This window comes from Vipera ursinii, assembly GCF_947247035.1.
Source record: "Vipera ursinii genome assembly, chromosome: 2".
NCBI classification, from domain to species: Eukaryota; Metazoa; Chordata; class Lepidosauria; order Squamata; family Viperidae; genus Vipera; species Vipera ursinii.
In genome coordinates, this window is record NC_139513.1 from 27,092,839 (window position 1) to 27,528,395 (window position 435,557).

The 435,557-nt window shown below is 42.2% G+C and overlaps 7 protein-coding genes and 1 long non-coding RNA gene across 10 annotated transcripts in view; 5 read left to right on the forward strand and 3 right to left on the reverse strand.

The window, feature by feature from the left end:
- PRRT3 (proline rich transmembrane protein 3) overlaps positions 1 to 15,831 on the reverse strand; it is a gene marked incomplete at both ends in the record, with an annotated part of 22,830 nt that extends 6,999 nt beyond the window's left edge. The window contains 2 exons of the mRNA XM_083355960.1: positions 10,421 to 10,564; positions 14,619 to 15,831. Coding sequence (XP_083212086.1) covers positions 10,421 to 10,564; positions 14,619 to 15,831 — 1,357 coding nt within the window. The remainder of the gene's footprint in view (positions 1 to 10,420; positions 10,565 to 14,618) is intronic.
- Positions 15,832 to 65,500: 49,669 nt separating this feature from the next.
- On the forward strand, positions 65,501 to 311,817 carry LOC310636368. The gene is made up of 2 exons (XR_014491700.1): positions 65,501 to 65,739; positions 311,445 to 311,817. It is a non-coding gene; the product is annotated as an uncharacterized lncRNA (long non-coding RNA).
- On the forward strand, positions 120,925 to 145,580 carry CIMIP7 (ciliary microtubule inner protein 7; the record flags this gene model as incomplete). Its single annotated transcript, XM_083351079.1, has 4 exons — positions 120,925 to 120,951; positions 130,667 to 130,780; positions 143,391 to 143,468; positions 145,080 to 145,580. 4 exons carry the CDS (start codon positions 120,925 to 120,927, stop codon positions 145,578 to 145,580), a joined length of 720 nt encoding a protein of 239 aa, XP_083207205.1.
- Positions 149,092 to 186,971, reverse strand: KLHDC8B (kelch domain containing 8B; the record flags this gene model as incomplete). The annotated part of the gene is made up of 5 exons (XM_083356072.1): positions 149,092 to 149,804; positions 156,086 to 156,187; positions 158,652 to 158,876; positions 160,873 to 161,037; positions 186,596 to 186,971. 5 exons carry the CDS (start codon positions 186,969 to 186,971, stop codon positions 149,608 to 149,610), a joined length of 1,065 nt encoding a protein of 354 aa, XP_083212198.1. The 3' UTR covers positions 149,092 to 149,607.
- LOC310636357 (uncharacterized protein) lies at positions 215,175 to 225,614 on the reverse strand. The gene is made up of 3 exons (XM_083356113.1): positions 225,545 to 225,614; positions 222,109 to 222,241; positions 215,175 to 219,149 (listed from the first exon to the last, which is right to left on the reverse strand). The coding sequence occupies exons 1-3, from the start codon at positions 225,601 to 225,603 to the stop codon at positions 218,967 to 218,969; spliced, it is 375 nt and encodes a 124-aa protein (XP_083212239.1). The 5' UTR covers positions 225,604 to 225,614; the 3' UTR covers positions 215,175 to 218,966.
- CCDC71 (coiled-coil domain containing 71) lies at positions 273,445 to 291,320 on the forward strand. 2 transcript variants are annotated; one of them, XM_083356059.1, is made up of 2 exons: positions 273,445 to 273,485; positions 289,548 to 291,320. In XM_083356059.1, exon 2 carries the CDS (start codon positions 289,611 to 289,613, stop codon positions 290,802 to 290,804), a length of 1,194 nt encoding a protein of 397 aa, XP_083212185.1. In that variant the 5' UTR covers positions 273,445 to 273,485; positions 289,548 to 289,610; the 3' UTR covers positions 290,805 to 291,320. The 2 variants fall into 2 exon arrangements, with proteins under 2 accessions (XP_083212185.1, XP_083212184.1); XM_083356058.1 differs by lacking the exon at positions 273,445 to 273,485 and adding an exon at positions 287,118 to 287,213.
- A 4,226-nt stretch (positions 311,818 to 316,043) lies between the features above and the next one.
- Positions 316,044 to 327,853, forward strand: LOC310636356 (uncharacterized protein). The gene is made up of 4 exons (XM_083356112.1): positions 316,044 to 316,141; positions 318,651 to 318,748; positions 321,153 to 321,250; positions 325,691 to 327,853. Exons 3-4 carry the CDS (start codon positions 321,155 to 321,157, stop codon positions 325,979 to 325,981), a joined length of 387 nt encoding a protein of 128 aa, XP_083212238.1. The 5' UTR covers positions 316,044 to 316,141; positions 318,651 to 318,748; positions 321,153 to 321,154; the 3' UTR covers positions 325,982 to 327,853.
- Positions 327,854 to 331,104: 3,251 nt separating this feature from the next.
- LOC310636267 (laminin subunit beta-1-like) lies at positions 331,105 to 425,644 on the forward strand. Of its 2 annotated transcripts, XM_083355933.1 has the most exons (35): positions 331,105 to 331,232; positions 341,147 to 341,207; positions 354,513 to 354,688; positions 356,613 to 356,736; positions 359,125 to 359,198; positions 361,022 to 361,210; positions 365,891 to 365,954; positions 368,063 to 368,265; positions 368,484 to 368,604; positions 369,532 to 369,720; positions 371,081 to 371,260; positions 374,294 to 374,406; positions 374,495 to 374,574; positions 377,549 to 377,705; positions 380,975 to 381,127; positions 382,279 to 382,437; positions 384,890 to 385,011; positions 387,314 to 387,434; positions 388,791 to 388,983; positions 389,873 to 390,016; positions 391,651 to 391,882; positions 392,854 to 393,017; positions 394,540 to 394,764; positions 396,173 to 396,387; positions 396,671 to 396,767; positions 398,818 to 399,196; positions 402,449 to 402,633; positions 402,737 to 402,978; positions 404,945 to 405,148; positions 408,690 to 408,834; positions 409,625 to 409,832; positions 411,927 to 412,068; positions 417,686 to 417,862; positions 421,129 to 421,276; positions 423,061 to 425,644. In XM_083355933.1, the coding sequence occupies exons 1-35, from the start codon at positions 331,197 to 331,199 to the stop codon at positions 423,192 to 423,194; spliced, it is 5,556 nt and encodes a 1,851-aa protein (XP_083212059.1). In that variant the 5' UTR covers positions 331,105 to 331,196; the 3' UTR covers positions 423,195 to 425,644. The 2 variants fall into 2 exon arrangements, with proteins under 2 accessions (XP_083212059.1, XP_083212060.1); XM_083355934.1 differs by lacking the exons at positions 331,105 to 331,232; positions 341,147 to 341,207; positions 354,513 to 354,688; positions 356,613 to 356,736 and having other exon boundaries at positions 359,126 to 359,198; positions 361,022 to 361,205.
- Positions 425,645 to 435,557: the final 9,913 nt, after the last annotated feature.

Sequence of the window (435,557 nt, forward strand, 5' to 3'; positions counted from 1 at the left end):
GTTTATCCCCTCAGCTTCTCGCAATCTGTACTTGTTTTCCAATCTTCTCTGGAGCTCAGATTTCCTACCAGCCTTAACAATTCTATCTTATTCAATCTCCTTGAGCCTAATTTTTCTTTTTCTCCTGTTCAGTCGTGTCCAGTTCTTGGAGACTGCCTGGACAAGTCCCTGCAGTTTTCTTGGCAACATTTTCCAGAAGGTGGTTTGCCACTGCTACCTTCCTTAGCTTCAGAAAAAGTGATTAATCAAGATCACCCACCTGGCCCAAGACAGGACTGGGACTCATGGTCTCCTGGTTTCTGGTTTGATACCTTAACCACTAAACCAAACTGGCTCTGGCCCTAAATTAGGAGGCAATAAGTATCTTGGGTTTTCCCTGAACATGGGGGAATATACGATATCTTCAAGAATACCAGTTGCGCCAGTTGCAACCCTATCTGGACCGCACAGTCACCCATGCACTCGTGACCTCCCAGTTGGACTACTGCAACGCTCTCTATATGGGGCTGCCCTCGAGGACCACTCGGAGGCTTCAGCTGGTGCAGAATGCGGCCGCATGAGTTGTGATGGGGGTTTCCCGATACTCCCATGTAACATCTCTAACTCCGCGAGCTACATTGGCTTCCGGTTGCCCTCCGGGTGAGATTCAAGGTGCTAGTGATGACCTATAAAGCCCTAAATGGCTTGGGTCCGGTATATTTGAGGGAACACCTACTGCCGACATCACGTTCCCTTCGTCCTGTGCGCTCCCACTTGGAGGGCCTTCTCAGGGTGCCGCCTGTAAAAGACTGCCGGCGGATAACACCCAGGGGTAGGGCCTTCTCAGTGGGTGTGCCTGCCCTTTGGAACCAGCTGCCCGCGGAGCTTAGGACTGCCCCCGACCTTCGGTCATTCCACCGGGACCTGAAGACCTGGCTCTTTGAGCTTTCTGGCCCAGGCTGAGAGGTTTTTTTTCCCCTCAGGGATCAAATTTAATTATTTTAACTGTTTTTAACTCTTGTATTGTATTGATGTTTTTAAATACTTTGTAAACCGCCCTGAGTCCTACGGGAAAAGGGCGGTATATAAATTCAATAAACTTAAACTTAAACTTAAACCTTCTCCAGTTTGAATCTGCCGACCTAGATTAGGAGAGAAAGCCTGTTAAAATTTCCTTTACTAAGAGGATTCCAATGATGAGGACCCCATATCAACCCTTCTTAGTAATCACTTCCTCTCTGTTACAGATTGCCCCCTTTTTTTTTATTAAAAAGTTTTAAAATACAATTTTCCTTTAAAAAGCCCCCCTTCCCCCTCCCCCCTCCCCCCTACCTCTCCTCCTCCCCCCTCCCTCCTCCCCCCCCTACCTCCCCCCCTCCCCCCTCCCCCCCTCCCCCCCGACTTCCCAGAGCTAAATACAAGGTATATATATAAAAAGCAATCATAAACAATCATATACTAACAACTATAAATTCTAAAATCCATCACTCTCTCACTTATATAGGATAAGACAAACCTTAGCAATATAAAATATATATAAAAAAACTAAAATAGAAAAAGAAAAAAAAAGAAAACGAAAGAAGACTTATTCGAATGCTACATAAAACTTTTTAACCCTATACTTGTTCTGGATATACTCTATCCATTTTCTCCATTCCATAATATAGCGTTCTTGCGAGTGATCTTTCAAATAGGCCGAAATCTTCGCCATCTCTGCCAGGTCGGAAACCTTCAAAATCCACTCTTCTATGGTCGGCAGTTCCTCTTTCTTCCAATATTGGCCTATCAAAAGTCTTGCCGCTGTAATTAAGTTCAACATCAACTTAGTGTCCACAACTGTAGCGTCTGCAATTATTCCCAGCAAGAAAAGTTGCGGACAAAACTTTATCCTCTGTTTAAAAATCTTCTGCATATTCCACCACACTTTTATCCAAAAGGCTTTAACCTTCTTACATGTCCACCATATGTGAAAATAAGTTGCATCTTCATCACCACACCTCCAACATTTAGGCTGATACTTCGGATACATACTTGCAAGCTTTTTAGGATCTAAATGCCATCTATAAAACATTTTATAAAAGTTCTCTCTTAAATTTTGAGCTTGAGTAAATTTTACGTTCCTGACCCAAATCTTTTCCCAAGTATCCATTGTAATAACTTCCTGAATATTTTGGGCCCATTTTATCATACAATCCTTAACAAGCTCTGTTTCTGAATCGATCTCTATCAATGCAAGATATATCCGTTTGATATGTGCTGATCCCTGATTTCTAATTTGCTTTATCAAATTTTCATCAGTCATTGCAAATCCATTTTTCTGGTCCTCTTTCCACCTGGCCCGTAACTGAGTATATTGAAACCAGTTTTGAACAACCTTCTCTTCTCGCAAGAGGCTATATGATTTCAAACACCAAGCATTTCTTTCCAAACTAAGAATCTCCTTGTAGGTAGTCACATCATGTTTGAAGCCAGCATGTATATTTTCTATTGCGTGTTTTGGAATTGCCCACAATGGTATCTTACAACTTAACTTATGTCTATACTTCTTCCAAACTCTCAACAATGCCTGTCTTAAAATATGCACCCTAAACACGTTGTCTACCTTCTTATCATACAACAAATAAGCATGCCAGCCAAACAACAAATCATGGCCCTCAAGATTTAATAACCTCGGTTGCGTCAAATTAATCCAATCACTTATTCCTACTAATGCAGCAGCTTCATAATATAATTTAAAATTAGGCAATTTAAGGCCACCTCTCTCACGAGTATCCTGCATAATCTTAAGTTTAACTCGTGGCTTTTTCCCTGCCCACACAAATTTATTGATACCACGCTGCCATTCCTCCAAGTTAGAATCTTTCTTAAAGATCGGTATCATTTGAAATAAAAATAAAAATTTGGGCAGGACATTCATTTTCACTGCTGCAATCCGTCCCAACAAGGACAATTGCAATTTTTCCCAACTCTCCAATTCTTTTCGAATTTTCCCCCATAATTTTTCATAATTATTTTTATATAACTTTGTATTAGAGGGTGATAAAATCACCCCCAAATATTTAACCCTTTTAACAATCTCAAATCCAGTTAATCCTTCTAAAAGAACCTTCTGTGAAACCGTCATATTTCTAGCCAAAATTTTGGTTTTCTGTATATTTACTTTAAATCCAGAAACCTTCCCATATTGTGTTATTATCTCCATCAGGTCCACAACAGAGTTCTCTGGCTGGGTCACTGTAACAACCAGATCATCTGCAAATGCTCTCAATCTATAGTCCTGATCTCCAACTTTTATCCCCTTAATTTTTTCCGAATTCCGAATTTTAACCAATAATATCTCTAAAGTTAACACAAATAGCAAGGGCGATAACGGACACCCTTGCCTCGTGCCCTTCTCAATATTACATGCTGCTGTCAGGCTATTATTAACTATAATTCGGGCAGTTTGTTTTTGATATAATGCCCAAATCGGTTGCAAAATTTTTTCCCCAAAATCCATTTTATCTAAAACTTTCAACAAAAATTGCCAATTCAATTGATCAAAAGCCTTTTCAGCATCTAAAAAGATTAGAGCTGCAGAGATCTGGTTGTTCCTTTCCAAAAACTCTAACACATCAACTATATGTCTCACATTATTTTTCATTTGCCTACCACTAATAAACCCCGTTTGATCCCCATGAATCACCTGTTGCAGAACCCTCATCAGTCTATTAGCCAAAACCTTAGCAAATATCTTATAATCTGTATTTAAAAGCGATATCGGTCTATAATTTTTAACTTGAGTAGCATCCTGATCTTCCTTCGGAATCAAAGAAATAAAAGCTGTTCTCCAAGACGGTGGCACCTTTCCCCCCTCTGGATTGTCTGGAACAACTCCTTTAACGGTTTTATCATCTCTAATTGTAAATTTTTATAATAGGCCGCAGTCAAGCCATCCGTGCCTGGTGCTTTATCCAGCTTCAATTCCTTAATTGCTGTAAAAATTTCTTCTTCTGTAATCAGTTGATTAATCCCCTCTTTTTGTGCTTGCGTAAGAGCCGGGATGCTAGTATTCTCCAAATATATATCAATATCTTTTGCGCTAATTTCCTCTTTAGTATATAATTTCGAATAAAAATCCACAAAAGCATCCTTAATAAGATTCTGTTGAAACACAACCCTTCCTTTATACTCAATCTTATCTATATTAGAGGCCCTTCGTTTTTTCCTCAGTCTATAAGCTAACCATCTGCCTGGTTTATTAGCGTTGCAAAAAGTATTATGCCTAGCAAACCGCAGATTGGTCGCCACTTGATCAGCCATTAGTTTATCAAATTGTCCTCTTAGCAGTCTAATAGCCTCCTTGATCTTCACATCCTCTGGGTTCAAAATCAAAACCTTTTCTTTTTCCTTTATTTCATTCTCCAATTCTTTCCTTCTAGTTTCCACTGCGCGTCTATGTCTATTATTCATATATATCAGCACCCCTCTCATATAGGCCTTGCTAGCATCCCAAACCATATCCATAGAGGTACCCTTGTTCATATTAATCTCAAAAAAATCCTTCATCCGCTGTTTGCATTCTTCCACATTTTTCTGATTTCTAAACAAGTTCTCATTTACACGCCACGAGCGCCTATCTCCTTTCTCCTTATCAATCTCCAACCAAACTGGACAGTGGTCAGAGATAATTCTTGCACAAATCTTCACCTTTTTAGTTCTCAAAAAAAATCATTAGTCAACAAAATAAAATCAATCCTTGAAAAAGATTGGTGTCTGTCAGAAAAAAAAGTATAATCCTTCTCCTGCAAGTGTCTCTCACGCCAAATATCTCGCAATTCCAGGTCATCCTTCATTTCAAAAAAAGATTTAGGCAATCTAGCATGACTTGGAATGCGCTTGAAAGCTCCAGCTTTATCCAACTGTACATCCAAAACACCATTCCAGTCCCCCATAAAAATAAAAGATTTATAATCCAACTGGGTAAGCTTTGTGTGAAGTAAACTAAAAAAATCAGCTTGTTGTTGGTTAGGTGCATATAATCCAACTAAAAGCGTCTTTTTACCTTCTAACAACAGTTCAATCATAACATATCTTCCATGCTTATCTGCTTCAATTAAGTCTGCTGTTAAGGCACTTTTAACATAAACAACCACACCATTTTTCTTGTTCTCTGCAGAAGCAACAAATTGCGTACCCAGCCTCGAGTTCAATAAGTACTTTTGATCCAAAACTCTAATATGCGTTTCTTGCATACATATAACATCTATCTTAAATTGTTTTAAATATTGAAAAACTTTCTTCCTCTTCTGTGGTGAGTTTAATCCATTAACATTCCAGGTTAAAAATTTAGTTGCCATGCATGTCCTCCACAAGCTCTTGGATCACAGCTTTGATAGGACTAACTTCTTTAGGCCGTGCTCCTCCCACAGCTTGGCTATAAGTACGTTGTGAAGATTCTGAAGACTTTTGCTGATCTTGTTGTTTTATTTTCTTTGCTCGTTTTAAAGCAGCACGCGTTACTCTTTGCTCTCTAGGATCATCCAAAGAAGATATAGCGTGATCTCCTCCAGCATCACTTTCCTCTGCTTCATCCTCTTGATGTTCTCCTTCTTCAGGTCCCTTTGCAGCTTCCAGAAGTGTTAATGGGGTTGCTTTTAAGACATCATTGTAGAAATCACGCACTTGCTTCACAGTAATCAGCCGATACCTTTTACCTTCATACATCACCATCAGCCCATCTGGAATCTCCCATCTGAACCTTATATCTCTTTGCTTGAGCTCATGCACAAGAAATGTATAGTCCTTCCTTCCCCTTAAAATCCTTGGAGGAATTTCTTTTAAAACCAAGACTTCTTGTTCAGCAATCACAACTTTAGCATCATAGGCAGCTTGTATAACTTGATCTCTAATTTCTCTTTTTGCAAAGTAAACCACCACATCTCTAGGCAGCTTTCTCTGTCTGGCAATCCATGAATTCACCCGGAACACTTTATCCATAGCTGCCCTTATTTCAGATGCTGGCTGGTTCAGTACCACTTCAAGAGCCTCAGAGATCAGCTGCTTTAAATCTTCTTTAATATTCTCTTTTAAACCTCTGATTCTGATAGCAAACTGCATCTGGTAATATTGGGCAAGACTTAACTCCTTTTCCATTTTGTCTCTTGCAGTCTCATTCTCCCGTGCTTTTACTTCTAATACTGCATTCCTTTGAGCCAGATCATCCATTTTTTCATCTAAATCTTCCACACATTCCGCCACTTTATGCACTGAAGACAAAATGTCTACCTTCATCACGCTGAACTTCTGTTCCATCCTCTCTTCCATTCTCTCCTCCAGTTTCTCCAATTTCTCCTCCATCTGTGCAAATTTATCACCCATTGATTGATTGATTGAGTCCAAAAGTTTATCCAAAGCATCTCGTAAATCCTTCGGTGTCAGCACTTCAGGAGGGTGCAATGCCTGTAGTGATGATTGTTGCACCGGGGAGGATCCACCACTCCGAAGAGTTTTAGGGGGAGGTTTAGCCGCCATCTTTTACTCCTCAATTATGATGCACTTTTAAAAAGTCCAACAAACTCGAGAGTATAATAAAATAATCCTCTTCACCTTTTCCCTCTTGTATCGCTCTGCCTGCTCCTTTAAATCATAGTCCTTTCTTCAGGCAGGGATGGTTCGCAGACGCCTGGCTCTGCTCCAAGAAGTTCGGAGCAGAGACGCTGGCCAGCTGGGAGCAACCCAGGCTTCGGGGGAGTTCAATCCTTCAGCCGCCCAAGCTCCAAGCTCAGGCGGCCCCGGAGAACTCTACCCCTACCTGGGGCCTCACCCCCTCCTCTTCTCCCGAGGAGGGGGCTTCAAATTCGCCCGAACAGCTGATCGGCGCTGTTTCGGGCGAAAAAACAACAGCTGAGCCGCGGGCAGCCCGGGAAGGCTGTCTTCGGCGCCGCGCCGCCACCGGAAGTCCCACAGATTGCCCCCTTGTGTCAACAGAGTGCTTGAACAGATGGAATTTCAGGAAAGGAAGTGAAGCCATGGTGTACGGTAGTTAATGGATCTCTCTTTTAATCTTTTGTATTGCTGGATGTTAAGTTGCTCAAAGCTTTTGATACGCTGAGCAACACAGAAGCCATACTGAATGAATGAATGAATGAATAAATGAATGAATGAACACTTTTGAATTTCATGGCGTTATATAGGTAGAATACACGTTAATATGACCAGACTTGCAAGCTTGTGTCTACCAAGCATATCTGACTTCAGTTCTCAGACTGGCTGGCAACTGAAACCAAAGCACATTTGGACGGCACTAGGAAGCTTAAGACTGTTCTAGATTTTGCTGGTGGTGTAAAAATGGGAAGGTTCAAACGACACATACGATATGGTCGGTTCATCAAAGGGTGACTTTTTGGAATAGTAGTTCCAAATAGTTTTAATGCATATAAGTAGATTTGTGAGGAAATCTTTAAATGTTAAAGATGTTAATGTGATGTTGAATAATATACTAAATCTTTGGAACCTGTTTATCAGAAATTATGGCTGTATCAAGCATGGAGTACAGGTAAAAGAATTATACTGATGATGTATATATATATGTTTGGAGTTTATCTATATGAGTTAAAGTTCGATAGTCTATATAGTTCAGGATTGTTTGCATAAGCTAGATTATGATTGTTTGTATTTTTATACCCTGTATTCTGCTCTGGGAAGTGGGGGGGAGGGGAAAGGGAGGGTGGGGTTGGGGAGGGTTGGGGAGGGTGGGAGGGAAGGGGGCTGGGGGGGTTTCTTTTTCTTTTTTTTGTTGTTTGTTAAAGATAAAATGTATTCTAAAACTTTTTAATAAAAAAAAGAATTATACTGAGAAACTGGAAAAATCATATTATTCCAGATGTTAAGGAAATGTGTGACTTACAGTATCTGTTAGGGAAAAGACAGTATTTTCTACTAATCAAAAATGGAACACATACTACTATAGCAGAGATTTTTGTAATATTTTATAACAATATTTTAATTGTTTGTATTATAGCATTGCACGGTATTAATAGTAAACCAGTAACTATTGATATGTTGAACATATAAAGTCATTTTTTTTCTTATCTTTAGCCTGTTTGGATTTTTTTAAAAAAAATCTTTTGTTTCCTTTGGGTTCCCCCCCCCATTTTCACACAGTTTCATTTAATAGTATGGATTGTTTTTAGTGCTTTTAGGGTTATTTTCTTGTGATTTCTATTTTGAAATCTAAAAACATATTTAAAAAGCTTGTTCTAAACCTACCTTACCCCCTTTCATTATTACTTCTGCTCTATAGTTACTGCCCTCTTTTGAAATATGGTTGTTCTGTCTCATCTGTTCTGCAACTGTTCTGTTCTGTACTGAGGCTTTCTCAGCTCAAACCATGAGAAAAGGTATCCTCCAACCCTGCTGAGCTTGTCGATCAGGTCAGCAGTTTGGTGGGTCGAATCCCGAGTGCCGCGTAACAGAGTGAGCTCCTGTTACTCGTCCCAGCTTCTGCCAACCTAGCAGTTCGAAAGCACGTAAAAATGCAAGTAGAAAAATATGGACCACTACGGTGGGAAGGTAACAGCGTTCCGTGCGCCTTTGGCATCTAGTCATGCCGGCCACATGACCACGGAGACGTCCTCGGACAAGCGCTGGCTCTTCGGCTTTGAAATGGAGATAAGCACCGGCCCCTAGAGTCAGAAACGACTAGCACGCATGTGCGGGGGAACCTTTACCTTTACCTTTAAGAAAATAAGATGGTAATCGTACTCCCAGTTGTATACTAACTTGGTTGTGAATAATCGGATTCACAACTTAGTTGTGAATAATTGGACCTGAATCAGCAATGGAGAAACTGGTCCATTGCAAGGATCCTCCCATACAAGGCATGAAAACAGTGTCTCATGATATGCCAGAGGACTTGCTGAATCAGCTTTCTGGTGTCTACAAGGCAGAATTTGAATACATAATGGATTATGGAGAGGAGCTGTAGCTCTGGATGCAGAATAGTATTTCCTAACTCTCACAGCTCTTTATAGTAAAAGTATTTATTTATTTATTTACATTATTTATTAAATGAATTTATAAAAACCACATCTAGGCAGCTTACAACATTAAAATCCACAACACAAAAACCCTAGGCCTCTACTATCCCCACCCCCACAGCATGGCGGCAGCAGCAGTGACACATATATTTATTAAACAATAAGTTATCTCCTATTGGATACCCTTTCAAACAGAGATATCAGGGATCAACGTTGATTTCATATACCACCCAAATCATATGAATTTGATTTATCGCAGAACAAATGTGGTACTTAAGTCAAATTCTAAACTCCACTCTGATTCCTCCCCAGTTTTAGCTCCCTGGGGTGACCAGAAACAGCCAAGAAGTGAGGGTTGCTTTGGGGCTCCTGTCTGGAATTAAGGCCCGCCAGGAACAATGTACCAGATGCCCTGCATACAAAGTCATTACAGATCAAATGCTGGATTACTGAATTCCATCAGCAGCGGGGTATGAATTCAACCATCCACTTAGAAATCAGAGCATCTCTGAGAGGAAATGGAAGCGTTCATCTGAGGCCGAAAGCCATTCTGAGACACAACGCAGTATCTCTCCAACTCAAAACCTCTCCTCCTGTTTTGCAGAGGCAGAATAACTCATGCAGCATTCATCAGCGTCAACATCAAAATATCAGCCAATTCAGCTTTTTCCCACCACAGCAAGCTTAACAATTGCTTTGGAACCCTGCTCCAGCAATAATGGGATTCAGCTCCTTCAATAGCATTCCCACTCTATTATTAAAATAGATTATTTATAGGCCATTGACAGGGTAAATGGCCCCTTTCAGCATACTGAAAGCCATGAAATTGCTCTTAGTTTCTAATCCAAAATTTAGGAGTGGCAGAAGACCATGGGTGCAATGTCTGAAGAGCAAGAAGAAAAAAGGAAGAAATAATTCAGAGTAAATCTAGAATTTGGTATGGGTTTTGTCTCTTATACTTCTAAGAAAAAATAGACTCAGTTTCCTAATCTGGAGTTTGTACTTAATGTTGATTAAATAAGACTAGTTCTTACTATCTTTTCTAGATATTTTCAAATCAGCTGATATAACCTCTCATCCAGCAGGCTTCTTAAGTATATTAGGTTAAGAAATACTGACTGACCCCAGAGAGTTACAACTGAATGCAGATTTCTCAAGTCCTACTCTGGTATTCAACCATGGCACTCCCGCATCTTAAAATAAACTATAGTTGTCAACAGAAGTTCCATCTGTGTGTTCACCTGATTTCTAATTCCATGGAATTGAGTGTGAACAAGAGGATCCTTCACACACACATGCACACATACTCTTACACACACTGTGTGTGCACTTGGTCATTGTGGGGAACAAGATGCTGACCTAGACAATTATGGTCTGATCTGTCAAGGTTCTCTCTATGTTAAAAAAAAAATCTCACTTACCTGAATGCTTGGTTCCAGCATTATCCTGCAATTTTGAGGTGCTCTGTCCCGGAGTAGGGGACTCAAAATATGTGAGAGAGACTTTGGGGTTCACGGCTCCCCTGACTCGTTGGGGCTCTGCAATATCTCGCATTTCTTCAGTTCCTGAAAAGAAAGAAAAAGGCCTGAGTGAAACCAAATATTTGATGGTCTCTAAGGTTGGCCTACAATGTTGTCCTGGTTGGGGTAGAACAGCAAAAGTTACCAAGGGGCAAAAAGTTCCTCCAAGTTAGCCTGACATTCATGATAGACAGCTTGCTGGTAGCTTTCCCATCATTCCTGATTTTAAATAATTAAATAGTTGGATGCCTTTGAACTATGGTGCTGGAGAAGACTCCTGCGAGTCCCTTGGACTGCAAGGCGTTCAAACCGGTCAGTCCTAGAGATCAACCCTAACTGCTCTTTAGAAGGCCAGATCCTGAAGTTGAAACTCAAATACTTTGGCCACCTAATGAGAAGGAAGGACTCACTGGAGAAGAGCCTATTGCTGGGAAAGGTTGAGGGCAAGAGAAGAAGGGGACGACAGAGAAGGAGGTGGCTGGATGGAGTCACTGAAGCAGTAGGCGTGAGCCTAAATGGACTCCAGAAGATGGTAGAGGACAGGAAGGCCTGGAGGAACATTGTCCATGGGGTCACGAGTGGTCGGACACGACTTCGGAACTAACAAGAACAAATGATAAGGCTGGTCCTTTGGCCTCTCCATCTGCTTCTGCCCCAAGGGAGACCTCTCCACTGTGACCTCCTTCTTCTGCCCTAGTTACTCTCAGAAATTCTGTTCTCAAGGAAGCTTATTCCAAACAGAGGAAGGAGATGAAGGCGACTCTGCTAGCAGCTCTTTGAAACATCTCATCAAAGGCAGGAGTTGTAGTTTTTTAAAACTTTCCAGCCTAATGCAAACCATCTTTATCCTAGTTGGGTTTTTTCAAGATCAACTAGCTGCTTTGTAATAATAAATACAATGCATGATCAGCTTAATGATCACAATTAAACTACCTTATACAGGTTTAGAGATCGCCTCCCACGCCTGCAAATCCATCATCGGCTCCAAAAGAACCCCACCCTGAAATATTCCTACCAGCTCTTCCTATTATTCCCAACTGACCGCCCATCCCATGTTTCTTTCATCGCAACCAAATATGTCGGCATTCTAATGAAAGGAGTCACTTAATCGTATGCCAACCTGCCAGCTGAATACATATTGTATCTAGGGTCAAGTTGAACACAGTTTCATTGTACACCCTCCTCCCTTCCAGGCACATTCAATATTCACAACACACCAGTTGCTCTCCTTCTTCTCATATTAAACCAAGTAACAAAGAGCGACACTTGAAATCGATGCGATCTTCAACAAGAAGAAAAGGGGTCTATGACAATTCGCCACGGCCAACTCGCTATGGGACAAGAGTTACACTAATGTCAAAGAATTGGTGAAACAGAATCATTAAAGAAAGCATGCCAAAGAAGGGACCGAATGAAAAGTGAATAGCAAAAATTAAAATATTTTTTAAAAAATGTATTTTAAATAATTAAATAGAATGGTTCAATTGTCCCGCAGCAAGTTGTCGTGTGGTGAGTTGTCCCATTCCGAAAAAAAGTGGGTCTTGTTTGGATAGTAACCAACCAGTTGAGCCTTCCTCCAAGCTCCATTTTCTTTTCCAAATTTCATCTCTAGCTAACATATTCAGCCTTTCTTCTGGCCTACCGGAGGGGTTCCTTGGCTAACCGTCCTTCTTATGAAAAACTGGTGGGTGAGTCTGGAAATCTGGCTGGCACTGCCCTCTTGCTTTCAGGGTCTCCATTCGGCTATGTTGTTATTGGAGGCTGTTGCTTATGATCACAAGAAGGATGATCATCTTTTAAGACAGTGATGGCGAACCTTTTAGAGACCGAGGGTCCAAAAACCGCCCATGCCCACCCGCAGGGCCACCCACTGCCTCCACGGCCCACCGCAGATCGCCATGGTGGACCAGCAGCACCATGGTGGCCATACCCTCTGCCCGCGCCCCACATCATCTGTGCGTGATGGGGCACGAGGGTGGAGTCTCGTTAAAGTCTGCCCATCTGCCATGTCCTTGGCTGCGCTGCTCCACGTGGGACGCGCCCGGGGGCAACTCTCTTTCAGGGGGCTGCTGGTGAGCAGGGGGCCATGGGGAGAGGTGGGGCTGGGGCAACAACATGTGTGCCCACAGAGAGGGCTCTGAGTGCCACCTCTGGCACTTGTGCCATAGGTTCACCACCACTGTCTTAGGAAGTAGACAAATACCACCTAGGAGTAAAAAGAGGAGGAGGAGAATGATCCAAACAAATAGTGAAGTGGATGATATTCAGTACTCTGGGCTAACAAGGTCCAGAATGTTTATTTTATAAAAATAACAGATCCTTTATATCTCTAGCTTTCTGCAACCAATAGAGAAGGTTACAGATTAAATATTGTTGGAATATAGTAAAAAAAATAGATAAAGCTTGTAAAGGGGCCCTATAGTAAGAGGAATAAGATATAATAAGTAGTATAATACTTTTAGAATATATGAAATGTTAAAACACTGAGAGGGTCTACTTAAATGAAAAGTTTGGATATTTAAAGGTAATGAATTTTGAGAAAACTATGACTGATAAGAGTGGTTTGAATACTGAGGGGAAACTAAGCGTCAATAGGAATCTTGAAAACAGGACATATAATGATTTATTAAGATGACTTTTATAAATACAATGGGAATAAGCTGATTAAAAAACATGTTTTATGTTATTATATGCATAAATACTAAAAAATGTTTATATTCAACTTGGTTTGTACTGAAAACATTAAGAATTATATTTGTTTAATGTAGACAAAATGAGAATATTACAGGAAGAAGAGAGGATCAAGAAATATATTACTCATATTAAATAAATTATCATTGTTTTAAATATATGAACTCAGACAACACACTGTTCACGAAGCACTAGAGTTTGTTATTGTAAAAAAATTAATAAAATATATATATTTTAAAAAAAGAAGCAGCTTATACAGAGGCATTTACCTTGTAGGTTAGGATGACTCTGGTAGCATCTTTTCTGACAGAAACAAATTTAATTAAAAGACATAAGCTTTGGTGAGCTCAGCTCAGCTCAGGCTTTTTAATACAATTCCTTAGTCAGAACAGGTGCATCCAGGCTCCTGGCAGCATCTTCTAAGTTAGTTAATCCTTTCCCTGCCAGTTTTGATTGCTATAATCTGGTTGCTGGAATGCTACTCTTGGAAGTGAAAGATCCATTTATATTACAGATAGTCCTTGATTTACAAACAATTGGGACCAGAATTTCCATTGCTAAGCAAAGCAGTTGTTAAATGAATTGTGCCCAATGTTATCTCCCCCCCCCCACCAACCCCGGGGTTAAGCAAACCACTGCAGTTGTTGCATGAATCACAGAGCAGTTAAGCCAGAGGTCTTCAAACTTGGCCCTTTTAGGACTTGTAGATTTCAACTCCCAGAATTCCTCAGCCCAGAATTCCTCAGCCAGGCACGCTAGCTGAGGAATTCTGGGAGTTGAAGTCCACAAGTCATAAAAGGGCCAAATCTGAAGACCCCTGAGTTAAGCGAATCCAGCTTCCCCCATTGACTTTACTTGTCAGAGGTTAGTTGCGGGTTAGTTGCAAATGGCAATCATATGACGCCCCCCCCAGGATGCTGCAACCATGGTAACCTACATGACTGCTGCAAAGCGCCTGAATTCTGGTCACGCAACTGTGAGGATGCTGCGATGCTTGTGTGAGGATCGGTCATAAGTCACTTTTTTCATTGCCACTGTAACTTTGAAGAGTTGCCAAAAGAATGGCTGTAAGCTGGGGACTGTCTGCATCACGATTCTCCCCTTTAATTTAATGTGTACCTTCCAAGAGCCCGCTCCTCGATCCTTAACCAGGTTTTCTCCTGAACTCCCAACCTTTTCTTGCTTCCCTGTCATGGGGCCAGATCCCAGATCCCCAAGGCACTTGGCATCTCTCTTCTCCTAGCGTTCTTGCCACCTCTTGCCCTCTCCTGCCCAGTTCTCCTCCTGGGAATAGGACAGGAGAATAGGACATTCCCAGGACAGGAGACAGGTGTGAGGGTCTGGGTGGGAATTTTCAACAGCAGAAGATCCCTTTAAGTACGGAAACCAATGGCAAATCTAAACCTACCTGGGGTAGCAGAGCTGCCGTGAAAGGTGGTGGTTTCCATTCCAGCCGTGTCCCAAAGCCCTGGCTGCTGGGTGGTGTCAATGATCAGATTCCAATGGGTGCTCCTTTGATGAAGATTGGGTTCTTGGGGTGTCACCTCTGACAATGAAGGGGTGAAAGGGACAGGGGAGTGGTCATCCGAAACAGGTGAATGGAAGTCTGCTGGGCTTTCCTTCCCAATCAGTGGGGTGACTATTCCTTCCTGAGAGGTGGAAGTCACTGGTGGTATATCCCTGTCTTGCCCAGGGAGGTTCTGAGTATCTCCAGCTGCCTGAAGCACAGGCCTAAGAGGAGACGTAGAACGTTCCTCCTGGCCAAGGAGGCCACTATGCACCTGTCTACTCTGGTATGAAGCCCAATATTTTACCGTGGTTAGATTCCGGCCCAACAGTTCCTGCTCTGGCACTCTGTTTTCCAGCCATCCTCTTGAAGCACCAGCCTTAGGATCAGCCTCTTCAACCACCTCCCATCTGACATGAGATCTGCTAACAGGGAAGGTTGCCAAGGGAATGGTGGACACGGTGGGCCCGGGGCTTAAGGTAGTTGCTGGGAGGCCGTGTTTCAACCCTGTTTGGTGGAGGCTAGGCAAGGATCCCTCCCGGGAGACAAGTAATTCTGAGGCTTGTAGCCTGGGCGAAGTGGAAAGAGAGGGCACCGCAGAGGTGGACATGTTTCTTTTTGACATGCCAGAAGAAGGAAGAGGGTGCTTTTTCTTCCTCTGCTTTGGACTTGGTTCCCAAATTATACCACCAGTATCTTCAACCTTTCCCTGAACCTCAAAAAAGCCTTCAGTTGGCAGAACAAGACTCTCCTCAGTCACGTGGGGAGCTAAACTTCCACCAGAAGAACCAGCTGGTGTCCCCTTTGCAAGGAGTTTGAACCTCCTCTTGGATTTTGCAGCTCTAGGGTGGCCCACTGGCCTGGCACTTTGCCTGTTCTCATTCTTCGATTCCCCGTCTCCACTAGAGAACTCATGGGCAGAGGAATCTGAGTGGGGAATGACTGGCAGTGCCCTTGGAGGAGGCTCTTTGGAGGAGACTTCTAAAAGAGGTGACTCTGGGACAGAATTCAGAGACAAGTGCCAGGTAGAGTTCTCTGGAGTTGGGAGGTACAAAGCCAGGAGTAAGGCAGGTAAGAGCAGGCTCCAGACCAGGAACAATCCCACGGCAGCCATCCTTGGTGAGAGACAGCAGGTCACTCAATATCCAGCCTGGTCACGGCTGCTCATGCTTCATCCTGTGGATAGGGACATTTGTGATTGTGGGACTGAAGGAATAAGACGATCTGAAGCCAAGAAATGGAGCAACATGAGGCAAGGGAAATAATTCAATGACAAATATTACAACAGCCAGTTTGCTGAGAAGGGTAGAGAAAAGGGGGAAGCCGAATGCAATGGGAGGGAGGGAGGGAGGGAGGAAGGAAAGGTGCAAGCAAGGATGATGTATGATAGTCCATGGCTGCACTCATACGGAGGCACATGGATGTAAATATGAATAGGCAGTCATGTGCACATACCATTCCTCCTCACATAAATGGCTGAGAATGTTTCACTCGATCCCCTTCTTAGTGCCAAGCACTGGTGGGGGCTCATACATGGAAGTGGCCGATCTCAGCAACTCCTAACCTGAGGCTTTTGACAGAGCAACTGCAGCAAGACCTTGAGCCCCTAAGAAACAATGTGAAAATTCTTGGCGGCATCATCCTGAGCAGGAAGAAGAATCAAGGCTCACAGACTTGAGAATCTCCCTTTGCTGTGTCCTGGCCTCAAAAAAATGCCTTCTTTTCACTGCCCTTTGCCTGCAGCAGTGAAACCACAGTTACATAAGGAACTGCCCGATCCGTGTCAGCCAGTAACTTTTCACTCCAGCTGATGAGAGCTCACATCTGAGGCCTCTGAGCTCTTTTCCTTCCCTGCTATTCTATTTAACTTTAACTGCTAAACTGCCAAGAACTGAATCTGCAAGGAAGACTGCAAATCTCAGATGTATTTCAGAGCAGTCAGACTATTCTACAGAGCAACCAAACATCTCATTTCCCAACAATCTCCCGCTGCGTATCTGGCCCCTAAGCCAGCTCTCCATCACACTCACAAGTTCACCTTGAATGTCAGTATCCCATCCCAACCCAGCCTGAGGATGGGGATGCTCAGACCAAGCTAGCCGAGCCCTGCAGCCCTGATTGGTACCTGAAATCCTGCAAGGCTTAACCCCTTGCAACTAAGAGCTGCACGATTTGGGATTCTTGCCAAGCCCATCTGCATAGCTTGGGAAAAGTTATTTTTCTTTCTCAGAGGCAAGTCACTGTTTCTGAATGGATTTAAATTGGCACAACCCCATCCTCACGTAAGGAGGTCAGCAGGATCCAAATCAGGATTAAAACCTCACTTTTAACTTGAGCCCAACTTCCCATCCCTGGAATCAGGAACCTGCATAATGGACTCTTTCTTAACCTGCGTTCCACAAATGTATACTTAATATAATGTAGAAGCAGTCCGTGGATTCCAGGTGGTTTGCAATTGAAATCTGTAAAATGGGCAGAATAAAGGCTAATCTCGGAGACTTGTTGAGAATGCTGCCCTGATAAAAAAATAAGATTCATCATTTTTTGAGGGGGTGTCAATTCACCCTCCTCCTAATCATACCTTGTCCTCACCGAGTCACGTGTGCAAGGGGCAAACCAGCCAGTCTTTTTTTCCCCTTTTCTTCCCCCCCCAAAAAACAGCCCTTTCACCCTCCCCAAGCTTCACACAACCTAACCCTGCAAGGGTCAAGCTTAGGTAGGTAGCCGATTCAAGGGGAACCTCTTTCTTTCCTCCCTGCCCCAAAGGCATCTTTTCTATTTTATACATTTGCCCTGTTCACCGCCCTGAGTCCTTCGGGAGAAGGGTGGTATATAAATAAAATTATTATTATTATTATTATTATTATTATTATTATTATTATTATTATTATTATTATTATTATTATTATTATTATATTAATTATTATTATTATTATATTAATTATTATTATTATTATTATTATTATTGTTATTATTATTATTATTATTATTATTATTATTATTCCCGTGCTTGAACACACCTGCAATCTGCTCGCAGACTTCGGTCTCCTACCTGGGCCAGCCCGAGACTGATCTTCCCGGGGAAGAAACGAAAAACGCAGCCGGCTAAGCGGCGCAGGAGTCGAACCCGCTGCTTAAGCTTCTGCCCGGCTTCAGTGGCGGCGGCGGCGGCGGCCGACGATGAGCGATCAGTGGCTCAGGTACCGCCGGGGTGGGAAGGGAGCGAAGCGGGCAGCGCTGGACCTCCTCGGCGCACCCACGCTTAGCCAGAGCCGGGGCGTCTCCGCCTCCGAGGCGGGCAACGGGGCAGGGCGGGCCAGGCGTCCCAGCCGGGGACCGGGCTCGTTCATTAAGCAAGGCACGTCGCGTCCGTCAAGAGCCCGGGGCCCGCGGGGGAAGGGTGGAAGGGCTCCCGACGTCGCCTGGGGAGGCTTCCAGGCGTCGCGCCTGCCCCGCCACAGGCCCCGGTCGCTCTGCGCAACGGCGCGTCTTCGAGCGCCAGTCCTTCGGCGGCGGGGCCTCCTGCCCGAGAAGCTGCGTGGAGGCGATCGCCGAGCCCAGCTAAGAGGTGGTGGTGGTGGTGGCGGCAGCCGGTCAAGCCCGGCAACGCGTCCGATCCCGGCACCGGCACCACTCCGTCCGCCGACGCCCCGTTGGGATCAGGCCAAGGCGCGTTGGGACGGGGCCAGGAGAAGAGCAGCGCCGCTGCCGCCCTTTCCGTGCCGGATTCGCACACGGGTCCAAAAAAAAAAAAGGCGCCAAGGAGGGCCCCGCTCAGCGGCGCTTCGGAAGGCCCGAGTGGGCTCTGCCGCTTCGTCTCCGCGATCGCGCGCGAAGCCAAGCTGGGGATGGAGGCAGCCGGCAAAGGCTCGGCTTACGAGGCTCGCGGAAGATCAGCCACCCACTCGCGGGAGGGGCGGAGCGGGACACCGCAGTGTCCACGTGGCTCCGCGCCGTGCTTAATCCCCGCTGCACCTGCGGCTGCCGTCGCGGGGGAAAAGGAACGGCGGGTTAAGTTTTCGAGGGACGAGTTACTCGCCTTTTTTTTATTATTATTTCCCTCCACCCACCCCCACCTCCCCGCTCGCTTCTTTTCCCCCAGGGCAGGGGTAGGCAACCTCGGCTCTTTTATGACTCATGGACTTCAACTCCCAGAATTCCTGAGTCAGCTATGCTGACTCAGGAATTCTGGGAGTTGAAGTCCATGAGTCATAAAAGAGCCGAGGTTGCTTACCCCTGTCCCAGGGAATCTGAAGCTACTTTCCGCACATCAAAAGCCTTGAGTTTTTTGCGGCTGAACTCTGAAAATCGCGGACCCGAAGGCAGCCCTCTCAAAGCACCAATCCAAACGGAAGCGGGGGGGGGGCAGAGATTCATTCGCCCCGACCCACCTTTATTCAGGGAGGCGTGCATCACACGCCAATTTTTTTTCTTATTTAGGGTTTTGATGAACACACGACAAGGGGAGCAATAGTCGTTCCTGGCATTCCTTTAAGCTGCCCGTGCTTCCAGGGCGATGCTTAAATGGGTGACAGCGATGGGAGGCAGCCTCGCCGCCATGACAAACAAAAATGCCTGAGATGGAACAGGGATTCCTATAAACAGTGCTTTTTTTGTAAAAGAAAAAGGTGCCGGAACTCACACATGTCATACAATCCGCCTTGCCTATCCTATAAGGTTCCATCCAAAAAAGGTGCCGGAACTCCGTTCTGAGCGTTCTATGACAAAAAAAGCCCTGCCTATAAAGGTGCTTCACCCACCACTCCATGCCTTCTGGATGTGCTACTCCATCTGACAAGAACTATACTAGTACTATACTACAAGTAGGATACTAGACAAGGATTAAACGTAGGAGGAGTGACAGTGTCGTTCATCTCCCGATAGAATCAATGCAAAGTGATGGTGTGCAGCCAGGTTATCCGAGGGACTGCTTCTTCCCTCTTGCACCTACCTCTCCCATCAGGGTGGTGGGACAGGCATGCATGCTAAGGGTTGCATCTGCAAGGGTTCTGCCCAAGAGGACCTAGGAAGCCAGATTTTTCTGCCTTGGCACATCATCCCTGCCCGCGTGATGTTAGCCCCAACCATTATGGCCTTCCAAAAAGCTATCAAAACGTTTTTGGGGTTATTCCAGCAAGCCTGGGGATCCCTTGGTAATAAGGAGCCTTTACACTGATTATAGGGACGCAGTGGCTCAGTGGGTTAGGAGGCTGAGCTTGTCGATCAGATGGTCGGCAGTTTGGTGGGTCGAATCCCGAGTGCCGTGTAACAGAGTGAGCGCCTGTTACTCGTCCCAGCTTCTGCCAACCTAGCAGTTTGAAAGCACGTAAAAATGCAAGTAGAAAAATAGGGACCACTACGGTGGGAAGGTAACAGCGTTCCGTGCGCCTTTGGTGTCTAGTCATGCCGGCCACATGACTACGGAGACGTCCTCGGACAAGCGCTGGCTCTTCAGCTTTGAAACAGAGATGAGCACCGGCCCCTAGAGTCGGAAACGACTAGCACGCATGTGCGGGGGAACCTTTGCCTTTACCTTTACACTGGTTATATTGTATGTAATGTCTTCCCTCTCATGTTTTATCTGTGATTATTTTTTAAGGGGTTTGTAAAATGTTTTCATTCCTAGTTTTACTTTGAGCCATCCAGAGGAACTTCAGGTGAGATGGAAGGCCATATAAAGTTGACAAATAAATACATGAATAAATAAAGCAGGCGTAGGGAAGGGAATTGTGGAAGGTGCTTGCTAAATGAAAAGAATTGTATTACAGGAGTTGGTGTAGAGTTGCACTAATAGAAAGTAGGAAAAAAAGATGCTTGATGGGATGATAAAGTATAAGCTGTGGAGAGGAAAAATGCAAATAAGAAAATTATTACTGGAAAAATGAAGGTGATCATGTGCACACTGATGCTTATATGCATAAAAATATAGTAGTTGGGAATATACTCCAAAACAGCAAAGACCCATTAAAAGAGTCAGAGAAAAATGCCCAACAATTTTGATGGATATATTGAAGATTGGAAGTGAAAGCAATGTTACAAAAATTAGTGTAAAAGAGAGGAAAAAACAACCACAAGGAAAACAAATGGTCTGGCAATGTTGAAAAATGGTACAGATGCAGATAGTTTAACTGGAAAAATGTAAAAATATGGATATCATTTGGTTGTGGAGGACTGGGCGAATTGTTTAGTTTAGTTAGTAGGTATGAAGACTGAATTAGTGCCTGATGTTTGGAAGGTGTTCTCACTGTTTCATTATGCAAAGAAGGAAGAAAGAAGACTGATGTAAAAACTATAAAAAAGATGGCGAGACTGGAGGTTAAAACATATATGCTGGGTATAATGAAAAGAAGGACTAGGGGTGACATGGTGGCGTGTTCAAATAACTGAGGGGCTGCCACAAATAAGATGGGGGTCAACCTATTCTCCAAAACACCCTGAAGGCAGGACAAGAAGCAATGGATGGAAACTAATCGAGGAGAAAACTGAGGAGAAATTTCCTGACAGAACAATTAATCGGTGAAACCACTTGCCTTCAGAAGTTGAGGGTGCACCATCACTGGAAGCTTTTAAAAGAAGAGATTGGACAGCCATTTGTTTGAAACGGTATACAATTTCCTGCTTGAATAGGGGGCTAGACTAGAAGACCTCCAAGGTCCCTTCCAACTCTGATATTCTGTTACAGGGTGGGGGATAGCTTGTAAAACATGCCTGAGAGTGTGTTTGCCAGATATTCTACTACTACTGGGCCTTAACTTAAATGTGCATGTCACACCAGCCCTTTTGATTTTTCCATGCTTGCCATAAATTGCTCTGTTCATTTAATGGCTGTTACTTTTCACTTTCTAAAATCCCAGTGTTGTTTGGACAAGCTGATGCAAAGAGATGCTGGCGTTCACTGCAGGGACTAGATGCCCCAGGGAAATCCTCCATAAGAAAATGGGACTGCCAGGCAATTGTGGTTTGTCAGAGCAACTAACAATCATATCTCTTTTTAACCGACTAGAACTTTATCACTCCTTAATGTTTTCAGCAGCCACCATCTTGTTTTGCATTTCTATTCTATCTGTTTCTGCACTCCTTTTATACTGGTTCGTTGCTATGAAAAGAGATTTATTTTGGATTATAAGAAAACCCTGGAATCTATCACACAGGAATGGTATAAGCTGAGCTGCCTATTAAATGAGATGGAAATAATGCATGTTTCTGATGAGAAAAGTGGATAGAATGACATGCAATTTAAGCTTCCCTTTAAAGTTGTCTAGGCTGCTTTATACAAAATGTGGTAATGACAGCTACAAAGAATCGTCCAGTTGCCCCATTTGTTACCCTGGAATGTATTTGGAAAGGGAGGGGAAAAGAAAGTAGAACGGTGTCTTGATTGCTCATATTCCTCAAAGCACAAAGTTTGAGCCTTTGGTCCTAAGAATGCTGGTTTGAATCACTCACACCTCAAATTGAAATCCTAAAGCTTTTCTTAAAGGGAGGAAAGGCTACTAGATTGAATAAGAACCCCAGAAGCCCCCTAGTGGTCAGTTTCTAGAGAACATCGATCCCCTCTGTGTTTCTCCATCTTGGAAGTTTTGAGATGTGTGGACTTCAACTCCCAGAATTCCTTTTCTTTCTCATGCATTCACAATTATTAGTTTTTTTGTTTCTTTTGTAATATTTGTATTGCTTTGATTTTACTAAAAAAAACTTCAATGAAATTATATTTATTATATATTTTGTATACATATATCTGCAAGAAATCAGTATGTTGCAAAATACCAACTTGCTTTCAACTCCAAGAATGGCTGGATGGGAATTCTGGGAATTGAAGCCTACAAGTCTCTGGTCTAGGACTAGAAGAAGATGGAGGTGGGGGTGGGATACAAGCTTCTTATTCATTCATTCATTCATTCTAGACTCTAGAGACTCTGGAAAGAGTACAGAGAAGAGCAACAAAGATGATTAGGGGACTGGAAGCTAAAACATATAAGGAAGGGTTGCTGGAATTGGGTATGTCTAGTTTAATGAAGAGAAGGACGAGGGGTGACGTGATAGCAGTGTTCCAATATCTCAGGGGCTGCCACAAAGAAGAGGGAGTCAAGCTATTCTCCAAAGCACCTGAAAGCAGGACAAGAAGCAATGGATGGAAACTAGTCAAGGAGAGAAGCAACCTAGAACTAAGGAGAAACTTCCTGACAGTTAGAACAATTAACCAGGGGAACAACCTGCCTCCAGAGGTGGTGAATGCTCCAACACTGGAGGTTTTTAAGAAGAGACTGGACAACCATTTGTCCGAATGGTATAGGGTTTCCTGCCTGAGCAGGGGGTTGGACTAGATGACCTCCAAGTTCCCTTCCAATTTCATCATCATTGTCGTCGTCGTCATTATTATTGTTGTTGTTGTTATTATTATTATTATTATTATTATTATTATTATTATTATTATTATTATTATTATTTATATTTGTATAGCTATCCATCTCAGCCAAGTGACTCTGTGTGGCTTACAATACTTAAGCATCACAAACGTAGATCTCACATTCTGGCAGGAGGATTTGCCCTCTTAATCCTTGATCCAAACTTTGTTGTGGTCCAAACGTTATTTTCCAAATTTTCAAGCTTTCAAAATTAAGTCCTTAAATCTTTTAAAGTGCCTTTTCTAAGTGGGTGGGTGGCCATGTCTCCATTCCTCAGCTAGAGGTTGCACGCCAAAGTGTCGATTGGTTTGGGATCTCAGACTTTGGAGGAGAAGGTGGATAGTTGATTCCCTAAAGACCCAGAGAATTTCAGAACTCATCCCCCCCCCCAAAAAAAATCCCTCCATTTGTTTGCTTATGCATGTGTTTGCTGCAGGTATATTCATTTCCCCTCTTTCTTGCAGTCTGCCTCTCCTGTCCCACCTTTTATCCCTGTGTCACTGATTAAAACGGCAGCCGCTAAATATAGCTCATTCGAAGGCACCGAATACTTGATCTGCAGAGAGTGGAGGGGGGAAGGGAAGCCACTGCCAACAGTAATCCTGGTCTGGCCTCGCAGTGAATGGGTCAAATAGAATCAACATACTGTCACGGCAATAGGTTGATTGCAAGGTGTGGTCAGAAAGTGAAGGTGACAGCTGCTATGGTGCAATCAAAATTCCATCTTTTTTTTAATGTGCAACACTTTGCTTTTTAGCACATCCTGCAGACACATCCATGTGGTCGCCAAGAGAGTTCTAGATCCTGGTTCTGATCCAGGCTCAGGGCTAAGCTTCATAAGGCACCCTCGTTCGGGGTAAATGTCTGACCACACAATTTCAGCAGAAGCTTACTAGTGGCTTTAATTACTCATGCCAGACCCTCTTGAATTATTATTATTATCATCTTTAGCATTAATTTGCATACCGTGTGGTTCCCAACAACTCTGCTGGTGGTGATCTTGTGTTGGGGTGATCTCACCTAAAGGTGAAGAGGTCATCTCTATTGACAAGAAAGAGGAAAAGAATAAGGTGGCAAGGTTTATTCGAGGGAGGGCATGAAAAAAAATAGAAGCTGCTGGTCCAGTTCACTCTTATTTCATTGCTATTATGCATGGCCGTGGGGGCGTTGGAAGTCGGGGATATTTAAAAAAGGCAGAATATTGTATTTCCCCAAAGGAATAATAGAAAAATCTTAGGCAGAAACCAGCCCCCAGTCTCCTTCCCCAGACACAGGCCAACTTTTAGAAATGCAGATTTGGGGTCACCTATTCATAAGGAAAATGCCTTCAGCCCCAGCCCCAGAGAAGGTTTGAGCTGATGGGATTTGAAATACAAAGACTCCCAAGGACAGGAACATGACCTTTAGGACACAGTAGGATTAACCCACCACCTTTAGAATACCAAAAAGGCACACTCAAGCTCAGGTCAAAGTACATTGCACAGGAACAGGAAGAACCTCAAATACAAAGCCACAGGAACAGGAAGAACCTCAAATACAAAGCCACAGGAACAGGAAGAACCTCAAATATAAAGCCCAAAGAAGGTATAAAAGCCCACCTATCCCAACTCCATTTTGTTAGCCACCCCAGAAACATGCTGTGTCACTGAAGTTTCTGTCAACTAAATAAACAAGAACCTTGTTTCCGAACAGCCTCTATTTTATTTACTCCCGGCTTGGACTGGACCTGATGATTTTTCTTTCAACAGGGATGTTCTCCCTAGATTAGAGTCTCCTCCTTTCAGTCTGATGATTACATTCCGAATTTAGGAAATTGTTGAGGAATTCCTAAATTGGATTTTGAGGGACATAAAATGACTGCCTTGGGGGTTGCAGCATTTGTAAAAAAAATACATTTACCCGACAGGATGCTTTGTCCTCCCAAACAAAGTACTGAACCACTGTCAGTTCTTATATGTATTAAGTTTTAATCACATTCACTGAAGGTGTCTCTCCTTAGCAAAAGAAGTTATAAGTACAAATTTAAGAACTTAGAAAAAATATTTTGTGGAGTAAACAGCAAAAGGAGTATTGATTTTGGAACATTAAAATGGACTAAGGCTCCACATGGATTTGAAATAAAACTTTGAAATTAATTAAAATAATCTTTCTCATGGGAAATTGCTGTTGTTTGAATTCCTTGGGGGGGGAGAAAGATGATACGATGGGACCCTGAAGTTTGGACACTAGAGGGAACTAGGAGAAACTGAAGATTACAATTAAAGGAGGAGAAAAGTAAAGTTGACTCATTAACATAGAATGGAGTGAATTACTTTAGCACTGGACATTTTGAAGAATTTTTGTGAACAATGGACTCAGAAGTTAATTTTAAGCGTGTCTGTTGTCATAGATGATCTGCAAATGATGTTACAAAAAAGGAACGAGATCTACTGGTTAAGACTGAAATTGATTTGAATGCAGATTTAAAAATAACAAGCTACAAAAATAAGGTGATATACTGAATATTCAAATTAAACCAGTTGACATTTTAATAGTTAAAAAGGACATAAAAATAACTAACCAGAAGTGTAATTTGGATAATTTTTATACTGGATATGCCAAATAGATTTGTTAAAGGTTTTGAATGATTTTCTGAGAAGGGACTAGGAAAACATGAGAAGAAACTAAGTTTTAGGACATTATTTGAAGGGGTGAAAAATTAAGATGGTTAAAAGCTCAGACAAGGAATATAAGCTTGATTTATTTGATCATGGTTAAAATAAATATGTAGCTAATTCTTCTAGCCTTTAATTGACTTTTGCTGACCAGGAATGAATGACAAGATTTTAAGATTTTATTTATAATTAAAAGATGAGAAATGGGAAGAAGAGATTATTTGCTATATTCTAAGATATGATAAGTTACTAAACTTGTTTACATTTTTGATGTAGGGAGAAGCCATTTCTTTATATCTGTCTTTTTTTTTCTTTTTTCCCCTTTTTTCTTTTCTGTGCTTTTAATTGTTTTTTCTATTATGGAGGCTTCATGGTATCCGTAGCAGAACATCCAGATTCAGCCATAGTTTCATTCCATACGGCATTAACCTTAAGAAGAGACTGGACAGCCATTTGTCTGAAATGGTATAGGGTTTCCTGCCTTAGCAGGGGGTTGGACTAGATGACCTCCAAGGTCCCTTCCAAATTATTATTATTATTATTATTATTATTATTATTATTATTATTATTATTATTATTATTATTATTATCTCTCAAGCTTCCGCTTTCCATTGTATATTCAAGATGGAAAGTATTTAATATTTATTTGTTATGTAATGTAGGGGTGTGGGTCTATACATATGTTGTATATAGTATGTTTAGGTGTGCATCATGTATGTGTTTCAATTTAAGAGCGGGCAACTAAATTTCATTTTTGATGTGTGCCGTTGTGCCCACAGTAAAAAAAATGACAATGAAGGTTATCTTATCTTATCTTATCTTATGTTATCATCTTATCTTATCTTATCTTATCTTATCTTATCTTATCTTATCTTATCTTATCTTATCTTATCATCTTATCTTTTGAAGTTCCACTCTTATAACCCCCAAGCCGACATAACCAAGATGAACATCCAGTACATGTGGAGGACACCAAGTTGAAATTAATTTAAAACAATGTTTTTCAACTTCAGCAACTTTAAGATGTGTGGTCTTCAATTCCCAGAATTTCCACAGGCAAGAATTCTGGGAGTTGAGGTCCACACATCTTAAAGATGCTGAGATTAAGAAGCCCTGCTTTAGATAGAAGACTTGGAAGAAAAAACAAGCTGGATGAAAGAGATGTAAAAACCGCTTGTGGAATATTGCATCCAGTATTGGTCACTATATTATAAAAAGATGTTGAGACTCTGGAAAAAGTACAGAGAAGAACAACAGGGGACTGGAGGCTAAAACATATAAAGAACAATTGCTGGAACTGGGTGTGTGTAGTTTAACGAAGAGAAGGGTGAGGGGTGACAGGATAGTCGTGTTCCAATATCTCAGGGGTTGCCGCAAAGAAGAGGGAGTCAAGCTATTCTCCAAAATACCTGAATGCAGGACAAGGAGAAATTTCCTGAGATAGAACAATTAATCAGTGGAACAACCTGCCTCCAGAAGTTGTGAATGCTCCAACACTGGAAGTTTTTAAGAAAAGATTGGACAGCCACTTGTCTGAAATGGCATAGTGTTTCCTGCCTGAGCAGGGGGTTGGACTAGATCATGGGTTAGCAACCCGCGGCTCCGGAGCCGCATGCGGCTTTTTGAGCCGTCTCCTGCGGCTCCCAGCCGCCCGGTGCGCGCGCACCTCTTCGAACGGGCAGTGGTGCGCGTGCACCTCTCCGAATGGGCAGTGGTGCACGCGCACCTCTCCAAATGGAGAGTGGCACCGCCCATTTGGAGAGGTGCGCGCGCACCTCCGCACGAACGGGCAGCGGCGCCGCTCTTTGGGAAAGCTGCTGCGGCCCGTTTGCAGAGCTGCCGCCTTCCTCCGAAGGCGGTAGCTCTGCAAACGGGCCGTCGCCGTGGCGCAACCGGTTCCATCATACATTAAAAAAGTGGCAACCGCGCGCGTCCGCACATGCGCAAGAAAAAACGGTTTGCGCATGTGCAAAATGTTTTTTGAGCATGTGCATGCATGGACACACGCACGCGGCTCCCACTTTTTTGTGTGTGTGATGGAACCGGTTCCCAGTGGCTCTTCCTTTTTCAGGTTGCCGACCCCTGGTATAGGGTTTCCTGCCTCAGCAGAGGGTTGGACTAGAAGTCCTCCAAGGTCCCTCTGTAGTTCTGTCTTATCTGTGATAATGTATCAGCTAACAGCCTTTGGCAGCTAAGAATGTGTAGGATTCCAGGTAAGAAGATTATTTTACAAACAACATTTGAACATCATTGGGATGATGAACTATTGGATATGATGCCAAAATTAATTACCAATTTCCAATGCACAAAAAATTGAAGCAGGAGATATTATACTTGATTGGATCCTGCGGTCTAACAGTGGATTGTAATGGACATGGTTGAATGCCATTGTGCAGAGGAATTCTTGTGGAAAAGTGGTTGCGTCTTTTGAGTGGCTTAAAGCGTATAATGGGTGCATCCATCCAGTTCATTTTTAAGTCATCATTTGGCATCATTACACATTCATGAGTGTTGTGGAAAAAATCTTTTATATTATAGGGGATTATAGAAATAATGTAGACAAATGTTAAGCTTAGAGAAGGAGTTTGGTAATTTGTTTTATGCATATCTGTACTAAAGAAAGTAAAAAAATCATTCTTTTTCTATTGTTTCTTTTACTTTTCTTTTTGCCCCTTTTTCTTTCTTGATATTTTTTTCAAAATCTTTTTTTTTCTTGTCTATTTTTTAAACTTGTGGATTTGAAAATCAATAAAGTTACACCAAAAAAACCCTGCTATGACAGTTTTGATAAGGAAAAAATCAGATATGGAAATATTTTTCTCTAATCTTTTATTGCTTTTAAAACAGTAATGGAAAAAAGGAACAAAAGACAAGATAACGTACTGTACATTATAAAATTACATAAAAGTGCTTTAAAAAGTGGGTGGGGGGAAACCAACAGGAAAAAAATAAGATAAAGTATGTTGTTACAACAATAAAGTTGCAATCATATATAATTATCCAATACAAACATTATTTAAGTATGTGTGGGTATACTTGAATAATGTATATACAGCAGTAGATAATTATATATAGAATTTCCAATATAGGACTTTCAGGATTTTTAACCTAGTATACTTTGTATAAAGAAGTCCCATTTTTCCTTACATTTATCCATATATAGACTATATCTACAGGTAGTCCTCAACTTACAACCATTCATTTAGTGACTGCTCAAAGTTACAACAACACTGGAAAAAGTGTGTTATGACCATTTTTCATACAATCCTTCTGTCATGGTTCCAACGGATGAAACTCTTCAAAGAACTTCGAGACATTGTTTACCTTAAAGAATCTTTATTTGAGAAGCATAGCATTGGCGCTTACATAGCCAAAGCCAAAATCTGGGTTCCCCTCCCCTGAGCACATAGTATCAAAAGCACAGTTCCCTCCTCTAATTTACAGTCATAAATCACATTCTCCAATTAGTTTGAAATGCAGGCTCTCCCTCCAGTTCTCCAGCCCTGCCAATTCTTATCATCTCTTACTTCAAAAACCTTGGTTCTCTCACTAGTTACAGCACTGTTATGTCTAACTAAACTCCATGCACATTCCTATTCCTCCCCCCAGCATCAACTAATTCTAACTCTAATTCTAAGAGTAAAACATAAGAAGGAAAATGGTTGCATCTCCATCTGTGGTCAAAGCAAAAACATCCGATGTTAGCAGCGTTGACACCTTCCAGCATCCAGTGTCCCCCATGGTCACATGATCAACATTCAGATGCTTGCCGGCTGACCCACATTTATGACGGTTGGTGCATTCCCGGGGTTATGTGATCACCTCTTGGGACCTTCTGACAAGCAAAGCCAATGGGGAAGCCAGATTCCCTTGACGACCGTGTTACTAACTTAACAACTGCAGTGATTCATTGAACAACCGCTGCAAGAAGGAGTCTTGCTTAACAACAGAAATCTTGAGCTCATTTGTGGCCATAAATTGAGGACTATCCGTATCGGCAATCTGCTCATAGGTAGCAAATGGTAAGCAGGTCTTCAATCCAGCCAGTAATGGACGAAATGCACTTATTTTTCAAATGCTGCAGTATGAAGTCAGAGATGAAAGTATAACTGAGATTTAGCAGATGGTAAAATATTTAGGCAACTTGCAGTTCTAGGTCAGAGTAAGAAAAATACCCAGGCTGTTGGTTCATTTATCCTTCAAAGGCCATCACAGCTAGAACAAATCCTCTTCATCAGCAAAGTTGGCAGTACTGACAAAACAACCATCATTCGTGTTTGCTTGCTAATCATAGAGTATCATCTGTTGGACTCAGCATCCTTCTCTACCGAATTGTTTTATTCGTGATGCAAAATAAAGGCAGGATCTCCTAGTCTCCTTCTCTCCATCTCTATTCCGCTGGGGTGAATGTACCAGTAGTCCTCACTTAACAACACCAGTTGGGACCTGAATTTCTATCACTAAGTGAATGGTTGTCAAAGGCATGTGAATGCACCAGTGCACGGCAGAAATTCTGGCATTTTTGGTTACCGTTAAGTGAATCCCACACCTTGGTTAAGAGAGGACGTCCAGCGGTGGGATTCGTACCATTTCGGCAGAACCAGTAGCTAATTTTTTGTTGCCCAGGCCCAGAATGGACTTCTGGAAGCGGCATCCACACAGAGAACTGTTTGTTCACATATTTGAATCCCACCACTGAGGATGTCCCATGGTCAACCATTGCCAGCTTCCCCCTTGCTTGTAGGAAGCCAGCAAAGGAGGTCACAAATGGCGATCACAAGACCCCACAATGCTACAATGGAGAGCCACGTGCCAAGTGTCCAGAGAACAACCACGGGACCACGGGGAACACTGCAACGGGCCTCAGGACCAGTCCTAAGTACCACCTGTCAGTTTGGACAGGGCTGAACAAGTGGTTGTTAAGCCAGGACCACCTGCGCATTAAAAGAGTGAAAACTAAAATAACCTCACCTCAGGCACTGTCCATGCTAATTAACCACAATATTGAATAACAGGGGATATATGGCTTCTGCAAAGCCTCGTCTCCCTCCCAGCCCAGGGACCGGCTGCCAACGCTGGGAAACCTGGCAGGAGAAAGCACAGCAAAAGCTCTTTATTTGCCAGATTTCTGCACTTGCTTTATAGAACTGGAGACATGGAGGATCCAAAGGAACCGGCTGAATCCCCCTCCCGGCCTCCTCTCCGTATGCCAGCTGTGGTGGGAGGGAGGGAGGCGGGATGAGCTGACTCACAGGGAAGGAGAGCAAAGGAGGAAGGTTACCACTGCATCCACCAACCTCTCAGTCTGCCTGTCAGCTGTTCAGTCGGGCTATTTTATTTCAGGAGATTACAAAGCCTGAGATTTAGCCTAATTAGCAGGAGACTTGTGGGAGGACGTGTTGTGTGATGCGGTGGGAGCCTCTCCCTCCCCTCTTGTCATCTGTCAGGCTGATCTCTCTGTTGAAGGGAGGGACTGGATCAGAGGCCTGCTGGGTAAGGTGGCAGAGGCTGGCTGGAAGGATGACGACGGTTAGAAGTACAAATTAGGCGAACCTGACTCAAAAACAGTAACTGGGAGAGGGGCCTTGGAGTCCTAGTGGATGACAGTGGCAGTAGCCAAAAAAGCTAATACAATCCTGGGTTGTATAAACAGAGGCATGGAATCAAAAATCACGTGAGGTATTAGTACCGCTTTATAAAACCCTAGTAAGCCCACACCAGGAATACTGCAGCCAATTTTGGTCACCACGTTAGAAAAAAGTTGTTGAGACTTTGGAAAAAGTGCAAAGAAAAGCAACTAAGATGATTAAAGGCCTGGAGACTAAAACATATGAAGAACGGCTGCAGGACTTGGGTTTGGGCAGTCTAGAGATAAGAAAGACTAGGTGGGACAGGATAGCAATTTTCCACTATTTGTAGGGCTGCCACAAACAAGAAGGGGTCAACTTATATTTCAAAGCACCATAAAGCAAGACAAGAAACAATGGATGGAAACTAATTAAAGAGAGAAGCAATCTGGAATTAAGGAGAAACTTTCTAACAGTGAGGACAATTAAGAATAACAACAACAACAACAACAACATTATTATTATTATTATTATTATTATTATTATTATTATTATTATTATTATTATTATTATTATTATTATTATTACAGAAGAGTTGGAAGGGACCTTGGAGGCAGTGGTGGGATTTAAATATATGAACAACTGGTTCTCTGTGTGGATGCCGCTTCCAGAAGTCCATTCTGGGCCTGGGCAACAAAAAATTAGCTACTGGTTCTGCTGAAGTGGTGCGAACTGGCTGAATCCCAACATTACTTGGAGGTCATCTAGTCCAACTCCCTGCTCAGGGAGGAAACCCTCTACCATTTCAGACAAATGGCTGTCAAGTCTCCTCTTAAAAACTTCCAGTGTTGGAGCATTCACCGCTTCTGGAGGCAGGTTGTTCCACTGGTTAATTGTTCTAGCTGTCAGGAAATTTCTCCTTACTTCTAGGTTGCTTCTCTCCTTGACTAGTTTCCATCCGTTGCTTCTTGTCCTGCCTTCAGGTGCTCAGTGGAACAACTTGACTTCAGACATTGTGGGTGCTTTATCACTGGAAGATTTTAAGAAAAGAATGGACAGCCACATGTCTGAAACGGTATAGGATCTCCTACTTGAGCAGGCAGTTGTAATAGAACAGGGTTCCTCAACCCCCGGTCTGTGGACTGGCACCCGGCTGTGGCATGCCAGAAATCAGGCCACATAAACAAGCAAAGCCCCATCCATGGGATGCAGGCAGCACACAAAACCACGCTCCCTCCAGTCCACGGAAAAACCTCTCTCCATGGAACCAGTCCCTGGTGCCCAAAAAGTTGGGGGCTGCTGTGCTAGAAGACCTCCGTGGTTCCTTTCTAGCTCTGTTCTGATTGATTGATCTGCCCAAGCCACGGTGCCCATGGATTGAAGTGGAGGGTTATATATGTAGCCCTTGACTTATGACCACAACTGAGCCCCAAATTTCTGTTGTTAACCAAGACAGAATTTTATGAATTTTGCACCACCATTTGATGACCTTCTTGCCACAATTGTCAAATAAATCACTGAAGTTGGTAACACGGTTGTTAAGTGAATCTGGCTTCCTTGTTGACTTTGCTTGTCAGAAGGCCACAAAAAGTGATCACATGACCCTGGGACACCGCAACCGTCATAAATATGAATCAGTTGCCAAGCATCTGAATTTTGATCACAAGGCCATGGGGATGCTGCAGCGGTCATAATTGTGAAAAACAATCATGTCACTTTTTTCAGTGCTGTTGTAACTTTGAATGGTCACTAAATGAACTGTGGTAAGGTGAGGACCATCTGTATACTCTTGCTGGTCTAAAGAAGCCATTAGGAACTGAGTCAATTCATTCCTTCGGGCAGGGGTCGGCAACCTCGGCTCTTTTATGACTCGTGGACTTCAACTCCCAGAATTCCTGAGCCAGCATAGCTGGCTCAGGAATTCTCGGAGTTGAAGTCCACGAGTCATAAAAGAGCCGAGGTTGCCGACCCCTGCCTTAGGGTCACTCAACCCTCCTACTGGCAGAATGGCCGGTGACGTATGTCAGACCATATTTATGATTCCCCCAAAGGGGTTGGGATAAAATGGAAAACATTCCTAATGCCAGAACAGCTGACTTTGGTCTGCCTCAGGCAGGGCTGTGGATGAGATGGAAGGCAATGCTATGAACCCAGAGCAGAAATCAGAGGTTGCCGGAGGACCTTGATGCTGTGATTAGATGCCAGGGAAGAAACCTAGGTATGCCTTTGTGGGTGACTGTCATCGTATCCATGTGTGTGGACATACTGTGTTGTATGTCATGCCAAGTGGTGCTTCTAAGATGCACAATAGGATAGAGCTGCCTTGGTTGCCAATTTGTTTCACAGCACAATGCAGAGGGACCCAAAGTTTGCACATTGAAAGAGACTTCCTTCTAAATCTGAACACAGAGAGAGAGAGAGAGAGAGAGAGAGAGAGAGGAAGAAGAGAGAGAGAGAGAGGAAGAAGAGAGAGAGAGAGAGAGAGAGGAAGAAGAGAGAGAGAGAGAGAGAGAGAGGAAGAAGAGAGAGAGAGAGAGAGAGAGAGGAAGAAGACAGAGAGAGAGAGAGAGAGGAAGAAGAGAGAGAGAGAGAGAGAGTAAAAAGGTGTTGTGACTCTAGAAAGAGTACAGAGAAGAGCAGCAAAGATGATCAGGGGACTGGAGGCTAAAGCATACAAGGAGCGGTTGCTGGAATTGGTTATGTGTAGTTTAATGAAGAGAAGGATGAGAGGGGACATGATAGCAGCATTCCAATATTTCAGGGGCTGCCACAAAGAAGAGGGAGTCAAGCTATTCTCCAAAGCACCTGATGGCAGGACAAGAAGCAACGGATGGAAACTAGTCAAGGAGAGAAGCAACCTAGAAGTAAGGAGAAACTTCCTGACAGTTAGAACAATTAATCAGTGGAACAACCTGCCTCCAGAGGTGGTGAATGCTCCAACACTGGAAGTTTTTAAGAAGAGACTGGACAGCCATTTGTCTGAAATGGTATAGTGTTTCCTGCCTGAACAGGGGGTTAGTCTAGATGACCTCCAAGGTCCCTTCCAACTTTACTATTGTTGTTGTTGTTATAGGGCACTATTAATCAAGATGTGAACCCTTGGGGCAGGGGGGGGTGTTTCTCCCATTCAGAATGCCTTTCTGTACTGCCCAAAGCACCAGCTCTCCTAGGAAAACTTCCAGATTGCTCCCATTTTTATTCCCCATTCCCTCCAAAGTGGTCTGAAGATGAATTGAGATTGTCTCCCATCCTCCTGATTATGAAACACAAAAGGACTAAAAATCTCTGCCTTGTTCTGAGCTACTGCAGATCCCACAATAACAAAAATCATCCCTACTTCCTACAAAAAAAGAAAATCCAGTAGTCCTTGATGTACGACCGCAACCAGGAGTGGAATTTTGGTCAGTAAGTGATGCAATCATTACTTGAGTCCTCCTGTGACCAGACCTGATTATATGAATATTTGCCCTACGGTCGTTAAGCAAATCACATGCTCGTTAAGCAAATCTGGCTTCCCCAATTGGCTTTTTTTGATGGAAGCTAGTTGGCAAGGTCGCAAATAATGAACAGGGGACGGCAAAACTGTCATAAATATGAGCTGGGGGCAAGTAGCCGAATTTCAATCGCGTGACATGTGGGTGGTGCAATGGTTAACTTTGAGGACTGGTTATAAGTCCCTTTTTTAGAGGCTGGTATAATTTCAAACCCGTAACTACCTGTGTTGTGTACTGGGTTCGTTGCGCAGGAATGAAGACGAGGCGAGTGAGTTCAGCAAAGAGCAAGGTTTATTGCTTGCAGGATCTGAACTAGAGAACAGGGCTGCAGCATAGCTGACTCAGGAATTCTGAGAGTTGAAGTCCATGAGTCATAAAGGAGCCGAGGTTGCCTAGCCCTGCCCTGCCCCTAGGTGGCGGCCAACAGGTTTGAAGCAACCTATTGCCGCCTAGGGGCAACCAATGGCAGCGCTGAAGACGGGTTGTCTGAGATGCTGGGAGCCGTTAGCCAGCTTCCCTGCTCCAGCAGCCTACCAGCCGTTACCACGTGGTGTTAACAAGCAAGCCCAATACATTACAACCTGTACCACAAACATTTGAATGTACCTTCCCATCCATAGGTTAAGCATAATAAAATCCTAGTGAGGAAGCCACAAGTGAGTCAAAAAGATACCAAGCTGCTTTCCCCTTTGAAAAGCTTGAAAACCAGGCACTTGGCGACATGGGAATTCCTCCATATGTAAATGGATCATCCACAAGAGCTGGAACTTTAAAAAGAAAAGAAAAAAAAAATCAGAATTTCAAGCATGCAGTCACTGAACCAGAGATAAATGGACTCTAGCCAACAGGAAGGGATCAAGAGGTCCAGAGGATTCGTATGGAATTGCCATCAAAATCCAGGACTGGTTGATGTATTTTTTTTCCGTTGCTTTTGCCAGTTTTATTTAACTGTTTTTCCTGTTGATTGTCACCCCTCCAGATTGGTGGCGAATCTTGGTTTTAAAGTGAATTATATTTTAATCCTAATTTGATTTGTTTTACTTCAGTGCTCTGAATGCTTTTTACTTGGACAGTGGGCTAAAAATATTTTTAATTAAAGGTAAAGGTTCCCCCGCACATGCGTTCTAGTCGTTTCCAACTCTAGGGGCCGGTGCTCATCTCTGTTTCAAAGCCGAAGAGCCAGCGCTTGTCCGAGGATGTCTCCGTGGTCATGTGGCCGGCATGACTAGATGCCAAAGGTGCACGGAATGCTGTTACCCTCCCACCGCAGTGGTCCCTATTTTTCTACTTGCATTTTTATGTGCATTCGAACTGCTAGGTTGGCAGAAGCTGGGATGAGTAACAGGCGCTCACTCTGTTACGTGGCACTCGGGATTCGACCTGCCAAACTGCCGACCTTCTGATCGACAAGCTCAGCGTCCTAACCCACTGAGCCACCGCGTCCCATATTTTTAATTACTGCATGCAAGTAAGATGAAGCAGCGAGTCAAAGCTGAAGGAACAGAACAAGGAGTTCTTTGCCTGGAGTTTAGGACCAGTTTAGGACCAGTTACAGTCTTCTGAGGATAAAAACAAGGATGGTCCCTTGAATCAGCTGAAGCTCTCAGGACAGAATGAAGAGATGCTCATAGTCCCCTTTCACTGCCTTTAGGATTTAGAATTCAGCCAGGTTACAAATCCTGTCACCTTGTTGCTATGCTACAATCTCTGAAATGGGTCCATGGGGCCTCAGAAAAACAGAATAACAGAGTTGGAAGGGACCTTGGAGGTCTTCTAGTCCAGCCCCCTGCTCAAGCAGGAGACCATATACCATTCCAGACAAGTCTCTTCTTAAAAGCCTCCAAGTGATGAAGTGCCCACAATGCATGTTAGTGTGAGTCTGGGCCAAGAACCAAGAACCTGGGAATTCTGGCAGAAGAATTAGGTGCCTCCAGAAGTTGTTGATGCTCCAACACTTGGAGGTTTTTAAGAAGAGATTGGACAGCCATTTGTCTGCAATGGTATAGGGCAGGGGTCTTCAAACTTGGCCTTTTTATGACTTGTGGACTTCAACTCCCAGAATTCCTCAGCCAGCGTGTCTGGCTGAGGAATTCTGGGAGTTGAAGTCCACAAGTCATAAAAGGGCCAAGTTTGAAGACCCCTGGACTAGAGAGAGAGAGAGAGAGAGATTGACAGAGTAGCAAGACCCAGAAACCAAAGAAACCTTCCCCCCACACATACTCTTTCTGCCTCTCAAATTAGGAATATCATTTTTTTTTAAAAAAAGGAACCCCTGACTGGCCATCAAGTGCCCCTGGCTGGAAAATCTTCTCAAAGGAAAAGGAGGATCATAAAAAGGCAATCAGGCAAGCAGAAACACAAGGCTAATTTATGGTGAGGGCTGCACTGACTCACACCTTCTGATCCTTGTGATGGAGGCTGGAGGGCTACCTTCCCAGCCCACGCTGCAAGCTTTGTGTGAACAGTCCGAAAGTTGAAAGCAGAGGAACGCTCACCGTCCAGAGATGCACCTGGCTCAGGTAAAGTGCTGGCAGCCAAATGATGCCAACTGTGCAGAGAGGCAGAGAGCTTTTGGCCACTTGGTCCTGCCTGAATGCAGGTTGTCATTCAAATTGCTCTCCGTGACAGCCCCCGCCTGGTGTGCCAAATCCTCTACTCTCCCATGCTCTACCTCATCCTGACTCATGCAACAAACACTGACTTGCCCGTGAACTTTGTGTTGTATCTGGAGGAACTCCCTTCCCTTTGAAATTAGCCTGCCTTTACAATTACACCTTTGCCTCCTGGATATACAACCTTGCAACCATTAATTAACTGACTCCAGTCTGGGGAAGGGCGGGGGAGGGGGGCAGGATACCAACAAATGACAACAGCAAGGCTGTGTGTTTGTGAGTTAGCCGAGACGTAGCCCGCAGAAACGAACAAGGGGAGCATTTCAGATCTACAGATAAAAATATTGGCCTGGCTTAAGAACACAGTCAAATTCAAACTAAACCACCATGTGGCCGCAGACTGGCCCTAGAGCAATATACAGTAATGTAAAAAATAAGGAGATATAATGAAGAAAGGCAAGCTTGCATGTATAGAACTCAGATAGCATAATCAGGATTGCCACTTTAATAGGAGAATCACGATTACGAAAAAAAATCTTAGACCAACCAAACATAAGTAAGAATAAAAATAAATAATGTACGGATACATTACTCTGCATAAAGCATTCTAAACCATTCACAAGACCAAAAGTCATAAACACCCCAAACAATTTGAACAGAAAAACAGTGATTGTGAGAACCAGTGTCTCTTCCTGATATTATACAGGCAGTCCTTGACTTACAATAATTTGTTTAGCAACCATCTAAAGTTGTAATGGAACTGAAAAAAGTGAATAATGACCAGTCCTCATCGTGGGCATGCGCAGTATTGATACAGGCCCGGGTACAGCACGGAGACGGCATTGGTCGCGCTGGTGAATGATCTCTGGCGGGCTCGGGACAGGGGTTGTTCCTCTGTCCTAGTCCTTTTAGACCTCTCAGGGGCTTTTGATACCATCGCCCATGGTATCCTGCTGCGACGTCTCAGGGGGTTAGGAGTGGGAGGCACAGTTCTCCAGTGGTTCTCCTCTTACCTTCTGGGACGTTCGCAGTCGGTGTTGGCAGGGGGGCAGAGATCGACCCTGAGACCTCTCATTTGTGGAGTTCCTCAGGGATCGGTTCTCTCGCCTCTCCTGTTCAACATCTATATGAAGCCGCTGGGTGAGATCATTCGTGGTTTTGGAGTTGGGTATCACCAATATGCTGATGATACCCAGCTTTTTATTTTGACCCCAAACCACCCCAGTGATGCCCCCGACGTGATGTCCCGTTGCCTGGAGGCGGTCCGGGTCTGGATGGGGAGGAACAGGCTTCGACTCAACCCTGACAAGACTGAGTGGCTGTTCGTGCCGGCATCCCGGGAAATTCCGATTATTCCATCATTGGCCATGGGGGGTGAGCTATTACCCCCCGTAGATAGGGCCCGCAACTTGGGGGTCCTTCTAGACTCACAGCTCTCTTTGGAGGAGCATATTGGAGCTGTGACTAGGGGGGCCTTTGCCCAGGTTCGCCTGGTGCGCCAGTTGCGGCCCTATCTAGACCGGGATGCCTTGCGCACAGTCACTCATGCGCTCGTGACCTCTCGTTTAGACTACTGTAATGCTCTCTACATGGGGCTGCCCTTGAGGTCCACCCGGAGACTCCAACTGGTGCAGAATGCAGCCGCGCAAGTTGTCTTGGGAGTTTCCCGATACTCCCATGTTACACCTTTGCTCCGCAAGCTGCATTGGCTACCGGTTGCTCTCCGGGTGAGGTTCAAGGTGTTAGTTATGACTTACAAAGCCCTTCATGGCATGGTGCCACCTGCGGCCGGCATCAACTTCCCTCCGTCCAGTGCGCTCCCACAGAGAGGGCCTCCTCAGGGTGCCGCCGATCAAAGAATGCCGATTGGTGACGCCCAGGGGGAGAGCGTTCTCTGTGGGTGCGCCAGACCTTTGGAACCGCTTACCGGTTGAGCTCCAGATGGCCCCCGACCTTCGCTCCTTCCGGCGCGATCTCAAAACATTCTTTTTTGAACAAGCTGCCTGGTCTGATGGGATGGGGTTGGGTTTTTATAACTAGTTTTATCTTTAATATGTATTGATTTTATGGGCATAATGTTTAATGGCTTTTTAATTTTTGTATTCGATTTTTATTGTGTATTGCCCTGTTCACCGCCCTGAGTCCTTCGGGAGAAGGGCATTATACAAATCAAATTATTAAATTAAATTAAATTATGACTAGTGCAGCAACCTCATGGTCATATGATCCAGATTTAGGCTCTTGGCAACCAGCATGTATTTACAACAGCTGCAGCGTCCTGGGGTCATGGGATCACCCTTTGCAACCTTCCCAGCCAGGCTTCCGAGAAGCAAAATCAATGAGAGAAACTGGATCCACTTAATGACTGCATGACTCACTTAACAACTGCAGTGATCCACGTAATAACTGTGGCAAAGCAGGTTGTAAAACCTGACGCGACTCACTTAACAATCGCTTAGCAGTGCAAATTCTGATCCTGAAGATGATCGTAAGTCAAGGATTACCTGTATGCTACTACACAGATTCTCCCCCCCCCCCAAATTACGCCTTAGAGTGAAGCTCTTGTCCGAATATGGAAAAGTTGTATAAAAAGTCCTGGGGTGACCTGGGAAGCCTATTGCAACGGTGTGATGGAGGTACTTCATACATGAGTGTAATATTGACAAGTACCGGTAAGTAGCATGTGCTCATTTCTCTCTAACACACCCATCCACACAGGAGCACAGTAATCTGGGTAGAGGCTTTTGATCTCTCCCCTCTGAGAGATTCTGAATGAAGGACATTTGTCCCTTGAAAACAAAAAAGGTCCTCTGCATCACGAATTGGGCGAGTTATGAGGTGGCTGCAGGAAGAGCTTTATGCACTGGGTTTGGCTAGTCTAAAGAAAAGAAGAAATAGAGGAGACATGATAGCAGTGTTCCAATATCTGAGGGGCTGCCACAAGGCAGAGTGGGCCAGGTTGTTCACCAAAGCACTAGAAGGAAGGATGAGAAACTATGGTTGGAAACTTATCAAAGAGAGAAGCAACCTGGAATTAAGGAGAAACATCCTGACAGTGAGGACAATCAACCGGTGGAACAGCTTGCCTTCAGAAATTGTGGGTGCCCCATCACTGGAGATTTTTAAGAAGAGGATAGACATTGACCTATCTGAGACAGTATAGGTTCTCCTGCTTGAGCAGGGGGCTGGACTAGAAGACCTCCAAGGTCCCTTCCAGCATTCTATTCAATTCTATTCTATTCTATTCTATTCTATTCTATTCTATTCTATTCTATTCTATTCTATTCTATTCTATTCTATTCTATTCTATTCTATTCTATTCTATTCTATTCTATTCTATTCTATTCTATTCTATTCTAAGCACTGAGCATCATCAAATGTATTGTGGTGCTCCATACTCACTATATGGGGGTAATAAGAAACGCATTGAAGACCAGGCTGTTTCCTTCCTATACTGATCTGAAAAACTTTGTTCTTGCTGGCAATTCTTACATTGTGATGGGCATAATGCTAGCAAATGGTGCTGCCCTTATTTATGGTGTACAGGTGTGGTGTTCAAAGACAAGGATTGGTGGATTCCTCCAGCTTTGATTTCGTCCCTGAATGTCAGCATTCAACAAACTTACCTATACAAGTTTCCTTAATACAGGGTGGAGACAAGTTTTGACAAATGGGCAGGTCAGTGGGTTTAGCCAGCTGCCCAAACTCATGGGGCAAGTGTGTTCTTCTTGCAGTCAAAGAAGGAGCCCAGTTTGAGAAGAATGGGATCCCAAATGCTTGAAGAGAATTGGAGGAGGTGATGAGGATCAGTGGAAAAGGAAAACATCTGCGCTGGATTAAAGTCTCCCACAGGAGCTATGGCAATCCCATCCTCTGAGGTCATGTAAGTGTGGAGTCTTTGGTGCTCCCTGAATTGATTGCTTGCAGAAGTTTCATAATCCGACTGGGCAAAACCATCAGTACTAGAAGAGAGTGTTTGCTCCCTGTTTATATACATAGCTTGCCCTTCCAGAGCTGCTGGGAATATAGTTTTCTCTTTGGTACAGGTAATCCTCGACATACGACCACAGTTGAGCCCAAAATTTCAGTTGCTAGGCAAGACAGTTGTAAAGGGAATTTTGCCCCAATTTACGACCTTTATTGCCACAGTTGTTAAGTGAATCACTGCAGTTGGTAAATGAACAACACAGTTGATAAGTGAATCTGGTTTCCCCATTGACTTTGCTTGCCAGAAGTTTGCAAAAGGTGATCACCTAAACCTGGGACACTGCAACCGTTATAAATATGAGTCAGTTGCCAAGCATCTGACATTTGATCAGATAACCATAGGGATGTTGCAATGGTCATAAGTGTGAAAAATGGTTGTAAGTCCCTTTTTTCATTGCCACTGTAACATCTAACAGTCACTAAATGTACTGTTGTAAGTTGAGAACTACCTGTAGGGTATTGTTTCCTGCATCATTTGTCTGGTGTTAATCCCTGCTTATCTGGTTGCTGGAGAGAATGTGTTCTGGTCTTTTTGCTTCCTTTTTAGGTTTGTTGTTGTCTCTTTTAAATTCAGTGTAAATGTGGTTTTTATAGCTTGCCCTGCTAGCATGAGTAGGGGATCTAGTTTTCTCCTTGGTGTTTCCTTGATTAGGGTATTTTTTTCAGCACACCCTCACCAACACTGGCAGGGAAAGCTACTGTCAAGTTTTGAAGCACAGTTTTGCTGGTGCAACAAATATTGCTTCTCAGCTTGCCAACGAACTAGGGGGAGGGAAGAGAGGTTTGGAATGCAGACTTCAAAGATTAAGAAGCAAAACTGTGAGACTCAAGGACGTTACACCAGATGTCTGGCCAGATCTAGAGATGCTTTCTCATAACAATATTTTTCTACTTGATTTGGCAACATGACCTGACCCAGAGAGAAGAGGAGAAATCAACGTTTTTACTATGTGGGCTTGGGAGGGGTCTTTCCAGAGCTGGTTTTGCTTTCATTAGTGCCAAAGTGATGTGCTCAATAAAGTTTTACATTAAGAGATCGGAATGCCTCAAAGGTATTTGCTTGGTTGGGTTTGTCAATCGGAATCTTGACAGTTACTGTACATAAACAGGGAGCAAACCCACACTCACCAACACTGATCTTACTTACTCTGGTAATAAAACACCTGCAAGCAAACAACCAAGACCAGAGAGCACCAAGGACTCCACATTTCAACCCTGAGCTACAGACATTTTCTTCTGTTGGTATCACCTAAGTGTGAAGCACATCAGATTGCTCCACCATTTGTTAAATGCTTGGGGTGGGCATCTTGTTTTAAAACAATGCCATAAAGCTTCCCTAGAGGAAAAAAGTACTGATGTGATGAACACAAGGTCGTCTAGAAACAAAGAAATTACTGGCATGTTTGGTTGTGGTTTGATGGAACTGTATAATGGTTCTGCTGTAGGCCAGTAAGTACAAGTCACTTACTCACGCCCTGCTAATTTTCCACATTTTCATCTCTACCACGTCTGTAACCTTCATGGTATATTTAAGTCATTTCTGTAGGGCGTGTTTCAAACACTTTAATATTAAGTGCTACTGCCAGGCATTAGGTTGGGCTGAAAACTCCCTTTAGGCCTTGTTATGTACTAGGCTTGTGGTGATACACCACGTGCGTTGCTGGAGCAGCCAACGGCTCTCCAGCAACCCAGACTGGCTGTCTCCGGTCCTGCAATTGGCTAGCCCCAGGCGGCAAGAGTGGGTTCAAACCCATTGGCTGCCACCTAGGGGCTAGACTATTTATTGCGGCTGGTTGCAGCCCAAGTTTCAGTACAGTTCCAGCAAGAATAAAGTATGAGTTATCCTGTACTCAGCCTCGTGTCGTCATTCCTGCACCCAAGAGCCCACGACCTAACAGGCCTCTTCTCTCTTTTGAGGGATGGCCGCTGTTTTTGTACATTTGGTGTCTTGGTTCCCCAGAGACTTAAACCCCTGAAACCTTTTCTCGCATTGAGACAAAGAGCAATTAAAGTTTTGCCTTGTGCGTTTAACTGTTGTACACTAGTTAAAATTCGTGGGTGTGCAAATTCTGCATATCAATTGTACAAGAAAGGCCTAAGGAGGCCTGGTGAAAAAGAAAAAGAGGGACAAAGTAATACCAGTTGGTTGCCTGGTATTTCAGCTGAGAACTGCACTGAAGCTGTGCCTGTTGAATTGGGCATTGCTAGAAAAAAAAACATTTATATGAAGCTACTGTGATCATATCATACTGATTGTTCTGTACCAGCCTGCTACCGGCCTTGCAGAAAAGGCAACCCCTTTATAAACGGCAAGAGGCTGGAATACGTCTGCCAAATTTATTACAAATACAAACAAAACACATACCAAGATACAGGAGCTTTGAAACACTATCGGAGCGGTTGCTTTCAGCAAACCAGCCCTCCCCAAACATTCCCTTTATAAAGAGTTCAGGGCATGGCCTCTCTTTGCCTCCTTCCGAGAAGCCCCACAGCCTTCCTCTGCTTGCTCCTACTTGACTGCCTCCTGCGTCGGGTGTCCTTGAACAGGGCCAGCTGTGGGTCATCTTCATCCACACTGTCAGGCTCACACAGCTGGGTCTCCACCAGGTAGGAGGGGCCTGGCTGGGGGCTCTGCGGAGCCTCAAAGCCATCATCAGCAAGTTCTTCAACACCCCCCTCCTCCCCCTCATCTGAGTCATCCGACCCAACTGCCGAACCCACAGGCTGACCCTGAATCACAACACTGATTTGGGCTTCTGTCAATGGAGAACGAGTGCCTCCAAGAGGTGTTACAGATCACTTCCACCCTTCCTGATCATTGGCTATCAGAGTTGAGGCTGATGGGAACTGAAGTGGAGCAAAAGTAGATGGACAGAGATCCCTCATGCTTGTGCTTGAAAAAGGAAAGGGAAATAAGACAACTTCTCAGTAAAGGTTGCATTATTGTTTTTTTAAAACTCATTTTTATCTGAAGCCTCCAAAGACCTCTGTGCCTTCATCTCTGCTTCCCAGGATGATGGAATGTGCAGGGTGCAGAGGCCTCCTGTAAATGGATGGTGCAAACCGACTGCACCAAGGCATAAGCAGGAGTGGTGGATGCACTAGCCAGCATCCATTTAAACACGCATTGCAGTCTGTTGCACACAATGCACGATCTAAAAATATCTGCTCCTTGGAAGCCATGGTGGGCTATCGGCTTTCTTCCTTGACAGTCCCATACAAGGCAATGTTTCCTTCTGTTGGCCTCAGACAAGTCAGCAACGACAGCCTGAGGTTTACCAGTCTCAACTTCTTCCTACAGGTTGCCGTCAACTAGTGTGGGTTCACTTTCATATAGAAAGTCATATGTTTTGCTTTCTCCTTTCAATTGACAAACTTAACTGAACTGACAATTCTTAAGTCCTTCAGCTTGTATTTAAAATTTCTTTCGAAAAGATGGATTGAAGGAGGCTCACCCCTGAAACTTGTCAATCAATCCAAAGGTCCCTAACTGCTGAAAAGCAGTTAATAAGTAATTTTCAAAAGTGATTTAAAAGTATGTGGATGCTGTGTCCATAAAGCTTCCAAAGCTAGTTTGGGCAAAGATGGTGCTCCCTTGTCTTCAAGGTGTCTAAAACCCACCAGAGACCACTGTCTTGCAGTGTCCTCATGAGGAGCAACTGTCTGGAGCATATGTGGGCGATCCCACATCATCTCCTTGTCTGGAGAGGAATCCCGAAGAGTCAATCCATCTGCCAGTTCTTCCTTCCACCTCTGTTGTCATCTCCACTGTCTTCAGTGTACCATTTCCTTCTTTTTTTCAAATTAGACATTCCATTGTATAGCTTTCTACTGTTATTTTCAGAGACCGAGTGAATGACTGATTGATTGATTGTTTTTTCCCTATTTCTTCACTACCCATCTCTCTCAGAGGGGCTCTGGGCAGTGTACAGTATAATCAATAAAATTAACATTGAAATCAGAAGTAATTTAAGATTAACAATTTTGAAATGATAAAAAATAACATTTTAAAATTTCAAAAGGTGAAAAGTTCCAAGATGGTCAGTTAGTAGTTGTTAATATAGCCGGGGTGGTTGGGTGGGTTTCCCATGGGGCCAGGAGCCCCATGGTTGTGTGGGCCTCTATGTCCCCCACACATGGCCACACAGCCAGGGTTTGACCCCTTTGCGGAAGGCCAAGAGATTGGGGGCTTTCCTCACCTCTGAGGACAAGGTGTTCCAGATATTAAAGTTCTAGTATATTTTGATCCTAATACTGTCCATCCAACCAAAGGTGCTATACATATGTGTATTCTACAATTGCCCAACCTGGAAGAGTAACACAAATTGTTGGTTCTGATGTTTAATGTTTAACAATAGGTATGCTTGATCATATACCTCCGGATTCAGAAAACTGAATCCTCCACCATTAAATAATAATTACATTTTCTGTAATGATCTCAAGAATCAAAGAACTCCCTCGAAAATTTATAAACCAATAATTTATTTCTGAAAATATTTTCCAGATGTATGAATTGTAATTCAACTTGAGACATTAAACTCAGACCCAGGGGTGACATGACAGCAGTATCTAAAGGGCTGTCACAGAGAACACGGTTCATTCTATTCTCCAAAGCACCTGAAGGCAGAACAAGAAGCAATGGATTTCCTGACAGCTAGAACAATTAATTAGTGCAGGGGTGTCAAACTCAATTTCATTGAGGGCCGCACCAGCATTGCGGTTGCCTTCAGGGGGCCAGGTGGGTGTGGCCTGGGTGGGCGTGGCCTACTGGGTGGGCGTGGCTAAAGTGCAAATGGCCTACTGGGTGGGCATGGCCAGCTCTACATCGTTCGCATCAAGGGTGCCTATAGGGGCCTGGGCAGGAGTGGGACAAATCTGAGGGTCTCTGGCAGGAGGAGGGTCTCTGGGCCAGGGCCAAGGCAATGGGGGCCGTTCCCTCACTGTTTCCAGGATGGCTTCCCGGGCTGCATGAAACTACTTCGCGGGCCGGATCCGGCCCCCGGGCCTTGTGTTTGACATGTCTGAATTAGTGGAACAACCTGCCTCTAGAAGTTGTGCGTGCTCCAACACTGGAAATTTTCAAGAAGAGATTGGACAGCCATTTGTCCGGAATGATACAGAGTTTCTTGCTTGAGCAGGGGGTTGGACTAGATGACCTCCAAGGTCCCTTCCAGCTCTGTTATTCTGTCTGCCATTGCAGACAGACTAGGTTTAAAAGATGTTGTGCAAAAGGAACAAGTTTTATTAGACAGGACTGAGAGTGATGTGAGACTAGATTTAAAAATAACAAACTACAACAATCATATGAAAAAAGATACTACACTGGATATATAAATAAAACTGGCTGATGTCTTAATAATTAAAAGAGTTGCCTTAGTGCAAGATGTGCAGCAAACAAATTTAATAAATGAATAAGTAAGTAAGTAAATATACAAATAACAAATCAAAAGAGCAAACTTTGTAACTTTCCTGTATTGGATTGTGAAGAGACTTGTTAAAGTTTTGAAGAATTTCATAAGAGAAAGAAAAAATGGGGGGGGGGAATCAAATTCTAGGATATTATTTGAAGGAATTAAAAATGATTGTTAAAAGTAATAGGAAGGAATATGAAGTATGGTTTATTTGAAAACTATTATTTATGGATTTATTTAACGTTTAAAATTTCCTAATAGCTGCAGCTCTTTAGGCAGTTTCAATAATATATACTTACTCTCTCTCTCTCTCTCTCTCTCTCTCTCTCTCTCTCTCTCTCTCTCTCTCTCTCTCACACACACACACACACACACACACACACCACATACACACAGAGTCATCATCATCATCATCATCATCATCATCATCATCTTGAATTAAAGCATAAAGAGTAAAATCAAATAAAAATCCAAATAAAGACTCTCTACAAACTAGACAGCCATGAAGCAAGCATCAGAATCTCAAACAATACATGTTGTATTACAATAGAACCGAAGCATGCTTAAAAACAATTTAAATATGGCTAGGATTAGGGAATCCAGCTCTTCACTGCATTCTACCATATATTTTAAAATTGGCTATATGCAGTGCTTTTTTTGTAAAAGAAAAAGGTGCCGGATCTCACACGTCATACAACCCGCCTTGCCTACCCTACAAGGTTCCATCCAAAAAAGGTGCCGGAATTCCATTCTGAGCGTTCTATGAGGAAAAAAAGCCCTGGCTATATGTAGGGCCAGCCGCACCATTAAGCAAGAGGGAGCAAAAGGCTATAGCAAAACCAAAGCATATTCTGTCAGAAAGCAGAAGGTTAGTATCGGGGTACAGAGCGAGCCGCCTGCAGTGCGGTTACCTTTTACTGGCTTGGAACCAGGCCTGCTTTTTCTTCCAACAAATAGATGGAGGGATGTCAATACTAATGGAACCATCTCACTAGTTCCCAGGGGTCCCCAGTCTTACTGGCCTAACCAGATCCTGAGGTACTCTTGGAAGCTTAGAATCAATGAGGCCACGTTCACCCAGGGGTGGGGGAGGAGATTCCACAGGGGTGGGGCCATAGTAGAAAAGGCCCACCACCTACGACCCACCAAATGTACCTCGGTATACAACAGTTGGAGTCAGAATAATGCCATGTAGGGCTTTAAAGGTAAACACCAGCACCTTGAATTGGATCCAGAAACAAGCTGTTAACCAATGCAGCTCACACAGCAGAGCTATAACATGTGCTCTATATGCACGGACCCACACGTGCCTTTAAAAATCCCACAACAGCTCAGTTAGGATGGAATTACAGAATGCCATCGTCCAAGAAATCTATTATTATTATTATTATTACTGTGGTTGATTGCGCCTAATCAGCCAGATGTTTAGACTGAATGTGACATTTTTATCCACCTACAACTCTGTGTGGTGGGTTGGGCTGAGTGAGCGTGACTGGTCCAAAGTCACCCAGCTGCTTTTTGCTTCTGGAAACAAAAAAGAAACCACGACTTCTTGCTAGACACAAAGAGAAATGAAAATTTAATTTTGGGATTTGACGATTAGAACTGTTTATGTGTACTGTGGTTGATTATAGATTAAATGGTTAGTGCATTTTAGATCTGTACTAAAGAAAATTCTTTTGTCCCCCTTTCCTTCTTTTTTTCTTTCTTTTTGCACTCCTGGTTCTGCTTTTAAAAAAAACCTCTCTTTTCCCTCTCTCCCTTATGTTTTTTTGCTTTTTTGTATTTTATTTTTGCTGAAATTTAATATATATATATATTTAAAATAAACAAAGCTACTCAGCCACTTTCATGTCCAGAGGAGTCCTAGAACTCACCATCTCCTGGTTTTTTAGGCCAAGGCTTTTCAACCAGTGGTACGGGTACCAGCTGTGGTACATTGGCACCTGGCAGGTGGTACGCGACCATCCTAGAAAAGTGGTAGCTGAACCAGTGGCATCACCGCACAAGCCTGAGCGAGAGATGGCTGGAGCTGCAGGGCTGTCAGGGCTCAGCGGAAGCGCCAGGATCAGCGCTTCTTCGGGGCTGTCAGGGCTCAGTGGAAGCGCCAGGATCAGCGCCAGGCTCCAGCTGGAACTCGGCACTGATCCTGGCACTTCTGAGCCCAGAAGAAGCGCTGGAATGTTGCAGCATCTCCAAGGTCTTGTGATTTACATTCAGATGCTTGGCAACTGATTCATATTTATGATGGTCACAGTGTCCCAGGGTCATGTGAAGTGAACAAAACCTGCTGCAACCACCCAGCAGACGGGGGGGGGGGGAATAAAAAACAAACACCCCCCACCCCACCCCACCCCCGCTGCCAATCCTCAACAGAAATGTCACAACAATAAAAACCTCGGACAGGAGGAAGAGTGCTGCCGGGTGGGCAGGCAGGTGTCTTGCTTGGCTGTGGCTCGGGGGGGCACTTTTTTCAGTGCCATTGTAACTTCGAACAGTCACTAAGCGAACTGTTGTAAGTCGAGGACTACCTGTACTTCATAACTTTTTTCCTTTTTTGGGGGGTCATCAAGTTTTTGACACCTTGCTAGGCGACTGGTGGTACTCGGATGTTGCCATATCCTAAAAGTGGTACCATGGGTGAAAAGGTTGAAAAGCCCTGTTTTAGGTCAGCACCTTCACTACTACATTAAACTGTTATTAGTCCACCTTTGTTGCAAACATTGGTTTATTCCTTTTTATTTACTTGTTTGCGTCATTTATAACCCCCCAAACAAGCAAGCCAATCCATATTAAAATATTAACATTGCATGAAAAACACCATGTAAATGTGTGGAGTTAGCAGTAAAAATCGACACCGGCTAATTAAATTAGAATGTATAATTTAATTGGGTAGAGATTCAAGGTGCTGGTAATGACCTACAAAGCCCTACATGGCATAGGTCCGGATTACCTATGGCAGCACCTGTGGCCGGCGTCAACTTCCCTCCGTCCAGTGCGCTCCCACAGAGAGGGCCTCCTCAGGGTGCCTCCGATCAGAGAATGTCGATTGGTGGCCCCCAGAGGGAGGGCGTTCTCTGTGGGCGCGCCAGACCTGTGGAACCACTTGCCGGTTGAGCTCCGGATGGCCCCCGACCTTCGCTCCTTCCGGCGGGATCTAAAAACCTATTTATTTGAGCAATCCGGCCTGGTTTGATGGGTTTGGGGGTTGGGTTTTTAATATGGTTTTAACTATTGTATATATCGGGCATAAATTATTGAATTGTTTTTTAACTTTTGTACTTTGTTTTTTAATATTTATTGCCCTGTACACCGCCCTGAGTCCTTTGGGAAAAGGGCGGTATAAAATTTTTATAAATATAAATATAAATATAAATATAAATATAAATATAAATATAAATATAAATATAAATATAAATATAAATATAAATATAAATATAAATATAAATATAAATATAAATATAAATATAAATATAAATATAAATATAGAGAGCTGCTTGTTCCACAAGGTGGCAGTATGGGTACAGCAAGAAGGCACGGATGTCTGAACGTGGTGCGGCTTTTCTTCTCTTTTAAAAGCTGAAAGCTGCTTTTAAAGCAATTTCTCTGGCCTGGGCAAAGGCAATCATAGCTTTGCTGGCACTGAAACGCCTCATCCTACACTTGTGTTACTAATAGTTGAGTAGAAGGTGTTGATTGTTTGGGGGTGGTCTGAAAAAAAAACACTTGAAGGAGGCCATTTGGGAAGAAATGGTAAGATTCAACAGCCTTTTCCTTCCCCCTTCCCTTTTCCAATTGCACCATCCTTAAAATAGCTTTGTTCTTTTCAAAAGGAGGTAGAACGATTTGATTATATTGTACTGCTTTACGAGTTGTAGTCCAGCTTTTTACAGCCTAGTTAGTACCTGTAGATTACTGTTCAGTTAACTCTATCATTCCCTCCTAGCACATTTATTTATTAGATTTTTATCTTGCCTATATTACTTTATTTATTTATTTGTTTGTTTGTTTCGATTTATATACCGCCCTTTTCCCGAGGGACTCAGGGCGGTTTACAGGGCAAATTAAAACAGTGCAATGTACAAATTAAAATAAAATTAAATTAATAGCCCCCAAAGAGTTTAAAATTTAAAATTTAAAACCATAAAACCCCTCAGTCCAGGCCAGATAGCTCAAAGAGCCAGGTTTTTAGGTCCCGGCGAAACGAACAAAGGTCGGGGCAGTCCAGAGTTCTGTTGGCAGTTGATTCCATAGGGCAGGCGCGCCCACCGAGAACGCTCTCCCCCTGGGGATCGCCCGCCAGCAGTCCCTGACCAGCGGGACCCTGAGGAGGCCCTCCCTGTGGGAAGTTGATGCTGGCAACAGGTGCTCCCTAAGATAATCCGGACCCAAGCCATTTAGGGCTTTATAGGTCATCACCAGCACCTTGAATCTCACCCGGAGGGCAACCGGAAGCCAATGCAGCTCGCGGAGAAGAGGCGTAACTTATAAGTAACTTAAGGCAGCAAATGTACATTACACTCCTTCCTCCTCCAATTTTCCCCACAATAACAACCCTATGAGGTGAGTTAGGTTGAGAGAGAGTGACGGGCTGAAAGTCTGCCAGCCTACTTTTGTGCTCAAGGTGAGACTAGAACTCAGGATCTCCTGGTGATTAGCCCAAGGTCAGCCAGGCAGCTTTTGTGCCTAAGGCAGAACTAGAACTCAGAGCCTCCTGATGATTGGCCAAAATCAACCAATTGGCTTTTTTTAAAAATCCCATTTATATCCCGCCCTTCTCCGAAGACTCAGGGCGGCTTACAATCTAAGCACAAATTAAATGTGCTTAGCAATAGCCTTCATTCTATGTATATGCCTGCTTATTAGGGCTTTCCCCCCCACCCCAGCGGCATTATTACAAAGTCAGCTTATTGCCCCCAACAATCTGGGTCCTCATTTTACCTACCTCGGAAGGATGGAAGGCTGAGTCAACCTTGAGCCTGGTGGGATGCGAACCTGCACTAATTGCAGGCAGCTGGTGTTACTTAAGGAGGCATTAGCCCACTGCTCCACCAAGGCTCTTTTGTGTTTATGGACTAGAACTCACAGTTTCCTGGTGTGGAAGGACAGCAAACCCCACCACCACCACCAGAGAAAGAAATATTTGGGGGGATATTAAAAAGCAGAATATTATATTTCCCAAAGGAATACAGTAACGGAGAAAGAAAATCTTAAAAGTCAGAAACTAGCCCCAGCCCCCTCCCCCAGGCAGAGGCCAGGTCTGTACAAATGCAGATTTGATAATCCTATTCAGAAAGGTTGTGGGTAGGAAGACTGGAGCTGATGGGATTAGAAAGACAAAGATCCTTACAATCAACAACTCCTCACCCAAGAAATACAACACAGGAAGTAAGCCATGAGCCCCAGCCCCAGAGAAGCGGTACATGACCTTTAAGACATAATAGGATTAACCCACCACCATCAGAATACCAGAAGGGCACATTCAACCTCAGGTCAAAGTTCATGCCACAGGAACAATTCCAAACACAAAAGCCCAAGAAGGTATAAAAACCCACTGCTCCCTGTTCCATGTGGTCAGCTTTTCCAGAGTGGCATTTCTGTCTGGCTCTGCTCTTCAATAAACTACAACCTTCTTTCTAAAGCAGTCTCCATTTCGTCTATTCCCGGCTTGGACTGGACCCTGATGAAGATTTTTCCTTCAACACTGGTTTGCAAGCCAGCACCTTTGCCACTATAAACTCCTTCCACTACCCTTCTACTTCACCCAGCCATGAATGCAATGAGAGTTGCAGTCAGCCCATTAAAAAGGCACCGGGTTGGGAAAGGCTGCGTAAAAGCAGTGAAAAATGGGAATCAAGACTCCAGTGAGTTTTCTTATCTCTGTGCCACCACTGATTCACAACACTGCACAAGAGAGGAAAAGTTTGCAGTCCTTCTTTTCTACATTTTCATTCATTTCTCCGAATTTTGTTCATTTGTTTGAAGGTGAAAAATGTGAAGGTGTAAACATTTTTACTTCCTAGGAGCCCCTAACGCCGAACGAGTTCCATATGTCAACCCTTCTGGACCTCTCTCTCTGATGAGATCGATCATATCTACAGGGGGAAAAATATTGGAAGGAGATATTGGCAAAGATTCTTTTTAATTTGGCAACATATTTAAAGCCAGAATCTTCTTGCTTGCTTTTTTTTCTTCATTGCTTCTTGCTTTTTTCATTATTTTACAGATCCAACAAGAAAGTGAATGACACAAGAATAACAGAAATATATGCTGCATATACGAAAAAAGATTAGACTTCTGCTTCTGGTGCCAAATGTTAGTTATGAAATCAAGCGCGGTGCCCGGCAGCCTCAAACTCTGCTCAGATCCCCTTGAGAAAATGAGTCAAGTAAGGTCACTCTTCCAAAAAAAAACCACCTGATTAAAATGTCTCAAGAAAGGCTTCTGACTGGAAATGGCAGGTAACATGAGAAAATAGCATTGCTTCCATTGTATTGTCAGGTTAGTGTTGCATTGCCATGTGAGCAGAGATCAGCCCAAGCTGTATTATCACATTTCGTATTTGGTTTTTTAAAGTCAGCCTCCGGAAAAGTGACATATAGTCCTCGACTTCCATCCGTTCATTTAGTGACACTTCAAGTTATGACCCCTTTTCACACCACTGTTTCAGTTTCCCCATGGTCATGTGATCAAAACTCAGCCGGTTGGCAACTGACTCATACTTATGACGGTTGCAGTGTGTCCCGGGGTCATGTGATCAAAACTCAGCCGGTTGGCAACTGACTCATACTTATGATGGTTGCAGTGTGTCCCGGGGTCATGTGATCAAAACTCAGCCGGTTGGCAACTGACTCATACTTATGACGGTTGCAGTGTGTCCCGGGGTCATGTGATCAAAACTCAGCCGGTTGGCAACTGACTCATACTTATGACGGTTGCAGTGTGTCCCGGGGTCATGTGATCAAAACTCAGCCGGTTGGCAACTGACTCATACTTATGATGGTTGCAGTGTGTCCCGGGGTCATGTGATCAAAACTCAGCCGGTTGGCAACTGACTCATACTTATGACGGTTGCAGTGTGTCCCGGGGTCATGTGATCAAAACTCAGCCGGTTGGCAACTGACTCATACTTATGATGGTTGCAGTGTGTCCCGGGGTCATGTGATCAAAACTCAGCCGGTTGGCAACTGACTCATACTTATGATGGTTGCAGTGTGTCCCGGGGTCATGTGATCAAAACTCAGCCGGTTGGCAACTGACTCATACTTATGATGGTTGCAGTGTGTCCCGGGGTCATGTGATCAAAACTCAGCCGGTTGGCAACTGACTCATACTTATGACGGTTGCAGTGTGTCCCGGGGTCATGTGATCAAAACTCAGCCGGTTGGCAACTGACTCATACTTATGATGGTTGCAGTGTGTCCCGGGGTCATGTGATCAAAACTCAGCCGGTTGGCAACTGACTCATACTTATGATGGTTGCAGTGTGTCCCGGGGTCATGTGATCAAAACTCAGCCGGTTGGCAACTGACTCATACTTATGACGGTTGCAGTGTGTCCCGGGGTCATGTGATCAAAACTCAGCCGGTTGGCAACTGACTCATACTTATGATGGTTGCAGTGTGTCCCGGGGTCATGTGATCAAAACTCAGCCGGTTGGCAACTGACTCATACTTATGACGGTTGCAGTGTGTCCCGGGGTCATGTGATCAAAACTCAGCCGGTTGGCAACTGACTCATACTTATGATGGTTGCAGTGTGTCCCGGGGTCATGTGATCAAAACTCAGCCGGTTGGCAACTGACTCATACTTATGACGGTTGCAGTGTGTCCCGGGGTCATGTGATCAAAACTCAGCCGGTTGGCAACTGACTCATACTTATGATGGTTGCAGTGTGTCCCGGGGTCATGTGATCAAAACTCAGCCGGTTGGCAACTGACTCATACTTATGATGGTTGCAGTGTGTCCCGGGGTCATGTGATCAAAACTCAGCCGGTTGGCAACTGACTCATACTTATGATGGTTGCAGTGTGTCCCGGGGTCATGTGATCAAAACTCAGCCGGTTGGCAACTGACTCATACTTATGATGGTTGCAGTGTGTCCCGGGGTCATGTGATCAAAACTCAGCCGGTTGGCAACTGACTCATACTTATGACGGTTGCAGTGTGTCCCGGGGTCATGTGATCAAAACTCAGCCGGTTGGCAACTGACTCATACTTATGACGGTTGCAGTGTGTCCCGGGGTCATGTGATCAAAACTCAGCCGGTTGGCAACTGACTCATACTTATGATGGTTGCAGTGTGTCCCGGGGTCATGTGATCAAAACTCAGCCGGTTGGCAACTGACTCATACTTATGACGGTTGCAGTGTGTCCCGGGGTCATGTGATCAAAACTCAGCCGGTTGGCAACTGACTCATACTTATGACGGTTGCAGTGTGTCCCGGGGTCATGTGATCAAAACTCAGCCGGTTGGCAACTGACTCATACTTATGACGGTTGCAGTGTGTCCCGGGGTCATGTGATCAAAACTCAGCCGGTTGGCAACTGACTCATACTTATGACGGTTGCAGTGTGTCCCGGGGTCATGTGATCAAAACTCAGCCGGTTGGCAACTGACTCATACTTATGACGGTTGCAGTGTGTCCCGGGGTCATGTGATCAAAACTCAGCCGGTTGGCAACTGACTCATACTTATGATGGTTGCAGTGTGTCCCGGGGTCATGTGATCAAAACTCAGCCGGTTGGCAACTGACTCATACTTATGACGGTTGCAGTGTGTCCCGGGGTCATGTGATCAAAACTCAGCCGGTTGGCAACTGACTCATACTTATGACGGTTGCAGTGTGTCCCGGGGTCATGTGATCAAAACTCAGCCGGTTGGCAACTGACTCATACTTATGATGGTTGCAGTGTGTCCCGGGGTCATGTGATCAAAACTCAGCCAGTTGGCAACTGACTCATACTTATGATGGTTGCAGTGTGTCCTGGGGTCACTTGATCACCCTTTGCAACCTTCTGACAAGCAAAGTCAATGGGGAAGCCAGATTCACTTAACAACCGTGTTACTAACTTAACAACTGGAGTGATCCACTTAACAACTGTGGCAAGAATGGTCACAAAACTCTTAACAACCGTCTTGCTTAGCAACATAAATTTTGGGCTCAATTGTGGTCTTAACTCGAGGGTCATCTGTAGTTGTAAAACAAGTCTCCAAAATGATATTCCAGTTATGTAACATAAATGTAACATAACATGCGTGCTACTCGTTTCCAACTCTAGGGGCCGGTGCTCATCTCTGTTTCAAAGCCGAAGAGCCAGCGCTTGTCCAAGGAAGTCTCTCTGGTCGGCATGACTAGATGCCAAAGGCGTATGGAACGCTGTTACCTTTCCACCGTAGCGGTCCCTATTTTTCTACTTGCATTTTACGTGCTTTCGAACTGCTAGGTTGGCAGAAGCTGGGACAAGTAAAAGGCACTCACTCTGCTACGCGGCACTCGGGATTTGACCTGCCAAACTGCCAACCTTCTGATTGACAAGCTCAGCGTCCTAACCCACTGAGCCACCGTGTCCCTTATGTAACATACTTAGCTCTATCACAGGAGTTTATATTAAGTTATTGATAAAATGATATAATCTCATTTGGGAGAGAAGGAAGTTCTCAGATTATCTGCTCATACCTGTCAAGACATGAGCCAAGTAAACATTTAAATTATGAAAAAAAAAGATATTAAAAAGGAGGTGATTGAAAAGCTATTGTAGGAGGAAAGCTGAATTTTGTTCTTATTTGAGCCTGTGTCTCAAACAGGCCTCATAAGCAATTACTTTAAAAGCCTTGATGTAGAAATGTGTTAATAACTTAATTAGGTAAATATTACGCCATACTAAACCAAGATTAGAATCCTTTGATGTTACAATAGCTTGTTTTAACTTGTAATTGATTTATGCTTTAGTAAAAAGAGAAAAAGTCCTCAATTTGCCTCAGAGAGTGATTTAAAGATAAATACTGATGCATCTAAAACCGCAGGGGAAGGTTATAAAAGTGGTAACGGCTAAACTAATAATTTAACTCAAATAATTTAACTCAAATAATCACAGAGGTTAATATAGCAGTTGTTCAATGCTTCCAACAGTTTAGGGCAGAAGCCAGAGCACTTAGACCAGGAGTGTCCAACCCTCAGCTCACAGGACAGCTAGTAATGCAGACGCACAAAAATAAAGGAAGCTTGTTCATTCCTCTTCACTCAGTGGGGCCCAGGCAAGCCAAAAGGTTGGACACCCCTGCCTAGACCATGGTAGGGAACCTGTGACCCACAGATCTATGCAGCTTTCCCAAAGTTCATTTTGTGGTTTTCAGAACAGTCCCAGGTTGTTGTTGTTAGTGGCAAAGTCGTGTCTGACCCATCGCAACCCCATGGACAACGTTCCTCCAGGCCTTCCTGTCCTCTACCATTTTCTGGAGTTCATTTAGGCTCACGCCTACTGCTTCAGTGACTCCATCCAGCCACCTCATTCTCTGTCGTCCCCTTCTTCTCTTGCCTTCAACCTTTCCCAGCATTAGCCTCTTCTCCAGTGAGTCCTTCCTTCTCATTAGGTGGCCAAAGTATTTGAGTTTCAGCTTCAGGATCTGGCCTAAAGAGCAGTCAGGGTTGATCTCCTCTAGGACTGACCGGTTTGATTGCCTTGCAGTCCAAGGGAGTCGCAGGAGTCTTCTCCAGCACCATAGTTCAAAGGCCTCAATTCTTTGGCGCTCAGCCTTTCTTATGGTCCAACTTTCACAGCCATACATTGCAACTGGGAAGACCATAGTCTTGACTATACACACTTTTGTTGACAGGGTGATGTCTCTGCTTTTTAATGTGCTGTCTAGATTTGCTACGGCTTTCTTTCCCAGGAGCAAGCGTCTTTTAATTTCTTGGCTGCAGTCCCCATCTGTGGTGTTCTTGGAGCCCAGGAAAATAAAATCTGTCACTACCTCCATTTCTTCCCCATCTATTTGCCAGGAATTGAGAGGTTGCATGGTCAAATTTTGAGGGGGGGGAAGAGCAAATTCTAGGAGGAGGTGGGGGAGGGGAGGGGGAGGAGGAGGAGGAGGAGGAGAAGAAGAAGAAGAATAAGAAGAATTTAATTTAATTTAATTTAATTTAATAATATTTCTATACCGCCCTTCTCCCTGAGGACTCAGGGCGGTTCACAGGGCAAAAGTGAAATACAAAATACAAACATTAAAAAGAAATTAAATGATTGCCCAAGTTAAAACAATTGATATACAATTATAAAACCCCAAAGATAAAATTAAGAATGCAAAAAATAAAAAACCCCACCAATCCCCATCAGGCTAGGCCGGCTTGTACAAACAAAAACGTCTTGAGATCGCGACGAAAGGAGCGAAGATCGGGCGCCATCCGGAGCTCTACCGGTAACTGATTCCACAGCTCCGGAGCACCCACAGAGAAGGATCTCCCCCTGGGGGCCACCAATCGACATTCTCTGATCGGTGGCACCCTGAGGAGGCCCTCTCTGTGGGAACGCACAGGGCGCAGGGAGCTTGATGCCGGCAGCAGATGTTCCCTGAGGTACTCCGGCCCCATGCCATGGAGGGCTTTGAACACCATTACCAGTACCTTGAATCTCACCCGGAAGGCAACTGGTAACCAATGCAGCTCACGGAGCAAAGGTGTAACGTGGGAGTATCGGGAGACTCCCAACACAACTCTCGCGGCTGCATTCTGTACCAGTTGGAGCTTCCGGGTGGTCCTCAAGGGCAGCCCCATGTAGAGAGCGTTGCAGTAGTCCAGACGAGAGGCCACGAGCGCATGAGTGACCGTGCATAAATCATCCCGGCTAAGATAGGGCCGCAACTGGCGCACCAGGCGAACCTGGGCGAAAGCCCCCCTAGTCACAGCTCCTATATGGTCTTCCAAGGTGAGCCGTGAATCTAGGAGGACTCCCAAGTTGCGAGCCCTATCTACGGGGGGTAATAGTTCACCCCCCATAGCAAGAGGTGGAATGTCCGAATAAACCCAGGATGAAGATATGCAAAGCCACTCAGTCTTGTCGGGGTTGAGTTGAAGTCTGTTCCTCCCCATCCAGACCCGAACCGCCTCCAGGCAACGGGACATCACGTTGAGGGCATCACTGGGGTGGTTTGGGGTCGAAAGGAAAAGTTGGGTATCATCAGCATACTGATGACACCCAACTCCAAAACCACGAATGATGTCACCCAGCGGCTTCATATAGATGTTGAACAGGAGGGGAGAGAGAACTGACCCCTGAGGAACTCCACAAACGAGAGACCTCGCGGTCGACCTCTGCCCTCCTGCAAACACCGACTGCGAACGTCCCAGGAGATAGGAGGAGAACCACTGTAAGACCGTGCCTCCCACTCCCAGTCCCCTGAGACGCCGCAGCAAGATACCATGGTCGATGGTATCGAAAGCCGCCGAGAGGTCTAATAGGACTAGAACAGAGGAATATCCCCTGTCCCGAGCCCTCCAGAGATCATTCACCAGCGCGACCAATGCCGTCTCCGTGCTGTGCCCGGGCCTGAAACCCGATTGGTACGGGTCTAGATAATCCGCTTCATCCAGGACCAGAGGGAGCTGATGCGCCACCACACTCTCAACAACCTTCGCAAGAAAGCGAAGGTTGGAGACAGGACGAAAGTTGTTCAATACAGCTGGGTCCAAGAAGAAGAAGAAGAAGAAGAAGAAGAAGAAGAAGAAGAAGAAGAAGAAGAAGAAGAAGAAGAAGAAGAAGAAGAAGAAGAAGAAGAAGAAGAAGAAGAAGAAGAAGAAGAAGAAGAAGAAGAAGAAGAAGAAGAAGAAGAAGAGAGAGGAGGAGAGGAGGAGGAGGAGGAGGAGGAGGAGGAGGAGGAGGAGGAGGAGGAGGAGGAGGAGGAGGAGGAGGAGGTGGAGGTGGAGGAGGAGGAGGAGGAGGAGGAGGAGGAGATGATTAAATCTTCATAAGACCAAGGACAACCATGTTTATTCCTATCATTAAAACAAAGAACCTAGAGCCAGTTTTCAATCCTGTAATAGCTTTTTATCACCAGATATGCTCCAATTCAGAAAGCCAAATAAGTAAATCACTTGCCTGCCACAACATGCTACCTGTCCTGATCTCTAGAGTTAAACAAGGGAAAGATAAATATGTAACAGGTGTTCAGGTGGTTGGGAAAAATCCCAAAATAATTTTCTAAGTCAGGATGGTGCAGAATTTCGTGGAGCAGATGTGTGAGAGGCCTGTGATTAAAATATGAAAAAAAAATACATTACTCCAGAGCATGGTGCACAGCGCCAAGTAAAGGATGCTAATAACATCACACTGCCCTTTTGAATAGATGCAATACTTATATACGGACACAGTTCAAGATGCATACTGAATTTCTTTTCAGTGCTGAAGCTTATCTACAAATTACCATTTTGTCTTTGGGCTTCCCAGAGATTCTGGCTTGCTTTCATGCGGGACCTGCATGCTAACAGAAGTCCTGTCTATTATAACAGGACGTTTATATGGTTTAGCATCCAGACATTGCTAGGCCGGTGTGCAGATCTTTGCCCATTCTTATTTACGTTCTCAATTCTTTTATACCTATAACTTTTAGAATCATGTACAAACACAAGAGGTTGGAAGGGGCCTTGGCAATAAGCAAGACCAGCACCTGCCCTGTGCAGGAATCTTAAAGAGATGTCCTCAAGACAGAAAGCTGATTGCTGGCTACTGCAATGTGACAAGTCCTTGGGCAAGTCCCGAAGCCTGTTTTCAAATTGAATTTCTAAACTAATTTCTGAATTAACTGTAAATTAATTTCTAAAATAGTAGGCTGTGCAAGGGGGCTGCCTGTCTTCTCAGATGCATTGCTGTAGAGGTGGTGGCGTTCCTTTCAGCTTCCCAGTGATCACCGGCACTTCCTGTGATCAGCAGAGGCTTCTGTCCGTGCCTAAGTTTGCACCTGGACAGAGCAGAGAAGAACAGCATCCGAGGAGTTCTCTCTGAACCCAACGTGGCATCCTGAGCTGTGGTGGCAGAGTGGTTCAGTGGCGTAGCGTGGGTTGTCAGCACCCGGGGCAAGGCAAGTAATTTGCAACCCCCCCCTCCACAGTGGGCGGCGACCCGGCGGCTCGGATCGGATTCGCACAGCCAGCACTGCAGTGAGAGAGAGTGAGTGAGCCAGGCAGGGGCAGAGAGCTGCGAGTGCAAGCGCACCCGCCCAGATGTTGCGCCCGGTGCGGCCAGCCGCCCCTGCACCCCCCATGCTACGCCACTGGAGTGGTTAGAGTGAAGTACTGCAGGCTACTTCTGCTGACTGCCAGCTGCCAGCAGTTCAGCCGAAGGTTGACTCAGCCTTCCATTCTACAATGAGGACCCAGATTCAACCCCTTGGAGAGTCCTGTGAAGAAGCACTGTGAAGTGGTGTACGAGTCTAAGTGCTATTGCTATCCTGCAGCCTCTTTTTGCTCAAAGCACGATCAAGGCAAAGCACTATAAGATATCTCCAGCATTGCTAGGGAGCACTGCTTTTTCAATACAGGTAGTCCTCGACTTAACAACGCTTCACTTAGTGACCTTTCAAAGTTACAACAGCACTGAAAAAAAAGTGATTTATGACCATTTTTCACATTTATGTCCGTGACTGCAGAGGTCCCCAACTTTTTGGGCACCAAGGACCGGTAATAATAATAATAATAATAATAATAATAATAATAATAATAATAATAATAATAATAATAATGTGGAAAGAGTTTTTTCCGCGGACTGAAAGGGTGTGTGGTTTTGTGTGTTGCCTGCATCCTGTGGATGGGGCTTTGCTTGTTTGTGTGGACCAGTTGCTGGCATGCCGTGGCCCGGTAACCAGTCCATGGACCAGGGGTTGGGGACCCCTGCATTACAGCAACTCCCGAATCACGTGATTTACATTCAGGTGCTTGACAACTGGCGTATATTTATGTCATGTCCCTGGGCCATCTGATCACCTTTTGCAACCTTCTGATAAGCAGAATCAATGGGGAAGCCAGATTCACTTAACAGCCGTGTTACTACTCTTCACAACTGCAGTGATCCACTTAACAAACATGGCGAGAAACGTCGTAAAACGGGGCAAAACTCACTGAACAGATTTCTCACTTAGCAACATAAATTTTGGACTCAGTTGTGATTGTACGTCGAGGACTACCTGTAGGCCAATATCTTAATGGAGGAATAGAGAAAGCCTTCATCTGTTGGCATCATTTCCCAAGAGAGGACAGGCAAGGATGGTTTGGGGGGAGGGCACTTCTAAAAAAAAGGGAAAAGAAGATATTCAGACAGGCATCCACATCTCAGTTTTCTGCACTAGAGGGAGCAGGCTGCCATCAAATAATAGGTGTCCGAAACCAGCTTCCTACTGCAGGTGAAAACAGGAGCAATAGAAAATGAGATACAGCATAGCCATTTTCAGTGCTGTATGGAGATCGGGGCTCTGAGTGAAATGTCAAGGTCTCAGCCACATCAAATCTTTTTCTTCAACTGCTACTTACGGAAGTCAGATGAAACCGGCTGGCTTGACAGCTCAGCTCAGCAAGGAGACTCCTGGCTGTCCTCAAATTCATCCCCATGGATCTGATCTCCACAGCTTAGAAACACCAACTGGAAACCTCTTTCTCTGAGAGTTTGAAGGAGCAAATAACCATGTGACTCAATAAAAGGCAGGTCCTTATATTTCTATGGTAACTAGTAGAGGATGAGTCAGTGGTTTAAAATTTCATGGACATATTATAATGGTAGGTTGCTTTATCCTGAAATGATATTATGAAATGGAGACGAGTGGGAATAATTGGGGTTTATGCCCAACATTAATTTTTATCTATCTATCTATCTATCTATCTATCTATCTATCTATCTATCTATCTATCATCTATCTATCTATCTATCTATCTATCTATCTATCTATCTATCTATCTATCTATCTAACTATCTATCTATCTATCTCTGTCTATCATCTCTCTCTATATATATATCATCTTTCTTTCTTTCTTTCTTTCTTTCTTTCTTTCTTTCTTTCTTTCTTTCTCTCTTCTTTCTTATCTCTTTATATATATCCTCTTATCTATCTATCTGTCTGTCTGTCTGTCTGTCTGTCTCATCTCTATATATATCATCTTTCTCTTTCATCTCTCTCTCTCTATATATATATATATATAATCTCTCATCCATCTATCTATCTATCTATCTATCTATCTATCTATCTATCTATCTATCTATCTATCTATCTATTTTATCGACACCCCACCTTTTTATTCAAGAGGTCTCACAAAACTCCCAAAAGGTAAAATATTAAAATTAACACTGAACATTTTCCCCACTGGCAGAAGGGAAACTATAAAAGCCAAGAATGATCACTATTTATTCTTCTATCTGTGGAGTAAAAAAGACATGTGAAAGAGAACATACAGGTAGTCCTCGACTTGTGACCACAATTGAGCCCCAAATTTCTATTGTTAACTGAGTTTTGCCCCATTCTATGACCTTTCTTGCCACAGTTGTTAAGTGAATCACCACAGTTGTTGAATTAGTAACATGGTTGTAAAGTGAATCTGGCTTCCTCATTGACTTTGCTTGTCAGAAGGTCGCAAAAGGGGAATCACATTGCCCCAGGACATGGCAGCAGTCATAAATATGAGCCAGTTGCCAAGCATCTGAATTTTGACCACGGGACCATGGGGATGCTGCAATGGTTCCATGAAAAATGGACATATGTCACTTTGTTTAGTGCTGTTGTAACTTTAAATAGTCGCTAAATGAAAGGTAAGTTGCGGACTCCCTGTCCTTCTAGAAGCCAGAGAAAGCAGTGAGAATGAGATGATTGTCTGAAAGCTGTTATCCCTTTGGAAGGGACTTTTTTGCCCTAATAATTTCTTAATTATTGTCTTTTAACCATTATTGGCAGATGAAACTTCCTTGTTGTGAATTCCATCTGAAGAAGGAACACAATGCTAGAATCAACCTTTAGTGCAACAATCATTGACCCCTGTTTTGCAAGAAAGAAGGACTCTGAACAAAGAGAAAGCAAAGATTGTTATAGATTTGAGAGCTACAAAATGGAAAGTCCTAGATCAGAGTTTCCCAACGTTGGTAATTTTTAGGTATATGGACTTCCGCCCCCCCAAATTCCACAGCTAGCATAGCTGTTGCTGAGAATTTTGGGAGTTGAAGTCTACTTACCTTCAATTTGTCAAGGGTGAGAAACATTGTCCTAGGATGATCTCCAAGGTCCCTTTCAACATTATTGCTGTTGTTGTTGTTGTTGTTATGTCACCCTTAATCCTTCTTTTCATTAAATTAGACATACCCAATTCCTGCAATCATTCTTCATTACGCAATGAAGGGTAGGCAAAGAGGAAAGAGGGTTTTTATGGTATGGGAAAAATAGACTTCATAAGTATTTCCAAAATCACTATATAAGAAATGCTTTGTTAATAGTATGGGAAAAAATTAAAAGTAAAATATACCTGAAAATTCCAGGGTGGTTGTCAACTATGGAAGCATTTGTACATCCAAACTTGGTAGACTTTGAAAAAATTTGGACATATAGAGATATTCTAAATATTGAAGGGAATTTAAAATCTAAACAAGAACTGGTAAATCAAGGTATCAACTTGTTGTGGTGGGCACATTTACAGATGCAAAATAGTTATGAAAAAGACGTGAAACTATGGATTTTATAAAGAACAAACTGTATTTGATAAGATTTTGTTAACTTCAGATGAGAAATTAAGAAAATGTATAATTTTTTGTTAATTCTGGAAATGGAAAGTGAACATGTTAAAGAAACAATGATAAGATGGGCAAAAAACTTCGGATATAATATAGAACTAGAAAAGTTGCAAAAGTTATGGGAGAGAAATTATAAATTGACAATGTCAACTTCGTACAAAGAAAATTTATATAAAATGTTTTATAGATGGCACTTGCCACCAGCAAGATTAGCAAAAATGTTTAAAAATATGTCAGATAGATGTTGGAAATGTAAACATAACTCAGGCACGTATTATCATGTTTCGTGGACATGTGACAAAGCAAAGGGTTATTGGAAAAAGATCCATACTTGGTTAGAAAAGATAGTGGGAGAACATGTTGACTTTAAACCTGAATTTTTCTTACTAGGTATAATGCCAGAAAAGAATAACAAACGAAGCCTATATTTGATTTCACACGTCACAACAGCGGCAAGAATAATATTTGCACAATACTGGAAAAATGAAGGAGTACCACCAGAGGAAGAAATAATTTTAAAAATACTGGAATGTATTTTTAGAGATGGACAGATAGACTATGAGACTGAAAGATAAAGAAGAAACAGAATATTACCAAACTTGGGACTTATTTTAATCAATGGTTAGAGGAAAGAATGAAGGATTAGGAATTAAATATGTATTAGCGTTTTTAAACCCAGACAGCACATTGGTTGAAAAATTATTATATGTATGTAAGAAAAATAATAATAATAAAATCTTATTTTAAAAAAAGGAAAGAGGGTTTTTTAAAGACAGGGAGAAAAAGGTGCAGCAGCCTCCCTGTTATTTGCAACATTTATTTTCTCCCTCACATTTTTTTATTTATTTTATTTTTATTGCATTTATATCCCGCCCTTCTCCGAAGACTCAGGGCGGCTTACAAGCTTAGCAGTAGCCTTCATTCTATGTATATGCCTGCTTATTAGGGCTTTCACACACACCCCAAGCGGCATTATTACAAAGTCAGCTTAATTGCCCCCAACAATCTGGGTCCTCATTTTACCTACCTCGGAAGGATGGAAGGCTGAGTCAACCTTGAGCCTGGTGGGATGCGAACCTGCACTAATTGCAGGCAGCTGGTGTTACTTAAGGAGGCATTAGCCCACTGCTCCACCAAGGCTCTATCCCTATCAAGCGCTGTATTTATATTCCACTAAGAATCAAGAGCAGGAGGATTTTTGCTATGTGGGTGGTCTATCTGGCAACTTCCTGGAGGCATCTAGCTGACCATTGAGGAAAACCCATTAACTGATCAAGATGCAAGCTTTGGCATGACCCAGTGAGCACTCCTTAAGCTTCAGTAATAATTTCATAAGACCTCAGAAGTCAATGGAGATGTGCCCAGGATGGCTGTCACATAAGGCTTATTATCCACTCCAGATTTCTTTAATCATTTGTACTGCTGTCATTTTCCAAGGAGCGTTGACTCGCCAGGAGATGTTGACGCATTGATTGAAAATGTCAGTCTGTCATGTTTGCCAAATGAAACATGAACATCGCAGAATTACAAAAGGAAAGAAAATGAAGGGGTCTGCTCCTATAAATACCAAGGTAAGACGAGTAACTATTATTATTATTTTTTGGCTTTATCTTCTGAGGGGCCAAAATAAATTAAACTCAGCTAAAGCAGCAGCAGTCTCTGCACCATATGCCAATCTACCTCATCCCGATACTTCCATTTGTTGAAATTAAATTCAAGCAGCTGTTTTCCCACTGACTGCCCAGACAGAAAATAGGTATAACAGCAATCTATACTGGTGTGTGTGTGTGTGTGTGTGTGTGTACATGTATAGGTGCTGAATGTTGATATCCTTAATGCGACACACACAAATAAGCAATAAGATCCATTTTATTAATATACTGATGAAATATAGAAACAGGATAATATATTGTGCTTTGTTTATTTATATATCAAATTTATATAACTGACCACGTCACAAGAAGTGGGCAGCATACAATTAAGTAAAACAATAAATCAACACTTAATGACCATTGCAAAAAAATGTTGTAAAGTCAAGTCGCTCACGTTACCAACCCATTTGAAAATGTCATGAATTATGTTGGGTGATAAGCAGGGTCCATTATAGTCATAACCTATTTTTATTAACCACCATGATGGAGACTTCTTAGGTACTGCTCTCCTGGCATAGCCAGGTCTCGAGGGACTTCTGGCATATCAAAAGGGGTGGGACTAATTAACCTCTTTCTGGAGGTGGGATATTCTACAAGGTGTGTGCCACTGCAGGGAAGGCCCGTCCCCTGGGACCCACCAAAGATAAGTCTTGGCAGCAGGCCTTCTCTGCCAGGTCTAATGCACAGGCCGATGTAATCGGGGAGAGGCAATCCCTCGGATAATCCAGTTCTATGCCATAAAAGGCTTTAAAGGTTAAAACCATCACCTTGAATTGGACCAGAAACAAACCGGCACCCAATGTAGCTCACAGAGCAGACGTGTGACACACAAATAACTGCTCACACCACTGCATTCTGAACCAGTTGACCTTTCCAGACTCTATGCAAAATGATGCAGGCATCCCTGCATTACGAAGTGTGGAAATCCTCCTCCTCCTCCTCCATTTCCCCAATAAAGATGTTTTTTCAGGATTTGCTCCCATGGTGCTTCCTTCTCCTCCTCCATGGTTTTCTTTTCTTTTCTTTTCTTATTATTTTTTATTATTTATTTTTACTCTATTTTTTATTATTGTTGTTGTTGTTGTTGTTTTATTAACTATGCCACCCATCTCCCTTGTAAGGTGACACTGGGTGGCAGAGTCCAACATTAATCCAATCCAATCCAGAGGCCACGTATTGATTAGGGCACATCTGAATTACAATTAATTAATTAATTAATTAAGTAAGTAAGTAAGTAATAATTACTTATTATCCCTCTGTTAACACCTGATCAAGGTGTGGCAATATCTGTCATAAGATCAAGGTTTTAATTTATTTATTTATTATTTATTTATTTAATTAAATTTTTATACCGCCCTATTCCCGAAGGACTCAGGGCGGTTTACAGGGCAGCATAAAATACAATATAAAAATAGTATAAAATTAAAATAGATTAAATTAAGTAAGCCCTACAATTAAAACAATATTAAAAGCTAAAACCCCTTCAGTCCAGGCCTGATAGATCAAAAAACCAGGTTTTCAGGTCCCAGTGAAATGAACGCAGATTAGGGGCAGTCTGAAGTTCCACCGGTAAATCATTCCAAAGGGCAGGCACGCCCACAGAGAATGCCCTCCCCCTGGGAATCACCCGCCGGCACTCCTTAACCGCCGGCACCCTAAGAAGGCCCTCCCTGTGGGAGCACACAGGATGAAGGGAACTTGATGCCGGCAGCAGGTGTTCCCTTAGATAATCCGGACCCAAGCCATTTAGAGCTTTATAGGTCATTACCAGCACCTTGAATCTCACCCGGAGGGCAACTGGAAGCCAATGCAGCTCACGGAGAAGAGGTGTTACACGGGAGTATCGGGAAACTCCCATAACAACTCGCGCGGCTGCATTCTGCACCAGTTGAAGCCTCCGCGTGGTCCTCAAGGGCAGCCCCATGTAGAGAGCGTTGCAGTAGTCTAGCCGGGAGGTCACGAGCGCATGGGTGACTGTGCGTAGGGCATCTCGGTCCAGATAGGGCCGCAACTGGCGCACCAGACGAAGCTGGGCAAAAGCCCCCCTGGTCACGGCTCCTATATGGTCTTCAAAATTGAGCCATGAATCCAAGAGGACACCCAAGTTGCGAGCCCTATCGACGGGGGGTAACACCTCACCCCCCATCATTAGTGATGGAACAACCTGGTTAACCCGAGATGCCGGTATGCACAGCCACTCAGTCTTGGCAGGATTGAGACGAACCCTGTTTCTCCCCATCCAAACCCGGACCGCCTCCAGGCAACGGGACATCACGTCGAGTGCTTCACTGGGTTGGTTCGGGGTGGAAAGAAAAAGTTGGGTATCATCAGCGTACTGATGATACCCCACCCCGAAACCACGAATGAGCTCACCCAGCGATTTCATGTAGATGTTGAACAGGAGGGGAGAGAGGACCAACCCCAGAGGGACTCCACAAACGAGAGATCTCGGGGCGGACCTCTGCCCTCCCGTCAACACCGACTGCGAGCGGCCCAGGAGGTAGGAGGAGAACCACCGCAAAACAGTGCCTCCCACTCCCAACCCCCTGAGACGCCGCAGTAGGATACCATGGTCGATGGTATCGAAAGCTGCTGAGAGATCTAAAAGGACTAGGACAGAGGAACATCCCCTGTCCCGAGCCCGCCAAAGATCATTCACCAGTGCGACCAATGCCGTCTCCGTGCTGTACCCGGGCCTGAAACCTGATTGGTACGGGTCAAGATAATCAGTTTCCTCCAGGAACAGAGGAAGCTGATGCGCCACCACACTCTCAACAACCAATAGTGGTCATAGTTTATTGGTCCAAACATAAGAAAAATCCGTTCTTCTTTCCAGGTTAACATAAAATGGTGGCCCAAGGAAGACACCCGTCCTTGCACTGTGGACTTTACTCACTCACCCCTATTACGTAACATTGGGAGAAATCTGTTGGCATGCGTCATCAGCAGCAAAATGCTACAAGTGACTGGAGTCTGAGAAGGTCTGGTTGACGAAGAACATATTCAGGTTTACTAGAAAATCTATGGATTTGTAAACCAACTGAAACTAGTTATATTCCTTCTTTATTTTAGATGGGCATGTTCCTCTAGGCTAGTGATGGCGAATCTTTTGGAGACCGAGTGCCCAAACTGCAACCCAAAACCCACTTATGTATTGGGTAGGCATGGCCCATTGGGTGGACGTGGCCCATTGGGTGGGCGTGGCCCATTGGGTGGGCGTGGCCCATTGGGTGGGCATGGTAATGGCAGACTAGGTGGAACTAAAAAGTTCAATCAATTCCAACTTTGCGAGATCTTTTTTTTTCCTGCGAGAAGTTGAAATTGATTGATTGAACCTTTTTTTTTTTGCACATGGCAGCGGAGGTCTAAAGCGAAAAGGTTTTATAAAACCCAGCTGAAGACCTAGGACTGGGGTGACAGCGCGCGTGCCCAGAGAGAGGGCTCTGTGTGCCACCTGTGGCACCTGTGCCATAGGTTTGCCCCAGTCCTAGGCCTTCAGCTGGGTTTTATAAAACCTTTTCACTGTAGGCCTCCGCCATCATGGGCAAAAAACAAAAAAGGTTCAATCAATCAATCAATTTCAACTTCTTGTAGGGAAAAAAAAGATCTCGCAAAGTTGGAATCGATTGATTGAACTTTTTAGTCCCACCCAGTCTGCCGTTACCACCGCAGCCATGCCCACCCAATGGGCCATGCACACCCAATGGGCCACGCCCACCCGGCACCCGACGATACCTGTGGGTTTTGGGTTGCAGTTTTGGCACTCAGTCTCTAAAAGGTTCGCCATCAGAGCTTGAGGAACAGGTGTTAGCTGTGGTTTAAAAGACCTTTTATCAATTATGAGCATTCCTGGATCAAGAGGCCTGTACACAGGTATTTATGATTTGGTCTCTTCTTGACTGAACCTTTTCATCCTTCCTATATATGTTTACAGTTATTATAATTTTAGTCCACATGGGACTTCTCTTGAAGTCTGCTCAGAAGCTTCTGTTGGTCCAGAACAGAGCGGCTTGATTAGTTAAGGGCATTTTAACAATTCACTTAGTTAAAGTGACAGTTGACTTCCAGAGACAATTCAAAATGCTGGTTGCTGCCTTTAAAAAAAACAAACTTTAAAAGCCTTCAAGCTGTTCTTTCAGAAGTGTTTGAACTTTGATAAAATAATGAGCTTCCATCCTGTGGCAGGTCACTGTTGGGTTTACTGGGAAATATATTCCTCAGTATGATGAATGTGAAGGTTATGAATGTTATTTGCTCTGTATTATGAAATATTTATTACTTTAATCTTTCTTGTTTGCCTTTTTGAAGTATAAGTGCCTTGCAGTGGTTAAAATAAATATTGATACTATCTAATGAACCAATGAAAGTAAATTTTGCCTCTTGTATCTTCCTCATAGCCATGACTTAAGTTCAGCTACTTTTTTGGCCAGTGACAATTTTATTTCCATGGATTCATATCGAGCTAAAAGCTACCCTGTTGTGATGCAATTATTGATTTAAAGTTGATACACCTGCCATTTGTAAATCCAAATTGATCCCCAGGCTGCTATGAATGCCTGCTGAGCAGAATCACATTAATAAGATTCTTAGATCCATGGAAATGTAAATTTCAATTAAGGAGCAATTTTCCTTCTGTCTGGGTTATCTACTACTGGCTTGGGGGACTCAGAATTGTTTGGCAAATGTAAATTAGCTTCTGCTAAATAATTATCTTCGACTCGTGACTCTCTTCATTTTCTCTCAAGTATTGCCCATCTTGAAAAGTTTGATTTGTAACCTTATGGGAATTCTGTCAACACAGGCCAGGGACACTTGGCCAAGAGACTAGCGATTCTGCCCTCAGATTTCAGAATTGAAATGAAATATAGTGTAAGCTGTTGTCAGCGCTTTAGGTACACTTGAGTGTTATAATTTTAATGCTTAGTAGAGGCAATAGCCAATCAAAACTGGGGAATAAAGGAATGAAGATATGAAAAGAGCTCCCAAGTATTGGTCAATAGCTGAGGATTTCATGCTCCCTCTCTAGTTTTGCATGAAAACAGAAAATCTCTCCACCCTTTCCTTCAAGCAAACAAAAAGGGATGGATCATTTCACCCAGCATGGTAGATGTAGATCAGGGGTGTCAAAATTGCTGGCCTGCGGGCTGGATGCGTCATGCCGAAACTGCGCCCACCCCAGCTCTGGAAATGGGGAAAAAGTAGCTGTACATCACGACACGTTGCAAGTTTGACGCCCTGATGCAGGTGCTAAACAGAAGTGGCAAAGCATTGTGTTCTGAAGCACTACAGAAGTGAGGAACCTAAGGTCTGGTCTCTTCCCTGCTACCAGTGCCAGCTGGAACCACCCATAGAGTAAGAGACTCCTGGCACCAAGGATTCACAGATGGTCTGGGACAGGGGTAGGTAACCTCGGCTTTTTTATGACTCATGGACTTCAACTCCCAGAATTCCTGAGCCAGCTTGGCTGGCTCAGGAATTCTGGGAGTTTATTTATTTATTTATTTATTTATTTATTTATTTATTTATTTATTTAATTTATATACCGCCCTTCTCTCAAGAGACTCAGGGCGGTTAACAGGGCAATACGTAAAAGACAGATACAAAAGTTAAAATTATTAAAACATGATTAAACAATGCCCATAGTACAAATTTAAAATTAAAGTCATAATAACAAACCCACCCCATCCCATCAGGCCAGGCCCGCTTCCTTAAAGAGATGGGTTTTAAGGTCGCGCCGGAAGGAGCGGAGGTCGGGCGCCATCCGGAGCTCTACCGGAAGATAGTTCCATAAGTCCGGTGCACCCACAGAGAACGCTCTCCCCCTGGGGGCCACCAGTCGACATTCTTTGACCGGCGGCACCCTGAGGAGGCCCTCTCTGTGGGAGCGTACTGGGCGGAGGGAAGTTGACGCCGGCTGCAGGTGCTCCCCAAGGTATTCTGGACCCATGCCATGGAGGGCTTTGTAGGTCATTACCAACACCTTGAACCTCACCCGGAAGACAACTGGCAACCAATGCAGCTCGCGGAGCAAAGGTGTAACACGGGAGTATCGGGAGACCCCCGACACAACTCTCGCGGCTGCATTCTGTGCCAGCTGGAGCCTCCGAGTGGTCTTCAAGGGTAGCCCCATGTAGAGAGCGTTGCAGTAATCAAGACGAGAGGTCACGAGCGCATGAGTGACCGTGCGCAAGGCATCCCGGTCTAGATAGGGCCGCAACTGGCGCACCAGGCGAACCTGGGCGAACGCCCCCCTAGTTACAGCTACAATATGGTCTTCTAAAGAGAGCTGTGAATCTAGGAGGACTTGAAGTCCATGAGTCATAAAAGAGCCGAGGTTGCCTACCCCTGGTCTGAGAGGATACAATGATTAATAGTAACAAAAAAACAAAAATCAAAGAGGACTGGGACAGTAACACCTCACCCATCCTGCCACCACCACAGGTCATTGACAAGCATGATTAATACTATCTTAATAAGAATCGTGACCAGCTGTAAGCTGAAGGCATATACCAGTCCAGTATCTGATTATTTGTAATATAAGCGATGCTGCACTTCAGTGGTTAGATGGCCTAGACCAGACATGTCAAACTTGCGACATCACGTGATGTCACGCAATGTATCAGGACAGTTTTGCCATTGCCGGCAATGGGGTGGGTATGGCTTCTGGATGATGCGTCCAGCCCGCAGGCCTAGACATTGATACTTGAATATAGATCTTTTTAACATTTATATTTTATTGGGTTCTACTAATCTAGTTGAATGTTAATTAATATTGCTAGTCCACGTATGATATTCCACCATTATTATCATCAACATCATCATTTTTAGTCATTGTTCCATCCACTGCAGGATGAAGGCCTCTTCTGCCTGTTTCCAACCAATTTATTTTATTTATTTTAATCCCATTTATATCCCGCCCTTCTCCGAAGACTCAGTGCGGCTTACAATTTAAAGACTGAGTGGCTGTGCATTCCGGCATCCCGGGACATTCAAAATATTCCATCTCTTTCTATGGGGGGTGAGCTTTTACCCCCCATAGATAGGGCTCACAACTTGGGAGTCCTCCTAGATTCACGGCTTACTCTGGAAGACCATATAGTGGCCGTGACTAGGGGGGCTTTCGCCCAGGTTCGCCTGGTGCGCCAGTTGCGGCCCTATCTATACCGGGATGCCCTGTGTACGGTCACTCATGCGCTCGTGACCTCTCGTCTGGACTACTGCAATGCTCTTTACACGGGGCTTCCCTTGAAGACCACTCGGAGGCTCCAACTGGTACAGAATGCGGCCGCGAGAGTTGTCTTGGGAGTTTCCCGGTACTCCCATTTTACACCTTTGCTCCGTGAGCTACATTGGTTACCAGTTGTCTTCCGGGTGAGGTTCAAGGTTCTAGTTATGGTCTTTAAGTCCCTACATGGCATGGGTCCGGAGTACCTTGGGGACCACCTGCTGCCGGCGTCAACTTCCCTCCGCCCTGTGCGTTCCCACAGAGAGGGCCTCCTCAGGGTGCCTCCGGTCAGAGAATGTCGGCTGGCGGCCCCCAGGGGGAGGGCCTTCTCTGTGGGCGCTCCGGCTTTATGGAACCAGCTGCCGGTCGAGCTCCCGACAGCACCTGACCTTCGCTCCTTCCAACACGGTCTGAAGACCCACTTATTCGAACAAGCTGGCCTGGCCTGATGGGGGGATTTTTAGGGTTTTTAATGGGTTTTTATACTGTATTGTTTTATTGGGCGATTATTTAATTCTCTTTTTAATTTTTGTATTTGTTATTTATATGTGCCCTGTTCACCGCCCTGAGTTCCTTGGGAGAAGGGCGGTATATAAATTTAATAAATAATAATAATATTATTATTATATTGTGCTTAGCAATAGCCTTCATTCTATGTATATGCCTGCTTATTAGGGCTTTCAGCCCCCCCCCCCAGCGGCATTATTACAAAGTCAGCTTAATTGCCCCCAACAATCTGGGTCCTCATTTTACCTACCTCAGAAGGATGGAAGGCTGAGTCAACCTTGAGCCTGTTGGGATATGGTCCTGAGCTTTCTTTTGCCAACTGGGCCCGCAATACTTGCTGATGTCGTTGATCTATCTTGTTTTAGGTCTCTTTTCTGGACACTTTTTATCAAATGGGATCCATTCCATGACTGCCTTGGTCCACCTGCCACCAGTTCCTCTTGCTATGTGACCAGCCTATTTCGCTTTCATTTCTTTTACTCTCTTGATGATATCATATACTTTTATTTGTTCTCTAATTCATGTGCAGGTCTTTCTATCTTGTCCTGTAATGCCAAGCAGGATATGCCATACACTAAAAAAATAAATACCTTAGTATTTTTTTGGTAATATATTTTATTGATTTTTTAAAAAACATAAATCACTTAATACTTGGTGAACAGTATGTTGTCTGGGTTATATTTGTAAAACAATCATTAACAATTGATTTCTATAATCCATAATCCACATAATGCTTTTAGTTGATTTCCTCTTTCCCCAAAATATCCTCTTTTGGAAACATTAAGTTAATACAATTCTTATTGTTTTGATAGATAAGAATTAAATATATAATTTCCCCCAATATTCCTAAAAATAATAATCACATCAATATACTGTAATATTTCTTTTCTATCCAATCATTCTGGTTGTCTTATCATAGATCCCGTTACAGTCCTTATTTTAGTTCATTTCTCCCACCAAATTCTAGGTATTCTTACTGGTTAAGCTTTTCTCAAAAATTAATTACCTTTAAAAATTTAACTCTATTTTTCTATATGAACCATCTCACACTTTTACATTTCTTAAGGAATAGACAAAACAATGAAAAAAAGAAAGAAAAGAGAGCAAGAGTAAAGAAACATAAAAAATAACATACTACTTAAAATATATATCCCTCCTAAGCTAATATATATTTATTTCCTAAATTTCCTCTTTTTAACCATAATTTAAAATATGTTTAATATTTAAACATTCCATTTAATACATCCAGTCATTTAACTCTTATTCAAAACATTTTTATCCCTTATAATTTTCTTAAATTCAATTACATTTAAGTATCTAAAACATTTCCTTTATCTAAGTCATTTCAACTTTTTTATATTACTCATATCAAGAAAGAGAACAAAAAAGAGGTAAAAGCATGCTATCTTATTTAGGGAATTCATCCCTCTTAGAATGACATATATATTCCGAAACGTTTCTATTTCTTTAACCATATTCAAATAAATGTTTCTTTTTTAAGTATTCTCTCTGGTAAGTCCCCATCATCTATTTTCTTGGTTTCCACTTTAGTCTTTTTCCTTTGCCCAGTATCTTTCTTAATCAATTATTTTGCTGAATCAAAAAGGTTTTCCGTAAGTTCGTAAATGTTGCTGTAGATATAAAAAAGTAAATCAGGTTAAGTGTCTTTGTATGGGGCTTTTGCCTTTCCATGTTTGTTGAAAATCTTTCTTTTTTTTTCCTCTCCACTTCTCTTATCATTTCCTTTCTCTCCGATGTTCCTGACATCTCTACAGTCCATTTTATCCAAACTGTTTTCTTGACCTCAGATTTATTTTGTAGTCTTAAGGGATAAGTTGTTTTTTCCAATTCTTGTGAATTTTTTTTCCATTAGAATTAAATCATGTTTCCTTGTTTTGTTAACTTCCATCTTTAAGTCTCTATTCTATATACATTTATGTGTTTTATCTGCTCTGTTGTTGTTTTCTGGGATTTTTTTGTTGTTGTAGAGCTAACTTAGAAATAGATTGATTTATATTTTCAAAGTTATTTTGGATTTCTTTGTGGTTTAAAGTCATTGTTGTTTTAATTAGTTGCAGTATACTACATATCTCCTCCTGTGAAGTATTTATGTTTTCTTGATATGTTGTTTCTACATGTCTCTGATCCATGATGGGCAAGAGTTTGAGTTTTTCTCTTCCTTTCTTTTCTCTGCAAACAGCTTTAGAGTCCCAAATTAAATAGACATTTGTAATCCAAATAGTTCAAAAAAGGTGTTTTTCCCCCCCTGAAATTTATAATTCTCTCTTTGTCTACAGCCCAGATTATTATCCTTTTCTTTTTGTCACAGCTGTTCTTTGTTGTTAAAACTTTGCCCCAGATAGAAGGCCCATACAGAGTGTGGTAAGGACAGCCGAGAAGATCATAGGAAGCTCGCTTCCTGGTATTCAGGACGCTGCTTATAAGCGCTATGTGCTTAGAGCTCAAAGCATTGTTAGAGACCCCACACACCCACTTTACAGTCTGTTTCTGTTGCTCCCCTCTGGGAGGAGGTTTTGAAATATTTCTAGCAGAACTACTCGATTCTATAATAGCTTTATTCCCTATGCCATCTGTCTGGGTAAACTTGCAAGATTCGTTTTTCTCACCATGCACATGTATACATAATTCAAACTAGGCTGTATTGTTTCTCTGTGTCATATAATATATGTTGGTATATGCATAATTCTGTGCTTATTTATTTTTGTCATATTTATGTAGTGTATATTGGAGGTGGTAACGCTTTGAGAGCTGTATGCAATGAATTTTCACTTTAATGTATGCAGATTAATGTAGATTCAAAGTGACAATAAAGTTATTATTCTATTCTATTCTATTCCATTCCATTCCATTCTTATTCTATTCATTATGAATACTATGTCATTTCCCAAGTGGCCTGTACAAGCCAAAAGGGATATAGCTTTAATAAGCAGGAGAGACTTGACTCTAATTAATGGATTCACAGTCCAGAGGTCCCTTTGCAGGTTCTTTGAGAGTTATATGCTCAAATTCATTCCAGCCAAACCCACAGGACTGGGTTTCAGGCACCTCAACAGGACTTGCCGAGTCAAATTGCATTTTTAAAATTTCCATGAAAATCCATGCATCTTTTAATTCTGATTAATCCTAATATGATTTAATAAGTGTTGTTCTTAATATTGGAGTTTTAATAATCAGTGTTTGTGAGGATAATTGATACTGCATGCATTCTTCATTTTATCCATTTAATTCCAAGCTACAGTGCAAAATTAGGAAAACTGTATATATTTTGGTAGTGGATTCCAGTTTGCACATATATATTCTGAAAGTTTATCAAAATGTGAGCCAAAGAAGCTTCTCTGATTTCATTATCTCTGACATAGGGAGAAGGAGAAACTGTGGGATGCTTGTAAATACAGAAACACAATCTCAAATTTATTATCTGGGGATTGTGTGGTGAAATATAGAGTTGTGGCTTTGACCCAACAAATCACAATATTGATATGCATGACTTATAGAGTTATCTTTCCTGCCTGCTGTAAAAAATGGTACAGGTTTTGAAAAAATCAGAAATCATCTTTAGAATGGCCATACAAAATCAGTTGCATTTTTTTTAACCCAGGAGAAATTTAATAGTTGAGCTAAACTCGTAACAATATTAACTTGCAGCAAAGAATGGCTCTAATCAGACTGTTGAAAGCAATCAGGTTTCTAGGTGTGAGAAAGATGGTATCTTCATTTGCAAACCTCCCTAATTAAACCAAGTTTCTTTCAACTGCTACAAATTTTTTTAAAAAAAATTATCTGAAACCCTCCACTGACATTTAAGGAGAGAATCACTCTCTCTTCTTCCACCTCAATCCCAATTACGGCAAACCAAACAAGAAAACAAGATGAGAAATGCAACATTCCTGACACTTTTACGCATGTTCTACTGCATGGCACCACTAAAGAGTGACAGCTGCCATTAAAATAGTCAAGACACCTCAAAGAGCTACAGCGCTGATTGCACTTTGGAACCCCCATTCTGGCTTCCCCAGGAGCAGAATAGGCTTGCTTACTTCACGGAGAACCTGGGAAGGGGAAAGAGATGGGGCGAGGAACATCTCCTTGACAGCAGCTGTCGGCATCAGAGGTCGGCATCCAATCATAGAGGCGAGATCAAAGAACTGCCATCAAAGAAACCATTATCTTTTATTTCTCCCCTCCCCAATTCTCTCCCTCCTCCTTGTGGGGGGTGGGAAGAGAGGAGAGCAGGGAAAGTGGAGCAGGGAAAAGGATTCCCACCCTTTCCTGAAGGGGTGAGGCCTGCAGAACAGCCTGGGAAGCAACTCTGCAACTTGTGTCTCCCCCTTCCCCCCGCCCTCCCCCCCCCGGAGTACAAGATGCAAAGTCACTTCTCTTAGTTGCAATGCTCTTCTGCCTTAAAATGCTTTGGGTAGCCTTGTACTGTGTAGGAAGCTTTAGGGCATGGGACACCTATCCGGTGTGCTCTATAGCAGGGGCGGGGAACGATGGCCCTTTAATGACTTATATCAGACATGTCAAACACAAGGCCCGGGGGCCGGATCCGGCCCGCGAAGTGGTTTCAAGCGGCCCGCGAAGCCATCCTGGAAACAGTGAGGGAACGGCCCCCACTGCCTTGGCCCTGGCCCAGAGACCCTCCTCCTGCCAGAGACCCTCAGATCTGTCCCACTCCTGCCCAGGCCCCCATAGACACCCTTGATGCGAACAATGTAGAGCTGGCCGCCCAGTAGGCCATACGCACTCTAGCCCCGCCCACCCAGTAGGCCACACCCACCCTGGCCACACCCACCCGGCCCCCTGAGGGCAACCACACTGCCGATGCGGCCCTCAATGAAATTGAGTTTGACACCCCTGACTTATATGGACTTCCAGAATTCCTGAACCAAATTTCCCACCCAAAAGCATAGAGACTTCCCCACACACATTTGGCCCTTCCCGCTTGACCAGTCCATTTCCAACCAATGGGTGGATGTCTAGGTATTTTGAGAACATGTGATGCATCGACACCCTATTCCCACGCGTCTCTGTCTTCTCAGTCTCCCTGAAGATTGGCACAAACTGGTTCAAAGCATCCCTGGTCTTCCTCAAATGTCATTCCCCCCCCCTCCTGGTTTCCCAGTGGTAAATTAATACATGTTTATTGCCCGTTTGGTCCCTTGCTTCCTCCTCTGCCTCCCGCCCCCACCCTCAGCTATTGATGGCAGGATGCTGATGAGGCTTGGAGCCAAAGGTGACAGAACTGACACTCAGGAATTCTGGGAGTTGAAGTCCACAAGTAATAAAGGGGCCGTGGTTCCCCACCTCTGCTCTAGAGGAAGTCTGTTGAAACCATATTTTAAACACATTCCCTTCTGCTGAAGAGCTGCAGCACATAAGCTATTTAAGGGGAAGCAACCGAGATGCTATGGGAAGTTTTGAGTAGGTGAACCAGGTGGTGTCTGGAGAGCTAACATCAAACAGGCCCATTTCCTCTTCTTCTCTCCCTGCCATTGGTTGGAAAGGGAGATGTCTTTGTGACATGCAGGAGACTGTTCCCTTAAGCCATGGGTGTCAAACTCACCGCGTCATGTGACATGGCACGATGCATTGTGACTTTTTTTGCATTGCCGAAGCTCGGTTGGGCGCAGCCTCCATATGTTGCAACCAGCCTGCGGGCCGGCACTTTGACATCCCTGCCTTAAGATCTTGACAACTGAAATGGCTCTGGAGAGGGAGAATGGCAGGGTATGTCTGTAGTAAAGCCTCAGGGGGTCACCAAAAGGTATTCAGTGTATCAGCAAAGCCAGTTGCAAGAATCTTCCCAGTCCTAGAACTGGCCAGAAACCATAGAACATTTATTGTACAGGTTCAATAAACACACATTATCAAATAGATACTATATGCTGTATTATAAATCAAACATTCATTCCTATGGTCACAACCATACTATTAATAAGCTCAGAATGTACTTATTTGCGGCATTATGTATATAACAACAGTGGGGGAAATTAAATTTTTGGAGACAAAAACAAGCAGAGTCAGTATAATATTAAAGAAAACAACCTCAACTTTAGTCATGTACTTCCTTTCCCATCTCCAGAGCTACAGAGAAATTAAATGATATATGCTCCCCTTTTCTACCGTACTATAGTATTTCTCAGAATGTCACAAGACAAAACAGCTTTTCAGTGATGGTGGCAGGGGCAGGTCCAGAAGGATGCTGGGATTACTAGTTACGATACACAAAAGGGGTTCTTTCTTTTTTTGCTAACGTTTTACAAGGAGAGTTCCACAGCAGATGATAAAATACAAGCCCCTTTTAATCAGAATACTCACTGTCAAAAAACAACTGGCAACAGGCCGTGGCATTCTTGGGGACAGGAGTATTGCAATTACTCAGGGAGTAGTTATCAAAAAGCTCTAGCCAGTTGATCTGGGTTTGGGGAAACAAACTTTCTGGAGAAGAGCAGGGCCAGAAACAATGTTTGCCCTTCATGCCAGTCCTCTCGTTGAGATTCGGCGTGGGCTGCTGGTTTTCATGGGAAAGGAACAGGAGCTTAGCTTTCTTTGCCTTTCTGTCCTGGAGACTGCCTGTCTTTTTCTCACTCAAAGGCAGAGGCCTCAAGCTAATACTACCCGATTCCCTCACATCCCTACAGGAATATTCTGCAATGGAATGTCCTTTTCCTGTCGCTTCTTGTTTTACATTAGTTCTGGAATATTTCAAACCATTTCCTTTCCTGGAAGGGTACATTCTTTTCCTCTGGCTAGACAATCGTGGCTTCTTGCCCTGTCTAACTCTGCTTCCTTTGCTTTTATTATTCATCTTGCCTGCGATTAGTTCCTCGCTTTGCCCATCACCTGCGCGATCTCGCACGAATCCATTATCCATTTCAGGATGGCTTAGCAGTGAATGTTTTGTAGCACTGTAGCCTTTTGATTGGTTGCTTCTCGGGATCACTTTCCTCACCGGAGTAGCTTCATTGGGCTCTTGACTAAGGAACCAGTTTCTCTCTTGGCTTTTTGCAAGAAGACTTGCACTGGAACAGCAAAGTGTTTTATCAGCATTGGGGCCTCTGACTGGAATACGCCTCTGCTGCTGCTGCTGCGTGTCAAAATTTCCTCTACTTTCTGAGGCAGCTTTATTAGAGATGTCTTTGTCTGCAGGAGAGATGTTTAAAACGTTCAAGTGGCAACTGTAAGATAATTGGTTCAACAGCATATCTGGAGAAGTCTGGGAGCTGCTGTCCTTGAGGTGATGAGATTCTCTGGGTGCACAAATGAATGCTTGTAAGTCATTCAGAATTTTGGAAAGCCTCATGTGGTCCAATTGTTCACAGATCTTCAAGTGCTGCTGGTTCTGCTGAACTGTAAATTGCTCCAGACTATCTTTTAGTAACTGAAGGCTAGACGTCAGATCTGAGATTTCTGTGTCTTTCTGTGGAAAGTGGTTGCGACAGCAGAGATAATGGTTAAGATGGGTTTAAAAATGCTTTCATTCCTATACAATACTGCAATATAATTTATTGAACTTTCCTCTCCATTGAAGGGCATTTCACGCATTGTATTTATAAAGTGTGGAGGAAGTAGGCATGGGTGCGTGTGTGTGTGTATATGTAAATTTTTTGGATTGCTAACAAAGAATTAATATAGAGTGATATAGCTATTTCAAACTTATTTGTTCACATCAGTCAGCCACACCCTTCTGAGATTCAAACCTGGGCTGATTGCACATTAGGCAGTTGTTTTAACCTCTAGGCCACAGGCTCTTTCTCACTTTGTCAGCTGCATCGGGGAGGGAAGAGACAAGGGAGATATGTCTTGAATTTTTTGAACACCTTGTCCACGGACAAGGTGTTCAAAGGTTGTTAGCAAGCCAAAAAATTTATACAAATATGAGCTGCCACTGCTGTGGCTACTGCCTGTAGATGGCCTTGGGCTAGGCTGAAACAGGAAATAAGATTTGTCCCGTGTCTGGGACAAAGCAAATGTATTCTGAATGCTTAACAAACATTTAACACATAACTTCCTTGCTTCTTAGCTAAGAGAGAGAGAGAGAGAGAGAGAGAGAGAGAGAGAGAGAGAGAGAGAGAGAGAGAGAGAGAGAGCGCCTGTGGCCTAGGGGTTAAAACAACTGCATAAGACGCAGTTCGAATCTCAGAAGGGTATGGCTGACTGATGAGAAGAAATAAGTTTGTAATGATCATATCGGTCTCCCTTTATTCTTTGTTAGCAAGCCAACTATGTTGCACACCCTGTCAGTTAAAGAACTCACATATGTATTTGTATTCTCTCCCCCAGATGTGAGGCAGGCCCTCACTCTTCTGGCCTCCTGTAAAGCAGTTAAAAACATGGCTCTGCGACCTCACATGGGGAACCCAAAAGAACACGCAGTTGTGGGGCTGGTTGCTGCCACGAAAGCCTCTCCTTCACCTTTCTTAATTCATTTTTAACAGAATTTTCTGATTCTTGTCTCCTTTAAAAATTTTAATTATAAATTTTTAATTTTAGATACTGTTTTTATACTTTGAGGTTTATTGTATGCGCCCTGGAATCCCTCTTTGAAGGAGATGGGTGGTTCAGAAATGGGGGGGGGGGGGAATCAATAAAATAAAATGATCTTACTTTCTTTCCTCTTTACATCCCACATGTCCCCAATGGGCTCTGCAATTCTTTAAAGCAAAGGCTGAGGATGGACACTTAGACAAACCCTGTGATTTTGTCTGTAACATGAAATAATGTAGTTTCATCCCTTAATACGCTGTAAGCTGCCTCTGGAGAGTTAAAGGATCATAATATTTGTTACAGATGACAGTTTTCAAAAACTTTAACACTGAGGAACCTAGGGTATTAAAAATGTAATTCCACAGTGGTAGTTTTGAAAGCTGACATCCATAAAAAAAGACTCTGATTTGGGGTCTCTTTGTAACCCTAATAGATTTTCTACACTCTGAGACCCTTATTAACCCATATCAGCTTCTTGGCTGTCTTCAAAGTACTATACTGCAACCCCAGGGCAAAATATTTTGTTCTGCTAATAAAAGGGAAAAATGTTAGCACAAAGAATTTCTTTAGAGACAGCAGTCTTTTTGTCTTAAAAAAGTCTCTAACCTAGTTATCTAGAAGGTAAGAATTAAATGGTTCAACCAGACAAACAATGTTAATTTATTAAGACATCAGCATGACACAGATATTAACGAACCAAACCTTAGTAAGCTCATAACTTTCCCGATTTATTTGCAAAGCTCTCCTTCGTTTCATTGTCCTATTTTCCCAGCAAAGCTATGTGGTATAGCTTCTGAGAGCAGGACATTTTTATAGGCAGATCTGGCATTTAAGCAATCAGTTGCATATCTTTAACATCAGGCAGATAATTACATCAAAGCAAAATTGACCTATTTTCATCCAATCAAATAAATTCCAAATAACACATTAGTTTTTCTTTCTTTCTTTCTTTCTTTCTCACTAGCTGAACAAAGAATCTACATGCAGGATTAAATAAAGGTAAGAATTTTCCATTACTATTCTAAGTTACATTCTGTAAAATGATTCACAATGCATGCAGTGTATGGCTCATGTAACTTTTAAAAATGTATTTCATTGACAGGCTATCAATGATGGCAAACATGCAGTTTCTGGAACTTTAGTCTTTGATTTGCAGGGTATCTAACGTCTAAAAAAGACTGCACGATTATTTCATAAAATATGATAACATAACATTAGGCTACGTCTCTTAAGATAAGTAGACTATCTCTTCTGAAGAAACAGTGAAACTAGGGCAAATTTCAGCTTAGTAAAGAACAATTTCACACTTACTTCTTGCAGCCTTTTCTCCATTCCCAGTAATACCTGTCCCATTTCATTTTTCTCACCAAGAGCATTCAGCAACAGTCCATAATGGGACTGAGAGGTTTCTTGCACTAGACAGAGAAATCAATACAAACCACATTTATTTGTCACCTGAATACATGAATAAAATGCCATTCCAGGTTTTTCAGTGGAATTGGATTGAAATACTATACTTTAGTGACAAGTGCATTCTAGAAGAGCAAGAGACAACCCAGTTTAGATAGGTTGCCAAAGATGTAAAGTAGATGTAACATTTCACACAGACAGAGGGCTGAACAATTTACACAATGCTATTTGATTTAACATTAAATTAACTAAAATACTTTAAGAACTAAATGTTGCCATTTTAGTGTGGTCTGTGAAGTTACTTTTGCTACAATTATCTCATAAGGATAATCCTCTCAAAGTATTACTTTTGGTTATTTGTTACTCATAATCAACAGATTTTATTTTCATGGGCTCCAAGATCACCGCAGATGGGGACTGCAGCCAAGAAATTAAAAGACGCTTGCTCCTGGGGAGAAAAGCCATGGCAAATTTAGACAGCACACTAAAAAGCAGAGACATCACCCTGCCAACAAAATTGCATAAAGTCAAGGCTATGGTCTTCCCAGTTGCAGTGTATGGCTGTGAAAGTTGGACCATAAGAAAGGCTGAGTGCCAAAGAATTGGGGCCTTTGAATTATGGTGCTGGAGAAGACTCCTGCGAGTCCCTTGGACTGCAAGGCAATCAAACCGGTCAGTCCTACAGGAGATCAACCCTGACTGCTCTTTAGAAGGCCAGATCTTGAAGTTGAAACTCAAATACTTTGGCCACCTAATGAGAAGGAAGGACTCACTGGAGAAGAGGCTAATGCTGAGAAAGGTTGAGGGCAAGAGAAGAAGGGGACGACAGAGAATGAGGTGGCTGGATGGAGTCACTGACGCAGTAGGCGTGAGCTTAAATGGACTCCAGAAGATGGTAGAGGACAGGAAGGCCTGGAGGAACGTTGTCCATAGGGTCGCGATGGGTCGGACACGACTTCGCAACTAACAACAACACTCATAATCAACATCCAAAATAATTTTATGCCTCAACCAATTCTGCCTCTTTCCTCTCTACCCTTATTTCTCCATTTCTGTTCTGATCACACAACTGTGAGTAGTTAAAAACCTCAGACACATTTGATGAAGTAGACCGAGATCCACAAAAGCTAATGTGATAATAATTATGTTAATATTTAAAGAGCTATGAGACTCTTGTGATGGCTTTGCACAATGAAAGCATTCTAACCACTTGGTACCTTTTGTCTTAAATTCCATTTATGGATTACATACACAGAAAAAGAGGCTGCTGTAATTTCTACAATTCTGTCTTCAAATGCCTAATTTACTGCACCACTCCTGTAGAATATTCAGCCTGGGAAATTCTGACATCCTCACAGAATTAAAGGAGAATATTTTCTTGCAGTAACATTTTGAATTTACTCAAGCTAAGGTTCTGGAAAGCCTTCCATAATGTACTTACAGTCTTTATTTAATAACTTATATGGCTGCCCAGATTATGTTCAATAACCCTGAGCAGCTCAGAAAAACAGCAATCAAAACAAACGGAAACAATAATCCAACAGCCAAAAAACCACTCCTGGCAGCCGGTAAAACACCCTTCCATATGTCTACATTACAGTTACTGAACTCATCTTGTAATCTAAAACTTGGAGGAGGAGACAGCTCTTCAAGGGGTTAATGAACAAGGGGGAAGTGGTAGAAAATAGTTTGGATTTCCAGCAGGGAGAGAGGTGCATTCCAGAGGAGCAAGGGAGAACCAAGTTGGAAGACGCATAACACAGTTCCTCCGTAGGAGTTCTCACTGTATATCTTTAATGATGCCAGTAGTAAGCTTTAATTTGACAAGGTTTCTGTCTATAGGTGAAGAACAATAAAGGAAACTGCTGAGAAGAAATTCAGTGTCTTCCTTGGTTCTTTGAGGCCTGACATCAATCTTGCCAAACAAAAGCAAATGCTCCGACAACTCCTAGGGACTTGGCTTTCTTCCTCCCAATCAAATTATCTAAACTTCGCTGTTTTTGGTTTCTCTGAAATGCAGCCCCTCCCTGTCGAGGAGCCAGACCTTGCATAACTTGAGTTGACTCTAAATGTTTGATCTATCTCTCCTTCCATTTCCTGTTTCCCAATTTCCAACGCATCTGCTAGGAGTTCTAACATCAGATGTGAGAAGTGGTCTTCTTTGTCTTCCATTATATTCTGAAATCTTAAGAAATAAGATGCCTTCTCCATTTACAGAACTGCCACTGAATCCTTCAAGTCTTTATTGGTCTGCATCAGCCTTTGTTTTCCTTCTTTTATTTCTTCCATCTTTTGATCAGTTTCCTCTGATTTGTCTTCCATATTCAGAATTCTTTGTTCATTTTTTGTGATCATTTGTTGGAAAATTTCTAGTTGTCAGTTTAAATTGTGATTTTTTTCATTTATTTTATCAAAATTTTCTTTTGTCTCATCGTGATTTTTCTTGTCTTCTTTATGCAAAGTTATAATCTCTTGTATGAATAGCAATGTGGCCTGCATTTCCTTCTGAAAGTTGTTGGTTTTTTTCTTGCTGAAGCATTGAGTCAACTGATCTCTGATAAACAGGACTGGGGGCACCAGAAGATGGTGCTGAGGTGGGTTTCTTGCCTGTTTTAGTCAAGCTTGGAACATTCATTTTTACTCCCCCCCCTTAACCTTTACTATCAAATCTAGTATGTCCCCTAATTGTCAGCTTTATACAAAACAAACAATCTTATAATCAATATCACAATACAATATTTTACTTCCAATTTATTTTTTGAATCGTGCCAAATAGTTTTTGTAGTTCTGTAGCCTTATAATCCAATTGTCCAGTTTATAGGTCTACCACCAAAGGAAGAAAGAAGAATAAAGAAAAAAAAAGATTTGTAATCCACCAATGTCTTACAGCACCAAGTCCAAAAGGAAAAATACAAGGCCAATCAGGTCTCTTCAATTAAAAAAACCCAATAGTTTTTGATCAACCAGCCTTTATAATCCAAAGTATCCAGCTACCTCAGTTGCTAATCCATAGAACCTTCTCAAAAGAAACTAGCCAAAACTCAATTTTCTTCCTGTCTCTAGGTAGTTCTTAAAACCGTGAGTCAATCAATGTTTGTGATCCAAGCAGGCCTACTTCAAAGTAGTTTATAGTTTCCATCATGCAGAAAAATAACCCAAAGAGTTTTTTTTCCCCTTTTCCAGCTGCAGTCTGCAAAAGTGAAAGTTTCCAGGAACATCTAAGAGTCTGTGTCTGGGCTTCACACCAAGCTCACTCCAGACATAACAACATTCAGTCCTCTATTCCTTTATTCCACCTCTGACTACTAGATATCATTAGATGTCCATTTTTCCAAGGTTAAGCCCAAAGTTATTTCATAAAGTTCGCTGTTATTTCCCAAAAAGAAAGAAAAGCTCAAAAGTTCTCTCAAATCCCAAATTTATTAATGTTATGTCTCTGTTATGTTTCTTCAAATTAAGATTGTAGCCTTCTTTGGGTTTTTTCCCCCCAATAAAAATTAGATCGCCGTTTCCTTTCTCGTAAAGAAAAGGTTGGAGGCCCCTCTTCCCTCTCATCTGGGAGCTTTTCTTGCTTTTAGGAGATCCTTTTCCAGGGACAAAGTTTTAAAATTGTAGAGAAAGGGTAGTATTCTAACCCAGTTCCAGCCACGATGTTCACATTTTGCTAATTAGTGCTTTCCTCCGTTGCCCGTAGCTTCTGACTGGCCGCATAAGTGCAGCCAGTCTTTCCCCTGCCAGTTGCGGGGGCTTCCTTGGATCAAACGGATTGACCTCCATCTTTCTATGATCAACATAAGTCCCGTCCTTCTTCGTCGCCTCCCCAGGGCAACTTTACTCCCTTTTCGGGGGCCCAGCAGGGTGAAATCGGCCACGGTAAGCAGAGCCCTGTTTTCCAGTGCCCGTCTCACTATGATGCCAAACTGGAAGTCCTTAAGCTAACACTATTTCTTACTTGCCTAACACAATACTTATTTGAGAATAAAAGGAGAACCAATTAATATTACCTTGAGCTTTGGATTAAGAGTGGCTTGAAGTCACTTGAAAAAAGCACACACGAAAAATATGCATATCTAGTGCTAACAGAAAGCTCTGCCATGAAACTGATAATTTGGGGATCCCTTCTTTTCCATTTTATTATTCATTTTGCATTTTAATACAGTCTATATCTTTCCTAGTCATTTGAATCATTTGTATTCATGGGGCTGATGAATTTTTCCAGTATTTTGTAAAATGTCTAGGCTGCTTTTCCCAATCCTGTATTACATCACACCACATATAGGAAACGGTTGCTGGAATTGGGTATGTGTAGTTTAATGAAGACAAGGGTGAGGGGTGACATGACAGCAGTGTTCCAATATCTCAGGGGCTGCCACAAAGCAGAGGGAGCCAAGCTATTCTCCAAAGCACCTGAAAGCAGTACAAGATGCAACGGATGGAAACTAGTCAAGGAGAGAAGCAACCTAGAACTAAGGAGAAACTTCCTGACAGTTAGAACAACTAACCAGTGGAACAACCTGCTTCCAGAAGTGGTGAACGCTCCAACACTGGAAGTTTTTAAGAAGAGACTGGACAGCCATTTGTCTGAAATGGTATAGGTTTCCTGCCTTAGCAGGGGGTTGGACTAGATGACCTCCAAGGTCCCTTCCAACTTCTTCTTCTTTCTTCTTCTTCTTCTTCTTCTTCTTCTTCTTCTTCTTCTTCTTCTTCTTCTTCTTCTTCTTCTTCTTCTTCTTCTTCTTCTTATTATTCTTCTTATTATTATTATTATTATTATTATTATTATTATTATTATTATTATTATTATTATTTCTTCAAGACAGCCAAGCATCTCTTAAGAGTATTGCACAATTCATTCAATGAAATTGAGCTGAATTTATTACTATTTCTCAAAAGGTTATTGCTCTTGAGGAATATGAACAGGTAAATAAAACTGTCTTTTAAATTAATATAAAACTAGCATTTTTCATTATTAGTTTTGTAGATCTTACGTTGAAGCAGTTAGATCTACCACTGATTTTGCAATTGCTACTGAGCATATGTTGATCTTATTTAACCTTGTTCAAAAGCTAAAGAAAAAGCAAAGTTGCATTAAATAAATGGCTAGCTATTATATCAAACTCCTATTTCCTTGAATAATTTTTTTTCATCCACTACAATTATTATTAATGGATATTACATTATTGCACAAGACTACAACTGAAAAGAGGTTTTTTTTCTTTCTACCCTAAAATGACTACTGCTGAGTGACTGATCCTTCACTAATAGCTCATACGATTTTTTGAGCTTATTAATTTAAGCAGCAGGGGAAGCACTGATGCTTTTAGTCTGACTTCTAATATTTATACAAGATCCATCCATTTTCGGAGATTACTGTATCTGAATATGAGGACTCATTTTTTATTTTTTCCTTTAATGGAATTCTTAATTTTTTTTAACTGAAATTCTAAGAATCCAGCAGAAAAATAGTTTTTCAGGAAATACTGGAAAAAATGCACACGCTTTGGCATTGTGTAGTTTGAGAATACTGTATAACTCTCAAAAAAAGTTTCAATAGTCCTTGTAGGCCTGTTTAGCTGCCCATTGTTCATTCTTAGCAAAACCTTCATGAATAACACAAAAATTAGCTGTGTTTAACTTAAAAGCATATTCTTTCTATCTGAAATATCATATTCCCACACCATGATGCCAAGAAAGATATTCCAGTAGAGTAATAAGAGGTCCAGGTAAATAATACAGCTGTTGCTCTGGTGTAATCTCAGTCTCAAAAATCTCCATTAAAGATGCTGATAAATTGAAATACTGAAGAAGTGCCAATCAGCATAAAGTAGACCAATGATTTTGAGGCACTAGTGCAGGGGTGTCAAACTCGCAATGTCACGTGACGTGTCGCGATGTATTGCGACTTTTTCTCCATTGCCGGCAATGGGGCTGGCATGGTTTTGGCGTGATGAAGCCGGCGCGTGGCCGGCAGTTTGACACCCCTGCACTAGTGAATTTAACAAGCAATTCTTTTGTTTCTCTATACTAAACGTAGCTACATAAGCTAAAATTTCTGAATACAACATGTTTTACTGTTAGGTTTCTTTTTTTTAAGGTAGGAAACAAAGCTGTGCCATGAGAGGAGTAGAGGAGAAAGAAGGCACAAATGAGTTTTTTTTCCTAAGTATTAAGGGCTGGTCCGAGACAGCTACAAGGTCAAGTACAGCTCTGTTTTTTTTAATCTCCTTTGCCAATGAATATTTTTTGATGTGTATACTTAAAAGTTAAAAAGGGAGTTTTATATACTTTAAAAAATATTTTTATTGGTTTTTTACAATTACAGATCTTTAGTGCTTAATAAACAATGTGTTGTCTGGGTCCACATATTTCACATTAATAATAATACAACTTCCATTCCTACTCTCTACTCCATTTTTCTAGTCATCTGTAAAAATTACCCCATGTTTGAAAGTATTGTGTATCTTCTTTCCCTTTCATTTTCAATATAACCCTATCCATTTCTGCACAGTCCAGAATTTTCTTAATTATGTCTTCTTCAGTTAGTGTTTTTCATTTTTCCAATACTGTGCAAATGTAATTCTTGCTGCTGTTAGTACAAGTAATATTAAACGTACACATTCTTTATCATAGTTTTCTGAGATTGTATCTAAAAGAAATAGTTCCGGCTTAAAATCTACATATTTTCTTATCATTTTCTCTAACCTCATACAGTATGTATTTTTGACCAGATTTTTTTTCCTTTAGGGCATATCCGCCAAAGGTGATAATACCTGCCTGGCTTTTGCCTACATTTCCAACAATTGCTAGACATGTTTTCAAACATTTTTGCTAATCTTGCAGGTGATAAATGCTATCTATAAAACATTTTATATAAGTTTTCTTTATAGATAGCTGCCCTTGTTATTTTATAGTTTCTTTCCCACAGGTTTTGCCATTTTTTAAACTCTACATTGTGCCCAAAGTTTTTTGTCCATGATATCATTGATTCTTTGACTTATTCATCTTCCATCTTTAAGTTCAACAAAATGTTATAGTTTCTTAATCAACTTTTCATCTGATGACAGTAGTATTTGGTCAAACATTGTCTGGTCTTTATAAAAAACGTATGTTTTGGCATCTTTCTCGTATTTCATTTGCATTTGCAAGTGTGGCCACCATGAGAGCTCAATGCCCTGTTCTTCTTGTTTAGTTTGTAATTTCCCTTCAGTATTCAAAATATCTCTATAAGTCACAGGTTTTTCATAGTTAAATAAATTTGGGTGCACAAGTGCTTCTATTGTTGAGATCCATCCTAGTATTTTCATATAAATTTTTGTTTTTATCTTTTCCCATGTTAGAAGCAAAGCATTTCTTACATAGTGATTTTGAAAGTATTTATGGATTTTGTTCTTCCCATACTATAGAAAGTGTGCCATCCGAGTTGTAGGTTGTGTCCTTCTAAGTATAGTAATCTTTTGTGTCTAAGGGTTATCCATTCTTTTAACCATGTTAATGCAGCTACTTGATAAATTTCAAAATCAATGTATTTAAATCATCAAAAAAAATTCAATTTTTATAGGTATTGTTTGAAATAAAAAAGTAGTTTCGGTAAAATGTTCATTTTCACCGTCACTATTCTTCCCAATATTGATAGTTGTAGTTTTTTCCATTTTTCCAGGTCTAGTTTTATTTGTTTTAATAGTTTTACATAATTATCTTCTTTTATTGTTGCACACCTTGCAGTTAAATATATCCCCAGGTATTTAACTTTCTTGACTACCTGGAGGTCTGTTTTATATACTTTTTAAAAATGTAGTTCGATTTTATTTATTTCTTGTGAGATTGATCTGTCTCCCAAAGAAGAGGGGAAAGAAGGGCTGATTTCCATAGCTATATGCCTCAGTGTCACAAGGCCAGGAGGTGGCATTATAGCATTTTTATTTATGTTTCCCTCATAATTTGCCAGAAAAAAACAACAACATGGGTTGTAGCAACCCCGTTCTCATAGGAAGATATGGGAGAAATTAGATTTATTTATTTATGTATTTATTTGAATTTGTAAGCCTCCCAACTGCAATGGAGTCTCCATGAGGTAACCCTTGGACAATAAGTGACAACAAGAACTACCCCAGGCAGGGTGAGCCAGGATCTGAAGATCCACAAGACTTCTGTGAGAAAATGTTATGAGACCTCAATTCTTTTACCCTGCTGGCTCAGCTATACTGCTACAATTAGTTTAAATAACTAAGTAGATCTATATATTAATGATGTTTTTATGGCCATGAAAAATCAGGGTTTTTTTCTTAAAAAGATTAAGCTATCTATAAAACTTTGCCATAAGCTATAAGCACAGACATCTTTGCACAGCAGCATGGAGTGCTTAAATGTCTTCTGAAGCCTTTATTATAACACTGTTCCTACTGTGCTGCATCAATGGGACATGTCTATGCAATTATTCAATCGCTGAAGAACTGCACAAACACAGAGCCAAAAATAGAGAGCAGAACTTGTTTAGCTATGAATGCATTTCTGTTTTCCACAAACAGCAACTTTAAATCAGAAGCTAAATCATTGCCTTCCTTATAGGAGGTCGTAATGTCAAAACAGAAAAGTTCTATACATAGCATCCAGAGATTTGGACATTGCCCATCTAATGACATCTGTGAAATCTAATACACCAGTTCATTCATTGCTGCTTTTCTACTGACCAAAACAAATGAATATCAAGAGTTTCTCCCAATTTTTTTTGAAGGGACAATTGCATTCTTAAATTCGTTGGAGGAAAACATGAACTACAACCAGAAGGTAAGACATTGGGCTTTAATAGAGAACACAGTATCTTTCCATGTCTCAATCGTTGTTATTTAGATGGTAGGAAGATATTTAATCATCACTGTGTACCAAGTCAAAAAGCATACTTATTAGCAGTCTTACAAAGATGCATCAATGTGGACAGAGAGGGCAATATATTGAAAGTGGTGGATTCATTTTCATTATGCATATACTGTAACACTCTGCTATGTATTTGTGGTACATTTGTGGTAAATGTCAAGTGTGCTTTTCCAGAACTTGAAGGACTAAAAAGAAGACTCGTATTTGTTCCAACTACTGAAAAAGAAGAAGAAGAAGGAATGAGGAGGCAGCGTAGGAAGAATTGCAGATGGCCAAGTAAAGGATGCAGGATTTTTACAGTGAATCACTTTTAATGTTTACTATCTAAACAGAATGTTTTATTTGCCAAGTGGTTTATAGTTGTGTGAGTGTTTTGGAGAAAACAAAGAACTGCAGTTTCAAGGTAGTACATGATGAGTAAATATAGCTATATAGAAAGTAAGCTAAGATATCTATCCAAATTCTCTTTCCTTAGTATTTTAGATATTTTCATGGTCCTTGCACATCCTACTTTGATTATCTTGGAAATATTATACTTGTTCTACTGCTTAGCATCTTGTATTTGTACTGAAATGTTGGTCTTCATCATAATAATTAAGATTTAAATGTGTTAAATTACAATATTAATATTGTTACCAATAAATGAGGTAGGAACCCAAACAGGACAGAATAAAACATTTAAATCTTCATATGGCCTAAATATAGGAAAACAACCTCTCACAGAAAATAAGATGTCAGTCACTCCTTTTTAATTTAGACATTTTTGATTGGAAAATCATGGTTCATAAAACTTTCTTTCTTATAACTGCATAGCATTCTTCTGGTAAGAGTACAAGCAGAGTCTGGCTAGATCAGGCAAAATGTCCAGCATTCTGTATCACACAATGACCAGCAAGATATGTTTGGAAAGCTGAGAAACATAAGCAAGTATCAAAAATTTTCAGTGCTTCTCCCATCAGCTATTATTTTAAGGTATGCTATCTGTTATATGGGATATCGTATAAAGGCATCAAGGCCAATGGGTATTGCTTGCCCAGTCTTTCAGGAATTTTTCAGCAACCTTCTTTGGTTTAGTGAAGGCACCAGGCTAGAAACTGGGAAACTGAGTTCTAGTTGCACCTTAGCCCTAAAAGCTGGCTAGGTGATATTGGGCCAGTCATTCTCTCTCATCCAACCCACCTCACAGCATTGTTGTTATGGGGAAAATAGGAATAGTAGTATTATGTATATTTGCTGCCTTGAGTTGTTTATAAAAATAATAAAGGCAATAGATAGGTAGGTAGGTAGGTAGGTAGGTAGGTAGATAGATAGATAGATAGATAGATAGATAGATAGATAGATAGATAGATAGATAGATAGATAGAGATAGATAGATAGATAGATAGATAGATAGATAGATAGATAGATAGATAGATAGATAGATAGATAGATAAGACAGACAGACAGACAGACAGACAGACAGTCAGATAGATAGATAGATAGATAGGGAATAGGTCAGTACAGAGACTCATCTGATTTTGTTTTCTGTTAGATACAGAAATAATTCACACACTTACTTGTCTTAGAAATATTTCCCAAATCATTCAAAACAGATTTTAGAGTTTCTTCTAACATGTTGAAGGAGGACTGCAACTGAAAAATAAATTAATAATGTTGTTGGCTGATGGGTATTCATTTCTTTTATTATATGTTCTGAGTATTAATGTTTTCAGCTGAATCAATAGAGAAGTTGCAATTATATTTTATCATATAGTGAGTAAGAAAGACAAAATATCAAAATGTAATGCAACTTTCCCACCCCTACTTTCACTCATGCGCTCGTGACCTCCCGGTTAGACTACTGCAATGCTCTCTACATGGGGCTGCCCTTGAGGACCACTCGGAGGCTTCAACTGGTGCAGAATGCAGCCATGCGAGTTGTGATGGGGGCTTCCCGATACTCCCATGTAACACCTCTGCTCCGCGAGCTGCATTGGCTTCCGGTTGCCCTCCGGGTGAGATTCAAGGTGCTGGTGATGACCTATAAAGCCCTGAATGGCTTGGGTCCAGGATATCTGAGGGAACACCTGCTGCCGGCATCAAGTTCCCTTCGTCCTGTGCGCTCCCACAGGGAGGGCCTTCTCAGGGATTGCCTGCCCTCTGGAACCAGTTACCCGTAGAGCTTAGGACTGCCCCTGATTTTCGTTCGTTCTGCCGGGACCTGAAGACCTGGCTCTTTGAGCTTTCCGGCCAGGACTGAGGATTTTTTTAATTTTTTAACTTATTGTAATTGGGTTTTTAATCAGAGTCATAGGGGTTTTAGATTTTAATTAAGGAAAATTTAATCTATTTTAATTGTTATTAATTTTTGTATTGTAATGTTGTTTTAATTGCCTTGTGAACCGCCCTGGGTCCTACGGGAGAAGGGCGGTATATAAGTTTAATAAATAATAATAATAAATAACTTCTGACAATCAAACTTTCACTTACTTTTTGAAGACTCTCTTTGGTGTTCAAAATAAAAGCATTTAAAAGGTCACTGAAAGAGACATGTTGGGGAATTACTAACTTCGTATGTACATTAATTAGAAGAAAATGGATAGGAAAAACTAGGAGAATCTCATGAGATTGTTTGTGCAATAAACAATAATATGTGGGTTGGAAATGCCTTATTTCCATATTAAAATATTAATGAAACATTTATTTTTACAGCCAAATAAATTCCATTAGTAAGAATCCCAAGCTGATGGGTCTTTCTGAAATGCTGTCAGATGGCTAGCACTAAAGGAGAGATGCCAGCAGTTGTATAAAATATTTTATCCAGCCAAATTAATTAAATGCAGAATTTAACAAGAAGAGATAAATGGAACCAGTAAGCTCTTATACATCTTTATATTATGCATATACTGGTATTTACATGCATTTTCACATATAGCATTTCCATCTCCAATTCCTCAAAAAGCAGTTTAAATTTGACTTAGTCTTTCTAATGTCTACAGATCTAAAAACACTGAAAACATGCAGGGAATACAATAAAACAAGCAATGACCAATAAGAAAGTACACAGACATCATTCAATATGTGCCCCCCTTCCAACTTACTACTGATCCTAGACCATATTTTCAATCCATGTATATGTATTTGATGGTTTATGTAAATACATATACATACACACACACACACACACACACCAGCCAACAAAATGGAAACTTCCTGATTGCAGACATCATTCCTCTTCCATTTTTTTTGCAGACAGTAAAGATAAATAGGGCGGTATATAAATTTAAATAATAAATAAATAAACAAACAAGCAAACAAACAAACAAACAAACAAACAAACAAATAAATAAATAAATCACAAGATGTGAGTCCTTCTTCAAATAATTTCAGCCATTGTTGCAAAATGCTGTCGTTCTCTGTAACTATAAAGGCTATTTCAGTGTGGACTTTCCTAACGGTATTAGACAATTTCTCATCCAAATTCAGATGACATAAAATACCCTAACCCTAACTATTTCCTATAGAGCCTATATAGTTGTACAGTATTGTTTTTATTAGGAGGAAAAAAAATTGCAGAAATGTCTGCATACTTATCATATTTTTCCTTGATCTTTTTCTTGTTTTCTTCAAATTGCTCCATGACTCCTTTGAATCTTCCAGCAAAATTATTTCCCTTTTCCTCTTTTCCAAAGAGCTGTGGTTTAGACTGGTATTTGGCAAAAATACTGACATCATTCTGTTTTTAATCAGGAAAAATGAAAAATGTGTTTAACATAAATTAAGAAAAGGACAAATCTGTGGCATTCAGTCACTGCTAAATATAGTTTTATGAGTGGGGGTGCACTAGATAGAATTGTATTTTTTCCCCAAAAATATTTACAATCCCATTCAGTCAGAAGGTTCTTATGGTAACTAATATCCCAGGTTAAATTAAATGTATCCTAGAACACTGAAGGAGCCAGCTGGTAGCCTATTTGAATCCTATGTATTTTCTTCAAGAAATTCTGGAGAACTGGTAATGTTTCAGGAAATAGCACAACGGCAAATCCCCTCACTGCCTATTTAAAGGTATTGATTTGTAATGAAAAACAGAGGAATCATGTCACTTCCATTACAATCTGCATGAAATTTGCCAGAAATTTTGGGTAACATGGAAGTTATACTATAGCATCCTATTTGATTAAACCAAAAGTTGCTCTAATACATCATCTTAGTTTTTATATGATTCAATATAGTATCTCTAGGAAACCCATCAGGAACCATGAAAGTGTTTTCTAGCTTTGCATTCCATCAGCTTGGATTCATTGTAATCATGTTTAGCTATCAATAAACCGTACTTTAGCATGATACAAGGTACTAGAATAGTGCTGGTGAACCTGTAGCATGGGTCTGAATGAAGCTATGTGAGAATGGGGCGTGCTCTTGTACAGCCTCCAAAACTTCCAGAAGTCGCGCAAAAGGGCCGGGCTCTTGTGTAGCCTCTGCAGTATTTAAAAATTACATGAAAAAACGGTGTGCTTTCACACCGTTTTTGGAGGCTGCTGAGGCCTAGGAAAGCCACTTCAAGAACTGCTAAGTTTGTAAGCCGCCCTGAGTCTTCCAAGAAGGGCGGGATATAAATGGAATAAAAATAAAAATAAAATAAAATAAAATAAGAACGAAAACCTCATGCAACTCAGAGCTGCCTCAATGCAACTGTATTTTTTAAAAATAAAATAAATATATATAAAAAATGTCTTTTGTTCAGATGTCTGTGTGTGTGAGAGAGAGAGAGACACATTGGCAGTCAACTTAGGCATTTTTCCAAATTTTTGACACACCGAGCCCAAAAGGTTCACTATCGTTGTATCAGAAGTTACTGCAAGCTCCTGGATCAGATGTGTACTCTCCTTATCCCTACATGCCATTTCTTTTTTGGTATGGCTAAAAGGAAAAATATGGAAGCCTCTACTTTACTGACTAGTTTAGCAGTTGACAAACTGTTTACTACAACAGAAGACAAGTTGTAACTAACAATAACTATGGTTAGGCTCAAGGAAGCAACATGGAACCATCAGTACTGAAGCTGACGTGCTTAAGCTAACCACAGTTAAGATTATTCATAATAAATAAATCACACATTAATCAATAACAAGTTCCACACATATCGGAGAGATAAACAGAAGCTCCTATTTTTCTCCCAACCACATCAAGGAAAGAAAATAGCATGGGACTTTCTGTAACTCCTTCCTACTCAACTCTTGTGCTAAACTGTGATGAAAATGCAGGGCCTCTCAAAAGTTCTGATTAGCTACTATGGATTACAACGGCCACGAGAGATATTTCTAAGAAAATTAGATATAAATTTAATTAGATATAAATATCTCTTATGTGAAAAAATAAACAAAAACATTATTGTTTTTACCTATGGTCAGAAATGTTTTCATTTTAAAAAATCTATATAATATTTGCACTACACAATTTAAAAAAAAGACTTGATACCCCATTGATCAGTAGGAACATTTGGGCCAAGATCTTGGGTAAATTTTAAGTCTTACCCTAACGCTGCTTTATTGGAATTTTTGTGAGTCTAATATTTAACATCCAGCTTTTGCAGAAAGAATATCATATCATGTTCTAATTTTGACTACTGAGGCTGTGTAATACAGTACAGAGTACGCTACACATTGGACTCACTTCCTGAGAATTCTGTTGTGAGCCTTTGTCCTGCCTTAGTGGGATACTAAATTCAGCTGAGGCTGAAGCACACTGTGAATTCTCTGGGCAAAACTGGGAGCCAAAAAGGAACTGAGAATCACTCATACTGTTATGTTCGTTGGGAGCGCTGGTCCAGCCAGATGATTTATGGGACCTGAAAAAAACGAAAGAGGAATGCCTCAAGCAAGAGGCATGAACAAATCATAACAGGTGTTTTTAAGTTACTGTGGTAATCCATTCTATTAAACAGAGAAGTAAGAAAAAAATTCCTTAGTAGTAAACAAATAATACGCATTAATTTCTTTTTTGTTTACGGGTTGTCCTCGACTTACAACAGTTCATTTAGTGACTGTTCAAAGTTACTTCTGATCGTTTTTCACACTTACAACCACATGATCACATGATCAAAATTCAGACATTTGGCAACTGACTCATATTTATGACGGTTACAGTGTCCTGGGGTCATGTGATCACCTTTTGCAAACTTCTGACCAGCAAAGTCAATGGGGAATCCAGATTTGCTTAACAACTGTGTTATTAACTTAATAACTGCAGTGATTCACTAAGCCAGGGGTAGGCAACTTCGGCTCTTTTATGACTCATGGACTTCAATTCCCAGAATTCCTCAGTCAGCTATGCTGACTGAGGAATTTTGGAAGTTGAAGTCCATAAAAGAGCCGAGGTTGCCTACCCCTGCACTAAACAATTGTAGCAAGCAAGGTCATAAAATGGGCTAAAGTTCACTTAACAAATATTTCACTTAGTAAAGAAATATTTGGCTCAATGGTGGTCGTACATTGAGCACTACCTGTGCTGTGATTCCTAAGTTAGTCCAAACTCCTTAATAAAAATACATTCAATGTCTAGCTATCCTGACTTATTTTCACTAAGGAACTGAAATTGTGAGGTAATCTTCATGCCTTATCATTTAAAATATAGAACTAATAAGAAATAATTGGCCTATAGTCAATATTTTCACTCCATACATGCTTTGGGTTTTCCACTTACCTGTAACCTAAAAACCTCATTTTGGACTGGTATTCTTTCTCATTGGAAATCCCACAGAGCTGTGCTCCCCAACTTTTCTGGTTTGTCGGACCGGTAGAGAGGAGAGGATGGTTCTGTGCAACTCCATTTATGCAAGTGGTGGGCGCACTCACACAAATGGAGCTATACCCATGCATACGCATGCTTGCCTGCCACCTGCGCGGTCCGATTCCAAGCAGGCGATGGCCAAGTAGACGGCCACAGTCCAGGGGTTGGGGACCCCCGCCATGAAGTTTGCATGGATGAAATTCTGATTTGACCTCACAATTCATGTAATGTTTAAGAAGTTGCTTTTTTATGTCAGCATCTGCTGTCTGCCGTGTGTTTTTATTTTTCAAAATCTTTCAGATAATGCTTTGGTATGTTTATTTGATGTCAGCAGCTCTATTTCAACAAAGTATACCTTTCCCTTTTTTCATCGCTAGTTATAGGAAACTTGAGCATGTTGGATTAGAAATACTGACATATCAGGAAAACGATTGGGAAGCAAACGATTGTGGAAAATTCAATAAATATGCAAATGTTCCTAGAAATAAAATAAAACCAAAGTATGAATTTAGCTGTACACCAGATGCAGACAAAGCCCTATGCTATGCAAAAATTATATCTCTAAACAGCAAGTGAATACCACCTACCACAATGTACTTTTCCTCTGTCCTACACTAACGATGGAACTTGGTATTTTAAAATAGCAAACCATGCAGAGAAACATTTGCAATAATTTCACATCAAAATGTTTCCTAGTACTGCTTTGATTTATAGCATGGGTTATATATATACTCAAAGCAGTAAGACACATACATATATTTGATCTGTGTGTCAATACTGATAAAAGGATTAAAATAACATGCACTGTGTAGTGCATCATGTAATTTAAATAAACGTAAAAGCAAACTTTGCATGTGGAAAAAATAAGTACACCCCTACCATTACCTCAGACACCTAAAATTAGAATCAGGTGCACCAGATCAGGTGCAAATGATTAGGATAACATTAGAGAGGATCTAGTTGGAACCTGCCTTATTGAAAGCTCTGAGATTTACTGTGATTTGCCTTTTTGTTGTTGAAGTGTGTGCTATCATCATGCCCGGACGGAAAAAGCTCTCTAAGGCTTTCAGAAAAAAAAGATGCCTAAAAGGGACTTAAAAAGATTGCCAAATAAATGAATATCAATCATTCTACTGTGCGGAAGATTATCTACAAGTGGGGAAGATTTCAAATAGTTTTCTCATGAACATTTAGGCCAGGGATGTCAAACTGCTGGCCCATCCGGAAGCCGTGCCCATCCCATTGCAATGGCAAAACTGTCCCAATACGTTGTGCGACATCACGTGACGTCGCGAGTTTGACATGTCTGATCTAGGCAAAGAACAGTATCCTAGAACAATGCGTTCTGGACAGATGAGACAAAGATAGGGTTATTTGGCCACAGGACCAGAAGACATGTTTGGTGAAAACCAAAGAGAGTATTTCACCATAAGAACCTGATGGTGGAAATGTTATGGTTTGGGGTTACTTTGCTGCAGGGCTTTTTTTCTCATAGAACGCTCAGAACGGCGTTCCGGCACCTTTTATTTTGCAACAACAAAAAAAAGCTCCCTCTATTGGCAAGGAGTAGGCAAACTTGGCTCTTTTTTATGACTTGTGGACTTCAACTCCCAGAAATCCTGAGCCAGCCATGCTGAGGGGAAAGAGAGAGGTTTCCAAGCTGAGCCAGGCTGGCTCAGGAATTCTGGGAGTTGAAGTCCTTGAGTCATAAAAGAGCCAAGGTTGCCTACCCTGCACTAGAGCAAGACATTAAAATTATTTACAAGGTTACTTCTTTAGGAACTAAACTTTTAGAATCTAAAAAGAGCTAATTCTAAAAAGCCAACAGGAAAGAACCTCACATTTTTCATCTGCTTCTGTCTTTTGGAAGGTAAAATTAGATAACAAAATAATCTATTTCCTATGTTAACATCTCTGCAATGAAATCAATAAAGGTAACAGGAAAGAAATGAGAAACATTTTTCTCAATGTAATATGTCTAATTTAGCTGATGCTAGAAAAAATAGTATCTTTTGTACACTCTTGAAAACTATTTTGAATCTATAACCATCTATTACAAACCACTTTAAATTAAACAATTCTTAAGAATAAAATATTGTTAATTTGGACTTTACTATTACTGTTTGGACGGTTGTGTGTTTTGAAAAATAGATTATTTAGAATCTAGTTATGCTGCAGTTCAGTCTTTAAATAATTAACCTAGTATATACATATTGTATTACATCCAGAAATGCCAACTTTGCAACCAATATTTCTCATCCATAACTATGGCACCCTAAGGATACCTGCATACATGCAAATGCTTCTCTGGGATCAGTAACACAGCAGGGATTGCTTTTTCCTTCCAGTAACAGATTGCTGGGAAATGCCAAACATGGCCTTGAGAATTCCAATGTTTGTTACAAATGTTTCTGATGTGGTTGGAAAGAGGCTGTTTGGCACCAGAGACCACTGCCACGAGGAACACAGCTTTGGGTTGGGGTTTGGAGCAGCTCCGGGTGGGGGCTCAGCACGGACCGCAACATGGCAACTGCGGGGAGGGGAATCCCCACGGCGGCTGTGGGGAGGGGAATCCCCGCAGCATGTGGCTCCAAGCCGCAGGGCCAGGGGTGCAAAGGATGGGCAGCGACGCTGTAGCAAGACACCGGCATCGCTCTCAGTGACAGCATCTTTGAGTTCCGGCACCATTTTTTAAAGAAAAAAAGCACTGCTTTGCTGTATCAAGACCTGACGTTTAGTTAATGTCTCATCCTAATAGGATTGGCTCACCCCATCCATCCTGGCAGAGGGGGGCAGGCTGCGAACCCCGTCAGTTAAGGATTCTCAGCTGACGAGGTTCAGAAGAGTCTTTTCTGTCAAGGCTCCCTTTGTAACACTGTACCCACCAAGGTGAGATCCATACCCACCCTTTTGACCTTCTGTAAGGGCCTGAAGACCTGGCTCTGCCAAATGGCCAGGGGTACCAATGGAGATGCACCATTCTGGAGGTGACTATTGGATTAGGAAAGATTCCACCTTTCCCTGTGCGCTCTGTGTTCCCCTACTTTTAACTATATATATGTATATGTATATGCATATGTATATATCTATATATCTATATATGTGTGTATATGTATATATATGTGTGTATGTATGTGTGTGTATGTATATGTGTGTGTGTGTGTGTGTATATATATATATATATATATATATATATATATATATATATATATATATATCTTTTTATGTATTGTTTTGTTATTTTAAATGTGTACTCATTTTAATGTTTGTCAGTCACCTCTAATGAGATGGGCAGCGCATAAATTTAATAATTAAATAAAGTATTGAGCATTCAAAATATGTACAGAGGCAACCTGATGCCTCAGATTATGCATTTAGCTCCTAATTAGGGCCAAATTCTCTCTTTGTAAACAACTATCCAAATATTAAAATGTATTATTTACCTAGTTTCAATATTGTGTTAATAAAAAATGTTTTTCCTTGGGTGGGAGGACAGGTGAAATGTGCTTGTAGAGAAGGCATATGCTTGGCCTGGCTACACCAACAGCTCAAACATTATACGGTAATCTCTGCCAATTTTTAATTTTTTTCTCTCCTTTGCATCCTCTGGGTCGACTGTTTCCTAGCCCTGAAATGGACTGTGTCAGCATGTCTGTGAGAGGTTAATTTTTGCCGTCAGATAGATTTATCCATAGCACACACTGCGACAAAATCTGAACTGTATATCCAAACTGAATATACACTGTGTCAAAACTGCTCCCTGGTTCAACAAGCACAAACAATTCAGATATTTTAAGTCGGCTGCCACAGTTCAGTGTAACTTCCTTGAAAATATGAAAGCTACATAAATACTTCAAAATTAAGCTGGCACAAGATGATCAACACCAAAAAGAGGAGCCATCCAGCATTCTAGAGCTTTTATTTCTCCAGGGTTTATAAATCTCTGTATCATTAGTTGGAAAATCAAATGTATCTCATAGTCCTAAAGAAAGAACTTCAGTGCTATCTTCAAAAAGGATAATTCCTTCCTCCCTTTGAGATTTTCTTTATGAATTTTGTTGGGTTAGTGTGCACCTTATGTGCACACTGAAAAAAACTGTAATACTGGATGCAAATTGGATAAGAATCTAATAAGCTTACTGTAACTCCAGAGCTTTATAAAAAAATGCAAATCCCTAATCCTAAATCATAATACAATCAAGCAGCATGTGATTATTTAAATGGGAACTCATGTCAGAAATATTAATTGCACTATTTCCATGTTAATACCATCTGCTTTACAAATTCTATTAATTTGCCTTTTTTGCATTGTTTATAATTATTTTCTTGCATTAATTTTCTTCTTTTACCCTCATAGCAAAGCAAGAAGGCAGGGAATTTGGTACCTACATTGGTAAATTTTCACAACAGTTTTACTAGTATGATATATCGGCTGGCGCCATTCCTCACTTAACTGCACTGCAATTAGCATACTGATTAACTTGATTATAGAATGTTCTATTTTCTTTCTCTCCTTGTCTGTCATATTTTTTTTAAAAAAAACCTTTGCCATTTTTTGTTCTGGTTAATCTACAGGGAAAAATACGTTTGTTCTGGGAAGATCTATTGCAATTTGATTTGATAAAGAAATGAAGTCTAATCAGAAACTCATACCCAAGCTCATAAGCATGTAAAATATCCTATACTGTTGTATAATGAATAAATTATATTTTGAGCATTATGATTCATTTCAGTGCGGTCTTCATCAACACTGAAGAGGCTTTTTCACATAATAAATTCTGTACTATAAAAAAGCACAAGAGAAATCACAGCAATAAAATGCTTATAAAGCCTCCAGAAATTTAATCTGACAGTTAAACAATAACTTATGCATATTTTAATATTTCTCCTCCAGTAAACATCAGGCCGATGTTCCAATCTGAAAAAGGCTGATACTTGCAGGGGGAAAAATAGCAAACTATACTTTCTCTCAAATTTAGTAGGTATATTTGTACTTCACAAGAAATATTAGTAGCATCAACTCTGTAAGTTCATATTATAGATTTCATTAATTTATAAGTATTGGCTTCAAAATGCATCCTCATCAGTAGCATCCTTTGTTTTTAAATTTGTAAATAAACTAAACAAATGCTTTTGATGTAAATTCACTGAGGCAACTATGATTTCCTATTCTAAAAGGCAGGATAGTATGTTGTTTTGATCATTGGGAATTATTCAGATCTCATGAAAACAGTTGTGACATGAACAAACCACTATTCTCATGAGTGCAATATCAGAGAAAAGCTTATGCATCTATTTAATTCTACGCTGTGCCTTTCCAGCCAAAAGTAATGCCCAAGGCAGTTAACGGAATAAAACAAAAATAACAAAGCAATTAAATATGCATTTAAGAACATTTAATATATACAACATATTTATAAAATAAATAGCACTTAAGCAACTTTGCTGATGTACAATAGTGGCCAAAATTGTGGAAACCTTTTGGGAAAAGTATACAGTAGAAATGCCACCTTTGGTTAAGTTTCCACCAATTTTTCTTCAAATTTCTTTATAACTATAGCCTTGTTCACTTAATAATACTATTTTACATCGCTTTCTGGGCAACCAGTCAACTCTTTGTACCATTACTTTAATTTTATTACATTTTACAAGCTCATTAAATGAAAGAACACAACAAAACCCCAACCAAAAGGTTTCTACAATTTTGGCCACTACTGTATTTTCATGGATGACCAAGTAGTAACTTATTTTCCTGGGCTCCAAGATCACTGCAGATGGGGACTGTAGCCAAGAAATTAAAAGACGCTTGCTCCTTGGGAGGAAAGCCATGACAAATCTAGACAGCACACTAAAAAGCAGAGACATCACCCTGTCAACAAAAGTGCGTACAGTCAAGGCTATGGTCTTCCCAGTTGCAATGTATGGCAGTGAAAGTTGGACCATAAGAAAGGCTGAGCGCCAAAGAATTGAGGCCTTTGAGCTATGGTGCTGGCGAAGACTCCTGCGAGTCCCTTGGACTGCAAGGCGATGAAACCAGTCAGTCCTAGAGGAGATCAACCCTGACTGCTCTTTAGAAGGCCAGATCCTGAAGTTGAAACTCAAATACTTTGGCCACCTAATGAGAAGGACTCACTGGAGAAGAGCCTAATGCTGGGAAAGATTGAAAGCAATAGAAGAAGGGGACGACAGAGAATGAGGTGGCTGGATGGAGTCACTGAAGCAGTAGGCGTGAGCTTAAATGGACTCCAGAAGATGGTAGAGGACAGGAAGGCCTGGAGAAACATTGTCGCGATGGGTCGGACACGACTTTGCAGCTAACAACAAGCAGTAACTTTCCTGATTTGAAATTCCTTTAGAAATATAAGTCATTGCAAGCACCTAAACAGAACTTCCAAATAAAGAGTACTGTACCAGATTACTATCAATATGAGCTATGGGGGACAAAAATAGCTATTACTTCAGTTCTCTGCTTATGAGTAGGCATCCAACTATCTTTTATCAGAAACATGAAGCTAGATTAGATGGACTTTAGGCCGATCCGTCAAACCAATTCTGTTTGTTCCAGTGAACCTTTGCTCCTGTATTGGTCAAGTGAGTGAACTACTTAAGACAACAACAATTTGTCCAAATCTTAAACTACAATGTATTGCATGTGTTGTCTCAAAGATTCAATCAGGACATCACAGTCAAATCACAGTTTAATTTGTAGAAATGAGCTATACCTACAGTAGTGGCCAAAACTGTGGAAACCTTTTGGGAAAAGTGTATTTTTGAGGTTTGATGGCTAATAACACCACTTTTTTTGGAGTAGTACCATAAAATTATATATCAATGAAAAGATAATTTAATCAAGAATGTAATGCAACATAGTTTGTTTAATTATCTCTACTGTATTCCATGAAAAGGTATAGCCAAATAACCAGAAAAAGGAAGCACAACTTGCTTAGGTTGATATCAGGTAGTTTTCCTTCATCTGATTGTAGCCAATGAGCATGAGCATTTAGAGAGCCAATCAGGTGTCATCTTGTTTTGGCAATGAGCCAATCAGATCACAGGAGGATTAATTTATTGATGTCATGTATTGAAGCTGAGAGGAGGACATTTATCAGTGTGTTATGTGATCGCTATCAAGTTGGTTGGGTTTTTTTTTCCTTTCATTTAGTGAGCTTGTAAAATGTAATAAAATTAAAGTAATGGTGCAAAGAGTTGACTGGTTGCCCAGAAAGCGATATAAAATAGTATTATTAAGTGAACAAGGCTACAGTTATAAAGAAATTAGAAGAAAAATTGGTGGAAACGTAACCAAAGGTGGCATTTCTACTGTACACTATTCTAATCCAGTCCTGATCTCCTCCATTTATGATTACTTTTAACACGAATTTGACATAAGGTCCACACTGAACAAATTGTGAGTATTACTGGCCACATCTTGCTTTCAACTTAAAAAAACATGGCTTGAAAATCACAATGTTTGTTGATTGTTACAAAGTAATACAAATCAATAGCAATGGCAGCAATAAACTTCTTACCCCATTTTTGTTGGAGTCATAAATATATCTTTGGTATTCCAAAGATTCAGATTCATCTTTTAGGCTTTTCTGTTACAAGAAATATAGAGAAATATGTGAGGCCTGTTATAAATGCTATATTCATTTTTTTATGTACATCACAAAAGCATATATTTAAAAGGAGGATCTTAGCCTAATGAGTCCAGTTGAAAACTGATTATTATTCCAGGATTTTTACAAGTATTATTACCAACCTAAGTATCATCCTATAGCTCTCCATTAATTTCTATTTCTTTAGATATTTACTGCTTTAATTTTCACTTCACTTATACATTAAGAAAATTGATTGATTGAATGAATGAATGAATGAATGTTTATTTTTGTTGACTTGTATATTTTGTAAGGTTTGGCTTAATATTCTTCAATATTTCTAGATCAAATGTTGGTTTATTATAAAATCTGGAAGAATAATAAGTAAATTGCTTCATCATCTCTTTGATTGTAGAGACATATTTGGCGGTAGTTATCAGGGAGACCTTATGTCCGCGGGAGACCACCGTCCCTCAGATAGTCGGGTGTGAGTCTCTCTTTTTGAGGTTTGGTTCGGGGGCGCAGTTGGGCTTGCTGCTGGTGTACGTTTCGCCTAGTCACACAGCGGCAGCCCTGCCTGAGCTACTCGATGTCCTCTCCGGTTTGGTGATTGAGTTCCCCAAACTTTTAGTTTTGGGTGACTTCAATCTACCATCCCTGGGAGGGTCATCTGAGTTGGCTCGGGAGTTCATGGCTTCCATGACGGCCATGGACCTGACGCAGGTAATTTCTGAACCAACTCATGAGGGAGGCCACACCCTGGACCTAGTTTTTTTATCTGGACGATGGCTGGATGATCTTGGTGGGGGCTCTCCATTTATCATGCCCCTGTCATGGACGGATCATCACCTCCTGCGGCTGGTCTTCCGTTTTACCACCCCCCGCCGTGGGGATACGGAACCAATTAGATGGTACCGCCCCAGGCGCTTAATGGACCCTGATGGGTTCCAGGCAGCGCTGGGATCCCCACCTGCTTCCGTCGCTCACAACTCGGCGGATGCCTTAGTGGAAGCCTGGGAAAGGGCAGCCACTGAGGCACTGGACCGAGTTGTACCCTTGCGGCCCCTGACCCGGCGCAGATCCCAACGAGCTCCATGGTTCTCCGCGGAGCTCCGGGAGATGAAGCGTCGGAAACGGGGCCTAGAGAGCTGCTGGAGGTCCAGCCGATCCGAATCCGACCGATTGCGGTTAAGAACCTATATTAGGTCTTATCTCGCTGCGATGAGGGTGGCGAGGTGTAATTACTTCTCCACCCTCATCGCGTCCGCAGATAATCGCCCGGCCGCCCTGTTTAGGGTGACTCGCTCACTTCTTAATCAGGAGGTGAGGGGGGATCCCTTACAGGGTCGTGCCGAGGAGTTTGGTCAGCATCTGTCGGACAAAATCGCTCGGATTCGGACCGGTTTGGACTCCAGCTGGGCAGAGTCTGACGATCAGGACACGGGCGGTCTTGTCAATGTTATCTGGGAGGAGTTTGATTCTGTGACCCCTGATGAAGTGGACAGGATTATGGGGAGGCTGAGCTCCACCACATGTTTATTGGACCCGTGCCCTTCCTGGCTGGTTTATGCAGCTAGGGAGAGGACACGAGGCTGGTTCCAGGCGGTGATATCTGCTTCTTTGAGTGAGGGTAATTTCCCCACCGTCTTGAAGGAGGCGGTGGTGAGACCCCTCCTCAAGAAGCCTGCCTTGGACCCAGCTGTGTTGAACAACTTTCGTCCAGTCTCCAACCTTCGCTTTCTTGCGAAGGTTGTTGAGAGTGTGGTGGCGCATCAGCTCCCTCTGGTCCTGGATGAAGCGGATTATCTGGACCCGTACCAATCGGGTTTCAGGCCCGGGTACAGCACGGAGACGGCATTGGTCGCTCTGGTGAATGATCTCTGGAGGGCTCGGGATAGGGGATGTTCCTCTGTCCTAGTCCTATTAGACCTCTCAGCGGCTTTCGATACCATCGACCATGGTATCCTGCTGCGGCGTCTCAGGGGATTGGGAGGCACAGATCTTCGGTGGTTCTCCTCCTATCTCCTGGGACGTTCGCAGTCGGTGTTGGCAGGGGGGCAGAGATCGGCCCCTAGGTCTCTCGTTTGTGGAGTTCCTCAGGGGTCGGTTCTCTCGCCTCTCCTGTTCAACATCTACATGAAGCCGCTGGGTGAGATCATTCGTGGTTTTGGAGTTGGGTATCATCAATATGCTGATGATACCCAACTTTTTATTTCTACCCCAAACCACCCCAGTGATGCCCTCGCTGTGATGTCCCGTTGCCTGGAGGCGGTTCGGGTCTGGATGGGGAGGAACAGACTTCAACTCAACCCGGACAAGACTGAGTGGCTGTACATTCCGGCATCCCGGGACATTCAAATTGTTCCATCCCTTTCTATGGGGGGTGAGCTGTTACCCCCCGTGGATAGGGCTCGCAACTTGGGAGTCCTCCTAGATTCACGACTTACCTTGGAAGATCATGTAGCAGCTGTGACTAGGGGGGCTTTCGCCCAGGTTCGCCTGGTGCGCCAGTTGCGGCCCTATCTGGACCGGGATGCCCTGTGTACGGTCACTCATGCGCTCGTGACCTCTCGCCTTGACTACTGTAATGCTCTCTACATGGGGCTTCCCTTGAAGACCACTCGGAAGCTCCAACTGGTACAGAATGCGGCCGCGAGAGTTGTCTTGGGAGTTTCCCGGTACTCCCATGTTACACCTTTACTCCGCGAGCTACATTGGTTACCAGTTGTCTTCCGGGTGAGGTTCAAGGTCTTAGTGATGGTTTTTAAGTCCCTACATGGCATGGGTCCGGAATACCTCGGGGACCACCTGCTGCCGGCGTCAACCCCCCTCCGCCCTGTGCGTTCCCACAGAGAGGGCCTCCTCAGGGTGCCTCCAGTCAGAGAATGCCGGCTGGTGGCCCCCAGGGGGAGGGCCTTCTCTGTGGGCGCCCCGGCCTTATGGAATCAACTGCCGGTGGAGCTCCGGATGGCACCGGATCTCCGCTCCTTCCGGCGCGGGTTAAAGACCCACCTGTTTGAACAAGCTGGCCTGGCCTGATGGGGAGTTAATTTGGGTTTTTAAATATTTGTATATTTTACTGTTTTATCTTGGGCATTAATTTAATTCTATTTTAACTTTTGTAGTTTTGTACTTTTATCATTTGCCCTGTTCACCGCCCTGAGTCCCTAGGGAGAAGGGCGGTATAAAAATTTAATAAAATTGAAACTGAAACTACTGTCCCAAATAGAAATAATAGTTAATTTGTTTTTTCCTTATGCATTTACTAGCCCAACAATTTATTTGAGGTTGCATTTCTCAAAACATTTCAGTTTAATAAATTCAGCTTCTTGTAAGTCTTGTATACTTGCATTAACAAGCAATCAATTTTGTTGGTTGCTTTTATCCTTTGTACTTAATCCAAAATTGGTTCTAATTATTTGTTCGTTCAGCAATGTATATTCTATATTGTTTCTTATTTGTTCTCATTCCATCCAGCTGGTAAATAAACATTAAAGATTTAAACTGATTTGGAGGAAGCTCTTAGTTCCTGATGATACTTCAATCTGATATCCTCTTGTGATAATAAAAGTTCATTAATCTCCTTTTTTCAGTTTGGAAGTTTCTGTATTTAGTCTTACAGTTATTGGATCATAACTGTAATCCAATAAGAGCTTCTAATTTTACATCTATAAAGTTAGTTAACAATGAATTAAAAATCCTACTCATATCTATTATTGGATACGTTTTATGAACTGAAGAATAATAAACTCTCTTCCTGGGATATTTATATTTCTAAAATATAAATAAGGGAGAGAATGTTGACATATTCAATGGAGTTCACAAACATTTTATCAGCATCCATAGAGAAAGACTCTATAAAAAGTAGTCTAACTGTATCAACTAGTAGCAGAAAAGTATTTATATCCTCCCTTTATTATTTTTATAAATAACTCAAGGTGGTGAACATAATTAACTCTTTCTTCCTCTTATTTTCCCCACAACAACCCTATCAGGTGAGTTAGGCTGAGAGTCACCTTGATGGCTTTTATGCCTCAGAAAAGTCAGAGATTGATTAGTCTGCGAATCCCCAGATTGTCCCTTCGTCCCTTTTTTAAATAGAGAGAGAATATGTGACTTCCTCCACTTCTTAAAGATTTCTTGAAAGGAAAAAAAATAAAAGTTTTAGCGAGACTATTATTAAATTTCTACTGTATCGCAGAATGTAGTTAATCTGGCCCTGGAGATTGAAACTCATTAAATTCTCCTTAACAGTGATAGCTGCTAGCTACTTTACATAAGATGTTGCCTGGCATTGTCATACAAGTTATTATTTACATTTGTATCTGAGCATCAGTAGAAAGTGAATTATATTTAACATCAAAATGATCCAAGGGAAATGATCCTGAGGGATGATCACTTGCCCAAAGGAGATTACATGCAGGATCAGATTTCTGATCCACAGAAGTTCAGAAAAAAAAAAAACCCTGATAGAAATTGCAATAGCATGCACTCGGTAACAGCATTCCTAAATGCTGGTTTCTTTGATCTTGAATTCTTAGAACAATATCCACACTTTCTTGTTAAATCCAGCTCTTTTAGAGTATCTGTTACAGTGAGAGTCTTCCATATTGCCCTTTAGAAGTAAAAATAATGCAAAAAAGGATTGTCGTAATGGCACTCAGCACTGAAAATCAGCACAAGAACCGATGCACTTAGCTTCCTGTCATTCCATTAACAAGTTCAGCTGGAAGTGTGAAAAGTAGCCAAAAAAATGCACTAAAGAAAAAAAAAGGATGCTACATGGAAAGCTACGGTATCAAGATTTCTCATACTGGATGTCTAACAAATTATAGTTATGACATTAAGAAGCTCTATCATTCTTGGAGAGGAAATCCTTCCATGCAATGACTGCATCTTCCATGTATAATAGTGTAAATATACATCCAAAAAATTCTTAGGCTAGACCAGGAGTCGGCAACCTCGGCTCTTTTATGACTCGTGGACTTCAACTCCCAGAATTCCTGAGCCAGCTATGCTGGCTCAGGAATTCTGGGAGTTGAAGTCCACGAGTCATAAAAGAGCCGAGGTTGCCGACCCCTGGGCTAGACTCATAATTCTTCAATTCCTACTCTTATTTTTAATTCATATTCTTAATTCATACACTAATTCATATTTTCACTTGCATTTGGTTTTAATTACTGGATCTTAGCAGCGTAGCAAAAAATAAAAGAGAGGAAGAGAAATCCTTTAAACTTAAGCACTGAACTCTGCTTGTTCCTAGAACAAATAACAAAATAAGACTGCAGAAAGAGACTAGGACAGCTTTCCAGATGCTCTCAATTCCAAGATGAACTATATGGTGTCACAGACACTTTTTCATTATTTTAAGATTGATAATAAAAGGATGGATTAAGAAAACTTTTTGAAGCTTTATAGAACATATTAAATGTGTAGAAATGTCAATCAGAAATCCAGTAACTGGGTTATTTCTGAAACTTAAAAAAAAAATTCATAAAGCAGAAAAATTTCAGGCTATGCTTCTGTCACGCCCAGATATTAATTCGGAATGGTTAGAATAAATAAATAAATAAATGGTTAGAATAAATCCCAAACCTTGAATACCTTTTTGGACTTTTAAATCAAAATCTGTATAATGCCCACGACTTTACTCTCTAATAGTGGCCTGCCAACTTGTATCTTACCAACGCCATCTGTCAAAAGCACAGAAGTCTTAACAGAAAATGTGGGAATCGTATCTTAACTCTGAATGAAACGAAGCACAGAAGCAATAACTAAAACAAGTTTTCAAAACGATACCCCTATTATTATTATTATTATTAATAATAATAATAATAATAATAATGATGATGATGATGATGATGATAATGATGATGATAATAATAATAATAATAATAATAATAATAATAATAATAATAATAATAATAATAATAATAATACCGTTGCAAGCAAACAGCTTACGGCACACTCTTGTTTCATAAACGTGGGCAGTCTCGTACGTATTTTTCTCTTTTACAGGACCTGGAAGAAATGGGAGACAAGCGAGGAACACATGAGAAATTAAGTCTTTCGACCACTGAGGCAATGGCTTCTCATCTTCCTTACCACAATACATCCACTACTCTTACGGTTCTAGGAGCGGGGTAACTCAGCTCTGTTTCTCGGGCAAATGAGAAGTTGACGCGACATCGCACAGGCAATAACGGGTACGAAGGCCGTCTGAAGGCAATCACGTGTTTCCCCCCCCTTCCCCCGCCGCCGTGTTCCCTTCGCAAGATCAGCCACGGAAGCCGCGCGCGCCGCGAACTTTAGTATGACGCTTTTGCAGGAATCCCACGCGCCAAATCTATCTTTTTCGGGAGTCTCTTTTTTAAAAAAAAATAAAAAATAAAAATAAAACAAAACTCCCCTTTTTCACCGGGAGACTTTCTCGGGAGAAATCAATTCTCGTGGGTGAAATAGAAATCAACACTTTCTTCCACCCGGGAAATGGCAGCCTTTTTATTTATTGCTATCTTACTCACAGGTGTTCAGGGACGAGCAGGCATCTCCTCCTCCCATTTCTCCTGTCTCTTTCCTTTCCTCGTGTTTTATTGATTTGTTATTTACTGTTGATTTTTTTCAACTGTTTTTATCAGTTGATCAAAATGTAAAATAACAGTCGGGCGAAGAAAAAGGAAAACAGTAGGAAAGTTAAGGAGGGAGAAAGGGAAGAGGAAAAAAGCGTGAGGGAAAAGGGAAAAGTTGATTTGTTATTTACTAAACAAATCGTTACAGTGGCGGAACTCACACAGAGGGAACTGGAGGGGGAGGGTTACAATTTTTTTTTAAATCCACTATTTTATTTATTTAGAAAATTTAAGAAAATCTACTAGCTCAGACCAACTCTTACAAACAATAAAAACACAGTGTAGGGGGAAAAAAACACTCTGTCTGAACGTAGGCAGAATAATGGCCTCCTAAGTGACAACACTACACCAAGAAGGCACTTTGTGCAAATGTCCATCAGCATGGGACAAATAAAATATAAATGAATGCTCCAACACTGGAAGTTTTTAAGAAGAGACTGGACAGTCATTTGTCTGAAATGGTATAAAGTTTCCTGCCTGAGCAGGAGGTTGGACTAGATGACCTCCAAAGTCCCTTCCAGCTTATTATTGTTATTGTTGTTGTTGTTGTTGTTGTTGTTGTTGTTATTATTATTATTATTATTATTATTATTATTATTATTATTATTATTTAGCATGTGTATATATGTGTGTTATGTATATGTATGGTTAGATATATACTTTCTGTTGAGAGCAAGTAACAGAATTTCATTTTTAATGTGGGCCAGTGTGTTCGTAGTAAAAAAAAATGGCAATAAAGGTTATCTTATCTCATCTCATCTCATCTTATGCAAGGGTCCTGAGCCTCTGGGCTGCAGCCCACTAGTGGGCCGTAGGTATTTGCAACCGGGCCGTGGAAACAGTGGGCGAGTATGTGCATATATGCTCCATTTGTGTGAGCGGTGGGTGCATGTGCAAATGGAGCTGCACACATGTGCACTTGCCAGCTGCTTGCGTGGAATCATCCCCTCTCTCACCCCTCACCCCGCCAGTCTGGAAAGCCAAAAAGGTTGGGGAACTCTGGTCTAATGGACTGAGCGACCATAACATTGAATTGAATTGAATTGAATTGAAATTGATTGGATTGGATTCAGTTGAATTGTATCGGGTAGGACTCATCCAAAGGACAAAGTCTATTAGGAGACAAGAAGAGACTCTTGCCTTTGTTGCACTCAAAATGTGTCAAATACAAGTGAAAACTCAGCTACTTATATAACTAAATCATTGTATTTTCCTTAATTAGAGCATCCTGCAAGATTCATCTCTTATCTTGGGAGAGTTATGCTGGGTGTAGTCCCTGTCTTAGGTTTTATCTACGCTGGCATTGTGATACTTAAGACTATTTGGTATAAGACTCAAGAGAGTGGGCACTACCAGTGAATTAAACAGTTCTATCAACAATTTTACCCAGTGGAACAGCTTGCCTCTAGGTAGTACACCAAGCTCAATGGAGAACAGAAGTATAGAGCCTTGGTGGAGCAGTGGGCTAATGCCTCCTTAAGTAACACCAGCTGCATCCCACCAGGCTCAAGGTTGACTCAGCCTTCCATCCTTCCGAGGTAGGTAAAATGAGGACCCAGATTGTTGGGGGCAAAAAGCTGACTTTGTAATAATGCCGCTTGGGCCCCCCCCGAAAGCCCTAATAAGCAGGCATATACATAGAATGAAGGCTATTGCTAAGCACATTGGTTTGTGCTTAAATTGTAAGCCGCCCTGAGTCTTCGGAGAAGGGCGGGATATAAATGGGATTAAAATAAAATAAATAAAATAAAAAATAAATGTCTGCTCTAGGAGTTGTGGGTGCTCCATCGCTGGAGGTTTTCAGGATGAGATTGGATAGCTATTTGCCCAGAATGGTATAGGGTCTCCTGCTTGAGCTGGGGGTTGGTCTAGAAGACCTCCAAGATCCCTTCCAGCTCTGTTATTCTAAATTCTAAGCCAGTGTTTTTGAACCGTCATACATTTTGGGGATTGGTTGAAAACAAGATCTGTGTGTTAACAAACCCATTGCTAAATCTTCATTAAAGAGTAGGGATTTTCTGTTTGGGGAAATAAATTTGGGATAGGATTGCTTTACTGTTTTCCTAATGAGTCATGACATGAATCCTAGCCCTCATACTTTTTACATAACGCTGTATAAAGTGCTTTGCAGCAGATCTTTTAACAATGGCAGAACAAAGACGTTTAATTTAGGCAGCAGACAGCCCCTGATACTTCAAAAGTAGCAGAAGCATTGAGCCGGATTTTGATCCTGAAGACTTTCTATTGAAGATCTTTATACTTGCTATTTAATAACCTCAATTCATTCCATAGAGAACAAAATCAAGAGAAAAAAAATCTCATTTCATTCAAGAGTTTAAAGGATTAAAAAAAGGAAAATAGTTCCTGTATTGATGCACAATGTTGTAACATTCATTAAAGGAGATATTACAAACCCGTTTTCTATATAAAGTCATAAAACAAAGGAAACAATCTTTTCCCGTAATGTATCAGAGAAGGTTAAAGTCATTCATTCTCACTGAAATTCCCCTGTGGACTTCTCCCAAACAATATCCAGCCATTCAGATACATACTATAGGTAGGGAGTCCTTAGTTCTCCTTGTATAATTTCTTTTCACTTAGCAAAGAAAAGATAATTTTCTAAGTCAATTTAAAGTTATGATATGTATTGCCTACATTTTATAAATGTGTGCTGCTTTACAGCTTCATTCAAACATATGTAATAGTTTCCATAATTATGTTAGAAATGGCTTGATATATTTAGAATTGCAATCTTAGCATGTTTGATTACAATCACTTACCATGGGTAGTTTATAACTTATTGGCTATTTTCTTTATCTTATGATGCTATGATATTTTGTATTTATCTCCTATCAGAAATGCTAGCATTTATAAATACTACGGGGCTTTTACTTATGGAGTAATTATGGATTATGAATTTTTCCCATCATAACAGATAGGTAAATAATCCATGAGCAGACTATTCACAAGAGAAGATTTCAGCCTTGGTTATACAGATGTAATGACTTATTAACTATTGTTTCAATATCTTGCTAAAGAACCGAAAAAGCAGGTAGAAAGAGTAATAGTTCTTTTTTATCTTCATAATTATAAATTTTATATATCATCTTTTTTGTAACTAACATTGCTCAACACTACACTTTTTGCGTATAATTTCATGAATGCTATATATAGCATAACCTGAACAGCATGCATTCCCTTTGTTCTTTAGTACTTTAACAATATTTACGTATTACACAAAAAAACATTGCTTATACTAATTAGGCACAAAAGAAAACTGACTGTACCATTTCAATGTACTACCTTCTCCATACAAAAAGCTTTACACAGTGTTCCATTTTAAGTAATCTAAATAGAAGTTAATATATTACTCACATGTGAAAAATATGATATGAGGGCTGTTCCGTATGGATCCCCCATATATGGTAGAGTTAAAAAGAAACTGGAAGTATAGTTCAGAAGGGGAGATATTAATTAATGTGGGACCTAATGTTACCTTTCCTGATTTTGCTTCAGATTTACGATTAGTCAGTCTGCTCCTAGTTCATTTCCATGTCTTAATTGTAAAAACCTATGTATTGAAATATTTAAGACAAAATCAGAACGTTCATTCTATATAAATCTAGTTCACAAACAATGACTTGCAGAATTTAGTTTTCTAGCAATTGATATTAGAAAAAACTGTAATAATGATTCCAACCTCTCCTGTGAAATATTAGAAAATATATTCCTAAAAATGAAAAAAAAATCAGTTCAAACAAAGAAATTGTATTTTCCCCCCTTCTATTTAATCGTATCTCATTGCTACAGACTGCCTGGACAAGTCCTTACAATTTTCTTTGCAAGATGTTTCAGAAGTGGTTTGCCATTACCTCCTTCCTAGGGCTCAAAGAAAGTGACTGGCCCAAGGTCACTCAGCTGGCTTTTTGCCTTTGTACCTAAGATGGGACTAGAACTCATGGACTCCCAGTCTCCTGGTGCCTTAAGCACTACACCAAACTAGCTCTCAAGAAATGGTTTACATAGTAAAAAAAAATTACAGATTAGATTCACATACTGTATTTCATATAGACCAAAATCAAATGAGTCATATTATGGCTTATTCCAATAAAGAAGTTAGCCATTATAGTTTGTATATTAAAATATATGAACCCTAAAATATCCCCAAATACATTCAGATACAAGCTATGTAACAAAAACACTTGGGATAGTAGTATTTTCTTGCCTCCGGCCAATAATAACAATGCTACAAAAACCTGTTTTGAGCGGTTTGGGCTTGCACATAGTTAATTATTTATTTGCAACCAAGAAAGCCAGAAATGTGTATATTTTATAGGATTTAGATTCTCAGTGTTTGAACCTGCACAAGAGGTTTTAATTATATTTTGTAGTCTATAAGTACATTGTTTATGACTAAATTTATGCAGTGCACAAAGCTATAATGTAGCGGTGGCTTTATATACAAAATTGTACATGTAAACTCAGGCACTGTGGTATAACATTATGTGTAAATTAGGCACTAACTTATTTAATGAATCATAATCTGCTATGTGTCCAACCAACCTCCACTGCATATATGCTTTGTTTTCCTAACTTTTATTTCTATGCATTTTTTTCTTTTTATTTTCACAATCTCAGCAAGAAGCCTACAAACTGGTTTGTGCTTTACAGTTTCAATTAAATTTGGCATTGGTCTGTCTTGTCATTTTCTGCTATTATACGGAAAATATCCAACTTGGGATGATGTTGTGGAGATTGAACTTTCTTAAGATTGTAAATTGTTTCTGTGAGATGCTGTAAAACTTTGGTTTAAAGGGATTATATACCAACGTTAAAAAATATTGAAGAAGAAAAAAGGCCGAATTGACATTTATGATTGTTAATGCCATCATCACAGTCTCCTTTCTTTCGCCTCCAAAATTCAGAGCTTAGGGCTACTGTCAGACACTGGCTGTGAAGTTCTTGAAGGTATAAAAATTTCATTAAAGACTATTTCCCTCTGAATTGATTCCCCTCAGGGATCACCATAATGAGCATAGCTGTGGGATACAAGATACATTTCTAAAACTAAAGTTATAAAGATGTAAAATCAATTTATTTTAGTTAAGTTAATGCATATAAACAGGGCTTTTTTCTCATAGAATGCTCAGAACGGAGTTCCGGCACCTTTTTTGGATGGAACCTTGTAGGGTAGGCAAGGCGGGTTGTATGACATGTGTGAGTTCTGGCACCTTTTTCTTTTACAAAAAAAGCACTGCATATAAAACTATGAGAAAAATCACAGAGCCAGTCCAACTCAAAGGGCTTGCATGGCTCACTCATCATGATTCTTCTAAAAAGAAATCTTGTCCTGAATATGGTTTCCTGAACATGTTCAACATTCTTCATTTTTGTCCTTCAGCAAGATTGTGACTTTTTCCACCCTTGAGATTTCAGAACAACATTTTACTATACATAACAATGTTACTGAACTTCACATCTTAGTGACAGACCAAAGCACATATTTAAATTTATGAACATGTAATATGTAAGATGTAGCCAAATCTATATATGCCTGTGAATGTGTTCATCTTTCAAAATGAGATTACAATTTTAAGCAAGAAGAAACATCAATATCAAGGCATAACTAAAATGACGAACACTTTGACAAACTCATTTAGATCCAATTTAGAATCCAACTTGCTATCATTAATAGCTGTAACAATTCAAGGATAGATGCATCCTGCTCCATTTTAATACTACAAAAAGACAGTAAATATCATCTGTTAAGATTTAGCTCTCCACATTGTTAGTCAACAGCAAATTTTATTGTAGAGATAGTCCTGGTTGCTCTTTTTTTAAAACAGTAATTTGATCTATAGAAAGTGGATGTAGTCATTGATAAAGACTTCAGGTCACCATAATAAATAAAACTTATGGAATAAAACTTTTATTAAATAAAACCTCTTTTAAATCTGTAGGATTAGATTAGACCAGTGTTTCTCAAACTTTTTGCTCTTAGGACCAAACCACTTCATACTTTTAATTTAAAAAAAAACTCCCCAAAGAGTTTTTGTTCTATGAGTTATATTTATTGAAATTTACTGAATTAAAAACTGAAACATGCATCTGCTGCTGCTTATTTATTTATTGAAACATATAAATAATAATGCACTAGATATTCACAAAATATTTTTCATTAAGAATCCTTTTAAAAAAATAATAATTAAGAAGAGTGACATTGTTTTATATTTTTGCAAATATCTTCTCTATGGTAAATTCTGGCAACCCAGAGATGGTGTTTCAGATCACACTTTAAGAAACACTGGGTTAGACTACTTTATTCTAGTTAACTGGGATTGGGAACTTGTTTGTAAACATTTCTGATTTTCCTACCCTATTTTGCTATTCTTCCAACTCACAGCCAAGGTTTTTTTATTTCTTTTGCATTACAGATATAGTGACCCTATGTCCTTTATTAAAAAAAGACAGTCCATTATGGTAAGAAAACTATCTTTTGGATTCATTATTTTTTCAAAACCTGTTTTAACTTTTATTCTGATCCTCCATGCTTCCTATATAAATGGTACTATTTCGTGCACAATGTATCACATTCATGAGAAAAATATGAAAATGGATTTTTTAAAAAATACCTTTACACATACTGTTTGATTGTACATATACAGTATTTATTAGAATATGCATTTCTGTAAAGTTTTTCCTGGTTTTGCTCTTGAATTTTCCATTGCAAAGCAAACTATAAATATAAACAATTGGAACAATTATCCTTATGAACCCTTTTCAGATTTGTCCCCTTTTCAGATTTGTCTATTATTTCTGAGAAAATATCTCACTATAACTATAGACCCCACATGTGTGTCTATCATCACACTCACACAACTGTGTGTGGATACACACACCTGCGGCAAAGAACTAATAGCAGGTAAGTGTTTACATTCCAAGATAAGTTCTTCCAAGATGAAAAGACTCCCAGGCGCCACTGAATGTCTTGGCCTTGTTAGAACAATCTAACTGCTTTCCTCATAGAATGGTTGCTTAGCAACTATATAAACATGGAGGATTCTAGACCCCATCACAGTCAGCTTCAGGTGACTGCTGTAAAAGCAGAAGGGACTGGCTGCTTTTAGGAGGCTCCCCTCAAACTGTGAGGGGATGCCAAGTCCTGTTGTAGGGACATGGGTAAGCTCAACTGTTGTGATGAGTGTGGCTTGTGGTTATAAGTAGGGCCCCATCAGCAACGCTTTCTACTTTTGAAAGAGTAAAGAAGTGTCTGCAAATATTCCCCCCTTGATCTGGAAACTCTTTGCCTTAAAACCTGAGGCAAAGAAATGCTATTACTGGATCTGACCAGCCTCAGTTTCACCCTTAAGAGACCCCAGAATTGCAAGGTCCAAAATTCAACAGCCAAAGGAGGTTTTCTTTTTCTGTCCATAGAGAAGGTAGCTGGGTAGGTGTGTTAAGCTTCAGAGGGACCTGATGCACAGATTTGCTATATTAACATTATATACCCTCTTAAAATTACAAAGGGACAGCAACGTTTTCCCTGCCTGCCATGGTGAGCTATGCTCCCCCCTCAAAGAAACCTTAGGGTGAAAACAGTTACTAAAGAGAATATTTCATCCATGTTATTGCTTCTTCAGTTGAGAATTGAATCTTTGCCTGTTGTATCACGAATAAAGCTTTGTACATTAGTGTCACTGAACCAGGGCACAAAAGTGCCTAAGGGATGACATGACTTGCCTGTTGAGGTTAATTTGGTCTTGCAGCAGATCAACCCAGATCTGAATGACAGAGATGAGGTCAGCTAGGTGACCTACTTCCACTTCTTCCCCCAATAATTAAATTGTAGCCTTGTTTATATTGTGGGATGGTAAGGGATGATTTTAGGCTGATGTTTCTCTGCAGAAGAGGACAGAAACGACGAGAGTTAGTTTGATCCAAATCCTTACAATGATCTCTGTACTGGATCATTCCTGAGCTAGGATCCTATGAATTTGCACTTTTTTCCCCTATTCCTGCTGCTGCCTCCCTCCTCACAGTCTCACCGCTGACCCTTCTCTTTTCCTCAAAAGAAAATGATTAGGGAATAAGCCCTGTTGTTGCCTGGCAACCACAGCATGTTCATCTCAGGCAGAAAACAGGAGCCGACTTAGGCCAATGATAAAAATGACAATTGCCCTCCCCCATAACTGTACATGGTCTACCTGTTTTCACTAATGTATATAACTGTATTGCAAATTTCCACCAAACCTCACTCCTCCATTCTTTAAATTATAACAATTCTCCAGGCTGTTACGGTGGATGTTTCGGCTGATCAGACAGCTAGGAATTCTCATCTGACCATTTAGAAGGCTACCAGATATTTCTTTTTCTTGATTCCTGATTTCTTAACCTTCGTTTTCCATTAGACCTGAATTTCTTTTCCCTCTTTAAGATTTTGAGCAACTGAATACGCCACCAAGTAAGTGCTGTATAGGAAGATTGCTGCTGTAATGTATCCCAAGGAAGAAGTGAAAGATGAATGACAGAACAGGCAAATATGGATCTTACACAATCATTTTACCATACTAGCCACTGAGCCCTTAACTTTTAATTTTGGGGCTACTACTTAAGGATAATATGTTTCATTTTAATAGTAATTTTATTAAAAATTACAAAGATAAAAAGCTAATGCAAACTAAAAAAAGAATAAAAAGAAGAAAGAAAATGAAAAAATAGAAAAACAGAAAATGCTGAAAAAAGACTATACAAAAGAAATATCTAAAGAAATTACTTCCCCATTCTTTATAATTACAAATAATTTTAGTAACTTAGCACCTTCTTTTAACATATAACAAGTGATTTCTTCTTCCTTTATCTCAACTCTTATCTACAGTATAAACAGATCCTTAGTGCCTCATTATTCAGTCCTGATCAGCAAAAGTCCATTAAGGGTTACCAAATTTAATAGCAGACTGTATCTATTTTAAGCTTGATCAGATAAACTAACTTTATATTCCTTATTTTTAACAATCTTGGTCATAAGTTCCTTCAAATAATGTCCTAGAACTTAATTTCTTTTATTTTTTTCTTTATTCCTTCTCACAAAAATCTTCAATGTTTCAACAAGACTATTTTGAAAATCTAGCATATGAAAATTATCTACCTCACTCTCTTGGTTTGTTATTTGTACAATATATCCATTTTAATTATTTTTTTGCATGTTCAGTGTGGCATCTTTTTTCAAGTCATTATTGTAGCGTGTTATTTTCAAATCTACTTTCAGATCAGCCTCAATCTTGTCATAGAAAACCTGTTCCTCTTTCATAACATCTTTTAAACACAGTCTTCAAGCACAGTCTTTAGAGTAGAGTAGACTGTACACACTCTATAGAGACAGACACCTTTAAAATTAATTTCTAGGTCCATTGTTCAAAAATATACTTTAGTGTGTCCAATGTTCATTCTCTGTTAGTACAGAATCCTTGACTTAAGATCATTGGAGCTTGGAATTTCCAATATAAGTCACGATGGTTGAAAGTTAAAGCAACCATGTGACTGATCTGATTTACAACTTTTTTGTGGTGGTTCTTAAGTGAATGCAGCAATAGTTAAAGAAACACAGCAGTAGTTAAGTGAATAAAGTGGTGATTAAGCATTAAAGGTAAGGTAAAGGTTCCCCCTTCATTTCCAACTCTAGGGGCCGGTGCTCATCTCTGTTTCAAAGCCGAAGAGCCAGCGCTTGTCTGAGGACGGCATGACTAGACACCAAAGGTGCACGGAACGCTGTTACCTTCCCACCGTAGTGGTCCCTATTTTTCTACTTGCATTTTTTACGTGCTTTCGAACTGCTAGGTTGGCAGAAGGATCAAGCATTATAGGTCATTAATTCCTATGGGTGCTTTTTGCCAGAAACTTGACTAAAAGACTAGAAACTGCCCAAAATATAATAAATTGTGGTCACATTACTGTGGATCATGCAACCGGCCATAACAGTGAGCCAGTTGCCAAGTGTCCAAAATGCTGTCGTGTGATGGGGGTAGGGGTGTAGTTGCTGCATTTAGAACTCAGGAACTGAATTGTAAGCAGCATTTGAGGGGGGGGGTTTCCATTATAACTTCAATAGTTGCTAAGCAACCAGTTGTTAAGCAAGAAGTACCTGTAAGTCAAATTTCTCCTTTAATTGTAATCTTTAGTTCCTCTGGCTCACTCTAGTGCCCAACTGTCAAAAGTCTCATCCTATCATGTTCTTTTTAGAGAATTCAAAACAACTTTTTCCCATGGAAAGGATTCTTATAACTAATTCCAAAATTTTATTTCAAATCCATCTGGACTCTTAATCTGTTTGCAACTTTCCAAAATCAAAGTTCTAATCAACCTTTTGCTGTTTATTTCAAAATAATGTTTTGTCATCCTTAAATTTGTATTGTTTTGCTAAGGTATAAAGGAAACTCACACCTTTATTGTTTAATTCAAAGATTTCTAAAGCTGAACAGTAATTGACAAGCAATTTTCAAGTGATTATAAAGGTATGTGAACCCAGTGACCTTTCAAAGATGCCAACCATGGTTTGAGCAAGAAAGATGGTATGTTTCAGACTATGTGACAAGAGGCTTTCATTAGAAACAACTGGACAACCAGTGTGTCATGTTTCTGAATAATGAGACAGTTCAAAGAACATTCCAGCATTGTTTATTCTAAAAAGTCTATAATAATGAGAACAAAGCATCGGCACTCATGGATGAATGCCAAAATTTGAATTCTCCTCCCCTGAACACATTGTATCAAACACAATTCCCCCCCTTAATTTAACATCATAAAGCACATTCTCTAATTAGTTTAACGTGCAAAGCTTCTCTTCCGTTTTATTTTGAGCCATTCCTTAACTTATTAAAAAAACAACCGGGATAGCATTCTCCTCACCCCCCACAGCTTCATTTTTCAAAAGCAGAACAGTTTAAAGAGAAAGGCTGCCTCTTATATTGTCAAGGCAAAAACGTCCAATGTTTGCAGCATTGACACAGTGATTTCAGAGATATTTTTTATTCATCTATTGAGTTCTTTCTAGGGACCTGGGACAGACAGATACTGTTGTTTGATTATTATTTCTGAATTCCAGAAAAATATTCTTAAATCTTAGCTATCCTCCATTGGGTCCAGATTTTGCAGTGAAGCAGCATGCTTAAATAAGACCCATACAATTATACTTTCACCTTTTCTAGCAAATCTTCAATGAAAGCAACCCATTTCCAAATTTTGTTCATCTGTAGAGAATTTTCCTAATGTTTTCTGAAAATTTCTTTCACAACACTTGATAAATATTATAAACAGTCTTTTCTTTTGCCCGATTCAGAAATATTTTAAGGAAGCATTCAAATTATCCTCTTTCAACCCTTCCCTCAGTAAATTAATAAATCAAAATAACAGAATGACAGGGTTGGAAGGGACCTTGGAGGTCTTCTAGTTCAACCTCTTGCTCAGTCAGGAAACTCTATACCATTTCAGACAAATGGTTGTCCAATCTCTTCTTAAAAACTTCCAGTATTGGAGCATTCATAACCTCTGGAAGCAAGTTTTTCTAACTGTCAGGAAAATTCTCCTTAGTTCTAGATTGCTTCCTTCCTTGATAAGTTTCCATGCATTGCTTCTTGTCCTGCCTTCTGGTGCTTTGGAGAATAGCTTGACTCCCTCTTCTTTGTGGGAACCCCTGAGATATTGGACCACTGTTATCATGTCACCCCGAGTCCTTTTCATTAAACTAGACATAACCAATTCCAGCAATCGTTCTTTATATGTTTTAGCCTCCAGTCATCTTTGTTGCTCTTCTCTGCACTCTTTCTAGAGCCTCAACATCTTTTTTACATCAAGAAAAGCTGAAGGATGTGTTCTAACACAATATACCCTGGGTGGGAGTTTGTATGATATACACTGCATTAGATGAAATATGGAACTCTGTTATTAGCAGTAGCCCTGAGAGCTGTCTACAAATGTCAAAAATGAGACTCAGAAAAAATGGCGCAGGGAAACTCTTTGTCCAGCTGCCATTCCATTCTTTCCTAGCAGCACAAATCCAGAACCTCCAGATTCTGCTGTGTGACTATTCTAAAGTTTCACCCACAAAAGACATGCAGAAATCTCCAAAGCACCTGAAAGCAGGACAAGAAGCAACGGATGGAAACTAGTCAAGGAGAGAAGCAACCTAGAACTAAGGAGAAACTTCCTGACAGTTGGAAAAATCAACCAGTTGAACAACCTGCCTCCAGAAGTGGTGAATGCTCCAACACTGGAAGTTTTTAAGAAGTGACTGGACAGCCATTTGCCTGAAATGGTATAGGGTTTCCTGCCTGAGCAGGGGGTTGGACTAGATGACCTCCAAGGTCCCTTCCAACTTCTTCTTCTTCTTCTTCTTCTTCTTCTTCTTCTTCTTCTTCTTCTTCTTCTTCTTCTTCTTCTTCTTCTTCTTCTTCTTCTTCTTCTTCTTCTTATTATTATTATTATTATTATTATTATTATTATTATTATTATTATTATTATTATTATTATTATTATTCAGCATATCCTGGCATTCAATTTTAAAAAATATTTTTTATCCAGTAAGGTCTATAAAAAATAAGTTGGAAAATCTAAAGGCAAAAATTTAAACATTGTTTTGGAATTTAATGTCATGTCTGATAATCCAAGATCCTTTTTGGCCTATCATCCATAATTACAAGCTTCTCGGTTTTCCTCTTTATCAGAAATAGCTTCTATTTTCTGACTCTGATTGATAGTAATTTGCTATCCTGACTTCTGTTGAGGGCATGGTGTTGCTAAGAATTTGAGTCATTAGAGTTATTATTACTTGAATAGAGGCAAGTTAAACTTCTATCTGGATGAATATCACTTGTCATTTGAAGGAACACTTAAAGATCATAAAGTGCATCCCAAAGAAGCTTTTTCCCCTGAGGCAACTGGACTTTCTTGTTTTTCTTTGAAGATGTTTCACTTCTCATCCAAGAAGCTTCTACAGCTCTGACTGGACGGTGGGGAAAGGAAAGATATGTACTCTTACAGACAGCTGTTCATTTCCATTCTTTTGGCAAGGCATTAAAGCTACCTGGGGGCTTCTCTGTGTCTTCAGGATCACCTGAGTAGTGCAAATGAGTGTGGAGCCTTCTTGGAACTGTTGAAAGGCCTGCGTTGTAGACTGGAGACAGATGATGTCATATCCCCCCCCGTTGAGAGAGGGCTGTTCAGTTTTGACATAGATGGCCTCTTTGACCCCTCTTTCAAAGCAGCGGTCCTCTCTGTCCAAAATGTGGACTTTGCTGTCTTCGAAAGAGCGGCCTTTGTCTTTTAGATGCAGATGGACCGCTGACTCTGGTCCTGATGGGTTTGTTCTCCTGTGTTGAGCCATACATTTATGAAGTGGTTGTTTCCTTCCCCTAATGTACAGAACTGCACATGACTCACAGCATTGTACTGCATATACCACGTTGCTCAGTTTGTGTCTGGCTGTTTTATCCTTGGGGCGGACAAGCTTCTGCCTTAGTGTGTTCTTGGGTTTAAAGTGTGCACGTATGTTGTGTTGGCTGAAGATCCTCCTGAGCTTTTCCGAAATTCCTGCGACGTATGGAATGACCATGTTGCTTCGTTTACTGTTCCCTTCTTCGTCCGTTATGGAGGAGCTCCTGCTAGGTCTTTTTTGAGGTTTGATGAAGGCCCATTCGGGATAGCTACACATTCTGACGGCTTCCTTGATGTGTTTTAAATGCAGTCCATCCGCATCTAAAAGACAAAGGCCACTCTTTCGAAGACAGCAAAGTCCACATTTTGGACAGAAAGGACCGCTGGTTTGAAAGAGGGGTCAAAGGGGCCATCTATGTCAAAACTGAACAGCCCTCTCTCAACAGAGGGGGAGGGATCCAACATCATCTATCTCCAGTCTACAACACAGTCCTTTCAACAGCTCCAAGAAGGCTCCACACCCATTTGCACTACTCAGGTGACCCTGAAGGCTCAGATAAGCCCCCAAGTAACTTTTAACGACTCGCTAAAAAATTGCAAATGAACAGCTGCCTGCAGGAGTATAAATCTACCATCCAGTCAGAGCTGAAGAAGCTTCTTAGATGAGAAGCAAAACGTCTTCAAAGAAAAACAAGAAAGTCCAACTGCCTCGGGAAAAAGCATCTTTGGGATAACTGTGACCTGAATGACTGAGAATCTCCATAGACATCATATACAAATAAAATTATTATTTTATTATTATTATTATAAAATGCACAATCTGCCAGTTTACTTCGCCCCCCCTCCAGATTATGCAGGTATACATTCTGAATAATTGATAGTACAAAGTAGTTCTTGCAAGCACTTCTTTAAGCAAAATAGTTTCCCTCTTGGCTTTTAAATTAGTGTAGAATAGACCATCACAGGATAAATTAATATAAAATAGGGTCAGGACTTTTTTTTTTAAATAAAAGAGCACACTTAGCCGTACTTATGCATTATGTCGTACTGTCTTCTACTTGTCCATTTGCAGCTTCTGTGTCCTGCACTAGTCTTTGGAAACTCTTGGCAGTGTTTCAACTAAAAAAAATGTCTTTAGTGTCTCTTGCAATGCTTTAAAAGTTAACACATTTAATATGCACTTTAATCCATTTGGTGAGACGTCTCTGGATATTATCAGTCATCCAGGTCCTAGTTCTCTCAAAGGTGCTTTTTCAAAAGGCAACTGGACTGTTTTTCTTTCCTCAAGGAAAAACAGTCCAGTTGTCTTTTGAAAAAGCACCCTTGAGACACTTGATCAGATGTACAGAATATTGTCCTGAGACAGAGAAGTACAGACATGTTTAAAGGTAAAAGTTAAAGTTTCCCCCGCACATGCGTGCTAGTTGTTTCCAACTCTAGGGGCCGGTGCTCATCTCCGTTTCAAAGCCGAAGAGCCAGCGCTTGTCCGAGGACGTCTCCGTGGTCATGTGGCCGGCATGACTAGATGCCAAAGGCGCACAGAACGCTGTTACCTTCCCACCGTAGTGGTCCCTATTTTTCTACTTGCATTTTTACGTCCTTTTGAACTGCTAGGTTGGCAGAAGCTGGGATGAGTAACAGGCGCTCACTCTGTTACGCGGCACTTGGGATTCGACCCGCCAAACTGCCGACCTTCTGATCGACAAGCTCAGCGTCCTAACCCACTGAGCCACCGCGTCCCTGATACAGACATGTTTAGAGTGGAACAAAAGTAGGAGAAATAAATGGAAGAAGTACACTCCCTGAATGTTATGTTTAGACAATGGCTGTTCACAAAAGAATTGTTAGGCATAATATCTTGCCCTGATCAATTAATATTTAAATCGATTTAAATACGGTTTTAAAAAATTAAAAGTTCTGGCTCAAATGGCCTCATTATGAAATTGTTTTTTTGTAAATTCTTTGCACAATCATTTTCAGCGAGGTCTGTGATAGACTCTCCTTGTTGTTGTTGTTAGCTGCAAAGTCGTGTCCGGCCCATCGCGACCCCATGGACAACGTTCCTCCAGGCCTTCCTGTCCTCTACCATCTTCTGGAGTCCATTTAAGCTCACGCCTACTGCTTCAGTGACTCCATCCAGCCACCTCATTCTCTGTCGTCCCCATCTTCTATTGCCCTCAATCTTTCCCAGCATTAGGCTCTTCTCCAGTGAGTCCTTCCTTCTCATTAGGTGGCCAAAGTATTTGAAGACTCTCCTAGGAACTGATTTTTGGATATATTGTGTTTTGTGTCTGTGCTTTTATGTAAGAATTAGCCAGTTTGTCCAATGTAAAGTGTAATGCTAACAGAAGATTGCACATGCCACATTCAAAAGCATGTAGTTGCGTGATTCCACAGTGTTGTGGGACATGGCACTAGGTTTTTAGAACAGAACAAGAATAGATATAGAGGAATTCAGGTCTGCTGCCAAGCTTGGTTCATGTATTGTAATTCAGGGAAATGGCCTGTTATTATAAGTATATAAGTATATATTATAAGTAATAAATCTTTCAAATTTGGTATCCCAGACTAAAGCGTTGACCCTTGAGCAAAGAAATTTCAAAGATTAACTTCACTATGAAATATCTGTGTTAAAATGTGTTAAGAGATTCAGCACCATGTCTCTTTGTGGCCTAAGCTGTAACTAACTGTTGTGAAAATCTTTCAGCCAAGACATTATTGTGAACCAAGCAGCCATCAGTGGAGAATAGCTAGTATTCATGAGAGACTCCTGAACAGGGAGATTAAATTCAAGTTTCAAGTTTGAATTCAGGTTGAATGTAATGGTTTAATGGTTGCCTTTGGAAACTGTCTTGATTTCCCCAAATGCAGGTAATCCTCGAGTTACAATCACAATGAACTCTGCCCATCGTGTCACAACTGCCCATTACCACATGATGGTGGTAAAAATGTATCAAGTCATGCGACTGACCCTATTTTACGACCATTTTTGCAGTGGTCATTAAGTGAACATTAAGTGTCAATTAAGCAAACCACGATTCATGTGATCGTGGGATGCTGCAAATAGCCATAAATAGGCCTGGTGGCCAAAGCACCTGATGTGCAGTCACGTGACCATAACGGGCAGGGGGGGAGAGAGACGATTGGAACTTTGAACCTGAGTCATAAGTGTCCCACAGACAGGCCCGCTGGAACTTCAAACAGTCACTAACCAACCAGTCGTAAGTCGAGGACCACCTGTAACATTTTTTTTGCCCGCTTCTTTGCCCCTGTCTTGAAGAGCAACTTTTCTGATCAAACCTAAAAGTAATAACAAATCCTTTAAAATTCTTTCTCTCATTGTCAAAGACAAAATTGCAACCTCCCCGGGTTTTATAGTATCAAGCTAACCAGAAATCTTGGAGCATCCGTGCGATCCATATTGCCCAGTTATTAATGAGGGAACTCTCTCTTGCTTATCTTCCTTTAGCACGCCAATGGTTTCTATGGCAACCACAGAAGCAGATGCAGGAGTGACTTCAACCAGGAGTATCGTAAAGCAGCCCGTCCACAACCTCCCGATATCTTCCTGAAGAGGATGAAGGTGAGTGGCTGGGTCTGTCTGCTCGCTCTCTCACAGAGCTGACGGAGAAGGTGAGGGAAGGTTGCACAAAGACTTCATCACACCTTTCTGACATTTAGTAGGTACAGGTAGTCCTCGACGTACAGCAGTTCGTTTACTGACCGTTCAAAGTTATGATGGCACTGAAAAAAGTGACTTATGACCATTTTTCAAACTTATGACTGTGGCAGCAGCATCCCCATGGTCACATGATTTACATTTGGATGCTTGACAACTGGTTTATATTTATGACAGTTGCGGTGTCCCGGGCTCACGGGATCTCCTTTTGCAACCTTCTGATAAGCAAAGACAATGGGGAAGTCAAATTCTGTGTTATTAATTTAACAACATCAGTGATTCACTTAAGAAATGTGGCAAGAAAAGTCGTAAAACGGGACAAAATTCACAACAAATTTCTCCCTTAACAACAAAAATTTTGGACTCAATTGTGGTCATACATTGAGGACAATCTGTACTAATAAAATAAAGCTGGGGTCTTCAAACTTGGCCCTTTTATGACTTGTGGACTTCAACTCCCAGAATACCTCAGCCAGTGTGAGGAATCTTCTGATCTCTAGTAACAGCTTGGTTTTGCTCAGAAACAAAAAATGCATACACTGGTAGTCTGCCCCAGCGTAAGCTCTGAGCAGATAGAAAAATCCTACAGTTCTGGACTTTGGAACTTTTCTCTACTTGATTGTTGTTGTTGTTGTTGTTAGTTGCGAAGTCGTGTCCGACCCATTGCGACCCCATGGGCAACATTTAAGCTCACGCCTACTGCTTCAGTGACTCCATACAGCCACCTCATTCTCTGTCTTCTCTTGCCCTCCATCTTTCCCAGCATTAGGCTCTTCTCCAGTGAGTCCTTCCTTCACATTAGGTGGCCAAAGTATTTGAGTTTCACCTTCAACATCTGGCCTTCTAAAGAGCAGTCAGGGTTGATCTCCTCTAGGACTGACCGGTTTGATCGCCTTGCAGTCCAAGGGACTCGCAGGAGTCTTCTCCAGCACCATAGTTCAAAGGCCTCAATTCTTTGGCGCTCAGCCTTTCTTATGGTCGAACTTTCACAGCCGTACGTTGCAACTGGGAAGACCATAGCCTTGACTATATGCACTTTTGTTGACAGGGTGATGTCTCTGCTTTTTAGTGTGCTGTCTAGATTTGCCATGGCTTTTCTCCCCAGGAGCAAGCGTCTTTTAATTTCTTGGCTACAGTCCCCATCTGCAGTGATCTTGGAGCCCAGGAAAATAAAATCTGTCACTACCTCCATTTCTTCACCATCTATTTGCCAGGAATAGAGAGGGACGGATGCCATGATCTTAGAGCACAGTTATTCAAATCCGACATCCATCTTCAACGCCTGCTATAAAAAACCCTACTTTTTAAATGTGGCACTGTTTGTTTTTCTCTTGTGATTATTTTTTCTTTCTCTTTCCAGCCCTTGTTTTGCTCTTAGCTAAAGTTCAAAGCCTAAAAAAATGGTAAATCTCCTGATATAATATGCTGGAGATGTTTATTCAAATATGAGTGCGATCATGAATAGCAGTAAACTCTATATCTAAAAATAGCCTAGCTGCCAGGTTGCTACACAGCACAGGTCTGTGTCTTATCCCACACCCCTGGGCTAGCCGTTAGACATAGTTTAGTGGTCTTCAGGAAGAGAGCTAAACATAGGTTGACTGACAGCCCAATTGACAGGTCACAGGTATGGCAGATGAGCTCAAAGAGCTTTGTCTTGCTTTAGTCTTTGTCTCCACTATGTGTGTACTCGTCAGTCAGTGTGGGATGAACTGGAAGGAGTTATTGATAAATGCTGCAAGCTGAAGTATTGAAAGCAAGTGGCTGTGGCTGGTAGCTTCTGGAAATAATCCAGAGGATACACCAGATAGTGTTGGCAGAAATTAAATGGCACTTCCTCAAATAATAAAACAAATAGAGAATACAGCCGTGGAAAACTCCAAAGCAACATCATCATCATCAACAACAATAAATCAAAAACTCTATGATGCAAAGAGAGTTGGAAGTTGGTACCTTTTTCCTTTCCCTCTTTACACTATTTTTTTTCCTTTTCCCTCCCCCTCCTAGTTTTCTTATTACTTATTTGAATTTCTCTTTGTATTTTATAGTTTGATAGATCAATAAAACTATTATTAAAAACGAGACTTTATGATGCAGGCCTTTGGGACAGAATCAGATGCAGAGAGCTGCAGAATTTGGCTCTTTTCCCAGCATTGGGGAATAGCATGAATGACTGCACTGGAATAATTGTATTTTTTATGTTTAGATTATCTATCTGTCTATCTATTAATTCCCCCTTCTGTATATTATCTATCTATCTATCTATCTATCTATCTATCATCTATCTATCTATCTATCTATCTATCTATCTATCTATCTATCTATCTATCTATCTAGCAATGAGTGTGTAGAAACTATGAGAAAACTACATCTCTGCAATTTGGCAATTTGACTTGCAATTTCAACAGTACAACTTTCCATGATGCCGAAGGCTGTAAAAAGACATTCAGAAACATAATGCAGGCCATAAATTATCCATCTTTGACTTTTGAAAACAGCAGATTCTATGCCCTTACCAATCTAGGCACTTTGCAATCAAGTCCGGAACTTGTAAGATAATTGGAATATATCTTTTATAAAGTTTTATTGTGATTCTAATTCTATTCTCCCTTCATAAATGACAGCATAACTGACTGAAAGAATTGAATCCCTGCCAGCATTATGATTGCCACAGCAGAGGCATCTGGTTGAAATCACAATGACATTACATACTGTACATCACAAGATCATCATGAAAAAAATATCAAAACAAATTATTTCCATCAGTTGTTTTATGATGCAAATGATGCAGTAGGTAAGCCGTTGTCAGGACCCACCCCAAACCACGTCTTAGGAAGACAAAATTCTTGGAGTCAAATCTATTCCAAAAAGAATCTTTACTATGACATGCTTGGTTGTAGGAACGAGACAGGGCTTAATATTATTCCATGAAGTAAACCCTTATACAGAGTTCCTGGTTTAACCCCCCTTAACCCCCATTTGGTCAGTCCCCCATCCTTTCTCTCGTATCATCCATCTCGTGGGAAAAAGGAACTTAGGACTCTTCCTGTTTATTGCTGTCTTCCATGACAAAAACCAGATGCTAGCCCCCCCCTTTTGTTTCCCCAGTTCAAAAGGCTTCTCCTTTCCTTTGAAATGCCTATTGCCGGTTCAATACACATCTCTTCTCTTCTCTTCGGGAGATGGCAGAATCCATGGAATAATGTTTGAAACATTCCATTTATGAATATGATATAAATGGATTCTGACAGCCGTATCATTTGCACAATGTTGTCATGACTTGCAAAGTGTTACTCCCCATCTTCACTCCTTAGAAATCCAGAAAGGATGCAAAGTTTGGCAAGAAGGCACTTAGTTTATTATTATTTATTTGTTTGTTTATATTATTTGTTTGTTTCCCATTTTGCTGCAAGGAAACTCTTGAATGCATTACCTGAGTGCAAAGGAGGAGAGAAAGGAATTATATTTGTACACTCCAGGATAAAAGTGTTAATTCATTACTTGTCAAAATCTAATCTATAAACCAGGGGTGAGCAGAAACTGCAACTATTGTGGAGGGCTGAACCAATAGGGCTATGAAGGTATGTAGGCAGGCACGCATGCACATATGTAAAGTGGGGGGAAAAAGTCATCACCTTCAAAATAAAAGCAATCCACCTGAGCTGGACAGGGACAGCCAAAGGGTCAGATGTGGCCCAGGGGCTGTAAAATGCCCAGGTCTGCTTTAAACTGAAAGAATTACATCACAGCAATATGTTAAAATTTAAAGCAAGTTTCTAATGAGAAAATGCTTGTTAGAAAGTATAATTTTGCTAATTATTTTCCTCTTGCTGCTCTAAGGGCTTCTATGCTGAAAAGAAGAGTTTAAACCAGGGGTCTTCAAACTTGCCCTTTTATGACTTGCGAACTTCAACTCCCAGAATTCCTCAGCCAGCGTGCCTGGCTGAGGAATTCTGGGAGTTGAAGTTCACAAGTCATAAAAGGGCCAAGTTTGAAGACCCCTGGTTTAAATATATCCTTAAATATATTATGTAAATAAATTCTCTTGCAGACCTTTCCTTACCCAAACTAGGTAACATCATCAGTGCTATTCTCCTCTATCAAATACCAAATATTCCTCTGTCAAGTAATCTCTTCTGTCAAAATCAAATTCTAAAGGCATTAAGATAAGATTAGTGGGAATTCGCCTTCTTGCCGTTATCTGCTTATGAGAAAGATACTCAATCGATTGCAGGCAGCTCATTTCAGCTTCAGGAAAGACCGGATAAAAAAGTTCTGTTCTTGCTTATATGAATTCTGCCTGCTGGCATTTGAGATAGCAGTTCAGCTGTATTTAATTGCCTGGGCCACAGTCTTACCTTGAATATTGTGCGGTTAGATTCCTGCCACCTCATTTGAGCAACGATAGCATTTGTCCCCTGCACAGCTGGCCTTTGGCTTACGACCACAACTGAGCCCAAAGTTTCTGTTGCTAAGCGAGACAGTTGTTAAGTGAGTTTTGCCCCATTTTATGATCTTTCTTGTCCCATTTTAAGTGAATCACAGCACCGGTTAAATTAATAGCACCGTTATAAAGTGAATCCGGCTTCCCCATTGACACTGCTTGTCAAAAGGCTGAAAAAGGTGATCGCCAGACTCTGGGACACAGCAGCAGTCAGTTGCCAAGTATCTGAATTTTGATCATGTGATCATGGGGATTCTGCCAAGGTTGCAAGTATGAAAATGGTCAGAAGCCACTTTTTTCAGTGATGTTGTAACTTCAAACCGTCCCTAAGCGATCTGTTGTTCAGTCAAGGACTACCTGTACCAGATAATGGGAGCCGTCTCCTAATTCTCTTTTTAGACCCACAGCAATTTTGACAGTAGGTACAATCTTGTTGGGTGTATCTCTCTCCCCAGGCCTGGATTTCTGTCATCTTGTTACAGAAGTGGGAAACAGAGCATCAATGCACCACAACTAGGCAGCAAAAACTTAGGTAGCAGCAAAATGTTTTCTGTATCTCTTTGCCACCAGCCCAGTTGTCTGGATTTTTGCGGTTCAGACCTGGTAAGTCTAATTGAACATCATATTGTGATAGCAGATTTAGTTCACGCAACTCTGCGTCTGCCTTGGTTAGATAATCTCTGATCCTTTCAATTTGCTGGAGAGAGTTCACACTGCTGATTTTCTAATCGAAACGTTGGTTCTTATTTATTTCATGCAACGGAAAAATGGTAAAGCCTGATGTGTACCAGTGGGGTCCTAATGTAATTCTGGAGTTGAGGGGAGATGCAACAGATTCCAGACACTTCGTGTTTGTGTTTATTTAAAGTAGTAGATTATTCTTTTCTTGTTCCTACAGCAATTCCGCATGACAAATTGCACGTGCTAAAAATTCCTGCTTTTAACAGAGGAGAATATTTGTAGTTCACGGTTGAACTGTGCAGCCCTTGGTGCTGAGCTTGGATGTTTGCTTGCAGATGTTTTTCATTACCTGACTAGGTAACATCATTAGTACTAGTGAGTGTGGGCTTTGCTTTTTATTTATAAACAGTAGCTTGCCCTACCAGTGTTGATAAGGATGCGGTTTTCTCCTTGGTAATTCCTTGATAGTTGGTTATTGCTTTCTGCCTTATTGTTTGTCTGGTGCTAATCTCTTATTCTGGTGTTTTTTGTTTCCTTCCTAACTTTTGCATTGTCTCCTTTGTGTGTGTAAACGTGATTTATCCCTATATGTCTGTTGATAGCTGATCTGTCTGAATGCCAAGTTTCCAGGAACTCTCTAGTGCAGACATGTCAAACACAAGGCCCGGGGACCAGATCCGGCCCGCAAAGTGGTTTCATGCGGCCCGCGAAGCCATCCTGGAAACAGTGAGGGAACGGCCCCCACTGCCTTGGCCCTGGCCCAGAGACCCTCCTTCTGCCAGAGGCCCTCAGATCCGTCCCACTCCTGCCCAGGCACCCATAGGCACCCTTGATGCGACCGGTGTAGAGCTGGCCATGCCTACCCACCCTGGCCATACCCACCCGGCCCCCTGAGGGCAACCGCAATGCTGATGCTGCCCTCAATGAAATTGAGTTTGACACCCTTGGTGTAGAGTATTCGTTAAGAATTTAAGACTTTACACACTTTAACAACCAGAGCTGACCACCAAAACATTTACTCAGTTTGAAATCAACGCAGAAGCTGCTGCCTAGGTTCCATCTTGTTGACCCTACTGCCTCCTCAGCTCTGACTGATATGCTGAAGAAACTGAAGTTTGCAGATGGCAGCCTTTGCATAGTGTGGGAGTGCACCTTGTAACAGAAAAAGCAACTCCAGGAGAATATAAATTTGACTTTTGGTTGTGTTGGAAGAAAAGTCTTCATCGTGGTTCATCCAAGCGGGGAATAAACATGGCAACTGCTTTGGGAAGAAGGTTGTAGTTTATTGCAGGAAAAAAGCCAGATAGCAAGATGGATCCAACAGAAAAAGGACTGACCACGTGTGGGTAGTGGGTTTTTATATCCCCTAGACCAGGGGTCTTCAAACTCGGCCCTTTTATGATTCATGGACTTCGGTTCCCAGAATTCCTCAGCCAGTTCCCAGAATTCCTCAGCCAGGGAGCTGAAGTCCCTGCCCTAGACTCTATTGTTTGGAGTGATTTCCTGTTCCTGTGTGGCTACTTCCTGTAACGTATTTCTGTCCTGGGTCCAGGTGGGCCCCTCTAGGAATCTTGCTGGTTGTATGTCTCAGCACACCTCCCTGGGGCATGTAGATTTTAGATGTCTGAAGTCTTCTTAGCTTCAACCTTCCTGAATGGTTTACATATGCATTTCTATAGATGGAAACTAGTCAAGGAGAGAAGCAACTTAGAACTAAGGAGAAACTTCCTGACAGTTAGAACAATTAACCAGCGGAACAACCTGCCTCCAGAAGCGGTGAATGCTCCAACACTGGAGGTTTTTAAGAAGAGACTGGCCAGCCATTTGTCTGAAATGGTATAGGGTTTCCTGCCTGAGCAGGGGGTTGGACTAGATGACCTCCAAGGTCCCTTCCAACAACAACTTCTTCTTCTTCTTCTTCTTCTTCTTCTTCTTCTTCTTCTTCTTCTTCTTCTTCTTCTTCTTCTTCTTCTTCTTCTTCTTCTTCTTCCTCTTCTTCTTCTTCTTCTTCTTCTTCTTCTTCTTCTTCTTCTTCTTCTTCTTATTATTATTATTATTATTATTATTATTATTATTATTATTATTATTATTTCCCATCTCTTTCTATGGGGGGTGAGCTATTACCCCCCGTAGATAGGGCTCGCAACTTGGGAGTCCTTCTAGATTCACGGCTTACTTTGGAAGATCACATAGTGGCCGTGACTAGGGGGGCCTTCGCCCAGGTTCGCCTGGTGCGCCAGTTGTGGCCCTATCTAGACCGGGATGCCCTGTGTACGGTCACTCATGCGCTCATGACCTCTTGTTTAGATTACTGCAACGCTCTCTACATGGGGCTCCCCTTGAGGACCACTCGGAGGCTCCAACTGGTACAGAATGCAGCCGCGAGAGTTGTGTTGGGAGTCTCCCGATACTCCCATGTTACACGTCTGCTCCGTGAGCTGCATTGGCTCCCAGTTGTCTTCCGGGTGAGATTCAAGGTACTGGTAATGGTGTTCAAGGCCCTACATGGCATGGGTCCGGACTACCTTAGGGATCACCTGCTGCCGGCATCAACTTCCCTCCGCCCCGTGCGTTCCCACAGAGAGGGCCTCCTCAGGGTGCCACCAGTCAGAGAATGTTGTCTGGTGGCCCCCAGGGGGAGGTCCTTCTCTGTGGGCGCCCCGGATTTATGGAATTGGTTGCCGGTCGAGCTCCGGATGGCGCCCGACCTTCACTCCTTCCGACGCGATCTGAAGACGCACTTATTCGAACAAGCCGGCCTGGCCTGATGGGGGATGGGTTTGGGATTTTATTGTTGTTTTTTAATATATGTATTTACTGTTTTAATTTGGGCATTGTATTTAATTCTTTTTTAACTTTTGTATTTTTGTATTTTTATATATTTGCCCTGTTCACCGCCCTGAGTCCTTCGGGAGAAGGGCGGTATATAAATAAAATTATTATTATTATTATTATTATTATTATTATTATTATTATTATTATTATTATTATTATTATTATTATTATTATTATTATTATATTATATTATTATTATTATTATTATTATTATTATTATATTATTATTATTATTATTATTGGTTTCTGCTTGTGGGAGGGAGACCTGGGGCTATTAAGAAAAACTGGGCATGCTTTTCTGCCTCTTTAATTTCTTTTTAGGAAATGTATTTTCCTGCCCTTTTAATATTTCCTTCTCTGGGGAGCTGACTTCCCTCAGTTGTCAGTTGGCAAGTGCTTTCCAGCATCAATCACTGGCACAATAAATATTCCCATTGAATAATCATTCCTGCAGCAGGTTGATTAAATTCATCTGCTAACAGAGCATCCTATGAAACTGACAGCACGCAGTGTACCCCCGAGTTTATTATTCAGGGACAGATCAGTTACTGGAAGAGGAAAGATTCTCAGCTCAGTACTAGGCAGAATGCAGGTAGTTCTCAATTTATGACCCTAATGGAGCCTGGAATTTCCGTTAGGTCCTTAGAAGACCCAATTTTATGACCTTTTTTGTAGCAGTCATTAAACAAATGGTGGTCATTTAGTGGATTTATTATTCCTATGGGTGTTTTTTTTGCTGGAAACCAGGTGAAAAGCATGGAAACTGTCAAAAAATACTGTAAATGGCTACAATAGGCCTGAAATGTGGTCAAGTGACTATAGTCTCTTGTCTCTGTCTCTCCCTCTCCCTCTCTCTTCCCCTCTTTATATTGATTTTGTTTTAAAACTATATCGAACATTGCAAGTAGATTACTAATGTTAAAAAGGGGGAAATGGAAATCCATTAGAAAAGGCTTTTTGTACATCACGATGGGATTTATGTGGATAATTGCAATGAAATAACCATATGGGAAGTCCACTTGACACTTTTAAGAGAATTTGGCTTTGTAAGTTAATTTATAACATAACATGACATCCATATCATAATGAATTAAATCTTGTTCATTTCTTGATACATGCTTGGAAATCATGGAAACCAACCCCCTCCCCTTTGGTTTCTTTGCAGAATCATGACAATATATTCTACATTTTTAAAAAATGTATTAGAACAAAATTTGAAACGAAAAATATGCCACAAGTGACTCTACGGCTTTGTCAGAATATTAGCAATTTCAGGCCACTGGTCTGCCTTTTGAGTTTGCTTTTTGTTTTTAAATTTATTTATTATTTTTATATTTTATTGATTTTTATTTTATTTTTTAATTTTTGCTGGATGATGGACTGTGTGTTTATCCCAAGCATGTTTAAACTCAGTTAATGAGGACTGACCCACTATCTCTGCTGGAAGATGGTTCCAAGCTTCCACTACTCTTTTGGTGAAGTAATACTTCCTAACATTACTTTTGAAATTTCTTCCTGTCAATTTGAGATTATTTTAGATTCACAACAATTTTTGGCTAAGTTCACACATCAGTTTTGTTTCATTTTGAATTAGTGTGATGTGTGAAGTTAGGTAACAGTGAAATAGTCAGCAAACCATGGTTTAAATTACTGTATTATAATATTCTGTAGCATAATGTGCAAATCCAGTCTGGAAGATATTTAATAGTTGTTTGAATACTAGCAACCTTGTTAATGATTTTGGATCTGAATATAAATCTCCATAATCTGGTTTATATCGTTTATACTGGCCTGTCACTCAGTGTTATAATGATTGTTAGGGAAAGAATCCAAAATTTGTATCAATACAATATCTGTCTTCAAACCAGCACCTGGAAATGTTTGTGTAGAACTGGATTTAACTAATTTTAGATGGGCCAATCCTCTTTCAAAGATAACTGGGATATCAAAGTCTGACACTTCTACCTCTCATGTATATCTATATAAACTGCTGGATGAGGTCTCCACCGGTTCAGGGTTTGATAGCATCAGTACGCTAATGATACCCAGCTTTACTTTCTATCCCGGATACACAAATTAAGCTATCAAGTTGCTGATGCAGTATCTAGAGGCTATTTGGGCCAGGATGGGAAAGAAGAGATTGTGGCTCAATCCTGACACGACTGAGTTACGTGCAACCTGGGGTCCTCCTGGACTCACCCTCACTGCTTGGAGAGCAGGTGGCAGGTATGGCCAGGAGGGCCTTTGCATAGCTACATTTTGTGCACAGTATGTTTGTTTGTTTGTTTATAGATTTAATTTATATGGCCGATTGATTCATACTACTTTGAGTGGCCAACAATAATCAGGAAAGAGAGAGAATAGATAGATAGATAGATAGATAGATAGATAGATAGATAGATAGATAGAAGATAGAAAATATAGATATATAAGATATAGAGATAGAGATAGATAGATAGATAGATAGATAGATAGATAGATAGATAGATAGATAGATAGATAGATAGATGGATGGATGGATGGATGGATGGATGGATGGATGGACGGATGATAGGGGTAGATAGAAGATAGATAGAAGATAGAAAAGATAGAAAAAAGATATAGATAAATAGATAGACAGACAGACAGATAGCCAGATTCACTTAACAACTGTGTTATTAACTTAACAATTGCAGTGGTTCACTTAACAACTGTGCAAAGAAAAGTCATAAAATGGGACAAAATTCATTTAACAACTGTTTCGCTTAGCAACAAAACTACCTGTATTATTAATGGGGTCTAAAATACAACGGAGAGTGGTCAAATAATCTGTTTCCTTCAGAGCTTTTTCAAATTGTTGCCCAACAACCTTCTCAACAATCTTCCTAAAAAAGGGAAGGTTGCAGATAGGACAAAAAATAATTTGATTTGATCCTTGAAAGCATCTCCTTAAATAATTTAAATTCTCTGAAAGGAAACAATTTCATCATTTTTTTCACATTTTGAAGCATAAAAGTTAATTGTCTTGGGAAAAGAATGAGTAAGGCCACATCTGGAATACTGCATCCAGTTTTGGTCACCACGATGTAAAAAAGATGTTGAGACTCTAGAAAGGGTACAGAGAAGAGCAACAAAGGTGATTGGGGGACTGGAGGCTAAAACATGTAAGGAACGGTTGCTGGAATTGGGTATGTCTAGTTTAACGAAGAGAAGAGTGAGGGGTGACATGATAGCAGCGTTCCAATATCTCAGGGGCCGCCACAAAGAAGAGGGAACCAAGCTATTCTCCAAAGCACCTGAAAGCAGGACAAGAAGCAACGGATGGAAACTAGTCAAGGAGAGAAGCAACCTAGAACTAAGGAGAAACTTCCTGACAGTCAGAACAATTAACCGGTGGAACAACCTGCCTCCAGAGGTGGTGAATGCTCCAACACTGGAAGTTTTTAAGAAGAGACTGGACAGCCATTTGTCCGAAATGGTATAGGGTTTCCTGCCTGAGCAGGGGGTTGGACTAGATGACCTCCAAGGTCCCTTCCAACTTATTATTATATTAAGTTCACTAGGGGATGTACTAATCAGCTAATCAAAAGATTGCCCATCGGATCAATTACATTAGCTTTTAATGCCTGCAATTTTGTTGCAAATGTTAGGAATTGGTCAAGTATTAGTCACTGATGGTGTTTATGAGCTGTCTCGTTAAGCAGAATTTCATTTCAGGGTATTTGTGTGAGTGTGTTGCCGACAGATATGTATCATGTATTATGAGCAGGTGTTGATTTAAAAAATTCCAGTGTTGCAGTTGCTTAGGGAATAGCACACATGATACTTGTAACCTCATTCCTGTTGTCTGCTTCCCTTAAGTATTTTAATTGTTCACGATAAAACTACCATGAACTAGTTACTCGTATCTAGTAGCGTTTCCAATATCTAGTAGCTAGTAGCTTTTCCAAAAGGAAGAATACTCTGAGGAAAATTTTAGTCTTGTATTCACCATAACCCATTCCAATTCAGATAATCCTCAACTTCCTTTAGCAACTGTTTTGAAGTTACAATGGCACTGAAAAAGTCGCAACTGGTTCTCAGACTTATGACTGTTGCAGGATCCCCATTGTCATGTGGTCAAAATTCAGGCACTTGGCAACCATGTGTCCATCAAGGCTGTAGTGTCCTCAGGCAATGTGATTGCCATTTGTGACTTTCCCAGCCAGCTTCTGGCGAGCAACGTCAATGGGGGGGAGCCAAATTTGCTTAACAACTATGGGATTCACTTAACAACTGCAGTGATACACTTAACTGTCGCAAAAAGGTCCTAAAATTGTGTGCAACTCCCTTAGCAACCACCTTGCTTAGTAACAGAAATTCTAGTCCCAATTGTGCTTATAATTTGAGTGGAGAAGGGAGACATAAAATGGAGGAAGCTGCCTGTATCTCACACAGCCCAAATGAATACCTGCCTTCTTGGTGGCAAACCTGAATGTCTATTTTTTTGCAGGTTGCAGCAGAATGCCATCCCTGAGCAAATATTGTTGGCTGTGTATTTGGCAGGGGATTAATCGTGTCTTTTCTTTTTTTAAGGAAACCCCTTCAAAGCACATATTCTCCAAGCATGATAACCGACATGCCTTCCCAGGATCAGCTACCTATTTTGAGCATGTGAGTATATTACAGGGAGAAAGAAGGGGGAAAATTCCAGATATCATGTTTGTCTCCTCATAGAATAGAATAGAATGGAATGGAATGGAATGGAATGGAATAGAATAGAATAGAATAGAATAGAATAGAATAGAATAGAATAGAATAGAATAGAATAGAATAGAATAGAATAGAATAGAATAGAATAGAATAGAATAGAATAGAAGCTGGATCATCTAGTCCAGCCCCCTGCTCAAGCAGGAGAATTTACACCATCTCAGACAAGTGATTGTCTAGTTTTTTCTTAAACATCTCCAGTGATGGACCACCCACGATTTCTGGAGGCCAGCTGTTCCACTGGTTAATTGTCCTCACTGTCAGGAAGTTTCTCCTTAATTCCAGGTTGCTTCTCTCTCTGATCAGTTTCCAACCATTGTTCCTTGTCCTCCCCCTCTGGTGCTTTAATGAACAACCTGACCCCCTCTGCCTTGTGGCAGCCCCTCATACACTGGAACACTGCTATCATGTCTCGCCTATTTCTTCTTTTCTTTAGACTAGCCAAACCCAAGTCCCGCAGCTGTTCTTTGCATGCTTTAGCCTCCAGGCCTTTGATCATCTTAGTTAATCTTCTCTGAATTTTTGCCAAACTCTCAACATCTTTTTTGTGATATGGTGACCAAAATTGGCTGCAGTGTTCCAGGTGTGGTCTTACTAGGGCCTTGTAAAGCGGTACTAGTATTTCGCGTGATCTTGATTCTATGCCCCTGTTTATACAACCCAGGATTGTATTAGCTTTTTTGGTTGCTGCTGCACACTGCTGGCTCATAGTAACAAAAAGGAAGCAGTACATTTAGTGCTTGGTTATTTCTTAAAAAATTCCCCTGGTCACTAAATTCCCTTCAGCAACTTCTTGGGTTCTCTCAGGAACTGCCATCACCAGTGGGATGTCTTTGTAAAAGCAGCAGCTGAGCTATGTATCTGAGCCTCTTAATTGCTTACGGTTTCAAATTCTCCGCCCATTTGGGGCAGAAATCAGTAGCTTTGGGGCCAGGATGCTAACGGAACACACTCTATGTGTTTTCCTCTGGGTTGGCTAAGACTACAGGTAGTCCTTGACTTACGACCACAATTAAGCCCAAAAGTTCTGTTGCTAAGCAAGACATTTGTTAAGGGAGTTCTGCCCCATTTTACATCTTTTCTTGCCACAACTGTCAAGTGAATCGCTGCAGTTGTTCAGTTAGTAACACGGCTGTTAAGTGAATCTGGCTTGACCCTTGACTTTGCTGATCAGAAGGTCGCAAGAGGGGACCAGGGGACACTGAGTCAGCTGCCAAGCGGCCGAATTTTGACCACTTGACCACGAGGATGCTGCAACTGTGTGGAAAATGGTTCTAAGCCACTTTTTTTCGCTGCCTTTGTAACTTAGGCCACTCAATGAGCTGTTGTAAGTCGAGGACTACCCATAGTTGCCCACCCCTGGTGTAGTAGAGGCTCTTTTCCAACGGTCTCCACAACTTGCTTGATCTTCATCTTTGGTCACTTGTATCCTTTTTTTTAACTTTGGGGTTAAACTGATTGGTCGTCATGTTCCAGCGCTGCAAGTCTGAACGGATCCTCCTTGTTCCACGGCAGGGTTTAGGGAGAAGGAGAATAGAAGGGAGCCTTCCCAACACTCGGAATCTGATTGACTGGGTCCCCTTGAAGGAGGAATTGGAGCGCGATAGGCCCCTTTTCACAAGTTACCAGTGCGATTTCCACTCCGAAGGGAAGGTTCCCCAGCTCTTGATCCAGCACCAGTTGCAAGGGCAGCTCCTCCAACGCATACCCAGCACCACCTACCAACATACCTACCACAGCTACTGTTTGCCTCAGCCCGACCCGAGCATACTCCAGGAGCAGCCGTCGGCCAAGGAGCCCGAACCGAAAGATCCCAAATCTAACGTTCCTGCCTCCTGCGAGCCTAGCACCCTCGCCTTCAATGACCTTCTAGCTCCTGCCTCCAGCGAGGCCACGGCAACAGACAACACAACAGCTGCAGAAGCCGTTGTTCCAGCACCTGTTTCTAAGCGTTCTGTGTTTCTTCTTCCACCCCGACTGACAGTTTACGACTGTTTGCACTGGCATAATTGTTGATCGCACATCGGTTAGCTCCCTATTCGTTTGACTGAGGGAAATGAAATGTTCTTTTGTAAATGCTAAAAGTGAGAGAAAAATAAAATCAAATCTTGCTGGACTGCCGAGTATTTGCCACAGTGGAGAATATTACGTAGCTCGCAGTCAAGTTCTGCCAAGGTAGAATTATTTGCTATGAACGGCAACAGAAAGGATCCCATCAGTTTTATGTGTTGTGTTTTCTTTAAAATAAAATAAAATAAAGCACACTTCCTTGGATAATTTTTCTAACAAAGGAAGCGTGCTTTTTTTGTTGTTGTTGAAAACCTTTCTGTTCAGCTTGCTGAAGTTTATTTGTAGCATATAATGTCATCATCTTGTGTTTGAAAACAAGTAATTGAAATAAAGTTAGGGCAGGGGAACTGGGTAAGGAAAGCAGGCACGAAGAATGAGCATCAGTTTGTGAAAGAAAAAGCGTCTTTCTTCTAGATCTATCATTAGTGACTTCAAAAATGCCTTTTTTTAGATCTGTCAGTAAGAACTTTTAACTTTTCACATGACAACCGAAAGATGGATAATAATCAACACTTGTTAAGATTGGATTTTAACTCAGCAACGTCTTGGCTGTAAAATGTCATGTGTTCATAACTTTTGGTATGCATTAAACTTTCATAGGTCACCATTATTTTTGAAGAGCTGGATTATTCTCTCCTTAACAGTATAGTTTGAAACTGGAAATTAAGGAGATACTGTGCAGCAAAATCTTGTTAACTCATGCTTGCGCCATGACAGAAATATACCCAATGCCAAGATCCATATTTATAAGGTATTACTAACAGATGATATGATCTAATCTGGTATGATCTAAGGTTTAATGATTGCTGGCAACAAGTTCATACGCTGTTGGGTACGGATTGCGTATAGCCAAAATTGTGCTGTATTTTGAGTGTGGTATTTGGGTCCAAATCCAAATATCGTTAAAAGAAGTGAAACCCAAAATGTGTAGAGACATCAATTTCAAGGTTGGTTGCAAGGTTCAGATGGCCCTTGGTAGCCTGATTTCTAATTTATTTATTTAATTTATATGCCACCCAGCAACTCTAAAGCTTCCTGGTGGGCCACATTTGCATTCTCGATCACAGGTTTCCTAAAATGCAGTTCTAGGAAGCCGTTACATAATGCTGCACATCTTTGCACTTTCAGCATGAAGAACTGAAGGGGGATTTTAAGGGCCTTTGTCCTCTTGAACCTAGATACATTACAAACGTTATCTTGAGGACGTCTCTTTTCCTACTGTGTGCCGGTGATGCTGCCTTTGTTTCACTCCCAGCCTGCATATGGAAAAAAACAAACAGCTTTAGGTTGTCATTATTCTAACAATCTCTAAGGGCAGCCTCAAAATTACCTTGGCTTGAAGTCAAGGAATGGCAGTAACTTGACACTGTTATATAGCAGCCGGGAATAGAGACCAGACTAAGTATTGGCTATAGGGATAGCAAATTTCACAACAGTAGTTTTCTGCTTACTCAAGACCAGCTATCTCAGTTGAGGGGAGTACCATGACTTCGACATCTTTAGAAGCCTCTCTGTAATTTGGAATTGTGCAACTACAGAATTTTAGAATGGGGGATAGCTTCGTTTGATCATCCTCCTCCAGTAACTGTGGCCCACTTCTGACCTTGCTTGAACGCTCAAGAGTCAGAACTAGAAAACGAACACACTGAGATGGGATCTGTGTACTTCTTCCAACTCTACAATTACACAGAAGGTAAAGGTTTCCCTTGCCCAGTCGTGTCCAACTCTTAAGGGGCAGTGCTTTATCTCCATTTCTTAGCCGAGGGAGAGCCAGCGTTATCTGAAGACCCTTCAGTGGTCGTGTGGCCAGCATGACTTTTACATCGAGGTTCACAGAACACTATTACCTTCCCATCGAAGTGGTATCTATTTAAATCTTCACATTTTGCACGCTTCTGAACTGGGCAGGAGCTGGGGCGAGTAACGGGTGCTCACCTCATTGGCACCATGGCTCAGTGGTTAAAGACGCTGAGCTAGTCAGCTCTCCGGCTGCCAAACAATCTATTCTGCCAAACAGGCATGGATACAATATGGATGATCACGAAGCCGGGTTTGCAACCAGAGTGCTATAATCACATCTGAACACTTAAATCAAGGGTTTTTTTAACTAATTGCTTCATCTTTTGACAATAGGCTGGTTTTTGGATAAAAAATGAGCATGAACCTAAGTTTTGGGCCAGCCTGAACAGTTACCAAGTTTCATGGGAGCTACAATCCACCATCTAAAGGTCATACATCAGGGGTGTCAAACTCAATTTCATTGAGGGCCGCATCAGCATTGTGGTTTCCCTCAAGGGGCCGGGTGGGCATGGCCAGCTCGTTCGCATCAAGGGTGCCTATGGGGGCCTGGGCAGGAGTGGGACAGATCTGAGGGTCTCTGGCAGAAGGAGGGTCTCTGGGGCAGGGCCAAGGCAGTGGGGGCCGTTCCCTCACTGTTTGCAGGATGGGTTCGCGGGCCACATGAAACCACTTTGTGGGCTGGATCTGGCCCCCGGGCCTTGTGTTTGACATGTCTGTCATACATTGTCCCCTTCTGGTCTCTAAAGAATGCAGTTGAGCATTTAATATTGATAAAAATAGAGAGCTCATAACACTGTAAAGACATTGTAATGTCTAATCCAACATTGACTGAGGATATAACCCAACACTGAATGAGACAATGCCAGGGGGGAAAAATCCAGATTTTATTGGGGTGAGGGGCTACACCACCTCCTAGGCACTGAACTAGAGGGCACCTTATGTGCTACAGGAGACACAGAGGACGTTAGGACCAGATCACGTGGGGTGCAATGGCCACACCCAGAGTCCTAGAGACAACTCAGCTATGCAGCAAGAGAGGTATCAGCACAAGGACAGCAATCACAACTTGAAGCAAAAATACTGGAGTACCTGCTCCACAGAGACAGCACTTCCCGTTAGTCTTTCCCAGACCCAGCTGAAGAAACGCTGCTGTCTTTCATAAATAAGAAACAATCTATGCTGCCAAACAGGCATGGCTAGAATATGGGTGAAGCTGTCTCCCAAGCTTTGTGATTACTTAATTGCAAACTGATGTCCCAAACTCAACTGGTGGTTATCAGGTCATATCTTACCCCTTTTTCTTGGACGATTAATAGTGGATGCTATATATGAGTCTTACTAATGCAGCAATGACAATTTGCAGAGTAGCTGAGCCACAGAGAGCGGAGGGAAGATCTTCAAGCTAGAGAGCTTCAACAAAGCAAAATAAAATAAAATAAAATAAAATAAAATAAAATAAAATAAAATAAATAAAATAAAATAAATAAAATAAAATAATAAAATAAAATAATAAAATAATAAATAAATAAAATAATAAAATAAAATAAAAATAATAAAATAAAAATAATAAAATAAAATAAAATAATAAAATAAAATAATAAATAATAAAATAAAATAAAATAAAATAAAAAATAAAATAATATAATGTAATAAAATAATAAAATAAAATAAAATATAAAATAATAAAATAAAATATAGTATTGTTGTGGTGTATTGGCTTTATTGCAGTGGAATATAAGTAAATAACCAAAGGGAAGAGAGCAGAATTGAGACTTTGCTTATGAGGAGGCAGTCACACAGCTGCTTCAATCAGACTTCACCCAGACCAGCCCAAATTCCCAATCTGGTCCCTTTGGAAAGCTATGTGAAGAAGAAATCACAGCTGCACATCAAAAGAATCAGCTGCATCAGACCTACTTTGTCCCAGCCATCAGAGCTGCTAAACTGCTTGACCCTTGCCTCGCCTACAGAACAGACTGCTCTAGTCTCTGAGCTACTTGATGCTTTGCAGAGATGAAATGAGTTATTTGCAGAACTGGCAAAGGGGAAAGTCACTGCAGCAGGCCTCCACGTTGGCAATCAAGGGCTCCTCGTATGCTAATTTCTGTTGTCAACAGGCACTTGAGTCCTCTTGGTGCATACTGGCTGGGAATCCTTTCACAATAACATTCAATCAGACCTCTCCCTGTAAGCTCAGGGCCTCCACCGCACTGCTGGGGCCTTGAGCCACCCCTCCAATCACAAACAGCAGGTTGGGAGCCTCCAAACTAGCACAAGAACAGCGCCCAGTAGGCATGGAGGGCAAAGTCTCCCATTTCTTCTTAGCCAGATTAAATCCTTCCGCAGATCCCAGCGGACTCGACTGGTTCCCTAGAAGGAGGAGAGAGAAAGATGCGTGAATCGAGTGGTAGTTGCCTTACCCAACTGAGACTCTGCTGGCATTTGTCTCCGGCTGCAGAGCCACATATACTGAAGGTGTCAAAATTGCACTCTCTGTTAATTGAACGAGAGCTGTGCAATTGAATTCCACCAAGCCAAATATCTCCCAGGATCTACTGCCAGGCATGCCTTGCTGCTGAAACAAAGGATTTGACGGGATGCGTGGTGCTTCTGAACATGACAGACTTCTGGAAGCTGGAAGCCTGGAGCCAAAATTAAAGCCAGAAATGGTGCAGGGAGAGCTTGGCTCACTTTCTCACAGCAGATCGATCACACTGCCAACGCCAGCAGCACTGCCTGCTGTAATCCTCCAGGAGAGCCAGTGAGACAGTGCCAAGGGATTCATTCGGGCTGCGCATTTTCTAACTTCCATTTCAAATCAGATCTTCTTGGATTTATTTATTTCATATAAATGCTTACATTTTATATTTAGATGTTAAGTCATTATACACACACACACACACACACACAAATTATACTGAAAATTATACTGTTTAGTGTTATTTTCAGTGGGGCAGAGGTCACCCACCGCAGTTCTGCTATGATGGTAAGTTTCCACAGTTTATAAGGAGATATTTTCATTGTGGAAATGAAGGGCAAAACTTACCTATATGTCCTTCAATCCATGTAAGAAAAGAAGGGGGGATATTGCAACAGTGGATTGGGGCAGGAAATGAGCTACAGGTTCGGGGCCAAAGGAAGACCCAGGGCTATGCCTCACCCAACACCCAGATGGAGCATCATTGTCAAGCTCTACAAGAGAACTTAACTAGTCTAACGAAGGTGCAAATGGAACTCAGTTACACTCAGCTGCAGGTGTAAAGATGGGAGCAGAGGTGAAAAGTACAGGCACTGTCCATTTCAGAGGAAAGACAGACTACAACTAATTGCTGTTGGGGCTCATCACAGGATCTGTTCACACAAAATATATTAAATGCTCTTCTCCCTGCCTTCAACTTTAAACAGGATAGATGATACCACCACAGAAGATGGTAAAAAAAGACACAAAATAATATGTACCACCACTTTTCTGTTCAAAAGAAAGGAAAGTGGAGTAACAGAAAATCGTCACTTTGACTTAGTATAAATGGAAATGAAGTGACATCAGTTTGAGAGACTGTCCTGGTATCACCCACTGATTGAAATATGTCTTTCTTATTTATTTATTTGGTTTATATACCGCCCTATTCCCAAAGGACTCAGGGCGGTTTACAAGGCAAAATTTAAAAACAATCCAATATAAAATTAAATTTAAATTAAATTAAGTCTAGCCGCAAAAATTAAATCACAATTTAAAAACATTAAACCCCTCAGTCCAGACCAGATAGCTCAAAGAGCCAGGTTTTTAGGTCCCGGCGAAATGAACGAAGGTCGGGGGCAGTCCGGAGTTCCGTTGGCAGTTGATTCCATAGGGCAGGCGCACCCACAGAGAACGCCCTCCCCTTGTGGATCGCCCGTCGGCAATCCTTGACCGGCGGTACCCTGAGGAGGCCCTCCCTGTTATTGTTTGAACATGTGCCTTCCTGTGTCAAGTGTGGCCTTCAGCCTGAACAAACTATCCCAAATAAAGCAGATAAATCTTTAAGTCAAGAGAAATCATTTTCAATCCGATTAGTTTTACCCTTTTGCAAGAGGTATAAGTACACACGGCATACCCCTGATCTAATTCCCAATATTAGGTACCCCTCCCTATAAATCCACTAAAAACAACAACAAATACAACGCATACTCACAGTTTGTAGGAGGCAGAAGATGTTATTTACCTGACTAGTTCTAGTATATTACCTTTAAAAAGTGGCTAAAGTGCAGCAAAACACTTGGTCTTCATTTATTCTAGTTCTGAAATAGTACACAAACCCATATTTTATGTTCCTCATAAAATACGCTCTGGAGAACTCCAAGTTACTGTATACATACGAGTTGGCTCTATCACTCTATTCGCCTGGTATTCTGACAGCATCTTCGTGGCCAAGATGCTTGAGCTCAATTCATTGGATGTGCCAGGACCTAATCTGGAACATTTTGCCCGCGCAACATGTCTCTTACCAGGCAACATTCAGCACAGCATATATTCCAAATCTGCTTTTCCTCACTGCTTAAGTAATTCAGAAAAATGCTGCTGGCAGAATGCCAGGAGAGACAAGACCTTCCGACTTGTGTTTGAATGCAGCAAGGTTAATGGATGCTGAAGAATAGGACTAAAATGGAATGGCTAGGCCCGTGGTGGTGAACCTATGGCACGCGTGCCACAGGTGGCACACAGAGCCTTCTCTGTGGGCATGCACGCCGTCGCCCCAGTCCCAGGCCTTCAGCTGGGTTTTATAAAACCTTTTCGCTTTAGGCCTCCGCTGCTGTGTGCAAAAAAAAAATAAGGTTCAATCAATCAATTTCAACTTCTCGCAGGGGGAAAAAAACTCGCAAAGTTGGAATTGATCGAACGAACTTTTTAGTCCCATCCAGTCTGCTGTTACCACCGCAGCCACGCCCACCCAATGGGCCACATCCACCCAACTGGCCACACCCAGCCAATGGGCCACGTCCACCCAGCACCCAATGATACATAAGTGGGTTTTGGGTTGCAGTCTGGGCACTCGGTCTCTAAAAAGGTTTGTCATCACTGGGCCAGGCCTTTGCTGCATCATATCGTTGCGATGGTCAGCATTAGCAGAGGAAAAATAATGGCTTTGTTTTCCCCTGGAGCCGTTTACTGCCTCTGCCCTTTGCTAGCTTTTGCCCATCAAATTTCTTCATAGTTTTCCCCAAGGGAAAAAGTGGTTAGGAAGAATGGATTGCAAAAGTGACACACCGGAGAAGGATGAAGCATCTGCTCCTGGTACTCCAAGGCCTGGTCTTAGCGTCCACATTGAGTAACAACTTTCTTTCTTTCCAAGTGAGTTTGCATCCAGAGATTTTGTACCATATTTGCCGAGCCACCTAGTTTTCACCTAACTGATTCTGGCATGGTCTTTGCTGATCTAGCTGAAAACATGTCCTTTCCCCCCCTTGCTTTGAATCTACATAAAAACATAGCCAAGCCATTTCAGGAAAACTATTTATACAATTCTCCTGATTACTGGAGAAGAGCACTTGCGAAACCTCTGAACATCAAAGAAACTGGCTGAGCAAAACTGAATTAGCCTCTGGGTTCACACAGGTGTATCACTCCTCTGATTTTTAAACAACACAGCCAACACCAGAATCCATTCTTGGTTATCACCCTGTGTGACAAGCCCAGCCCCTTTCCTCTTTTGTAGGACATGTCTCCAAACAAAGAAATCCGGGCACATCAGAAACAAAATCTGCGCCCCTGCACATCCAAGAATGACTTGCCTCTCTTACTCAGCCTCAACTTCATGTTAATTATATACATTTAATCCTCAATTTACTACCACAACTGGGACCAGAATTTTCACAGCTAAGCAAGGCAGTTGTTAAATGAGTTGCACTCAATTTCATGACCTTTTTCCCCCCCACGGTTGTTAAATATTCAGGTGTTAACTGAATCACGTGGTAGCTGGCTTCTCCCACTGACTTTGCTGTTCAGACGTTGGCTTGGAAGGTCGCAAATGGTGATCACGTGACCCCAGGATGCTACAACTGTCATAAATACATGCTGGTTGCCAAGCTTTCAAATTCTGATCACGTGACCATGGGGATGCTGCAACAGTTGTTAAGCGTGAGGACCAGCTATAAGTCAGTTTCTTCAGTGCTAGTGTAACTTAAAACAGTCACTAAACCAATGGTTGTAAGTTGAGGACGATTTGTACAGGAATCAACCGGAAGATACACGGGTCACATCCAAACTTTCTCCTTGGTTGGTGTAAGAAAGACCCTCTTACCATTTGGATTAGAAGACCTCCAAGGTCCCTTCCAACTCTGTTACACTGTTACTATTAAGCATTTATTTACAGCACTGATGACGTTAGCTAGTTGGGTAATGAAATGTCTGCACGAAAACAGCCAAGCTGAAAGAGCACCAAAGACCCCTCCCCCATCACTTTTTCCAGAATATGAGTCATCATGCCATGTCCTGTATGTCAAGGATGTCCTAAGTTCAGGCAGCCAAATATGTCTTCCAGTTCTCATTCCTGGAAGAATTTTTTTCGCTTACTCAGGCTCAAGTTGTTCCAGTCAAGCAACATCAGACACATTGCCCTACATTATTCCAGTATTGATCAGTTAGTCTGAATTTTGCTCTTAGGGCATTATCTAACCATTCCTACTGAAATACATTTGCTTAAAAAAAATCTTCCATTTCTCCTTGGTGAAATGATGGGAAGAATTGGTGACAGGTGAGCAGAATTAGCCTGCAATACTTCCATGGTAGCACAGTGGTTAGAATGAGGTATTGCAAGCTAATTCTGCCCACAGCCAGGTGTTTGATCTTGACCAGATCAAGGTTGGTTCAGCCTTCCATCCTTCCGAGGTCAGTAAAATGAGAACCACCAGATAGCTGGGGGCAATATTGTAAACCACCTAGGGAGTGCTGTAAAGCACTATGGTGTGGTATAAAAATCTAAGTGCTATTGCTGTTTGTTCAAACAATTAACTAAGAGTCAAGATGATGGATTTGCTACATTGTGCAGTCCAAGGGTTTTCGCTCTGCAGGCTCCTTTGATAAGATAATGATCCTTTTAGTTGGATTTCTCTGATGTAAGTCTATAGAAGCTCAACTAAAAGGATGATATGTACAACAAACTTGGGCTACAGCTATCCCAAGATGTTGTGATTCAGGGTCAGCCTGTGGGTTCAGCAGTTGGGTCGGATGACTCAGATGAGGGGGAGGAGGGGGGTGTTGAAGAACTTGCTGATGATGGCTTTGAGGCTCCGCAGAGCCCCCAGCCAGGCCCCTCCCACCTGGTGGAGACCCAGCTGTGTGAGCCTGACAGCGTGGATGAAGATGAGCCACAGCTGGCCCTGTTCAAGGACGCCCGACGCAGGAGGCAGTCAAGTAGGAGTAAACAGAGGAAGGCAATGGGGCTTGTCGGAAGGAGGGAGAGAGAAGCCACGCCCTGAACTCTTTATAAAGGACTTGTGTGGGGAGGGCTGGTTTGCTGAAAGCAACCGCTCAGATAGTGGTTCAAAGCTCCGGTATCTTGGTATCTTGGTTCGTGTCTTGTTTGTTTTTGTAATAAATTTGGCAGACGTATTCCAGCCTCTTGCCGTCTGTAAAGGGGTTGCCTTTTCTGCAAAGGCCGGTAGCAGGCTGGTACAGAACACAAGACATCTCAACTCCTAAAAGGTTTGGCTCCTGTTCAATTTCAGCCAAGTCTTTATTTTTAGAAGCAACGTTCTCAAATGCTTTCTGCATGATTCCTTGATAAATATGCTCAGTTGGAAATTGTAGCTGATTTTATCTTTCTGCCTAGCTGGAGTCAGTGTTCTTCATGTGCACAATAATTGGGAATTTTCAGAGATTTTTAAAGGAGGCTTGGAAAGGGACATATCCTTTCCCGCATATATGAATCAAACTGGATTCTTATACAAGTAAGGTAACAATTATTATTATTATTGATATTATGAACATTGGTGGTGGAGGTAAACATATAAAACACATAACATAAAGAGTGTGCGGCAAGGTTTTAGAAGCAGATGCTCATTGTCGCAGTTTAGTTTCTTTCTTTGGAAAGATAAGACTGATGAAATCGTAAAAGCAGTTCTTCCACAATAAATCAAATGTGAAAAATACAGAATCAACAGCTGTGGATGTCACCAATTGTTCCATGAAATCTTCTGTTCTCTTTACCTAGCCTAGCTCCATTTCTTCAAAGCCTTTCCAGCAAATTCCCCAAGACCCTTGAAATAGAGGCGTCAAATGCTAAAACAGGGCTTCAAAAGTGTAAAGCCTCTATTATGCCACTAAAATGGCACTTTCATTTTTAAAAAAAACTTGCTGCAGAGTCATCATTTGCTGTGCCTAAGCTGTTATTAACACCTCCTGCACAATAGGATAGAAAAATTAAGAGACATTGTTGTGGCTAGAATAGAAAATTAGACAGAGAAAAACAGTCGACTACCAAACTGCGGTTTAAAAAATAATAATCAAGGTTTTCAAAATTAGTAAGAATCTCTTAGACAAGAAGTGAGTGAGATATTTGAATGAGATAGGTAGGGCTTATTTATTTTAAGGAACTAAAATATTCCCTAGCTCAGAAGAGTAATGGAAGCCACCTCATATGTTAAGCCAGGATTCAAAGATCAGCAACACTTACCAAGGCCACCAGCTACTACCACACGTCCACCAAGGTGGCCAGCTACAAAGTCAGCCCTTTTGTCTCTCATACGGATGGCACGGCTCAGCCGACTCCAGGATCCTAATTGGAAAATTGGAGACAGAAAGAATTTAGCTTCATCTAAAGGGAGAGGGATGCTGTGGCTCAGTGGGTTAGGACGCTGAGCTTGTTGATCAGAAGGCCGGCAGTTTGGCGGGTCAAATCCCGAGTGCCGCGTAACAGAGTGAGTGCCTGTTACTCGTCCCAGCTTCTGCCAACCTAGCAGTTCGAAAGCACGTAAAAATGCAAGTAGAAAAATAGGGACCACTACGGTGGGAAGGTAACAGCGTTCCGTGCGCCTTTGGCGTCTAGTTATGCCAGCCAAATGACCACAGAGATGTCCTCGGACAAGCGCTGGCTCTTCGGCTTTGAAACGGAAATGAGCACCGGCCCCTAGAGTTGGAAATGACTAGCATGCATGTGCGGGGGAATCTTTACCTTTACCTTTAAAGGGAGAGGAAGATAATAAGGCTATAGGTTAGAGGTCTTCAAACTTGGCCCTTTTATGATTTGAGGACTTCAACTAGCCAGCATGCCTGGCTGAGGAATTCTGGGAGTTGAAGTCCACAAGTCATAAAAGGGCCAAATTTGAAGACCCCTGCTATAGGTACTCCTTGACTTATAACCATTCATTTAATGATGGTTTGAAGTTACAATGGCCTCATAAAAAGTGATTAATGACCTGTCCTCAAAGTGACAACCATCACACACACACACATAATTATGGGGCTGCTATCTGGTGTTTGCTCATATTTATGATGGTTACAGCATCATGTAGTCAAGGGATTGAGATCTGTAACCTTCCCAGTCAGCTTCTGACAAACAAAGTCAATTAAGGAAGGTAGTTTTGCTTCACATGATTCAACCATGTGATTCAATTAAGCGCAGTAAGTCAGTTAACAACCATGGTAAAAATGGTTGCAAATTTGGGGCCGGTGGTGTGATGACTCTCTTAATGACTGCATTGCTTAGTGACCAAAATTCCAATCCCAATTGGGGTCGTAAATGGAAAACTATCTGTACTTAGCTTTGACAAATAGAAGCACCGAGAACTACTTTTTCTAAGTCTGGAAACTAAGAAGGAGTGGATCTTGTTAGCAACAGCACTAGCACTTAGACTTATATACCACTTCACAGGGCCTCTCTAAGCGGTTTACAGAGTCAGCAACTTGACCCAACAATCTGGGTCCTCATTTTACCAACCTCAGAAGGATTGAAGGCTGAGTCAACCTGGTGTTCTGTTCCAGCCTACGACCGGCCCTGTTTGAATGTCAGGGACAACCCCTTATTATAATCAACAGGCTGGAAAAAACCCAACCAAATTTATTTACAAAGAGTTCAAACAAAAGTTAAACGAAAAGTTCAAACAAGACTTACACCAAAAGGTTAAACAAGAGTTAAACAAGAATAACAGAGAGGACTCTAGCAGAAGCTCTTCAAATGGTTGCCTTCAGCAACCACCACCTCCCACACATTCCCCTTTTATCAGCAGTCCCAAGGCGTGGCTTCTCATTGCCTTCTCCCGAGTTGCCTCATTGCTTTCGTCTGTTCTGTTCTGCTAGATTGCCTCCTGCTCCTACTGTCCCTGAACAGAGCCAGCTGTGGATCTTCTTCCAATCCCTCATGGTCACACAGCTGAGTCTGAGGAGGAACAAGATGGGAGGGACCAGGCTGAGAGTTCTGCAGTGCATCAGAACCTTCCTCTGACACCAAAGGCTCTCCAAACCCCTCCTCCTCCTCCTCTTCAGAATCATCCGACTCAGCTGCCGGAACCGCAGGCTGACGCTGAATCACAACACCTGGTTACTTCTCAATGGATAACCATAATGGTAAGCTACTTGCATGTTTGCCAATAAAATCTTGTGATTGTATCACAAGAACTGAACTTGACTTGGAGACAATGTAAAAGGCATTTATAATTATTAAGATGCCTGAATTCAAAGATGGAATTTGACAGGATGGCGACTGTGTGTTCTAATCTGGGCATGTGAAACTATAGATTACAGATAGTCCTTGATTTACAAGCTTATTGGTTTAAGGATTGTTTGAAGTTACAGTGTCAGTAAAAAGGAGGGCTTATGACCATTTTTCATACTTACAACCTTTGCAGCATCCCCATGGTCATGTGATCAAAATTTGGATGCTTGGCAATTTGCCTGTATTTGTGACAGTTACAGTGTACCAGGTTCATGTGATCACCTTTTGTGACCTTCTGACAAACGGTCAATGGAGAAGCCGGGTTCACTTAACCATATTAGTAAATTAATAAATTAACAACTGGAGTGATTTAACAAATATGGCAAGGAAGGTCATAAAACGGGGCAAACTCATTTAACAACTGTCTTGCTTAGCAACAGAAAGTTTGGGCCCCACTGTGGTTGTAAGTTGAGGACTACCTGCACTCAGTCCTTATCCCTTTATTCTGCCTATTAATGAGACATAATAATAAACACCTTAGAATTCACAGTTCTTCCACTTGATTTGCACAATTACATCTCTAGTTTACCTTCCTCTAAGTCAAACATCTCCACGGTGTTGACAAAGTGGGGCCGGGAATAGAAGTTATGGGGGCCGGGCTGCTGCAGTCCTCCCAAGCTGAAGAAGCAACCCTCAGCCATGGCACAGCTGGCAAAGGCACGCCGACTGGGCACACTGGGGTAGTGTGTCCAGCTTCTCACTTCCAGATCAAACGCTTCAAAGGCTGTGACGGGCAGCTTGCCTTGTCTTCCTCCTATGGAAAACAGAGACACCATGACTGCAAGTCACTCGTGAAGCACAGCAAACTGAAGAAATATACAACAGATGGCACAGTTCTAGAGGCAAGCAAGTTAAGATCTTGTGAAAATTAGACAAGAGCCACCAAGCTCAGTTCAGCTTCAAAATGTTTACCATGATCAAAAACAGAATAACAGAGTTGGAAGGGACCTTGGAGGTCTTCTAGTCCAACCCCCTGCTCAAGCAGGAGACCCTATCCAGGGGTAGGCAACCTTGGCTCTTTTATGACTCGTGGGCTTCAACTCCCAGAATTCCTGAGCCAGCATGGGAGTTGAAGTCCATGAGTCATAAAAGAGCCAAGGTTGCCTACCTCTGCCCTATACCTATACCAGGGGTCGGCAACCTCGGCTCTTTTATGACTCGTGGACTTCAACTCCCAGAATTCCTGAGCCAGCTATGCTGGCTCAGGAATTCTGGGAGTTGAAGTCCACGAGTCATAAAAGAGCCGAGGTTGCCGACCCCTGACCTATACCATTCCAGACAGGTCTCTTTTTAAAAGCCTTCAGTGATGAAGTGGCCACCCAACTTCTGAAGTCAAGCGGTTGCACTGATTAATTGTTCTTTACTCTGAGGAAATTTCTCCTTAGTTCTAGGTTGCTTCTCTCTTTGATTAGTTTTAGATCAGATTTGATTAGTTTTAGATCAGATTTGCCTGGCTGCACACCCCACAATTAATGAATATGTGAACACTTCCCAAAACTGTCATCTGTAATGGAAATCTTTTCCATTCCATAAAGAACTATGAATGATCCGAGATTAAGCCACAAAGCAGGTATAAAACGCTATAGTGATTCCTTGCTGAAAGATAACCTATGAAAAACAATGATAGCCATGTTGGTTCATGAAGGAAAGAAGTGTTGCAACTAAAATAATACAAAAATGTCTACAAGCTTGTGAGTACTCCAGAAATCTTTCATCAGGCATGATGTTCCAAAAAACAGATGGGAAAGAAGCAAGAAAGTCTAGCTTCCCCACACCTCACCTCTCCTGTTTGTTCATAATATTTTGTGCTAGAAGGATTCTGAAGAATTTGAAAGCCTGCACTTTTCTTTGTGTCTCTTTCATTGGCCTCGATAAAGGCTTGACCTCATTATGGGTGCTGGATTTCTATCTCAGGATAACAAACTTTGGATAAGCATTTATAAAATGGTATTTGAGCATCTCTTGACATGTACAGGTCAACGTAAGCCTACAATTGGGGGGACCAGAATTTCTGTTGCTAAGTAAGTTGTTAAGTGATTTCATGACCGTTTTTTTGTCACGGTTGCTAAGTGGATCACTGCAGTTGTTAAGTGAATCATGTGGCCATTAAGCAAATCTGGCTTCTTTCACTGCCTCCAGAAGCTGTGAATGCTCCAACACTGGACGTTTTTAAGAAGAGACTGGACAGCTATTTGTCTGAAACGGTATGGGGATTCCTGCCTGAGCAGGGGGTTGGACTAGATGACCTCCAAGGTACCTTCCCACATTTTTATTATTGCTATTGTTATTATTATTATATTTTGTGGAAAAACAGCTGGGAAGGTCGCACAGGGCAATCACATGACCCTGGGACACAGCAACCGTCTTAAATACATGCCAGTTGCCAGGTGCCCAAATTTCGATCACATGACCGTGGGGAATGCTGCGACTGTCATAAGTGTGAGGACCAGTTGTAAGTCATTTTTTATCGATGCCAGTGTAACTTTGAACAGTCTCGCTAAACCAGGGGTAGGTAACCTTGGCTCTTTTATGACTCGTGGACTTCAACTCCCAGAATTCCTGAGTCATAAAAGAGCCAAGGTTGCCTACCCCTGCTGTAAACAAACTGTTGTAAGCCAAGGGCCCCCTCTAACTGGAATGTGAAGACTGACGTCTCCACCAGGCCTGTGGCTGGTAAGCTTCTGTGACCAGAGTTCGCAGTTAAGTAATCCAACTAATCCACAGCCAGGCCCTGTTGGCTGAATCCTTACCCATCACGTAGATCTTGTTCCCACGCAAGAAAGTAGAAGCCCCGTAGGAAGGTGTCGGCATGGAGGGTAAAGACTGCCAATGATCCTTAGCTGGTTCATACAGTCGCAGGAGGGCTTGTGGAGATGTGTCTGCACCCATCCCTCCTAAGGCATAAACCACTCCATCTAAGAAAAGGAGAAATGAATGCATGTAAAAGGGACGAGCGTTGGAATTTTTTTTAAAAAATGCATCTTGTAATTCTACCTTACGGTGCCAGGTTTTTGGGATCCGTCGTTCTGTTTTTATTCTTACTGAAGTTCTTATGGATGTTATCTGCTCTAAAGTAGGTCTTTGCAAAGGGCAGGATGCAAAATAAATAGATAGATAGATAGATAGATAGATAGATAGATAGATAGATAGATAGATAAGCAAGCAAGCAAGCAAATAAAGTAAGTAAGTAAGTAAATAAATAAATAAATAAATTGAACAAAATAATAATGATACACGAAGTAAAGATTCAAGAGACTTTTAGGCTTAATGCAAGTTATGGCCTCACAAAAATTACTGAAGGAACTCAAAGTAGAGAAAAGTGACAAGAGAAGCTATCCCTTTACAATTATCGGCAAATGCTACAGCAAGGCAATGCCGCAAGTTTACATAATCACTTTTTATCCTGATACTGATACTACAGCATGCCATCGTTCTTCTGATTCTTCCACTGTAGGCCTCAAAATTTAGCTTTCTCATCCTGGAGCCTTCCTGCTTGGCTGGACCAACCCTCATAGCCACCATGGCCGTGGAGTTGAAAATCTGCAAGTGATTGATTGAAATGGCTAAGTGAGGTGTCGAACTCAGATGGAAATGAAATTCTGGATCTTTTTGAGATCATGTGGGGGAGGGATTAAAATCTATATGTAGAATTACGGGTGCTAGCTAGGTTATAGATCATCAGAATAAGCCCCTTCAGATGTTTCTCTAGCATTCGAAGGACAGTTTCTATTAATAAATAACTAGCAGAAAAACTTGAGAACTCTCCTGTGCACGAATTAGAATACTAATTGCTAGAATTAAATATTACCTTCTTGTTCTCACTGGCTTGGATGTCTGCATAATTAAAAGCCCACATGGGCCTTTTAATGCACAAGGTGCATTGTTCATTGAAGCAATTTCATGGGGAAGTCAAGAAATATAATCCTTCAGTCATCAGCCCACATTTTATCTTCTATCAGAATAAAGCACGATTTGCCTTTCTTATAGGGATAGTCTAAACTGCTCAAGGGCAGCATAATAGCTCTTGCCCTCCCCAATCTATGTTGCTTTTATTAAGGCAATTCATATTTTAGAAACCTCAATAGGCAAAATATTTCAATTTCTTGACTTTGCTTTTTTTCTGATTCAGACCCCCATCATTAGACCCAAACTGCAGATGTACTGAAATATAATTTTTATTACTCAGAAAATACAGTGGCTGGTGGTACCTTAAGATGGTAAAACCTGTAGTCCAACAGATTTGGAAACAACAAGCTGGATATTCCAAAGGTTCTTTTCGAAAAGGCAACGGGACTTACTTGGTTTTATTTATTTCTTCAGTAAGAACGGAAGAAGCTTCCTGGATGAAAAGAGACACAATTTCAGGAAAATAAAACCAAGAAAGTCCAGTTGCTTTTTGGAAAAGGACCTTTAGGACAGCCAAGACCTGGATGCTTGAGAATCTTTATGGACAACAAAAGATATGCAGATGGTACCACACTAATGGCAGAAAGTGAAGAAGAACTAAAGAGCCTCTTGTTGCAGGTGAAGAAGGAGAGTGCAAAAGTTGGCTTGAAACTTAACATTAAGAAAACCAAGATCATGGCATCCGGCCCTCTCAATTCCTGGCAAATAGATGGGGAAGAAATGGAGGTAGTGACAGATTTTATTTTCCTGGGGCCAAGAAATTAAAAGACGCTTGCTCCTGGGGAGGAAAGCCATGGCAAATCTAGACAGCACACTAAAAAGCAGAGACATCACCCTGCCAACAAAAGTGCATATAGTCAAGGCTATGGTCTTCCCAGTTGCAATGAATGGCAGTGAAAGTTGGACCATAAGAAAGGCTGAGCGCCAAAGAATTGAGGCCTTTGAACTCTGGTGCTGGAGAAGACTCCTGCGAGTCCCTTGGACTGCAAGGTGATCAAATCCGTCAGTCCTAGAGATCAACCCTGATTGCTCTTTAGAAGGCCAGATCCTGAAGTTGAAACTCAAATACTTTAGCCACCTAATGAGAAGGAAGGACTCACTGGGAAAGACTGAGGGCAATAGAAGAAAGGGGCGACAGAGAATGAGGTGGCTGGATGGAGTCACTGAAGCAGCAGGCGTGAGCTTAAATGGACTCCAGAAGATGGTAGAGGACAGGAAGGCCTGGAGGAACGTTGTCCATGAGGTCGCGATGGGTCGGATACGACTTCGCAGCTAACAACAACATGGACAACAAGCTGGCAAAGACTGCTATGAGTGCATTTTTTTCTCTGGATAGTTGGATAGTTGGATAACTGCAGATATATTTGGATTCCAAGTGCATCAGACCCAACCAGCCTGTCAATAATTATAGGCAATGTTGACTAAAATCAAGAGAACTACAAATTATATGCAAAACATGTTCATCTTCCTCACTCCTATATAGCACGATTTGGCTACCCTAATTCCATAATCTAAATCAGGGGTAGGCAACCTTGGCTCTTTTATGACTCATGGACTCATGGACTTTATGACTCATGGCTGGCTCAGGAATTCTGGGAGTTGAAGTCCATGAGTCAAAAAAGAGCCAATGTTGCCTAACCCTGAATTCTTGACAATTGTGAAAGGAATCCTATCGTCTTCCTTTCCTTCTTGTACTGCACCTTCAAATGACGCCCATTAAAAGATAAACTTAATCTCTTCCTTAGGCAAACCATCATCATGTGATCTGAGGAAGATTCCCTGGACTTCCCATATCTCACATTAAAGTCTTTGACATAATTCACATTTCTTAAAATTGGGAACCTAGAAATAGGATATTCTCATCATTACATGGTCATTCTACACAAAGAATCTATACTCCAAATCAGCAACTGTTCATAAACACTGTTTCCAATGATCAACAATCATTCCTCCAAAATGATCTGATAGGTCAATGTCTGAAAACAACATCTTCCAGAACTTTGAGACTCCAATTCTTACCAGCCTTAGCTAAATGTCAGAACTGATAGCAGAAGTAGCCCAATACAACTGAAGATGGCCAGGTTAAGATAGAGAATCAGTATCTTAACCAATGATTTGAGGTGGATTTGGTTCCAACAGTAAATCTGGGAAAATCAATAGGCAACTAACTTTCTTTTTTCTCTTTCTTTCTCTCTCCTTCCTTCCTTCCTTCCTTCCTTCCTTCCTTCCTTCCTTCCTTCCTTCCTTCCTTCCTTCCTTCCTTCCTTTTCTTTTCACATTTGGAACTTCCCCCACCTCCCACACAGAGAGACTCTTATTTCTTAGCAATAGAAGAAACAATTTCGGAAAGAACTCAAGGGACATTTTCCTCATAACTATAATTGTGCCCCTTAATTGTTGTTCAGTTGGTAACTCTTCATGACCCCATGGATCACAGCATACCAGGCTCCCCTGAACTCAAGTCTTTCAGAGTTTGTCCAAATTCATGTTCATGACACTGAAGACACTATCTAACCAAACCTTGCCCATGCTCCGTAAAAAAAAATCTTCCTCAAGCTTCCTCCCTGATTGACATCATCTGTCAAGAATACTGGGCCCAACAGTCTGCCCTTCCAGAATACAACTTGTTGAAGAAGGCTTGCTTTGTTCCCTGTACAGCATGGCATCCTATCCTACTGACAATCGTTTTAAGACCCAAGCTAGCAAAAACCCCAAACTCATGGAAAGAAGCAATCATCTCACCAATTCCTAAAGAAAACTCTGATTTGACCTGCATTAAAAACTATAGGCCCATTTCTTTACTGAACACAGATTATAAGATTTTCATGACTATAATGGCAGAAAGATTAAAACAATATTTAGCTGAATTTATCCATACTGACCAAAATGGCTTCTTGCCTAAAAGACAAATTAAACATAATATCAGGATCATACTAAACATCTTAGAATATTATGAATTACACAGCGAAAAACAAATGGCATTGATTTTTGTTGATGCTCAGAAAGTGTTTGATAATGTCAAATGGAATTTTATGTTGACTCAACTTAAACAGATGGAATTCGGGGGGAAATTTATAAATATGTTTAAAGCAATCATAAAACATTCATTAAAAGTAATCATAAATGGAGAACTAACAAATAGCGTTCAAATACAAAAAGGCACGAGACAAGGTTGTCCACTATCTCCTCTATTATTTATTCTTTCTTTAGAAGCACTAACAAGAATAATTCAAAAAGATAAGCTGATTAAAGGACTAGAAATCAGAAAAGAGACATTTAAATTACAGGCTTATGCAGATGATTTGGTTTTCATTTTGGAAGACCCCTTAGAATCTGGAACAAGATTATTAGAGGTGCTGGAAAATTATGATGATGTCACGGGGTTGAAGATTAATAAAGAAAAAACTAAAATGTTAGTTAAAAACATGTCCAATTTACAAGAAACTGAGCTAGTAGAAAAAATTAATATCCAGACATCTAAAAGAGTAAGGTACTTGGGGATCCAACTGTCGGCAAGATGTATTACACTCAAAAGAGAAAATTATGACATATTAATAGATCAAATTACAGCAGACTTAAACAGATGGAAAAACTTGCAGCTCTCCTTTAGAATAGCGACAATCAAGATGAATATACTTCCCAAATTACTCTTTTTATTCCAACGTGTACCAATTAAATTAGGCAAGGATTTTTTTGAAAATTTACACAGAATTACATCCAAAGTTATCTGGCAAGGTAGAAAACCGAGAATTAAATTAAAATTATTACAGGATGCAAAGGAAAGAGGAGGGCTCAGCCGAATTGGGAAAAATATTATCAACCGGCAATATCGGTATGGATAAGGATTGGATACACTTAAGAAACAGAAGACTACTAGCATTAGAAGGCCACGACATGCAAATAGGGTGGCATGCTATAATGTGGGACGGGAAATATAAGGCTCATCAGTACTTCCAGAATCATATTAAAAAAGGTAAAGTTTCCCCCGCACATGCATGCTAGTCATTTCCGACTCTAGGGGCCAGTGCTCATCTCCGTTTCAAAGCCAAAGAGCCAGCACTTGTCCGAGGACGTCTCCATGGTCATGTGGCCGGCATGACTAGACGCCAAAGGCGCATGGAACGCTGTTACCTTCCCACCCGAGTGGTCCCTATTTTTCTACTTGCATTTTTACATGCTTTCGAATTGCTAGGTTGGCAGAAGCTGGGACAAGTAACAGACGCTCACTCTGTTAAGCGGCACTCGGGATTTGACCCGCCAAACTGCCGACCTTCTGATCGACAAGCTCAGCGTCCTAACCCACTGAGCCACCGCGTCCCTCTCAGAATCATATTAGACGGGCACTATTAGACGTGTGGATAAAAATTAAAAAAAACTTAATTATACAGAAATCCCCAATTGGCCATCCATATTAGAGATTTTCATGCACCCCAAATTCATAAATTTAGGAAGAGTAATCACATATAAAGATATCTTAGATGAGAATGGGGCCCTGAAAACAAGGAAAAGACTATTAGAAGACAGTATAGAGTTGGAATGGTGGGCATACTTACAAATACAGTCACGATACAAAAAAGACAAAAAAGAACCAGGGATAAAATTAGAGCATACACAATTAGATAAAATCCTTCTAGGAACAGAAGATCAAATGATAAAAAAGATATATCAATATTTATTAGAACAAGATTTGTTAGAACAGGTAAAAGAAACAATGTTAATCTGGAGCAAAAATTTTGGTTGCAGTATTGACCTAGATAATTGGCAATCATTATGGGATAGAAACAGGAGGTTAACGCTAGCCACTTCCTATAAAGAAAATTTGTATAAGATGTTTTATAGATGGCACCTTCCCCTACAAGGCTAGCAAAAATAGATAAAAAAATCTCACCGACATGCAGGAAATGCAGGGACTTACTATCACATGTGGTGGGAATGTTCAAAAGCGCAAAATTTGTGGCATCGGATAAAAAATTGGTTGGAAGAAATATTATTTTAAAAAAATTGATTTAAAACCAGAAACCTTCTTATTAGGGATTATTAATGATAAACTCAGCAAAGCATCTTTCTACTTACTATTGCATATTTTAACCGCAGCAAGATTGGCATATGCTCAGAAATGGAAAAGAAAGGAAATCCCCACTGAAGAAGAAATAATTAATAAAATTTTATCCTGCGCCGAAATGGACAGGTTAATTCTAGAGATTAAAAATAAAACTGAATCAGAGTATTTTGAAATTTGGCAAAATTTGTACGATTGGTTAGAGATAAGGAGGATCGCTGAGATGACTATTGATTGATTAGTTGACAACATAAGGACTTCTTATTAGCACCTATATCAGGACACAACTGAAAGATACGTAGATACAACATAGAATGTATTTTAAGTTTCTGTTTTTCTTTCTGTAACATAATACTAATAGCAGTGTTGTAGCCAGGGAAGTTGAATCATGTCCACTTTTGTTTTTAAATGTACATTTAATAAAATTTTCTATTAAAAAAAACAGACCCAAGCTAGCTGTGCTCTGATAAGACCCTAGCAACTGCCTCACGTGGGTACCTGCCTCTTCTAACAAATATAACACAGGAACAACACTGGGATACCAGGCTATCACAACTAATTATATTCGCCATGTAGTATCCCTGGAGACACCATGGCAACCCAACCATGCTGCCAAATTCTGCTTCCACCACAGCCTCCCCACCACTCTGCACATAGTAAGGGAGGGTGGGAATACAAGAGAAGGTTTCTACTTCCAATTTGAGAGGAGGGACACAAAATTATTAGTTAACCAGGTCCAGAATTTCTTGCAGATCTTAATTGATTTGCACCTGTTGTTAGCCTCCTCTTCATTAACTCAGATTGCCAAATATGACATCAAGAAGATACAACAGGCTTCCTTGTCTGAACAATCACCTCTAACTCCAGATCCGGATGAAAACCTACAATTGTGATCTCCAACAATGGCTGACAAGCTGCTCTTTGTTCCACCAAGACAGTAGAGGCACACCAAGAAAGGCAGAATCCTTCAGGTACCTGCTGGATGAAAATTCCCTATTTCTTGACAAGATTAAAAAAAATCAGATAATGAGGGGGAGGCATAGGCAGCCAATCTTATTTTAGAGAGTTATGACAGAGATGTTTAAAAAGATAAAACGCCCTGAGGGAAATCACTGCAGCCAATTTCTGGAACCGATATGCGGTAATTAAATCTTGCGTAATTAAATCAAACAGAAGAAATGAATCAGTTATATAACCGCTCATCTGAACAAGCCATTCAGGCAGCTTCATTCTTTTCCTGGCTGAAGGCATGACAACAGGATCTATTGATTCACACGATCTGGGTGTAATGTAAAAAATTACTGAATGGGGTGAAGAGAATGAATGATTCTGACCAACTAGGACTGACACAAATCAGTGGCAGAGGACCTGCTTAGGCAGGAAGATTTATTTATTTCAGCAATTTATACTGCTGCCCATCTCAACAGCAGTGACGCTCCCCCCCCACAGGATGATGCACAGAGGATTAAAACCTAATACAACCAAGTGAACTTTATATCAGTATTAATATTTATAACATATAATATGTGTTGGGCCTGAACAATCCAGTATTAATATGTAAAAACCAATCAAACAAATCCACCAACAAAGTGGATTTAACCTCCTGGTCCCAGTGCCAGGGTAAATATCCAGGTCTATAATGTCAACAGAAAGATTTAGGGGGGGGAGGGGGGGAGGAGGAAGATACTGTTTCATAGGGCAGATGCTTCAACACAGAAGTCACAGCTCCTTGGTCCCACAAGAAGACATTTTCTAATGGAAAGAGCACAGAGGATGCCAACTTTGGTGGGTGAGTAGAAACAGCTGAATAGTTTTGCAAATATATTGGCTCTATGTCAAGAGAGCAGAATGGGCAAGGTGCAGATCTCATCCTCCAAACAGTGTCAGCTGGCAGGGACCAGAATATGAACTTTGTTGTGTAGTGAGTTCGTTGTGCAGGAATGAAGACGAGGCGAGTGAGTTCAGCAATGAACATGTTTATTTGCTTACAGGACCTGAACTAGGGAATTGGGCTGCAGCTTGCAGCAATTTATAGCCTGGCCCCTAGGTGGCAGCCAATAGGTTTAAAGCAGCCTATTGCCGCCTAGGGGCAGCCAATAGCAGCCCTGGGTACGGTGTGTCTGAGATGCTGGGAGCCGTTAGCTAGCTCCAGCTTACTGCGTGGTGTTACAATTAAGCCCAATACATTACAAACTTTTTCCACAGTGGCCCCTGCTCAATGGAACATCTTCTCTTCAAAGATTAGAATGGCCCCAACCTTATTAGCAGGGTTCTTCAAACTTGGCCCTTTTATGACTTGTGGACTTCAACTCCCAGAATTCCTCAGCCAGCGTGCCTGGCTAAGGAATTCTGGGAGTTGAAGTCCAGAAGTCATAAAAGGGCCAAGTCTGAAGACCCCTGCTATTAGCCCTTCACAAGGCCCTAAAAACCTGGCTATGTTTCCATGCCTGGAGTGCTGAATGTATTAAGGGCTCCATTTCTGGCTGTATTGCTAATTGGCCAAGTATCTTGCTCCTATGTATACCAGTATTTAATCTGGGTGGTGTTTTTTTTTTACTGTTTTAATTGATTTAAAATGTTTTTAATATTTTTAATTGTAATATATTTTTTGAATTGTGAGCTGCCCAGAATCATTAACTGAGATGAGTGGCTATAGAAATCAAATACATGCAAGCATTCATGCATGCATTCAATCAATCAATCAAACAAACAAACAAACAATATAGGGTTTTTTTGTGACAACCAGCATCTTACATTGCAGCTGGAAGCCCATTGAAAGCAAAATCTGTGAATTAACTTATTCAAAGTTGCTTTGAGGGACAGGCTGAAGTCAACTAAGAGAAGCTTAGTTTCCCCTGTCAAAGAAACAAAAACTGATCTCATGATGAATATTGACCCTTTGTTGTGTGTGTTTTTCCCCCTCTCCACACTTTTTACAGACAACAAGCTTGGAACAATGCTAACAGCTGAAAATCACTCTGTAGAGGTATTTATAAACAGATTTAGCCACATGCTGGTTATTGATCTCATTTTGTGTCTCTTAACAATACCAAAAAGAGGACGAGAATGATCTAATATCTTGGGAAGGGAGTGAAATTAATAGGATGTCCCTTGGTACTTTCCATTTCCTGCATAAAGAATACAAAAACATGTGGCTCACCCTGACAGAAACAAAATGATGAGCTAAGATGGATCTTGGCCTGATCCAGAATGGCAGTCACAATGTCCTTATATCTTACCGCTCCCATCCATATCCATACCATTTGGTAAAACATAAAAAATAAGGAATGTGATTGTGCAGAAATGAATTGTCTCATTTAGTGTAAGCTAAATTTCAGATTTAGCAAAATTGTGCAGGAACAATGTAAGATTCTGTCTCTTTTCCAATGGTAAAACATATATGACAAAGCCATTTTGGTCTAGTGCAGGGGTAGGCAACCTTGGCTCTTTTATGACTCATGGACTTCAACTCCCAGAATTCCTGAGACAGCTGTGCTAGCTCAGGAATTCTGGGAGGTGAAGTCCACGAGTCATAAAAGAACCAAGGTTGCCTACCCCTGCCTTACACCATCCTCAGACAATATCACAGAGGGAATGGACGAAACTCCTGCGTTACAAGGCTTGTCCTGTTTTCAAATATTAAATCTGTGCTATGAGAGACCATCCAGCTTGACTAGCCTTTCCAAAGGTAGTGCTAAATAAAAAAAAAATGCACTATCATCCCCATCTGTCTATGGGGATTCTCAGAAATCCAGGTCTTAGTTATCCCGAAGGTGCTTTTTCATAAGGCAACTGGACTTCCTTGTTTTTCCTTGAAGATGTTTCGCTTCTCATCCAAGAAGCTTCTTCAGTTCCCCATCATTCTCTACTATAAAAGGAATTATGCTGTCTTAAGCTGATGGATGTTTAAAATAGAATACAATACAGCTGGAAAAGATCTTGGAGGTCTTCTAATCCAGCCCTCTGCTCAAGCAGGAGAACCCATACCATTTCAGACAAGTGACTGTCTAGTATCTTCTTAAAAACCTCCAGTGATGGAGCACCCACGATTTCTGGTTAATTGTTCTCACTGTTAGGAAGTTTCTCCTTAATTCCAGGTTGCTTCTCTCTTTGGTCAGTTTCCAACCATTGTTTCTTGTCCTGCCCTCTGGTGCTTTGGAGAATAATTTGACCCCCTCCTCTTTGTGGCAGCCCCTCAAATATTGGAATACTGCTATCATGTCACCCCTTTTCTTTAGACTAGCTAATTCCAAATCCTGCAGCAGTTCTTCATATGTTTTAGTCTCCAGGCCTTTGACGTTAAAGTCCTACAAACTGGGAGAACACCATGTCTGAGAAAGTTTGATAAAGATCAGTCTCTTCCCATCTTTCTTAAGTCTGGAGCTGGATGGAAGCTCTGCCTTCTAAACCTGGCACCATCTACAGTAGTGGCCAAAATTGTGGAAACCTTTTGGGAAAAGTGTACAGTAGAAATGCCACCTTTGGTTAAGTTTCCACCAATTTTTCTTCTAATTTCTTTATAACTGTAGACTTTCAGGGATACTTTAATCTTTTTAATTGTCTTTTAACTTTTATATTTTGTATTGGTATGATTTTAAAATGCCCTGTAAACCGCCCTGAGTCCTTCGGGAAAGGGCGGTATATAAATCTAATATAATAAATAAAATAAATACTATTTTATATCGCTTTCTGGGCAACCAGTCAACTCTTTGCACCGTTACTTTAATTTTATTACGTTTTACAAAGTCACTAAATGAAAGAAAAAAAACATCCCAACCAACTTGATAGCAATTACATAACATACTGACAAATGTCCTCCTCTCGGCTTCAATACATGACATCAATAACTGAATCCTACTGTGATCTGACTGGCTCATTGCCAAAACAAGATGACACCTGATTGGCTCTCTAAACACTCATGCTCATTGGCTACAATCAGATGAAGGAAAGCTACCCGATATCAACTTAAGCACGTTGTGCTTCCTTTTTCTGGTTCTTTGGCTATAACTTTTCATAGAACACAGTACAGATAATTGAACAAACTTTGTTGCATGACAATCTTGATTTAATTATCTTTCCATTGATATATAATTTTATGGTACTACTCCAAAACAAAAGTGGTGTTATTAGCCATCAAACCTCAAAAATAAACTTTTCCCAAAAGGTTTCCACAATTTTGGCCACTACTGTAGGCCTGTGGACTTTATTTATTTTTATTTATTTTATTTTAATTCCATTTATATCCCGCCCTTCTCCGAAGACTCAGGGCGGCTTTACAAACTTAGCAGTAGCCTTCATTCTATGTATATGACTGCTTATTAGGGCTTTCACATACACCCCAAGTGGCATTATTACAAAGTCAGCTTAATTGCCCCCAACAATCTGGGTCCTCATTTTACCTACCTCGGAAGGATGGAAGGCTGAGTCAACCTTGAGCCTGGTGGGACGCGAACCTGCACTAATTGCAGGCAGCTGGTGTTACTTAAGGAGGCCTTAGCCCACTGCTCCACCAAGGCTCTTTAATCAAGGCTGCCATATTTGGGCTCTGTATCTCTTTGCTGCCCTCTAGTGATAATTGTATTTCAGAGAGCCTCCAAAACACAGCGCAGCTCTTTTCATCTCCCCTCTTCAAATCTACGACAGAGGAAGAATGTCGAGAGGGGATGTAAAATCTGAGCCACCCTTTTGCAGCTGCTGCTTTTGGTCTCCCATTCTCCATCAACAAGCTTCAAAGAGGAAATTGCCTATGAACTTGTGCTGAGAAGAAAGAGGCACTGAAAGACTTTAGAAATAGAATAATCCCACTGATAACAACACTAAAGGTAAAGGTAAAGGTTCCCCCACACATGCGTGCTAGTCGTTTCCGACTCTAGAGGCCGGTGCTCATCTCCGTTTCAAAGCCGAAGAGCCAGCGCTTGTCCAAGGACATCTCCGTGGTCATGTGGCCGGCATGACTAGACGCCAAAGGCGCACGGAACACTGTTACCTTCCCACCGGAGTGGTCCCTATTTTTCTACTTGCATTTTTACGTGCTTTCGAACTGCTAGGTTGGCAGAAGCTGGGATGAGTAACAGGCGCTCACTCTGCTACGCGGCACTCGGGATTCGACCTGCCAAACTGCCGACCTTCTGATCAACAACACTAGTGACTACCAAAGTGTACAGTAGTTTCCTGGGTTGGTTTTTTTTGTTTTTTTTTATTAAAAAGTTTTAGAGTACATTTTATCTTTAACAATCCCCCCTCCCCCCACCCCAACCTAACCCTCCCTATCCCTCCCCCCATTCCCCCCTCCCCCCCACTTTCCAGAGCTAAGTACAGGGTATAAAAACAAAGAACAATCATAAACATCCCTATGCTAACAACAATAAACTATTAACTCTATCACTCTCTAGCTCATATAAGATAACTACTAGCAATATTAATATTACATATAAAAAGAAAAAGAAAAGAAAAAAGAAAGGAAGACTTATTCAAATGCTAAATGAAACTTTTTAGTCCCATATTTGTTCTGGATATAATCAATCCATTTTTTCCACTCCATAATATAACGTTCTTGCGAGTGATCTTTCAAGTAAGCCGAGATCTTTGCCATTTCCGCCAGGTCAGAAACCTTTAAAGTCCATTCTTCTATAGTCGGCAGTTCCTCCTTCTTCCAATATTGACCTATTAAGAGTCTTGCTGCTGTAATTAAGTTCAGCATCAACTTAGTGTCCACAACAGTAGCATCTGTAATTATGCCCAACAAAAACAATTGTGGGCAAAACTTTATCCTTTGCTTGAAGATCTTCTGCATATTCCACCAAATTTTTATCCAAAAAGCCTTAACCTTTTTACAGGTCCACCAAATATGAAAATATGTTGCATCTTCGCCACCACACCTCCAACATTTTGGCTGAAAGTTCGGATACATACTTGCAAGCTTTTTAGGATCTAAATGCCATCTATAAAACATTTTATAAAAGTTCTCTCTTAAGTTTTGAGCTTGTGTGAATTTCACGTTCCTCACCCAGATCTTTTCCCACGTGTCCATTGTAATAACTTCTTGAATATTCTGGGCCCATTTTATCATACAATCTTTAACAATCTTTTTTTTGTAATTACTCTTTATCTGCTTCATCCTGAGATCCCAAAGCAATACAGGTGGCTTTTAACCTCCTACAACGTTATTGACCTGCAGCTGCCAAAAAAACAAAAACAAAAAACCATGCAATCTTAGGCTGCATTAGAATCAAGGTCAAGTGAAGTGTTAGTACCACCTTGGGAAGACCACACTTAGAATATTGCATCCAGTTTTGGTTGCCACAATATAAAAAAGATGTTAAGACTATAGAAAGAGTACAGAGAAGAACAAAAAAGATAGTTGGGGCTAAAACATATGAAGAACGGTTGGAGGAATTGGGTATGTATAGTTTAACGCAGACATGTCAAACACAAGGCCCGGGGGCCAGACCCAGCCCACGAAGTGGTTTCATGCGGCCCACGAAGCCATCCTGGAAACAGGGAGGGAACAGCCCCCACTGCCTTGGCCCTGGCCCAGAGACCCTCCTTCTGCCAGAGACCCTCAGATCTGTCCAACTCCTGCCCAGGCCCCCATAGGCACCCTTGATGCGAACGATGTAGAGCTGGCCATGCCCACCCAGTAGGCCATATGCACTCTAGCCATGGCCACCCAGTAGGCCACGCCCACCCAGGCCATACCCACCCGGCCCCCTGAGGGCAACTGCAATGCTGATGTGGCCTTCAATGAAATTGAGTTTGACACCCCTGGTTTAATGAAAAGAACAGAGTAGAATAACAGAGTTGGAAGGGACCTTGTAGGTCATCTAATCCAACCCCCTGCCCAAGCAGGAGGCCCTACGCCATTTCTGACAGATGGCAGTCCAGTCTCTTCTTGAAAGCTTCCATTGATGAAGCTCCCACAACTTCTGAAGGCAAGCTTTTCCATTGGCTGATTGGAAATTTCTCCTTATTTCTAGGATGAATCTCTCCTTGATCAGTTTCCATCTGTTATTCTTTGTCTGGCCTTCAAGTGCTTTGGAAAATAGGTTGATCCCTTCCTCTCTGTGACAGCCCCCCAATATTGGAAGGACTAGGAGTGACATGATAGCAGTGTTCTAGTATCTAAGGGGCTGTCACAAAGAAGAGGGGGGTCAACGTATTTTCCAAAGCACCTGAAGGCAGAACAAGAAGCAATGGATGGGAACTAGTCAAGAAGAGAATCAACCTAAATATAAGGAGATTTTTTCTGACGGTTAGAACAATTCACCAGTGGAACTACTTGCCTTTAGAAGTTGTGGATGCTCTATCACTGGAGGTTTTTAAGAAGAGATGGAACAGCCATTTGTCTGGAATGGTATGGGGTTTCCTGCCTGAGCAGGACTAAACTGGACTAGAAGACCTCCAAGGTCCCTTCCAACTCTCTTATTCTGTTATAGTGACTGATCCAGAATCATCAAACAGGTTTCGTGCCTAGTAGAAATTTGAAAGCTGGTCTCTTCCAACATAGCCCAACATCCCAAATGCTACACACTGATTCTCCATTATTTATTCATTACTGATTTATCCCTAACTGTAAAGGTTAATTGGTTACTCTTTGCCCTATTCTTAAAGGACTCAAAACAGCCTTTTCAAGCTTAGTGCTGTCCATTAGAACTCGCAAAAGTTCTACTTCTGACGGTACCAGACTAGAGAAGGATGGTTTAAGCTTTTGAAAAGACTGCATGTTGTTATTGTTGTTTTAATGTCATACCTAGCATGTACCTAATTGGCACACGGCTCAGCTGCCGCTGCTGTAGAATGAAGAAGAAAGGCATTCAGTTAAGGCCCCTTCAGACTATTCTGATCTGCTTCGCACAACAGTGTGGGGGAAACAAAAATATGGAGATTGCATCTTCTGCCAGATAACATCCCCCAAACCAAGCAACAAAGAAATGTTATCACTCTCCATAAATCCCTATTTTGGTACATTTTCCCCACTTCTCTTCTATAAAAACATATCGTAGGGTGTTTGTGAAGATTAAAAGGAGATTCTAATTATAAATGTTACATTCCATTTAGAGTCATAGAAATATTTCCAGCTCCTTGGAATGCAGAGGGGAACCTGGAAAACCTCTGTTAAAATGTCCTTCCAGGACTGAAGGCTTTCTTCAAAATGCAGTGACCCACTGTCAACCACATTCCTGCTTTTAGTAGGCACACCTGCACGATATTCAAATAAAATGGGGAGAGCCATTGACTGCTTTCACCACAGATTTAGAGCATGGAATAATAAGAGTTGGAAAGTGCCTCAGAGGTCTTCTAGTCCAATCTCCTGATTAAGCAGGAGACCCTGTATCATTTCACACAAATGGTTGTCCAGTCTCTTTTTTGAAAGCCTTCAGTGATGGAGCACCCACAAATTCTGAAGGCAAGTTATTCCATTGGTTAATTGCTCTCACCGTTAGCAAATTTCTCCTTAGTTCCTTCTCTCCTTGGTTAGTTTCCATCTATTGTTTCTTGTCTTGCTTACTGGTGCTTTGGAAAATAGCCTGACCCGCTTGTCTCTGTAGGAGCCCCTCAAATATTGGAACACTGCTATCGAGTTCCCCCTACTTCGTCTTTTCATTAGACTAGATCAGGGGTAGGCAACCTCAGCTCTTTTATGACTCATGGACTTCAACTCCCAGAATTCCTGAGCCAGCATGGCTCCACTTGGAAACCTCTCCCTTTCCCCTCAGCATGGCTGGCTCAGGAATTCTGGGAGTTGAAGTCCATGAGTCATAAAAGAGCCGAGGTTGCCTACCCCTGGACTAGATGTAGCCAATTCCTGTAACCTGTAATTTTTTTATTCCCATAAATTTTAAAAAAATGTTTGTTTAACCAATTTATGTCACAACAAACGACTCAGGGTGGCATACAATAGAACTAAAAACGGTCAATACATCTATTAAAAAGCCCAAAAACCATGCTAAAATAAAAATAATAAACAAAAATATGCTTAAAAATAGAGCCACACACTAGTTCATCCATCCCCAGGCCTGCTGGCATAGCCAGGTCTTGAGGGGCCTCTGGAAATTTATTCCATGATGCTTCTGGGATCTGCCTTTCTTATTTCTTTACCCGTGAAGGTCTGGCTCTTTATTTGGGCCCTCAAGAAGGAAAGAAGAGGGTAGACCTTTCACTTCATCACATTTCCATCTTTTATTTTTATTATAATTTCTGTTGTGAGCCACTTAAGAGTTGTTGAGAGTCGGGAAGCATCCAAGTTTAATAAATTATTCTTATTAATCACAAATTATGAAAAACATTAGGCTAAGGCAGACTTGGATGTTTTATGGCCCCCGGGCCACATGTTGGCCTTTTGCCTATCCCCATCCGGCCTGTGTGGATTGTTTTCATTTTGAAGGCAAGTATTATTTTTTTTCAATTTACTTATGTCCGTGTGTGCATGCCTACACACCTTCACAGCCCTGTTTGTTCAGTCCTCCACAACAGTCCTAGTTTTCATGTGGCCCACTGGGAAATATAATTGCCCACCTCTAGTCTAAGGCCATGAGAAAATTGCTGCAGAGACTGCCTGAAGAATGAGCGGGAACCATAAAAATTCTTCCTTTAACACCGTTGGATCTTTAAAAGTCTATTTAGTTCTCAGCCATTGTCTTCCCTGTCCATTGTTCTCTTGCAGACTATGACCAAAATGACTTCAGTCCACAGGAAAGGATTGCAAACTACAATTTCAGATGAGGAGGAACATGATGATAAGCAATGCAATCCACAATTTGATTTTTTCCCCATTAGTATGTTGTATTAGATGCAGATTAAACTAGATGCAGCAATTGCTCACTTCCGTTTTGTTAATTTAGGATTAGGTTATGCTGTCACTTAGCTTTTGCTACAACAAATATGTTCTGATGAACAGAGCACAATTGTAAATAATTTTAAGAACTGTCATTCATTCATGAAGAAATTCTACATTTCGCTACAGTTCCAGCAGGTTATAATACAAAGAGTTCGAATCAACATTAAATCTAAGATTACGGTAAGCTAAATTTATCAGATAATAGGGAATGGGTGAGAATTTCAAAAATTTACAACATTCTGTTGGAAGACAAACTTTCTGAGTGGGTTGAAAATAATGTATTAGATGGCCCCGGTATGTTTGATCTGGTTGCTATCCAACTGACATTAAAAAAACACTGAAAACAATTTTGCCCCAAGTTAGGGAAAAAGTGAGTTTTATAGCTGGTATTTCATATCAAATGAACTCAACATGATAAATTCTATCGTAAGTGTAGAAGAAGGAATGGCAGAGCCTCTGGAGGGAGTTAAAAAAGGGATCAGCCTAGAATTCCTATGTAGCCACAGGCAGACTAAATCCAACTTCACTTGAATTCTCTGCAGCTGTTGTGTACTGGGTTTTTGTTGCAAGCAGGAGACGAGGCGAGAGAGTTCAGGCAGGAACATGCTTTATTGAATGCAGGAACTGAACTAGTAACCAAGGCTTCTACGCAGCTATTTATACTGCTGGCCACTAGGCGGCGGCCAATAGGTTTGAAGGAGCCTATTGCCGCCCTAGAGCCAAGCAATGGTGATCCTGGAGACTGCTTGTCTCAGAAGCCAGCTACCGTTACACAGACTCCCTGGTTAAGCAATCTTAAACAGCATTCAAAGACACATGGTACAGTTCAAGTGAAACAGGCCCAATACATTAAAAAGGTAAAGGTTCCCCCGCACATGTGTGCTAGTCGTTTCCGACTCTAGGGGCCGGTGCTCATCTCCGTTTCAAAGCCAAAGAGCCAGCGCTTGTCCAAGGACATCTCCATGGTCATGTGGCCAGCATGACTAGACGCCAAAGGCGCACAGAATGCTGTTACCTTCCCACCGTAGTGGTCCCTATTTTTCTACTTGCATTTTTGCGTGCTTTCGAACTGCTAGGTTGGCAGAAGCTGGGACGAGTAACAGGCGCTCACTCTGTTACGCGGCACTCAGGATTTGACCCGCCAAACTACCGACTTCACCCTTATTTGATTCCAAGCGGGTACATTGAGACAATTCCTGTGCATAGGTTGCTTAGCAATAAATCAGTTTAATTAGACCATACTACATGGACTTGGTCTGACATTCAATTCAGTATGTTAGAGAAAATAAAAAGAAATAGATTCCTATTATCATATGTAGTAGTCTTATAAAGCTGTCCAGTTTTGGGAATGCAATTTTTTTTATTAAAATAGGACAAATCACTATTTGAACCAAATCACAACTCAGAAAATTACAATGGATCCTTCCTTGGCCTTACTAAAGTTTTTGTTTTGTTTTGATTTGATAATCAAAAACACATTGAAGTCTAAAGAATTTTCTTATTGGCTGCATTCCAACAAGCAGTACCAAGATGTTAGAAAAGAAAGCAGAATTTGAAAATGTCTATATGGTAGCAAATGTGCTGGAAAATTGATCTAATGAAAAACAATAACAAAAAAGAGACAGCCATATTATGATAATACAGGCAATTTCTATTTTACCTGCCTTATTAAACACAAGAAAAGCACAACAATTGTTTACTACCCAGGTCCAAGTTCTCAGATAATGAAATTAAATAAGGTTATATGTATTTTGCTTTTACTATATACATACTCCAGAAATGTTAATAGCTAATACATTTAAATGTTTAGAACATTAGCTAGTTGGAAGAAATATATTTGCATTAATATTTACTGAAGCAAAACAAAATGTTTATTTTTTTAAACCCAAGCCTAAATTGACTAGTTTGATTGAATTGAGTTCTTCCTGATCAAATTATTATCCTTATAAACATCAAATTTAGCATTGTCTCCAAATGATCCGAAACCTAACAGGAAAAAGAGGAGGAAAGGAATGAAATGGAACAGAAAAAAATGTGGAACTAAAGGACCATACTTGCAGGGGTCTTCAAACTCGGCCCTTTTATGACTCATGGACTTCAACTCCCAGGATTCCTCAATTCTGGGAGTTGAAGTCCATGAGTCATAAAAGGGCCGAGTTTGAAGACCCCTGGACCATAGCATAGCCAATTTCTGAGATAGCACAGAGTAAAATATAAGGAAGAGTTCATAAATGGGAAACAGATAAGTCTTAAAAATCTCAAATGTGTCTGTCTTTCTCTCTCTCTCTCTCTCTCTCTCTCTCTCTCTTTTACAAATAATGTGCTCTTCTGCAGAAAGCAAGATCAGCTAAGTGCATAATACAGACGAGCACTTATAAGTCATTTGACACATTTCAGGGGTCGTCTACAATCACATCTTCTTTTTGTAGAATTTTTCACCTACTGCAGCTCCAGAGGGCTCCAGATCTTATCATGGTAACAGTGCTGAGATCAGAAGAATCAAATCTTCTCTCTGCTGCCATATGCATCACCTTTCCCCACCCCCACCCCTCTAAGTCTCCTTTCCCAAAGCTGTGCTTTTTTTCATGAAAGGGAGTCCGGATGCTCTTGTGGGGCGAACAAATATTTCTGAGGGAAAACAGCCTTCCTGCTTCCCACTTCTGCAACCAAACTGGCAGCCTCCTGTGGCTGCTTTAAATCAGAAACAAAGCTTTGGAGAGACAGGGGTACAATTTCTACTGAAAAGGCCTCTTTGTTGCCAATCAGTCCGGTGCGTGACAAACGCACCTTTTGCATTGTACTTATTTGTAATAACAAATACAAAAAGACAGAAACAGGGTTTTAAGCCTTTTTTTTGGCTGGAAGGCAAGGAATGTTACAACACGTAAAAGAGATGCTATGCTGGCATCTTGCACACACCGTGCCTGAAAATCTAGTTGCTATTATAGGTAGTCCTCAACTTACAAGAGTTCATTTAGTGACCATTCAAGGTTACAATGGGACTGAAAAAAGTGACTTATAACCACTTTTCACACTTACAGCCATTGCATTGTCCCCATGGTCGTGTGATCAACATTCAGATGCCTGGCAACTGACTCCTATTTATGACCATTGCAATGTTCTGGGGTTATGTGATCTCCTTTTGCGGCCTTCTGGCAAGCCAAGGCCAGGTTCACTTAACAACGGGGCTACTAACGTAACAACTGCAGTGATTCACTTAGCAACTGTGGGCAAGGAAAGTCATAAAATGGGGCAAACCTCACAATGAATGTTTCACTTCACAACACAGATACCGGGCTCAGTTGTGGCTGTAAGTTGAGGACTATCTATACAAGTTTATTTTATCCGTTTTCCCCACCCACCCCTTTTCCTTCTGAGGCAGCTGCTGGTACTTCAAACACACACGATAGAACATTGCACATTTCCCATTACAAAGTAAAAAAAAAAAAACACCACAAGATTTCTTTTGAGTGCAGCAGGACATTCCTTTGTGCCTGCCTAACTTTACCTACAAAGGCACCTTTACCATGTTAAGAGTACTTAATTAAGATACCTGCTCTACAGATAGTCCTCGACTTACGACCATTCATTCAAATGACAGGTCAAAATTTACAGCAGCATCAGAAAAAGAGGCATGCAACCTGTACTCACACTTACAACCATTGTACCACAGTCATGTGATCACAATTCAGGCACTTGGTGATTTCTGGCAAAAAGGGCCCATTGAAGAACCACCCCAAAAACTGTTGTAAAATTGGGTCAGTCAACTTACCACCTTACCACGGGAATTCCAGTCCCAAATGTGCCCGTAAGTCAAAGACTACTTGTATAGCATTTGCGTGCAGACCTAGAGCTCTGTCACACACACACACACACACACACACACACACACAGAGCATTTCATCCCCAGCAGACTCCCAAAGTTTCATTCAGTTGTAATTATTAAGTTGCATGAAGGAAAAACTATCCAATACATGGCAAAGGGTAATTTTAAGTTTAGATTAGATTAGATAACTTTCATTGTCATTTTTTTTATTGTGGGCATAATGGCACACATTTAAAATGAAATTTAGTTGCTTGCTCTCAAAGTGAACACATACAGATAGAAATGAGCGAAGCTGGCAAAACTAAAAAACAGATGAATGTGTGTTTACTAAAAGATCTGATAATGGGTATGAGATAATTCTTGTTTATGTTGATGATATTGTTTATATTGGTCCAAATAAGCAGATGAGTGAGAATTTTGCTAAAGCTTTACAACAGTTTTTCACATTGAAGTCTTTAGGATATATTAACACTTATTTAGGTGTTCAGGTTGTCAAAACTCAGAAGGGGTTTAGCCTCACACAAGAGGATAAGATTGAACAACTATTGCATCACTGCAACATGAAGGATGCTAAATCAGTGAGTACACCCATGAAAACCGATTTTCACAACTTGGCACATGAACCAAGTCCTGAGTTCGAAGATCAAACACTTTATCGCTCAGTCATTGGGTCGCTGCTATATATAAGTAGTTGGACTAGACCCGACATTGCACTTAGTGTTAATCTCCTATCACGACACGTAGGCAAGGCAAAACAGTTTCATTGGACATGTGTTAAGAAATTATTGAGATATCTAAAACACACCAAAGACATGAAGTTGTTGTTAGAACCAACACACACTATGCAGAGTTATGTTGTTATGCAGATTCAGATTGGGCAAGTGATAAGAAATCACGTAAAATTACTTCAGGTTATATGATGTTTTTAAATGGATGTCCTGTTTACTGGCATGTGCGTAAACAGAATTTTGTTTCTTGTTCATCTACTGAAGCTGAATATGCTTGTGTTTCAGATGCTTGTAATTCTCTAACGTGGTTTGATGCTTTAGTCACAGATATCTGGACACCTCCGGTTTGACCGATCACTGTGATGGAAGACAACGAATCTGTGGTTTACATATCTGAGAATCGATTTACACGTTCCAGGTTTAGACACATTGACATCCGTTATCAAAACATAAGACAAGCAGTTAAACAAGATTTTGTTAAATTGCAGTAAGCGCCTACACATGATCAAATTGCTGATATGCTGAACAAACCACTTCCTACAGCCCAACACGAGTATCTGCGCAAGAAGATGTGTCTTATCTGAGTTCTGCGTTGCTGACAAAAGAAGGGGATGTCACTGCTGTTTTTTAGTTTTGTCAGCTTCGCTCATTTCTATCTGTACATTTTCCCCTGCTCTCTGCACCTGTGTTACTATCTTATCATGTAACCGTAGTAAATCTCACATGTCCAGCTATGTTATGGTTTCAAACTGTTTTGTGCGCAAGCCTAGAAAAAGTTTCTCACAGTTACTTTCTAACTTTCTCTTCTGCCTGACGAGAGAATGTAGTCAGCTAGGTTTTGCTTTGTTAGCTCATGAAAAGTTTTACAGCAGAATATGCCTCGGATTTTCTTTCTTTGATATTCACCATGCATCAGATGAGCCACGGTCCGTCCTCCTCTGATAGGAAGGTTAATTCTTCCGTGACATCGCAACTAACAACAACAACATACAACATATGTATTGACCTACACCCTTACATATAAGCAACATATAAATATTATATGAGCTGATGTAGTTTCCATCTTCAAAAAAGGGAAAAAAATAGATCCAGGAAACTACAGACCTATCAGCCTGACCTCAATACCTAGGAAGATTCTGGAAAAGATAATCAAACAACAAATCAGTGAACACCTTCATGCAAACAAACCAAGTGACAAAATTAGTGGACCAGAGGAATGCTGTAGATATAATTTACTTGGACTTCAGTAAGGCATTTGATAAAGTTGATCACAACCTACTACTTGATAAGATAGAAAAATGTGGGTTAGATAGCATCACCACCAGATGGATTCGTAGCTGGCTGACAGGCCGTACTCAGCGTGTGGTCCTCAATGGAACTGCATCTACATGGAAGGAAGTGTGTAGTGGGGTGCCCCAGGGCTCTGTTCTGGGCCCAGTGCTCTTCAACATCTTCATCAACGATTTGGATGAGGGGATAGATGGGGAACTCATCAAATTTGCAGATGACACCAAGCTGGCAGGAATAGCCAATACTCCAGAAGACAGGCTTAAGATACAGGAGGATCTGGACAGACTTGAACACTGGGCACTATCTAACAAAATGAAATTCAATTGTGAAAAAAGTAAGGTTCTACATTTAGGCAGGAAAAATCAAATGCACAGGTATAGTATAGGTGCTCGATAGTAGTAACTGTGAGAGAGATCTCGTAGTCCTAGTGGACAATCACTTAAATATGAGCCAGCAGTGTGTTGCAGCTGCCAAAAAAGCCAACACAGTGCTAGGCTGCATTAACAGAGGGATAGAATCAAGATCACGTGAAGTACTAATACCACTTTACAATGCCTTGGTAAGGCCACACCTGGAATACTGCATCTAGTTTTGGTCACCACAATGTAAAAAAGATGTTCAAACTCTAGAAAGAGTACAGAGAAGAGCAACAAAGATGATTGGGGGACTGGAGGCTAAAACATATAGGGAACGGTTGCTGGAATTGGGTATGTGTAGTTTAACGAAGAGAAGGACGAGGGGGGAACATGATAGCAGTCTTCCAATATCTCAGGGGCTGCCACAAAGAAGAGGGAGTCAAGCTATTCTCCAAAGCACCTGAAAGCAGGAGAAGAAGCAACGGATGGAAACTAGTCAAGGAGAGAAGCAGCCTAGAACTAAGGAGAAACTTCCTGACAGTTAGAACAATTAATAAGTGGAACAACCTGCCTCCAGAAGGGGTGAATGCTCCAACACTGGAAGTTTTTAAGAAGAGACTGGACAGCCATTTGCCTGAAATGGTATAGGGTTTCCTTCCTGTGCAGTGGGTTGGACTAGATGACCTCCAAGGTCCAACTTATTATTATTGTTATTATTATTATTATTATTATTATTATTATTATTAATTATTATTATTATTATTATTATTATTGTCCATCTTGAATATATAACAGAAGGCGGAAGCTTTAGAGTTCACAAGGTTAATACTGGATGGAACAAAGCTGTGACTGAATCTGGATGTTCTGCTTCGGATACCACGGAGCCTCCTCCCAGAAGATTATTAATTTATTAATACATTAATTTATTAATTTTAAATAAATGTAAATAGAACTGAAAGGAAATGTCTTTGCCCTATCTGTTATTTTTTGGGGTGCTTCCCAATAAGCCTTCAAAAGCCAACTCTGTCCAACAGCCTGAGGAAAAAAATTCTGCTATATTCCACGGGTGTTAACCAGTGCTGAAGTTGTATGCATCCCTCTCCAACTTCTTTTTATGCTACCACCCTAGCTTACTTTTCAGCTACCACCAAATTTGAATTAAAAATTACATAGGTTCAGGTAAGGTGGGAAGCAATGAAAAAGGAGGGGAAAAAATTATTTTAAAATGATAGCTTGACTTTTAAAGAGTTTTTCTTTTACTGTGCCCACTTCTTCCTAGCCTCCTTTTCATGACACTTTCCAGAAAACCCATGGGCACCCGTCAAAGCTAGCATATATTCTCCTACAGTGGCTCTTTAGGAGACTAAATCAGCTCCAGCGCTGTCAGGTCCCCAAATCCTTATTGTCTTCCTTGTGTGTGTGTCTATCTATCATCTATCTATCTATCTATCTGTCTGTCTATCTATCTATCTATCTATCTATCTATCTATCTATCTATCTATCTATCTATCATCTACCTACCTATCTATCTCTGTGTGTGTGTATGTGCCAGTTACCCAAACATTGTGCCACCTGAAGATTGGCTGGATTTCAAATGGACATTATGATTCTGGTGGGAGGAGGAATATTGCTGGTTTAACTGTACCGTTTAAGCGGAATTTTCCTCAGATCTTGCTTTGACTTCCCTACTGTCACTAACCCCTAATAAAAGTTTCCTTTTGAGACAATGCTTGTTTCAAGAGTTCTGCTTTCTTGGGTGGTTAGCTGGAGGTGGGTCCTTACAAGCACTATATAAGAACAAGATTATCAACAGGGGTGGGGAGGATGGTACTTTGTTTGCAGAAATGATGAACAGCAAAATCAGCTCAGTAAAAGTGTGCATTCAGTGGGCAGGAAAATTGTCAATGTGGAACAGAATGGGATGTCCGTAAAAGGATATGCCTGGCTATAACTTCAACTTATAAAGGTAGAGCAACTGGTTTCCCCAATGTCTGGAGTTCCAGTCAAGGCAACTACTGTACAGGTGGTCCTCGACTTACAACAGTTCAGTGACCATTCAAAGTTATAATGGCATTGAAAAAAACGGACTTATGACCATCTTTCACACTTATGACCTTGTAGCATCCCCATGATCATGCAATCAAAATTCAGACCCTTGGCAACTGGTTCATAGTTATGACCGTTGCTGTGTCCCAAGGTCACAGGATCCCCTTTTGCGAGCTTTGGGCAAGCAAAATCAATGGGAAGCCAGATTCATTGAACAACTGTGTTACCAACGTATCAGCTGCAGTGGTTCACTTAACAACTGTAGCGAGGAATCTCATAAAATGGGGCAAAACTCACTTAGCAAATGTCTCACTTAGCCACACAAATTTTGGGTGCAGTTGTGATCGTTAGTCGAGGACTGCCTTGTACTGTCCCTCTTCTAGCTCCCTATCAACCCACCAAAATGAAGTAATTTGGCCACCTACCTTTCTCAAGGGCTGAGATGCCCATTGAAGCCTGATCTAGGTCTTCTTTCTTCTCCCACCTGCCTTCATCTATGTGGTAGACTTCGACGGAGGCCAGGGGTCTCTGTGTGGAGTTAACTCCACCAATCACCAACACTTCTTTGCCAAGCATCACGGCCGCTGCCCCTGCCCGTGGGGTGGGCATAGAAGGTAATGCTATCCACTTGTGGGAAACCACGTCCAACATTTCCAGGGTGTCCAATGGCTGACCCTGCTGGTTGCACCCCCCCACCACAAAGAGGTGTCCATCCTGATAGGTTGGGCTGCAATAGACCCGACAGGTAGGCATGGGTGGGAAGGTCTCCCAGCAGAATGACTTGGCGTTGGGTGCTTCCATTTTGCCCAAGGGCCTGACATCTCAGGAGACAGACATGGCAATTGTCCCTGCAGAGAGTTGGTGCCTCAGCATGGCAACTTTCTGCATTGGGTCCCCAAGACCGGGAAACATTCACCTGAAGCAAGTCAAAGGACTTATTTCTTCCACCTTTGGAACTCCACATCCACAAAGACTGAGGAGGTTGGGAGGAAGATCTGACTACCAGGAGAGGCCAGGGTGCCCCAAGGAAGCAGGCAAAGACTGCCGTGATGACCAAGAGATGGGGTCTCCACAGGAGAAGGAACCATTCCTCTCCAGAATGGCTAGAAATAACTTGAAGGAATGGATGGCCCAGACACTGAGGGTGGTCAATAATGCTGGAGGTCAGCCCCTAACCCTAAGTGGTCAGCCAGACTCAGAAACCAGGACACGTTCAGGAGGTTCTTCTGAATGAAGTCGGTACCTCAGTGTCTCTGCATTGACGTTGAGTTCTGCTGCAGAGAGAGAGAGAGAGAGAGAGAGAGAGAGAGAGAGAGAGAGAGAGAGAGAGAGAGAATGCACAAAATTACTGGCTGCTAAGGAAGCTAGCTCAAGAAATTTGATCATACTGAAAAACACTGACACTGGATTAAAAGCTAGCTCCCAAATTAAATCCCTCCAGCTTCCATCTGTCCTTCACACCTAGGCAATAATCCTAGATCAAGCAAGCAGAAAAGAGCTTCAACAGAGTAGCTTTCAGTTTGCATTTCATAATAGCACTTTCATATGTCCCATGGACTCCATTTGACATCCCAGGTGGTCTTCTCCTGGAAAAAAAAAGTATCTCTCCTGAGAATGAGTTTGTCATGGTTCCGACAGATGAAACTCTTCAAAGAACTTCGAGGCATTGTTTACCTTAAAGAATCTTTACTTGAGTAGCATACCATCTGCACTAACACAGTCGAAGCCAAAAACTGAGTTCCTCTCCCGTGCACATAGTATCAAAGCACAATTCTCTCCTCCAATTAACAGTCATAAATCACATTCTCCAATTAGTTTGAAATGCAGGCTTTCCTCCAGTTCTCCAGCCCGCCAATTCTTCTCATCTATTTCAGTAACCTTGGTCCTCATACTAGGTTCAGTATTGTTATGTCAAGCTAAACTCTCACGCACATTCCTCCCCCCAACATCATCTAACTCTAAGAGTAAAACATAAGAAGAAAATGGTTGCATCTCCATCTGTTGTCAACGCAAAAACATCCGATGTTAGCAGCGTTGACAGAGTTGTCCTGCAAGAGTCTTCTTTGAAAAGCCATGCCATTCAGGAATGGTTTAAGATGAGGACCAGGACTTGGACCAAGGAAATTGTAAGGTCCTGCCTGCCTCAATTAGGTTCCCAAGAAAGCAGAACTCTTGAAACAGGCATTGTCTCAAAAGGAACTTTTATTAGGAGCTAGTGATAGCAAGGAATCAAAGCGAGGTCTGAGGAAAAATACCGCGCACACAGTATATCAAAAGCCATACTCATTACTCCTCCCCCCAGGGTCCCAATGTCCATTTGATTCTCAGCCAATCCACAGGTGGTATATTGTTTTGGTAACTGGCTCCTCTGGCGTGCTCTACAAGGTCTCTCTCGATTTCATTGCCCTCTGGCTCCAAGCAAACCGTAGGATGATGTTATTCGTCTGCATTCCTTCCCCTGGGGCAAGCACAATGTGGCAAGGCAATGCAAAACATCCCCCAAAGCATTCCCCCCTCCTAATAAAATGGCAGGCCCCCAAAAATGGTTATAGAAGCATGTATAGGATAGAAAGAAGGGTAATACATTTCTTTGGGGATCTGACAGAAATCCAGGGTCATCGCCATTCTGTCAGGAACTCCCTGGGTAACTCTAGGACAGTGTCTCTCAATCTTAAGAACCTGAACTTGAAGTGATGGACTTCAGCTCCGAGAATTCCCCAGCCAGCATGTTTCTAAGCTCTTCACTCAGTCTATCTCACAGATTATGATAAAGCTGTCTGAAATGTGTTTGTGAATTTGTTTGTGAACACAGAATCAGTATCAGTATTTTTACAAATAATTTTAAGGCGACAAACACATTTCATCCTCCTTCCTCCTTCTATTTTACCGCAAAAACAACCCTGTGAGGTGAGCTGAACTGAGAGAGAGTGACTGGACCAAGATCACCCAGCTGGCTTTCATGGCTAAGGCAGGACTTGAACTCATGGTTTCTTGCTTTATAGCCTGGTGACTTAAAGACTAGACAAAACTGGCTCTCTTAGTTATAGAAGCAACAGCAGCAGCATTTCACTCATCTTCCTACCCCAGGGAAAAGCATCCATGATGTCCTCGTGTCAATATCAACCAACCTTAAGAAAATCCTTGTCAAATGTGTAACCAGATACTCCCAGAGGACAAATCATGGCTGTGGGGTATGTTGATATTTTGATGGAAGGACAACAAGTATTGGAAAATAAGACAAAAGTAAGTAAATGTGAAAGGTGACTACTGCCATTTATTTTCAAAGCAATTTACTGCAAAATTACAATGGTGAAGTGGGTCCCAGAAGATGAGAAAATTAGGAAGCAGTGGGGGAAAAAAGAGGAAGGCAGAGATCCTTGCTCACTTTCCTTTATTATCGGGGTGTCCAACCTTGGCAAATTTAAGATTTGTGGATTTCAGTTCCCAGAATTTGAACTCCTTAGCATGGCTGGCTAGGAAATTCTGGGAGTTGAAGACCACAAGCCTTAAAGTTGCCAAGGTTAGACACACCTGCTTGATTATATCTGCTGTAGCCCTAATTCAGGACTGTGACAGCAAATTGTTAATTGGGTTTCTATCGACCTTTCTCTTTTTGATAATAATCTCAATTGTGAAATAATTATGTTTGTGAAAGTGACACCTGGTCTTAAAAACCTAGAAATCAGACAGAAGACAACTGACCATGGGTAACAGTTGAGGGCCTTCTCTTTCATTGACATTCAAGTCGACCAGTCTTGTCACAAGAACACGTCTTTAGCCACAAAATTAAAGGGAAGAAGAAATCTCATCTCCTGACAACTCATAAATAACTATGTAGTGAGAATCAATGTCTTTCACTGTCTTATAGTAACCCCTAATATACTTTCCATCAAGCCACATTGATTGAGAATGGACATATCATACTTCTGAGAAGTCTGAAATTGCTTCTGAAAGAGTATGAAAAGCAACGAACTCTGTAGTAATACTGAAAAGATGTCTTAGATGCAATTTAAAAGCAGGATGGCTTGATACTCTCCTCTCTCTCTCTCTTTCACACACACACACACACATGTACACAGAGAGAGAGAGAGCAAGAGAGAGAAACACATCTATCTATCCGTTAAAATCTTCAGTTGATGGACTCTTGAAAAAACTCTTGCTGACACATGAAATGAGAATGTGACTGTCAAAGAGTGTCTTCTCAGAGGGGGGGAGTGTAAGAAAATTCTCTCTAAAGTAATTTGCAATCAGCTTTACAGTATTGCCCTTTTTTGTTGCAGACAGAAATATTTAACAAAAGATTTAAGGGACTGGAAGCTAAAACATATGAAGAATGGTTGCTGGAATTGGTTATGTCTACTTTAATGAAAAGAAGGACTGGGTGACATGATGGCATGTTCCAATATCTAAGAGGATGCCAGAAAGGAGTTCAACCTTTTCTCCAAAACATCAGAAGGCAGGACAAGAAGTAACTGATGGAAGATCATGGAAGAGGAAGCCAACTTACAACTAAGAAATTTCATGACAGTGAAAACAATCAGTCAAATGGCTTCCTTCAGAAGTTGTGGATGTTCCATCACTGGAGGTTTTTAAGAAGAGACTGGAGAGCCATTTGTCCAGAACGGTATAGGGCAGGGGTCAGCAACCTGAAACAGTGAAAGAGCCACTCGGAACTGGTTCCCTCCCAAAAGGAAAAACTGGGAGCCGCAAAAAATGTGTGCACATGCACGTACATGCGCGCATGTGCAGAGCAGGGTTTGACTGAAGAGTGGAGCCAAGGCGAGAAATGCACCTACCCTGCATATTTGAATTGATTGGTTGAACTTTTTTAGTCCCACCTTTTTTTTTTTTTTTGGACTGCACATGGCAGAGGACTGGGAGCCGCAGGAGACGGCTGAAAGAGCCGCATGCGGCTCCGGAGCCGCGGGTTGCAGACCTGTGGTATAGGGTCTCCTGCTTGAGCAGGGGGCTGGACTAGAAGACCTCCAAGATCCCTTCCAGCTCTGTTATTCTGTTACAACTGGAATGTTATGCACTGCTTTTATTTTGTTGTGGCCTTCGTATGTATTTACTTAACCACATTCTTTCCATTTAGGGTAAGCAGGCTTATGCAAAGCATAGACAAGGGAGTCAGAATTAATAAGGCAAATAAAATACAGGTAGTCCTAGACTTATGACAGTTGCTTGGCAACTGTTCAAAGTTACTACCAATCTGAAAAAAATGAGACTTATGACCCAGATTTGAAGTTCCGATGGCCCCCTCTGCAGTCCCGTGACAGAATTTCAGGGCTTGGCAACATAGAAATATTTACAACCATTTGCACCATCCCGCAGTCACGTGGCTGCATTTTACAACAGTTTTGCTGAAAGCCGCTACTTACTTCTGTTTTTTTGGCATAACTGTACCCATGCCAAACCATTGGTTCCCTTAATGACCAAGGATATGCTTAATAACCACACTGATTTGCTTAACAACTGCCATAAAAAGTCACAATATTGGGTCAATTGTTTGACTGAACTGTTTTACTATTATTGCAGACTTATGGCTTTAATATGCAGGCTCTAAGATGGTTATACGTCAAGAACTACCTAGAAAAGTAGGAGAGAAGAAGAAACCTACTACTTTACACCAATACTATTCCCTATATCAGTGTTTCTCAACCTCCGCAATTTTAAGGCCTGTGAACTGGGGAATTCTGGGAGTTGGAGTCCACACATCTTAAGGTTGCTAAGGTTGAGAAAGGCCGCCCTAAACCTCTCCATACCTCCAGTATCTTTCCATTTTTGCAAGCCATCCTTGCCACTACCTTGTCAATCCAGCTTTTCATACCTTGGTATTATTCTGTAAGCTTCTCACCTCATTCTTTTTGAGGATTTCATTAATTCCATCCAACCAAGATTTCCTTGGTTTTTCCCTTCCTCTCAACCCATCAAATTCTTCCTTCCTTCCTTCCATGCTGGCTCAAGAATTTTGGGAGTTGAAGTCTGCAGGTCATGAGGTCCATCATTCCTAACTCCTCCTCTATGTAATTGCTATGCAATCCCATCCTCATTTGTTCTTCCTGTCTGACTAGCCCTCCCCCCTCCCCCCATACTTCAATCTACTGCAGGGGTCTTCAAACTTGGCCCTTTTATGACTTGTGGACTTCAACTCCCATAATTCCTCAGCCAGCATGTCTGGCTGAGGAATTATGGGAGTTGAAGTCCACAAGTCATAAAAGGGCCAAGTTTGAAGACCCCTGATCTACTGCTTTCACACCGGTCACTTGTGTACTCAATTCACGTTCATTCATCACCTGTATTTCATCATCAATTCTTGTTTTTCTCCATATACTTTATCGCAACCCCATTACATTTTATGTTTCATACCCAACTCTCTATAATGGACAGAAGCAGACTCTTATACACAGCCGTTTTTAATTCTTTTGGCAAAACATTTGTTCTTCGTGAAAGGCTGCAGACCACCCACATCCCTTCTATCCACAATAGCCCACTAAAATTTCTCCCTAGTCCTATTATATCAAATTACACAGTTTCATCTACTTCCTCTAGTTAGTCACCATTTATGTAAAACTTGACATTTTAATTCCCTGCTCTTCCTATAAACTCCTAGAAAATATAATTAAAGGATATTACTAATATATGTACAAGTAAAGAAAAATCATTTAAAAAGAATAAACATAATAAATTATTGTGACTGGCTCTTTGGAAGAGAGAAGAAATCAATACAATGAAAAGCTGTGTTCCTAAAAGCTGCATGTTTGTGTATGGTTGTCATCTTTCACACCGCCAATCCTGGACTATTAGTATGCAGAAGTTAGCCAGTGATTGTCATTATATTATTTAAAAGTTTTTCTTTGCTGATTTCAAGAAATTAAAGGGCTTCTAATGCGCAGGATAAGCAAGGTCCTGGTAGAAGAGAATATTTGTAGCTGAGGGTTGAATTGTGGTGTCCTTGGTACTATTATCTGAGCTTGGATGTTTTCTTGCAGCTGTTTCATTACCAAACTAGGTAATATCATTAGCCACTGATGATGTTACTTCATTTGATAATGAATCATCTATAAGAAAACAACCAAGCTGAGAGAGCATCAAGAACCCCACACAAACAAGATCATTTGGCAACTTTATCTGTCCAGCCCAAGGAGCAAAAAATCCTCTTTGGTGCAATTATTAATGAACTTCAACTCCTTGAAGTCAGAATACCACGAAATAAGGGAAGAGAGAAGAGACATGGCAGCTATCTTTAGGATTCTGGATGTTCAGCCAACTTGCTACTTTATTCTCTGCGTAACTCCACGATCTCTACAATGGACACCCGAAGCTTTTAATATGTAGCTGGTCCCTAAGTGTGATAAATTCCCTCGTTCTAAATCTTGCGGTCTAGAAGTACTCCATGACTCATTTATTTTCAACTCACAAAATTAGGCACTTTAGTAGCTTAAGAACAGAAGGTGGCAGAATTTAGTAACTCGGACACAAATACTGATGATGTGTCCCTCCCCATCAGAAATAGTTGTTGCCTTTGGGGACTGCCACTGTGTTTGCCTCTCAGGAGAAGAAAAGATATTTTGCTTTTGTTATCTTCCGCACCTATGAGAACTAGGAAATACTGAGTATGAAGGCTTACAAAAAACCCTCAAAAATAAAAAAAGTAAAAGTTGAATCTATATGCAAGATTATATGCAATCCTCGGAGTTATGATCCCAACTGGGACCAGAATTTCCCTCAAAAGTCAGCACAGTCATATACTGAATCCCAATTTTATAGCCATTTTACCAGCTGCTGTTAAGCAAATTCAGTTTCCCCAACTGGCGTTTTTTTATTGGAAACTGGATGGCAAGGTCTCAAATAACAATCATATGACCCCAGGAGCCCAGGACATTGCAACTGGTCCTAAATGTGAGCCTATTGCCAAGCGCCTGAATGCAGGGGTGGTGTGATGGTCCCAAATGCAACCATCACTTCTTCTGAGGCTGTAGTAACTTTGAACTGCTGTTAAACAAATAGCTGTAAGATGAGGATTACCTGTAAGAACTATCCAATTCCTAATAGCATCAGTGACTGTCCAAGATTTCTCAAACATATATTTATGACAAGCTTTAAAGAAAAAAAATTAAGAATTGGAGCAGCAAATACCTCAGCTGATGAAAGATGAAGAAAGATCAAGTCCAAGAAAGGAGCTATCACAAAAAGTTATGCTAGAGGCCACTCTTCATCAAGAAGACACTAAACAAAAGAACAAACTTGGTGGACAAGTGTGACAATCAAAAGAAAGAGACATAGAATATTTCAGCATCACTGAGAACTCAGTTCTCAGGCCTTCGGGGAAAGAGGGAAAGACACTGCGGAAGAGGAGACAGAGAAATACCGTGTTTCCCTGAAAATAAGATCCACCCAGAAAATAAGCCTTAGCCTGATTTTTTGGCATGCACCTAATATAAGCCCTACCCCTAAAATAAGCCCCAGTTAAGACTTGCTCACTTTGTCTGGTTGCTTGTATCTGCAATGGGATAGGAGAGAGCACTGTGCGCTGGTGCTGCCACAAGGTGAGGCAAGTTAGTCGGATGGGAGGTGGAGCTGCCCCACGTGCCTCGCAGCCGCTTACCTCAGGGACCCTCCAGCCAGGCCACTCCCCACTCAGCGACCTTCCCCCGGCTGTTCCATGACCCAGCTGCCCACCCGCCTTTTCCCTTTCACTCCCCTCCTAAGCCGGACTGCCATGCTACAGAGGATGGGCGGGGGAGGCTTGGTCACCTTACCCGTTCCCCCCTGCCGTTTCGGAGCCAGGGGAGAGTGATGGTGAAAGGCCTCTGCAGCCACTGCACAACAGCTGCAACCGCCACTGAAGGGGCTTTCTTCAGTCCCCGCTGGCCCCACAGATCACCTGCCAGTGTCGGTGGCCACCTACTCCTTTGCCTGCCACTTGGGTCCTGCATCGCGCTGCCTGCTCCCCGTTTGCCGCCTGTATTGTTTGGTTTCAGTGGCGGCAGCTCTGGAGGCCGGTGGTAGGCTCTCCTGTGGCTGAGAGAGAGAGAGAGAGAGCGCCTACCACTGATGTGATACACGCTCTCCTGTCCCGTTGTGACTGCGAGCAACCAAATGGTGGGATGGAGAGGGTGGGCAACCGCTAAGTCAGACATCCTCCGAAAATAAGCCCTAATGGGTCTTTTGGTCTCCCAAAAGTATGTATAAGACCCGGCCTTATTTTTGCAGAAACACAGTATAAGAGATGAAACTACAAGAGAACATTTCTGGTAGTTGGTGACTCACTATCGAAGCAAGGATGTGTCCAGTAGCCCCAATACTTCATGAAATAGGTGTTTTTTTTTTATTAGGAGCAAGTTTCGGAGATGTGACGGAACTAGATTTCCTTTCCCCCCCCAAAAAAAAATTGTTTTAATTTTCTATTATTACATTTCATTAGTGCTTAATAAACATCGTGTTGTCTGGATTAATTTGTTTGCTTAATAATACAAGTTACAGTCTTAGTCTCTACCCCTTTTTTCCACCCATTGATAAAATAAATTCCACATTTAAAAATATTCTGTATCTTCTTTCTCTTTGATCTACAATGTCTGTCCATTTCAGCCCAGTCTTCTTGATTATCTCTTCATCTAGTGCAGGGGTAGGCAACCTTGGCTCTTTTATGACTTGTGGACTTCAACTCCCAGAATTCCTGAGACAGGCTGGCTCAGGAATTCTGGGAGTTGGAGTCCACGAGTCATAAAAGAGCCAAGGGTGCCTACCCCTGGTCTAGTGGTATTTCTTCATTCTTCCAGTGCTGAGCAAATACAATCCTCACTGCTGTTAATACATGCAATGTTAAATATACACTTTGCAACGTTAAATATACGCTTTGCTTGGAACTATATTTCCAAGACTGATCAAGACCATTGAACATTATCTGATAAATGGGCCTCTGAGCTAAGTTGGTTGCACCTCCCAAGGACAAGTAAAAAATGTGCTTCTTCAAAGAATTAGAAAACACTGAAGAACTTCAAGAACCTAAACACTGTAGAAAGAACCAACAACGTTATCCTGATGCATCTATTAAAAGTTAATGAAAATTAGGGAGAAAAGCTCATAAAATGAATGCTGTTCATTGCCTACAGGCTAATGCTCAGAGTGCTGGAAAAACTGTTAGATGAGCCTCATTAGGAAAGTAAATATAGTTTAACAGATGGAAGGAGAACCTGGCGATGGAAGTTGAAGGATACAGTATGTTCAAAATTAACAGGAGTGTCAGAAGAAGAGAAGGTGCAGTGTTATGTTAAAAGTGTTCACTACTGCTCTACTGGCGTAGAAGGCAATGATGTCAAAAGAATTCAGATAAAAAGAAGTACAAGAGGTAACAATAGTACTATGAAGGATCAGCTGGGTTTTCCAACAGAGTCCTGCTCCCCCAATTCATTGATATTTATATTAATAACACAGAAGGGCAGGTGGGAGGAATGCCTATGAAATCTCTACAAGTGACACAAAATTGGAGGGAATAGCCTAGAACAGAGAAATACAAAGACAATGATCTCGGCAGTCTAAAACAGTGCTTCGTAAGCTTTTCTCTCTGGACACCCTTTCCTATTTTAAAAATTAGGGAGGATCCCAAAATAGCTTTTCTTTGTATGCCTTGTACTTACTGAGGTTTACTGTATTAAAAATTAAAAATGATGCATTTACTGCAGCTACAGTTTCTCACAAATGTTGGATTGGATTTTAATAGTGTATTACTTTATAACCTAGGCTGGCAAATCTTTCTGATCTTGCAGACCTCTGAGAGAGTCTCGGGGGATTCCTAAAGCATCTTAGGACCACACTGTAAGAAACACTGGCCTAGAGAAATGAGCTGAAATGAACTATGTGAAATTTAATAGAAATTTTAAAGTTGTTCCCTTAGGAAACAAAAATCAAATGCAGAGCTATGATTGGAGGGGGGAGGGGGTTGGAAATCAGTCATCTGCTGAGGCAGTTAAAAAAATCAACATGGGGATCATAGCCAAACAATGAAGCCCATCCTTTTTTTCATATGACATGCGTTAAAAGGAATTTTGAACATGTGGTTACAACCACCATCTTGATTTTTTTTTATATCATAGAATCACGGGGCCAGAAGGGACCTTGGAGGTCTTGCAGGAGTCCCTTGCCTCCATTGATAATGGTCCTAATGAAAAAGAAAAAGACTGAAAAAAAGATTGTTGAGTACAAATTAAGTACGCCATCAATGTAAAGTGTCTGTAAGAAGGCAAATGTAACATTTAGGTTAGGGTTAGTATTCAAACAATGAGCAGTAATAATTCTACTTTATTCTATATAGTTCTTTGGTCAGGCCCTACAAATACTGCATCCAGTTCTGGGCAATAGAGTTTAAAAAAAACTGGAAAGAGTTCCTATAATGGCAGTGAGAATAGTGTAGAAACTAAAGTTTATGAAGAGGTGCAGATGGAACTGACCATGTTTAGCACCAAAAAGACTTCGGAGAGATATGATGTACTCTTGAAGTACCAAAAACGGTGATATATAAAATATTTATTTTTATTTTATTTATTAAATTTGTTAGCTGCCCATCTCACCACAAGGCAACTATATAAAGTTAAAACATGTTCCCTATTGTTCTAGGGCAGGGGTAGGCAACCTCGGCTCTTTTATGACTCATGGACTTCAACTCCCAGAATTCCTGAGCCAGCTGGCTCAGGAATTCTGGGAGTTGAAGTCCATGAGTCATAAAAGAGCCGAGGTTGCCTACCCCTGTTCTAGGGAATAGGACACAAAATAATGGAATAATACAGTCATGCAGATTCAGACTGAACATTAGAAATGTCTCACAGAAAGATAATTTTGACAGTGCAATCATTTCTCGAAGTGCGGATGAACTGTTCTTCCTTAGATGTATCCAAGCAGAAGCTAGACAATTACTTGCCTGAAATTCTTTAATTTGTATTTCTGAGTTACACAGAAATTTGGACTCAATGTAACCTAAATGACCCGATTCTATGGTTCAATAATATTTATCAGGAATCCTCTCATGTCTCCAAATCATTTCATTTTTTCCCCATGCATTTTACAAAAACATATCATTTTAAGAACGTTAATAGAAGTGAAAACTGTAGTTTAAAAGGGACCACAGTAAACAGTTCTCCGGGCGATCTGCATAAATCAGCAGATTCCTGACTTCCAATTATTCAGTAGCAGCTAAATAAGGAAATCTTGACAGTATTGGAAACAAATTGTGGTATTATTTCACTCACTTTAATATTCAAAATGAATTTTTATATGCAGAATTCTTTAATGATAACCATGCAGACCTGGCTTCAGCTGATAGATTTCAAGATTTTTATGAGAGAAAGATAAGTTTCCATAAACCTGAACTTAACTTTCTAGCTCTCTCTTCCCCCATTATAAATGCATTCCACAGGAAAGAGATTATAGGTCCCTGACAGATGTAAAAAATAATTATGAGAAGATGTATCTTGCCTCTAAATATTCATTTCTAAGGAACAACAATAGGAGAAATTTACCGTATTGTCATTTTTTCTAGCTTCTAGGGATTTAAGAACTGGCGGGCTATTGCAACAAAAAAAATGATTGGTGAAAATCGTGTTATTTGCACTTCCTTTCAAATAACAAACTGAATGTCACACACTAAAATAAACTAATGCAGATTTGCTTTTAAAAAATGGCAGTGTTTTCTTATGATTTAAAAATGAGCTGAACAGAACAACAAACATTGCTTCAGAATGCCTCAGAGAACATTTAATAAGAACTGGCTTCAATTGTCTTGCAATTGGAGATGCAATCTTGGAGCTGAAACAGGAACTGACATGTTTCGATCATGTCCTATTACTGACACAGCTGGCACCAATATCAACAGGACTGTTAATATAGCTTCGCCAAATGCTAAAAGCACCTTTGTTGTTCTTGATTACATATTGACTATATTCTACTTGGAACTATCAACACATCAAGAACTGTGGATTTTTCAGGCATAAGAAATACTATATCCTATTGAAAAAAGATATCTGAAAAAAGATTTGCAGCAATGGATTACTAAAAGAGGCTAAAGGTAGTTCTTGCTTAATGACTGCCTGAGGTTATGATGCCTGTGAAAAAGTAACTTTATGACCAATCCACAGGTTTAAGACCGTCACAGCATTCTGGGGGTCACATGATTGGTAGTTGGACCCTTCACAGCCAGGTTCTGACAAACAGAATCAATGGAGAAACTAGCATTAAATCACAGGTTGTGGTCATGTGATATCTCATTTAATAACTGTAGCTGATTTGCTTAATTACTGTGGCAGAAGTAATGACCATGTTTGTCATGGTCATGTGATGTCTTACTTAATGACTTCACTGCTTAGTGATGGAGTTGCCAGTTCCAACTGTGGTTGTTAAGTGAGCATCACTCATATTTGTCAAGATTTCAATTATATTTTTAATATAAGGGCAAGGAAAACTTTCAAGGAATAAATTCACAGCTGCTGAAATTATTTTCTTTACAACACAATTGTTCAGCATAGGGATAAATAATTACAAAATCAAATGTATGTTTTTATACAAACCTAGAAACAGGAAGCTTCTAAATTAGAGAAATCCATCTGGATACCTGGTTGGAGATAATGCGAAATAATGCGATCCTAGTAGCCATGGTATTTTTTTAAAGTGTCATTGAGTAATGGCCACTTCTGAGTCATATTTTGCTGTCTGGTTGGAAGACAGGTCAGGTGTTTTTAAATGAACCCCCTGAATAGACAACATTCCCGCTGAAACAACTGAGCTAGAGAAAGAATTTCAGATCAGGATGATATTCACAAATACTCCCCATCATTTCTCATCACTGCTACTTTTGCAAAAAAACAAAACAAAAAACCAACAACAACAAAAAACAAGGAGTGTCTTCGAGGAATTGGCAAAAATTTATATCCTGTTCCTTCAGTGGTGATTTTTCGTCAACCTTCTACCTTGAAACTGAGGTAGTGTTCTCTACGGTGCAGCTTTATCCAAAGAGTTCAGGGACAGGTATTCTTTGCTTACCGGCCACCTTGTTTAGCAGTTATTCAAAGTTACTGTAGGACAGGGGTTCTCAAACCTTTTAAACAGGGGGCCAGTTCATTTCCCTCAGACTGTTGGGGGGCCAGACTATAGTTTGAAAAAAAATAATGATTATAACCAAAGCATCCTTAGCGATAGGATGGGAAACCACCAGGATAGGCCAGGAGGAGGGGGCAAGGGGATGGCAAAAGGGCAGCAGGGCAGGACTAAAACAGTACTTCCCTTGGACCCTCCCTCTCTCTCATTCCAATATCCTTCCTTCCTTCCTTCCTCCCTCCTTCCTTCCCTGCCTCCCTCCCTCCCCTCCTTCCTTCCCTGCCTCCCTCTTTCTCATTCCCATCTCCTTCCTTCCTTCCTCCATCCATCCCATCCCTATTCTCCTTCCTTCCCTGCCTCCCTCCTTCTCATCTCTTTACTTCCTTCCTCCCTCTTTCTCATTCCCATCTCATTCCTTCCTCCCTCTGTGCCCAGGAAAGCACAAGGAGAGGGGGAGAGGTTGCCAGCATGGCCGGTGGCCATGGCTTGAAAGGCCATTGTAAATTCCTGCCTTAAGAGCAGAATGGCGGGAAGATATTTGCGTTGAGGGAGGGAGAAAAACAGGCAGGAAACACAGGTGGGGAAGTGTCACCCTCCATGAGGAATGAAGAATGACATTGTCTGGAGGTGACCAGCAATTGGCCCTTGCCCACTTCATACACCCAGCTCTGTGGGCTCCAGGGCAGGGGACGCCGCGAGCAGAGTGAGAATTGACATCTGCCACCGAGCCCCCAGCCTGCCCAGTTTTGGCAGGCAGCACCGTGCTCTCCTCACAGTGCAGAGGCTGGACCGGGCGAGCCGAAGCTAACAAGAAGCTGAACCTGCCTCGGTGTGCTCACAGGAGATGGCGGGCCGTAGTTTGAGGACCGTTGCTGTAAGAAATGAGCAGGCTGAGCCCAAGGAAGGAGTCAAGAGCATCATTAGTTTGGAGTCCTTTCGCACCCACAAGAGATTTAAGTCCAGCCCACCTTGAATTCTGTTGATTCTTACCTGGCACTAATTTGCCCTCATCATTAATAGTTCAGATTCTTGTCGATAAAGATTCTCAGTCATCCAGGTCATGGCTGTCCCAAAGGTGCTTTTTCAAAAGACAACTGGACTTTTTTTTATTTTTCCTTGGAGATGTTTTGCTTCTCATCCAAGAAGCTTCTTCAGAACTGAAGCAGCTTCTAAGATGAGAACCGAAATGTCTTCAAGCAAAAACAAAGAAAGTCCAGTTGCTTTTTCAAAAAGCACCTTTGGGAGTTCACACTCTTGTTGAGAGATAGAATGGAGTAAACTTGTATTTATCTGAACAGTCCTGGTTCCTGAATTTTGTGCCATTACAATGGCACTGAAAAGGTAACTTTATGATTGGTCCTCGCATTTACAACCCGTGCTGCATCTCGCAGTTGGATAATCACAGTGGTGGGATTAAAATATGTGAACAACCAGTTCTCTGTGTGGATGCCACTTCCGGAAGTCCATTCTGGGCCTGGGCAACAAAAAAAATAGCTACCGGTTCTGCCAAAGAAGTGCGAACCGGCTGAATCCCACCACTGGATAATCACCACACTGTGTACTTTGCAATTGTCTAGCAGAGCCAATGGAGAAGGCAGCAGTAGGCTTGCCGTGTTCATGTGATGTTTTGTTTAACACCCATGGTGATTCATTCAACAATCACAATAGGAGCAAGGCCATAACTCCATCACAGTCACATGATGTTTTGCTTAGCAACCGCGGCACTAAGCAATGGAGTTGCCAGCCCTAATGATGGTTGTTAAATAAAAACTACTTCGATGAAAACTATGGAAATGAACAGAAATCAACTGCCTGGTATCTTTGGCTACCCATGCAGTTCCATAAAGCAATTATTATTATTATTATTTTTAAAAATTGGTGCTTTCAAAAAGTGAGACTCACAGGGCAGCTAGCTTTAATTATTACACTGCCACTTTTACCATCTTCAGAATTCAGTTTTAAACCATCAGAAAATTCCCTTTTATTAACTTGGGTCCAATAAGCCTGAATTCGTTTGAAGGATCATGCTTACGGCAAGTAAAAGGACGTTAGAGATTTGCTTCTGTTCTATATTCTGAATGGAATATGCCTGTTTTGCTACCATAAGCTGCAATCCTGCAAATTAAAATATGTAATGAAAACAAAAGGCAAAATAGAAAACAGGGTAAGAAGCAAGGAAAAGGGCCTAAATTGAAGATTTTTAATTTATTTTTTTAAAAAGGAAAATTAGGCAGAAAAAATATATACCCCAAAGTTCTGCACAATGCCCAAGTTCACCATTTTGTCAAGCTCAATCCTAAAATTTCCTGCCTTGACTAAATGTATGCATGTGACATACTGGAATACATGTATGCACACATCTGTTGGTTTGGATTGTGGGGAAAATTAGTTCTCCGATAAGTGGAATCAATGAAATCAAGTTGACCTATAGAGATATAAGGCCAGTGTTATCTTATTAGAACAATCTCATAGATTTGTAATAGGAAACTCTTTTTTTTTTTGGCATCTGGCATTCCCAAACTGCCTCCTCTTCTTAATTTATGGGAAATGCTCCCCTCCCTGTTTTATTCATTTATTACTTTATTCCTGAGCTCCATTACCTGTAGTAATTTGAGATCCTTTATGCTTACATCGTGTGTTGCTTATGGATTAGTCTCTCCTGCCCTTCTGAGATGTATAAATATGAGTGCATCCCTCTGTTGGGTGGGGTCTCTCTAAATATTCTCCCTTGCACTGGAGTCCCACCAGTACACGCTGTCTAATAAGCCCTGCTGTAATGAGGATTTGCTTTGGTTCCTGCTCTGATTCCATAGTCCATACCTGTCATAGACTACATTCCCTCCCCCAAAGGATTGTATTATGGGGTGTGGATCTAGCCAGGGGTAGGCAACCTTGGCTCTTTTATGACTCATGACTGGCTCATGAATTCTGGGAGTTGAAGTCCATGAGTCATAAAAGAGCCAAGGTTGCCTACCCCTGAGTAGGCTGAAGACGACATACCTAAAGATGAAGCAGGCACATAAGCAGGCTGGACAAAAGCATCGAATTTTCTGTAGAAGACCTTTATGAGAAGTAGTTAAGAATGAACCAAGTGGTTCAGAAAACGAAGGAAAAAATGTCATGTGAACCAGATAAACCAGAAATTGGGCTGAGCACATGGAAAGCTGCTCCCCAAATCCCACCAGCAGCTACCAGACTTGGGAATAAACAAAGCAAGGCCCTTTTCATAAACAATAGGCTGGAACTAAACCAACCAAATTTATTTGCAAAAGCTAAATGAAAAAGTTCAAACAAAAGTTAAACAAATACAGACCAAGAGCTTATCAGAAGCTCTTCAAACGGTTGCCTTCAGCAACCAGCACCTCCCACACATTCCCCTTTTAAACAGCAGTCTCAAGGCATGGCTTCTCATTGCCTTCTCCTGAGTTGCCTCATTGCTTTCCTCTGTTCTGCTAGATTGCCTCCTGCTCCTAGCATCCCTGAACAAAGCCAGCTGTGGATCGTCTTCTTCCAATCTTTCAGGCTCACACAGCTGGGTCTGAGGAGGAACAAGACGTGAGGGGCCTGGCTGAGAGTTCTGTGGTGCATCAGAACCTTCCTCTGACACCAAAGGCTCTCCAAACCCCTCCTCCTCCTCTTCAGAATTGTCCGACTCAGCTGCCGAATCCACAGGCTGACGCTGAATCACAACAGATAGCGCCTCCCAGCCTAGTTGAGAAGTAGGTAAGTGTGGATGTGTATCGGTATGTGGATTTGTGTGTGTTATGTGTGTTTGTGTGTGCACGTGTGAAAGAGAGAGAGAGAGAGAGAGCAAATGAATACACATTGTAACCGGTAAAGTTTTTCTGTTATTTTAAATTTACTTTGTCCCCATGTATTCTAAAGAACTGGTTGTGTTTGTGTCTCAGTGTTGGGTTGAAAGTGATTTGAGTGTGGCTGTTTTCTAGGCCTGTTAAGTGTGTGAGTGAGTGACCATAAGCCGAAAGTGTGATTAGGGTCCTTGGTACTCTTTGCACCTGGCTGTTTTCTTGTAGACGTTTCATTACCCAACTAGGTAACATCATCAGTGCTAGAAGGGAGTGGTGTTTTCTCTTTGTTTATCTAATACTGTCTTGTCCTGCCAGTATTGGTGGGAGTGCTGTTGGTGCTTCCTTGATTAGGTTGTTGTTTACTGTTAGCTTGTTGAGTAATGAAATGTTTGCAAGAAGACAATCAAGCTCAGAGAGCACCAAGGACCCCACAGTTCAACCTTGAGCTACAAATATTCTATCAAGATTAAATTACTTTGACTAATAATGATCGCTTAATTAGCTGAATTAGATTATTAGACAACTAATTATAAAAACAATTGAATCTTGCATACACCTTCTATTCTAATATCCACACACACATCGTGCCTACAGATTCTCCTCCTTCCTTCCAACGAAATATGGTAAAACAGTTAAGTAAAAGAAAGCAAAATTCTATAAGACATTTTCTAGACAAATCATCTCAAATAATAGCTAACCTTTAAAGATATCCAGGCTTTGTAAGAAGAGTGACAGTCACTTCGTCCTCTTCCTTATTCTTTTCAACAACTTCTATTCTTACTAGGTGATGCAGGATGGAGCAACCCTTCATCTCCCCAGCTCTTCGCAAATTAAAAACATTCTCTTCCTATGCACACATACTATGGATTTTGGAGCCTGGCCTTCAGGGGTGAAAGGATGCTGAAGCCTGCAACAACTTTTGTCTATTCTTCACACCTCTGAATCAATTATGCCAGATGCCGAGCATCGGTTTCCCCATCATCTTTCATGGTCACAAAAAAGAAAAAAACACACCAAGATATTCAGAATATGCACAGATGATTCCAAGCATGTATAGTAAACACGTGGAACTGTGGAAGCCTAAAAAAAAGAGGAAATCTGAAGAAGATCTAATTCAAAACCCATAGCACTACAGATTCAACAAGAAAGCAGAAAAAAGCAAAAAAGCAGCTCTTTTGGGAAGTTGGATCTATTAGGTTTCCCCTCTTCCCCAACCATAATCCTTCAATCGGATCACAGAGGAAGTGACTGAGATTGTTATAATATTAAACAGACACATCTAAATGTTGTTCATTTCTTCTTTTCCATCTTTCTACAAGTACATGGTGTTTTTCTGCACCAGAGCATGAACAGGGATGGCTTCTTACCTGCACACCAACATATACTTTGCACTGTAAAAGCAGTAAAAAAAAATCATTTCACTGCCCTTGACAATTAGTCCATCCTGCGTCTCTCTCTCTCTCTCTTACAGCTAAATTCATTGTCTGGCCTGATATTCCCTTGAATTCCCAAAGGTGGGTCAGGAAGCAGATGTGCAGAAGGAAATCAGTGTACAAAGAGGCGGTTCTGCAACTGTCACCTGCCTGTCAGCCCTCTCTGAATATCTCTCCTCCCTCATTTATTCTTGCTCTCATCTATCCACAGGGAGCTTTCCTTAAATAGGAAAGAGGAACAAGCAGTTGGAAAAAGAAGCTTAGCTGCAGTTCTCTTCCAGACATAATTTGCTGAACTCACCATTCTTGAGCCTGAGTCTGGCCGAACCCCAGCCAAGTTTTAAGTCAACCAAAGCCTGCCAAGCAGGTGTGATTCTGCACCTGGGTGCAGAGTGTTTTAAAAACAAATAAGGTAACATCTGTTGTGATTCAGGGTCAGCCTGTGGGTTCGGCAGTTGGGTCGGATGACTCAGAGGAGGAGGAGGGGGGTGTTGAAGACCTTGCTGAGGGGGTTGAAGATCTTGCTGATGAGAGCCCTCAGCCAGGCCCCTCCCACTTGGTCACCACGGAGACCCAGCTGTGTGAGCCTGACAGCGTGGATGAAGATGACCCACAGCTGGCCCTGTTCAAGGATGCCCGATGCAGGAGGCAGTCAATCAGGAGTAGACAGAAGAAGGCAATGGGGCTTCTCGGAAGGAGGCAGAGAGAAGCCACGCCCTGAACTCTATATAAGGGGAATGTGTGGGGAGGGCTGGTTTGCTGAAGGCAACCGCTCGGATAGTTCGTGTTTCTTAAAGCTCCGGTTTCTTGGTTCATGTCTTGTTTGTTTTTGTAGTAATAAATTTGGCAGGCGTAATTCCAGCCTCTTGCCTTATTGTAAAAGGGGTTGTCCCTGCCTTTTCTGCAGGGCCGGTAGCAGGCTGGTACAGAACAACATCAAATTGACAGGCAAAACACAGAAGAATACATAAGGAGGGCCATCTTACTTTTAAGATAAAGCACACTGAGAAAGGATGCAGGAAAAAGGAAGAGGAAGATGGCTCTAATTTTGCCGGGGTGAAGGAGAGAAAAACAAAATAGTGTCCTGCTTCTTTAACTCTGGTTTGCTGGCTGTTCATAACTTGGAAATTCATCAGTGTGGAGAACACCACCTTATTTTAAATGTATTACTTGGATGTCTGTGGAGATTCTCGGTCATCCAGGCTGTGGTTGTCCCAAAGGTGTTTTTTCATGAGGCAACTGGACTTTCTTGTTTCTTTCTTCTCCTCCAAGAAGCTTCTTCAGCTCTGACTGGATTGGAGGGGGAGAATGGAAGGATTTATATTCCTAGGTATAATACAAAGGTGTATAAATCCTTCCATTCCTCATCACCCAGTCAGAGCTAAAGAAGCTTCTTGGATGACAAACGAAATGTCTTCAAAGAAAAAACAAGTAAGTCCAGTTGCCTTGTGAAAATGCACCTTTATTACTTGGATGGAAGCTCCATACAGGAAGTCCTCGACTTACGACCATTTGTTTAGGGACTGTTCAAAGTCACGATGGCAGTGAAAAAAGTGACCTGACCATTTTTCACATTTATGACTGTTGTAGAATCCCCACAGTCATATAATCAAAATTTGGACACTTGGCAACTGGCATGTATTTATGACGGTTGCAGTGTGTCCTGGGTCATGTGATCAGCTTTTGCAACCTTCTGACAAGCAAAGGCAATGGGGAAGTCAGATTCACTTAATAACTGCAGTGATTCACTTAACAGTGACAAGAAAGGTTGTAAAATGGAGCAAAACTAGCTTAATAACTGTGTTGCTTAGTAACAGAAATTTTGTGGTCAATTGTGGTCATACGTCGAGGACTAACTGTAGTTTTCAAGGAAGTGTGTCCACACAGACATAGCTAGAAGATGACATTCAGAATACCTGCTTAGAAACAGGGCATGTTTCAGAAGATATTATTATTATGTTTATTTTTAAGTTATATTTCAGGGGTCTTCAAACTTGGCCCTTGTATGACTTGTGGACTTCAGCTCCCAGAATTCCTCAGTCAGGCATTCTGGGAGTTGAAGTCCACAAGTCATAAAAGGGCCAAGTTTGAAGACCCCTGTTATATTTATTGCCTTGCTGTGGGCTGTTCCCTGACACCACTGGATGACATCGCCAGGGCTCGTTGCCTTGGAAGAGTGAGGAAGATTCTCAGGGATGACTCACACCCTGGACGGTATCTCTTTACTCTCCTACTATCCGGTAGGAGATATAGGAATATAGCCAGCCGTACCAACAGGCTGAAGAATAGCTTCTATCCATGGGCTGTCAGGCTTTTGAATGGGAGATAATCTAATGCAGAATTGACTTGGGAGGCCGGTGTGTGGTGTAGTTGGTTCACATGGTGTGGTGGGATGGAGGGTTTGTTGTCACTGTGTGTTGGGGGGAGAGAGCACAGGGGGAGGCTCAGCTAATCTCAATGTACACATATTGTACTTTGACAATAAAGGTTTATTATTTATTTATAATATTCATTTTAACTTATATAATGTTGTTTTATCAGATTGTAAGTTGTGTGACCATGAGATGGGTGGCATATAAATTTAATAAATAAAATAATTAAGACTTGGATGTTCAGGCTTCATTTCCTTCCTATCTGCTTTGCCATTCACCTCCAGCACCTGTTGTTGCTTTTGATACCATGCCAACTCTCTTCAGTTAAGTAGTCTTCTTACCAGAACAGAACTGACCTTTAGTATGAAGCCATCAAATCATTATCAAAGCCCTTAATCATTATCAAAAATCCTAAAGGCCCACCCCCTACTTAGAACACTACATATTTTCTCTAAAAAGTTAATAAATATGCCTTTATTTTGATTATATGTGCATGATTAAAAAAATCAGACATTCGTCACTCTCTCATTACTTTTAGGTGCAGATTCTGAACCCTGAGACATGTCAGGGTAGGAAAGGTTGGGCTAAGTCAGTCCATGGATCTAAAATAACCCACCAGGGTGAGGAATCATGTCTTAGGACAGGGGTAAGCAACCTTGGCTGTTTTATGACTCGTGGACTTCAACTCCCAGAATTCCTGAGCCAGCATAGCTGGGAGTTGAAGTCCACGAGTCATAAAAGAGCCAAGGTTGTCTACCCCTGTCTTAGGACATAGAACATAGAATCATAGAGCTGGAAGGGACCTTGGAGGTCTTCTACTCCAACTCTCTGCTCACGGCAGGAGTCTCACACCATCCCATTCAAATAGTTGTTGTCTATTTTTGAAAACCTTCAATAAGGGTGTACCCATAACTCCGGGAGGCAAGCTACTCCATTGACTAATTGTTCTTGCTGTCAGAACATTTCTCCTTACTTCTATGCTGGATCTCTCTTTAATAAGCTTCCACCCATTACTTCTTGTCCTACCCTCTGGTGCCCTAGAGAATACTAAGTCAATCCCAATCAACCAGTGGAATAGCTTACCCCCAGAAATCGTGGGCGCTCCATCACTGGAGATTTTTAAGAAGAGACTAGACATTCACCTGTCTGAGATGGAATAGGTTTTCCTGCTTGAACAGCAGGCTAGACTAGAAGACCTCCAAGTTCCTATTCTATTCTATTCTATTCTATTCTATTCTATTCTATTCTATTCTATTCTATTCTATTCTATTCTATTCTATTCTATGACAGCCCCTCAAGTACTGGAGAATAGTTATCATGTTCCCCCCCATCTTTCTCTTCAATAGGTGGATGTAGCTATTTCAGCCATCTCTATGGTGCTCCTACTGAGATTCTTTCTCCAACTCATACCTGTCACAAACACAAATAAATGTTTGGAAGAACTAAAACCAATCCGCTTCCAAAGAAACAGTCCTGATGACCCTTCTCCAAATCTTCACTCCATGCCTCCCAAGATGTCAAGAATCCATGAATCAAAGCTTAAGAATCTCTCCCAAGAACTTGGGATTCCCACAGAGCTAATAACTACCCATTTCTACCTTACTGAGAAGGCATGCTATCAACTCTCTACCTCACATTTTCTCTGAAAAACCAGTACTGCAATGTTCAAATCCTCTCTCATCACCTTGACAGTTTGGCATCTAGCAGAGGACAGATTCCTATTGTCAAGTATCACAAAGCTCTGATTTAATATTTTACAACCAGTGCTGAATGGCTGAATATTTCACAGGCATAAAGCTAATGAGAAACTACTAGTAAGTAAGTCGGTCTATCAGCCCGATGCCCTTACTAAGCTTCTGAGAAAGCTGACATACGGCTTTTCATTTATTACCTTGAGAGGTGGGGGTTAGAAAGATTTAGCCACTTAATAAAGTGCAATTACTCCCCCACCCAATTGCTTATTAGAAGATAAGCCCATTCATTGGCTCAGACAAAGAGAGCTAAAAAGAGATTTGGGGCAGGTTTAATTTAGGGGCATAAAAAGTTAAAGAAGATTGTAATATACAGACCATCTGGGTAGCAAAATGATTATTCTCCCTTTTTCTAAGTGAAAGACTCTGGGTGCAGTGTTTGCTTCATTGTTGTTGTTTTTTAGGACGGGACATTTAGGGGAAAAAATACTTTTCACCTAGGTAAGTAGAAAAAGACCATCAATGGCTAATTAATTCTGATGACTGAGTTACAAAGATAAATTTGTCTGGAATTTTTTTTGGGAATCTCACAGCTTCTTGGGTCTTATTGGATCCATCTTTTTTCCTCCTTAGATAGCGATGCGTGGTACTGCCAAAAATGCTCTACCTATTGTGACTGCATTGGCGAAGAGCTTTGTGGTCTCCTCAACTATTTTGGAACACAGACCCAGATCCAAAATGGGAGAGGAGTGGGGATGTGGAAGCAACAGTTATGTAACAACAATAATGAAAACGGAGAAGAAGAAAAAAAGAATCCCACCCTTGATGGTTGAGGTCCCACAAAGGAAATATCGGGCAGCAACTGTTTTGCTTAGAGAAAAGGGCAAAAAACATGGGGAAGAAAGAACATAGAATAATAGGGTTGGATTGGAAGAAGAAGAAGCCAGGAAGTTTTTCCCTGGCTTCCACAGAAAAGGCAGCCGCTTTTGCCTTGCAAAAATTATTAATCTTTTACTATCCAGCCTTTTTCTCTCCGTATTATGTTTTCTGAGTAATAAGGATTACTGTCCGTTAAAAAATACATTGTACTACCGGCACTGTTAGGGAGGTGGGAAACGGGACAGGAAGTAGAAAAACACTCAGCACAGGCTTAAGAGTTACTCTGCAGACACTGGAAGCAAGTTACGAGGATGAACCCCGGGCTCAAATCGTTCAAATCCGAAACACTTATTTGCGCATACATGCCGTAGAAAACGGAACAGCCCACGAAAGAGAGGGAATTAAAGCAAAACAGGAAGGGCCAGGACACCGAGGCACCGATTCCCGGATCCTCCCTGAGACCGATCGGATATTTACAATAATTTCCAGCAAAGGAAGAGTTTGCAAAGCCATCACCTTGCAAGGGCCCGGGAAGCATTTCTTTCTCTCTCTCTCTCTCTCTCTCTTTTTTGGCAGCCGCTGCAACCCAGAGCTCCCGCTCCAGATGGCCGCAGAGGCAGGCGCGGAGTCCGCGGCGTGTGCTGCGCAACGCCCCCCTGGCCGCCCGCCCAGAGCTTGCACCCCGACCCGGCTCGGATCGCCTCAGGACCCAAGGCGGGTGGAAGCCTCAACCTCTCCTCCGGTTCCCCGCCGCCTCGCCCGCTCCTCCCTCCTTCCCATCGGGAGAAACTTTGGCACCGTGCAGCGGCCCCACAGCCCCGAGGGCTCCCGCCACCCGAGTTCTCCAGCAGCCTTCGGAGCAGCGGCCGATCCCCACGACGGGACGCGCGACGCTCACCTTTCCGGACTGCGCGGTCCTTCCGAACCCGGGCAAAGTCTCGGGGCGGCGGGTGGCGCTCCGGCTCTGCTCGGGAGCTCTCCCGGCTTTGCCGTGGCGATCCGGTTTCTCCGCCGCTCTCGGCGAGTCTCTCGGCATGGCGGGGCGGCAGGGGAGGAATAAAAAACCGCACAAACCCACACGCGTTCGCTCTCGCTCTCTCTCTCTCACACACACACACACACACACACAAACACACACACGCGCGCGCAAATCGGCGCTTAACTCTTCCTCCTCCAATGGCAGCGCGCTCGGGACAGCGGCCCGGTTTGCAAAGTCGGAGGCCCGGAAAAGGGCGGGCGCCGGCCCCCGGTTTAACAAACAGAAAGGCGCACACACACACACACGTTGCGGATCTGCTCTAGCGGTCGCTCTCCGGAAAGTTTGGACTTCATCGAGGCTTGGAATATTTCGTTCGTGGTGCAACTTAAGCCATTGCTATGGTTTTTTTTTTTAACGGAGGCGGGGTGGCAGGAATACTGAGTCCCGATAAGCATCCTTAGCTCCCAATGCTAGAGGTGTCAGTCAGTACAGGTGGGTTAGATCAGGGGTCGGCAACCTCGGCTCTTTTATGACTCGTGGACTTCAACTCCCAGAATTCCTGAGCCAGCTATGCTGGCTCAGGAATTCTGGGAGTTGAAGTCCACGAGTCATAAAAGAGCCGAGGTTGCCGACCCCTGGGTTTGATCAACTGTGGCGTTGGTTAGATTTGATTTCACACAGGACGCTAAGGCACACCGTGGCACATCTCGTGGGCTTTTAGCTTGTTATCTGAACCTGGCAGTTATGATGTCTAAACCACGATTTATTACTTAGTAACGCCAAGCCAGCCATGCACGAATGGTTGATTCATTGGTTAATCATGGCCGAGCAGATATGTATTCAGGATAAATTAAAAATTTTATTTCAAGTATTTTAACACAAAGTCAATCTACTTTGTCAGTGTATTTGCCTGCCTAAGTTTGATAGGATGTTTGGCTTGGCTGTTTGGCTTGGCCTGGCCTCTGAGATTGTTCCTCAGTTTTATGCCAATTTCCCCAAAGAGAGCATTTCACAGAATTTTAAATCTTTAATATTTAGCATATAGCGTCAATGTTTTACTTGGGCTAGCTTTCTCAATCTCAAATTCTCTGGACATCTTAGTCTACAGTCCTGATCTCCTGCTGGAGCAGGGGTCCCCAACACCTGGTCCGTGGACCTGTACCAGGCTGCGGCATGCCAGCAACCAAGCTGCCCAAATAAGCTAAGTCCCATCCACGAGATGCAGGCAGTACACAAAACCACCCACCCTCCGGTCCGAGGAAAAACCTTTCTCCATGTAACCGGTCCCTGGTGCCCCAAACGTTGGGGACCTCTGTGGTAGAGGTTTTGGGATACAAATGCAGCAGCTGTTGCCTCGGAATTGTATCCACAATAGCCCTGTACATCTGGAGAAGGCCAGGAATGAAATTGATTGAAGCTATACCTGTATCACTGGAGAAGGTACCAGTAGTTATATTGGGAAGAATTAATCGGTGAAAGGAAACTAGCAAAGAACACGATGGCTGAACACCATCAAAGCGCACAACACCCAGTGCACAGAAAAACTCAGTACAGGATTGGAAGATGTGGAGAGAACTGCCCTAGAGAACTGCTACTCACTACTATTATCATCCTGGCTGTATAGTTTCCCACTCACAAAATGTGAATTATGTTGTGCACGCAGCACTACATAATTTTACATGTCACATCAAATGATTCTCTACCTGGGGCACTATCTAATATTTGTCTCCATATGTGGATGTGTGCATGTGTCCGTATATGTGTGTACTCACACAGAAGGAATCTGCATTCTGCAGAAAGCTCTAAGAGGCAAGTCTGATATACAGCAGCTTATTTTGTTTGCTTCCAGAATTGTTGAGGGTTAATCATTTGTCTTTTGCTCATAATGCTGGATATAATTTTATTGCCATAATACTCAGCTATGAGTAATTCATTCACTCTGCCAGATGCTTCTAACCTGATTTTAAGCTGCAAACCTCTTAGCTACAACATCTTGTTCAATTTTGAGGTGTTACAATTTATCTCCCTCCTCATCTTATACTAAGATAATAAAAAATAAACCAAATGCAAAAAATAGAATCAGACTGACTTATTAAAGTCAATCAGTAAACAACAAAAACAAACCTAAGCAGAGCTTCTGAAATCTTTTACACTCTTTGAATGACCTAAATAAAATGATTAGCTGACAGTAGAACTGGAAGATCCAATGTATTTTCCATATATCATTAGTACAATTATTGTGATTCAGGTGGTGGTTTTTTCCACAATCCTGGTGCATGACCAGAACTATAGAGCTCTGTAGTTTATATTAATTTAATATTTTAATTTTTTGTTAGTTGCAAAGTCATGTCCGACCCATCGCAACCCCACGGACGACGTTCCTCCAGGCTTTCCTGTCCTCTACCATCTTCTGGAGTCCATTTAGGCTCACGCCTACTGCTTCAGTGACTCCATCCAGCCACCTCATTCTCTGTCTTGTCCCCTTCTTCCTTTGCCCTCAACCTTTTCCAGTATTAGGTTCTTCTCCAGTGAGTCCTTCCTTCTCATTAGGTGGCCAAAGTATTTGAGTTTTAGCTTCAGGATCTGGCCTTCTAAAGAGCAGTCAGGGTTGATCTCCTCTAGGACTGACCGGTTTGATCGCCTTGCAGTCCAAGGGACTCGCAGGAGTCTTCTCCAGCACCATAGTTCAAAGGCCTCAATTCTTTGGCGCTCAGCCTTCCTTATGGTCCAACTTTCACAGCCATACATTGCAACTGGGAAGACCATAGTCTTGACTATGCACTTTTGTTGGCAGGGTGATGTCTCTGCTTTTTAGTGTGCTGTCTAGATTTGCCATGGCTTTCCTCCCCAGGAGCAAGCGTCTTTTAATTTCTTGGCTGCAGTGATCTTGGAGCCCAGGAAAATAAAATCTGTCACTACCTCCATTTCTTCCCCATCTATTTGCCAGGAATTGAGACGGCCGGATGCCATGATCTTGGTTTTCTTAATGCTAAATTTCAAGCCAACTTTTGCACTCTCCTTCTTCACCTGCAACAAGAGGCTCTCTAGTTAATTTTAGACATGGCCAAAGGTCTTCAGCAGCAAATGCAGGGTAGCGGTGGACCTGTTATTTAATTTTTTTTTCCGAGGACTAGTCTCATATGGAGTAGGCAGCTCCTTAGGAGTGGTAGAGTATTCTGGCATGCTATCAAAAATCAGCCAGCACTTCAGTCAGGTTCTATATTTGGAACAGGGGAGGGGCCCATCCTGTCTTTCAGCCAGCCAACTATCTTGGGACCAATTCTGATGGATAGGTAAGGATGACAGCTTAGCCCACTGACCTCTCCAATGACATCACAAAAATTCCTGTTCTTCCTCTTTATACATGTCAATCTGCCATATATAGTTGGTTAGGACAACCTGTCACTAAGCGCGTTTTTGTCTGTCCTGATCCTGCCTAGGTCATCATCTCCACATAGGAAGACAAATGATCAAATATTAAAAATCCCATTACTTTCTAACTTTGCAGCTCCCCAATGGTGGACTGGCTCCATCTGTCACAATTTGACCTGTTGACAGAGATGAGCAACAGCCCGGAAACTAAATCACATTGAAGATGCACGATGAATTCAAAGCTATCATTGACCGCTGTACCTTAGCTTTAGCTCATAAAGCCATTCTGAGCACCATTTGTCCAAACAGTTGGTATTCTATTAGTTGCATCAGGTGAAGAAAATCTGAAGCTTGCCTACAAAAGAACACATAAAACACAACACCCACATCTACAAAATACTTTATTTCTAGGCTCTTTTCTTGGCTTAATTTTTGAACACAAACATGAAGCACAACGGGAGTTTACAAACATAAGGCCAACAGTGAACAAAAATAATACTCTTTCAACAGTGTCTAAATAAAGTTAAGATGTAGTTTAGTCGGAGTGTGTGCAAAGTTCAAGGACCTGCTCAAATAATATGTAATAAAAAATGAGCCCCCTGCAGGTTTCTGGAAGAAAAAAAAACCTTCCAATTACAATCTTGAAAACATTCTATACTTAATCCTTAATTTATCCCTTCCACCGTGATCATAATCTCCTAATCCTTTTAATCTGTGCATTGCTTGTGACAGAAAAGTAATTAAAAAAATAGGCTATACAGCAGCCCATTTTGGTACCAATAAAATGTTGATGGCTGACTTTATCTGGAATAAACGCTTTTTTAAAAAATTCAACAGCATTACAAAGTTGAGCTCTGCTTCTGGCATTTACAATCCAGGCAGACCTCCTTGCCATTTTGGAAAAGTGATTGGCTCGCCACTGTCTTTCTTCTTCTTTCCTCCAAAATTTCTTCCTCTCCTTCACCCCCCCCCCCCAGCATTTAAAAACAAAACAGCCTTTAAAAGAAGAAATCAGGTTGGGGAAGCCAATTCTTACTATCCCTTCTGCAAATGTAAAATAGTGGCTGAAAGAGATTCAAGGCTGTTAAGAGTTCACGTTCCTGGAATCTGAGGATCCCACCACCCACGGGGGTGGGGGGGTGGATTCAGGAGCGGAGCGGGACATATTCCCGATTACTTGTCAGCAACATTGAATTTTAGCCTTCCTATCGGGCCCTGGAGGGGGAGAGACTGGATGTTTAGGAGCAGGAGCAGCACTGCAAAGCCTGCAATCTCATCAAGCTCAAGAGCTTGAGAAGGAGGCCTAGGCAGGCCTGATTTCTATAGCAGGTGCAAAATGGGAGGTGCCGGTTGCTTAAATCCTTCAGTCTCGATGGCAACTGAATCTATAATTGAAGAGGAGGGACTTCAGGGAGAGCTGCTGCCATTCACTTCTCAGGAAGCAAAGGGGGACAGAGGGAGAAGGGGTGGGAACAGTAATTTAAGGGTTCTCAGAGTGGGGTGGGGGGGCGAATCCTGTTTTGCAAAGGCCAAGAAAGCCCTTACCTCAGGCCTCCACTTCACAATCTGCAGAATGCTCTGCTTTTAAAACCACTTCCAGCTGAGAGCCTTTTGCTACACACACACCCACACACCCTGCTTGGGAGTGATCCCAAACTGGCTTGAAATCCTGAGGAATTGGGGGCAGCCTTTCCGACCAATCCATTTTATTAAAAAAAGTTGAAGTTTTCATCAGCTCCGGCTCACCTCCTCAGATGCCACCAAAGACTTAACGTAGCTGTGATGCCTTAGCAGGCTAGAGTGAGCTTTATTTTTGGTGAGATCTTAGGCGTTTCAAAATATATACTAAATCAGTTATGAATGAAAAGCCAACCAATGGATCCTGCCACACGGATGTTAAAAGTGGAGTGCTTGAGGCTGACTGTCAAGGAAATGAGAAGAAAGAGTGAAATAAAATGTTCCAGTTGATCGGTTACTAAGCATCACAAATTAATCTTCAACAAGCTCGGTCTCTTTCAGGATATTTCAAGGCAGATGGTCACAGTCCCCCAGCACACCTGAGGCCTGGGTCAAAGGGGCCTGGTTCAGAAGATTATATAAATCTAAGCCAACTCCAGCCTCCAGAAAGACAGGTTTTGGATGAAGCTGTTAAGAACATCCGCCTAATTCCACTTTATTCTGTAACTCTTTGATGGCAAAAATAGAAGTGCTCCTAATCTTCAACATTTGTCACTAGTCACAGGATACCATTGCCAACTAGCCTGGCACTTACCTGACATTCACCATATGGGCACTGAAGCAGCTTACAAACGACACAGCAGATATGTTGCAGCAAAGAAGTGAAAATGTGCTACGGCATCCAGTAATGAACTCTTCAAAAATCTACCCAAGCTGTATTTTCCAACTGGATGAGCAGGGAATTCGTAGCCAGTCCTCTGCACCAAAACCCCCGTGTTTCTCCATCTGCGTATCTGAAGATTGTCATGTACACTAGTTAAGTTCTCTAAATTTAAAAGCCAACTGCCTTTTCCTTGTTGTCAATTTCTTGCTCTCCACGGACTAGATATGAACAGGGGGAAAAAACTGTACAGAAATGTACTGAATGGCTCTCTGGAGACCTGCAACAGAGAGCCTCTTACATCCCCTCAGCCTCACAGATCAAACCAAGAATCCTTTTAATTCTGCATCCAGCTATGGCTAAACAAATGCTTTTGAGAAATACACAACTGAAACAGGAAAGCAAAAGCTCCTTATGCTGTACTTTCACTCCACTATCTGGTGTTCAGAAATATATGAGCACAAAGAAACTACTTTGCTAAAATGAATAACAGCTGGTGCTTAAAATTATCTTTCCTTACATTTAACCTTCCTGAAAGAGTCATACTACTTTCTGCTACATGAGACCAGGTCTCTGCAAAAACAAAAAAGCTACCTAAAAGCCCAGGAAACGACAAGAACAGACTTGTGAAAAACAGTTTGCTTTTTGCTGAGCTCCAAGCAAATGACTCCTAACTCCCACTGCTGGGGAGGTTAAAGCTATTCTTTCCAGCAATACCTAAAATTCTGGGCTCATATTCAAAACAACAAACCAAATATTGCTCTCCTGCTTTGGGAAGAAGGAAGCTGTGAGCAAAGCATTCTCTATATAACAACACAATGAATTGATAGAAAAGAATATTTATAGTTCAGGGTTGAACTGTGGGGTTCTTGGTGCTCTCCTTGCTTGGCTGTTTTCTTGCAGACATTTCGTTACCAAACTAGGTAACCTCATCAGTACACTGACGACGTTGCCTTAGTTTGGTAGTGAAATGTCTGCAAGAAAACAACCCAGATCAGAGAACAGCTCAACCATGAGCTATAAATATTCTCAAAGACCTCGTACACAGTGAATTGGCAAAAGAATCAAGAAAAGGGAGGGGGTGGCTTTAAAAAAAAAGCTTTCTTAAGTAGAGAGCAGGAAGGGGGCTGGTTGTCAAGGAAGGACTGGGTCACCCTTCTCCAGCCAGTAAAATTACTCCCTATTTCTTTCAAAAGAGCTGGGTTCTTTCTGTCTGCAGATCAATGCTGGCAGAGAACAAAACTCAGATCAAATACTGGGAATCCAGCAGAGACATAAAGAATTTTGCAAGTGAAGGGATAGAAAACTAGCACACCCACAACCATCTAGGGCTTGTTGAACTCCCTGTTTGGCTCCCCTTGAAGCATAACTCTCAAGAGCTTGCTTAGCACAGGCATTATGTTTCAGGGTCAGAGGTCATCGTAGCCAAACCATCAGCAGCAACAGTTAAGAGACGATTTTAATGTTTGCCGAGAAAGGCTGGGTTACGGAACAGTTCTGAGTGCAGTTTGTGAGTGTGGTTAGCTGCTTCACTCATCCGTAGGGCAAGAAAATCCCCCCCATCTTAAGCGCTGAATAAATATTATAAATAAAAGACAGCTGCCTCTATTTAGATGCTCTGATCCAGGCAGCAACAGAGAAAACAGGCAGCATGTTTCCTTGCGTGGAGGCCCAGCTCTCTTTTCAAGGAGCTTCCAGCACAGAGCCCTCACCAGGAAGTTAAAACAAGAATATTGACTTCACTGGGAGGTAGACAAGCAGCGGCCAACTGGGAGATTTGGGTTCTTTGCTCCCCTTGCAGTACCACAAAGGGCTTTGGGACCGCTCAGCCAGCCCCGTTAGATGCAGGCCCCAACTCTAGACAAGTAGCTCTCATAATTCTCTTCACAGCGTTGTATGCAGTGGCAGAAATAGTTCACATCAGCAATGGCCTCCAGAAGGTCTGTCTGTACTAGGCAGATGTCATAGTGCTCCGAAGTAGGAACTGTCTGGGGAGTGTCACTTCCTTGCCCTAAGAATACCTGTTGGGCCAAGATAAGAAAGAAAGTCAGCATCCTTTAACTCACAAAGCAGAGGGGCCCAAGCGGACAAAGCAAAAAAGGAAATCCGCCATCCCTTTTTCAGTACTGTTTGATTTCTCTAAAGAGATACTAAATCTTAAACCCTCTTAGGAGGCTTTCCTCTGGAGAACGTGTCGGCCCAAATCCTCCTAAGTCGGAGCATCTGCTTTTCACAGGGCTTCTAACCCCACAACCTCCTTCTCAGCCACTAGCCACCATGACTAACCACTCAAGCGACAGAAGCAGGCAACGTCATTGTTGTTCTTATTAAAAGTAGTCCTTGACTTGCGACCGCAATTTCTGTGGCCAAGTGAGGTGGTTGTTAACTAAGTCACACTCAATTTTATGGCTTTTCTTTAACCCATGGTTGTTAAGCAAATCACTGCCATTGTTCAGTGAATCATCTGGTTGTTAAACAAATCTGGCTTCCCCCATTGACTTTGCTTGCCAGAAGATGGCTGGGAAAATGGTGATGACGTGAACTTAAATACATGCCTTATTTTTTATTACATGACCATGACAATGCAGCAATAGTCGTAAGTGCGAGGACTGGTTGTGAGTTACCCTTCTGAGTGCTGCTGTAACTCTGATCTGTCATTAAGCAAACGGTTGTAAGTTGAAGACTACCTGTATTATGCTCAAAAGATCACGAGGAATGTGGTGGGGGCATCACAAAGAAGATAGGACTGACATTTTTCAGCTTGGTTTTCATGGTGGGGGTCACTCTTTCATGTCTATAAGGAGTATGAACAATTATACTCCCAATTCTCAATTCTTGAGGGTTGCAAAAAGGTGGACTTGCACGGATCAGTAGCTTGACTGTTCTCAAACAGCAAGGACTGGTGAGGGAATGGAGTTCCCAAACACCATTCCTTTAAGTGTGGATGGCATTAGAAAGGGATGGATTCCAGCAGACAGCCTGGATGGTTGAATTTTTATCAGCCCAGATGAATTCTAGACAGGGATTGTGTAGGACTGACACTGCAATGCCTAGCAATAGAAGATTTGGAAACCTTGAGATATCCTCTTCTCCATCACTTACTCTACTGAAAAAATTCCCACTGCAAAGCACCAAAACACATAACATCTCCCGCCCGGCCCTGAACCTACCATACAAACAATAGTTCTCTCAAGCCAGCTTTGAAACTCACACACAGGCTGAATTACAGGTAGAGAAGATCACTCTGGAGCATGCTCAGATCTACTCACTAAGAGGGAAGAGCTGAGCTTGGGACGCGAGGGGAAAAAGCAAGGCCTTTTCAAAGGGATCAAGGCTGGCTCAGAGCTAGCAAAATTTTCCTGCCCTCCGACAACTGCAAGATCTGACCTGAAACCCGCAGGAGGAAAAAGGAGGGCATGGAATCCCAGGAGTCCTCTCTGCCCCCTTGCTTTCTAAATATAATATGACCTGAAGCTGACTGGCCGGGAAAGAAAAGGAACAACATCCAGTGGTGGGATTCAGCCGGTTTGCACCACTTCGGCAGAACCGGGAGCTCATTTTTTGTTGTCCAGGCCCAGAATGGACTTCCGGAAGCAGCATCCACACACAGAACCGGTTGTTCACCTATTTGAATCCCACCACTGGACAACATCCCCTTCTCTCTCCATCTCCCCTTCTTCCAAGACCACTCTGTAGGCTGAAGGCAGGGTAAAATGTTCCAGACAGGGCCCTTTGCCTCCTCCACCAAGACCTGAGTACAAGCGAGCCCAGAATTTATATTGCTAAAATGAGAATTTGGTGAAATGAGTTGTGCCCCATTTTACGGCTTTTGTCGCCCCAGTGGTTAAGTGAATCACTGCAGTTGTTAAATTAGTAACACCGTTGTTAAGTGAATCTGGCTTCCCCCTTGACTTTGCTTGTCAGAAAGTTGGAAAAAGAGGATCAAGTCACACACACACACACACACACACACACACCCAAGGACACAGCAACCGTCATAAAAATGAACTGGCTGTCAAGCATCTAAATGTAAATCACATAACCACGGGGACGCTGCGATGGTGGTAACTGTGAAAATGGTTGTAAGTCGCTTTTTTCAGTCCCGTTGTAACTTTGAACGCTCACTAAATGAACTGTTGTAAGCTGAGGACTACCTGTATTTACTGACCACCTTGAGTGTCCATTGTCGGGAAATGAAAAAGTCCCAGCCTCCACAAAGTAATTTTCCCTGCGCTGTGAGTGGCACCAAGGCTCAAAGAACCAATGTGATGGCTTGAATCCAACAAGAACCAATTAACCTTGCCTGCCGAGCTTTTCCTCCATCCCCTAGTTCAGGCAGCACGCACTCCCTCCCAGCTGCCTCCCTTTCCTAAGCAAAAGCTTTTAGGCCAATATAAAGAGCTGCTACGACGGCCTTTCTCTTTGGCTCTCCCAACTTCTTGGCTCTGGCAGCAAACTGCCTTTTAAGCACTCAGTATTGCAAAGGAGCTTTGGGCTGCGAAGAAGCAGGTTGCTGGGCTCCGGGATGTGGGGTGGGGGGAAATGGAAATGATTCACACCGAGGACAGAAGGAGCACACCGCAAGAATAGGCACCAAGCATCTGCTGTTCCACGCCAGCCACCATTTCTCCGCTAATCACCTGCAATTATGACAGGCGGCTGGCTTACCCATCTCTGCCACCTTTGGGACAGTTTAGAGAAAGAGAAATAGGCAATCCTTGCCAGCGAGGCAGAGGTGCTCTTAAAAGTAGTCAAGGCGACGGGTTTTTCTGCTGAAGGGTAGAATAAAGTGGAGGAATCACAATAGCGAGTCTCCACTGAGTGCACAAAACCTCCTGGGTGTCATCTCCGAAAGCGTAGCTTATTTGCCAGGATTGACAAAAAGGGGACTGCGGAATTATAATTAAAAGCTGTGAATGACCCACAAAAAGAATCTTCTATTAAAAACAGGACTGGAGCAACGCTTGTCCCTAACAATACCTGGGGATGGACAATGGTGTCGGAATCAGTCAGTCGGATATTGTCATCTATAAAGATATGCTGGACTCTGGGGTCCCGAGGATCAACCCAAATGGGCTTTCCACCTTGGCTGGAATAATTATTCTTAGCCCACCTGCAACACAAAAAGAGACACAATCTGTAGTGATCAGCTGAGACATGCATTCATTTTGCTCATTGTAGGAATGGAATAAAGGAGGGAAAGAGAGGAAATAATCCATGCAGGGCCATACCGGGTGGTCCCTTTTTTAATTAAAGTACCTGGACCTTTCCTCAATTTATTCTGTTTCTAAGATTCAGGGTTTCAGAGGATTTTGAGTATCATTTACTTATTACTTACCAACCAACAAACAAGGAAAATAATGGCTGGCAAGCTGATGGGACAGGAAGTGAACAGCCAATAAATTCAGACAAAAAGAAATATTGTGCTGAGGACCTATAGGGTCTAAATTTTGGCCACTGGAACTGTCCCTGTGTTTCTCAATCCTTTTGCAATGAGGTGGATAAACTCCCACGTTTCTGTGTAAAATAAGGGTAAAGGAACTAGATTCTGGTTTTCAAAACAAACAAAAGTATCCGGATACTGTAAGACTGGAGAAAAAAAACAGCTCTGCATATGAAATTTGTGTAAGCTTGCTTCTCTGTGCATCTAATCAGAGTTGTTTGTGCCCTTATAAAGGGTACTCAAGAAAAGAGAATCCTTCCTGTAAACAAACAAACAAATAAATTAACTGCTGTGGCAGCATCTGCTGAAGCCTCAGGCTGGCTCCAAAGGAACCTAGGAAGTCTTGTTCAGGGCAGGAGTTATTCAAAGCAAGAGCTACAAAGGGATGTAAGATCCCTGATATCCAGCCTTTAAATATTCTTAGCAAATACAGTCCAACATCTCTGAAAACATGCTGTACATCCTATTAAATACATCTTAGAACATTCCCTTAAATGTTCGGTTAAAACCTGCTTCCCTATCAGTTCTATCTATTGCTTCTGCCCTTTGAAGTATCAGAAGATAAGTCTATTTTACATTTTATATGGATAGGCATTCAGACATCCACCAAACAGAGTAAGATTTTTTTTCCTTCTCCTGAAACAGAATAAGCAAATATTCCTCTTAAGATTCAGTTTCTAGAATTCTCTCAATCTTGCAATCATTGTTCCCTGAGCATCATGCACCTCAAACCTTTTGAAATACCTTCAAAATTTCAGAGTACGTTGAATACTCTTACAACATGGGTACCAAGATGGGCGTGGGCAGTCACTGAATTGGAAGGCAGACAATTAAAAATGTTTCCTACCACGTTTCCTAGGATGCTGGCACCCCCAGCTTTCAATTTTTTGTGGGGTCGGGGCATCCAACCTCATTATTTTTTAAGAATATATACAACATCTCTATTGGGCTGAGAAGTCCTATTCCAATTTAGATTATAACTAAGGCTCCGTTTCCTCATATATTTATTCATTCATTAATTTAGACAAATATTTTAAAACTCAGGCATGAGAAGGGGTTTGGTAGACACAAAGGAAACTGCAAGTAGACAGGTGATGCTCACAAACGCTATACTGAAGATTATAGAAATAGAAATATGTACTGTTACTAAGTAGGTATACTAGAAATAGAAATACATATTGTGACTAAGCTAGGCTGAGATGATACCAAAGCTAGTTTTTCCAAATGAGAAATCAAAGCTACAAATAAGTTGTCTATGGAAATTCTCAGTCATCCAGGTGATGGCTGTCCCAAAGATGCTTTTTCAGGAGGCAACTGGACTTTCTGGTTTTTCTTTGAAGAGGTTTTGTTTCTCATCCAAGACGTTTCTTCAACTCTGAAGAAGCTTCTTGGATGAGAAGTGAAACCTCTTCAAAGAAACACCAGAAAGTCCAGTGGCCTCCTGAAAAAGCACTTTGGGGCTACAAATAAGTTAGACAGCATGACAAGGAAGCATAAGTTAGGTGAGACCTGGCTTGGTTTCCGATTGAATAGAGGTTGCATACCTCCAGGGCAAGATTAACTCACAAAAAACTCTTTAAGCTAAACTACTCCAACTCAGTGAGTCCAGGGGTAGGCAACCTTGGCTCTTTTATGCTGGCTCAGGAATTCTGGGAGTTGAAGTCCACGAGTCATAAAAGAGCCAAGGTTGCCTACCCCTGGCATAAGGTAAAGGTAAAGGTTCCCCCGCACATGCGTGCTAGTTGTTTCCAACTCTAGGGGCTGGTACTCATCTCCGTTTCAAAGCCGAAGAGCCAGCGCTTGTCCGAGGACGTCTCCGTGGTCATGTGGCTGGCATGACTAGACACCAAAGGCGCACGGAACGCTGTTACCTTCCCACCGTAGTGGTCCCTATTTTTCTACTTGCATTTTACGTGCTTTCGAACTGCTAGGTTGGCAGAAGCTGGGACGAGTAACAGGCGCTCACTCTGCTACGCGGCACTCAGGATTCGACCCGCCAAACTGCCGACCTTCTGATCGACAAGCTCAGCATCCTAACCCACTGAGCCACCGCGTCCCTTAAACCCCTGGCATAGTCATTGGAAAAAAATGTAAAACTTATCTAAAGGCTACCAGGATGGGAAAGGCCACTTCCTGTACCAGACTCAGCAGGTTATAGAAGCAAGAAAACCTCCTGCTTATAACTCCATATATCTTGGCTGAGGTCAGTCCATTAAATGCAAAGGAAAAAGGACACAAATCAAACTGTCAGAAAAAAAACCATGGAACCGGCGTTAGCAAATAAAAGGATAATCATTTTAGTATTAATGGCTTCCATAAGGCTGAAAATACACAATATTGGATTCTTTTTTTTTTTTACTGTGATACAAGAAGACTATTTTAAAAAGTCACTGGATAGTAATCTGATCATACAGGCACCAGTAATCCTCATTTAGCATAATTGGGACTGGCAACTCCGTTGCTAAGCACTGCAGTCACTAATGATGTCACGTGACCGTGATGAGCTGATGATGTCATTTCCCATTTGGTTATTGAGCAAATCACTGCCACCTCAGATGAGCACAACTTAACATTTTACTTCTGTGTTCTCCATTAACTCTACTTGTCTCAAGTTGGTTGGCAAACACAGAAATGACAATCACATGACTGCGGCATACTCCAGTGGTAAAAAAATGTGAGGATTGGTTGCAAGCTGTTTTTTTGTTTTTTATACTGTCATACAGGGCTTTTTTTCTCATAGAACTCTCAGAACGGAGTTCCGGCACCTTTTTTGGATGGAACCTTGTAGGGTAGGCAAGGCGGGTTGTATGACATGAGTTCCGGCACCTTTTTCTTTTACAAAAAAAGCACTGCTGTCATAACTTCAAACAGGGGCTAAAAAAGGCAGTCAGCAAGCAAGGACTACCTGCATTTGTTATTAAAAAGCCAATCACTGTAAATAAATGTAGGCCAACAAGAAAGCACACATCTCACCATTCAAAGTGGTCCTGGAAACCACTGATGCCTTCCCTGGAGCTGAAGTAGGCATACATTTTCCTGCACCCGTTATCGCTGGAGAGCTGCTCAGCTCCATGGCTTAGTGCTACTTTTTTCTTGCTGCAACGTATCCTTCCAAGTCTGGGATCTACAGGCAACTGCGGTAAAAATAACAAGTGAGGTAGAAGAAACATTATTCAAAGCACCAATTCTAGACTGCCTCAAACAGGCTGAGGTGACCAAAGTAGAGGGGAATTTAAGAACAGGGTCCAGAAAGAACAGAAAAAAGATCACCTCTCTAAATGGATAAAAGCTACGTTTGTATATGAAGAGATATTTGATAAGGGAATTTTATCACCGGTATTTAATCAGGCTTATATTACAGTTATGCCAAAAGCAGGTAATGATCAGTGTCCTCTGGTCTAAATGGATAAAACTGGTCTAAATGGATAAAAGCTACGTTTGTATATGAAGAGATATTTGATAAGGGAATTTTATCACCGGTATTTAATCAGGCTTATATTATTACAGTTATGCCAAAAGCAGGTAATGATCACGTTCAGTGTGCTCATTATCGTACAATCTCATTAACTGACGTTGATACAAAGATTTTTGACAGCAGTGCTAGCAAACCGATTACAGGAAGTGATGTTGTTTCTTATTAACAATGACCAAGCAGGATTTATAAAAACTGGGCAAGCAGCAGACAACTTGAGAGCAGTCGTAGATCTGATAGATTTGAATTAAAAATAAAGGTCGACTTGTAATTTTATCACTAGATGCTGAAATGTCTTTAATAAAATACAGAAACATTACAGCTTGCTGTAAAAATAATTTGCTTTGGAGTTCATAAAATAGACTATTATATGAATCGCCAATATCTAAAGTGAAGATTAGTGACATGTTTTTCTCCCATTTTTTTCATTATTTAAAGGAACTAGGCAAGGAAGCTGACTTTAACCCTTGCTTTTTAATATCTGCGTGGAACTCTTAGCTTGTGCTATTAGACATCACAGAGAGATCTATAGAGAAGGATATATTTCCACTGAACAAAAATTGGTTTTATTTTCAGGTGACAGTGTTTTGTTTATTTCTGAACCTTATAATACTATCCCAGTGTTCATGCAAAAGATTGATGCCTTTAGCAAAATAGCAGGTTACTTTATTAACTGGCCCAAATTGGAACTGATGCCTGTAAGTGAAAATTTGGTTATCCATCCGTTTAAGGAATATTAATTCTATGTTTCTATCAAATCCATTAAATATCTAGGTATCTCTATGCCAAAGACATTACTCAGATAGCAGCATGCAATATAAATAAAATATATAGCGAGGTTACTTCAGATATTGATCGATGGGGAAAGGTGAACGCCCTCAAAATGAATTATTATTGCCAGACTAATTTATATTCCAAGAGAAATTCCAGATTACGTATCTGGCAAATATTTTCAGAAAATAAATTCTTTAAAGGAGAATATTTATAGCTCAAGTTTGAAATGAAAGTAAATTCTTTGTTTAGAAAATTTCTGTGGGGTTCCTTGATTTCAAGAATATCTTTGCAAAAAATTCAATTACCAATTAAAGAATTTTGTTTTCTGAATCTGGAGTTATGTCATCATGCTATATTTTGTAATTTCACATTAATAATTTTATTTTTACCTTATTTTATCAATATGATTTTTTAAAAAAAAGAATAGTCCTGTATTAGAATGACTATTTTATGCTGGTCTATGACCAAAATAAAATAAACTAAGATGTTGGTTTATGGATTTTGGTTTTTGTTATTTTATTTTCAAAATTTTGTGCATGTGGGAGTGTTATTTGATACGTTCCATCTGGAGTTCCTATTACAGGTCGTTCTCGACCTACAACCCTTCATTTAGTGACCGTCTGAAATTACAATGGCACTGAAAAAAGTATCTTATGAACGTTTTTCACAAGATCGTTGCAGCATCCCCATGGTCATATAATTAAAATTTGGATGCTTGACAACTGGCATGCTTTATAATGGTTGCCATGTCCCAGGGTCATGTGATCACATCTGCAACCATCTGACAAGCAAAGTCAATGGGGAACCCAGATTCACTTAACAACAGTGTTACTAACTTGACAATTGCAGTGATTTGCTTAACAACTGTGGCAAGAAAAGTAGTAAAATGAGGCAAAACTCACTTAACAACTGTCTTGCTTAGCAATGGAAATTGTGGGCTCAATTGTGGTCGTTAAGTCGAGGACTACCTGTTCACAAATTGAGCACCTATACACATTTTCTAAATAAACAAATGAAGATCCCTGTGAGGAGAGGAAGATGAGGGAAAATGGCTAGCACTCTAATCGCCTACATCAGGGGTGTCAAACTGCCAGCCCATGGGCCGGATGCATCATAGCAAAAACCCACCCACCCCATTGCCGGCAGTGAAAAAAAAAGTCGAGATATGTCGCGACACGTCACGTGACGTTGCGAGTTTGACACCCCTGGCCTACATAGTCCAAAGGGACTTGCACCTGGGTCTTCCCTGCTCAGAGCTCACTTCTTAACCACAGGATTATATTATCAAGGTGAAAACATATTTTAGTTTAAAGAATCAACTTGATAACAATTGCAATGATTACACTGTTGGAATACCAGAGGGGTCAGGCTGGGGACAGATCATCCTAGAAAAGGCCTATCTATCTGGCTACCAAAAGTCAGTACTGACTCAGTGGCACATAATCGATTAAAAACCCCAACAGTTAAAAAGAATTGATCATTCCATCCTTAACGCCCATATAACTTCTATGTGCCCTGCGGTCTCTGAAAAATATTACAGGTATTAACTGCTTTTTTTAAAAAATGGGCACTTTCTGCAAGTGAAAAGAAGAACTACATGGAAGGCAACCATGTTTCATTTCATTTTTATTTCTTTCTTTATATCCCATCTTTATTTTTACAAGTAACTCAAGGTGGCAAACATATTCCACACATCTTCCTCCTCATGTTTTCCTCAGAATAACAACCCTGTGAGGTAAGTTGGGCTGAAGGAGAGGTACTGGCCCAAAGCCACCCAGCTGGCTTTCAAGGCTAACACAGGACTTGAACTCAAGTCTTCTGCTTTCTAGCCTGGTGCCTTAATCACCAAACTGGCTATCACCAAACTATAAGAGCCTCAAAGAAAGCAACAAGAAACTCTACAAGCTCTACACAAATGATCCCCCAGCCAGGGAAGTTCCTGGCAGTTTTTCTTTGCATCTTGAATTTTTAACAAACCATGACCTTTATTTGGGAGGTATTCTCTGCAATCCATGGACCATAATCTTTTTGTAGAAAATCAAAAGCTGTCTTTCTAAACAAATCCAACGAGGTCAGCAGACATTTTTCTTTCAGGACAGGATCCCTCAGCAATAAATAATACATCAATAGTGACCTGAAGGCACATAGTCACCTTGGTTGTCTCCGGGGCTCAGGAGCGGGTCATGGGACTACTGATTCCCACGACGGGGAATGGCAGCAGGTGGATAGACAGAGGGCCGTATCGTTACCGGGAGGGCCGTCTCCGCTATTTGCAAGCGGTGAGGCGCTCCGACCCTCTGCTTCTTCCCCGAGGTTCCGGGAGCGAGGATGTGCAGCCTCCTGAGCTCCGGCTGGTGTACTTGAACGCCAGGTCCGTGGTTAACAAAGCTCCCCTCGTTAGGGATTTAGTTGAGGGTGAGCACGCGGACCTGGCTTGCATCACGGAGACTTGGTTGGGCCCAGAGGGTGGGGTCACTTTGGTTGACCTCTGCCCACCAGGTTTCCGGGTGCTACACCGGCCACGAGCTCAAGGTAGGGGTGGGGGTGTGGCGGTAGTTATCAGGGAGACCTTATGTCCACGGGAGACCACCGTTCCTCAGATAGTCGGGTGTGAGTCTCTCTTTTTGAGATTTGGTTCGGGGGCGCAATTGGGCTTGCTGCTGGTGTACTTTTCGCCTAGTCGCGCAGCGGCAGCCCTGCCCGAGCTGCTCGATATCCTCTCAGGGTTGGTGATTGAGTTCCCCAAACTTAATAGTTTTGGGGGACTTCAATCTACCATCCCTGGGAGGCTCATCTGAGCTAGCTCGGGAGTTCATGGCTTCCATGACGGCCATGGACCTGACGCAAGTAATTTCTGAACCAACTCATGAGGGAGGCCACACCCTTGACCTGATTTTCTTATCTGGACGGTGGTTTGATGATCTTGGTGGGGGCTCTCCATTTATTATGCCCCTGTCATGGACCGATCATCATCTCCTGCGGCTGGTCTTCCGTTTTGCCACCCCCCGCCGTGGGGGTACGGAGCCAATTAGATGGTACCACCCCAGACGCTTAATGGATCCTGATAGATTCCAAGCGGCGCTGGGGTCCCCACCTGCCTCCGTTGCTCACAACTCGGCGGATGCCTTAGTGGAAGCCTGGGAAAGGCACTTGACCGAGTTGTACCCTTGCGGCCCCTGACCCGGTGCAGATCCCAACGAGCTCCATGGTTCTCTGCGGAGCTCCGGGAGATGAAGCGTCGGAAACGGGGTCTAGAGAGCTGTTGGAGGTCCAGCCGATCGAAATCCGACCGGTTGCGACTAAGAACATATATTAGGTCTTATCTCGCAGCGATGAGGGCGGCGAGGTGTAATTACTTCTCTACCCTCATCGCTTCTGCAGATAATCACCCGGCCGCCCTGTTTAGGGTGACTCGCTCCCTCCTTAATCAGGAGGTGAGGGAGGATCCCTTGCAGGGTCATGCCGAGGAGTTTGGTCAACATCTGTCAGATAAAATCGCTCGAATTCGGACCGGTTTGGACTCCAACTGGGCAGAGTCCGACGATCAGGAAACGGGCGGTCTTGTCAATGTTATCTGGGAGGAGTTTGATTCTGTGACCACTGAGGAAGTGGACAGGATTATGGGGAGGTTGAGCTCCACCACATGTTTATTGGACCCGTGCCCTTCTTGGCTGGTTTATGCAGCTAGGGAGAGGACACGAGGCTGGTTCCAGGCAGTCATATCTGCTTCTTTGAGTGAGGGTAGTTTCCCCACCGTCTTGAAGGAGGCGGTGGTGAGACCTCTCCTCAAGAAGCCTGCCTTGGACCCAGCTGTGTTAAACAACTTTCGTCCAGTCTCCAACCTTCGCTTTCTTGCGAAGGTTGTTGAGAGTGTGGTGGCGCATCAGTTCCCTCTGGTTCTGGATGAAGCGGATTACCTAGACCCGTACCAATAGGGTTTCAGGCCCGGGTACAGCACGGAGATGGCATTGGTCGCTCTGGTGAATGATCTCTGGAGGGCTCGGGACAGAGGATATTCCTCTGTCCTTGTCCTATTAGACCTCTTGGCGGCTTTTGATACCATCGACCATGGTATCCTGCTGCGGCGTCTCAGGGGATTGGGAGTGGGAGGCACAGTTCTTCAGTGGTTCTCCTCCTATCTCCTGGGACGCTCGCAGTCGGTGTTGGCAGGGGGGCAGAGGTCGACCCCTAGGACCTTCGCTTGTGGAGTTCCTCAGGGGTCAGTCCTCTCGCCTCTCCTGTTCAACATCTACATGAAACCACTGGGTGAGATCATTCGTGGTTTTGGAGTTGGGTATCATCAATATGCCGATGATACCCAACTTTTTAATTCGACCCCAAACCACCCCAGTGATGCCCTCGATGTGATGTCTCGTTGCCTGGAGGCGGTTCGGGCCTGGATGGGGAGGAACAGACTTCAACTCAACCCTGACAAGACTGAGTGGCTGTGCATTCCGGCATCCCGGGACATTCAAAATATTCCATCTCTTCTTATGGGACATGAGTCTTTACCCCCCGTGGATAGGGCTCGCAACTTGGGAGTCCTCCTAGATTCACGACTTACTATGGAAGATCATATAGTGGCTGTGACTAGGGGGGCTTTCGCCCAGGTTCGCCTGGTGCGCCAGTTGCGGCCCTATCTGGACCGGGATGCCCTGTGTACAGTCACTCATGAGCTCGTGACCTCTCGCCTGGACTACTGCAATGCTCTCTACATGGGGCTTCCCTTGAAGACCACTCGGAGGCTCCAACTGGTACAGAATACGGCCGCGAGAGTTGTCTTGGGAGTTTCCCGGTACTCCCATGTTACACCTTTGCTCCGCGAGCTGCATTGGTTACCAGTTGTCTTCCGGGTGAGGTTCAAGGTTTTGGTTATGATCTTTAAGTCCTTACATGGCATGGGTCCGGGATACCTCGAGGACCACCTGCTGCCGGCGTCAACTCCCCTCCGCCCTGTGCGCGCCCACAGAGAGGGCCTCCTCAGGGTGCCTCCGGTCAGGGAATGTCGACTGGTGGCCCTCAGGGGGAGGGCCTTCTCTGTGGGTGCTCCGGCATTATGGAACCAACTGCCGGTTGAGCTCCGGATGGCATCGGACCTTCGCTCCTTCCGCCGCGGGCTGAAGACCCACTTATTTGAACTAGCTGGTCTGGCCTGATGGGGGAATATGGGTTTTTAAATGGGGGTTTTTTTTTACTATTTTATTGTTGTTGTATTTTAATTGGGCATTGGTTTAATTTCTTTTTAATTTTTGTACTGCTATTTATATATGCCCTGTGAACCGCCCTGAGTCCCTCGGGAGAAGGGCGGTATAGAAATCAAATAAACTTAAACTTAAACTTAAACTTAATAGAGGACCCTCATGGCTTCCCACTTCAGAGCATCCCATCTCTAGCATTGGACGCAGTGGGATTTAATTTCTCCTGTTCATCTCCCAGAAAAAAAAGGAAGGATCTATCTGCAAGAAAGGTAGGATTTCTCCTTGCATTGTTTCAGATCCACAATCTCACGCAAAGGAAACCCAACAAGAACTTCTCCCTTCTATCGGGAGCTTACTTTGCAGAAAGAACCCAATCATACATTTATTGAAATGGTTAAATTATTTTTATGCTACTCTCTGCTTAAAAAAAACGATCAAACTTGAAGAGAAGGAGATGCTACTCTCCTAGAACAAGTAATAGTTACATTCTCTTCTAGATCAGGGCTTTTCAACCAGTGGTACAGGTACCACCTGTGGTACATTGGCACCTAGCAGGTGGTACACGACCATCCTAGAAAAGTGGTAGCGGGGGAGGGGAATGAGCTGAACTGGTGGCAGCACCGCACAACCCTGAGTGAGGGACGGCTGGAGCTGCAGGGCTGTCAGGGCTCAGCGAAAGCGCCAGGATCAGCGCTTCTTCGGGGCTGTCAGGGCTCAGCCGAAGCACCAGGATCAGCACCAGGCTCCAGCTGGAGCTCAGCGCTGATCCTGGCAAGTCTGCTGAGCCCAGAAGAAGTGCCAATCAGCTGGAATGTTGCAGCATCCCCAAGGCCTTGTAATTTACATTCAGATGCTTGGCAACTGATTCATATTTATGACGGTCACAGTGTCCCAGGGTCATGTGAAGTGACCCAAACCTGCTGCAACCACTCAGCAGGCGGGGGGAATAAAAAACAAACACCCCCCCACCCCCATCCACGCTGCCAATCCTCAACAGAAATGTTCACAATAATGAAAACCTCGAACAGGAGGAAGAGCGCCGCCGGGTAGGCAGGTGTCTTGCTCGGCTGTGGCTTGGGGGGCGCTTTTTCAGTGCCATTATAATTTTGAACAGTCACTAAGTGAACTGTTGTAAGTCGAGGACTACCTGTACTTTATCACTTTCTTCCTTTCTTTTTTGGGGGGGGAGGGAGGGTCATCAAGTTTTTGACACCTTGCTAGGTGACTGGTGGTACTCGGATGTTGCCATATCCTAAAAGTGGTACAATGGGTGAAAAGGTTGAAAAGCCCTGGTCTAGAGCATCTCAACTAAAAGAGCTAAAACGTCTGCCAAGCTGGGCACAAAAGCGAGCGTTGCTCAAGCAAGGTCAAGCAAAGGGGAGATTCTGTGTGCCCACTCACCGAGATTCCTCCCAGGGCAGGGAAGCTGGGATGCTGCCCCTCCAGGGCGCAGCTCACCGCCTGCAGGACACGAGGCAGGTCTGTGCCGAAGGTACGAAAGATGACCGCAAATTCCCTCCCTTCTCGATGCAGGGTCTCCAGGAGGCAGAAGAAGGAAGGCAGCACCAAGTGGTAGTGCCTGGCCTCCTCATCTTTGATGGAGAGCTGAGGGTGAGGCTGACCCTGCCACTCTAGCAGCTTCAAGTGATGCCTGTGAAGGTCCCGGAACTTGCTCCCCCAGGGCGTCTCGGTGAATTTGGTGTGGCGGCCATAATAAGAATAGAAGCTCACAGCATCTTGGCAGGGAGGGTGGAAAGAGGGAGACTCACTGACGCACTGCCACTCCCCTAAAAAAGAAAGGAAGGGAACAGGTGAAGCTCTGCTTCAAAATACAGAGAGTCCTTGATTTACAACCCTAACTGGGACCAGACCTTCCATCGCTAAGCCATGCGGATGTCACAGGACTTGCATCGCTTAGCAACAGCAGTCCTGGCACGCTCTGTTGCCATCATGATCTGAATTCCATGGGTTGTTAACCTATCCCAATTCAAGCCATTCCAGGCTTGGTCCCTCCCAGTCCCGAGCCTTAGGTCTTCCCAGGGACTTCCCAGGGAAGGGGCTGCCTATTTTTCCCCATCTCTGCTCTTTTGGCTGCCCTGCACCCTGTCTTGCAGGGTGGCAAACAGCCCCAGAGCCACGCAGGGGCATCTTGGCCCACCATAGCCCTGCAGCTGGAAGAAACCTCTGAGCTACAGTGAAATGGAAAGCCAGCATCACCCCTTGAAGCCTCAGGTGCCCCAGCCTGGCCTAATATAGTCCTCGACTTATAAACAGAATTGAGCCCAAAATTTCCAGAATGGCTCACTGCTAAGCGAGGCAGTTGATAAGTGAGTGGAATCCCATTTTGTGACCTTTTTTGCCACAGTTGTTAAGTAAATCACTGCAGTTGCTAACAGAATCGCTTGGTCATTAACCAAATCTGGCTTCCCCCCATGACTTTGCTAGCCAGAAGCCGGCTGGGGAGGTTACAAATGGTGATCACATGACCCCGGCACAGTGCAATTGTCACAAATACATGCAAGTTGCCAAGCACCCAAATTCTGAGCATGTGACCATGGGGATGCTGCAACAGTTAAGTGTGAAGAACGGTCATAAGTCACTATTTTCAGTACAGGTAGTCCTCGACTTACAACCTCAAATGAGCCCAAAATTTCTCTTGCTAAGTGAGATATCTGTTAATTGAGTTTTGCCCCATTTTACAACCTTCCATGCCACAGCTGTTAAGTGAATCACTGCGGTTAAGTAAGCAACCCGGTTGTTAAGTGAATCTAGCTTCCCCCTTGACTTTGCTTGTCAGAAGGTTGCAAAAGGGGGATCCCATGACCCCGGGACACACTGCAACTCTCATGAGCCAGCTCCCATGTGTTCAAATTTTAATCATATGAGCATGGGGATGCTGCAACTGTCGTAAAACTGAAAAATGGTACTTTTTCAATGACGTCGTTACTTTGAACAGTCACTAAATTAGCTGTTGTAACTCGAGGACTACCTGTACTGTTGTAACTTTTTACGGTCATTAAACAAATGGTTGTTAAGTCGAGGACTACCTGTACTACAGCATGGCATGAAACTGCAGATATCCTGGGAAGCCCCAGCCTGGCCCAGCGGCACAGTGGAAAGCCCCAGCCCAGCCTCACTTTCAATTGCCCTCACCACTCTGGACTCTAAGGCCCGACAGCCTGCACCCCACCACCTCAGACGACTCTCATCATTTTCCTGCTTCCGTGGCTGAGGAGGCATGCCCGGCCTGCCCCTTTGTGAGGCAACTGCTGGCCACATGAGGCCATCTTCCCCAGGTCTCCTGAGAATACTGCTCTGTGTGTGTGTGTGCGCGCACACATGCGCACGTGGAACCTGGGGAAGGCCTCATGTAGGCAGCAGCAGCCTTATGAAGGTCCAGGCAGGTGTGCTTGGCCAGCAGTCAGATCAAGAAGCCAGCGAAGGTCATCTGGATGGCAGGAACCACGGAGTGTTAAGGGGCCTTAGAGGTGGGTGGGGTTAGCTCAGGGGTGTCAAACTGCTGGGCCACGGGCCGGATGCGTCACGTGGAAGCTGCGCCCACCCCAGCTCCGGCAAGGGGGAAAAATTCGCGAAACATCATGACACATCACATGACGCGGCGAGTTTGACACCCCTGGGTTAGTTGAAGTGCCCTTGTGGTCATATGTCTGGGCAGGCTGCCAAGTGTCCCAAGTTTTGATCATAAGATTGCAGAACTGCTGCAATGGCCATAAGTTTGAGGACTGGCCATTTCTTTCTTCAATGTCCCTGTAAATTCAGTCGCTGAATGAATGGTTTCTTAAGCGAGGCCTACCTTTTCGGATCAATTGTTTCTTGTCCACTTGATTTACATTATGACATTGGTGCAAATGTGACAAACAGTTTTGTTCTTCTGAATTACATCCTTATCACCAAGGAATAGAATCAGCTGGGGAACAGAAAAGGATTTTAATGATCCTTACCATCCCTCAAACTCCTGTACTTCACCCAGAGAAAGATAAATGGCTGCTGGCAATTATAAAATGGGCTGAGAACTTCAAAGCATTTTTCCCATATTTGAGCATACAGCTTACTATAGACAGCAATCCCACATGGATGACATAAACCAATTTAGTCACTCCTCAGTGGACAGATTCTAATTTTTCAATTGCAAACTGTTAACCCTTTGTTACCCCAATAGGTGTAATTCTTCATTCCCATCCCTAATAGTTTCTATATCAAAATATGTCCCAGAAGTATAAATTAAAAGTATACACTTTTATTTTTAACATGAATTGAGCAATGGTGAAAAATGCAGGTTGAGACTGGACACAATAAAATTAACACTTGTTTTGCCCCAAGTCCTGTCCACCTAGGAATTCAAAATCATGTAAATAAGAGTAGATATATAAGTACTATTATATATACAATAGTAGATATATAAGTACTAGTATATATATATAAGTATATATATAAGATATACTAGTAGATATATCAGTACGATTCTACTACTTCAGTAGGAAGGTGATTTCAAAAGGATGCCCCAATCAGACTGGGGCAACAGAATTTGGCCCTTTTATCTGTGTGGCTATGAGTGGTGGGGGGGGGGGAGGAGTTGCATGATTACAGAACAAAAGGTGTGCAAAGACTTAAGACACCCATTTTGCTTCTTAAAACTCCCCTCAACATCCACTCTTCCTACCTCCCCACACTCCTGTTCACATTTGAAACATAGCTACTCATTCGTTGTACATAGCCTAGTTTAAAGCTTTATGCAGATGACAGTTATAAGGTAAAGGTAAAGGTTCCCCCGCACATGCGTGCTAGTCGTTTCCAACTCTAGGGGCCGGTGCTCATCTCCGTTTCAAAGCCGAAGAGCCAGCGCTTGTCCGAAGACATCTCCGTGGTCATGTGGCCGGCATGACTAGACGCCAAAGGCGCATGGAACGCTGTTACCTTCCCACTGTAGTGGTCCCTATTTTTCTACTTGCATTTTTTTTTACATGCTTTCGAACTGCTAGGTTGGCAGAAGCTGGGACGAGTAACAGGCGCTCACTCTGTTACGCAGCACTCGGGATTCGACCCGCCAAACTGCCGTCCCTCTGATCGACAAGCTCAGCGTCCTAACCCACTGAGCCACCGCGTCCCTTAGATGACAGTTACCTGTGCCTAATTATACCGTCAGCCTAAAACCCAGAAGTCCTTAAATGAGCCCCATTCAGCATGGAAGGGCCTAAGGCTCTTGAACTATTTGTCATTGCCTACTGCAGTATTTTTCAACCATGGGAACTTTAGACTTCAATTCCCAGAATTTCTCAGCCATCATGTGGCTGAGGAATTCTGGGAGTTGAAGTCCACACATCTTAAAGTTGCCAAGGCTGAAAAAACACTTGAGCTAGCCCAGGGGTAGGCAACCTCGGCTCTTTTATGACTCGTGGACTTCAACTCCCAGAATTCCTGAGCCAGCCAAGCTGGCTCAGGAATTCTGGGAGTTGAAGTCCATGAGTCATAAAAGAGCCAAGGTTGCCTACCCCTGGGCTAGCCTATTTCCTTCTAGGAACTGTGAAAAATTAGAACTGGAGGAAATAAAACCTACAGGCCAACGACGGGTTAAAAGTGGAATAAGTATGGTGTATATCTGTTTTAGTCTCAAATGTCATCGGTCCTATGGAGGTGTTGCTTCTGTTACAAGCACAGCAGCTTCCTGACTCAGTTTTTAAAGAGACAAATAAGAAACTCAGCAGTCTAGCGCTTTAAGGCAGAATCTACCCCTTGTCAAGAAGCTGAATGCCCCTCAGCTGCTGGTGCAATCATTTAAAGCTCATTAAGTTCCGCTACTTCCTTTATAACACTAACATAAAACTGCTCCAAATGTACTACAATGCTTTTCAAAATCCTCTCTGTTGATACCCACCACCTCTCCCGGAACAGAACTTAGCAAGCAGGTGTGCCCCCCCCAACCCCCCCAGCCTCTCTTTTCTACCCTGCCTCTTTCTCATTTACTCTGCTGCAGTTCTTTATTTATAATGTGTTTAACATGCATTAGGCTCTGTTAATAATGCGTCTAATATTGTGCCAGACACTGTATTAATAAAATCAAACAAATGCCTAACAACTGCTAATAGTCGAGCAGAATTAAATTGTTTTCAACCAATCTGTCAGCCACAGGCAGGATGTTTCATATTAAATAGTGAGCCCACATAATGTTAAGATGAAAAAAGAAAGATGAACACTACAGCTGTGAGGAACACAACCTCTCTTGGTTGCAGCCGCTCCTGTTGCCCGGGAGCCTTTCCCAAGATAACGAATGATGGCTTATTTCCTTAGTAGCAGTTAAATGAAACCATAGTTCTCTCCGCAAGGTCCCTCTTGGTTTTGCTCTTGGACTGTCTATCTACTCCAAAACTCAGGAATTTGAATTGCATGTTGAAACCAAGTGCGAGCTGCCAAGTGCCCAAATTTAGAACGGGTGACTGGGAATGCTGCAAGAGATGTAAGTTTGAGGGCTAATTGTAAGTCACATTTTTCAGTGTCCTTGTACCTTCCAAGTTGCTGAACAAATGGTTGTAAGGACTACTTGAACCTAAGCCACAGAGGTTTTCTTTAACCTGATTCGGGTGAGGTAAGCATGGAAGAACAACTGATCTCTAGAAGATTTTCTGTAGCACTGTAGGGCTGAGATAATATGCCCCCAAAGTTGAAAACACTAAAAATAAAAAGCTATATAAATACTACCCATTATTTTATTCATGACCAAAGCAGGGCCCAAACACCAGCGTTCCCCCCAAAAAAAATCACACACCACCACAGGCAGGCTAGACTCGCAGGGGTAGGCAACCTTGGATCTTTTATGACTCATGGACTTCAACTCCCAGAATTCCTTTGTCAGCATAGCTGACTCAGGAATTCTGGGAGTTGAAGTCCATGAGTCATAAAAGAGCCGAGGTTGCCTACCCATGCTAGAGGGAAGAGATAACCTTCTTAAAACTGCAATTAACATAATGTTCATAGCTGGCTATCAGCTTTCTTGAGATAAGCCAAACAATCCTAAAAGAGAGAAAAAAGCGTTCATGTTTTCCAGAACTTTTCATAAGCAAAATAGCAGTTCAGGCAAGTTTTGGGACTGTAAACACCAGAGGCTTGAAATGCCAGGTTTCCAAATTACAATCAGACTCAAAATGGGTACTGCAGGCTCACTGTTGCAAGTACAGGTAGTCCCCCTTCTGACAACCATCCCTTTAGTGACCATTTGAAGTTCCAAAAAAAGTGACTTATGACCGTTTTTCACACTTACAACCATTGCAGCTTCCTCATGGTCACATGATCAAAACTTGGACACTTGTCAACTGGCATGTATTTATGACGGTTGCAGTGTTCCAGGGTGCTGTGATCACCTTTTGTGACCTTCTGACAAGCAAATCCTATGGGGATGTGAGACTCACTTAACAACTGTGTTACTAATGTAACAACTGCAGCGATTCGCTTAACAACTATGGCAAGAAAGGTCATAAAATGGGGCAAAACTCACTTAATAACTGTCTTGCTTAGCAACGGAAAAGTTGGGCTCAACTGTGATTATAAGTTGAGGTCTACCCAGTGGCGTAGCGTGGGTTGTCAGCACCCGGGGCAAGGCAAGTAATTTGCACCCCCCCCTCTCCACAGTGGGCGGCGACCCGGCGGCTCGGATCGGATTCGCACAGCCAGCACTGCAGTGAGAGAGAGTAAGTGAGCCAGGCAGGGGCAGAGAGCTGCGAGTGCGAGCGCGCCCCCCCAGATGTTGCGCCCGGTGCGGCCGGCCCCCCCTGCACCCCCCACGCTACGCCACTGGGTCTACCTGTGTCACATACATTACCGCTCTTGGGCAATGTAACAATGAAACTGGGAAGGAGACATATGCAATCCTTCACAGAGCAATTTTCTGCAGAGCTTGTTGTTGTTGTTGTTGTTAGTTGCGAAGTCGTTTCCGACCCATCGCGACCCTATGGACAATGTTCCTCCAGGCCTTCCTATCCTCTACCATCTTCTGGAGTCCATCTAAGCTCACGCCTACTGCTTCAGTGACTCCATCCAGCCACCTCATTCTCTGTCGTCCCCTTCTTCTATTGCCCTCAATCTTTCCCAGCATTAGGCTCTTCTCCAGTGAGTCCTTCCTTCTCATTAGGTGGCCAAAGTATTTGAGTTTTAGCTTCAGGATCTGGCCTTCTAAAGAGCAGTCAGGGTTGATCTCCTCTAGGACTGACCGGTTTGATCGCCTTGCAGTCCAAGGGACTCGCAGGAGTCTTCTCCAGCACCATAGTTCAAAGGCTTCAATTCTTTGGCGCTCAGCCTTTCTTATGGTCCAGCTTTCACTGCCATACAGAGCTACTCAGCCATAAAACTTCACTGAGTTCAGAAGCTTACTTCCAAGTAGGTGTGGGTAAAAGTCTAGGACTGTAATAACACCGCCACCAATATGCTGCCCGACTCTAGGTGGCTCACAACAATCAAATTATAATCGAATCAATTAAACATAAAACACAAAAATTAAAGATGTCAAGGATAAAAATGGCTTGAGCTTGAAGGAAAAAACTTTTCAATGCCAGGTTCAAAAAAAATCTCAGCATGCTGCAAAACATAGTATTGTTTCAACAGAAGAGAGTATTTGTAGCTCAGGGTTTAACTGTGGGGTCCTTGTTGCTCTCAGAGCTTGGTAGTTTTCTTGCAGAAGTTTCATTACCAAACTAGGTAACATCATCAAGATCAGAGAGCACCAAGGACCCCAGACTATTGTTTATGAAAATCATCTAGTTTTTTGTTATGCCTTACAGCTTTTAAGGTCTCTCCTAAAAAGCAATGAAACTCTTTCAGGAGAAAAGAAATGATCGCCCCTTTTGAAGCAGTTCAAAATGCATTTGGCATAAAACTGTACAAAACATGCTGAACTCAAAACAAGCTCGTAATAGGCGAAGTGGGTTATTCTGACTTCAACCTTTTTTCAACCTTTAAATGGCCTTTTTTCAAGCTCAGAATATTTCCAGTAAGGCTGACGTGGTGTATGTATTAATTTTATACAGTATGCAATTATAGGAAAAAGACTATAATCTGATGGGGCTATTACAAGCAGAGATTTTGGAGAAAGAATTCCAAATGTATTGCTTATAGTCCTCAAGATACCTATGAGCAGAATCTGAAAAACCTGAACAAAACAGCACGCAAGAAATTCTCACTGACAAGGAGCAAAATTCCAGCATACTTTTGGAGAATATTTAAAAAAAATGTCTTCTATATTTCCCCACAGACAATTTGACCCCATAATGTTTGGTGAAATGTATCCATTTTCACCTCCATACCTACAAGTTATTTTCCAGAGGAAAAAGAATAGTAGATATATACAGGTAGTCATCAACCTATTGTTTTAATGACTGTTTGAAGTTACAATGATTTCAATCACTGTAAAAAGTGATTTATGATTGGTCCTCATGTTTACAACTACTCCTCACATTTATGACCACCACAGCATCCCATGGTCATGTGATCAAAATGTAAAAATACATCAAAATGCACGCATTTATGACAGTCACAGCATCAGAGTCACCTTGAGGTAAGATGGGCAGCCTATCAAATAAATAAATAAATAAAATCACCATTTGCAACATTCCTAAGGGACTGCCAACAAGCAAAGTCAATGGGGAAAGCTAGATTCACTTAACAACTGCATGATTCGCTTAATGACCATGGGAATTTGCTTAACAACCCACAGCAAGGTCATAAAATTTGGTGCAACCCACTTAATGACTGTATTTCTTAGTAACAGAAATTCTGATCCCAATTGCGGTCATGAGGACTATTTGCACATGTTTTTTCTTGCCTAATGGCATTTTTGGGCACGAAACTGTTAGTTCATAATTGCCGCAACTGATTTTTTTTTTTAAATATATGCCAGGCCCAAAATTGAAGACTGTAAATTCCCCAACATACCAAATGACCTTACCTGTGTTGCTAAATTTTCCCCAGGTCACCGTACTCAGGTAATAGTTTAAAGCAGCACCGGGGTCCTGTTTAGTAATTGAATCAGACACCAGGATGGTGTTGTTCAAATCGATATGCAAAATCAGCTTTCGCTTCTTAGGACTCGAGATTGGCCCAGGAAGAAGTCTAGAGAGAGTGGTGGTTCCTAAAGGCTCGCAAGCTATTTGGTCTTCATCTTGCATCCTTTCAGGAGATTGGCTGTGTTGCCTTTCTGCGCAGCCGACCGTCTCAACTGGCTCCCCTGAAATTCTGAGGCTGTTCTCACAACTATTCGTCCCAGAAAGAGAACTCTTCCTCTTCCTCTTGCTGGTACTGTTGGAGGCGGGTTTTGCATCTACCAGTCCAACCGACACCTCATCATGTAACGGCATCTGCTCAGGTTTTAAAGTGCCTCTGTTGGATAAATTATCTTTTTTTGTCCAACGGTCAGAGGGATTTTTCTCCCTCAAATCCAGTGGGTCACGCTAGGCTGGGATAAATTAGAAAAAAATTATATTGCTTCCAACTCAGTGTGGATGATGATTATTATTAACATACAAATCACAGCATCTTTACCTTATATAGTGTAGTGATTTACCATAGGAGTATGCAATTTGGATTCAAAAATAAAAGATTATGGAGATGCTAGGACAGCCTCTGTTGGTATTTCCTTAAGGTAGCGGCATCTTTCTGAGGGAGCAGCATAGCTCCTTCACCAACAGTAGCACAAACTTGGAAGAACATTCATTTAATATAACGAGTTGCTGAAAGAGGATATAAAACATACCTATGTGCCAAAAAAACCAGTCTGCTTTCAAATCCAAAACCCTGCATAGCCCTAATTTATATTCATCGACTCCAGTCTCACTCAGTAATGATAGTCATCACGTAAGTGTTTTGGCAAACTGTAACTTCTTCACACAATTGAAATTTGGTCCATGAAAAAAGGTGGACTATTCTTTTTCTTTTATTTACACACTTGCTACTTTTCACTAGCCTAGTGAAAAAAAGAATAGGGGTGACATACTAGCAATGTTCCAATATTTGAGGAGCTGCCACAAAGAAGAGGGGGGCCAACCTATTTTCCAAAGCACCAGAAGGCAAGACAAGAAACAATGGATTGGAACTAATCCAGGAGAGAAGCAACCTGGAATTAAGGAGAAACTTCCTACCAGTGAGAACAATTAACCAGTGGAACTGCTGGCCTTCAAAAGTTGTGGGTGCCCCATCACTGGAGGCTTTTAAGAAGAGACTGGAGAACCATCTGTCTGAAATAGTATAGGGTCTCCTGCTTGAGGAGGGTGTTGGATTAGAAGAACTAGAACTAAGAACTAGAACTAGTTCTAGAAGAACTAGAACTAACTAGAAGAACCTAGAACTAAGGAGAAACTTCCTGACAGTCAGAACAATTAATCAGTGGAACAACCTGCCTCCAGAAGCTGTGAATGCTCCAACACTGGAAGTTTTTAAGAAGAGACTGGACAGCCATTTGCCTGAAATGGTATAGGGTTTCCTGCCTGAGCAGGCGGTTGGACTAGATCAGGGGTGTCAAACTCAATTTCATTGAGGGCCGCATCAGCATTGCGGTTGACCTCAGGGGGCCAGATGGGTGTGGCCTGGGTGGGCGTGGCCTACTGGGTGGGTGTGGCTAAAGTGTGTATGGCCTACTGGGTGGGCGTGGCCAGCTCTACATCGCTCGCATCGAGGGTGCCTATGGGGGCCTGGGCAGGAGTGGGACAGATCTGAGGGTCTCTGGCAGAAGGAGGGTCTCTGGGCCAGGGCCAAGGCAGTGGGGGCCGTTCCCTCACTGTTTCCAGGATGGCTTCGCGGGCCGCATGAAACCACTTCGCGGGCCGGATCTGGCCCCCGGGGCCTTGTGTTTGACATGTCTGGACTAGATGACCTCCAAGGTCCCTTCCAACTTTACTACTAAGACCTCCAATGTCCTAACTCTGTTATTCTATTAACATTATCATTCTCTTCAGATTAATCTAAAACACTAAATTTAATTTAGCCAAGGCAAGAAGTAGGGTCCCAGATCCTGACATACCTTGCTGACCAGATCTAGGAATCGAGCAGTTCAGATGTGTTAGACTTCAGATTTTGTTATCCCCATCTTATATAACTCACTGCTGTAAATATAACATAAATCATTAACAAGGTGTGTGTGAGTAGGGTGGCATTTTAAAGAGGATTAGTCATTGCCAAATCCATGCAAATTGGAATCAGCTCTGTAACTTGTGACGCTTTAATATGGAAGCTCAGCATACATAAGACAGCCTATGAATGTCATAGTCCCTTCTCACATGTATTTCTCATCACTGCCTCTATCATCCTGTTTCTCATCTTCCCAAAAGAAAACTAAGTTAAGTTGTAACTTGGAATCCTAGAATCAGAAAATGTCAAACGATGCCACCTGGGATATTTTTAACTTCCAACTTTAACACAATATATAGAGATTGATCCCTAGGAGCTTGAAGCCCCCCCACCCCAATTATGTGCTAAAAATAACAAAATTCTGAAGTCATTAAAATGGTAAATAGCCTTGACAATGGCACCAGCATAATATCTTATATCATCTTGGAGACATTTTATATAATCTCAAAGACTAGAAGCCGTGGTGCAGTTGTTAGAAGGCAGTATTCCAGGCTAACTCTGCTGACTGCCAAAGGTTTGATCCCGACCAGCTCAAGGTTGACTCAGCCTTCCAAGGTCAGTAAAATGAGGACCCAAATTTTTGGGGGCAATATGCTGACTCTATAAAACCACTTAGAGAGGGCTGTAAAGCACTATGAAGCAGTATATGTGTCTTATTGCTATTGCTAGAATGGCCCCAGCCCTGTTGGCTTTTCATAAGGCTTTAAAAACCTAGCTTTCCTCCAGAGCAGGGGTGTCAAACTTGCAACATCATACCTGTCGTATCGCAACTTTTTTGCCATTGCCAGAAATGGGGTGGGCGCAGTTTCGCTATGATGCATCCGGCCAGCGGGCCCTGCCGTTTGACACCCCTGTTCCATAGCCTCGGGTGATGAATGTGCTAAAGGCCCTGTTTCTTGGCCTTAATGTTAACTATGTGCTTAACTATCTCAGCTGCTGTGTATATTTATTTTGGATATTGTTGCTTTAAATGTTTATTGCTTCAGTTGTGTTTATAGTTTTGAAATTGTAAGCTGTTCGAGGGTCATTGGAATGGGCAGCTACAGAAATTGAATAACAAACTGGCCTTACTTACTAAAAAAAACAAAACAGCCTAACCATGTGTAGAAAGCCTGTCTTGTGTAGAGATTAAGATAACAGGCTAGAATAGGGGTCTCCAAGCTTGGCAACTTTAAGACCTGTTAACTTCCACTCCCAGAATTCACCAACCAATTCTGAGAGTTGGAATCCATAAGTCTGGAGTCATACGTTTGGAGACCGCCTGAGTTAGAACACAGGAGTCCGTGACTTCTAGTCCTGCCTTAGGCACGAAGCCAGCTTGAGTGACCTCGGGCCAGTCCTTTGGTCTCAACCTTAGGGAGAAGAAAGAGACAAGGACAACTCACTTCCAAAATTCTGACCAGGAAAACTACAGGGATTTTGTCCCAAGGTGCTCAGTACTGACTCAAAGACGAAAATAATAATAATAATAATAATAATAATAATAATAATAATAATAAGAAGAAGAAGAAGAAGAAGAAGAAGAAGAAGAAGAAGAAGAAGAAGAAGAAGAAGAAGAAGAAGAAGAAGAAGAAGAAGAAGAAGAAGAAGGAAGGTACCTTGGAGGTCATCTAGTCCAACCCCCTGCTCAGGCAGGAAACCCTATACCATTTCAGGCAAATGGCTGTCCAGTCTCTTCTTAAAAACTTCCAGTTTTGGAGCATTCACCACCTCTGGAGGCAGGTTGTTCCACTGGTTAATTGTTCTAACTGTCAGGAAGTTTCTCCTTAGTTCTAGGTTGCCTCTCTCCTTGGCTAGTTTCCATCCGTTGCTTCTTGTCCTGCCTTCGGGTGCTTTGGAGAATAGCTTGACTCCCTCTTCTTTGTGGCAGCCCCTGAGATATTGGAACGCTGCTATCATGTCCCCCCTCACCCTTCTCTTCATTAAACTACACATACCCAATTCCAAGAAAAGAGAAAAGGAAGCAGACGCTCACCCGGCCTAAGGCAACAACCACAGGCCCCACTTCCGTGGGAACGAGGCTCCCTGAACGCAGCGCGTGTCCAGGTTTTGCATAAGGAGCCTCGGGCTGGGGTACCCGCGAGCCTCGCAAGGCAAAATCGCCAATAATTCCCGCACGCGAGTCCCAGGCAATGCCCCAAATAGTCCCTTCCTCTCGTTTCCCCTCCGGTCAGTCTTAACAAGAGATGCCGTCGTCCTAACTTCTTCGAATTTCTCACCCAACTTGCTCCCTCTCTTTACACGGCACGGAAAAAAACCCTATTTATCTCGGGGCTCCCCTTGTACAAAGCGGCGCGGTCAATCTATGAGCTGCGTTTACACCCAAGGCGTGTAGCATACAACCACGCACAATCCTAGCTATTTAAAACTAAACTCGGAAAGTGGTGCAAACGCAACCTGGCTAAATAAAAAATAAAAAATAAAAATCCCACCAGGCGGGGGAGGAAAAGGAGATCCCCGGTTCTCACGACCTTTCGTGTTCCTTCCACTTACGCGGGGAGGATCCTTGGGGGTTCAGCTTCTGCTTTTTCCTCTCCTTCCTCTCCCCAAAAGAGTGGAGACCCAGCTCGCCCTCTGACCGGAGAAAACGATCCCTCTCGTCCCGCGTGTAATATTACCAAATTCCCGACACCCGGCTTCTCACTTCCTCTCTGGACAACTCTCCACGCACCAGAGTAATTTTTTTCCCCTCCGGTGCCTAGAAGGTCCCCTGGCTTTGGACTTCCTATTTCGAAGCCGAAGATCATAGCGCCCTCTAGTGACCGGAGTATGTTTGCTCGAGTCTCTTCCGTATGGGTTGGCAACCCCACGAGTGCAATAATCTTCGTTTTCTCGTCCTAGAAGGATTGAGGTTTATTTTATTTTATTTTATTTTATTTTTATTTTTATTCCATTTACTCCGAAGACTCAGGGCGGCTCACAAGCTTAGCAGTAGCCTTCATTCTATGTATATGCCTGCTTATTATTTATTTATTTTTATTTTATTTTATTTCCATTTATATCCCACCCTTCTCCGAAGACTCAGGGCGGCTTACAAGCTTAGCAGTAGCCTTCATTCTATGTATATGCCTGCTTATTAGGGCTTTCACACACACCCCAAGCGGCATTATTACAAAGTCAGCTTAATGGCCCCCAACAATCTGGGTCCTCATTTTACCTACCTCGGAAGGATGGAAGGCTGAGTCAACCTTGAGCCTGGTGGGATGCGAACCTGCACTAATTGCAGGCAGCTGGTGTTACTTAAGGAGGCATTAGCCCACTGCTCCACCAAGATACTTTTTGTTATGCTTTTTGTTATACTTTTTATTACTGATGACGGTGCCCTAAAAGCCAAAAATCCAAAGAACCCGCGAGTTCTAGTAATAAAAGTAAAGAATCCCAGGAAAAAAAATGGGACTAAAGTTAAATACGAGGAAGATATCATAGACTAGAGGTACAACAATTCAAGACTTAGCACTGACAGTGGAGATATCAAAATGATGGATGGATTGTGTCTTTTAGGAGTGATCATCAACAGTAAAAGATCAAGCAATCAAAAAATATACCACAGACTAGTACTTGGTAAACTTAGTGAAGGCCTCGGAAAGCTATTCAAATGCTGTGATGTGTCTATATACTTGCAAAGATCAGAATTGTAAAAGCCATGTTATTCTCTGTGACATGCTAAAGAGGCAAAAGTTAGCCTTCAGTGAAGTGTATTGATTCCTTTGAAGCTTGGTGTTGGAGAAGATTCCTGGGAATACTACGGACAGGCAAGAAAAGCAACCAAGGCATCATTGAACAAATCAACGCAGAGTTCTCACTCAGAGCACAAATTGTTGTTGTTAGCTGCGAAGTCGTGTCCGACCCATCGCGACCCTATGGACAATGTTCCTCCAGGCCTTCCTGTCCTCTACCATCTTCTGGAGTCCATTTAAGCACAAATAACTAGGCTCAAATTATCCCAGTTCAGACATACAGTATTATAAAAACAACAACAACACCCAGCTCTCTGGTAAAGGCTGCAATGCTGGGAAAGGTTGAATAATAATAATAATAATAATAATAATAATAATAATAATAATTAAACTTTTATTGTCAAAGTACAACATGTGTACATTGAGATTAGCTGAGCCTCTCCCCGTGCTCCCTCCCCCCAACACACAGTGACAACAAACCCTCCATCCTACCACACCATGTGAACCAACTACACCACACTCCGGCCTCCCAAGTCAATTCTGCATAAGTTCACAGAGATTATATCCCATTCAAAAGCCTAACGGCCCACGGATAAAAGCTGTTTTTCAGCCTGTTGGTACGGCTGGCTATACTCCTATATCTCCTACTGGATGGTAGGAGAGTAAAGAGATACCGTCCAGGGTGTGAGTCATCCCTGAGAATTTTCCTCACTCTTCCAAAGCAATGAGCCCTGGCGATGTCATCCAGTGGTGTCAGGGAACAGCCCACAATGTCTTGTGCTGTGCTCACCACCCTCTGTAATACTTTCCTATCCGCGGCTGTCAGACCAGCATACCAAACCACAATACCATACAAGAGGACGCTCTCTATAGTAGACCAGTAAAAGAGGGTCATTAGCCATTGTTCTACCCTGTTCTTCTGCAAGACCCTAAGAAAGTGAAGCCTCTGAAGGAAGGAAGGAAGAAGAAAATGACCAGCAATGAGGTGGATGGACTTGATTACAGTGGTGATGGGTGCACCCTCGGAAGACCTGATAGACCAGATTAGAGACAGATCACCCTGGAGAAAATCTATGTGGTTGCTAAAAATCAGTGCCAACTGGATGACACATAATCAGTAGTTTGTTTGTTCAGTGGGCTGTTTCTTTTTAGAAGGAAAACACTACGTTAAACCAGCCCTGGATCCAAAGGCTGTAAGCTGCCAGAAATTTTCGAAGCAAAATCTCTTTTAGCTGCTAGAACAGTGTTGGCTCTTCACTTCTTCCAGACATGATCTGCTCCAGCAGCTGCAGGAATGTTTGCAGTGTGTGAACCAAAAAGTCAAAATGGCAGCCATAACCTGCGATCAAAGCTCTGCCTATTTTAATAAATGTTGCATCGGCCATTAAAAACAGGTAGAGTTTCATTTTACCATCCCGTTTGCCATCCTGACATTTTGGACCATATCACCATACTTATCCAGAGAGCCAGTTTGGTCTAATCTCTAATGGTTAAAACAGGCTAGGAATCAGGAGACTCTTGAGTTGTAGTCCTGCCTTTGGCTGGGTGACTTTGGGCCTATCTCTTTCTCTCAACCCAGCTCATCTCACAAAGTAGGTATTGTGGGGAAAATAGGAGGAGGAACAAATATTCATACGTTTGCTTCCTGGAGTTATTTAGAAACAATAATAAAGACAGGATAAAAATAACATACTCTGCGATCATTGCTGGGTCCAGACACCAGATATGGATTGGGCAAGCTCTTCATTCCCTTTGGCTCCAGTCTTCCCTCCTGATGAGAACTGGGTTGACTGCCTTGGTAGGTGAAATTTGCCCACCCTGTAGACACCATCCCTTTTGGCTTCTGAAGCTGACTGCCCCACCAGAAATCAAACTGCTTTCTGTCTTATTCTCAAGTCATCTTTATGTTTCACTTTAAAATCCCTGGCTCCTTTTTTACTTCTCAGGTTTACTTGTCCAAGTTTTGTTTCTTCCCCTCTATTTTATGGGTAACTCCCCCAACACACACACACACACACACACACACACACACACACACACACACATCCCTCAGAAGACTCCAGTTCAGATTTCTTTGCAGGTTTCCTGCTGTTTGGAGCCTTTTCATCTCATCCTCTGATCTTTGTCCCTCTTTGCTCTGATCTGCCTTAGGTAATTACTCTCCCTGCGCTTTCTAACCCACCCGCCCACCCCCATTTATTTCCTTGTTCTTTGTGGCACCTGCCTGTTTGCAGAAACTGTGTTTACTTCCTCAACTTGGTTACAACCCTTGGCTTATACAAGTACACTTTGATTGGAATTACTCTTTGCAAGTTGAAAATCAATTTGTCACGGATAAAATTCTAGCATACGTTATATCTTTATGTACTAATTTTCTCTTTGGGGAGAAAGAATCTTAAGAACCTGAATTATAAAGCTGACTTACAAATCAATAAATGTAAGGGTCAATTCTAAAACAATTTCCCCCGTGTACAGCCTAATGAGATGTGGTTTAGCCTGTTCGTTTATAATTTCACTCTCTCAGGGGTGTCAAAGTGCCGGCCCGCAGGTCGGAGTGTCACGGAGAAACCGCGCCCATCCCATTGCCGGCAATGGGAAAAAGTTCCGATACATCGCGCAACGTCACGTGACGTCGCGAGTTTGACATGTCTGCACTATCTCATTTGGTTTACACCAGCCTTGAGATACTTCTAGAAACAAAGATTTGCCCTCCCCCATGGTGCTGTTGGAAAAAAAGTCTTCATCATGGTTCCATCCAAGCTGGGAATAAACATGGTGACTGCTTTATGAAGAAGGTTGTAGTTTATTGAAGAGGTGAGCCAGACAGGAAGATGGTCTGGCAGAAAAAAGAAAAGGCTGAACACATGTAGGGAGTGGGGTTTTATACCCTCTGGAGCCTTTTGTTTGGAGCTGCTTCCTGTTCCTGTTTGAGGTTATTTCCTGTGTCATGTATTCTGAGCTGAGTCTGGGTTTGATTTCTGGTATTCTGATGGTAATGGGTTAATCCTATTAAGTCCAAAGGTCATGTCCTGCTTCCCTGGGGCTGGGGTATGTAGTTTTTAGGTGTGTTTCTCTTAATCTCCCATGTTAAACAGCGGGTTCTTTGGTGCAGGAATGAAGACGCGGAACAGAGTACAGGATAGCTCATTGTTTATTTCATGCTGGAACTGTACTGGGGAAATGTCTGCAACAAGCCACAATATATAGTCTAGCCCCTAGGCGGTAGCCAATAGGTTTGAATCAACCATTGCCACCTGGAGATAGCCAATTGCAGCACAGAAGACTTAAAGTCTGGGTTTAAAGTCTGGGTTTAAAGTCACGTGATGTTTCACAAGAGCCTGCAACCATCCTGGATTTACATCTGCATTTATAAATAAATAAATAAAATAAATTTCTATAGAGTTGGTTTCTGCTTGGGGGAGGGAGACCTGGGGATAGCAAGAAAAACTGGACATGTTTTCCTGAATCTTTAAGATCCTCTGAGGAAATATATTTTCTGCCCTTTTACTATTTCCTTCTTGTTGTGTCCATAGTTAATGGGAGTGGTTTCCTTAGGCGGGAAAACCTGGTGCAGTTATTGGTTGTTACATTCCCGGCGGGAGATTCTGGGCCGGGGATTGGTTAGGTTTAAAGGCACCTTAGTATATAAGATTGGTCCCAACGGCTGCCAGTCAGTTGACCCATGTGCATTCAATAAACGTTCTCTCGTTCAACCTCGCTGTCTACGCTCGTCATTCCGGACTTAACACTTCTCTGGGAAGCTGACTTCCCACAGTGCTTCCAGTTTGCAAAATTTCAAAATGCTGATGGCAATATGTAACATATCCTGAAGGAACCAGTTAGAGAAAAGTAGCTTAGATCTATCCTCTGTCAAAAGTAGGAAGAATCCACTGTTTCTTACTATCAAAGTTAGAAGCCACACTACTGTAAGTTTATTAGGACAAATCAATGCATCAGTTGGCGCAGTATAATTTACATAATATACACATCAATATTTAACAGACAAATTAAGTGTGCTTTCTCAGCAACATGCTCTATTTGGATTATTTCCATCAAATGCTACATTTCTGCTCACACCAACCAATCATCTGAAACAAAGGAAAAAGAAGAAATTGCAAGCTTATACCTCTTTACAGAAAGAGGCTCCAGGGCTCATGTTTCCTGTAAGCCTTTATTTAAAACCTGCCCTTCATACAAGTTTTCAGTTGTCCAATAAAGAGATTCATACAAAAGCTTCATAAAAGTATAAGCAAACTAATAAAGTGAAGTAGATTAAAATAGCCCCCAGGGAGAGGCTGTCCCAAGTGATGGTTCCGCATACCAACGATACTAACAGGAAAAAAATATTTCATTTGGGCTATAAAACTATTAAATAGCAGCAAAAGGTTACTCTACTCCAGGGGTCTTCAAACTTGGCCCTTTTATGACTTGTGGACTTCAGCTCCCAGAATTCCTCAGCCAGGCACGCTGGCTGAGGAATTCTGGGAGTTGAAGTCCACAAGCCATAAAAGGGCCAAGTTTGAAGACCCCCTGCTCTACTCCATCTAATAATAGACATCCAGATGAATACAGCTCAGTGTATTTACCATATTACCTGGAGTTTGCCTACTTTTGTTGTTGTAGCCCCTTCCTTTTTTTTGAGGGCAGCCTCCAATATACTATGCAAATATCAGCTAGACTTCTCAGCCCCACCCTAAATATCTTAGTATGCTCTGGTTTAACGCATTTAGACTCAGTTCCATCTAGGTAACCTCAATGAGAGCTGTAGTCAAGTGAACGAGGAAGTCGTGATAAAATTCATACACTTTAGAGCTCTAGGCCAGGGAGCAGTGTCAAGGCAACAGGGTTTTTTTTTTAATGCACTAAAGCAAACAACACACCTCAAGGTATTTATCGTATACAGAGCAGTTTCACAGTACAATATATTTCACACGCTGGATCCTGAAAACACTTTCTAGGCTGATTGCTACCAGGTGAGTCAACCAGCTTCTTCTACAGGTGCAACTCCCCGACTTTGAAAGTCGTCACTGCCGCTATCCAGGGTGTTGAGACTGATTTCAGATTGTTTAAAGGGCTCCAAAGTGGAGGGACAGGTGGTATAAAAGGTGGAGTTTAAGAAAGTTAATTTGCTTCCTCTGTGGGACCTGAAAGGTACAGCAGAAATCCTATCCTAGGAAAAACCGATTCTCTCACACATTTTGCTTTGTTCTGCCCAGTTTTTTTGCTTTTCCCTTTTGGCTAGCCATAATGACTGCTTCATTTTGTTCCTGCCTTATTATCTTTAAGGAGATTTGTTTTTAAATACTCGCTGCTTTCCTATACTGAAAGTGGTGTATGTGCTCCAAGAGTTTTTATGCAGTCTTTATTCCCAGGTAACTGGCTGTGAAATTACAACAAACCCTAACTAAAAGTAGTTGTTGGCTATACGGATCCCATTTTTATATTCCTCCAAGAGGCTTCACTTATTTTTTTTCTACAGTAGCCCTCTAAAAGGGAGTATAACATCTTAAATTCTGGGATGCAAATATTGAATTTCTTGGAAACATACTGAAGCAAGGCTACCAAATCCTAAATCTGGTGCTTCCACATGCTCAGCTACTAATAATTCTGCTCTCCACGTGAGGTGGCAATTATTGATAAATTATTGATATTTATGGCAAAATTGTTTATGCCACAGGGGAGGACAATTACATTTTTCCAATAATTTTAAGCTGAAAATGTGAATTAAGCAAGGTAAAAAAGCAGAGGAACAGGAATGAATGCAAACCAAGCTCAGTTTCAAGGTGTTTATGATGACCTATATTTATTCATTGAACTTGTATGCTGCCCATCTCTGCTAGCTTTCAAACATATATATATAAGCTGCATATAGCTTAGGATCTAGAAATCCAGATCCTAAGAGACCATTCCCTTGTGTGTTTTTGTTCCTGTAAACTGCCCAGAGGCTGTGAAAGTTGGGTGGCATACAATTTTAATAAATTAGTATTCATTAAACGACAAAATACTCTTGCTGAGGTCATATTTCCAGTAATTCTCCATGTAGCAATTAAAAAGTTTTTGATCCAAGTATATCATTTTTAAAATTATTTATTTCCAGTTGGCGTCCAGTCTTAGAAGCTGTTTTCATAAAATACCTACCTTTAAGTTTCCAGAGTGTGCAAAAGGCCATGATCGGTGGGGCTGGGTCAAAAAAGTCAAGATGGCAGCCAAATTTCCCCATGGTTGTAAGAGAAGGATTTCGAGGTGCCACCATCTTGATTTCTTGTGAGGTCTCATAGATAAGCCCTTTAAACCAGATGGACTCATTCCATTTCGAATAATAATAATAATAATAATAATAATAATAATAATAATAATAATAATAAGTTGGAAGGGACCTTGGAGGTCATCTAGTCCAACCCCCTGCTCAGGCAGGAAACCCTATACCATTTCAGGCAAATGGCTGTCCAGTCTCTTCTTAAAAACTTCCAGTGTTGGAGCATTCACCACCTCTGGAGGCAGATTGTTCCACTGGTTAATTGTTCTAACTGTCAGGAAGTTTCTCAGTTCTAGGTTGCTTCTCTCCTTGACTAGTTTCCATCCGTTGCTTCTTGTCCTGCTTTCAGGTGCTTTGGAGAATAGCTTGACTCCCTCTTCTTTGTGGGCAGCCCCTAAGATATTGTTTTTAAGATTCTGAGCTTCAATATGGAAAGGAAAGACATGCTGTCTTTTGTGAGGGAACGTGTCAGCTTCCACTGTCAAGTTTATTTCTTGATTCAACACTATCCTCAACAGCATTGTTAGGAAATAAAGATGCTGGGGGCCTGTAGCTTGAACAAAAGATGGAGGTAGGCTGAGAGTTGATAGATAATACTTTAAGGGGAATTTGCCCATATATTTTGTGCCTGGCGAAATCCTTGCAAGAATAGTGTCTTTGGTCAATGGGGAAGCCCTCCTGTATGGCAACCATGTTCCTGAGTGCCTTCAATGTACTTCGGAACTATTAATGTGCCAACTGGCCTCAAACTGTTCAGGTTAGTTCTATTAAATTATCTCTGATTCGAGTCACACACTTAACCAGAAACTAAACACACAGGTTGACTTATGGTGAATCAGAATTAACTCACACATAGCCAATTGAACAATTACAAAAACAAGGGAGCAATGGAGCAGAACAAAGGATTGGACCCAAAAGTCTTTTCTGTAGGACGGAAAGTAAAAAAGCTAAATGCAGGAGGGGTTTGAACATGGTTACTCTATATTTGTTGATTAATAATTACAAGCTTTATAATTGCATGGTGGTTCTCAATTTGTTTTTCAATTACAAAAGGTGTTGAGCTTTGCTGATATGGCTTTTAGTTTTCTTCAAAAAATGATACTTATTTGAAGTTTTTTTGTTTCTGGTAATCCAGTTGAAGTGGTTCGTTCCTCCTGTGGGGTGAAGCCTGAGAGACCCAAGGCTACAATGGGGTTTATTATGTTGTGTGAAGGCAGCTATCCCATTTTGGCACCATCTTCTTTTCTCTCAGGCCTTAGATCAGTGTTATTCAACCTTGGAAGCTTGAAGAGTTGAATTCCCCAGGAATCAGGCTGGCTGGGGAATTCTGGGAGTTGAAGTCCACACATCTTTAAGCTGCCAAGGTTGAGGAACATTGTGGTAGATGTATTCCATCAGCAGCTGTTGTAGTTAGTGTTTTTCCTGCTGTTTTTTAAAAAATGATTTGAATGTGTAGCTTTACACAAAGCTATTGTTTATCATCTTTTTTAATCTCTTTCTTCTTTAGAAGTTACTTTCTAATGGGGTGTCAATGTATTATGTCCCAGCAGGAGCTACCACCCAGCTGAACTTGCCAAGGCATAGAACCCGGCCTCACTAGAACTTGGATGGGAGACCACCTGGTGATCCCATGGCATTAGACTAAACTAGAAGGTTAAAATAGCATATGAAAGAAGGCAGGGTCAAGTGGTTTAATACTGTTGCCACAAGGATACCATGGCTGAGTTCATTGAATTGCTAGCATTCAAACTCAGTTTGAGAGCATCTTACCCTAGATGTCAAAAAAGCAGTTGCCCAAGTTTTTTCTATGGTAGCCTTATTCCATTGTCATATTGTCAAAAGGACCAATATTGTTGCTTAGTCTGCTACCCTGAGCCATAAAGTGATGAGTTTTGTGCCCTACAAAGTACAGTGGTTTCTCCAATGATAGCTGTCTATGGGTTTGTCAAAAACAGATCATGCCAGACAAATCTTATTGCATTCTTTGACCAGGTGACAAAATTAGTGGACCAGAGGAATGCTGTGGATATAATTTACTTGGACTTCAGTAAGGCATTTGATAAAGTAGACCACAACCTACTACTTGATAAGATAGAAAAGTGTGGGTTAGACAGCATCACCACCAGATGGATTCGTAGCTGGCTGACAGATCGTACTCAGCACTGACTGGTCCTCAATGGAATTGCATCTACATGGAAGGAAGTGTGTAGTGGGGTGCCCCTAGGGCTCTGTTCTGGGCCCAGTGCTCTTCAACATCTTCATCAACGATTTGGATGAGGGGATAGATGGGGAACTCATCAAATTTGTAGACGACACCAAGCTGGCAGGAATATCCAACACTCCAGAAGAAAGGCTTAAGATACAGAAGGATCTTGACAGACTTGAACATTGGACGCTATCTAACAAAATGAAATTCTATGGTGAAAAAAGTAAGGTTCTAAATTTAGGCAAGAAAAACTAAATGTACAGGTATAATATAGCTGGTACCTTGCTCAATAGTAGCAACTGTGAGAGGGAGTCCTAGTGGACAGTCACTTAAATATGAGCCAGCAGTGTGTTGCAGCTGCCAAAAATGCCAACACAATGCTAGGCTGCATTAACCAGAGGGATAGACTCAAGATCATGTGAAGTGTTAATAGCACTTTACAATGCCTTGGTAAAGCTACACTTGGAATACTGCATCCAGTTTTGGTCACCACAATGTAAAAAAGATGTTGAGACCCTAGAAAGTGTACAGAGAAGAGCAACAAAGATGATTAGGGGACTGGAGGCTAAAACATATAGGGAACAGTTGCTGGAATTGGGTATGTCCAGTTTAATGAAGAGAAGGACGAGGGGTGACATGATAGCAGTGTTCCAATATCTCAGGGGCTGCCACAAAAAAGAGGAAGTAAAGCTATTCTCCAAAGCACCCGAAGGCAGGACAAGAAGCAATGGATGGAAACTATCCAAAGAGAGAAGCAACCTAGAACTAAGGAGAAACTTCCTGACAATTAGAACAATTAACCAGGAACAACCTGCCTCCAGAAACTGTGAATGCTCCAACACTGGAAGTTTTTAAGAAGAGACTGGACAGCCATTTGTCTGAAATGGTATAGGGTTTCTTGCCTGAGCAGGGGATTGGACTAGATGATCTCCAAGGTCCCTTCCAACTTTTTCTTTTTCTTCATCATCATCATCACCACCTATTATTATTGCTATTATTGCTATTATTGTTATTGTTATTATTATTTCCTTATATTAGACAGGGGCATTTGCAGCAAAAAAAATGTTGGCAGGCATTATGGGTGTTGTAGTCCAAGATATCCGGGGGGGGGAATGGTCCTGGTTTACAGAAGACTTCCTTGTCTTTGGGAGTATTGGATCTTCAGGCTGGCAAGAAGGCTTGAAGAGATGAAACCTTTGTTTGTGAAATAGCAGGAGCTGAATATCCGGAAGGACTTTTGTTTGTTGACATAATTCCTTGAATGCTACAAGGAAATGATCCCTATTTCCAAGTTGTTTATAATCCAAAGAAGGAATGCCCTGTCCCATAAATCACTCATTTCTTTTGAAGACAACACACAAAGCATGGGTCACGATCCCTTTCCTCCTTATCTCCATTCTCAAGAACAGAGAATCTAGGGCAGAGCCACGATAGCGCAGTGGTTAGAATGCAGTATTGCAGGCTAATTCTGCTGACTGCCCGGGGTTTGATCCTGGCTCAAGGTTTGAGTCACTTCTAAGGTCAGTAAAATGAGGATTCAGATTGTTTGGAGCAATATGCTGTCTCTGTAAACAGCTTAGTGGTATGTAAGTTTAAGTGCTATTGCTATTTCTCAACTTTGGCAACTTTTAAGGCCCGTGTACTTCATCTCCCAGAATTCCTCTCTTCACCTGGGTCAAATTATCATTTATGTGAACAGCTGCCAAATTTCTTGGTGGCTTACCTCTGTTCTCTTCCCAGCCTCTTTTTTTTTTTTTACCATTCTCGGCCATGTTCGATAGCTTTATTCATAGAATCAAGAGTTTTCTCTCTTTGAAAGAACCGAACTGGGATTTTGATCTTGCTCATCTTCTCTGACCTCCCTGGCCAGGTACCATTCAGATGTGTTGGGGTATTTATATCTTGGCTAATTTGCATGCTGCTCAGGAACAGATATTTCAAGCTGTTCAACCCCTGAGGGCAGATGCTTGCTTGTTCTCAGCCCTCAAGGGGGCCATTGCCTTGCCTGGCCTTCCTTTTTCCTTTCCTTTCCTCTCCTCTCCTCTCTCCTTTTTCCTTTCCTTTCCTCCTTTCTTCTCCCTTTCCTTTCCTCTTTTTCATTCCCTTTCCTTTCCCTTTCTTCCCTTTTTCCTTTCATTTCCACTCCTTTTTCCTTTTGCCCTCCATTTCCATTTCCTTTTATCTTTTCCTCCTTTCCTTTCCTTTCCTTTTCCTTTCTTCCCTTTTTCCTCTCCTCTACCCCCTCTCCTCCCCTCATTCTTCCCTTTCCCCCCCCTCCTTCCCCTCCCCCCCCCAATCAAGCAAATTCTTTCTTGAGGCAACTGGTGACTCTTCCTAGTCATGTTCATCTGGTTTTCCTGTCAAGAAATATGGAAGAGGGTTGCTGGATTTTTATTCACACAGAGTCCTGCTTTTGTACATTTCAACTTTTCAACTTTTATCACGTAACCTATAGATTTAATGAAGCTGTTCTTGTAAGGATCGGAAATGGAGTCTAGTGAGAAAGCAAGAAATAACCACTATAGAATGGAGCAAACAACGCCGAAAGAAGAAACATCGCAGGTACAGGCAAACTTAACTTCCCTTCTCCTTTGCAAAATACTGTTCCAGGAGGACTAGCCATTATTATTTGGATAGTAATAATATCCAATATTATTGGATATTTCTTTGGGGGTGTTGATGGAGACTGCTTTAGAAAGAGGGTTGGAGTGTATTGAAGAGCAAAGCCAGACAGAAGCATGGCTCTGGGAAAGCTGACCACATGTTGCTAGGAATGGGTTTTTTTTAATACCTTCTGGGGCTCTTGAGATTGTTTCCTGTTCTTGTTTGAGGCTTTGTATTTCCTGTGTCATGTACTTTGACCCGAGTCTGAGTGTGCCCTTTTGGTATTGGTGCATTAATCCTATTATGCCCCCAGAGCTTTTAGACTTTGGGTGGGGTATGCAGACTTTAGAGATCATCATCATCATCATAAGTTGGAAGGGACCTTGGAGGTCATCTAGTCCAACCCCCTGCTCAGGCAGGAAACCCTATACCATTTCAGACAAGTGGCTGGCCAGTCTCTTCTTAAAAACTTCCAGTGTTGGAGCATTCACCGCTTCTGGAGGCAGGGTGTTCCACTGGTGAATTGTTCTAACTGTCAGGAAGTTTCTCCTTAGTTCTAGGTTGCTTCTCTCCTTGATTAGTTTCCATCCTTTGCTTCTTGTCCTGCCTTCGGGCACTTTGGAGAATAGCTTGACTCCTTCTTCTTTGTGGCAACCCCTGAGATATTGGAACACTTTGTCTTCCTAATCTCATAGCTTCTAGCTTCTTGGCCCCAACCTTCCTGAATGGATTATTGAATTTGCATTTCTAAAAGCTGGCCTCTGCCTAGTTTCTGCTTGGGGCTATTAAGAAAACTGGGCTTGCTTTTCTGCCTTTTAAGATCTTCTACATTATTCCTTTGGATAAATATATTCTGCCTTTTTAATGTTTCCCAAAATATTTCTTCCTCTGGATTCTTCCCACGGGGGGGGGGGGGGGAGGGACAATCTGTGGGCATCCATGGGAGAGAGTCCATGTAAAAAAAAGTGTGACAGGGCCTTGATGACATGGTCACAGCTACCATGTTGATTTTTTTAACCACCTGCCATTACAGAGGCCTTAGATCAGACATGTCAAACTTGCGACATCACGTGATGTCGCCAGACGTATCGGGACTCTTTTGCCATTGCTGGCAATGGGGTGGGCGCAGCTTCTGGATGACGCATCCAGCCTGCAGGCTAACAGTTGGACACCACTGCCTTAGATGGTACATATCTCAACACCCTACTATCACAAGCCTGTTAACTAAGTCACTCCGACTTTGGGAAACTTAAGCAGCCTTTGGTGAGTTTTTGTCCTGAAACTTAGCCTAGAAATGTGTTACCGGTAGTCCTCGACTTACAGCCACAATGGGGGGGGGTTGCACAATTTTGTTGCTATTGCAAGACTATTGATAAGTAAATTGTGCCCAGTTTTATTACCTTTTTTACCATGGTTATTAAGCGAATCATTGCCTTTGTTTAGTGAATCGCATGGTCATTAAGCAAATCCAACGTCCCTCCTTAATTTTGCTCATGGCAAACCCTGCTGGAAAGGTTGCAAATGGGAATCACAGGAATCCGGGACCCTGTAACCATTGTAAAAATATGCCGGCTGCTAGGCGCACAAATTTTAATCACATGTCCATGGGGATGTTGTGATGGTTGTGAGGAGAGTATTTTTACACTGCCATTGTAACTTCAATCGGTCGCTAAACAGATGGTGGTAAGTTGAGGGCTACCTATAATTACGTCACTACAACAGATTTTAGGGACAAGAGGACAGAACCAGGAGTTCTGCCCTGCAATTCTCCACACAAAAGTGACACAGGAACTTTATAATAGGCTCAGAGCTCCCTCCCCAGATTTCCACTCTACTTCAGTGAGCTGAGATATTGTATCAAAGAGTGGGATAAGAGCCCACCGTATATCCATAGCCTTTCAGAAAGGACCAATACCTCTTTAGCACAGCATCTGCCTTTGTATGCAAAAAGCCTCACCTTTATTTCTTAGCATTGTCTGCTAAAAAGAATTGTCTGGATACTTCTGGAAAGATCCTTGCCAATCAGAGATCCAATGACATCTAGCCTGACTAATAGTCTAATCTTGAAGGAAAAGTCTTCATCGTGGTTCGGTCCAAGCTGGGAACAAACATGGCGACTGCTTTAGGAAGAAGGTTGTAGTTTATTGAAAAGGAGAACCAGACAGGAAGAGGGCTGGCAGAAAAGAGAGTGAACACGTGAAGGAAGTGGGTTTTTATACCCTCTGGAGCTTTTTGTTTGGAGCTGCTTCCTGTTCCTGTTTGAGGATATTTCCTGTGTCATGTATTCTGAGCTGAGTCTGGATTTGCCCTTTGGCATCTGTGGGTTAATCCTATTATGTCCTGTTTTAGAGTTTGGGTGGCATATGCAGATTTTAGGTGTCTTTGTCTTCTCAGTCTTCTGGCTGGAGCCTCGGACCTTGCTGGATGGTTTACATCTGCATTTCTATAGAGCTGGTCCCTGCTTGGGGGAGGGAGACCAGGGGCTATTAAGAAAACTGGGCATGCTTTCCTGCCTCTTCAAGATCCTTTGAGGAAATATATTTTCCTGCCCTTTTAATATTTCCTTCTCTGTGGGGCTGACTTCCCACGCTAACGTGGAATAAAACAGACTTGTGAGGCCTTTAATCCTATCAGATCAAGACTGAGGCTGCTGCAAAGTCGTTGGTCAATAATTACAGATGTGATTATCTGTAGTCAAACAAGCAATTCCGTGGGATAGTTGTGCTTAGCTATAACTAAATGGTCACCTTTTGTGTGTGTGTGTCTGCGCCTTTTGAATCAGCATTAATTCCTGGTGACTGCTTTGACAAGTCCCTGCAGTTTATTTACCAAGGTTTTTAGAAGTGGCTTGCCTTTAGTTCCCCCCCCCCCCCGAAGGCTGAGAGAGAAGACTAGCCCCAAGCCACCCAACTGGCTTTTGCCTAAAGTAGAACTTGAACTCATGGTCTCCTGGTTTCTAGCCTGGTGCCTTCACCACTATACCAAATTGGCAACTTCCAAATGTGTTGAGGCTACCAGGTAAAGAATTCTAGGAACTGCAATATTGAAGTATTTAGAAGGAAGCAGACAGAAAGCTGCCATAATATCCTGATTTTTGTTATTTTTACAAATAAGTGCAGGTATCTAATCTTTTTCATAGTCTATCTGTCCAATAATAACTGGCTTTTTTCCCCAATGAAAAATTGGTAATCAGAGATTAGATATGGATATATAATTTTATATGTGTGTGTGTGTGTGTATGTGTGTGTGTGTGTGTGTGTGTAATTTTGTATATATAAAATTAGATATGTATGTGGAATAGATGCAGAATACACCAAAGTGATGGCTATTTCTTTTTTTAAAAAAGCAGTTAATTAATCCATTGGGGAATGCTATGTTGACACAAAAGAGGTTTTCCAGAGTTCCCCTATGAGGGAAGAAATCACTAAGCAGTCATACTGATGTCTAGTTATATAAAAGCCAACTCTCCATTATTATAATTATTAGGATATAATTATTTTAATTATAATTATTATAGCACTGCTTGAAGTAGGGAGTGTTTTCTGGGATCCTATTTCATATTCTCTGGTGTGCAATCTAATAGCCGTGTAATTTTGCCATGTACATTCCTGACACAGTTCACTGTCCTTCCCTTGCACAATGAGTTGGAAGTTGTGTTCTGCTAGTCCACTGTACTTACGTTGTACATGTCCAGGCCCACACAGATAAGGCATAAAGCTCAAATAAGCAATGATAAGATCTCTGAAGGAAACAGCCAAGTGACTTCTTCTGGCTGGGGGACAGAGGCTGAGGTGAAGGCACAGGATAGTGTTCAAGTCCACAGTAAGTAGTAGTAGTCAAACCCTACTGAAGCATTCCACTGAATGCTTGGAGGCTCAACCGGCTCAACCTAGAGAATGGGATAAATGCGTTAGCCTCTCTCTTCCATTCCAGTCTCAGATAAGAAATCCATTTGCATTTTCTTTAATTAAGTGTATTATCAAGAAAAAAAATAAAAGATCTTCCTTTATTAGGCTACTGGGTTGTCAGAAGAGCCAAGCTTGTATTCAAATCAATGCAAAGAGACCTCCCCTTCAGACCACAACCTGTGTTCTTCAGAAGTACAGGACTGTGGCTTGCATCATTTTGTGCAATGCATCAATGAGATATTTAGTCCAACAAATATTACTAAGGTGCACTATGATGGGGATGGTTGTCCTAATGCTTAAATTCTGTTCCAATATTAGTACTTCCCAACAACTATATTTCCTTAAATACATCATCTTGCAACCAGCCAGGAAAGTGAGGTGACCTTTGAGAAGGCTTATTATATTAAATCTTCTAATTCTGCCATTAGTTGATCCCGGGACTTAATCCTGAAGAGTTTTCAAAAGAGGATGAAGATTTCCTTTCTGGACTGAATCCAGAGGAGAAAGAATGTCTGGAATTCTTGATTCAGACAATCAACAACTTGGATAAGGAAATCTTAGAAGATGAAGAGTGGAGTCATGAGAAAACGGAAGGATCTCTAGGTAAAATTATATAGTAGTTTGTTTACATGGATCCCTGGGCACTATCATTTTAATAAACTATAAACTATTTAACCAATTGGCTGATGGAGTAGGCCTTTGAATGTCAAACTTGGTCTTTCCCCAAATATGATTTGGCCAATTTTGTTTCAATCAACATACTGTAACTACATTCCTGCTTTTCTAACTTTTATCCAATATAGGCAAAGAGCTAGCACACCACCTTTCCATGCCAGTGTTATTCTTGTCATTCTGTGGCAGATTTTCCCAGCATTTAGATTGTAATTGTCACTTTTCATTCATACATTCTTGCAGGTTGTGTGCACGTGTACAAGTATTCCTTGACTTGCGAGTAGTCACTTAGCAATCATTCAACATTATGACAGATCTTGAAAAAAACCACTTGCAATCTGGATTCAAAGTTCCAACATCCAGGCCTTCCGCCGTGGTCACACAACCACATTTTGGGCAGTTGGCCATTGGTGCACACTTATGGCCATTTAGAGCATCCCACAGCCAAGTGACTGTGATTTATGACTTTTTTTTTTACCCAGAATCTGATGTTTTCCAGTTTCTGGAAAAAATGCTCCATAGCTAAGAACGGCTTGACTTAATGACCGTGAGGTTCATTTAACAACTGCTGCAAAAAAAAAAGGTTGTAAAATCAGGCATGGTCATATGGTCATGTTCACAAGTTACAACCAAAACAGAAGACTGTGTTGTAAGTCGAAGGCTATTTGTACTCCTCTCCGTGCATATATAAACAAAATCAGTAGCTACATATTTCCAATCAGTATCACCTGCTTTCTGCCCCTGTGCTGCGCCAAGAGCCTTGGTGGAGCAGTGGGCTAATGCCTCCTTAAGTAACACCAGCTGCCTGAAATTAGTGCAGGTTCGCATCCCACCAGGCTAAAGGTTGACTCAGCCTTCCATCCTTCCGAGGTAGGTAAAATGAGGACCCAGATTGTTGGGGGCAATAAGCTGACTTTGTAATAATATTTATATTTATATTTATTAAATTTTTATACCGCCCTTCTCCCGAAGGTCTCAGGGCGGTGTACAGGGCAATAAATGTTAAAATGCAATAATACAAAAGTTAAAAACATTAAATAATTATGCCCGATATAATACATTAGTTAAAATCCATGTTCAAACCCCAAACCCCAAACCCATCAGACCAGGCTGGCTTGGAGGTGGAATAGTCTGAATTTCCCGAGATGCCAGCACGCACAGCCACTCAGTCTTGTCAGGGTTGAGCCGAAGCCTGTTCCTCCCCATCCAGCTTGGGGGTGGGGGTGAAAGCCCTAATAAGCAGGCATATACAGTACATAGAATGAAGGCTATTGCTAAGCACATTGGTTTGTGCTTAAATTGTAAGCCGCCCTGAGTCTTCGGAGAAGGGCGGGATATAAATGGGATTAAAAAAATAAAAAAAAAATATGTTTACTGACGAATGTCACGTCAGAAGAGCTACATGGCAGCCACCCCAGTTGCCATGTAACAGGAGTGATCTTCCATGACTAGATAGAATAATTTAAATACATCCTTTTGTCTCTCTCTTTCCTATAGCCTCCTCTTTTTTCTTTTTTTTGTATTTCTAATAATCTGACCTTATGTCAATTGTATGTTCAGGTTCTCGGGACCAATGCCAGCATAATGTCATCTGCAGCACGCAGCAACGAAGTAAATTGGAGGAGGACGCCCCACTGAAACCTGGTCCCTGCCCAGCAGTTTCTAAAAGTAAAATGATCAAGTCCCACTCAGAGGAGTCTGCTGAAATCACTTTGAGAAGGTCCGATCTTTATCGTTCTCGAGCTAAATGTCCTCCTAGGTCAGCCAACTCTCACCCCACCCACTTAAAGAAGTTTGACACCATACTGAAGTCAGGAGTCAACGTTCAGGAACTCCGCTCGCGTTTCCTGCACCATCTCGACAGTTCTGCTCCTGCCAAACCACCAGCAAAGGATGCTGTGAGACTTTTGTCCAATGCTCAAAGATCTACACGGGATGAAGCACTGCAGAAGCTGGGCTTTCTTCAGAGAGACAAATCTTTTCTGAATGCACATCAACACACCCAGCTTCGGTGTGCCGAAAGGCCAGACGAAGAGGCAACTGCAGATTCCACCCACGTGCTTAAGAAGCGTCCATAACAGTTGTTATGGACGCTTAGTTGTGCTTTCTTAAGCCAGCTGAAAGCCAAGCGAGGTTAGAACATCTCTTCTGATAGGGTATTGAACGAAACCGTCCTTTTCGTTGGATTGTTTTCTGCAAAATACTACGGGATCAGAATACGGAACCTGCAATGTACAGTTTATGGGGACGTATTTAACAGCATTTCTTGATTGTTGGGGGGTTTTTTGCACACTGCATCTTATTGGTACAATAGCTAGTTGAGATGCATCATGTTGGCTTTTAATTTCATTTCTAAACTTCTTAATATTGCTTCCTTAATCCCCAGAGCAACGAAAGAGATATTATTTTTGAAGATGGAGGCCAGGTTCCTTCCTTCAGGATAAGCCCAATGCCTTTACTTACAAGATTAAAGCAAATGCACTCAAGGTCACAAAGCACATTCAGACCTAGCTTTTACTATGCAGTCTCCTTGTCTTATTCCTCGAAGTTTATAGACGATGCAAACATTACTGCTTTCTGCTCATCGCTTCATTTTGCTAATGCTACTTCCAGTATTTTAATGGGAGGGGAACCCAGAGCAATGCATTGCTAAGATCCCTTTAACTATCCAAGAGCAGGTCTCTTTGGAATGTTATATTTGACTGGCACAAATTAGAACATAAGTATGCCTGGCAGGAATATCTGCCAAGTTTCTAATGAAGACCGTCACATTTGCTTCACAAGGGATCCGTGTATTCTAACTGATGCTACAGCCAACTGCTGTTTTCATTAGGAAGCAATGTCTTTTTTTTTAATAAGATTTTATTTCCTTATTATGTTTCTGTATTTTTTAAAAATTCTTCAAAATACCAAAAAACATAAGACATATACGAAAGGTATCACCTACTGATTTTGTGTTAATATTAGCATCACTTTGGGAAATGTTCTACAAGGAAAACTCTTATTATATGATTAGTTTGCAGGTTTCTGAACAATACGTTTGCGTTAATATATCAAATTCCTTCGAGAGAAATCAATTAAACATTTAGTTTTCCATGAGTTTGTTGCTTTTTCATTCAGTTCAACATGTTACATTTCCAATGGTAGTAAATGCACATTTTTAGCTAAGTAAGTTCTACTAAAGCAGTCCGCCTTTGGTTTGTTGAGAAAAAAAAGTCTTCACCAGGGTCCAGTCCAAGCCGGGAGTAAACAAAATGGAAACTTCAGATTGTTGGGGGCAATAAGCTGACTTTGTAATAATGCCACTTGGGGGGGGGGGCGCGAAAGCCCTAATAAGCAGGCATATACATAGAATGAAGGCTACTGCTAAGCACATTGGTTTGTGCTTAAATTGTAAGCCGCCCTGAGTCTTCGGAGAAGGATATAAATAGGATTAAAAAAAAAAGAAGGTTGTAGTTTATTGAAAAACAGCCAGAGAGGAAGGTGGCTCTGGTAAAGCTGACCACATGTTGCTGGGAGTGGTGGATTTTTATACTTTCTTGGGCTTTTGAGGTTGTTTCCTGTTCCTGTGGCATGAACTTTGACCTGAGGTTCAGCGTGCCTTTCTGGTATCCGGATGGTGGTGGGTTAATCCTATTAGGTCCCAAAGGTCATATCCTGCTTCTCTGTGGCTGTGGCTGATGACTTACTTCCTGTGTTGGATTTCTTGAGTGAAGGGTTGTTGATTATAATTTCTAATCCCATCAACTCTAAGCTTCCTAGCTCCAGTCTTTCTGAAAGGATGATCACATCTGCATTTCTGCTTGGGGCAGAGAGGCTTGGTGGTGGGGGGTGTTTCTGCCTAAGATTTTCCATTATTCCTTTGGAGCAATATAACATTCTGCCTTTTTAATATTCACCAAAATATTTCTTTCTCTGGGGGTGGGTGGGGTGGGCTGACTTCCCACAGGTGATTTTGAAAAACTATGCAAACTGGATGCAAGACCAATAAAAAAAAATCCCTGTAATGCAGGGGTGTCAAACTTGCAACGTCACGCGATATGTCGCGACGTATCGCAATTTTTCCCCCATTGCCGGCAATGGGGTGGGCGTGGTTTCGCTATGATACAGCCCGGCAGTTTGACACCCCTGTTGTAATGTAAAACAAACTTGGAAATAAAAAGTAAAAAACAGAAGGTAATGGCATAACACTTCTATACTGTTGCCAAAGAAAGCTACATCTACCATGTTTGGGGAGTACAGGTACTCCTCAACTTACAACTACAATTGAGCCCAACATTTATGTTGCTAAGTGAGACATTTGTTAAGTGAGTTTTGACCCATTTTTTTTACCTTTCTTTCTACAGTGAATCACTGCAGTTGTTAAGTCAGTAAGACAGTTAAGTGAATCTATCTTCCCCATTGATTTTGCTGGTTATAAGGTTGCAAAAGGTGTTCATGTGATTCCAGGCAGGACACTCCGACCGTTATAAGTATGAGCCAGTTGCCAAGCGTCCGAATTTCAATCTCGTGACTGTAGGGATGCTGCAACGGTCATAAATGTGAAAAACAGTCATAAGTCCCTTTTTTTTCGGTGTCGTAACTTTGAACCTCACTAAATGAATTGTTGTAAGTTAGGGACTACCTGTAGTAGGAAAACATAGAAAAATTTCTGTGGAAGGATGGACCCTCTATAATATAACATTTAAGAAATGAGCCAGGGCATTGCAGAATAAAAGGCTTGTAAAGAGCCATCCCTTTTTGACCGCAACATTTTTTGTTGTGAGGTTTAGTCTGCTAGCTAGATCAGATTAGATTATCCTCACTGATGGTGTTCAGTCCATGAGAACCCCAAGCTGTACTTGATCCTTAATAACTTCAAAGGTATTCAGCTAAATCAGGTTACAGCTCCATCTAGTCCAGCATTTTGTGCCAGGAAATGGCCAACCAGATTGATTGACTTCTTCCATTGTCAGCATCTGGTATTCAAAGTACATTGCTTGAGATTCAGAAGACGATATGCAATCATCTACAATAGTGTTTCTCAACCTTGGCAACTTTAAGATGGGTGGACTTCAATTCCCAAAATTCCCCAGCCAGCAAATTCTGGGAGCTGAAGTCCACTATCTTAAAGCTGCCAAGGTTGAAAAACACTATACTACTAAAATTCTCATTCCTGCAACCTTTAACTGGGCAAGCAGAAGTTATCACAGAGCAACATTTTTTGAACCAAGGTACCTGAAATGGGCTAAAGTACAGAATATGTCCAAAATCTTGGGCCCATAACTCCTGTGGAACTGAAATCTGGCAAATTTTATAAAACGGTTTATGACAGAGCAATTATCATAAAACACTATGACATAATACAAAATGTCATGTTTCTTGTGCTGATGTTTGTACTATACAGTACAGTTCAACACGGGCTATTTTCAAGGCAGATACATCTTTGAGTGTATCCCAATTTTTCCACTGAAGGCAGCATATTAGAAGCTCTGTCATTGTTAAAGACATTAAGGAATCTGGTAAGGAAATATCTCCAAGCCATGCCTGACAACTGACTATGCTTATACATTAACTGTAGGTCAGACATGATGGGTTTTCCCATGACAAGTGAGCAAGACAGGATTTGATCCATACAGGATTAATAATAAAACATGTGACAAATACTCATTTGGAGGTGTCCATGAGCATTAGACTCAACCTCCATTGCCACACCACTTTCTTGAGGTTTAACTTTGAAGATTCGAATGATTATTCCAATTGGGTGAAATGGACAGTGAGAGAGAGAGGGGAAATGAGACCACCTTAAAGATGCACAGAACTTTTGTACAGGTTTTTTGTACAATTGTACAGGTGGTTCTCTCATGATGCATGGGGATAAAAAAACGTATTGTCAAAATGTGAAGGGATTTAGAATGATAAAATGTCAAAATTGGAAGGGATCTTAGAGATCTAGTCCAACTCCCTGTCCAGTGAGGGATCTTCAACTACAGCTATTATGTACACAATGCCAGTATTTATAATGGCCTGGGTGGCAGCAGCAAGTGGACTTTAGCTGAATTCCAAAACTAAGACTTGGTTGTTGTTGGTACTTAGCTGGAAGACTATTGACATATTTTTTCCCCAAAATGCCCATGTGACCCTGAGGAGTCAAAGGTAATTTTATGGTGATCTGTGCAATCATGTTACCAACACATGAAGTTTATCATACATATTGATTTATAGTTATCTTGTTCATATATACCTTTTGCCATATATTTTTTGTGATAGTAAGAATGTATAAAGGAATGAAGAGATGACTGCAAAAGAGAAGAAACGTTTTAGGGAGATAAAACAGCGACATAATTTTTGGGAAAGTGGAAAGCATGAGAAACCCAAAACAGAGTCCACTTGGTTCTGTTTGATATAAGATGAGGCACACAGAAAATCTGACAGGTTCTCAATATTCTGTTATGATACTCTATAATAATAAATTAGCTTTTTTGGAATCCTTGTGATGCCTGTCTTGAAGTATTGACCAAATACATGAAACCCAGTCAAAGTATGCCAGAGAGGTAAAACAGCGTGTTTTGGAGGATTTCAGTTTATACAGTATATGCTCCTTGGTGGAGCAGTGGGGCTAATGCCTCCTTAAGTAACACCAGCTGCCTGCAATTAGTGCAGGTTTGCATCCCACCAGGCTCAAGGTTGACTCAGCCTTCCATCCTTCTGAGGTAGGTAAAATGAGGACCCAGATTGTTGGGGGCAATTAAGCTGACTTTGTAATAATGCCACTGGGGAGGGCGAAAGCCCTAATAAGCAGGCATATACACAGAATGAAGGCTACTGCTAAGCACATTGGTTTGTGCTTAAATTGTAAGCCACCCTGAGTCTTCGGAGAAGGGCGGGATATAAATGGGATTAAAATAAAAAAAATAAAAAAATACCAGAAGACTTAACAAAGGATAGTTCTTACAAAACAGTACCCCAAACATGTCTCTCAAGATAAGAGATGGATCCGATCTGGATGAAGTGATGGCACTCAAGGTGAAAGTGCTGATAGGAATGAGAAGCACAAACTATGACCAAGCTTTCTCAGAAGATATAAAAGGGACACAATTCTAGTACTTTGAAGGCATCAAAACTTCTGAAACTCAAGTTTTGTCTGCTGTTTATATTGAGTTGTGTAAGGAGGTACATGTGTACATATACTGTATGTGACTGTATGAATCAGTGAACACATAAGCATCAACAAGGGGAGCAAGGAGGTGCTCCCTTATTTGATTTCCACAGCCACAAACTTCATTATGCAACTGCACATTAATGCAAATTATACAATTTACGATGTGTCATGACATCATGATGTGTGTGATGTTATGGCTTCTGCCAGATGCCTGCCACTGATCAATAGCACTGGAGGGTGCAACAACAAGACTTTGTTGATGCTGACTTTATGATGATGGAATGTACAGTACTTGACCTTTGAGCGTGCAAGTTGTAAAAGATAAGACTTAGCTCATGCGCCACTGCACCTATTTCGTCCGGTTTTCCAGTACTTTTCCAACACACATACTGATTCTAATTTTCAGCTTAGGTTTGGGAGGAAGGGGAGAACCTTCCAAAAAATTATTGCTCCAGCCGACTTCTCTTTTTCATTTCCAGTTGAGTGTTTGTTTTTATATTATAAGTTTGTGGGCTAATACCACTTTATTGTTTGATCTCTAGTTAAGTGTTTAAAATAGATTTAATTGATGTATAATTTTACTTACACTAAAAATATAATAATAGCATTTGTGCGAATATCCTGCCTTTTTTCTTGGAGCTCAAGGGAATGTACCTGGAGAATCTCCCCTCATTTGATACTTTCAATAACGACCACGTAAAGGAAAATAGGATGAAAAGACTGTGACCAGTCCATGCTCATCCAAAGATTTTAGTGGTCATCTGGGTCATTTCTGGATGAACCGTACACCAGGGGTCCCCAAGCTTTCTGGATTGGCGGCCTGGAGTGGAGGTGCATTTACATGTGCAAGCGCACACACATGTGAATGGGGTTGCGTGCGCGCAAATGGGGCCGTGATTGTGTGTGCGATGCAAACGGAGCCATGAGCACCCGTGCAATGCTCGGGCGACGCTAGGGCCTGTGTGATACTAGCGCGAGTGGGGATGTTGTGCTTGCAGCAATGATACTGGCATGATGCCGCAATGCTAGCGCGAGTGGGGGGGGTGCGCTCGTGGCGACACTAGCGCCCGCTCAACACTCAATGGCATTACAAGTGTCCATGCAACGCTGCAACGCTAGAGCAAATGGGCGTGAGCGTGCACACACAAATGCACTGGCCAGCCACTCACACAGCCCAGTGCCCAACAGCCCATGGCCTGGTAGTGGGCTGTGGACCACAAGTTGGTGACTCCTGCCATACATTACATTGGTCATTAAGTAATTTATGAGTAATTCAAAACAGTACTGCTTATAATATGCAGGACAAGTACATCTGTGATGACCCAGGGCACAGCACAGAAGCAATGCAGTCAGCTGGCAATTCAAGCCACCCTTTAATTGCTCCAAATTTTCCCCAAATGCTCCCACATTTCTGGTAAGCCTCCAAACAAAGGAAGACACATACACCTTTCACCGCCTCTGGCTGCAAGCAGTTTCACATACAGTCTGATTAGGAGAGGAATTTACTCAAGGCCACGTAGAAACAAGGAATGACACATCATAAACCTAAGGAGTCTGTGTGAATACAAGCTTGCCAGAGCAGTTTCAGAAGAGAAGCCAAAATACATTCCGAGATGTTGGAACATCCAAGCAACGTTGTCAGTCAGTCCAATGGTCAGAGTTTCCGGGTTTCCAAGCAGAAGTCACAGAACAAGAGATCAGCAACATACAAAACTCCAAGGAATCAGCGTTTGTTCCCGACAAATGCCTCTCCCCACAGCCTCTAAAATCTCAGTCTCCAGGTATGCCTTGTGGAGAGGGGCGGGATGCTCTCCTCCCAAGTAGTTGAGTTTGCCTGCGTTGTACCGTCCTTCTCTCCAGTCTCCGTGCTCCAGGATCAGGTGGGGGTGGGCCTTGGTCATCGCCTGAACTCTGTCTCTCCTGTTGATCCTGTCCCAATCCTGAAGGGCCCTGGCCTGCCTCGGACTGCTCTTCCCCACATTCTTCTGAAGCCACAGACACCTCTCCCTCGACCTCTATAGGGTCCTGTTCCAGCTCATTTTCCTCAGTCAAGGCACAAATGATCAGGCTCACAGTGTCCTACTTTAGACACATTATGCAAAGACCAAGCTCCCTTGAAAAGCTTTAATGCTGGGAAAGACGGAAGGAAAGACGAGAGGATGACCAGATCTTGCAGCGGTAAGGAAGACACCATTGGAAGACCAGATTAGGGACAGACTGTCATGTAGATTCTATATGGTTGCTAGGAGTCAATGGCTTAATGGCATATCATCATCATCATCCAGAAGAGACTGTTGTGGGAGGTTGCCCACCATATGAATCCATATCTAGGTCAATCTGGAAAACCCACAGACCTTATCTAGTCTTCGTGGGTTGGAAGCTGCCAAGAAGGTATCAGGCGACCTAAAAGATGCTCTGGCAAATGAGTCTTTGCTTGGGAAAAGGAAGAGGGAAATTGTTAGGCTGCAGAACTTTTTGAGATGAGCGGAAGGTAAGAGACAGGTGCAAGACAGACCTCCAAGGATTGGTGGGCAGGGAAGGTGGACAGAAGATGGGCAATGGGGTGGGTGGCTGGGTGGGACTTGAGGGCTGCCAATGAGGCAGGGGCTTGGGGGCGGGGCTCTGAAAGGTGGGCGGGCCAACACGTAGGAAGGAAAGGGGCGGGGTCAAGAATAGGAGGGACTGAAGCTGCTCCTGTGGAGGTGCTGCCCAGGTGCTGAAGGGAGGAGGGGGACGAGGGGGGCCCCCCGAGGGGGGCAGTTAGGGCACTTTTCGTGCGGCCGGAAGCGGAAGTGGCCTCGCATTTCCGGCGCTCCGCGGGCGGGCGGCCATGTTGCAGGGGTGGATCGGCGCAACGGCTTTTGCTGGGTCCCGCGGTGGCCGGTAGGTTGCGGGCTGGCGCCGCCCGGGCGCCGTCAATCCCCGACGGGGGCGCTGCAGCTGGGACTCGGCTCGAGGCGTGGCGGCCTCGTGGGGGGGGCGCTCCTCGGCCTCGCCTTCTTTCCCCCTCCGGCTATGGGGTGCTCCTCCCTTTGCGCTCCCGCCGCTCCTCCCCCGCCTCTCCTCCCCGCCCTCTCCCGGCCGGTCTGCGGCTCGTCCCTGGCCGCCGCTTCCGCGGGATCTCCCCCGCCGACACACCCCTTCCCCAGCCCGGCCGCCTTCCCCGCCGCCGCCGCCGCCGCCGCCGCTCTTTTGCCTTGGCATCGTCGTCCCCTCGTCCTGCTCCTTCTCCCGGCTACTTTGGCTTAGTTTTCGGGGAGGAGGGAAGCCCCCAGCCCCGCGCCTGATCGTGGCGAGCTGATCAGCTGTCAGGACGGAGCTGTCATCCTCAAAAGAGCTGGACCTAGTTTGGGGAGATCCATCCTCTTGGCCAAGGCTGCGCCAATTCTGCTTCTGCCTTGGCCCTGCCTGGGTTGCTCTGTCTAGGCAGCTTTCTCAGAAAGAGGGAGGAAAAAAAAGTGGTGGTCACTGGGTTTTGGAGAAGGATTTTGACCACGGTTTTTGCCCCACCTTTGGGTGCACCTCTTGGATGAATTGATGTGAGTCCTTCCTATCTTGCTCCACACAAGTTTCATTGCCGCAAAGAATAAACAATAATCATGTCTCACAGGGGATACGGCTATATACATATATTTGGAATTAGACATGATTAGGGCAGAAATGCTTTTATTCTCAAGATTTTGCAGAGGTCAGATGCTATTTTGAAGGCCAATGCAATAATACATTCAGAAACAGTGGTTGCAACATTTCTAGGACTTCTTTGTGGACAATACATAATAAGGTTGCAGTTATTTGCTTATATATATTTCAGTGTCACAACAGAGATCCACCTACTGCAAAACTCTAGGAATGAATTAAATATATCTTTGCTTGGAGGTATTTGTTTTTCATTCAACAGGTCTGAAGTTAATTTGTGGTATACGTCTTTGAGAAAATATCCAAAGTAACTCTTAAATTTATTTTATCAAGCAAGCTTTCATCAGAAGGCAGATTATCCTCTTGTTATTGTACCGTAACTCTTAATTCATTTGGTTAATATGTCATCTTCTCTTTCAAAACCAACTGACATCTTTCACTGATGTGAAGATCCAAAACCATTTTTTTTACATTAAAAAATTGGTGGCTTTTATTTCTCTTTGGGGTTGTGACTATTGGCCACCCGTTTGTTATAAAGGATCATTTACTTCACATATTCACTATGGTTAATAATTAGTCTTGTACCCACCACTAAAAGAAGTGAAGCTAAACCAAAATAAGCTGAGAGTTTGGTTTTCTTGTTACCCAAGTTCTGGCACAACTACTCAAAGCCTAAAATAAACTAGTAAGTGAGCCATTTTGGTTGTAAGGAGGAGCTGGCTAGAACTTAAGATCTATTCACAAGCATACTGAATGTGTTGTGTGAGAACACTAAAGTTGTCTTGCATTGCAGCTTTATGCATATTTATTTGAAAGTTACTCTGCCTGTGTAAAGAAGAGCTTATTAACTGATAAGTGTTCACAATTGTGACAACTGGATGCATTGCTTTTGATTAACCATTATTTCCAGCAGGACTTTTGAGTGGTACTGCAATATTCGAGTTTGAATTTGATCCTAAATGAGTGGTGTTGAGAGGTGATTTAGTGTATGATAGATATAATTATTTGGGGTATGAGAGCGTTGGTTTTGAAAACCTTTTTATATCATCTGCTTTGCGCATCTTTGAAACAGTTATTTGAAATATTTTCTATTTTACAAATGTGTCCAGAGACTTGTGAGAGACTTGCTTAATTCATCTTTTCGTTTCATAGAAAAATTACAATATGATGTGCAAAAATCAAATGCTTACTAATGGACCAGCTGGCTTTGATATAGACTAGTACTGCATTTGGAAGAGGCACATTTGCTTTGGGTGCACAACAGTGTTGTGTCATTATTTTTCTCCTCCCTTAGTGACTGATCATCCTAATTACATGATCGGATTGTGTCATGCTGCAATGCTGAAACTCTGATATGTTTTCTGTCTCCATAACATACTATATTACGTGAGGAATGGAGAAAATGAACTGGGCTGAGTTATTGTTAAATCCAAATCTGGTCTCAATTGCCATGAGATTTAATAAAAAGTAGAGCTTGTGGGAATTGAAACCTTGTTGAATATTTAATCATTGCAATCAGTCATGTTTTGGCTAATCATATTTTGGCTAGATATTATATTTTGTTAGGTTTGGATGACATGGTGTGCCCAAATTAAACAAATCACATAATAGTTTAAATAATAAATGAACCAGCTATCTCTTTTGATTGTTATTCACAAACCCCTTGGCTTTTATCAAAATAGACTGATAATTTATATTATTTTTAACATGGTTTGTTTTAATCTTTTTTAACATAGACTGGTGGCAAATTGGGGCCTTATCCAATTTTCCATTCACTCTTGTCCAACTGTAGATCTGAATCCTTGTGCCTCTGTTCCATAGTCTACTTCACCCTTAATGGCTTATTGAATTAAGTTGCTGGGCCAACATGTATTCTCTTGTTTTGTGTCCTAGTGTTTCAGTTTTAAAATAAAAATATGTATCTAGAATTCCTCCATGTCTGTGCTGACCAATGACCAATTATTTGTTTGTTAAATGTTTATGACATAATACAAAATGTCATAAAACATTTCCTGTGGTCAACTGCTGATGCTGGACTGTGTTATACAGTTCAACATGTTCTACTATTTGGAAGTTGCATAGTTTTTGGAAGGTGAAATTTTACATTTATTTAATAGAGCATCATCTTTATTATTGTTTCATGAACTATAACTGAAGCCTGGCACTAAAACCTAGATTTAGAAGTCATAAGGTGTTTTAGTTTAAATTAAGCATTTCTTGCATCTCACGATAAGTTAACTATGAAGTATGAACATATTTAACTGTGAAAGGGTGTGATATTTCATATGCTTCAGATTTCTAAATATATCCTGGAATAATGATCTAAAAAGTGACCAAAATGAAGAAGTGTAATTTCATTTCTGCATTTAATTTAACCATATATTTGTTGGGAAGCGATTGCTACGTGTGAATTTAAAAATATACTTGTTAGCCTGAATTATTTTGAAAGCACTCCTACTCCTTGTTAAATATAATCTTCTAACTAGCTGTTGGACTCATATAGCCAAAAAGAACATATTTGTTGGTTTCAAATCACTCTTTGAGGTTCTGCATTGTGAAGATCTAAGACACAAATTTATCTGAAAAAGTTAAGAATGTTATTCGACCTCTAAAATGGCAGTGACCAAGTAGTATTTTATTTTTATTTTTATTTTAATTCCATTTATATCCCGCCCTTCTCCGAAGACTCAGGGCGGCTTACAAGCTTAGCAGTAGCCTTCATTCTATGTATATGCCTGCTTATTAGGGCTTTCACACACACACCCAAGCAGCATTATTACAGAGTCAGCTTAATTGCCCCCAACAATCTCGGTCCTCATTTTACCAACCTCGGAAGGATGGAAGGCTGAGTCAACCTATTTTGAATGTATGTGGATCAGTGTCAAGACTTAAAAGGTCTAACAAAGAGAAGAGAAATCAATGTGTTCCCTAAAGCTGAATGCATTCCAGAATCCTCTGCCATACATAAAAGCATTATTTTTTGGAGGCAGGTTTCTTTAGTAAGGTTTCCCAGAAGTTGTTCTTCCTATTGTTTGGAACCCACATGCAAATCCTTAAACGCCTGTACTGCTCACCAGATCTTCTTGCTGATTTAGAAGAAGGGAACCATCCAACTGTTTTGGAACTAGAGTGGTCATAATAGGTGGCCATGTTGATTGGCTTATTACAGGGGTCTTCAAACTTGGCCCTTTTATGATTCATGGACTCGGCATGCCTGGCTGAGGAATTCTGGGAATTGAAGTCCAGGAGTCATAAAAGGGCGGAGTTTGAAGGTCCCTGGCTTATTATAAAGCTTTTCACCCCAAAACCTGTAAAGAATACCAGTTGATTAATCCAACAGGTAAAATGGGAAACTTAATTGATACAATTTGTGAAATCCCTTACAAGGTAAGGAACATTATTTCCATTTATGAACCCTTTGTTCAGTGAGATTTCATGTAGGGCTTTCAAACAACTGAGGGGTCCTTGGTGCTCTCTGAGCTTGTTAGTTTTCTTGAAGAGGTTTTATTACCCAAATTTAGGTAACATCATTAGTGCTAGTGATGTTATCTAGGGATCTAGCACTGATGATGTTATCTAGTTTGGGTAATGAAACATCTGCAAGAAAACAAGCAAGCTCAGAGAACACCAAGGGCCCTTCATTTCAACCCTGAGCTACAAATATTCTCCTTTATTTCAAACCTCTGCTTCCACTCCTCTTCCACACCTTTTCCTGAGTTTGAGTGTTGGTACAGACATATTGTTTCTGAAAGAATAATAAACTACAGATTACAAGAAGACATTTGCTATGGTAACAAACATCTCCCAGGTATTGCAGAAGATGCTTAGATTCAACATTTGGTATATGAAGAGAGTTCTGTAGCTGTGAAAGAACAACAAATAGTGTGATTCCCACTGAAGACCACCTGCTGGGAGACCATGGTATTTCACATGGACTAATGTACTGAAGGGACGCGGTGGCTCAGTGGGCTAGGACGCTGAGCTTGTCGATCAGAAGGTCGGCAGTTTGGCGGGTCAAATCCCGAGTGCCGCGTAACAGAGTGAGCGCCTGTTACTCGTCCCAGCTTCTGCCAACCTAGCAGTTCGAAAGCACGTGAAAATGCAAGTAGAAAAATAGGGACCACTACGGTGGGAAGGTAACAGTGTTCCGTGTGCCTTTGGCGTCTAGTCATGCCGGCCACATGACCACGGAGACGTCCTCGGACAAGCGCTGGCTCTTCGGCTTTGAAACGGAGAGGAGCACCGGCCCCTAGAGTCGGAAACGACTAGCACGCATGTGCGGGGGAACTTTTACCTTTACCTAACGTACTGAATGTGTCCAGAATCCAGAATTCATGACTACTGTGGAATTGAAATCTGGCAAATTTTATAAAATACACTGTGACATAAACATTGTCAAGCCTTTTTATGACATAACACAAAATGTCATAAAACATTTCCTGTGGTCAGCTGCTGACGCTGGACTGTGCTATACAGCTCAACATGCGCTATGTCCAAGGCAAATAATCTCTGAATATCTCCCTGAATTTTTTAAGAGCTTTTCAAGTATGTCGGAAGCTTTGCCATTCTTGAAGGTGAAGAATCTGGTAAGCAGATATCTCTGAAATGATGAGCCAAGAGGTCATGGGTTGGCTAATATAGTTCTAATAATGAAGAAATGAAGCAATTCACATGGAAACTCAGCAGTCTTCTGATCTATAGTTTCTTTAATTCTTCTGTTTCCTGTTTGAAGATAGGGCAAATTTTGCCTCTTCCAGTCATCTGGCACTTAATCCATTATTTAGGATATCTCAAAACATAATACGTAAAACTTTGGCCAAAACATCATCTGTTTTTTTCCCCTCAGTACTGAGGGATGATACCAGTCTCAAACTTTAATGCTGCTTTTTCACCCTGCACCTCAGTTTTGTGGTAGAATATATGCTACCTTTGCCCAGAAGTTGGATCCAAAACAGTAATTAAGAAATCCTCTCGTTTTGTTATTTATGAAAACGTCATTTTTGTTGAGCAACTGGTATGCTCATTGTTTGCTTATTATTTTGATTAAACAATTTGTATTGCTCCCAGCGTCTTTTGACCAACTGAGTTAATCTGTATTTCTAACATCTTCCTCTCTGGAGAATCTCCCCGCTTTTCTGTGCAGCCATGTTAGCTTCTTCCTCTACCACAATTATTTTCCACTCACTGAGGTTGTTTGTAATGGTTTTTGTAATAATTCCTTTTTAGATCCATATCATGGGTCCATCTTTTCTCTTTCTCTTTCCTTTCTTTTCCATTCCATCTCCCTAACTCTCTATTGAAGGGAGGGAGGGATACAAAATGGCTGAAAGGGTCTCTGTTCTATCAACTTTTCTCTTTTGCCTCATCTCTCCTTCTCAGGAAGGAAATACATTGAGCAGCTCCTTCCCGTTAATTCCGGCTTGTGCGACAGATGAGAGACTCTGACAGCTTGAGCAATTTACTCTAAAATATGCATGATGATGAGGATGATACTTGTTTTTTAAGAAAAGAAAAACCAGCTCTGTAGCATCACCTTGTGGCATGTGACTGAAGAGCAGCAATCCCATCTTTTGAGGAATTGAAACAAAAGTTTCAGTCTTTAGGAATGATTTTTTTAAAAAACAAAACAGAGGAAATGAAAGTTTTCTTTTACGTTGGCTAGCCAAATGGACAAAGTCAGAAGTAAACTGCACAAGGATTACCATATCTCCAGTGTTGCAACATTTAAACCAGAATTTTGAAACCCTGACCAGGTTGTTTTTTTTTCCCCTCCTTCCTTTTACTCCAAATGGATGAAGGAAGGCTGCGCTCCTCACTCTTCTTCCCTTTCAAAGCTCTGCTTGCGTTTGCCTAATGGCTTTTGAATAACTTCTTCACAGCTATTCTCCTTTGACACAGTGGGATGCGCTAAGGCATTTCACACTGAAAAATTACACTGTCTCAAATACCTATCCCCAAAAGTGCTATGGGGACATAATTTGGCAGCTGGTTTCACTTCTGACCCCCCAGGTCTTAGTTCATTTCTACCAGGCAGCCATCTCCATTCCTCTAGGTCAGGGGTCTTGAAAGTTGGCCCTTTTATGACTTGTGGACTTCAACTCCCAGAATTCCTCAGCCAGGCAGCACTTCTGGTGTGGTGTTGGTTCACAGTAATGCTCGCCGCTAGACGTACCCAAGAACTTATGAAGCAATTCCATTGTGATTTTTTTTTAAAAAAAATGATATTCTAATTCTACATTTAAATGTTTAAAAAGCAACATGGAGGCTGAGTTAATCGATAATTCAATAACATACAAATATCTTTAGCAGTGCTTTTTTTCTATAAAAAAAAAGGTGCCGGAACTCTCATCTTGGCGGCCGCAGGAGGCGGGGTGGTGGTGGGGGCAGTGCTGCTGCAGTCACAGGTGCGAAGGGTGTTGGCGGCAGGCTTCCCTCCCTGGGGCCGGAGCCGGCGCGGCTGGTGCTGTGGGAGCAGCAGAGCCCACTCTATATGGCGGGGCTGTGCAATGTGGGCAGCGGAGGCTGTGCGGGCCAGGCAATGTTTTAATCTTATGATTTTAAAAATATATTTTTTCTATTGTAAGTTTCCCCAAACCTCGCCATGTGGATTGCATACAAATATTATATAATTGGTAAAATGAGGACCCAGATTGTTGGGGGCAATAAACTGACGTTGTAATAATGCCGCTTGGGTGTGTGTGTGAAAGCCCTAATAAGCAGGCATATACATAGAATGAAGGCTACTGCTAAGCTTGTAAGCCGCCCTGAGTCTTCGGAGAAGGGCGGGATATAAATGGAATTAAAATAAAAAAAATAAAATAAAGGTAGAACATATGTTAAATATACATCAAATGATAATATGCTTCCCTACAAAGTCAATTCTTGCTCAATGATAGACCAAGGAGTTAATTCGGAAAGGCAAGAGGAAAATCTAGAAGAGGTCTGTGCAGCTCTTCAACATCTTCATCAACGATTTGGATGAGGGGATAGATGGGGAACTCATCAAATTTGCAGACGACACCAAGCTGGCAGGAATAGCCAATACTCCAGAAGATAGGCTTAAGATACAGGAGGATCTGGACAGACTCAAACACTGGGCACTATTCTAACAAAATGAAATTCAATTGTGAAAAAGTAAGGTTCTACATTTAGGCAGGAAAAATCAAATGCACAGGTATAGTATAGGTGGTACCTTGCTCAATAGTAGTAACTATGAGAGAGATCTTGGAGTCCTAGTGGACAATCATTTCAATATGAGCCAGCAGTGTGCTGCAGCTGCCAAAAAAGCCAACACAGTGCTAGGCTGCATTAACAGGGATAGAATCAAGATCACGTGAAGTACTAATACCACTTTACAATGCTTTGGTAAGGCCACACCTGGAATATTGCATCCAGTTTTGGTCACCACAATGTAAAAAAGATGTCGAGACTCTAGAAAGAGTACAGAGAAGAGCAACAAAGATGATCAGGGGACTGGAGGCTGGAATTGGGTATGTGTAGTTTAATGAAGAGAAGGACGAGGGGTGACATGACAGTAGTGTTCCAATATCTCGGGCTGCCACAAAGAAGAGAGAGCCAAGCTATTCTCCAAAGCACCTGAAAGCAGGACAAGAAGCAATGGATGGAAACTAGTCAAGGAGAGAAGCAACCTAGAACTAAGGGGAAATTTCCTGACAGAACAACTAACCAGTGGAACAACCTGCCTCCAGAAGTGGTGAATGCTCCAACACTGGAAGTTTTTAAGAAGAGACTGGCCAGCCATTTGTCTGAAATGGTATAGGGTTTCCTGCCTGAGCAAGGGGGTTGGACAAGATGACCTCCAAGGTCCCTTCTAACTTCTTGTTGTTGTTATTATTATTATTATTTTATTATTATTATTTTATTATTATTATCTTGTAGAAAGGAAAGGCCCACACTGATAAATTAAAAATCTTTGTGGTCTGCAAAGGAATGCTGGTGGGCTAATCAATGTTTTGGTGACTAGAGGAGCATCTACAGTGTTGGAGCTTGTGGTCATGGTAAGCCATGGAGGCACTAGGCAACATGACTTTCAGGGCAGTGGTGGTGATTTTATTACTTTAAAAAAAGTCTGTGCTCTGTCCAAGGGTGCTTGGTAGGCTGCATGTACAGGCCTGGTCTAGAATTTATTTTGGAGCATTCAACTATCTAGAGCAGGCATGTCAAACTCATTTTGTTTGAGGCAACTTTTTATAAAAGAATTGCCATTAATTTGTTTTAATAAAATAATTTAAATCAATTTTTCACTTGATTTCAAATTAAATGAATGAGGTTTTTTTAGTACAATTGCCAAATGCAATAAACTGGTTTTAGGTATATGTTACTGGAAGGAAAAAGCAATCCCTGTTGCATTACTGATCCCAGAGAAACATTTGCATGTATGCAGGTATCCTTAGGGTGCCATAGTTATGGATGAGAAATATTGGTTGCAAAATTGGCATTTCTGGATGTAATACAGATATTTTGGACTTATTTTTATTTCTTTGCATGTTTGATATTTTTAAAAAGGCATATGCTACTGACTACGCTTATGCACATATGTAACATGATCACTGCTTGTCCAAAATTTTACTATACAGATAATACCCCCAGAAATTATTTTAGCCTTTTTAATAAATGTTGTTATTGATGTTAAGCTCACCAGGGAAAACATCATATATTGTTATGTATATACTAGGTTAATTATTTAAATACTGAAGTGCAACATAACTAGATTCTAAATAATCTATTTTTCAAAACACACAACAGTCCAAACAGTAAAAGTAAAGTCCAAATTAAGAATATTTCATTCTTAAGAATTGTTTAGATTCAAAATAGTTTTCAAGAGTATACAAAAGATACTATTTTTTTCTAGAATCAGCTAAATTAGACATATTACATTGAGAAAAATGTTTCTCATTTCTTTCCTGTTACCTTTGATTTCATTGCAGAGATGTTAACATAAGAAATAGATTATTTTGTTATCTAATTTTACCTTCCAAAAGACAGAAGCAGATGAAAAATGTGAGGTTCTTTCCTGTTGGCTTTTCTGAATTAGCTGTTTTAGATTCTAAAAGTTTAGTTCCTAAAGAAGTAATCCTGTAAATAATTTTAATGTCCTCCTCTAGTGCAGGCTCTTTTATGACTCAAGGACTTCAACTCCCGGAATTCCTGAGCCAGCATGGCTCAGCTTGGAAACCTCTCCCTTTCCCCTCATCATGGCTGGCTCAGGATTTCTGGGAGTTGAAGTCATAAAAAAGAGCCAAGATTGTTAGCCCTGCAATAGGCTTAGGAAAACCAATAAGGGAGCTGGGTTGTTTTTGGTTTTGTTTTTTTTTGCAAAAAAAAAAAGGTTCTGGAATGCTGTTCTATGAGAAAAAAAGCCCTGATCTTTAGTACAAGTCTCAAACTACTACATTAAGTATTTCCTTTTTTTCCCCCTTAGTATTTATTGTCTCATGTTTAAACTAATGCAATTCTTATTATATCAAATAAAAATAACTTTCGTACATTTATCAATAATTTTTAGTTTATACATATCCTGGTTATTTTAACATTCAATCTCTATAAACAATCAATGTCCAAATTAGTTTTTCCCAATTTTTAGTTTCCCATTAATATTTAAGTTTAACATTTAATATTTATAATTTCCAATTTTTAAATGACCACAATTCTCTTTATCACAATTCTTCACAAAATCTAATATTCAGAATACATGTCATCTATTTAAATATATTCTATTTCTCACCATCTTACATAAACTAATTAATAATACAGTATAACATTCTTATTTTCTATTAATTCCCAAGTGTCTTAAATTTAGTAACCAAAATTTTCTCTTATTTCAACATTAAATACTTCTCTTTTTCTCTTGATGTCTACTATCTCATGTTTAAGCTAGTAATTTTTATTATAACAGCTAAGTAAAAACATATTAATTACATTTGTCAACAGACTTTTATCATATATATTAATTACTTTTACATTCAACCTTTATAAACAAATCAATATTCGAGTTTAACTTTTAATATTTATACTTCCAAGTTTTAAATGACCAAAGTTTTCTTTATCTCAGCTTATATAACAAAATCTAGTATTCAAAGTACTTGTCTATTTGAGTATGTTTTATTTTAATTCTCACTAATAAGTCAAAACCCCAATTTTCTTCAGCCTTATTCTAGCTTTCTTTCTTTGCCAGCTCACCTTTCATGTCCATGCTTTTAAGTTGTCCAATAGATCTCCCTGTGTTATTATATATTTTGTTTGAAGTAGAAAAGGCCATCTGGTCACCATTTTTTTTGGAAGGACTAACAAATCGTCTCTCTATTTTTCCATCTCGACGTAGGTGTCTTGAAATGTTTATCTTCCCTTCAGTCTGTTCTTCTTGATCTTCAGATTTCTTCTGGTTTATATAGAAAGTCTTTTCCTTTTTGCATGTTGTCAGTCTGTTTTCTGGGTTTTCCATTAACTGTGTTTGTTGATCAATTGAATCTTCTATTGTAGTATTTAATTGTTCCACTTTTTCTGTTCTGTGTAGTTGATTCTTTAGTTGTAATCAAAGTTTGGGTTCCTATATCTGGGCTGACATCTTGTTCTTTACTGTAGCTTCTTATTTCATTAGTAGCTGTAAGAATAGTTTCATAAATTGCTTCAACATAAAGAGAATCTGTTCCTGATCTTCATCCATGTTCTCTTATTAGAATGTTAAGTTAGAAGCTTTACAATCAGAGAATGAAAATAATTGTAATATAAGGTTTAGCCACAAGATGTCGCCCATACCATTTAGGGTTGGGTTTGGTTTTTTTTAAATCTGAAATTTTTATAATCCTTTTTCCGATTTTATTTCTTTTTTATAGGTAGAAATCCAAATCTTCAATAAGAATAAACAATCTTTTAGTCCACAAATTTTAGAAGGATAAAGATCCAGTTAGAATCAGGTTATTCTTGCAATGTTTTAAATTCCCCTGGATAGTCAGTCGCCGCTGTTTTGGAGGGTGGGATAGAATCTCCTTTCCCTCTCTCACAGGAGAGAAAATACTTTGGGCAGCTTATACAGGTGGAAAAAATAAGTAGGATTGAAGAGAGGTAGATCTCACCCAGTCTCATCCGCGCTGCTTTCTAGGTGCCTGGTGGTAAATTTGACTGGCTGTCAGCAGCCTTGTGATGGGCCATGTTTCTATGGCCGGTCTTCCATTCACTAGTTTGGAGGGCTACCCCAGATCATGCGGAAGGGCTACCGCCCTCCCGTGATCAAGTGGGGATCCTCTCCTTGTTGGTCGCCTCTACAGGGCAACTTTCGACCCTTTCCAGGGTCCCCCCAGCAATGTGAAATCGGACATGGAAGACGGAGCTCACCTTCCAAACGTCCGCGGCGGCCGCATCAGCAAACCAGAAGTCCCATTGTGATGTTTTTGATCAACCTCACCCCTATAGCCCGGATTTATTTATTTATTTATTTATTTAATTAAATTTTTATACCGCCCTTCTCCCGAAGGACTCAGGGCGGTGAACATGGCATATCTTAAAACTACAAAAATACAAAAGTTAAAAAAGAATTAAATTATTGCCCACAATAAAAAACAATAAAATATATATATAAGTATTAAAACCCTAAGTAATTCCCCATCAGGCCAGGCCAGCTTGTTCAAATAAATGGGCCGGAAGGAGCGGAGATCCGGTGCCATCCGGAGCTCAACCGGCAGCTGATTCCACAAAGCCGGAGCGCCCACAGAGAAGGCCCTCCTCCTAGGGGCCACCAGCCGACATTCTCTGACTGGAGGCACCCTGAGGAGGCCCTCTCTGTGGGAACGCACGGGGCGGAGGGGAGTCGACGCCGGTAGCAGGTGGTCCCCGAGGTATTCCGGACCCATGCCATGTAAGGACTTAAAAAACATCACTAAGACCTTGAACCTCACCCGGAAGTCAACTGGTAACCAATGCAGCTCGCGGAGCAAAGGTGTAACATGGGAGTACCGGGAAACTCCCAAGACAACTCTCGCGGCCGCATTCTGTACCAGTTGGAGCCTCCGAGTGGTCTTCAAGGGAAGCCCCATGTAGAGAGCATTGCAATAGTCAAGACGAGAGGTCACGAGCGCATGAGTGACTGTACACAGGGCATCCCGGTCTAGATAGGGCCGCAACTGCCGCACCAGGCGAACCTGTGCGAAAGCCCCCCTAGTCACGGCTACTACATGATCTTCTAAGGTAAGCCGTGCATCTAGGAGGACTCCCAAGTTGCGAGCCCTATCTACAGGGGGTAAAGACTCACCCCCCATAGAAAGTGATGGAACATTTTGAATGTCCCGGGATGCCGGAATGTACAGCCACTCAGTCTTGTCAGGGTTGAGTTGAAGTCTGTTCCTCCCCATCCACCAAGCGACTACTACGAAGGATTTTAAACCTTGTAAGATTTTATGATGTGCTTCAATTTGAATGACGATTTATGTCGAAATGTAATGTAATGTTGTAGTTTTCTAATGTGTATATTGAAAACCAAACGGAGGCTTATTTTCAAATTGCCCTTGTATCTTTTGACAATTCCAGTTTCCTTCTTCCACGTATTCTTTCTTTAATCTTCACTCAGGTGCTTTCCCCACAATTTCCTTTCTTTAGGCTTGGCCACAAAAGCTTTAATTGCTCAAGAGTGGGACAGGGAAAGATCTGCTAGGCATGCCTAGGAAAGTGTCTTTCTGTCCTTCACCTTCCTCGGACTTCATACTGAACACAAATCCAGTTCTATCCAATGCGTACCTCCATTCCGTTCATTGCAAGTACGAGTCAGTGAAGGTTCGTCTGTTCCTATCTATACCAGTTGCAACCATTGTGGATACTCCTGCCTGTGTACTCAGGCACTAAGGACTCTTCGACTCGTTTCAGTTAATGCAGGAGAAGGAAGTGCCTGATGGGATCTGGTCGTTCACTACAGAAAGTTGCTTGGGTGAGGAGCTGTAAGATGGTTCCAGCGCTGTAGAATTTATGGTGTGTATTCTGCTTCTCATTCATTGGGCTTTTTCCAAATAGCAAAGAATCCTCTCCTCTGTATAGAATATTGCTTCCTCACTTGGCTGCTTTGTTGGTCCTCTTATGTGAGCTGAAATATGGCTGCTCAGTGCTCTAATCTTATAATTTTCTTCAAGCACTGCTACACACTCTAAATCGCTGTAGCATAAGCTAAATTGTTTTGGAGCAGGACTACAAAAAAACAAAAACAAACTGCAAGCTTTTTGTTTTTCTTAAATCATGATCACAGCATGGTTCTGTTCTGCTCTCAGGGTCTCCAGTTAAGTACCAACTCTCATTTCCGAGGAAAATATTGTATGGACTCAGCCACAAAGCCATTGGTGGGTGAGTCCATAACAATATTCTCCATTTGGTGGGAATGATATAGGCCAGGGTCTCCTGCTTGAGCAGGGGGTTGAATTGGAGGCCTCCAAAATCCCTCCCAACTCTTGTTATTTTGTTAAGCTCCATTGGCAAATTCATCCATGTTTTCCCTGTTCACTCTCTTAGTGAGCCATGAGCTGGTAGGTGCAATGTGTCATCCAGCATCATGGAGTGAGGGAGATGTCTCCACTCCTGGAGGATAGTTTTTGTCACTTGAAAACATACCACAAAGAAAGGTATAGAAGATGCATAAAAAGGTAAAAGTTCCCCCGCACATGCATGCTAGTCGTTTCCAACACTAGGGGCCGGTGCTTATCTCCGTTTCAAAGCCGAAGAGCCAGCGCTTGTCCGAGGACGTCTCCGTGACTAGACACCAAAGGCGCACGGATCGCTGTTACCTTCCCACCGTAGTGGTCCCTATTTTTCTACTTGCATTTTTACGTGCTTTCGAACTGCTAGGTTGGCAGAAGCTGGGACGAGTAACAGGCGCTCACTCTGTTACGCGGCACCCGGGATTCAACCTGCCAAACTGCCGACCTTCTGATCGACAAGCTCAGTGTCCTAACCCACTCAGCTATTTAAGTTAGGGTAGCCTGTCTTCCAGTACTTTAACATAAGTTCCATGAAATATTGGAATGTTGCTGATTAAGGAATTTATTTTGCTATTGTCTGCAGCTAGCAGATCACAGCTCACTGACAGAGCACATATTTTGCATGCTGAAGGCATACAGTTCAGTCCTTGAAGTTTCAAGGACAAGATGAGGAGAAAGGTGTGGGAGTTCATCTGAAATTGATTGTCATATATCAACCTCCCTTATCTGGTGTTCTCTATATAAGTTCAGAGATCAGTTTCCAAAATTTCTATCCAAAAATGGCAATTATCTTGGCACATGGATATTATAATCTAAAAATGTCTAGTATCCAAGTTATTGTAATGTTCTTGTGAAACATTGTAAACCTGTACTGTAATAACATGTTTTGGCAATGCCTCTAGGCTTGGAAAGGAAATTGTTTGTGCTAATGGCCTGAGTTTGGAGTTACTGTACAGTATATGCAAATGACTTAAGTTTCTTGGAGCGATTATGTAATTTTTGTTTCTGTCTACCTTATTGAAAATGCAGAGTGTTTAGCTTTGTGGAGCAAGTGTCCTTCAAAATACAAGGACATCAGAAAAACAACAGTCCCGGAAGGTTATGTGAACGTAGAACAATTGAGCCAACACTGAGGGATGATATGAATTTATCAGAAAGTGTTTTAGTTAATTCCGAGAGCCATTATTTAAAGATTTCCAGAAAACTACACTACTGTTTGGGAGAAATACAAAATGAAGGCCCCTGTTAAAGAATTGAACTATCATTATTAGAACAAGAATTGACTTCATCTGATCACACTTAAATGTCCATGTTATTTAAGGGAGCCTTTGTGCAGTTGAGCATCTTTGTTTGAAATTGCAATAAATAAATGAAACGCCTATTTATATACAATCTGTATTGCTGTAGTAACGTATTCTAAAAGCCTGCAAATTTTGGCAGGCAAAAATGATAGGGAGAAAATTCCATAGCTGCCATGGGAGAGGAAGGAAAAGGGCCCTCCTTTACATGACAACCTTCTGAATATATTGGATAGACCCTGCTAGGGAATTCATAAATGAATCGGATGCTTAAAGACAGGCAGGCAGTTAAGTAGTTTTGTCTTGGGATGTGTAGGTAAACGCCGTAATTTATAACGGAAACCCAGAAATCAATTAAATTTTAAAAAAAACCTACGTAGAGGAGAAGAGGCCTAATAGTATATGTAAAGTTTGGTTCCAACGAAAAAAGTGTATTTAAAAAGTTTACAGTTCTCATCGCCTCCTAAAATCTTCAAAGTAAACGTTTCTTGGGTTGTAAGTTAATTACTTTTTTTTTTTTACTTTTTTTCCCCTTTAAGGTGACCTGTGCTGGTTTCCCAGTGGGGTTTGGATCTACTAGAAGCTCCTGCCAGCCTAATGCCATGAATGTTGAAGCGGACAATGTGGAAGAGAAAGCTGTCCATTCCTGGTCAAGGATCTCCTCTGCAGGACAGAAAGCCTTGGAAGAAGCCCTCCGGGTGTTTAACCCCATGTCCAAGGACCTGTCTGACACGGAGACCCAGTTAGTAGCTTTTCTCCAAGGCCTTAAAGAAGAAGGCTACCAACCCACCATCCTAAGGAGCAAAGACGTGTATGGTTATAGTTCCTGCACTGCCAATGCACCTGGCCAAACAAAAGGCAATATTCAAGAAACAGCTGTTCCTATTTCAGAGTCTGCCAAGGCTCCAGCAAGGAACATAGTAACCATAGAAAAAGTACCTGCCCCCTTGGCAAGTATTACCGTGAGCTCTTCTAATGAATCCGCCAAGCCGATGTCAAAGAGCAGTAACTCCACAAACCTCCTGTTGAACTCATTGAAACGGACACGTTCGGGCACATCAAAAGCCTCGGCAATGAGCTTCCCTGCTAATATGTACCCTGGCGTCTATCCGGCCATGAGGCTCTCTGTAGTGCTGGAAGCCTTAGTCCCTCTGAAAGCCACTGCCTCTTGTCTGGAATCAAAATGCAAACAAGGGCACCTGGGGATCTCTCCTTCGGACCTTAAGCATCTCAAAGCATCCACTGCATCTATGCAGTCGTCAGCAGGGAAGGCCGCTAAGATGTCGTCTAATCAGTTGGACCCCAAAGGATATAGGCATTTGCCGGTAATAACAAAAGTGCCGGACTCCACTGCTCTCACGATGAGCCTTATAAAAGGACCAAAGGGTGGGGTGCTTCAGGAAAGAAATGCTTGCAAAGCATCGGGAATCCTGAATGGCCGGATTTCTGGGAGCAACTCCCAGAGCTGTAGCACGGGGGCCTCCAGAATTAAGGAGCCGTCGGCGGCCAAAACTGAACGGGAAAGCGGGGACGGCCATCAGCAGGCAGCTGGGGAGAAAAGAAGGCGAGCAGACGAAGGAAAAGAATTGCCGTGTAGAAAGACGCCCAGTTCTGTTCCGTCACCGAATAAACCAGAACCGGCTTCGAAAACGTTAAACCTGCTGAAATTCCAGGCCATCAAAGTGGACAACTCTTCAGACGATGAATTGAGGAGGAGAGCACAACAGATCCTTAAGGTTAACCTGTCCCCTGTGATCAGAATTCGGCCATTGCCTCAGTCTCTCAGCATCCCTTGAGTCGTTCAGTTGCGTTGGAGCTCCAGGGCCACCACGTGAGGATGATCAAATCAGCATCAAGTCTCTCGGACTGGGTGAGGGCCTACACGTCTGTACTGCTCAGGCGGCTGATCCTCAGGTCCTGGCTGGCATTTGGGGGAAATTCTGCAGAGCTGAGCAACAAATGGATTACAAAATCATGTTTAGAAGGAGAGGAGGAGATCTTTTAAGGCCCCATTGAGAAGAATAGAGACCCATCACTGGCTTTCCTCTGGGACGCTTTTCTACACGTACTTTTGTAAACATGGCAGAGTGCACATCTGGGATGCGGTGGCACTTGGGCTGTTCCCGTACTGTGATATTTCTGGTTACTTTTATCTTTCGATCTGTAAATCTACTTGGCTTTATTTTGATCCTGTTTTATATACTTACGAAATATAAATATCTATTGACTCATACATATGCATTGCCCGAGGGCTGTCAGAATGTGATCCCTTAATTCTTTCTTTTTTTCCAAGAACTGGGTTCAGATGTTTCCCCCCCACACACAGCTTTTTCTCTCCCCCCCCCATTACTTGTTGAAAAACACAACAAAGGCCTTTGCTGGTCTCCAGCACTGCCTCTCTTTTTTTCTCTAAAACCCAGTGGCTTGCTGTCATCCAGTCTCCTCTGGTCCTGTTTATTCCCATTATTGTCACATCTTAGCTGAGCGTAGTGAAAAAGTACATGAAAGCTGGAGGAGTATTCCACATCCACCGGAAGGGAGAGCTGAGAGAGACATCCTTCCTCTAGTGCAGTTGTTCTCTTTCGGTAGAGAGCGAGAGCGAGGGAGAAAGATAGTTTCATATCCCAAGCACGGAGGCGTTGCTGCTTGGTTTAGAGAAGGCAGGTCTAATCCCCAAAGGCATCCCAGGTAATCGTAAGAATGTTGTCCAAGTGGCTATTGCCACATTGGTGCCACAGAGGCAGGAAATTCCTCTTCCGGATATACTTTTTTGAAGACCCGGGTGCCTCTTTATACGGGCGTTTACCTGGGTGGGCATTGTCTGCCAATCAATGTCCCGTATTCTTCTAGGTATTGGTCTCCCCCCGTGGGGGATCGTTAAGGAACCCAGCGAGATTGTTAACGTTGTGTCCCTCTTGTTATTTTCCTTTTGTTTAAATGAATCCCCGGCTGCTTTTGAGCCCTAAGAACTTGGTAAAATTGGCAAAGAAGATTTTCTAGCGCAATTGCTGCGAGCGTTTCTGGAGTCAGACATTTCAGCGAATCTGGCTTGCGGGGGGCGTTGGGCTCTTGAATGTATCAGCTGCATCTGAACAGGCTGTGTTATATCTCCTTTTTGCACAAGCGGGAGGTTTTAGGGCTAGATGTAGAGATGGTTGGGTGTGATTTTTTTTTTTGTGTGTCCAGTGTTGCAGATGTGGAGCTAAACTATAGTAGAAATTTTGAGCCTAAAATCATTGCAGGTTCAGAAAGCTATACTGCCAGTTCTTTCAGTATTTCAGAAGTGTAATTTTACATTTGCTTTGTGCCACATCTACTCTTATTTTACCACCATGATTCTTCCCCCCCTCCTTAAAACTCGGAACAATGGCAGTAAGAGTTCAGTGAAAGCATTGAGATCAGCGTGGGAGGTTCTGTTTTCCTTCAAAGTTGTGATATTCAGATTACTCAAAACCACAACAATAAAAACTGATTCGGTTTTTTTCATGTAGCCCCGCTGTTGGGAGGCACGGTGGGTACTTTCTCTGCCGCTTGCTTCTCAGTGCAGTTTCAGCTTGTTCTGTTGACTGATTTTAAATTCAGTTGTAAAATACTGATTGGGCTTTACCGTTTAGGCCAGCCAAAGGCCAATAACCACATTCCAACTTATGCAAAATAAGGCAATGGATTTGAGGAGTAGAAATCAGACTTGTGCCATTGCAAACGTCAGACGGCGATTGGCGATGTTTTTAAGCATTACCCCCCATAGACGGTATTGAAAATTTCTCCCTCACGTGCTAATTTTCTGTATGCATGAGGAAATTTTGTTGTAGAGATGTATTCGGAAATTCTACCATTACATAAATATGTAAGAAACCAGGACTCTAGTGATTTAATAAGTACATTTCTAACCCTCAAAGACACTACTTGTTCTGTGCCGCTTGGGATTAGACTACCATGCTGTCTTCATTATGTGGGAATTCATGAAAGGAAGATCTTTGCTTGGCAGACCTCCCATAAGTAGTTTGTTTTGGGCAAGGATAAGCAGCCTTGGCTCTTTTATGACTCGTGGACTTCAATTCCCAGAATTCCTGAGCCAGCATGGCTGGCTCAGGAATTCTGAGAGTTGAAGTCCACGAGTCATAAAAGAACCAGGGTTGCCTACCCCTGGTTTCGGGGAACAAACCTCAATTAGATCAACCCATCACTGGGTTTCTGGAGGCTCCCTTGAACAGTGATAGACAGGTTGTGCTTCATGGAGGATATCTGGTTAATTTGTTAAGTTTCAAGGCTTCATAAGATGGGTGGGGTGGGGGGAAGCCTCCTCTGAGACCTCCATAGATGTTTTGATGACATTTCTACCTGCAACACGACTTTGGAAAATCTGCTCTCAGCTGAGCCACTGTTGAGACAATCTTTGCTTACATTGCAGAGAACCTTAATTAGCTACCTGGCATCTTTCCTCGGATCCCGAACTTTTACTCTCCCTATTTGTGCTAAGGAAAAAAGGCAAGGAGAAACCTCAGTCTGTTCTGCTTGGGTCTCTGCAACCCTGACTGGATTTCCAAGTGTTATTCCCAGATGCTTCTGGAATTAATTCTTTTCTGAATTATAATAGCCCTAGTTTTCTGTGAACCTTTCTGTTTGGGATATTTATTATCCAAATATAGTAGCTACAGCTCCCCCCCCACACACAGACACACACACACCATTTTGTTTAGCTCTTTCCATACTACCCTTTAAACTTCCTTTGTGATACCACATGCACATACAAAATATCTGTAAAGCTAAAGGTACATTGGCATAACATCAGGGTGGAAAGAAAGAGACTGTTCTTTTATTCTAGGTAGCATAGTTGTCAAAAAAAGAAAAACCCTTGGAATCAGAGTAACAGTTTTAACCTTCCTCCCTCCCTCCCTTTCCAGTGCTGTAAAAGATTTGTGTCACTTTTTGCAGGGGGTTCCTGTAGAATTTTTACTTGTGTCACAAAACGGTATGCCTGTGATTTCTGCGATTGGTTTTCATGCCTGATAATGACCAATATAGGTGCTAATGTGTCTCCTGCCAATATTTCTGAACTGCCTTTTACAAGAAGTCAGACTGCTTTAAAAACTCAAGTATTGTCAATAGTGGCTTGCTGCTAAGCTGGCCAGCCTCATACTGTAAAATGTTTAATATTTCTTAAAAGATTACACTCAATGAAGATCCCAAGTACTATGGTTGCATTTGCAATGGAGATTGTAAGGTGTGTGTGTGTGTGTGTGTAAAAAAAAAACTTGTCTTAGTCTCTGCGTTTGCAAAAGGATGCCTTCCAAACCACTGGAAGAAATAAGGAATAGAGAGCATTGCGGGGGGGAAGCGTTTGGGCTTTTGAGGTGAGAGTAAGCGGCGAACGCATTTTTAGAGGAATGCTCCACCCTCAAGAAAAAAAGGTGATCTAGCAATGCAGGTAATACCTTTCATAGATCAATTAAGACCACTGCTGATTTTTTTTTCGCTTTTATGTTGCCAGCTGGAGAATGTGCACTGGGGGAATTGCTCTGTCTACAGCAGGGGTATCAAACCCGATTGCATCGCGGACCATATTGCGATGTATCGGGACTTTTTTTTTTTTGCCTTTGCGGGGCCAGGGTGGGTGTGGCCTGCGCGGGCCGCATCCAGCCCGCGGGCCCGCGTGTTTAACATGCCTGGTCTACACTATCTCTGAAAGTCGAGTTCTAATAGCCTGGCATTGGTGTGTCGATGTGAGACTTGAAGCGTTGATCAAACTGCACGAATGATGAGATATTTGGGGGGGGGGGGCTTTTGAAATTGCAGGAGATTAGAAGTTGTTCTGGTTTCCTTGTAGAGAAGATCTTTTTTTTTTTTTGCCAGATGGAGATTGCTAATTAACCCCTACGTGGAAGAGATTGGATCTACACAACAAATTGCTGCTAAGTCACTGATTCAAGGTTGAGGCCTCTAGTCTAGACCATATTCACTGGAGGCTTCGTTGTTTGGCTGTTAGCGTGCAGGGTTGTAGTAATTAGCAATCCCAGAAGACCATTGAGCTGGCTTTTGTCAGTCCAAGGCTGTTCTGCCTTGGAGGCAGGGTACTTCATGAGAGTGTTTTCTTTGTTTCCAGCAATTGGTTTAACAGGGAATGAAATTGTGCCATTACTCACTTGATTCCTAGACTTGTCTCTTTCTGGACGAAGTAATTTAAGCCTTGACTGATGGAGGGAAGGTAATTTTGATAACAGCGTTCTCCATTTTTATTTCTCAATGTTGATCTGCAAAGATAACAGCACCAGGCCAAAAAAAAAACCACCCCTCAACAACCTGGGTTTCGAGAAGGGTGACTCTGAAAAAGTATTCTTTGAACTCGTTGTGGTTAGGCATCCTGATCCCAGAAGACGCTGGCATCACAGTGGTTAAACCTGTAAAGAAACATCTAAAGCTAAAACCTAGACAGTTTTTGTGCCTTTACAGTTTTTCTTATCTTTTTATGCAGCCATTTCCCAGTTGATGGTTAAACGGTCCGTACAATTAGCAGAAATCGCCTTTCAAAGTGGGTTGTTGCACTGTCTTGAATCGGAAGAATGGCTTAGATCTTAGGGGTCCTTCAGCTGAAATGGAGGTGAAAGTTGTGACGCCTCAGTCGCTGGCAGCTTTAGTAGCAATTTAAGTACAAGGCAGAGGTTGTTGTGTCTTGCCTTGTCTTCGGATGCTTTAACATTGTTTTCCATTTGCTATATAAGAATTTTATAAGAGAGAAAGTGCTTTGTGTTAAATGCTGGTGCACAGTGCCAATTGTTTAAAGACCAGCTTTCGTGTAGTAAGGAAAGTGACTCTTCAGATGGGCACGCAGCCTCTGCCGATCACTTTCCAGAGATACTTGGAAGGATCACCCTAAAGCACTCAGCTTTTCTGCCCGATTATTGCTTCATTTATCCTTATTTCCTGTCATTTGTTCTTCAAACAGGTCTTTTTCTGCCTTGTGTCCTTTTAATTGCAGGTTCAGCAGCCATTCCTTCACAGCCCTCGTGGATTCGGTCTCCAGCATTCCAAAAAAGACCTTAGGATGGGGCGGGGGGGGGGAAAGGAAAGAAATGTTTTGTTTGAAACTACAGAGACCCACTCCCGCAACACACAGTACTGATGTAGAATAGATCAGCAGTGGAACTGGTGATCAAGCTACTTCATCTGTCTGTAAACATCTTAAGCAGGAAGGATACCTGTAGCTACAAATGGGTCATCTGACATGGCTACCTGAGTTCCATTTTTGGATCCTAATCAGTAGTTCATACAGACCATAGGACTTCCTTTTTGCTAATCAAACGAACAAAAAAGGAATTCCTTGGAAAAGCTTTTTGAGTCATAGTCCTCGATTTAACGGCCACAACTGAGCCCAAAATTTCCTTTGCTAAGGGAGACAATGGTTTAAGTGAGTTTTGCCCCATTTTACGACTTCTCTTGCCCCAGTTGTTAAACAGTCACTGCAGTTGTTAAGTTGTTAAGTGAATCTGGCTTCCCCCATTGATTTTGCTTGTCAGAAGGCCACAAAAGGTGAGCACATGACACCCCCCCCCGGGTCACGGCAACCGTCATAAATAAATGTCGGTTGCCAAGCATCCAAATTATGACCACAGGAATACTCCGATGGTTATATGTGTGAAAAACACTCATTCTTCTCTGTGCCATTTTAACTGAATGGTCACTATACGAGTGGTTGTAAATTGAGGACTACCTGTACATCGTAATTGAAATACTCGCCAATTTAGAGATAAGAATTTAGAGATTTAAAGTAAGTGCCTTGCGATAGGCAATTGTACCTGGAGACGAGACTTTAGGCTAGGCAACTTAAGTTTGTGCCACTTTGGCTCTTCTCTATTTAACGTGACTTATAAATCCATAACCAGGAAACATCTCAGCAGCTTCAAAGTTGCTATGTTCCTTTAATAAGGAATTACACATTTTGTTGCCTCCCGGTTGTCCATTAACAGATGCATTGACATCCTTCTTGGTTTGTGCTCTGTTTGCTGGTTGGTAATACTGTATGTAGCCTCTGGATATGATAAATGTGAAGAAGTGCTGCTTCTGTGAAAAAGGGGGTTGTAGGAAGATACAGAATAGGAGAAAAACAGTCACAAGATAGATGATTGCCCTGGGCAAACTGGTGATGTTTCGGACTATTAACGGTTGCTATCTCGAGCCAGCATGGGCAAGGGAAAATAACAAGAGTTGCAGCCCAACACATCTGAGGAGTAGCAGAGGCTGAACTATAGATAAATGCGATTGCCTAATCCTTCTCCCTTAATTAGCTTTTTGTGGCACTTTCTGGGAAGAGCGTAAACTTAAAAGAGTTTTCTCCTTTATTGAGAAGACCCGTGATTTTCAGTAAAAAGGCAGGAGCTGCAGACTTAACAAGACATGGGAATGACTGACAGGCTGAGCTTCTTTTGACTTGGTTTGAAATACATTTCCACTGTCTCTATGTTGATTCCAGAACTAAGGTCTGCTCAGGTGCTTCTCCTGGGGGGGCATGTCTAGTTGGAATATATGACAACGCCATTTGGTAAAGTGGGGAACGACCCAAAGACGCGGGTTATTCATCTAGCTTGAAAAGAATGGACAGAATTTTTGTACCCTGCAGATTAAAAACAACAACAACACAAGTACTAAAATCTGTGCTCTTAGTCAGAACGACGTGGTTGTATCCTCCACAGAGTCCCCCAGAATTGCCACTCTTGCGTTCGTCCCCCTCCCTCGATTTTTTTTTTGTTCCTATCATTGTGGACAGGGTATTGCTGCTATTGTCAGTGCCTGGAAGGGAAGAAAGAGGTCTGACCATATTGCTAGACAAGCAGTTGTTAACCACAAGGCACTTGAGCATCACGGTATCCTGGCTTGCTTTCTCTACGAAACTCCATACGCTAAGCACTTTGAATTGTTCCCTTTTTGCGCCTGAAGGACACAGAAACTACAACGGGGGTGTTGATTTTTGTAGCACGTACCCTCCGTCTTCCCTTTATTCCTTTGTGCTTTTGATGCATTGTTCCCTAATCTAAGTTGTCTGTCCAGCAGGAAGATGCCAGCCGGACTCCATAAGTTGCATGTAGTTCCTCTGAACTCTTCTTCTACGTTGCCAAGCACAAACCTGGTCTCCTTTCATGGAAGCTAGCTTTTGCCATGGATCTCCTCTTCCATTTTGAACGTTGCGTTGTACAAGGTGTTTGTACAATATATATACTGCATAAACGTTGGCACAACATTATCTCGTATTTTCTCTGGCCATCGATTACTTGGATTCTCAAAAACATTGTTTCTAAGGACCACCGTTTGGTAGTTGATGAAAAAAAGGAGGTGCAGAGTGTCCTAACTCCTATCTGGTATTACTGGTTTGAACCGGTGTCTCAGTGGCCTCACCAGAGTGGTGCATCTCTTCTCTTTTTTTCAGTTTATCTTGCAGGATGTTTCCCAGTTTCTCTGTTTCAGCATTACACACCCGCAGCCCACGTTTCCCAGTTTTAACGTTTGTATGTTTTGGGCAGCCTTGGGTGGTGCAATTATGTTTTCACGAGGACGAAGGGAGCAAACTCGGATCGTCTTTATTTTGAAGTGGATTTCCCCACCACCACCCCGCGCCCCCTTTGGTTTTGAAATTGTAGCAGATTATCCCACTCTGCCATTCTACAGTAAAAAAAATGGTGCTTCAAAGTACACTGTGCTGTCTCTTTTGTTTTTTGTGTTCTTTCTCTTCCGGGAGCATAGCAGGAACTGAGCCAGAAACAATTTGAGAATGATTGGTTCAGCTCAGAAATGCTAGTTTTATGCATGGGAAGCAAGGTAGCCATGTTTGGCTAATACTTTCAGACATTTCGTTCACATCTCTTGAGTCACTATCAAAATGCTTCACCAACAGTGGAAGTTAATTAATACTTGAGAGAGTATTTTACTTAATTGGATGTTGTTGTTTTTCTATTCTGAATCAAGCTGGTGGTCTTCAGATTAAGTTAGATTGTAATTCCCAACATTTAAAGCCAGGAAGACCAATGACAACACTAGGTGGGGACATTGGAGAGCTCCCTTCCATACATCTAGAACAGGGGTGCCAAACTAGCAACGTCATGTGACATGTCGTGACGTATCGTGACTTTTTCCCCATTTGCTGGCAATGGGGTGGGTGTGGTTTCGGCGTGACGCATCCTGCCCACGGGCCGGCAGTTTGACGCCCCTGATTCTAGAAGACCTCCAAGGTCCCTTCCAGCTTCTATTCTATTCTATTCTATTCTATTCTATTCTATTCTATTCTATTCTATTCTATTCTATGCTATGCTATGCTATGCTATGCTATGCTATGCTATGCTATTCTATTCTATTCTATGCTATTCTATTCTATGCTATGCTATTCTATTCTATGCTATGCTATGCTATTCTATGCTATTCTATGCTATTCTATGCTATTCTATTCTATTCTATTTTGTCAGGGAAATAATTACTTCCCTATCAGAGGCCGACGAACCGTGGTTCATTTGATGCATGGTGAACATCAAAGAAAGAAATCCGAGGCATATTCTACTGTATAAAACTTTAATGAGCAAACAAAACAAAACCTAGCTGACTGCATCTCTCATCAGACAGGATACAAAGTAAAAGAGAAAACTTTTGTCTAGACACGCGCACTTAGTAGGACAAAACAGAGTAAAACCATAACATGGCTGAACATGTGACATTCACTATGGTTACATGATAAGATAGTAACACAGGTGCAGAGAGCAGGGGAAAATGTACAGACAGAAATAAACAAAGCTGGCAAAACTAAAAAAAAGCGCAGTGACATCTCCTTTTTGTCAGCGACGCAGATCTCAGATAAGGCACATCTTCTTACGCAGATACTCATGCTGAGCTGTGGGAAGTGGTTTGTTCAGCATATCAGCAATCTGGTCATGTGTAGGCACGTACTGCAATTTAACAAAACCTTGTTTACTTGTCTTATATTTTGGTAACGGATGTCAATGTGTCTAGACCTGGAACCTGTAAAGCGATTCTCAGATATATAAACCACAGATTCGTTGTCTTCCATCACAGTGATCGTTTGAATCGGGTGTGTCCAGATATTTGTGACTAAAGCATCAAACCACGTTAGAGAATTACACGCATCTGAAACACAAGCATATTCAGCTTCAGTAGAAGAACAAGAAACAAAATTCTGTTTACACACATGCCAGTAAACAGGACAACCATTTAAAAACAGCATATAACCTGAAGTACTTTTACATGATTGCTTATCACTCACCCAATCAGAATCTGCATAACAACATAACTCTGCATAGTCAGTATGTGTGGGTTCTAACAATAACTTCATGTTTTTGGTGCGTTTTAGGTATCTTAATAGTTTCTTAACACATGTCCAATGAAACTGTTTCACCTTGCCTACGTGTCGTGATAGGAGATTAACACTAAGTGCAATGTCGGGTCTAGTCCAACTACTAATATACAGCAGCGACCCAATGACTGAGTGATAAAGTGTTTGATCCTCGAACTCAGGACTTGGTTCATGTGTCAAGTTGTAAAAATCGGTTTTCATGGGTATACTCACTGGTTTAGCATCCTTCATGTTGCAGTGATGCAATAGTTGGTCAATCTTATCTTCTTGTGTAAGACTAAACCCCTTCTGAGTTTTGACAACTTGAACACCTAAATAAGTGTTAATATATCCTAAAGACTTCAATGTGAAAAACTGTTGTAAAGCTTTAGCAAAATTCTCACTCATCTGCTTATTTGGACCAATATAAACAATATCATCAACATAAACAAGAATTATCTCATACCTATTATCAGATCTTTTTGTAAACACGCATTCATCTGTTTCGGACTTAATAAAGCCCATTGAATGTAGTTTGTCAGAAATACATAAGTACCACATTAAACCAGACTGTTTCAGACCATAAAGACTTTCGTGTAGAAACCAAGTATCCCCTTTTTGCTGTCGGAACCCTGGAGGACCTTTCACATAGATTTCTTCATCAAGATCAGCATGTAGATATGCTGTTTCAACATCAAACTGGAAAGCCTCTAAACCAAGGATAGTCGCAGTGGCTAAGGCGATTTTCACACTCTCAGTCCGCACTGTGGGTGAGTAAGTATTTGTATAGTCCTCAGGATAACGTTGAGCGAAACCCTGGGCTACAAGTCTGGCCTTATACAATCTTACCATTTATCTTGCTCTGATTCAGGAAGATGTTTGATTTGTGTGAACTTCTCAGGAGGAAGTGTAACATTACAAATCAAAGGTAAAGGTGCTTTCGTTACTTGCCACGAATATCGTTTTGGAGGGATCCCCTTTGTGGTCCTCTTGGAATGTCTCGGAACAACCATCCATTCTTCTGTGTCATCCTCGTCTTCATCATCGTCGCCAACGGCAGCATCGGCAGCTTGCGAAGACGGAACAGTAGGTTGAGAAGAACTCGTGGAAGGAACATTCGCCTGTGAATCTTGATCATCAGGCTGCGTGGCATCAGCAGCATCATTTCTAGGAAAATAAACTCCAGGATCATTAGAATGAATCCAGGACCAGTCCGCATCTTCCTCAAAAATAGCAGATTGTGAAATCACTATTACATTATGGGAGTCAATGTATTTGCTCCATTTTGAATTATCATCAATACCCATAAATGTCATTCTTTTTGCTGCAGGACCTCCTTTCTTTCTTTGGGCTAAAGGAATATTCACCATAGCATATGAGCCAAAAATATGGAGATGTGAAAGGTCAGGCTTGTGTCCATACAACATGAAATGGGTCTGATTTATCACACTACTCCAAGTACGGTTGATGATATGGTTAGCATATTTAATAGCCTCACCCCAGTATGGGAGACTGAGGTTAGCATCTTCAAGTAGGCAACGCATCATGGTTTGCAGAACTCCATTTCTGCGTTCTGCCGCTCCATTTTCAGCCGGAGTGTAAGGAGCTGAAGTCTGGTGTAGTATGCCATTCCTACACATCCAGTCCTGAAAACGCTGAGACATGAATTCAGCACCACGATCACTCTGAATTCTGGTGATGCTGACTTCAAATTGGGTATAGACAAGATTGGCAAAGTCTTTAAAGATCTGAAAGGTCTCAGATTTTTCTCTCATAGGAAATACATATCCATATCTAGAGTAATTATCAACAATTGTCAAGAAATATCTTTTACCACCAATTGTTGGTGTAAAAGGACCCACTATGTCAGTGTGTACCAAATCAAAAATGCATGTTGACAGGCGTGTAGCACGCTTTGGAATTGCTGCTGCTTGGGATTTGGATTTCTTGCAGACAGCACAATCCAAAAACACCTTATACCCCTTTAGTTCCAAACCTCTTGTGAACTCTGGCATCTTCAGAACACGGAAACTGGCATGACCCAATCTTCTGTGCCACTTATGAATATACCTGTAATGCAAAGGTTTACCAGTTGGTGAATTCTCAACATTAGCATATGTATCAGGAAACTCAGGCTTGCTGGGAGCAACCTGTGTCTTACTTGTCTTCTTGTTGGCTTTAGGAGCCTTTGGAATAGCAACAGAATCTCTCTCTGGGACGTTTCTCACTGGGCCTGTGCTTTCCCTTTTTGTAGCTTGTATACTTGCCTGCTCTTGCTGCTTAGACTTTGGCTTTAAGTAATAAACACCACCAATCAACATGGTTTCAGCAACAATATCTCCGTCTTTAACTACATAACTCGCTTTTTCAAGATGATGTACCTGGAAGTTTGATACCCTAGACAAGTGACTCTGACTAAGCAAATTACTATTAGCTGTTGGTACATAATAAACATCAGGAATGAATGCATCGAGCTCTTCAAGATAAACAGTTCCTTTTCCCATGACCTGAACAGGATGATTTGAAAAAGAGTAAAGCTCACGAAGTTCAGGTTCAGGCTCGTGCATCTCTGTATAAAGTTCTTTTCTATAGGTAACGTGTAATGCTGCTCCACTGTCCAAAGTCCAAAGAAGTCGTCTGTCGTACTCTGGTTGTGGTTGTGGATCATTGGTTAAAGCCAATGTGGCAAGTGGAGCTTGCGGATCACGCCTGGGACCACGACCACGACCTTGTCGTCCGCCTCTACCTCTGCCTCCTCTGGAATCTGTTCCTCTGGGCTGGTAAGTGACGGGCGCTGGAAATCGTTGGGGACAATCCCTGGTGGCATGTCCCACACAATTGCAGATGTAACATCTTGGCATCCTTGGAACATAGGCTCTTCCATGGAAGGGACGCCTCGCTGGAGCTCTTGATGCAGGTGGTCCTCTCAGATGTGGCGCGGCTTGCATAAGTGCCTCTTCTTCGGTTAAAATTCAGCATACATGATCCACTGTGCATTGAGCAATGGGCACTTGATTAATCTTGGTAATAGCATCTTTCCATTCATAATTCAGAGTTAATAATAATGCTGATCATTTGAAAGTCATCAATAGGATAGCTATTTTCACCCAGTTCTTTTCTGATACCTTTCATTTTAGTTAAGTGTTCTCCAATAAGTTCACCGGGTTTTAATCTAGAGCCATGGAACTCTGACAAAAGCAAACATGTAGACTCAATAGATGTAGGCCGATAACTTGCTTCTAATTGAGTCCAAATTTGTTGAGCAGTTGCATCTTGTGAAAATGTGAGCTGCAATTCAGTGTCCATTGACATCAATGACGTTGTGCATGCTCTATTGTTTAAGTCCCATATGTCAGGAGTCCATGGCTGGGCAGGAGGATTAAATACCATCACATGGGTACCTTCTATGGAGCAAAAGACCAACCTCACTGACCCATGCCCTGTAATTCTGCTTCAATTTTGAATCACCAGCCAGTGGTACAATAGAGGGTGCCTGTTGAGGAACATACATTTGAAGTACTGGCTGTGCAGGTTGTGCAATTCAGACTTGACCTGCAGGAGGCACCAGTGCCTGTGCCTGGACTTGCGGCAGTTGAATAGGAGCTGCTGTGGGTACTGGTGCTGGGTGTGGCTGTACTGGAGCTGCAATTCCACCCTGGCCAGCAGGGGGCGCTGGCACTTGAGCTGCTACATTGAATTGGCCTGCAGTTAGCACTGGCCTTTGTATTTGAGCAATCAGTGGAGGCTGCACTAGGGCTGAAGGCTGCTGTGCTCTATCTGGAACAGGAACCTGAATAGTAGCAGTATTAATAGGGATTCTAGATGGAGCACCCGATGAACATGGAGGTGTTACAGCTTGGAGCAATGCTTGATGAAGATACATCTGTGAAAATGCATTTTGCATTCTTTGAAATGCATTGCTATCTTGTAAAACAGATTCACCAGCAGATGGTGCTATAACATTAGATTCAGGCATCATTGTAGCCTTGATATCTTTGTGTGTCATTTGAGACGACACCTGGTCAGGAGACTGTGACGTGGGAGCCATTCGTCTGACACAACACTCCATTGTGGGTGTGGCAATGGCTTTGGAGAAGAAGGCAATATGGCCGAACCTTGTGGGAGTGGCTTTGGCTTTGGAGAAGAAGGCAATATGGCCGCCTCTGGAATGTGTATGCCAGCAGAGTCTCTCCCCTGCTGCTTAATCATGGATGCATATGCCTTCGCCTGCTGCAGCTCTTGTTCATAAACTTCAATTTGTTCATAATAACTTTGCAAAACCTTCTCCTGCACAGTTTGTTTAGGGCTAGGAGGATACTGGACCACTACCTTTTCTAATAAGCCTTTTGATTTAGCACCGAGCCCCTCAAAAATAGCCTGTACTCCACCAGAGTAAATCACCTCTGGGGTGTCAGCTTGAGTAAAATAAGAAAATGGTGAAACTGACTTTGACTCAGAGGCTGCTTCTCCAAGACGTGTAGCGGATGCCCGCAGAGTCTGTAAGCTTGAAGGGAGATGTCCCGGTGAAGTAACTGTCTCCTCTGCAGCAGGCTGATAACAGGCCTCTTTCTTCTTTTTCTTTGGCATATTGCAGCAATTAATCACAGCCTCCTCAGTGCCGGACTAACTAGCTAAATAATGCTTATCAGCATCCATAAATCTTGAAATAAAAACAAACCATCCTCTGCTACCAAATGTTAGGGAAATAATTACTTCCCTATCAGAGGGTGACGAACCGTGGTTCATTTGATGCATGGTGAACATCAAAGAAAGAAATCCGAGGCATATTCTACTGTATAAAACTTTAATGAGCAAACAAAACAAAACCTAGCTGACTACATCTCTCATCAGACAGGATACAAAGTAAAAGAGAAAACTTTTTTTATTGAAAAGTTTTACAGTACATTTTATCCTTAACAAAACAAAACCCCTCCCAACCCCCTCCCCTCTTCCCAACCCTCCCCAACCCTCCCCAACCCCTCCCTCCCTTCCCCCTCCCCCCTCCCCGACTTCCCAGAGCTAAGTACAGGGTATAAGAATACAAACAATCATAATCTACCTTATGCAAACAATCATAAACTATTAAAACTATCGTACTTTAACTCTTATAGATTAACTCCAAACAGTATAAATATATCAATAATTATTCAAATGCTGGATAATACTTTTTAGTCCCATATTTACTCCACAGTATTTCTCTGTTGCAAATAGTCTTTCAAGTAGACTAAAATCTTTGCCATATCCTCCAAGTTAGGAACTTTTACAGTCCATTCTTCTATAATCGGCAGTTCTTCCTTCTTCCAATATTGCCCTGCTAAAAGTCTTACTGCCGTAGTTGAATTCAGCATCCACTTGATATCCATAACAATAGTGACAATAAAAATACCCAATAAAAACAATTACAGACAAAATAAATTTACATCAATCATTAAAAAACCAATTTTCTAATCTTCTTTCCACCTGATCTGTAATTTCCCATACTAAAACCAAGTTTATACAATCTTTCCTTTTCTTAAGATATTATACAGCTTCAAGTACCATACATTCCTTTCCAAACTTAAAATTTTCTTATATGTAATCACATCATTTTTATATTTTCTATTACATATTTCATTATTGCCCATAAAAATAACTTACAAGTTAAGCTCCGGACGGCATCGGACCTCCGAACTTTCCATCGTGGCCTGAAGACCCATTTGTTTGAATTGGCTGGTCTGGCCTGATGGGGGAGCTGGGTTTTAAATTGTCATTTTAGATTGCATTATTGTTTTTTAATTTGGGCACTGATTTAATCTTTGTTTTAACTTTTGTATAGTACTGTATTTTTATTTATATGCCCTGTGAACCGCCCTGAGTCCCCAGGGAGAAGGGCGGTATATAAATTACGTAAAACGTAAACGTATACTATTTCCCAAACTCGCAACAGAGCATGTCTTAAAATATATACCTTAAACACATTATCCACCTTCTTATCACACAATAGATATACATACCAACCAAATAACAAGTCATGACCTTCAAAATTTCAGTAAGCACTACTGCAATTCTTCTCAATTAGGTTTTCATAATTATTTTAAAATTAAAACAACATAAAATATTACAAAACATAATTATTTTATATAACTCTACATTTGAGGGTGAAAAATATATCCCCAAATATTTAACCCTTTTAACAATTTCAATTCCCGTTTACTCTTCTAAAACCACCTTTTGTGATCCTTATTACATTATTATCTCCTTCAGTTCTGCAGCTAAATCTTCAGGCTCGTCTCATTCTTCTAGAAGCAGCACGCCTCCTCCAATTTCTGGCCTCCTCCAATGATACTGAAATTTGATCCACTCCTATAGCTTTCTAATCTGTCTGCATTGTTCCTTCAGCACCTTGTAAATTCTCTCTGTGTCGTTGAGACTCTCGCTCTCCTTTCTTCTTTGTAGATTCCAAAAGTGGTATGGGGGCTGCTTTTAAAACATTGCTATAAAAATCACGTGCCTGGATCACCGTAGTAAGACGATGCCTCATACCTTCATAGGTCACCACCATACCCACTGGTATCTCCCATCTAAACTTGATATCACGTCGTCTTAATTCTTGTGCCAAAAAAGCAAATTCCTTCCTTCTACTTAAAATTCTTGGAGGGATCTCTTTTAAAATCAAAACTTCTTGCTCAGCAATTACAAATTCAGTATTGTAGGAGGCTTGAATAACCTCATTTCTAATCACTCTCTTTGTAAAATAAACCACCACATCTCTGGGTAATTTCCTTTGTCTTGCAATCCACGAATTAACACGGAAAATTTTATCTATGTCTTCCATTATTTCATCTGCTGATCGCCCCAGCACTCCTTCCAGAGCCTCAGAAACTATTTTCTTCAAATTTTCTTTAGAATCTTCTTTTAAGCCTCTGATTCTCACGGCAAACTCCATCTGATGATACTGTACCAAGGTCAAATCACAATCAATTTTCCCCACCACATTTTCGGTTTCTGTCATTTTTTCTTCTAATCTAGTATTATTTTGACTGAGATCTTCCACTCTTTCGTCCAAATGCTCAATACATGTAGCCATGCCTTGAAATGCAGATAAAATGTCTGCCCTCATTTCTGTTAGTTTCTCTGTGATCTTTTCATCCATAACCTCAGCTAGTTTTTCTGTTAACTTCTCATCCAGCTTTTCATCCATTATCTCAGCTAATTGTTGCAATTGCTTTTCCATAATCTCTTGCATCACATTCTGCAAATCTTTAACTGTAAGGACTGGTGCAGGTACAGGTGCAGGGGGCAATAAAGCTTGCAACGAAGACTGCTGCACCGGAGAAGCCCTGGCACTTCTAGAAACTTTTAAAAATGTAGCCGCCATTTTCACCCACCGTTGTCTGCTACGCACTTTCACTTTCAAGCTCAGCAAAATCCATTGAGGTAAAGATCAAAAGTCCACTTTCACCTGAATCTCCTGTATCGCTCTGCCTGCATCCTAGTTCTCCAAAGTTCCTTCTTGCTGGCAGGGATGCTTGCAGACGCCCTGTTCTGCTCCAAAAAGCCCGGAGCAGAAGCACCTTGCAGTCCGGAGCATGCCCAGGCTTCGGGGGGGCTCAATCCTTCAGCCGCCAAAACTTTAAGTTCTGGCAGCCCCGGAGAGCTCTACCCCTACCTGGGCGCTCACCCCCTCCTCTTCTCCTGAGGAGGGGGCTTCTGAGCCACCGAAACAGCTGATCGGCACTGTTTTCGGCGGCTCTATGGAGCCGCGGGGCTGACAGCCTAAGAATGGCTGCCTCCAGCGACGCCTTGCCACCCGGAAGTTTCAAAAGAGAAAACTTTTGTCTAGACATGCGCACTTAGTAGGACAAAACAGTAAAACCATAACATGGCTGAACATGTGACATTCACTATGGTTACATGATAAGATAGTAACACAGGTGCAGAGAGCAGGGGAAAATGTACAGACAGAAATAAACAAAGCTGGCAAAACTAAAAAAAGCGCAGTGACATATATTCTATTCTATTCTACTCTATTCTATATCCTATTCTATTCTATTCTATTCTATTCTATTCTATTCTATTCTATTCTATTCTATATTCTATTCTATTCTATTCTCTATTCTATTCTCTATTCTATTCTATTCTATTCTATTCTATTCTATTCTATTCTATTCTATTCTATTCTATTCTATTCTATTCTATTCTATTCTTTTCTATTCTATATTCTATTCTGTTCTACTCTCCTCTCCTCTCCTCTACTGTATTCTATTCTATTCAAGCATCTGAGGAGGATCAGCCTGGGAAAACATGGCATGGAGTGCACCTGTTTATTGGGGACAAAAGCTGTGTCGTGATGCAAGTGTCTCCTGCTTTACACATGCCTGTGACATCACAACACCTGTAGAAAAAAGGAGATCTAGGTTCCTCTGCCTGCTGTTCTCAGAATTACTGAAGTGTTTTGAGTTCTCCCATCACATCAAGGTGGTAATCCTTGGGGAGGTGGGGTGGACAACACTGTAATGCTTCTAAATGCATTTAATTCAACTTGCTAAAAACATTTACATTTGAGGGGGGAAAAAGAATCCTCATTCTACATTCCAGTAGAGTCACTAATTAGAACAGTGGGCAGGATGCGTCATTCCGAAACCGTACCCACCCCACCTCCGGCAATGGGGAAAAAGTTGCGATACATCACGATGCATCACATGACACGGCGAGTTTGACACCCCTGAATTAGAATGTCTAGAGAAACAATCAAAGAAAAGGTTAAAAAAGGAATTTAACTTCTGCTTATTTCCTCCTTTTCTGCTTTCCCAGATACACCATAAGGAAACGAGAGCCTTGCTCTTCATGTAGAGGAGGGAAATTCAGTTACTTTGGTACTCCACCAGGTGGCCTCCTAGGTCAGGGATTGGCAACCTTGGCTCTTTTATGACTGTGGACTTCAACTCCCAGAATTCTTGAGCCAACTGTGCTGGCTCAGGAATTCTGGGAGTTGGAAGTCCACGAGTCATAAAAGAGCCAAGGTTGCCTACCCCTGTCTTAGGTCCTGTTCTACAAAAGTCTTGGAACAGCTTTCCCTTCTGTTTCACCATTATTTTGGATTACGGTGTGTTTGCAGTCTTGTTCTCAGCTATCGGAAGCCTTGTGGTATTTTAGACATCTGTAAATTCATAACACTCTTTTGTCCCCTCGTGACGCTTCTGACCAGACTGTTTTTGGGTCTGCTTGGAAGTGCTAAAGCTTTACACATCCTTAAAGTTATAAATTATAAGAAGATGGGAAGTTGCAATATATGCCAGAGCCCACTCTTTGTCCATCTAGTATTTCATCTCTGGTCTGGCAACAGTGAGAGTTTTTCTCATTGTCTCTTCTTTGTGAGCATTTTTGTTGGAGATGTCAGGGAGTGCACTTGGGGTCATTTGCCTTTTAAGAAAGCTGCATACCTTTTGAAGTTCCACTTTGCATTCATCAAGCACAATACATCCAAACGTTTCAACTGAAGTGAGCAATTGACCAGATGGGAGGAAAAACAGCTATGGATATTCTAAGGAGAATGTTAACAGGCAGATGGAATTTTCATGCAAATTCACTATTTGAATATCAACGGAAAAAATGCTTCGGAAGATTTTGTATGTTATGAACCTGACATACATGTATTCTTAGACACAATCTAGAAATGGGGGTGGAGGAGTTTTAAAACCACTTTTTGATGCTCAAAGCTTTCAGCAAATACTAGAAGTCATCCCATAGGTGGGAATGAACCATTTAGGACAGCTCACAAGAACTCCAGAGGCTACAGATAAATATGAGAAAAAGAGGAGGAAGAAGGAGGAGGAGGAGAAGAAGAAGGAGGAGGAGGAGAAGAAAGCTGCTGCTGCTGCAGTATTCCAAGTGTGGTCTTACTAGGGTTTTATAAAGCGGTACTAATACTTTGTGTGATCTTGATTCTATGCATCTGTTTATACAACCCAGGATTGTATTAGCTTTTTTGGTGGCTGCTGCATACTGTTGGCTCATAGTCAAGTGATCATCCACTAGGACTCCAAGGTCCCTCTCACAGTTAGTGTTTTTGAGCTTGGGGTGTTGAATACGCCTGCCAGTTTACTGTCATCTGCACATTTGATGAGTTCCCCTTCAATTCCCTCATCTAAGTCATTTATGAAGATATTGAAGAGTACTGGGCCTAAGACGGAACCTTGTGGTACCCCACTGTTTACTTCTCTCCAGGTGGATGTAGTACCATTGAGGACTACTCGCGGAGTACGATTTGCCAGCCAGCTACAGATCCATCTGGTGGTGATATGTTATCTATTCCACCTTTTTCTAGCTTACCAAGGAGTAGGTTTTGTGACCTTCTGACAAGTAAAATCAATGTGGAAGCCAGATTCACCTAACAACTGTAGTGATTCACTTAACAACTGTGGCAAGAAAGCTCGTAAAATGGAGCAGAACTCACTTAACAATTGTCTCACTTAGCAACAGAAATTTTGGGCTCAATTACGGTCGTAAATCAAGCACTACCTGCACTTTGTCTGAGCCAGGCTCAATTCTGCTTAAGAATTAATAATAGCTAGGCTCCAGGGTAGGGTCATGGTCAAGACAGATATATTGTCCATCCCCCCCCCCACACACACACACTCCAAAGAAGTGCAAAGAAGAAACTGGAAAATGAAAAAATACATTCTCTCCTTTATTTGGAACACAGTTTTATGAATGGATGGATGGATGGATGACTTTATTGCAGCCATGGACCTTAGCATAACAAAATGAAGCTCTAAAAAACCTGGATCGCTGACCATTACTAGCTATCCATCAGTGGATGGCGTTTACAGAATGGAACATTTTTATTTTATTTTAATTCCATTTATATCCCGCCCTTCTCCGAAGACTCAGGGCGGCTTACAAGCTTAGCAGTAGCCTTCATTCTATGTATATGCCTGCTTATTAGGGCTTTCACACACACACCCAAGTGGTATTATTACAAAGTCAGCTTAATTGCCCCCAACAATCTGGGTCCTCATTTTACCTACCTCGGAAGGATGGAAGGCTGAGTCAACCTTGAGCCTGGTGGGATGCGAACCTGCACTAATTGCAGGCAGCTGGTGTTACTTAAGCCCACTGCTCCACCGAGGCTCTTAAGAAAAGCCACCAAGGCTCTTTAAGAAAAGAAAATGATCCTTAAATAGATAAATAAATAAAGCATCTGAGAGTACCTTGGAAATGTAAATAAAAATGGGGTGATAATAAGGCAGATATCCTGCAAGAGCTGAGAATAAAGAGTATTTCTGCCATTTCCAGAGTTTGAGATACGCAGGAGACTAAAGCAATGTGTTGTAATACAACTCCCCTCTTCCCTTAGACAATGTGGCCCCTGGCTGGGAATTCTAGGTACTTAGTCCAACACATCTAAATGATATCCAGTTAAGTGATGCTATATTCTTGACTGTTTACAATTAATATGCAATCACCATTTCAAATAAAGTTTTATTTATGCATCTTTATAAGCTTATTGATTGATTGATTGATTGATTGATTGATTGATTGATATTCCACCTTTGTTATTTTTTATAAATAACTCAAGGCGGCAAATATATCTAATATTCCTTCTTCCTATTTTACACACAACGGCAACCCTGTGAGGTGGGTTGGGCAGACAGAAAGTGACTGGCCCAAAGTCACCCAGCCAGCTTTCATACTTAAGGCAGGACTAGAACTCACCGTCTCCTGACTTCTAATCTGGTCCTTCATCAATAAACCGAACTGGCTGTCTTCTTGCATGTTGTTGAATAAGTGCCTAAATCCCAAGAATGCCCACCTACGGTAACTTTTGCATGGTGGTGCTTAGGAATATTTGGCCAGTACACATCACCTCAGCTCCAACATCTAAATTTTTAGTTTTAATTATAAACAAATGCTGAGATTCTGAAAAAATCCGTATTTTTCTAATAGGAATTCCTTCTTTTATTGAAAACAGCTTGGTTGGAAATGCAACGGCCTTGTCTCCAAGAATCAGTCATTTGTTCTGAAACTTGGAATGAGAAAATATTTAGCTCTTGAAAAACCAGTATTTGAATAAACTGCACACTTGTGCCAAAGCAAGAATATGCATGAGAGGGAAGATAAGGAATCCACGCCTTTCCCATTTAGCTCTAAAACAAAAATCAACAGTTGATTCTGAAACCACATTGTCTATTTTATGTCATGCAATCTAATATCCTACTATTAGTCTAAGTATTTGTATTACATTCTAACCGTAGGAGTATTGATTCTGTATTTTTACATTTTTTTTTCTGTGTTGTTCTTTCAATGGCTGTATATAAATGATTTCCACTACCACCACCAAGCTTTTTTTAATAGGCTTTCATGGTTTGGCCAGGGTTGTCAAGGTTTAACTAGAGATTAGATGTGATTTATTATTTGTTATACAGTCACTAAGCACATATCCAGTGTTCATATTTTGAGATTTATATTTTAAATTGTCTAGCCAAATAACAGTGAACTATATTAACAAGCCTCAAAAGTATTAGAGCAAGACTGTCGATGGTTTCACCCACACAAATAATGCAATTTTTACAGTCTTGTAGCAAAAGTATGTCTCCCTAATTTGATTAGTTTTGCAGAAATCTGTCAAGAACCCTCCCCAGTAGCCTTAGCTCATTCCACCAAACTTGCACTGACAAAATAGCCCCTTTTCCACACCATGGTTTTTTTAAGACACCCCCCCCTTAAAACATTAAGATGAAAATGAGTGTGAGAAACTTCTGGAAATTTGCTTTATCTCCCTTAAGCCTCCTAAAACAGCCCCAAATTCCACTGCTGAAATTCAGCTGTTTTCCCAAAAATTTCAGCAGCACAATTTAGGGGTGCGTATGTATCTTTTTTAAAGGGGGGGGATTGAGAGTGGGCTGCCTTCTGGGAGGATTTTGCTACCATACCCACCCTTAATAAACCCAATGCCCCCCCCCGCCCCTCAAAGCACAATCTTACCCTTTCCTGGGATGATATAGCCTTTCAAGAGTCACCTGTTAATGCCCTCTAGTTTAGGGATCTCCAACACTGGCAACTTTAAGAACTGTGGACTTCAACTCCCAGAACTTCCAAAATCTCAGGAGCTGCCACAAAGAAGAAGGAGTCAAGCTATTTTCCAAAGCGCCTGAAGGCAGGACAAGAAGCAACGGATGGTAACTCATCAAGGAGAGAAGCAGCCTAGAACTAAGGAGAAACTTCCTGACAGTTAGAACAATTAACCAGTGGAACAACCTGCCTCCAGAAGCTGTGACTGCTCCAACACTGGAAGTTTTTAAGAAGAGACTGGACAGCCATTTGTCTGAAATGGTATAGGGTTTCCTGCCTGAGCAGGGGGTTGGACTAGATGACCTACAAGATCCCTCCCAACTTTACTATTATGATTATGATTATAAACTTCCCAGCCAGGCTGACTGGGTAGTTCTGGGAGTTGAAGTTCACAAGTCTTTTAAGTTGCCAACGTTGGAGAACTTCTGCCTAGTTGATTCTTTAATTCAATTTAATTTTTATTTAATTATCCTTTCATTCTGAGAAAATTGTTGTCAGTATTTTCTATACAGTGTGGTAAAAAGGAGTCAAGGTTGCCACTGCGACAATTAGACTGAAGCTTCACCCTTCCTATGTGGAGAAGTTACGAAGGGTGGAGTTTTGATCACACTCTCACAATCATCATCTTCATTAAAAAAGAAGAAGAAGAACCCATGGATACTCCTGGCTGTTGTATTGGATAATTGTTGTTGAATCAGTCCTGGGCATTAGAATTAAGTCTTCATTTAATCTTTAAAAACGTTCATTGCAGTACAGGCAAAGTATGCGCACGTTCACATAAAAGTGAATTCCCTGAAACTGAATTACTGCTAAGCTTGTAAGCCGCCCTGAGTCTTCGGAGAAGGGCGGGATATAAATGGAATTAAAATAAAATAAAAAATAAAAAAATAATAATTTCAGCATGGTCTGATCATGGCCAAATGGTCTGCAGATATATTTAGAAGGAAGTGCTGCTTAATTCTCGCAGTCGGTGTTGACGGGAGGGCAGAGATCTGCCCCGAGGCCTCTCATTTGTGGAGTCCCTCAGGGGTCGGTTCTCTCGCCTCTCCTGTTCAACATCTACATGAAGCCGCTGGGCGAGATCATTCGTGGTTTCGGGGTGAGGTATCATCAGTACGCTGATGATACCCAACTTTTTCTTTCCACCCCGAACCAACCCAGTGATGCCCTCGCCGTGATGTCCCGGTGCCTGGAGGCGGTTCAGGTCTGGATGGGAAGAAACAGGCTTCGTCTCAATCCCGCCAAGACTGAGTGGCTGTGCATATCGGCATCTCGGGCTAACCAGGTTATTCCACCTCTAACGATGGGGGGTGAGGTGTTACCCCCTGTTGATAGGGCTCGCAACTTGGGCGTCCTCCTGGATTCACGACTCAATTTTGAAGATCACATAGGAGCCGTGACCAGGGGGGCTTTTGCACAGGTTCGCCTGGTGCGCCAGTTGCGTCCCTATCTGGACCGAGACGCCCTACACACAGTTACTCATGCGCTTGTGACCTCCCGTTTGGACTACTGTAACGCTCTCTACATGGGGCTGCCCTTGAAGACCACTTGGAGGCTTCAACTGGTGCAGAATGCGGCCGCGCGAGTTGTAATGGGGGTCTCCTGATACTCCCATGTAACACCTCTACTCCGCGAGCTGCATTGGCTTCCAGTTGCCCTCCGGGTGAAATTCAAGGTGCTGGTTATCACCTATAAAGCCCTACATGGCCTGGGTCCGGGGTATTTGAGGGAACACCTGCTGCCGGCATCAAGTGCCCTTCGCCCATTGCGCTCCCACAGGGAGGGTCTGCTCAGGGTCCCGCCGGTAAGAGATTGCCGGCGGGTGACACCCAGGGATAGGGCCTTCTCAGTGGGGGTGCCTGCCCTCTGGAACCAGCTGCCAGTAGAGCTGAGGACTGTCCCCGACCTCCAGTCATTCCGCCGGGGCCTGAAGACCTGGCTCTTTGAGCTCTCGGGCCCAGGCTGAGGAGAAATTTATTTTAATTGGGGTTTTTAATTGTACAGGGTTGGTTTAATCTTTTTTTAAATTGGTTTTTTAACTTTTGTATGGTTGATTTTTAACTCCCTGTAAACCGCCCTGAGTCCTCAGGGAAAGGGCGGTATATAAATGCAATAAAATAAAATAAATAAATAAATAATTCAAAATGATTTACAGTCGGGTAAATGTACCTTTTACTGCAGCCAGATGTGACCCAAGTTAACTTTGTAAGTAATTCCCCCTGAATTTATTTAAATTCTCCAGCAAAGGAGCAAATGAACTCAGCTTTAGCTTCATTTGGCTACTGTCCAGCCTCAAGGGAATGGCTTGATGCCTGTCATAAGCCAGTGAAATTAATGGTGCCATGGTAATGTCCAAACAAGAAGCATAAAGAACCTGAATGACACGATATGACAGCAGGTCAGATACTTAACTCTGAATCCAGGAAGTTGGTTGTAGTGAAGACAGACAAACAAATAACGGGGAAGGAAGAGGGAAGGGTGAAGGGTGGATGGAAGAGAGGAAGCTGGAAATGGGGCCTTAGAAAGAAATGCATCAATGAGACTTCAGGTTCATCCTGGTCTCCTTCCTTGCTCCTTATTCATATCAAGGAAGATGGCATATTCAAATTGTAGGTGGGTGTTTCATTCAGGACCAACCAGAGAATCTCACAAGTGGCCTGACTTCAGAAGGTCTGGGAACTGGGGTCTGCAAAGGAACCAGAAGAAGGAAGTCTCAAGCAAACCCCTGCAGGACTATCAAGAGTACCTACACAGGTAAGTAGCTCCTTTTTCAAAACCCTAAATTAGAACAACTCTTTAAGAGTTCACACAACACACGAAACCTCAAGCCTGGGTTTACACTTGCTGGTTGCGTGTAATTTTAAGCTAAAACAAGTCAGGTGTATTATCACTTAAACTCATGGCTGGCTTCATACATCAGGGAAAGACACTGGGCTCCCACAAGGCACTCAGCCATATTTTATCCTAGTTTACCACAGTGTGTGTACTCGACCAGTGTGTGTCTGAAAAGAAGGAGTTGCAGTAGAGCAGACTGTAAGATTTCCCACCGTCTCACTGCCCAATATTTTACTTCAAGACAAATGAAAGTGCTGATTCATCTTTAATTTAATCCGATTGCCTCCAGAAGTTGTGAGTGCTCCATCACTGGAGCTTTTTAAGAAGAGACTGGACAGCCGTTTGTCTGAAATGGTACAGGGTCTTCTGCAACAGGGGGTTGGACTAGAAGACCTCCAAGGTCCCTTCCAACTCTGTTATTCTGAATGTCTGTAAGTCACCTAGAGTCACCTCTGGAGAAATGGGCAACATTCAAGTTTAATAGACATATTAATGAAATCCTTTAAATCCTATAAATCCCTGTATGACCTTTGACCCATATAAAAGGTAAAGGTAAAGGTTCCCCCGCACATGCGTGCTAGTTGTTTCCAACTCCAGAGGCCGGTGCTCATCTCCGTTTCAAAGCCAAAGAGCCAGCGCTTGTCCGAGGACGTCTCCGTGGTCATGTGGCCGGCATGACTAGATGCCAAAGGCGCACGGAACGCTGTTACCTTCCCACTGTAGTGGTCCCTATTTTTCTACTTGCATTTTTACGTGCTTTCGAACTGCTAGGTTGGCAGAAGCTGGGACGAGTAACAGGTGCTCACTCTGTTACACGGCACTCAGGATTCGACCCACCAAACTGCCGATCTTCTGATTGACAAGCTCAGTGTCCTAACCCACTGAGCCACCGCATCCCTTCACAATTGCTACTGTCCCCTAAGTCCGGGTCAACAGAAAAGGGTGTCATTCAGTAAAACAAACAGGAGCTGCATCATTCCAGGTTTGAGGGTAGCTAACGAAGCTAATTGGAAGTCAAAGGGACATGAGGGACAAGTGCACACAGGAACAAAAACAGTAAGCACATTGTCATGCTCTAGCAATCATAGCCTGTTTCAAAATCTCATTCTCTGATCATTTGTGTTGTGCCTTAAATATATGGCCGTGTCTTGTGATTTCTTCAACAGCGCACACACTTTACACATGTCAAATGTACATGCTCAAAAGCACTGCTTAAATCATGTTAAAGGAAAAGGCACTGGAACAATTCTTTTATCTCAAATTCCAGATTAGCAATGTCACCAGCCTTGTGCTTTTGGGCTGCCTGGATCTTGGCATCCCAAATCTGATCGCCCTAATAAAATGATAGTTCCATTTGATCACTGTTATCAAGAGGAGATGCTGAGATTGACAGGGATGCCATGTTGTGCTTGATCACAGAAGTGTCTTGCTAGTGGCACACAGATTATGTTCTAGAATGGCCTTTCCCTGAAAATTCCCAGAATCTCTAATATTTCCCTATTTTAGGCACTTTTTAACGATCTACCATTTCACCCAGGCCAACTTTGTATGAATACTGCATGAATTCTCTAGATTTATTTATTTATTTAATTAGTTGGATATTTCCATCCTTTCCCCTCAATGAAATTCGTTTTAATATTATTTTAATATATTGATCGTGCCGGGTACAGTGAATTAAGATCTGGGTGCGTGGGAGACAGTACAATATTCCATCTATTAACTGCACACACAAAAATGACTCAATTCAAGGAAACAGCAATTAATTGAAAAAAATATATTTTGCCTCTTCAACAAAAGCAAACACCTTCAGATCTCAACAGATAGGGGATTTTGGACTGTAGATCTGTTGTTCTTTCCCAGAGGTCCAACTCATTCTTCTCCTGACTGGGAGCTGGGAGCTCTAATTCTAACACATCTGGAGAATATAAGATTAGGAAAGGCTACTCTAATCTAATAAAACCGTAGCGGAATCAGCCAATTCCATTTTTTTTCCAATTCTTGATCAACCAACGCAGACAGGGATATAGGTCAAAGTATATGGGTCAAAGGGATGTGGTGGCTCAGTGGGTTAGGACGCTGAGCTTGTCGATCAGAAGGTCAGCAGTTTGGCGGGTCGAATCCCGAGTGCCGCATAACAGAGTGAGCACCTGTTACTCGTCCCACCTTCTGCCAACCTACCAGTTCAAAAGCACGTAAAAATGCAAGTAGAAAAATAGGGACCACTATGGTGGGAAGGTAACAGCGTTCCGTGCGCCTTTGGTGTCTAGTCATGATCAACCCCCTATGTCCAATCAGGAGACCCTATACCATTCCAGACAAATGGCTGTCCAATCTCTTCTTAAAAACCTCCAGTGATGGAGCACCTATCACCTTTAAGGAGCCATGTTTTTACTGTGGCTTCCTCTTTCCTTTTTTTCTTTCTGCCTAGGCTCTTGGGCTCTGAAAAAGCTTCCTATTTTTTGAACCCATCTACAACAGAGAAACCAATTAGCCCACGAGTGAGGCGCCTGCTGGCAGCTGGTATTGGTAAGACATTTCCCGTTTCAGAGAGAACCTTCTTTGCTATTCTCCTTCATTCCCTTTGGGGTATAATAAAATGGAAGCCCCCTTCATGGATTACTGCCTTGTCGTGGCGAAGGGGCTTGTGTAACTCAATGAAGTTATGAACTGTGCCGTGCAGGGCCACCCAAGACGGACAGGTCATAGCAGAGAGTTCTGACAAAACGTCATGCACTGGAGAAGGAAATGGCAACCCACTCCCGTATCTTTGCCATGAAAACCCCACAGACAGTACCAAAAGGCAAAAGAGGACAGGAAGGCCTGGAGGAACGTTGTCCATGGGGTCATGATGGGTCGGACACGACTTCGCAACTAACAACAACAAAATGGAAGCAAAAGATCACAGATTGCAGCTATTCCTCAACTTGCAAGCCATTCGTTTAACAATCGCACAAAGTTACGACAGACTTGAGGAAAGTGACTTATGGTCAGGACCTGCCCTTAAGGGCTGTCGCAGGATCCCTGAAGTCATGTGATCAGACTTTAGGCAACTGGCGGCAACCAACGTGCATTTATGGTGGTTGCTGTGTCACAGGGTCACACGATCGAGCAAAGTAAATAGGGGAAGCCAGATTAGCTTAACAACCACCTCTGTGTAAGGGCAGAAGTGTTTTGCTTAATAACCATGGAAGAAGGTTGTAAAATTGGGTACGACTCAATGACTCCATTGCTTGGCAATGGAAGTTCCACTCTCAATGGTAGTCATAAGTGGAGGACTAGATGTAATCCACTTGGAGTACAAGGACACGATCTTGTACATGTGGCACTTGGTGAACTCTGGGAAGTGTAGGATTAGAGGAAAACCTGCATTTCATGGCAATAAATCTTCTGCTTCATCCTTTTCTTGACAGACTATGCAAACTAATCTTAATACAGGAATGTAATACTAGGTTGGCTATTTTCCTAATATTATGCAATTAGAGAGATAAAAGGGAGCACACCACTGCCTGCAGTACTTTCACTTGTCTTGGCCCTGAGTCTTTGGCAGGCAGAAGAGTGTTTGCCCTGTGGGCAAAGGTCCCAGCTTCTGTCAGGTATGCTTTCCATTTTGGAGAATTTTCCAGCTCCCTCAGGGCTTTTCTTTACTTAAAATTGTCTGTAAGGTGGAGGCCGTGATGTCCTCTTTCTTCTGGAGCCCAATAAGAATGGAAATGAAACCAGGCGTCCAAGATTGATCTCTCCTGGTCTGTGTAGCACTGTTGTGATTCAGGGTCAGCCTGTGGGTTCGGCAGTTGGGTCAGACGACTCAGAGGAGGAGGAGGGGGGTGTTGAAGAGCTTGCTGAGGGGGTTGAAGATCTTGCTGATGAGAGCCCCCAGGAAGGCCCCTCTCATCTGGTCACGACGCAGACCCAGCTGTGTGAGCCTGACAGCGTGGATAAAGATGACCCACAGCTGGCCCTGTTCAAGGACGCCCGATGCAGGAGGCAGTCAGTCAGGAGTAAACAGAGGGAGGCAATGGGGCACCTCAGAAGGAGGCACAGAGAGGCCACGCCCTGAACTGTATTTAAGGGGAATGTGTGGGAGGGCTGGTTTGCTGATGGCAACCGCTTGGATTGTTCCTGCGTCTTAGCTCGTGTTTTATGGTTGGTGTCTTGTCTTGCTCTTGTTTTATGTGAATAAATTTGGCAGGCTTTATTCCAGCCTCTTGCCGTTTGTAAAGGGGTCGTCCCTGCTTTTGCTGCAGGGCCGGTAGCAGGCTGGTACAGAACAAGCACCACCTTCTTCACCTTGGGTGCTGCCCTGGCCTAGAATCCCAGTAGTTGTAGTCCATCAGATCTGGGAGTACTACAAGGAGTACTCAACTTACAACAGTTCGTTTAGTGACCACCCGAGGTTACAATGGCATTGGAAAAAGTGACTTATGACCGTTTTTCACACTTACGACCGTTGCAGCATCCCCATGATCACGTGATCAAAATTCAGACGCTTGGCAACTTGAGTTATAGTTATGACGGTTGCAATGTCCCGGGGTCACGTGATCCCCTTTCTCGACCTTCTGACAAGCAAAGTCAATGGGGAAGCCGGATTCACTTAACAACGGTGTTACTAAGTTAACAACTGCACTGATTCACTTAACAACTGTGGCAAGAAAGATTGCAAAATGGGGCAAACTTTAACCATTGTCTTGCTGAGCAACAGAAACTTTGGGCTCAGTTGTGGCCGTAAGTCGAAGAGTGCTTGCTGGAAATGGTAGGCATGCAGCAGGGGCATTTTACTCAAAGCTTTGTGTAGGATATTTTGTTCAGAAAAGGCGAGATGGTCCCTGCTTTTTTTCCTAAGGGATCTAACCACCTTTCAGCACTGTAACAAGTGTAACGCTGCCATGTCTCATCTGTTGGAATGCAAAATATCATTTTCTTTGCCCTACAGATATGGGGGCTGAGGAGGTGTGGAGGGCCCTTCACGAAGAACCCAAGTGCCGATACGAGATTACAGCAAGTTTGAAAGGCCGTTCGCTCTCTGAGCAGGTGAGAAGGGTGCTTGTGATGAGAAAACAAGGCCTAGCCGGAATAGGTAGTCCTCCACTTACGATCTAAGTGAATGAATCTTTATTGTCAAAGTACAACTATGTATACATTGAGATTAGCTGAGCCTCTATCTTACTACACCATGTGAACCAACTACACCACACACCGGCCTCCCAAGTCAATTCTGCATAAAATTCACACAAGTTATTTCTCATTCAAAAGCCTAACAGCCCACGGATAAAAGGTGTTTTTCAGCCTGTTGGTGCGGCTGGCTATACTCCTATATCTCCTACCCGATGGTAGGAGAGTAAAGAGGTACCATCCAGGGTGTGAGTCATCCCTGAGAATTTTCCTCTCTTCCAAGGCAACGAGCCCTGGCAATGTCATCCAGTGGTGTCAGAGAACAGCCCACAATGTCTTGTGCTGTACTCACCACCCTCTAAGTGAATCGTGCAGTCATTAAATGAAGCCAGCTTCCCTGCCCCCACTTGACTTTGCTTGTTGGAAATTGGCTGGGAAGGTCACAAATGATGATCACGTGATCCTGGGCTGCTGCAATTGTTTTAGATACTTGCTAATTGCCAAGCACCTGAATTTTGATGGCATGATCGTGAGGATGCTGCAACAGTTGTTAAATGCGAGGGCTGGTCATAAAGTCATTTTTTAAAGCCTTGTAACATGATTAAGCGGATGGTCAAGGACTATCTGTAATCTTTTCATTGCCAGGTATGTATGTATGATAAGTCAGGCTTCTCCTGAACAGAGACTTCCTGCTGCTTGAAATGTGTCATTCTGTCATGACCTGCATAATGAATTTGTATGTGATAGAAGTGGCCGCCTGGAGTCCAGTTGTTTTTAGTCCAGATGTACAGAAGCCCTAAGACAGAGGTCCCCAACCTTTTGGGCACCAGGCACCGGTTACGTGGAGACAGGTTTTTCCACAGACCAGAGGGTGCATGGTTTTGAAAATGGATTCTGCCTGGATTCTGAAAATGGGGCTTTGCTTGTTTGTGCAGACCGGTTGCTAGCATGCTGTGGCCCAGTACCGGTCCACGGACCAGGAGTTGGGGACCCGCTGCCGTAAGGGTACCTCAACCATAGTAAAGTGAAAGTCTTGCTCACAATTTCACATAAAAACAAGGCAGTGTGTGGATAAGTATGGGGAACTAATGGCATATTAGCCCAGAGTTTTATGTTTATTTATTTATTTTAATCCCATGTATATCCCGCCCTTCTCCGAAGACTCAGGGCGGCTTACAATTTAAGCACAAACCATGCTGTGTTAGTCAGATGGGCAGCATAGAAATTTAATAAATGATAAATAAATCATAAACTATTTTATACTTGAATTTAAATATGTTTTGCCTGTTGATGTTCTGGCTAACTACTTAAAAGCCAACATTATGGGACCCGTATATTTTTGCAGAATGCCCTATGGAAGCCATTCCCCAGTAGAAATTTGTCCACTCCAGAAGTCACATTCTTAAACAACGAAGTGATTTCAGTCAGAACAGCGGTCCCCAACCTTTCTGGCTCCATGCACTGGCAGCGGCAATGGCAGCAGATGGCAGTGGTGGGGATGGTTTCACACACGCAACCTTATCCCATGCAACCTTGTCCTATGTATAGGTGGAGCTTTGTGCACTTGCCCACCTCTTGCACAGAAAAAGATCCCAACAGGCCATGGACCAATATCAGTTTGTGGACCAGGGGTTGGGGACCCCTGTGTTAGAAAGGAGTATGATAACTCAATTTAAGCTTCATTTTTCATTCTGGTGAAAAACCACTCCGTTCCGTTTTATGGCTCTGCTTTTCCTTGCTGAGGTTTTTAATCTTCAGACTCAGATAAAAACAAAATTACAATTCTGGACTGTGGTCACTTAGTGGGCACTATAATTCACATTATCCCCAGCTAATATAGCCATTGTAACTAATGACTTCTAAAAGCTCCAAACTGGAGATATAGGATTAGTCTATGAGCAGCTTTTGGTACAACTACAGCTGGAATCTGTCACAGATATCCAGAAAAATAGCTGAATTAGCCCGTATCTATAACAAGAAACAAGTTTATCAATGGCACTTAGAATCATATATTTACTTGGCATAATAAATGCAGAAGGTCTGGAGTTTTCAGCTGGCAAGAGGAAAAAAAAGCAATGACAATATCAGCGCTAACAGAGTCCCTGTTTATACCTTCCTGACTTTGCTATGTCAATTAATACCTGTGGTTGAAGAGAAAGATACCATTGTTTAAATCCAAACTGAAGTGAATTGTATGTATTGACAGGAAGTCTGATTCTCTTCCTTTAAGCTGAAGTGTGGACAATACTTCCCTTGTCCACCATAAGCGATAACTGCCACAGCAAAGTGAGGAGGGCGGTATCTCCACCAACTGTAATATTGCAAATCTCCTTCTAATGAATCCAGGTTAAATGTCCTGCTTAATACAGGTAGTCCTCGACTTACAAACCACAACTGACCCAAACATTTCTGTTGCTAAGCAAAAGAGTTGGTAATTGAGTTTTGCCCCATTTTATGACTTTTCTTCCCACATTTGTTAAATTTGTAAGAAGGTTGTAAAGTGAATCTGGAGTCCCCATTGACTTTGCTTATCAGGAGGTCACAAAAGGTGATCACATGACGCTGGGACACTGCAACCGTCATAAATATGAGTTGGTTGCCAAGCATCTAAATTTTGGTTACATGATCACAGGGATGCTTAAGTAATACTCGTAGGCATGAATAAGGGTCATAAGTCACTTTTTTCAGTGCTGTTGTAACTCTGAACAGTCACTAAATGAACTGTTGTAAGTCAAGGACTAGCCCATGGAGTGGAACTATAGTTATGCCTCTAGTTAACCCCTGGCTATGCAAACCAGGTTTCTTTGTCCTCATGATATCACAAGATATTCACTCAGATCTGAACTGTTGATGCCTGGCTCTCTGCTTTGGTCCCAATTGCCAAAAAGTCGATTCAGTTTCTGCTATTTTCAGGTAGAGAACATATTAAAACTGAAGCCCTAAGAAAAACAGAGAAAAAGGAAACCCTGGCCTCTATCTATCTGTATAATATATCTTTTAAAATTTGTTTGTTTGTCCAATTTGTATAGACACCCATATATGACTCTGGATGGCTCACAACAGTTAAAACAGCAGCAGGAACAATAAAAAATAGAAATAGAAAAGAACCATACGACTATACTAAAATACTCAGTCGTTTTGAAATGAGATTGGTGGCAAATAAATTTAATAAATAAAATAAAACCTAATTAAGCATAAAAATATAATTCTAATCAGTTGCTAAGTACAATCAATGCATCAGATTTTACGGGTGAAGAGCAGGTAGAGCTGGGGGGAGGGGTAGAGTCACCAGCTTAGAGTTGTTATGTTTCCACAAAGGGTCTAAATCCAATCCCTCTTGAATTTCATTGATCCTTAGTTGGTACCAACTTAGTACTGAACTTTTGTTGACTAGATTCTTGTGCATAGGTTTGATCAATAAATCTTCTGAACTGCAACTTAACGGTATGGTCCTGATTCTTTGCACATGACAGATTTAGTGCAACCATCCCAAGTGTGGTAACACATTTGTTTGTTTGTTTGTTTGTTTATATCCCAGCTTCTTTATTTTTATGAATAACTCAAGGTGGCAAACCCCCTCCTATTTTCCCCACAGCAAAAATCCTGTGAGATAAGTTGTCATGCCTCCCGCATCTAGTTTGTGAATTTTTGATTGGTGTTGTTGTTTTTTTAATGTATATTGAGCTCCACCTGTTGGCCAAACACAAATCTTTCATTGTTTGGAAAGTTGGTTTTGATGGTGTATGACCCTACAGAGCACCCATCCTCCCTCATTATGCAAAAAAGGTGTATTCTGAGAAGCCAGACTCCATTTTGTACCATTCTGAGGTAACAGAAGCATCTAGATTAATCCAGCTTAGTCCGTGACACGTGTTCTTCTGAGGACAAAATCTATATCCCATACATAGCATCACTGTTTCACCTTATCGTGTTCTTTATTAAAGTATCAAGATCTACATTTACAGTCTGGCTTATTGAAGGATAAGAGGGCTTAGCTGCATGTCGAGCCGCACACAGAGTAATGTGTCGTGAGGACAGAACATTCATTCTGTAGTATTACACTGTCCCCCCGCGGTGTTCACCCTCCCATTAAAATTAAGAGCAAGCTTCTGGAAGGTTGCCCACCTGGAGGGTCAACAAAGTCAACCTGGCGATTGTGACCATACGTTCAAAGCCCACCCTTTTTAATGTGAATTTTTAAGCGACGCATATAAAGGGGGGGGAGGCTTTGAGTGCAAAATCTTGGCTGCTGTCTTGGCTTTTTTGACGACCTCACACCCTCCCCCACCCCCATCCAGGATTGCCCCTGTTTCGACTTGATGTACAGCCATTGTCTGAAGCACCACTGCCTTTTTCCAGGTACCCTGGCTGGGACGCCCTGCGACCACCCGCAGGCTACGGCAAGTGGCTAGCTGGCAGCAGCAGCTGTGTGCAATGCATCGTTTGGGGAAGCAGCACCAGTATGCAGCCCTCTATCTCCTGGCCACAAATCAGCCGCCTGACCTCAACGACTCCTATGGTACCGAAGGGCCAACCCGCTACTTCCACACTACTTTGAGCAAGAAACAGATATCATCACCTGGCATCAACCCTTCTAGGACGTGCTGCTACTCCAGTGGCAAGAGAAAAACACGGGAGCAATTTTCCTGACATTTGTGCACGGGATGCAGAGTGGATCTTGCCATCCCCCAGCAGACACCCTGAACGAGGAAGGGTGTTTCAAGCCTGTGTTGGAAGATGATCAGGAGCTCTTGATGGATCGTTCCTTCAGGACTGTCTAATGCTGCCTTCTGCCCACTACAACAAAGCTGCAGGTGGTCCTCAACTTACAACTGATCGCTTAGTGACTGAAGTTACGAAACAACCCCCCAAAAGGACCTTTTGATCCTGATTTGAAGTTCCACCTCCCCCCTGTGGTCCTGCGATCACATTTTGGGCACTCAGAAACTAGCTTGCATTTATGACTGATTGCAGCGTCCCACAGTCACATGACTCTGATTTACAATGTTTTTTTATTTGGAAATTGGCATTTATGTCCAGTTTCCAGCAAAAAAAAGAAAAAGAAATAAAAATCACCCATTGGCTAAAATGGGTTCACTTAACAACTGCTGCTGCTGCTGCTGCAAAAAAAGTTGTAAAATCAGACACAGTCACATGATGACCCAGCATGACTTAACAACTGTAATTCCAGGCTCCATTGTTTTAAGTTGGAGGCCACCTGTACTTGTTATGCTGAATGAGTCTCTACATTTGGACGTGTTTTAGTCAAAACAGCTGCATGGAACAGAGAGCCCTGGACCATTTCTCCTCCTGCACCACTTGAAAATCACCTTCCTCCTCTTTCAGTTGTTACTGATCTCAGTATGAAATCAGAGCTACCACTCTATCTCTGGGTGTGTTTGGTTGGTATCCATGGAAACAGGAATGTGACCTGTGTCACCTCTTAGAAGTGTATTTGCACAGCATGATGGAATCACCTCCCTGTACTAGCAGGGCTCAATCAGTGATAACCTAGCTTGGAAAAGGGACAAGTAATACCCTCTTCTTAGCTGCCACAAAAAAGGCTGGAGGGTTCTTGACAATGGACAATAATATCACAGTGGCACAATAAGAGTTGATATGAAGATGGGATGGTTTCATTGGATGGAAGCACCCATCAAGTAAGGTAGAGGTGGAGAACCATGGTCCCTTTATGACTTGTGGACTAATAATAATAATAAAGTAATAATAATAATAAAGTTGGAAGGGACCTTGGAGGTCATTTAGTCCAACCCCCTGCTCAGGCAGGAAACCCTTTCGGACAAATGGCTGTCCAGTATTTTTTTAAAAACTTCCAGTGTTGGAGCATTCACAGCATTCACAGCCCACAAGTCATAAAGGAGCCATAGTTCTCCACTCCTGAATTTGTTTCCTTTCCAGAAATGCTCTGCCTACTGATCCTCTCCATCTATACCATTACTCAGATGTCTGTAAATCACGGGTGTCAAACTCGCCACATCACGGGACGTGTCCCAATGTATCTCAACTCTTTTTGCATTGTCTTTTTGCAATGGGGTGGGCATGGCTTCAGTATGATGAAACCGGCCCGCGGGCCAGCAGCTTGACAGCCCTGCGTAAATGAAGAAAATATTATGGATGGATGAAATGGAAATTAATCAAGGAGAGATCCAACCTAGAAGTAAGGAGAAATTTCCTGACAGTGAGAACAATTAATCAACGGAACAGCCTGCCTCCAGAAGTTGTGGGTACTCCAACACTGCAGATTTTTAAGAAGAGACTGGATAGTCATTTGTCTGAAAAGGTATAGGGCCTCCTGCTTGAGCAGGGGGTTGGACTAGAAGACCTCCAAGGTCCCTTCCAACTCTGTTATTCTGTTTACAAATGCTACTTGTATAAGTCTTTAGCAATCTCTAAAAAAAAGACAAGTTCTGATAAACAATTGAAGCTTTTCTCCCATGAACCTATAGCCTAACAGTAATGATCCATTTCTGGACAAGATAAGGAGCATATAAATTAAATCAATAAATCTCTACAATTCTGTTTCAACTCTCAGATCCCTGCATTATCACCTTCTCCATATGTTTCTGTAGATAACTTATCCAGCTTTCACCTTTTCCCAAATGAGGTCTTGTGAAGTCATTTCAAAGAGGAACCCCATCACTGGCAGTGTGTAAACTCTTTGAAATACATTGTTTTTTTACTCCGAAATAAAGAAGGGGAGGGAAGAAATAACAGCCTTCAGAAAGAGCCATGGTGCTGGTTAGTAAGAACCTCTGATGTGGAGTATTTGCATATGAACAATGAAATCGAGAATTTTCCACGATGATCCCCAGAAGGATACTGAACTGTAGGCAGCTATAGCCTCATTCGTTCTCCCACCAGTAGGGGCTGAAGCCAGCGGAGAGATAAGGCCAACCCCCTTATCAGGCATTTCACGAAAAGAGCCTGATGTGCCAGCAACCTCACATAAAACATCGAAATGTGATGGATGTAACCCCCAAGAGAAAAATGGGCAATGGGTATCATAGCAGGAGTCCTTGAAATAGCCACATCCAGATGAAGTAGCAAATTCCCACACTCCAAAGATATTAAAGGCGGGGCAGAGGGTAATTTTCGTATTCCTGTTGAACATGTGGTTGCATTCACTGCTCTTCAAGGTCAGCAATTTTTGTCTCTGGTGACTCCTGAGTTGGCTTCTTGCCAGCGTGTGCATCTCTCCCAGCCTCTTCCAGCTGTTGGCTGAGAAGAACCAAGGTACGCAGAAGCAGCTGACTTTGCCCAGATGGCAGGCATCAGACCTTCTGAACCTCAGTTTCTAATGCTTAAAATGGGCATAATTGAGGGGCAGATCAAAAAGAGATCCTTGGTCAGGATCTTTTGAAACTTTTGAAAAAGTCCATCAGTTTTCAGGTCTGTTATTCAGGGAGAGAGGCACTCTGCCCACAGCCTGGAGTTGGATCCTGATTTACTCAAGGTTGACTCAGCCTTCCATCCTTCCGAGGTTGGTAAAATGAGGACCCAGATTGTTGAGAGCAATATGCTGACTCTGTAAACTATTCAAAGAGTGCTGTAAAGCCCTATGGAGCAGTATATATATCTAAATGTTATTGCTATTCAGGCAACCTGTATAATTTGCCCCTGGAGTTTGATTTGTCATTTGCAGGGTTGCAGGAACGGAGCTTGGAGCTTGGCCGGCTGCACCACAGTCTTGGCTCACGATATACTAGAACACCCAGATCCTTTTCACACATTCTCTGCCCAAGCCACCCTGTGCTAGTCACTTTCGTGTTTTTTTTTTCCTCCTGCGATGCACAACTTTACATTTCTTCCTGTTACATTTGGTCTTGTTTGTTTCAGCTCAACGTTCAAGCCAGTCTACATCTTTTAAAATCTTCTCTTCTAAAATGTAATCCACTCCTCCTGGCTTTATGTCATCTGAAAATTTAATAGTCCTCTTCTAAGTCCCACAATCCTTCTTTAGCCCTAAATCCCAGCCTGAAACCCAAGCATTGTGAGCAGGATATTAATTCAGGAGCTCTGGCATGGGTTAATGTGTTGGTTTTCGCTGAACCTTATGCATTTTTCGATGCTTTTTTAAGGAGGCGATGGCAAGCCACTTCTGAAAAACATTGCCAAGAAAACTGTAGGGACTTGTCCAGGCAGTCTCTGAGAACTGGTCATGACTGAACAGAAGAAAAGAAGAAGGGAAAAAAAAGAGAGAGAGAGCATCTGAGCATCGTGATTAAGGTAGCAGGATAAAAACTGGAAGATTTCGAGTTCTAGTCTTGCCTGAGACACAAAGAGAGGTGAGTAACCATGGGCCAGTCCCTCTCTTTCAGCCCTGGGGAGGAGACAGTGACAAACTACAGGCAGTCCTCAACTTACAACAGTTCATTTGGTGACTGTTCAAAGTCACAAGAGCAGTGGAAAAAAGTGAGTTGTGACCATTTTTCACACTTATGACCTTTGTAGCATCCCCATGCTCATGTGATCAAAATTCAGATGTTTGGCAACTGGTTCATACTTATGACCATTGCTGTGTCCCAAGGTCATGTGATCACCTTTTGCAACCTTTGGACAAGCAAAATCGTTGGGGACGCCAGATTCACTTAACAACCGTGACTAGAAAGATCGTAAAATGGGGCAAAACTCACTTAACGGATGTCTCACTTAGCAACAGAAATGTTGGGCTCAGTTGTGGTTGCAAGTCGAGAACTACCTGTATTTCTGAGCAATCTTGCCATGAAAACTGCAGGGACTAGTTCAGGCAGTCACCAGACATCAAAAATCAACTTGAAGGCACACAGGATAATATAACAATAGAAATAGACTTATAAACCGCTTCACAGTGCGTTACAACCTTCTCTAAGCAGCTTACAGAGTCAGCCTATTGCCCCAAACAATCTGGGTCCTCGTTTTACCCACCTCGGAAGAATTGGAAGGCTGAGTCAACCTTGAGCCGGTGAGGATCGAACTCCTGGCAGTGGATGAATAAATAAATAAATATCCTGCATCTCATTAAAGGCTTTCAGGAGCTTATAACAGTAAAGTTGGAAGGGACCTTGGAGGTCATCTAGTCCAACCCCCTGCTCAGGCAGGAAACCCTATACCATTTCAGACAAATGGCTGTCCAGTCTCTTCTTAAAAACTTCCAGTGTTGGAGCTTCTGCTGGTTTACAGCTCAACCTCTGGGTCGTCGCAAAAGTGTGGCTGCCACACACGTCTACGAAAAAGAGATGGCTCTCAAAATCTGAGAGTAGACTAGTTCTGAAGGCCACGAACCTTGCTGCGGTGGAGATCTGGTTGCGGATCGCTAATCAGACTCCTAAACCTGGTCTGTGAAAATCCAGCGGACGATAGCGTGACAAGGGAGCGTTTTCTGTATCTCTTTGCGGGGGTCATCTAGATGTTGTCAGCCCAGACTTGGTAGCTCCTAAGGCAGGTGCTAGTTACAACTTCTGTGTCAGGATCCAGAGATTTCTGCTGGACCGGAGCACGTATAACCCTGTCCGTCAGTGTGTAAGTCAGGCCAAACACCTGTATGCTGGATCAGACAAGCTAGTGCTCCTTGGAAGAACCGCAGGGAATCACCTTTCCCTCCTGTCAGGCACCAGGCCATTCCCGGAAACGGGGAGAGTCTCTTATCTACCTAGTTGCCTTACCTTGGCTCAGCTGCCAAGGAGGGCTGATCCCTCCCTTCCTCCCGTCCCCTGGCACTGCATGGAGGGAGGAGCTGCTGCTGAGAGCAGGAGCCTTTCTCCAGGAACAGGCAGCTCGGCAAAGCACTTTGCACTGCTTAAGGCAATAGCTCTTGCACGTGCAAACCGCAGAGGGGCCCCAACTGGGCCACGCTCCCCCAATTGGCATGAGGCCTGGAGCCACAGCAGGATCTTCTTCCCAGGTAAGAGTTGGGCCTTTCCTTCTCCCTGCCTCTCTCTCCTGCTCCTGGGGGCACCTGGCCATGGCATGAGGTCTCTCACCCCCCCCTTGGCTGGCCCAGATTTTTTGGGGGGGAGGGTTTTGTAGTGGAAAGTTGTGGAGTGGATGATTGAATACGAAAGAGCGTCTTTGCAAGCCATCTTGTGTCCTTTAGCTTGGAAGGGGAAAGGTGGACAGTGTAGCCAACTCCTAAGGCTTTTTTGCCAGATCGGTTTGGCTTCTAGGGGATTCTCAACAACAACAAAAAAAGATTCTACTTTGAATCCTTCTGGAGTGACTGAGATCCTCCTATCCTGCTTCCTTGTCTACTAATGGGAGCTACTGGGCTTCATCCCTTGCTTATGCCTCAACTCAAAGGCATAAAGGGAAGAGGACTGGTGTTCTGCACGCAGTCGGTGCAAAAAAGGATGTCCCCTGCTAAATGTATTTATTAATGTAAAACTTTAAATTTATAACACAGGATGGGGATTGGGAGATGACGGGCAGCACAGGTCAATGTCCAACTCCGGCGTCCTGGCCAAAGTGGGTCTCCCATCCATACTTTTGAGATTGGAGGGATAAATTAAATTTAATCAAGCAAAAGGAAGCAGAACAAAAGCTGCAGTTGTAAAGGAAGACTGGAGTCGTTCCCACTGAAGCTCAGAGCTTGGAAGTTAGCAGCCCAGGTGAGAATTAAATCTTTGGACAGGCTGCCAAGGGAGAAGACAGACCAAACCTAAAATTCTTGCTCATACCATTTTATGTTAAGAAACCATGGCAAAAGGGTTAATGCAATGTTAATTTTTAATGTGTAATCAGTGAAATGTTATTATGAATGGGAATGCAAAGAGATTACTATATACTGTAGTTGTTGCAGAAAGCTGCAGGAATTCCTTTTGCTATGGAAGAACAAAAATGGGTATTTGGCACCCCATTCAGAAAGGTGTTCAGCTTCCGTTATTAGTGTACATCAAGTCTCCAACCCTTTGATAATAAAAGGTACATGGAAGGAGGCTTGCTGAGATTTCTGAATCTGAAGAAAGAGCATCCTTTAGATAGCCAGTGCATAGGTCATTGCTCTCCTCTGGACCAAAATAAATTGTGCAAAATTGGTGCAGAATACTCTTCACATGGGTAAGGGTAGTCCACAACTTACAACCACAATTAAGACCAGAATTTCTGCTAGTAAGCATGGTGAGAAGAGAGTTGTGCCCAATTTTATGACATTTTTTTACCTTCGTTGTTAAGCAAATCACTGTAGTTTTTAAGTGAACCATGCAGTCATTAAGTGAATCTGGCTCCCCCCATTGACTTTGCTCGCAGGAGACCAGCTGGGAAGATCACAAAAGGTGATCAGGTGACCCCAGGACACTACAACTGTTGTACATACCGGCTGACTGCCAAGCACCCAAATTTTAATCACAATGAATGGGAGTGCTAGGTTGGTTGTAAGTGTGAGGTTTGATCGTAAGTCACTTTTTTCAGTAACTCTGAATGGTCACAAAACAAATGGTTGTAAGTTGAGGATTACCTGCAATTTATGGGAATATTTTTTCTCCTGATATGCTCTATAAGGTAAAGGTAAAGGTTCCCCCGCATATGCATGCTAGTCATTTCCGACTCTAGGGACCGGTGCTCATCTCCGTTTCAAAGCCGAAGAGCCATCGCTTGTCTGAGGACGTCTCCGTGGTCACGTGGCCGGCATGACTAGATGCCAAAGGCGCACGGAACGCTGTTACCTTCCCTATTTTTCTACTTGCATTTTTACATGCTTTTGAACTGCTAGGTTGGCAGAAGCTGGGATGAGTAACAGGTGCTCACTCTGCTACTTGGCACTCAGGATTCGACCCGCCAAACTGCCGATCATCTGATCGACAAGCTCAGCGTCCTAACCCACTGAGCCACCGCGTCCCTTGATATGCTGTATAGTTATATCTATAAACTATAAAGATATGCTCTATAGTTATATCTAATACTTTAACTCCTGGGCATGTGCCAGTCGTCCCATTTTGCTGAATGTTTTCTAGGCCAAGGATGCAAATACTTAGGCTGAAGAAAAGTGAGTGGTCCAAGGCCATCCAGTAAATTTCAGGTAGCCTCCTTCTCTTTGACTTTTAAGGGATGCTCTTAAAACAGGGCAGGTAGATAGCTTTGATAAAAGGAGACTACAGAGGTCAATGATGCATTGTGCAAATGCAGGCACATTTTCTTAACCACACAGATCATTTGCTCAGTTTAGGATTGACCCTGGATTCCTGTGCTTTCATCCAGACATTAGGCAGCTGAGCTGATTTGCATCCAGATCAGCTGAGTGCAAAAAGGAACCACTCCAAATATTGTTTCCTAAGAGAAACAAGTTTCAAGGTCAGTTGCTTGCAGGAAGGAAAAGCAAGATCAAGCAGAATGGACTGTGAAAATGTTAGTGTTATGGAATGGGCTATAATTGGAGCAGAGTACAAATGAAACTCTGAAAACCCAAGATTTTAGGCCAGGCGCAACTGAAGTTAGAAACATCGTCTCTTGATGGAAGATAAATTCCAGCCTTTCTCAGACACTAAGTGAATTTATGAAAGGGGGGACTGAAAAGTGAATCTGGCAGAACCCCACGTCTGCTTAATAAATTGTGAAAAAAGAGTATTGATGGAACAAAATAAATTCCTGAACCAAAACCTCCAAACCACCGAAGCCTCTGAACTCAAGTAAGCCTCCATAATAGCATACTTAGGCATTTGCAGATGCTGGCTCATGAGTTACCTATAATAATAATAATAATAATAATAATAATAATAATAATAATAATAATAATAATAATAATAATAATAATAATAATAATAATAATAATAATAAAGTTGGAAGGGACCTTGGAGGTCATCTAGTCCAACCCCCTGCTCAGGCAGGAAACCTTATACCATTTCAGGCAAATGGCTGTCCAGTCTCTTCTTAAAAACCTTGAATCAGCCCTTATACCTTTAAATGGCAATTAAGAAGTCACTAACCACAAAAAGTGGTTCATGCCAACCTCTGTTTTATTAACTGTTTTCTTCTCACTATAAGAAGAAAATCTAACCCATGTTATCAAAAATAAGATGACTGGCATTTGGTGTCATTACTAGTCAGCATTTATTGTACAACTATATAAAGGTTATTTGTGCCCTCCTTAGTTGGGCAGAACCTTGTATTCTGTCCACAGCACTGTTCAGAGAAACTTAGCTTAAGCAGATAGTGTGATCTGCACTCATAAATTGGACCACAATTGCAAACAGGGCTTCTCCAAAAAAGCAGGATGATGATCACATGAAAATAGGACTTTTTGATTGATTGATTGATTGATTATGTGCTATCAAGTCATTTTTGACCCTTAGCAATCACAAATAGGTAGTCCTTGACTTACAAGCTTTTGTTTAGTGACCCTTCAAAATTACAACGGCACTGAAAGCCGTGACTTATGACGTTTTCTTACACTTACAACCATTGCAGCATCCACATGGTCACATGATCAAAGTTCAGATGCTTGGCAGCTGTCTCATACGTATGACGGTTGCAGTGTCCCGGGGTCATGTGATCACTTTTTTAGACTTTCTGACAAGCAAAGTCAATGAAGAAGCCAGATTCACTTAACAATTATGTCACTACCTTAACAGCTGCCGTGATTCACTTAACAACTGTGACAAGAAAGGCTGCAAAATGGGGCAAAACTCACATCTTGCTTAGCAACAGATATTTTGGGCTCAGCTGTGGTCATAAGTCGAGGGCTACCTGATAGATTTTCTCCATAACAATATATTTTCAAATTTCCCAATTTAGAATAGAATAGAATAGAATAGAATAGAATAGAATAGAATAGAATAGAATAGAATAGGGCTGGAAGGGACATTGAAGGTCTTCTAGTCCAGCCCCCTGCTCACACAGGAGAACCTATACCATTTCAGATAATTGACTGTCCAGTCTCTTCTTAAAAACCTCCAGTGATGGAGCACCCACGATTTCTGGAGGCAAGCTGTTCCACTGGTTAATTGTCCTCACTGTCAGGAAGTTTCTCCTTAATTCCAGGTTGCTTCTCTCTCTGATCAGTTTCCAACCATTGTTCCTTGTCCTCCCCTCTGGTGCTTTAATGAACAACCTGCCCCCCTCTGCCTTGTGGCAGCCCCTCATATACTGGAACACTGCTATCATGTCTCCCCTATTTCTTCTTTTCTTTAGACTAGCCAAACCCAAGTCCTGCAGCCGTTCTTCGTATGTTTTAGTCTCCAGGCCTTTGATCAACGCCACACCTATTGTCACTATAACTCAGTCCATCCACCACATTGCTTCTTCTCTTTCCTTCCACCGTTCCCAGCTGGGTCTTCACACTGTGTGTCCAAAATACTGTAGGTAATTTGAGTCTGGTCATTTGTACCCTGAGTGCGAACTCTGGTATGATTTGTTTGGTGAGCCCTGCTTCTTCGTTTTCCTAGCTATGCACAGTATTGTCTATATGAATGTTTTCTTGTAATAGTTTGGGAATACGTTCTTTTTTCTCTTTCTCAAGAGTGAATTACTGATTACCTTCTTTTGGAGTTTCATAGCAAAGAGGTGTTACTCTGGGACCTGCCAGAATCCCCAACTTTTGGCTATGCTATCTGGGATTTGATGGGAGTCAAACTTCAAAATATATAAAAAGCACCAGGGCACTTAGTCTCTCCCCAGTTAATGCAGTGTCTTATGTTGGTTATATTTTAATAATAATAATAATAATAATAATAATAATAATAATAATAATAATAATAATAATAATAATAATAATAATAATAATACTTTTTTAATTTATTTTGCCCTTTAGTGTTCTGAGAAGTTAGTAATTTATATTTTTAGCTCTTCCCCTTTGAGGCAGAAATGACTACATTTCCCTCCAGGTTTCTCTTTTATTAACTTGCAATTGTTTAGCTTTTGTGGGAGTAAGTTAATCCTTTGGCTTATTTTTGAATCTTCTGTTTCCCGACTGTTAGTCAGAAAATCTGGGATGCCAATATACTAAATTTCAGAGCTCTAACTCTTCGGGAAGCACACTAATAATGCCGATACACCCACAAATGAGTCAGCGGATAGACTGATAAAATTGAGCCTCTTTAAAGGTGAAAGTGAGACTGTTATGCCCATCTTGGCAATCAAATGCTAGCCAGAGAAAAATCCAAGGTATTGAATATTCCTTATCCATTTTTTGCCATTTTTCCTTTGTCCTCACGTAGAATGGAAAAATATTCAGCATCGCATCTCATTGCTGAAGATTTATTTATTTTTAAATCACCAATTGAATTTCTAGTTACAGGTAGTCCTCAACTTACAACGCTTTGTTTAGTGACCATGCAAAGTTACAATGGCACTGAAAAAAATGACATGCTAATTTTTCACACTCGTAACCATTGCAGCATGCTCATTGGTCAGGTGATCAAAATGCAGACACTTGACAACTGGCATATATTTATGACGTTTATCACTTAACTGCCATGGTACCAACTTAACAACTGCAGTGATTCACTTAACAAATGTGGCAAGAAAAAGTCGTGAAATGGGACAAAAGCCACTGAACAAATTTCTCACTTAGCAACATAAACTTTGCACTCAGTTGTGGTCGTAAGTTGAGGACGACCTGTATTTGCTTAAAGGTAAAGGTAAAGGTTTCTCCGCACATGCGTGCTAGTCGTTTCCAACTCCAGGGGCCGGTGCTCATCTCCGTTTCAAAGCCGAAGAGCCAGTGCTTGTCCGAGGACGTCTCCATGGTCATGTAGCCGGCATGACTAGACGCCAAAGGCGCACGGAACGCTGTTACCATCCCACCGTAGTGGTCCCTATTTTTCTACTTGCATTTTTACGTGCTTTCGAACTGCTAGGTTGGCAGAAGCTGGGACGAGTAACAGGTGCTCACTCGGGATTTGACCCGCCAAACTGCCGACGTTCTGATTGACAAGCTCAGCATCCTAACCCACTGAGCCACCGTGTCTCTGCGTATTTGTATTTGTATTTGCTTACTGAAGCCCAACAGCCCGGCAAGAAAGAAACACAAAAAAGTTTGTAACCCCTAGGTGTGTATCTTTGCAAGCTATTAGGGCATGTTCTGTTCTGCCTGTTATCCCAGCGATTTCATTTTGCTGCCAAAACCTGTCCTGTGTCTTCAGGAGGTCTCTCAGTGGGTGCTCAGGGCTGGTTGCAAACTTCGTCTACTGCCCGTCCTTTCTGCAGAGCAAAAATGGAGAGTTTCACAGCTCCTTCGAAGAACGCCTTTCTGCCTGACTAAGCCCTTGATGGAGCCTCTGGGGAAAACACTGGCTTTTTCCCACCCTGCCTCCTGTGTGTAAAGAAAGCATCCCACCAAAACCGAAGAAGGAGAGCGGCTGGGGAGTGAACAAAGCTGACAAGGGGAGGAAGGATAAGCTATTCTTGGAACCTTTATGAGAAAGATTGGTGCAAGACACAACAAGCACATTCCTGCCTAACTCCGCCAGCCTCCCAGGGAACCGGTTGAGGCTGGGCACAAATGACGCCTTTGTCCTCACGGGTCCCAAAAAGCAGGCGGTGCTCTACTTTTCAGGGCCTCTGAGGGGGGAATCCCTTGGCTTTCAGACCATGACCTCTTGCCCAAAACACAGGACTGAGGCCTTGACCTTGTTTGGCGTGTAATTACCCAACAGAGAGCTGCTCTCTAAACAGCTTGGTGTTTAGACTCCCTACGGACAGGTGGTCCTTGATTGACAGCCACAATCTGAACCCAACATTTCTGTGGCTAAGCGAAACAGTTGTTGAGGAGCGAATTTTGTCCCATTTTACAACCTCTCTTGCCACAGTTGTTAAGTGAATCACTGCAGCTGTTCGGTTAGTCACCCCGTGGCTAAGTGAACCGGGCTTTCCCATGGTCTTTGCTTGTCAGAAAGTCGCAGATCACATGACCCCGGGGGACATGGCAACCGTCAGTTGCCAGGTGTCCGAAATTTGATCACATGACCATGCAGATTCTGCAATGGTCGTAAGCGTGGGAAACGGTCGTAAGTCACTTTTTTCCAGTGCCACTGTAACTTCGGTCACTAAATGAACCGTTGTAAGTTGAGGACTATCTGTATTCCAAAGTCTGAAGAGATTTCTGGTAAACTTGGCAAGATAGCGAGCCTGAATCCTTCCTTCAGGATATCATGGATCACTTAGGCTGCCCTCCCCGCCGCCCCCCTCAGGATTTCTCCTTGGCTTCCTGGCATCTGTCTCAAGCCTCCAAAGTCTGGTGAGGCCTGTTTAGGAATGAAGCCAGGGGCCTATTTTGCTCTCGTCTCCTCAATGGGAGATTCCTCCGTCTTTCACTCCTTTCAGACAGCCAACGCCGGGCCTGTGCCTGGAGTGGAGCAGACAGACTTTGTGTGCCGTGGAGCAGAAAGAATAGGCTGCGACATTCCCGTAGCTTAGAGACCGTTAGTCCCTTTCAAAGACCCAGCTCCATTTGAATGTAACTCAGCCTCCAGCTCTGCTTTGCCCTCATGGAGAGCAGCGGGTGGGAAGAGCCGGATTATTTTTACCCATCAGCAGTTGAGTTTGCACAGCAGAGTTCTCACGCTGTCCGGACAACGGGGAATTAGGACATTTCGGCTGGACAAGTGGAAAGTTCCTTACTGGCAAAGGAGAGGGAAGAATTGCTCCTGCTCTTCTCTAAATCCTGGTGGCCAGAGGGTCAGACGAAACACCAGGTGAGAGGGCCACCGTGGCCCTCATGAAGTGAGTATGAGAAGATCCTGGAGGGGAAGGCAGCCAGGATGGCAGAAGGACCACACGCTTCTCTGGCTGGCACCGTGGGGTCGGCTTATTCCGCCCCACAGTGATTTCCCTCCTGGTCAATTTATTCCCAGGCTAGAAAGAGTAAATTTTTAATGCTAATATGGTTGTTTGGGATGTTTATTTTGCAAAGTGTGTGTATCCGATGAGAATGGCATATTATCTAGAGCAGGGCTTTTCTAATGGCATTGTTACAGGGTGGTTCATATGGTGGTTCGTGTGAGAAATACAGGCTGAGATCTGTGGCTCAACCAGAAAGAAGGACGACTGATTCCTTTTCACCCATGCACAAACTCTACCATAAGTTTTCACACTGTGTCTCCTTCTCACACCCTTCCCTCTCTCCCTTTCTTTCTCCCTTTCTCCCTTCCTCCCTTCCTTCCTTCCTTCCTTCCTTCCTTCCTTCTTTCTTTCTTTTTCTTTCTTTCTTTCTTTCTTTCTTTCTTTCTTTCTTTCTTTCTTTCTTTCTTTCTTTCTTTCTTTCTTTCTTTCTTTCCTTACCTCCATCCATCTGGACCCTTCTCTTTTTACCTTCCATCTCCTCTCAGCTTTTTCCTTTGGCACATAAAATTTATGTTCATTTTTCTCCCTGAGCAGACCTACATACTAATTTATAGGCACGTCTCTCTAAAGAGTTGAGGTGATCGGCAACTGAAATAAAGTCGCTTCAGTTCGATCTAAATAGATGCACATTTTAATTTTTCTGAATGAGGAAAAAAAAACCAAACCACATATTCTTTGCTACTCTACTAGTGGTTGCCCTGAAAAAAATCTCTCTCTCTCTCTCTTTCTCTCTCTCTTTGGCTTCAGAGGATTTTTTTAAAGAATTGGCTAAGCACTGGCTGATGATACTGCAAACTGTAGACCAAAATTGAATTTTCCTTTGCAAAACTGGATTCTAATATTTGTATAATACATTTTACTTCCTATTTTCCTAAATGGCAAAAACTAAGAAGATACCAAAAAAACATTAACAAGAGGAGAAATTTGCATCTTTCCCTCCATTTGGATGTTATGAAACAAAAGCTTTATTTTGCTATCTTAGGTGTGTGTAACATGTGCATAAACTCCACTGAACAGATTGGATCTCTTGAGTAAACATGCTTAGAATTGCTGTTTTAATTTAATAAACACGTCATATGGTAAACCAGGGATGTCAAACTGCCGGCCCGCAGGCTGGATGTGTCATGCCGAAACTGCGCCCACCCCATTGCTGGCAATGGAAAAAAAGTCACGATACGTCGCAACACGTCACGTGATGTTGCGAGTTTGACACCCCTGCAGTAAACTCTTATATGCCTTCATAAAGTATAAATGTTGTGCTGTATTTCATGCAGTTAAGTTTTAAAGGTGATGACCTATAAAGCCCTGAATGGCTTGGGTCCGGGATATCTGAGAGAACACCTGCTGCCGGCATCAAGCTCCCTTCGTCCAGTGCGCTCCCACAGGGAGGGTCTTCTCAGGGTGCCGCCGATAAAAGACTGTCGGCGGATAACACCCAGGGGAAGGGCCTTCTCTGTGGGTGCGCCTGCCCTCTGGAACCAGCTGCCCGTGGAGCTTAGGACTGCCCCCGACCTTCGCACATTTCGCCGGGACCTGAAGACCTGGCTCTTTGAGCTCTCCGGCCCAGGCTGAGAATTTTTAACTGGTGTTTTTAATTTTAGGGATGATTTAATCTTTTTAAATTTGTTTTTAACTTTTGTACTGGTTGTTTTAAATACCCTGTAAACCGCCCTGAGTCCTTCGGGAAAGGGTGGTATATAAATTTAATAAAATAATAAAAATAAAATGATTTTTTATTTAACAACAAAATAAATACATATGTGCCATTCTCTATAATTTTTCCCAGGAGAGGAAAATTTGACCCGAATATTCTAAATTTATTTATTTATCTATTTATTAATTAAATGTATATGTTGCCCATCTCACTGTCAAGTGACTCTGTACGACTTAAAAATTTCCCTATTTAGTTTAATTAGTTATTAATTAATAAACTGAATTGCAGTTCTTCCACCATTATATAAGCCCCTGTCCCTACACCTTCCTTAGATATGGCAGACAGGAAAAGTCAGGATTTTAATTTTCTGCTTTTTTCTTTTTAACCTGCAGGTTGAAATGTTGAAATTCTCTGCCATGCCAATGGTACTGCTGTACTACTTGATTCTCTGGGGTAAGTGTTGACACAGGGCATGTCCTTGTTGGTCTGGACTAAATACTAAAAGGATATTTTTGTGAATGAGCAGTCTTGACATCAGCTTGCTAGTTATGCCATAGGTCAGGGCTCTCCAAATTTGGCGCCTTAAGACCTGTGGACTTCAACTCTCAGAATTCCTCACCCAGAATTCTGGGAATTGACGTTCACAAGCCCTAAAGTTGCCAAGTTTGGAAACCCCTGCCCTAGGTGAGTGCAATTAGTTGGTCACACACTAAGCTTGTGACTGGGTAAGCTTGCCAAATTTCTCCTAGCTTTGGGGCATGCCCGTTGCTTGCCGAAAAGAAGCCATTTGGGACAGGGGTTGTTTGTATTTCTGGAGTGGTAGCAGAGACAAGCTGGAAAGCTTGAATCTCCCATCTTTCCTGTTTTGCAGGATTACTGAATTACTGGTCTGTTTAGATTCTTGACAATTTTCCTTTTGCCTGAATTGTGCTGGTTGTCAGTCTGCTTCCAGGTACAACTCAAGGTGCTGGTTTATCACCTTTACAGCCCCACATGGTTGGGGCCAGGCTATCTGAAACACCGCCAGTCTCCTATTACATCCACTTGGCCCGCCAGGATGGGAAGGAAGGTCCTATCAATTAGGCATTCTTATCTAGTAGAACAGGGGTCTTCAAATTTGGCCCTTTTATGACGTGGACTTCAACTCCCAGAATTCCTCAGGCAGCATGCCTGGCTGAGGAATTCTGGGAGTTGAAGTCCACAAGTCATCAAAGGGTCAGGTTTGAAGACCCCTGTAGTAGAGCCATGAAAAGGGGCCTTCTCAGAAGTGGCCCCTTCTCTGTGGAACATCATCCCTCTCAGGGTATAGCTGGCCCCCACCCTATTCCTTTTCTGAAAGGCCCTAAAAACATGGTTTCCTGAGTGGGTCTGGCAACCACAAATGGAGATGGAGCTAATCAAGTGACTGATCTGATTATGTTGTTGCTGCCCTGGGGTGGGGTGGGGGGTGTTGGATTTTTATTATGCATTGTATTTTAAAATGTTGTGAGCCGGCCAGAATCATCTCTGTGTGGATTAATAATAAACAAGCAAACAAACAAATAAATGCATGGGCCTAGTTCTGTTTTCTGGAAAGTAAATCTGGGGTTGCAGTGAAGATGTCGTCAGTAAATATACTCAGAATCGTTGTTGTAAATTGGAAGAATACACTCTACAATTTTGAGTTCCACTCAGTTATGGATCCTTGGTTAGTTCTAATGATCAGTATAGATATAGATTAGTTCTATATTTGATATGTATGTAGAAAACTCTAAATCCAGACTGACTAATTCTAACTAATTCATCTAAATATTGGAAAGAGTCACTATCGGACAAAATAGATATGAAAAACTGATTTATCTGATTGCGGCTCAACTCCTGCTAGTGCAGCTCAACTCATGTCATGCTGAATTTCAGATTTTGCGTAGGATGGATAGTCCCGTGCATTGAGATCTAAGAGTAAAAATGTTGGACTGATACAAAGCCTTGGGCGAATCATCTTCAAATGCACGTATCTGATCAATACATTTCAATGATTATTCGTATGATTTAGCATCATGTGTACTGTATAATGAATTTGGTGGCATGGTTAAGACGCCAAGCTAGAAACCGGGACATGGTGAGTTCTAGTCCTGCCTTAGACACAAAGCTAGCTGGGGGACTTAGTCACTCTCTTCTCCTAGGAGGGAGGAGGCAAGGGCAAACTTCCAAAATCTGGCACAAAGGCAAAAAAACCAAAATGCCAACCCTCTTGTTGTCATAGTACAAATAAAAGTATATGTGTATGTTTGTGCGGTTGTAAAAACAGATGCACACACGTATACCTAAGCCAGAGAGATAAAGGTAGCTTACAAAGAGGATTTTACTTCGTATATCCTACTCTACAAATCACAGCGGAACAAAACGCCAGAGCTGGGAACCAGGAAGGGTTAAGAAAAAAAGTCCTGTATGAAAAGATACACTCTTGATTATGTTTCCCACGGATGGCAACATTTTGCTCCACAGAGTGGCTTGCCAAGGTTTCTATGTCGCCCATAGGACAAAGCGTTTTCTGTCTGATTGTAACTCCTATATCTCTGCCAGTTTTCCGACCCATTCAGTCAGGCCACGCATGTAATGACACGCCTTGATCATCCTGTGCACCATTCATGCCCTGCGGGCCCATTACTAGTCCAACTAGGTCACAACAAGCATTGGTAGCAGCATAGTCAGGTTCTGAGAGCAGCTGGCACTATACCACATCTATCTACAGCTGCACAGGAACTCTCAAATGCCAACAGTAGACTCCGGTGGGTTGATCCTAAAATTTAGCGGTAGCAATAGCACTTAGACTTATATACTGCACTATAGTGCTTTACACTCTCTAAGTGGTTTATAGAGTCAGCATATTGCCCCCAACAATCTGGGTCCTCATTTTACTAACCTTGAGCCAGTCAGGATCCAACTCCTGGCAGTGGGCAGAGTTAGCCTGCAATACTGCATTCTAACCACTGCACCATCACGGCTCAGAGGAGATTGGGCCAAGATCTGACTAAAAACTCTACCATCATTCTTGTGATGTGTCCAATATACTCTGCATATTGTTAGAACCATATTCTTTTTTAAATAATAATAATAATAATAATAATAATAATAATAATAATAATAATAATAATAATAATAATAATTGTTTCCTAAGTTTTAAGGATCTTGGTAATTCTAATACAATGTTCCTTGATCATTTCATGATTCCCATGTCTCATATTCCAATGCTTTTCTGAGAAAGTATGATGGGGCATTCTGTAACAGCATCCGTCTTTCCCAGAGAGACATATCACAAATTGCTTTCAACAATGAAGCTTTACCCTCAGATATATAAAGTAAATAAAATAAGGGAGCAATTGAATATGTTAAAAAGTCTCCCCTCTGAATAATTGCAAGCCACCCAATATATCTAGAACGACTGTGTTTTTTATTGCCCTTCTGAAATTGACACTGATAGCAATTATTGTTAGCTGGATTTTTATCCTCCAGAAGCTCAACACATTTTAATTTATGGTCCCATCCTCCATCCACATTCTGGACAGAGAGGACCTCTGGTTTGAAAAAAGAGGTAAAAGAGGCCATCTGTGTTAAAACTGAACAGTCCTCTCTCAACAGAGATGGAGGGAAACAACACCTTCAAAGGGCTAACAGCCAGATGATAGCAAGCAATAAGAATCCTTCCATTCCCAATCATTCAGTCAGAACTGAAGATGCTTCTTGGATGAGGAGTGAAACATCAAGAAAAAGCAAAGAAAGTCTAGGTGCCTTTTGAAAAAGCACTTTTGGGACGACCATGACCTGGATGGTTGACAACCTCAGTAATAATTCAGGGAAGTAGGTTGAACGCAGAAATAGTAACTCAGACAAAGGACCCTACAAAACTTCCATAGCTAAGTGAAGACGTAAATGGGATCTTCCCGGTCCCAGCAGAACCCCTTAACATCACCATATACTTTCCCTTTGTTGAATTTTCTCCCCATCTTTCTCAAGAATGCAAAGATGGATGGATGCAAAGAAACTTCGCCCCTATTTGAGATCCATGGAAAGACATTCCTCAACAGGTGTGGCTTCTGAATATTTTGACCTCCTACTTTCTTAGAAATTTACTCTCCTGAATGCCCAGGTGTGGCCCTTTGGAATGCGTGAGGTTTGTCTCCGGCTGGGCAGACACATTGTGCGAGTTAATGATTGGCAAAGATTTAGAGGTGGGAGGTTAGCTATTAATAATAATAAAAAAAGCAGAAGGCAAAGAACAGGTTGAGTTGTGCGGCTGAGTTGGAGATGGAGCGCTAAGCTCTAAGCAGCTGGTGGAAGGAGGCCCATGTGCATGGGCAACACTCCAACACCCCTGTGTACTAAATTCCCATGTGAAAATTCAAGCAGCCATCACAACGTGGCTCGGAATTGTTCATCCCACCTTTGTGATAGGAAATAATAGTGGAAACCTCCCTTGTCTCTGTGCCTGGATCAGAAATGGGTGGCATTATAAGTAATGTGTTATCAAACCCCCTCCTGTGCATAAGGGTACCGTACTGATCTGCTCAGGCTTCCTCCTCCCGATCGACAGGATTGACAGGATCCAAGGCAGGCTTGGGCCTCCTCTGCCAAGGCAGACGTCCTCTGGGCCTGAGAGTCGCAGTCTTGAATATCTGACAGTCCCTTTTTCAGGTCCTCTTGGTAAGCTGCAGAATCACAAGAGGAGAAGAATTTTTATTTTATTTTTGGCTCTAATGGAGTTCTTGAGCGAGTCATAAAAGAGACTACACCAGGGGTAGGCAAGCTTGGCTCTTTTATGACTCGTGGACTTCAACTCCCAGAATTCCTGAGCCAGCATGGCTCAGCTTGGAAACCTCTCCCTTTCCCCTCAGCATGGCTGGCTGAGGAATTCTGGGAGTTGAAGTCCACGAGACATAAAAGAGCCAAGCTTACCTACCCCTTGGACTACACCAAAGCTTGTTTTTATGTTGGGAGAACAACATTCATATTTTCATTGTTGCTGATAGGTAGCTGAGCGGTCTAGTGCTCTAGTGGTGGTCTAGTCAAGTGGTGAAGATGCTTGTCTCCCACTTGGAAGGTTGAGAGTTCAATTCTAGATAGAGGCAGATATTTCTCTCCTAGGGCGCAAAGAAAAAAAAAATCTGCTGTGAACTCTGCGTGGCGTCAGAGAGGGCACCTGGTCAGTAAATGCTCAGCTTCCTTCAGTCGCCCTGAACGAAGGGATTACAGGATCATAAAAAGGGGAGTTTAATGTGGCAGATAGATGAAAATACAAGAGGCTCCGTATTTCAAAGAGATCTTATTAGTTTTTGCATTGATCCTGACATGTGAGCATCTATCTTGGAGATAAACTGGGAGCTACACTAAAATTTTTCCTCCCTTCCTCATCTTTCACAAGCATAACTTCCCGTCATCCTCACTGAATCCATCTCAAAGTGTAGTGCCTAAAACTGGGTGTAGCACTTGATGTGGGATTTGATCAATTCAAAATAAAGCAGAGTGATTGCTTCCTACAGAAGTGATATTTCCACTGGAGAAGCCTAAAATTTCCTTTCTGCACAGCCCCATTACTCATATTCACGTTGCAATCAGCTATTCCAATTGTATTGTTTTCCCCAAGTTAAATATGCCCCATTCTATACCTGGGCCTTTGGCCTTCTGTCATGTAAATGAGGAACTTTGCATTTGTCTCTGTTGCAGTTCATTATAATTTCAGCAATTTTCTCTAACCTATAAAGATCATTTTGAATTTTATTCTGGCCTCCAGAGCGTTAGCTAGCCCATCCAATTTTGTGTTATGTAAAATTTAATCATCATTCTCTATCTGTCCTCATTCAATCCATTAATAAAAACATTAAAAAATATGGGAACCTTTGGGCACTCTATCAATAATTCACTGTTGATAAAGCGCTAATGAGCCCTCCTCAAATATGATATTCAAATAAGCTCTCTGTCTACCTGATTTGCAGGCCATTCAGTTCATTCTGTAATTAGCTTGCTAATCAGGCTGACAGTGCTTTACAAAACCCTTTGGTAAAATCAAGATAGCCTATCCATGCATCTTTCCCATAGTTTATAAATTGGAATTAGCTGGTTAAAAAAATAGTTAAGCAAGGCTTCTTTAAAATAGTTAAAAAAAATAGTTAAGCAAGGCTTCTTGAGACAACTAGGCTGATTTCTGGTAATTGCCACATTATTTTCAGAGTGCTTAAAAATCTGCTGTAGAATTTTCTGAGGTTGTCTGATCTACAATTCCATGGATTTGCCTTTTCTCCCTTATTTCTTTTTTTTTTCTTTCCTGATTTTTGAAGTAGGGACGAAATGACCCTTTCACCAGTTCTTGTTGTTTAATATCCTAAGCTTTAATCCATCGGATCCTGAGATTTAAATTCATCCAAAATAAGTAGATACTTCAAGATGATGTTTACATTGCTATCCTACCCCTTTCCCCTAGTGTTCACAATTGCTTGGTGGAACATAGATGCTCTTGTTGGAGAAAACTCAGACAAATACGGTAGCTATGCTTTTGCTCAATTAACCGTTAACATTTTACTATCTTCATACAGCAGTTGGTAAACTGAATCTTTTCATTTAATATACTTAAAGAATTTTTCATTAAATTCTTCAGCTTATTCTGACTTGTAATCCTTTTTAATACAATCTTTATAACTGCAGCCTACTGAAATGTATTCTTTCTTGTTTCTACTTCAACATTTTTATTTTTGCTTTGTTTTGTCTTCAGAACTTCACTAAGTTTTTATCTAGACACATTGGTATCCCCCGCAAGGTTCCATTTTTAATTCCTTCCATTTACTTGAGTAGGAGTTTGAATCAATGAGTTCCATCAGATTCTTCTGGCCTGGAGTCTTAGCTCTGACTTGATTAAAAGTCACTATTTTTGAAGCCCAGATTCTGTATTTCAATAAAAAAAGGCATATTTGCTTTTATTTATTAAGAATTCAGTTTCATCCTATTTCTCATACACTGAGCTTTAGAGTATAGACCACAGTTCTGCAACCCGTGGCTCCGGAGCCGCAGTCCTCTGCCATGTGCAGTCCAAAAAAAAAAAAAAAACTGGGACTAAAAAATTTCAACCAATCAATTCAAATATGCAGGGTAGGTGCATATCTCGCCTAGCCTCCACTCTTCAGTCAAACCCTGTTCTGCACATGTGCACATGTACGCGCATGTGCACACATTTTTTGCGGCTCCCAGTTTTTCCTTTTGTGAGGGAACCGGTTCCGAGTGGCTCTTTCATTGTTTCAGGTTGCTGAGCCCTGGTATAGACAGTGAAGGCCATGAACACAGTATTCTTTCTACTTTATTCATTGAGCGATTTAAGAGACACCATTTTGAACAATAATTCTAATTCCTTCCGTCTTTAGCCTGCTGTAGCTCACTATGTAAATATGTTTCTCTCAGTCCTTTAACGTGCAGCCCAACTTACGCCAGTAGTTTATCACACAGAAATTCAAACTCGGGTCAGAGTACCATGCAGAGTTATGATAGCCATCTCTGAGTATCTGCAAGGCTAGCATGTACAAGATGAGAAAGAATTGCTATAGAAGGCAGCATAAAAAATAGATCTAACTTGGAAGTAGATTTTGATCAGTAGTGAAACAGACTTCCCTAAGAGGAGGCTGATCAGGAATCAGAGGGGGTAGGATGTGCCCCAAATGACCAGTAACTACTGCTCTTATTTTACCCACTACCAGCCACTTTGATTTACCTGCAATGTTATATGTGGTCAGGTATAACAGATTTTTCGGGACACAGTGGCTCAGTGGGTTAGGATGATGAGCTTGTCGATCAGATGGTCGGCAGTTTGGCGCAGTGGCGTAGCGTGGGTTGTCAGCACCCGGGGCAAGGCAAGTGACGTCACGGCACCGCCGAAGAGACGCGCCCCGCAGCGGCGTACACTTTCCAAGAAGAGTCGCGCACATGCGGGATGCTTCGGGGTCCCTCTCGAGGGCGGCTGGGCGGGGCTCCAACCTACAAGAGCCGCTGCATTCAAGCTTGCACGTGAACCCTGCTAAATAAAGCCACGCATGCGCACAAAGCTAGGCCAGCCGGCCGGCGGGTCCGTCTTCGCTCGGCCAAGCCTGCCGGGGCGCCTGCGGGGCTTTTGCGGTTGGCCTGAGCCTGGGCGGAGAGTTGGGCGCTTCTATTTATTTTATTCAGTTTATGTGGCCGCCCATCTCACCTGCCGGACTCGTTTCGCTTTGCAAGAAAGAGCAGCTCGAGAGCGGAGCCAAGCCGACTCTGTGCAGCCCTTGGGGCTCTCTGAGCAGCTCAGTGCGAGCGCGCCCCCCCAGATGTTGCGCCCAGTGCGGCCGGCCCCCCCTGCACCCCCCACGCTACGGCACTGGTTTGGCAGGTCAAATCCTGAGTGCCGCGTAACAGAGTGAGCGCCTGTTACTCGTCCCAGCTTCTGCCAACCTAGCAGTTCAAAAGCACGTAAAAATGCAAGTAGAAAAATAGGGACCACTACGGGGGGAAGGTAACAGCGTTCCGTGCATCTTTGGCGTTTAGTCATGCCGGCCACATGACCACGGAGACGTCCTCGGACAAGTGCTGGCTCTTCGGCTTTGAAATGGAGATGAGCACCGGCCCCTAGAGTCGGAAGCGACTAGCACGCATGTGCGGGGGAACCTTTACCTTTACCTTTATAACAGATTTTATATGGCTTGTAGCTAAAAACAACAAAACACTTTCTCATATGGGCTGGGGATGAGACAAAAACAAAACCATTAGAACATGGCAGAAAAGAGACACTGCCAGGTTATATTGTTGATGAGATTAATCCAATCAAAATCTTTATTACGAACTTTAGGCCAGAAAACACTTCAATAAAAACATATAAACCTGTAATTAATAAAATTAAAAAGTAGGCATAAAATGCAACAAAAGTACATAAGGTAAACAAAAGAATAACACAGGTAACAATGGCAATTGCCAAGATTTGTACTATGGGGAGTCCCCAACATTATGACCACAATTGAATCCAGAGTTTCCATTGTGTTGTGTAGTGAGTTCGTTGCACAGGAATGAAGACAAGGTGAGTGAGTTCAGCAATGAACATGTTTATTTGCTTGCAGGATCTGAACTAGAGAACTGGGCTGCAGCTTGCAGCAATTTATAGTCTGGCCCCTAGGCGGCAGCCAATAGGTTTAAAGCAGCCTATTGCCACCTAGGGGCAACCAATAGCAGCCCTGGAGACGGGGTGTCTGAGGTGCTGGGAGCTAGATCCAGCTTACCACGTGGTGTTACAATAAAGCCCAATACATTACATGTTGCTAGGCAAGATGATCGTTAAGTGAGTCGGGCCCAGTTTTATGACCTTTCTTGCAATGGTTAATAAGCAAATCACTGCAGTTGTTAAGTGATTTATGCGGTTAAGTGAGTCCAACTTCCCCCATTGACTTTGTTTCTCCCAGAAGCTGGCTGGGAAGGTCACAGATGGTGATCACATCTTCCCAGGATGCTGCAACTATTGTGAAATGCCAGCTGCACAAATTTTGATCATGTGACCATGAGGATGCAGCTGTTGTCCTAAGTGCAAGTACCGGCCATAAGTTCCTTTTTCTTTCGGTGTTGCAACTTTGAGCAGTCGCTAAATGAAATGGTTGTAAGTTGAGGACTACCTGTCCTTTTTAATTTCAGGTAGGATGGATGGCACAATGGGTGTCACAAAACTGGGCAACTGGGACAGGTGATGAGTCAGAACTGAAGAAGCTTCTCGGATGAGAAGTGAAACGTCTTCAATGAAAAAAAAACCAAGAAAAAGTCTAGTTGCCTTTTGAAAAATACCTTTGTGATGGTCCCCAGTGAGGACTTCTGTCTCCTACTTAACTCCCAGTTGGTTCTTCTTAGGATTCTAATTATGCAATTCCATTAGGGACATTAGATTTCAAGAGAGATGATTAGAATTCACTGCAAAAACCCACCACGCGTGGAAAGGGTCCTCAGAGAATGAGTAAAGGTACTGTGTTCCCCATAGCTTGACCTCCTCTACTGCCAGAAATAGGCATTCGGGGACTGAGTTGCTGGGGGAGTTGGGATTCCCAGATATGGGTTTGTTTATTATTTTAATTTTCAGAATGTGCATAGTAGATCATTAGTATAGAGAGAAAAAATCAGTTATTAGCTTTTTCTTCGGCAAGGGAATACAAAATAAGAGTTTATTTTTCATTCTATTCCCTCTAGAATTAAAAAGCATTTTACTGTGAGTCAGTCCCAGAATCCGTAGGCTACTTAATTCATGATCTGTTTTCTTCCACTGGTGCCTAATGGTAACTTCTCTTTACTCTCCTACCATCAGGTAGGAGATATAGGAGTATAGCCAGCCGTACCAACAGGCTGAACAACAGCTTCTATCCATGGGCTGTTAGGCTCTTGAACGGGAAATAATTTTATAAACTTTATGTATGATTGACTAGTGAGGCCGGTGTGTTGTGCAATTAGCTCAATGGTATAATAATAATAATAATAATAATAATAATAATAATAATAAGAAGAAGAAGAAGAAGAAGAAGAAGAAGAAGAAGAAGAAGAAGAAGAAGAAGAAGAAGAAGAAGAAGAAGAAGAAGTAGTAGTTGGAAGGGACCTTGGAGGTCATCTAGTCCAACCCCCTGCTAAGGCAGGAAACCCTATACCATTTCAGACAAATGGCTGTCCAGTCTCTTCTTAAAAACCTCTTCACCACTTCTGGAGGCAGGTTGTTCCACTGATTAATTGTTCTAACTGTCAGGAAGTTTCTCCTTAGTTCTAGGTTGCTTCTCTCCTTCATTAGTTTTCATCCATCATTTCTTGTCCTGCCTTCAGGTGCTTTGGAGAATAGCTTGACTCCCTCTTCTTTGTGGCAGCCCTTGAGATATTGGAACGCTGCTATCATGTCACCCCTCATCCTTCATTAAACTACACATACCCAATTCCAGCAACCGTTCCCTATATGTTTCTCATTACAAATCATCATCATTACCATGTGGAGAATAAAATAAAGTCAGTATAGGAACCCTTCCAGGGGATTGTCACCTTGACCTGATGGAAAGACTTATTAATTTCAATAAACTTGTAAACTTCAATAAAATCATTACTAAAAATCAAGAGAATAACTTCAATGATCTGGATGTAGACACCACTAAGAGCTCCTAGAAGAGTCCATCATGGTGATGAGCTTGAAAGGGGAGGGATAAAGCAAAGTGTAATCCACATGGGAATGAGAACAGGTAGACTTCTGTCGATGTGAAGGAGGCCAGTCCACTTAGAAGGACAATTAAAGTTATGCCAGGAAGAAGCTTTATTGGTTGTAAGCCACCCAGAGTCACTGAGAGTGAGTGGGCGGCCATATAAATCCTATCAATCTATCAATCAATCAATCAATCAATTATGACAGGTGTAGAAATTCCACGGCGAATTTTAAGAGGTAGGAAAATATAGTAGGGCATGACTGAAATGTGGTATTGTACTGTAGAATCAGAAGAACCTGGAAAATGCAGGAGATAGGTCTAAAGTGTTTGAGGAAAATAATTAATAATAATAAGTTGGAAGGGACATTGGAAGTCATCTAGTCCAACCCACTGCTCAGGCAGGAAACCCTATACCATTTCAGACAAATGGCTGTCCAGTCTCTTCTTAAAAACCTCTTCACCACTTCTGGAGGCAGGTTGTTCCACTGATTAATTGTTCTAACTGTCAGGAAGTTTCTCCTTAGTTCTAGGTTGCTTCTCTCCTTCATTAGTTTTCATCCATCATTTCTTGTCCTGCCTTCAGGTGCTTTGGAGAATAGCTTGACTCCCTCTTCTCTGTGGCAGCCCTTGAGATATTGGAACGCTGCTATCATGTCACCCCTCACTCTTCTCTTCATTAAACTACACATACCCAATTCCAGCAACCGTTCCCTATATGTTTTAGCCTCCAGTCCCCCAATCATCTTTGTTGCTCTTCTCTGTACTCTTTCTAGAGTCTCGACATCTTTTTTACATCGTGGTGACCAAAACTGGATGCAGTATTCCAGGTGTGGCCTTACCAAGGCATTGTAAAGTGGTATTAATACTCCACGTGATCTTGATTCTATCCCTCTATTAATGCAGCCTAGCACTGTGTTGGCTTTTTTGGCAGCTGCAGCACACTGCTGGCTCATATTGAAGTGATTGTCTACTAGGACTCCGAGATCCCTCTCACAGTTACTACTATCGAGCAAGGTACCACCTATACTATACCTGTGCATTTGATTTTTCCTGCCTAAGATGGAGGGTTTGTTGTCACTGTGAGTTGGGGGTGGGGGGCATGAAGGGAAGCTCAGCCAATCTCAATGTATACATGGTTGTACTTTGACAATAAAGGTTCATTCATTCATTCAACTCATGAATCGAGCTAGCAGGCAGTTCTAGGATTTTACAACAATGCATTTGTATTTCATACCAAGACAGGATGAACAATTTTCTGGAGCAGTTGCTCCTAGCTGGCCAGTCTTATCAACAGCAAAAGCTAAACAAGCCCCGTAGCTCAAATTTTGGTTATAATTACTGAGATGGGCCAGTTGGGATATGGGAACCCTTAACACGCCAGGATCAGAAGCCATTGTTTATTCTTGGTTTCTATTTGTTGACTTTTTTGGGGGAGGGGGGGAAATAAGAAGAAAGGCCTCTGGCAGGAAGAGCCAAGCAGGAGCAATCAAATATGGCATATCTGCCATCTGTTCAAATTGTTGTGAGTATAGATAGTCCTTAACTTACAACCATTTGTTTAGTGACCGTTCAAAATTGCCAAGGGACTAAAATAAGTGACTTATGACCATTTTTCACACTTAACGACCATTGCAGCATCCCCATGGTCACATGATCAAAATCCAGATGCTTGGCAAGTGGTTCGTGTTTATGACAGGTTGCAGTGTCCCAGGGGTCAGGTGATCACCTTTTGTGACCTTCTGACAAGCAAAGTCAAGGGGGAAATCCAGATTCACTTAACGACCGTGTTACTGATTTAACAACGGCAGTGATTCACCTAACAACTGTGGCAAGGAAGTGGGGCATATGGGGCAAAGCTCACTTAACCACCGTCTCGCTTAGCAATAGAAATTTTGGGCTCAGTTGTGGACATACATTGAGGATTACCTGAGTTAGCAATGTATTAAAATTCTTGTGAGCAACTGGGTTTCTGTGACGTGCAAATCCAGCCTTTAGATGTTCCTTCTGGGACGATAGTTGTAATGTATTGGCCTCAACTGTTGAAATCACTTGTTTAATGTATGACCTTAATTGCTGTATTTAAGTGTAGGATTGCTTAACGGTTTCTCTTACTGCAACCCAGACTGTCTGTCTCCAAGCTGATAATTATGTTTGGGTTGGGAAACTGTTACTTTAAACCTATTGGTTGCCGCCTAGAGGCGAACTGTGTATATATAGCTGATAGTATATATAGCCCTGTAGGTCTGCTTCTGTTGTTAGTTAATAAACATGCTTGTTGTTTCAACACTCTGCCTCCTCAATGCCTAACCGAACTAAGAACATAACAATAGTTACCTTGTTTTCATCTCTGCTGTTGGAGTTTTTTTTTGGGGGGGGGCTTGGATGTACCAGGTTGGAGTCATTTACCTAGTTGACACTATTATTAATCATGAATAGATTTCTTTGTGGGGAGGGGACACAAGGCACATGTCTTTCTGGATGAGATCATATTTTTTTCCCCTCAATGCCAAGGTACTTCATATGTTCTTAAAACGGACTGAGTAGGTTGTTCTCTTGTTTCTTTGACAAGGCCGGATAGCTGACATTCAAGGCACAGAAGAGCCTGACTTATACCATGGCTGTTTGGAAGGCAGCTGTTACCCAGCCACAGGAAACCTGCTCATTGGGAGGACCCAAAACCTGAGCACTACATCAACATGTGGCCTGGAAGAGCCTCAAGAGTACTGCATTGTCAGCCATCTTCAGGTAACACTGGTCGAGAACTTGCGATGTCTAAATAGTATTAAAACAACCACAGAAAAATGTTATTGGGCCAGCTATAAAAAGCAGTATACTCCACTGTACTTACAGTCACCCATGTGCTAATCACCTCCTGGTTCGACTACTATGATGCACTCTACATGGGACTGCCCTTGAAGAATATCCAGAAGAAGCTTCAGTTAATAAAGAATGCAACAGGGTGAGCAGTTATGTGTGTTTGTGGAGCAACACACATTACACCTCCGCTCAACAAGCTGCATTGGTTACCAATCTGTTTCCAGCTCCAGTGCAAGGTGCTGTTTTTGAACTTTAAAGCCCTACATGGCATGGAACCAGGATGTTTGAGGGACAGTCTCTCCCTGATTACGTACATCTGCTTGTCCCACCAGGTCTAGCAGACAGGGCATGATGTGGGTCCCATTTGGCAGGTCTGAGGTGACGGCCTTTTTTCTGCTGTGGCCCCAAATTTATGGAATATTCTTTCCTTCGAAGTGAGGCGTGCCTCATCCCTTTTAACTTTCCAGAAATTCTTTAAGGCCTAGAGCCGTGGTGGCGAACCTATGGTACGGGTGCCACAGGTGGCACACTGAGCCCTCTCTGTGGGCACGTGCTCTGTTGCCCCAGTCCTAGGCCTTCAGCTGGGCTTTATAAAATCTTTTCGCTTTAGGTCTCCGCTGCTGTGTACAAAAAAAAAAAAGGTTCAATCAATCAATTTCAACTGATCGCAGGAAAAAAAAGATCTTGCAAAGTTGGAATTGATTGATTGAACTTTTTAGTCCCACCCAGTCTGCCGTTACCATGGCACCCAATTGGCCACACCCACCCAAAGGGCCATGCCCAACCAGCACCCGATGATACGTAAGTGGGTTTTGGGTTGCAGTTTGGGCACTTGGTCTCTAAAAGGTTTGCCATCACTGGCCTAGAGGACTCCAGGAGACTGGCAAAATAATGAGATTGCTCCAGTGTAATTAAGAGGCTTTTTTGCCTCTTTCTCAGTCTCTCTCTCTCTCTCCAAGGACACACACACACACACACACACACACACAAACAGAGTTTTATGCCTTTAGAATTTTAAAGATTTTAATAACAATAAACTTAATATTTTATTGTATACATAGTATTTAGCTTTGTAGCATGCCACCCAGAGTCACTTACCTGTGAGCATCAGATTGGAGGGGGAAAATTTGTGGGGCAGAAAGTTAGAGGAACACAATGGCACTAAAGTCCCCCTGGTCCATTCAAGCATCCTGTAGCTTTCTTGGTCAATAAGTTATATTAATCCACAAGTTATATGACAGAGATGTCCCCTGATACAGTTCTGATTCTCCTTCACATAAGATAGCTAAACACAAAGAAATTCCGCACTATGCTCTCTTGGGCAGCAGTGAGTGACTAGATAGAGCCATCGCAGAATGTTGCACTTAGATTTATATACCGCTTCACAGTGCTTTACAGCCTTCTACCATTGAGCTGGTGAGAATTGAACCACCAAACTGCAGGCAGCTGGCAGTCAGCAGAAGTAGCTTGCAGTACTGCATTCTAACCACTGTGCCACCACGGCTCATATGTACATAAGTGCATTTTGATTGGAATCTATGGGCTACATCCTGGCCGCTAGGCATCAGGTTGTCTCTGCAGGCCATAGATGTTGTCTCTGGTTAAATACAATGTATTTGTCTTTTGACTAGAACAGGGGTCTCCATACTTGGCAACTTAAAGACTTGTGGACTTCAACTGCCAGAATTCCTCATGCTGGCTGGAGAAGTCTGGGAATTGAAGTCCACAAGTCTTAAATTTACCAAGTTTGGAGACCCCTGGACTAGAGAATACTGGTAACATTCACCGTGAAAGTCCTTGAAGGTAGGTGCCGTGTTTTTGTATATTTAAACCAGAATGGTTCTTTTGACAGGACTCTGAGAAATGCTTCATCTGTGACTCACGCTCATCCTCCTTCCGTGAAAGCCACCACATTGAGAATGTCATCTACCTTACTGGCCAGAATGGTGAACAGACCTGGTGGCAGTCTGAGAATGGTAAGAATGAGAAATTTGGAAATTATGGAAGCTAATGTTTCATCTTCATTGGTTCCAGATGTCCAGCAACTCCCCAAAATTACACATCTCCACATCTTGTTGGTCTCCAACAAAACATTTTTCATCATTAGTGTTGCCAGATCTTGTCTGGCTCGAAAAGTCCAGCAGACCCTATATTGGCACCATTATATTTGCTGTCATAGTGGACTTTCCGACTTTTGAAGTCCAGACCTGATAGCCCTACTATGATTTTCATGAAGTGAAAAAGAGAGATTGTGCAAGAAAGAATGCCCGGCCCAAGATCACCAGCTGTCTTTGTGCCTCAGGTGAGACTAGAACTCACAGCTTCCAAGTTTCTAGTCTGAGGGTCTTCAAACCTGGCCCTTTTATGACTTCTGGACTTCAACTCCCAGAATTCCTTAGCCAGGCATGCTGGCTGAGGAATTCTGGGGGTTGAAGTCTACAACTCATAAAAGGACCAAGTTTGAAGACCCCTGTTGTAGTCTGATGCCTAAACCACTACACCAAACAGAGTCTGTTCCAAATACTGTGCAATTACAATTACCAATGTAATGTAGTGGGTCCGACGCAAGGAAGAGATGCCAGCCGGAGTACGTGTTCAGCTCTTTATTGGGGGGGGGGGAACGTACTGAAAAACAAGGGCTACCTGGCCTCCTTAAATACCTAGCCAGGTAGGCAACCAGCGAATGGGGTTGGCCCTAGGTTTCCTGCCGAAACTAGGTTTCCCGCCAAAACTGTCCAGGCCAACGCCCCCTGGTGGCTGTTGCTATGCGGCTGCCTGCATCAGGATACATAACAACCAGTATCAGTCACTACTGGCTAAACTGGAACTACAGGGAACTGTACTTGTAGGAGTCAATGTGATGCCATGTTTAAGAAGTTGAACTAGGACCAGGTCAAGTCCAATTTCAGCAGTGGGAACATTTTGAGCCAATTGCTCTCTTTCTCTTCATCCAACCTATGTTACAAGATTTAAGCTGTGAGAGTAAAATGAATGGAGATCTTCAAAGAAACTGCTTTGAAGAAAGGCAGAATATAAATTTAGCACAAAATTGATTATGTGCCAGTAAATGGTTTCAACTCTTAACAACCACATGGATAGACATTCTCCAGAATGCTGATACCTATGGTCTTTCATTCAACAATGTTTTTGCAAGTTTGAAGTCATATTAAGAAGATTGCATAAGCTATAGCAGAGCAGTAGAAAAAATAATGTTATCTGCAGCTTTATGAGACTATTTTTAAAGACTTTCAGGAGAAAAGCTGGTCATAGCCTGAGACATTAAATCAAAGTATTTCAGTAAGAATTGAGAATGATGCTTGCTGGCAACATTCTTTGTATCTCAGACACTTTGTCTCTCAGAATGTGCTGTATGATGAGAGCTATAAACAGAATCACGATCACACGAAGTATTAGTACCACTTTATAAAACCCTACTGAGATCACACCTGGAATACTGCAACTAATGTTGGTCACCATACTACAAAAAAGATGTTGAGACTTTGGAAAAAGTTCAGAGAAGAGCAAATGAAATGATCAAAGGCCTGAAGACTAAAACATACGAAGGTCGGCTGCAGGATTTGGGTTTGGCTAGTCTAAAGAAAAGAAGAAACAGGGGTGACATGATAGTAGTATTCCAGTATTTGAGGGACTGACACAAAGAAGAGGGGATCAAATTATTCTCCAAAGCACCAGAAGGCAAGACAAGAAACAATGGTTGGAAACTGACCAAAGAGAGAAGCAACCTGGAGTTAAGGAGAAACTTCCTAACAGTGAGGACAATTAACCAGTGGAACAGCTAGCCTGCAGAAATTGTGGGCGCTCCATCACTGGAGGTTTTTAAGAAGACACTGGACAATCACTTGTCTGAAATGGTATAGATTCTCCTTCTTGAGCAGGGGGCTGGACTAGAAGATCTCCAAGGTCTCTTCCAGCTCCATTTTGTTCTGTTCTGTTCTGTTCTGTTCTATTCTCAAAGCTTTATGGAAGATTTTGTCTCCATACATGACCAGAGGAAATGGAGACATGTTATCTAAATTCAGCTTTTTTGCTGCATTCTTATCATCCTGCTCTGCCATCCTCTTTGGGTTAGAAGATGCATCGTTTGTTGAAGAGAACCTGATTCTTGGAATCTCCACACATAATTTGGAATCCTGAATGACTGAAGTTCTCAGTCATATGGGAAGATGTCATGACACATTAAAATTCCTACTGCACCCATCACCCTTCAGTTCATGAAGACAGGAGGGGAGTTGGAAAGAGGATGGTGGTGCTAGATAGCAAGTCCTTGCTTTCTTGAGCAGTGCAAGATATCAAGAATACTTGAGCAGAGAAAGGTCTCATTTTTGGCTTTCGTCCCTCTCCAGGTGTAGAGCAGGTCAGCATTCAATTGGACCTGGAAGCTGAATTCCACTTTACTCACCTCATAATGAAATTTAAGGTAATGTGCTGAGGAACTAGGAATTGACAGATGCCGTAGAGACGATATTAGATGTTTTGCCATCAAAGGAGGTAGAAAAAGTATCTGACAAAAGTATTGAATAGTTCTATTTTTGATGTTATGAAAAAAACTCAGTGTGTAAATTAATGTGCTTTACTGCAAATACTTAGGTTTTTGGAATAAGTTAAGTTTGTGCCAATGGGGGATGATTTCCTCTCTCTTTTTAAAAGGTAAAGGTAAAGGTTCCCCCGCACACATGTGCTAGTCGTTTCCGACTCTAGGGGCCAGTGATCATCTCCGTTTCAAAGCCAAAGAGCCAGCGCTTGTCCGAGGACGTCTCCGTGGTCATGTGGCCGGCATAACTAGACGCCAAAGGCGCATGGAACGCTGTTACCTTCCCACCGTAGTGGTCCCTATTTTTCTACTTGCATTTTTATGTGCTTTCGAACTGCTAGGTTGGCAGAAGCTGGGACGAGTAACAGGCGCTCACTCTGTTACGTGACACTCGGGATTCGACCCGCCAAACTGCCGACCATCTGATCGACAAGCTCAGCGTCCTAACCCACTGAGCCACCGCGTCCCTTTTTAGAGAAGTGATTTTCATAAAAACCCCAACAGGCAGGGAAGAGTTTAGAGATCTCCCTGCCTGCTGTGCATTTGATTATTATTCCATGCATGCATCCCAGTGGCTATTTGCACTTATGAAACTCATACGTGTTAATACAATAATATCGTTAACTTTTAAGTTGGCACTTAAATGTTACCCAACCTGGCAGGAATTTCTGTTTTTAATCTAGAACCTCTTTTGAAGGGTATATAGGTGTTGCTTATGTCTAGAATCAACTTGATTCTTCTCAGATTTGTTGGACCAGAGCTGCCTAATTTCAAGGCAGTCGCCATGCTGTCTTGGGTTGCTGGGATTTGCAATCCAGAGATGCTCAGCCTCACCTTTAGTGCACAGCCTTAGAGCCAGCTTAATATGGGGGTCCTCTGGTCCATGAGTAGCACAAACAACGTTGACATAACTTGGCTCTTTTTGTGTGTGACTGATCTCAGTCAGCAATGCTTTGTAATGACGCCAGTGAGTGAAACTATCCTAACAATTCATTGCAGGGCATGTTAGGTGCAGCAGTTTGGTGGGTTTCCCTGGATGTGGCAGAAACATCCATAGGTTGCTCCCCCAAGCAGATCTGGGACTGTGGGAGGAGAGATCCTCCGTCAGAGAGCTAGATGGGTCCAGTCCATCAGTCAAAACCTGATTGAGGGAGGGGAAGCATTAAACATGTGAGACCCTTCCCTTCTATTTCATGGGACTCCCTGAATGACTGCAGCGTCTGATCCAACAAGGTGTTATGACCAATTGACACACAACCCTCTGGGACAAGTCCTGTAGGTGTTCCACGGGTGGAAATATGTAAGAAAAGTGCTAGTAAAATAAAAATGTATTATATTCTTAAGCAAGTCATCGGAACTCTTCCATAATATCCTGGAAATATGCTGCAGTTATATAGAAATTGAATAAATGAGTGAATGAGTGAATGTGTGAATGAATGAATGAATGAATGAATGAATGAATGAATGAATGAATGAATGAATGAATGAATGAAATATGCAGAAGGTCTGGGGGGCGGGGAAGTGATTGAAAATCCAACTTGCATCTAGAAAAGTCAGTCCCTTTTGTTCCCAAATACCTGACTTGTTTTGGTATTCATGTATGTTTGGGACATTTTAATGCAGAGACCCTCTCTTATTGGTTTACAGGGAAGTTAGCTAGAGCAGCGACAAATATTCTCCCGTTAACTCCTCTCTTCCTTCCTTTTCAGACTTTCCGTCCTGCAGCCATGCTCATTGAGCGCTCATCAGATTTTGGGCAAAGCTGGAAAGTTTATCGCTACTTTGCCTTCAATTGCTCCAAGCTCTTCCCAGCAGTTCCTACTCAGATCCCAACACATGTCAATCAAGCAATGTGCGACGAGCGATACTCTGAGATTGAGCCCTCCAGCTATGGTGAAGTCAGTGCTATTCTATGGAAGTAGAATGAAATGCAATTGGCAATATCCCTTGGAAGACCAGAGAATTATATCTCTGTAATTATATGATCAACCTGGGGAAGATAAGCAATAAGTCTTTATTTACTTGAGCAGATTAAAATCCCTCCCCCCCAAATTCACCACTGTTTTCTATGCAGCTCTAGCAACATAAGCTCATTCATAGCTCAGTTTGTCTCTCTGGATTAGGACTAATGGGACTAGAATACAAATAGATACTTAGCTCTGAGAAAGGGCTACAGTCTTGATAGCAAACATAATTTGCAGGCAGGATATTCTAGATTTAATTTAGGTAAGGACTGTGAAAGTTTTTAAGGTGGGCTGCCTGCCAGTGTGGAAAATATAGAGGGAAGAAAAAGTAATGGTCTGATTCACTGTAGTGCAGTTCACTGTGTTCACGAACTAGAAAGATCAATCAGACGTTCAAACTAATTTTTAAACAGCAGGTAAGAATGTAGAATCTCAAGCTCTGAATATCAATGCAGACAGCCACAATTGTTGAAATGAATTTGGAAAGCAGCAAACCGTACTTTGGTTTTGGAGGTGAATCTCTTGGGGCGAAATGGATGAGGTACAATTCTGTGGTTTATCAAACAGTAGCCATGGGAATATGAAAGTTAAACTGGGAGTATGACCCTGAAGGAAACTGGTCCATTTCGTCTGATTTGTGAGAACCTTTTGTTAAAAGTTTAAAAAGAGAGAAGCAACCTAGAACTAAGGAGAAATTTCCTGACAGTTAAACAATTAATCAGTGGAACAACCTGCCTCCAGAAGTGGTGAATGCTCCAACACTGGAAGTCTTTAAGAAGAGATTGGACAGCCATTTGTCTGAAATGATATAGGGTTTCCTGCCTGAGCAGGGGGTTGGACTAGGTGACCTCCAAGATCCCTTTCCAACTTTATTATTATTATTATTATTGATCATCACACAGTCAGCCAGATGTTCAGACTGGATTTGGCATTTTGTCTACCTATCGAGTCCTTACCAAGGACCTGGGATAGGCAGATGTGGATGTTTGATGGTATAGATATCGTCACAGGATGGAAGCAGTTCCTAGTAAGGCCGCCTTTTGCAATTGACTGATGGCTAATTTGTCAATGCCAATGGTGTTCAAGTGGTGCTCCAGTTGTTTTGGGATTGCACCCAAGGCGGCTATTACTATTGGTACTACCCTTGCTTGCCTTTGCCACATTTTTTCTATTTCTATTTGTAGGTCTTTGTATTTTGTTATCTTCTCCAGTTCTGTCTCGTCTACTCTGCTGTCTCCAGGCACTGCCACGTCCACTATCCAGACTTTTTTGTCTTTCTTATCAACAGTTGTTAAGTCTGGGGTGTTATGTTGCAGGTGCTTCTCTGTTTGAATTCTGAAGTCCCAGAGCAGTTTAACTTTATCATTTTCTATGACTTTCTCTATTTTATGATCCCACCACTGCTTGCTTACAGGCAAATGATATTTCTTGCAGTTCTTCCAATACACCATTGTTGCTACTTTGTCATGCCGCTGCTTGTAGTCAGTCTGTGCGATCTTCTCGCAGCAGCTTACCAGGTGGTCCATTGTTTCTTCAGCTTCTTTGCATAGGCGGCATTTACTGTCTGTTGATGTCTTGTCAATTTTGACTTTCTATGCATTTGTCCTTAAGGCCTGGTCTTCTGCAGCCAGAATTAGTCCCTCGGTCTCTTTCTTCAACTTTCCTGCTCTTAGCCATTGCCAGGTCTTGTTATTATCTGCTTTCCCAGCTATTTTTTTTTAATGTACTGGCCATGTAGTGCTTTGTCTTCCCATGCCTCTATTCTGTTCTTCATTTGGTCTTTCTTGTAGGCCAGTTTGGTCTCTCCAGTCAGTGGCGTAGCGTGGGGGGTGCAGGGGGGGCCGGCCGCATCAGGCGCAACATCTGGGGGAGCCGCATTAGATGCATTTTACTTTAATTACATCAGTATTTTCATAACAAACAATACATGTGCTTAGGGGGTAAGGGTTTCTTTAACTAATCTAGTGGAAGAGACTTGAGTGCTAAAATCCAAGTGTTAGGGGGCGCAAATTACTTGCCTTGCCCCGGGTGCTGACAACCCACGCTACGCCACTGTCTCCAGTAGTCAGTAAGCCTTCCTGATATACTAATTTCAGTGCATCTTCATCATTGTCCTTCAGATATTCTTCCAAAGCTATTTCTTTATTATTATTATTATTATTATTATTATTATTATTATTATTATTATTATTATTATTATAAAACTTTTATTTATAAAACATGAAACTCAGTCAACTGAACACTCAAATTGACTGGCACTAATGGCTGACATGGGTTGCTTCCAGCATCCTAGGTATCAACCAGGTATCTCCTTAAAATGTAAGAGGTTCCGAGTAGCGCAGTTTTTTGTAGCTTTGCTGGAGTTATCGCAGGAAGTTGCAATTTCTTGATGTGTTTTGTAAAGTTTTTGGATATAGTTCCCAGTGCCCCGATGACAATGGGTATCACTGTTATGCGTTTCATTCATAATCGTGCAGTTTCAATGGCCAGGTCGTGGTATTTTGTAATTTTTCCCAGTTCGTTTTCTTTGAATCTGGCATCTCCTGGTACAGCAATATCAATCAGCTGTACGCTTCGGTTCTCTACAACTGTGATATCTATTATTATTATTATTATTATTATTATTATTATTATTATTATTATTTTCTTACATAGATTACAGATAAGCTAGAATGTCACATTTTGCTTGCTCCTCATCTAGGAAGAGCAGGCTAGAAAGTCCAGAGCAGATTTGATAAGTACAAATGGTCCTCGGTTTATGACCATAATTGAGCCTGGAACATTGCATCATTAAATGGGTCACCAGAGCTGTGGGTGGTGCAGTGGTTAGAATGCAGTATGGCAGGCTAACTCTGCCAACTGCCAACAGTTTGATCCTGACCGGTTCATGGTTGATTCAGCCTTCCATCCGTCCGAGGCCGGTAAAATGAGGACCCAGATTGTTGGGGGCAATATGCTCACTCTGTAAACCGCTTAAAGCAGACATGTCAAACTTGTGATGTCACATGATGTCGCAAGACGTATCGGGACTGTTTTGCCATTGCCGGCAATGGGGTCGGCGCAGCTTCCGGATGATGCGTCCGGCCCGTGGGCTGTAAGTTTGATACCCCTGGCTTAGAGAGTGCCGTAAAACACAATGAAGCAGTGTATAAGTCTAAGTGCTAGTGCTATGTGACCAGACCTGATTTTATGACATATTTGTGGCAGTCGTTAATAGAACACAATGGTAATTTTAACTAATCTATTTTATCAAATGGGCGGGTTTTGACAGAAGCCAAAAATATATGCCGGAAACTGGCAAAACCCATCAAAAATCATCATGACAGGATGCTGCCAATGGTCATAAAGGTGAACTGGTTGCTAAGTATCTAATATGTGAAAATGCGATTGCAGGGTGTGCATGTGTTTAGCTGTCATAACTTTGAAATCAGGTTGTGAGTAGGTTGTGGGGAGTCCGTCAAAACTCAATGATTACTAGTACTAAGTTTTGGATACATGACTATAGCCCTGACAAAACTGGGCCCCAGGTTTTTCTGTTTAGCTACCCTATCAACAATGTTAAAAAAGGTACAAGTTAAGATAAGAAAAAAATATTCTAAGCATTCATAGTTTCCCTATCCACAGGCCAGAGAGATATCAAGGAATTTCTCCCTAATATTTCCAGCTCTAAGTAAACCAGCTGGGACCAAATCTCTTGGCCTTTTCATATCAAAATATGCTATTCAGCTCAAACTTAATTCTTTATATGGGAGGGTTTTCCCCCCATCTCAAATCCAGTGTACTTCTCAACAGCAGCTCATTCTAACTTTAGCTCACTTGTCTTATTTTAGGGCAGATGCCTGAATTTGTAGTATTAAGGTGATGGGAAAGGTCAGTCTTATTTGAAATTCAGTGCCCTGTGATGCCACTAAATATGAGAACCCTTTTCATAGTGGCAGTGTTATTATGACATGCCGGGTTTTGTATCTGTGTAACACAGCTTTTTAAAAGATATCTTTTATGTGTTTATGTAGTTTATTCACTACTTTGGATTTCTTATTTTGAAGGGCTGACATGATTAATTATTATTAGACCAAGTCATTGCCTAATTTACTTAACAGCCTTGCCCCAACTATTTTCCTTGGACATTGATCTTGATGAAAAGAACTCAGTGACTTTGCAGATTGTCCTTGACATACGACTGGTTGCATAAATTACCATTTGTGATTACAACAAACTTCAGAAAAGCTAATTGGGACCCATTCTCAAGGTTGCAACTGCTGCAACCCACCACCTCCTTATATTTACAACCGGTTGCAGCCTCCTAGGTTTATTTGACTACGATTTGCAACTTTTTTGCTGTTTTCCAGAAGAAAACAGGAAAAAACACCCATTGGCTATGCTGGATTTGCTTAAGGATTGCATGGTTGGCTTAACAACCATGGTGACTTGCATTACAACCATTGCAAAAGTGGTCATAAAATTGAGTCAGGTCAAACGGTGACTAGACTTACGACTGCAACGACCTATGGCCAAAATTCCAGCCTCAGTTGTGGTTGTAAGTTGAAAACTACCTCTATGCACTTAGGAAGTTAGGGAAAACTTAGATGTATCTTTTAACCTCTCTCTCTGCAGGTCATTTTCAAGGTACTAGACCCAGCTGTGAAAGTAGAAAACCCCTACAGCCAGGAAATCCAAGGTATGGCTTCAAGGGGAAGTAAGGAAAAATTGCTTCTGAGAATTGAAAAGAAATGTTGCTGAGGGTTAAATAAGGTTCCCAAGGCTTTAGATATTGACACAGAGTTATGCTTGCAATTGTAGCAAAAATCTTAGCTTGAGTATAGGGTTAGGGTGGAGATTTGTTCTCCAAGCTTGTGGGTTGGTTTTCCGAACTCTTCATTATCAGGCTAGGTACCCTGTTTTCCCGAAAGTAAGGCCTACCTTGAAAATAAGCCCTAGCTTGATTTTGGGGGGTGGGTCTAATATAAGCCCTATCCCAAAAATAAGCCCTAGGTTTGGGACTCCTAAAAATCAAGGGGGGAATGAATCTGCCCCATGCACCCCGCACCCACTTACCTTGCAGCCAGGCCTCTTCTCGTCGACCCACTTCTTCTGCGGCGTCTTCTGCAGCAAGGCCTGCATTTTGCAGTCAGAGGCCTTTCCAAGAAGGCCACTGCAGCCGAGAATCAAGCTATGGATTCATTCCATAGCTCGGTTCTGCAAGAGATCTGCAGCTGAGGACTGAGCTATGGATCGAATCTATAGCTCGGTACTCGTCTGCAGAGGCCTTCCGGAAAGGCTTGACTGCAAAATGCAGGCTGGAATGCAGCTGCAGCATGAAGCTGCTCTTTCGGCCCAAGAAGAAGGGGGCCAGCTGGGTGGGGCTGTCGGTGCCGGAGGGGAGTAAGACATCCCCCAAAAGTAAGCCCTGGTGCATCTTTTGGAGGCAAAAAATAATAATTTATAAGACCCGGTCTGATTTTTGGGGAAAATAAGGAAATTCAGAGGAATTTAAGGAAAGTCTTTTCCCTAAACTCCACTGAAGATGTTACCTAGCCTGGTAATGAAAGGTTCGGAAACCAACCCACAAGCTCGGAGAACAAACCTCCACCCTCACGAGAGTCATTCCCCAAACAAGGAAGGGAATAGAGGACTTTTTAATAAAGAAAGGGCATCAGTGCTCCAACACTGGAAGTTTTTAAGAAGAGACTGGACAGCCATTTGTCCGAAATGCTATAGGGTTTCCTGCCTGAGCAGGGGGTTGGACTAGATGACCTCCAAGGTACCTTCCAACTTTTTTATTATTATTGTTATAGAACTTTTATTCATAAAACATGAAACTCAGTCAACTGAACACTCAAATTGACTGGCACTAATGGTTGACATGGGTTGCTGCCAGCATCCTAGGTGTCAACCAGGTACCTCCTTAAAATGTAAGATGTTCCGAGTAGCACAGTGTTTTGTAGCTTTGCTGGAGTTATTGCAAGAAGCTGCAATTTCTTGATGTGTTTTGCAAAGTTTTTGGACATAGTTCCCAGTGCCCCAATGACAATGGGTATCACTGTTATGCGTTTCATCCATAATCGCGCAGTTTCAATGGCCAAGTCGTGGTATTTCATAATTTTTTTCCTATTATTATTATTATTATTATTATTATTATTATTATTATTATTATTATTATTATTATTAAGATCACTGAGTGGAATGTGAGAATGACCTTGGTAGATGGGAGGAAAGAGATGTTGATTAGGCAACAATCAGATAAAAGCGGGAGGAGCTCACAACGGAGTAATTAGACAGTAAAAAGAAACAGTGGGAGATTTGTACATTCAGACTTGCAAGATTCTATCAGTGTAGGCTCATAATAAAACTGAATTAGTTAAACTTGTCATGTTCCCACTCTAGTCGACCTGGGAGGCTGACCACTACCTTGAATTGGATTGGCACTTGGTTTAATCTAACAGGGCTTTTTGTAAGCTACAATAACACAGTACTGTACTGTGTTATATGCCAGCTTTTCAATTTAATTATTTACTTGTAATATTTATAGGCTGCCCATCTCACCTCAAGGCATCCTCTAGATGTGTTGAACAATCACACCCTGTCCAATCTGGACATGAAGGGAATTTTTATTCAACACTTTGGAAGAGATACATTTGGGAAAAGGTGGCCCTGTTTATATTATTGTGCTTCCTGCCTTGTGACCGTAAAAAGAAGGAAAGAGAATGGCAAGAAGATAGAAAAGGGGGAGGCTGAAGAGTCTGTAAAAGCTAAACTACTGCTTCAACAATTCCCTCTCTTGCTCAGATTTGTTACGTGTCACCAACTTGCGGGTGAACTTCACAAAGCTGCATACGCTGGGAGACAATTTGTTAGACTCACGATATCAAGTACTGCAGAAATACTACTATGCGGTATATGAGATGGTGCTTCGAGGAAGCTGCTTCTGTTATGGACATGCCTCCGAGTGTGCCCCCTTCACAGGATCAGCTAACCCGGTTGAAGGCATGGTAAGTTGCTCTGTGGGAGGCAAGGAGAAAATCAGGGTGATGAGAAAATCAACAACCACAATAACCTTATGTGAGCTTAGCTTGTATCTGGAGTTTTCTGCACCTACAATAGGAATTCATGCTCTTTTTAAAAAAATATCTCTATGCTGGGAGAGGCTCTCTCGCTAATTGGTGTGCAAAGCCTTGTAAACCTATTTTACCTGTCTCCTCTGCTCCAGATCCATGGACGGTGTGTCTGTAAGCATCACACGAAGGGTCTCAACTGTCAGCTCTGCAAGGATTTCTATCAGGACTTGCCTTGGAGTCCAGCCGAGGTCCACGATCCACATGCTTGCAAAGGTGTGGGGTGAAGGCTGGGCCATTGTGTATGCATGGAGCAGTGAGGGATTGCATAGTAAACCAGTAAACCAGCAGGGAGATCAGTCTCTAATCCACATGGTAACATCACTGGCTTTGTGCGGTTGCATAGCCAAGACCAGGAGCCTTAGAATGGTTTAATCGTGAGTGTACTTACTGATTTATTAAACTATATAGGAAGTTTTTGACTTGCAACTACAATTGGGAGCAGAATTTCCATTGCTAAGCAAGGTGGTTGCTAAGTCAATCGTGCCCGATTTTATGATCTTTTTCCCCCCCACGATTGTTAAGTGAGTCATGCAGTCGTTAAGTGAATTTGGCTTCTCCCACTGACTTTGCTTATCGGAGGCCACGTGGGGAAAATCGCAAAGGGTGATTCCCCTGACCCTTTGTAAATGAATATCAGTTGCCAAGTGCCTGAATTCTGATCCTGCAACTGAGATGGTCATAAGTGCAAGGACTAGCTGTAAGTCACATTTTGGGGTGCTGTTGTAAGTTTGAATGGTCAGTAACGAATGGTTGTAAATCAAGGACTACCTGTATAGTATGCTGGATCTCCCATCGAGTTAAGCCAGGCAGAGAGCCTCCTCTTTTGGACGGCCATCCAACCCTACTGCAGAAACTCCTGAAGCTTTCTCCACTCCGGTTGATGGCTCCTTCATCTTGGCTGCCTTGCTTCTTTGCGATACTCCTTGGGAGTATCCTATCGGAGCACCACAATTGTCATGACTTGAGACAATTCAGGACCTCAAGTTTCAGGTGAGGTGATAGTCTGTGTGTTACAGTTTATTTAGGCTCTATTGGAGTAAGCATTGTTAGATCAGGGAGTTGTCTTGGGTGGTATCCATGGAGGAGAATGGACAGGAGCAGGATGCAGGCAACTGAATCCCTTTCCTGTCTTTTCCCCAGAGTGCAACTGCAACGAACATTCCCACCGGTGCCACTTTGACATAGCCGTCTACCTGGCTACAGGTAACTCCAGTGGTGGGGTCTGCGATGAGTGCCAGCACAACACCATGGGCCGCCACTGCCAGAACTGCAAGCCGTTCTTCTACCGCAACCCACTGGCTGACATCAGGGCCAAAACAGCATGCATTCGTAAGTGTGTCGTTTTCTCCTTGTATACACCCCAGGCGTAAAGAGGAAGCGATTTGAATCTATACACGATTGAAAGTGGGTGGCTTCGCCATTTGCTTTGGGAAACACCCCGTAGAACTGAAAAGTTTCCGTTTTTTCATTGACCTTTTTCTTCTTCTTCCTCCCATTCAATTGTGTCTGATTCTTGGAGATTATCTGGGCAAGTCCCTGCAGGCAAAGTTTTTAGAAGTGGTTTGCCATTGTCTCCTTCCTAGGGCTTAGAGAAAGCGACTGGCCTTGGCTCACCCATCTGGCTTTGTGCCTGAAGCAGGGCAAAAAGTCACAGTCTCTCGGTTTCTAACATGAGACCTTAACCACTACACCACTACACTCTTGACCCTGACACTATTTTAAATTCCCATTAGTTAAATTGCTAGGAATTTTTAAACTTGTCGGTGATCGGGTGCTACCCTTTTTAGCACTTCCAGGATGCATGGATCCGTACAAAGAGCATTGTTGCTTGTAAGATCCTATGGGAGCTTTCCTCCAGGGGAAAAGACTTGAAGTAGATTATGTAATAAACGGCGAGAACTCAGTCGAAATGAAAACTGCACAGAAAGGTCTGTGCATTTGATTCCTGGGTGCTTCCATACAAAATGTTTTGTGCTGGAAGACTCTGTACTCTACGATCCCATCACGTTCTCTTGTTTAGCAATTAGTTCAGCTCAGTTCTGAAACCAGTGTTCAGTCGAGCTTTTTGATTGAAACAAAAGCCTGAAATTGCTCACAAGGTTTCCCTTTGGATTCTCTTTTCGTGGGTCTTTTCGTGGCTCGTGACGTATCAACACCAGGAGTTTTTTTGCAGGGTCAGAAGTTTAATAAGGTGGCCACCCCTTTTTAATACTGTACTTGGTTGGCCAGAAAGGGCCAGTCTAAGCTCCTGTGTGGCAAAATGCAAAGATCCAGTTCCTGGACATTTTTCAGAGAACCAAACTTTTGCTTTTCTTGTGCATCGAGCACAACCAAAAGGCACGTTCCAGTGTGCTTGTGTGTCATACTCCTTTCTCCAAGAATGTTTTCTTCTCCTTAGAAGGGAAAATGAGAGAAACATGAACAGGCCAAGTGTCAACAGGCACCCAGAAAATCTTTACAAAAATTTGTAAAACCCAAAGTTAGCCCTGGTCTTCCTGAGGCTGATCCCATCTGAAGGAAGTTACTAACAAATAACTATTTCTGGAAGTCGCCATCAATGAGGGTTGGTTTTAGGGAGCCTTTGGCAGGTTCTGCAGATGAAATGAAGAGTGGTAGGGCGTTGTTCTGCCTCTCCAGTTTACCAGTGTCTTCCGCCCCACACAGACACGTTTTCTCTTTCATCTCGTAGCCTGTGACTGTGACCCAGCAGGCTCTTTGGATGGAGGTGTGTGTGACAGTCACACAGACACAACGCTGGGCATGATTGCAGGGCAGTGTCGCTGCAAAGAGAACGTCAGAGGTGTGCGTTGTGACAGCTGCCAAGACGGCTTTTATGGCCTGAGCTTCAGTCATCCTCTCGGCTGCCAACGTAAGTTATACAAGGCTGTCTGGGGAAACCGTGTGGCTGCAGGAATAGAGACTGCAGGTAGTCCTTGACTTACGACCGCAAGGGAGCCCAACCTTTCTGTTGTTCAGCGAGACATTTGTTAAGACATTTTACGACCTTTCTTGGCACAGCTGCTAAGGGACTCACCACAGTGGTTAAATTAGTAACCAAGTTTTTAAGTGAATTCGTTTGTCAGAAGGTCACAAAAGGGGATCGCATGATATTGCAACCGTCGTAAATATGAACCAGTTGCCAAGCATCTGAATTTTGATCCCATGACCACGGGGAATGCTGCAACGGTCGTAAGTGGGGAAAACGGTCCTAAGCCACTTTTTCCAGCGCCGCTGTAACTTTGAAACAGTCACTAAATGAACTTTTGTAAGTCGAGGACTACCTGTACCCTACGGTATCACACTCCTTGAATCCTAGGAGAGCACAGTAATGCTAGAAAAGCTACCTTTTTTCCCTTGGTTTCATGGGTATGCAATACATCTATTTTTATTTGTTTCATTTCATGCATTCATTTATTCTCACTATCGTTTATTCCAAGCCTCACTCCTTCCCTTTGTTGTGGTCTTCACCGGATGGGTTCTCCAGTATAGATGTTGACTTCCACCATCTACCATCAAGATTTTCACATAAAGCTTTTAAGTACCAAAGGCAATGTATAAACTAGGTTATCAATGTTAGTCATGAGACTATAGTCACTGAGACTATATTATGCCAGTCAATTTTGGCAGATTTGGGCCAGTGTGCCACAAGGGGAACAGTGGTCTGGTTTTATCCCAAGGGTCTTGTGCTATTCTGCGCAAGCCAGGGTTTGCTAATCTGAAGACTTCCTTGTAAGCCAATGCACTTTAACACTGCTTACACCCCATGTAGTGTATATGTGCTAAGGATACATTGCTTTAATTAATTTTTTTTAAAAAAGAGGATATAAAAATAAGCACGCTGCAGAGTGAAACACCAGCATCGATCTAGATTTTTAGCAGTGCTTCTGGAGCCTGGGCCCTTGTAGTCCCCAGACAGGCTTCATAGAAGATTCAAAAAAAGTGAAACTTGGTGCTTTGTTTGCCTTCACATCAAATGAGAATAAAGCTGGAGTTAGGCTTTAGCACGATCGCACGTCTGGGAACATATGTGTCTGTCGTTCAGAGACAGTTGCATAGCTATTGCATTCATACTTCTGCTAATGTTAATGTTGTGGATAGGGGGCCCTCAAATTGCCTGACTCCCAACTGGAAGTCGGATCAACCAATCAGCCTGCAGGACACACATCTCCATGCAACACATCTTTGAGATTTAAGAGGTGTGCGCATTGGCCTGTCTGTAATCATGTACCCATCAACCCCCTTGTAGCATAGAAATGCGTCAATACCTACGTGCAGTTCTGGACAATTCTAAATCAAGCTTAGTTGGCCATACTCAACATGACAGCCATTCTTTGAGAGAACGTCTAACATGCTCTCAACATTCCCGATGTGTCCACTGGTTTAGAGAGATTAGGAAACCAGGCTTTATCAGTGCAGCTTCCAGTATCTTTTAGGCAGCCCAATTTTCCCCCCTCTGTCTATATTTACTTAAACCACACTCTGTAATCTTCAGTGTTTTCTCTTTAGGCAAAACAACTGTGGAATGAAAATTCTTTAGAAATTACTTCTTTGGAGCCAGGCTAAGAAACATCTTGTACTACGTGAATTCTCTTAGCAGAAATCTGAATGTTGTGGTTGTACCATGTTGGGTGGAGCAAAGCAGTTGGGTGTTCCCTCTAACTTTGCAGCCGTCGAGTCTGCTAGGCTGGGCTTTGGGGAGGGGAGATGTTTAAGTAGAGAAATGTGTGCCTCAAACCTCATTGCAACACAATCTTGGAAGTGCTTTGCAAGCTGTAAAGTGGGGGTTGAGGGTTGCATGTCATTCATGAGCTGTGAGGTCCTTGGTGCTCTCTGAGCTTGGTTATTTTCTTGCAGACGTTTCATTACCCAACTAGGTAACGTCATGAGTGCTAGAAGGAAGTCGGGTTGTTTTCTATTTATATACAAGTGGCTTGCCCTGTCACTGTTGGTGGGCATGTCCTTGGTAGGCTATTGTTTAATGTTTGTTTGTTTGTCTGAGCTGGTAGTTCCTTGATTGAAATATTGCGTACTGCTTGATTATGGGTCTAGTATTAATCGCAGTATTAATCTCTGCTTATATGGATGTAGATTGCTGGCAAGGAAATGTTATGCTCTTTTAGTTCTTTTTTTATTGTCTCGCTTGAATGGTATGTTGTTTATCTCTATGTGCCTGTTGAAGGGAGCAGAGAAAGCAAACCCATTCCTGTTCTGTACCAGCCTGCTACCGGCCTTGCAGAAAAGGCAACCCCTTTACAGACAGCAAAAGGCTGGAATACGTCTGCCAAATTTATTACAAAAACAAACAAAACATGAAACAAGATACCGGAGCTTTGAAACACTATCAGAGCGGTTGCTTTCAGCAAACCAGCCCTCCCCCAAACATTCCCTTTATAAAGAGTTCAGGGCGTGGCCTCTCTTTGCCTCCTTCCGAGAAGTCCCACAGCCTTCCTATGCTTGCTCCTACTTGACTGCCTCCTGCGTCGGGCGTCCTTGAACAGGGCCAGCTGTGGGTCATCTTCATCCACACTGTCAGGCTCACACAGCTGGGTCTCCACCAGGTAGGAGGGGCCTGGCTGGGGGCTCTGCGGAGCCTCAAAGCCATCATCAGCAAGTTCTTCAACACCCCCCTCCTCCCCCTCATCTGAGTCATCCGACCCAACTGCCGAACCCACAGGCTGACCCTGAATCACAACAATTCCCTTCTAGGACTGATGATGTTAGCTAGTTGGGTAATGAAACATCTGCAAGAAAGCAAGCAAACTCAGAGAGCGCCAGAGACCTCACAGTTCAACGCTGAGCTATAAATATTCTCTTCTGTCCGTCCTCATGAGGTTTAGGTTGCTACCCCACTTTTTAAAGACCAGACACAGATCCCGTGGAAACTATTGGTATGTGTTCTCAGCCTGCAGGTGTGACCCTCGTGGGATCACCACAGATAGCAGCCCCTGTGACCAGATCAGCGGTGATTGCTTTTGCAAGCGTTTTGTAACTGGGCAATACTGTGACCAGTGTTTGGTGAGTGAGGGTTGTTATCGCTTGGATTTGTGCTGTGCATCCTTTGAGCCTAGTTCCTAATGAGTGTGTTGGTCCTTCTCTTTCACAGCCTGAATACTGGGGTTTGAGCTATGATGTGGCAGGCTGCCGAAGCTGTGCTTGTGATTTTGGAGGTGCCTACAACAATAGGTAGGACTGCAGTGAACAGACACCCAAGGGCAGAAGGAGAAACATTTTAAGTGGCTCTCGAGACAGAGACCGTCTGCTGCTCCACAGCTGAGGATTCTGAATTGACAGAAAATAGTGTTTCACTTATCGACTCTGTGGCTAGTGGTCAGATTGCATAACAACACCAACACCCTGAAGCAGTTTCACAGCAACAGCACTAACGTTCTTCAGCCTTGCGCACAAATAGGGATTGTAAGCTTTTTTGGGTACCGAAAATACATTCGCACTTTTTAAAAAAAACTTTCATGCTAACTGGTTAACTTTCACGTTAACTTTTTAAAAACTGGTTTCATGTTTTCTAAATTTGACTGTAAACAATGCAGCTTATGATTTAATAAGATACTCCTTGCTATGCTTCTGCGTTGCTGTGAACTGTAACCCTGCTATGACCTAATATCTCTAGACAAATGCTTATCCACTCATTTGTTTATTCAAATTAACAAAGAGGTAATAATAATAATAATAATAATAATAATAATAATAATAATAATAATAATAATAATAATAATAATAATAATAATAATATATAAAGTTTCATGCAGCTTGGAGACTTTTTTCTTTCTTTCTGCACTGAGTGAAATTTCACAAAATGATGAAGCTGTGAATGCTCCAACACTGGAAGTTTTCAAGAAGAGACTGGACAGCCATTTTGTCCGAAATGGTATAGGGTTTCCTGCCTGAGCAGGGGGTTGGACTAGATGACCTCCAAGGTCCCTTCCAACTTTATTATTATTATTATGACTTATACCCTAATGCAGGGGTAGGCAAGCTTGGCTCTTTTATGACTCGTGGACTTCAACTCCCAGAATTCCTGAGCCAGCATGGCTCCGCTTGGAAACCTCTCCCTTTCCCCTCAGCATGGCTGGCTCAGGAATTCTGGGAGTTGAAGTCCACGAATCATAAAAGAGCCAAGGTTGCCTACCCCTGGCCTAATGAATTTGGGAGAACTATCAAGGAACCAGACCAAAGTGCTTTGGGAACAGAAGGTAGTCCTTGGGGTCCACTTTACTGTATTCTGAGTGTCTCTCACAAGGCCGTGCTTAGCTTAGCAATAGTTATGGTAAAAGTTCCCCTCTGGGTCCTAGCGCTCTCCACGTTATACTTCTTTCTGGTTGGGTGAACCAATCACCTGATGAGACGAAGTCATAGAGAAATACAGGGTAGTACCTCAACATATGACCATAATGGAGACCAAGACAGTTGTTAAGTGAGTTGTTTCCCATTTTACAACCTTTTGGCCACAGTTATTAACCGCTGCAGTTGTTAAGTTAGTAACGTGTTCATTAAGTGCATTTAGCTTCCCCATTGATTTCACTGGTTAGAAAGTTGCCAAAAGTGATCACATGACCCAGGGTCAGTGCAAGTGTCATAATTACATTGTAGTTGCCAAATGTCCCAAATATGGTCACGTGACCGTGGGACTGCTGCCACGGCCGTGAGTGTGAAAAACAATCACGTCACTTTTTTTCAGCGCCGTTGTAACATTGAACGGTCACTACACAAATGGTTATAAGCTGAGGACTGTCTGTACATTCAGCTGTATGTCTGGGTCATCGAGCACCTCTGTGGATGGGGAAGGGGTGGGGTTGAGGTTATATCTCTGGGTTCTCACGCTAACACCTCTACCGAGCCTCTCGGCCAATTTTCTTCCCACTAGGCTGCCAAGATCTCAACTCACAACACAGCTATTTCGAGATATAAGATGCAAACGCTCCTTGGGACTTGGCGGTGGGCCAGTTTCCCCTTGAACCTTCCAGGAACGTGGCATTCCCCTTTTTCTGCAGCTGGCAAGCTGCCTCTAGTGTCCTATGACCTTATACAAGGCTCAGGGCAGCCAAGCAGACAAAAAAAAATGTTTTTCTCATCACAAACCTAAACATGGCAAGGCAAGAAAAAGATTGCAAGAGAGGGTGTGGGTGGAATTTTGGCACTTCAGTAGCGGGAGCATCGGCTGTCTGCTGTGATAACATCCATTGTGTTTTGCAAGACGGAATCTGAGAATTTGGGGAGAGCCACACAGTGCTGTAAAAAAAATGTGATACTCCTTATTGCATCCTTATTGCATTCGGAACAGACTGACTTGGCCTTGAATTGTTGCTTGCAAAGGCAAAGCGTAATTGAACCAGGATACCTTGTTTGAAGATGCCTTTGATACTCGGGCTCTCTTCCTGACCCAAAATAAGCAGACTGGGTCAATGTTGTCACCACCTCCACGTTTCCATCCTTTCTTTGAAGTTCTTTGTCCATTTGTCCTGAATGTCACGATCTTGTATGGTTACTCCTATTAGTCTGGATTGTTAATTATGAATATTGGTGACAAGCCCCATAGTAGGCATACCACAAGACTGCAGTAAGAAATGTTAGGAGAGGACCTGTCCTTTAATACTATATACTATGCCTGTTTGTATTACAGGTAGTTCTCGACTTACAAACATTCATTTAGCAACCATTTCAATTGATATTGGCACTGGAAAAACGTGACTTAACAACCAGCCTTACAACCATCGTAGCATCCCGACGGTCACGCGATCAAAATTCAGCTCTATCCTTGGCAACTGGCATGTCTTTATGATAATTGCAGCATTCACATGATCACTGTTTGCAGCCTTCCTAGCCACCTTCTGACAAGCAGAGTCAATAGGGGAATCTGGAGTTGCTTAACGATCACAGGATTTCCTTCATTGCAGTGATTCATTAACAACCAAGGCAAGAAGGATTGTAAAATCGGGTGTGACCCATTTAACAATCACTTTGCTTAGCAATGGAAATTCTGGTCCCAGTCGAGATAATAAGTCGAGGACTACTTGTATGAAGTCAGTGACACCGCTGAACAACGTTGGATGTTGTCTGCTTCTTGCCAGTCCCACTCCACTTATGTTGTTCCAAGATTTAGCTAAAAGAGGTTTATTTTTGTTGTGGTGCCTTCTGTCTCCAGGTGCTCTATGAATGATGGCCAGTGTCCCTGTCGGCCCCACCTTATAGGCCGTCAGTGCAATGACGTGCAGCCAGGGTTTTTCTGTATGCCCTTGGACTACTACATGTATGAAGCCGAACGTGCCACTGGTCTTCCTCCTACCCATCAAGATCTCCCAGTAAGTGTGCCAGGCTAAGGAGAAGGGGACGAGCTTGTGGGACGAAAAACTGCTGTATCTCTGAGCAGCTTTGTCTGTGTCTAGAAAATCATTGTCATTTGTTTAAGGATTAAATAAGGAAGGAAAAGGAGGCAGGTGGTCTGAGGCTGGCTTAAGGCAAATTTGAAGAATGCTTGAGTGCTAGGGAATGCAGTCCATCTTCCTAGCTTACTAAAAGGTTGCAAGAGTCTATCCAGAAATGTTGTGCTACTCCCTGGAAAGTGTGTGGCTGACAATTTTCAGCCTGATCTTTTTGAACTTGTGGAAAGCGATGAATCCCACCTACACTGCCAAATCTTGTTGGTGTGGAATGGAATGGAATGGAATGGAATGGAATGGAATAGAATAGAATAGAATAGAATAGAATAGAATAGAATAGAATAGAATAGAATAGAATAGAATAGAATAGAATAGAATAGAATAGAATAGAATAGAATAGAATAGAATAGAATAGAATAGGGCTGGAAGGGATCTTGGAGGTCTTCTAGTCCAGCCCCCTGCTCAAGCAGGAGAACCTATACCGGCGATGGCAAACCTTTTAGAGACCGAGTGCCCAAACTGCTACCCAAAACCCATTTATGTATCATTGAGTGCCGGGTGGGTGTGGCCAATTGGGTGGGCATGGCCCATTGGGTGGATGTGGCTGCGATGGTAACGGCACACTGAGTGGGACTAAAAAGTTCAAACAATCAATTCCAACTTTGCAAGATCTTTTTTTCCCCCACAAGAAGTTGATATTGATTGATTGAACCTTTTTTTCCCCCCACGGCAGTGGAGACCTAAAGCGAAAAGGTTTTATAAAACCCAGCTAAAGGCCTAGGACTGGGGCGACGGTGCATGTGCCCACAGAGAGGTCTCTGAGTGCCACCTCTGGCACGCGTGCCATAGGTTCGCCACCACAGACCTATACCATTTCAGACAGAAGTAGGAGAGCCATGCATTGCCTCTGTCTGGTCCAAGAGATTGGTATATTTGCCCATGTATTTTTACAATACATGATAGAGCCCACCCCAATCCTGAGAAACTGGTTGTCCCCCCTCCCAAAACCATTACAAATTTATATATGTAATGGAAATCAACAGTTAAAACAATGAACCTATCAAAAGCATTATTCTTGTAACCGAAGGGTGAAATAACCACAGGAAGAGTGCTGCCCCAGCTTGTTTTCAAAGCACTTATAGAGTAGAGAATCTGTTCTCCAGACCGGCCCATAAAATGGGGGTGACTATAGAGATGGCCTGGCCTGGCCCAGACCCCATACATTTTTCAAAGAGAGGTCCTGCCAACAGGCCATCTCTAAACGACCAGGCGGGCAGATTTAAGTTTGGCACAGCATTACCTGATGCATGGATTTCTTATCTCCTTAGGCGCAAACTGAGTTCACATCTTGGTCTAAAAACACAACGCTGAGATCCTCGTTATCTGTGCCTCAACAATGAATGACAAATTCCTCTGCGTGCTGCCCTTCTTTCCCTCTGATATGTTAATACACACCGTTTCCCCAGTAAAAGGCTTGGCAGTCACAGGCTGCCGAGGTTCCCCCTGTAGGTTCAGTGTAGCATGAGGCAGACCTTCAGGCTCCCAACGACTGCACTCAATGGCTGATGCAAAGGGGATAGTGCTGGGATGTGTGTGCTTGTTTATTCATTTTTTAAATTTGGGTGTGTGTGTCTAAAATGTGGTTGTCATCCCTCCAAGTTAGTTGTTGTTCAGGCACTAAGTTGTGTCCAGAGGACCATAGCATGGCAGCCCCCCTCCGTCCTCCACTGTCTCCTAGAGCTTGCTCAAATTCACCTTCAATGCGTCGATGACACTGTCTAACCATCTCATCCTCTGCTGTCCCCTTCTCCTTTTACCTTCACTTTTCCAACATCAGAGTCTTTCCCAATGAGTCTTTTCTTCTCATTTGGTAGCCAAAATATTTGAGCTTCAGCTTCAATATCTGTCCATCCAAAGAAGAGTCAGGGCTGATTTCCTTTAGAATTGATCTCCAGGGTAGACCGAATGTGAAAACCAAAGACATGCAAGCTAATGCTTCTTTAATTGCAAGGTTATAGTTTTCACTGTCTGCATAATCTAAATGTGTCCCTCCCCCCCCCCCCCCGTTCCCGTTATCTTCATGAGAACTAGGGAGGTCGTTTCTGAGATGTTTTCTCAGGTAACAATTTTGATCTGGATATAGAATATATTTTTTTTAATCAAACCATTGTCTTGGCTGAGGTTCTTCCTCCCGTTCCTTATGATTATTCCTTCTGCCCATTGCATGGACAGGAAACCATGACTGGTTTTTGGCAGTCGTGGTCCAAGATGGCTTTAGGGCTCTAAAGAGGGACTTGGGGCCACATGTGGCCATGGGATCCCAGGCTGCTGTCTCCGGCTTACTGAAGGAATCCAGGCGGCTCAAGCTAGGGATTCAGATCACACACTCTATGGGGCAGTTTTCCCCAGCCTTTCCAGCTTTGCGGACTGGTGGGGAAGGAGGGGGAGGGAATGGTTACACGTAGGAAGTGGGCGAGCACACGTCCACGCAGCTCCATTTGCACAAATGGCGGACACACACATTGCTTGCACAAATGGACCTGTGCGCACGCACTCACCCACTGCTTGTGCAAGTGGAGCTGCGTGCTTGTGTGTGCTCACCCATTGCTTCCACAGCCCAGTTCCAAAGGGGCCAGAGCCCAGGGCCATCGCTCGGGGGGTTGGGGACCTCTGGTATAGGGGACTGTGGTTCCTTTCCATTTTGCCTTTGCAGATTTTAGTTCATTTGGGTTGTTGGGTGGCCATGGCAGAAAGACACAGTTTGTTGTTGTTGTTAGTTGCGAAGTCATGTCCGATCCATTGCAACCCCACGGACAATGTTCCTCCAGGCCTTCCTGTCCTCTACCACCTTCTGGAGTCCATTTAAGCTCACGCCTACTGCTTCAGTGACTCCATCCAGGCACCTCATTCTCTGTCGTCCCTTTCTTCTCTTGCCCTCCATCTTTCCCAGCATTAGGCTCTTCTCCAGTGAGTCCTTCCTTCTCATTAGGTGGCCAAAGTATTTGAGTTTCACCTTCAGGATCTGGCCTTCTAAAGAGCAGTCAGGGTTGATCTCCTCTAAGACTGACTGGTTTGATCGCCTTGCAGTCCAAGGGACTCACAGGAGTCTTCTCCAGCACCACAGTTCAAAGGCTTCAAGACACAGTTGCCCCTAACAATTACACTGAGATCTGTTTTCCTTCTGGTGACAGGGTGCCTTGCGGCCCGAATCGCCTGTGGATTGTGTGGAATACTACAACGGAGTCCAGAATGGGCGCAGAGTGAGGCTGAGGCGCCAGCACAGCACAATAAGACTCTTGCAGCAGCGTGGGGCACTCTCCCGAGCCCGGCAGCTTCAACAAAAGGTGACTGTGGGAGAATGTCTATGGAGAAGTGATGGTGCACGAGGCCGAGGAAGAGAAAGCTGTGGATGGGATGGCCCAGACCTCCCTGAGATATTAGTAGGGCTGCCCCAGAAGACTCAACTTCCAAAGGGGAAAAGAAAGAATAAGATGTGACCGTCTTTGCCAGTTCACATTCAGCAAAGCAGGACTGGCAGCTGAATTTCACTTTGATCTCAGTGAAGGGACATTGTCTTGCACAGCACATGAAGTCCTAACTTAGGGGAATTTGTAGAGGAAGGAAGGAAGGAAGGAAGGAAGGAAGGGAGGGAGGGAGGGAGGGAGGGAGGGAGGAAGGAAGGAAGGAAAAGAAAGAGAAAGAGGAAGGAAGGAAGAGAAAGAAAGAAAAGAAAGGAGGGAAGGAAGAAAGGAAGGAAAAGAGAGAGAAAGAAGAAAGAAAGAAAGAAAGAAAGAAAGAAAGAGAAAGAAAGAAAGAAAGAAAGAAAGAAAGAAAGAAAGAAAGAAAGAAAGAAGAGAAAGGAAGGAAGGAAGGGAAAAGAAAGAGAAAAAGGAAAGAAAAGAAAGAGAAAGAAAGAAAGAAAAGGAAGGAAGGAAGGAAGGAAGAGAAAGGAACGAAGGAAAAGAAAGAGGAAGGAAGGAAGGAAGAAAGAGAAAGAAAGAAAAGGAAGGAAGGAAGGAAGAAAGAAAGAAAGAAAGGAAGGAAGGAAGGAAGGAAGGAAGGAAGGAAGGAAGGAAGGAAGGAAGGAAGGAAGAAAAGGAAGGAAGGAAGGAAGGAAGGAAGGAAGGAAGGAAGGAAGGAAGGAAGGAAGGAAGGAAGGAAGGAAGCAAGGAAGAGCAAGGAAGCAAGGAAGAAAAGATTTGAGAGAGGGGATGCCTGGAAATTTTGAGCTTTGGGATTTAAGAATAAAACTTAAATCCACTGTGCTTCTCCGTAGTGATTTAAACACATCTTGAGCTTTGTAAGAAAGGCCTGTGTGGTTTTGCTGGAAGAATAGTTCAGTGGTGTAGCAGGGAAGGCTTCCTCAACAGGCTGCTTCCACTTGCCATTCAAGTTGCTGAAAACACACCCAAGGAAGTGCCAGAAGGGTGGGAGTGAGAATCACTGGAAAGACTACGGTACTCCGTCTTTGCTGACGTTGCATTTTTATCTACAGCCTGATGTGGAAGTTGTCGAGCGTGAGCACACCGGCCACATGATCACATGGACAGGCCCAGGCTTCGCCCGTGTGCGTGATGGGGCTGGACTGTCCTTCCACATTGACAACATTCCTTACCCGATGGAATATGACATCTTGTTCCGCTACGAGCCTGAGGTGGGTAGAAATTGTAAGAGGGAAGACAGGTGGGATTTTGACGGGCAAACTCCTGGCCTTATCTTCAGCACGTGCCCAGGAGCAAGAATGATTCATTGGACCACGTAGCAAATCATTTTAGAGGAAATTTTTAAAAATTCATTGTTCTAATACAATTGCTTTGATTATCTATACTTGTGCTTTCCGTAAATACATATTGGTGGGTCATTAATAAGTCAAAGTGCTAAGATTAAGAAGTGGATCTGCAGAAGCATCTTCTCAACTTAGGTCTTCTATCCTTAACCACAGATCTACATCGTGTTATTAATGGAAGATGGTAAAAGAAGAAGGAAAATAAGTTAATTTAGTGACAGGCACAAGCAACCAGAACCGCTTATGAATTCGCAGCAGCTTTATTGGTAGTCACCCAATGTTACAAGAATCCCACCAGATTGACTATATTGTCTTGGGAATGGTCAGATAAGGTTTTAGGGATTCTGGGGAAGGTCAGGCCTGTGCAGTGCTTTTTTTGTAAAAGAAAAAGGTGCCGGAACTCACACATGTCATACAACCCGCCTTGCCTTTGCTATAGGGTTCCATCCAAAAAAGGTGCCAGAACTCCTTTTTGAGTGTTTTATGAGAAAAAAAGCCCTGGGCCTGTGCAACTTTCTACAGGGCAATGACTCTAAGCTAAGCCCTCTCTTAATACCTCCCTCCAGTCAAGCTGGAGATTCCACCACCAGAAGGGATCTGCTATAATTTTTGAGCCTGGAATATTGCAATATGATATCTATATGAACTGTTCCAAGGAGGAGAGCAGCTCTCACTCCATACGTGTATACATTTGTAATTATACAAGTCTGTCCCTTGTTATTATTAAAGTCCACATCTGTAAGACCAACCAAGACCTTCAGCTTTGCCGATACTGTAGTTTTCTTGACAAGATCTCGTAAGTGTTTTGCCCTTGCCTCCTTTCTAGGGCTGAGAGAAAGTGACTGGGCCAAGATCACTCACAGTCTCCTGGTTTCTAGCCTGGCACCTTAAACACAACATCAAACTGGCTCTGATTACGGTTATGCTGGCAGTGACAATACTGAATTCATAGAAAACCAGAGTGCTGAACCTATTACATTATTATGCTGGGGCAAAGGAGACCCAGATTCAAGTCCATGTTAGCTTTTGCAACTCGCTGCATGTAACTGGTATGTGAGAAAGACTTGAGAAATGCTGTGAATGCCAAGGGAATGGTCAGATAAGAAAAGGCATAGCCCACAGCTGCATAATGGGCAAAGAAAGAAGCCCAGAAGGGACCCTACCTAGCTTTTCAGGCTGTATAGGTGGGGAATTTGCACTCGGAGACTTGCACATTTCTGTCATATAGCCTTACAATAAAGTAGAATTAGCCCATCTGGTTGTGTTTCCTATCTTGTCTACTTGGGAAGGCTGATATCGCATGACTTTGGGCTAGTCACTTTTTTTTCAGCAAAATCTGTTTCACGGGTTGATTGTGATGAGGACAGTGCGAGACCACCTGCTGCCATTATCAACCTCCCATCGCCCGGTTCGCTCCCACAGGGTCAGCCTACTCAGAGTTCCGTCGGTTAAGCAATGCCGGCTGGCAACCCCTAGGGGGAGAGCCTTCTCTGTGGGCGTGACGACCCTCTGGAATGAGTTGCCTCCGGAGCTGGGGATGGCCCCCAACCTTCGGTCCTTTTGCCGTGACCTGAAGACATGGATGCTTCAACAATCGGGCCTGGACTGACTATGGTTTTAAATTTGGTTTTATGGGGTTAAATTACTATGTATTGAACATATCTACTGTTTATTTCTTTTTTAAATTTTGTATTTTCATGTTCTTTTTTAGTTTTTATTGTTGTGAGCCGCCCTGAGTCCTTAGGGAGAAGGACGGCATATAAATATAATCAATCAATCAATCAATCAGTGTGGTGTATGATTCCACATGCACCACCAAGATCTCCTTTAGCGAAAGGCTATGGTAATAATAAAAGTTTGGTCAGGTTTGAGCGGTCTCTAAACCGAGGCTATCTTTTTCTCTGGATTTAATTGAGTGATTACTGAGTTGTTGTCTAATATATGAGCCTTATGAACCCTTTTAGAGTCAGAAAGAGTTATGACATTTGGTGCAATGGTTAAGGTGCTGGCCCGGAAACCAGGAGAATGTGAGTTCTCATCCTACCATTGGCATGAAAGCCTGCTGGGTGACTTTGGACCACTCACTCTTTCTCAGCCCAACCCACTTCCCAGGATTGTTATTGTGGGGGAAATAGGAGGAAGGAGTACTGTGTATGTTTTGCCACTTTGAATTACTTATAAAGTAACAAAGGTGGGACAAAAATCTATTATATACTGTAAATAGAGCTTTCAAGAATGGATCTCCCTTCTGTGTGAGAATTTAAGATGGCATTGTTTATTTTGGGTTTTTTTCTTTAAACCTGTGGTGTCTCCTCTTCAGTCCACAGAAGATTGGGAAGCTGTTGTCAGTGTCAGCTCGCAGGCCCTACCAGTGAGTCCACGTTGTGGCAATGTGCTGCCCTCTGAGCAAGTGTATCAAGGGAGCTTGCCCCACACCTCCAGGTGAGAAGAGATGGGAGCTGGTGGTCCATTTTTGTGGACACCGAGACCTCAAACAAGAATGTTGTTATTTAATTCCCTTCCAAATTGTTTCTTCCGGGGAGAGGTTTGGCCCAGAGGCTGCTACTGTTCATTTTCACTGGTAGGTCTCCCATCACTAATGACTGTTTAGGATGCACCTTACAAAATGAAAAAGAGCTGGGGGCTCTTCTGCATTTTTCAGAGTTCTTTGATTCTCGAGAGTAGAATATGCTGTTCAGCAGATGAACGTCTGGAGAGAGGCTCAAAGTGTTAGGATGGAGCTGTGATCTGCTAAGCTTGTAAGCCGCCCTGAGTCTTCGGAGAAGGGCGGGATATAAATGGAATTAAAATAAATAAATAAATAATAAATCATGCACCCAACACTTGGTCTCTTTTTATGTGTATCACAGGTTAAAAAGTCCTGGGACATTGGTCACGTGGATGCAGCTGCCATCTTTAACTTTTCAACATTTGATTACCAAACTAAATAACGTTATCAGTGCTTAGATACAAAATACAAAAGCAAAATACAAAAAAAAAAATCCACAGCAAAGTGCTAAAATTTTCTGTAAAATGGTATTTATTCATTTTTGATAAGGCAACATGCAGTACTCTGACTTTCTATCCTTAAGGGATGTTTAACTGGTAAGAAAAAGATGGAAGAAAGCGTGGAAAAAAGAAAGAAGGATTCAAAATGGAAAATAATGGCACCTGGTATCTCTTCTCTGAATGAGGTAGATAAGTTGCCAAATAATGACTTAAGTTAACAAGTCTCTTTACCCATGTTCCAATTGTAATATTGTAAGGTTGAAACTTGTGTTTTAGCACAACTGACTTTTCTTTGGTGCTGGATTGACTGACTTTTTCCTATAATTACAAAAAGCTCCTGTGTTCTATGTGGTTAGAAAATTATTGATATTTTGGATTGGCTAAAGGCCTCCGTGTGTGCCGGTAGAATTTGATCACTTCCTCATCACTTCCATTATTTCTTTCTAAAATACTTACTTACTGGATAATTTTTTTTTGGAGACTGCTGCTATCTATTTTTTTTTAAAAAGAAAATGTTAGAATATGGCTTATGCCTCTACATACAAATTCCATTGCGCATGAATTTAGCTTCTATATTTGTGAGAGATTCTGATCAATTCATGGATTTCCTTTTTTTCAGGTTTTCCAATCTTTTTCTGTTTCTCTCCTTTAACATCTTTTCGCTTTATAGATTCCCCCCCCCTCACTCTCTCCCCCTCCTCAACTTACACAGACATATTCACAAGAGACAGATAGAAAACACAGTGCTAGGCTGCGTTAACAGAGAGATAGAATTAAGATCACGTGAAGTACTAATACCACTTTACAATGCCTTGGTAAGGCCACACTTGGAATACTCCATCCAGTTTTGGTCACCATGATGTAAAAAAGATGTTGAGAGTCTAGAAAGAGTACAGAGAAGAGCAACAAAGATGATTGGGGGACTGGAGGCTAAAACATGTAAGGAACGGTTGCTGGAATTGGGTATGTGTAGTTTAACGAAGAGAAGCGTGAGGGGTGACATGATAGCAGTGTTCCAATATCTCAGGGGCTGCCACAAAGAAGAGGGAGTCAAGCTATTCTCCAAAGTGCCCAAAGGCAGGACAAGAAGCAATGGATGGAAGCTAATCAAGGAGAGAAGCAACCTAGAACTAAGGAGAAACTTCCTGACAGTTAGAATAATTAACCAGTGGAACAACCTGCCTCCAGAAGCGGTGAATGCTCCAACACTGGAAGTTTTTAAGAAGAGACTGGACAGCCATTTGTCCAAAATGGTATAGGGTTTCCTGCTTGAGCAGGGGGTTGGACTAGATGACCTCAAAGGTCCCTTCCAACTTCATTATTATTATTATTATTATTATTATTATTATTATTATTATTATTATTAAACTTTTATTCATAAAACATGAAACTCAGTCAACTGAACACTCAAATTGACTGGCACTAATAGTTGACACGGGTTGCTGCCAGCTTCCTAGGTATCAGCCAGGTATCTCCTTAAAATGTAAGATGTTCCGAGTAGCGCAGTTTTTTGTAGCTTTGCTGGAGTTATTACAGGAACCAATAAAAATAAATAATAATAATTATTAAAATCAGGAAAAAGAAGGATCTGATCTTTTTTTTTTAGAAAGCTATTTAAAACATTCTCTTGTTTCTCTCACCTTGGACATTTTTTAGGAAAGTTTCAGGTGTGAGGTACTGGTGAGAATAAACTTATATTATACTATTTTATTGCTTAATGAAACCTATATTACAGATACTTGCTCCTGCCAAGGCCCTTCTGCTTTGAGCCCAAAAACCATTACAAGATCGTCGTGCGGTTCCAACGAGCAGGCGTGGCCCAGCGCCATCCTGCGGCTTTCATCCTTGTAGACTCGGTGAGAACTCCTTTCTCTTAAGGGCACCCCAGGTCTCCCCCATGGCCCAGGCCCATTTTCCCTTAATGTCCCTTAAGGATATTTGTCCCGTTTCGCTCTCCCCTACACTTTAATGTACAGGTAGTCCTTGATTTATGGCCACAGTTGGCAGCAGAACCTCTGTTGCTAGCCAAGGCAGTTGTTAAATGAGTCATGCCTAATTTGACAACCTTTTTTAAGCAAATCGCTGTAGTTGTTAAGTACCTCGCGAAATTGTTACGCGCATCCATTTTCCCCTGTTGATTTTGCTTGTTGGAAACCAGCAGGGAAGGTCACAAATAGCCATCAGATGAGCCCAGGATGCTGAAACTGTCCTAAATATATCCTGGTTGCCAAGGGCCTGAATTTTGATCACGTGGCCAGGGGGATGCTGCGAGGGTCATAAGTGCAAGGGCCAATTGTAAGTCTTTTTTTTTTAGTGCTATTGTAACTTCAAACAAACGAACGGTTGTAGGTCAAGAACTACCTATATTTTGATGATTATTTTTTATTTCTTTCGTGTGTTTTTTTGTCAGCTAGCTGAGCATTTTGTGAATGGAAAGATTAGGTGAGAGGTAAATGAGGTAGATAGATAGATTTGGGGGGAGAGAGAGAGAGAGATTTGACTTAGTGCTTTTTTAACAGGATCCAGTCTGGGTCAGTCACCGGGACCGGAGGTTTCCTCTTCCCAGCTTTTAGACTCATGGTGGAACCCATCCTCAGGGAACTTCTCTCTCACCAGAATGTGTCTCCCAGTGACCGATCCAGACTGGATCCTGCAACGTTATCCTGGGACACATATATTCGCCTTCATTAGTGTTCCCCCCCCCCTCTGAGCTGTGTGGTGGCCTAGGGGTGGAGCTCTCGCTTCACAGTCAGGAGGCTATGAGTTCAATCCTAGATAGTGGCAGATATGAGATGTGTTTAAATATTAGTAGCTTGGGTTGGTAGGTAGGGCTGTAGGTTTGATCTCCGAGCTTGGCGATTTGGCTGCAAACATTTCATCTCCATTCAAAGCGCACTGAAGATGTTCCTCTCCCCACCCCCCCACCCCAAATGGAGACGAAACATTTGCAGCCAAATCACCAAGCTCGGAGTTCAAACCTACAGCCCAGCAGCAGATATTTCTCTCTTCTGGGCGCAAAGAGAAAATATTTGCCATGAGCTCCACATAGACGTCAGGAAAGGCTCTGGCCAGTAAATTCTCAACTCCATTCGGTCTCACACACACACACACACACACCACTCCACCCCGATACAAGGGATTACAGGATCATTAAAAGAAAAAATATATATGGTTTTTTTCCCTCTAAGATTCTTCCTCCCTTTATCCCACAGCTGGTTCTTTTACCTCACGTGACAGAACTACCTGGTTTCCATGGTAACGATCCAGCTTCTGTGGAGCGCCGGGAGGCCCTGGAACATTACACATGCCTGGAATTATTTCGCATGGCCACCATGCCTGACCTTCCTGAGACTTGTGCCCACCTGCTCTGCAGCATTTCTGCCCTGATCCACGATGGGGCTCTGCGTAAGTGAAAAGATGTCCCCCAGGCAGGAAAGGGCCAATGTGTCATTCCTCAAAGGGTGTTGAATTCCAGGAACCCAAGCTTGTATGGACTGATGATGGGAACTCAGCAGCTTTGATATTCTTGAATCTGATGTTGTAATGCTAAGGGCAAGGATATTGCCCAGTCTCTGAAAATTAAATGGGGACAAACTCCTACAATCAGCAAGTCTTGGTCTGAATGCTGGAAGTTTCCTCAGGCTGAGCTATAATCTGTACATAAGAAGACATTATGAGAGAAGTATAAGAAAGGGAATTTTGCTATGAATGATTGTTTTGCAATCAAAAAACATTATTTCCAGACCTGTGGCTGAAATGCCCAAAATATTATTCTACAATCATCAGGGCTAGAAACCTTTAATCTTTTCAAGCTAACAAAGCAAAGGCTGAGAATATCAAGAATGCAGAGCAGTTGCCTTATTACTGTTGAAAACCACGTCTTCATTCCTTCTATTATTTTATTATCTCCGAAAGGCTTTTTGGGGTTCTGCTGCATAATCTATGCATAACATAAGCAGGCATGTCCCTAACGCTTCTTGCCTCTGAGTCAGCTCTACAGTAGGGGTCTTCAAACTTGGCCTTTTTATGACTTATGGACTTCAACTCCCAGAATTCCTCAGCTAGCGTGCCTGGCTGAGGAATTCTGGCAGTTGAAGTCCACAAGTCATAAAAGGGCCAAGTTTGAAGACCCCTGCTCTAGAGGGACGAGTTTTTATTCGGTGTGCCAGCGAGGCATTCTCTCACATCCTTCATCTTGTGAGCCAAAAACCCAAAGTCTAACTTGAACGCAGAATGCCTTTTGTGTTCCACCTATAACCCTAATTTTTGCACTGCTGTTCTTTTCCCTTCTAAGCCTGCCAATGTGACCTCCAGGGTTCCACCAGCAGTGTCTGCCACAAACTGGGAGGACAGTGCCAGTGTAAGCCCAATGTTATGGGTCGGCAGTGTGACCGGTGTGTCCCAGGCACTTACGGATTTGGACCTTATGGCTGCAGCTGTGAGTAGCTAAGGCTGGACCTGCCTTGTTTTCATCTTTTTCCAAAGTGTATGCTTGGCCACGGTCTCACAGGAAACACACAGGCACACTAACAACCAGCATTTTAGACAGAGAAGGATAAAACAGCTGGTTGAAAACAGGGTACTCATTGTTTATACTGTGGCACAAAAGATGCTAGTATTGATATGGATGAGAGAGAGAGAGAGAGAGAGAGAGAGAGAGAGAGAGAGAGGAAGGATGGATGGATAGATGGATAGATAGATAGATAGATAGATAGATAGATAGATAGATAGATAGATAGATAGATAAGAGATAAAGATGATAATTATATACAATATAAACTAATAAAACTATATTATTGTTTTATAATTATATAGTCTGATACCTAATGTTTTACACGGTCATACAAAACTAAATTTGCTGCAGAAAAAAGGCTCTGAAAAGTATAATGATATAGTAAGCTACTTTTTTAAAAAAAGTTGGGGAAACAAAAGCAGTACTCAACTAAAACAAAACAAAATAACAAAGGAGAATACTTAAATACCCAATATATCTCTCTTCAGCTCTTTCTCTCTATATTTAAAAACAGGAAGAAAAGGAAAGGAAAAAAGGAAAGGAACGAGAGAGGGAGGGAGGGACTAAGATTCCATGACTATCTTCGTTTTTTTCCAACCTGAATCTAGGCCATATGGGATTATATTATCTAGTGAGTCTTTCCTCTTCAACCATACAACAGTAATCCAAAGGCTGCAATGAAAATTTTTATTAAGCCAGCATTTAGAGTTCGAGATACAGAAAAAAGATCTCTGAAAAGAGAACAGAGTACGTAAACCACTTCTCTGTTGTGATCAGGAAAACCACCTGTTATTTGCATAATAGCTCATTACAGGTAGTCCTCAACTTTCAGACATTCAGGTAGTGACCAAAGTTACAACGGCACTGAAGAAAGTAACTTACGGATGTTGTTCATACTTATGACCGTTGCAGCATCCCCATGGTCACATGATCAAAACTCAGATGCTTGACAACTGGCTCATATTTATAGACACCTGGTCACCTTTTCTGACCACCTGACAAGCAGAGGCAATGGGGCAGCCAGACTTACTTTACAACCGTGTTACTAACAAGATCCATGGTGGCGCAGTGGTTAGAAGGCAGTACTGCAGGCTACTTCTGCTGACTGCCAGCTGCCAGCAGTTTGGTGGTTCGAGTCTCCCCAGCTCAAGGTTGACTCAGCCTTCCATCCTGCCGAGGTCAGTAAAATGAGGACACAGATTGCTGGGCGGAATATGCTGACTCTGTAAAACCGCTTAGAGTGGGCTGTAAAGCACTGTGAAGCGGTATATAAGTCTAAGTGCTAGGGCTATCAACGACTGTAGCCATTCATTTAACAACTCTGGTAAGAAAAATGGGGCAAAACTCACTTAGCAACTGTCTCGCATAGAAACAGAAATTTTGGGCTCAGTTGTGGTCGTAAGTCGAGGACTACATGTAATGATGTCCATCCTGGCAATGCCATTCTTCTTCAGTGGACACCCTCGAACAAGGATGAGCCATCCTGATTTCACCACAAGAATGAGGTCTCCATGGGTTTTTTTGATTCCTGAGCTCTACTATGACTCTTGTTTTCACAGCCTGTGCTTGTTCCGCTGAGGGCTCGGTCTCCAAAATCTGTGACCCAGTAAGTGGGCAATGCCGATGCCAGCAGGGTATTGTGGGACGCCAGTGTGATCAGTGTCCACCAGACCAGTGGGGCTTCCCGCACTGCCGTCCTTGTCACTGTAACGGGCACGCAGAGAAATGTGATTCACACACCGGAGCCTGTCAACAATGCCGAGATTATACAGAAGGCCGCCATTGTGAAAGGTGGGTATAGCAGACCAAGGGAAAGTTAGAATAAGCCGCCCCCCCCTTCACTAAGCCATGTTGTGCTGAGAACTTAAGTATTTTCAACGAATAAAATGTTTTGAGAGCTGTATCTATGTATGCTGGTCAGGATTACGATCAAAGATACAAGTGGGCATTCTTCCCCCATCTTGTTCTCAGCCTCAGAGCTATCTAGAAGAGCCTTTCATTTATTTTTCCCCTAAGAATGTCATTATTTTTACTCCGTAGATGCCTAGCTTCAGGGAAAGAGTTGAACTGAGCTTGCAGAGTTAATTTAGGAAGAACCAGCGTGACATCTGTGAGCCAGCTAGAGTCTATAAAGAGATGATACATAAATTGCGTAACTAAATAAACAATTGATGCCATAGGATGTTTAGCAGAAAGTAGGTTATCTGTGACTTTCAGGGGAAAACTGTTAAGAAGTAATATGTCGGAGGGCGCTGCAGAGTGCAAAATTAACTTGTAGAGTCATAGAAATTAGGAATTAAAAGTCAAGTAATTAGGCCATCCAGGGCTGGAATCCAGTAAATAATGTCCATCAAGTATCTATAGAGCATCTGTCTCACACCTTTAGTGGTTGAGTGTCTACCATTATTCTAGGGAAGACAGCTCTTCTTCATCAGGAAATTCCTTGTATTATTCAGCCCAAATTTCAGTCCATCTCACCGGCCCTTTTCTTGTCCTTGATTTTCAAAAGAGGCTCAAAAGTTTTTTTGATATAGGTAAACCGTTATCACACGACCCATGAGTATTTCTATTTTGTAAAACCTTCTTCTTCTTCAATGGACATCATAATGCTGTTAGTGCTCCACTGAACCTGTTGCAGCAGGTTTGATATAATATCGATATAACTGCCCATTCTTGACAATACTAATTGTGAAAAATAACCTTGAAAAGGTCATGAAAATTTCAGATGCCCGTCATTGCTTGGACTTTTGCTTTATTTGCAGGTGTCTCGATGGATACTATGGAGACCCAGTCCTGGGATCAGGGCAACAGTGTCGGCCATGTCCTTGTCCTGGATATCCAGGATCACGGCACTATCATGGCATTTCGTGCCAGGCTGACAGAGGAACAAACCAGATAGTTTGCTTGTGTGCTCCTGGCTATACAGGTAAGGTATACAGGAAGATCTCACCTAACGACCAGTTGCTTAGGGACCATTCAGAGTTAAGGCAGACCTCCACAGAGCTACTAACAACCCGATTTTGAAGTTCCAACAGCTGCCCCCCCACATCATGCAATCACATTTAATAATTGGCTTGTGTTTTTTGACCATTTGTGATGTCCCACAGTCACATGAATCTGATTTTCTTCTGAGGTTTTTTTTTGCTTTCTTTGGCATTAATTTCTGGTTTCTGGCAAAAAAGAATGCCCATTCGAAAACAGGGGTTTGTTTAACAAGTATGGCGCTCGCTTAACAATTATTGCAAACGGGGTCCTAAATGTTGTGATTCCTTGCCAGCCAGTGGATCTGGCAGCTGAGTCTGAGGAATCAGAGGAGGAGGAGGGGCCTGGAGTGACATTAAGAGTCAGAGGAAGGCTCTGAGGAGCTCCAAGACCTACAGTCGGACGAGGAGCCTAGCCCCTCTACTTGCGCTCAGGCTGAGACACAACTGTGCTGGAAGCCTGAGTTGGACAGTGATGAAGAACAGCTGGGACAAATCCTGGATGCACGAAAGGACAGACAAGGGAAGCAAGTAGGACAGAGGAATGCAATGGGGTGGCTCCAAAGGCAAAGGAGAAGGCATTAGGAAGCCACACCTTGGCTGAATTATAAAAGAGAAGGTGTGGGAGGTGTTGGTTGCCAAAGGCAACCGTTCGTGTTGAGGATCGAGTTTCTGTGAACTGTGTTTGTTTGCCTTGGACCTTGACTCAGTCCTGTGAGAATAAAAGGGGTTGGTTTTTTCTTGCGGTTCCTGCCTGTTTCTTGGAAGAGGGGTTTCTCCTTGTGAGGACTCACATAGGCTGGGACAGAACAATAAAATCAGGTGCAGTGACAAAGCGACCTGCCTAAGAACTACCATTACTTATATCTGTAATTACAGGCTCGATTATGGTTTGTAAGTTGAGGGCTGCCTGTATCCTGGGACAAGGAAGGTGTACGATTACCGCAATAATTTAAGTTTCAGAATTCTGTGATGCTCCACCCTTTGCAAGCCCACCTTCTCTAGCATCCCTTTGAAGCCCTTTCAGACCCTTGCCGCAGTTATGCTAAGTGGACCCGTCCAACATGTGACTCACCAAAAGAATACAGTCAGCAGATACTTGAGACCACCTATGTCTTTTGGAGGTCAAGGCAGGGAGCAGAAATCCATGGGGTCCCTGGAGAGGTTTCATCTGTATGATTGTGCAGTCTTAAGATGTTCAAGATTTTCACTTCATTTATTTTCTGCTAACAATTTTCCCTCCCTTCCCGGCATATACAGTACACACCCAACTGGGGCAGTGAATTTGATTATTAGTAAAATATTTTCCCTGACTTTGGTTACCAGAATTCATATGAACCCAAATTTCCTCAACCAACTTCAACTCAATCCCTTTGCCAAAGTTCTCAGAAATTCAGCAGTATTGACTGATTGCGAAGTAGCAGAGGGAGAGATTTTTTTAAAAATAACTTGCTCTTTTTCTGACAGGGCCACGGTGTGATCGCTGTTCCCCCGGCTATTTCGGTACCCCTGGTCAGGAAGGTGGTGCCTGCCGCCCTTGTCAGTGCAACAATAACATTGATCCCAGTGACCCTGAGGCCTGTGACCCGCATACTGGCCAGTGTCTACATTGCCTTTACAACACTGATGGACCCCACTGTGCCGAATGTCAGCCTGGCTACTACGGCAATGCCTTTCAACGGAGCTGCCGACGTGAGTGAGATGATTTGACCCAGCTTGCAATCCTGGGGAGAAATTTACTGCTGGAGAATGAGAAAGGACTTTTGGGTGTTCTCCTTGAAGCTCTGAGATCGCGATCAGACTTTTTATTTCATTTCATTTCATTTCTCTCTTTCCTTTTTTTTTCTCAGGGCGGTGCATGGGGGAATTATTTCATCTTTTCAGCAGCAATCTGATGTAGTAGATTGGGTTGAACGCAGTGGTGGGATTCAGCCAGTTCGCACCAGTTCGGCAGAACCGGTAGCTAATTTTTCTGTTGCCCGGGTCCAGAATGGACTTCCGGAAATGGCATCTACGCAGAGAACCGGTTGTTCACCTATTTGAATCCCACCACTGGTTGAACATAGAATCATAGGGCTGGAAGGAACCTTGCAGGTACTCAAGTCCACTCCCCTGCTCAACCCAGGAGATCTTATACAATCTCAGTCTAATAGTTACTTAATCTATTTTTGAATTTTGGTTAAAAAAAATCACATTTCTGTCCAACATTTCAGTTCTCGTTCCATGTCAGTAATTCTGTGAACAATCATTGGGACTGGAAACCACTTATATTGGTATTAGCCTTGTTTACCACACAGCTTCTATATCAGAGAATGTCTTATCCACTTTAAATCAATTTGCCCTGTTGGCCCCTTGTCCCTATGTTTATTGGCATCCCAGCTTTCTCTTAATTTCACCCAGCATTTTGTGTTTTGAACTATTTTTACTTGGATTCCGTGAAAAAGAAATAAGCTGGTTTGGGCTCCTTGTCTCTGCTCCGAATTTAACAGGCATGGAATTAATTCCATCTCCCACCAACCACAGGAGATTCCAGTGCTTTCCCACCCCTTCAAACAGCCTTCCTTTCCTCCAAAACCACAAATACAGACTGTGCATTTGTCCATCTGAATTAGTGTATGTATATTTGCCTGGTCATCTTATAAAACATTCCTCCTGAACAGCTAATAGGTTAATCCAGAGAAGCCTCAAAAAATCTTCTAGGCCAGGATGTAAATGGATGTGTATATTAACCCCAAAATCTTGGCAGAGCTGCATGCTAGCAAAATGGTGTTTGAGGGCTTTTCCCAAACTGGATCCAGGGGGTAAAAAAAAGAGACTTCCCTAAAAAAAGACTTCAGTGAAAGATTCCCCCGTGGTTCTTACAACTGCACCTGAAACAAAATCAAGATATTTTAATGCATTCCTTCTGGAATTCTTAAATTCTTAAAACATTCTGCAGTATCATGAATTGGATCCCACAGGAGGGCGAAACGGAAATTTTTGTTTGTAGATTCCAAAATATATATATATATATATATATATTCTTGGTAGGAAAAGCTGTGAGCCAGGCAGGCAGGCAGGATGTTGCTTTACTGACGCTAATCCTTACTCTTTCTCCCAGGCTGCACCTGTAATGAACAGGGCACTTTGCCCACCCACTGCTCTGAAGGCATCTGCCATTGCGATCCAACTACAGGCCATTGCCCCTGCCGTGCCAACGTGGTGGAAAAGAATTGCGACAGATGTGCCCAGAATTTCTGGGGTTTTGGCAGCGACTTGGGCTGCCAGCCGTGTAACTGCGATCCAACCCATTCCTTACGTTCAGACTGCAACATGGTAAGGGACTAAGACTTTGGAAAGTTAAACCCAAGTGAGAGGTGCTCAAACAGGTCTGGTGACTTTGGTTTTGCTGCTATTTCACTGCCCTCTTTCTAAATTGTTTCCCCTCCCCCTCCCCCCTTTTTTTCTCTTTCTTTCTTTCTTTCTTTCTTTCTTTCTTTCTTTCTTTCTTTCTTTCTTTCTTTCCTTTCTTTCTTTCTTTCTTTCTTTCTTTCTTTCTTTCTTTCTTTCTTTCTTTCTTTCTTTCTTTCTTTCTTTCTTTCTTTCTTTCTTTCCTCAGTTTACAGGCCAATGCCATTGCCAGCCAGGTTTTGGAGGTCGTGTTTGTTCTCATTGCCAAGAAAATCATTGGGGCGACCCAGAAGAGCAGTGCTTAGGTAAATATGAGTGTCCTAATGTAATCAGGCACTTTCTACCAACACATACAATGTGCACACAGAACAGCATATTGAAAACCCTATGAGATTAAAGAGTCGGATGGATGGGTTAGTTGTTCTTCATGGGAATAACTTATTCCTCAGAATAAGTCCGTAAACCAGCTTTCCCTGATCTGGTATATTAGATCTGTCGTCATTCTTATTAGAATCAAAACTCTTAAATTCTAATCAAAGCTAGAAAATGGAAATATCTCCTGAAAATGAAAATGTGGAATACCTCATACAATTGTAAGCTTCTAATGAGGTATCGGAATATATATTAGTTTTATGATATTTCAGGTTGCTTGTTTATGCCCCCTTGTTTTTGTATCTGTGCCTGATTTTCTTTATTGTTACTTATTTCTGTTAAATTAAACGTCAGGTTTAAATGTTGCATTCACGATAAAAAAAAAGAAAAAAAAAGAATTGAAGCTGTAAATTTGGGAAGATGCCAAATTGGTATCTTCCTCTAACCTGCCTCTCCTATGAAACCTATTCTGTAATATAGTAGTTGACCTAAAAGGTAAAAAATAATAAATAAATAAATAAATAAATAAATAAATAAATAAATAAATAAATAAATACAAATAATAATAATAATAATAATAATAATAATAATAATAATAATAATACCAATCAGATCAGAACCAAAGGGAGCTTTAGGACTGTGATTAGTACAGAATCTCCATTCTGATTAGTAGTAGTAGCAGTTATAATAATGAGTAAAAGTGATGCCTATTTGTTTGTTTATTTTAACCATCTACTGCTCTCCATGCTTCTTTGAATTGTCGGATGCTTACCTTTGTATCAGATCTGAACACAATCCAGATATACCAATTAAGAGAGAAGGGGTTTAGATTTTAGATTTAGATTTTATTAGATTTATATACCGCCCTTTCCCGAAGGACTCAGGGCGGTTTACAGGGCATTTTAAAATCACATCAATATAAAATACAAAGTTAAAAGAGCATTAAAAGATTAAATTATCCCTGAAAATAAAACCCCAGTTAAAATTCTCAGCCTGGGTCAGAGAGCTCAAAGAGCCAAGTCTTCAGGTCCCGGCGGAATGAGCATAGGTCAGGGGCAGTCAGGGTTCCTCAGAATATATATATATAAAAAAAAATAACACAGACCAAGCCCTGTTCTCCAAATCTATTTAGGATTCTGCCCAGAGCAGAGATCACTCCCCCTACATTTCTTTTTTAATGACGAATTTTTTTACTCATGATAAATTCAAGGGACTTTGTCCTGTTTTATCTCACTGAACTAATCTCTTCTCCTTTGCAGAAGGCTCACTGATTAATATTTCCTGTCAAAAAGGACACGATCGTACCCATCAGTGGTGACATTTTTAATAACTGGTATAGAAGTATTCCTTAATTTATGACCACAGTCGAGACCAAAATTTCCGTTGCTAAGCAAGGTGGTTGTGAAATGAGCCATGCTCCGTTTTACAGGCTTCTTTGCCACGGTTGATAAATCAAATCACTGCAGTTATTGGGGTGAATCATGTGGTCGTTTAGCAAAGCTGATTTCCCCCCCCCCAACTGGCTTAGCTTCTCTGGAAGCCAGCTAGGAAGGACGCAAATAAAATGAATAAATGTTGATTGCCACACACCAGAATTTTGACTGCGTGACTGTGGAGTTGCTGCAGTGGTTATAAGTATGAGGACGTGCCGTAAGTCATTTTTTCAGCATCGTTGTAACTGCAAACAGTCACTAAATGAATGGTTGTAAGTTGAGGTTTACCTATAACTCTGTGCAAAGGGGGACAGTGCCTTATTTTAACAGCTCCATACCCCTTCCCCCTCTGTACAAATTGTGATGGGCCTCATCCTGTCAGCCCTGTTGATCGGAGAGAAATCGGAAAAGTTGGTATACCTTTGCAGGTGAACTAAAGGGTCTCCGTGCGTTGACATCTCCTCTGCTTATGTCTGTTTGTTGGTTCATAATCTTTATTATTAGCTTATTTACTTTTCTTGGATGTGACCTCCGCCTTTGCTCTCCGCAGCTTGTAAATGCGACCCGATCGGTTCAGAGAGCCCGCAGTGTGACCGCCTCACTGGACATTGTTTATGCCGGAGTGGCTTTACGGGGAGAAACTGTAACCAGTGCCAACGTGGCTTCCAGAAGAACTTTCCCCACTGTACCCCCTGCCATACGTGCTTTGGCCAGTGGGACCTGGTACTGAATCAGCTCAATGAGCAGCTGCAAAGGCTTCAGGATAGAGTACGGGCCCTGAGGGAAGGTGGCCCCATACCTGAAGCCAGCAACAGCCGCCTACGCAGCCTGGAGAGCAGCTTGGCTTGGGTGGAACAGCTTCTGATGGATGGAAAGAGTTTGAGTGGTTCGATGCTGCAGCAGCTCAACAACCTCTTAACAGATACAAGGTATGCCAATAGAGATATGGGCTCTCCTTCTTCTTCTTCTTCTTCTTCTTCTTCTTCTTCTTCTTCTTCTTCTTCTTCTTCTTCTTCTTCTTCTTCTTCTTCTTCTCCTCCTCCTCCTCCTCCTCCTCCTCCTCCTCCTCCTCCTCCTCCTCCTCCTCCATTGGTTTCCTTCCCCAGCCATATTTGATGAGATAATTTAAACCATGATGATGCATATACATGATCTTACACTGTACAGGTAGCTCCTCAAGTTACAACACAACAGCCACAACAGGCTGCCACAAAGAAGAGGGAGTCAAGCTATTCTCCAAGGCACCCGAAGGCAGGACAAGAAGCAATGGATGGAAAGTAACCAAAGAGAAAAAGCAACCTAGAACTAAGGAGAAACTTCCTGACAGTTAGAACAATTAACCAGTGGAACAACCTGCCTCCAGAAGTGGTGAATGCTCCAACACTGGAAGTTTTTAAGAGGAGACTGGACAGCCATTTGCCTGATATGGTATAGGGTTTCCTGCTTGAGCAGGGGGTTGGACTAGATGACCTCCAAGGTCCCTTCCAACTTATTATTATTATCATCATCATCATCATCTGAGGAAAGTAAGGCTTAGGAGCATCTTAATGAAATCTCTGTACAACTGCTGCACCCAGACTTCTAGGCAAAAAAAAATCATGATAGGTAAAGGACTAAAAATGCCAGATTCACTTAATGACCACGGCTGATTCATTTAATGACCATGACATTGTTGTTGTTGTTAGCTGCGAAGTCGTGTCCGACCCATCGCGACACCATAGACAACGTTCCTCCAGGCCTTCCTGTCCTCTACCATCTTCTGGAGTCCATTGAGGCTCACACCTACTGCTTCAGTGACTCCATCCAGCCACCTCATTCTCTGTCGTCCCCTTCTTCTCTTGCCCTCAACCTTTCCCAGCGTTAGGCTCTTCTCCAGTGAGTCCTTCCTTCTCATTAAGTGGCCAAAGTATTTGAGTTTCAACTTCAAGATCTGGCCTTCTAAAGAGCAGTCAGGATTGATCTCCTCTAGGACTGACCGGTTTGATCTCCTTGCAGTCCAAGGGACTCGCAGGAGTCTTCTCCAGCACCATAGTTCAAAGGTTTCAATTCTTTGGCGCTCAGCCTTTCTTATGGTCCAACTTTCACTGCCATGCATTGCAACTGGGAAGACCATAGCCTTGACTATACACACTTTTGTTGACAGGGTGATGTCTCTGCTTTTTAGTGTGCTGTCTAGATTTGCCATGGCTTTCCTCCTGAGGAGCAAGCATCTTTTAATTTCTTGGTTACAGTCCCCATCTGCAGTGATCTTGGAGCCCAGGAAAATAAAATGTCACTACTTCCATTTCTTCCCCATCTATTTGCCAGGAATTGAGAGGGCCGGATGCCATGACATAAAAACTATCCATATGGTGTTCCAAGAACAATTTGCACCTGAACATCGGCAAGACAAAAGAGATGGTGCTAGACTTCTGGAGGAAAAAAGAGGAACCTGCCTCACTTTACATCGGGGGGGGGGGCTGTGTGGAGAGAGTTTCCTCCTTTAAATTTCTGGGAGTCTACCTCTGTGAAGATCTTACCTGGAAAGTTAATACAACCCAGGTGGCCAGAAAGACCCAACAGAGACTCCACTTCCTCAGGGTCTTGCGGAAGAACAGGGTAAAACAACGGCTAATGACCCTCTTTTACCAGTCTACTATAGAGAGCGTCCTCTCGCACTGTATTGTGGCTTGGTATGCTGGCCTGTCAGCCGCGGATAGGAAAGTATTACAGAGGGTGGTGAGCACAGCACAAGACATCGTGGGCTGTCCCCTGATACCACTGGATGACATCGCCAGGGCCCGCTGTCTTGGAAGAGTGAGGAAAATTCTCAGGGACGACTCACACCCTGGTCGGTATCTCTTCACTCTCCTACCATCGGGTAGGAGATATAGGAGTATAGCCAGCTGTACCAACAGGCTGAAGAACAGCTTCTGTCCAGGGGCTGTCAGGCTCTTGAACGGGACATAATTTTATAATTTTATGTGTGACTGACTTGCGAGGCCGGTGTGTTGTGCAATTAGCTCACATGGTGTAATAAGATGGAGGGTTTGTTGTCACTGTGAGTTGTGGGGGGGGAGCACGAAGGGAGGCTCAGCCAATCTCAATGTATACATGGTTGTACTTTGACAATAAAGGTTCATTCAAAGTTTGTTCTGAGCTGGAGAGGCCTTCCAGGCTCAAATTGGCCCACCAGAAGTGACATCCACGCACTTCCGGTGGGCCGTTCTGGGCCTGGGAGGCCTCCCCAGCTCAGAGCACACTTCTGGAAGTGGCGTCCATGCAGAGAACTGGTTGTTCAGGTATTTGAATCCCACCTCTGTCTCCACCCCTTGCTGCAAGTCCCCTCTCCTATTCATGATTGTATCATTTACATGTAGCTAATTTTCACTAATTTGGTTTTGTTTGATTATGTTAAAATACAGCTTTCCTTATTTTTCTTTTTCAAATCTTGCTGAATTTAATTTTGAAATTTTTAATGCAGAACAGTATCTCCCATAAGGGGAATACTGACCACTGAGTTATTTTGCCTCTGCATCTCATTTACACACAGTCCTTGACTTAGAACTATTTGTTTAGTAACCATTCAAAGTTACAACGGCACTGAAAAACGTCACCGTTTTTCATAGTTACGACCGTTGCCGCATCCCCATGGTTATGTGATTAAAATTCAGATGCTTGGCAACTGGTGTGTATTTATGATGGGTGTAGGGCCATGTGATCAATTTTTGCAACCTCCCGACAAGCAAAGTCAATGGGGAAGCCGGATTTACTTAACAATCGTGTTACTAACTTAAGAGCTGCAATGATTCCCTTAACATCTGTGGCAAGGAAGATGGTAAAATGAGGCGAAACTCAGTTAAGAACTGTCTCGCTTAGCAACTGAAAATCTGGTCTCAGTTATGGTTGTAGGTCAAAGACTATCTGTATATCCTATCTTTATGGCAAGGAACATCTTGGCCAAAAAGCATATGGCGGAGAGGGACCTGAACCCTTATATCACGGGTTCCCAACTGGGGGTGCAAGACGATATTCCAGGGGGTGCGAAAACTTGGGTTTAGAAGTTTCAAAATTATAGTGTATATGCATAATTCATTTTGAACTTTTGTAAGGGGTGTGAGAATATATCAGAAGCGTTCTAGAGGGGCGGGGTATAGAAAAATTTGGGAACCACTGGCTTATATGTTACCCTCCTTCTCTAGGGCAGACATGGATAAGCTATGGGACTACCTGCAAGATACAGACTCATGCCTGGATAGCACTGAATGGAAAGTGACAGAGCAGAGGGGCCACCTCAATGTATTGAATGAAGAAGTAGACGAACTGAACCAGACAGTCAACTTCCTTAGAAGTCAGCTGGGGAAGATAGTAAATGCCAGCTTCAGTGGTAAGGAACGTGGTTGCCATGTTACATAAAAGGAGCATCCACACATGTCATGTTCAAAGAAAAGTCCCTTTCTTGATAGCCCCTGTTTTTCCTGTGCTGGCAGAGTCTTTCCGTAGCATCGTGGAGTACTTCCAGCAGTCAGAACAGGCCTTGAGGCAGGCCAACGCCTCCGTTCGAGGGCGTCAAAGTCCCGTGGTCCAAGCCAAACATACCCGGCAGGTCACAGTCGAGCTGTTGAGACAAAGAGGAGAGGCTTTTCGCAAGAGGGCAGCTACTCGCCAAAGGACTCTGACTAACATCCAACGAAAAGTCGATGCCCTCCACCTGAACAGGATCAACCAGAAAGTAAGTTCCAAAGGAGGGAAGGAATAGCAATGGGAGAAACAGAGAGAAGTTTGCTGGAGATGGAAATGGTAGCCCTGACCAAACTGCCTTATGGTTAGACCACAGATGGACCAATGTGCCAATCCCGGTTCTGCAAGCTTGTCAGTTCTGAGAAGTTGTTTCCCCCCCACACACACACCAGTTCCTGATTTTTGCAAATCAGCCAGATTTACTAGGTTGAATTGGAGAACTTTTCTGTAAGAATGGTCATTAAAACGTGCATGGTTTTGGTATATATGTCTCTAAACAGGCACATTTTCTTTGCAATGGTGTCTAATATACACAATTTTTTAAAAAATATTCCCTGTCAGGCCCCCAAAACCAAGAACATGTGGAGATGCTTCTGAGTAGTTTCCTTTATTATTCTTCACCTATAGACAGAATCTTGCCAGACTAAAGCAACTATTTACATAACTATATATACATATTGTAATGTATTGGGCCTGTTTTACTTGAACTGTACCACGTGTCTTTGAATGCTGTTTGAGATTGCTTAATCAGGGAGTTGGGTAACGGTCGCTGGCTCCTCAGACAAGCAGTCTCCAGGACCACCATTGGTTGGCTCTACAGTGGCAATAGGCTCCTTCAAACCTATTGGCCACCGCCTAGTGGCCAGCAGTATAAATAGCTCCGTAGAAGCCTTGGTTACTAGTTCAGTTCCTGTTATTCAATAAAGCATGTTCCTGCCTGAACTCTCTCACCTCGTCTCCTGCTTGTTGCAAAGAACCCAGTACACAACACATATAACTATAAATTATACTCCTGGAGCTAGTTTTAACTCTCTTCCTGCTGAGCAAACTTTCCAAGCTCTGCTCCCCTTTGCCCTCTGGAAAGCAGCTCTCCCCTCCTGGGAATCGATATTACATTTCACCACATTCCGTAATGTAATACTGTGTTTCCCTGAAAATAAATTATATTAATTTTTGCTCCACAAGACGCATTAGGACTTATTTTCCAGTTAGGGCTTATATTCAGGGAAATATGGTACTAAATGTGTCTGTCTGTCTGACCATCTTAACTGGGGCTTATTTTTGGGGTGTCGCTTATATTACGATGTCCTGAAAAATCATGCTAGGACTTATTTTCCGGTTGGGTCTTATTTTGGGGGAAGCACGGTAAATGTTTATATATGGCAATTTGTATTTTGCTGAGATTTTACCCTAATGTATTATTTTTTTTAATACAATGCAAATGACAAAATTAGATTCATGTATATTGGTTAAACTATATATATATATATATATACATAAACATAGGGACGCGGTAGCTCAGTGGGTTAGGACGCTGAGCTTGTCGATCAGAAGGTCGGCTGTTTGGCGGGTCGAATCCCGAGTGCCACGTAACAGAGTGAGCGCCTGTTACTCGTCCCAGCTTCTGCCAACCTAGCAGTTCGAAAGCACGTAAAAATGCAAGTAGAAAAATAGGAACCACTGCAGTGGGAAGGTAACAGCGTTCTGTGTGCCTTTGGCGTCTAGTCATGCCAGCCACATGACCACGGAGACATCCTCGGACAAGCGCTGGCTCTTCGGCTTTGAAACGGAGATGAGCACCGGCCCCTAGAGTCGGAAACGACTAGCACACATGTGCGGGGGAACCATTACCATTACCATTACCATTACCTATACCTATACCTATACCTATACATATACATATATATATATGTACATACACATACACACACACACACACACACACACACACACACACACACACACACATATATATATATATATATATATATATATATATATATATATATATATATATATATATATATACATATATATATATTGCAAATTGAATTTATTTTCCTTTCCTGCTCTGTGCTCCTGAATCCAGTATTTTCATTCCTGGTCTATTGATGAGGTTAACAGCTCATCAGAGATCTCTTTTCACTGGATAATCTTTGTTTGTGGTGTTGTTCTAGATCTGCGGCGGTTCTGGAGAAGAGGTCTGTGAAAAAGCTCCTTGTGGAGGAGCTTCCTGTAAAGACAGTTCTGGTCAAAGGCACTGTGGAGGTCCTCATTGTACTGGAGCTCTTCCTGTGTCCATCAAGGCCCTCCATTCTGCCCAGAACCTTTCACAGCAGCTGGAGACCACAGCAGGTCAGCTGATCACCATTGTTAACAAGGTACAATTGAATAGAAGCATACTGCTGTTAAATTGGAGATCATGTTTCTTAGTTGATTAAAGCATGTATATATGTATGTATTAAGGGTTTTGCAAGGTGTAAAGAACCAGGATGACACACAGGGAGCTGATCAGAATGGTGTGCTTATTGCTACTTGCCTAATTGATCGGAATCTTACTGTCATGGTTCCGACAGACGAAGACGAATAAAGCAGAACTCCGAGGCTTGCAAATTCCTTAACGAACATGTTTATTAGTTACAAAGTATCGGCACGTCAAAAGTGAAACCAAGTCTGGAGCTACACGTAACAATTCCCCAATACAAAGTTTAAAAATCCCACCCCTAAAACTATGCAAGCAACTACGTTCCCCAATACATCTTTTCTGCGGGCTTTTTATGCAACGCCCAGCCTGCAGTCTCGGGAACAGCCAATGACCTTGGTTCCCATGGGAGAAAAGATTATTTTGACTAGCAAAGCACCTGGACAACTCCCCCTCCCTCCGTTCTGCGTGACAACCGAAAATGAGTAGGAAAAAGGGCTGCAGCTCTAATCATTTGTACAGTTGACACTTACCAGACTAATTTATTAAAAATTTTTATTAAATTTGTTTGCCACCTGTGTCACCATGAGGTGATTCGGCATTCACTATAGAAACTACTAGAGCAGGGATTTTCAACCTTTTCACCCACTGTACCACTTTTAGGATATGGCAACATCCGAGTACCACCAGTCACCTAGCAAGGTGTCAAAAACTCGATGACCCAAAAAAAAGGAAAAAAGTGATGAAGTACAGGTAATCCTCGACTTACAACAGTTCGCTTAGTGACTGTTCAAAGTTACAATGGCACTGAAAAAAGTGCCCCCCCAAGCCACAGCCAAGCAAGACACCTGCCTGCTTATCCAGCGGCACTCTTCCTCCTGTCCGAGATTTTCATTGTTGTGAGCATTTCTATTGAGGATTGGCAGAGGGGGTGAGGTGTGGGGGGGTGTTTGGTTTTTATCCCCCCCCCCGCTGGGTAGTTACAGCAGGTATTGGTCACTTCACATGACCCTGGGACACTGTGATTGTCATAAATATGAATTAGTTGTCAAGCATCTGAATGTAAATCACAAGACCCTGGAGATGCTGCAACATTCCAGCTGATTGGTGCTTCTTCTGGGCTCAGGAGTGCCAGGATCAGTGCCGAGCTCCAGCTGGAGACTGGCGCTGATCCTGGCGCTTCCGCTGAGCCCTGACAGCCCTGCAACTCCAGCCATCTCTCGCTCAGGCTTGTGCGATGCTGCCACCGGTTCAGCTCATTCTCCTCCGCTGCTACCACTTTTCTAGGATGGTCGCGTACCACCTGCCAGGTGCCCATGTACCACAGGTGGTACCCGTACCACTGGTTGAAAAGCTCTGTACTAGAGAAGCAATGCAAGGTTTAGGGAGGGCCTGCTTTCCACAGCTTTCTCCCCATCAGATGATTCAAGGCTAGCCAGCCTTTTCACTCCTCCCCTGGACTTGGCTCCAGATTCTACCACATTTTTTACACCAGATCAATTTTTTTTAAAAAAATCTAAGTGACTTATAAAAAACAATACACAGTATCTATGCCTTTAAATGGTACTTTTTTGCAGAAGATATTAAGCCTTATTTGGTAAGTATTCTGATTATTGTGTTAGCAGCCCATTCACACATGCTGCCTAATGATTTTTGGTTAACTCCTCCTGTCCCCAGGAATGCCTTAAACAAAAGTCTCCCTTCAGCCACCTTCAATTCCTGGTGTCTTTGTGACACACCTAGGTAGGGTAGAGTTCTTGGCAGGCAAGTGAAAATGGTTTGCCGTTGTCTCCTTCTGGAATATTGTTTTCAGCTTCACAGTCTAGAGTCTGTAGCCCTGAGTTGTCCTGATGGTTTCCCATTCAAAATTATAACCAGGCCAGCCCTGCTTAGCTTTTCATGAAATAAGCCAAGGTTATCACCTCAGTGGGAAAACAATAAATCTCCAGAGACTGCTTGCCATTTTTCGGTCTTTAGAGACTAAATCTGAAGCAACATCACAAAAAAAAATCTTTTTTGACAGAAATGCTCCTATCACTAAGCATCAGATTTTATTTGGTGGCTATTTCATCTTTCTCTCTTTATCAGTTTTTTTTCTAGTTTTAAAAAAAAGAAGAAGAAATAGAAAAAAGATAGAAAGGCTACAAATGCACGACTTGTAAACTTTCATGTATTAGTGTGAGAGTTTGATAAGAAATGAGATATAGGATGAAGAGATGGTTGAAATATTAGAGAAGGTGCTGAGATTGAAAATGCTTGTACAGTACGTCTTAATGAAAGTAATGTCTGTATTTCTTTTTTTATTGCTGCTTATCTGCTTTTTTATATATAGATTTTTCCCTTTCCCGCTTTTTTCTCTTTTTTGCACTATTTTTTTCTTTTTTTACATTTTCCTTAACTTTTATTAGTTTTTTTTTATTTGTAGTTTTAAACTTCAATTAAAAGAAATATTTTTTAAAAAAAATCTTCAGGTAATCCTTAGTGACTGTTCAAAGTTGCAATGGACCCACTCAAAAACTACTCATGACCCTGTTGTAATCACAGAATGGTAATCTGACTGCATTTTGGGAGCATAACAATTGGCTCACCTTTATGACCAGTTGCAATATTTCTGTGGTGATGTGGTCATGATTTATGGTATTTTTGCCTCTTTTTGCTTTTCAGCCAGTTTCTGTCATAAACCACCCATTGGAATAAATGGATTTGCTTAATGACAGCATTCGCTTAACCATCACAGCAAAAAAAGCCATAAAATCCAGTCCCGTGGGTGCCTTGACTTACGACCATCATGATTTATGATGGAAATTCCAGGCTCCATTTCAATAGCAAGTCAAAGACTACCTATAGGTCAGGGGTCTTCAAACTTGGCCCTTTTATGACTTGTGGACTTCAGCTCCCAGAATGCCTCAGCCAGCGTGCCTGGTTGAGGAATTCTGGGAGTTGAAGTCCACAAGTCATAAAAGGGCCAAGTTTGAAGACCCCTGACCTATAGTGAGAGAAATTGAATAATAAAGGCTGAACATTTATTTTGAAAGCCAGTTCAGTACCAGGGTAAAAAACCAGGAAGTTCTACTCTTGCCTGAGGCATGAAAGCCTGCTGGGTGATTTTGGGCCTGCCCTCAGCTCAATCCCAACTTCACAAGGTTGTTGTAGTGGGGCAAATAGGGGAGGATTATTAGTATGTTTGCTGCCTTGTATTATTTGTAAAAATATTAAAGGTGGGATAAAAATAAATAAGTAAATAAACTTTCTTCCTTAAAAATCAGGGTACTTCTCCTGTTGTGAAGAGTTGCGATGTTTAATCACAAAAGTGTCAAAAACAAAAACAAAAAACTAGACTATGGAATAGTGCACCGGTTGAATTGAAAAAAAAATCAAGATAGTATTTATCACTGTTCAGACAAAGCCAGACTTACATGCATTGGATGGTCACGTCACCGTTTCTTTGATGCCCCTACTAGATGCCCCTGAAAAATACTAAGCTGAAGCTTCCATTCTAGGTGCAAGAAGTCCAGAACCTGGCACAGGATGCCAGGAACCGTGCTCAGGACACCTTGGACCACGCTCAAGGAGCTTGGAACCAGGTGCAGAAATCCACAGCCAAACTGAGGGAATTCATCCAGAAGATAAAAGACTTCCTAGCAGGTACCAGAGCATTGCTCACACTGAACTTGAAGTAAAGCATGTCTAAAAGTGAACGTATCCTCATGCTGCCTTAATAAGATATAAGTCCTACATTCGTAGAATCATAGGGTTGGAAGAAATATTGGAGATCTTCTAATCTAGTCCTCCGCCCAGGGCAGGAATCCTCATGTTCTCCCAGACACGTGGCTATCCAACCTTTACTTGAAAATTTCCAGTGCTGGAGCTCCCATGATTCCAGGGATTCTCACATTCAAGAAATCCCTCCTTCTTTTGAGTTTGGATCTCCCTCTATTCTTGTCCTATGCAGGAAGGGAAATATGGATGTTATTAATGGGAGTATGTTGTGTTCTGACAACGTTAATGTTGTGTAGTGGGTTCTTTGGAAGCAGGAGGCGAGACGAGAGGGTTCAAACAGGAACATTGCTTTTATTGAAGTAACAGGAACAGAACTGAACCAGAGGCTTCTGCGCAGCTACTTATACGGTTGGCCACTAGGCGGCGGCCAATAGGTTTAAAGGAACCTATTCCCACCCCAGATCCAACCAATGATCGTCCTGGAGACTGCATGTTTGGGCAGTCAGCGACTGTTACACAGACACCCTAATTAAGCAATCTTAAGCAGCATTCAAAAGACAGGTGAAAACAGTTCAAGTAAAAGCCACAATACATTATAGTTAATATTGTAATAATTGGTTTGTGGGGAGGGAATAGAGGGCTAAGCTGGTGACTGGGAAGCAGAATGGACTGTTGCAGGTTTGTGGATATCAAGAACCTGTGCATGTCTCCCTAGAGGAAGGTGCCGATCCAGAGAGCATTGAGCTGGTGGCTCAACAGGTCCTGAACATCCCCCAGCCCATCAGCCAGAGTCAGATCGACAGTCTGATTAAGGAAATCTGGGACAGAATCAGCCAGCTTAACAGAGTGGATGTTATCCTGAACTGCACAGTGCAAAACCTGACCCTTGCTAGGGATTTACTGACCAAAGCAGAACAGGCCAGGTAAGTGTATCTGGCAGGAACAAAAGTAACCAATTTTATTAATTATTTTTTTTGGTAAAGTAATAAAAATGCTACATATTTTTCAAGATCAGGTCATTTAATCTGGATCCCAGATTAAGTGCCAATTAGAGCATGTGATCTTGGGTAGGATGGGTCCCTGTCATCTATTATTATCCTCTTCTGAAGTACAAAGGTTAGCATTGGACCAAACTGCACACATTGTGGTTCGGTATGTTGTGAGGATGCAGCCCTCATCTTAGCATATTGTGTCAATCAGACTGTAACATTAAGCCACAACATGGTTCACCTGGGTATAAGCTGTTGTATGAATACAGAATGAGTTATCCAGGTATGGCATTGTGCATATAGTGTGAAACCAGTCAGTTACTAAGCTATGGTAGTAAGTAACAATGCCACTTTTCATAGTCCTAATCTTGCAGTGGGAGAACTGAAGCAAGAATGAGTATCAGCCTGAACAAAGTCATGTGTACGAAAGAAATATCCACGGGCATAGAATAGAATAGAATAGAATAGAATAGAATAGAATAGAATAGAATAGAATAGAATAGAATAGAGTAGAGTAGAGTAGAGTAGAGTAGAGTAGAGTAGAGTAGAGTAGAGTAGAGTAGAGTAGAATAGAATAGAATAGAATAGAATAGAATAGAATAGAATAGAATAGAATAGAATAGAATAGAATAGGATAGGATAGAATAGAATTCTTAATTGGCCAAGTGTGGTTGGTCACACAAGGAACTTGTCTCTAGTGTATAAGCTCTCAGTGTACATACAAGTAATAGTGATAATCATGATCATATGCAACATATACATATGAAATACATTCACCATAAATCATGAAATTCAACACTTCATCATAAATCATTAGATGCAACACTTAGTCATGGAGTACTAGCTAAGCAAACAACATAAATCGTACTAGGATACTATATATATTGTAAGATACAAGTAGCAAAGTTATAGTCATAAGAAGATAAGGATAGGTAATAAGAAACATGAGGAGTATCATAGTAATACAGCTTTACTAAGTATTTTGACAGTGTTGTAGGAATTAGTTGTTAAGCAGAGTGACGGCATGGGGAAAAAACTGTTCTTATGTCTAGTTGTTCTGGTGTGCAATGCCCTATAGTGTCGTCTTGAGGGAAGAAGACCCATGACCTGAAACATAGAACTTTTCCAGTTTTTGTTTCCAGATATCTACATCTTTCTCTCATAGTCCTTTGCAAAGAACTACAAGCATAAGACTTGTTATTCCCCCCCCCCTCGTAATTGTTACTTGGTGCCAGTTGTCTAGACCAGAAACTGCTTCTAGTCCAGGCTATCTGCAAAGTATTACAGGTAGTCCTTGGGTTTTCACCACTCATTCAGTAACTGAAATTACAATGGCGCTGAGCAAGGGGAACCCAACAACCGGTTCCTTAGCGTTCTGGCTATTGCAATGTCCCCACGGTCACATTACCACAATCTGGGTCCTGGGTGACCGGCTCACGATTATGATGTTGCAGCAAGCCATGATCGTGTGATCGTCATTTGCGATCTTCCCTGCCAGATTCCCACAAGCAAAGTCAATGGAGAGATTGGCAGGAACAGTTGCCAGTTGTTTTTCTTACTAGGAGCCCCACTATGGAGTATGTATCTCCGCAGTACCCACCTGCCCGCCCACGCTTTCTAGTGGCACCTATTGGCCTCCTCGCATTCAGTAGTGCCCGCCGATTATCCCCACTGGCTGGCACAACCCCAGCCCACCCCTACCCCACATTCAGTAGCACTCACCCACAGCTCCTCGCCCACCAGCCTGCTTGCCTAGGACTCTGATCATGTAGGGTCTTCTCTTAACAAGCTGCATGGTCTCTGGTTATGATGGCCACTGCTCTTGCCGGGATTGGCATTGGTAAGTGAAGTGGTCACATGTCGTCATGGTTTATAACCACATTACTTAGCAACAGGAATTCCACTCCACATGGCCGTCGTAACCTGAGGACTACCTATAACTTTAGTCCCAAACTTTAATCTGCAATAACTGTCCCATTGAGGAAATGCTGTGAAGTTCTTTTGTTTTGCTGTGTTTCTTCTCCACAGGAAAAAAGCCGAAGGTGTACAGGAAACTGTGGCAGAGACATCTGGAGCACTAGACAGTGCCAAGGACAAAGTGAAGGCAGCCGAGCAAGCCCTGAAAAAGACAAAGGAAGCCATCCAGAGCGTGGAAGGCAAAGTCAAACAGGTGAAGCCAGCCAATTTGTATTTCTTGGAAGGAAGGGAGTTGTGGGTTAGTCAAGACCCTAGATAGCTTTTAAGGCATCCTGTGCTTTCAGTGAGCGGCTCCCAAGCTATTTTCCGTACCCTGCCTTTCATTCTGCCCTTCCACGATTCTGCAGGTAAGACTCAAAAGTTGGCTCCTCCTGTTTTCGGGCCACATGCGTGCCATTTTCTTGTCAACAAAGTAGTTGCTGCCTTCTCCCGGGACTTATATTTGTATTCCCAGGTTGATTGATAGCCCTGGTATTTTCTTGACATCCCCCTTCCAGGTATTAACCACATCCAAACCACTTTTGGACTCTTGTTCAGTGGTGATGAGTGCAATTCTTAAGAAAGGGGTCCCCAACTCCCAGTCCGTGGCATGCCAGCAACCGGTCCGCACAAACAAGCAAAGGCCCATCTGGGATGCAGGCAGCACACAAAACCACGCAGTGTCTGGTCTGTGGAAAAACCTTTCTCCACGGAACCGGTCCCTGGTGCCCAAAAGGTTGGGGAACCTCTGTTTTAAGAGACCCAAAAGACAAGTTACAGACAGTATGTCCTGGAAAAACTCTCTCTAAGTGGTCTCTAGGAGTTGAAAAACAACTTGATGGCACATAATTAATCACTCAATCCTCCTTTGCTTTTCAGCATCACCCAAGACTGGCGTTTAAGAACACGCTCTTTAAGAAATTGCTCTTTAATTTCATTCTAAAGCGGAAAATGTAATGGATATTTCCTGAGAGCAAAAACTCTATAATTAAACCAGTGGATTATGATTCTATGAAGGTTTAATTAACATTTACGTGCCTAATAGCAGTGTTCCTCAACCTTAGCCACTTTAAAATATGTGGACCTCAACTCCCAGAATTCCCCAGACAGCACACATTAACTTACCAGGCTTGAGAAACACTGCCTAATAGTACCAAGCTCATTGAAGGGGAGGGATGCGGTGGCTCAGTGGGTTAGGACGCTGAGCTTGTTGATCAGATAGTCGGCAGTTTGGCGGGTCGAATCCCGAGTGCCGCGTAACAGAGTGAGCGCCTGTTACTCGTCCCAGCTTCTGCCAACCTAGCAGTTCGAAAGCACTTAAAAATGCAAGTAGAAAAATAGGAACCACTATGGTGGGAAGTAACAGCGTTCCGTGTGCCTTTGACGTCTAGTCACGCCGGCCACATGACCACGGAGACGTCCTCGGACAAACGCTGGCTCTTCGGCTTTGAAACGGAGATGAGCACCGGCCCCTAGAGTCGGAAACGACTAGCATGCATGTGCGGGGGAACCTTTACCTTTACCTTTACATTGAAGGGGATTGTGTTGTGCTTCCCTCTCGTTAAGTGTCCGTTGTTGTTTATAAGATCATTTCACCACATATCACCACCATGCCCCTTTTAAGAGGCCTCTGGTTAATGCATGAAGTGTAGCTTATCTCATACCCACAGTATCTCTGCTTTATCTGGCTTTTAAAGCATCTTCATGTCCGAAGATGCCGCCTACATACAGAATGTCAACCAATCTAGTCTTGACTTGAATATAATATACACGTGCCTCCAATGTTATGGAATTACCATTAATACATTATAGGGGTACTCATAATGCAACTTTCATAATGCTAAAATATCACATATACGGTACACACACAAATATAAATTTAGACCGTTATGGTGCTGCAAGACAGTTACTTCTGCTGCAAAATATTATCATTGCTACTAGAAAATGGTCCAGTAATCAAGACTATCTGTCAGTACCATCTGTCATATACTGAACTTGCCAGTTTATTTTATGAAATAATTAAAACAAGCAAAATAGCACAGTACTAAAACTTCAGACTGAAGGGTTGTTTGTGAAATGGAAATGAAGGGCTACTTTTCTGATTATGGAAGATTTAAAGAAAATTCTTTGACACCTTATTCTTAAACATCGGAAGGCAGATTTATCAGAAATATACTGTAGATACAGGTAATTCTTCACTAATGACCATTCAGAGTTACAACGGGCCCACCTTGGGGCTACTTAGGACCCAGATTTGAAGTTCTGATGGTCACCTTCACTATTGTCACATGATCAAATTTCAGGCACTCGGGCAACATGGTCGCTTTTACAGTCATTTGCAGCATCCCACAGTCATGCGACTGCATTTTACGATGGGTTTGCTGAAAATTGGCACTCAGTTCTGTTTGGCAAAGCTGCGACCTCTGGAAAAAAGGTCATAAAATTGTTTTATGACCAACATGATTTATGACTGTAATTCTGAGGCTCAGTTACAATCATAAGTCAAGGACGGCCTGTACATCCTTTGCAACCATCGTTTTATTGCCCTATATATTATACCATATCTTTCTCTAATTTATTGCATTCATCATTTTCTCCTATGCATTTTTTTTCTTATCTTACCACCCCTCCAGCAAGCATTCTTTTTCATATTTCATATTAATGTAATTCCACAAACTCTCTGTGCTCTGCAGCTTAATTCTTATCTTTCTGTTCCATATAACTTCCAAATCCCCTTTCTTTATACTCATTTTCCATTAATCCTGGCTCCTCCTGGATTAGGAGATTAATCTGTCTTCTAATGCTGTTTCATGCGAGGCTCATGCTTTCTCTTGCAGTTAGTATATGCTTCATTTCTTTCACTCTGCTCTTTTCTTCCAGGTTGATTTTTCTCTAATCCACTCGTGACGTCTCATCTTCAGACCTTCTTACGCCACCTGGACCTTCAGTCATTCTTTCAAAGCTTTCACCATATGTGCCATCAAATCAATCAGCTTTTTTATCCTTGCACATGAATAGATTTATGGCTGAAATATTCTGTATATTCTAAAGAAACATATAATTATTTCTGAACAGCAGTTGCAAGACTATGATCGTTCTTATTCATTTGAACAACCCAGTCACTTTTTTCCTGTAGTCTCACAACTCATCTACGCCCATTCACCCAAGAAATCTGATGAAATACTTTTTTTCTATAGGTTCACATTCGTTTACAATGCTATATATTTTCCCCCAAACTCATGTTTGTTTTTTTCTATTATTCATTATTGATTGAACCGTAACTATTACCAACCTATGAATTCTGACTTCTTCCTATGCCAGGGGTAAGCAACCATGGCTCTTTTATGACTCATGGACTTCAGGAATTCTGGGAGTTGAAGTCCACGAGTCATAAAAGAGCCAAGGTTGCCTACCCCTGTAAATCTATGCCCACAGTAATCCAGTTGACTCTAATTAATACTTTCTGACATACATTTTGATATAACTTTCAGCTCATACTGGTAGTCTTCAAATTACGACTGGTAACTTAGCAACCATTGAAAGTTACAATAGACCCCCACCTCCCCGAAAACTGCTTATGTCTCCTGGGGTCACATGACTGCTTTTCGGGTGCATGGCAACTGGATTACCTTTACAGATGGTTGCAGTACTCTATGGTCATGTGATCACAACTTAACAACAATTCTTGGCTAGTTTCTGGCCTTTGGGGATGGTTTCCAGCAAAAAGCACCCATAGGAATACCTTGATTCACTTAATGACTGCATTGTTCGCTTAATGATTGCTGCAAAAAAAGTCATCAAATCAAGTTCGGTCACATGTGTGCCTCAATTTACACCCATCATGACTTACAACAGAAATGCCAGGGTCCATTATAGTCATACATTGAGGACTACCTGTAATTAAAACTACGCTTCACTTCCCTGAAGATGTTAATTGATTATTTTCCACACGATCAGACCACCTTCATTCAGATCTGTGACAGCCTTCTCCTTCGTCTTAGTTTCACAGACATGCAGCCTATCTATTTCTCTTTTTGTCACTTCATTTATTAATTCATCTTCTTTGCTATTTACTCTTCCAGGTTTATTTATTTATTCATCTTACCACAATCCATATTGAATTTTAGCAGTTCTACATGCTACGGTCGTCACCTGATGACTCATAGAAATTGACCTTTACTGCCAATTACACTGTACACATTTTTCAATTGAGCATATACATACCCTAAAGGAAGGTATATATTAGGACACCAGCTTTAGTTCTACCTGTGCTATTTGCTTATTCCCTGCAGGTAACGGACAGTGCCTGTCAGTTTTGGTGCTCCGAGCCCATCATGCTACCAGTAGAATCCCAGTCTGCTTTACCCCAAGAATGTTCACATTATTCTATGCAATTAGGATCTCTAATTTATAGACAATCTTCTAGGTGGACAACACACTATCGCTCTCATCCTACCAATTCAAAAGTATATGCAGTATTCTTGCAAACACTCCAAACTGGCAAGGGCAGAAAATGTTAAGGAACAAATACCAATTTACTAAGAAAATAATGGTGTTTGAACAAATCATCAATTAAATGAACTTTTGAACAAAAATTATTATGCTAAAAGAACTATGTTGAATAGATATTTAAACAACTGATAAATGGGTTTAAATATGTTTGCTTATCATATTATTTTGTAATTATTTGGAACTTGTTTGGGTTACTTTTTCAGTATTTTGTTGTTTTTAAACTTATTATTATTGCTGTGAGCTACCTACTGCCAGTTGGAGTTAGGTGGCCTCCAAATAGAATTTAATAATGAATAATATTTTAAGCATAAGCTTTTGAGCAAAAATGATTATGCTAAATTACCTCTGCTGAATAATTATTTAACCATTTCTTTATTATAGTTGGTCACAGAGTCAGCCAGATGTTTAGACTGGATTTGGCATATTATCGACCTATAGAGTCCTTCCTAAGGACCTGGGACAGGCAAATGCTATTGTTTTATTTTATTGTTATTATCCATTTATTAGCAAATTAATTGAAAGACCAATTGTACTAGTGCTCTGTTTCATACCATGTTGAATACCACATGACAAGGGGTTGACTGGAGGGATGGCTTGCAGCTGGATTGTTACAATATCTGTACTTTTGTTCTTAATTCTGCCCATATTTTTATAAACTGGTCAGAGCATTCTACTACATTTTATTCACATTCTATTGCAGTGCTTCCCAAACCTGGGTAGATTACCCCAAATTAGGTAAAACTGTTTTTTCTTTGGGTTATCAACATGCAAACTCATTCCCATTCACAACAGGGGCATTTTGTTCTAGTGGTTAAGATACCAGATACCAGATTAGAAAGCGGGAGACTGTGAGTTCAAGTCCCACCTTAGCCACGAAAGCCAGCTGGCTGACTTAGGTAGGGCCAGTCACTCTCTCTCTCAACACAACTCACTTCACAGGGTTGTTCTTGTGCGGAAAATAGGAGGAGAAAGGTATGTTAGACATGTTTCCTGCTTTGAGTTATTGCTAAAAATAATAAAGGCAGGATGCAAACAAACAGAGAAACAAACGAATAAATAAAATTGACTTAAAGTGTTTTACCTACTTTGAGTAAAAAGGACTTTCTGATAAGCAGTTTTGGGTAATGAAGGAAAACATTTGAGAAGCATTGTTAACTTTCTACTCATTGCAATCTTTGTACACACGCTGGAGGATTCCCAAGTCAGTCCCAATTCCACTACTGATTTTCATATGGATGTGCCCTGAATGTGGATGCATGAATGTGACCTTTCTCAAAAGTCAACCCTTAATCATGCTTTGTGACTTTCCTTTCTCTCAGGCGGTGAGCCAGCTCGAAACTCTCCTCAACAAGGAACTGCGACTGGAAAGGCGTCTGAAAGACTTGGCACAGGATGTGGCCACCTTACAAAAGAAATCCCAGGCTAATCAGCGCCAGGCTCAGCAGGCCACGGGAAAAGCTGAGCGTGCTACCAACATAGCACTGCAGCTTAAAAACGTGAGAGTCCCATCACTGTCATTACTGTCATTTACAGGCAACTGCTTTTTTGTTGTGGTAGTAACAAACTGTAGGCTCAACTTAAGGTGCAGTGTTTCTCAACCCTGGAAACATTTAAGATGTGTGGACTTCAACTCCCAGAATTCATGCTGGCTGAGGAATTCTGGGAATTGTAGGCCACACATTTGACAGTTGCCAGGGTTGAAAAATGTGTCAGGAGAAATCCAGAACTCCTACTTGTCAAGTTTTCCCAACTTGTTGTACTTTCTTCTTCTATCTTCATCTCCTCTTCAGAAAGTCCTCTGTTTCTCCCTCCCTTGAATGGTCTGTTGTCTTTCTGTACAGGGTTATATAGGAAAGATTATTCAAATTATTAGTATTCATCCCACAAAACTTCGGTTGGTTCTTTAGCTGCAAGTCTCTTAATGATTGAGTTTATACAGGTAGTCCTTGACTTACGACCACAACTGAGCCCAAAATTGCTCAAGCGAGACAGCTGCTAAGCGAGATAGTTAAGTGAGTTTTGCCCTACCTTACAAGGTTTCTTGCCACAGTTGTTAAGTGAATCACTGCTTCATAACCTGGTTATTAAGTGAATCTGGCTTCCCCATTGACTTTGCTTGTCAGAAAGTGGCAAAAGGTGATTACATGACCTCAGGGCACTGCCAACAGTCATAAATGTGAAGCAGTTGTCAAGCATCCGAATATAAATCATATGACTATGGGGATACTGCAAACGGTCATAAGTGTGAAAAATAGTCATATGCCATTTTTTTTAGTGCTTCGAACGGTCACTAAGCAAACTGTTGAAAGTCGAGGACTATTTGTATTGTTGCCCCAACCTCAACAATACAGTTCTTCCCCTGACATACTGTTGTGCAATGTCATCACTCAACTAGCGTACTAAGTGACAGCACTCACATCATGAAATCACAGCGCAAACATTATTTTGGCATCACCATGGTTAGGAAGGGCGGATGCCTGTGTGCCTAAAGAAGATACCGAGAGGTATGCCAATTTTTGTCTCATGAATCTTATTCTCAGTTTTCAAGAAAAGCTATGAAAATGCTAATTAGTCCCTGGTGAGAAAATGGCTATCTTCATCCTCAGTATGCAAAGCATATTCTATGAGTAATTGCTGAGGGTTGCAGGCAAGTAATGAAGCAACAAATAACAAGACATGGCCAGATGGCCTTGTTAAAGGGCAATCCCCAAGAGGACAGAAATGTATACCAGTCTAAAATCTGTTGTTCTGGTAATCTATCCCTGTTCTATCACAATAACAAGCCCATCAAGTGAAACTGTCCTTTTAGTATCAATACTGTATGGGAGACTCTAGAAAGAGTGCAGAGAAGAGCAACAAGGATGATTAGGGGACTGGAGGCCAAAACATATGAAGAACGATTGCAGGAATTGGTTATGTCTAGTTTAATGAAGAGAAGGACTGGGGGCGATATGATAGCAGTGTTCCAATATCTCAGGGGCTGCCACAAAGAAGAGGGAGTCAAGTTATTCTCCAAAGCATCCTGAAGGCAAAACAAGAAGCAAGGGATGGAAACTAGTCAAGGAGAGAAGCAACCTACAACTAAGGAGAAATTTCCTAACAGTTAGAGCAATTAATCAATGGAACAACTTGTCTGCAGAAGTTGGGGGTGCTCCAACACTGGAGGTTTTTAAGAGATTGGACAATCATTTGTCTGAAATGGCACAGGATTTCCTACCTGAGCAGGGGGTTGGACTAGAAGACCTCTAAGGTCCCTTCCAACTCTGTAATTCTGTTAAGAAAAGTCATTGGCAGATTCCTACGGCTTCGTTGGCTTTCCCACTGAGCATCCCCTGCCAATGGCAAAAACAATCACCAGTTGTTCTCTGTAGAGCAGAGTTGGGTGTGGGTTGATGGGTCCTGGAATGGCCAATTTAGCTACCTGTTAGATTGCCCTCAAAAGTAAATTGACAAGTAAACATGAAACTCCTTGTTGGCAGAAGCAGTAAAAAGCCGGTGAGGCACTCAGTGGTGACAGCACTGGCAGCAGCTGGCTTTCTTTGCCAATCTGAATCAACCTTTTGTGAAGCACGGAGTGGTGTTTTTTCAAAACAAAATTAAATCCATATTTTTAAGGAGACGGTGTAAGATCTGGAGAGTGTTTTGGAAAACATCCGAGAGGCATTAGATGGGTAGATATGTCTCTATGGGAACCACATGACCATTCTCTCATGCCCCCCCATGGCAATGGAGGGCAATGCCTGAGAACGAGAGAAGAGCAGACATTCTTACGGCAGACTAAAGTGGCCATTAGATGCTGAGCAAACCCCATTCCCTAATCATCAGTCATATCCTCGATGAAGCATTTGCTCAGGCTTTGAGTGAGGGTGGGATGGAGCCCCTTGTTAAATGTGGGCTTTGTGCATGTTTTTCTATGGAGTGGTTGCATCCCATCTTGTCAATCTATTTTGTACAGTATTGTGCTTTTATCTTGTTTTGCTACATTGTGAGCTGCCTAGAATAGATTCAGAGTCAAGCTATGACTAAATTGAATTAAACAAATTAAAGAAAGCATACTAGATCAAGTCCATAGCAGAAATTCAAAAAAAATACAAAAGACCTCTGTTCATTAAAACTGAAATAGCTAAATCTGCCTTTGAAAAACAGCCCAAGAGGCAAGATCATGAAGTTATGGCGTATTAAAATGATTATCAAAATTTGTTTATATCACGGTTTAGGGAACAGAAGAATGAGCCCACAATCTATTAATCTATGTGCGTGTATATGTTCATTGTGCCAGATGTTACCCTGTTGTATGCTTTACATCTGTTATTAGAATATCTGGAAAACAGGGATCAGTAGGATTGCAGGAGAAATATTTGTCACCGATACAAGTATACAGAGTGCCAAAAATAAGGCCTGCAAGCAGACTAGAAACATGGTAAATGACAAGCCAACGATCAAGTGATCAAGCAGATCAAGAGAAAAATGCTGGGTGGTTGCTGACGTGGATAAGTTGTGAGATACGTAATGATTTCATTTGATCTGCCTAGAAGTTTATAAATGGCTTGCAAAATCCACTATTATTAAAGTGGTACAGAAACCTACATGCTGTCCTTAATTTCTGGGACCTAATTTCCTCATCTACCTCCTTTGCTAGAAATAGACTAGCTGTTAGCTCAAGGGCAACGACTTCACCATTCTTCAGCCATATTTACTCCGGGATTGATGGCCAATTTCTACCAATTTGCTTTGTAATGATGTTTTTCCTTCTGTCTCTAAGGAGGTAGACGAGGTGAAGCAGAACTACCAAAAATTGCAGAACGAATTGGAGAAACAGCCCAAGGATGTCCTGCTCAGGTTGAAAAATCTTAGGGAAGAAGCCCAGAATCTCCTAGACAAGGCCAACAGCAGCAAAAGAAAGCTGGAAGGTGAGAATGCAAGAGGAGAGTTTGGCTAAATCTCAACCTCATGTATCTTCTCTGATTATACAAATCTATTATACAAAAAATAAGAATTGGTGGGGATTATGGATATTTTACTGACAGGTGGTATGTGACCAGCGCTACATTGTTCAGTATAAAAATCCACATTTTGGATAGAGAGGACCATTGGTTTGAAAGAAGAGTGAAATAATCCATCCATGTTAGAACTGAACACCCCTCCCTCCCTCAACAGAGGGGGAGGAATAAGACACCACTTATCTCCAGTTTACAATATTGTTAAGAATTGTTGTGCAGAGGTCTCCTTGTGCTACCAAAGAGTTGCACAGACAAGGAAGGGTACTGAGAGCAGTAAGAGTCACACAGTAACCACAAGAGTACACTGAGTTGTAAAAGCAAAAAGTAGTTTACGTTAAGGTGGTGTAAGAACAAAAAATGCACAGTCAAAAATAAACAGTCCAGGTCATACACAATAGCAACAGTCCAAGGAGTAATCCAAAAATACAAAGTCTTCTTACCGGTCCAGAGGTCACTACACAGTTCAGGTTTATCACAGTAACAGAGCAAAAACAGTAATAGTAGAGAGCAGTGAATTCAGAGAGAGAAAGAAGCTACGTTACTAGCTCCCTCTTATGGCCATGAGAACACTTACACACCCATTGGCCAATTAACATCTTAAAGACATAACATCATGGTTAATATATTTTCAACCCAACATTGTAGGCTAACACCATATGCCTAACAAATATGCAGCCCTTGCAGCAGTTCCAAGAAGATTTCACAACCAATTGCACCCAGATTTAGGTGATCTTGAGGGCACAGATAAAATCCCCAAGTGGCCTCAATAGGTCTCAAGAAGAGTGCTAACAACCAGATGACTGCAAAGAAATACAGTCCTTCCATTCCCCTCCCACCCCCAATCCTATAAGAATCTATCCTTCCACTCACCCCCATCCAATCTCAACTGTCAATACCTATCCTTCTATCCCCCCACCATCAGAACAGGATGAGAAATGAAACATTTTCTTCTTCTTCCTCAAGGAAAAAACAGTCCAGTCACCTTTTCAATAAAACAGTACCTTTGAGATTACCTAGTCCAGTGTGCCATTACCCCAGGCTAAGCAACCCACTGAACAATAGCAGAGGATCATAAATATCCTGATTATTTAGGGAGTTAGGGACCTAGTTAAGCACACCATGCGAACATAGCACAGTAAGTCGCACGACGAAAATTATCTCAGGAGTTTTTAGAAAATGTCCAAAAGTAAAAAAGTTATGATTTCAAGGAAACTCTGACTTGGGAAATGGTTTGCATGTCACTTTAGTAGATGCTGGGAGATTTAAATTAATATCAGTGCAGCTATTCAAGGCAAGGCAAGTTTTGTAAAATAAGTTCGGGGCCGTTATTATCACCCAAATTCTGAGTTTTAAAGTAACAGTAAGGATCTGAATCTGTCATTTCTTCTTTTCATAATTTAATTGCTTTGGCATTTTGTTTCATCCATCTCCTCACTCCCCTTCTTAATGGAGAGAGAGAGAGAGAAAAAAAACCTTGCTACTTCAGGACGGCCTTTCCTAATCTGGGGCCTTTAGGTGCAATGGAATTCCTGGTCTGCATCTTAGTGTAGCTAAAGCTGCAGTTTTGCCAAGCTGGATAGGAATTCTGGGTGTTGCAGAATTATAAATCCTCTGCTTTTGAGAGACACCCAGAAAGTGTTCCAGAGACTGTAATGTCCCAGCTTTTTTAAAAAAAATTCTGGCTATTCTTTCAGAATTGGAGAAGCGCTTTGAGGACAATGAGAAAGAAATGACAAGCAAAACCACAAAACTGCAGGAGTTGGAGGAAACTGCAAAGGGATTACTGAAGTATATCCAAGAGAAAGCCACTGCCTACGCTACCTGCTAAGTTCAAGGCTTCTGTGGACAGCCCTCTGGCTTGGCTTCCTGCCAGCTCCAAACACAACGATGGTATGGTGCTTTCTACTGATGTCCATAACTGGTTTCTTAAGAGACAAGGCTTTGGCGGTAAATCCAGAGTTTTAATGTAATCCAGATCATTTCATCCTCAACTGACTGTAGCACTTAAATCCACCCGGGATCAGATATTAATAGGATGATTCTAATGTGAATATTTTGTAGAAACAATGAGTCTAGACCATGTTTTGACCCAGGATTCTGGAACATAGGCCAGTTTCTGAAGATACGTATCAGCTGGACAGATAGAATATTTCCGTTGTAGTCGCAGAATGGGAACCAGTTTGGTGCAGTGGTTAAGGCACTAGACTAGAGACCAGGAGATTATGAGTTTTAGTCCTGCCTTAAGGGATGAACCAGCTAGGTGACCTTGGGCCAGTCACTCACTCTTCCCTAGAAAATAGGCACGGGTAAAGCACTTCTGCAATCTTGCCAAGAAAACAGCAGAGACTTGTCCGGGCAATTGCCACAAGTCAACCATGATTTGAAAGCATCAAAATTGTTATCCTAGTCATGGAAAAACTTCCTCGTTCAACAACCTCGTCCTACGATTCACAAAGTTATTTTCATTATAGTGTGGAAACAACTATAATTTCTGTATCGTCCAGGCTGCCAATATGAGTGCCATAAAAACCGAATTTAACCTACTGCCATTCAAGACTACTGATCAGTTCCCTTTCCTGACATCTTTTTAATTATTTGTGTCCTTATTTTTTTTAATAAAGTAATGCACATAAATGTAAAAATGATTAATAATTTTCTAAAAGAGATTTTCCTATCCTGGTTCCCTCAACTCCAATAGTCATCAATTTGCAACCAGGTGTTGATTACAGCTACACAAGTACAAACTCAAAATTAGGAGAATTTCCCTAGTCGTGACAACTGTTAAGCAGCGAAACGGTCCCCCTGCTGGAATCATGGGAGCTGGTGGTTTTCAAACAAAGGCTGACTAACCATTTGCATGACATGGTATAAAGATTTCTTCCCTGGGCAGGTGTTGGACTTACTAGATCTCCATGGTCCTTTTCAACTTACTATCGTATGATTTTAAATCCGACACCACTGGTTTGGAGACGACTGCGGGCCATGACCCAATATTCACCTCCTGTGAATACTTATTGAAGGTCTCCTAGGTCCTTCTCCAGATGAGGTACTTGTTAGTGAGTTAATGCCAGTAATGAGTGTTTTGGGTTACCAATTATAGCCATCAGCACACATTAGTATTATTTTTTTTAAAAAAAACTAATCATGGAAAGCATGCTTAGCATGGCTTCTGGAATTCTTTCCAACCCCTTAAGAGTGGCTCCATTCTGGGTCACATGACCAGGATAAGTGGGGCTTAAGAATAAAGCAGTTGGTAGCATTCTATTATGGGTCTCCCATAGGGATAACAGAATGACAAGAGTTGAAAGGGCCCATGGAAGTCTTCTAGTCCAACCCCCTGCAGGAAACCCTATACCATTTCAGACAAATGGTTGTCCAATCTCATCTTTAAAGCTTCCAGTGTTGGAGCATCCACAACTTCTGGAGGCAAGTCGTTCCACTGATTAATTGTTCTAACTGTCACGAAATTTCTCCAGGTTGCTTTTCTCCTTGATTAGTTTCCATCCATTGTCCTGTCTTCAGCTGCTCTGGAGAATAACATGACTCCCTCTTCCTTGTGGCAACCCCTGAGATATTGGAACACTGCTACCATGTCGTACACAATTCCAGCAACCTTTCTTTATGTTTCAGCCTCCAGTCCCCTAATGGGGACTGGGATGCCTGTTTCTGAACTTTATTATTCCCCATCAGATCTATCCCATTTTCCAACTCCATTTTTCTTTTGTTGATTTCTTCCCATGCGCACCCCCCTCAAATATGATCCAGTTTGCATCAGTTTTGCTGATGGAAAGACATATAGGCAGACGGATAGACAGGCATAAGCCTAAATCCCTTTACATAATTTATTTCCAACATTCTGTTGGGCTGGGAATAATAAAAAAGAGTGAAACAGATCCACACCTATTGTAATCCTAATACCTTAGGGTGAACTCTAGTTCTCTTATTCCCCCGTACTGCAGCAAAATGTAAGGAGAGAAGAGGGTTCCCCATAAGCCAGACATGTCAAACACAAGGCCCGGGGGCCAGATCCAGCCCACGAAGCCATCCTGAAAACAGTGAGGGAACGGCCCCCACTGCCTTGGCCCTGGCCCTGGCCCAGAGACCCTCCTTCTGCCAGAGACCCTCAGATCTGTCCCACTCCTACCCAGGCCCCCATAGGCACCCTTGATGCGAACGATGTAGAGCTGGCCATGCCCACCCAGTAGGCCATACGCACTCTAGCCACACTCACCCAATAGGCCACACCCACCATGGCCATAACCCCCCCACCCCCCACGAGGGCAATCTCAGTGCTAATGCGGCCCTCAATGAAATTGAGTTTGACACCCCTGCCATAGGCTGTTGATGAACTTTCCACCAGAATTGATTGTATGGAGATGGAGAATTGGACAGCTTAGCCAATGATCAGTTAGAGATGATTTGTTGAGATGAGGTAGGAAATTCCCTTTTAACCATAATGGCAAAAGCAGAATAATCAATTAATGAAAGTTTTACTTTATTTACATCTCTCCTCCCCTTCAGACCCATCCGGTACAGTACAGCTGGCACTGAAGGCCATCTTAGATTTCATGAAGTCTTTGCTTTTTCTTTCTTTTCATTCCATCCATCATTCAGTTTGATTTCCACAGCCATTTCTACCTACTTCCCTAGGGAAGACTGCGTTTCAAAGCCAATTAGTTCGATATTTATCCCAATATAGTGTACCCTCCTCCGTTTAATGTTTTCCTGTTTACAGATGTAATTATCTGGAGATAAAGAAATGCCTCTTGAGTTTTCCTAACTTAATGGAACTAGACGTGTGTTCTGAATTCTTCCCTGTTTTATTGGCCGAATGGGCCATGTCTAATTCAGCCACAGGATGGAAAATAAGGGTGCCACTTCTACAAAGGGGAATTTTAAAATGTTCTCTCCTTGTAGTAATAAAGCCTTTGACCTTTCTGATTTTCTGGTATGTACTTATATATCTGGGCCTCCTGATATACTAATCTTATTTATGCTTCAAGGAATTCCTGTGAACCCTGAACTCTGAAAATGCAGCTAGAGCTTTTGGTTTTACCGTATCTGCTTGTGAAGGAAAGATCTTTGGGAATCCCTTTTTCTTTGCTGAGGCAATTTTTCCTGGCCTATGCTTTTAATAAAGACTTGCCTATCCTAGTGTTTTCCAAACATATTGGACTCGAACCCTCGTCATTCTCAGCCAACATGGGGAGAAAATGTGTAGGGGTCAGACAAAAATTAAACATACGTGAGTCTTTTTCACAACAATATCAGATCTCTCTGCTTTTATCACACCCACGGTATTAAGAGAAAGGATTAACAGCAGAAGCTAAACATGGTCTTTAAATAAAAGGAAAGAACACTGCTACGCTTATTTCTAGATACCAACAGGCAGGGCTTTTTTTGTAAAAGAAAAAGGTGCCGGATCTCACACACGTCATACAACCCGCCTTGCCTACCCTACAAGGTTCCATCCAAAAAAGGTGCCGGAACTCCGTTCTGAGAGTTCTATGAGAAAAAAAGCCCTGCCAACAGGTAATCTTTGACAACTGAGATCAGAATTTCCATTGCTAAGAAAGGCAGGAGCCAAGTGATTTTACAACCTTTTTTGCCCCCGAGAAGTGAATCCAGCTTCTCCCCACTGATTTTGCTTCTTAGAAGTCATCTGGGAAGATTGCAAGTGGTGATCGCATGATCCTGGGATGTTGCCATTATTGTAAATACATGCTGCCGTTTGCCAAGCTTCCAAATTTTGGATCATATGATTATGGGAATGCTTGATGGTTATATAGTAAATATGAGGTTCGTAATGCCATAGAAAAGTCTACTGCTCCCCCCCGATTAGGATACAGTGATAATTTTCCATCTGTTTCTCAACAGGTTGGATAAATTTGGGGCTAATGAAATCTGTCACCTAACCTGCATGGCAATGACTCATTTGTTCATATTCATCCATCTGCTTCAGTCTGTCACTGTATTATTAATTATTTCAGTTTTACACACACACAGAGAGAGAGAGATTGATTGATCAATTGATCAAAAAGAATTAGTTCTTATTTTCTAGCTAAGAAGTCCTGCCAAGGTTCCAAATGTTCTTAGTTCACAAAATAGATAAGCAGCCTTTTTTATCATATCACACTGATTTTTTCCCCCTCTCATATAGCTTTTATGTGGAAATGACTTGCCGAAATTCACAGAGCTTGGCAGAGGAAGGGAAGTATTTACAGTATGTCTCCCGGAGCAAAGCCGCCCTAAAGGATTATTCCTAGATTGACAGTAGAAACAAGATAACATTCTGCAGCTGGAAATAAGATTGCCCTTTTAGAATGAATCAGCTGATTGAAGCAGTCAGGGTTGGACAGTCCAGACTGCTGGATTTGTTGGATGTGCAGTGCATGCTTTTGACAAACTGGCCTTTAGCTCTGAGTGAGGAATCTTTGTTTTGCTGTCCCTTCCCGACCGTACAGCCTCAGAGCAGCAACCGCCAGCATGGGTGGAACTTGATAGGTCCGTTTCATTTTGTACCCTCAGAGAAGGTCCCTTTCTGGAATCTCCGACTGGCAGTGGAACGATCCCTCGAAGGATCCCACCTCACCTAAAAGGGAGAGAGGGAGACATGCCTAACTTGCATTAGAGAATTAAGAACTGTGCTCAGCTCTCCTGCATGAAAAGGAGCAAGCTAGGGGAAGCACATTCCAGCCCGTCGGGAAGACCAGCCCACTTTGTACATGAGAAAAGCTGGAGTCCGCTCTCCTTAGCAAGGATGGGAGTCTGTCCGCCCAGTGCAGGGAGGAGCGGGGGCAGGGGGGGGAATGGGTACTGTATTAAGAAATAGGCGGACATGACACTGGCAAGTCAACTAGTACAGATTATATACTAGCCAGCCCTCTACTTGTGAAAGAACATTTAAAACCAGATTATTCACCAAGGGAACTACTGTAGAAGCTGAATTCTTGAGCCTGGAGCCATAGAAAGTGGAATTAATCTGACAAACTGGAATGCAGACCATCCTCTCTCTTTTTTGAAATGCCAGGACAACATAACAACATAGTTGTGGATGAGTTTGTTGTGCTTTATCTGTAACAACTGGAGCAGATCAGCTCCCTGCACCCGTGTTCTTCACTTGTAGAGTCTGCAAGTGACATTCAGAAATGGAGAGCTACATTCCTTTGAACACCCAAGGAGGTCAGCTTCGGAAAAAGGGAAATTAGCCCATCCCTCCCCCCACTTCCGGAGTGTTATTTTTCCTGTAGAAAAATAATTTTAATTTCTAGACATTTCCCATTCACAGTTATAGCCTTTGGAACTCACAGATACGCTGTAGAGAGTCAGAGTGCAGTGTGTGGAATTGATAGAAAAGAAAAAAAAAATATTTTTCCACACTTGCAGCCGTGACACAAACAAGCCCTTTTTGACAAGAACTCATGATTTTATTTTCAACTCATACTAGCCTATGAGGGAGATAGCCTCGGACAATGGAATGACTGCCCAGTTCTAGAATGGAGATTTTCCAGCCCTTGAATTCAATATCTTTTCCATGTCTTTCTTTCTTTGTTCTTGATGATCTTTCCAAAGGATCTTTCAAATGTAATTCTTTAAGTATATAACCTGGACTGTTCCCTGGCCAAACTCTCTAAGAATCAGAGATAAGAAAAAATACTGGAGATTGTTGCATTTCAGGACAGTTTATGACCACAAAATAGACCTCATTGCAGTACCGTTAAGAACGAAAATCACTCTTTCTTAGTATATGTTGGGTATCTTATACCATCTTAGATAATTCAGTCTTTTTTTAAAAAGCAAAGATACATTCCTACATGGGTCAAAGAAAAGTTTTGTCGTTCATATAAGGATGTGTCCCCTTCTCTTGTAAATCTGTGCTCACCACTCTGCAGATGTTTAAAACAATTTTAAAGTACCATAAAACTCCATAAAATTACATTTAGAGGCTTCACTGAGGCTTTTAGTTGTCTGCCATAATAACAATACACCGAGGAAGAAATTTTTGAATCCTCACTATGGAAACAAAATACTGGAACAGAATAGAAAAATCCAGCAATATTTCATGAACATTCATATGGGCTGAGAACAGCCATATAAGACTGGTAAGAGCAACAGTTCTCAGTTATATAAATTGAATTGCTATATGGTTGTACTACAGCTAAAATTAATATCCATGTTCTGCGGTAGCATTAATCATTACAGACATTACACTGAGAAGTTTATACTGATGTCTAGTTTGTAAACTTCCCAGAAACATCTGGCTGCTATTGAAAGCAAAATTAGAGGCTTATCCAGACTCTCAGTTATCCAGGAGGGTTGAATTTGTGTGTCCTACTAATTAGACTGTCATCATTGTGTTGCTGAAAGAGCAGTTCTAGACAGACCATGGCTTTCTTCCAAATATATATACCAAACCCTCTTGGTCCATAAATTGCAACTGGAATTGCAGCCGATTTTCCATGGTCTCTGGATTATTGTACTTTTTTTTACATGGCTTGGTTTTATTCTCCATCAGCGGTATTGATATGGGGGCTATAAATGAGAAAAGAGAGCCTGACTATGAATAGTCCTCAACAACTGGTCCAGAATTTCCATTGCTAAGCAAGGCAGTTGTTAAACAAGTCATGCCTGATTTTATGAGCCATTTTGCTACTGTTGTTAAGACAATCACATGAATTACGTGAGTTATGAATTACATGAATTATGCAGTCATTAAACAAATCCGGCTTCCCTTATTGACATTGCATGTCAGAAGCTGGCTGGAAAGGTTGCAAAGGGCAGTCATGTAACCCACATGTGGGTTGCCAACTGCCCAAATTCTGATCAAGTGACTGTGGGGATGTTACAGTGTTTGTAAGTGCAAGGACAGTTTTATGTCACTTTTTTCAATGCTGTTGTAACTTAAACAGTCACTAAATGAATGGTTGTAAGTCAAAGACAACCTGTAACTGAGTGTCCCTTGTGAAAACATCAGTTATCATAAAGATCTATTTGGTGTAAAACAGCTACTTCTTACAAATTCAAATCTCAGCTGTTGCCACCCACAAAATGCCCCCCCCCAAATCTTACTGTATAATGTTCCTTTGAATCAGAAATGGCATCCTTCTACTGAAGCAATGTTTTGGAATATTTTAATACTTAGCAGAAAATACTTAGCATTCACTGTTGTTTTTTTTAAAAAAAGGATTATAAAGTGCTACCCAATGCAAAGGTTATAAACAATGTGTGTCTATCAAACTGTGTTAGGTACACCTTCCTGATGTCATCGGTCATATCATTTCTAACACAAGCATCTCCACCTGTGGGTTCTTCCCCCAAAACTTGAGAGATTTTTTGTGTGTGATTACAACAGCAATACAGAAGAAAAGCAACACTAGAAAAATTCCAGGAGAATAATTAATTGGATCATCACATAGTCCCTTTTTTCACTTGTACATAATCATGGCACAAACACACCATTACATGCACAGCATTATGAAGAGCAGGTGGCAGCTGTCACAAAGATGATCTCTGCACAATTTCATACTGTGTGCTAGTTACACCATGGATTGGGAGGCCCTGCTCTCTGTCACGCCCTAGTGACCTCCTGGCTGGATTACTGCAATGAACTCTACCTGTGACTGCCATTGAAAACCAGCTGGGAGCTACAATTTTATTTATTTGAAATATTTATATAGCTTCCCATCTTATATACAACCAATAGTAAAACAATACAAACTGTAAAACCATCATAAAAATCCTCCACCCCCACCCCCCAACAACACACCCCTCACATTCAACTGACCACTACTGTATGAGCCAACTGTGTGCAGCAGCAACCAAAAAGGCTAATTCAATCCTGGGTTGTATAAACAGAGGCACAGAATCAAGATCACACAAAGTATTAGTACCGCTTTATAAAGCCCTAGTAAGACCACACCTCGAATACTGCAGCCAATTTTGGTCACCATATCACAAAAAAAGATGTAGAGAGTTTGAAAAAAAAAATTCAGAGAAGAGCAACTAAGATGATCAAAGGCCTGGAGACCAAAACATACGAAGAATGGCTGCAGGATTTGGGTTTGGCTAGTCCACAGGTCTGCAACCCGCGGCTCCGGAGCCACATGCGGCTCTTTCAGCCGTCTCCTGCGGCTCCCAGTCTTCTGCTATGTGCAGTCCAAAAAAAAAAAAGTGGGACTAAAAAAGTTCAACCAATCAATTCAAATATGCAGGGTAGGTGCATATCTCGCCTTGGCTCCACTCTTCAGTCAAACCCTGTTATGCGCATGCGCGCATGTACGTGCATGCGCACACATTTTTTGCGGCTCCCAGTTTATCCTTTTGTGAGGGAACCGGTTCCGAGTGGCTCTTTCACTGTTTCAGGTTGCTGACCCCTGGGCTAGTCTAAAGAAAAGAAGAAATAGGGGAGACATGATAGCTGTGTTCCAGTATCTGAAGGGCTGCCACAAGGCAGAAGGGGTGAGGTGGTTCACCAGAGCACCAGAGGGAAGGACGAGAAACAATGGCTGGAAGCTGATCAAAGAGAGAAGCTACCTGGAATTGAGGAGAAACTTCCTGACAGTGAGGACAATCAACCAGTGGAACAGCTTACTCCCAGAAATCGTGGGTGCTCCATCACTGGAGATTTTGAAGAAGAGACTGGACAATCATTTGTCTGAGATGGCATGGGTTCTCCTGCTTGAGCAGGGGGCTGGACTAGAAGACCTCCAAGGTCTCTTCCAGCTCTATGCTATTCTATTCTGTTCTGTTCTATTTCTTCTACTTGTTTGGGCTCCAGCCAACACACTATCCCAACGCTTCTGGGAAAAAGTTTTCCCGAAAACTAGGAAGGTAGGGCCCTCCAGATCTCAGGGAGAAGGGCCCTCCAAAAGTTAGTGGTAGCTACCAAAAAGGCTCACCACAGGTCCCCCTTCCCATGTCAAGGTAAAAAAAACACCTTTGTAGAGGGCGACGGACCGTGCTTTGGAGAATGCATGATGTGCATGCAGGAAGGCAATAAAAACATGATGCATAATCTTACTAAATACCTTTTAATTACAAAAATATAAAAACTAAATATATATTATAAAGAGAGCTAGCTAACTACATCCTAACGTAACAGACAGTAACAGCAAAGTGAATAAAACAATAAAGAAAAAACTGTGGGAACTTCTTCTAGACATGCGCACTAAACAGACTGAAACCATAACATAACTAAGGGAAAGGACGCAGAGAATGCCCACAGTATTGGATCTGGTTTGGAGCAGGCAGATACACTCAGGGAGAGGCCATCCCACAACTAACTTGGCCACACATGCCATTCACGGCTTTAAAGAGGATAACTAGCACATTGAATTGCACCTGGAAAAGAACTGGAAGCCAGGGCAGATCATGCAGTAGCGATACAACATGGATCACCTTTTGATGCCCAAAACTGCACACACCACTGCATTCTCAACCACTTGTGATTTCTGGATTGTCTTCAAGGGCATCTCCGTGTGGAGAGCATTGTAGAAATTGTGTAAATGTCAACAAAGAGGGGCAAAAAAAACCCCAGAGCTCTGAGGCACCCCTCATTGCAGTCGCCAAGGGTTTAACTTCTTACCCACACCCAATGCCACATGAAACTTGCCACAGAGGAAGGAGGAGAACCCTTGCAAAATAGTACCCTCCCCCCATCCCCAGAGTCAGTCCAGTTGAACGCTGGCTCAGCAGAATCAAATGCTGCTAAGAGATCCAGGAGGGCCAGGGCAGATGCACTACCCCACTCTGGGGCCCTCCAGAGGTCATCCTCAAGCACAACCAAGGCCATGTTAGTACACTAAGTGGAACTGAACCCTGACTGAAAAGGGTCAGATAATCTGCTTCCATCATGGCCCTCTAAATAACCTTCCTTAAGAGGGAAGGGCCGGTGTTGGGAGACAGGACAAAAGTGGAGTCCAAAGAGGGTGTCTTAAAATGTGTGGTGGACACACTGCAGTAGGCTTATGTAACACTACTATTTTGTGGGCTGCATTGGCTTCCCATTGTCTTCCAGGTGAAATTCAAGGTGTTATCATCTATAAGGCTCTCCATGGCACAGGGTTATTTGTGGGACCGCCTGTTCCCAAAGGTATCTCTCTCTGTCCTACATGCTATAATAATAATAATAATAATAATAATAATAATAATAATAATAATAATAATAATAATAATAATAATAATAATAATAATTTAATTTAATTTTTATACCGCCCTTCTCCCGAAGGACTCAGGGCGGTGTAATATATAAAAATTAAAAGAAATATTAAATACAATAGCCCAATTAAATAGATTAATACAAAATGTTAAAATACCCCTAAACCCATCAGACCAGGCCGGCTTGTTCAAATAAATATGTTTTTACGTCACGTCGGAAGGAGCAAAGGTCGGGAGCCATCCGGAGCTCCACCGGTAAACGGTTCCAAAGGTCTGGCGCGCTCACAGAGAACGCCCTCCCCCTGGGGGCCGCCAGTCAACACTCTTTGACCGACGGCACCCTAAGGAGGCCCTCTCTGTGGGAGCGCACTGGACGAAGGGAAATTGATGCCGGCAGCAGATGCTCCCGTAAGTAACCCAGACCCATGCCATTTAGGGCTTTATAGGTCGTAACCGGCACCTTGAATCTTACCCGGAGGACAACCGGAAGCCAATGCAGCTCACGGAGTAGAGGTGTTACATGGGAGTATCGGGAAGCCCCCACCACCACTCGCACGGCTGCATTCTACACCAGCTGGAGCCTCTGAGTAGTCCTCAAGGGCAGCCCCATGTAGAGAGCATTGCAGTAGTCCAAACGGGAGGTCACGAGTGCATGAGTGACTGTGCGCAAGGCATCCCGGTCTAGATAGGGCCGCAACTGATGCACCAGGCAAACCTGAGCGAAGGCCCCCCTAGCCACAGCTCCTATATGATCATCCAAGGAGAGCTGTGGAATGGAAGATACATCCAGGGTAAGGCCTGCCCCCATAGAGCTCTCACCTCTAGCGGGCATAGCAGATGGTACCTCCAAGCCACTCTCTCACAGTGGCTCGGCACCTGGGTCCTTCAGAGTCTTACAGGGGACGGAAGTCAAAGGAAATTAGACAGTTACTCGTCAAAATGTAAAAGCCTGCTGGGTGGCAAAGTCAGTAGATGTCCCGGCTGCGAAGGTTCTCGGCCATATCGAGGGAAATTGGATGATAGGAGGGTAAAACACTGGCTAACAAAGTACCAGGAGTTGTAAAGCCCTCTCCGCCATGGCCATGCTCTATATCTCTTCCTGAAACAATCCCATCTGATGGTACCCAAGAGATGAACTTTCTGCTGTGCTCTCAGCTAATCATTCCAAATCTCCTCAGGGATAGAGCTGGCCCCAACCTCGTTGGCCATCAGAAAGGCAGTTAAAAACTTGATTTTTCCTTCAGATTTTATGGCTGAGATTATTGGGTTTTCCATCGAGAAAGGGATAGAATTGGGATTTCCTGGTTGTCTGGATTTTAACAGAATTCTCATTTTATTTTCTAATGGTCTATGCACCACTTGGAATCTCAGTGTCAAGACTGGGTAACCTTATCAATTCATTAAATTAAATTAAATTATTTTTTTCTGTCATGTCGCTATGACTTTGCCCTTACTTAGTCCTCACACCATGACATGAAGTGCAGTAGAAATAAGGAGGGGCTGGCAGTGGAGTCCCAAAATGTTATTTTGGGTAGTTTTCTACCATCTTAAGGATGGGTGCATAGTGTAGCACTTCTGCTCAGCAGTGGGGAGTGTAACTCCTGGAAAATTCGAGTGCACGCAGTTATGTCAGGATGCCATTTTGCCGAGCACTCTCATCGAGAAGCTGACTGACTTGAAATTCTTCCCCCGCCATCTGCAATTGGATTCAAGACTTTTTCAGGGACTGGTTACAAACAGGGAGGGTCGGGTCTGCTTTGTCAACCACCGTGAAGCTTTGCACCGGCTCGCCACAGGGCTGTGTGCTTAGCCCCTACCTGTACTCTTCATACACATATGACTGTGTATCATCTGACCCATCCACTGCGATAATTAAGTTCGCAGATGATATAACTGTGGTGGGTCTCATTACAGGTGGGGATGAGACAGCATACAGGGCGGAGGTACAAAAACTATCCATATGGTGTAGTAACAACAACTTGCACCTGAACATCGGCAAGACGAAAGAGATGGTGCTAGACTTCCGGAGAAAAAA

Bases quoted from the DNA above. Each gene is read 5' to 3' on its own strand.
- LOC310636357 (XM_083356113.1), bottom strand. From the start codon at position 225,603: ATGTATGCCTACTTCAGCTCCAGGGAAGGCATCAGTGGTTTCCAGGAC. The intron at 222,242-225,544 runs GTGAGATGTGTG...TTTGTGTTGCAG, and splicing joins TTCCAGGACCACTTTGAATG to GTGGGCTAAGAATAATTATT. The intron at 219,150-222,108 runs GTATTGTTAGGG...TTGGCCCAACAG, and splicing joins ACACCATTGTCCATCCCCAG to GTATTCTTAGGGCAAGGAAG.
- LOC310636356 (XM_083356112.1), top strand. From the start codon at position 321,155: ATGGGGGCTGAGGAGGTGTGGAGGGCCCTTCACGAAGAACCCAAGTGC. The intron at 321,251-325,690 runs GTGAGAAGGGTG...GCCTTTTTCCAG, and splicing joins GCCGTTCGCTCTCTGAGCAG to GTACCCTGGCTGGGACGCCC.
- LOC310636267 (XM_083355933.1), top strand. From the start codon at position 331,197: ATGAGGCCTGGAGCCACAGCAGGATCTTCTTCCCAG. The intron at 381,128-382,278 runs GTGACTGTGGGA...TTTTATCTACAG, and splicing joins CCCGGCAGCTTCAACAAAAG to CCTGATGTGGAAGTTGTCGA. The intron at 408,835-409,624 runs GTACCAGAGCAT...ATGTCTCCCTAG, and splicing joins GATAAAAGACTTCCTAGCAG to AGGAAGGTGCCGATCCAGAG.